The sequence below is a fragment of the Neoarius graeffei genome, chromosome 13, assembly GCF_027579695.1.
Source record: "Neoarius graeffei isolate fNeoGra1 chromosome 13, fNeoGra1.pri, whole genome shotgun sequence".
Lineage (NCBI taxonomy): Eukaryota > Metazoa > Chordata > Actinopteri > Siluriformes > Ariidae > Neoarius > Neoarius graeffei.
In genome coordinates, this window is record NC_083581.1 from 42662204 (window position 1) to 43238919 (window position 576716).

At 42.6% G+C, this 576716-nt stretch overlaps 5 protein-coding genes across 6 annotated transcripts in view; 4 read left to right on the forward strand and 1 right to left on the reverse strand.

The window, feature by feature from the left end:
- Positions 1–3044: 3044 nt before the first annotated feature.
- On the forward strand, positions 3045–9896 carry ppm1ka (protein phosphatase, Mg2+/Mn2+ dependent 1Ka). The gene is made up of 7 exons (XM_060937766.1): positions 3045–3132; positions 3715–4212; positions 4327–4427; positions 4977–5142; positions 7722–7866; positions 8389–8523; positions 9110–9896. Exons 2-7 carry the CDS (start codon positions 3776–3778, stop codon positions 9239–9241), a joined length of 1116 nt encoding a protein of 371 aa, XP_060793749.1. The 5' UTR covers positions 3045–3132; positions 3715–3775; the 3' UTR covers positions 9242–9896.
- Positions 9897–78247: 68351 nt separating this feature from the next.
- On the forward strand, positions 78248–365187 carry LOC132896734 (collagen alpha-1(XXIV) chain). Its single transcript, XM_060937767.1, has 60 exons — positions 78248–78726; positions 103042–103112; positions 116507–117732; positions 163344–163397; positions 177231–177284; positions 204106–204159; positions 204442–204495; positions 211636–211680; positions 212470–212523; positions 213276–213320; positions 214767–214820; positions 218432–218476; positions 227259–227312; positions 227572–227616; positions 247893–247946; positions 248042–248086; positions 248781–248834; positions 249008–249061; positions 249525–249578; positions 254566–254619; positions 259387–259440; positions 259972–260016; positions 260104–260157; positions 260660–260704; positions 289682–289735; positions 292651–292704; positions 292888–292941; positions 293101–293154; positions 304178–304231; positions 304336–304380; positions 304475–304519; positions 323944–323997; positions 324531–324584; positions 325091–325144; positions 326856–326909; positions 328237–328290; positions 328403–328510; positions 328619–328672; positions 329156–329263; positions 331436–331489; positions 340862–340915; positions 341027–341083; positions 341570–341623; positions 341780–341833; positions 342216–342269; positions 342794–342847; positions 343571–343678; positions 344026–344133; positions 344233–344340; positions 345383–345436; positions 345573–345635; positions 346393–346446; positions 346561–346596; positions 347384–347419; positions 354449–354475; positions 358342–358404; positions 360617–360779; positions 361220–361329; positions 361433–361639; positions 363209–365187. The coding sequence occupies exons 1-60, from the start codon at positions 78680–78682 to the stop codon at positions 363356–363358; spliced, it is 4983 nt and encodes a 1660-aa protein (XP_060793750.1). The 5' UTR covers positions 78248–78679; the 3' UTR covers positions 363359–365187.
- A 10336-nt stretch (positions 365188–375523) lies between these two features.
- Positions 375524–456139, forward strand: znhit6 (zinc finger HIT-type containing 6). The gene is made up of 10 exons (XM_060937768.1): positions 375524–375698; positions 382180–382245; positions 382572–382678; positions 385607–385695; positions 387304–387407; positions 433580–433645; positions 434003–434083; positions 437196–437276; positions 450300–450424; positions 451228–456139. The coding sequence occupies exons 1-10, from the start codon at positions 375604–375606 to the stop codon at positions 455205–455207; spliced, it is 4794 nt and encodes a 1597-aa protein (XP_060793751.1). The 5' UTR covers positions 375524–375603; the 3' UTR covers positions 455208–456139.
- An 8414-nt stretch (positions 456140–464553) lies between these two features.
- Positions 464554–467052, reverse strand: ccn1 (cellular communication network factor 1). Its single transcript, XM_060936833.1, has 5 exons — positions 466833–467052; positions 466418–466631; positions 465962–466306; positions 465671–465873; positions 464554–465553 (listed from the first exon to the last, which is right to left on the reverse strand). The coding sequence occupies exons 1-5, from the start codon at positions 466878–466880 to the stop codon at positions 465251–465253; spliced, it is 1113 nt and encodes a 370-aa protein (XP_060792816.1). The 5' UTR covers positions 466881–467052; the 3' UTR covers positions 464554–465250.
- Positions 467053–469603: 2551 nt separating this feature from the next.
- The window catches only part of ddah1 (dimethylarginine dimethylaminohydrolase 1), a 151050-nt gene continuing 43937 nt past the window's right edge, over positions 469604–576716 (forward strand). The window contains exon 1 of one of the 2 annotated variants that reach the window (XM_060937770.1): positions 469604–469686. Coding sequence is in view for 1 of the 2 variants with exons in the window: in XM_060937769.1 (XP_060793752.1) it covers positions 510098–510394 (297 nt within the window). In the remaining variant the exon portion in view is untranslated. Of the gene's footprint in view, positions 469687–509931; positions 510395–576716 lie in introns of those variants that run through there. The other variant, XM_060937769.1, reaches the window with a different exon arrangement.

Here is a 576716-nt window from a genome sequence, read left to right on the forward strand (position 1 = left end):
CAACATCGCTGGATGTTTCACTTTGTATTACAAATATGAATTTACCAATGATGACAATGGCTGCTTGTGTTTTGTTTTTAGAACATCTTGGAGAGAATCTGCTATAAAGTCCAGTGTGTCTTGGTCCTGGTGTCACCTTAGTTTTCCCTACCACCAGTACACTCGATTGGGCTGAAAGAGGTGTGTTAGGATGAGGAAAATACTAAACTAGGGTTTGGGAAAGGGTTCTCTGGGATCAGAATTGAAAAAGTCTGCTCTGTTCTAATGATTTTGAACACTGATCAATATTTAATCATCTCCATTAGGAATGTGATCATGCATTTATGCATGTGTTTTTGGGATTTGGTGGTTGTGTGTTTGTTTGTTTGTGTCTTCCTTGTGTGTCAGGATAGATTATAATTAAAAAATATTCCCAAACACACACTGAAATTAAAAGTGAAAAGAGAAAAACATTGTTTGTTCCCTTCTCTCACACACAAAATTACTTTTTCTTTCCCCCTAAGGCTCCTAGTGGAATATCTGCCCCACTTTCTGTAAAGGTGAAGTCTGTATGAATACATTAATGACAACTACATCTCTCTCTCTTTCTCTCTCTCGCCCTATTTTTTATTTTCTTTGTTTTATTTTCCCCACTCTCTGTATATAAATGATTTAGACCTACATTAAACCTACATTATGTTTTATGATTAACTGATGGATTGTGGTTGTAGGGAAACTTTCCAAGAGCAAGAAATAATGAAAATGGATAGTGTCTGACTGTTTGACTTACACATCTCTCTCTCTCTCTCTCTCTCTCTCTCTCTCCTTTGAGAAAGTCACAGTGATGGACATAATGAATTGTGGTAGGCACTACTCGTCTCTACCCTGCAAAAAATGTCCTATAGAAGTTCTGTAGGAACTCCGGAGTTCTATAGGATTTCAGCATGGTTCTATAGGAGACTGTGAATTGTGTCCTACAGAACGAGAAGTTTCTATAGGCTTTTCTCAGTGTTCTATAGAACTTGCCAAGTGTGTTCATTAGGATAGAAAATTTAGATTAAAACTCAAGTTCTATAGGAAATCTATATTTGAACATCATTTATTTATTGGCTTAGTGTTTTTGTGTCTACTCAAGAATATTTCCTTTATATGACGGTGGTGGCACCACTGTTGGGAAAACCATACTAAAGGAACTGGAGAGAGCCCAGAGGACCCCAGACCATATACAGCTTGCTGGCATGCAATATGATTTGTCTTTTTGAACTTTAGGTCGTAAGTATAGCTAAAATGTCATGATCATGTCATGAAATTTCAGTGCTTCAGCCAATTGGTTTCAACTTAACTCACCTGATTACCAGAATTATTTGAAGGAAGAAGTAGGAATTATTGTTAAATACAATATGGATTTATTAACAAACAGGAGCTTACATGTAAGAGATGCACAAATCATCTCATCTCATCTCATTATCTCTAGCCGCTTTATCCTGTTCTACAGGGTCGCAGGCAAGCTGGAGCCTATCCCAGCTGACTACGGGCAAAAGGCGTGGTACACCCTGGACAAGTCGCCAGGTCATCACAGGGCTGACACATAGACACAGACAACCATTCACACTCACACCTACGGTCAATTTAGAGCCACCAGTTAACCTAACCTGCATGTCTTTGGACTGTGGGGGAAACCGGAGCACCCGGGGGAAACCGGAGCACCCAGAGGAAACCCACGCGGACACGGGGAGAACATGCAAACTCCGCACAGAAAGGCCCTCGCCAGCCATGGGGCTCGAACCCGGACCTTCTTGCTGTGAGGCGACAGCGCTAACCACTACACCACCTTGCCGCCCTGCACAAATCTCATCTCATCTCATTATCTGTAGCCGCTTTATCCTGTTCTACAGGGTCGCAGGCGAGCTGGAGCCTATCCCAGCTGACTACAGGCGAAAGGCGGGGTACACCCTGGACAAGTCGCCAGGTCATCACATGGCTGACACGTAGACACAGACAACCATTCACACTCACATTCACACCTACGGTCAATTTAGAGTCACCAGTTAACCTAACCTGCATATCTTTGGACTGTGGGGGAAGCCGGAGCACCCGGAGAAAACCCACGCAGACACGGGGAGAACATGCAAACTTCGCACAGAAAGGCCCTCGCCGGCCACGGGGCTCGAACCCGGACCTTCTTGCTGTGAGGCGACAGCGCTAACCACTACACCACCGTGCCACCCCTAACTGCATTTTAGTATCGAAATAAACCACTGTATCTATCTTGATGAGTATAAATCCATTAGCAGGATGCACAATGACCTATCTTAAAATATGTAATAATTTTCACTCCAAAATATACTGCAAGTATTTACTAGTATGTGTATATCGAGGTGACAAATTTTAGGGACTGATCAACAGTGCAGCTTGTATGGAAGAATGCCAAAAGAACCTGTAGCAATAGTAGCTGCAGAATTGCTGGGTATGGAACTAGTCTAAAGGATCTGCTTTATAGGAATTTTTTTTCTATAAAATGTGCCTATAGAACATGTTTTTTTTTCCCCTATAGAACTTGGGTACTAAAGTTCTACAGGATTTCCATTAAGTTTTCTATAGGATTCCTTTAGAACTTATTCTATAGGAATCCTATAGAAGATTTTTAGCAGGGTACGGCTATAAAATAGAGGAATAATTTCTAATAACGTCAGTGTCACTGCTGTTCTGAATGTGATCCATATAATGTCTGCTCAGTGGGGATCTAATAAGGTTTAAAAGTCTTTCATCATGTGTGTTGAGAGAGAGAGAGAGAGAGAGAGAGAGAGAGAGAGAGTTGAGTAATGTAGAGTTTGAGTTATAGGTCAGTAAAATTTGCCCTGACTCTGATTACACACTTGCAATACAGTACGTAATACACTAACGCATCCGTTTCGCGGCATTTGATTGGCCGAGAGACGAACACTCCCCCTCGTGATTGCACCTTTCATTGATGGAATATGTAAATTAGATCAAACACTTTCGGCTCATGATTGGTTGTTCGGTTTGAAATATGTAAATGAGTAAGTTGCAATGCAGACTGCGCTCTCATACACAAAAACACGCACACACACACACGCCGGCTCGGTGAGCATGTGTAACCATCCGGAGAGAACTAAATATAAAAATAAATAGGTGAGTAAACACCTCTGTTACAACTTTAGCAGTATGACTTGTTTAGTTAACGATAGGAGTTTGTTGCAGAAGTTCAAAGGTCTGTAGTGCAACAGTGTAGATACAGATAAATAGATAAATTCAACATTAAATGACAAAACTCTGCACATGTGCATGTTTTGCACTTGTAATTATACTTTTGTGCAATTTTCACAAATATACTTTGCAACATATAGGTCATTCTGTAGTTACTAAACAATTTGTTGCTCCAGTTTATCCTATATGTCACTGGACAGGGCTGTATTGATCATGGTGGTACTGTTACTTTATCAGACACACCTATGTTGATGGTGCACAGTGGTGTCAGTTTCTCAGCACAGTGCCAGACAGGTTAGCTGGAGATTTTTGACTGTTGGACACTGTTGCCATGTCAGTGTCACTGTATTAAGAATGAGCCATCCACTCTGTCCACTGATGGAGGGGCTAAACTAGGGCGAGCAAATTACTCAGAGCAGTAGATGGCTAACCAATCAATGTTTACTTGATGCACGGTACAGTGTCCTCAAAATGGTATTCAAATATTTATTTTCTTTTTTTTTATAGGGGTATCACAGAAAGCTAGCAAAAACCCAGCACACTCCTCTCTGTTTTTGTCTCTTTTAAAATGTCTCTCTCTGCCATCACCTCCTCCTTTCTTCTCCGCCACTCATTCTCCTCACTTAGCAGGAGTGCTAGGGTGCGTTCGGGCCGGCGTGTGTGTGCATATGGGTCGGCAGTACCTGGGGTCCGCTGGTATGCTGCTGCTCGTTTGGATGTTGATGGAAGTGGCCAGCCAGCTACTTGGGACTCATTTGGGATTTGGGACAACCGTATTGAGGCACCAATCCTATTGCCGCCCAGCATCCTTTATGGTAAACCGATCCCACGCATAAGCCTAGACCACGTGGGTTCGGCCTCACAGATTGGCCGTCGTCACAACAACGAGGATCGGCTCCGTGTGGCTGAGCTCACACCCTCTACACTCTACTTTGCCCTGTTTGACGGACATGGGGGCGCACAAGCGGCTGACTTCTGCTACACACACATGGAAGACTACATTAGGTGACTCATACACACCTATGCACATAAATAGACACTTGACTTACAGTAAGTATCAGATGCAGGATGTCCGGTTAAAGCCCACGCAGACTGATCTGTCATGTGTTTGTGTTGTAGGAAGGGTCTGGAGAAAGAGTGTGATCTCGAACAGGTGTTAACAAAAGCCTTCCTACAGGTCGATGCTGCCTTGGCCTCTGAGGTGCAGATGCACGGCAATGGTACAAATACACAAAAATACATGGCACAAAAACACATTCCAGTCTCACACAATCCTGTTAAAAAATGAGAGTTCCAAAGAGCCATGTCTAGACATGGTGTGGTCCAAAACCAGATCCGTCCCAAATGCATCTCTAAATAATCCAGCACAGACACAGCTACCTGTAGGTACCCAAATAGTAATACCCAGCCTGACAAAAAAAAAATCTTAGCTTAAAACAGTCTGGTGTAAATATCTGGCCCAAAACCAACTCAGCCCCAAACAAGCCCTAATTCCCAAATTGTTTAGCAGCACGAAATGACTTTCCAATAGTTGAGTGCAAAAAAAAATGACCTAGTTCCAAACAAGATGTTCTAAAACCAGTCTCAAATTTATCAAGATTAGGAAACTAAACCAACCAATCACAACCGTCCAATCGATCTTATTCATCTGAAAAGGAACTAACAGTGTCACCCAGTGCCACATGGTGCTTTGTACATTATATGAACATTTGACATGATATATTTTTGGTAAATGTTTAATTGGCATTTTTGGTGCTAATACATTCCAGCCTCTCTGATGACGGTGGGCACTACAGCGACGGTGGCTTTGTTAAGAGATGGGATAGAGCTGGTCGTCGGGAGTGTCGGAGACAGTCGTGCCATGCTGTGCAGGAAGGGTGAAGCATACACACTCACCAGTGACCATACAGCAGAGAGAACGGATGAAAAACAGAGGTGCAGATGCTACATAGAATCTCTATGAACCTCAGAGAATTGTATATACTGGCATCTTAAGTGAAGTGTGTGTGTGTGTGTGTGTGTGTGTGTGTGTGTGTGTGTGTGTGTGTAAAAGTACTTTCATTTGTCCCACTCTTAAAATAGACCAGCTTCACTTATCTTGTATAACCGAGGATGATTTAAATGTCATTTTACCTTTAAGTGTGTAAACAGCTAGCTAACAGGCTAATCTGACAGGATATCTGAGAGGATTGTTTAAGTCATATTCAGAAATGTTTATGATTTCACATATGATTACTAGCTAGTAGTTGGTAACACAGGCTAATCTGACAGGATTTCTGACAGAATTTTTAACCCAGATTCATAAATGTTAATAAAAACACTCAGGATATTAGCTAGTTGATAACACCTGATAACTTGATAGCATTCCTGACAGGGATTTTTTTTAAGTAATATTCATAAATGTTTATAATTTCACTCATAACTAAGATGGCAAACCTAAGAGGATTTTTAACTTATATACATAAATGTTCTTAAACGTAACTGGTAGTGCTAGATAACTTATATAAGCTAACTTGACAGGATTTCTGAGGTTTTTTTTTAAGTTATATGAAACTGATTATGATTGCACTGTTGATATTAGCTACATAGCTAACAAGAGCTAACTTAACAGGATTTCCGAGAGGATTTTTAAATTCATATTCAAAAAAATGTTAATTACAGTGGGATAGATTTTAGCATAAGCTAACTTGATAGTATTTCTGAAAGTTAAGTCTTATTTATAAATGTTCTCAAACTTCAATGATAGCACTGTACCTAAGCTAACCTGACAGGATTTGTGTGAGGATTTCTATTCTATGATAAATGTTTATAATCTAACACTGTAAACTTATAACATTATAATCTAACATAACAGGTCTTGTAAGTAAAACTTTCCCTCTTTCAGTGCAACCATAAAAAGTTTTGGAGCCCTGGGCTAACAAGGACATCCCATAATTCTATTCAGTGAATGCAAAATAAATTAATTAATGAATTAATTTAAAATAATAATAATAAGCCTGTAGAGTCAGGATAAATGTCAAAGAAAATATTAGTTAAAGCTAGATGGCCTTTCGATTTCATAAAATCGGTGAAATTTAGTTCTCTCTGAAATTTGGTCGTTGTGATATGTGATTATTTCTGCAATATCTCACAAAATATCAGGCCATTTTGTGGCTGGGAAGTCATTTAATTTGAGGGCATTCCCGAGCAAATAATGTGCATGAAATCGCTCTCTTCGCGCAGTCAAGCAGACAGAGGAAGTCTGTGTGCGCATGCACAGGTTTATCTGCTCCTTCTTCTTTTGGGTTTTACAGCAGCTGGCATCCAGTGTTGTCTTACTGCCATCTACAGGTTTACCTTTGACCGTGCACTGACAGTTACATTATTCTGTCACTAAACGAACAGCTGATCACACCGAGGTGCTCGCTGACTGCCGATATTTATTAGTTTGGTCTTGCGTTTCCTTTCCTTCGCAACATAACGTCTTTTCTTCTCGCTTTCCGTTACTGTAGTAGGTCTTTCACATTTAATTCGCGTCCTCCATTTTTCTCTCCTGTTTCAAATTTGTATCCCACAATGCCTTGCATGAACGGGGAAAGCCCACCACGTGATGCGTCACGTAGTATCTTGAATTGGATCATGGTGAAGCAGGAAAAAATAGTGGAGAATTTAGGGCCACATGGACTTAAATTCAATAATTGTTCTATTTTAAAAAAAACCCTAATTAAATTGGAAGTCTGTGATTTGAATTCTGTAGCTTTCGGTCCACTAAACAAAAATAATTGGGTGTCAGGAAAAATGCTTTTTATGACCTAAACTTGAAAAATCTAAAAGGCAGTCTACCTCTAATACTGTAAACAGCAATCAAATATTTGTCAATTGTTCTGTCATGTTAAACAATGATCAGTTCCTGGAATTGCTTTTGGTTTTCTAAAATATTGCATGAACTGGGGCGGCACGGGCAGCATGGTGGCGTAGTGGTTAGCTCTGTCGCCTCACAGCAAGAAGGTCCTGGGTTTGAGCCCCGTGGCCGGCGAGGGCCTTTGTGCAGAGTTTGCATGTTCTCCCCGTGTCTGTGTGGGTTTCCTCCGGGTGCTCCGGTTTCCCCCACAGTCCAAAGACATGCAGGTTAGGTTAACTGGTGACTCTAAATTGACCGTAGGTGTGAATGTGAGTGTGAATGGTTGTCTGTGTCTATGTGTCAGCCCTGTGATGACCTGGTGACTTGTCCAGGGTGTACCCTGCCTTTCGCCCGTAGTCAGCTGGGATAGGCTGCAGCTTGCCTGCGACCCTGTAGAACAGGATAAGCGGCTAGAGATAATGAGATGAGATGAGATTGCATGAACTCTGTAATTGTGTGCAGTATGTGGTCTTGTGTGTCCTTTTCCGTCATGTTGTTTACTTATGTGTATACTCGTACTACCTGTACTTTTACTATCTGTAATCTTGGTGTATACGTGAAATTTTGTTCTCTTTTTCAAACCTTACTGACGTGATGTGTGTGTGCGTGTGTGGGCATGTGGGCTTTGTTCCAGAATACTTAAGAGTGGAGGTTTCATAACATGGAACAGTGTCAGTCAAGCCAATGTGAACAGCCGTCTGGCAATGACACGCAGCATCGGAGATTTTGATTTAAAGCAATGTGGTGTTATTGCAGAGCCGGAGACCACTCACGTTATGGTGAGTGTGACAATCTTCCATTAAAAAAAAAATCAGTGTTTCAGTGTATCATACTTTTTGTTTAGCCAAGATATCACTATATTAACTTTTGTGAGTGAAAATTAAACTGAATAATCACTCACTGTGAAAATTTAAACATTTCCTCTTGCGATTTTTAAATCTGACAGATAATGGGCCTCATTTATTAATTCTGTAGTTAAGTTATGTGTAAATGTTTTTAGTTGGCCAAACCAACTAAAAACAAGTAAAGGTTTCACTGATTTTTTTTCATGCTCTCTTGTATATGTTTAGTCATGCACATAAAACTCCATAAAAGGCAAAGCTTATGATGACCTAAAAGTGAAAAAATGATGACTCAAAAGTTAAAGACTGTGTAAATGCCCCTGAAAACCATTTATGAATACATTTCAAGCTTGATAAACAAGGCCTGTTGTTTTTGCTGTTGTTGTTGTTGTTCTTGTTGTTTTAAAATCTCATGAATATCTCAGTATCTCAAAAAAGCGTCTTGGTTTCATTTTCCAGTTACAGCATTCTCACGACTCATTTCTAGCCCTGACCACCGACGGCATAAACTTCATCATGAGCGACCAGGAAATCTGTGATGTCATCAACCAGTGCCACGATCCTACAGAGGCGGCCCAAATCATCGCCGAGCTGGTAGCCGGATAGCATTAGTGCTAATTTTATACATTTAAGATCCAATCATGTATTTTCCCAGTTTTAAATTAGGAAGCTACTTTGTTTGGAGGTAAAACATAAAAACAACCTCTTATACAACAGCGCTGTGGAATTTTGTCTTCAGATTCATCAGAATTGCTGATTAGTTTTCTATGACAGCAGCTCTGATAGTAGTGCAGCTGCAAGTCACAGGTTTATATTAGTGTGCTTATTGTAAAACGTTATCATTTCTATAGTAATAACGTACACAGGAACTGGTATGTTGGATGTTACACATATGTGGATTAAAAAAAAACATTGCTACTGAACAAAGAAAAATTGATGTCAAGTTTTCTGTGAGGATATGTTCTATTTAGAATTTATGGAAGGAGTCTAGAGTCAGTCTTCAGATCTCAGTGGTTTAATAGTTGCATGAAACTTTGTCAGTGCAAACGTGAATGCATCATAAATGTTAAAAAATTACTCACAAACCCAAATCAATTTAAACTTTAGTGTAAACTGTGTGTGTGTGTGTGTGTGTGTGTGTGTGTGTGTGTGTGTGTGTGTGTGTGTGTGTGTTTCTCAGGCTCTGCAGTACGGCTCTGACGACAACAGCACAGTCATCGTGGTTCCATTCGGATCATGGGGAAAGCAGCAGAATTCCCACCACAGCTACTCCATGAGCCGAAATCTTGCCTGCAGTGGACGCTGGGCCTGAATAGACAACCTTTAAAGCTGTATTCCACTTACATGTGTTATATAACACAGCATAGCTTTAATGCTACATATCAAAATATTTTTCATAAAATATTTTATAGCAGATGATAATTGACCTCTATTGTGTCCAAGTACTTGAGTATATTCGAGTATCATATTTTTGTACCCAGTGATATTTTCCCTTTGTATACACACTGACAGGTGAAGTGAATAACATGGCTTATCTCATTACTCTTGACACCTATTCAGACCCAGCCATCACAATCTGGCCCTTATCAAAGTCCCTCAGATCCTTATGCTTGCCAATTTTTTCTGCTTCCAACACATCCAGTTCGAGAACTGACTGTTCTCTTCTTGCCTAATACAGTACATCTCACCCCTTGGCAGGTGCCACTGTAATGAGATAATCGCATGTTATTCATTTCATCTGTCAGTGATTTTAATGCTGACAGATTGGTGTATTTTGCTGATTGGTGTATTTTTGGAAAAATTTGCCACATTAGCAATTTGAATAGTATTTTTGTGACACTTTTTTAAAATAAGTGGCCTTCTTGCAGGGAGTAAATCTTTTGAATCGTGAGATGTCCACAGACCCAGTAGAGTCCTTATCCAAATAAATGAGAAAATATTAAAATATCAGTATGCTAATATAACAATGTTCTGAATTCTTAAAGCGAAACCATTGTTCCTGGAGTATGGTGTCATATCCTGTTGCTGATATTCCTAGTTATTCTTAGTAATTATAAATTATTTATTTATGCAATTGCTGCTTATCCTCTCTTGAATGCTAATATACCACTACATCTAGCAGCTTAAATCTTCCCAGAGGTTTTTTTTTTTTTTTAATTTAATTTAAGGAAAGGTTATAAATTGAACCACTTTGAGAAGCTAGACTATTAATCATCCAAATAAGTCGGGGGGGGGGGGACTTCCTTTCCCCCTAAATCTGTCAATAATCTCAGCCTCTGAAGCTCTGTCTACTGCTCATTTACACACTTTTCTGGCCACAAGCTTCAGGATCTTACATTTTTTTCTCACTGGCCCTCTGCACTTCAGTATATACAAACTTTTAACACAACAAACTTTTCAGAGCAACAATCTATGAATGAATGAATGTTCCAGAAAAATTTTTTTATCTGAAGCATTGAGGAGTAAACTAAATACGTTTGCTCAGTTACCAATGGTTTTGAAGAAGAGGCACATTTAGTCCTTAATCCTTCAACTGCTAATTTATGTACTTAAACAGGGACAGTGTGTTCAAGACTGTTTGTGTGTGCACTGTGTGTACTCGAACGTATGAATACTCTTACCAACATGAACACAGTCAATTTTGCACTATTTCAGAATGTACTAAATAAGCAGCCTGAAGTTACAGAGGTATGTGTGGGGGTGTGTGTACATGCATATGATCCAGAACCTGTTACGCTTTTAGAAAGTAAGAAGGTATGTGTGCAACTGCCTCTTCAGGTTGTCATGTATCAACATGGCAGTGTGAGAACGTTGCCTGATCTTTCCTTAACACTCCAAACACCCAAGCATAATGCTACCCTTACGAAAATCTACCATGGTTAACTATGGTTTTACCATGGTTTTATGTAGTAACCATGATTCTACCATGGTATCTCATGGTTATTCTAAGTACTATGAACCAACCATAGTATTACTATGGTTCATCCATGGTAGTAACCATGGTTCTACTATGGTATTTCATGGTGATTCTAAGTACTATGAACCAACCATAGTATTACTATGGTTTATCCATGGTAGTAACCATGGATCTACTATGGCATTTCATGGTGATTCTAAGTACTATGAACCAACCATAGCATTACTGTGGTTTATCCATAGTACTGCAGTAGCTGTGGTAGCATCATAGTTGTATGTGTAATAGGTCATAGTAACTATGAAATTAGTTTAAAAAGGGATAGTATGGTTTTTAAAAGGATGCACTAACTGTAGTATTACCATGCTTTCGTCCAACAGTCAATGCTGTAGAGAAGGATCTCGATTAACAGCCCAGATACATTAACATTTACCATAGTGAAACCATGGTTAAATCATGGTTAAACCATAGTCATGAACCATGGTTTTCATGGTTACCCAAAAACCATGAAAACCATGAATAACTATAAACCATGGTAAAACCATGGTTAGTTTTCATAGTAAAACCATGGTTAATTTTCGTAAGGGTAGAAGCTTCCATTTTCAGAAAGTGACATCATCACAGACAGAGGAGCTTTTTACCAGTTTTGAAAAGTGCAAGTGTGAGTCGACAGTCTTGTTTCCATTCCCATGTTTCTAGGGATGAGGAGGGGGACAGGACTGAATTTTTGTCAGCGATAAAAAAAACCCCTACTTTCAAACCATGATTAATTCACGCAATGCATACTAAAGTAGTAAACAGTATGCCAAGATTATCTGGTTTTAGATGTAGACATGGGCAAAGGCTGCTAACTGCTAGCTAGCAAGACTATGAACGTTGCTGATCTGTTTGATGTGTGTGAGTTGTGTGATCTGATCTGTCACCTGTGGTTTGAGGCTGAATAGGCTGTAGACTGTGTACTCGAATGTGAGAATGTTCTTACCAACATGAACACAGTGAATTTTGCACTATTTCGGAATGTACTAAATAAACAGCAATATATTTTTAGAGTGTCACTCCCATCCAATTTAGTATGCAGCTATCTTCCCACCTTGCCCTCCTGGTCATGAACAGAGAATTCACTAGTGTAGTCCAGAGGTGGACAAAGTACCCAACTTCATTACTTAAGTCAAAGTACAGATCCCACTGGTTAAATGTTACTCCGATACAAGTGAAAGTTGTACAGTTAAATGTTTACTTAAGTTAAAGTACTGAAGTATTTGCTTTTAAAAATACTTAAGTATTAAAAGTACATTTTCTGTCAACGCATTGTTGTAGTATTGCCACAACGCTTACAAAACCTAAAGCCTCTGAAGCAACCAACTGGGTTTAATAGATTTACAAAATGAATGCATGCTGTGTCATCATGGTGGTTTAACGTTAAGCTAGCTAGTCAGTAAAGCTCCACTGACATGCTAGCAAACTCTTTTCAAACTTGAAGTCATATTGGGTAGCTAACATTACCAGAAAAGAAAGATTTCTCCATTCTATTTATTTGGCAAGATTATGCTAAAACATTTCTGAAAGGACTTCAGGTAAGTTAACATTATTCATGTTAACTCCGTTTTAACAGTGTCCAAGTTAACTAGCTATGTGTTAATGTTAGCCGTGGACAAGGCGATGGCAACTTGGCAGGCAAATCCATAGAAATTCATTTGACTAACCAGACCGCATAGCTATTGCAATGTTATTGCTAGCTCTAAAAGCACATAAAACTTCACTGCAAGCTTTCTCTTGGAATAAAACATTTACAGACCTCAATATGCTTCCGCAGGTTGGACAGTGAGTTTTTGTAGGCTGTGATGTGGTTCGTTTTAGGCAAACATTTAAAATGAAATAAATCTTTAATCTTTTCAGAAAACTGAAACATGGGTTCATGGGCTATGAGTGCGTGCATTCCCCAGAAGAACCACCTCCTTCCATTCTGCCATCAACTGATTGTGTTCAAATAATGCTGCTGCTAAATCATTGAACTTGATTTTATACAGTCTATGGATGTGATGTGGCCCTAGTGATTACTGATCGGCTGTCTCAGTGTCACCTGTGAAAAAATCAATCACATTTCAGAAAAGAAAAGAAGAAACATCCATTTTCAAAGCTGCTTCATAGTAACGAGTAACGAGGACCTTGATAGAAATGTAGTGGAGTGAAAAATACCATATTTGTCTTTCAAATGTAGTGAAGTTAAAGTCATAAGTTTCCAAAACAAAATACTCAAGTAAAGTACAGATACTCAAAAAGTGTACTTAAGTAAATGTACTTTGTTACTGTCCACTTCTGGTGTAGTCATGCTTTACCACACACCTATGGTGATTTTTCATTTTTCACCAGGAGGTGGGAAAATGTGCACACATGGTTGTTTCAGGACTGTTCACACTAGTGATTCACATGCACACAACAAATGTCAAGGTCAAGGCAGAAAAATGTCATCTGAGTTGACTGTCATGAGAACCTGCGTGTGTGTGTGTGTGTGTGTGTGTGTGAGAGAGAGAGAGAGAGAGAGAGAGAGAGAATGCATGAAATGAAAACCACTGATGCAGAGGCGATTCTAGAGTCTGTTGTGGCCCCAAGCAAAAATTTCCAGGGGGCCCTTCTGACCAGTGTTCATCACCAATATGTTATAAATAATCTGACACCGAGGCGGCACGGTGGTGTAGTGGTTAGCGCTGTCGCCTCACAGCAAGAAGGTCCGGGTTCGAGCCCCATGGCCGGCGAGGGCCTTTCTGTGTGGAGTTTGCATGTTCTCCCCGTGTCCGCGTGGGTTTCCTCCGGGTGCTCCGGTTTCCCCCACAGTCCAAAGACATGCAGGTTAGGTTAACTGGTGGCTCTAAATTGAGCGTAGGTGTGAATGTGAGTGTGAATGGTTGTCTGTGTCTATGTGTCAGCCCTGTGATGACCTGGCGACTTGTCCAGGGTGTACCCTGCCTGGGTCCCTGGGCCAGGGGGCCCCAAGCAGTTGCCTGTCTTGCCTGTTCACAAGCTGTGCGTCTGCACTGATGCAACAAAAGATAATGTGTCGTTCGCGAATGAGTCGACTCTTTGAACCGATGCTTTTAGGAGTCAATTCGCAATTCTGAACAGCTGTTTGGAAATGAGGACGAGACAAGTACATCCTGTGGAAAAAAAAAAGATCACACTGAAGAATTTAAACTTTGGTTGGTTTAAAAAAAAAGCAATATTATGTTTGAGCTGAAAGAGTAAACTCTTAGTGGAAACAAACTTACAAACAAAAACATTATCGCCATCTACTGACACATTTTCACATATCTGGTCTTTGTAAACCCATGTCAGACCATCCATAATTCATCCATCCATCCATCCATCATCTGTAGCCGCTTATCCTGTTCTACAGGGTCGCAGGCAAGCTGGAGCCTATCCCAGCTGATTATGGGCGAGAGGTGGGGTACACCCTGGACAAATTGGAGTCACCAATTAGCCTAACCTGCATGTCTTTGGGGGAAACCGGAGCACCCAGAGGAAACCCACACAGACACGGGGAGAACATGCAAACTCCACACAGAAAGGCCCTTGCCAGCCGCTGGGCTCGAACCCAGGACCTTCTTGCTGTGAGGCAACAGTGCTAACCACTACACCACCATGCCGCCCCATTCAAAATTAATTTAACACATAATTTTATTCTCTTTTTACCTCAAGGGCCACTGAAGACACATAATAGTTAATATAGTGAAGTTTTCCGTAAGGGGAAGTTTATGTAACATTTATGGAAGGAGTTTCCAGTGTCAGCGTTTTGTAACAGTCAAAGGTGAAACTCAAACTTTAAAGGTGACATATTATACCCCTTTTCCACAAGTCAACACAGTTTCTTGAGGACTTAATGAAATGTCTGTGGCATGCTTTGGTCAAAATACCATAAGGATAAAGAACCATAGCTCCCTTCTCACCCTGTCTAAACAGCCCTGTTCAAAACTGCTGATTTGAATACCTGTTCCTTTAAATGATAATGAGCCACTATTCACCCCATCCCCCTCTTCCACCAGTCAGTCAGGTAGGCTTTCCCTCATGAATATTCATTTACAAAGGCAGTTCTCAAGCCATGAGTGGAGATACTCAGATGAAGGAGTGGCATCATTCTAATGAGCTCCTCTTGTGACACAGAAAGGGGAGACAAATCTGAATGGCTTGGTGAAGCTCATGTTTTCTGAAATAAGCAGCGCAAAAGAAACTGACTGTCTTATTTAGGAGTTTGTGGGTTGGTAGGCTCCAGATACCCAAATGTATGTACACAAGCAGTGAACAACTGACTTTTTCATATGTCCCCTTCAAGTTTTCCAGCAGCTTCAGGACAGAGGTGTTTACACTTTGTGGTGTCTGTCTCAGTAACATGAGACTTTTTTTTTGTCTTATTACCTTAAACAGAGAGAAAAAGACAGACTGGTGAGGGAACAATTGTTTATAGCTGCTATAACATAAGTGACAACAGGAACAAACTGGTCTCATGGATTTTTTTCCACAACCTTAAATGTAACTATAAGGTATGCTGTGGGCGGCACGGTGGTGTAGTGGTTAGCGCTGTCGCCTCACAGCAAGAAGGTCTGGGTTCGAGCCCCGTGGCCGGCGAGGGCCTTTCTGTGCGGAGTTTGTATGTTCTCCTCGTGTCCGCGTGGGTTTCCTCCGGGTGCTCCGGTTTCCCCCACAGTCCAAAGACATGCAGGTTAGGTTAACTGGTGACTCTAAATTGACCGTAGGTGTGAATGTGAGCGTGAATGGTTGTCTGTGTCTATGTGTCAGCCCTGTGATGACCTGGCGACTTGTCCAGGGTGTACCCTGCCTTTCACCCGTAGTCAGCTGGGATAGGCTCCAGCTTGCCTGCGACCCTGTAGAACAGGATAAAGCGGCTAGAGATAATGAGATGAGATGAGGTATGTTGTGTTGTTATTTAGTAAATTTTAAAAATGATAATTGTTTGTAAACTGCCATGGTGTAAGAGGAATAAAACACTTCAGCGTGTGCTATTATAATCAACTTGAGGGTGGTAACAGTAACTCCACTTAATCACACCATGCTGTCATCGATTATTTTTCTGTAACATGGCTGATTTTAAAACGAGACAGAAAAATAATGAATGCCTTTGAACTTTCACACATCTGCTTGTATTACTTTTGTGACTTTTTGGTATCTGTTCTGAGGCGGCATGGTGGCATAGTGGTTAGCACTGTCGCCTCACAGCAAGAAGGTCCTGGGTTCAAGCCCAGTGGCCGACGAGGGCATTTCTGTATGGAGTTTGCATGTTCTCCCTGTGTCTGTGTGGGTTTCCTCCGGGTGCTCTGGTTTCCCCCACAGTCCAGAGACATGCAGGTTAGGGTAATTGGTGGCTCTAAATTGACCATAGGTGTGAATGGTGGTGAGTGTGAATGGTTGTTTATATCTGTGTCAGCGCTGTGATGACCTGGCGACTTGTCCAGGGCAGGGTGTTCAATTGTTCACTGCTTGTGTACATACATTTGGGTATCTGGAGCCTACCAACCCACAAACTCCTAAATAAGACAGTCAGTTTCTTTTGCGCTGCTTATTTCAGAAAACATGAGCTTCAACAAACCATTCAGATTTGTCTCCCCTTTCTGTGTCACAAGAGGAGCTCATTAGAATGATGCCTCTCGCTCATAGTCAACTGGGATAGGCTCCAGCTTACCTGCGACCCTGTACAGGATAAGTGGCTACAGATAATGGATGGTATCTGTTCTGTTCGTGTCCTAGGTTTCTGTCTCAGTATATACTGTATAACTCCAGCTTTTCTTCCACTATCGTATCTCATCTCATCTCATTATCTCTAGCCGCTTTATCCTGTTCTACAGGGTCGCAGGCAAGCTGGAGCCTATCCCAGCTGACTACGGGTGAAAGGCGGGGTACACCCTGGACAAGTCGCCAGGTCATCACAGGGCTGACACATAGACACAGACAACCATTCACACTCACATTCACACCTACGGTCAATTTAGAGTCACCAGTTAACCTAACCTGCATGTCTTTGGACTGTGGGGGAAACCGGAGCACCCGGAGGAAACCCACGCGGACACGGGGAGAACATGCAAACTCCGCACAGAAAGGCCCTCGCTGGCCACTGGGCTCGAACCCGGACCTTCTTGCTGTGAGGCGACAGCGCTAACCACTACACCACCGTGCTGCCCCCCACTATCGTATCATATTGTTGATTGTAACTGCTCCAGGACACTAGATGGCAGCATTGCCACACACTAAACATGTAGAGCGGTCTTTCTGAAGCATGACCTGACTGAATCTTATCCCCACACCTGCTTTTTGATGAACTCTGTGTTAAATCACTGTTCTCCATCACACACAGGGGTGTTTCAGTTCTGATCTGTGTGTGTTAGAGGATGTCACTCACTTTAATACTAAAATTGCAGTGTGTGTGTGGGGGGCGTCACGGTGGTGTAGTGGTTAGCACTGTCACCTCACAGCAAGAAGGTCCTGGGTTCAAGCTCAGCGGCCGGCGAGGGCCTTTCTGTGTGGAGTTTGTATGCTCTCCCCGGGTCTGCGTGGGTTTCCTCTGGGTGCTCCGGTTTCCCCCACAGTCCAAACACATGCAGGTTAGGTTAATTGGTGGCTCTAAATTGACCGTAGGTGTGAGTGTGAATGGTTGTCTGTGTCTATGGTGGGGTTTACATTAGACCGTATCAGCGGATCATCAGATTAACGTTTTTAAAACGATTAGCGTGCACACAGCAACACCAATACACGATTCGCGTGCACACAGCAACACCAATACACGGATACGCTCGGCTCCGCAGGCATCCTGCACTCCAAATCACTCCGCCCTGAACAGCGAGTGCCCTCTGGAGGGTGCGCACTCTGGCCCTGCGCAGCTCACAGAGCGCGCGAGTGGAGTGCACGAGCAGTAATTCGGGACTGAGCCGCTGTGTGTGTGATCCCAGTGCATATCACTTACCACTTGCAAGTGGAAGGATGGCAAGTCTAAAGACAATCATAACTACACAATGGGCAGTATTTGCATCAGTATTTGCAGTATTTTCATACTTTTATACTCTTTAATGAAAGGTGATACAAGGCGGAAGTCCGCGCCGTTTTTCAGCAGTCGCGTCACATGACCAACGCCAGCGAATCAGGAAGCTGGATGTCACAGTGACGTTGTCCAATGACGACGCCAGCTAGAGCTCAGCACAGCGTATCCGCGTATCTCAATGTTTACACAGCACCGGATCAGACACGATCTAGATTGAATACGTGGACCCTGGCGGATTCCCCTTTCCCGGCGTTTCCAGGCGTTTTAATGTAAACGGACAGTGCATCCGCGAAGAAAACGAGACAGATACGGTCTAATGTAAACTTGGCCTATGTGTCGGCCCTGTGATGACTTGTCCAGGGTGTACCCCGCCTCTCGCCCATAGTCAGCTGGGATAGGCTCCAGCTTGCCTGCGACCCTGTAGGACAGGATAAGTGGCTACAGATAATGGATGGATGGATGTGTGTGTGTGAGAGAGAGAGAGTATGAATGCACTGATTGGATACTGGGGATTAGTGTCCGTGAGAAATTTTCTGCTTGTGAGTTTTAATTAGTTGTAATTTGACATTGTGGAAAAATGTTCCAGTAGAATTTTAAAAAGCGTCCACTTTCGGCCCACCTCCTCTTTTCCCAACATGAGAAATTTTCCATAGAAGTGTGAAATCACACATCGACCCACCACACAGCTGGATTAGCAGAGTAGTGTTTACATGCCATGGGTGAATATCAATAAGTTCCAGTTACTGATTAGTAATCATTGTTAGAGAGAAGGTTTGGTCACATTTCTGAAATTTCAGCCTAAACTCCTGCTCAGGTTTAGCTGTAGTAGCATTTAAGCTCAAGTCTGCACTTTATAAGGAACTTTTTGAACCAAAAATACACCTTTTAAATTTATTATTATTATTTTTTTAAATCATCCAATACTTCAGTAACAAATGTGTTACGTGTTGTGTTTTTTTGGGTACATCAACCCAAACTAATAGTACCGAGGGTGCAATTGGAAGCACAATTAATTCGCTTAAAAAGGGCTGTTTCACAATCATAGTTGTCTTTTTGAATAACGCCAACTAACTCCTGCAACTAGGTCCAGTATGAATATGCTGCAGTTTCTTATACCTTATTTTACAGGGACACACCAGTCCTACATACAGCAGTAATGTCTCTTATAAGTTCTTATAAATATGTTTGTCAGAGTCAAATATGGGCTCAGTTTTGACCTTGACCATTTCATTTAATTCTACTTATTTATTACACTTAGATTTTACTGCTTAAATTCAGAATTGCATTTTTTTTTTTCTTTTAGCACTAACTAGGTTTTACTTTGGGTTGTATACAGTACTTTAATTCACAATAGAAAAATATTTAAGTGGAAGTTACATTTTTTTGTAAACTAAGTGCCTTCGACAGTATCCTTTATCCATCAGAAATGTCCTCTCCAGAAATCACTCCCCATGTGATAAGGTTGTAAATTATTTTAAAAGAAAATATTGTCTCTTTTGAAGCAGAATACTCTGTTGTTTCACAGTTTAAAAAAAAACAGGACTTGAAACAGATGTGAGACACTTTTGCAGCAGAGCTTCACGTGTGGTTGAAATGTGTGTTTGTCAAAAAGTGTCCAAGAGTTGTCTCCAGCAAACCACAAGGATCATCTCCACTTTGGTTGTTATTACAGTTATCACTATATACAAACATCACTGCACAGGACTTGAACATTTGTATTTAAAACCATATCCATTTCAACAATTTTTCACTCTGTATATCTTACTCTTGTGGACAATAAGAAAGTGGATCAATTTTAGAAATACACTACGTGCTGTCATCTCACCACAAGTAACATGCCCAGTATACGACCTGCAGCTCTGACATTGTGTGCAGTTAATTTCCAGTTCAAAACGTCATTTTTGGCAGCAGAGGAACAGAAAAATCTGAGGTCTGATTTTTAGACTATTGGTGCCCCGAAAATATACCCTGATTGTGAAACAGTCCACATGTTTGCTAACATTTCCAACAACATAAGACACAAAATACACAGACTAGTGTGGATTATTGATGCATTGAACAGTTTATATTTCAGTCTGCACATATGATTATGTTTATGTTTATGTTTGATTTCTCAAAAATCATTCCAGTGCCCATGGTGCATATTCTCACATAAATCAAATAAAACTCTTTTGTTTTCTGATTACAGAGTGCCATCTTCTTCTTAGCATTGTTGATAACAATGCTATTACAATATTATGTTTTAATGATCATATTTTATTATATATTTTTGAAATGTCCATCATCAGTTTGTATTTTTTTGCACAATTAGATAAAGAAATAATGTTCATTTTCAGTGTTTGTTCTACATTAAACATCGGTATCTTTATGCGCTGTAATAAAATTGTAATCACTCTCACTCGACCTGGTGATCGACTTGGTCTTCTCTCAAACTGGTGGAAAATGAATAAGAACCAAAAGTTCTGTTGGTTCCTGTTTGGGAAAGTTAAACCTGACAACCTTCAGGAATTTTTTGTTGGAGCTCCCCATGCCAACGTCACCTTTTTTCCTCAGATGAGATGTTCAGCATATGAATGTGGAATGATTGACAGTTACAGAGGCATTCTGGACATTGTGAAATGAATGGACTCCCTGTAGGCCCTGCCCACTTTCTCTCATTAGTAAACTTTCATTGTGATTAGATTTTCCTGCTTGAAGTACACTCTGACGCAGCATCCTTGTTTTCTTTCATGGTGAATGCAGAATGTTTTGAGTTTAGTCGCTACTTTTACATACACTAAATGTTCCAGGTTTCTGCCCTTATTCTGAAAAAGACAATATTCCTACTAAGCTGTTTACCCGGCTAATGAAAACCAATATTCCAGTAATATTCTTGTTTACGTGGAGCCTTGTATACTCTGATTAACGTAAAACATTGTCCAGTTGGTTTTTGTACAACGCACAGACCTGACTGTACACAGGCAAGAGGCCATGTGTGGCAAACTACCATAAAAAAAACAACTGAGATGCATATTCTGACTGCACTGTACACATGTCTTTAGAATGCCCCTAAAACCTGAATAATACAGGCATATTTCTTAATTTCCCTGAGGGAACCTGCCCAAAGGGATCAATAAAGTTTTATCTAATCTAAATCGCTGAAGTCTTAATCATAAAATGCTAAAGTCAGAATAAGGCGATCTGAATCTGTGCTGTCCTAACGAAATATGCTGTGTGCATGACCCATATCAAATTCTGAATAATATGAAATAAAATCTAGCAGCTTTTAATTTGCATAAATAAATAAATAAATAAATAAATAAATAAGGCTACAACAATGTGTCGAATCAAACACTTTACAAATAAAAAAAAATTACACTCCAATTGTTTAAATAGTTAAAATATTGTCCGAGTGGAAACATGAAACAGTTTTCTTGATGGATAAGTCAAGCAAGGAAGATGTTATGCAGGTTTGTAAACACAAACAAAAAATAATGCTCTGGTTTTGTTGATTTCATTTGTACTTTTTTATTTCTGGATGTTGTTTTTCAGTAGCTCTATTTTATTATTGACGGACATCTCATCCCATTTCTTTCAGTCACATACTTCTCTCTCTCTCTCTCTCTCTCTCTCTCTCTGTAGCCAGAGGGAGATGGAGCAGTAGTAAAGCAGCTCTGCCATGACTGGACATGTTCCTGCGTCCACACTGCTGCTAGCCACAGAGAAAGAAAGAAAGAAAGAAAGAGAGAGAGAGAGAGAGAGAGAGACCTACAGAGGGAGAGACAGAGAAAGAGAGGGAGACAGACAGAAGGGGGAGAGAGAGAGAGAGACCTACAGAGGGACAGACAGAGAGAGGGAGACAGACAGAAGGGGAGAGAGAGAGAGACCTACAGAGGGAGAGACAGAGAAAGAGAGGGAGACAGACAGAAGGGGAGAGAGAGAGACAGAGAAAGAGAGGGAGACAGACAGAAGGGGGAGAGAGAGAGACATACAGAGGGAGAGACAGAGAAAGAGAGGGAGACAGAGAGAGAGACAGAAGGGGAGACAGACAGACAGACAGACAGACAGACAGAAGGGGACAGACAGACAGACAGACAGACAGACAGAAGGGGAGAGAGAGAGAGAGAGACAGACAGAAGGGGGAGGGAGAGAGAGAGACCTACAGAGGGAGAGAAAGAGAGGGAGACAGACAGAAGGGGGGAGAGAGACCTACAGAGGGAGAGACAGAGAAAGAGAGGGAGACAGACAGAAGGGGGAGAGAGAGAGAGACCTACAGAGGGACAGACAGAGAAAGAGAGGGAGACAGACAGAAGGGGAGAGAGAGAGACAGAGAAAGAGAGGGAGACAGACAGAAGGGGAGAGACAGACAGACAGAAGGGGAGAGAGAGACCTACAGAGGGAGAGACAGAGAAAGAGAGGGAGACAGACAGAAGGGGGAGGGAGAGAGAGAGAGAGAAAGAGAGGGAGACAGACAGAAGGGGGAGAGAGAGAGAGACCTACAGAGGGACAGACAGAGAAAGAGAGGGAGACAGACAGAAGGGGAGAGAGAGAGACAGAGAAAGAGAGGGAGACAGACAGAAGGGGAGAGACAGACAGACAGACAGAAGGAGAGAGAGAGAGAGAGAGAGAGAGAGACAGACAGACAGACAGACAGACAGAAGGGGAGAGAGAGAGAGAGAGAGAGACAGAAGAGGAGAGAGAGAGACCTACAGAGGGAGAGACAGAGAAAGAGAGGGAGACAGACAGAAGGGGGAGGGAGAGAGAGAGAGAGAGAGAGAGAGAGAGAGAGAGAGACCTACAGAGGGAGAGACAGAGAAAGAGAGGGAGACAGACAGAAGGGGGAGGGAGAGAGAGAGAGAGAGACCTACAGAGGGAGAGACAGAGAAAGAGAGGGAGACAGACAGAAAGGGGGGGGGAGAGAGAGAGAGAGAGAGAGACCAAGAAACCGATGGAAAAAGAGAGACAGCAAAAGAAAGAGAAAGAGAGACAGGAGAAGCAGTTAGAGAGAGAGAGAGAGAGAGACTGGGGGAAGGATACAGTTTCAAGTTCAAAACACCATTTATGTTAAAATACAAATCTTTAAATTCATGCATATATATATATATATATATATATATATATATATATGTTCAAACACTCATTTACTTCTCTCTCTCTCTCCCTCTCTCTCTCTCTCTCTCGCTCGCTCTCTCTCTCTCTCTCTCTCTCTCACACACACACACACACACACACACAAATCCGAAATTAAGTGTGTAAAGCAAAAGTAAAAATAAATAAAATAAAGCAATGACATCACGTTTCATTCATCAGTATTTAATCAGTGAGGTGAATATTACAATCAGATCGCATAAAGTGCAGCCTTAAGAGTTCTCTGGTTATCCAGTGTTAAAGGTTTTACATGTACACTACAAGTAAATTAACTAAAAAGCTGAACTTTGGAAGCTAAGGACCTCCTGACTATCCAGTGAACCCTTAAAGAACCCTTGAAGAAATAATCTTCAGTCAGTCTCCTAATTACGAGGCCGTGTAAACGCTGTGAAGTAGCACAAATCAGCAGAGAGGAACCAGTGTGTTCATATAAACACAGCGGTATTAGCAATGGCTTTGGGAAAAGACAGCTGAAGATCAAAGAGAGAACGCTGTTGTGATCAAAGAGAAAGACACAGATTGTGATCAGAGAGAAAATGACGAGTCACCATCCAAGACAAAACATTTAGCTGCAATAATTTGAGATCAAAATGACAAGCTAGAGAGAAAAAAACGGCAAGAGAAAAGGAGTCATGAATCGAGACAAAATGAGTTTAAATGCTTAAAGACAATAATAATTAAAGAGGAAATAAGTTAAATTCAGAGCATGAAAAAAAACAGTGGAGTGAGGTGTACAAATCATAGTTAAAGACAATACATTACACTCTGATTAAATATAGTCAAGGGAGAACAGAAACTGTAACTCGATTTGCTATCATGTCATGATCACAGCGTTGCTGTTGTGGAGAAACAAGATTCAATTAGAAACGAATCATGTGAGTACCCTGTTTCCATTAACCTGCTTATTGTGCAATTTGAAATCACAAACAAAAAAAATGAAGAAACACGTGAATAAAAAAAAACTCGTACCGCAAAAGTGCTTTTACACTCAATAAAGCAATATTTCACAAAATTGAAATGGAAACACATTTTTCACATTTAATTTCCATGACATGACTTGAAAAGCAAATGGAAACGCTACCTTTCTGAAAAAGAGCACTCTGTAAGCGGAGAAAACCCAGATTTAACCTCATAGCATCACTCAGTGGAAACAAAGACCACTTGCAATTATGTTTTGTTCAAAATTTTTCAAATATCACTTATATTTTGCGCAAAACTGTAATGGAAACCCAGGTAGTAATCACTCATATGGTGAAGTTTTCTGTAAGGAGAGTTTATGTAACGTTTATGGAAGGAGTCTACAGTGTCAGCACTTTGTAACAGTCAGAGATAAAGCTGTGACTTTAGGTTTTCCAACATCTACATGACAGAAGAGTTTACACTTTGCAGTTTCTCAGTAGGGGCGGCACGGTGGTGTAGTGGTTAGCGCTGTTGCCTCACAGCAAGAAGGTCCGGGTTTGAGCCCCGTGGCCGGCAGGGGCCTTTCTGTGCGGAGTTTGCATGTTCTCCCCGTGTCCGCATGGGTTTCCTCCGGGTGCTCCGGTTTCCCCCACAGTCCAAAGACATGCAGGTTAGGTTAACTGGTGACTCTAAATTGACCGTAGGTGTGAGTGTGAATGGTTTTCTGTGTCTATGTGTCAGCCCTGTGATGACCTGGCGACTTGTCCAGGGTGTACCCCGCCTTTCGCCCGTAGTCAGCTGGGATAGGCTCCAGCTTGCCTGCGACCCTGTAGAAGGATAAAGCGGCTAGAGATAATGAGATGAGATGAGTTTCTCAGTAACATGACAAGCTGAGTTTTATTAACTTCAAGTAAGAGGAAATAGCAGCAGCTGAGGGAGGAACTGTGTCAGGTGTATGCTGCGGTCTCAAAAGTAGCCGGTCACCAGCGGCAAATCGCCGTCTGTGGCTTGTTATGCCGCCAGCTATTGTCAGTCGAGTCACAAAATTTAATATTAAATATTTCTGACGGCAAAAAAAAAGTTGTGAACGTAAATTACATCTACTATGTCATGTATGTCCGTTGCCGCGTCAACTTTGTTTACATCCTCGACATGAGTGCAGCCATTACTGCCCCTTGTGCCACATGTAAGCCGTACTCTGATTGGCTTACAGTGTTCCATGGACTGTGCATGGTTCATACCATCATGTGACTCACAAATGGCGACGAAGAGAGTTACAAGCGGCTCCATGCTGGATGCGTGGCTAAAAAGGTCTAGAGGGAAAGGTAAGTACGTTTTGAACGCAAATTTATTCTGTCATTGTGTTGATATAGAAAAATAAATACGTCTTAGTCCACCATTTCTCAGTGCATTTCATAAAATTTTCCGTGCCCAAAGGGGGGGCGCACCCCCCTTTGAAAACCCCCCTGCACGCTTTGCGTGCATTATGTCTGCTGCTGGCAGACATTTTACCATTTTGCACCCTGCTGTAAATTATTTGTACCCTGCTATTCTCCCAAACTTTGAAGCCCCTGTGTATGCAGGTGACAGGTGGATGTAAAAGCAGTAAGGCAAAGCTAGCAGACAAATCCAAAGGCAGAGTCAGTAAACAGGCAATGGTCAGGCGAGACACAAACAGGTTATCAAAGGTAGTGACAGAGAGTGAAAACCAAAATACCACACAGGACTGAAATCAAAATCAGCACAAACAATAAAGGCTTGGTAAAGGCAGGTAAAGGAACACTGAGCATTTCCTTCGCAATCAATGTGCACAGAGTGTCCTTTAATAATGAGCAGCGATAAGGTGGTGAGCGGGAACAGGTGTGTGTGATGATCAGTACCCCGGAGCCTGAGAGCGATGAGGTGCAGGATGGTTGTTGTAGTCCTCTGAACTCTGGGAAGTGGCGTGGAGTCTTGAGTGTGAGCAGGTGCAGACGTGACAAACTGTTTATTTAGTGAACAAAAAAAAAAAACTTGATCTGAGAGAAACAATGTAAAATAGTGGAGTGTAATCTCAGCCATGATTAAAAAAAACAGTTGTAATCAGAAAGAAAATGAAATGTTCATGAGGAAAACAAGTCATAAGAGAAAACAATGCATCGTGATCAGGAAACAAATTCTCGGGAGTTTGTGGAAAAAATGAGCAAATTTGTTATTCTGAAAGTTAATTAGGTTGCAGCTGAAGTAGCAGGATAGGGTAAAATGTGTGTGTGTGTGTGTGTGTGTGTGTGTGTGTGTGTGTGTGTGTGTGTGTGTGTGTGTGTGTGTGCATGCTCGTACACGTGCAGCTACTCCAATAAACCTGCCTAAATATCACATGGAAAAAAAAAGCCCCTGAGGTGCAGAGTCACATCACATAATCTCTAAAAAACACTGAAGTGATTGTGTGTGTGTGTGTGTGTGTGTGTGTGTGTGTGTGTGTGTGTGTGTGTGTGTGTACTAATAAGTGAGAGTGTCTGCACAGTATATATGCATAAATTAAAAAATTTATGCTTTAACATGAATGATGTTTTGAACTTAAACAAACTGCATCCTTCCCCCAACCTCTCTCTCTAAATCTGTTTCTCCTTCTGTCTCTTTCTCTCTCTTTTTCCATGTTTCTCTGTCTCTCTCTCTCTCCTTCTGACTGTCTAAAATGTCTATCCCTGTGTCTCTCACTCCATCTCTGTCTCTCTTTCTCTCTCTGTCTCTCTCTCCATCTCTGTCTTTCTGTCTCTGTCTCCCTCTCTTTCTCTCTCTCCTTTTGTAGGTCGGTCTCTCTCTCTCTCTCTCTCTCTCTCCAGGCGCGCAGCTTGTGAACAGGCAAGGCAGGCAACTGCTTGGGGCCCCCTGGCCCAGGGGCCCCCCGAGAGTCAGGGCCCAAGGGCTGTTTTATGTACCAAAATGTCTCAAAAATATATATATTTGAAAAAAATTTATGTTTGAAAAAACAATGACAGAGAGAACTGAAAAAGACAGCTTGCTCTCAACCGACCTCCCTGTTAAAAATAAAGGTTAAATCAAATAAACAACAATGGGCAATTTACAATGACATCATCTCAGTAGGAAACCTCCCGAACGGGGCCCCACGTCAATCCCACCTCACGTTAACCTGTGTGATGTTAACGGACTGCAATGGAAAAAAAGCTGAGGGAAAATGAAGAGGAGTTATCCATCTGGTAGTGAGAAGAGGAAGAAAAAAAGAGAATGAAGAAAAAAGAAAGAAAGACAGTGGTAAGTGGAGCAGATAATGATATAAGCATAACATTAGCAGTAAATCAAGTTTCAAGTTTATTTGTATAGCGCTTTTAACAATAAACATTGTTGCAAAGCAGCTTTACAGAATTTGAACGACTTAAAACATGAGCTAATTTTATCCCTAATCTATCCCCAATGAGCAAGCCTGTGGCGACGGTGGCAAGGAAAAACTCCCTCAGACGACATGAGGAAGAAACCTCGAGAGGAACCAGACTCAAAAGGGAACCCATCCTCATTTGGGCAACAACAGACAGCCTGACTATAATATTAACAGTTTTAACAGGTATAACCCTCAACTGTCCTCATGGGGCCGTCCTTCACAGGAGCGGTGCGATAAAGCTCTGACCAGACACAGGGCACCAGGATGGATCAAGCAGGTCCGAGGGGCAGAAGAGGCCAGCATCTCAATCCCAGGATCAACATGTAACTCAGAGGGACAGATTGGGGGGGGGAAGAGAGAGAGAAAGAAAACACGTTGTTAGGTATGCCCTAAAAATGACAAGTATTAAATCTGTGTGGTAGGCTCGCAGAGACGAGAGTCTTTACATCAGGCATAACACACAACAATGGCATGTTAATATGGTAAAAAATATCATGACCTGCTCTGGCTGGATGCTTGATTGGGTGATGGGAGCACACTCCTCAGCAATGATGAGATGCAGATGGGACCCTTAGGGCTGGCCAAGACAATTCAGTTACATTTCACCGGGTCTGGGACATGTGACAGAATGTCTGACGGCCGATTCCCTGCAGGCTACGATAGCCAGTCGAGGTCTCCACCCTCTCCACCAAAAGATTTCCTGTTGACTCCATGTAACTCAGAGGGACAGATTTGGGGTGGGGGGGGAGAGAAAGAAAACACAGGTTGTTGGGTATGCCCAATGTCACCTGAATAAGTAGGAGCAGTATACATATTGCACCGAGTACAAGCAGGGACTCCGGCAACTAACTATGACAGCATAACTAAAAGGAGAGAGCCAGAAGGTAACACAGGCATGAGGGAGCCCCGGGACATAAAGCAGCCAGCCACTACACCGTCAACAAACTCGAGTGAGCAAGCGAGTGGGGACTGACAGCATCCATACATCCCAGTTTACCAAAACACTCTATGTCTGAGGACCCTCCAGATCTACACCTTTACCTCATAAACACCATTAACAAAAGGCTTGACTAAACAGATATGTTTTCAGCCTAGACTTAAATGCTGAGATTGTGTCTGATTCCCGAACATTACTTGGAAGGCTGTTCCATAACTGTGGGGCTTTGTAAGAAAAGGCTCTGCCCCCTGATGTAGCCTTCACTATACGAGGTACCAGCAGATAGCCTGCACCTTTTGATCTAAGTAGGCGTGGCGGGTCATAGAGGAGCAGAAGTTTACTCAGGTACTGTGGTGCGAGACCATTTAGTGCTTTAAAGGTCAATAGTAGTATTTTATAATCAATACGAAATTTGATTGGGAGCCAATGCAGTGTGGATAAGACAGGCATGATGTGGTCATATTTTCTAGTTCTAGTAAGGACTCTTGCTGCTGCATTTTGAACTAACTGGAGCTTGTTTATGCACTTATTGGAACATCCAGACAGTAAGGCATTACAATAATCCAACCTGGAGGTAACGAAAGCATGGACTAGTTTTTCTGCATCATGCAATGACATTAAATTTCTTATCTTTGCAATATTTCTGAGATGAAAGAAAGCTATCCGGGTGATGTTATCAATGTGAGTTTCGAATGAAAGACTGGGGTCAATAATCACTCCGAGGTCTTTTACTGCTGCACGTGAAGAAACAGAAAGGCCATCCAGAGTCACTGTGTAATCAGAAAACTTACTTCTAGCTGTATGTGGTCCTAGCACAAGTACTTCAGTCTTGTCAGAGTTAAGCAGAAGGAAATTAATAAGCATCCAGTGTCAAATGTCCTTAACACATTCCTCAATTCTATTAAGCTGGTGTCTCTCATCAGGTTTTGCAGAGACATACAACTGTGTGTCATCAGCATAACAGTGGAAACTAATACAATGTTTACGAATAATATCGCCCAGAGGTAACATATATAGAGAAAAAAGCAGTGGACCCAAGACAGAACCTTGCAGAACACCAAACTTTACCTCGGTACGTCTAGAAATATCACCATTTATATCAACATACTGATAACGATCAGTTAGATAAGACCTGAGCCAGGAGAGGGCCATTCCCTTAACTCCCACAACATTTTCTAGTCTATCCAGAAGAATGGAATGATCAGTGGTATCAAATGCTGCACTAAGGTCAAGCAACACAAGTAGCGAGACACAGCCCTGATCAGACGCCAACAGTAGGTCGTTTACTACTTTAACCAGAGCTGTCTCTGTGCTATGATGAGGTCTAAATCCTGACTGATACATTTCATGGATGTTATTCCTATGTAAATATGAGCATAACTGCTGTGCCACAGCTTTTTCAAGGATCTTGGAGATAAAGGGGAGGTTTGATATTGGCCGATAATTGGACAGCTGACAGGGATCAAGGTCAGGTTTTTTAATCAGGGGTTTGATAACTGCTAGTTTAAAGGATTTGGGTACATAGCCAATCATAAGAGAAGAATTTATTATTTTTAGAAGCAGTTCAATTACTCCAGGCAGTAAATGACTGCTGTTATTGAACAAATGGTGTTACTTTGTGTGAGACCGACCTGTGCTAACTTTAGCTTCAGAACGTGACCACTGCATAAAACTGACACTAACGCTAACTTACGCAAATGTTAGCTGCTATTCAAGTGTCTCCCTGGTACATTAGCCTAACGTTAAGTTTGAAACGTAAAAACGGTAACATTGTTAGGTTAATTACTTCACATTTGGTTCGTTTGCAAGCTGAGCTAGACTCGCACTCCATTGGCCGTGACCAACTCGAGTGCGGTCCAGCACTTTTTTATTGTTCTTTACCATTGTATTTCCACATTTGGAATTTAAAAAACTTTGGTTTCATACATTTTTCGTTGGTGTCAGATTATTTATAACATATTGGTGATGAACACTGGTCAGAAGGGCCCCCTGGAAATTTTTGCTTGGGGCCACAACAGACTCTAGAATCGCATCTATCTATCTATCTATCTATCTATCTATCTATCTATCTATCTATCTATCCTTCTTTCTTTTTTAACCAGGATTTGAATGTTACACTTTTTTAGTTTCTTTGATTATCATTCATTTTTGTGTCATGCTTTTGTTTCTTATCACGTTAACATTTTATTAAATTTTCTATGAAATATTAAGGCAGAAAGCAAGATTTATGTTTTGAAGTGAGTTTAGAAAGGACTCACGTGTGAGCAAATCATTCTGTCGCACAAATATCCGCCAAAATCTGTAAAACACATCAGTCATGTCTCTGTTTTCTTCTGATGTTCTGATGATGTATCATTGTTATAACCAGCTAATTTTTTCAACAAATATCAGTCAATATGGACGCTGTAGTGTCTGAGTGATAGCTGTCTACTCGCATAAATTAAACTGGATTAAATCTGATAATGAAACAAGGATTTTAATTTCGGTGCACAGGCTACAAAACAGCCCAGGTTTTACTAGTGTATTAACCTAAATGCTTTTTTTTTTAACTGCATATGAAGGAATTTAATGCTAGTTAATGTTTGATATCTTGCTAGCAATTTACCTTGCTAGCAAAACAACCTACATCACCTACATAAAAGCCAGAACTAGCCAGATTATTGCAACTGATTTAATGTAATTAGTTACGTCGCTTAACTTTATGGTAATTAAACGGGATCTTTGAGATTATCACTTGAATTACAAGCCTGTAGCATTCTCATTTATTGTGTAACTAAATACAGTATATTATGGTAAGTAGTACATCAAGCAAACAGCAAGTAGGAAAGTAGTCAAGTAGCTCATTAACATTAAATGTTTACTGTGGAGCTAAAATCACTCAGGTAGCACACAAACATCAGCATGACACTGTTGCCTGACATGGACCACACGCTCCTTTTATAAATCTTTGAGGTATGTTGACAACATTCCAGTTAGCACACAAGTTGAATTCGTATGACATATTGAGGTTTGCTAGATGTGTGTGTATTTAATTGTGTAAACAATATGTTGAAAAGTTAGTGATGATCATGAAGGCCTAGCTAACTAGCATTATCTGAGGAATTAAAACAATTCTTTTCAAAAACATGTCACTCAAAAGAAGTAAAGCAATGCGTTTTTGTTCATAAATATTAAACAAAATCATTGATTCACTGAAAATATTCAAACTATGCCATTTCATCTTTCACCTAGCTATGTAGCCCTGCTGCACTAGCTAGCGCAACTAACTAGCACATCTATCGTTAGCTAACCAATTATGGTCAATTATCCAATATATCAAACATAGAAACTGTTTTATCAGCTGGAATTCAGAGCTCCACATTAGCCTGACATTAGCAGGCACACAGTGACCCACACTGTTTTGAAGGGTAATTAAACCTTCTCGAACGTTGAAAAATATTACGTTATTTATTTTTCAAATCATTTTCCAATATTTAATCTAAGAAAACATTCATTTAACCATATACAGTACTGTGGAAAAGTCTTAGGCACCCTATTTTTTTCATACAAACTTTGTTATAGATTTTTATTTTATGACTTCTACATTAGGTGGCACAGTGGTGTAGTGGTTAGCGCTGTCGCCTCACAGCAAGAAGGTCCGGGTTCGAACCCCGTGGCCGACGAGGGCCTTTCTGTGTGGAGTTTGCATGTTCTCCCCGTGTCCGCGTGGGTTTCCTCCGGGTGCTCCGGTTTCCCCCACAGTCCAAAGACATGCAGGTTAGGTTAACTGGTGACTCTAAATTGACCGTAGGTGTGAATGGGAGTGTGAATGGTTGTCTGTGTCTATGTGTCAGCCCTGTGATGACCTGGCGACTTGTCCAGGGTGTACCCCGCCTTTCACCCGTAGTCGGCTGGGATAGGCTCCAGCTTGCCTGCGATCCTGTAGAACAGGATAAAGCGGCTACAGATAATGAGATGAGACTTCTACATTATCGAGTCAGTAAGAAAACATTTTGGAGTCCCAAATGTTCATTTCCAGCACAAAATTAAATGTTACAGAAAAAAATTTATCTGAGCAGCATATTACATAAGAGACCACTTTTCAGATTAAAAAAGAAAACATGATGAAGGCTGCTGGGTTTTGGTGCAAAATGAAGAAGCGAGTGTGACAGTCAAAGTGTCCAGAAGAACTGCGGCTGGTTCTGTAAGATGCTCAGTAAAACCTACAGCTCATTTCCTTATAAAACTGCACTCATTGTACCTGAGACTACTTTTTTTTCAAACAAAGGGTCGTTTCACACCAAATATTGACTTTATTTCATTTATTATGGCTTACTGCTGTTTATTGTATTTTTTAATGTTGAAACATTTCATTTCATTATTTTTAAGCCATTTTTGGTCTACAGCATTTCTTTACATGTGCCTAAGACTTTTGCACACTACTCATACTACAGAGGCATCTTGTCAGAAAGAGCAGATTGTAAATCTACTTCACATTTTAGCAGTGAAAAATGTTTATTATTATTATTATTATTACCTATCCATCCATCCATTATCTGCAGCCACTTATCCTGTACAGGGTCACAGGCAAGCTGGAGCCCATCCCAGCTGACTATGGGCGAGAGGCAGGGTACACCCTAGACAAGTTGCCGGATTATTATTATTATTATTATTATTATTATTTCTGGGCGGCACGGTGGTGTAGTGGTTAGCGCTGTCGCCTCACAGCAAGAAGGTCCTGGGTTCGAGCCCCATGGCCGGCGAGGGCCTTTCTGTGCGGAGTTTGCATGTTCTCCCCGTGTCCGCGTGGGTTTCCTCCGGGTGCTCCGGTTTCCCCCACAGTCCAAAGACATGCAGGTTAGGTTAACTGGTGACTCTAAATTGACCGTAGGTGTGAATGTGAGTGTGAATGGTTGTCTGTGTCTATGTGTCAGCCCTGTGATGACCTGGCGACTTGTCCAGGGTGTACCCCACCTTTCGCCCGTAGTCAGCTGGGATAGGCTCCAGCTTGCCTGCGACCCTGTAGAAGGATAAAGCGGCTAGAGATAATGAGATGAGATTATTATTTCTTTTGATGCATTAGAATTTATTACAATTTCTGTATTTAAGCCCATGATACATTTAAAAGCACAACAGACTCATATCTGTGCTGAAACAGAAAAATGAGAAATAATAATAATAAAACACTACATCTCTCTCTCACACACACACACACACACACACACACACACACACTGTTTTTCTTTTCAGGCTCACTGCATTTTGCTCCTAAATCAGTAAAAGGTTTGAGATTCATTCTCATATATGTTCTATTCTATATTTTCGTATATTCTAGTTATTTACTTAAAATATGTTTTAAATGAATAATTTACTTTCAGTCTATAATTTAGGTAACAGGGTTGTATGTTGGGGAACAGGATTCTATGTTAAAAGTACAATATCATTAAAAATAAAGAATTGCTCAAGCATTAATCAAATTATTCCCAAAATCTGATATCTGAAAATATTAGATTTTTATTTATTAAAAGACAAAAATGTACACAACAAAACTTTTAGGATTGTACTTGTGTTGACATTAGTATGAAATTATGCATAAATTTGGATCAATATCAATTAATCAAACAATCATTCACTATTTATATATTTATATACACAGAAATCGAGTTGCACACATAAAAAACTAATGCCTGCAAAGGATATAATGCTGCCGAGAAATCACTAGCAAGCTAACCTAGATGGGGCAAAAAAAAAAAAAGATTACTGTTATAAAGAAGAAAGCTAGTCACACAAGTACACAAATATAAAATGCAATATTTTAACAAATAGAAAAAAGAGTAAAAAGTGAAATTACAGTGTGAGAAAATGAGAAAGAAATGCTAATATGAAGTTATGCTTTTGATAGAGTGCTTGAAATTGCTTAAGTTAAGACTCTTCAAATGTTCCAAATAACGGCACCTTTGAAGCGAATATTAAACCCGCAGTTAGTTCTAGCTGATGGAATACAAACTGAAGCTCTCAAGGCCAGCCTAGTTTTATGTGCTTTGATGCTATAAGTGTATAAAAGTTATAAAAGGCAGACGGCAATAGACTGGAATGTATTTTTAAACATAAAAATTCTGTTTAAGGAATATATACCATAAGAGAATTTAATAATCTCTAACTTTTTAAAATTAGGACGTGTTCATTAAAAATAGGATGTTCATTAAAAGAAGCAAAATTAAGAATTCTATGGATATGTTGCAGTTTTTTAAGTTTCGGTGTCCAATTCTCTTAAACAAGAACTACACTGAAAAAAGTAACCTATAGAATTTACCCAATAAATCTGAGGTAACAATTTGCATTGACTTGTTTGGGGTAGATTTAATTCCATATATTGAGTATAAAATAACTGAAATAAAAAGCTATGAAATACTTAAATAAATTGGGTAAAATTTACCTCACGTTTATGTATCTATTCAACAGCTACTTTCTCATTGAAATTGGGTAAAATTATCTCTTGTTTGCTAGTAGGTAATACCTGATAATTACTAATCAAAGGTAATTAATATTACTTAGTAACCATTACTTATTCGGAGAAGGTAAGATGTACCCCCCCAAAAAAGACTTTCAGATGGTTCATCATCTCAATGTTTTTAATCCATAAAATCATCAAAAAAAAAAAACCCACAGAATAAAGTGCAGTACAACAGCTTCACACAACATTTCAAGTAATGAACCTGTTTTATAACTCACTAACTAACAGCTTCAAATGTTGTTTCTGGACTGACCAAATCTGCAGTCCAGGTGCATTTATACAACAAATAACTGAACCGCCTTGTTTATATGCAGCAATGATGCACCAAATGATCAAAAAAACACAGAATAAAGTGCAGTACAACAGCTTCACACAACATTTCAAATAATGAACCTGTTTTATAACTCACTAAACTAACAGCCGGAGAGAGGAAGATGGCAGTCCGAGAGTTCCCTGTCCCGCTCACTCAAACGCACAGTCTGACGCATGCACAATTTGGAGCACAGGACTCACGGCTTTGGGGTATATTTTACCGTATTTTTCCATGTAACGGTTGTTACTGTTAATGAATAGGTCAGGGGCGTCACTAGGAATTAAGCTTTACTGGGACACTGCCCCCCCGACACACACACAAAATGCCCCCCCCGCACAGTGCACCTTAACGTTCCTGATATACATCTACTGGTAAAGTTAAAAAGGGAGAGTCTGTTCAAGAATGCATTAAGATGTTTATTTAAACATACTCTATTGTCTTTCATATGCAGTAAACCTGCCAAACATTTCATGGAACAGCTAAACAGCTGAATAACCTAACTAATTTTGTTATGTATTTGATTCAAGTTTTCTATTATGCAACCTCAACTCTCACGATTCACGAACTTAGCTGGTTAGTTATGACTGACTAGCACATAGCCTACAACCTTAATCTTACCTCTCTCACCCTCCTCCTCATCTGTCACTGTTTCCCTGCCCCTGTCTCTGCTTCGTGAGAAGAATTGTCTGATATCCATCTGGAAAAGTCATTTAATATCGTTTAATTCGATGTAGTTTAATGGGTTTGTTAGAATATGGTTTGCTTAGTTTTGTTGCAAAAACTTCGTGCTACCTTAACTCATCCAGAGCCCGTTCTCTGACTCATCCAAAGAGTAGACTCATCTCTCCAGTAGGCTAAATGGACTCATGGCACGCCGCACGCACGCTATGTTTATAGTGAGAATCTCCCAGACCAATCAGAAAATTAGTTAGAAAGAAGAGGCGATAGAAGTTTGAAACACACTCTGTCCTACAACTTACAGTAGATAAATGATCTGCCAAAGAAACTAGTTTGTTACGAAAATCTTTCAACATTTCTTACTGGGGCGGCACGGTGGTGTAGTGGTTAGCGCTGTCGCCTCACAGCAAGAAGGTCCGGATTTGAGCCCCATGGCCGGCGAGGGCCTTTCTGTGCGGAGTTTGCATGTTCTCCTCGTGTCCGCGTGGGTTTCCTCTGGGTGCTCCGGTTTCCCCCACAGTCCAAAGACATGCAGGTTAGGTTAACTGGTGGCTCTAAATTGACCATAGGTGTGAATGTGAGTGTGAATGGTTGTCTGTGTCTATGTGTCAGCCCTGTGATGACCTGGCGACTTGTCCAGGGTGTACCCCGCCTTTCGCCCGTAGTCAGCTGGGATAGGCGCCAGCTTGCCTGCAACCCTGTAGAACAGGATAAAGTGGCTACAGATAATGAGATGAGATGAGATTTTCTTACTGGGGCACAGCTGATTTTTACTGGGGCATGTGCCCCAGTAAAAAAGGCCTAGTGGTGCCCCTGGAATAGGTAGCATAGGTATAATTTACCCATTACTTTATACTTCCTTGGCTGACTGCAATAATCGAGTAAATTTTATTTGGTTTGCATAGATTATATTTACCACTCTCCAAAATCACTTTTTACAGTGCAACACAACATTTGAGTAAAACATATTTGTTTGGATAAGGGATGAATAAAACGGTTCTTGGAAATGAAATTTTTTGTTCTTAAAGTAAACCTGTTCATGGGAGTTTATTTAATTCTCTCTCTCTCTCTCCATCTGTTACATTTGCGCAATGTTCATTTCTTGTAAAAAGGTATCGAGCATACATGCAGTATTTTTTTTCTTCAAGCTTTAAATACCCATTTTGGAATCAGAAATTAAACCAATTATTCCAAGTGTAATGATAACAATTTCCAGATTTTCAAAACTCTACAAATGCTACAGATCCACATGAATGATGAAGCCAATGTGGTGCATTGCCGTGTGTGTGTGTGTGTGTGTGTAAGCAGTGTCTATTGGCTTTGCAAATAAACATATTGTTCCATTTACAGATGAAGCTAATAGCTGGCGCTGCTTTTAACCCACTGATGTAAACAAAGAGCCATGTAAAGCTTGGTGACTCTCAGTGGAAAGAACGACAGTCTGCTGCATCAAAGCATGCAGACACTGAGCTAATCTGGACTCTTATGGGTAGCTACAGGGAAGAAAGAGAGAGAGTGTGTGTGTGTGTGTGTGTGTGTGTGTGTGTGTGTGTGTGTGTGTGTGTGTGTGTGTGTGTGTGTGTGTGAAATTGTTCACAGATCTAAGCTTGTGCAATTTGGACTTGCAGTGACTAAAGATCCTTTCAGACGGAGACGATGAAGCTGAACTTGCTGACTTCAGTCATCTGGCAATTACAGTGCTGTGCCTCAGTGACACTATTTTTATTGTTTGTGAACTAATACAATGACTAGTAGGCTAAAGTGCAGAATGTCTTTGTAATCATGCTTGTATTTGGTGAATCAATTTCAATTGTCATGGCGCGTGTTCACAATGTTGGGAATCAAATCCCAATTCCCCTGTTTTAAACTTCAAATAATAATTATATATAAAAATCTAGCACTACAGTATGTTGTTAATTTTATTGTTTATTAATTGTTATTAAAATTGCCTTTGTTTTAACAGACAGATGTCACATTTTGAAGAATATGTTATTTTATCTCACAAAAAAATTGGTATGTATTGGCTTTCATGGTCCTTGTATATCTCCTGGGTGATTCAGAAATACCTCTACTTTGTAATGAGGTATGATGGTTCATACCTGTATTAAAATTTTAAGAGTTAGAAGCAGTTTGACCAGCAAGCACATAGACACAAAAATGACAAATTTATGTGTAATCTGTGGACTATGCCATTAAATAGTTCCAAAGTTGTCATTGAAAATGGAGACATCTGCCTTAAATAGCTGATAATGTGATAGGTAATACTGAAAGGGAAAGTATCTGATAATAATGACTGATTTCTTCTCCAATTTACATAGGTAATATTTTTTTCTGTCCCACAGGGTTTGTCTGTAACATGTTACAGACAAATCCTGTGGGACAGAAAAAAATATTACCTACGTAAATAGGCACACAGCTCCTCACTAGTGTATGCAGTTGTAATGCTGACTTGATGGTAGAAGAGCTAATGATAAATTTTTGTATAAATAGTATCGTTAGCACAATCCAATTGATATGGCTGCCGCAACATTTTTACTGTTTACTAACCCTAACTCTGCCAAATGTCTGTCTATCCAGACATTCAATCCCTTGTACTTACTGTACAATCATCTTCCTACCAGAAATCCTTTGATTATGTTGTAGTGCTACAGGATCACTGTAGCCTGGATAAAGTATATCACTTCTCCAGATAAGTGGTGAAGTGTAATGACAAACCTGCTTCTAAAAAGGCGTTTTATACACTCTTCAGTCCAGTGTGTCATGGTGCTAAACAAGCTTTCAACCGAACACTGACCAAATGATTTCCTAGATCCTAAACAAGCTCAAATCATTTGCTTGTGTCCAATGTAAATGTCTACAGTTACACAGGAAAATGATCATTATTCTGACATAGAATGCTAATTTTGAAGCCATTTTAATCAAAAGTTACTAATATATTACTGCATCAGGAGAAAGATTGTTTGCCCACTTATATTTTTCATTTCCTTTAGGTATATACTTTCAAAGAATACATTTTTATTAATATGAGACAATTTATTTTTCAACAGTGGTGTTACACTGTTGATGCCTAGCATTGTGGAGACACTCCGTGGTCAATAAAGAATAAGACACTCTTGGCTTTGGCTAACATTTCAGATGTTAGCTGTGTTGCTAGCATCAAATGTAGACCTCACTGTGGTTACAAACGTTATTCAAATCTGGACAGTGTCATTATTTTTGCTGAACTTTAACAATTTGCACTGCACTGTGTGTAGTTAGCTAGATCCTGGTACAGGTTTGGTTTAGAATATTGCACTCTGGTATCAAAGCCTGAAATAATCACCTTTGCCCTATCTGTTGGATTCTGTCACCAAATTAATTGGTAATCCCCATCGCCAGTGACACTATAACAAATCAGATCTCAGTACCTGTCAACCAGTTAGACCTCAGTTCCAGTCCTCAATATCACTAAGACCAATCAGCCAGCAGTTTTGGCTAGCACTGTCACTATAACCCATCAGACCACAGTTCCTGTCCCCGAAGCTATTTAGCCAATCAGGCCTCCATTCTTGCTCCAATATCACTACAACCAGTGAAATTGTAGTTGAAACCAAGCCAAACACAACTGTAAACAATTAAACCACAGATAACGTTAACCAATCAGACTTCAGTTCCAGCCTCCTGTATCACTATAACCAGTTAAACTGCAATTCCTACCTTAATGGTACTATAACTAATCAGGCCACAAATCCTGCTGAAATGCCACCTTAATCAATTACAAATCATTTCCCTAATTCTGCTATAAGCAATTCAGCTGCAGTTCCCACCCAAATGCAGTTGTAACCAATCAGTCCACTGTTCTCGTTCCCAATACCACTTTAACCAATCAGTTCCTGTTCCAGTACAAGCAATCAGACTGCAGTCATTGTCACAAAATGCCACTGTACCTAGTCTTTCTCAAAATATTAATGGAAGATTACAGCTCTATGAAAAAAAAGACATTTTGCTGGTTTGTTTCTGAACTTTCATTGGTGTACAATCCACTTTTAGCAGTAAGGTAAGCGGTAAGTCAAACACACCATACCCATGTCTATCCCTACAATGTTATTGATTTAGCACTATGTTTAGACCCATTGTTCTGACATTCAGACAGTTGAGATTTGGTTAAATCTTAGTGGTTAAGGCGCTTCTATTCATCTTGTTGCTACGGTTATTAGTCACAACATCGGTAAATCTGAGTGATCTGTCTATGCTGGAAGTCATCCATGCCTATGGCTATGTTTCAGTTTAGCTTGGTGGTGTGTTTTGGATCCTTTTATCTCTGCCATCTGATCTGTCGATGAAACTGTCCCCAAATCCTAATGCACTTTCTTTAGACAACTATAGCCTTTCTTTACTTTCTCAAAAATATCTCATACACCCTTTCTCACTCTGATAGTCTTTTACAGTCTTGATAACTACCTCCTTTTTTTTTTTCTCATGGGAGAGTGGATGATCTGACTCATGCATCCATTAATCTTTGGTACAGTTGGCTGGCTTTAATTAAGGCCTGTTCTGTCTGGCTTTGACTCCCCAGGTTTAAACCTCCATTTGGAGTTAATACTCGCTGGAGGGGAACCAGGTCTGACCGGAGACACCGCACCAAGAGCTGTGGCTCAGTTACACACACTGTTCACTTTAATTCCGCCTGAGAAATGACACCAAGTGAGTTGGGGCTGTTCCCCGCAGTATCCCACAGATAAAACATAAAAGAAGTGCTGAGTGTACTTTCTGGTTTTATGGATTTCTTTGCCTCAATTCATCAGGCATCATCATCTATTCAGAGCTTTAATGTGCAACTAACTTAAAAGTTTGGTTTTTTTTACTTTGAGTTCCATTTTATGTGTGAATGTTTATTTTTACGTGCTTCAGGCCACTTTTTGGATAAATGCATAATTTTTTCAAAGTACTTTGATTTATTGACTCCATCCTTTAAGTAAATGTATCACTGTTTCACACAACAGATACTGCTTTGTGTGAAAAGTTATCTACATGGAGACAGAACAGATCCAAATCGCAGGTTTATATTCATGAACTCATTCTAATACATTATCATTTCTATAGTAACAGCTTATTCACAGGGACTTGTACAGTGGACGCTCCACATTAATGGATTAAAAACGTTTGTAATCATTCATACGGTGAAGATTTTTGTAAGGAGATGTTTATTTAACATGTATGGAAAGAGTCCAAGATTAAGCTATATCTTTAACTGACATCTTCAAGACAGAGGAGTTTAAGATATTTGTGGTTTATTATTATCACGGCAAGGTGCTTTTTTTTTTTACTTCAGGACAGAGAAAAACAAGAGACTGTTGAAGGAAAGACTATTTATAGCTACTATATTGTGACTGAGAACAGAGCTAACTTGTTTTGTGGAGGTTCCACAAGACTATCAACAGATAAAAAAGTATGATGTGTCATTCTTTATTGTCACAATAAAAAATGTAATCATTTGCTGTGGTATTATGAGGAAAAAAACATACCAGGACGTGCTGTTATAGCAAAATAATCACCTTAAGGGAGGTAACAGTGACTCTGCTTCATCACACCACCCCATCACTCATTATTTTCCCATAACAGCACCACACTGTGTGTTTTATTTCTGACTAAGCTGGCAGGTGTTGTGAGGACTCAGCCTGAGTTAGTCAAGTAGCAGAGCAGCTGACAGCATGCTGAGATTAGCTTCGCTCAGGAGACTATCTTTACCATTTTTACCCGGTGACATTGACCTGGAGGGACAGTTGAAACTGATGGACAAGGGACAGGAGGTGGCTAATAGTGTTTCTGGGAAAAACAATTAGATGAGATCATTAATGTAGCTAGGAGTGAAAGTTGTATATACATTGTCAAGTCTGAATAGTTAATTTTCTTCAATTACTCACATATTTCATGAACATTTTGTGAAACTTGTTTCATCCATCCGTTATCTATACCACTTATCCATCAGGGTCACAGGGGAAACCAGAATCAATCCCATCTGACTTTGGGCAAGAGGCAAGGCAGGTTGCCAATCTACTGCAGGGATAACACCAAGACAGACAACCATTCACAGGCACATTAGAGTAGCCAGTTGACCTAATCTGCATGTCTTTAGACTGTGGGAGGAAACCAGAGCACCTGGAGGAAACCCACGTAGACAAGGGGAGAACATGCAAACTCTCCACAGAAAGGTCCCAGCCACAGGAATCCAGAACGTTCTCACGGTGAGGCAAACGTGCTAACCAGTACACCAACTGACCTGTTTCATATTAATAGACAACAAATCCAAAAAATAAAAAAATATATACAATGGTGCTTGAAAGTTTGTGAACCCTTTAGAATTTTCTATATTTCTGCATAAATATGACTAAAACATCATCGGATTTTCACACAAGTCCTAAAAGTAGATAAAGAGAACCCAGTTAAACAAATGAGACAAAAATATTATACTTGGTCATTTATCTATTGAGGAAAATGATCCAATATTACATATCTGTGAGTGGCAAAAGTATGTGAACCTCTAGGATTAGCAGTTAATTTGAAGGTGAAATTAGAGTCAGGTGTTTTCAATCAGTGGGATGACAATCAGGTGTGAGTGGGCACCCTGTTTTATTTAAAGAACAGGGATCTATCAAAGTCTGATCTTCACAACACATGTTTGTGGAAGTGTATCATGGCACGAACAAAGGAGATTTCTGAGGACCTCAGAAAAAGCGTTGTTGATGCTCATCAGGCTGGAAAAGGTTACAAAACCATCTCTAAAGAGTTTGGACTCCACCAATCCACAGTCAGACAGATTGTGTACAAATGGAGGAAATTCAAGACCATTGTTCCCCTCCCCAGGAGTGGTCGACCAACAAAGATCACTCCAAGAGCAAGGCGTGTAATAGTCCGTGAGGTCACAAAGGACCCCAGGGTAACCTCTAAGCAATTCAGGGCCTCTCTCACATTGGCTAATGTTAAAGGACATGGGACATGAAACATAAATGCACGCTATATCAGTTTCTTTCCATTAAAAATATGAAATAATTGCATCAACAAATACAAAATTATCTATTAAATTCAGCAAAATCGTTATATTCGTGATGATTATATGGCATTTCTGCTCGAGCTCCGATATGCATATTTTACAACCGGAAGAGCCGCTGTCACGTGATCATACGTCACAAAAACTTTCGGGTACAGCACAAGCGGGTAGATGAATATGGAGAAGCAGGGGCGCCGCCAGAAATTTTGGGCCCCATGAAAGATTAGAATTTTGGGCCCCCCAACTTTGCCCACCCTCGTCACAATTGCACTATTGTCATTATTTGACTTTTGATAGCCCATGGACCTTGAGTTTGTGACTTTGTTATTACATTTTATGTATTAACCTACCAGGGACTAGATGAAAACTGGTCAGTGACTAATTCTGGTGTATTTACAATCACAAATGAAAATTCAAGATTTTGCCACATGCCTTCTTGTGCTAGGACAATTGGTAGTGAAATGTGTGATGTGACTGCTAATAAATCATAGAAAAAGTTTTCTCCAGCTCCTCAATTTGAAACCAATGGTTTAGAACATGTGAACATTCCACACGCGTAACCATGTCAAACACTTGACTGGTGTCCATTATTAGCAACACTTTAATCTAGCAAACTGTATATGGCGCTCGCTCATTAAAAACTTCAATCCTAAAGCATTTATGGGTTGTATTGCTGCTTACCTCCTTCTCCAAAGGGGGGTTCAGTGGTTTGGTAGGGCGGAGGTCCCCCTGAGGCTGAATCTGTGCATATTTAGGGCACCCCATTAGTTATGAAACTGGTTATTAGCACTAGTTATTAGCACCAGCATAACGTAATATTTCATCTTGTTTATCACACAAGTCAGTTCAGTTATTAAAATGGAAAAAATGTCACTGTACAAACTGTAAAAGTGTTCTCTTGATAGGCTAATCCAACCACGTTCACACTGTTCATTTACCATTCGCTAATATTTTGAACACACATGTGAGCGATAGCTACCTTTCTTTGGGAAAAACTGAGTGACCAGTTGCCTGCCTCTCCGGTCCCTCTCAGCTTTCAGCTGCCTTTCTTTACGTTTTTGACAGCCACTCTTCATATTTAGCGATCATAGACTGTATGCACTCCACTGCTGGCTGGCTGGCTGCTGCACCGCGACACAGCAGCAAGTAGCGTTGCAATGATCAGCACACAGATTTAACGCATCGCGCTTCGACCAGAACTGGACCATACCATTTCGCAAAAGGGGGAGGGTTAAATGACAATATGTTGAAGATCTCAAGAAATAGACAACCTTGTTCAATTAGCTCATTTTACCAGATGGAATATTGCATTGTCGTTATTTCAAAAGTCTTATTAAAATCATTAAAAGCATATTATCAGCCCCTTAAAGGGCCCCATGGCAGTGCTGGGACCCTAGAATTGTTCTAACCTTTCCCCCCCTGGCGGCGCCCATGTGGAGAAGTGTGAATCGTGATGATGACGAATGCGAGAAAATAGTTTTTGTGTCTTGGATGACAAGAAAATTGTTTCGTTTTTAGAGTGTTTAACGTACATTGAACATCATGGTGTATTGCGACCTCCCAGTCAGTCAGACGCGCTGTTACTCCTGTTAGCAATGTAGCTAGGCTCAGCATGGCCAATGATATTTTTGGGGGCTGTAGTTAGATGCGACCAAACTCTTCTGTGTTTTTCCTGTTTACATAGGTTTATATGACCAGTGACATGAAACAAAGTTCAGTTACACAAATTGAAACGTGGCGATTTTCTATGCTATGGAAAGTCTGCACTATAATGACAGGCGTACTAACACCTTCTGCGTGCTTCGACAGCACATTGATACCTTCACTCGGAGTTGTACCATTATTTTTTAGACAGGGCGGATGGACCAGGGCATTCGCCCGCCTGGCCGTGCCCGACGAGGAGCGCTCTCGGCCGGCTTGGGAGGCAGACGGCAGCCCCTCCTGGAAGTGTGGTTTTACCATGGGCCTCATGCGGTAAGGATTAGTATTATAATTTTGGGTGTATCAATTATTGATTATCATAATTCTGACTCGTTGCCATTTTGAATGTTTTCATCTCGGACTCTGGAAGCATTGTATCTCAATCAATCTCGAAAAATATCAGCAAAAAAAACCTAGCTTGCAACAGACTTTAGCTAGATCTATGATGAACTTTCAATGTATGATACAAAAATAATACTTCTTTCAACAGATCATTAGCCTTTGAGCAGAATTGTTTTTAACTTACCAGGAAGTGTTATCGAGCCGACCGCTTTCAGTTTCATGGGGACTGAATGAACCCTCACTCTCAGAATCATCTGACCCGTCAGAGTAAAGACAAGATCTATGTTCATGTGAATTTCCATCTATCGGTTCGAATTGATAGGGTCTAACTTCACATCTCTGTGAAACATCGGGAATGTCACTGTCGATGGTGTCCATTTCGGTAACCTGTTTACATTAGATACCCAAGCGCTGGCTCCTTGAAAAGTTTTTGTGACGTCACAGGTCACGTGACCGCTTAGCTAATTAACGAATCATTGTTTTACGCTGATGTATAAAAAAGTTGAATAATGTGATGAGTTTCACATTTTTGACGCCCTGCAGTGATTTAGATGGCATTTCTTATGTCCTTTATACATAATTATACCCAGAAAAAAATCCATGTCCCATGTCCTTTAATGTTCATGAGTCCACCATCAGGAGAACACTGAACAACCATGGTGTGCATGGCAGGGTTGCAAAGAGAAAGCCACTGCTCTCCAAAAAGAACATTGCTGCTCGTCTGCAGTTTGCTAAAGATCATGTGGACAAGCCAGAAGGCTATTGGAAAAATGTTTTTGGGACGGATGAGACCAAAATAGAACTTTTTGGTTTAAATGAGAAGCGTTATGTTTGGAGAAAGGAAAATACTGCATTCCTGCATAAGAACCCTTTTCCATCTGTGAAACATGGTGGTGGTAGTGTCATGGTTTGGGCCTGTTTTGCTGCATCTGGGCCAGGACGGCTTGCCATCATTGATAGAACAATGAATTCTGAATTATACCAGCGAATTCTAAAGGAAAATGTCAGGACATCTGTCCATGAATTGAATCTCAAGAGAAGGTGGGTCATGTAGCAAGACAACGACCCTAAGCACGCAAGTCGTTCTACCAAAGAATGGTTAACGAAGAATAAAGTTAATGTTTTGGAATGGCCAAGTCAAAGTCCTGACCTTAATCCAATCGAAATGTTGTGGAAGAACCTGAAGTGAGCAGTTCATGTGAGGAAACCCACCAACATCCCAGAGTTGAAGCTGTTCTGTACGGAGGAATGGGCTAAAATTCCTCCAAGCCGGTGTGCAGGACTGATCAACAGTGACCGGAAACGTCTAGTTGCAGTTATTGCTGCACAAGGGGGTCACACCAGATGCTGAAAGCAAAGGTTCACATACTTTTGCCACTCACAAATATGTAATATTGGATCATTTTCCTCAATAAATAAATGACCAAGTATAATATTTTTGTCTCATTTGTTTAACTGGGTTCTCTTTATCTACTTTTAGGACTTTTATGAAAATCTGATGATGTTTTAGGTCATATTTATGCAGAAATATAGAAAATTCTAAAGGGTTCACAAACTTTCAAGCACCACTGTATGACCAGCTATTTCACTGTTTAGTTGTCATTTTGTCATTTTCAGCTTTCTATGACCTTTGCCTTTTATAGACTTTTGTGAGCGTGGCTGGAACTAAATCAGCTCTGTTTTGAACATGCTTGGTAACTTACTTGTCCACATGAGTACAAATAAAATTTTAAAACAACTTTTGTAAATCTGGTGGGAAATTTTTTAGTTTGGTTTGGCCACAAAAACATTTATACATAACATTATTAATAGAAGGGCAGCACGGTGGTGTAGTTGTTAGCACTGTCACCTCACAGCAAGAAGGTTCTGGGTTCGAGCCCAGTGGCCAGCGAGGGCCTTTCTGTATGGAGTTTGCATGTTCTCCCCATGTCTGCGTGGGTTTCCTCCGGGTGCTCCGGTTTCCCCCACAGTCCAAAGCCATGCAGGTTAGGCTAATTGATGTCTCTAAATTGACCGTAGGTGTGAATGTGAGTGTGAATGGTTGTTTGTCTCTGTGTCAGCCCTGCGATGACCTGGTGACTTGTCCAGGGTGTACCCCGCCTCTCGCCCATAGTCAGCTGGGATAGGCTCCAGCTTGCCTGCGACCTTGTACAGGATAAACAGCTACAGATAATGGATGGATGGATAGATGGATTATTAATAGATTGATAAATGAGGACAAATACATGAACAAACTTTCTAGTTTCCTTTGATATTCTAAGACTGTAACGTCTGTTAGGAATGATTACATCTTGATTAAAAAGTTACATGATATTCAATTCAATAAGCAAGCAGACTAAAACAGTCCTGTAATTCAGAGATGCTGTGATTAATTGAGATGATCAAATATTACACATCTGAATGAGGTATAATGATTAGCATCAGTATGACCCACAGAGCCAGAACATGCAAGGAAATTGTCAACATTGATAAACTGAGGATCACTAGATAGCATACCATATCTAGTTTTACAGAAAAGAAAGATTCAGGAAGTAGCAATGGTCTGAAAAGAATCTCTGTTTTAAAAAAATGCAATTGAGCCTCTTGACTAAACCTGCATGTGGAAATCTGTGGGTTTTGTGAAAGCATGGTTCTGGCCAGTTTCAGTTTTCCGGTAACTCTTTGATGTGGCGTTTCAGAGGTCACACTTCTCTGTCAGCTTCCATACACCACTTACAGTAGAAAGGAGAAATTTCACACATCTGCTGAGCACTCTGACCTTCCCTCTTCACCACCGTGACATCACACACCGCCAGGCTAAACCAACACTTCATGCCGAAATGCTAGCATTGCTAATTATGAATCTCTACATTTCTAGCCCTTCATCATTTGTCTTGAAAGCCACGTCAGCAGCTAATATCTCATGGTCTAAAGCCAAGTCTGAGTCCTGAAGTGAAGAATAAAAGCCTTATGGGTTGTTTTTTCTGGAAGCAGATTAGTCTTACAGTAACGTATACACTTGGTGATGGTGGTCCAGTGAAAACGCTTGGACTTCAAACAATCCAACAGTCGTGTCTTCACCTCGGGGGATCCTCACACTATAAACACATTGAAAAGGAACTCAAGCCAACAAAATAAGGAATGATTTATAGCCTCTGAGTGACCTCTGTGCCTGTCAGTTAAGTGAAGGAGGCATGGCCTAAGTCTCAGACAGTGACAGTGAAGGGGCGTGTCTCAGTGTCTGTCAATCACAGTGAAGGATGTGTGGCTTATATGTCATTCACAGTGGAGGCGTAGCCTATGTCTCAGACATTCACAGTGAAGGGGCCATGGTCTCCTTGTCACTAACTGTTGGTCATTTATGACCAACTGGCATTCATCAACATGACCATGAAAACAATCTGATGGGAATTTTTCATCTAAACCTGTCAAGTTAAATAAAATACAGTTTAGAGTTGAGGAGGCATGGCCACCTTAAAGCTAATTACTTGCATAATATTGACAGTGTATCACACGGAAACAGCTCTAAGTTGTAGCATATTGGATTGTTAGCTCACATGAATCACACAACGTCTTTCATACACCAGAGACATAGTCATGTCACCTTAAATAACGTATACAAGAAATACTAACTTTAGAGGTTTAATTCATATGATGTATCCTCACAATTTCAGTAAATTCTTTTCTTCATATTCATTTTAACTAAAGATTTTTATGCCCAACTAATATGGATTAAAAACAGTGAACAGAAAGAAGGATTCAGAGAGAAAACAAAACAGTGGTGAAACTACTATTTTAAACAGTATTAAGCCTTAAATCACTGCCTAATATTTACAAATACATGTGCATGTCTTGAGAAGTGACAACATGATGGTTGACACTCGTTTGGGAATCTGCTCTGTGTCTGATCATGACTTGTACTGAGTTCATGGCCTACATGTTTTCCCCTTCATTACAGCTCTATTCAGTCACCAACAACAGCGATGGCTAAACTCCTTGGACTGATTTACTGTAAAGACTCTCTGACCCTGATGTTGACCTCACACTTAGTCTTTCATGAGGTGAAGCTCTCATGGTTGCAGATTTCACGAGTTTGGAGTTCCTCTGCATCAGAAGTACAGAAATCGTTTCAGACACTTCATAAGCTTGTGCGGCTCTTCAGAGTAGCATGCACTCCTTATGATGTCCTCAGGGACCTCTTACAAAGTTGTCAAGTCACTTATTATGTTCTTTGAGAGTTAACACGATGGTTTATCAAAAGATCAAGTACATTCTACATATACAAATGCAGCTAAACAGCCAAGACATGTTTGTTATAGTGGTAGCTGAAGCAGCCCTAAAACCCTTGTGCTTCAAAATGTAATTTATTTTGGTGCACAAAGGGTGGCACGGTGGTGTAGTGGTTAGCATGGTCCCCTCGCAGCAAGAAGGTTCCGGGTTCGAACCCAGTGGCCGGCGAGGGCCTTTCTGTGTGGAGTTTGCATGTTCTCCCTGTGTCTGTGTGGGTTTCCTCTGGGTGCTCCAGTTTCCCCCATAATCCAAAAACATTCAGTTAGGTTGATGTGGAGTGGCCTTGGACTGAGGTGCCCTTGAGCAAGCCACACCCTGGGTGCTCTGGTGTGGCTGTTCACTGCTTCAGATGGGTTAAAGCACAGAGGATGAATTTCACTGTGCTTGAAAGTGTGCATGTGACAAATAAAGGTTTCTTCTTCTCTTCTAAAATGTAGTTTATGTTTTATTCTCTTGTGTTTGAAACTGGTAGTAGTAAAATATTCAGTTTGTTTTTCTTTGAGCTTTTGAACCAGTCTAAAAAAATTCAACAAATTTTAATGCTTAAAGATGAAGAATGTAAACAAACTGGCGAAATGACAGTAGCAATTTGTGAAAAATGTTATAATAATAATTCTTGAAAATTAAAAAAGATACATTCTTACCATCAAATATTTTTATTCAATATTTTGTTGCTTTTTTGTATTTTGGGGGGTTTTGTTTTCGAGCAGAGTTTTTATTTCATCCTCGGTTGGTTCAGCAACACGTTCCACCATTTTGTTTTTCTCTACTCACAGTATATGAGCTGATAACCTAGTAGTAGCATAGCCAATCAGAGCATGCGATTGCTCATATCCAGTGAATGTGGATATAATAACACAGGATATTATCTAACTTCACCTTTCCAACTGATCATTTTGTACAAGGTAAAAAAAAATATATATATATATATATATATATATATATATATATATATATATATATATATATATATATGTGTGTGTGTGTAATCTTTTCATGCAGGAATGCGCTGTCCATAAAAATTCTAGTGATACTATTTTCTTAATAAATAGTCTTGTTCTACTTTCAGATAATTTTGCTCATTTTAAACATCTAGTTCTTGGAAGAAACAAAATTATCTTCCATAGAATAAGAAAATATAAATCTTGAAATGAGTAAAAATGTCAAGAAATGGAAAGAATAATCTTATAAGTGGAAATGCTGGATGATAATTTCACTTGCTCTCTTTTTTTTCTGCAATGTGTCTGAACAGGGCTCCAAACATGAATAAATTTTCTGCTCAATTCTGGAACATTTTGAAATAGTTTTGTGGGGGGTTTCTTCACGTACTTTGTGTCATCCTCAAAGGTGGAAGTAGTAGTTGAGAGTCACACTTGGAGGATGCTCTGGACTCTTACAGTAATGCTTTTATGGCTGAGGACTACAGTTGACTTGCTAACTTTAGGACTGCAGTTGTCATGAACAGTTTTGCACTCAAGTTTCCATCAATGAAGAGTTTATAACATCAACAAAACTGACTTCTTGTTAAAACTGTTAATATTATAGTCATGCTGTCTGTTGTTGCCCAAATGAGGATGGGTTCCCTATTGAGTCTGGTTCCTCTCAAGGTTTCTTCCTCATGTCATCTGAGGGAGTTTTTCCTTGCCACCATCGCCACAGGCTTGCTCATTGTGGATAGATTAGGGATAAAATTAGCTCATGTTTTAAGTCATTCAAATTGTGTAAAGTTGCTTTGCAACAATGTTTATTGTTAAAAGCGCTATACAAATAAACTTGACTTGACTTGACTAGATCAGAAAGTTGGAAGTGATGCAGCTGTTAAAGTAAGAACACTGACAAGCCAGGAATTGGAATACTTTATTGACAATGTGCTCTCATTCCTTTATAAATGCAATAAGCATCTTTTTTGACTAGTGGCACATGTTTCCTTACACATTACCAAGAACATCCTTTTCTGTTGATTCAGCAGTGGCTTCTTAAAGGCTGTGTTCATTTAAGGAGCCACTGTGAACCACATGGGACCAAAAGCTTGAACAGGAACCTAATTAATGAGTTGTAATTGAAATAAAACATCACTGTTTGACTCTTATGCCACCACCTTTTCCTTTTTTTTGGACATTCTGATGTTTGGTTCTCTTTTTGAAATCCACAATGAGTGTGATTTTGTACCACTTAACTTTGGTACAAAAAAAAAATCCCCTAAATTGCTCAATAAGCTCTTTCATCACAGCATGCCTCATTAGCTACTTCCTGTTTGAAGGGTTTGTACTGTGGTTCATATAAAACTAGCATAGTGTAAACAATGTGAACAGATAAATATCTTTAATACTGGAGACATTTAGCTTCCAAAGCAGTCTTTCATGTTGTATGTAAAATGTATGTGAAGAAGAAGAAGAGGAAAAGGAAGAGTCCCCCTCCATCTCTTCTCTTCCTCACATCACTTATAGTAGGCATATCAGGTGAAAATTCAAATTCAATCCAAATTGCTTGAAACTGCTCTCACTGAATTCAGAACTGAATGCTAAACAACATACTTTTTAAATAATTTAAATATTTTTATCCATTCTTGAGATATTACAAATCAAAGATTGAAAAAATGGTTTCATTTTTAGAAAACTTCCATCATATTATGTATTCAGATAACGTGGTCCAAAATGGGCCTCATTAACAAATAAGATCAAATGTTTTTTCTGAATAACTTTTATTTTTCCAAGATATTTACATGGAAATTGGGAGGCACATAGGTGGTTGTATACTGAATACAAAGTTTGAAAAATTAGTAAAAACTAATTATGCAAATTAGTATTTGATTAGTATTAATTATGTTAATTAGGTAAAAAAGTTAAATCGGTACACTCTCTTCTTCAAAGTTTCACCAAATGGCTTTATTTGTGCAATATAAAGCTGATCTTAACTCTCATTCATACATCACAATAAAGGAGAAATCACTGTTAATTATAAAAGATGCATAAATAAGCATTGAATGTCATTCACATCTACCATTCTCTATCAAAATAAAAAAAGTAATAAAAGAATATTTCTCATACCCTCTTTGTGCTCTGTAGGGCTTTGTATTTCTCAAAAGTAGGGCCTACTAGTGTGTGGCAGTGGGGGCATGGTCATGCGTCGGTCTGTGACCGGAGGGCGGAGTCAGGGAAGGTAAGTGGCAGAATCACTGCACCTGAGGTTGATTAATGTGTTTGTATGTCTTCCCCAGTGACTGCGCCCTATTTAAGGAGGAGAGCGAGAGCAGAGCGGGCTCTCTCCCGACCAGAACACATGTGTGTGTGGCGTGTGTGTGTGTGTGTGTGTGTGTGTGTGTGTGTGTGTGTGTGTGTGTATATAGTCATATATGAATAAACGTGTAGAAGCTGAAAAGCTGTCAACAAAAGAGTGATTGAGAACTCAGTACTGGCCTGCCGTGCTTCTGTGCTCCACCCACCTAGAACCCTTGTTACAGTGGTGCCGAAACCCGGGGCGGAGCGCAGGAGAGAACAGTCCCATGGAGTCCTCCCCCTTCAAGGACCTGGTCCATGCCCTCGCCACGGCCCAACAGAGCCAGCACCAGGTGCTGGTCGCCCTCCGGAAAGAACAGGAGCGAAGGTTCGAGGCCCTGGTGCTGGAGCAGCAGGAAGATTGCCAGGCGTTCCGGCACCTACTTGCGTCGGCGGGGTCCACCACCTCCACCGCCGCGGGCCCTTCCCACCTCACCCTGACGAAGATGGGCCCGCACGACGACCCCGAGGCCTTCCTCGTTCTCTTTGAGCAGGCAGCAGAGGTGTGGGGTTGGCCGGTGGAACAGCGCGCCTCCTCCCCCTCCTCATGGGCGAGGCGCAGTTGGCCGCGCTACAGCTCCCCGCCGACAGCCAGCTGGTCTACGCGGACCTCCACAGGGCCGTCCTCCAGCGCGTGGGTCGCACTCCGGAGCAGAAGCAGCAGCGCTTCTGCACACTGCGCCTGGAGGAGGTTGGCCGGCTGTTCATGTTTGTCCAGCAACTCCGGGATGCCTGCCGCCGGTGGCTGAGGGCCGACAACCGCAACGCTGAGGAGATCATCGATCTGGTGGCGCTGGAGCAGTTCGTTGCTCGACTTCCAGAGGGAACCGCGGAGTGGGTCCAGTGCCATCGCCCGGCGTCGCTGGATCAGGCCATTGAGCTGGCGGAGGACCATATGGCGGCCATTCCAACGGCAGGACAACGTGCCTCCCCTTCTCCTCTCCCCTCTCTCTCTCTTTCTCTCTCTCTCTCTCTCTCTCTCTCTCCTTCTGTTCCTCTCCCTCGCCCCATTCCCCCACTGCGGAGGCGGGGGCCGGCTCCACCCCAGCCGGCCCGCCGCACCCGCGGTGTCCTATCTTCTCCTACTTCCATGTCTGTGTCTTCCCCCCCCCTCAGGTGAGTGATATCCCAAACACCGGTGCAGAGAGAGAGCCCGGGCCGGTGTCCTGGCATTGTGGGGAGCCGGGGCACCTCCAGCATCAGTGCTCGGCGATGGAGGTGGGCGCGGTGGTCCGGATCCCCGACGTGCCAGGAGCCGCCCTTGATCGGGCCGGAGCGTATAGCATACCGGTGAGTATCCAAGGGGATACGTATCAGGCTTTGGTGGATTCCGGCTGTAATCAGACCTCAATCCACCAAAGCCTGGTGCAAGACGAGGCATTGGGGGGAGCACAATTGGTGAAGGTGTTGTGTGTGCACGGGGATGTTCACAGCTACCCTTTAGTGTCAGTTCACATTCTGTTTCGAGGGGAGAAATTTATAGTAAAGCCGGCGGTTAATCCTCGCCTCACCCACTCTATAATTTTGGGGACTGATTGGCCGGGATTTTGGGATTTAATGAGTCATCTAGTGAAGAGTGGGTCCTGCCATAGTTTAACAGGGGGAGGTCCTGGTGTCACTTTGGTGGGAGCAGCTGTCACAGAGCCGTCTACGTCAGCTCCGTGTCAGAGTGAGGAGCCGTCGGCCCCTTCTCTCTCTCTTGGGGAATCCCTCGCAGATTTTCCATTAGAGCAGTCACGAGACGAGTCTCTGCGGCATGCATTTGACCAAGTGAGAGTAATTGATGGTCAAATGCTCCAGCCAAACGCCACCCCGTCCTTCCCCTACTTCGTGATTATGAAGGATAGATTATACCGAGTGACGCAGGACACTCAAACTAAAGAGCAAATCACGCAGCTTTTGATTCCGAAGAGCCTCCGGGAATTGGTATTCCAGGTGGCTCACTTTAATCCCATGGCTGGACACTTAGGGCAGGATAAAACACTAGCCCGAATAATTGCCCGGTTCTATTGGCCAGGGATTTGCGGCGATGTCCGTAGGTGGTGTACGGCATGCCGCGAATGCCAATTAGTAAATCCAGCAGCCATTCCAAAAGCGCCTTTGCGCCCTCTACCATTAATCGAGACCCCATTCGAAAGAATTGGGATGGATCTCGTCGGGCCATTAGATCGGTCAACACGAGGGTACCGCTTTATATTAGTTCTAGTGGACTATGCAACGCGATACCCGGAAGCAGTGCCTCTTCGCAATATCTCAGCACGCAGTATTGCGGAGGCGCTGTTCCGCGTTATCTCCCGAGTTGGAATCCCGAAAGAGATTCTGACTGACCAAGGCACAGCGTTTATGTCACGTAGACTAAAGGAACTGTATAAGTTGTTGGGGATTAAGCTGATCCGCACCAGCATTTATCACCCACAAACGAACGGTTTAGTTGAACGGTTCAATTGCACCCTCAAAAATATAATTAAAAAATTCATAAGTGAGGACGCACGTAATTGGGATAAGTGGCTCGAACCCTTGTTGTTTTCAGTACGAGAGGTCCCACAAGCCTCCACGGGGTTCTCCCCGTTTGAATTGTTATATGGGCGTAAGCCGCGCGGCATTCTAGATGTGCTGCGGGAAAATTGGGAGGAGGGACCTTCACAAAGTAAAAATGAAATCTCGTCTCGTCTTCTTCCGCTTATCCGGGACCGGGTCACGGAGGCAGCAGTCTAAGCATGGAAGCCCAAACTTCCCTTTCCCCAGACACCTCGGCCAGCTCCTCGGGAAGAACACCGAGGCGTTCCCAGGCCAGCCGAGAGACATAGTCCCTCCAGTGTGTCCTGGGTCTTCCCCGGGGCCTCCTCCCGGGGGGACATGCCTGGAACACCTCCCCAGGGAGGCGTCCAGGAGGCATCCGAAAAAGATGCCCGAGCCACCTCAGCTGGTTCCTCTCGATGTGGAGGAGCAGCGGCTCTACTCCGAGCTCCTCCCGAGTGACTGTGCTTCTCACCCTATCTCTAAGGGAGCGCCCAGCCACCCTGCGAAGGAAACTCATTTCAGCCGCTTGTATCCGCGATCTTGTTCTTTCTGTCATTACCCAAAGCTCACGACCATAGGTGAGAGTCGGAACGTAGATCGACCGGTAAATTGAGAGCTTCGCCTTTTGGCTCAGCTCCTTCTTCACCACGACGGACCGGTAAAGCGACCGCATCACTGCGGAGGCTGCACCGATCCGCCTGTCGATCTCACGCTCCATCCTTCCCTCACTTGTGAACAAGATCCCGAGATACTTAAACTCCTCCACTTGAGGCAGGACTTCTCCACCAACCTGGAGAGGGCAAGCCACCCTTTTCCGGTCGAGAACCATGGCCTCGGACTTGGAGGTGCTGATTCTCATCCCAGCCGCTTCACACTCGACTGCAAACCGCCCCAGTGCATGCTGAAGGTCCTGGTTTGAAGAAGCCAACAGGACAACATCATCCACAAAAAGCAGAGATGAAATCCTGTGGTTCCCAAACAGGATTCCTTCCGGCCCCTGGCTGCACCTAGAAATTCTGTCCATAAAAATTATGAACAGAACCGGTGACAAAGGGTAGCCCTGCCGGAGTCCAACATGCACTGGGAACAGGTCTGACTTACTGCCGGCAATGCGAACCAGACTCCTGCTCCGTTCGTACAGGGACCGGACAGCCCTTAGCAAAGAGCCCCGAACCCCATACTCCCGAAGCACCCCCCACAGAATACCACGGGGGACACGGTCGAATGCCTTCTCCAGATCCACAAAGCACATGTGGACTGGTTGGGCAAACTCCCAAGAACCCTCGAGCACCCTATGAAGGGTATAGAGCTGGTCCAGTGTTCCGCGACCAGGACGAAAACCGCATTGTTCCTCCTGGATCCGAGGTTCGACTATTGGTCGAATTCTCCTCTCCAGTACCCTGGAGTAAACTTTCCCTGGGAGGCTGAGAAGTGTGATTCCCCTATAATTGGAGCACACTCTCCGGTCCCCTTTCTTAAAAAGAGGGACCACCACCCCAGTCTGCCACTCCAGAGGCACTGTCCCCGACCGCCACGCGATGTTGCAGAGGCGTGTCAACCAAGACAGCCCCACAACATCCAGAGACTTGAGATACTCAGGGCGGATCTCATCCACCCCCGGTGCCTTGCCACCGAGGAGCTTGCAAACCACCTCAGTGACTTCGGCTTGGGTAATGGACGAGTCCACCTCTGAGTCATCAGCCTCAGTCTCCTCAGTGGAAGACATGACGGTGGGATTGAGGAGATCCTCAAAGTATTCCTTCCACCACCCGACAATGTCCCCAGTCGAGGTCAACAGCTCCCCACCCGCACTGTAAACAGTGTTGGCAGAGTACTGCTTCCCCCTCCTGAGGCGCCGGACGGTTTGCCAGAATTTCTTCGAGGCCGACCGATAGTCCTTCTCCATGGCCTCCCCGAACTCCTCCCAGTTCCGAGTTTTTGCCTCCGCAACTGCCCGAGCTGCAGCACGCCTGGCCTGCCGATACCCGTCGGCTGCCTCAGGAGTCCCGGAGGTCAACATGGCCCGATAGGACTCCTTCTTCAGCTTGATGGCATCCCTTACTTCCAGTGTCCACCACCGGGTTCGGGGATTGCTGCCACGACAGGCACCGGAGACCTTGCGGCCACAGCTCCGAACAGCTGCGTCCACAATGGAGGTAGAGAACATGGTCCACTCAGACTCAATGTCCCCCGCCTCCCTCAGAAGCTGGGAAAAGCTCTCCCGGAGGTGGGAGTTAAAGACCTCCCCAACAGAGTGCTCGGCCAGACGTTCCCAGCAGACCCTCACCATACGTTTAGGCCTGCCAGGTCTGTCCAACTTCCTCCTCCGCCAGCAGATCCAACTCACCACCAGGTGGTGATCAGTTGACAGCTCAGCCCCTCTCTTCACCCGAGTGTCCAAGACATAGGGCCGGAGATCAGATGAAACGACTACAAAGTCGATCATCGACCTCCGACCTAAGGTGTCCTGGTGCCACGTGCACTTATGGACACCCCTATGCTCGAACATGGTGTTCGTTATGGACAAACCGTGACTAGCACAGAAGTCCAATAACAAAACACCACTCGGGTTCAGATCGGGGAGGCCGTTCCTCCCAACCACGCCCCTCCAGGTGACACTGTCGTCGCCCACGTGAGCATTGAAGTCCCCCAGTAGCACAATGGAGTCCCCAGTCTGAGCACCCCTCAGTATCTCTCCCAGGGACTCCAAGAAGGCCGGATACTCTATACTGCTATTTGGCCCGTAGGCACAAACAGCAGCAAGAGCCCTCTCCCCAATCCGAAGGCGCAGAGAGGCGACCCTCTCGTTCACTGGGGAAACTCCAACACATGGCGGCTGAGCTGGGGAGCTATAAGCAAGCCCACACCAGCCCGCCGCCGCTCACCACGGGCGACTCCAGAGAAGTGGAAAGTCCAGCCCCTCTCGAGGAGCTGGGTTCCAGAGCCCAAGCTATGCGTGGAGGTGAGCCCGACTATCTCTAGCCGGTACCTCTCAACCTCCCGCACAAGCTCAGGCTCCTTCCCCCCCAGCGAAGTGACATTCCATGTCCCAACAGCCAGCCGCTGTGTCCGGGGATCAGGTCGTCGAGGCCCCTGCCTTCGACTGCCACCCAATCCACATTGCACCAAACCCCTACTGCTACCTCTGTGGGTGGTGAACCCACAGGAGGTCGGGCCCACGTCACCTCTTTGGGCTGAGCCCGGCCGGGCCCCATGGGCAAAGGCCCGGCCACCAAGCGCTCGCATACGAGCCCCAACCCCGGGCCTGGCTCCAGGGTGGGGCCCCGGCTGCGTCCTACCAGGCGACGTCACGGTCCTGGATTTTTTCTCCATAGAAATCCAATACGTTATTGACCTGCGCGCAAAACTCGACACACTCGCCCACCTAACCCAGGAGAATTTGCGGCAGGCCCAAGAACGACAAACCCGCCTGTACAACAAGGGTACGCGCCTCAGGGAGTTCGCACCGGGAGATAAAGTACTCATACTGTTGCCCACATCGAGCTCTAAATTAATCGCCAGGTGGCAAGGACCCTTTGAGGTCACACGGCGAGTCGGGGACGTTGACTATGAGGTGAGGCGAACGGACAGGGGTGGGGCGTTACAGGTATACCACCTCAATCTGTTAAAACATTGGAGTGAGGAGGTCCCCTCCTCTCTCCCTGGTGTCGGTGGTTCCTGAGAAGGCGGAGCTGGGGCCGGAGGTTCAAAAGGGAAAATTGGCATCACCCACTGCTCCGGTCCCCTGTGGAGCCCACCTCTCACCGACCCAGCTCACGGAGGTCGCCCGGTTGCAAATAAAATTTTCTGACGTGTTCTCGCCCCTGCCCGGTGCACCCACCTCATAGAACACCACATTGAGATGGCCCCGGGGGTGGTAGTGCGTAGCCGCCCTTACAGACTGCCCGAACACAAGAAAAAGGTGGTTTGGGAAGAACTCGAGACCATGCTTGAAATGGGCATTTTCGAGGAGTCCCACAGTGACTGGAGCAGTCCGGTGGTCTTGGTACCCAAGGCCGACGGGTCAGTCCGGTTCTGTGTAGACTATAGAAAAGTCAACGCGGTGTCTAAATTCGACACGTACCCAATGCCTCGTATTGATGAATTGCTCAATCGACTAGGCACGGCTCGCTTTTACTCGACACTGGATTTGACAAAGGGTTATTGGCAGATCCCCTTGACTCCATTATCCCGAGAAAAAAACGGCCTTTTCCACACCGTTCGGCTTACACCAGTTTGTCACACTTCCTTTTGGGCTGTTTGGGGTGCCCGCTACGTTTCAGCGGCTGATGGATAGGGTCCTCCACCCCCACACCACCTATGCTGCTGCGTACCTTGACGACATCATTATTTATAGTAATGACTGGCCGTGGCACCTACAACACCTGAGGGCCGTCCTTAGGTCACTGAGGCGGACGGGTCTCACAGCCAACCCAAAGAAGTGTGCGATTGGGCGGGTGGAAGTACGGTACCTAGGCTTCCACTTGGGTAATGGGCAGGTGCGTCCCCAAATTAACAAGACTGCAGCGATTAAGGCCTGCCCAAGGCCCAAGACCAAAAAGGGGGTGAGACAGTTCCTGGGGCTGGCTGGCTATTATCATAGGTTTATACCTAATTATTCGGACGTCACCAGCCCGCTGACTGATCTCATTAAAAAGGGGGCACCAGATCCGGTCCAGTGGACGGAGCAATGCCAGCAGGCTTTTTCTGAGGTAAAGGCTGCACTGTGTGGGGGGCCACTGTTACACTCCCCTGACTTTTCTCTCCCTTTTATATTGCAGACGGACGCGTCGGACAGAGGGCTGGGGGCTGTTTTGTCCCAGGAGGTGGAGGGGGAGGATCACCCAGTGCTGTACATAAGTTGTAAGCTGTCAGTGCATGAGGGGCACTACAGCACCATAGAGAAGGAGTGCCTGGCCATCAAGTGGGCGGTCCTCGCCCTCCGTTACTACCTGCTGGGACGCCCTTTCACCCTCTGTTCGGACCACGCGCCCCTCCAGTGGCTCCACCGCCTGAAGGATGCCAACGCGCAGATCACCCGTTGGTATCTGGCACTCCAACCCTTTAACTTCAAGGTGGTCCACAGGCCGGGGGTGCAGATGGTCGTGGCAGACTTCCTCTCCCGTCAAGGGGGGGGGGGGGGGGGGGAGTCGGCTGCAGGCCGGACGGCTGCCCGGCCTGAGTCGGGCGGTGGGGGTATGTGGTAGTGGGGGCGTGGTCAAGTGTCGGTCTGTGACCGGAGGGCGGACCAGGGAAGGTAAGTGGCAGAATCACTGAACCTGAGGTTGATTAATGTGTTTGTGTATCTTCCCCAGTGACCGCGCCCTATTTAAGGAGGAGAGCGAGAGCAGAGCGGGCTCTCTCCCAACCAGAACACGTGTGTGTGTGTGTGTGTGTGTGTGTGTGTGTCTGTGTGTGTGTATATAGTCATATATGAATAAACGTGTAGAAGCTGAAAAGCTGTCAATAAAAGAGTGATTGAGAACTCAGTACTGGCCTGCCGTGCTTCTGTGCTCCACCCACCTAGAACCCTTGTTACATAGTGTTTATATGAAAGAACATAAATTATTATTTTGATTAATATTCGCAGCTTTCAAGGTGAACCTCGAAAAAACTGTGTGAGCCAGATCCAATAAACAATTCCAATTAACTGAATTGAAATTGACACTTGTGTTTCTGACTTCTGGTTTTTTGAAATACAATTCCGACCACTAAGATCTCAATATTTTTCTTCAAATCAACTACAGTTATATTCTAAAATAGTTACTTATTTACACAAATCAGTTTGATTTGAAAAAACAAGTAGGTAAAGCTATGACAACTCACTTCAAAACTTCCTGTGAAGCAGAACATCAAAACTAGTAGATGGAAAGTTTTGCTGAATACGTTATCAGAAACAGTGAGAGCAAGAGAACATCCCTATAAAAGTTATCTGATTGATATTTACAAGTAATCCAGTCGGAAACTGATCAGAAGAGAGAGAGAGAGAGAGCCTGACCACGTTCACGTGATTCAAAAATTTCCAGCAGTTTCCCGACGTCACGTGAACAGAGAGTGGACTCTGTTGTACCAACTTCAACCTGCCATTATTGCCAAAGTATTGAACAGATCTTAATGAGATACATTTCTTTGGAAAGCAGAAATTATAAGCTTTTTAATGATCATATTCACGATAGACAATATTCAGGAGTTAAGCAATGACAGATTTGGAAACTCGGATGAGCGTCTGCATGCACAATTTTCACAGCACGGCCAGCGAGCCTCTGATATGCCTACTTATAGTACTATAATTGTCATGCTTTCAGGTACAACCATATCATTAAACCAACATCAACTGCATTACATACCACGGCTCAGTACTCTGGAGTGACATTTGCTCTGTGAAACATCAATCAGTATTGTTTTTTGATGTTATTAGCAGCCTTCATAAAGTAATAGCAGGCTAGGATCTCATAAATATCACAAAGCTTGTGAATGCATGTACGCCTGTCATGCAGAGGTCAGACTTTCCTCTAACTACTCATTTCTTTTTTATTCACATGGTAGACACTTTTATTGAAAATGACTTGCCAGTGAGGCAGAATCCAATCCAATCACACAGCTGAGCAGTTGAGGGTTAAGGGTCTTGTTGGAAGATGCAACAGCAGCTCTGTCTTAAGAGTCGAACTCAAAGCTTAATCACTGGGTAGCTTCATGAGGTTGACCTGCTCCATTTTACTCTTCTACATCTGGTAATATTGACTATTTATACTAAAGAAAACCACATGTGCTTTGAGTTCTAACTCTTAAATTCTTAAGTACCATTTTCTCACAGTCTTTAGCCCTATTTGCTTGAGATTAGTTTTACACACGGAGATTACGTAATGTAAATAATACCAGAGTATCTTTGGGATATTAGTCCCATCTGTATTTCTCAAGTCAGTCATTTTTATGGACTGCACCTGTACAAGATTCCTTCTAAACTCCTAATTTTGACATAATTTGAGACCATAATTGCGCCTTGGTGTTTAAAATCCTTCAAAATAAAGTCTGTCCACTTGGCGGCCAGCTTGGTGACGCTCCCATTTGGTGATGCTTCTGTGTGCTCGAATAGGAGAAACACTAACAGATTTACAAGGTGATGTTTTAAACACAGTTTTGATTTCAGACAAGCTTGGTGTAAATCAATGTATGGACATTAGCTTCAATAACACAAAAAAACCCCATTATTGTTTCATATTAGCTCACATGCACATTTCTGAATGCATCAGGGTAATAATCTTTCTTTTCTTTGTCTGGTAACCTGCTAGCCGACAAGATGATTGGCTCATTTTACTGAGGGGCTGGATCAACACAATATAGTTGAGTGTTATGTGCTGCCCAGTTCATATATAACCTAGTGGTCTAGTTTTTTTTTCTCTCTCTCGCTCCATAATTCTGTTTGTTGAGTTCTGTAAAAATATGATGGTCAACCATTCTGTGGTTTAAATCAGCTAAAAGTAATCTGACCTCACAGTTTATGTAGCTAGCTTATAAGGCTATGGTTATCTCGTGAGATCACATTACTTTAGCTCGCTAATGTTAAACATAATCTACAAATGCAAATAATACTGTTCGCTAACTAAAGCAATGTCACCTCAAAACATATGTGGCTAGCTAATGTTTCTAAAGTTAGGTTCAAGGTTAGATGCTAACCTGCTTGACACCAAGATGGTTAGGTTTAACTAGTTAGCCATGTTATTTAATAAGTAGTAATCTTGTTGGATTCTGTCTCAGAAGAAAATTGGAATTCTTTCTAAGATAGTTGAAGTGAATAAATCTTGTCTACACTGAAGAAAAATCGAATGTAGGATGACACGAAAATATGTTTGTGGTAGCGGGGTGTGGTCAAGCGGCAGTCTGTGAAGGAAGGGCGGAGTTAGGGAAGGTAAGTGGCAGAATCACTACACCTGATGGGAATTAACCTATGTTTGTCTGTGTTCCCCAGTGACCGCGCCCTATAAAGGAGAGGGAGAGCAGAGGAAGGGAGCTCTCCCCCAACCTGGACGCTTGTGTGCGTGCGTGTGAGTGAGAGTGAATAGAAAAGCTGAAAAGCTAAATAAAGGAGTTTTTGAGAACTCAGTTCTGGCCTGCCGTGCTTCTGTGCTCCGCCCACCTAGAACTTGCTACAATGTTTAATTTCTTTTTTCTACCTTGTAAACTGAGTAGCTTTAAATGATACTGGGGGTGGCACAGTGGATAACACTGTCACATCACAGCAAGAAGGTTCTAGGTTTGAACTTCATGGCTGACTGGGGTCTTTCTGTGTGGGGTTTCCATTTTCTCCTCGTGTCTGCGTGGGTTTCCTCCAGGTGCTCCGGTTTCCTCCCACAGTCCAAAGGCATGTGGATTATGTCAACTGGCTGCTCTAAATGACCCATAGGTGTGAATGTGAGTGTGAATGGTTGTCCATCTCTTTTGCCGCTTTTCCACTACAAACGCGGCTGAGCCGTGCCGTGCTGAGTCGAGCTGAGTGGGGCTGTTGGAGTTGCATTTCGACTACAACCGCGCTGAACTGTGCTGGCTGGAAGTGGGTGGACACATTGGGTGGAGTTAGCGAAAGTGGGTGGACGTCACGTGATGTTGTTAAGCGGCGCAAACAGTGACATCAGTGATCTTTTAAGCGGTAGTCTCACGACCCGAATAGTAAACAATAAACATGGAGGACATGGAGTCGTTAGTGTTGCTGGTCTTGGTGCTGTGGCTTGTTGTCACCGACAACGCCAACAGATACTGGCAAGAGCGTATAGATGAGGCGAGGCGCATAAGGCTTCAGAAATTCTCGTAATTCGTAATTATTCTTCTTCCGGGTTTGCGGTGTTTACAGATCCCAGCGTGCTCGCGGGGCGTGTGTGGGCATGTGAGGACACTCCTCCTCACCAATCAGTGCACAGGGGAGTGTCTGCTCACGCCCCCAGCCTGACTCGGCTCGGTTTGGCTCGCTTCAGCCCCACTCCAAAATGGTGCGAGTTTTAGGGGCTAAGCAGGGCTGAAGCGAGCCGAGTCGTGCTGTTTTTTGGTAGTTGAAACGCGAGCCATGTCGGGCTGAAGTGAGCTGAAGCGAGCTGAAGTGAGCTGAAAAAGGGTAGTGGAAAAGGGCCATTTGTTAGCCCTGTAATAGATTGGCGACTTGCCCAGGGTGTACCCTACCTTTTACACAAAGTCAGCTGGGATTGGCTCCAGCTTCCCCCATGACCTTGATGGATAAGCGGTCGAGGCAAAATGGATGGCTGGATGGATAAATGATGCTGTTACTAAGGAATAATGTTGAGTTATTGTTTAAACACTATGTAGGATAAAGCAAAGCATGTGGTGAGATATCTGATTTTCTTTGTGTAGCATTTTTGTTTATCCAATATGATCTTTAGACAACATTAGTATTGGTGTGTGTGTGTGTGTGTAACATGCTTTTTATAGGCACCGAATAAACTGGATGTCCAGGCACTCACTGTCTCCATGAGTGACACACATTTACAGTTTGAATCTCCACAAACCTGTTCAGCTGATGCACATTGGCTTAAGAGAGGTTTTCCAAGACTGGGGGGAGACCTCCTCCCTCTCTCTCTTGTCTGTGACCGGCATTGTGAAACATGTCTCTGCTGATTCCCATGCTAATCACAAGCAATGGTAATTATCTCAGAGTAAGCTGTGTTACATGATTGGAGTAAAAATGATTTACAGATGGATGTGCAGTTGGCGCAGGAGCAAATGTGAGTGCAGTCTGTGCTGCAAGCTTGCTTTCAGACTTTACTGGGTTACTGTATGTTTCCAGCTTGGAGCTAAGCAAGACAGAAACAACTAATTGTCTAGTTATGAGAAATTCAAAGCCTTCAAATATAGAGGTAATGCAGGTACATGATGTACAACATGTCGTCTGTTCAAATTTAAAATAATACTTTGGGACATAACTGTGATCCCAAACTATGAGTATTTATAGGTGTATTTAGAGTGAGATTGGTATCTGTAAATTCAAAACTCACATGCTGTTTTAGAAAAACAATCAACGACAAGGTGGTGTGATGAAGCTACTATTGGAGTTACCATTCTGAAGTTGATGAGTTTCTTAAAACAACACATCCCATGACTGTTATATTCCTCCCACACCACAGCAATTTGCCAACAATTACACATTTTTATTAATTAAAGAATGACATCATACTTTTTTCTACATGTGTCAGTCCACCAGATTTTCATACCAGATGCTCAGATTATGGATTTTGAGTTATACCTGCTGCATTACACTACCAAGCCTCTGTATGCAGGAAATACAAACCGAAGTGAAATTGGACCAATACTGTAAATACTGTAAATCTGACATGAAATCATGTGCACGCAATGCAAAATGGTCCAGTGTCCAGGCAGAAAGCCTTCAAAATGTCCATGATGTTTCAGCTAGGTCTAAAGTCTATTTTTGGACCAGAATGACACTACATTTACTGTGGATTTGCAAAACAGCTATCGGTAATTTAATTTGATGGTTCACTGATTGGTTGGCACCATGCCAAATTCATTTTTGCCACTGTGCCAATTATGCCAGAATATTAATCGCCAATACTCTGTTTCTAACATGGGACCAACTTTAACCTGTACACAGTGTTACCATCAAAGCTAGAACTGTTGCTGATACAAGATAGTCGGTCATAAAATGTATTTTGATTCCTTTTAACCTCTGAACAAGCAGGGTTGAAAACATGGAGACCAGGACTCCAAATCAGTCAGTACATGTACACTGAATGGACGCTGTCGAGTGTTGACTCGTTCCCGGTTCTGAACAGTAACTACACGGTAGTCATTTAAAACCAGTCCCTGTCTCAACTCCTCTAGGACCAGCCTCAGTCTAACACAGTCGTGGATGATGTTAAAAGTGGTAAATGTGTCCCATAGGGGCGCTATTGAGGTGATTATTTGTTGATAGTTACTGAATCAGCCAGTGAAAACGGTGCAAAATATTGCACGCTTTTCAATGCTTTTCTATGCATTCTGTAAACAGAGCATCTGGTACAAAATTCCCATGGCATGACACATATGTCATAATTGCTGTAAACAATTATTTTAAAAATACACAGCTTGTCGTGTTACCAATAAACTACAAAGTGTAAAACTCATCTGTCCTGAAGATTTCGGAAAACTTAACGTTCCAGCTTTACCTCTGACACTGGAGACTCATTCCGTAAATGTTTAATTAACATCTCCTCACAGAAAACTTCACCACTTCAACAATTAGACATGTTTTATAATCTGTTTATGTGAAGACCCTACAGTATGAGTACCTGTGAACAAGCTGTTGCTATAGAAAGGGTAATGAAATACAATGAGTGTTTAAAAATAGAATAATTACATCCATGCATCTAATACGTCACACCTTTCCTGAAGCTAAGGGAGGTTGGAAATACTTCACCGTCTCAGACTGGTAAACAAGGGATTATTTTTTAAACCTGGGTAAATCATGCTGAATTCATGGGAGCAATTTTATTAGATTTTTCAAACTTCTAGCTGATGACCTGTAATTCACAAATTGTGTGAATTTTTACAGATTTTTAATAGAGAGAATGTTGTAGAATTTCACACGAGCGATCTGCTATTTCTATAAACACACACACACACACACACACACACACACACTAGCTGCTTTATCAGGTAAATTGGCATCTTGGTGCACTTTGAGCTTTCTGTCTGTGTGTGTGTGTGTGTGTGTGTGTGTGTGTGTGTGTGTGTGTGTGTGTGTGTGTGTGTGTGTAATGAGGAGGAAGAACAGTTTTGCATATGAGACTTGAATAATGTTCAAGAAGAAACACTTTTTTTCTCCTCAGGCTACACGTTAGTGAAAATGTCACAGTGGAAATTGTGGGATTTATGCTCACTATAACTCTCCTTGAAATAAAACAAGAGAAAAACCTCATTATTCTTGCATTAATGCAATGATCTCGTCTCAGATCTTTGTGCTTCCAACATCCTTTTCCACATGTCTTCCATTACTTTGAAAAATATTCATTTTAGTAAATTCACTCAACTTTGTAACTGTAACACATTCACCCGTTGTGAAATATCTGGAACACTTCAAAAGTCAACAGGACATTGCTTCATTCAAATTTCCTGCAGATCATGGGATGAAGAAAATGAAGAAAAGTTCATGCATGGTTTTAGTGATATTGAGTTAGCATTCAGTTGAAATGCTGTGAAAACACATACAAAAAACCACATCTACAAAAATGATTTAATGCCATATTAAATGATATTTATATATTATATTTATAAATATAAATGTATATTTGTATATATTGCTGTATATTTGAGGCCAATCTCAAAATTCTATGAACTCTCCTACTTCTTGTGGTTTCCATGTAGCCAAACTGACCCGGAAGTAAGCTGAGCTAAATGAAGAAAGTTTTGCAATATCTCGCAAAAGCACTTTTTTTTCCCTTCCCTCCACATTTTTTAAAATCTCTGTGTCCCTTCCAGAGCGCCGTATGATGGAGACGTGTTTGAGAAATTTTAATGTTGCTGTCAGTGTTCAGATAAAAGCAGTTCAACCTTCTAGACTCTACTGTATAATAACAAGAGTGCTCTGAGAGCACAATATCCCCCGCTGGCAACTATATCTATGTTATAAGTGCTTACACCCACATGAAATTGTCAAAGAACAAGTTTGGTAATCAAGGGCCAGAACCCTGGTAAAATGTGACTGAATTGAACGAAACCGCAATATGCATAGTATCAACTTATAACACAGAATCTTGTCAAGTTTCATGAAATTCCTCCAAAAATTGTGAGAGGAATTGATTTCAGAAGGTGAGCACCCTTCCCCGGGACGGACAGACAGATGGACGGACGGACATTGCCACGACATAATCCCCCCTTGGGCCTTTCGGCCAGTGGGGGATTAAAAACTCCTGCACTGTACAGAAAAATTCTAAATTGATTCAGCGGTGTGTGTGAGAGAGAGAGAGAGAGAGAGAGAGAGAGAGTGACTGTGTGTTTGGCATCTCTGTATGTTTTCCATCCAGGAGGAGGAGCACATGTTGTCACCTCCATCCTACCCGGACAGGAAGTTGAGTCTCTGCAGTTCTCATTAGTCTCTTACGAGCATCTACTGGCAACGTGCCTTTTCTTAGGATGTTTCTTTCTTAGCTTCTGCTTTAACCATCTCCGTCTCTATTTCCATTGTACATAACAAGAATAAAAAAAGGTCCCTCAAAAAAAAGAAAGAAAAGAAACATGATGCTCTAATATTGTGCTCCTCAACTGAGAAAAAGGCTGGAGGTTCAAATTTTTTGTTTGAATTCCAAACTCATTCAAATATTGAAGATCCCTTTCTCTACTTGAACACTTCATCTATAACCTTACTTCATTTTTTTTTACATAATTTTAGCTGATTCAGCTCAATATTTACCCTGTCTGTACCAGTATAGTATTATGTAACGTTAAGGAATAAATCACTGTGTTGTGCTGTTATGGGAAAACAATCAACACAGGCCAGTGTGATAAAGAGTTACCTTCACCACCACAAAGTTGATTATTTTCCTATAACAGCACATCCTGAAGTGTTTTATCACTCTTATAACACAGCAATTTGCCAACACTAGCACATTTTTATTTATAAAAGAAAGATACTTTTTGTCCATTTCTAGTTACATCACTTAATGTCATAGAAAGTCTATGAAACAAGTTAGTTCCTGTTCCCACTTATGTTATAGCAGCGATAAACAATTATTCCCTACTAGCCTCTTTTTTTCCTCTGAGGATGTCATTCAAGCTTTACCTCTGACACTGGAGTCTCCTTCTATATCAACAATAAATTACAGAAAACTTCACCATATTGATGATTGCACACTGTTTATGTGAACCGTCTGTCATCCCTGTGAATGAGCTGTTACTATAGAAACAATAACATGTTAGAACAAGTGCATTAATATAAATCTGTGATTTGCAGTCAGGATTACTGTCTGAACATTTCACCTGGACTTGATTATGCTTCAGGTGGATGTTTATAAATGTAAACTATAGTTCTTCATAAAAGTTGGACCTGGAACCCAGTACCTGTTTTTCCAACTTGAAATTGAAACTCGCTCAATTTCTCCCAATCAGGAAATTCCATGAGACTATGACATGAAAACTCGTATTGGGGGGCAAACTAACTTTATCTAACATAGAAGCCTGTAGATTACAAACCAATTTCTCCATATTCAACCATGTTTTTTTCCCACAGACTGACGCGGGAGGTAATGGATCCCAGTTGTGTTCGCGCTGAGATTCTTTTCTGCTTCTAAAACACTATTAATGAATCCATGATGTGGTCATTAATAGACATCTGGACTCAGGATAAACATCTCATTTATTTTCTTTTTGCAGCAGTTCAAAGGAGCAGATTTGTTTTGAGGAAGCTGCTGAAAGCTCTGGATGTCAGTGCAAAAAACGAAAACTCAAAAACAGGCTGTAGATTAATATTTTAGGAAAAAAAAAACACAACAAATAGATTTTAAAAACTGTCAGATGGTATTATTGCACTGACAGAAATCAGAATAAAGTATAAAGAGCATCAGGTGTTCTGGATTAAATAATTTGCCAGAACAAAGCTAATGTTGTGTGTATTGTGGTGATCAGTGTACTGTAACACAACATAAATCATGCAGATGTACAAACATAAGCAGGTGGAATGTGGTGACGCTGCAGGTTTTTACTCCAACAAATCAGGAGCCTTGTCTGAACAGGTGGAACCAGGTGTGACTCCACCTGATTGGTCGGAAAGAAAACCTGCAGCAACACCTTATGGATATGAACTAAAATTACAAAATGAATGAAGACTAAACCTATGCTAAATAAAATTTTCCACTTCTTATCTGTAACTGTTTATCCTGTTCTACAGGGTCGCGGGCGAGCTGGAGCCTATCCCAGCTGACTATGGACGAGAGGCAGGGTACACCCTGGACAAGTCGCCAAATCATCGCAGGGCTGACACACAGAGACAAACAACCATTCACACTCACATTCTCATGTACGGTCAATTTAGAGCCACCAATTAGCCTAACCTGCATGTCTTTGGACTGTGGGGGAAACCGGAGCACCTGGAGGAAACCCACGCAGAAACGGAGACAACATGCAAACTCCGTACAGAAAGGCCCTTGTCAGCCCCTGGGCTCGAACCCAGAACCTTCTTGCTGTGAGGCAACAGTGCTAACCACTACACTACCGTGCTGCCTTCAGTATAAAATATGATATATAATTTTTGGTGAACTAGTTTTTCAGATTGTTGAGATTTTTTTTTCTATTTTAGAGTAACCTGAAATGTAACAAAACGAAGAAAACTTGAAACAGTGTGAATACTTTCTGAATCCACTGTATATAACATTTAAATGATAATATTTGGTGCTATTAAACTATTTTAAGGGTTTATTTTACTTTTTAAATATTTTTTCTCCCAAAAAATTCTTTATGAGACAAGGGAGAGACTCATGGCTCTTTATGAGATAAGAGTAAAATCATATCATACAATTCATGTTGTAGTACTTGAGACTGGTTTTGGTGTCGAGACCGGTCTCAAGATCACTTTTTGAAGGTCTCGGTCTCATCTTGGAATCGAACTGATTTTTACTCTTACTTGTGTTGGTCTCAGACAGAGGACTCAAGATTTTATTTCAAGACTGGTCAAGACCACAACTGCAGGGATTTCACTAAATTTCCTGTGCATGGTTTGATTTATTCGTTAACTTCGTTACTGTGATTGGATGTAAAACTTCCTGCTTCAAATGCAACAAATAACATGACTCATTGCTAATTTGAATTGTTTTTCCTGTTAATGGCCATCACTCCTCCCTGTCCCCCTTCACACCCACTGGTCTGGTCCTGGCTCGGTCTCACCCTGCCTTGGTCTTGACTTGATCTCAACCCCTCAAATTCTTGGTCTTGTCTCGATCTTGATACACTCTGGTCTTAGTCATGACTTGGTCTTGGTGTAGGTAGTCTTGACTACAACACTACATACAATATTTATTCATCTCATCTCATTATCTGTAGCCACTTTATCCTGTTCTACAGGGTCGCAGGCAAGCTGGAGCCTATCCCAGCTGACTACGGGCGAAAGGCAGGGTACACCCTGGACAAGTCGCCAGGTCATCACAGGGCTGACACATAGACACAGACAACCATTCACACTCACATTCACACCTACGGTCAATTTAGAGTCACCAGTTAACCTAACCTGCATGTCTTTGGATTGTGGGGGAAACCGGAGCACCCGGAGGAAACCCACGCGGACACAGGGAGAACATGCAAACTCCACACAGAAAGGCCCTCATTGGCCACGGGGCTCGAACCCGGACCTTCTTGCTGTGAGGCGACAGCGCTAACCACTACACCACCGTGCCGCCCATCTTTTGTTATTACTTCTAAATTTTAACTAGCTATGTATTATTGTATTTAGCATTTATAGCTTTTATTTATTTATTTATTCATCTCATCTCCTCTAGCCGCTTTATCCTTCTACAGGGTCGCAGGCAAGCTGGAACCTATCCCAGCTGACTACGGGTGAAAGGCGGGGTACACCCTGGACAAGTCGCCAGGTCATCACAGGGCTGACACATAGACACAGACAACCATTCACACTCACACCTACTGTATGGTCAATTTAGAGTCACCAGTTAACCTAACCTGCATGTCTTTGGATTGTGGGGGAAATCGGAGCACCCGGAGGAAACCCACGTGGACATGGGGATAACATGCAAACTCCACACAGAAAGGCCCTCATTGGCCATGGGGCTCGAACCCAGACCTTCTTGCTGTGAGGCGACAGCACTAACCACTACACCACCGTGCTGCCCTGAATAAAAGATAAATAAGTAAATAAATAAACAAAACTAATGTCTTTTGTTATTACTTCTAAATTTTAACTAGCTATGTATTATTGTATTTAGCATTTATAGCTTTTATTTATTTATTTATTTATTTATTTTTAAATTCAATTATTTATAATGTGTTGATTATTTGCATGAAAATTGAGCCAAATAAAGTAAAATATATGCCAGACGGTTATACAAAGTGGTGCGCTGCTTGTTTTGCCTGTTGAACATCTGCTAATGCTTTACATTTGCCATCATGCACTGCTCCTTCAGGGAGGAAGTCGGGCTTCCCCTTGCACTGTGTCTCCAATCTGCACGAAAAGATCCAGAAACCATTTGCTGCACAGTTACTAAACTGGAATACACATTATAGTCATTCCTTGTAACATAGTAAAACTCCAGCTCAGAGACTTTAGGTGATGAGATGTTTTTCTTTTCACCAAAAATGGCCTTCTTTTGTCACCTTATTTATTTCAGCTGACTTAATCTCAGCTTTTGATGTTGTGTGGTATTTATACCCCAGCACATGTGCTCAATTGACTTGGACTATAATTACGCTTCGAGAGAACACCCGCTGAGATTCACGTCTGGTTCCTGTCATGCGCTTGTTTCCACAAAACATTTCATCACACTCTGTGGACTGTGAGGGCAATGATTATTCAGAGTTTCACTCTGAGATTTGTGATAGTTCAGCAATTATAGTTTTGTGGTCATTTCTCAGAGAATGTATGTTCAAATCCCAGAACAGCCAGAGAGCCACTGTTGAGTCACGTCTGCTGATTTGCTCTGTGATTGGATTCTGGCATGTTAAAGAAACAAAATCTATCCTGAAATATATTTATTTTGGAATATTTTTAATGTTTGGAGAGTCCCCTGCTGCATCATCAATGGCATTTAGCAGGCACTCTTGTCCAGAGCAACGTACAACATGCCCAGAGCAGTTGGGGGTTAGGTGCCTTGCTCAAGGGCACTTCATCCATTCCTGCTGGTCCAGGGATTCAGACCAGCAACCTTTTGATACCAAAGCTGCTTCTCTAACCATTAGGCCATGGCTTTCTGTTAACTTGTTGTCTAGTATTGCTCATAGCTCCTAAAAAAAAGTAGAGTGTGAGCTTCTTTTCTTGCTCACATTTCATTTGCCAGTGAAATTCAGTGCCATATTAATGAGAACTACAGTATAGAAGTACTGGAGACATCAGTGCAAACACTGGACTCAAAGTCCCAGAATGCAATTCAGCTACAAGACACAGTTGAGACTCATCTTGGCTAGTTAGTAATCTATGGTCCTTTTTACAAATATATTCCATAATATTGGCATAAAGAAGAGGCCTCAATATTCCGGCTTTAGTGATTTACACTGAACCAAATAAAGCTGGAATGAAGCTGTGCCAGTGTGTGTTTGTACATTGCGAGCTGGTGTTCTGCAACCAGAAGTGTGTCACAACGGAGCATTGTTGTGTCTAGAGTGATGTATCTAGCCTACACATCAGAAAACTCAATACTCTGATCATACCAGTGTCACTTTAAAAACAATGGCACATGAACTAAGTGTTGAGGTGCTTTTGTTCGCAGTGCACATTTACACCACTCTTCAAACACAAAGTTGCTGAGCATCATATGCAACATGTAATCACTTCCGTTAAATAATTCACATTTAAGGGAAGTAAGTGGAGAGACTTGTGCAAGCAACATGCTTGTGTGATCAGAAATATGTTGGAGCAGAAAATGAAGGGAGGTAGGAAGTGATTTGAGGCAGAAAGGCAGGTGTACCTTAGACCCTGGTGTAGGAGACATTTGGATCAGCACTGGTCTCGGAAAGAAGAATGTCAAAAGCATGCCATTGTCAGGCGGCACAGTGGTGTAGTGGTTAGCGCTGTCGCCTCACAGCAAGAAGGTCCTGGGTTCAAGCCCCAGGGCCGGCGAGGGCCTTTCTGTGTGGAGTTTGCATGTTCTCCCCGTGTCCGCGTGGGTTTCTTCCGGGTGCTCCGGTTTCCCCCACAGTCCAAAGACATGCAGGTTAGGTTAACTGGTGACTCTAAATTGACCGTGAGTGTGAATGGTTGTCTGTGTCTATGTGTCAGCCCTGTGATGACCTGGCGACTTGTCCAGGGTGTACCCCGCCTTTCGCCCGTAGTCAGCTGGGATAGGCTCCAGCTTGCCTGTGACCCTGTAGAAGGATAAAGTGGCTAGAGATGATGAGATGAGATGTCATTGTCAAAAACATCACACCCGTGTCCCGCTGTGCTGGCTGTCCCTTTTACACAGACGTTGACCAATCGTTCCGGCTCAGGGGCAAAACAACACAGACTCCCGTTCCATATTTGGACGTTTTATACAGAACATGAGGTGGAATAAAGGCGTAAGATTCCTGCCCTGAACAGGCTGTGTAAAAGGGGCTTATGGGATGACGAGCATGGTGGAAGCTGATCTGTTTGGGCAGACTGTACAGATGAGGAAGTGAGAGAGTTGGACATACCAAAGGACTAAAACACTGCTGCATCACTCTCTTTAAGTAGAGATGAAGCAAAACTTAAATCCTCCTGCACCACTACCAGGAGGCAGTCGACTGATACAGTGGTTAATTGTAAGAACCAAAGTGAAAACAGATTCATAAATCTTGGACATCTTTGAAGATCACTTGTTCACGATAAAGATGGATATGTAAATTGTTGGGTTGAGGTGACAGGACTTCATTTAATATGAAGACCAAAGAAATAACCCTCACTCAACAGTAACGCTATTTAAAATTCAGAGGAGCTGTGACCCCTGGGTGAGAGCAGTGGACTTCCCCTTTTACCCAGCTCCTGTTTAAGTTGGGATATGTGACTAAAAATATCATTCTTGGTCCCGAAGTGCACATTTAGGTATTTCTCCCTCTATGTCACTCAGTTTAAACAAATTCACACTGAATCAGGTGAATTGTGAGCAAGGAAAGCACTGAAATGGTGGCAGTGATGGTAATCCTGGAATTGCCCTTTAAACAATTGGTTATTAGACTGCAGGACCTGTTTGAGACCCGCTCAGGGGGTGTTCTTGAGGTCTGATGTGACAACCGTGCCATTTCAAAGAGTCAAACTTTTGTAAAACTACTCTGAAGACTTGCATCTATTGGCACAGAAATCACTGAAATCAGATTATTAAATACTCTGAGGAAAACACACATATCGAGTAATGAATGTTTGCTATTAAGCTTAGGACATACTAATGTCCAATGATGTTCTTCCATCTTCATTCATGTAAGATCCATTGTTAGTAGATTTTTCCTGAGATTGGCTTGTGTTACCTGAATAAAAGCAAAAGCACTGCAAGCCAATTGATAGACTATTCACGATAAATATATTCGCTGAAGTGGATGTTAATAGCAGCTCAGTGTGATGGCCATGTGACACTTTGAAATTGAAGAGCTGATCTGAAGGGGCGGCACGGTGGTGTAGTGGTTAGCGCTGTCGCCTCACAGCAAGAAGGTCTGGGTTCAAGCCCCGCGGCCGGCGAGGGCCTTTCTGTGCGGAGTTTGCATGTTCTCCCCGTGTCCGCGTGGGTTTCCTTCGGGTGCTCCGGTTTCCCCCACAGTCCAAAGACATGCAGGTTAGGTTAACTGGTGACTCTAAATTGACCATAGGTGTGAGTGTGAATGGTTGTCTGTGTCTATGTGTCAGCCCTGTGATGACCTGGCGACTTGTCCAGGGTGTACCCCGCCTTTCGCCCATAGTCAGCTGGGATAGGCTCCAGCTTGCCTGCGACCCTGTAGAAGGATAAAGCGGCTAGAGATGAGATGAGATGAGAGCTGATCTGAACCTTGGCTGAAAGGACTGAGCTTTTGACCTTGTGGTGTAACAGCAGACATCAAAAGCAGGATACACGTCTATTTTATGACTGTGTTTGGAATCTGATCAGAGATTGAAGCATAACTTCTCTAGAGCAGCCTGAATACACACTAACTTTTTTTTTAACAACTTCTGTAAGCCTCTCTGGATAAATGTGTCTACCAAATATCAGTTCAGAGTTACACATCTAGCTATGAAGAACAGAAAGCTATCTTTATATCATTCATTATGATTTATAATCACAGTAGTGTGCAATTCTCCACTCTGAGCTCAGACTATCATGCAGCTGCAAATTGCAGGTTTATATTAATGAGCTCATTTTAATACGTTATCGTTTTAATAGCAACAGCTCACTCACAGGAATTTGTACCAGAAACGCTTGACCTAAAAGGGTTAAAAAAATGTCAACATGGTGAAGTTTTCTGCAAGGAGACATTTATATTCAACAGTTATGGAAGGAGTGTCAGTGCTTTGTAATCGTCAGAGGTAAAACATGCCCGTTTCTGTTATATATACTGAGAATTATACACTTTTTTACATTATACAGTTCAATAGATAAATACAAGGTATTAACACGGGTGGCACGGTGGTGTAGTGGTCAGCACTGTTGCCTCACGGTAAGAAGGTTATGGGTTTGAGCCCGGCGACCGGCGAGGGCCTTTCTGTGTGGAGTTTGCATGTTCTCCCTGTGTCCGCGTGGGTTTCCTCCGGGTGCTCCGGTTTCCCCCACAGTCCAAAGACATGCAGGTTAGGTTAACTGGTGACTCTAAATTGACCGTAGGTGTGAATGGTTGTCTGTGTCTGTGTCAGCCCTGCGATGACCTGGTAACTTGTCCAGGGTGTACCCTGCCTCTCGCCCATAGTCAGCTGGGATAGGCTCCAGCTTGCCTGTCATGCTGTACAGGATAAACGGCTACAGATACTGGATGGATGGATATTAACATCACAACAGCTGCTTCCTGTGCATTTCTAATCCAAAAACAAAAGGTTTTTAAAATTACTAAAAAAAATACTAAAAAAAAACATGATACCCATACGATATTCAACGATTCAAAGGTTTTTTATTGTCAATTCACTATATATCCAGGACATATAGGAGAATTGAAATGCTGTTTCTCTCTCACCTTACTTGGAAAATCAGAGAAAAACAAATATATATATATATATATATATATATATATATATATATATATATATATGGGTGGCATGGTGGTGTAGTGGTTAGCGCTTTAGCGCTGTCGCCTCACAGCAAGAAGGTCCTGGTTTCGAGCCTAGCAGCCGATAAGGGCCTTTCTGTGCGGAGTTTGCATGTTCTCCCCGTGTCCGCGTGGGTTTCCTCCGGGTGCTCCGGTTTCCCCCACAGTCCAAAGACATGCAGGTTAACTGGTGACTCTAAATTGACCGTAGGTGTGAATGGTTGTCTGTGTTTCTGTGTCAGCCCTGTGATAACCTGGCGTCCAGGGTGTACCCCGCCTCTCACCCATAGTCAGCTGGGATAGGATCCAGCTTGCCTGCGACCCTGTAGAACAGGATAAGCGGCTACAGATAATGGATATATTATATATAGGTAAAAATCCACTCTAAAATCAAACAATGTACAAAATAGCAGTAGTGCAAATACAGTACAATATCTGTAACGGAGAAGGTGCTTGGAAGAGTAGCTTATTAGGTGTATATGAACAGTTGTGCAAATGAGCAATAGCAGCAGTAATGCAAATGACTGTAGTGTGATGTGCAACATCACACACATCTCAGAAAGATGTGATGTAATTGATCACAATATCGATATTATATCGTTGTATCGCCCAAGACTTGATTTGGCGTGGACTTAGTGTGGACATTGTGATCTAGATCAGTATCACGAAATATAGCGATATTGATTGGCCATGATCTCACGATATTATTATTATTTTAATCCGTTTAAAGACAGACACGCAGCTTGTGAACAGGCAAGGCAGGCAACTGCTTGGGGCCCCCTGGCTCAGGGGCCCCCCGAGAGCTTATTTATCTGATCATCTCTAGCTGCTTTATCCTGTTCTACAGGGTCACAGGCTAGCTGGAGCCTATCCCAGCTGACTATGGGTGAGAGGCAGGGTACACCCTGGACAAGGCACCAGGTCATCACAGGGCTGACACATAGACACAGACAACCATTCACACCTACGGTCAATTTAGAGTCACCAGTTAACCTAACCTGCATGTCTTTGGACTGTGGGGGAAACCGGAGCACCCGGAGGAAACCCACGCGGACAACATGCAAACTCCGCACAGAAAGGCCCTCGCCGGCCACGGGGCTCGAACCCGGACCTTCTTGCTGTGAGGCGACAGCGCTAACCACTACACCACCGTGCCGCCCGAGGGCTTATTTATTTTGTATTTTATTTTATTGTTTTTATTGTTCTTTACCATTGTATTTTCACATTTGGAATTTAAAAAATTTTGGTTTCATGCATTTTTCGTTGGTGTCAGATTATTTATAACATATTGGTGATGAACACTGGTCAGAAGGGCCCCTGGAAATTTTTGCTTGGGGCCACAACAGACTCTAGAATCGTCGATTCACACAGCCCGGATCTGGTTTATAAATATAACAGTGGAGCGGAGCTCGAGAACCGGGTCGGTGACGTCACCTGTCGGTGAATCGGCGAAACCCGATACCGATTATTGCTCGGGGCAGGGATGAGCGCGCGCGGCTGCACTTCTGCACAGCGCAAGTCGAAGCACGTGCGGCACCCGCTGCCCGGAGCGAGAGAGAGACAGAGAGAGAGAGAGAGAGAGAGAGAGAGAGCGCTTCCCACCTCCCTCCAGAGGAGCTGCTGCATTACCGAACCCCGGCTTTATTGTTCTACGAATTCGGTTCTTGCACGTGCGCGCACGACCGACACCGATCACATCCTAAGAACATCCCGGCGCGCGCGCGCCTTCATCGGAGGGGATTAGGAGGTGTGAAGTTTTCCCGAGAGAGAGAGAAAGGGAGGAGGAGAGGAGAGGAGGAGAGGAGAGCACCTCAATCTCTGGCTTGAGGGAAATGAGGAGAGTTTGAGGCGCGCGTGCTTTTTCTCCCCCTCACCGGCCGCCACAGAGCTCCGGCTCGCGCTCCCGGTCTCATCTGGCGCGCGCTTCCGCTTTCCCCCAGGACTCTGCTGCACGGACAGATGCATACAAATGCATTTAGGAGCCCAACGGACAAGGGGCGGCCGCGTTACACAAACGTGAGTAAAAACCCGGTGTGTGTGTGTGTGTGTGTGTCCTTCTGGTAGCTGCCTGCAATTAATTCTGCTTCTAGTGTGCAAATATGGACTATGTAAGACCTTGCAGCACACACACACACTGCAAAATCAGTTTATTTTTATTTTTATTATTATTTTTTTATGGAAGCATTTTGCACTCTAACAATCATGGGTAGGTGCATGTTGTACCTTTAATTAACGGTCAGAGCAAAGCTTAAATCAGTGGTTCTTATGTATCTTATATTATTTCTAAAGGTATTCAGCATACAGGCAAAGTATTAATATTAAACATAGCTCCTTGATGGTATGACATTCCAAGAACAAAGAAAATTACAATCTGACCATTATTTCTAAGAGTTTAGGGATAAAAACCTTTGCTGTGCCCTTTCCCTACCATTCATTGAACTACTTCAGCATTATTAACCTTTTTTAAAATTAATTAATAATTTTGGTTATTAGGGCGGCACGGTGGTGTGGTGGTTAGCGCTGTCGCCTCACAGCAAGAAGGTCCGGGTTCGAGCCCCGTGGCCAGCGAGGGCCTTTCTGTGTGGAGTTTGCATGTTCTCCACGTGGGTTTCCTCTGGGTGCTCCGGTTTCCCCCACAGTCCAAAGACATGCAGGTTAGGTTAACTGGTGACTCTAAATTGACCGTAGGTGTGAATGTGAGTGTGAATGGTTGTCTGTGTCTATGTGTCAGCCCTGTGATGACCTGACGACTTGTCCAGGGTGTACCCCACCTTTCGCCCATAGTCAGCTGGGATAGGCTCCAGCTTGCCTGCGACCCTGTAGAACAGGATAAAGCGGCTACAGATAATGAGATGAGATGAGAATGAATTTTGGTTATGATCTCATGGAAGTATTATTATTATCCGTTCATCCGTTATCCGTAACCACTTATCCTGTGCAGGGTCACAGGCAAGCTGGAGCCTATCCCAGCTGACTATGGGCGAGAGGCGGGGTACACCCTGGACAAGTCATCGCAGGGCTGACACATAGAGACAAACAACCATTCACACTCACACTCACACCTACGGTCAATTTAGAGCCACCAATTAGCTTAACCTGCATGTCTTTGGACTGTGGGGGAAACCGGAGCACCCAGAGAAAACCCACGCAGACACGGGGAGAACATGCATACTCCACACAGAAAGGCCCTCATCAGCTACTGAGCTCGAACCCAGGACCTCTTGCTGTGAGGTGACAGTGCTAACCACTACACCACTATGCTGCTCATTATCTATCTATCTATCTATCTATCTATCTATCTATCTATCTATCTATCTATCCATTATCTGTAGCCGCTTATGCTGTTCTACAGGGTCGCAGGCAAGCTGGAGCCTATCCCAGCTGACTATGGGCGAGAGGCGGGGTACACCCTGGACAAGTCGCCAGGTTATCGCAGGCTGCCCATTATTATTATTATTATTATTATTATTATTATTATTATTATTATTATTATCTCATTTGGCAGCGCTTTTGCAACACTTAGTTAATCACATGTCATTTAAGTCACACTTTATTTCAGCCATGTATGACACAAACTCCCTGAGCTCGAAGCACAGTCCATGATAAATGCCCTGAATGGATTCACATGGCAGTGAGATGTCAAAATATTTGTACATGGTTGCCAGATGGGTTGCAGGACTGGGTGCACAGCTGGATGTCTGTCTAATCACATCAGAGTCACAGAATGCCTTTGGAAGAATGCCTATGGGATAATTAAAAGTCAGAAGTTTTTGGCCAGTGATTATCTGAAAAGAAATGGGGTTAAAAAAACAAAACAAAAATAATTTAATTGAATTCAATCTGGCAACTGTGTTTACAGGGTAATGGGTTTTAGTGCAAACAAGATGAGTGTGCAAGCCAGATATTAAGTATAATACTCACTGATTTGTTTATTCATTTTCTTAAACTCTTGTGAAATTGTTAGCTAACATTAACAAGCAGAAGTAAATTTGTTCTCAGTGTGGTCTTCTTTTACTGAGTTTGAACACCTGGGCCACACAAGTCTTCTTCACAAGCCCAGTTAAATGGTACAGATTCCTCATAGCAGTGTCTACCTGTTTCCATCTGGCCAAACCAAACCCACTGGTGGATGAACGTGTGACAAATTTGTGTGTACGCTGCATAAACTGTACGTGTGTTACATGTAATAAATCTCATTCTTCATCGTCCAACTAGGATGAATATTTCTCTAGATGACCGAAATAGGTCAATAACGTAACTGCATGGGTGCAAGTTTTCCGGCATGTGCCGGAAGCTCCGTTTTTTTCGGTTCTGAAATAGTCTCATCTCATCTCATTATCTGTAGCCGCTTTATCCTGTTCTACAGGGTCGCAAGCAAACTGGAGCCTATCCCAGCTGACTACGGGCGAAAGGCAGGGTACACCCTGGACAAGTCACCAGGTTATCACAGGGCTGGCACGTAGCTCGACCAAATCAACACAGCTATTCCACAGGGCTGACACATAGACAACCATTCACACCTACTGTACAGTCAATTTAGAGTCACCAGTTAACCTAACCTGCATGTCTTTGGGGGAAACCGGAGCACCCGGAGGAAACCCACACAGACAGAGCATGCAAACTCCACACAGAAAGGCCCTCGCCGGCCACGGGGCTCGAACCCAGACCTTCTTGCTGTGAGGCGACAGCGCTAACCACTACACCACTGTGCCGCCCAGCTTTTTTTATCATCTTTTCTAATGTGGTTGTTAGGTTGAAAACTCATTTGTAGTCAGTAATGGATTATAAAATATAGATATTTTTGTATATGGAAAAAGCTGAATCTTGTTATTTGCTAAAATCCAGGAATTTCTGAGGACATCAAGACATGTGGCCCCTTATTTTAACTCAAGCTGTGTATATATTGTAAAAAAGGTATCACAGCAAAAGCATATTAAGAATGGTTGTTTCAACATTTAAATTAGTAGTTGCTAGATGTTTTAAAATATCAAGCCTTGTACTTGAAATATTATTATTTCAGATGAATTGATGAAATGTATTAAACATTTGATGTGAATATGCAAATCATATTAATATTATAAATGTTTGCATGAGATTGCATGAGAGACAACCATTTTAACTTGTAATTTAATTTTTTTTTTTAGCCCTAAGGGGGGCTCACCCCCCTTTGTAATCCCCCCGCATGGCTGCGCCATGCACGTCTGACTTTGTCAGACTTTTCAGGTTTTTGAAAATTTTATACTTGCACCCATGTAAATGTGGTAGAATGGTTCAGAGATCCAGTGCAATATCATTCTGCCAAACTTGTCTTGTGGACATTTCACAATGTTTGTATATATAAACCATATATATATATATATATATATATATATATATATATATATATATATATATATAGAGAGAGAGAGAGAGAGAGAGATAATGAGATTTTATATATATATATATATATATATATATATATATATATATATATCTTATCTCATTATCTAGAGATAATGTATATACAACCCCGTTGTATATATACCGTACATATGGATAAATAAAAAGTATGGTGTCATTCTTTAATAAATATAAAACTGTACACTTTCAGAAAATAAAGTACATTATTGGACCTTTAAGGGTACAACCACGTGTCACTGGTGGCAGTACCCTCTAAGGCACTTACCTGAACACTTTATATACTGCTTGGGAACATACATGTACAACCCCGATTCCAAAAAAGTTGGGACAAAGTACAAATTGTAAATAAAAACGGAATGCAATGATGTGGAAGTTTCAAAATTCCATATTTTATTCAGAATAGAACATAGATGACATATCAAATGTTTAAACTGAGAAAATGTATCATTTAAAGAGAAAAATTAGGTGATTTTAAATTTCATGACAACAACACATCTCAAAAAAGTTGGGATAAGGCCATGTTTACCACTGTGAGACATCCCCTTTTCTCTTTACAACAGTCTGTAAACGTCTGGGGACTGAGGAGACAAGTTGCTCAAGTTTAGGGATAAGAATGTTAACCCATTCTTGTCTAATGTAGGATTCTAGTTGCTCAACTGTCTTAGGTCTTTTTTGTCGTATCTTCCGTTTTATGATGCGCCAAATGTTTTCTATGGGTGAAAGATCTGGACTGCAGGCTGGCCAGTTCAGTACCCGGACCCTTCTTCTATGCAGCCATGATGCTGTAATTGATGCAGTATGTGGTTTGGCATTGTCATGTTGGAAAATGCAAGGTCTTCCCTGAAAGAGACGTCGTCTGGATGGGAGCATATGTTGCTCTAGAACCTGGATATACCTTTCAGCATTGATGGTGTCTTTCCAGATGTGTAAGCTGCCCATGCCACACGCACTAATGCAACCCCATACCATCAGAGATGCAAGCTTCTGAACTGAGCGCTGATAACAACTTGGGTCGTCCTTCTCCTCTTTAGTCCGAATGACACGGCGACCCTGATTTCCATAAAGAACTTCACATTTTGATTCGTCTGACCACAGAACAGTTTTCCACTTTGCCACAGTCCATTTCAAATGAGCCTTGGCCCAGAGAAGACGTCTGTGCTTCTGGATCATGTTTAGATACAGCTTCTTCTTTGAACTATAGAGTTTTAGCTGGCAATGGCGGATGGCACGGTGAATTGTGTTCACAGATAATGTTCTCTGGAAATATTCCTGAGCCCATTTTGTGATTTCCAATACAGAAGCATGCCTGTATGTGATGCAGTGCCGTCTAAGGGCCCGAAGATCACGGGCACCCAGTATGGTTTTCCGGCCTTGACCCTTACGCACAGAGATTCTTCCAGATTTTCTGAATCTTTTGATGATATTATGCACTGTAGATGATGATATGTTCAAACTCATTGCAATTTTACACTGTCGAACTCCTTTCTGATATTGCTCCATTATTTGTCGGCGCAGAATTAGGGGGATTGGTGATCCTCTTCCCATCTTTACTTCTGAGAGCCGCTGCCACTCCAAGATGCTCTTTTTATACCCAGTCATGTTAATGACCTATTGCCAATTGACCTAATGAGTTGCAATTTGGTCCTCCAGCTGTTCCTTTTTTGTACCTTTAACTTTTCCAGCCTCTTATTGCCCCTGTCCCAACTTTTTTGAGATGTGTTGCTGTCATGAAATTTCAAATAAGCCAATATTTGGCATGAAATTTCAAAATGTCTCACTTTCGATATTTGATATGTTGTCTATGTTCTATTGTGAATACAATATCAGTTTTTGAGATTTGTAAATTATTGCATTCCGTTTTTATTTATAATTTGTACTTTGTCCCAACTTTTTTGGAATCGGGGTTGTACCTTTTTGGCCCTAAAAAGGTAGGCATAGTTACCTTAAGGTCCAATAATGAGCCCATTAGAGTGTAGAGTGTATCTTGGGGTACAGAAGTGGACTCCTCCTGTACCCCTATTTGTTGGCAGATTGTTGTTGTATAAGAAGAATAAAACACTTCAGGACATGCAGTTATAGGAATCATCATTTGAGTGGTAATAGTGACTCTGCTTCATCACATCATGCCGTTGTTGATTATTTTTGTATAACACCAGGACATGGAGTGCTTTATTCCTTACATATATTATATATTCATTGAAAAATGAGCAGGTGGTGTAGTGGTTAGCATTGTTGCTTAACAGCAAGAAGGTCCTGGGTTCGAGTCCAGTGGCCGGCGAGGGCCTTTCTGTGTGGAGTTTGCATGCTGTCCGCGTGGGTTTCCTCTGGGCGCTCCGGTTTCCTCCACAGTCCAAAGACATGCAGGTTAGGCTAATTGGTGGTTCTAAATTGACCGTGAGTGTGAATGGTTGTCTGTGTCTATGTGTCAGCCCTGTGATGACCTGGCGACTTGTCCAGGGTGTACCCTGCCTTTCGCCCGTAGTCAGCTGGGATAGGCTCCAGCTTGCCTGTGACCCTGTAGAACAGGATAAGCGGCTACAGATAATGGATGGATGAGAAATGAGCCTGTGTCTACTAGAGTGTCCTTTTAATGTAATGTCATTCATCAGAGTGTCTGAAACAAACAGCAGGAGGGGTTTTTTTCCCCTTTGCATAATGGTTAGCTCTGCATGGAGGCACTGTGAACTTTGCCTTGCCTCTTAAACATACTGAGAGAGAGAGAGCATGAGTTGGCTCCAAGTTTTGTCCACTTACTCTCCTATAGATCGAGTAAATATTTACTCAGGCCGTCAGAACACTTCTAGACTTTCAGGCTGAGGTTAGAATCCATCTGAAGGAGATCTGATCTGTCTGCAGTTTGCATTTTGCCCAAATGCCCAATTCACTAAACCAGGACTAGGTTTAAGCTTAATCCTCGACCTTGAAGCTGTTAAAATGGTAAGGTATTGCTCTCAGCGCTTTTTGGTCACAGTGGAGATTCAGAAAGTGTCAGAAAAGTGTCGAGTAACATTAAATGCTTTTCTACTTCCCAACCAGTCAGCTCTCACGTTGTGGACAAAGGAGAAAAAGCAATATGGAGGACAAAATCTTGCATTTTACTAAAACATGTATCTCGGAATATCAGACCTCAGACTAGAAAGATCCAAACAAAACTCCGAATTCCAACTGGGAAAGCTATAAATGTTTCCTCAATGCAAGTGACATCAAATTAACATGGCTGCTCACAGCATGAACAGTAAACACAGCATCACTTCTTAGCTTTAAATGATTTTCACTGGATCTACAGGTATTAACTTTAGATCAGTCAACATACAGATATATTTACTTGTTTTATGTATAACACTGACTCTACAGTTCACTGTTTTCCAGGAAGAAAATATATATCACTCAGCGCAGTTAGCTGGCTAGCTTGTTGCTAGCAAAACATGAACATGGAGGCGTCCCACTTTGTCCAGCTTTTTTCTCACTTTCGAGTTCAAATCCACAGACGTTGAAAACAACGTAATTCAGTGTTTTGACGCCTCACTTCTGAGATGAATGCAAAAGTGTTGGTGAAAAATGAGTCTTATTTGTGAGTAAATATGAGGAGATTTATGACATGCTGAATGGAAAATATTTCATGATCAACATTCCTACATGGCTGTAACTAAAAATATTTTGTTATTTTGGCTATGTTCACACTGGTACACAATGTGGCGTCCCACTTTATCTCAGTCAAGTCCACAAGCAGCATAGATTCTCTTGATTTTCCTCATCAGGAGAGTTCCACCAACCTTTATTCCACCTGCATTACAGAATTTAATCTAATAAATCTAATCTAGACAGCAAGCTACGTTAGTTAGTTAGTTAGTTAGTTAGTTAGTTGACACAAGCTAGGACTGAAGAGTGTTATCATGGTCATAGTGTGAACTTCAACGAGCCACTTTCTTATCAGGACAAAAAAGCACTTACAGTGCACATTTTGTGCTTTTTCCAGAGGAAACAAAGCCAGCATGTGTGAAAGCGTGATTAGAAGCGTATTCTGGATTGCCCAGGAGATGAAATCTGTTGATCATTTGTGGATCTGATTGTGAATGTTAGCTCAGTTTAGTCTATCACATGTTGATGACGTTTGTTCCTGTAAAAATAAAACACATCAGTAGAGGAGATGTAAGATGGAGCCACGAGCAGCAGACTGGGAATCTCCTCAGTGCCTTTTAACTTACTTTGGTGACAAGGAACAATAATGTGTGTAGGACTTTCAGATCCTGGGATGTGAAAATGGTCAAGTGCATGCACACACACACACACAAATATGCTGGATTTTTTTTTTTTTGCCATCACACACCTGATCCTAGAAACAGCACAGTCCCAGTGTCAACAATCTTTAATCATACAACTATTCCAAGGTCAAAGGACATTCCAAAGCTCTTCCAGGTCAGTGGTCAACTAATTGTAGACTCTTTCATCAGTGGTCATTAAAGTAAACGACGCCAAGCATCAAAATCCGCCTCAGCACTTAAAGCTAGATGGCCTTTCGATTTCATAAAACCAGTGAAAGTTAGTTCCCTCTGAAATTTGGTCATTGTGATATATGTTTATTTCTGTAATATCTCACAAAATATCAGGCCATTCTGTGGCTGGGAAGTTATTTAATTTGAGGGGATTCCTGAGCAAATAATGTGCATGAAATCACTCGCTTCATGCAGTCAAGCAGACAGAGGAAGTCTGTGTGCATATGCACAGGTTTACCGTTGACTGTGCACTGACAGTTACATCATTTTGTTGCTGAACGAACAGCTGATCACCCCGAGGCGCTTGCTGATTGCCGATATTTAATATTTATTAGTTCGGTCCTGCATTTCCTTTCCTTCACAACATAACGTCTTCTCGCTTTCCGTTACTGTAGTTGGTCTTCTACCTTTCATTCGCACACTCACGTCCTCCATTTTTCTCTCCTGTTTCAAATTTGTATCCCACAATGCCTTACATGAACGGGGAAAGCCCACCACATGATGCATGACGTAGTATCTTGAATTGGGTCATGGTGAAGTAGGAAAAAATAGTGGAGACTTTAGGGCCACATGGCCCTAAATTCATTAATTGTTCTATTAGAAAAAACAAAATAAAATTGGAAGTCTGTGATTCGAATTCAGTAGCTTTCGGTCCACTAAACAAAAATAACTGGGTGTCAGGGACAATTATTTTTATGACCTACGCTTGAAAATCTGAAAGGCAGTCTAGCTTTAAAGGTGCTTAAAGCAAACTTACTACTGCTATTTCCACCTCTGGTTCCATTTTTTAAATGAATGGATTTGTCTTTGTGTGTGTGTGTGTGTGTGTTCTGTTGGTTTGGTCTGCTGAAAGGTATTTATGTTCAAGCATTGTTGTTTTGGTAGATTATTGGTTCTTTGTGGTTCATTGGCTGTAATTGATGTTGCGGTTGTGCTGCTATGTTTCACAATAACTACTCATTACAGCACTCTTTTTCCAATAAATTATGAAAAGCAGCTTTTTTATTAGGCAATTAGCTTAAACATGATCTGGATAGCATTTACATTTATTCCTGACACAAATGCCTTGCTCGTAACAAGGTTTTGTGAGGTAGTAGAACAACATTTCAACACCTGACACTAGGAAAAAATAACCTGAGGTAACAATTCACATGGATCTTATTAAGAAATGCCAACTAGATTACACACAAAGAGCACAATTAAATCAAATTAACTTAATTCAAATGCCTCACCAGTACTCTGCTAAACAGCTAACACATTTAACACTCATATGTTCATTTTTAAGAAGAAGAAGAAACCTTTATTTGTCACATGCACACTTCAAGCACAGTGAAATTCATCCTCTGCATTTAACCCATCTGAAGCAGTGAACACACACACACACACACACACCCAGAGCAGTTGGCAGCCACACCAGAGTGCCCAGGGAGCAGTCAGGGGTTCGCTACCTTGCTCAAGGGCACCTCAGCCCAAGGCCACCCCACATCAACCTAACTGCATGTCTTTGGACTGTGGGGGAAACCGGAGCACCCGGAGGAAACCCACGCAGACACGGGGAGAACATGCAAAGTCCACACAGAAAGGCCCTCGCTGGCCACTAGGTTCGAACCCGGAACCTTCTTGCTGTGAAGCGACTATGCTAACCACTACACCATCGTGCTTTTTTACTTAAAAGTAAATTGCTAAGTTAATATAATCTACTCCTTGTTTTGTTTTTTTGTCCAGTGTTGTTAATTTTTTTTTTTTTTGCTAGCTAGCTGCACCAAGCTGAACATGCTGAGTCACTGTGTCGGGTTAGTATGCTAAAGGTTTAGCTAGTATGATAGCAAAAACGTGCTAGCACTGAACCTAAGTTTCAGTACAAATCATTTTGGTGTCTTGCCAAATATTTTAGTTGCCACAACTCCAATTTTGCCTGTAACTGAGTGGATAAGAGAACCTGTGAGGTAGTGGTGGTGATTTTATATAGCTCTGGATTTCTTATTCGAAGGCTGACAGTTTGAATCCTGGTACAGCTAATCTGCTGTACAGCTCAAGTGTAAAATGATCCTGGCAAATGAATAAACGTAAATTGTAAACTATTCTCTTGGCTGATCCTGCTGGAGAGTTCAGATGTCTGGGGCATTATTGTTATTTCAGATCTTTGGTTTCACATTGATTGGTGCAGATACCCTCCCTTCTCTTATGTCAACTTCCTTCATTTGTAAGCACAAGACAGATGTTTTCATGATGTTCTCAGTGAAAGCGCTCACAACACAAAGGTGAGCTCATTACGGTGTTCCAGTCCTGTGGAAGTTCGCATTGATAAGGCACTCAGTGTCCTCCACTGACCATAACAACTCTCTCCTCACTATCAGGACACTTGAAACAGGGGAAGCCCCAGACCAGTGTTCAAGAGGAGAGGGATCTGCTGTCTGGACTGCTCTTGTATCAAAAAAGTAGCTTTCACATTTCACTAAACTCTGAGAGAAAATGGTTCTGAGTCCAGAAAAAAAAAAACAAGTACGAAAATTGGTGAAGCAGATTTGTTCTAGCTTGCCTTGTCATAGATTTTCAGTTCTATTTGTTTTTTATTCATTTGGCAGATAGTGTTTTATGGATTATACCTCAGGCAGAATTCCGGCTGAGCATTCAGTGGTTAAAAGTGTTGTTCAGGCAGTGCTGAGATTTGAACTTGTAATGTCCTGGTGACAAGATCTTTACGCGAGAATGCTGATATTTTTTTCCCCCTTCCATTGAATAATTTCCAGACTCTCTCAGTACTCCACTTGGCTCTAGTCTGGCAGCGTGTCATCTGGTTTGTGGAAGATTGTGGAGCGTTCAGTCTGACCACAGGACTGCAATAATGTGGTCAAACATCATGTCTGTGGCACGGTGTGGAGGGATGCACAAAGTGGATTTTACTGTACACACCAGCTTTATGCTACATAAATACTTCACCGGCTTCTTAAAGACACTGAGGGCCAATTTGCTAAACATTTCTGAGCAAGTTTGGAAATCTTTACAGCACAAGAGTCAGAGTCAGAGATTTCCGTGAATAGGACTGACACTGTAAATAAATACCAAAATATTCCATTGTAGATGAAAATTATTTTGGGCATTCCTGGAAATGCAACAGATTTTGAGAAGTTAAGTTTAAGAGTGTGTAGTCTCCTCTGGTTTTGCCACACCAGGGTCAAAGAACACCACTTGATTATCTGATTGTCCTTCCTCTGACCTTCTTACTTCTGGGTGAACTGTGCAAAGCCAAACACATCTGATTTCCGGCCAATCTTAATCATGCCTGAATGAATCTCTGACTGTAAAGAATATAATTTCCTGTTTAGTCATTACACAGTTTATCTGCGAGCTATTGTTTACTTCAGAAATTAGTGATCATTTCAGTGCATTCTTTTTAATGCAAGTTTAAATATGAAGAAAAACAATTAGGAAAGCACTGGAATTCATCTTTTAGTGTGAACTAGGGCCCTGTCCACACGGCAACGGATTCAGGTGAATCTGATAAAATTGTTTATCGTTTCGGCCTGGCGTCCACACGGCACCGGCGTTTTGGGTGCCCCAAAACGATATTTTTTGAGAACGGGTTCCAGAGTGGAAAAATCTGGCAACGGCGCCGTTGCGAAGTCGTCTGGATGAGTAGAACGGATTTGTGTACGATGACACCACAACCACATGACTAGAACAAGCAGCACTCTCGCGCGCATCATTCGTAACAACAACAGCAACAATGGATAAGAATCTTTATTATTGGATAAGAATCTTTTGAAATTGTTTACACATTAATCTGACTGACCTGCCAGACAGACAATTTACACCTGCTTTGATGAACAGAAAGTACAGCCTTCCACACAAAGCAACAGTTACCTGACTATAATGGAGGCAGAGGGGAAAAGGGTCAGAAGACCCTTCAACAGACTATTTTGTATGAACCACTGCATTGCGTTCACTTTTGTATACAGCTTTTCTTTTAAATAAACAACTGAACCATTTCTTGAATTTCTTTTTTTTATTGGATAAGACTGCTTTTCAAAATGTTCACACACAATATAAAAAGTTATATAAATTATATAAAAATGCTTTTCAAAATGTTCACACACAATAAGAGAATTAAGTTATATAAAACTATGCACACTAATAAAACTAAATTGTACACACAGAAGGCACGATTTCCTCGCGTAGTCGCAGCCATCTTCTTCTTGTTGTTGTGTGTTTGTTCCTGTGAGTGCTTCACGCCGGGTACAAGAAGGGGTTTATGCGCATGCGTCCTACTTCTTCTATTGTTCTGGTGTCTCCGATGGGACCGTCTTACAGCGCACGTAGAGGTGTGGCATGTGTATTGCATCGTTTTCAGCAAGCGTTGCGTTGCCATATGTACCTGATATTTTACTGATCCGTTGCCCATGTGGACGCGATATTTTTTTTACCCGCTAAAAAAAAAATCTCGTTGCCGTTGTCGTGTGGATGTAGCCTAATTCAACATTTGAGGTGGTTGAATGAGTGCTAGGTAGTTGACGAAGTTGGTGAACGGCACATCAGAAGGTCATAAGGTCAAATCCCAGCACCGCCAATTTGCTCAGTTCTATCCTGCCTGTCTCAGGTGTAAGTCACTTTGGATAAAAGTGTAGTGGATATTGTTTTATTTAATACTGAGTATTTTATTGTATATTATAATTATATTTACAAGTACCAGGGAATTACTGTAAAATTGAAAATGCTATGATAAAATAAAATAATACAATTTAGCATACTGTGATAGACTGTAAAAAAAAAAATCCAGTAGCATAATTAACACTTTACCTGTGAATATATTACAGTACTTTAAATATGTTTTATATTTACTGTACATTTATTGTAAATAATTGTTATACTATAAATTTTACAGTAATTTTCAAATGCATAATTAACAATTTGCAGGTGAAAATTATAACACTTCTACAAATCTTTTAATGTGACTTACAACAGCAGCATATAACCCAGTGTTTTCATCCTGTATGGAACAAAATCATTGCATAACGCAGGCCTTAAATGGCAACAAGGTTCAACTAGCCTCCAGAAATAGGATCTTTAATAACTTTTTAATTATCATTATCATTAAAATTTGCTGTAAAGTGGTAGATGTGTGGTGAAGAGGTGACACTTCTTTGTTTGCCTGTTTTTCCAGTCAAACTTTTCCTCCCACAGCATTTTCACAGAAGAATACCAGTGAGTAGACAGAGAGGAAGTGTCCTAAATGGTTGTTTTAAACACATAATACATTATTTATTTTAATAAAGTAGCACAAAAAGTGTGAGGAATTTGCCAGAATTTTGCTTCATATTAGGTATTGATTTTATTCCTGATCTAAGTTTGAAATGTTGTGGAGAATGTTAACTGAATACCTCTGAACTTTATTAACCCTGCCGACAGTAGTCGGAGGGGTTATTATTTTCACCTGTGTCAGTCTGTGTGTGTGTGTATCTGTCTGTCTGTCTGTCTGTGTGTCTGCAAGATATCTCAAGAACCAATGGATCGATTTGGACCAAATTTTGTACGTGTTGCCAATCACCCAGGAAGGAAACCATTAAATTTTGGAGGTCAAAGGTCAAGGTCATGGCAGAACTTCTAAATTTTCGTCCAATGTATTTTAATAGGGAAAAGGCGGGGTTTGCACTCGTTAGAGTGTCCCTGTCTAGTTTTTTTTAATAGCATGCTATCATTTGTGGGAGTTTGTTGAAAACTGTTCACATCCAGTGTTGTTTGAGCTCCAGGTCTGATACAGGGTTCTGTGGAAAATTCAATTATAAATGCATTGTGTTACGGTTTAGACAATATTGAGCATTACATTCAAACCAGATGCTGTGTGTGTGTGTGTGTGTGTGTGTGTGTGTGTGTGTGTGTGTGTGTAAGTAAAATACACTGCCTGGACTTGGGTCATAAAACTGTCAGTTGGCTGCCAGAATTCAGTTCCGGGTTTTGTTCAGTTTGCCTGCTGTCTGTTTTAATGATTATGCCGCTGATTATTCTACTACTGTATCACTGATCTATCATTTAAATTCATCAGTAAGGTTTATTTACTTAAAAAAATGATGAGTGGAATGTGTGAGGAATAAATCATACTGGGTTGTGCTATTGTCGGAAAATAACCAACAATGTGGTGGTGTGATGGAGTTACTTTTACCCCCCTGAAGTTGATTATTTTCCAATAACAGCACATCCCCAAGTGTTTTGTTCCTCTTACAAGAAGAAGAAGAAACCTTTATTTGTCACATGCACACTTTCAAGCACAGTGAAATTCATCCTATGCATTTAACCCATCTGAAGCAGTGAACACACGCACACAGAGAAGTGGGCAGCCACACCAGAGTGCCCAGGGAGCAGTCAGGGGTTAAGTACAACCCCGATTCCAAAAAAGTTGGGACAAAGTACAAATTGTAAATAAAAACAGAATGCAATAATTTACAAATCTCAAAAACTGATATTGTATTCACAATCGAACATAGACAACATATCAAATGTCGAAAGTGAGACATTTTGAAATTTCATGCCAAATATTGGCTCATTTGAAATTTCATGACAGCAACACATCTCAAAAAAGTTGGGACAGGGGCAATAAGAGGCTGGAAAAGTTAAAGGTACAAAAAAGGGACAGCTGGAGGACCAAATTGCAACTCATTAGGTCAATTGGCAATAAGTCATTAACATGACTGGGTATAAAAAAAGCATCTTGGAGTGGCAGCGGCTCTCAGAAGTAAAGATGGGAAGAGGATCACCAATCCCCCTAATTCTGCGCTGACAAATAGTGAAGCAATATCAGAAAGGAGTTCGACAGTGTAAAATTGCAAAGAGTTTGAACATATCATCATCTACAGTGCATAATATCATCAAAAGATTCAGAGAATCTGGAAGAATCTCTGTGCGTAAGGGTCAAGGCCGGAAAACCATACTGGGTGCCCGTGATCTTCGGGCCCTTAGACGGCACTGCATCACATACAGGCATGCTTCTGTATTGGAAATCACAAAATGGGCTCAGGAATATTTCCAGAGAACATTATCTGTGAACACAATTCACCGTGCCATCCGCCGTTGCCAGCTAAAACTCTATAGTTCAAAGAAGAAGCCGTATCTAAACATGATCCAGAAGCGCAGACGTCTTCTCTGGGCCAAGGCTCATTTAAAATGGACTGTGGCAAAGTGGAAAACTGTTCTGTGGTCAGACGAATCAAAATTTGAAGTTCTTTATGGAAATCAGGGACGCCGTGTCATTCGGACTAAAGAGGAGAAGGACGAGCCAAGTTGTTATCAGCACTCAGTTCAGAAGCCTGCATCTCTGATGGTATGGGGTTGCATTAGTGCGTGTGGCATGGGCAGCTTACACATCTGGAAAGACACCATCAATGCTGAAAGGTATATCCAGGTTCTAGAGCAACATATGCTCCCATCCAGACGACGTCTCTTTCAGGGAAGACCTTGCATTTTCCAACATGACAATGCCAAACCACATACTGCATCAATTACAGCATCATGGCTGCGTAGAAGAAGGGTCCGGGTACTGAACTGGCCAGCCTGCAGTCCAGATCCTTCACCCATAGAAAACATTTGGCGCATCATAAAACGGAAGATACGACAAAAAAGACCTAAGACAGTTGAGCAACTAGAATCCTACATTAGACAAGAATGGGTTAACATTCCTATCCCTGAACTTGAGCAACTTGTCTCCTCAGTCCCCAGACGTTTACAGACTGTTGTAAAGAGAAAAGGGGATGTCTCACAGTGGTAAACATGGCCTTGTCCCAACTTTTTTGAGATGTGTTGTTGTCATGAAATTTAAAATCACCTAATTTTTCTCTTTAAATGATACATTTTCTCAGTTTAAACATTTGATATGTCATCTATGTTCTATTCTGAATAAAATATGGAATTTTGAAACTTCCACATCATTGTATTCCGTTTTTATTTACCATTTGTACTTTGTCCCAACTTTTTTGGAATTGGGGTTGTACCTTGCTCAAGGCCACCCCACGTCAATCTAACTGCATGTCTTTTGTGGCAAACTGGAGCACACCCACAGGGAGAACATGCAAACTCCACACAGAAAGGCCCTTGCCAGCCGCTGGGTTCGAACCCAGAACCTTCTTGCTGTGAGGCAACCACTACACCACCATGCACACAACAATTTACCAACAATTACAATTTTTAATTTGTTAAAGAACAACACATCATCTTTTTATCCATTTATAGTTACATTTACCTGTTGTGGAATGTCCACAAAACACTATAGTTCCTGTTATCAGTTTACTGGATTAATAAATTCCTGGCTTTCAAATAGGGTTCTTTAAGGGTTCATGAGACAATTAAGGGTTCTTAGCTTTGAAAAAAGATTCTTTAAAGTTTCTTTAAGAGTTCACTGGATAAATAAGAGTTGGTAGCTTTCAAAAAGGGTTCTTTAAGGGTTCATTGGATAATGAATGGCTTTGGAGTTCATTGGCATTTTCAACCTCCAGAAACAGTTCTTAAAGAGTTCAATGAATAAATAAGGGCTTGAAGGTTCCAGAAAAAGGTCCTTCAGTGACTCTTTAAAGCTAGATGGCCTTTCAATTTCATAAAATTGGTGAAATTTAGTTCCCTCTGAAATTTGGTCATTGTGATATATGTTTATTTCTGTAATATCTCACAAAATATCAGGCCATTCTGTGGCTGGGAAGTTATTTAATTTGACGGGATTCCCGTGCAAATAATGTGTATGAAATCACTCGCTTTGCGCAGTCAGGCAGACAGAGGAAGTCTGTGTGCATATGCACAGGTTTACCTTGATTGTGCACTGACAGTTACATCATTCTGTCACTAAACAAACAGCTGATCACACCGAGGTGCTCGCTGACCACCGATATTTATTAGTTTGGTCCTGCGTTTCCTTTCCTTCACAACATAACGTCTTTTCTTCTTGCTTTCTGTTACTGTAGTCGGTCTTTCACGTTTCATTTGCACACTCACATCTGCCATTGTTCTCTCCTGTTTCAAATTTGTATCCCACAATGCCTTGCGCGAACGGGGAAAGCTCACCACATGATGCATGATGTAGGATCTTGAATTGGGTCATGGTGAAGCAGGAAAAAATAGCGGAGAATTTAGGGCCAACGTGGCCCTAAATTCATTAATTGTTCTATTTAAAAAAAAAACTAATACAATTGGAAGTCTGTGATACAAATTCAGTACCTTTCGGTCCACTAAACAAAAATAATTGGGTGTCAGGGAAAATTCTTTTTTGACCTACACTTGAAAAATCCAAAAGGCAGTCTACCTTTAAGGATTCATTTGATAAATAAGAGCTACTGGCTTCCAAATTATTTAAGGGGTTTTTAAGTCTTCATTGAATAATTAAGGGTTCCTAATTTCCAGTAAACTTTGTAGGAATGCAGCATGTAGGGCCCTGCTGTGTTTATATTGTAGGTTTTAAGGCAAGGCTCTGTGTTTTCATTTCCCTCAGCTGTAGGCCACATCAAACCCACTTTCTAAACAAAACTAGCATCCTGGAACCTGATTAGCTATGAAAGTCAGTTCTAAAGTAATAAATTGGTTCTCAGTAATAAAACACTGTTTGTTTTTTGCGACGTGAGTCCAGGGACCAAACAAAGACCGAAAATATTTGCCCCCCAAAAAGCTTTTCTGTCGAGAGTGACTACAACCATGTCCAATGGTGCCAAAATCCATGAAAATAAAATTACTAATTCATTTGATTTGAAGCTGATCAGTCAAGGTTCACATTAGTGAGTCTCCTTGTACATAAATTTACATCAGCTCTGGAATTCTTGTATGGCCTTTTTTCAGAGCTAACTGGAATCTCATGAACATGATCATTCCTTGAGTAAATACTTCTGCGGACAAGTTACAAATAAATTCGTTTGCATTCTGATAAATGAGGTCAAAATAAACTTCTCATCAGAATCCATCAAACTGCCATTCATTTCCAGTCAGTGTTCTGGTTGTTCCCATTCATTTCCTCATCATCAAATACCAAGCCTAATTTGAACTTTAATTGCCATGGCCCACACACTACTGTTTTGGGTCAAGTGGAACAATTCATCCATCCATCCATCCATTATCTATACAGCTTATCTATCAGGGTTGCAGGGGAAGCTGGAGCCAATCCCAGCTGACTTTGGGTGAGAGGCAGGGTACACCCTGGGCAGGTCTGGATCAATTCATTGGGATTCATTTCCAGTTCTCTGGCTGCTGTCTCAGTTATTATTAGTCATTGCCTTCCTCTTACCTTCTTCCCTCCAATCTTTCCCATAATTCCTGTGAATTCTAACTCCTTCTTCCTAATCACATGTCCAATGAAGTTACATTGCCTTTTCATGATCTCGTACGTTATTTCTCTTTTTGAATAGACTTGGCTGTATTTCCTGTGATGACCTGGTGACTTGTCCAGGGTGTACCCCACCTTTCGCCCGTAGTCAGCTGGGATAGGCTCCAGCTTGCCTGCGACCCTGTAGAACAGGATAAAGCGGCTACAGATAATGAGATGAGATGAGACTTGGCTCTATTCATGACATCCTCGTTATGTATTCATTTCATCCATGAGATTCTTTCCATCCTCTTCAAAAACCACATCTCTGCTGCCTCAGTTCATTTCTTCATGTCATCAGATATTGTCCAACATTCTGAGCTATACACTGCAAAAAATGATTTCTTGTTGAGAGAAAATATCTTTAATATGGGTGAATTTATCTATTATTTCTTATTAGAAGTTTACTAGAACTCAAATATAAGATTATTTAGCTTACTTTGAGACGCTTTTACTAATTTCAAGCCTTAAATTTTCTTATTTTATTGGCAGATAATTTTGCTTCTTTCTAGAATTGAATGCTTAAAATGAGCAAAATTATCTGCCAATAGAATAAGAAAATTTAAGGCTTGAAATTAGTAAAAGTGTCTGAAAGTAAGCTAAATAATCTTATATTTGAGTTCTAGTAAACTTCTAATAAGAAATAATAGATAAATTCACCCATATTAAAGATATTTTCTCTCAACAAGAAATCATTTTTTGCAGTGTATAACATAACAGAAAAACGTGACATTTCAGTACTTTGCGACATGTTGTCATGCCTATTTTATTGTTGGTCAGTATACTCTTCATTCTCATAAAGGTGTCTTTTGCCATCCCTATTCTTCCTTTGATGCCCATGTCACACTTTTCACCTGATGACATTCAGTACCCTAAGTAGCAAAAGTTCTGTACTTTTTTATGTCTTCTCTGTTTATTTTCAGCCTAATGATAGGACTCTCCTTCTTTTTAGAGATCACCATACATTATATTTTCTAGCAAGGCCATCCTTAAAAAAAATCTGTTTCCTGTCCACCGGGTGAGCAAAAAAATTTCCAGTCGGGAGGGAGGTTTTTTATATATATATATATATATATATATATATATATATATATATATATATATATATATATATGGATGGATAAGAAATCGCAATGCTGTGTTTGCTTTTTCTTTCAGTACTTTTTTGTTACAAAAGCAGACACATTTAATAAAATATGACAGTTTAATCAACTGAAACTTGTACAAAAACTTTAAGTTCGCATTTTAAATGCTGACTGCAACATTTGCAAAACTTTTACAAAGGTACTTAAAATGTCCGACACACGGACTTTTTGTAGTTCTAAATCGACCGTTAGGCCTAGTTCGGATGAAATTACACTATTAAAATGATCACTGAATGATTTGTTTTTCTGAATCTTTACTATTTTGTTGTTCACTAGAATACCATTTTGCGATTTCACACTTAAGCAAATGTTTGAAAACTCCGGATCTCCTTCCTTCATGGTGGCTGCCATTTTTTTGTGCCGCATGCGCAGAGCTGATTCAGTTCTATATTCTGCACGGAATGCAGGGCTTTCCACAAGCGCCGGCTGCCGGCCATACAGCCGACTACACAATTAAGTCCAGCCGGCTACTTTAATGACTATTATTTTTGTAGCCCACAGGCTCTAAATATTAATTTTCGATTTTAATAAAATTAAATGTTTATCTAACGGACTGACAATAATGTCAAACTGAACCGCACACATTTAAGTTGTGATTCGCGCTGTTTGTACCGATAATAACCACAAATTCCCCGCCGACTTCGTTGATCAAGGGAGAGTAACTCATCTGCGGCCCCGACATGCGGTGTGTGCGCGCGCACTCGGCGGAGGCAGTAGTGTGTCGGGGCTGTCGGAGGGAACAGAAGCAGAGATAACGCTTATTTTGTCTCCGGTAAACCAGTCTTCTCTCGTTCAATTACGTGCTGGCATCAAAAGACACCGTTGGTTGTAAATGAAACCAAACTGAGTGGTTGGAGTGTATTTTCATACACAAATGGAGAAATGTTCGCTGAGTGTTTAATTGTGTAGCCCCACTGCAGACCGTTGTCGTTGTTAATTCATAGCATGCTCAGCTGCGTGAATGTGTCATGCACCAAAAATAAGAGATTTACAAGCCAGGAACGCCTCATGATGCAATATGCAAGAAAAGAAAGATTTACTGCCATTTTACTTTGTATTTGAGTAAAGTGAATAAATAAATGGTCTGTGGAAAATACATTTAATCCTGGGAACTGCATGCACAGGAGTTTATTTTGTGTTTACTCCCCCTCGGCTGGCTACTTATTTGTCATAGCTGGCTAGTATGAGCCTTAGTGGAAAGTCCTGGGAATGCGGAAATGTCAAGTTCAATTTTAGATTTACGAACCCGAAAAAAATGTCAAAAAACTGGCGTTAAAAAGAAAAATTTCAACCGCACAAACGACACTCACCCGGCCGGTGGACCGGAAACAGAACATTTTTTAATAATGGCCCAATTGATAGATAGATCCATTTTTGCAATTTCTTCAACAACTATATCAATTAAATTTTGCAGTTCTTTCTCCATAGTTGCAATTAACACCGTGTCATCCACACATCTGAAATTATTGATATTTTCTCTGCCTACTTGGATACCTGAGATCTTTTTGTAATATTGTTTCACTCTAAGGCATTACAAAAGCATGGTGGTGTAGTGGTTAGCACTGTCGCCTCACAGCAAGAAGGTTCTAGGTTCAAGCCCCGTGGCCGGCGAGGGCCTTTCTGTGCGGAGTTTGCATGTTCTCTGTGTGGGTTTCCTCCGGGTGCTCCGGTTTCCCCCACAGTCCAAAGACATGCAGGTTAGGCAAATTGGTGGCTCTAAATTGACCGTGAGGGTGAATCGTTGTTTGTCTCTGTGTCAGCCCTGCGATAACCTGGTGACTCGTCCAGGGTGTACCCCGCCTCTCACCCATAGTCAGCTGGGATAGGCTCCAGCTTGCCTGCGACCCTGTAGAACAGGATAAGAGGCTACAGATGATGGATGTTTCACTCTATATAAATCCAGTGAGAAAACACCCCCTTGTCTAACACCTCTCTTTATTTTCTTAAATTGACTCCATTATCTATCTGTACAGCGGCAGTTTGTTCCCAGTACAGATTTCTGACCAGACAGAGGTCTTTCGAACTGGAGTTTCCTGTAATATTTCAAATAACTTATTGTGCTTCATTTTATCAAATGCTTTTGTGTAGCTGATGAAACAAATAAAGACTTTTTTTGCACTTGAATAGCCTGTTCTGATAGTGTCTTACTATCAATAGTGTTTCTTGTACCTTTGTCTTTCACAAAACCACATTGTTCTTTACCTATTTCAGCTCGTATCTTACTTTTAGCTCGTCATAAAAATTCTTAGAACTCATTTCCTAGGTTTTTTTTTTGCATTTTCATTGGCTGTCGTCCAGTCAGTGTAATTACTGCTTATTGTCTTTAGAAGATTATAAAGATTTTGAAGAAAACATGTCATATGAGGTTTAACCTAGAGTGAAGGTGTTGTACAGAAGCACCAAGAATGTTTTCATTGGCAAAGGGTCTAAAGCTAGCAACAAGCACTGATACATGCGCCATTCCTTTTATCTTGCTTAGACCTAGGTTAAGATTTCATTCTGTTGCATTAACTTCTTAAAGGCACTGACCACAAAGTCATCTGAAATTTTTTTTTTTTAATTGTGCACGGCGTTTTCCTATGTTCCGCAAGAACAATATCATGCGGAGGAGTTGTGATCATTTTGATGTGCTGAAGGTCGCTTTTCTCCATTTTGGGGCCGAATATACTACCTTTTGGAGCCAAACAGTATGGCCCCATGGATACAGCCGAACGTGAGGAACTTTAACTAATTAGCATAATTATGTAACTGGGTCACACCAAGATGGCGACACGTAGAAAACATCGTGACTCTGTATCAACCTCTGAGAGTTTTGAGTTGCAGGTATGTAATTTGTGGTTGACATTTGCGAATAGATCTGTGAAACAAAAGACGAATATATCTTTTCTCTGTTACTGCTTTTGTGTTATCGTTTCTTTCTCTGTAAGATCAAAACATTAGGTGTATAGCTCCATACCCAGACTCAGCAATCCAAGACAGGTGCTGCAAATTTTTTTTTGTCAGATTTCGCGCCTGTTTCATCCTGCAGTTGATTCCAGCGGTCGATCTGTCCCTTCACAAAAATTCTAGCGGTCAACGTTTTGGTTTCCATCGCTTTTCTGGCGTGTTTCTAGCTGATTTGCTTTCATATTTTCCTTTTCTTTTCCACTGGCTTTTAGCTGGCAGGAGAGCGGAGTCCACCATGTTTGCCCATGCCGACTTGTTTTAGTTAAAAGTAGGTCAAACATGACCCACAGTGGTCATGTGATATTGCTACTCACTTACTTCGTCAGTCTCTGGAATCGTAAAATGTGGGACGCATTTTATTTCGGCAAAACATTTACACATAAAATACACGGTGTGTGCAGCAGTGAAACATCTCGATTTCAACTCAAATCAACTTCAAACATCTCAAAACTCCAACAGCAATAAAAACAGAGCATTTTTGCCCAGAATTCAACTTTGCAGTCAGAACCTTTAAACTCAAGACATGTTGTTGGTTAAAGATGAAAATTCTTTCCCGTTCCTATTAGTGCTACTGCACTTATGGAATAATTCATAGGAGCTCCTGAATAGGGCAGCACGGTAGTGCACTGGTTAGCACTGGTGCCTCATAGCAAGACAGTTCTTGGTTTGAACCTCACGGTTGATGAGGGCCCTTCTGTGGAAGTTTGCATGTTCTGTCTGTGTGGGTTTCTTCCAGGTGAGGTTAACCGGCTACTCTAAATTGTCCCTATGTGTGTGTGAGAAACTTTGATGGCTGGAAGAAAAGCCATCAGAGCGGCCATGTCACTGCAGTGACATGCCAGAGAGAGAGAGAGAGAGAGATAGTGATTGAGTAACATGCTTTAGAATGAATAACTGAATAATAAGGCATGGCAGCGGTTCATATCAGGACTTGGGTCTTGGGTTTGATCCCTGGCTGAGAACTAGAATGATAATCCAGAGCTGTACAACTCCATGCTTCTTGGAACAACTACCACTGCCATATTTCATCTGAAGGTGCTTCAGGCATGTTACAGTGCTGCACTGATTAGCAGCCCTGCAATAAATAAATCTTGTTAAAAATATCAGATTAGCATACCAAGCCTTGCTTTATTGGACTCTTCATCATTGACTCAGTTGCTAGAGATTGAAACCTGGATGAATGATTAATATTATTCTGAGTTTAATGCTAATGCCTTGATATGTCTGGAAATGACACAGCTCATGAAGCATTTTTATATCATGAATAGCAAGAAAAGTCATATTTGTAACACATCATCACAGTAACAGAATGACTGAACCAGCAGCATAAGCCTTCATCACCTTTATCACCTTCAAGATGATGTGCTCCAGATGTTGAGGTTGATCAGAACAGTAAAGTCCTGATGAAGAGATGTGGTGAAGAATTTTTGCAGCTATCCCTGCCAGTACACTTTACCAGTTCACCCCAAATTGCAGTTGACATCTTGATGACATTCTGACCATCATCATTCAGGTCATTTGTTGGATTTGTGGCTTAAATCTTGTGTTTTTGTCGAAACAGCTTGGTTAAATAACTCTGGGTTTGTAAGGAATTTGAAGTGATATGTCATTATTTCGAGCTATTATTTCAACATTTCGACATAATTTTCAACCTCACAATCTATCAGTAATATTTGCATATAATCTTGTGTTTTTTGCATGCTGTGTCCCAGATAGTAAGTGCCCCAGATGTTGTTTTATTGGAATTTAGTTGGCATATACAGTATATAGAGAAGAGTTTGTTACACTGAAATTTACAGCTTAGCACTTCAACACAGAATGTATCACTTCACCTTTTTTGTGAACTTGCCGTTCAGGACTTGAGGAGGTTTGGGTCACATCAGCCTTGTAATGTGATTTTAGCCTTATTCCATGCTTAATGTCATACAGACACAATCTTATAAGAAAGAAATGGTTTTCTGTCAGAAAATCACTTTACTGTTGTGAAATGAAATATTTCTCTTTCTTCCTGGTTTTTTTTCAGGAGAGCCCTCCTTCTGCTCCTGTCAGTATGTTTCACTATGTTATCTGCAGAAGAACATTCACAAACTCAAGGTGAGCGCTCTGTCTGTCTGCCTCTGTCTGTTTCTCTGTCTGTCTGCCTGTCTATTTCTCTGTCTGTCTCTCTCTCTCTCTTTCTGTCTGTCTGCCTGCCTACCTGTCTCTCTCTCACTGTTTTTCTGTCTGTCTGCCTGCCTGCCTGTCTCTCTCTCTCTCTGTTTCTCTGTCTGTCTCCTTCTCCCTTTGTTTCTTTGCCTGTCTGGCTCCTTCTCTCAGTTTCTCTGTCTGTCTGTCTGTCTCCCCTCTCTCTCATTCTTTGTCTGTCTGTCTCTTTCTTCCTGTTTCTTTCCCTGTCTCCTTCTCTCTGTTTCTCTGTTTGTCTGTCTGTCTCCTCTCTCTCTCTCTCTCTGCTTCTCTGTCTATCTGTCACCTTCTCCCTCTTTCTTTGCTTGTCTGTCTCCCTCTCTCTCTTCCTCTGTCTGTCTGTCTGTCTGTCTCTCTCTCTGTTCTGTGTCACTGAGATGTGTGTGTGTGTGTGTGTGTCTGTCTGTCTGTCTGCCTGTATCTTTTGGCTGCACTGCCTGGACATTCTTTTAAGCATTTCTAATGACAATAGAAATTACAACAATGTTATTTGTGCTGTTAGTTCTTCATCAGGCGGCACGGTGATGTAGTGGTTAGCGCTGTCACCTCACAGCAAGAAGGTCCGGGTTCGAGCCCCGTAGCCGGCGAGGGCCTTTCTGTGTGGAGTTTGCATGTTCTCCCCGTGTCCGTGTGGGTTTCCTCCGGGTGCTCCGGTTTCCCCCACAGTCCAAAGACATTCAGGTTAGGTTAACAGGTGACTCTAAATTGACCGTAGGTGTGAATGTGAGTGTGAATGGTTGCCTGTGTCTATGTGTCAGCCCTGTGATGACCTGGCGACTTGTCCAGGGTGTACCCTGCCTTTCGCCCGTAGTCAGCTGGGATAGGCTCCAGCTTGCCTGCGACCCTGTAGGACAGGATAAAGCGGCTAGAGATAATGAGAATGAGATGAGTTCTTCATCATCCAAATCAGAGCAGGAGAATAACAGTGAAACTGAACTGAATGAACCAAGAAAGTCCACGGTGTTAGATTGTTCGTGTGTGAAAAGTTACGAAGTACCTCTTTTTCTCTCTGTGCTGTTTCGGCGTGTCTGCAAAGTAATATCTTTATTGAGACATTATCATTAGTTAACTCAACTGTCAAAAGCACTCAAAAGTGCTGACAAAAGCAGTAACTACTCAAGCCTTTCAAGTAGGCAAGTAACCTACTGTATATGCTCTTCCAAATTACTCCAGTCCACACTCACACAATTCAACTAAAGGTCCAATGAAAAATCTGAAATAAAATTTAAAAAAATCTTATGTTAAATAAAACTAAAGTGCAAACATTTCTCAAACCAAAATCTCAAACTGGTGGATAAACACGGCTAGCTGGAGTTTAAAAAAAAGAAGAAGAATTCTATCAGACTGTCTTTCTCTTGACAATCAAGCAGGTAGGCCAACAGTGTAAAGTTGGACTGCGCGCCGACTTTGTGTGGCCACAAGACACTTTCTTTGCGATATCTGAGCCCGGGAAAATGACAGGCTAGCTTGTTACTGCAGTCAGTGGATCTATATGAATGTGCCTCCTTCTCGATTGTGCTGTACTTGCTTTCGCGCATCGACAGTTTTCGGCTGATGTACAGCACGGGGTGCTCCTTGCCCTCCACCTCCTGGGACAAAACAGCCCCCAGCCCTCTGTCCGATGCATCAGTCTGCAAAATAAAAGGGAGAGAGAAGTCAGGGGAGTGTAAAAGTGGACCCCCACACAGTACAGCTTTTACCTCAGAGAAGGCCTGTTGGCACTGCTCCGTCCACTGGATGGGATCTGGAGCCCCCTTTTTAGTGAGATCGGTTAGCAGGCTGGTGAGATCCGAATAATTAGGTAGAAACCTACGATAATAGCCAGCCAGCCCCAAGAACCATCTCACCTCCTTTTTGGTCTTGGGCCTTGGGCAGGCCTCAATTGCTGCAGTCTTGTTAATTTGGGGACGCACCTGCCCATGGCCCAAGTAGAACCCCATATACCGTACTTCCACCTGCCCAATCGCACACTTTTTCGGGTTAGCTGTGAGGCCCGCTCGCCTCAGTGACTTTAGAACGGCCCTCAGGTGTTCCAAGTGCCACGGCCAATCATGACTGTAGATTATGTCGTCTAGATAGGCAGCCGCGTAGGCAGCATGAGGGCGGAGGACCCTGTCCATAAGCCGCTGGAATGTAGCGGGTGCCCCAAATAACCCAAAAGGGAGCATGATGAATTGGTATAAACCAAATGGTGTGGAAAAGGCCATTTTCTCTCGGGATAGAGGAGTTAAGGGGATCTGCCAATATCCCTTTGTTAGATCCAGTGTTGAATATAAGCGAGCAGTGCCTAACCGATCAAGCAACTCATCAATGCGAGGCATTGGGTATGCGTCAAATTTAGACACCATGTTGACCTTTCTATAGTCCACACAGAACCGGACTGACCCGTCGGTCTTGGGAACCAGGACCACTGGGCTGCTCCGGTCACTGTGGGACGCCTTGATTATGCCCATTTCGAGCATGGCCTTGAGTTCGTCCCGAACCACCTTTTTCTTGTGTTCGGGCAAACGGTAAGGGCGGCTACGCACTACCACCCCTGCGGGCGTTTCGATGTGGTATTCTATGAGGTGGATATGACCAGGAAGGGGCGAGAACACATTGGAAAATTCCTTTTGCAACTTGGCTACCTCCATGAGTTGGGCCAGTGAGAGGTGGTCTCCACAAGGGACGGGAGTGGTCCGAGATGTTATCTTTTTCACCTCCGGCCCCAGCTCTGCCTTCTCTGGGACTACCAACGCCACAGGGACCCCCTAAGTCCAGTGTTTTAAAAGGTTGAGGTGGTAGATTTGCAGTGCCCTGCCCCTATCCATTTGCCTCACCTCATAGTCGACATCCCTGACTCGCCGTGTGACCTCAAAGGGCCCTTGCCACTTGGCGACTAATTTGGAGCTCGACATGGGCAATAATACGAGCACTTTGTCTCCCGGCGTGAACTCTCTAAGGCACGTGCCCCTGTCATACAGCCGGCTTTGGCGTTCTTGTGCCTGCTGCAAATTCTCCTGGGTTAGATGCATGAGGGTGTGGAGTTTTGTGCGCAGGTCAAGAACGTACTGGATTTTGTTTTTACTAGGTGAAGGTCCCTCCTCCCAATTTTCCTGTAGCACGTCCAGAATGCCACGTGGCTTATGCCCATATAATAATTAAAATGGAGAAAACTCCATGGAGGCTTGCGGGATCTCTCATACTGCGAATAACGGGCTCGAGCCACTTATCCCAATTACGTGCATCTTCACCTACGAATTTCTGGATTATGTTCTTGAGTGTTTGGTTAAATCGCTCTACTAAGCCATCCGTTTGTGGGTGATAGACACTGGTGCGGATAGACTTAATCCCCAGTAACCCATACAGCTCGCGCAGTGTGTGTGCCTTGGTCTGTCAGGATTTCTTTCGGAATCCCGACCCGGGAGATAAAGGGGAAGAGCACGTCCGCAATACTGCATGCTGAGACATTGCGGAGAAGCACTGCTTCCAGATATCGCATTGCATAGTCCACTAGAACTAAAATAAAGCGATATCCCTGTGCTGTCCGATCTAATGGCCCAATGAGATCCATCCCAATTCGTTCAAACAGGGTCTCAATTAGAGGAAGAGGGCACAACGGTGCTTTTGGAGTGGCCGCGGGATTTACTAATTGGCATTCATGGCATGCCACACACCACCGACGGACATCCTCGCGAATCCCTGGCCAACAGAACAGGGCCATTATTCGGGCTAGTGTTTTATCCTGCCCTAAGTGTCCAGCCATGGGATTAAAGTGAGCCGCATGGAATACGAGTTCCCTACAGCTCTTTATGATTAACAACTGGGTTATTTGTTCATTAGTTTGAGTGTCCTGCGTCACTCTGTACAATCTATCTTTAATAATAGCAAAATAAGGGGAGGTCAGTGCCGCGCTTGGCTGAAGAGTTTGACCATCGATTACTCTCACTTGATCAAACGCATGCCGCAGAGTCTCGTCTCACAACTGCTCTAACGGGAAATCCCCAAGGGAATCCCTGAGAGAGGGAGGAGGAGCGGGCTGCTCCTCGCTCTGATGCGGTGTTGACGTAGATGGCTCTGTGACAGATTCTCCAGTCAATGCCACACTGGGATCTTCCCGTGACCTACTAGTGCAGGACCCACTATGTGTTAAATATTCCATCAGTTTTTTATACCCTGGCCAATCAGTACCCAAAATCAACGAGTGGGTAAGACGAGGACTAACCACTGCCTTTACTCTATGCATTTGACCCCGGAATAGAATATGGACAGACACTAGAGGGTAATGGTGAACATCCCTGTGCGCACACAACACTTTCACCGCTTGTGCTCCCCCCAATGCCTCACCTTGCACCAGGCATTGGTGAATTGAGGTCTGATTGCAACTGGAATCCACCAAAGCATGATATGTATCCCCTTGAATACTCACCGGTATGCGATATGTTCCGGCCCGATTGGGGGTGGTTTCTGGCGCGTCGGGGATCCGAATTACAGCACCCGCCTCCCTTGTGGAGCTCTGACTGGAGATCCTCCGATTCCCCGCTGCACCAGCACACCGGCCCAGGCTTTCCCTCTGCACTGGTGTTATGGGTGTCACTCACCTGAGGGGGAGACAACACAGACACAGAAGAGGGAGATGGGAGGACATCACGGGTGTGACGGGCCGGCTGGGGAGGAGCCAGCCGCCGCCTCCATGGCAGAGGAACGGGGTGGAGAGGGGGACAAGAGACGGGGGAGAGAGGGAGAGAGAGAAGAGAAGCAAGGGGAGATGCCTCGTCTGCCTGCCGTTGGAGCCGCCTCCAGATGGTCCTCCGCCAGCTCGATGGCTCGTTCCAGCAACGCCGGGCAGTGACACTTCCTTCTGGAAGTCGAGAGATAAACTGTTCCAGTGCCACCAGATCGATGATCTCGTCGGTGTTGCGTTCTTCCAGAGGCAGCAGGCAGGCGGCAGGTGGCCTGGAGTTGTTGGCCGAATGCAAACGGCCGGCCGACCTCCTCCAGTGCCAGCGTCTGGAAGCGCTGGCGATGTTGCTCCAGGGAGCGACCGAGGCGCTGCAGGATGGCCTTCCTCAGGTCAGCATAGACCAGTCGGCTGTCAGCAGGGAGCTGCTGCGCTGTGAGCTGTGCCTCGCCAGTCAGGAGCGGGAGGAGGCGTGCCAGGCGCTGCTCCAGCGGCCACCCCCACACCTCGGCTGCTTGCTTGAAGAGAGTGAGGAACGCTTCCGGATCGTCCTGCGGTCCCATCTTCGTGAGGGTGGCGGCAGTGGTGGCCAATGCTCCTGCTGACACGAGCAGGTGCCGGAATGCCTGGCGAGCTTCCTGCTGGTCCAGCATCAAGGCTTCGAAGCGTTGCTCTTGTTCCTTTTGGAGGGTGATCAGTGCTTGATGCTGGTTCTGCTGGGTGGTAGTGAGGGCAAGGATGAGCTCTTTGAATGGGGAGGACTCCATGGGGTGGTTCCCTTCTGTGCTCCCGGGTTTCGGCACCACTGTAACAGTTCCTAATGTGGGTAGAGCACAGAAGCACGGCAGGCGAGAGTTGATGTTTACACAAACACTTTATTTTTTGCTTTTCAGCTTTCTTTCTTTCACTCACTCACTCACTCACTCACTCACTCACTCACTCACTCACTCACTCACACATGCGTTGTGGTCGGGGAGAGAGCCCCTTTTCTCTGCTCTCTCTCTCCTTTTATGATCCATCCCTGTAACACACACACACACACACACACACACACACACACACACACACACACATACATTAACTGACAGCAGGTGGAATGACTTAGCCACTTACCTTCCCCGACCCCACCCTCCATTCACAGACTGCTGCTTGGCCATGCCCCCACTGCCACAACGGCACACTGGCCATAGTTTCGCATTCAGGCACTGACTCTCCCTCTCTGTGTCTGTTCGATTTCATGTGGTGGGGAGTTTACGTTCCCTATAGTTTGATTGACGTAGCCTACGACATGGCCTATTGGACAGACATCCTCATTCTTTCCTGCAACCATTGGATGAAATGAAAGCCAAGAGTGCTGTCCAGAGATAGATCTACCGCTCTGGTGCTGTCTCTGCATTGGAGTAATACACCAGTCAAATGGGATAGATCACATCCATGTTTTTCATGTTGTCAATGAATGACAAATGAAAAAGTGGGACATTATCCTAATATGCGTGACGTGGGACAAATGCTCAAATGGCTGTACAGAATAACCTAAAGCGGGACAGGTGGTCACCCTACTTGCGCTGTGAGAGGGAGAATGCATTCTGAATTCAGAGCAGTTTCCTCATCCATGAAGGAGAGAGAGAGAGAGAGACAGACAGACACACATACACAGAGAGAGAGAGAGAGAGAGAGAGTGAGAGACTCACACTGTAACCATAACAACACTCTTAGCAGTCCTAGTTAGTGACAGATAACTAACTACTTTAGCTTGCTCTCTAGATTAGATTTATTGTTATCAGTAATGCAGATAAAATGAAAATTGGGGTAGCTCTGGTGATGAGGAAGGTGTTTCTCTTTGTGTATTTTTGGAGGAAGATAATTTGGGCTGCTTATGCAACTTGACTGACTTAAAGTGAGTGAAAGTCCCAAAAGTGCACACTCTGTTATTTTTAGTTGCAGCAACATTGGAATATTGGAAATATTCCCCATTCAACATGTCGTAAAGCTCCTCATATTCACTTACTATCTCACCAAGACTCGTTTTTGACCAGCACTTTATTCTCCATGTTTGTTTTTCTTGCTTGTGTCTTAACTTGGGATCTGACTGGTCAGGAGGTAAAAAAGCCCTTGGCGTAACTTGCTTCTGGAAAGTTGCACTTATTAAAACTTCAGAAGCTCCAGTGTGAACAAACTGCTTTTTAAAAAATGGCTACATCCATGAGCTGGAGGTTGAGAAAGGAGCTTAACTTGGTGAAGATAGTGCGGGTTGTCAGATTGCTCGGTGAGCAGAGAGAAATTCCTGCTCTACATCAGACACGTTAACTAGTGTCCCGTTTGAAATAGAGGAGTAACAGGAAATGGAGTGGAGGAGAGCCTCAGGCCTGTGTGTAGGAATGGTGAGGGAATGCTCTGTTCATAAAGACTACGGTACCTCAAACCGTCTGGGAGAACTCATTATGCTTCAAGAAAAAAGAAAAAAATGCAGATAAAATCAGTGTTTATGTAACCTTAATTTCCACTTGGTCGTTAACATTTACATGAACAATAAAACATACTGAATGATAATGAGGCATATGTTGGATAGGTAATGCACAATGAAAATGAAAAATGTATTATATATATATATATAATCAGCCTGAAGAAACATAATAAAATAAATCGAAAGTCTCTTTTTATGTCAACATTTCCAGTAAAAAAAATCTCATATGTTTTCCAGATAAAATACCCATTATTATTATTATTATTTTTTGGAACAGGATTGGATGGGATGCTGTACTGTTTTCTCCAGTGTCCACTCAATCAGTTTATGTTTGCATCGTCCAAATACCAATCCTGGGAATTAGATCACTTCCATCTAAACAAAAGGAAAAGTAATACTACAGGTCACTGTACAAAAAAAAAATTGTTTTTAAGAAAATTTTGGACAATTTATGAGTAAAAGTTTAACAGTTAAGCAACAATAGAGCAAACTGGATCATGGAAAGAAAGGAAATGGCAATATAATGATGAAATGACAAAATAGTCATTAAACAATAAATATCCTGAACATCAAATTAGGAACACATTCAAGTAATGTCATCTGAGGCCCATTTGTAATGTCAAAGTGGTTTGTATGGGCTGCATGGTTTCTCTTTAATGCCGTCCATGTAGTTGGAGCTACAGCTATATGATCTTATACCTGAACAACCTATACCTGTGGTCAAAGTTCACAGGGTTGGCCATGTGGAACCTACCTTGGATGTGAGCTGTGATGCTTTTATGTCTGAGTGGAGCCAAAGGTTTGAAACGAGTGTTGGATGATTTTAAGAGTTTTCTGAAGGAATGTTACTCAGGAAGTGGATGGAGTTCTAATAATGTAATAAATAGCATTCTTGGTAAGATCTGAAAGAGACAAACATTGTGTTCTTCAAGTGTTCTTTAGAAAGTTCATGGTTCAGAAGTAGTTCCAACTTTTCAGTTGTTAGCTTCTGCATGGACTTTTAAGCAGCAAGTAAGGTACCCAGCCTTCAGAGTTATAAATGTAACCTTTTTCTCAAGGGGCTTTCACAGGCTGCAGTGTTTATTTCTGTTTGAATGAAGCCCTGGTGTGTTCTTCTCTTTGGTGTACTTCTTTATGCAGGCAAGAACACAGCAATCAATTTTATCACAATTGGGCATGTCTGAGGACGTCTGAGGGTGGTGGTCTTGGTCCGCTTCCATTTAAACACTAGTTTAAATGGAAAATGATTTGTTTCAGCTGCAAGGAAGTGAATCAAACACTTTGGGTTGTAGCTTTTTTTTGAGCTGATAAACTGAGCCAAAGGACAGCACTACAGAAATGCCATGTGTTCTGGAAATGTGGACTACATGCTGTACAATCCAAAATAAAATGATCCACTGGAAAGATAATTTCATGCCAATGTTTTATGCCTCTGGTGATCTTTGATCCATTACCTTCAGTAGACACCAGGATTCACTGAGGTCTGATCAGGGTCTAAACCATAGGAAAACCAGTGATCCCCTGCTGGGATGGGAAACCCAGTGATCCTGCTGGGAAGGGAAGACCAGTGATCCTGTTGGGACTACAAAACCAGTGACTCTGCTGGGATGAAAAGACCAGTGATCCTGCTGGGATGGGAAAACTAGTATTCCTGCTCGGACAAGAAGACTAGTGACCCTGCTGGGACAGGAATCCCAGTAATCCAGCTTGGATGGGAAATCCAGTGATCCAGCTAGGATGAGAAAACCAGTGATCCTGCTGGGACTAGAAAACCATTGATCCTACAGGGATGGGAAAACCAGGAAAACCTGCTGGTTAATTATTACTAAACTGTGTCCCACACGTACAAGCTTCTTGTAAAAGGCCCTTTTCTCTAAATTTGCAACAAGCAGGAACCATGTCTTCAGTAGGCAGCAGAATTTGTTGTGTGCTTTTAAACTGATCAGAGCCCCAGAAAGGGGTCAGGAATGGATTGTACATATACAAGTGCAAGTGGTGTTGTTAGCATTTCAATAACATCTTCAACTTCTCAGATCAGCGTCTCGTAGTAGTCATGTCTATGGTGTTATAATGCACTATGAAGATATTTTTCCACTCGACTGAGAAGCTTAATCAGTTCAACTTCGAATCAGGAGAGCCACTGGTACCTATCTACCATTCACTTTGTTGCACTAGACACCACCATGACCTGGAGAACAGAAAAACCAGTACAGACTCTGATTGTTGGGATTACTAGGTTGGAGCTCAGATTTACAAGCTTGAGAATGATTAAATTAATCCCTGTGCTGAAGGAAAGACCTAATCTGTGATCTATACAATTCCTTTGAAATGTTTAATAAATCTGGGTTGAGGTGTAGGTGTGAGAGCAGTGGACTAGGTCACACTGTATTTCTGTAGCAGGCAGGAAACAGGGGAGCTTTTGAACAGCTTGAGCATGTCAGAGCAAGGATCATGGAGGTCCAGCAGCAGGGCAAGGCATTTTCATTACAAATACAGACATTGGTTTTCTCAAATAGCTCTTTCCCCTCGATCCCTGTGTTCTTTCCTTTTCTGAGAGAGAATACATGCTGTTTTAGAAAAAGAAACATAGGACAAAATTCTGACTCACTCTTAAAGAAAGCACCCAGTGTCCTCTGTTTCTTTTTTTTTATTATATCCTGGATAGATCTTGGATACATGATTTGAGTTCACGGATTATGAGTAAGGCTAAGATGTGGTGTGATGTCCAGGATTCCATTGTATTATGAAATAGCATTCATTTTCTGATTTTCATATACAGTGGTGCTTGAAAGTTTGTGAACCCTTTAGAATTTTCTATATTTTTGCATAAATATGACCAAAAACATCATCAGATTTTCACACAAGTCCTAAAAGTAGATAAAGAGAACCCAGTTAAACAAATGAGACAAAAATTGTTATACTTGGTCATTTATTTATTGAAGAAAATGGTCCAATATTACATATCTGTGAGTGGCAAAAGTATGTGAACTAGGGCTGGGTATCACCAGATACCTCACGATACGATACTAAGGCGATATTTTGCCCACGATAACGATAATATCACGGTACAGCGATTCAGCGATAATCGATATATTGCAAGAAATTTCAACCACATCACGATATCTGTGTCACTGAAGAAAATCAGAATTTATTGACCACTGTAAAATTACATTTCACATACATAACTACACACTCTTGCCAGACATATATTTGTCTCTATTCCACTGCTGGCAAAACCAAGAGTTGCTTCACTACAACATACAGAAAATTCCCATTTCTGTGCTAGTATTATCAACTTTTCTGTAAGCATGGACACATCAGTGCTGCTTAACAAGCAGAATCAAATTGTTTTATGAAAACTTAAAATTTGCACTGCAGACTGCACATACATTTCAGTGCTAACACTAATATCAATTTGTTCTTTGTAAACTTGAGAACATATACCTGAGAACATTTAACTTGTGCTTAGTACTTGTGTAAAGTTTAATCCAAACCTGTACTGTGAGCACACATTTCAAAACTGCATGTTCTTCTTCAGGAAGAGCAACTGGTCAGCATGCTCAGAGGTGAGACAGCTCCTCTGAGATCTGATTATGTCACCTGCAGTAGAAATTGAATATCTAATTGGAGCGAAACAGGTTTTGCAAAGTGCGTACTCTTTGTCCATCTCACTTTTTTTTTTCTCCTTTCCTTTGGAATCCAAAGTGCCTCCAAACATCTGCCTTAAAGTTCGGCGGCGTCTCTAGGTTTACGTTAACAGCCATGCTTGCTTGTTTTTTTTCCTCACTGCAACCACCGGGAAAAAAAGAGAAGACGAAGAGTGCCTTGCAGTGAGGTAGCGGCACAGCGACACCTTGCGGAGCGGAGGTGCGGAAGTCGTACTGGATTTACAACCCGTCTGAAACATGATTTATTATTTGAAAAAATATCGATATTCAAATTTTGAGTATCGATATTGAATCGGAAGACAAAGTATTGCGATATATCGCCGTATCGATATTTTTGCCCACCCCTAATGTGAACCTTTGCTTTCAGTATCTGGTGTGACCCCCTTGTACAGTAATAACTGCAGCTAAACATTTCCGGTAACTGTTGATCAGTCCTGCACACCGGCTTGGAGGAATTTTAGCCCATTCCTCCGTACAGAACAGCTTCAACTCTGGGATGTTGGTGGGTTTCCTCACATGAACTGCTCGCTTCAGGTCCTTCCACAACATTTCAATTGTATTAAGGTCAGGACTTTGACTTGGCCATTCCAAAACATTAACTTTATTCTTCTTTAACCACTCTTTGGTAGAATATTTTGTGTGCTTAGGGTCGTTGTCTTGCTGCATGACCCACCTTCTCTTGAGATTTAGTTCATGGACAGATGTTCTGACATTTTCCTTTAGAATTCGCTGGTATAATGCAGAAATATTGTTCCATCAATGATGGCAAGCCGTCCTGGCCCAGATGCAGCAAAACAGGCCCAAACCATGATACTACCACCACCATGTTTCACAGATGGGATAAGGTTCTTATGCTGGAATGCAGTGTTTTCCTTTCTCCAAACAACTCTTCTCATTTAAACCAAAAAGTTCTATTTTGGTCTCATCCGTCCACAAAACATTTTTCCAATAACCTTCTGGCTTGTCCACGTGATCTTTAGCAAACTGCAGACGAGCAGCAATGTTCTTTTTGAAGAGCAGTGGCTTTCTCCTTGCAACCCTGCCATGCACACCATTGTTGTTCAGTGTTCTCCCGATGGTGGACTCATGAACATTAACATTAGCCAATGTGAGAGAGGCCTTCAGTTGCTTAGAAGTTACCGTGAGGTCCTTCGTGACCTCGCTGACTATTACACGCCTTGCTCTTGGAGTGATCTTTGTTGGTCGACCACTCCTGGGGAGGGTAACAATGGTCTTGAATTTCCTCCATTTGTACACAATCTGTCTGACTGTGGATTGGTGGAGTCCAAACCCTTTAGAGATGGTTTTGTAACCTTTTCCAGCCTGATGAGCATCAACAACACTTTTTCTGAGGTCCTCAGAAATCTCCTTTGTTCTTGACATGATACACTTCCACAAACATGTGTTGTGAAGATCAGACTTTGATAGATCCCTGTTCTTTAAATAAAACAGGGTGCCCACTCACACCTGATTGTCATCCCATTGATTGAAAACATCTGACTGTAATTTCACCTTCAAATTAACTGCTAATCCTCGAGGTTCACATACTTTCGCCACTCATAGATATGTAATATTGGATCATTTTCCTCAATAAATAAATGACCAAGTATAATATTTTTGTCTCATTTGATGAACTGGGTTCTCTTTATCTACTTTTAGGACTTGTGTGAAAATCTGATGATGTTTTTGGTCATATTTATGCAGAAATATAGAAAATTCTAAAGGGTTCACAAACTTTCAAGCACCACTGTAAGTACGTAGTGTCATTTGTGTTTCAGATGTTCACAGATCTTTAATTAGGCTACATTGGAAAACAGGGAATCCTGAATCCTGAATCTTCTTTGTGTTCTCTGCTTCACTAATTCAAACCTGCTGTAGTCTGATGCCATATATAGAAAAAAATTGCCCATTGCATGTTTTTTTTATATAGAACTTAAAATATTGCTTTAATATTTAATGGTTCACAAATGAAGTTCTAGACTTTCAACAGCTTCTCGTGTCTTTTAAACCAGTAGTTGATCTGTCCTGTAGCTCACATTGGCCTTACAAATTGCCATAACATTCCTAGGCTTGTCTGCACATGGGAAAATGTTTGGAGTTGAAGTGAGAATGAAGTACTAGACTTTGTCCTATGAGCTTGTCCAACTAGAAATTTGCGGGAACTGAATAAGTATGGAATAGAAGTTGAGATCTTTGTGAAAACAGTTCTTGAAGTAACTTTTCAGCCCGACTCTGAGGACTTGCCCTTCTGCTCCTCTTTGTCATCCCTTCATCTGGACCACAGCTGCTCCTGATGACTTTATGCGAGGCCTTGGGGATAAACTGATATCAGCACAGCAGATATTGAAGCATACTGAAGGAAATCATGGGCATAAAATGGCTAGGGGTTATTTATGTTATGGACAAAATGCTTCTAGCACAGTTGCATTCCTGTAATTGGTTCAGTGTGCAAAGATCAAATACATGCCTGGGCCTAAATCACTCTTTCATTGTCCTTTTTGTCTTTTTGTAGGTGTAGATCTTATTCTCCAGCTGGGCCTGTCCAGCCACAGAGACATGACCCACTCCTCTTGGATGATGACCTCACCCCCCCTTATTTCTTCCCTCCCATCTCTCTCTATCCTTCCCCCTGGTGTCGGGGTGACTCTGGACCATGATGCCATGATTGAAGCCCCTGTAGCAAGTGTCCTTCCCGCAGGCATGGAGAAGGAGTTTTCCCTGATAGTGAGCCTCAACTCCAAGCGTGCTACCAATGCCTTCCTGTTCAGCGTTCGGGACGGAATGGACCGGCTCCAGTTTGGTCTGCAGCTTCTGCCCAATCGGGTGGTGGTGTACACTGGTGACAAAGCATCCGTGTACTTCAGCTATGAAGCACAGGATGGATGGTGGCACTCATTTGCAGTGGCAGTGCATCCACGCTCTGTGTCATTCTTTGCCCAATGTGGGGAGCTACACTATAGTGAGGAGACACTGACCAGGCCGCGAATGGTGGTCTCAAATGGCTGGGTGGCCATCGGAAGGATGAGCTCCAGAGCGGCACAGTTTGAAGGCTCTCTGTGCCAGCTGGAGATATATCCATCAGCACAGGTTGCAGCACATTACTGTAACTATGTTAAAAAAACCTGCAGACTGGCAGACACTTTCCGATCTCCATTCCCTTCCACATCGTCCTTCCTAATGCCCCCTATATCCTCTGCCACTCCCTCTGACACACACACACAAAACCCAGCCAAGTCCACACTCAGGAACGCTATAGGCAAAATTAACCCTACAACTGCCTCCTTTTGGAATGCACTGAGATCAAGTACCACTAGAACTGCTGGTCCATCTCCGAGCCCCTTCAGGTCAACGCAATCCCCAGATCTTACTCCAAGGACTACTACGAGCACCCCTCCAAGTGAAGGTAGACCCTATGAGGAGAACAACACTGAGGATCAGTGGCTACTGGGAAGACCTCGTGCCACTCGGGCCACTCCAAACCTGATCTCTCACCACAGGAAAAACAAGCTGAGTAACGGCAATGGCTCCCAAAATCTCTCAGAGCCTCAAAGGAAGCCGAATAGTGCAACCTTATACAGACAGCAAGGGTACAACAACCAAATGGAACGGACTGAGGAATATGGCGAGGAACAGACATATGACTCAGGGGTATACGGATACGAGTATGGATTTGAGGATGGAGACTATTTTTTGAACTATGATGATTTTGACGGTCTCAAAGGGGATCCAGGCCCTCCGGTGAGTGTCTCAGTCATTATTTAATAGCTCATGTGTTTGTGTATGCAATTCACAGTGGCATTTAAAAAAAAAATTTCCCAAGGCAAGCAGAAGCAAAGTTCTGCATGAAAAATGAGCCAAACGACGAAACATAAATATTCAAACTAATTTATTTTCTTTTAAGAGGTTCTTGGAGAGCTTTGAGCACTTGGCCGAATTTCTAAGAGCTTCCCTGAGTGAATCAAGGGAAGAAATGAATAGAAATGTTTGGCAGCTATCACTGGTGATTTAAGAAGCAAGACAGTCTTGTCCAAGTGTCTTTCCTTTTCACCTCAAGAGAAACTGAAAGACAGCCAGTCGGGAAGGACAGCTGATATGTGCAGAGAATACTCTGAAATTTCTAAGCAGATCATTTGGATCAAGTGATATTCCAAATTGGCCTTTGGAGATTTATTAGCTTGCTAGCCAGACCTTTTATACTTGAGTAGCAGAATTTTGCCCAATAACTTTACTGGAGTGGCACGACTGCCAAAATACAATCCTTAATCCTTAGAAAATGACATAATGAGACTCTCCGTATCTGTATACATGTAAGCAACATTGTTTGTTGTTTGGCAAGCTATGAAATTTCTGACTTTATGACTTTAAAGTCATAGCTAGCATAAATTTAGGCTACATTTTTTGGATTATACAAGTGTTACAAATTAAATATTGTTAGCTAATGATAGCTAATAACACACAAAAAAAGAAATCTAATGTTATTATTCCAAATAATGAATATTGTTAATGTTGAAATGTTTGACCAAAGTTTGCTCACCTACAGTATTTGCTTGATCTGGTCAGTGGGACCACTAAACTGACTTGTTCCTGCATATTACACTCATTCCTGTCCATGGTACAATGATAAAATGAATAAAAAAATTTCCCAGACATGTTGTCATATCTTCAGACATCCCAACCTGACAAAATTCATTTCAGGGAGGTCTCCCCCCTCCCCCCTTGGGGAATTTTTTTTTTGGGGGGGGGACAAATACATTGGCGGGGTGTATGGGGGTACTCCCCCAGAAAATTTTGGATTTGGTTGATGTAATTTCCTGCATTCTGGTGGATTTTGGGGTGGCCTATTGGAGATGAACAATACCTGAATTCACTCAGTTCACTCAGATTCATAGCTGACACCCTGACTTGGGGACTTAGCTGCCCCCAACCCATAAACTATGATAACTACAATGTGCCATATATTAAGCGCCTTACTGATTGAATCTGGATACCCCGCCCCCCATACAGTGCCTTGCAAAAGTATTCATACCCCTTGAACTTTTTCACATTTTTCCACCCTACAACCACGAACTTAAAAGTTTTTTATTGAGATTTTATGTGATAGACCAACACAGAGTAGCACATAATTGTGAAGTGAAATGAAAATGATAAATGGTCTTCAAAATTTTAAACAAATAAAAATCTGAAAAATGTGATGTGCATTAGTATTCAGCCCCCCTGTGTCAATACTTTGTAGAGCCACCTTTTGCTGCAATTACAGCTGCAAGTCTTTTGTGGTATGTCTCTACCAGCTTTGCACATCTAGACACTGAAATTTTTGCCCATTCTTCTTTGCAAAATAGCTCAAGCTCAGCCAGATTGGATGGAGAGCGTCTCATCTCATCTCATTATCTCTAGCCGCTTTATCCTGTTCTACAGGGTCGCAGGCAAGCTGGAGCCTATCCCAGCTGACTACGGGCGAAAGGCGGGGTACACCCTGGACAAGTCGCCAGGTCATCACAGGGCTGACACATAGACACAGACAACCATTCACACTCACATTCACACCTACGGTCAATTTAGAGTCACCAGTTAACCTAACCTGCATGTCTTTGGACTGTGGGGGAAACCGGAGCACCCGGAGGAAACCCACGCGGACACGAGGAGAACATGCAAACTCCGCACAGAAAGGCCCTCGCCGGCCCCGGGGCTCGAACCCGGACCTTCTTGCTGTGAGGTGACAGTGCTAACCACTACACCACCGTGCCGCCCTGGAGAGCGTCTGTGAACAGCAATTTTCAAGTCTTGCCACAGATGCTCAATGGGATTTAGGTCTGGACTTTGACTGGGCCATTCTAACACATGAATATTCTTTGATCTAAACCATTCCATTGTAGCTCTGGCTGTATGTTTAGGATCATTGTCTTGCTGGATGGTGAATCTCCTTCCCAGTCTCAAGTCTTTTGCAGCCTCCAACAGGTTTTCTTCCAGGATTGCCCTGTATTTAGCTCCATCCATCTTCCCATCAACTCTGACCAGCTTCCCTGTCCCTGCTGAAGAAAAGTATCCCCATAGTATGATGCTGCCACCACCATGTTTCACAGAGGGGATGGTGTGTGCAGGGTGATGAGCAGTGTTAGTTTTCTGCCACACATAGCGCTTTGCATTTAGGCCAAAAAGTTCAACTTTGGTCTCATCTGACCAAAGCACCTTCTTTCACATGTTTGCTGTGTTCCCTACATGGCTTCTTATGCCTGTCTTTCAACAATGGCTTTCTTCTTGCCACTCTTCCAAAAAGGCCAGATTTGTGGAGTGTACGACTTATAATTCTCCCACCTGAGCTGTGGATTCCTGCAGCTCCTCCAGAGTGATCATGGGCCTCTTGGCTGCTTCTCTGACCAGTGCTCTCCTTGCTCGCTCTGTCAGTTTAGGTGGACGGCCATGTCTTGGTAGGTTTGCAGTTGTGCCGTACTTTTTGCATTTTTGAATGATGGATTGAACAGTGCTTCTTGAGATGTTCAGAGCTTGGGATATTTTTTTATAACCTAACCCTGCTTTAAACTTCTCCAGAACTTTATCCCTGACCTGTCTGGTGAGTTCTTTGGTCTTCATGATGCTGTTTGTTCTTCAGAGTTCTCTAACAAACCACTGAGGCCTTCACAGAACAAGTGTATTTATGCTGAGAGTAAATTACACACAGTAGGACTCTATTAACTAATTAGATGACTTCTGAAGGCAATTGATTGCACTGGATTGTATTTAGAGGTATCAGAGTACAGGGGGCTGAATACTAATGCACACCATATTTTTCAGATTTTTATTTGTTTAAAATTTTGAAGACCATTTATCATTTTCATTTCACACTTCACAATTATGTGCTACTCTGTGTTGGTCTATCATATAAAATCTCAATAAAAAACTTTTAAGTTCGTAGCTGTAAGGTGGAAAAATGTGAAAATGTTCAAGGGGTATGAATACTTTTGCAAGGCACTGTAAATAAGGAAGGATGACCAGGATAGATATTTCACCACAGAACATTGCTTTACTTAGATACCGAAACACAGATGAATATAACAAAACAATGAATGAATTGCATGAATGATAATGAATGCAATTGTACATGTAGGCCTAGGCCTAAAGGGCTCTTTCCTTTCCTATGTTCTCTGCCTGTTCCTTTTGCAAGCTTTCGTTGTATTTAGAGGCTGCTTGCTTTGCAGATTTGAGCAATTTTCCAGACACCTCCACCTTTAAGCACTCTGTCAATAAACTTAGTTAATCTTGCAAGACATCAGATTCACAAGTGTTTGGTGAGACATCTGACTCCTAAATTCTGTCTTGATGTGACGCACCATGCTGGATGCCCTTTCCACATCACAGTTAGAATTTGGCAGCACCAATAGCAGCTTCATCAGCTGACAGAGCTCCCTGAATCTCAACTGCCCTGAGCTCACAGATGTGACTTTGGACAGCTTCCCCCCAGAACTCAACTGGTAAATTCTTATCATTTGGCACCAGTGCTTCCAGGTTAGATGAGACGTACTCCAGGACTTCTAAATGGAGTTGTTCTCTGGCATCTGCCATCATTACATTTGGAAATCTCTCTGCCAAAGTCAAAATCTGCTCTGGTTTCACATCATCATGGTTCTCAGGATTGACCACTGACAGATTCGTCAAGATTTGATCTCTCACTGGGAATTTTTCCTTTAGTTTTTGAAAGCTTCTGACGTAGAATGCTCTCGCATCTCTGTAGAATTCCTTTGTCTTGTGACTGGAGAGTGCTGATTTTCACTTCGGAAAATTACATATTTGACGGAAGATGGACATGTGTTAATAGTACCTGAAGATACGGTATTAATTGAACAGCGTACATTTTGCTCATGTTGTGAGAGAATCTCTTTCAGATCCTATAAATACAGAAAAAACGATGAGTTGAGAGAGAGAACAGGATGGCGTGTCCATTCATTTGATACTGAAATCATGTTTTTAGATGCAATATAACATCACACGTGTTTCAGTGGACAAAAAGGCAATGACAAGATTCAGAAATACACAGGGAAGTTTATCACAGGGTGATAAATTATAAATTAATCTTGCAATGGCCTTTCCCTTCACACCAATTCCGTGATTATTGTAGGGACTTTACCTTAAAATTTCAAACAGGTTCAATTCACCTTGAAATCAGCTCTCTGTAAAGGGACACCACAAGAAGATCATAGGTTTTGGAATTTTGGGGAAAAAAATCTTTTACGGTTGCAGAGATACGATGATTTTAGTAACAAAAAATAAATAACAGTAATTGCGCGCTGACTCCCAACACACACACACACACACACACACAAACCTCTAGGCTACTTAACGTTGCAGCACAAAATGTACATGGTCCTAATTGGTTCTGTTAGAGCCAGAAAAGGTTGTAGTTTTATGAGCAACGAGGTGAATCCGAATAAATTCCTGCCTGTTGTGCGCCACCTGCTCCTGCAGCTCCAGCACTGTAAAGTGAAAGTAATTTATTGCCATTATTTAGCCTTGTGCCTAGCAAGTGAGCTTACAAAGATGACAATTACAAAGAGACACTACTTTATCATAACTGTGAAAGTTGAACACCAAATCAGTTAACAAACAAAACAACAACAACAAAACCAACCATTTGTACCATGTATTAATTTTCTGGGTTCCAGAAAATGGCTGGAGCAGCTGCTGCTCTTCTTCCTGCTCTATGCAGTCTATGGTCAATAGGTTCGGGATGAAGCTTGCTCACTTGCTCGAGATTCCGTGAGATTGTATGTATCTTGCGGGCATCAGGGAGCTGCTATTGATATGTGTGAGACTCCCGGAACTTCCAGGAGACTTTGGATGTCTGTATCTTAATGGGGTGGCCATGATTAACTGTGCCCATGTTGCTCGCTGTAACAGTAGCATTAACAGTGGCAATATAACAAACTGTGCTACTTTTAAAACATAACCAGATTATTAAAAGCACATTTAGATACTTTTTTCACATTAGGACTAGGGATGGGAATTGAGAACCAGTTCCAATTGAGAACCAATTCCAAATTGTGTGATCCATTGGAATTGTGTGCCTCCGAGGTTATCGATTCCTTTTATCGATGCCAGCATGTTTTTCTGACAGTTGTGCACTGCGAAAACTCATGCATCGTGACATCAAACTCTGTGTCTACGCTGCTGGAAACTTTCAACAAGAAACAGTCGGGGAGGACAGGATGATGCGGTCCAAAGTGTGACTTCTATTGGTGTACGCACCCACTAACCCGTTATGAGAGCCAACTCACGCTGTCCAACCAGCAAGAATATGCATTGATCAACTACCCAGATCCATACTAATTTGCAAACTGTCAACTTTAGCCTGTGTAACAATGGCACCCGTATCATAGAGTAAGGAGATGGAGTTCTCTTAACAAGCATAAGATACCCCTTTTCCACCAAATCAGTTCCAGGGCTGGTTCGGGGCCAGTGCTGGTTCACAACTCGTTCAACTTGCGAGCCAGCTGAGAACCAGTTTGCTTTTCCATAGCTCACAGTGCTAAGCGAAGCCACGTCATTATGTCGCTGTATATGTCAGTTACGTCGCTACGTTTGGATAAACCTTGGCGCGAATATCGAAGCAAAAACAACACGGAAGAAGCAGCAGCGGCAACCACAATAATAATAATAATAATGGATGACTTCGCGTTTGTACAGCTGCTGCTTCTCGTCGCTTAAAAATGGCGATCTTTCGCGGTCTTGTTATTGTTGTTGGTCTTAACAACTCCGCCCCCCCCCGCTGACGTAAGCGGTTCTTTCCTCTGGCCCAGCAGAGAGTTGGTGCTAGCCTGGAACCGGTTTTTCTGGCCCCAGAGCCAGTTCTTTGTCAGTGGAAACAGAAAACCCGGTTCCAAACTAAGCACTGGCCCCGAACCAGCCCTGGAACTGCTTTGGTGGAAAAGGGGCAATAGATTGATTGCAAGGCATAGCCTATTGCAGGGGTTCTCAACCTTTTCTACTTCAAGGCCCACCTATTCATACTTGTAATGAGTCGGGCCCATTAAAAAGGATCCCCAATTATTTTGACTCATCGATTCTATTAGAATCTAATAATCTATTGTAAAGTGTATTAATGGGATGCGACATCACTCCCTGTTACCAATGAGAGCCCAGGAATTAAATAAGTGCAATAAAAACAAACTCTTCTTAATTGTAGGTATTGTATTTAAAACTGTATGGATGTGCCAGAAGCCAACATAAAACCATGCATGCAGGGCGTTCTCACTCAAAAGGGATTAATGATCCAAAAGTGGACTCTGGTTGATTAACACAAGAACTTATTGCCACGTTTATGTTCAGCAAACAAGCAAGTTATTAAAACCAAGAAGTATACTCAAAAGAAGTGGATATAGAAACCACTCAAGGGCATTAAAGCCTTACACGTTAACAAAGAAGGATTTTTCCTATGAGTTGGAAAATTATCCATCCGTTGAGTTCCTCGACATCTCAAACTACCTGGTGCTGCAGACATTGTTCTACACAGACAAACAGATGAAAACCTGGAAGAGCATGGAGGCGTACAACTTTTTATATGTGGGTGGGTTAAACATCTGGGGATCAGGATACTACAAGATAGACGGCAGTAGACGGATCTTAGTGCAGGAAGAGTGTTTATTAGCAGGCGTGATATTTAAGTCAAGTTTATTTTTATAGCGCTTTTAACAATAGACATTGTCACAAAGCAGCTTTATAAAAAATTAAAGACTTTAAACATGAGCTAATTTATCCCGAATTTATCCCCAATGAGTAAGCCTGTGGCGACGGTGGCAAGGAAAAGCTCCCTCAGACGACGTGAGGAAGAAACCTCGAGAGGAACCAGATTCAAAAGGGAACCCATCCTCATCTGGTTGATGACAGATAATGTGTAAACTGTGTAACCAGGAAATTCATTATAGTTTTAACATGAAGTCTGTTTTGTTGATGTTATAAACTGTTCACTGATGGAAACTTAAGTGCAAAACTGTTCATGACAACTGCAGTCCTAAAGTTAGCAAGTCGACTGTAGTCCTCGGGCATAAATGCATTACTGTAAGTGTCCAGAGCCATCTTCAATGTGTGTTTTTTTTTAACCAAAGCAAAACAGAAAGAAGAATATTCAAACAGCATTATAAACATGACTTAGAAACAAATGTGACAGTGATAATGCTTCACAAAGCCTCTGTGAAAACAGCCTACATATCTGTGTGTGCTGATTTGCGCTCAAATCAGTATCAGGTGTTTCCCATAACGACTGGGTCCCAAGCGTGTGCATGACGTGCGCAACCACTCGACCTGCACCACACTCAAGCACGCAAACATGTGACAGTCAAGTGTTCACCTACTGTGTGACCACAACTTTTAGCTCACATGTATATCACCATCAAAATGTCTAATTTTCATCAATACTCCATCACAAAGCATCGCGAGCTGTAGTGTGACCGAAGCTTAATGAGGTAGATGTGACGTTGGATGCAACCCAGTAATTGTACCCTACTATGAGTAAAAATTAGCTTCAACTTGAAAAAAAATTCGCGGCCCACTAGTTGGCACTTCGCAGCCTACTAATGGGCCGCATCCCAGTGGTTGAGAAACACTGGCCTATTGTATCTTAGCCTAATAGCGTCTAGGTCTAAGCTATTAAATAAACAGACGAATTGTTCCAAAAGGTGTTCTTAATTGTTAAATAGCAGCAAAACATTTAAAGATGTGACCCCTCTCTCTCTCTCTCTCTCTCTCTCTCTCTCTCTCTCTCTCTCTCATATACGCCGATCAGCCATAACATTAAAACCACTGACAGGTGAAGTGAATAACATTGGTTATCTCATTACAGTGGCACTTGTCAAGCGGTGGGATATATTAGGCACCAAGAGAACAGTCAGTTCTTGAAGTTGATGTGTTGGAAGCAGAAAAAATGGGCAAGTGTAAGGATCTGAGCGACTTTGACAAAGGCCGAATTGTGATGGCTAGATGACTGGGTCTGAGCATCTCCAAAATGGCACATCTACAGCAGTTTGTGTTACAGTAGCTCTTCTGGAGGATTGGACTATATGGGCTAGCCTTCATGCCCCATGCAAATCAATGAGCCTTCGACACCCATGACCCTGTCGCTGGTTCACCGGTTGTCCTTCCTTGGACCACTTTTGTTCGGTACTACCCACTGCATACCAGGAACACCCCACAAGATGTGCCATTTTGGAGATGCTCAGACCCAGTCATCTAACCATCACAATTTGGCCTTTGTCAAAGTCGCTCAGGTCCTTACACTTGCCCATTTTTCCTGCCTCCAACACATCAACTTCAAGAACCGACTGTTCTCTTGGTGCCTAATATATCCCACCCCTTGACAAGTGCCACTGTAATGAGATAATCAATGTTATTCACTTCACCTGTCAGCGGTTTTAATGTTCTGACTGATTGGTGTACACACACACACACACACACACACACACACACTCTGCATCCTTCACATCTTAAATGGTGAACTTTAAGTAGTTCTGTCTTTTTGAGCCTAGTGTTTGGCTGCACTGTGTGGAAGAAGAATGGAGTCCACAGTTCCAGGAATTAACCTGTTTCAACATGCAAATGTAGCCCATATTTTTGAGATACATTATTAGTCCTCAAGGGGAAATTAAGCTCTGCATTTCACCCATCCAACGTAGTGAACACACACGCACACACAGAGCAGTAGGCAGCTGTGCTACAGCACCCAAGGAACAGTTGGGGGTTAGGTGCTTTGCTGAAGAGCACTTCAGCCATGGATGTAAAGAGAAGGGAAAGCGCTGTTCATTCAGTCCCCCTACCCACACATTTTTCCCTCCGGGACAGGAAACTGAACTAGTGACCTTTTGGTCCCAAACCCACTTCTCTAACCTTTAGATAGGCTGCCCCATGAGAAAAGATTTTAGCTTTTCTCTGATTAAGTGTTAACCTGACTAGCGTCTTCTTTCTGACCCCAAAAAAGAGTTTTGGCAGTGTATTCAAAACAAAAGCTACAGATACCACTTAGGGAAAAACTTGTAAATGAAGCCCATCAACCCACACATCACTACACTCCGGTGTGTGTGTGCAGGGGCGTATCACCCGCGGGGGATGCGTACGTTTCATCCCCCCCACTTTTGTTGAAACACAATTTCATCCCCCGCACTTTTGTCAGATTAAAATGACATCATTATGAAAATTATACAGCTACTATAAAATGTGTAGCAAGGAAGTAAACTATTGCCATAACGTTAGACAAAAAACAGCCACGCAACGTGCCAAAAGCGCTCAATAATACAGTATCTGTCTGCAGAGCTGCAGAGCCAACACCAGTTTTACCGCTCCTGATTCACCGTTCCAGGTTTGACGTCGCATGCGGTGCTTACTGTGCCTGGCTCTGCGGCTCTGCAGACAGACCCTTCTCAAAGCGCTTGCAATGCCGTCGTTCAAACAGTTGTCCCAGGTGCCATGCCCTAAAAGATTGTGTTAATTTCCATAGGACTATTAATGCTGTCCTCTTTTGTCGTGCAATATTGACAAGGATGCAGAAAAGGAAAAGGCAGGGGACGATTGACTCCTTTTTCAAGAAGACCCAAGTAAGTTGACTATATTACCCCTGCACCCATAGGCTTGCAAACGTGCCACTACTCTGAGTAGCCTACTGCTCAATCACTCAACCACTGCACTCATTTCAAGATCGAGGATCCGTGGTGCACCAGTTTTATTTAAGGCAGTATTGATTGAAATGCTTAAAGGAACAGTCCACCGTACTTCCATAATGAAATATGCTCTTATCTGAATTGAGACGAGCTGCTCCGTACCTCTCCGAGCTTTGCGCGACCTCCCAGTCAGTCAGACGCGCTGTCACTCCTGTTAGCAATGTAGCTAGGCTCAGCATGGCCAGTGGTATTTTTGGGGGCTGTAGTTAGATGCGACCAAACCCTTCCGCGTTTTTCCTGTTTACATAGGTTTATATGACCAGTGATATGAAACAAGTTCAGTTACACAAATTGAAACGTGGCGATTTTCTATGCTATGGAAAGTCCGCACTATAATGACAGGCGTACTAACACCTTCTGCGCGCTTCGGCAGCGCATTGATATCTGAGCTCCGTATTAATGCGCTGCCGAAGCGCGCAGAAGGTGTTAGTACGCCTGTCATTATAGTGCGGACTTTCCATAGCATAGAAAACCGCTACGTTTCAATTTGTGTAACTGAACTTGTTTCATATCACTGGTCATATAAACCTATGTAAACAGGAAAAACGCGGAAGAGTTTGGTCGCATCTAACTACAGCCCCAGAAAATACCATTGGCCATACTGAGCCTAGCTACATTGCTAACAGGAGTGACAGTGCATCTGACTGACTGGGAGGTCGCGCAAAGCTCGGACAGGTACGGAGCAGCTCGTCTCAATTCAGATAAGAGCATATTTCATTATGGAAGTACGGTGGACTGTTCCTTTAATGTTAGTAGCATACTAGCCGGCTAGAGAGAGAGAGGCAATATTAGCTATGCTAATGTGACTCGTGTCGACTCGTGTGATTATCAAACGTTGAATGATCTATACACTGTGTATGACTTCTTGGGCTATGTGAAGTTTTTGGTTTTGTTTATATCAGTGTATACCATTGTAGGCAGCAATACTGTACTGACATCTCTGTCATAGAACAGTATCCTGTTACCTAGAATTATCACTCAATACTTTTTGCCTTCACTTACTGAATAATTACATAGACCTGGCAGTAACAACACCGAAACCCAACATGATAGATCTCTGCATGAAATGCAGAACTTGGCTGGAGTCAACTGGATTTATAGGCTTTCTGCTGTCCTCGCTTTCATTTGCATCCATGAACCATGGGTATGAAAAAGTTCCATATCGGTCATTGACAGTACATCACAGTGTACACGCCGGGCGTGTACTGTATATAGCCATAAACCGATTTCTAATGATATGGCTTCCCCATTCCAGAACACCCCCACTTTTGGAAAGCTTGATACGCCCCTGTGTGTGTGTGTGTTTTGAGAGAGTGAGAAAGAGGAAACTGGTCTTATAATCCTATTAAGAGCAGCCTAGCCTATTCTCCACCCAGTTTGGAGAATCTATAGTGCAAAGCCTATTGCATGAAATGTAAGTTATTTATAACTTAGTCTGAACGTTGCTTTGCCATTTTTTCACCCAAGCCACCTGAACCTTTCACTCATTCAAGCTAAGCTAAACTTTCTAGCATTTGCTGGGTCAGTGATGGTCCACAAAGTGTCTCTTCTCACATGCTTTGTTGATGTACTGCATAACAAATTACATGACGTTAGGACTGCATAGCAGGTTCTGGCGGACTTTTGTGGATAGTAAAATGCTGACTGCAGTTCACTCAGGAGTGCGATGCAGGAACTGAAATGCAGAATTGAAATGCATGTGTCTTATTGAATTCACGGTTCTTTGATGTTTGGAACCAGTTCATACTCTTGACCATTCCAGGTCACATGTGCTGTGGATCAATGGGAAAAGATAAGGCATGCTTCCAGTCATACTACCTTTAGCATTAGCAATAAACTAAAGCCCAAGGCTGGATGACTTGCTGTAGGAAAGTACGTGGCTCATGTGATGTTTTATTCATATTTTAGATAGAATTTGATCAGTGCTTAGAATAATAATTTCTTTTAGACATATCTGTTGTGTTAAAGGGGACGTCCCATACACATTTCAGTTATTTTCTGTTATTCCCTGAGATGCTTTTGTAAAGTTTGTGAGTTTTATTATTGAATAAAAACCCACCTTGGTTCCTTTTTCTCATTCTGTTTCAGGTGTGCTTTTAAATATTAAATAGCTTCGTTCTGATTCAGGCTTGTAGTACTCGAGTCCAGGACTCGGACTTGAGTCCAACTTGTGCCTTAATTTTAAGGACTCGTGACTTGACTTGGACTTGAGCACTGATGACTCGGACTTGGACTCGGACTCGTGCATTAACTGCATTTGGACTCATAAATTGGAGACGAGGACTCTGATTTTTTTATTTATTTTTTGTAATATGCCATAATAATTTGGCACAAGATATTTATATCTACATTAATTTTTTTACTAATTTCGTGCAAGAGTGTCATTCCTGCGCACCTTGGTGCATGCATCAGATAGAATCTTGGGTGTGCTCTGGGCGCGCGCTAAGCGAACTCTTTCTTGCGCACCGTAAATGACTCGCACCTGCGCAGGATTAGGGTGCAATCAGTGCACCGATATAAAAACACACTTACTTTGCGAAGTATTGAGTTGCGTTGCTGACACATTACTGAGCCTTATTTCCTTGTTTGGTTTCCTGATCCCTGATTTCCTGTTTCTCGTCTTTGATTCTGCCGAGTCTACGATAGCCTGTTTGTGCCTCCCTCGACCTATTGCTTGTTTCACTGTTTTACAATTTTGCCTGCCGTTCTGGATTGTTTACCGTCTTCACTTGTATTAATAAACACACCTTCTGCACTCACATCCGTCTCCCAACCATCTCTGACAGAATATTTCACACTCCCTGACAAAGAGAAGCACATTCACCTGTTCATACATTATGATCAGGAACAAACTAATGTTAATGGCTCTGAAACAGCCACCGTCAAATGGTGCGGCTGGAGTCTTGTTCTTGGACTCGACTCAGATCAATAGTGGACTCGACTCAAATTTTTTTTAATGACTTGGACTTGACTCAGACTTGAACACTGGAGACTCGAGACTGGACTCGGACTCAAGGTTTAGTGACTCGACTACAGCACTGCTCTGATTGGCTAACATCTTTAGACAAGAACTCTGTCAGCTACACCCATGGAATTGTTTTGCTCTGGTCTTCATGTTGCTGTTTTTATGATGACATCCAGATGCTTGTGAGCATATGAAACAAGTATTCCAAAACCTACCGTATATATGTATAATATTTACATAGCTTCTGTGTCATTTCACATCCCTAACACTCGGTAAGCTACCTAGCCAAGCTAACCCAAACTAGCAACAGCTAACTGCATGAAGTGGTAAAGTAGGACCCTTGATACCGTTAGTACTTAGAGGAGCTCACCTCAGTGCATGGTGGTTAACAGATTGAACAAAATCACACAACAGAGAGCTGCTTATTATTCCAATACTATGATGAATTCAGATAATGTACCCTAGCAAACTACACCTGTCAAACTACACATTTTATCATCAAATGTAGCATCATGGAAAGAACGGTAATGTTAGCTGATCAGTAAATGTTATCTGAGGGCTTTGACTGAACTAAGGTTCAGTTCAAAAGGAGAAATCTATTGCAATATCCAATGCACTTTTGTAACTGGCCTTTTCTCTCTATCTGTTTTCTTTCTATGGCCATTAGAGCCTGGAAAGGTAACAGTCCACTTTGAAAGGCACAGTACATCCCCAAGTCCCACCGACATCTTATTTCAAAAACAAAAAACAGTTTTCCACAGCATGTCTCCTTTAATGTATTTTATATGAAAGGATCCACTGAATATGAGGTTTTTGGGTGCACACACACTGCAAGTATTTAGCAGACACGCTTATCCAGAACATCATACAACAGACCCTGATGTACCCCTTGCAGCGGGCAGCCCAGGGAGCAGCTGAGGGTTAGGTGCCTTGCTCAAGGGCACTTTAGCCATTCCTGCTGGTCCAGGGGCTTGAACCAGCAACCTTTTGGTGCCAAAGCTGCTTCTCTAACCTTCAGGCCATGGCTTCTGCCAACATGTTCCACAAACATTTTATTTTCACACCCAAATAGAAAATTACCTCTGAACCCACATATATTAACTTATGAATTTAAATGTATTGCTTCATTTCTTAAGTCATGCCTTGAGCTGTAAGAGCAATCGACGCCTCAGACTTTCCAGAGCACACACACTTTGTGTGTATATGTATGCGCGTGTGTGTGTTTCTGTGTGTGTGAGTGTGTAATAGTGGAACTGAAGAAAACAGCTGGCTGGTGTTGGAGTAACTTTCTTTCCAGATGTTTACACCTCCACCTCCACACACACACAGAGTAGTCTAATCTTGACATTTAGTGTTGCACTGATCAAATGTTTTGACCATATTATCTAGGGATGGAAAGCCCAATTAATTTAAATGAGTTGATTCTTTTAAAGAGTCAGTTTCTGAATCAATTTAGACTGATTCTCATTGAGTGGGATATCTCATCTCATTATCTCTAGCCGCTTTATCCTGTTCTACAGGGTCGCAGGCAAGCTGGAGCCTATCCCAGCTGACTACGGGCGAAAGGCGGGGTACACCCTGGACAAGTCGCCAGGTCATCACAGGGCTGACACATAGACACAGACAACCATTCACACTCACAGTCAATTTAGAGTCACCAGTTAACCTAACCTGCATGTCTTTGGACTGTGGGGGAAACCGGAACACCTGGAGGAAACCCACGCGGACACGGGGAGAACATGCAAACTCCACACAGAAAGGCCCTCGCCGGCCACGGGGCTCGAACCCAGGACCTTCTTGCTGTGAGGCGACAGCGCTAACCACTACACCACCGTGCCGCCCTGAGTGGGATATAAAATCTATAAATCCTGCCACATGACATTAATAATCGCCCATGATCCTGGGATTCTTGTGTCATTTTTAATAGTTTTTAAAAAATTATTTTCAGAATAGTTATTTTCAGTAGAAAGGCCCATCACGATACTTGAAAAAATTTCTACCATTCGTGATAAGAATCACAATATTTAGTTTTACTAACAAACTGCCACCAAAACAACATTGCATGAAAAAACCCCTTTTATTTAATGTCTACAAAATAAATAACTTAAAAGTAAAAAATCAAAATTGTAAAAATTTGTATTTTACAATCCTAAAGATAGAGCAATTTTTTTCGAATGACTCTGCCACCTGTCAGAGTCTGTAATTATCATTTTAAAGAAATCACAATCTAAATGATATCACAATTGATATCATACGTACTTTTATATTGCTGTAGACTAGTACAGCTAATTAGCTTAGCACCCTTACTACAAACTACCCTACTAGCCTAACATCATACATCATAGTGGTTTATGAGTTTGGCTGTAAATCTGGGTTTTCGGTGGATTTTGAATCTGAGGATCTTGGGATTAGGTTTTTTTTTAGTCAAACATGATCAACATCGAAGACACTTGGAGTGAGTCAGTCATGTCATTTAGGGATTTGATTTGTGTTCATCATTGTCTCGATACGGCACATTTTGATTTCGCAGATCTTACACTAAAGCGGACTAATGAAAAAAAAGTTGTCTAAAGATTCTCATTTAGGCAAAAACGTGAGCGATTTTCACATGCTTGTTTTTAAAGATACTACACAGTCTTTTCGGTTGCATTTATTAAGTTGTTATTGTACTTGATTTTTTAAACCAATAACAGTAATATTTGTGTAGAGGCTACACAAAGTATGATTTAGATGGACTGGTTCAAATGATTCATTAAAAAGAATCACTTTTAAAAAACAATTCACTCATGAGCTGTGAGTATGACTCCGGCCTGTGTTCACACAGAGCCGGGCGATATAAAGATGTAATATCCATATTGTGATAAATTACTTTACAGGATGATTTTCTGTAATGTCATCGATATTGTGTTATACATTTAGTACATTACTTATTTATTTATTTTTTTAATAATTAAAAAACTGGGTGGCACGGTGGTGTAGTGGTTAGGGCTGTCGCCTCACAGCAAGAAGGTCTGGGTTCGAGCCCCGTGGCCGGCGAGGGCCTTTCTGTGTGGAGTTTGCATGTTCTCCCCGTGTCCGCGTGGGTTTCCTCCGGGTGCTCCGGTTTCCCCCACAGTCCAAAGACATGCAGGTTAGGTTAACTGGTGACTCTAAATTGACCGTAGGTGTGAATGTGAGTGTGAATGGTTGTCTGTGTCAGCCCTGTGATGACCTGGCGACTTGTCCAGGGTGTACCCCGCCTTTCGCCCGTAGTCAGCTGGGATAGGCTCCAGCTTGCCTGCGACCCTGTAGAACAGGATAAAGCGGCTACAGATAATGAGATGAGATGAGATTAAAAAACTGACAAGCGGAAGCAGATTTAATGGAAATACTGTGTACTCAATTGTACAATTGTAACCGTTTATTCTGACAGATTTTCGCATTTTTTCTCCTTTTCAGTGTTAAATTATTTTTATGGGTGTTGACATTTTTTGCTGACAAAAAAATAAATTATACAGTGGTGCTTGAAAGTTTGTGAACCCTTTAGAATTTTCGATATTTCTGCATAAATATGACCTAAAACATCATCAGATTTTCACACAAGTCCTAAAAGTAGATAAAGAGAACCCAGTTAAACAAATGAGACAAAAATATTATACCTGTTCATTTATTTATTGAGGAAAATGATCCAATATTACATATCTGTGAGTGGCAAAAAGTATTTGAAACTTTGCTTGGGATGACAATCAGGTGTGAGTGGGCATCCTGTTTTATTTAAAGAACAGGGATCTATCAAAATCTGATCTTCACAACACATGTTTGTGGAAGTGTATCATGGCATGAAAAAAGGAGATTTCTAAGGACCTCAGAAAAAGCGTTGTTGATGCTCATCAGGCTGGAAAAGGTTACAAAACCATCTCTAAAGAGTTTGGACTCCACCAATACACAGTCAGACAGATTGTGTACAAATGGAGGAAATTCAAGACCATTGTTACCCTCCCCAGGAGTGGTCAACCAACAAAGATCACTCCAAGAGCAAGGCGTGTAAAAGTCGGCGAGATTACAAAGGACCCCAGGGTAACTTCTAAGCAACTGAAGGCCCCTCTCACATTGGCTAATGTTAATGTTCATGAGTCCACCATCAGGAGAACACTGAACAACAATGGTGTGCATGGTAGGGTTGCAAGGAGGAAGCCACTGCTCTCCAAAAAGAACATTGCTGCTCGTCTGCAGTTTGCTAAAGTTCATGTAGACAAGCCAGAAGACTATTGGAAAAAAATGTTTTGTGGATGGATGAGATCAAAATAGAAGTGTTATGTTTGGAGAAAGGAAAACACTGCATTCCAGCATAAGTACCTTATCCCATCTGTGAAACATGGTGGTGGGAGTATCATGGTTTGGGCCTGTTTTGCTGCATCTGGGCCAGGATGGCTTGCCATCATTGATGGAACAATGAATTCTGAATTATACCAGCGAATTCTGAAGGAAAACGTCAGGACATCTGTCCATGAACTGAATCTCAAGAGAAGGTTGAAGCTGTTCTGTACGGAGGAATGGGCTAAAATTTCTCCAAGCCGGTGTGCAGGACTGATCAACAGTTACCAGAAATGTTTAGTTGCAGTTATTGCTGCACAAGGGGGTCACACCAGATACTGAAAGCAAAGGTTCACATACTTTTGCCAATCACAGATATGTAATATCTTCCTCAGTAAATAAATGACCAAGTATAATATTTTTGTCTAATTTGTTTAACTGGGTTCTCTTTACCTACTTTTAGGACTTGTGTGAAAATCTGATGATGTTTTAGGTCATATTAATGCAGAAATATAGAAAATTCTAAAGGGTTCACAAACTTTCAAGCACCACTGTATTGTAGGCATTAAAATAAATATCATTAAACAGGGGGCGGCACGGTGGTGTAGTGGTTAGCGCTGTCGCCTCACAGCAAGAAGGTCTGGGTTCGAGCCCTGTAGCCGGTGAGGGCCTTTCTGTGTGGAGTTTGCATGTTCTCCCCGTGTCCGCGTGGGTTTCCTCCGGGTGCTCCGGTTTCCCCCACAGTCCAAAGACATGCAGGTTAGGTTAACTGGTGACTCTAAATTGACCGTAGGTGTGAATGTGAGTGTGAATGGTCGTCTGTGTCTATGTGTCAGCCCTGTGATGACCTGGTGACTTGTCCAGGGTGTACCCCGCCTTTCGCCCGTAGTCAGCTGGGATAGGCTCCAGCTTGCCTGCGACCCTGTAGAACAGGATAAAGCGGCTAGAGATAATGAGATCATTAAACAGTTTTTAATGCAACGCTACATTTTTGCTGGCTGTGATACATACTGTGTATCATAGAAATGTCTTTGAGAATCGTAATATGATAGTTGTGGCATATTGCCAAACCTGTACTCACACCACTCTTTGAGGCTGCTTTCAACTGATCTCTTGTTGGAGTGTCAGTTACTGCTATAATATTACAGTTACTATTAGTGATAGATAGATAGATAGATAGATAGATAGATAGATAGATAGATAGATAGATAGATAGATAGATAGATAGAATTCCAAAAAAGTTGGGACAAAGTGCAAATTGTAAATAAAAACGGAATGCAATAATTTACAAATCTCAAAAACTGATATTGTATTCACAATAGAACATAGACAACATATTAAATGTCGAAAGTGAGACATTTTGAAATTTCATGCCAAATATTGGCTCATTTGAAATTTCATGACAGCAACACATCTCAAAAAAGTTGGGACAGGGGCAATAAGAGGCTGGAAAAGTTAAAGGTACAAAAAAGGGACAGCTGGAGGACCAAACCTCCGGGTGCTTCGGTTTCCCGCCTTTCGCCCGTAGTCAGCTGGGATAGGCTCCAGCTCGCCTGCGACCCTGTAGAACAGGATAAAGCGGCTAGAGATGATGAGATGAGATGAGATGGAGGACCAAATTGCAACTCATTAGGTCAATTGGCAATGGGTCATTAACATGCCTGGGTATAAAAAGAGCATCTTGGAATGGCAGCGGCTCTCAGAAGTAAAGATGGGAAGAGGATCACCAATCCCCCTAATTCTGCGCTGACAAATAGTGGAGCAATATCAGAAAGGAGTTGGACAGTGTAAAATTGCAAAGAGTTTGAACATATCATCATCTGCAGTGCATAATATCATCAAAAGATTCAGAGAATCTGGAAGAATCTCTGTGCGTAAGGGTCAAGGCCGGAAAACCATACTGGGTGCCCGTGATCTTCAGGCCCTTAGACGGCACTGCATCACATACAGGCATGCTTCTGTATTGGAAATCACAAAATGGGCTCAGGAATATTTCCAGAGAACATTATCTGTGAACACAATTCACCGTGCCATCCGCCGTTGCCAGCTAAAACTCTATAGTTCAAAGAAGAAGCCGTATCTAAACATGATCCAGAAGCGCAGACGTCTTCTCTGGACCAAGGCTCATTTAAAATGGACTGTGGCAAAGTGGAAAACTGTTCTGTGGTCAGACGAATCGAAATTTGAAGTTCTTTATGGAAATCAGGGACGCCGTGTCATTCGGACTAAAGAGGAGAAGGACGACCCAAGTTGTTATCAGCGCTCAGTTCAGAAGCTTGCATCTCTGATGGTATGGGGTTGCATTAGTGCGTGTGGCATGGGCAGCTTACACATCTTGAAAGACACCATCAATGCTGAAAGGTATATCCAGGTTCTAGAGCAACATATGCTCCCATCCAGACGACGTCTCTTTCAGGGAAGACCTTGCATTTTCCAACATGACAATGCCAAACCACATACTGCATCAATTACAGCATCATGGCTGTGTAGAAGAAGGGTCCGGGTACTGAACTGGCCAGCCTGCAGTCCAGATCTTTCACCCATAGAAAACATTTGGTGCATCATAAAACGGAAGATACGACAAAAAAGACCTAAGACAGTTGAGCAACTAGAATCCTACATTAGACAAGAATGGGTTAACATTCCTATCCCTAAACTTGAGCAACTTGTCTCCTCAGTCCCTAGACTTTTACAGACTGTTGTAAAGAGAAAAGGGGATGTCTCACAGTGGGAAACATGGCCTTGTCCCAACTTTTTTGAGATGTGTTGTTGTCATGAAATTTAAAATCTCCTAATTTTTCTCTTTAAATGATACATTTTCTCAATTTAAACATTTGATATGTCATCTATGTTCTATTCTGAATAAAATATGGAATTTTGAAACTTCCACATCATTGCATTCCGTTTTTATTTACAATTTGTACTTTGTCCCAACTTTTTTGGAATTGGGGTTGTAGGTTAAGAAGGTATTTACAAATATATATCTGTACAAACTACTTATATTACTAGATAAGAAATCAACTAAAAACAGTAGAAAATAAAATAATCATAGAATGAAAACTGCAAATTAAAAAGCAGAACATGCAAATTTTTTTTATTCTTATTTCTGTGGGACTGAATGAATTCCTATGTAAGAGTGACCAAATAATGGAAAACATTCTTAAAAAGACGATATTAGAAATAATGACGCTTGTTAGACTTCATGATTTATTTAACTAGAAATGATATGTATACTGCATTTTTATAGCCTGAGCCAAGCACCACTAAAGTGAGCTGTATGGGAAACACATGCAAGTAGGAAATAAAAAGTAAAAAAAAAAAAAAGTTTGCAACAGTAAAGGACTGATAAGCAGACAACCTGCACCATATGATTGCTTTCATGGAATTCATCGCATGCATTTGTTTGTTGCTTGACCTCATAATAATATATGCATAGAGGAAAAGAATTAGATTTGTTGCTGTCACCAGAATCGCAGCCTCCAGTTCTGAACTTTTAGTAAATTTTTTATAGCTGTGTTCGCTTGCTAAAACTCATACACACCATTTTCACACCAGGAGATGTTTAATTCACACGTATGGAAGGAGTCTCCAGTGTCAGCACTTTGTAACAATCAGAAGTAAAGTTGTAACTTTTTTACGATGTCTTCAGGACTGAGCAGTTTTCGTTTCTTTATGGTTTCTCAGTAAAAAGGCAAGCTGCCTTTTTTTTGCTTTATAAACTTTGAGAGAGAAAAAAATCGAGGCTGGTGAGAGAACGACTGTTTATAGCTGCTATAACGTAAGCAAGAACAGGAGCTAACGTGTTTCACAGTTGTTCCACTACATTAAATTTAACTCTAAATGGATAAAAAAATGACATATCATTCTTGAATAAATAAAAATAATTAGTATTGGCAAATTGCTGAGGTATAAAAGGAATAAAATACTTTAGGACGTGCTAACAGTAACTCCGCTTCATCACACCACCCTGCTGATGATTATTTTCCTCTTTTATTCCTTACGTTTTGAATTTGTTGACATATTATGGACGTTAGTTTGAATGTATTCATAATGACTAATTCTTGCTCCATGCACTGTAAATTCTAAGAGTTAACTTTACTTAAAAAAGGGATGCAAACTGATTGCTTTAAAAAAAAAACTAAGTCAAAAGGAATAGGAATTACCTGTTGTACTAACAAATAAATAAGCATTTGTTAGCACAAAATACAATTCCTATTCTACTTTGCATGATTTTTTTAAGTAAGCTTAACTAATTAGAATTTACAGTGTAGTGTGCACTGGTTAATGTAAGTAAAATTAGTTTAGTATTATTTCATTATTAATAACACACTGCTATTTGTGTCCATCTGTTATTTATACCACTTATCCATCAGGGTCATAGTCGTAGGGTAGCTGGAGCCAATCCCAGCTGACTTCGGGTGAGAGGTGGGGTTCACCCTGGGCAGGTCACCAATCTATCACTGGGGTAACACAAAGATGAACAACCATTTACACTCACCCTCACACCTATAGGTAATTTAGAGTAGCCAGTTGACTTAATCCACATGTCTTTGTACTGTGGGAGGAAACCAGCGCACCCAGAGGAAACCCACACAGACACAGGGAGAACATGCAAACTCCACACAGGAAGGCCCCAGTCAGCCGAGAGGTTAAAACCCAGAACTGTCTTGCTGTGTGGAGACAGCGCAAACCACTGCACCACCATCGCACTGTACTACTATACTACTAGGCTATGAGCTCATATACCATGAGTAGGGAAAAACAAAATGGTGGAACGTATTGCTGAACCAACCGAGGATGAAATAAAAACTCTACTCAAAAACAAAACCCCAAAAATACAAAAAAGCAACAAAATATGGAATAAAAGTATTTGATGATAAGAGCATATCTTTTTTTATTTTTCAAGAATTATTATTATTAGTAGTAGTAGTATTATTATCGCATTTTTCACAAATTGGACCTGTCATTTTTCCGGTTTGTTTACATTCTAAGCAGAAATGATTTTGTTGGACATTATGTATTCAGCTTTTATTTATCGAATTTGCAAAAAATAAAAATGCTCTGTTTCTCAAAATCCAGTGAATGTGGATAGAATAAAACAGTTATTCCACTCAGTCTCGTCGTACATGGCTTATAGCCGACTCGGCGCTGCATGCCTCGTCCGCTATCAGCGCATATCCGACTCAATTTCGTGGAATAACTGGTAAATATTTCCTGTTTAAATATGAAAATGTTGACTTTTCTCTTATTTCTTTGCAATTGAGCAACAAGTAAGGAATTTCTAAGCGTAGATTGTCATAGAAACAAAAAATCCAAATGTGTAAATATATCACTGTAGCGCGAATAGCGTGCGGGTGGAACACAGAGGACGGCAGGACAGAGATCAAGGGTTTTCAGAAGGCTTTATTGCCGAACTTTTCAGTCTAACAATGTTTTAAACCAAGTAGGCAGAGAGACACACACACACACACACACACTGTCGGCTCTGCCGGGGAAGAAGCTCCCTTCCGCTCTCCCTTTCCCTCCTTAAGTAGGGCGGTTTACTGGGGAGAACACACACAAAACACAGGTTAATGACACTCAGGTGAAGCGATTCTGCCACTTACCTTCCCCAACTCCGCCCTCCTGTCACAGACCGGCGCTTGACCACGCCCCCGCTGCCACATACCCCCACCGCCCGACTCAGGCCGAGCGCCCGTCCGGCCCGCAGCCGACTCCCCCCCCCCCCCCCCCCCCCCTTGACGGGAGAGGAAGTCCGCCACGACCATCTGCGCCCCCGGCCTGTGGACCACCTTGAAGTTGAAAGGTTGGAGCGCCAGATACCAACGGGTGATCCGCGCGTTGGCATCCTTCATGCGGTGGAGCCACTGGAGGGGCGCGTGGTCCGAACAGAGGGTGAAAGAGCGCCCCAGCAGGTAGTAACGGAGGGCGAGGACCGCCCACTTGATGGCCAGGCACTCTTTCTCGATAGTGCTGTAGCGCCCCTCACGCACTGACAGCTTCCGGCTGATGTATAACACTGGGCGGTCCTCTCCCCCCACCTGCTGGGACAAAACGGCCCCCAGCCCTCTGTCCGACGCATCCGTCTGTAACAAAAAAGGGAGAGAGAAGTCAGGGGAGTGCAAAAGTGGCCCCCCACACAGTGCAGCCTTTACCTCAGAGAAAGCCCGCTGGCACTGCTCCGTCCACTGGACCGGATCTGGCGCCCCCTTTTTAGTGAGGTCAGTCAGCGGGCTGGTGACGTCCGAATAATTAGGTATAAACCTACGATAATAGCCAGCCAGCCCCAGGAACTGCCTCACCCCCTTTTTGGTCTTGGGTCTCGGGCAGGCCGCAATCGCTGCTGTCTTATTAATTTGGGGACGCACCTGCCCGTTACCCAAGTGGAAGCCCAGATACCGTACTTCCACCCACCCAATCGCACACTTCTTCGGGTTGGCAGTGAGCCCCGCCCGCCTCAGCGACCTAAGGACGGCCCTCAGGTGTTGCAGGTGCCGTTGCCAGTCATTACTATAAATAATGATGTCGTCTAGGTAAGCGGCCGCGTAGGTGGCGTGGGGCCGGAGGACCCGGTCCATCAGCCGCTGAAACGTAGCGGGCGCCCCAAGCAGCCCAAACGGAAGTGTGACGAACTGGTGTAAGCCGAACGGTGTGGAAAAGGCCGTTTTCTCCTGGGATAATGGAGTCAAGGGGATCTGCCAATATCCCTTCGTCAAATCCAGTGTCGAGTAAAAGCGAGCCATGCCTAGTCGATCGAGCAGCTCATCAATACGAGGCATCGGGTACGCGTCGAATTTAGACACCGCGTTGACTTTTCTATAGTCCACACAGAACCGGACCGAGCCGTCGGCCTTAGGAACTAAGACCACTGGGCTGCTCCAGTCACTGTGGGACTCCTCGACGATGCCCATTTCGAGCATGGCCTGAAGTTCTTCCCGAACTACCTTTTTTTTGTGTTCGGGTAATCTATAAGGACGGCTGCGCACTACCACCCCCGGGGGCGTCTCTATGTGGTGTTCTATGAGGTTAGTGCGACCGGGCAGGGGCGAGAATACATCCGAAAACTCGGCCTGCAACTGGGCGACCTCTGTGAGTTGGGTCGGGGAGAGGTGGTCTCCACAGGGGACCGGAGAGGTACGAGATGCCAATGTCCCTTTTTGGACCTCCGGCCCCAGCTCCGCCTTCTCCGGAACTACCGACACCAACGCCACGGGGACCTCCTCTTTCCAGAGTTTTAACAAATTGAGGTGGTAGATCTGTAGTGCCCCCTCCCTGTCCATTCGCCTAACCTCATAGTCGACGTCCCCGACTCGCCGTGTGACCTCAAAGGGTCCTTGCCACTTGGCGATTAATTTGGAGCTCGACGTGGGCAACAGGACGAGTACTTTATCTCCCGGAGTGAACTCTCTAAGGCGCGTGCCCTTGTTGTACAGGCGGGTTTGCCGTTCCTGGGCCTGGCGCAAATTCTCCTGAGTTAGGTGGGTGAGCGTGTGGAGTTTTGCGCGCAGATCCATAAGGTACTGAATTTCGTTTTTGCTCTGTGAAGGTCCCTCCTCCCAATTTTCCCGCAGTACATCTAAGATGCCGCGCGGCTTACGCCCATATAATAATTCAAATGGGGAGAACCCCGTGGAGGCTTGCGGGACCTCTCGCACTGCAAACAGCAAGGGTTCGAGCCACTTATCCCAGTTACGTGCGTCCTCACTTACGAATTTTTTGATAATATTCTTGAGGGTGCGATTGAACCGTTCAACTAAACCGTCCGTCTGTGGGTGATAAACGCTGGTGCGGATCGGCTTAATACCCAGTAGCCCATACAGTTCGCTCAGTGTTCGTGACATAAACGAGGTGCCCTGGTCAGTCAGAATCTCTTTCGGGATTCCAACCCGGGAGATGACGTGGAAGAGGGCCTCTGCAATACTGCGTGCTGAGATATTGCGAAGAGGCACCGCTTCCGGGTATCGCGTTGCATAGTCCACCAGAACCAATATAAAGCGGTACCCACGTGTTGACCGGTCTAATGGCCCGACGAGATCCATCCCAATTCTTTCGAACGGGGTCTCAATTAATGGTAGGGGGCGCAAGGGCGCTCTTGGAATGGCCGCTGGATTTACTAACTGGCATTCGCGGCATGCCGTAAACCACTTACGGACGTCGCCGCGAATCCCCGGCCAATAGAATCGGGCCATTATCCGGGCGAGTGTCTTATCCTGCCCGAGGTGTCCAGCCATGGGATTAAAGTGAGCCACCTGGAATACCAATTCCCGGTGGCTCTTTGGAATTAACAACTGGGTGACCCGCTCTTTCGTCTGAGTGTCCTGCGTCACTCGGTATAACCTATCCTTCAAAATGGAAAAATAGGGGAAGGGCGGGGTGGCGTTCGGCGGGAGCGTTTGACCATCGATTACTCTCACTTGGTCAAACGCGTGTCGCAGAGTCTCGTCTCGCGATTGTTCCAGTGGGAAATCCGCGAGGGATTCCCCAATAGAAAGAGGAGGGGCCGGGGGCTCCTCACTCTGTCGCGGAGATGACGTAGACGGCTCTGCGACCGCCGCTCCAGCCAAAGCGACACTGGGACCCTCCCCTATCAACCGGCAGGACCCACTCTTTACTAGGCGTGCCATCAAACCCCGAAATCCCAGCCAATCAGTCCCCAAGATCAAAGAGTGGGTAAGGCGAGGATTAACCGCCGCCTTCACTATTGATTTTGCCCCTCTGAAATATATGTGGACCGACACCAACGGGTAGCTGTGAATATCCCCGTGCACACACAACACCTTCACCCCTTGTGCTCCCCCCAATGCCTCGTCTTGCACCAGGCTTTGGCGGATTGAGGTCTGATTGCAACCTGAATCCACCAACGCCTGATATGTAGCCCCTTGTACACTTACCGGTATGCGATACGCTCCGGCCCGATCGAGGGCAGCCTCTGGCGTGTCGGGGATCCGCACCACCGCCCCCACCTCCATCGCTGCACACTGTTGCTGCAGGTGGCCCGGTTCCCCGCAGTGCCAGCAAACCGGCCCAGGCCTTCCCTCTGCAGCTGTGTTCTGAGGCTCACTCACCTGAGGGGGGGGGGAGAGACAGACACAGAAGGGAGAAACGGGAGGGCCCCATGGGTGCGGCGGGCCGGCTGGGGTGGAGCCGGCCCCCGCCTCCGTGGTGGGGGAATGGGGCGAGGACGAGACACGGGAGGAGGGGGGGGAGAAAAAGAGAGAGAGGAGAGGAGAGAGAAGATGATGTCGGTGGTTGTCCTGCCACCGGAACAGCCGCCAGATGATCCTCCGCCAGTCCCACGGCCTGATCCAGCGATGCCGGGCGGTGGCACTGGACCCAGTCCGCGGTTCTGGCTGGTAAGCGGGCGGTGAACTGTTCCAGCGCCACCTGGTCGATGATTCCCTCGGCGTCACGATCTTCAGCCCTCAGCCACCGCCAGCAGGCGTCCCGGAGCTGCTGGCCGAATGCGAACGGGCTGCCGACTTCCTCCATCCGCAGCGCGCGGAAGCGCTGGCGCTGCTGCTCCGGCGTGCGCCCCACGCGCTGGAGGACAGCCCGGCGAAGGTCGGCGTAGGCCAGCCGGCGATCTGCGGGGAGCTGTAGTGCGGCCAGCTGCGCCTCTCCCGTCAGGAGGGGGAGGAGGCGCGCCGCGCGCTGCTCCATCGGCCACCCCGAGGCTTCTGCGACCTGCTCGAACAACGTGATGAAAGCCTCTGGGTCGTCCTGCGGGCCCATCTTAGTTAAGGTGAGGGGAGACGGGCCCGCAGCCGGGGCGCTGGTGGACCCTGCCGACGCGAGGAGACGCCGGAACGCCTCTCGATCTTCCTGTTGAGCCAGCACCAGGGCTTCGAAGCGGAGCTCCTGCTCCTTCCGGAGCGTGACGAATGCCTGGTGCTGGCTCTGCTGAGCCGTGGCGAGGGCGTGGACCAAGTCCGCGAATGGGGAGGATTCCATGGGGCTGCAGGACTGATGCTCCACCTTGTTCCCGGGTTTCGGCACCACTGTAGCGCGAATAGCATGCGGGTGGAGCACAGAGGACGGCAGGACAGAGATCAAGGGTTTTCAGAAGGCTTTATTGCCGAACTTTTCAGTCTAACAATGTTTTAAACCAAGTAGGCAGAGAGACACACACACACACACACACACTGTCGGCTCTGCCGGGGAAGAAGCTCCCTTCCGCTCTCCCTTTCCCTCCTTAAGTAGGGCGGTTTACTGGGGAGAACACACACAAAACACAGGTTAATGACACTCAGGTGAAGCGATTCTGCCACTTACCTTCCCCAACTCTGCCCTCCTGTCACAGACCGGCGCTTGACCACGCCCCCGCTGCCACAATCACATTTATAGATAATTCACCAATATTTCTACAGATTTATATTAATCTGTCATCTGTCCATCGGTGGAGTTCTGTTGTAATTGTAATGACTGCTTTGTGTTTATCACATTATCAGTGTGGGAGTTGAGTTGTACAACCCCGATTCCAAAAAAGTTGGGGCAAAGTACAAATTGTAAATAAAAACGGAATGCAATAATTTACAAATCTCAAAAACTGATATTGTATTCACAGTAGAACATAGACAACATATCAGATGTCGAAAGTGAGACATTTTGAAATTTCATGCCAAATATTGGCTCATTTGAAATTTCATGACAGCAACACATCTCAAAAAAGTTGGGACAGGGGCAATAAGAGGCTGGAAAAGTTAAAGGTACAAAAAAGGAACAGCTGGAGGACCAAATTGCAACTCATTAGGTCAATTGGCAATAGGTCATTAACATGACTGGGTATAAAAAGAGCATCTTGGAGTGGCAGCGGCTCTCAGAAGTAAAGATGGGAAGAGGATCACCAATCCCCCTAATTCTGCGCCGACAAATAGTGGAGCAATATCAGAAAGGAGTTCGACAGTGTAAAATTGCAATGAGTTTGAACATATCATCATCTACAGTGCATAATATCATCAAAAGATTCAGAGAATCTGGAAGAATCTCTGTGCGTAAGGGTCAAGGCCGGAAAACCATACTGGGTGCCCGTGATCTTCGGACCCTTAGACGGCACTGCATCACATACAGGCATGCTTCTGTATTGGAAATCACAAAATGGGCTCAGGAATATTTCCAGAGAACATTATCTGTGAACACAATTCACCGTGCCATCCGCCGTTGCCAGCTAAAACTCTATAGTTCAAAGAAGAAGCCGTATCTAAACATGATCCAGAAGCGCAGACGTCTTCTCTGGGCCAAGGCTCATTTAAAATGGACTGTGGCAAAGTGGAAAACTGTTCTGTGGTCAGACGAATCAAAATTTGAAGTTCTTTATGGAAATCAGGGACACCGTGTCATTCAGACTAAAGAGGAGAAGGACGACCCAAGTTGTTATCAGCGCTCAGTTCAGAAGCCTGCATCTCTGATGGTATGGGGTTGCATTAGTGCGTGTGGCATGGGCAGCTTACACATCTGGAAAGACACCATCAATGCTGAAAGGTATATCCAGGTTCTAGAGCAACATATGCTCCCATCCAGACGACGTCTCTTTCAGGGAAGACCTTGCATTTTCCAACATGACAATGCCAAACCACATACTGCATCAATTACAGCATCATGGCTGCGTAGAAGAAGGGTCCGGGTACTGAACTGGCCAGCCTGCAGTCCAGATCTTTCACCCATAGAAAACATTTGGCGCATCATAAAACGGAAGATACGACATAAAAGACCTAAGACAGTTGAGCAACTAGAATCCTACATTAGACAAGAATGGGTTAACATTCCTATCCCTAAACTTGAGCAACTTGTCTCCTCAGTCCCCAGACGTTTACAGACTGTTGTAAAGAGAAAAGGGGATGTCTCACAGTGGTAAACATGGCCTTGTCCCAACTTTTTTGAGATGTGTTGTTGTCATGAACTTTAAAATCACCTAATTTTTCTCTTTAAATGATACATTTTCTCAATTTAAACATTTGATATGGGCGGCACGCTGGTGTAGTGGTTAGCGCTGTCGCCTCACAGCAAGAAGGTCCGGGTTCGAGCCCCGTGGCCGGCGAGGGCCTTTCTGCGTGGAGTTTGCATGTTCTCCGGGTCCTCTGGTTTCCCCCACAGTCCAAAGACACGCAGGTTAGGTTAACTGGTGACTCTAAATTGACCATAGGTGTGAATGGTTGTCTGTGTCTATGTGATGACCTGGTGACTTGTCCAGGGTGTACCCCGCCTTTCGCCTGTAGTCAGCTGGGATAGGCTCCAGCTTGCCTGTGACCCTGTAGAACAGGATAAAGTGGCTACAGATAATGAGATGAGATGAACATTTGATGTGTCATCTATGTTCTATTCTGAATAAAATATGGAATTTTGAAACTTCCACATCATTGCATTCCGTTTTTATTTACAATTTGTACTTTGTCCCAACTTTTTTGGAATCGGGGTTGTATTAAAAAGTTGATTTGCTGTAAATGAATAATTTGTATGTAATAAGAAATGTTTTAGAACTGAGTCAGTGGCTTTATTAGAGCTTCAAATGTATCTCTAACGAGTACTGTGTGTCAATGCAGGTTTAATGCAGTGCTTTACGGGGATGTTTCTGTGGTCGTGTGCCAAAAAAACCCTCAAAGTGGAAGCAGCGTTTTGGAAAAGTAGATTGTTGCTCTTGGCATTAAGAGACGATGTCTGTCCTATTTAGAAGGTAGCATGAGGACAGAGCTGTCCTGTATTGTTTTTATTATCTTTACTTTCTTGTTTAGAAGTTCAGCTCTTCTTGTACCTTTGCACTTGCTGTACGTCGCTCTGGATAAGAGCGTCTTCTAAATGCCCATAATGTAAAATGTAATTATAGACAAATTTAAAAGGATAGTCCCATAGTTCAAGTTTCTAATTTTAAAAAAAATGTGGTCATAGTAGTAGTAGTAGTAGTAGTAGTAGTAGTAGTAGTAAAAGTGATCAGGTAATTATCATGGTTTGGAAATGTAATATCAGCACAAGTCTAATAATGCTTAGTAGTTGTGGTAATAGTACTATTTTGCGTAGCATATCAGTGGATAATTCTTAGAAAATATTTTACTTGTTTTGGTGAGATAAAGAAGAACGTTATTAATGTTATGAATATTAATATTAATATCATACAGAATTAATATCATACAGAATATTCATATTAATTTATCATACAGAATTATAATCCGGTGTAATGTATTTTGTCCATACCAATAAGGAATATGTGAAAAGAATAAAAGAATAAAACACTCCATGCCATGCCATTAAAGTAAAATAATCAACAACCAGATGAAGCAGTTACTGTTGCCACTCACAAATTGATGGCTGTCTTGTAATACCAGCAAGTGGTCTAGTGGTTAGCGTGTCTGCCTCTTGATTGGGAGATTGGGAGTTCTACTCACAGTCGGGTCATACTAAAGACCATCATAAAAATGGTGCCTTCTGGCAAGGCACGCTGCAATACAGATGTGAGTGGGGAGTCAAACTCTTGCGGTTACCAGAGGACCAGCCCCCCACTGTAACCCTAGCTATGTAATTTAACACTGTCATCCCCTCTAAGCTCATCACCAAACTCACAGATCTGGGCATCAGTGCTCCCATCTGCAACTGGTTGTTGGATTTTCTAACCAACAGGCCCCAACATGTTTGTTTAGACCATCACTGCTCCTCCAACCTCATACTAAACACTGGCGTACCACAAGGCTGTGTGATGAGCCCGTTTCTCTACTCCCTTTTTACTCATGACTGCAGACCTGTACATTACACTAACACCATCATCAAGTTTGCAGATGACACCACAGTGATAGGCCTCATCAAGGACAACGATGAGTCAGCCTACAGAGAGGAGGTGGACTGCCTAGCTGTGTGGGGCAGCGAGAACAACCTGCTGCTCAACACCAATAAAACCAAGGAGCTCATCATGGACTTCAGGAGGAATGCTGACACACACACACCCATCCACATCAACGGTGCAGCAGTGGAGCGTGTGACCAACTTCAAATTCCTGGGGATCCACATCTCGCAGGACCTCACCTGGACAACCAACTGCTCCAACTTGGTCAAGAAGCTCACTAGTGTCTCTTTTTCTTGAGGACTCTGAAGAAAAAACATCTCTCTTCAGACATCCTGGTGAACTTCTACCGTTGTACCATCAAGAGCATCCTAACCAACTGTATTACAGTGTGGTATGGGAACTGTCCTGTCTCGGACCGGAAGGCACTGCAGAGGGTGGTGAAGATCGCCCAGCGTGTCGTGGGAGCCTCGCTTCCTCCTATTGAGGATGTCTACAGGAAGCGATGTCCCAGGAGAGTCACAAACGTCATCAAAGACTCCTGCCATCCAGCACACAAACTGTTCACTCTCCTGCCCTCTGGAAGGCACTACAGGAGCCTTCGGACCAAAACCACCAGGTTCAGGAACAGTTTTTTTCCATCAGTTGTCTCACTGCTAAACTCCGCCCCCTCCACACACACACTCATCAACAACCCCCCCCAACAAACTGAATTGACTTGAACTACACTATCACTATTTGCACTACTGTTTATTCATATCATGTTTTGTATATACTGCAAATATCTATGTGTCATACCATTGCACTACAGTTCATTCATATTGCACATTTTGAACATACCGTAAATATCTATTATATCATTATACCATTCCATACCCTGTAATTCCTGTACATTTATATTTATGTATATTACACTTATGTTAGGCGGCACGGTGGTGTAGTGGTTAGCGCTGTCGCCTCACAGCAAGAAGGTCCTGGGTTCGAGCCCCGGGGCCGGCGAGGGCCTTTCTGTGTGGAGTTTGCATGTTCTCCCCGTGTCCGTGTGGGTTTCCTCCGGGTGCTCCGGTTTCCCCCACAGTCCAAAGACATGCAGGTTAGGTTAACTGGTGACTCTAAATTGACCGTAGGTGTGAATGTGAGTGTGAATGGTTGTCTGTGTCTATGTGTCAGCCCTGTGATGACCTGGCGACTTGTCCAGGGTGTACCCCGCCTTTCGCCCGTAGTCAGCTGGGATAGGCTCCAGCTTGCCTGCGACCCTGTAGAAGGATAAAGCAGCTAGAGATAATGAGATGAGATGAGACACTTATGTTATTTACTGCTATGCACTTCTGGTGAGATGCAATCTGCATTTCATTGCCTTGTACCTGTGACATGTGCAATGACAATAAAGTTGAATCTAATCTAATCTAATATAGGCGAGAGGCTGAGGGCTACAAAACGGAGATCGGCACCGCCAAACGCGCCATGAATGGTGCGGGAAGGACTTTGACTTGTAATAGTACAACTACACGTGTTTTATTCCTCTTATACCACACAAGTTTGCGAAATTACATTTTTTTTTATTTCTGAAAGCCTGACACATCATACTTTTTTATTCGTATGTGGAAAGCCCACAAAACAAGTTATTTCCTGTTCTTGCTTATGTTACAGCAGTTATAGGGATGATGATTTTCCATGATCATGGAAAAAACACGGAAATCACAGAATTGCTTGTCCGAAATGGAACTGCCATTCTGAAACGCAAAACGGGCTTTTGTCGGCATTCAGTTTCAAAGCCCAAGAAATTCAATCCATGCAGCTGTACAGCAAGGATTTTTTAAAAATTTTTTTTGGCAAAAATAAATCAAATTTCGGTGTAAACCAGTTTGTCAACAAACTATCAACATCCTGCCATGTTGTAAATGATGCAAGGGCTTATGATCTGGGCTGGGTTTCCCGATAACATTGCCCTTTAGAGCTAAAGAGAGAGTTGAGAGACTCTCTTAAGCAACGAACGTTGTCTCTGTACGTGGTTTTCTCGAACTCATTCGTAAGAAGGAGTCTAAAGAGCAACAGGACGAAGAGCGTCTTTGCAATGCGCGTCCCCCGATATAGGCATTAGTAGTTGCTAAAGGCAATTGTACTGTCGTTGCTGAAGACATTAGTATTTGCTAAATCCAGTTGATAAGGTCACATGGCGTTCATTTTTAACCAGAACCTAATGAAATATAAAGTGTTTCAAATAAGATAATATATAGTATCATCTGTAAGCAATACATATATAATGTGGTAATTAATTAATGAAACTATTTTATGTTTTTGGCAATTTTTTAAAATTCCAAACGTGTTTTTAATTAAATGAACAAACGCTCACATGAAAGAATGAGCAAATAATAAGCTAAATAATTCGGTAAATGTGTTCCCCATGCTCGCTCATTTCACTGTTACCCCCCCGATCATGCAGTCAGGATTATTTCAACTGTTATCCACAGTGCAGAGTGGGCAACGTTCTCCCTTATAAGTGTGTGCGCAGAGAGAAAGAGAGAGAGAGAGATCAAAACCTCTCTCTCTCACACACACACACACACATGCACGCAGAAATGTGTCTCATTTATGACAATCAGTTAATCATTCACCTAATGGAGTTAAATTTGATTAAAATGTAGCGACATAAATGTGACATTCTGATATCCATACGTAATTGCATAACATTTAAATATATTCATAGTGTTTTGCTTATATTTATTTAATAATTAGCTCGATGTACTTGCAATGTACAAGAAAAATTATTGAACACCGGCAGCAGATTCAACACCAGTCTCCCCCAGTGACTGTGAGAGTCCCTCGGAGGCGCATCCCCATTTTGTGTATTCGGCAGCGAGCGAGTCACTCTTTGTTTTGAATGAGTGGTCCGGGTCCCTCGTAAATTCAGAGTAAACTAAAGGACTGGTTAGGCAACAATGTTGTTCTGGAAAACCACATTAGCTTGATGATGGATCCTAAGAGGCAATTTAAGACTCTCTTGGCTTTAAGAGGCTTTTGGGAAACCCACCCCTGATTGGATAAAAAGACATCTGGGGATTATAAGCGGGAATGCCTCACCCCGGAAAATATAAAGCAGCTCACAATGCTGATGTACAATGGTGTTAAATCAGCATCTGCCTGTCTGATGGGATAAGTTGAATATTTGTTGAAAATCACCATTTTTATAGTAATTTATTCAAGAGTTACATCAATAAAGTTCCAACAAAATTAGTTCAATCCCCTCAGTGATCTGGCCATGTTAGTGTTTATGAAAATCCAGGGAAGCCGAGTACAGCAGGTGCGTATGTAAAAATAACCACGTCGTAATACACTACCGTTCAAAAGTTTGGGGTCACCCAGACAATTTTGTGTTTTCCATGAAAAGTCACACTTCTATTTACCACCATAAGTTGTAAAATGAATAGAAAATATAGTCAAGACATTTTTCTGGCCATTTTGAGCATTTAATCGACCCCACAAATGTGATGCTCCAGAAACTCAATCTGCTCAAAGGAAGATCAGTTTTATAGCTTCTCTAAAGAGCTCAACTGTTTTCAGCTGTGCTAACATGATTGTACAAGGGTTTTCTAATCATCCATTAGCCTTCTGAGGCAATGAGCAAACACATTGTACCATTAGAACACTGGAGTGAGAGTTGCTGGAAATGGGCCTCTATACACCTATGGAGATATTGCACCAAAAACCAGCAGCTAGAATGGTCATTTACCACATTAGCAATGTATAGAGTGGATTTCTGATTAGTTTAAAGTGATCTTCATTGAAAAGAACAGTGCTTTTCTTTCAAAAATAAGGACATTTCAAAGTGACCCCAAACTTTTGAACGGTAGTGCATCTAATCATAGATTATTAGACTTTGAATTCATCGAAATCGGAGAAATGGCGATCAAATACCTCAATAAAATAAATCTGTGGTGAGTCTTCATTTCATTCAGACATTTATTGTATTTTTCTTTTGTATGGTTCACATTAACCATCACAAATGTGGTAAAATATTTTGCAGAAATTTTACGACACTGCCGAAGTTTTTATTGCTCAAGTTTTTGTTTTATGGATTTCAGAACTCCAAAACTGTATCATTGGTACATGGAAACTTTTCCTATCTCTTATTACAGAAAATGGAGAAAAACAGAATTGGCAAAATCACAAAGTGGAACTGGGAATTTTCTCATCTCATCTCATTATCTCTAGCCGCTTTATCCTGTTCTACAGGGTCGCAGGCAAGCTGGAGCCTATCCCAGCTGACTACGGGCGAAAGGCGGGGTACACCCTGGACAAGTCGCCAGGTCATCACAGGGCTGACACATAGACACAGACAACCATTCACACTCACATTCACACCTACGGTCAATTTAGAGTCACCAGTTAGCCTAACCTGCATGTCTTTGGACTGTGGGGGAAACCGGAGCACCCGGAGGAAACCCACGCGGACACGGGGAGAACATGCAAACTCCGCACAGAAAGGCCCTTGCCAGCCACGAACCCAGATCTTCTTGCTGTGAGGCGACAGCGCTAACCACTACACCACCATGCCGCCTGAGTTTTCTGAAACGGAAAATCATCATCCCTATAGTTATAAACAGTCGTTCCCTCTGTATTTTGCCTCTCTTTTTCTCTCTTTGTGAAGAAGACGAAAAATCACAGAAAAAATGCAAAGAAATGTAAAATCTCTGGTCTGAAGATGTTGGAGAAGTTCAAGTTACAGATTTACCTCTGACTGTTAAAGCTTTTACACGCCAGGTACAAGATGAAAATGCGAAAAAATCGTGCGTGACATTTTCACATACACAGTATGCACACTGACATCAATGTGAATTTTTTTAATTTACGTGCTGGTTTTGCGCAGTGACTGTCAATAGTGTCCTGAGTAAACTATAGGGTCGTCTAGTAATGATGAAAAGAGATAATGATTATAGAAATGCTTTCAAGAAAGAGAAAGTTTTGGGTACGCCAGGCGTCACCTACATCATCAGGTGGCGTCTGTCCGTTCTGCACAACGTGATGAGTCGATGCGCTTATTTGTGGTGTGAAAGCTCAGAAAAATCAACATCATTGTAAAAGAAAAATATCACTCTGTGAAAGTCGTCATGACAAAAACAACATGCTTAAAGGAGAACTGAAGGCAAATTTTTGATTATCAAAATTCTATTTCTCATTTTATTAAATATAGGTGTCAGCCCTGTGATGACCTGGCGACTTGTCCAGGGTGTACCCCGCCTTTCGCCCGTAGTCAGCTGGGATAGGCTCCAGCTTGCCTGCGACCCTGTAGAACAGGATAAAGCGGCTACAGATAATGAGATGAGATGAGATTAAATATAGGAATGCATTTCTGACAGCTATTTTGTCGCTACTATAGCAAGTTCTGGGTGTTTGAAATATGCTCTGTAATATATCAGTCCATATGTCAAAGCAATGGCTGTAAACGAGATTCGTTGAGACCTGTGTGAGACGTCGTAGGACAGAAGTAAAACATACAGTGGAAATCAAAGTGACCAACATCTGCCAACGTTGTCAAAAGACGCGCGCGCCCTCTTTCGAATGCTGCCGTAATCAAGCCGGAAGTTTTGTTTGTTTTAGATAGCAATCAGGAAAGTTTGAAAAAAGTAGGCAGTAATCGTTATTTAAACTCGTTTTTGTGCAACATTTCATTTGGAAAACAGTTTTCAAAATGGCGGCACTGACACCTGGCTGACACTTCACGTTTCGAAGTCTCGCACAAGTCTCGTGAAGATCGCGCGAATAAGCGACACCTGCCGTGAACCAAACGAACTAAATTCAACATGGCTAGCAACCGAATAGGCCGATAAGTATAATATTTAATTGCAATTAGTTGCCAATATGAGTCACGATATAAGGTTACTAAAACCGAAAACGTAATTGAATAACACGTTAATTAAGAAATAAAGCAAGTTTAAAAATGACTTCAGTTCTCCTTTAAAGAAACATTTACACACAGATAAACGATTGCACATTTTTAAAATTGGTTTATGTGGACCATCCACTGTACAAGTCCCTGTGATTGAGCTGTTACTATAGAAACGATAAGATACATTAATATAAATGAGCGCATTAACATAACCTGTGATTTGCTGCTGCTGTTAGAAAATTAATCAACATTTTCTGATTAACAAGAATCGAAAATTCGACAGCGCTGTTGTATCGATCAGCATATTACACATAATCTACATAGAGTGTGATAAGACAGAGCAAACGACTGAACAGCACGTGAAAAGGAAAAATGGTTTCTAGATTCATTTAACACTCATTTGCTCTTACCTCTAAGGTAATCAGTAATCAGATTCATGCTGCGTGTTCAGATTGTAAAAGCTGATGTAGGCCAGGATCTGTGGATGCAGTGAAGCAAAACTGACTGTACTGTGCCGAGTTTCCCAAAAGCATCGCAGCACAAAGATAATCATTAAACGGTAGCACGAACAGCACAATGAACATTCTCTCTCCTAGTTAAGAGGCTCTTAGTGTTAAGAGGCTTTTGGAAAACCCACCACTGGTTAGCTAGCATTAGCATCAGAAATGGTGTATTTGTTTTGGGGTTTTGAGATTAAAAAAATGCAACAAATACAGATAGAGGGGCGGCACGGTGGTGTAGTGGTTAGCGCTGTCGCCTCACAGCAAGAAGGTCCTGGGTTTGAGCCCCGGGGCCGGCGAGGGCCTTTCTGTGCGGAGTTTGCATGTTCTCCCCGTGTCCGCATGGGTTTCCTCCGGGTGCTCCGGTTTCCCCCACAGTCCAAAGACATGCAGGTTAGGTTAACTGGTGACTCTAAAATTGACCGTAGGTGTGAATGTGAGTGTGAATGGTTGTCTGTGTCTATGTGTCAGCCCTGTGATGACCTGGCGACTTGTCCAGGGTGTACCCCGCCTTTCGCCCGTAGTCAGCTGGGATAGGCTCCAGCTTGCCTGCGACCCTGTAGAAGGATAAAGCAGCTAGAGATAATGAGATGAGATGAGAAATACAGATAGATCAGATATCGGATAGGTTGCTTGTACAGGATGTCCCACAGGAAAAGAAAAAATCTCATCTCATTATCTGTAGCCGCTTTATCCTGTTCTACAGGGTCGCAGGCAAGCTGGAGCCTATCCCAGCTGACTACGGGCGAAAGGCGGGGTACACCCTGGACAAGTCGCCAGGTCATCACAGGGCTGACACATAGACAACCATTCACACTCACAGTCAATTTAGAGTCACCAGTTAACCTAACCTGCATGTCTTTGGACTGTGGGGGAAACCAGAGCAAACCCGCGCGGACAACATGAAAACTCCGCAAAGAAAGGCCCCCGCCAGCCACGGGGCTCGAACCCAGGACCTTCTTGCTGTGAGGCGACAGCGCTAACCACTGCACCACCGTGCCACCCCGAAAATAAAAAATAATTATAAAATTAAAAAATGGCTAAACAAAACCTTTTATTTACAGATCTTGTTCAGTGTCTGCCATTTTTCCTCAATACACACATTCCTATGAGAAACTATCGTCACTAACATTGAAGCTGTGTTAACTGAATTTTATCCAAATTTAAGGCTAATGTTTGATTGAGTAAAAAAATTACTTTTGTCAAAAATAAGGTTCTTGCAGACTTGAAAAGGCATGACAGAATACCAGGATATACAGCGCCCTCCATGATTATTGCCCCCCTTTGTAAAGATTAGTAAAAAGGGTTAGAAAAAATCCCCCTTTTGGTGAAGTTGCTTCATCTCACACTGAAAAAAAAGAGAAAAATCCAATCTTTAATTTGAAAAAAAAAAAAATTCTGAGAACAACAAATCCCTCATCAAGAAATGATTATTTTCAGCAAAAGCACATGTGCCACTATTATTAACACCCCTGCATTTAATACTTTACACAATCTCCCTTTGTCAGTAAAACAGCACTGAGTCTCTCCTATAACATTTTATAAGGTTGGAGATACAGAGCAGGGCATCGGAGATCATTGCTCTTTACACACTCTCTCCAGATCATCCAGGGTTCTAGGCCCTCTCTTGTGCTCTCTCCTCTTCAGCTCACCCCACAGGTTTTCATTGGGGTTCACTGAGATGGCCAGGGTGGAGACTTGATTCTTTGGTCAGTGAACCATTTTTGTGTTGATTTGGACATGTGCTTCAGATCATTGTCCTGCTGGAAAATCCAATGATGATCCAATTTTAGTTTCCTGGCAGAGACAGCCAGAGTTTGATTTAAAATGTCCTGGTATTTCACGGACTCCATGATGCCATGTACCCTAAGCAGGTTTCCAGGGCCTTTGGAGGAAAAACAGCCCCAAAACATCACAGAGCTTCCAACATATTTTACAGCTGGGATCGGGTTCTTTTCATTATAGCCATCCTTCTTTTTACGCCAAACCCATGCCAAACCAACCTTGAGTGTTTATTGCTGAAGTGCTCCATTTTTGTTCCATTAGACCAGAGAACACGGTTCCAGTCAAAGTTGTCGTAGTGTTTCACAAACTTCAGGTGCTTATGTTTGTGTTTAACTGACAGCAAAGGCTTTTTTCTGGCAAACCTTCCAAATAATCTGTTGGCATGGAAGTGGAGTCTAATGGTGGTTTTGGAGACTTAGAAACCTCAAGATCTTTTTCTTGTAATTCACCAACAGTGATCCTTGGGGATTTTTTGCCTCTCTTACCCTCCTCCTCACTGTGCGTCGGGGTAAAATAAACTTGGGTCCTCTTCCAGGCAAGTTTCTAACAGTTCCAGTTGGTGTCCACTTTTTCATTATTGCCCTAACAGTAGGAATGAACATGTTCAGGCGAGTAGCTATATATTTTTTTAACTGACTTAAAGCTCATTTGGTTTGTGTGTTCTCTTATCTTTCCCATGTTGATGGATGACTAAACCCTGTGTCTGAAATCGCTCCCTTGTTCACTACTCCCTACTCCCTACATAGGGACTTACCATATAGAGGACTATATAGTGAGCTCATTGTTAAAATGAAAAAACGCTTTCAGACACTAGTCCGTTGCACTGGTATTTATATCATTACTGTCGCACAATTAAAACGTGCCAGATCAGGTGGCTGGTGGGTTTTCAAAATAATAAATAAATGCATTTATTTTTTTCGCGGTGCAGTTTCCATCAAATCCTGCGCTCTGATTGGCTGACGAGCGGGTCCGTATCCTATGGTACGGACCCCAGTTATGGACCCTGGTTACGGACCTCTGGCGACTCGCTCGTTCACAACAACAATAAACATAGTAGTAATTTTTGTCGACATTTATCTTTTTTATAAGATTTTTATCAAAAAGCTTATAAATTTTTGCCAGCATTTCTCAGTATAATAGCATTAATTTTACCGAATGGATAGCGATAATGACAGTGTTCACAGCAAAAGCGAGTTTTACTACCCTGAGGAAGAAGAAATAAAATAAAACATTTCAGGAGAAAGCTCATCTCATTATCTCTAGCCGCTTTATCCTGTTCTACAGGGTCGCAGGCAAGCTGGAGCCTATCCCAGCTGACTACGGGCGAAAGGCGGGGTACACTCTGGACAAGTCGCCAGATCATCACAGGGCTGACACAGACACAGACAACCATTCACACTCACATTCACACCTACGGTCAATTTAGAGTCACCAGTTAACCTAACCTGCATGTCTTTAGACCAGGGGTTTTCAAAGTGTGGGAGAGTCAGCCCCCCCTCGGAGAGCAAATAAACAACAGCGCCCCCCCTTACAATTTTTGTTGTTGCTATACTTAAAGTTCCATTCGTATTTAAAAAAAAAATGGTTGTTGTACACATTTTTTCTTTTTCACATTTTAAACAATATATCCCATCATGCATTGCGGTCACACTGAAAGAAATCAAATTAAAAGTCTCAAATTTGATTTGATAAAAGGCAGCGGCAAAGAAGAAAGTATTCAGCCTTGCTTTAAAAAGACTGAAAGATGCAGGTACTTTGTATTGATTAATAAAGAAGAAACCTTAATTTGTCACACGCACACTGAAATTCATCCTGTATATTTAACCCATCTGAAGCAGTGAACACACACACAGAACAGTGGGCAGCCACACACAGCGCCTAGGGAGCAGTACCTTGCTCAAGGGCACTTCAGCCCAAGGCCACCCCACATTAACCTAACCAACTGCATGTCTTTGGACTGTGGGAGGAAACCCACGCAGACATGGGGAGAACATGCAAACTCCACACAGAAAGGCCCTCGCCGGCCGCTGGGTTCGAACCCGGAACTCTCTTGCTGTGAGGTGACCGCGCTAACCACTTACACCACTGTGCCACCCACGTGGGAAATACGCTCAGTATAATATGTATTTATCACAAAAATACATATATGTTATTTACCAGCTGGGAGGGCCGTATCGTGAAATACCGTTACCGAGGTCTTGAAAGTACTGACGGAGGCCGTCTGGGCCGAGGTCAGTATTCAAGGCCAAGGTCACGGTATTTCACCATACGGACCGACCTTAAGCTGGTAAATATATTTATTTTTTCTTTACCAAATTCTAACAGAAAACGAGAGCGCCCGAAAGGGAAAACCCGAGCCGAGCCGCCATTTTGAATCCTCATTCACGGCTGTAATGCAACACATTTTCACATTTTTTCACATTTTAAGTGCTTTTTAAAACATCTTGTTTTACACATTTTAAACATCCCATAGCATCATTAGCTAGCACCTCTTGGCAGACAACACTCTGTGGCAGTGGAGCATCTTCAGATCCAGTCCATGAAAATCCAAACTTTAAATAATCGTGGTCATACTTCCTTCTTTTTCCAGTCCCCCAGGATTCCGCGGGCCTTTTTTGTGATTGCCGCGGGCTAAAATGTCTGATGTTGCGGGGGTTTTCCAAAAAAATTGCGATGAAAGTTGCGGTGTTTTTTAGGTTTTTGTTGCGATTACATTGCGGGAGGAAGTGAAAGTTGCGAGAAATTGCGATTTTCTCTTTTTGTGATTAAAATTGAGTGATATGTTAACTATTAAGTTATTACTGAAAAACTATTGATTAAAAAAACAAAGACACTGAGAAATGGTCCTATAAACAACTTTACCAATGTAAAAGATTACCAGGACTACAAAAATGCAGAAAAATAGGCTTTACTTATCCAAATGCACCTGTTGGTTCAAAAGTTAAAGTGCAGAGAACCTCACAGCACAACATGAAGTTACCTTCAAATATAATATAATATAAATGCCTCAGCTTTTATGTAAGAAAAAAAACCTATTAATACTAGTACTGTGTGCAGGCAGTCTCTCCTGAAGACTAAATTAAACAATAATTATACACTAATAAAATAAATGGCTCAGGCTTCATAGAAGAAAAAAACAATTTGAACAGAATCTCACAGTATGATGCTGAAGCTGCCTAAACAATGGAAAATAAAATACCATTTTGGCAAAAATGTTGGCATCCATTAACTTCTTGTATTAAGTAAAAAAAAAAATAAAGTGCACACAGTCCTTCACTGTAAACATAACACACTTTCACTGTTGCCAGATACTGCTGACGTTTTCCAGTCCAAATTATGTTCCAAACCCGCCAAAATGCACTTGAAATCGTCCAATCTGGCAACACGACACGCATGCTGCTTCTCTTGAACACACGGAAGTAAGGCGGAAGGTAGTTTGTCGACGTCACCTCAAGACGACGCCAACGATTGATCAAATTTGCGTTGATTGGATATAATTGCAACACCGCCCTGAATTCGCGGGGATTGGTTGAATTTGCGCTGAAGTTGCAAATCGCAACATCCTGGAGGCTCTGTTTTTTTGCTTGGCCCAGACTTTGTCTCCTCACTCACTGTAGCTTTAGGTACTAAAAACCGATCCATTTTGTCTCTCACGTTGCGCCCCCCCTGAAGAACTCTGGCGCCCCCCGGGGGGGCGTGCCCCACACTTTGAAAAGCCCTGCTTTAGACTGTGGGGGAAACCGGAGCAAATCCACACGGACAACATGCAAACTCCACACAGAAAGGCCCTCGCTGGCCACGGGGCTCGAACCCGGACCTTCTTGCTGTGAGGCGACAGCGCTAACCACTACACCACCGTGCCACCCCAGGAGAAAGCTAAAAACCTGTAACTTGCTAATGCCGAGCAAAAACATGGCTGAATCCTGAATGACTCAATTTTGTATAAATAGGGCACTACATAGGCGGCAAAATGTAGTTTTTTTCTTGCCATGGAAGTGCACTTGTATACCGAGGAGGAAGCAATTTGCATTACAGCCGTGAATGAGGATTCAAAATGGCGGCTCGGCTCGGGTTTTCCCTTTCGGGCGCTCTCGTTTTCTGTTAGAATTTGGTAAAGAAAAAATAAATATATTTACCAGCTTAAGGTCGGTCCGTATGGTGAAATACCGTGACCTTGGCCTTGAATACTGACCTCGGCCCAGACGGCCTCCGTCAGTACTTTCAAGACCTCGGTAACGGTATTTCACGATACGGCCCTCCCAGCTGGTAAATAACATATATGTATTTTTGTGATAAATACATATTATACTGAGCGTATTTCCCACGTGGGTGGCACAGTGGTGTAAGTGGTTAGCGCGGTCACCTCACAGCAAGAGAGTTCCGGGTTCGAACCCAGCGGCCGGCGAGGGCCTTTCTGTGTGGAGTTTGCATGTTCTCCCCATGTCTGCGTGGGTTTCCTCCCACAGTCCAAAGACATGCAGTTGGTTAGGTTAATGTGGGGTGGCCTTGGGCTGAAGTGCCCTTGAGCAAGGTACTGCTCCCTAGGCGCTGTGTGTGGCTGCCCACTGTTCTGTGTGTGTGTTCACTGCTTCAGATGGGTTAAATATACAGGATGAATTTCAGTGTGCGTGTGACAAATTAAGGTTTCTTCTTTATTAATCAATACAAAGTACCTGCATCTTTCAGTCTTTTTAAAGCAAGGCTGAATACTTTCTTCTTTGCCGCTGCCTTTTATCAAATCAAATTTGAGACTTTTAATTTGATTTCTTTCAGTGTGACCGCAATGCATGATGGGATATATTGCTTTGGTTAGCGACCATCGGTTGTACAGTACTTTTCGTGATGCATTGTGGGATATTTTGAGTGCACTATATAGGGTGTAAATAATCCTCACTAAGGTTTCGGACAGCACTACAGAATGGCGTCCCCACTATATAGTGCTCTATATAGTGAGTAGGGAGCGATTTCGGACACAGGGTAAGGGAATTTGGCCTCTGTGTGTCACCTCATATTTGTCCCGCAGTTAATCAGGAATTCGTGGATTACAGCTTGAAAGTTCCTACACACTCCATTCAACTCAAACATGTACAATTTAAATGGGAAACATGCTTCAATTACATTGTGTTCACTGTAATTTCCAGGGGTGCAAATAATAGTGGCACATGCGTTTTTATTGAAAATAGTTACTTCTTGATGAGGGATTTGTTTTTCTCTGAGTAAATTTGTTTCAGTTAAAGGTTGGATTTTTCTCATTTTTTCAGTGTGAGATGAAGCGACTTCACCAAAACGTGTATTTTTTTAATAACCATTTTTACTAATCTTTACAAGGGGTGTATCAGTAAACCTGCCGATTTCGACCAAATTACAAACATGGACTCTGTGAACTACACTTCCCAGAACTCACAGCGCCCTCTGTCTCCCGACTATTAACCACAGCTGTCATTCATCACCCCATTAGTCCCTCTGCCTATTTAAATCCCACTCTCACACCACTTCACTGCAAAGTATCATTCTGCCTTTCCCAGTACATACCGAGCCTTGTTTATTTCTGACTGACGCACATTTTCTCGACTTTAGCTTCTCCTCTCTCGTTTACTCTCTTGCCTGTCCTTGTTTGCCCCGTTTGCCGTTCGCCCGACCATTGCTAGTTCTTCGACCCTGATTCACGTCTCACGTTTTGGCTTGTTCACTGTTTGCTCTACTCTCCTTTTCTGCGCATATGTCCGTAAGTGCCTGCACCGTGACAGGGTGCCAATAATTGTGGAGGGCATTGTATTACGACTGTCATGTCTATACCGGTATTGACCTCACACTCCATAGCACAGAGTGCACCACAGGCCTACAAATCCCATCAGATACGTTCACGCTCACCTGATTACTGATTGTCTTTCCCTGGTTTCAGTTACCCACACACTATAATATAAACACTCCCATCTCACCCAATAAGACAGTCGGCTAACCATGTAATGTAATATTCAGCATTTTTACTGAAGTTACCAAACTTATTTTTCCAGGTAATATATCAGATCCTATTCACACATAAACCTTTCTCTTTTTGTGGAAATTCCCAGGATGTTGATTCTGCCTTGTGTTCACACTTAATCCTCTTCCCAGACATTAAACTCCTGCATAAAATCTCATGTTTTATAGGAGCTCAGGTTTACGGCTCCTTGTTCTTGCCTGTCTTTAAAACAGTACAGTGCTGGACAGGAGATGGGTTAGTAGTAAAGAGCGAAGCAGACATGTCTGCAGTCCGGGGGTTTACATTCAGGTTACATGCACATTTTCTTCTGAATGAGTGAGATAAACACAGACTTGGCCTGAAAAACATGAGGTTTCACTTACACTGCGCATCTTGTTTCCCCAAGCAGACTATTGTACATTGTAAGAAAAGCTCTTTCATCAACTGCTGGCTAGTTTTTCTGTCTTTTCGCGCTCATCTCATGTCTCTGTTGTCTTGCAGGGTTCTCCCGGTCCCCCCGGTCTCCCTGGGCCAGCTGGAAAGAGAGGACCACGGGTAAGATCCTCCCCTTTTTTCATCCCCGCTTTTGTTTTGTTGTGCTTAATTACGCTGGAGGAGTGGATTTATTTTCTATCACAAATCACATGTTTATATTAATGCACTTGTTCTAATATGTTATCATTTATACACTAACAACTTACACAAGGACTTGACAGTTTAAAAAATCGTTGATATGGTGAAGTTTTCTGGAAGGAGATGTTTAGTTCACATTTAATTTGTTTTTTTCCTGTCTTATTAAGAATGGCGGGTGATGGAATGACTGTTTATAGCTGCTCTAACATAACTAATAGACAAACAAGCAGGAGCTAGCTTGTTTCGTGGACGTTCCATAAACGCTATCTTCTTCTTTAGCGTTCCGCCTAATGGTAGGCCACTCTGACAGCTTCAGCCATCAGAGCTTCTCAGGAAGAATTACAGTAGTGGTTTCCTGTTTCCTTCTACTGGATTATTATAGAGGTTTTCTTCTCTCAACCATTCACACCAACGGACAATCAAGAGTAGCCAGTTAACCTAACCTGCATGTCTTTGGACTGTGGGGGAAACCGGAGCACCCGGAGGAAACCCACGCGGACACGGGGAGAACATGCAAACTCCACACAGAAAGGCCCTCGTTGGCCGCTGGGCTCGAACCCAGAACCTTCTTGCTGTGAGGCGACAGTGCTAACCACTTACACCACCGTGCCTCCCCACAAACATTATAAACAGCTAAAAATTATAGGGTCATTATTAGTTAATAAGAATTAAAAATAATCCCGAGAAATTGCAGTTGTATAAGAAGAACTATAAGGGCACTCGGTAGAGTGTATATTGCCGCCAAGCCACATTTTTGGATTTGCATCAAAATCTAATCATTTGCTCCTTGGCCCATGGCTCAGCTTTCCTCAAAGTGTCATCAAAATCCGTTCACTACTTTTTGAGTTACATTGGAAACAAACAGAGGTGAAAACATAACCACCTCCAACAAAGTTGGTGGAGGTAATAAAACACTTCAGGATATGCTGTTTTAGGAAAATAATCAACTTCAGAGTGATACCATAAAATCCATGTGATGATTATTTTCTGTACTGAAATGTTTTATAATTTACTTCATAGTGTGAGTGTGAGATTAAACACAATTCCGTTATTCAAGTTAACCACAAAGCTCCCCTTCCCCCCTATTTTTACTCATCTTTACCAAGGGTGCCAATAATTCTGGAGCTGCCGCTATGTACTGCTGCACTTTCTACTATAGGGGATATTGAGTAAAGGATTATTTTAATTGTCCTATGTAAAATGTAATGAGAAGTAGGGCATACTAAAGTAGTATTATTGCATAATTTATGATGAATAAATTAATTAGTTTTCCTGATTTTCAGCAGATTTATAAAAATAATAACTTAAAGCACCAAAATGTGGGGAAAAGGTGATAAAGTGGACTACAACTGACAGGAACACTCACATAGATTGGATTGGTGCTGTTATGGAGGCAGCCAAGTGTTAGAGAAAAAAATGGCATGTGACACACACACTTGGTGTTTTTTCAGGGATTGCTGAGGAGAGAGAAACATCTGCTGCATCATATGATGATGAGAAGTGAGACGCAGATTGTTTACGTTCCCAAAATTCACCAGTAAACATCTGGCAGAGCTCACACCGAGACTCAGATTGTCTTGCTCAACACACTTGATTGTCTTAAACCTGTTACATAAAGCCTACCATAATCTCACACACGTCTGTGTGTGTGTGTTAGATGAAGAGAGGGAGACGAGTGTGTTACAGATGTGCATGACAGCATGCATTCCAGTGGCATGCTAGCACAGACACACACACATATTTTATATATATATATAATACACACACACACACACACACACATATATTTAGCCCACAAGCTGAGATCAGTGCTGTTCTGTGAGCTGTGTGAGAACAGACAGTGGGATATAAATCACCGCTATAGCCATGAACTCATGGGAACTGCATTACCTGTCTCAGTGCAGAGCGTGTGTATCATATCATATTAACTAAAAAAAAAAGTTGGAAAAGAAAAAGTGTTTATAATGTATGGGTGCAGATGTAAGGGTGTTTATTTGGGTCATTCTAGCAAATGGGGCGGCGTGGTGGTGTAGTGGTTAGCGCTGTCGCCTCACAACAAGAAGGTCCTGGGTTCGAGCCCCGTGGCCAGCGAGGGCCTTTCTGTGCGGAGTTTGCATGTTCTCCCCGTGTCTGCGTGGGTTTCCTCTGGGTGCTCCGGTTTCCCCCACAGTCCAAAGACATGCAGGTTAGGTTAACTGGTGACTCTAAATTGACCGTAGATGTGGGTGTGAATGGTTGTCTGTGTCTATGTGTCAGCCCTGTGATGACCTGGCGACTTGTCCAGGGTGTACCCCGCCTTTCGCCCGTAGTCAGCTGGGATAGGCTCCAGCTTGCCTGCGACCCTGTAGAACAGGATAAAGCGGCTAGAGATAATGAGATGAGATGAGATAGCCATGAACTCATGGGAACTGCATTACCTGTCTTTTACACTCAGTAGGTGTACAGGAAAGCCAATCAGGAATCACCTCGCGTAGAGCACCAGATTCTGGCACTACAACAACCGAGGCCTTTAAACAACCACAGTTATTTCAGGTCAGACTCACCAAAGCATGATGGCTTCAGTCTGCTGATTACTGGGTTCAGATCCACTATGGGGCTGAGTAATAACAGAAAAGGCCACGCTGAACCACATAAAATATGCTTATATCAAACATTTGTGACGTTTGAGCTTATGGTGCTAATTTCTTGCTTGGTGCCGTATTTTCATTATTTCTGTGAGATGTTAAAGGTTGCGTGCTGTGATGATGTTATGGTTATTTGCATTGCTAGCACAGTTACATACAATGGTGATTAATAGGACAAAACATTTAACAATCTATAAAATATAAGAGATAATGCTCGAGTTTTGCTGTTAGCCCCTAAAAACAAAACAACACCTTTTTTCCTCATTCGCCATATTCAGCAATGTTCAACATAGAGGTAAATTAAGATTTTCTCAATTCGATGCAAATTAGGCAAGGACCCTGTTAAGATGTTGCCCTGCTTACAACTATACTATGGTTCCTCACTACGAGACAAAGTTAATTTTATTCTGTCATTCACACCCTCTCCTTAAATGCGTATAGAAAAATATAGAGAAAAATAAAGCTTGGAAGAAAGCATCAGAAATAGCCCCCACGCATAACTATGTCATCACTTGTTTACCGCAATGCATTGCGGGGGATAGCTGGGGTTGGTAGTTGAGCGATATGACGAATGTCAGATTAATTCTATGTGAGAGTTCGGTGAGAGGAGCGATTTTGCCGTGCTCTGTTGTGGAAGACAATGAAATTGGTGATTTACAGTGGCGCTTGAAAGTTTGTGAACCCTTTAGAATTTTCGATATTTCTGCATAAATATGACCTAAAACATCATCGGATTTTCAAACAAGTCCTAAAAGTAGATAAAGAGAACCCAGTTAAACAAATGAGACAAAAATATTGTACTTGGTCATTTATTTATTGAGGAAAATGATCCAATATTACATATCTGTGGGTGGCAAAAGTATGTGAAACTCTAGGATTAGCAGTTAATTTGAAGGTGAAATTAGAGTCAGGTGTTTTCAATCAATGGGATGACAATCAGGTGTGAGTGGGCACCCTGTTTTATTTAAAGAACAGGGATCTATCAAAGTCTGATCTTCACAACACATGTTTGTGAAAGTGTATCATGGCATGAACAAAGGAGATTTCTGAGGACCTCAGAAAAAGCATTGCTGACGCTCATCAGGCTGGAAAAGTTTACAAAACCATCTCTAAAGAGTTTGGACTCCACCAATCCACAGTCAGACAGATTGTGTACAAATGGAGGAAATTCAAGACCATTGTTACCCTCCCCAGGAGTGGTTGACCAACAAAGATCACTCCAATAGCAAGGTGTGTAATAGTCGGCAAGATTACAAAGGACCCCAGGGTAACTTCTAAGCAACTGAAGGCCCCTCTCACATTGGCTAATGTTCATGAGTCCACCATCAGGAGAACACTGAACAACAATGCATGGCAGGGTTGCAAGAAGAAAGCCACTGCTCCCCAAAAAGAACATTGCTGCTCGTCTGCAGTTTGCTAAAGATCGCATGGACAAGCCAGAAGGCTATTGGAAAAATGTTTTGCGGAAGGATGAGACCAACATAGAACTTTTTGGTTTAAATGAGAAGCACTATGTTTGGAAAAAGGAAAACACTGCATTCCAGTATAAGAACCTTATCCCATCTGTGAAACATGGTGGTGGTAGTATCATGGCTTGGGCTTGTTTTGCTGCATCTGGGCCAGGACGGCTTACCATCATTGATGGAACAATGAATTCTGAATTATACCAGCGAATTGCAAAGGAAAACGTCAGGACATCTGTCCATGAACTGAATCTCAAGAGAAGGTGGGTCATGCAGCAAGACAACAACCCTAAGCACACAAGTCGTTCTACCAAAGAATGGTTAAAGAAGAATAAAGTTAACATTTTGGAATGGCCAAGTCAAAGTCCTGACCTTAATCCAATCGAAATGTTGTGGAAGGACCTGAAGTGAGCAGTTCATGTGAGGAAACCCACCAACATCCCAGAGTTGAAGCTGTTCTGTACGGAGGAATGGGCTAAAATTCCTCCAAGCTGGTGTGCAGGACTGATCAACAGTTACCGGAAACGTTTAGTTGCAGTTATTGCTGCACAAGGGGGTCACACCAGATACTGAAAGCAAAGGTTCACATACTTTTGCCACTCACAGATATGTAATATTTTCCTCAGTAAATAAATGACCAAGTATAATATTTTTGTCTAATTTGTTTAACTGGGTTCTCTTTATCTACTTTTAGGACTTGTGTGAAAATCTGATGATGTTTGTCACATTTATGCAGAAATATAGAAAATTCTAAAGGGTTCACAAACTTTCAAGCACCACTGTAAAGAGGTGGATAACATGTCGAGGGTTTACAGCAGGAAAATCGGAATCCAAATCAAGCTTGGTGAGAAGGTAAGAGTCTAGACTAAGTCTACCACACTGTACAACAATATCAAATCTCAGAATGTCTTATTTCTGAGGACGTATATTGCACCAGCTAAACTTTATCGAGAAAAAAAAAATCTATCTGAATATTGGGAATTGGCGCCGAGCAGCACTCTCGTGGGGGATTCGTGGGCGAATAACGGTCCGAGTGATAAATGAATGATTAGTTAAATAAAACCTGATATCAGGAAACATTACCCCCCAAAAAAACCCTTTGGAAACCCGCTGATCTGCCGTGTGATGTTCAGTATAAATGCATTTTCTTCAATAAATGCTGCTAGTGAGGTACAACCGAACATTATACATACCCCAAAGAGAACCCTTCATGGTTTGAGAGTTTTATCAGTCCGAAAGGCTGGTCTATAATGAAATATGCTCTTATCTGAATTGAGACGAGCTGCTCCGTACCTCTCTGAGCTTTGCGCGACCTCCCAGTCAGTCAGACTCAGTCAGACGCGCTGTCACTCCTGTTAGCAATGTAGCTAGGCTCAGCATGGCCAATGGTATTTTTTGGGGCTGTAGTTAGATGCGACCAAACTCTTCCGCGTTTTTCTTGTTTACATAGGTTTATATGACCAGTGACATGAAACAAGTTCAGTTACACAAATTGAAATGTAGCGATTTTCTATGCTATGGAAAGTCCGCACTATAATGACAGGCGTACTAACACCTTCTGCGCGCTTCGGCAGCGCATTGATACGGAGCTCAGATATCAATGCGCTGCCGAAGCGCGCAGAAGGTGTTAGTACGCCTGTCATTATAGTGCGGACTTTCCATAGCATAGAAAATCGCTACATTTCAATTTGTGTAACTGAACTTGTTTCAGCTCCGGTTTCCCCCACAGTCCAAAGACATGCAGGTTAGGTTAACTGGTGACTCTAAATTGACCGTAGGTGTGAATGTGAGTGTGAATGGTTGTCTGTGTCTATGTGTCAGCCCTGTGATGACCTGGCGACTTGTCCAGGGTGTACCCCGCCTTTCGCCCGTAGTCAGCTGGGATAGGCTCCAGCTTGCCTGCGACCTTGTAGAAGGATAAAGCGGCTAGAGATGATGAGATGAGATGAGATGAGATGAACTTGTTTCATGTCACTGGTCATATAAACCTATGTAAACAGGAAAAACGTGGAAGAGTTTGGTCGCATCTAACTACAGCCCCAAAAAATACCATTGGCCATGCTGAGCCTAGCTACATTGCTAACAGGAGTGACAGCACGTCTGACTGCGTCTGACTGACTGGGAGGTCGCGCAAAGCTCGGAGAGGTACGGAGCAGCTCGTCTCAATTCAGATAAGAGCATATTTCATTATGGAAGTACGGTGGACTGTTCCTTTAAAGAAAGCAGATGTGCAGGTGTCTATTACATGGAAATCTTTTATTTATTTATTTATTTATTTATTTATTTATTTTTAATGCAACATAAGCTCCACCTCTTCCAAAAAACAAAAAAGCAACTAGAAGGGCACATGGCAGAGTGCATATCTATGCCAAGCCACATCTTAACAACCTCAAAATCAAATCACTTGAACCTAGGATAATACTAAGGCTGTCCACCAAATTTTATCAAAATCCATTCACTACTTTTTGAGTTACATTGGGAACAGACAAAAAAAAATCCTGGATCCTCATACATATCTGTATTTGCATCAAAATCTAATCAATTGTTCCTTGGCCCATGGCTCACCTTTCCTCAAAATTTCATCAAAATCCATTCACTGCTTTTTGAGTTACATTGTGAGTAGACAAATAAACAAACAAACGGAGCTGAAAACATAACCTTTTTCCAACACTGTTGACGGCGGTAATAAATGACAGAAAATAAACACCATTTATTTAACTTCAATAAGCACTTTATCCTGGTCAGGGTCATGGTGAATCCAGAGTCAATCCCGGGATCACAGGGAACAAGGCAGGAGAATTCACCCTGAATGGGATACCAGTCCATCACAAGGCACCATGCACACACTTTCACACACTCCTCCATACCTAGAGGTGATTTAGTGCAGCTCAAGTCTTCTTGCATGTTTTTGAGAGATGGAAGGAAACCGGGGAATTTGGAAGAAACCAGCCTGGACATAATGGAGAACATTAACAGTATCACAAGCTCAGGACTGAACCAGGAACCCTGGACCTAATAATAATAATAATGAGTCAATGAATGTGTCTTGCACTGAAAATGGAGAAGTCTGGTGATGAGTAGGTTCATGTTTAGGTTAAAACATTGTAAAACCTTCAAATGTGTGAAAATATGGGGGCGTCGTGGCTCAGGTGGATAAGGCGCCATACCATAAATCCGGGGACCCGGGTTTGATTCCGGCCTGAGGTCATTTCCCGATCCCTCCCCGTCTCTCTCTCCCGCTCATTTCCTGTCTCTACACTGTCCTGTCCAATAGAAAAAAAGCCCAAAAAATGTGTGAAAATATTGTAATTAAGTGTAATTTATTGTGTAATCACTGTTGTGTTATACAGTGAATGTGGCTGTGTACCGTACATCATCAGTAACCAAGTTTCTGAAAGTCTCTTTAGAGTGATGCATCTTATTCCATAAATATGTTTTTTTCCCTTGTACTCTTCTTGGCCATATTTCCTTTCCATGTGTCTTTTCTTCACTTCCTCTGAGGAAGAAGCTAATAAGTTTTTTGAGTCCAGTAAGTCTAACCACCCATCCATCCATCCATCCATCCATCCATTATCTATATCCCTTATCCGTCAGGGGAAGCTGGAGCCAATCTCAAATGACTTCAGGCGAGACACGGGGTCACCAATCTATCACAGGGCTAACACAGAGACGAACATCCATTCACACTCACATTCCCACCTATAAAGTCTAATTTTCAATTCTAATATGCCTATAAGATGTATGTGTTTACACAGGAAACAATAAGCACAGTATGTGCTTGGCTGGCACTTTTTGGTGGCATCAAGTCAAATAAAGTCAAGTTTATTTGTATTGCGCTTTTAACAACAGACATTGTCGCAAAGCAGCTTTACAGAAAATTAAAGACTTTAAACATGAGCTAATTTTAGCCCTAATTTATCCCCAATGAGCAAGCCTGTGGCGACGGTGGCAAGAAAAAAACTCCCTCAGACAACATGAGGAAGAAACCTCGAGAGGAACCCATCCTCATTTGGGTGATAACAGACAACGTGATTATAAATAATTCGCTTCTATAACTGTGTCCTATATAGTCACAAAGTACAGTATAAGTGTGAAACCAGGAAATTCATTATAGTTTTAACATGAAGTCTGTTTGGTTGAAGTTATAAACTGTTCATTGATGGAAACTTGGGTGTAAAACCGTTCATGACAACTGCAGTCTGAAAGTTAGCAAGTTAATTGTCGTCCTTGGGCATAAATGTATTGCTGTAAGGGTCCAGAGCCATCTTCCAAGTGTGTCTTTTGGCTGTCCATATGGGGCTGTCCTCCACAGGAGCAATGTGATGAGACTCCAGCCAGATGTAGGGCATCAGGATGGATCAGGCAGGTCCGAGGAGCAGAAGAGGTCAGCATCTCATTGGTGTCTCAGGATTGACATGTAACTTAGGGGTGGGGGTGTTAGTTATGGTCAATGTCATATGTCTGAACTGATGACTGTGGAGGAGTTCATGTTGGACCGCACTGATTCATGATGATCTTGAAATCCTCCTCCATTTGCTTTAGAATATGTTGCATTTTACTACATGTTGCATAGGTTGCAGTGTCCCATGCAGTCAAGTCAAGTCAAGTTTATTTGTATAGCGCTTTTAACAATAAACATTGTCACAATGCAGCTTTACAGAATTTGAATGACTTAAAACATGAGCTAATTTTATCCCTAATCTATCCACAATGAGCAAGCCTGTGGCGATGGTGGCAAGGAAAAACTCCCTCAGACGACATGGGGAAGAAACCTCGAGAGGAATCAGACTCAAAAGGGAACCCATCCTCATTTGGGCAACAGCAGACAACATGACTATAACATTAACAGTTTTAACATGAAGTCAGTTTCATTGATGTTATAAACTCTTCATTGATGGAAACTTGAGTGCAAAACTGTTCGTGACAACTGCAGTCCTGAAGTTAGCAAGTCAACTGTAGTCCTCAGCCATAAAAGCATTACTGTAAGTAATTGGCTATGGGTACATAGCCAATCCTAAGAGAAAAATTTATTATTTTTAGAAGCGGTTCAGTTACTTCAGGTATTATCTGTAATGATCTAGTAAGGGATCTAGTACACAAGTTGAGGATTTTGATGCGGAGATTAATGAAAGTAATTCAATTTCTCTAAGGGGAGTAAAAAATTCTAATTGCTGATCTGATGCAGTTATATTGTTAACTACAGGGTCACTTACATTAGCCTCGGTCACAACCGGCCGTACGTGCTCCTACGGCCGGTCTACGTGCAAAATACGCAAGAAACGCACGGAGGGCGCGCGTGAAACGCACGGAGGGCGCGCGTGTGACGTGCTGATTTTCGAGCCGTAGACTGGCCGCAGACCGGCCGCAGAGGTTCTTTGTCATGTCAAACAAACTCTACGGGCGTTTACGTTTTTTTCAGGTTGCAAGACAAACTTACGGCCAACATGCGTCTTTCTTCACGAACAAAAAAATCTGCAGCGATTTGGGAAATGCCAAAAATCGCACGGCCAAAAAATCGTACGTCCGGTTGTGACCTAGGCTATTGTCTGACCTTAAATTAGTAGTTTGAATTTTTTGTCAGATATTCTCAATTTTGTCATTAAAAAAAATTCATGAAGTTGTTGCTACTACATACTCCAGGTGTGCATGTGTCTATAGTGGACTTATTCCTGGTTAATTTTGCTACAGTATTAAATAGGAATCTAGGATTATTTATGTTATCTTCTATTAAGGAGGAGAGATATGTTGATCGAGCACTAGGAGCTTTTCTATACTTCAGGAAGCTCTCCTTCCATGCTAATTTGAACGCTACCAATTTTGTTTGACGCCATTTAGAGTGGAGGAAATAATTATTTGATCCTTTGCTGATTTTGTAAGTTTGTTCACTGACAAAGAAATGAACATTCTATAATTTTAATGGTAAGTTTATTTTAACTGTGAGAGACAAAACATCAAAAAGAAAATCCAGAAAATAACTTCATATAAAAGATATAAAGTGATTTTGCATTTCTTTGAGTGAAATAAGTATTTGAACCCTCTAGCAAACAAGACTTAGTATTTGGTGGCAAAACCCTTGTTGGCAAGCACAGCGGTCAGACGTTTCTTGTACAACCCCGATTCCAAAAAAGTTGGGACAAAGTACAAATTTTAAATAAAAACAGAATGCAATGATGTGGAAGTTTCCAAAATTTCATATTTTATTCAGAATAGAACATAGATGACATATCAAATGTTTAAATTGAGAAAATGTATCATTTAAAGACAAAAATTAGGTGATTTTAAATTTCATGACAACAACACATCTCAAAAAAGTTGGGACAAGGCCATGTTTACCACTGTGAGACATCCCCTTTTCTCTTTACAACAGTCTGTAAACGTCTGGGGACTGAAGAGACAAGTTGCTCAAGTTTAGGGATAGGAATGTTAACCCATTCTTGTCTAATGTAGGATTCTAGTTGCTCAACTGTCTTAGGTCTTTTTTGTCATATCTTCCGTTTTATGATGCGCCAAATGTTTTCTATGGGTGAAAGATCTGGACTGCAGGCTGGCCAGTTCAGTACCCGGACCCTTCTTCTACGCAGCCATGATGCTGTAATTGATGCAGTATGTGGTTTGGCATTGTCATGTTGGAAAATGCAAGGTCTTCCCTGAAAGAGACGTCGTCTGGATGGGAGCATATGTTGCTCTAGAACCTGGATATACCTTTCAGCATTGATGGTGTCTTTCCAGATGTGTAAGCTGCCCATGCCACACGCACTAATGCAACCCCATACCATCAGAGATGCAGGCTTCTGAACTGAGCGCTGATAACAACTCGGGTTGTCCTTCTCCTCTTTAGTCCGAATGACACGGCGACCCTGATTTCCATAAAGAACTTCAAATTTCGATTCGTCTGACCACAGAACAGTTTTCCACTTTGCCACAGTCCATTTTAAATGAGCCTTGGCCCAGAGAAGACGTCTGTGCTTCTGGATCATGTTTAGATACGGCTTCTTCTTTGAACTATAGAGTTTTAGCTGGCAACGGCGGATGGCACGGTGAATTGTGTTCACAGATAATGTTCTCTGGAAATATTCCTGAGCCCATTTTGTGATTTCCAATACAGAAGCATGCCTGTATGTGATGCAGTGCCGTCTAAGGGCCCGAAGATCACGGGCACCCAGTATGGTTTTCCGGCCTTGACCCTTACGCACAGAGATTCTTCCAGATTCTCTGAATCTTTTGATGATATGCACTGTAGATGATATGTTCAAACTCTTTGCAATTTTACACTGTCGAACTCCTTTCTGATATTGCTCCACTATTTGTCGGCGCAGAATTAGGGGGATTGGTGATCCTCTTGCCATCTTTACTTCTGAGAGCCGCTACCACTCCAAGATGCTCTTTTTATACCCAGTCATGTTAATGACCTATTGCCAATTGACCTAATGAGTTGCAATTTGGTCCTCCAGCTGTTCCTTTTTTGTACCTTTAACTATTCCAGCCTCTTATTGCCCCGTCCCAACTTTTTTGAGATGTGTTGCTGTCATGAAATTTCAAATGAGCCAATATTTGGCATGAAATTTCAAAATGTCTCACTTTCGACATTTGATATGTTGTCTATGTTCTACTGTGAATACAATATCAGTTTTTGAGATTTGTAAATTATTGCATTCCATTTTTATTTGCAATTTGTTCTTTGTCCCAACTTTTTTTGGAATCAGGGTTGTAGTTGATGACCAGGTTTGCGCACATGTCAGGAGGAATTTTGGTCCACTCCTCTTTGCAGATCATCTCTAGATCATTAAGGTTTTGAGGCTGTCGCTTCGCAACTCAGAGCTTCAGCTTCCTCCATAGGTTTTCTATGGGATTAAGGTCCAGAGACTGGCTAGACCACTCCATGACCTTAATGTGCTTCTTCTTGAGCCACTCCTTTGTTGCCTTGGCTGTATGTTTTGGGTCATTGTCGTGCTGGAAGACCCATCCACGACCCATTTTCAGTGTCCTGGCAGAGGGAAGGAGGTTGCCACTCAGGATTTTACGGTACATGGCCGCATCCATTCTTCCGTTGATGCAGTGAAGTAGTCCTGTGCCCTTAGCAGAGAAACACCCCCAAAGCATGTTTCCACCTCCATGCTTGACAGTGGGGATGGTGTTCTTTGGGTCATAGTCAGCATTTTTCTTCCTCCAAACACGGCGAGTTGAGTTAATGCCAAAGAGCTTGATTTTGGTCTCATCTGACCACAGCACCTTCTCCCAGTCACTCTCAGAATCATTCAGGTGTTCATTGGCAAACTTCAGACGGGCCTGCACATGTGCCTTCTTGAGCAGGGGGACCTTGGGGGCACTGCAGGATTTTAATCCATTATGGCGTAATGTGTTACCAATGGTTTTCTTGGTGACTGTGGTCCCAGCTGCCTTAAGATCATTCACAAGCTCCTCCCGTGTAGTTCTAGGCTGATCTCTCACCTTTCTCGTGATCATTGATACCCCACGAGGTGAGCTTTTGCGTGGGGCCCCAGACTGGGGTCGATTGATGGTCATTTTGTATTTCTTCCATTTTTGAACTATTGCACCAACAGTTGTCTCCTTCTCACCCAGCTTCTTGCTTATGGTTTTGTAGCCCAGTCCAGCCTTGTGCAGCTCTACAATCTTGTCCCTGACATCCTTAGACGGCTCTTTGGTCTTACCCATGTTGGAGAGGTTGGAGTCTGATTGATTCTGTGGACAGATGTCTTTTATACAGGTGTCAGTTTAAGACAGCTGTCTTTAATGCAGGTAACGAGTTGATTAGGAGTGTCTAACTGGTCTGTGGGAGCCAGAACTCTTAATGGTTGGTAGGGGATCAAATACTTATTTCACTCAACGAAATGCAAATCAGTTTATATATTTTATAAAATGTGATTTTCTGGATTTTCTTTTTGATATTCTATCTCTCACTGTTAAAATAAACCTACCCTTAAAATTATAGACTGTTCATATCTTTGCCAGTGGGCAAACTTACAAAATCAGCAAGGGATCAAATTATTAATTATTTCCTCCACTGTACGTTCCAATTTTCGAGTGGTCTGTTTTAAAGTGCGAGTGTCATCATTAAACCAGGGTGCTAATTTTTTGTCTCTGACCATTTTCCTTTTAAAAGGAGCTACATTATCTAAAGTATGGTGGAACGTTGACTCTAAGCATTCAGTTGCTTGATCAAGTTCTGCAGGGGCTGACAGTGACCCAGTCAAAGTAGATAACTCTGGGAGATCATTTATAAAGCTCTGTGCAGTAGTTGACGTGAATGTACATTTAATACAGTAGCGTGGTGAGGTGCATATATTATTACTCAGACATAGTTTGAATGAGATAATGATCTGAGATAACTTCAGACTGTGGAAGTATGACTATATTTTCTACGTTTAACCCGAATGTTAGTATTAGATCGAGGGTGTAGTGTCAGTACATTGCCCACATTTGCAATTTTTCTGTCTACAAAGGAAACACGAATTTCCAGTGCAATTTAATTTTCCAGCTTGTTGTGCTGTATATGATTTATACGCTGTGTATATTGTGTACTGCTGCATGTCTCCATCTGTCTGTGCTTGTCTGAGGATGATGTCATATGGACGAGATGAGTAATCATCTCTTTTTCTCTCTCTCTCTCTCTCTCTCTCTCTCTCTCTCTCTCTCTCTTTCTCCTGCAGGGTCCTCGTGGTCCTCCTGGGATTCCTGGCTCTCCTGGATTACCTGGCCCCAAGGTGAGTCCTCCAACACAAGGTCATTAACCTCACAGCGACTGGGTCCTAGACATGATAAAGCATGTATGGTTTTTGTAGCGCTATTGCTAATTTCCTGAAGGTTCCTCAGAGAGTTCAGAGTTCAGGTGGAATTCGGCTATTAGGCTTTTCAGAAGCAACCCGAAGAAGCTGGAGCTCGAATTCTTCAGGAGTGTCTTTGTCTCTGGTCGTTTCTATAGTAACAACTCATTCAGAGGGACTTGTACAGCAGATGTGCCATGTAAACAGGCCGATAAAAAAAATGTGTGTAAGAGGTTTTCTGTAAGAAGGTAATCAGGTTTATTTAACAATTATGTAAGGAGGCTTCAGTGTCATCACTTTGCAAAAGCTTTGAGAGTATAGCTATAGCTGCTGTACTGTAACGTAAGTGAGAATAGGAACTAACTTGTTTCTCTATGTTAAATGTAACTATAAACAGATAAAAGTATTTTTGCTCTTTAATAAATAAAAAAATGTCATCTTTGGGAAACTACTGTGGTTTAAGAGAAATACATAAATCACTTGTGGATGTTTTGTTATGGGAAAAGTAACTCTGCTTCATTCCCCCCATCACTGATTATTTTCCTATAACAGCACAACACAGAGTGTTTTATTCCTTATATATGTATAACAGTATGAAAAAGAAGAGCACAACAGTAGTGTGTGTGTGTGTGTGTGTGTGTGTGTGTGTGTGTGTGTGTGTGTGTGTGTGAGAGAGAGAGAGAAAACGAGTGTTGGCCGGTAGCTGGAGATGTGGGAGTAATGATTATTAATCCTGGGAGAGATGATGTGAGATGAGATGTAGAGAGGAAGTGTGTGTCGTTCCTCAGAGCGTTGCTGTGACTCACTCACCATTAAACACTGCAGTGTAAACACAGGCATCTTCATAAAGGGGGTTTTATGTTCATGAAGAGGTCAGAACAAATTGTGAGCAAAATCGGTGCATTGGTCACTGACTTGCATTTAGCACATGAAATTTAAAATTTTCCTCAAACATTAGCAAGCAAACTTAGTGAGGACTTTACTCATTGTGCGATTAGCAGCATTTTTGAATTTTGAAACATTTTTTCCCGCTGCACTTTAAAGCTAGACTGCCTTGCAGATTTTTCAAGTGTAGGTCATAAAAATAATTTTCCCTGACACCCAATTATTTTTGTTTAGTGGACCGAAAGCTACTGAATTCGAATCACAGACTTCTAATTTTATTAGTTTTTTTTTAAAAGAACAATTAATGAATTTAGGGCCATGTGGCCCTAAATTCTCCGCTATTTTTTCCTGCTTCAACATGACCCAATTCAAGATACTATGTCAAGCATCATGTGGTGGGCTTTCCCCGTTCATGCAAGGCATTGTGGGATACAAATTTGAAACAGGAGAGAAAAATGGAGGACGTGAGTGTGCGACTGAAACGTGAAAGACCAACTACAGTAACGGAAAACAAGAAGAAAAGACGTTATGTTGTGAAGGAAAGGAGACGCAGGACCAAACTAATAAATATCGGTGGTCAGTGAGCACCTCGGTGTGATCAGCTGTTCGTTTAGCAACAGAATGATGTAACTGTCAGTGCACGGTCAAGGTAAACCTGTAGACGGCGGTAATGCAACACTGGATGCCAGCTGCTGTAAAACCTTAAAGAAGAAAAAAAGAAGAAGAAGAAGAAGAAGAAGCTAACCCTGCGCATGCTCACACAGATTTCCTCTGTCTGCTTGCCTGCGCAAAGCGAGCGATTTCATGCACATTATTTGCTCAGGAATCCCCTCAAATTAAATAACTTCCCAGCCACAGAATGGCCTGATATTTTGTGAGATATTACAGAAATAAACATATATCACAATGACCAAATTTCAGAGGGAACTACAGTGGTGCTTGAAAGTTTGTGAACCCTTTAGAATTTTCTATATTTCTGCATAAATATGACCTAAAACATCATCAGATTTTCACACAAGTCCTAAAAGTAGATAAGGAGAACTCAGTTAAACAAATGAGACAAAAATATTATACTTGGTCATTTATTTATTGAGGAAAATGATCCAATATTACATATCTGTGAGTGGCAAAAGTATGTGAACCTTTGCTTTCAGTATCTGGTGTGACCCCCTTGTGCAGCAATAACTGCAACTAAACGTTTCCAGTAACTGTTGATCAGTCCTGCACACCGGCTTGGAGGAATTTTAGCCCATTCCTCCGTACAGAACAGCTTCAACTCTGGGATGTTGGTGGGTTTCCTCACATGAACTGCTCGCTTCAGGTCCGTCCACAACATTTCCATTGGATTAAGGTCAGGACTTTGACTTGGCCATTCCAAAACATTAACTTTATTCTTCTTTAACCATTCTTTGGTAGAACAACTTGTGTGCTTAGGGTTGTTGTCATGCTGCGTGACCCACCTTCTCTTGAGATTCAGTTCATGGACAGATGTCCTGACATTTTCCTTTAGAATTCGTTGGTATAATTCAGAATTCATTGTTCCATCAATGATGGCAAGCTGTCCTGGCCCAGATGCAGCAAAACAGGCCCAAACCATGATACTACCACCACCATGTTTCACAGATGGGATAAGGTACTTATGCTGGAATGCAGTGTTTTCCTTTCTCCAAACATAATGCTTCTCATTTAAACCAAAAAATTCTGTTTTGGTCTCATCCATCCACAAAATATTTCTCCAATAGCCTTCTGGCTTGTCCACGTGATCTTTAGCAAACTGCAGAGGAGCAGGAATGTTCTTTTTGGAGCGCAGTGGCTTTCTCCTTGCAACCCTACCATGCACACTATTGTTGTTCAGTGTTCTCCTGATGGTGGACTCATGAACGTTAACATTAGCCAATGTGAGAGAGGCCTTCAGTTGCTTAGAAGTTACCCTGGGGTCCTTTGTGACCTCACTGACTATTACACGCCTTACTCTTGGAGTGATCTTTGTTGGTCGACCACTCCTGGGGAGGGTAACAATGGTCTTGAATTTCCTCCATTTGTACACAATCTGTCTGACTGGGGATTAGTGGAGTCCAAACTCTTTAGAGATGGTTTTGTAACCTTTTCCAGCCTGATGAGCATCAACAACGCTTTTTCTGAGGTCCTCAGAAATCTCCTTTGTTCGTGCCATGATACACTTCCACAAACATGTGTTGTGAAGATCAGACTTTGATAGATCCCTGTTCTTTAAATAAAACAGGGTGCCCACTCACACCTGATTGTCATCCCATTGATTGAAAACACCTGACTCTTATTTCACCTTCAAATGAACTGCTAATCCTAGAGTTTCACATACTTTTGCCACTCACAGATATGTAATATTGGATCCTTTTCCTCAATAAATAAATGACCAAGTATAATATTTTTGTCTCATTTGTTTAACTGGGTTCTCTTTATCTACTTTTAGGACTTGTGTGAAAATCTGATGTTGTTTTAGGTCATATTTATGCAGAAATATAGAAAATTCTAAAGGGTTCACAAACTTTCAAGCACCACTGTAAATTTCACAGATTTTATGAAATCGAAAGGCCGTCTAGCTTTAAGAATGGTAGTGGAGAGAGTAGTAAGAAGAGTTTAGTTGATTATTTTCCTGTAACAGCCTGCTCTGGGTGTTTTTATTTCTTACTACTTCCTGTGCTATCACTTCACTTCTTTCAGTGTAGAGGTGCTGTGGATCCACTCAACAGATCACTTCACTAGGGACAAAAACTTTGCTTGTCAAATTCTAACTCTGTGACATGAAGTGAAAGTAAACAGTGGAGTCTGAATCTGAAGACTGTGTATTAGATCATTAGGAGCCAGATGTCATAAGTGTTAAGAATTTATTGCCGTTTGATGCTATTTCTGATTTATACAGAAATTGTTTTTATACTCTAACTGGATTAACACCAGCTGGTAAAGAGGACTGATTTTCTGATGGTAAAATCAGTGAGGTTAGCACTCTGCCTGCAGAACACTAGATAATGTGTGATTCCTTTGGCGGTCTGGTTTAAAAGTCCCTCATGCACACTCCGATTTCACCCTCTGGCCAATTTCCAACTGCTGAAGCTGTACATCTGTGGAGAACATGCTGGGGATCATCGATAGGCCAAACATGATGGAAAGAACATACAGGCTCTGAATTCTCACTGAAATTAAAGAAAGGATTTAGAGAATGACATGAAATGTTTGATATCCATTGTGAGACGATACAGCTCCTTTATTTGGACAAGGACATTTCATACTTTAATGTGTTCTTTGTAGGACTGACAGAAGAAAATAACCTGCAATAAAATAGGTGGTAAATTATTGTTCTGTAACATGTCTAATCAAGTCATGCAGGGTAGAATTTATTTATAGAGACAAGAATAAAAAACTCATTAGGGCTCAACAGAAAAATGTTTACCGTACCTTGTCTTCTGTACAGTAGGTTGCAAGTTCAAATCCTGACAATGCTGCAGCCATCTGAGTCTGGGTGTCCAAGAATGTAGAAATTTGCTCTCTGGGTGGGAGGGGCATACTCTTTTTTTTTTCCCTGTCAATCACAGAGACACCAGCCAATCGTGAGCCTTGCTGAGCTCATGTATGCGGAAGAGGGCAGAAAGCGCTTTTCTCCAAATGTTTAATGCAGCAAGAGCAACAGTTCCTACAGATGTGGTTGGTTGCCTTCATGTGTCTCAGAGGAGAAGCATGTGTTAGTCTTCACCCTCCACTCCTTCAATTATACAACAAATCAAAGTTTTGAATAGAGTCTTCAAATTTACACAAACTGGACTCATGAACACAACATTTCTTGGGTAAATGCTTTTCCAAAGTATTTTTTTTCTCCCAAATTTGGTCACCTGCCATTTCCTGTCCACCAGCCAGTTCTCCTCTATAATACAACAACAACTACTAACATCTGCGTCTTTTCAAACTGCTGCTCATCCTGTGTCACTTGGAGGAAAGCGCTATCTACCCTCTTCCACATACATGAGCCCAGAGATGCCCATGATTGGCTAGTGTCTCTTTGATTGACAGGACAGAGAAAGTATAGCCCTCCCACCCTGAGAGCACGGCTCGTTTTGCTCACTAGATTCCCGGCTTCAGTTCAAATCCGTGATCTCTGGATGGCAAAGGGAACGATTTCCTCTTGAAAGCCTCTTAGGAAGAATTTACAAATAAATTCGTTTGGAAACAACTTTACCAATGAAGCCCTTTGCATGTGGAATAAGTTTCTCCACAATTTTAAATGAACAGGACTGAATGAGTGTTGAAATTAAATCTTTATTAATTCACTATGACATGTTTATTTTAACACTGTAGGTGTTCGTTCTGCAGAGTTTGCTTTATATGTGATTAATGATGTTGAGAATTTATTGTTTTTGCTTTGAAGCTTCCTCTGTACCGATCCTGTCCTGCTGACAGCTGCACATTTACACACACAAACATATTTTGATCGTATGTTAGTTACAAACTTGGACGAGAAACCATGTTTTGATGTGTGTGTCAGCATGTGCTGACAGAGCTCTATGCCCTGCTGCATATTTCTCCTATAAAGCTCCACTTTCCATCCTTGGTGTGTGTGTGTGTGTGTGTGTGCGCGCTGCTTCATTAAGTGCTGTGATTAGATAAAGATCCAGATCATACACTGAGCCATCAACAAGAACAGGAGTGATGAGTTATATCAAACAGAAACTTTTTTCATTCCAGTGGAAAATCTGAGCACCTTTGGTTTGACTTCTGTTTCTGTGTGTGAACCATATACCGCATATTCACACACACACACACATGCACGGATATACCTGCAAACCTATTTATCCATGGAGTACCCTTGAGGTAAAGCATCACTGATTTCCATTTTGGCAGCAGAGTTTTGATTTTTTGCTCTCAAGGATGTGGTGAGACTTGTACAAAATGTCACGTAGATATCTTTTTGACATGACTGTGATCTTACTATGCTTATTTATTAGCATTTTAATGATCGTTGTTAGTGCCGTAAGACTGCAGTGTGTGTCCTGCCAAAGTTAAAGGAAAGTTAAATTAATAACTGCTTAACTTAAGTATCCATCCATCCATTATCTGTAGCCGCTTATCCTGTGCAGGGTCACGGGCAAGCTGGAGCCCATCCCAGCTGACTATGGGCGAGAGGCGGGGTACACCCTGGACAAGTCACCAGATCATTGTAGGGCTGACACATAGAGACAAACAATCATTCACACTCACATTCACACCTACGGCCAATTTAGAGCCACCAGTTAACCTAATCGGCGCACCCAGAGGAAACCCACGCAGACACGGGGAGAACATGCAAACTCCACACAGAAAGGCCCCCGTCGGGAACTGGGCTCGAACCCAGAACCTTCTTGCTGTGAGGTGACAGTGCTAACCACTACACCACCATGCTGCTCCTTAAGTAATTAATTTAAATCATGTTTAGATTTGTTGAGAATAATTTATCACCACTTCTGAAAATCAGTGAAAATCAGTGTTGATAAAATGAGAGTTGATAAACGTGATTTGTGTCATGTGAGTTTGGAGCGAGATGGTGTGTGCATGTATGACTCGTGCATGTATGACTCACACGTGTAGTCACTGTTTGCTTGGTAATTGGGAATTTGACATATTTAACATATAGTATGTGAGGTCATGTGATACAATGTCTCTCTGCTCACTGGTCACAGTGAATAATGAGGAATACTTTGTGAAACGAATCAAGATTATTATTATTTTTTTGTGCAGCCCTACATATTATATCCCTGCTCTTTTGCTAATGTACTGCAGCTTATACCAGAGAAGGAAAGATCTAAACAAATGTAAGTTCAATAAATACAGTGGTGTCTATTGTATTTAATAATAAAGAGAGCTGATGCTCTTCGTCTAAGGCCCTGTCCACATGGCAACGGATTCAGGTGACTCCGATACAATTGCTTATCATTTAGGCCTGGCGTCCACACGGCACCGGCGTTTTGGGTGCCCAAAACGCAATCTTTTTGAGAACGGGTTCCAGAGTGGAAAGATCTGGCAACGTTGCCGTTGTGAAGTCGTCTGGATGAGTAGAACGGATTTGTTTACGATGACGTCACAACCACATGACTGTGAGTGCTTCACGCCGGGTAGAAGTGTAACGAATATCACCAGGAAAAAGCCTTACAGAGCACTAGTGAGAGTGAAACACGAGCTTGGATATTATTATTATTATTATTATTATTATTATTATTATTATTATTATTATTATGTTCAGTGTTAGTTCACAGTAGTAATGCAAGAAGCAGAATAGTGACAGTAATAGTGAAGCAAAAACATGCAATTGTACAAACACTGCAGCTCTACAGCAAAATATTCATTTATGAAATGGTCTGATTCTTAACACCAGTAGTGCCAATGATCTTCTCATTGCGATGCGAGTTGTCAACAAATCCTATAACTTGGTTCATGAAACGTGCTTACAAAATATTTTCACTGTGAATATTTATTGTGTAATGGTGCAATCCCGCCAGCAAAAATAGGGGAAAAAAGGAGCGATCTCACCTCTTCAGATGTTGATTTAAGTCCGACAATACATTCCTCAAAAAGGGCGTTGTTAGGACTAGGACTGTTTTGGCCTCTAGAGGCCGCTGTTATTTCCTTTTCATGTCGTGTTTATTTTGGCCTCTAGAGGCCGCCACTGTTCCTGTGTTTTGTGTTTTTGTTAATTGCCTAATTATCTTCACCTGTGTCCTTAATTAGTTTGTCTATTTATACCCCTGAGTTCAGTCCTCTTGTCACGGAGTCTTTGTGCTGTTATGTTTATCTCCAGTTTCCTTTGTACTGTGTTTTTTTGATCTTCTTAGCTTTTGAATTTTTGCACTTTGCTTTTCTTTTGGATTATACTCTTTGGTTTTTTTTGTCTTTTGTTTTGCCCTGTATATAGTGTATATAGTTTAAATAAACCTTTTGATTCTTTTTCTACTTCCGCCTCACGCCTCTGCATTTGAGTCATCCCCCTGGTGGCCTAGTGGGGGTTTGCTGGATTATCACACCAACGAACCAGGTTCGAATCCCAGCAAAACCCTAACAGAAAGACTCCGTCATGACCGACTCAGCAGAGGCTGCTTCAACTGTCTACCCGGCCAACCTTCAGGGAATTATGGCAGCTTTGACACGCTTCGGAGCGACCATGGACGCTCATGGACGTACGCTCACCAGCCAACGTGAGGCCCTCGCTCGCCACGAGGAACTGCTTCAGCAAATTGGGAAAACCCTGGCACAGCTGACATCTCTGCCTGCATCTCCTGCTCCTGATCCAGTTCCTGCTCCTGATCCAGCTCCCACTCCTGCTCCAGTGCCTCCTGCAATGCTGCCTTCTTCACCTCGCGAACCCAGCCTTCCTGCACCACAGAGGTATGACGGCAAGCACAGTGAGTGCCGAGAGTTCCTTACCCAGTGTCAACTCACCTTTGAGCTTCAGCCTACCACCTACACTACGGATCGCCGCAAGATTGCCTTTGTGATCACCTTATTAGCTGGTAAGGCGCGAGCCTGGGCTACTGCTATCTGGCAAAGACAGGGACCTGAGTGCTTTGATTTCCAGCTGTTTTCTGAAGAGATGCTTCGGGTCTTCGATCAGGCAGACATCAGTACCGACGCAGCCCGAAAGCTCATGTCCATCCGGCAAGGAGGAAGCGTCGCAGATTACGCCATCTCGTTCCGAACACTCGCAGCAGTAAGTGGATGGAACGAGACTGCCCTGGTGTCAGCCTTCCACCATGGTCTGTCTGACCCCATCAAGGACGGTCTGGCCTCTATTGGATGCCCAAGTGACCTCGAAACCCTCATCTCACATGCTATTCGTCTGGACAACAGGATGAGAGAACGCCACCAAGCCTTGAGCCCCCCCAGCCTCCCTACCTCTACCTGGAGACCGTCTACCTCCTTCAGTGACTGTCCAGAACCCATGCAAGTGGGTCGTACTCGCCTCTCCGCATCTGAGAGGGAGCGCAGAAGGAGGGACAAGTGCTGCATCTACTGTGGCAAGCCTGGTCACTTCCGAGCATCATGTCCCGAACTCTTGGGAAAAGGACCGCCCCGTCCAGCCGAGGGAGGGTTGTGACGGGGCCTACCCTCTCTCCCGGTCTCCCTGGCCAAGGAATCTACATCCCGGTCTCCATCTCCTGGGGTGAGTCTGTCCACTCTTGTCAAGCTTTGTTAGACTCAGGGGCGGCTGGGAACTTTATGGATATTCACTTCGCCCAAAGCATCAATATACCTACTGCACCTCTTGAAGTCCCTCTGTCTGTGTCTGCCCTCGATGGCCAAGCGTTAGGTGATGGAAGAGTCACTCAAGTTACTTCTCCAGTCTTCCTCCAGTCTCAAGGTCACAAGGAAGAAATATCCCTGCACCTGATTCCTTCACCTGAGTTCCCAGTTATTCTAGGCCTTCCTTGGCTTACTCGCCACAACCCTCGCATAGACTGGGTAACAAGCCAGGTTGTGGAATGGGGCCCTGCATGCCATGCCTCTTGTCTGCTCTCTAGCTCTCCTGTGTCTCCTGCCGAGCCCCCTGATCTCACCGAGTTATCTCAAGTTCCCACAGAGTACTGGGATCTCAAGGAGGTATTCAGCAAGAGCAGGGCCGCCGTTCTTCCTCCGCACCGGGCCTACGACTGTGCCATCGACTTGCTCCCTGGGACTACCCCTCCTCGTGGCAGACTGTTTTCACTCTCTCAGCCAGAACGCAAGGCCATGGAGGAATACCTCAAAGATGCCCTGGTCTCTGGGTTTATTCGACCCTCCACTTCACCTGCTGGAGCCGGCTTCTTCTTTGTCGGCAAGAAGGATGGGGGGCTCCGACCATGTATTGATTACAGGGGCCTGAATAAGATCACTGTGCGCAACCGATATCCCCTTCCGCTGATGTCCACAGCTTTCGACCTGCTCCAAGGCGCCACCGTCTTCACCAAGTTGGACCTACGGAACGCATACCACCTCATCCGTATCCGACAGGGAGACGAGTGGAAGACTGCCTTTAACACCCCGTCTGGGCACTACGAATACCAGGTGATGCCCTTCGGACTCACCAACGCACCAGCTGTTTTTCAGGCCCTAATCAACGACGTCTTAAGGGACATGATTAACCTATACGTTTTTGTCTACCTCGACGACATCCTTATCTTTTCCAAGACCGTGCAGGAGCACCGCCACCATGTCCGCCAGGTTCTCCAGAGGCTGCTACAGAACAATCTGTTCGCCAAGGCCCAGAAATGCGAATTTCATGTTCCCGAGGTCTCCTTTCTGGGATTTATTGTACGGACAGGCCAACTCCAAATGGACCCTGCCAAGACCCTGGCCGTCCGGGATTGGCCTACTCCCAAGTCCGTTAAGGAGGTTCAGCGGTTCTTAGGATTCGCTAACTTCTACCGCAAGTTCATCAGGAACTTCAGTTCTGTGGCAGCACCCATGTCAGACCTCACCAAAGGGACAGGTGGATCTTATGGCTGGTCTCCTCAGGCAGAAAAGGCGTTCAAAGACCTCAAGGACCGCTTCTGCACGGCACCCATTCTGGTTCTCCCGGACACCTCCCAACCATTCATCGTGGAGGTGGACGCCTCGGACAGTGGTGTCGGCGCGGTGCTCTCTCAACGTTCGGAAGGAAAGCTGCACCCCTGCGCTTACTTCTCCCACCGCCTGAGTCCTGCTGAGTCCCGGTACGATGTGGGGGATCGAGAACTGCTAGCGGTCAAACTGGCCCTTGAGGAGTGGAGGCACTGGCTGGAGGGAGCACAACATCCATTCCTGGTTTGGACTGACCACAAGAACCTGGAGTACCTCCAGCAAGCCAAGAGACTGAACCCTCGACAGGCTAGGTGGGCCCTGTTTTTCAGTCGATTTGACTTCACCCTCTCATACCGCCCCGGCTCCAAGAACACCAAACCTGACGCACTGTCCAGACTGTTCTCTGCCACTAACAGGGAGAATGAAGTCGGGCCTATTATCCCTGTGTCCCGGATTGTGGCCCCTGTCCGCTGGGGTATTGAGGAGGCTGTCCGACGAGCCCAACGCCAGGACCCCGGTCCTGGGACGGGGCCACCAGGCCTCTTGTACGTCCCACATCAAGCCCGGGCCAAGGTTCTCCAGTGGGGTCACTCTTCCCCTCTCACCGCCCACCCGGGAGCTCGGAGGACCCTGGACTTCCTGAAAAGACGCTTCTGGTGGCCTAACATGGAGCAGGAAGTAAGGTCATTTGTCCTGTCCTGTGAGGTTTGCACCAGAACCAAGAACCCACGACAGCGTCCCCAGGGTCTCCTGCATCCTCTGACCATTCCCCGGCGTCCCTGGTCCCACGTGGCAGTCGACTTTATCACGGGTCTCCCTGAGTCACAAGGTAACACGGTCATTTTGGTCTTAGTTGACAGATTCTCCAAGGCCTGCCGCTTCATACCACTGTGCAAACTCCCCTCTGCTCTTGAAACTGCGAAACTTTTGTTTAATCATGTCTTCCAAGTCTTTGGTCTTCCACAGGACATCGTCTCAGACCGAGGGCCCCAGTTCTCCTCCCGAGTGTGGCACGGGTTCTGCAAGGTCATCGGAGCCACTGCCAGCCTCTCCTCTGGGTTTCACCCACAGTCCAATGGTCAGACGGAGAGGCTCAACCAGGACCTGGAAACCACCCTGCGAGGCCTGGCTATGGATAACCCGACATCGTGGAGCACCTGGCTGCCATGGGCGGAGTACGCCCACAACACCCTGCAGTCATCGGCCACCAAGCTGTCGCCATTCCAGTGCCAATTCGGGTTCCAGCCACCTCTGTTCCCGGACCAGGAGGAGGACGCGGGGGTGCCCTCGGTCAACCAATATGTGAGACGGTGTCGCAAGACCTGGAGCAAGGTCAGGAAGACCCTCATACAGACCTCCAGAACCAACCAGACTCAGGCCAACCGCCATAGAAGACCTGCACACGCTTTCCGCCCTGGGCAGCGTGTTTGGCTGTCCACTAAGGACCTTCCACTGCGGGTGGAGAACCGCAAGCTTGCTCCTCGCTACATTGGCCCCTTCAAGGTGGTGCGCAGGGTGAACCCTGTCTCCTACCGGCTCCAGTTGCCCCGGACTCTGAGGATCAACCCCACTTTCCATGTTTCCCTGTTACGGCCCGTACTGACGTCTACGTATGCCCCTGCCCCTAGGAACCCCCCACCCCCCCGCATCTTCCAGGGGCAGACTGTGTTCACTGTGAATCGCCTGCTTGACTCCCGCCGGGTCCGCGGCGGGTTGCAATATCTGGTGGACTGGGAGGGCTATGGTCCTGAGGAGCGCTGCTGGGTTCCTGCTCGGGATGTCCTTGATAAAGAACTATGTCGGGACTTCCATTCGGCCCATCCGGATCGCCCTGGGAACGTCAGGAGACGCTCCTAGAGGGGGGGGTCCTGTTAGGACTAGGACTGTTTTGGCCTCTAGAGGCCGCTGTTATTTCCTTTTCATGTCGTGTTTATTTTGGCCTCTAGAGGCCGCCACTGTTCCTGTGTTTTGTGTTTTTGTTAATTGCCTAATTATCTTCACCTGTGTCCTTAATTAGTTTGTCTATTTATACCCCTGAGTTCAGTCCTCTTGTCACGGAGTCTTTGTGCTGTTATGTTTATCTCCAGTTTCCTTTGTACTGTGTTTTTTTGATCTTCTTAGCTTTTGAATTTTTGCACTTTGCTTTTCTTTTGGATTATACTCTTTGGTTTTTTTTGTCTTTTGTTTTGCCCTGTATATAGTGTATATAGTTTAAATAAACCTTTTGATTCTTTTTCTACTTCCGCCTCACGCCTCTGCATTTGAGTCATCCCCCTGGTGGCCTAGTGGGGGTTTGCTGGATTATCACACCAACGAACCAGGTTCGAATCCCAGCAAAACCCTAACAGGCGTAGAGGAGCAAATTAATCCAATTTATTCCGGACCATTAAAGACGCCGCCTTCCGCGTAGAATCATACGTCATCCTCGCCGCCATATTGGAGAGGTCAAAGCGGAGAATAAAGATTAGCTGCGTTTAACTGTACCAACAGGTTTACCGTCCAAACGAGATCATATGGGATTACCTTTCACAGGTGAGAAACAGCAAATTAATCCATCAACATGTATCATTCAATTTATTCCGGACCATTAAAGACGCCGCCTTCCGCGTAGAATCATGTGTCATCCTCGCTGCCATTTTGGATAGGTCAAAGCGGAGAATAAAGATTAGCTGCGTTTAACTGTACCAACAGGTTTACTGTCCAAACGAGATCATATAGGATTACCTTTCACAGGTGAGAAACAGCAAATTAATCCATCAACATGTATCATTCAATTTATTCCGGACCATTAAAGACGCCGCCTTCCGCGTAGAATCATGTGTCATCCTCGCTGCCATTTTGGATAGGTCAAAGCGGAGAATAAAGATTAGCTGCGTTTAACTTTACCAACAGGTTTGCTGTCCAAACGAGATCACATGGGATTACCTTTCACAGGTGAGACTGGAAAAATACTTTTCATTGTATTTGGTATTATAATGTAATTTTACAAACAGATTTTCCTGACTTTGTGGCTAATATGAAGTCTCGCGCATAATAGTTTATGCGCATGCGTCCTTACTTCTTCTATTGTTCTGGTGTCTCCGAAGGGACCATCTTACAGCGCCCCTAGAGGTGTGGCATGTGTATTGCATCGTTTTTGGCAAGCGTTGCGTTGCCATATAGACCTGATATTTTACTGATTGTTGCCCATTTGGACGCGATATATTTTTAAATAACATCTCGTTACCGTTGTCGTGTGGATGTAGCCTAAATCTTTCATTTCTTGACTGTTCATTACAGGAGGTTAATGGTCGCGTAATAGTTAAAGTCACTGTTGATCCTTTATTAATGTTTAAAGGGGGCATATTATGAAAAACTCACTTTTTCAGTGCTTCTGCACATACATTTGGATATCTGGAGCCTACCAACCCACAAACTCTGAAATAAGACACCCAGTCAGTTTCTTTTGTTCTGCCTGTTTCAGAAAACATGAGCTTCAACAAGCCATTCAGTTTTAGCTCCCCTTTCTATGTCACAAGGGGAGCTCATTAGAATGATGCCATTCCTTCATCTGAGTATCTCCACTCATGGCTTGAGAACTGCCTTTGTGAATGAATATTCATAAGGAAAGTGCTACCTGATTGGATGGCAGAAGAGGAGGGTAGTAGTTTCATATGGTTTATTTCATACCTCTATGTTAGTGCACCATTGTTGGAATATTGGGCCCGCGTCATAAATTGAATTGTAACCTCCAGGTATAGCTGTTTGTGGGCAGTGAAGGACCAGGTGGTCCATGTCTTGTGGTGTCTGTTGGCATTTTGGACATGTTGGAGTGTCACGATACCCCCATTGGTAGAGGTTCACAGCGGTTCGTCCACTTTTTGATAAAATTCTATTGGATTGGACCCACTCACGTCTTGAGAGGGCCGAAAAGCCTGGGAGTGGGTCTGTTGGGTTTGTAATTATTTCTCCTCCCCGTGGTATGTTCGAATTCCATTCTCTTTTCCAGGATTCATTTATGTTGAAATTTGGATTACTTGTTTCGAAGAATGGTTTTCATGATTTTAGTCTGTTGGTGTTAGGGGCAGAGTCAAGTACCCTTCTCAGCGGGGTAGATTCGTCCAGCAGTTGTATAGGCTCATGTTGACGCTGGGTTGCTTGTTCCCTGCACAGGTGTGGAGGGGTGATTGATGCTAGTCTGGCTAACGCGACTTCAAAGCTCTGCGAGCATTTGGTCTGACAAAGATATTAAGCCCAACCGTTTCCCAAAGTGCGTGGTTGACCCACCTCCCTGAAATGCCTCAGTTTGCTACTGGTCGAAGCCAGAAAAGGCTGTGACGAAACTTAAACCAATCACATCACTCTTTCCTCTGACGTATGTGATGCAACGGGGCTAACTGGTAGATTAAACTCTTACCGAAGCCGGTCGGGAGCAAGGCGAAAATGTCCTTCCTTTCAATAAATACCTCCAGGGCTGCTCTTTGCTCCGTTTTCAATGAGAACTTGCTCCATGTTCATAATGTTTCTAGTGAATGAAGCGCTTCCAGCATAAATTCTGTAAACAATCTATGGCTTCCGGTCGCAGTTCTACTACGTCAGTGCCTTGAACACGCCTCTACCCAGGGCCGTTGGAGATGCTCAAAGTTGATTGGCTCCCGATTTTTCGGGAGCTTGGAAGAGCTGTACAGTAGATAGCTTGCCTGGCCAGACTAAGCTCGCAACAGGCCCTCGTGTTGCGTCACGCTTAGGATGGGCAGGCCCAGGCTAGATTGATGCCATCACAGGGAGCCAGGCTGTAGGTGTGGCTTTGATGGAACCTGTGATTATTCTCATGGCAGAGTTCAGCTGAACATCTATTTTGTTGGTATGGGAGCAGCGGCTCCAGACTGGAGCACAGTAAGGAGAGGAGGGTGGGGTGAGCAGTGGCTCATTATCATTTAAAGGAACAGGTACTCAAATCAGCCGTTTTGATCAGGACTGTTTAGCCAGAGTGAGAAGGGAGCTGTAGTGTTTTATCCTTGCGGTATTTTGACCAAATCATTTCACAGACATTTCATGAAGACGTCAGGAAACTGTGTCAACCTGTGGAAAAGGGGTATAACATGTCACTTTTAACAGTTTGGTTATGTGCAGATCACTTTTTGCTCTATTTTGGATGGAATCTTTTGCAAATTGATGAACGTTAATAGAACATCCACATGTGAACTGTATTATTGGCTGCAGCACATAACAGCCATATGGTTTACTTAGACAATATAAGAAGTGAAAAGGCTTGTCAAGTTTCCATGATTGTAGACAGTACTAAAGACAGCTGGTGTCTTCAGCATAGCATGTGTCTCAGCTTGGGTGGGAAATTGATTTATAACTGCACTGTACCAGTGATCATTTCTCCATCACGCAGTTTAGTGGGTAATTCCTACATGGCAGTGTTGCATTTTCATTTTATGCTAATAACTAGAGGTATAAACCATAGGCTTCGTATAATATGATTTCAGTTCTTAACTTGGATATTTGACACCATTGAATCTGATATGATATGGTTTTAATTCTTAAAGCCATGATCTGATATTTGATGATACCGATGATTCTGCTATGATTCAGTAATATTTTCATTCATAAGGCAATGATTTGATATTTAACGATACCACAGAATCTGCTATGATACGATATGATTATAAGGCAACGGTTTCATATTTGATGATGCCACTGAATCTGCTATGATATAATGATGCAATTCTACTGTTAATTCTTGAATGACGATGACGTAGAGAAGGACTGTTTTTAAAAGTAGCAGAGTTATGGCAAAGTCACCTAGCTAGCCTGTTTTTGCACCGATCCAGATATTCTGATCATTACATCCAGACTAATAAGGTTGCAGTTAGCTGAACCAGGTTCTGCTCTCTGTTCACATTGCAAAATACCAGAACTTTGCTGATAATAGAATAAACACATGGTAAGTGTGGGAGGATAAACGACCATTTTCTCTGTCAAATGGCTTTAAAAATGTAGGACGTGTGCTGCTTTTTGGTACATGAGTGGGCTAACCGTCCGCTTGGGGTTTGCTCTTTCACCCAGAAGCTGAGAAAGCCTCTCACATTCAGTGTATATGTTAGAGCATCTTCACCCACAGTTATAGCTCTGAGATGAGTCATCGCTCGCCTCTCCCGGGCTCGGAATGGGATAAAAAAAATAACACAGTACTGCATCGCTCCCATCACTGATCCCTCCATCCTGTGAGCTAAAAGTAGAGATAAAGAGATGGTGCATGCAGGGTGCTGAAATCTGTAAAGACGCTACACTAGGGTGTGTTATGAAAACGTGCCTGGAACCATAAAACAGCTGACATCTGCTCTTGGGGCTGTTGACATATTTTTAGAGTGTGGAACTAACACACAGTGCTTTCTACAGGTAGAGACGTTCATTGGATCAGCACATAGCTGGTTAGGTGCTAGCTGAAATATGACAGGCTAGCTGAGCTCTGCTTTATTTTTCATCATTTTTAACAGCGTCTACAAAAACGCACACTTGGCCAGTGTGTTAAGCAATCTCAGGCAACAATCTCAAGGTATTTTTTTCCTGATACTGGCCACATTTTGCTGTTAAACAAGTAACAAGATTGAAGGAATTAGCAAATACACAAACTGTCATTAACTAGCATCGTGCTAATGGCTTGGTTTCCATTTGCTCTTGTTCACTCCTGGGAAACAACCGTCTCATTCCGATCAAAATATTTCCTTATTTCCTCCGAAATTGGATTTTGGGAAAAATAATTACCGTACACATGAATGATTTCCTTACACTTGATTAGCGAGATAAAGAAAAGATCATTTTAAACAAGACTTCTTGTAAGTTTTCTGCTAACTGCTAATATTATGCTAGCAAAGCAACAGAAAACAAGGATTAGTCAAATTACAAATTTGCTTTTGTCCTTTAATTGAATATTTCTGTTCAACATTTAACATACACATGTATCATATCATTATCTCTAGCCGCTTTATCCTTCTACAGGGTCACAGGCAAGCTGGAGCCTATCCCAGCCGACTACGGGTGAAAGGCGGGGTACACCCTGGACAAGTCGCCAGGTCATCACAGGGCTGACACATAGACACAGACAACCATTCACACTCACATTCACACCTACGGTCAATTTAGAGTCACCAGTTAACCTAACCTGCATGTCTTTGGACTGTGGGGGAAACCGGAGCACCCGGAGGAAACCCACGCGGACACGGGGAGAACATGCAAACTCCACACAGAAAGGCCCTCGTCGGCCACGGGGCTCGAACCCAGGACCTTCTTGCTGTGAGGTGACAGCGCTAACCACTACACCACCGTGCCGCCATATATATATTATATAAATAATAGGAGGAAGTGTTGATTTTCTTTGGAGAACATTTGTAGCTAACAATGTGGCTAATTTTAAAAACCTAAAAAACTGCTCAATCTGTTGGTTTTGTAAGTAAATCTTGGACAAGTGACTCTGTGAGAGAATCTTTGAGAGAGCAGTTGTGTCTTCTGTTTCCAAACTTAGTCATCCCGTTTTAGCTCGGCATGTTGTGAATGGAGAGGTGACAAAAAAGAAGAAACGTTTTTATTTAGCCAGATATGGCCAGATTAGAAACGGTAGCTGTGCAAAAATGAGTGTTGCTACAGTACATGTTGTATGTATGTGATGTGTTATTTTTCTGAATTCGTTGTGATGCTGGAATGAAGGAATGTTACAAACAGAGAGCTGGAGTGTTCAGCCACATTAAACTTATATTTCTGCTGCTGGGAGGAAAGAAATTAGTTGTTCACTTCCTCTCTAACAAATCCTTCTTGGCAAATTCATGATGCTGGAATATCGGAGTTGAGGCTTTTCTGTTGTAACAGCAAGGGCTGAAAAAAATCACACTGTGATACTCAAAGATACAGTATTTCTGTGATACATGATGTGCATCACGATATATAAGTAAAAAAAAAAAAGACTTCCAGAAAAACAGTAATGTTGTATTAAAAACAATTATTCATTTTTTGTAATTAATTAATTGATCGATATATTGTGTACAAAAATACATTAAAATGAATTCCTTAAATATGAAAAGGATTAAAAGCAACCATTAAAAAATGGTGCACAATTATAACATCAAATGAGACGCTTGCCATCAGAGTATAATTTTTTAAAATTATTATTAGTGTGCTTGCTCAAGCACACAGCAGCCGAAGACAAGCACACTATTGTTCTTCTTAAGTTTACTTATTCTGCCTTATTCCGATACGTTTTTTGGATCCACTCCTCCTCCTAGGGCGTTCGGGATAGAGACACCGTTCCAACTCTGAGACGTCTGGGCCAAAGTGGTGTAGTGTGCTTGTATACAGCTTTTGGATCAACATGCCCATTCTCTTGTTCTTGTCGTTTTTCTTTTGTTTTTTTCCCATAGAGAATGAATAGGGCTCATGAATCGAATTGTCCTACTCGGACACGCTCCATCGCAGATGCACCAAACCTCATGTGATACTTCAGGCCAACTCCCCCGACACATATATGCAATCGGTTCTGACCCGCACTCATATTTTTCCTTTCTTTTTGCTCATCCCTTTCTCCTCCATAGGCTTGCATTGATTTTTGGCCCCATTGAGAATGAATGGTGTTTCAGGAGAAAAACTTTCACTCTCCATCATTTTTTTTAACCAAGTGACCAAACTTCAAGAAACTTCACTTGATGCCTCAGGCCAAGTCCCCGCACAGATCCATCCCCTCATCTGAGACCTGCACTCGTCTTTTCCTTGGTTTTCACGCCTCTCTTTTTACCTCCATAGGCTTCCATTGATTTTTGGCCCCATTCAAATGACTGGAGTTTTGCTCAGTAACACTTCACCACACATCCACCAAACTTCATACGGCACCTCAGGCCAAATCACCCATCACACACACGGTATCGGTTCTGACCCACACTCGTCTTTGTCTTGCCTTTCATCCGTCCATTTTTTCTCCATTTTGCCGCTAATCAACGGAAGCTTGACCGAGTCATTCCTCCCTTCCCCCATAGGTGATGATGCATTTGGCAAGGATCTGCTCATTTGAGACTGACAGCAAATCAACTTCAACTCAATGGCCACTTTATTAGGAATACTTACACGCACACACGATATCAGTTAGCATATAAGCATTCACGTGTTACCATGCTAGCTGTTAGCATGTTACCCATTACGATATCATGCCTGCTGTTAGCTCACGAGTTGTTAGCATGTTGACCATTAGCATGTTATCATGAGAGCTGTTAACATGTTAGGATTAGCATGGTAGCATGCAGAATTTGCATGTTTGCTGTTAGTGAGTTCGCCTGAGCATGTTAGCATGCTAACTGTGAGCATGTTAGCTGTTAGCATGTCACCCTCCGTGTGTTAGCATGCTAAAAGTTAACATACTAGCCATTAGCATGTTAGCCTGTTAGCTGTTAGCATGATAGCTGTCAGCATATTAGCCTTAAAGTGTTAGAATTTTAACAAATAGCATGTTAATCATTAGCATGTTAGAATGCTAGCTATTAGCATGTTATCTGTTAGCATGTTAGCATTAACATGTTAATGATTGATTATGCTAGCTTTTAGCATGTTAGTATGCTGTTAGCATGTTAGTATGCTAACTGATAGCATGTTAGTCTGCTAACTGTTAGCATGTTGGCATTAGCATGTTGGCATGCTAGCTTTTAGGATGCTAGCATGATAGCTGTTCTGCTACAGCTCAGCAAGCACACTTTGCATTTTCTCTGCGGTAATGCAGTCTAGTTATTATTATTATTATTATTATTATTTTTAGTATATCCTATCTGTGATATGCCAGAAAAGTGTTTTGTAACAGAAATGATTACAGTATTGACATATTGCTATATCACCTAATTATCTTCTTTCTTATTTTTTTTTGAAGAATTACTACAAACGTGTCCTGGGAAAGTGTTATTGTAAGGTTGTTACCTAAAATCATAAGCTCTAATGTCATTAATATGAAGTGCCCCAAGTAAAAATTGTTACTGGAGCATTTATTTTTTACGCGACTTACCGTATGACTTTTCTCAGGTGGAAGTAGATAAAGTGAAACAGAGCTGTAACGTGACATGAACTTTCTCGTATTAAAAATGATGATGGGAAAGTAAGGAAAGGAGGTAGGCTTTAAAAACATTTAGGAGCTTCCTGAAAGTAGGACGCAGATTCTATTTCCAGTTCTCATTCCTCGGGGAGGTAATAAAGGTTTCATGAGCATAAGTTAAAAATAAAACACAATGATGCATGCTATTATAGGAAAATAATCAACTTTATGTTATGTGGGATGGTGAGAAGCACAATTACTATTCCTAGTGTTGAAGTATTTCATTCCTCTTGTACTACAATTACAAACTTTTAAATTATCAAGAAACTTTTTATTTGTTTATAGTTATGATTAATGTTAGAGTACTCAGCCACAATGTCTAATATGGTATCTATGATTTCTGGAAGCAATACAGAATTTAAATGTCATTTATATAAATATAATACATTGATTTTTTTTCTTTAAACTGACAGTGGTGCATCTCAAGGAATAAAACACAACTTGGGATGTTATTATAGGAAACTGATCAGCGGCAAGGGGATGCGATGCAGCCTGATGTAGAGTGACTGATAACACAGTAGATTAGATTATTTTCTAATTATTTGCTGCAACAATTTGCCAGCAATTACAATTTCTTTAAATTAAAGAATAATGCTGTACTTTTTATCCATTTATAGTTACCTTTAATGTTGTAGAACTTACATTAAAAACAGTTAATTTTAGTAACATGTTATAGCAGCTGTAAACAATCGTTCTCTGTTCTGCGACAGCCCTTACGTCTTCAGTCACACCTGAACGGACCACACTATGTTAGGGTTTTGCTGGGATTCGAACCTGGTTCGTTGGTGTGATAATCCAGCAAACCCCCACTAGGCCACCAGGGGGATGACTCAAATGCAGAGGCGTGAGGCGGAAGTAGAAAAAGAATCAAAAGGTTTATTTAAACTATATACACTATATACAGGGCAAAACAAAAGACAAAAAAAAAAAAAACCAAAGAGTATAATCCAAAAGAAAAGCAAAGTGCAAAAATACAAAAGCTAAGAAGATCAAAAAACACAGTACAAAGGAAACTGGAGATAAACATAACAGCACAAAGACTCCGTGACAAGAGGACTGAACTCAGGGGTATAAATAGACAAACTAATTAAGGACACAGGTGAAGATAATTAGGCAATTAACACAAACTCAAAACACAGGAACAGTGGCGGCCTCTAGAGGCCAAAATGAACACGACATGAAAAGGAAATAACAGCGGCCTCTAGAGGCCAAAACAGTCCTAGTCCTAACAGGACCCCCCCCTCTAGGAGCGTCTCCTGACGTTCCCAGGGCGATCCGGATGGGCCGAATGGAAGTCCCGACATAGTTCTTTATCAAGGACATCCCGAGCAGGAACCCAGCAGCGCTCCTCAGGACCATAGCCCTCCCAGTCCACCAGATATTGCAACCCGCCGCGGACCCGGCGGGAGTCAAGCAGGCGATTCACAGTGAACACAGTCTGCCCCTGGAAGATGCGGGGGGGTGGGGGGTTCCTAGGGGCAGGGGCATACGTAGACGTCAGTACGGGCCGTAACAGGGAAACATGGAAAGTGGGGTTGATCCTCAGAGTCCGGGGCAACTGGAGCCGGTAGGAGACAGGGTTCACCCTGCGCACCACCTTGAAGGGGCCAATGTAGCGAGGAGCAAGCTTGCGGTTCTCCACCCGCAGTGGAAGGTCCTTAGTGGACAGCCAAACACGCTGCCCAGGGCGGAAAGCGTGTGCAGGTCTTCTATGGCGGTTGGCCTGAGTCTGGTTGGTTCTGGAGGTCTGTATGAGGGTCTTCCTGACCTTGCTCCAGGTCTTGCGACACCGTCTCACATATTGGTTGACCGAGGGCACCCCCGCGTCCTCCTCCTGGTCCGGGAACAGAGGTGGCTGGAACCCGAATTGGCACTGGAATGGCGACAGCTTGGTGGCCGATGACTGCAGGGTGTTGTGGGCGTACTCCGCCCATGGCAGCCAGGTGCTCCACGATGTCGGGTTATCCATAGCCAGGCCTCGCAGGGTGGTTTCCAGGTCCTGGTTGAGCCTCTCCGTCTGACCATTGGACTGTGGGTGAAACCCAGAGGAGAGGCTGGCAGTGGCTCCGATGACCTTGCAGAACCCGTGCCACACTCGGGAGGAGAACTGGGGCCCTCGGTCTGAGACGATGTCCTGTGGAAGACCAAAGACTCGGAAGACATGATTAAACAAAAGTTTCGCAGTTTCAAGAGCAGAGGGGAGTTTGCACAGTGGTATGAAGCGGCAGGCCTTGGAGAATCTGTCAACTAAGACCAAAATGACCGTGTTACCTTGTGACTCAGGGAGACCCGTGATAAAGTCGACTGCCACGTGGGACCAGGGACGCCGGGGAATGGTCAGAGGATGCAGGAGACCCTGGGGACGCTGTCGTGGGTTCTTGGTTCTGGTGCAAACCTCACAGGACAGGACAAATGACCTTACTTCCTTCTCCATGTTAGGCCACCAGAAGCGTCTTTTCAGGAAGTCCAGGGTCCTTCGAGCTCCCGGGTGGGCGGTGAGAGGGGAAGAGTGACCCCACTGGAGAACCTTGGCCCGGGCTTGATGTGGGACGTACAAGAGGCCTGGTGGCCCCGTCCCAGGACCGGGGTCCTGGCGTTGGGCTCGTCGGACAGCCTCCTCAATACCCCAGCGGACAGGGGCCACAATCCGGGACACAGGGATAATAGGCCCGACTTCATTCTCCCTGTTAGTGGCAGAGAACAGTCTGGACAGTGCGTCAGGTTTGGTGTTCTTGGAGCCGGGGCGGTATGAGAGGGTGAAGTCAAACCGACTGAAAAACAGGGCCCACCTAGCCTGTCGAGGGTTCAGTCTCTTGGCTTGCTGGAGGTACTCCAGGTTCTTGTGGTCAGTCCAAACCAGGAATGGATGTTGTGCTCCCTCCAGCCAGTGCCTCCACTCCTCAAGGGCCAGTTTGACCGCTAGCAGTTCTCGATCCCCCACATCGTACCGGGACTCAGCAGGACTCAGGCGGTGGGAGAAGTAAGCGCAGGGGTGCCGCTTTCCTTCCGAACGTTGAGAGAGCACCGCGCCGACACCACTGTCCGAGGCGTCCACCTCCACGATGAATGGTTGGGAGGTGTCCGGGAGAACCAGAATGGGTGCCGTGCAGAAGCGGTCCTTGAGGTCTTTGAACGCCTTTTCTGCCTGAGGAGACCAGCCATAAGATCCACCTGTCCCTTTGGTGAGGTCTGACATGGGTGCTGCCACAGAACTGAAGTTCCTGATGAACTTGCGGTAGAAGTTAGCGAATCCTAAGAACCGCTGAACCTCCTTAACGGACTTGGGAGTAGGCCAATCCCGGACGGCCAGGGTCTTGGCAGGGTCCATTTGGAGTTGGCCTGTCCGTACAATAAATCCCAGAAAGGAGACCTCGGGAACATGAAATTCGCATTTCTGGGCCTTGGCGAACAGATTGTTCTGTAGCAGCCTCTGGAGAACCTGGCGGACATGGTGGCGGTGCTCCTGCACGGTCTTGGAAAAGATAAGGATGTCGTCGAGGTAGACAAAAACGTATAGGTTAATCATGTCCCTTAAGACGTCGTTGATTAGGGCCTGAAAAACAGCTGGTGCGTTGGTGAGTCCGAAGGGCATCACCTGGTATTCGTAGTGCCCAGACGGGGTGTTAAAGGCAGTCTTCCACTCGTCTCCCTGTCGGATACGGATGAGGTGGTATGCGTTCCGTAGGTCCAACTTGGTGAAGACGGTGGCGCCTTGGAGCAGGTCGAAAGCTGTGGACATCAGCGGAAGGGGATATCGGTTGCGCACAGTGATCTTATTCAGGCCCCTGTAATCAATACATGGTCGGAGCCCCCCATCCTTCTTGCCGACAAAGAAGAAGCCGGCTCCAGCAGGTGAAGTGGAGGGTCGAATAAACCCAGAGACCAGGGCATCTTTGAGGTATTCCTCCATGGCCTTGCGTTCTGGCTGAGAGAGTGAAAACAGTCTGCCACGAGGAGGGGTAGTCCCAGGGAGCAAGTCGATGGCACAGTCGTAGGCCCGGTGCGGAGGAAGAACGGCGGCCCTGCTCTTGCTGAATACCTCCTTGAGATCCCAGTACTCTGTGGGAACTTGAGATAACTCGGTGAGATCAGGGGGCTCGGCAGGAGACACAGGAGAGCTAGAGAGCAGACAAGAGGCATGGCATGCAGGGCCCCATTCCACAACCTGGCTTGTTACCCAGTCTATGCGAGGGTTGTGGCGAGTAAGCCAAGGAAAGCCTAGAATAACTGGGAACTCAGGTGAAGGAATCAGGTGCAGGGATATTTCTTCCTTGTGACCTTGAGACTGGAGGAAAACTGGAGAAGTAACTTGGGTGACTCTTCCATCACCTAACGCTTGGCCATCGAGGGCAGACACAGACAGTGGGACTTCAAGAGGTGCAGTCGGAATATTGATGCTTTGGGCGAAGTGAATATCCATAAAGTTCCCAGCCGCCCCTGAGTCTATCAAAGCTTGACAAGAGTGGACAGACTCACCCCAGGAGATGGAGACCGGGATGTAGATTCCTTGGCCAGGGAGTCCGGGAGAGAGGGTAGGCCCCGTCACAACCCTCCCTCGGCTGGACGGGGCGGTCCTTTTCCCAAGAGTTCGGGACATGATGCTCGGAAGTGACCAGGCTTGCCACAGTAGATGCAGCACTTGTCCCTCCTTCTGCGCTCCCTCTCAGATGCGGAGAGGCGAGTACGACCCACTTGCATGGGTTCTGGACAGTCACTGAAGGAGGTAGACGGTCTCCAGGTAGAGGTAGGGAGGCTGGGGGGGCTCAAGGCTTGGTGGCGTTCTCTCATCCTGTTGTCCAGACGAATAGCATGTGAGATGAGGGTTTCGAGGTCACTTGGGCATCCAATAGAGGCCAGACCGTCCTTGATGGGGTCAGACAGACCATGGTGGAAGGCTGACACCAGGGCAGTCTCGTTCCATCCACTTACTGCTGCGAGTGTTCGGAACGAGATGGCGTAATCTGCGACGCTTCCTCCTTGCCGGATGGACATGAGCTTTCGGGCTGCGTCGGTACTGATGTCTGCCTGATCGAAGACCCGAAGCATCTCTTCAGAAAACAGCTGGAAATCAAAGCACTCAGGTCCCTGTCTTTGCCAGATAGCAGTAGCCCAGGCTCGCGCCTTACCAGCTAATAAGGTGATCACAAAGGCAATCTTACGGCGATCCGTAGTGTAGGTGGTAGGCTGAAGCTCAAAGGTGAGTTGACACTGGGTAAGGAACTCTCGGCACTCACTGTGCTTGCCGTCATACCTCTGTGGTGCAGGAAGGCTGGGTTCGCGAGGTGAAGAAGGCAGCATTGCAGGAGGCACTGGAGCAGGAGTGGGAGCTGGATCAGGAGCAGGAACTGGATCAGGAGCAGGAGATGCAGGCAGAGATGTCAGCTGTGCCAGGGTTTTCCCAATTTGCTGAAGCAGTTCCTCGTGGCGAGCGAGGGCCTCACGTTGGCTGGTGAGCGTACGTCCATGAGCATCCATGGTCGCTCCGAAGCGTGTCAAAGCTGCCATAATTCCCTGAAGGTTGGCCGGGTAGACAGTTGAAGCAGCCTCTGCTGAGTCGGTCATGACGGAGTCTTTCTGTTAGGGTTTTGCTGGGATTCGAACCTGGTTCGTTGGTGTGATAATCCAGCAAACCCCCACTAGGCCACCAGGGGGATGACTCAAATGCAGAGGCGTGAGGCGGAAGTAGAAAAAGAATCAAAAGGTTTATTTAAACTATATACACTATATACAGGGCAAAACAAAAGACAAAAAAAAAAAAAACCAAAGAGTATAATCCAAAAGAAAAGCAAAGTGCAAAAATACAAAAGCTAAGAAGATCAAAAAACACAGTACAAAGGAAACTGGAGATAAACATAACAGCACAAAGACTCCGTGACAAGAGGACTGAACTCAGGGGTATAAATAGACAAACTAATTAAGGACACAGGTGAAGATAATTAGGCAATTAACACAAACTCAAAACACAGGAACAGTGGCGGCCTCTAGAGGCCAAAATGAACACGACATGAAAAGGAAATAACAGCGGCCTCTAGAGGCCAAAACAGTCCTAGTCCTAACACACTATGAGCTCTGGACATTGTTTTGATTGTTTTTCGAACATTTTCCTGGCTCAGTCATTTACATAACTTACAGAGTTTCAGTACCAGGTCAAATCTGAGACCAATTTAAATTCATGTCAGTATATTTCAAAATGGTTTGGCAAGACAAATGAACTGAGATGATGTTTTGTTTCCTCAGGGTGCAAAAGGTGATCCTGGGTTGTCCCCAGGTCAGGCGACGAAAGGAGAAAAGGTAATAAAATCACTGCTCATAAAATCTCTGAGATCAGCTTACTGCTTTGGTTTCTTTCTTGGACCTTCCTTCACAGAAGGTCAGAACATGAGTTCATGTTGAATTAATCAATGCTTCCACGATGGTTAAGTCCAATTTTTTTCTCCAGAACACGTTAACCATTTCACTGTCATTTCCTTAACAGCTCTATCTTTTTTCTGTTCCTGCTTCACTTCTCTAGCCATGATTTTTTTTGCGGGTTTTTTGTAACATTCTCGTCTTATCTTTATCTCTTTTGCATAGGGTGAGAGAGGACCACCAGGTCTACCAGGCCATAAAGGTTTTCTAGGTCCAGTGGTAAGTTCCTCTTCACGCAATCCTTGTGAGGGCTCATCCCAACTCACCTTGCTGGTATCCCACAGACAAGAGTTTTGATGGGCTTCTTTGTGCCTCACACCTCAGATATCCAACCTAAAAGTATATATTTCACTGCCATTCTGTGGACTAGATTGTGGATAGTGTGTGTTGCAGCTTCCATTACTGCTGCATGGCATTTCTCAGCAGGATAGAGTTACACACTGGCATAAAGTTCCTGGCAAGAGCCTCACAAAATCAGAGGTCATCTTTTAACAGCAACCCTCTGGCATGACGGCTTTAAAGTCCGAGAGACGGAATCAGAGATGAGCATTAGCAACAAAGCTCAGAGTGGTTCTGTCTGTAAGCAAAGACCATCCTAATAATTCAGGTCGCCTTTAAAAGGTTTAGGAGTTTCCTGGAGGAAGAGGAAAGAATCTGTCAGTTATTGTTACTATCATGAGTATAAGTAAGGAATATTATGTGCCTTGGGATGTACTGTTTTAGGAAAATATCCAACACCAGAGTGGAGAGATATGAAACAGTGTTATTTTTACCATTGTGAGGTTGATTGTTTTCCTATGAAGTGTTTTATTCCTCTTATACCACAGCAAATTGCCAAATATTAAATTTGTTTATTTGTAAAAGAACATCATATCATAGGTTTTATCAATTTATAGCTAGATTTAACACCATTGAATCAGGAGCATCACCAGGCTCTCTTTCATTTCTACCTTGATGTTAATAAGAAATAAATGGAAGTTTGTGACGTTATCAAGAAACCACAAAGCATAAAGTCCTCTGTCCTGCAAACTTTGTTACAGCTTTACCTCTGACTAACAAAGTGCTGACACTGGAGACTCCTTCCATACATGTTCATAAATTCTTACTACCCCCTTACAGAAAACATTCTGACTACACACGTTTTTATCCCCTGCTGGCCGAAAGGCCCGAAGGGGGATTATGTCGTGGTGATTTCCGTCCGTCCGTCCCGGGAAGGGTGCTCACCTTCTGAAATCAACTCGTCTCACAATTTTTGGACGAATTTCATGAAACTTGGCAGGATTCTTTGTTATATATCAGTAATATGCATATTGTAATGCATGTTACTGTATGCGTATTACTGTATGCGTATTACTGTACGCATATTACTGTATGCATATTGTAATTTCGTTAAATTGGGTCACATTTTACCATTGTTACAGCCCTTGATTACCACAATTATAATTTGCCAATTTCATGAGAGTGTCTTAATTCTCATCTCATCTCATTATCTGTAGCCGCTTTATCCTGTACAGGGTCGCAGGCAAGCTGGAGCCTATCCCAGCTGACTACAGGCGAAAGGCGGGGTACACCCTGGACAAGTCGCCAGGTCATCACAGGGCTGACACTTATGCCGCTTTTCCACTACCAACGCGGCTGAGTCGGGCTGAGCCGTGCCGTGCTGAGTCGAGCTTAGTTGGGCTGTTGGAGTTGCATTTCGAATACAACCGCGCTGAACCGTGCTGGCTGGAAGTGGGTGGACACATTGGGTGGAGTTAGCGAAAGTGGGTGGACGTCACGTGATGTCGTTAAGCAGCGCAAACAGTGACATCAGTGATCTTTTAAGCGGCAGTCTCATGCCCCGGATAGTAAACAATAAACATGGAGTCGTTAGTGTTGCTGGTCTTGGTGCTGTGGCTTGTTGTCACCGACAACGCCAACAGATACTGGCAAGAGCGTATTATGAAGCATAAGGCTTCATAATTCTCGTAATTCTTCTTCTTCCGGGTTTACGGTGTTTACAGATCCCAGCGTGCTCGCGGGGCGTGTGTGGGCATGTGAGGACACTCCTCCTCACCAATCAGTGTACAGGGGAGTGTCTGCTCACGCCCCCAGCCTCACTCGGCTCGGTTTGGCTCGCTTCAGCCCCACTCCAAAACCGTGCGAGTTTTAGGGGCTAAGCAGGGCTGAAGCGAGCCGAGTCGTGCTGTTTTTTGGTAGTCGAAACGCGAGCCGTGTCGGGCTGAAGTGAGCTGAAGCGAGCTGAAGTGAGCTGAAAAAGGGTAGTGGAAAAGGGCCAATAGACACAGACAACCATTCACACCTACGGTCAATTTAGAGTCACCAGTTAACCTAACCTGCATGTCTTTGGACTGTGGGGGAAACCGGAGCACCCGGAGGAAACCCACGCGGACACGGGGAGAACATGCAAACTCCACACAGAAAGGCCCTCATCGGCCACAGGGCTCGAACCCAGGATCTTCTTGCTGTGAGGCGACAGCGCTAACCACTACACCACCGTGCGGCCATGAGAGTGTGTTTTCCTTCTGAAATCAACTCCTCTCACAATTTGTGGAGGAATTTCAGCAAACTTGGCAAGAGGCAGTGTTTAATGTCGGTACTACGCATTGTTATTTTGTTTAATTCAGTCACATTTTACCAGAGTTACAGCCCTTGATTAACAAAATTATACTTTCACAATTTCATGAAGGTGTGCTCACCTTCTGACTTCAACTCCTCTCACAATTTTTGGACGAATTTCTCGAAGCTTGGCAAAAGCCCTTGTTATATGACAGTCATACGCATATTGCAATTTAATTTCGTTTGTGAAAATTTTACCAGAGTTTTGACCCTTGATTAAATAACTTGTATTTTAGCAATTTCATGGGGGTGTACATTCTTCTGAAATCAACTCCCTCACAATTTGTGGAGGAATTTCACCAAACTTGGCAAAAGGTTTAGTTATATGACAGTTATACGCATATTGAAATTTTGTTTAATTTGGGCAAATTTTACCAGAGTTATACCCTTGATCATTAACAAACTTGGACTTTGGCAATTTCATCAAGGTGTGGTGTGCTTGCTTTCTGAAATCAACTTCCCTCACAATTTTTAGAGGAATTCCATGTAATTTGGTAAAACATTTTTGTCCCTTGCTGGCTGAAAGACCCGAAGGGGGATTATGTCATGGTAATGTCCATCCGTCTGTCCATCCGTCCGTCCCGGGAAGGGTACTCACCTTCTGAAATCAACTTCTCTCACAATTTTTGGAGGAATTTCACAAAACTTGACAGGATTCTTTGTTATATGTCAGTAATATGCATATTGCAATTTCGTTCAATTCAGCAGCGTTTTACCAGAGTTATGACATAGTTGCCAGCAGGGGATATTGTGCTCTCAGAGCACTCTTGTTAATCTGTTTATGGGAATGAGCTGTTACTATAGAGTCGGTAATATATTAGAACGAATGCTTTAATATAAACCTGTGATTTGCAGCTACTCTACTATCCGAGATGCTGTTGTAGAAAATTAATCAGCACCTTCTGACCAATCACAATCCAGTGCTGTGGTATAAGTAAATGTTATTTTAGCTACAATTCCTGTGTTCAGTTGCTGAAACATGCTGGACAATTTCTTTAATAAATTGCCAAAGGACAACTTTTCAAATTTGTTCAATTTCAAATCTTGAGACATTTTTGTGCCAGAGCTAAAAGAGAATGATGATGGGTCCTTGGCAGAACTGCCCTTTAGCCCGCTGTTCCGCCCCTACATCTCCACATCTGAAGAGGATTTAGGAGAATAGATGGGAAGATGACAGCTGCTCGGAGATGAAAAGCGATTTCTGGTGGATTGCTTATGAAGTGACATATCGGTCCACCAAGAATCCTCGATGAATTTTACCTCGTTTTTAACTCCAGTTCTCTCTGCAATAAGATTGCGCTTTTCCACCAAAACATATGGTTTTCTGATATACCTTTGAAACTCTTATTTGTTAAGTATAAATATTGCAGCTGAACTGACTGCAGTAATCCATGGTTGATGGTCCTTTTTATCGATTATGACCCAACTTGCGACCATAGCCATTGATACTTTCATCTTAAATGTGAGGTTAAGCACTGTGGTTACACATCTCTCCAGATGTCCCTGAACAGAAATAGTCCTGCATACCATACCTCGGTCAGGCATAAATAACCCTGAAGCATCACCATGCTGTCAGGGTGCGGGGTGAAAGGCCAGAATCTTCCAACACACTGAATTCCCCATTCCTCTGCATTTTAAAGTGCAACAACACCTAAGGGCTTTCATGAGCCCGCTCAAATCATACTACTTATTACTACTAAACTAATAAGTTTGCTACTAAGTAAGTGTTTGATTAGGTGGATTGGGTGAGTTATGCTGGGTTTACACAGCCTGGGTTTGCTGTTGAAGAGACAGAGCATCAGTGTGAATCGCACATTATCAGAATTCTTTGGTCATGAATTGAGATGGATGAATGATGTCATGATTTAGGACCACTGAGGTAGAAGACCACTGACAAAAGTGTGAGAAATTTCTGATGAAAATACTCTACATCGCACATTCAAAATCCACCCATTGGAGAACACCAAACTCACAGGACAGTTACAAATCCACATGTGGCAATAAAGAAACATTAACCAAAACATGTTAATTGATAAAAACAACATCTCTTAAAGGGGAACTGAAGGCAAATTTTTTATTATCAAAATTCTATTTATCTCATTTTATAAAATATAGGAATGCATTTCTGACGGCTATTTTGTCGATTCATCTTAAATGTGAGTTTAAGCACTGTGGTTACACATCTCTCACTGCTATAGCAAGTTATGAGTGTTTGAAATATGCGCTGTAATATATCAGTCCATATGTCAAAGCAATGGCCGTAAACGAGATTCGCTGAGACCTGTGCGAGACATCGTAGGACGGAAGTAAAACGTACAGCGGAAATCAAAGTGACCAACATCTGCCAACGTTGTCAAAAGAAGCGCGCGCCCTCTTTCGAATGCTGACGTAATCAAGCCGGAAGTTTTCCCTGTGTCCGAAATCGCTCCCTATTCACTATATAGGGCACTGTATAGTGGGGACGCCATTTTGTAATGCTGTCCAAAACCTTAGTGAGGATTATGTGGGAAATGCGCTCAGTATAATATGTATTTATCACAAAAATACATGCATGTATTTATTATTTTGAAAACCCACCAGCTGCCTGATCTGGCACGTTTTAATTGTGCGACAGTAATGACGTAAATACCAGCGCAGCGGACTAGTCCTTATCCTGCCGTCTTTCCAACTTTTCTCTACTCCACGTTGGTTCGAAGTTGTATGGAATAATCTCAATCACTGATGAAGCTGGCAAAGCTCGATATTAATCTAAATTGGAATGATATGGCGATTTGCCCGCTGTGTAAACAGTTTTCAGAATGGTGGCGCTGACACTTCACGTTTGAAGTCTCACACAAGTCTCATGAAGATCGCGCGGGTAAGCGACACCTGCCGTGGACCATACAAACTACGTTCAGCATGGCTAAAAACTGAAAAGGCCAATAAGTGTAATATGCTAATACGAGTCATGATATAAGGTTAATAAAACCGAAAACATAATTGAATAACACGTTAATTAAGAAAGCAAGTTTAAAAATTACTTCAGTTCGCCTATGTCAGGCTTGCTAAGAAGAACATCTCTGTTTTCTGCATAAGCTGATTTCAGGATCACGCTGATTGTAAGCAGCATCGTTCAGTGCTTAACATTATTTTAAATTGCTCAACATCTTTTGTTAGAGGATGGTCATTGTACAAACCCCATTTCCAGAAATGTTGGGATATTTTCCAAAATGCAAAAAAAGTGATTTGTTAATTCATGTGATCCTTTATTTAACTGGCAAAGTACAAAGAAAAGATTTTCAATCATTTTACTGACCAACTTAATTGTATTTTGTAAATATAAACAAAGTTAGGATTTGGTGCCTGCAACACCACTCAACAAAAGTTGGGACAGAGGCAAAATAAGGCTGAAAAGTTTATAGAATACTCAAGTAACACCATTTTGGAAGATTCCACAATAGGTAGGTATATTGGGAACATGTGAGGGCATCATGATTGGGTGTAAAAGGAGCATGCACCAAAGGCTCAGTCTTTACAAGCAAGGTCATAGCTCACCCCTTTGCATCAGTGCCCACAGCATGGATGAGTTGCATGTGTATGAAGGTAACATTGACACGGAGGCATATGTTGGGATTTTAGAGAGACATACGTTGCAAGCAAGGCAATGTATTTTCCCAGGAAGTCCAGGCTTAATTGAGCAGGACAATACCAGGCCTCATTCTGCCTGGCTCCGTAGACACAGAGTGTGTGTGCTAGACTGGCCTGCTGCCAGTCCAGATCTGTCTCCTATTGAGAATGTATGGCACATCATGAAGAGGAGAATCAGACAACAGCGACCACGGACTTTTGAGCAACTGAAGTCTTGTATCAAGCAAGAATGGACAAAAATTCCAATTGCAAAGCTGCAACAATTAGTATCCTCAGATCCCATATGATTAAAAAGTGTTGTTAAAGGAAAGGTGATGTAATACAATGGTAATAATGCCTCTGTCCCAACTTTTTATGCGTGTGTTGCAGGCATCAAATTCTAACTTCATTTATATTTACAAAATACAATTAAGTTGGTCAGTAAAACCATTGAAAACCTTTTCTTTGCACTTTTGTCAGTTAAATAAAGGTTCACACGAATGAGCAAATCACATATTTTTGTTTTTATTGCATTTTGGAAAATAGCCCAACTTTTCTGGAAATGGGGTTTGCATAATCTGACATGGAGAACATATCATACAGTCAGCTATAGAATTCAGATGAGATTTTTGTTTTTGAACAGCAGTGTGATGAGTAATAATCTAGTGGAAAAACGGAAGAACCATGTTTTTATTTTGGGAAATTTTTTTTTTTTTTTTTGTGTGTGTGTGTGTGTGTGTGTGTGTGTGTGTGTGTGTCTAGAAACAAGAAAAAAACCCAGCAGGTCCACCAGCAACCTCAGTCTGAGCCAAACGAGGCAGTACGATTCTGCCGCATGTTCTTTTGACCACCCATCTCTTTCACTGTTGTGACTTGTCTCCTGTGTGTAAAGCTAGGCGTAGCCCTCTGAAGGGGAAAAGCTTGAAAGGTTTTGACAGTTTGGAGAGAGTTCTTAAAGGGTATTAGCCTCATCTAAGATAGAGGGGTGTTGGGAACCTAAGGCAACAAAACCCCCCAAAATGTGGCTAGACTGGGAAAAGAGAACACATGAGAGGAATGAGAATAAGGTACTCTCTCTCTCTCTCTCTCTTTTTGCATTTCTCATCATTTGCTTTGGTTCTCTATTAATCACAGGGTCCCAAAGGCTATCCAGGACCACCAGGTTATCCAGGAGAGCAGGTATGCAGCCTGCATGCAAAAACACTCACAATGCTATTCTTTTTTTTTCATTTCACTTTTGCATTATGCTAATATAGATATTAGGGTGTAATGCTACACTATTTGTTATTGGATTTATACCCAAAGTGAGTGTGGAGTAAATCAGAAGGTTTTTTCTTTTTTTTTTTCTTTTTTTGTAAATTAAATATTAACCTTACCACTTTGTCCTGGAAACACTTAAAAAAAAAACCCTCCAGATGTAAAATGTCAGCATGTGGTGTGACTTCTGGCTGTGATAGTTCCTCAGCCTCAGCTACATCACTCCAGGTCATAATCGCTCTCAACTCGAGACAGTTTCTATAAAACTCCTCATGGACAACTGGCTTCTTAGTTGTGATCTGATTCCGTATGTTGCCACATTCCCATCTGAAACAGGAAGTCACAGCTGACTGATATACAAAACATTTGACATGTGCCACACCTCTGCTGAATCGAAACAATCAGAATCGCATTCTTGCTTAGTCTGATCAAACCTCTGGAAAAGCACATCACACCACGACTTTGTACAAATGAACTCCAAACATGCTTTTCCCTTGACCGAGCATCAGTTACGAAAGGGAATAGTGTGTGTTATACAACCTGACGAAGAGTCAGCTTTGAAGGACTTCACCCTGGGCCACAGCCAGAACTGGGGTGAGGAGAATTCGGCCGGCTAGCAGATCGGGGTGCTATCGAGAACAATAGCTGTTCTATTCCTCCAGTGGCATGGCTATGTTCTCAAATTTCCCTTCTCTCTGCTTCTTTCTGCAGGGTTTGCCAGGATTGCCGGGCTTGGTCGGGGCGGCAGGTTACCCTGGCAGGCAGGTGCAGTGACCAATATCCACTAAAGAGAAACTATATACCCAAAATTCCACCTTGGGAAGGGACTAATGTGTAAAGGAAAGGAGTCCAGGACAGGAACCTTTAATACAGTGAAATAGTAGACAAAATGTTCTTGATTCTGATTGGATTCATTTTCCTTAACAGCAGGATTACATTAACACTTGTTCTATAGTAATGCCTTGTCGTTTCTATAGTAACAGTTCATTCATAGGGATTTTTGTATGGTGGACTCGCCATATAATTTAAGACTAATAATAAAAATATGTATTCTTTAACAAAGGAACATGTATTATTATTATTATTATTATTATTATTATTATTGAATATAGTTTTCTCTGAGGAGACATTTATTTATGGAAGGAGTCTCCAGTGTCAGGATTTTGTAATAGTCAGAGGTGAAGCTGTAACTTTAGGCTTTTGGGATGTTAACAGAACTCCATTTATTAAAAATTGATAAGGAAGGGAAGGGACTAATGTGTAAAGGAAAGGAGTCCAGGACAGGAACCTTTAATACAGTGAAATAGTAGACAAAATGTTCTTGATTCTGATTGGATTCATTTTCCTTAACAGCAGGTTCACTTCAAACCATTTCTTGAGGTTTAACCAACAATGTTAATGTTCAACTGATAAGTTTTTACAAAGAGAAAGTTTGATCAAAACATTGAAGCAATGATCCGTGTTGTGTTTCACCGTGCTGAGCATAATTAACTGTATGTGTGTGTGTTCTCTTTCAGGGACTGGCAGGCCCAGAGGGAAACCCAGGCCCTAAAGGTGTCAATGTGAGCACAACCTCTCTCTATTTGTTTTTGTTTATGTATGTAAGCATGTGTTAAATTGACCAAGATGAACATGACACCGTGTCAGAATATACCCATCATATGGTAAAATATAAGTAAACCAAAAGTATATGGACGCCTGACCTTCACACCCATATGTGGGCTTTCTTCAAACTATTTCCACAAAGATGGAAGCACACAATTGTGTAGAATGTCTTTGTACGCTGTAACCTTATAATTTCCCTTCACTGGAACCAAGAAGCCCAAACCTGTTCCAGGATGACAATACCCCTGTACACAAAGCGAGCTCCATGAAGACATGGTGTGTTAAGGCTGGAGTAGAAGAACTCATGTGTCCTGTACAGAGCCCTGACCTCAACCCCACCGAACACCTTTAGGATGAACTGGAACACCAACTGCACCCCAGGCCTCCTCACCCAACATCAGTGCCTGAACGAACACAAATCCCCAACGCCACGCTATAAAATCTAGCGGAAAGCCTTACAAGAAGAGTGGAGCTTATTATGACAGCAAAGATGGACTAGGTCTGTAATGGGATGTTCAACAAGCACATATGGGTGTGATGGTCAGGTGTACACAAACGTTAGGACATGTAGTGCCATTATTTGTGTCTGTATCTGTTTGGATGCTCCAAATATCTGTATCTGTATTCGGATATAACGATGAAGTGGGTGTGGCTTAAATCAGTGGGGCTTCTTCATTCACAGTTGTTACTTTTGTTTGTACCTGCCTACAAGTGGATTTCTAGTGAATTTAATTAATTTTGTATCCCAAAAAACCTAAACTAATCAAATTGGGAGTACGCAAAGAAATTAGTCATTTAATCCACAGTGGAATGGTTTAAGGATGCTGTAAATGCATCGTGAGTCTTTATTTGTGTCTGACTGCAGACTGCAACCTACATGAAAGTAAAGCTCTTCAGCTTTTTTGTTGTGTCCTGCACCTCCTATTCGTATAAATAAATATATAAAATAAACGCACCTCCTATTCATATCTTTCGAACACATTCTGAATAATGCATTCTTATTCAGTTACATCAAACTAGCAGTCCGTTTGTACAGGTTGTGTATGATCTACGGTACAAAGTTTTCCCGAATCTGTTTTCTTTTGGGTAACCGTGCAAACAATGGTGTACTGTAAGAAAAAAAAAGGAAATATTTGACTAAACTAAAGAAGGAACACATCCCAGAATCCCTCAGGCAACTCTTTATCATTGACATATTGTGTGTGTCAGCGTGGACCAGGTGTTCTCAGGTCGTGAGCTCATCCTACATGCCAAGAAAAGAAGATTTTAGAATTAATGAGAGATATTTATTAATAACTTATTTTAGTATACTTTTTAATAAGATTTTACGTAGTGCTTCTTTTATATCTTGGCCTTGAGCCAATACTAATGTATTTATTTCCTTGTCTCTTCCTCACATGAAGGGTTTTATCGGACCCCCAGGAACACTAGGAGCACCGGGCATACAGGGAGAAAGAGTAAGTGTCATGAATCATGAAGTGGTCAGAGCAATGTTTTTAAATGATGGGGCAAATTGTTATGCTTATGGGCCAGTGATGATCCATGAGTTTACTGCTGTAAAGGCGATTCTTCAAGAATTGTATAAACTGCGAATGTGCCAATATACGCTCACCAGCCATAACATTAAAATCGCTGACAGGTGAAGTGAATAACATTGATTATCTCATGACAATGGCACTTGTCAAGCGGTGGGATATATTAGGCACCAAGCGAACAGTCGGTTCTTGAAGTTGATGTGTTGGAAGCCGGAAAAATGGGCAAGTGTAAGGATCTGAATGACTTTGATAAGGGCCAAATTGTGATGGCTAGATGACTGGGTCTGAGCATCTCCAAAATGGCACATCTTGTGGGGTGTTCCCGGTATGCAGTGGTTAGTACCAAACAAAAGTGGTCCAAGGAAGGACAACCGGTGAACCAGCGACAGGGTCATGGGTGTCGAAGACTCATTGATTTGCATGGGGCATGAAGGCTAGCCCCTTTGGTCCAATCCCACAGAAGAGCTACTGTAGCACAAACTGCTGAAAAAGTTAATGCTGACACCTTTCTGTTTTAGCCAACATTAACTTTTTCAGCAGTTTCATCTAGCCATCACAGTTTGGCCCTTGTCAAAGTCGCTTTTGCCCATTTTTCCTGCTTCCAACACATCAACTTCAAGAACCGACTGTTCTCTTGGTGCCTAATATATCCCACCCCTTGACAAGTGCCACTGTAATGAGATAACCAATGTTATTCACGTCACGTGTCAGTGATTTTAATGTTATGGCTGATCGGAGGATGCATACCTGCCAACCTGTACGCATCTTGTGTAGCCGCTACGAATTTTACCTCATTGTATGACTGTACGTTTTCACATTAAAAAGTACGCATATCGTCCGAACTCGCATTTCAGTCAAGTTCTCGCTGAAATTGATACCGCTGATCTGTGAGAAAACTCAAAGCCAGAATGGAACGCTTTGCCCAATCCCCCCGCCCCTCTTCCAGAGCGTGTGGCTCTGCCCTCTTCACCCCTCCCCTTCCTCCTCCTTGACTTGAGTGCAGCGGTGCAGCCAGGTGGCTAGAGCGAGTCGGGGATTGAAACGTTGGTTAGAGACGTTGTTTTTATATTTGTAACAGAAACGGTTGTGTTTCACATGTACTCAAGAGCTTCCTAGCCGTTATTTTGTGCATTTACAACACCAACAGTACAGGCTAGTTCTTCATTTAACTTCGAAGCCATCACTCGAGGTTGCATATTCGATGCGGTAACCAACGAAACCTGATTACAATTCCTCTCGCGCTCTCATTGAATCACTATGATAAGTACCACTTTATTGATGTGCTCAACAAAACGTAGCGTGTTGTATATCTTAAGGGCAGTCGGTAACTTCTGTCAGTGGTAGCCTAGAATGTTTGCAGATGATGTGAAGTCGAAAATTGGTCATCCCTCTTATGAAAAAACCTGCGTGGTACTGCAGTATCAAATGCTTTTTTTATACAGTATTACTGCAGTAAATGCAATATTTCGAATGCAAATGCAATAGTTTGCACATGAAAAAGGCATACTACAAAATACTGCAGTGTACTGTATAATGCAATATTTTTACTGTATAATGCAATATACTTCCAACATGTTAAAAAATGCAAAAGTCTAAACCTATTGCATGGGAAATTTGTGCATACCATGTTTTGTGTTGAAAGTGCCTTTTTTACATACTGTATTAATTTAATGTGTTGTCATTTATTCTGAAAGAGTGGCTCTGGTTTAATTTCATTTCATTTGCACATGTATTTAATGTTTGTTGTGCTTTTCAAAACGGAAGGAAGTTCCCAAGAGCCATCAATAACAGTTTCCCAAAGTCTATCAATAGGAATGTTTTACAAAACTGGACTATGTTCCCGGGCGGCACGGTGGTGTAGTGGTTAGCGCTGTCGCCTCACAGCAAGAAGGTCCTGGGTTCGAGCCCCGGGGCCGGCGAGGGCCTTTCTGTGTGGAGTTTGCATGTTCTCCCCGTGTCCGCGTGGGTTTCCTCCGGGTGCTCCGGTTTCCCCCACAGTCCAAAGATATGCAGGTTAGGTTAACTGGTGACTCTAAATTGACCGTAGGTGTGAATGTGAGTGTGAATGGTTGTCTGTGTCTATGTGTCAGCCCTGTGATGACCTGGTGACTTGTCCAGGGTGTACCCTGCCTTTCGCCCATAGTCAGCTGGGATAGGCTCCAGCTTGCCTGCGACCCTGTAGAAGGATAAAGCGGCTAGAGATAATGAGATGAGAGATGAGACTATGTTCCCAAGGTCAATCAATAAAACTGGATTGAAAGTGTGTTTTTGGTCTGCTGGTTGTGGTCTGTGGGGGTGCATGCGTGCCGGGTTGGGGTGAGGTTGATGCGGGGGGTACTCATGAAATTGTAAAATTGTACTCATAAAATTTTTTCAAGGTTGGCAGGTACCGTATGAGGATGTTAGTTGGACTTAGACTCACATTTAGAGTGATCCGCATTAGACGCTTCCAGTTCTATCTGTTTTTTCCCAGTAAAATTTTAAAAAGGCGCAAACATTTCTCAGTTCACTTCAAACCATTTCTTGAGGTTTAACCAACAATGTTAATGTTCAAAAACTTTTGACTTTCTGGATGATAAATGACTTTATACCACAGTGCTGTTTTAATCTGGATTCTGCTTGGTTAGAAGGTGATGATCCATTTTTTAAAATGGATTAGAAATGTGCATAATTATTGATATGGGGGAATTTTTCTGCACAGAGAAAATGCTTTAGTTAGCATTTTATAAGAAGTCTCTCGTGTCAGTGTTTTGTAACAGTCAGAAGGAACGCTGTAATGTAACATTACAGAACAGGACATTTTATTCTTGGCTGTTGCATGAAATAAAATATAGCTGAAATGGATAAAAAGTAGAGTGCATCATTCTTTAATAAATCCTGACCAATGAATGACAGACTAATGAATTTATGAGTTTGTTTTCAGCCCTACATGCCCTGCAGACAAAGTTTTTTTTTTCTTTTTGATTTATTAAGTAATGTGCAGTGAGAAACCAAAGAAACCAAACAGCAAAAATATTTATTACAAAATAAATAATTCAAAGGCAATCTATGTAGTTTTCCAAAAATATTTTTGCCTAGATTTGGTAAAACCCGTCTGGCTGTAGTTAACTTTGATGAAGAAGCTCATTTTATGTTGTGCACTCTTAACATTTCTTAAACTGCCTGTCGCATGCGTTATGATTTTGACTGCTTCACATGATGTTTTTGTTGACTTGCGGTTGCTGTAGCACTTTCAGACATCTCTTTTGAACTTCACCATCGTTTATTGCCTTTGGGAGTTTTTATTGTTTTTCTCAATGTGTCCACATGGTACATGTTTAAAACGGTTCAGTTTTATTGCTAATGTGTAATGTTTCATGATATGCAGGCAACAGGATGCTATATAACACTAAGCTTGAGTGGAGTCATTTCAGAAAACAAAAGTTCAGTCTGATGACGATGTCTGTTAAAAACAGTAAAAAGTTATCAGCTTAACTAAAAGAGATGAATTTTGTTAACTGGACATATTTAGTAATCTTTCACTCTTTTTACAGGGGATGCCAGGAGCTGTGGGAAAGAAGGGACCCAAAGGAAGACGGGTAAATAGTTCTCGCATATTACCTGAGAACATAAATGAAAGTACAACATACATCTTTCATAAATAGTGGTCTATATTAGAGATCACATTTCAAATTCAGTCAAGTTGCAGTGATCTGTGGGAGAGGAAGTGTAAAAGGACAATATATATTTGATAATCAGTGTTGAAAAGAGGTGTGCGATCTGTGAGTGAAGGTTTCTTTTACCGCTAGAGAATAGACAGGACAGTGTAAATGAGTGAAATTACCTATAGACTGGAATTTACTTGCAAAACCACTACACCAACCCCAAGTACATACACTGTAAAAAAAAATTAGTTAAGCCAACTTAAAAATGTAACGCAACCTGCTGCCAAAGGATTTTGAGTAAACTCAACTCCGGGCCAAATAGTTGTGCTGACTTGCTGTTTTAAGTCGACACAGATGAGTATTTTATGTTGACCTTACTTTATTTAGCAAGTTCAGTGCATTCAAATTGTGATGTTGAAATAAATTGAAATAATCATTTCAATTAACTTGGAAAAGCAAGTTGGCACAAAAAACATTAAGTTATCCTAAATTATTCTTTTTTTAAAGATACTTTTTTGGGCTTTTTCCACCTTTATTGCAGTGTAGAGGCAGGAAATGAGCAGGAGAGAGACAGGGAGGGATCGGGAAATGACCTCGGGTCGGAATCAAACCCGGGGTCCTGGATTTATGGTATGGCGCCTTATCCACCTGAGCTACAACACCCCAAATTATCCTTTTAAGTTCACATAGAAGAGTATTTTATGTTGACTTGCCTTGCCTTGCCTTTAGAAGTTCAGTGCATTCAAATTGTTTAGTTGAAATAAATTGAAATAATAATGCCAATTAAATTAGAAGAGGGGCGGCATGGTGGTGTAGTGGTTAGCGCTGTTGCCTCACAGCAAGAAGGTCCGGGTTTGAGCCCCGGGGCTGGCGAGGGCCTTTCTGTGTGGAGTTTGCATGTTCTCCCCCGTGTCCGCGTGGGTTTCCTCCGGGTGCTCCGGTTTCCCCCACAGTCCAAAGACATGCAGGTTAGGTTAACTGGTGACTCTAAATTGACCGTAGGTGTGAATGTGAGTGTGAATGGTTGTCTGTGTCTATGTGTCAGCCCTGTGATGACCTGGCGACTTGTCCAGGGTGTACCCCGCCTTTCGCCCGTAGTCAGCTGGGATAGGCTCCAGCTTGCCTGCGACCCTGTAGAACAGGATAAAGCGGCTAGAGATGATGAGATGAACTTAGAAGAGCAAGTTGGCACATCATGGTTCTAAGTTGAGTTTACTCAAAATCCTTTGGCAGCAGGTTGCGTTACATTTTTAAGTTGGCTTGACTATTTTTTTTTACAATGATTTAGTGTGCATTAAATTTTTTAGTTAACACAAACCTCTCAACACTTAAGTTCTACTTCACTTTGCCTATTATTACACAAACAGAAACAAATACCGACATACAAGGAGGGAATTCCCTGGCCTCTATTGAGGAAAGCTTAGTCTGTACTCCTATACAGCATCTCGTGTCAGTTTCCACGGACTTCTCACTCCACCCGACCGTTGAAACTTTCGAACTTGTGAAGTGCGCATGCGCAGTGGCATCGGTTAAGGGGCGTCAATCAGCACTTGAATATATAAGTTCACTTAACCTAATTTTCCAATTCCTATGAACTTGTGGCGAAGGAAAGACGTCTCAACTATTTTTTTTTAGTTGAACAATTAGAAGGGAAATTTGTTCATTCAACTTAGAATCCTTTTTTCACTCAACAATTTTGCAAGTTACATTTTTTACAGTGTAGAATAAGGACTAGAATTATATAAGAATTGGAGGACTGTGGTACTGGTTTGCTATACAGATAGAATAAGGTTCCCTATTACATTCATCAGTAAAATTGGGGGAAATGTGAGGAAAAATGAAGATTACACAACCACAAAACTGACTAAAAGGAGGTTTTTACAATGTAATGTTATCTGTATGATTAAGAACAGAAGAACACTGAGGAAGGGAAAAGTATAATAATTACTATTGAAGCCAAATAAAACTGTGATCATTCAATAATTTTCAAATTGGAAAATGTTTTCCTGACACATATGAATTTAACAGGACAAAACCAATAATCATCACCAATATTGCAGACGAGGGTCTGAGAACCAGCGGACAACATAAAACAAAAGTGATCCAAACACAAGCAAGAGTCAAAAAAACAGCACAAATGAATAAACAGGAAATGAAGGCTCACATTTAAAGTTACAAAAATGATAAGACTTCGCAACTGTAACATAAATAGACAAACTAATGATGGGCTGAATGCTGAAAACTGATCACAGTGAAACAACAAACTGAAACACACCAATGATACGTCAGGTGGCAGAGTCCAGACTAGAATCAAAATAAAACCACATGACATCAAACTAAATATGAAAGCAGTGCTCACTGTACTGTGGAAAGAAATTGCCAACCTTCTAATTCTTTGTAGTTTGTTAAAATTAAATGTTAGTAATTTTCCACTTAGTAGTATTTTTGGGCAGCACGGTGGTGTAGTGGTCAGCACTGTCGCCTCATAGCAAGAAGGTTCTGGGTTTGAGCCCAGCGAATGGTCTGAAGGTTGGGATGAAGTGCCCTTGAGTAAGGCATGTAACCCCCAACTGCTCCCTGGGTGCTGTTGAGTAGCTGCCCACTGCTCTGGGTATGTGTTTGTGCTCATTGCTCACTTGTGTGTGTTCACTGCTTCAGATGGGTTAACAAAAAGAAGAACTTGATTCATCACTCGTACACTTGTGAAATTCCTCTCTGCATTTAACCCATCTGAAGCAGTAAACACACATGAGCAATGAGCATGGACACACAAACCCAGAGCAGTGGGCAGCTACAGTGGTGCTTGAAAGTTTGTGAACCCTTTAGAATTTTCTATATTTCTGCATAAATATGACCTAAAACATCATCAGATTTTCACACAAGTCCTAAAAGTAGATAAAGAGAACCCAGTTAAACAAATGAGACAAAAATATTATACTTGGTCATTTATTTATTGAGGAAAATGATCCAATATTACATAATCTGTGAGTGGCAAAAGTATGTGAACCTTTGCTTTCAGTATCTGGTGTGACCCCCTTGTGCAGCAATAACTGCAACTAAACGTTTCCGGTAACTGTTGATCAGTCCTGCACACCGGCTTGGAGGAATTTTAGCCCATTCCTCCGTACAGAACAGCTTCAACTCTGGGATGTTGGTGGGTTTCCTCACATGAACTGCTCGCTTCAGGTCCTTCCACAACATTTCAGTTGGATTAAGGGCAGGACTTTGACTTGGCCATTCCAAAACATTCACTTTATTCTTCTTTAACCATTCTTTGGTAGAACGACTTGTGTGCTTAGGGTCGTTGTCTTGCTGCATGACCCACCTTCTCTTGAGATTCAGGCCCTGTCCACACGGCAACGGATTCAGGTGACTCCGATACAATTGCTTATCGTTTAGGCCTGGCGTCCACACGGCACCGGCGTTTTGGGTGCCCAAAACGCAATCTTTTTGAGAACAGGTTCCAGAGTGGAAAGATCTGGCAACGTTGCTGTTGTGAAGTCGTCTGGATGAGTAGAACGGATTTGTTTACGATGACGTCACAACCACATGACTGTGAGTGCTTCACGCCGGGTAGAAGTGTAACGAATATCACCAGGAAAAAGCCTTACAGATCACTAGTGAGAGTGAAACACGAGCTTGGATATTATTATTATTATGTTCAGTGTTAGTTCACAGTAGTAATGCAAGAAGCAGAATAGTGACAGTAATAATGAAGCAAAAACATGCAATTGTACAAACACTGCAGCTCTACAGCAAAATATTCATTTATGAAACGGTCTGATTCTTAACACCAGTAGTGCCAATGATCTTCTCATTGCGATGCGAGTTGTCAACAAATCCTATAACTTGGTTCATGAAACGCGCTTACAAAATATTTTCACTGTGAATATTTATTGTGTAATGGTGCAATCCCGCCAGCAAAAATAGGGGAAAAAAGGAGCGATCTCACCTCTTCAGATGTTGATTTAAGTCCGACAATACATTTCTCAAAAAGGGCGTAGAGGAGCAAATTAATCCAATTTATTCCGGACCATTAAAGACGCCGCCTTCCGCGTACGTCATCCTCACCGCCATATTGGAGAGGTCAAAGCGGAGAATAAAGATTAGCTGCGTTTAACTGTACCAACAGGTTTACCGTCCAAACGAGATCATATGGGATTACCTTTCACAGGTGAGAAACAGCAAATTAATCCATCAACATGTATCATTCAATTTATTCCGGACCATTAAAGACGCCGCCTTCCGCGTAGAATCATGTGTCATCCTCGCTGCCATTTTGGAAAGGTCAAAGCGGAGAATAAAGATTAGCTGCGTTTAACTGTACCAACAGGTTTACCGTCCAAACGGGATCATATGGGATTACCTTTCACAGGTGAGAAACAACAAATTAATTCCATCAACGTGTATCATTCACTTTATTCCGGACCATTGAAGACGCCGCCTTCCGCGTAGAATCATACGTCATCCTCGCCGCCATTTTGGAAAGGTCAAAGCGGAGAATAAAGATTAGCTGCGTTTAACTGTACCAACAGGTTTTCTGTCCAAACGAGATCACATGAGATTACCTTTCACAGGTGAGACTGGAAAAATACTTTTCATTGTATTTGGTCATTATAATGTAATTTTACAAACAGATTTTCCTGACTTTGTGGCTAATATGAAGTCTTGCGCATAATAGTTTATGCGCATGCGTCGTTACTTCTTCTATTGTTCTGGTGTCTCCGAAGGGACCATCTTACAGCGCCCCTAGAGGTGTGACATGTGTATTGCATCGTTTTTGGCAAGCGTTGCGTTGCCATATGGACCTGATATTTTACTGATTGTTGCCCATTTGGACGCGATATATTTTTAAATAACATCTCGTTGCCGTTGTCGTGTGGATGTAGCCTCAGTTCATGGACAGATGGCCTGACATTTTCCTTTATAATTCGTTGGTATAATTCAGAATTCATTGTTCCATTAATGATGGCAAGCCATCCTGGCCCAGATGCAGCAAAACAGGCCCAAACCATGATACTACCAACACCATGTTTCACAGATGGGATAAGGGTCTTATGCTGGAATGCAGTGTTTTCCTTTCTCCAAACATAACACTTCTCATTTAAACCAAAAAGTTGCATTTTGGTCTTCTCCGTCCACAAAACATTTTTCCAATAGCCTTCTGGCTTGTCCATGTGATCATCTGCAAACTGCAGATGAGCAGCAATGTTCTTTTTGGAGAGCAGTGGCTTTCTCCTTGCAACCCTGCCATGCACACCATTGTTGTTCAGTGTTCTCCTGATGGTGGACTCATGAACATTAACATTAGCCAATGTGAGAGAGGCCTTCAGTTGCTTAGAAGTTACCCTGGGGTCCTTTGTGACTTCGCCGACTATTACACGCCTTACTCTTGGAGTGATCTTTGTTGGTCGACCACTCCTGGGGAGGGTAACAATGGTCTTGAATTTCCTCCATTTGTACACAATCTGTCTGACTGTGGATTGGTGGAGTCCAAACTCTTTAGAGATGGTTTTGTAACCTTTTCCAGTCTGATGAGCATCAGTAACGCTTTTTCTGAGGTCCTCAGAAATCTCCTTTGTTCGTGCCCTGATACACTTCCACAAACATGTGTTGTGAAGATCAGACTTTGATAGATCCCTGTTCTTTAAATAAAACAGGGTGCCCACTCACACCTGATTGTCATCCCACTGACTGCAAACACCTGACTCTAATTTCACCTTCAAATTAACTGTTAATCCTAGAGGTTCACATACTTTCGCCACTCACAGACATGTGATACTGGATCATTTTCCTCAATAAATAAATGACCAAGTATAATATTTTTGTCTAATTTGTTTAACTGGGTTCTCTTTATCTACTTTTAGGACTTGTGAGAAAATCTGATGATGATTTAGGTCATATTAATGCAGAAATATAGAAAATTCTAAAGGGTTCACAAACTTTCAAGCACCACAGTATGTTACAGCACCTGGGAAGTAGGTGCCTTGCTCAGGGGCACTTAAGCCCAAGGTTGCCCCATGTTAACCAAACCACATGTATTTGGACTGTGGGGGAAACCGGAGCACCCAGAGGAAACCCATGCAGACACGGGGAGAACATGCAAACTCCACACAGAAAGGCCCCCGTTGGCCACTGGGCTCGAACCCAGGACCTTCTTGCTGTGAGGCGACAGTGCTAACCACTACACCACCGTGCTGCCCAGGAAGTTTGGCATTTGTTCATTAATCAAAGTTCCATAATCAATTTTATACAAAAAGCTAAATCTGCCACATTTCTCTGCATTGTATATCCACTTTCTTTCCAAACTGCGACAAGCACCACTACTGATTTTCAGCAGAACCCGGTGTTTCCACTCGACCAATCACAGCACACCATTCAAATATATAAACAGTAATGACAATGATGAAGAATAATTGTTTGCCTTTTCAGATCACCCTGAGAATGACCTTCACTTCATGGCTCTAGTGAATAACAACTCATCCAGTGTTTTTTGCACAAGAATGCAGTGTGTGTGTGTTGTGTGTGGAGGGACTCTTTCTTATCTTAATATTTTTTTGATATTATTATTCCAGTAGAGAATGTGGATCGAGATATGTCACTTATGAATTTAACTGTACAAGGTGTCCAAACTTCTAAATTTATTGTTTAGAGGGAAAAAGCTTTTTATTTATTTATTTATTTTTTTTTTTTTTTAAGGTTCCCATGTAAACATCTGACTGGGCCTATTAACATTCCTCAGAGCTTTGTGTGTAAAATAGATTGTTGCTTGTAGACGACAAGATGAATGTAATTTGGGAAAATCTGTGGTCCAATATCATAGATGGTCCAAGTTCAGAGGCTGTTATATGTGTAGATCAACTTTGCTCCTTGTTTCTAGTTATATTTCTCACACACACACAAAACCCAAAAACCAAAACGCTTTTGTTGATGTAATGGATGATGGGTTTATTACAATTTGAGAAAAAAAATCAGTTCTTTAAATAAAATTTAAAAAATCTGGATTTGGGGCGGCACGGTGGTGTAGTGGTTAGCGCTGTCGCCTCACAGCAAGAAGGTCCTGGGTTCGAGCCCCGGGGCCGGCGAGGGCCTTTCTGTGCGGAGTTTGCATGTTCTCCCCGTGTCCGCGTGGGTTTCCTCCGGGTGCTCCGGTTTCCCCCACAGTCCAAAGACATGCAGGTTAGGTTAACTGGTGACTCTAAATTGACCGTAGGTGTGAATGTGAGTGTGAATGGTTGTCTGTGTCTATGTGTCAGCCCTGTGATGACCTGGCGACTTGTCCAGGGTGTACCCCGCCTCTCGCCCGTAGTCAGCTGGGATAGGCTCCAGCTTGCCTGCGACCCTGTAGAAGGATAAAGCGGCTAGAGATAATGAGATGAGATGAGATGAAATCTGGATTTGCATTTTTAATGTTATTACAACTTCATAGTGTTATGTTAAAGTTTTAAACAGAAAATAGTGATTTTCACTTTTTTGGTAAAGAAAATACTTCTTTTTTTCTTCTCAAGTTTCCCACAGTGAATTTATCGTGTCTTGGAACCAAAGTCTTCATATCTAGTGTGCCAATTAAATCCCATAATGCAATGGAAAACATAAACAGTGTACTCTATTGGGAGCAGAATACATGGAATGAGATGAATTGTGGATTTGGGATACTACATCTTTAGCGTTCTGCCTGATGGCTCTGATGTCCATCAGAGCTTCTCGGGAACATTACAGTATTGGTTTCCCATTGACTTCTACTGGATTATTATATAGAGGGTTTCTCCTCTCAACCATTCACACACACACACACACACACACACACACGTGTACACCTATGGACAATTTAGAGTAGCCAGTTCACCTAACCACATGTCTTTGGGGTAAACCAGAGCACCCAGAGGAAACCCACGCAGACATGGGGAGAACATGCAAACTCCACACAGAAAGGCCCCCGTCAGCCACTGGGCTCGAACTCAGAACCTTCTCGCTGTGAGGCGACAGTGCTAACCACTACACCACCGTGCTGCCCCGGGATCCATCTAGAGTAGATTCGTACTAGTTGTGAAGATGCTAAAGTAACTGTACTATTAGATGATAATTTTAAACAATGATGTAAGGAAATGAAAGTGTTTACGCGATTCAGAACTCGAATTCCTTCAGCTAGCGATGAACAGCACTTCATCCACTACAGTCAACACGATATTATGCTTATTATAAGTGTATAAATTTAAAGCATGTTCACATTAGCTACAAGCAGCGAGAAAATATTTCTGCTTTGTAAAAACATAATACATGTACAAAGTGGCACTATGTTGCCAAGTGGGCATGACTCCCAGCGTCTGTGGGTAAATCCATCTAATCACAGCCTCCCCTGACTGGATGAAAGCAGGGTGGAAGATGTCCAAAGGATCGCTCAGATCTGAGAAACACACTTTCACCCTTGATCTGTGTGTGAGCGCATTTTTCTGCACAAAAAATGTGATTTCTTATCTCGAGTGGGGTTTTTTTCTGCTGCTGCTGCTTCTGAAGCACATTCAAATTGTTATATAGCAAGTAATGCAACATATAAACCACAGCGATTTTAAATTCTGGATTCTGAGTGATTGTTTCCATGGTAACAGCTCATTCACAGGCACTTGTATGGTGCTGGACATAATCATAATTTGATATAGTGAAGTTTTCCACAAAGAGACTGTTAGTTTGTTCAAGTCTGTTGTGTGTGTTTTCTCAGGGTGTGATTGGAGCCGTCGGGGAAAGGGGTCGTCCTGGGCCTGACGGGAATCAGGTACGATTTTTATGTTCCGTAATACTAGTGTTATGGATATGATATAGCTCTACACACTTATTAGAGTTTACCTGAGCAAGATAGAGTTTTACCAAAATGCTTTGGTAGTTTGAGTTCGTCAATGAAAAAATGTCCTGTGAAATAGACCAGTAGCCGCAAATTTGAACCCAAAAGGTCATCTCTACTGTCTCTCTCTTTCTTCAGTGTGGTTCATATTATGGTGCATACACAATTTCATAAATGTCTGTACTTTTCACAGGGACCTGTTGGAGCAACTGGCACTGGTGGCTTCCCAGGCCTCAGAGTGAGTGTCATCTGCATACACGTGTCTCGGCGAAGCGTCTGTCATGATGTAATCCTTATGCATAAGATATAATTTATAGTGCAATTACGGGAAAGCTGAGACTAGCAAACATTTAACATCATTGCTTCTGATAAGATGCCAACTTGGTTCTTTGTATATCACAGAAGAAAACTGTAGCAGTTCGGATGGGTGGGTGGAGCACAGAAGGATGGCAGGCCAGAACTGAGTTCACAAAACCCGTTTATTTTAGCTTTTCAGCCTTAACTATACACATACACACACTCCAGTCGTCTGGTTGGGGAGAGAGCCCTCTCTGCTTTCGCTCTCTTCCTTAAATAGGGCACGGTCACTGGGGAAGACACACAAACACGTTAATCAACCTCAGGTGCAGTGATTCTGCCACTTACCTTCCCCGACTCTGCCCTCCGGTTACAGACCGACGCTTGGCCACGCCCCCGCTGCCACAAAAACCTTTTCCTATGATATTTCAGTAATGCTGGCTTTCATTCAGCACTTCAGAAGCTTTCATCACCTTTGCCTGAACATCTGTCTTCCATGAGACTTCCACGTGGCTTTGCATTTTTCTTCCTTATCACCGTTTTGGCATCTCAAGCTGGGAGAGAGGTCTGAATTAGGGCCTATGGTTATTTGTTCTCAGTGTGAAGAACGCTGTTCTTCCATCGCTTGCCAAGAATGGATTAGCAGTATTTTATCGGCTTGGGCAAAAGTCAGTGTTTAAACATTTGTTTGGCTGGTCCATGATGTGGTGAGAGATGGCAGAGAGATATGATAGCGAATATTTGTTATGTGTCATATTTGAATTCTACATTTTGAATATTTCTAGAATATTCTATATTTCTAAAACAGCAGCTCTGACAGTAGTGCAGCTGCAAATCACAGGTTTACTGTATATTAAAGCTAGACTGCCTTTCAGATTTTTCAGGTGTAGGTCAAAAAAGAATTTTCCCTGGCACTCAATTATTTTTGTTAAGTGGACCAAAAGCTACTGAATTTGAATCACAGACTTCCAATTTTATTAGTTTCTTTTTTTTTTTAAATAGAACAATTAATGAATTTTGGGCCACATGGCCCTAAATTCTCTGCTATTTTTTCCTGCTTCACCGTGACACAATCCAAGATACTATGTCATGCATCACATGGTGGGCTTTCCCTGTTCACGCAAGGCATTGTGGGACACAAATTTGAAACAGGAGAGAAAAATGGAGGACGTGAGTGTGCGAGTGAAACGTGAAAGACCGACTACAGTAACGGAAAGCGAGAAGAAAAGACGTGATGTTGCGAAGGAAAGGAAACGCAGGACCAAACTAATAAATAAAAGGTCAGTGAGCACCACGGTGTGATCAGCTGTTTGTTTAGCGACAGAATGATGTAACTGTCAGTGCACAGTCACGGACTTCCTCTGTCTGCTTGACTGCACGAAGCGAGCAATTTCATGCACATTATTTGCTACGGAATCCTCTCAAATTAAATAACTTCCCAGCCACAGAATGGCCTGATATTTTGTGAGATATTACAGAAATAAACATATATCACAATGACCAAATTTCAAAGGGAACTAAATTTCACCGATTTTATGAACTCAAAAGGCCGTCTCTCTTTAATGTTCTCATTCTAATACGTTATCGTTTCTATAGTAACAGCTCACCCACAGAGATTAGTCCAAAGATGGGACGCTCCGTATAAAAAGATTTGAAAATGTATGATGAACGATATGGTGATATGAATGATATGGTGACATGATATACATTGGTATGGTGAAGTTTGCTGTAAGAAGATATTTATTTAACACCTTATGGACGTCTCGACCGTCAGCACTTGCAGTTGTTGTTGATTATTTTTCTATCACACCACTGGACAGAGTGTGACAGTACCGTTCAAAAGTTTGGGGTCACCCAGACAATTTTGTGTTTTCCGTGAAAAGTCACACTTTTATTTACCACCATAAGTTGTAAAATGAATAGAAAATATAGTCAATACATTTTTCTGGCCATTTTGAGCATTTAATCGACCCCACAAATGTGATGCTCCAGAAACTCAATCTGCTCAAAGGAAGGTCAGTTTTATAGCTTCTCTAAAGAGCTCAACTGTTTTCAGCTGTGCTAACATGATTGTACAAGGGTTTTCTAATCATCCATTAGCCTTCTGAGGCAATGAGCAAACACATTGTACCATTAGAACACTGGAGTGAGAGTTGCTGGAAATGGGCCTCTATACACCTATGGAGATATTGCACCAAAAACCACACATTTGCAGCTAGAATAGTCATTTACCACATTAGCAATGTATAGAGTGGATTTCTGATTAGTTTAAAGTGATCTTCATTGAAAAGAACAGTGCTTTTCTTTCAAAAATAAGGACATTTCAAAGTGACCCCAAACTTTTGAACGGTAGTGTATCATCAGACTTATAAGAATGAAGCTGCATTCTGTGGAAAAGGTCCTGAGGATATTCACCCGAGCCAGGTAGAGAATCCCTCTTCTCAGCTGTAGAGGGCCTGGAATACTTTGCAGGTGATCTTTTCTATCAGGTTAATCTCCACAACCATAACACTGAAGCCATATGTGTGGCTGCCCTTACAAACTGGATTTCTCTGGCATTTCCTAGTCTGGCTAACGCGACTGCAAAGCTCTACGAGCTATTGGTCTGGCCAAGATATTAAGCCCAACCGTTTCCCAAAGTGCGTGGTTGACCCGCCTCCCTGAAATGTCTCAGTTTGCTACTGGTCGAAGCCAGAAAAGGCTGTGACGAAGCTTAAACCAATCACATCACTCTTTCCTCTGACGTATGTGACGCGACGGGGCTAACTGGTAGATTAAACTCTTACCGAAGCCGGTCGGGAGCAAGGCGAAAGCGTCCTTCCTTTCAATAAATACCTCCAGGGCTGCTCTTTGCTCCGTTTTCAATGAGAACTTCCCGTTGAATGCTTTCAATACAGCATCTACCGCTGTGTTAAAGGCTTGCCGCTGCTCCATGTTCGTGATGTGAACGAAGCGCTTCTGGCATAGATTCTGTAAACAATCTATGGCTTCCGGTCGCAGTTCTACTACGTCAGTGCCTTGAACACGCCTCTACCCAGGGCCGTTGGAGATGCTCAAAGTTGATTGGTTCCCGGTTTTTCGGGAGCTTGGAAGAGCTGTAGATAGCTTGCCTGGCCAGACTAAGCTCGCAACAGGCCCTCGTGTTGCGTCACGCTTAGGATGGGCAGGCCCAGGCTAGGCATTTCCATCTCTACAGGTGTTTTATTTTCACTCTGAACACTGCAGAATTCCATTGGACTATTTTCTTTAACCTCAGCTGTACTATATGTTAATCCTGTGCAGCTGCACAAATCCATGGATAGAAAACTTACAGGATTCCATGGATTCCTATCGTCCTAATCCTATGTCAGTAATCCTAGCTGCTTACTTACAGTATACAGTCAACACATACAGAACATACAGTACCAGTCAAAAGTTTGGACACACCTTCTAATTCAATGGTTTTTCTTTAGTTTTATTAAATAAGTCACTTCATATCTTAAAGTAATGATGGATGTCATTTCTCTTTACTTAGTTGAGCGGTTCTTGACATAATATATATCACTACAGTTGTGGAATAGAGCTATTTACTGTATTTTTATTATTTACTATTTACTGTTTGATCTCAAACGCATTAAGAAGGCAAGAAATTGCACTAATTAACTTTTGACGAGGCACACACGTTAATGGAAAAGCATTCCAGGTGACGACCTCATGAAGCTGGTTAAGATAATGATAACAGTGTGCAAAGCGTCATCAAGGTAAACGCTGGCTACTTTGAAGAATCTGAAATATGAAACATATTTTGTTTTGTTTTTTAAACACTTTTTTTGTTTACCACATAATTCCATCACAGGTGGCTTCTCCAGTGAGGAGAGGGAGGAAGATCCTCCTTAAAAATTCTAAGAATAAAAAGTTGAAATTGTCTTGACCAATTTAATGAATTGCTGTCCTTGAATATTACTATTTTACTGCCAAATACGACATGTACATTATATTCGTTTCTCTGGGTGAAATTACATTAGCACCCCCTATCGCTCGCTATTAGAAATTACTGCACGGAGGATCTTCCTCCCTTCGGCTCCCATTCACTCCGATTCAAACAGTCTCCGGCACTGGCGGCTCGTGGTTAACATAGACTTCAATGAGAGAGAGGAGGAAAATCCTCCTCTAAGAGGGTGGGACTAGCTAAGAGATCTGACAAGTGCTACAAAATATCAACCAATAGGCTGCAGCCCTAGTTGCGCAATGAACCAATAAGTAGAGGCCTTAGGCAGCTGGGCCATAGAAGGTTCACGCTGCACGCTACACGTTCACGTGAAGAACCGGACCCTGGGCCATTAAACTTCATGCTTGGATGTTCACGTGTTGCGTCTGTTCTACTTTGACCGAGTAACCAACAATATGGACTCTTCGGATGACGACGATTGCCTCATTCTGCTTTTACTGAGACAGAGGAAGAGAAAAAGGAACAGAATTTGGAGCCGAGAACACTTCCTTCTGAGAGAAACCCGTGGTGAATTTCACCGAACATTCTATAATCTACTTGACAATCCCGATGAAGAACTATTTTTCAATTATACCATTCAATTATATTTTTTCTGAAGTTTTCCCCTGAAAGCATAGAGTTATCTCCCTAGACCCGTTCTGATTGGCTGGCGCGGCGGTGACCGCATGCATTGACTGGAATTTCCATCTTCACGCCTAGAAAAAAGTGTGCATGTTCATTTCACGCTTCATGCGTGAAGTGTGCAGCGTGCAACGTGAACGCCGTTCTATGGCCCAGAGCAAGTCATGCTACGTTTGTCCACTTTTCTTTACACGCGTGTAGCGTGTAGTGTGCAGCATGCAGCGTGCAGCGTGAACCTTCTATGGCCCAGCTGCCTTAGCTGCCTGGGGGGAGGGGTTATCTTATCAGACTTAACTTCTAGATCCGGTGACTCGGGCACTTCGGCAGTCAGAGTGAGAACGGCGAGGTGGAAGTGGATTGACTATGTTATAGATATTCTACGAATAAAGTAATGGAAACAGAGGACGTGGTGAATGTTTTGCTTGCAAAACCCTTCCATGGGCTGAGCTACAGTGAAAAATTAGCCATCAAAGCAGCAGGTAGGCCAACCCCTAAAATCGAAATCACAAAACCCAATGGCAAAGGCAGTACAGTGAATGCTACATGGTTTGCTAGGTACACATGGCTCACTGGTAGCGTTACCACCCATCGATTATATTGCTGGCCCTGTTTGCTAATGAACAATGCCAAATCACAAGCGTGGAGTGTTCATGGTTTCAATGATTTAAAAAATCTAGATAGGGCAACCAAACGCCATGAGAAGTGTCAAGACCACGTTGGTGCTGCTATCCGACTGTCCTTACTAGGCACCATGCCAATAGATAGGGTGGTAGACGAGGGTGTGCGGCTGCAAATCCAGCAGCACAATGCTAAAGTGAGTCGCAATAGAGAGGTATTAAAACGTCTGATAGATGCAACAGCCTACCTAGGCATGCAAGAGTTGTCACTGAGGGGACATGAAGAAGGGGGGAATTCGGACAATAAGGGCAATTACAGGGAGCTAGCGGAGGTTATTGCTCGCTATGATCGTGTTCTGGCAGAGCATCTGGAAAGTTCGACTGTCTTCACAGGCATGTCAAAAACAATCCAGAATGATCTAATATCCGCTATAGCTGGTTCAATTAATTCAGAAATCCAAAAGCAACTTAACACGGCACCCTTCTTCTCGTGGCAAATCGACGAGACCACAGACATAAGCTGTCATTCACAGCTGTCTGTCATCTTGCGCTATGTCGATAATCAAGGTACAATTCAGGAACGCTTTCTAGGATTTTTTGATGTGTCCAGTGGTCGCAGTGCACAATCCTTGTTCGATTTCGTGCAGACTGAGTTGTCAGGTTTCAATTTCAAGGATAAACTTGTCGCTCAGACTTACGATGGTGCCGCGGTCATGGCCTCGGACTTGAATGGCCTTCAGGCTAAAGTGAGAGAATTGGCTCCCTGTGCAACATTTGTCCACTGCTATGCACATCGCTTAAACCTAGTTTTAAGTCAGGGTGTTAAGACCATTCCCCAAGCAAAATACTTCTTTGCTCACTTGGGTGGCTTCACGTCTTTTTTCTCCAAGTCCAGCAAGAGAGTTTCTTTACTCGAGGAGTTCAGTTGCGCCCGCATTCCCCGGAGTGCTCCCACTCGCTGGAACTTTTCCTCTAGGGTCGTGAACACGGTTGCTTCAAATTATGACGAACTACTTCAGATTTTCGAGAACATTACTGAGCGCCCAATGATGGATGATGAGACAATACGTTTAGCTGATGGTTTGAGGTCGAAAATGCAAGAGTTTGAATTTGCGTTTTTACTCTTCACTTTTGAGCAGTTGTTTTCGCACACTGACGTGGTGTTTGACATCTTGCAGCACAAATCCATGGATGTCGCCTTTTGCAAACGGCGAATAGAGAATCTCCTGCAAATATTGGATGAGCAAAAAGTACAGAGCGCCTTTGACAAAATCTACGCCAGGGCTGCCTCTCTAACAGAAGACCCTGACTTGTCTCACAGGGTCAAAAGAAGGCTGCTTAATCCCCGTCAGTCCTACAGAGCACTTTATGATTCCATCCACGACAACTTGCGTACTCAAATAACTCAGCGCTTTCAACACCTCGACCGCTTGCGCTTCATGGAGCTTTTGGATGCGGCGAAATTCGACTCGTTCAAAATATCATTTCCTATGCAGCTACTGTCAAATTTGATGGAGACATATGGCCACCTTTTTGATCAAGAAAAGCTGAGAATCGAACTGCAGCATTTTTATCACAATGCAGAAATAAATTCATCAAGAAAACTTTGTGATGCCCTTGGCTTCATGAAGTCCAGCGGTCTTGATGGGGCGATGCCACAGTTGTACAGGCTCATGTCCCTGATTGGAACAATTGGCGCAACCTCTGCAGGGGTTGAAAGGAGTTTTTCGTGCCTCAAGAGAATTAAAACGTACACACGCAACGCAATGGGGCAGGAGAGATTAAAACATCTGGCCATTATTTCAATTGAAAAAAAGATTCTCAAGACACTCCAAAAAGATCCAGCGTGGTACGATCAGGTCACAGATAGATTTGCAAATCAGACAGCACGGAGAATTGACTTGATATATAAATAGGGAGCCTCAATCAGTTGGCCTGAATCATTCCTTAACATCAATGTTTGTCTTAAACACGGCTATATCCCATGTAAATAGTTGTGAAATAATGTTATTGTTGTTCTTTTACTTGTTGACTGTTGCCAGTTGTTTGACACCGTGGAAAGGATGTTAATGAATTATTCAGGAAAAACTATTATCAACTCAACCCGTGCGTGTAACTATAGCCGGTCCAGCAGGTGCGGTCGCATTGGGGCCCGTGACCTTCAACCAAGCATTCCTTCCTCCCTCACTTTTACAAAAGCCAGCCGCCACTGAATTCCATATATGTTCCATATGTTATTTCATAGTGTTTGATGTCTTCAGTATTGTTCTACAATGTAGAAAATAGTCAAAATACAGAAAAACCTATGAATGAGTGGGGTGTACAAACTTCTGACTGGTACTGTATATGGTTGTCCTTCATAATCCTGCAGTGGGATGGGATATTGAAACAGAAAGCATAAGTGTATATGTGTTTTACTATACATTCACCAGCCACTTTATTAGGAACACCCATCCACCTGCTGTTTTCTGCAGTTCTCTAATCAGCCGATCCCTTGACAGCAGCACAATGCATAAAATCATGCAGATACAAATCACGAGCTTTTGTTAATGTTCACTTCAAACATCAGAATGGGAAAAATTGTGATCTCAAAGTGTGACTTTCACCGTGGCATGGGTGTTGGTGCCAGATGGACTGGTTTGAGTGTTTCAGAAACTGCTGATCTCCTGGGGTTTTCACACACAACAGTCTCTAGAGTTTACACAGAATGGTGCGAAAAACAAAAACATTGAGTGAGTGACAGTTCTGTGGGTGGAAACAAACGTCTTGTTGATAAGAGAGATCAGAGGAAAATGGCCAGATTGGTTCGAACTGCCAAGAAGGATATAGCAGCTCATATAATCACTCTTTACATCTGTGATGAGCAGAAAAGCATCTCAGCATGCAACAGCAGGAGACCACATCGGGTTCCATTCCTGCAGCCAAGAACAGGAATCTTAGAATCAAGAACAAGTTCCTATTAAAGTGACAGTTGAGTGTATGTTTTAGTTGCTATAAGACATTTTAGGTCAGTCAGTAGATTTGTCTCGAAACTATCTTTTTTCAAGGCTGCTTTGAGCTTGGTTCTCTCTCTCTCTCTCTCTCTCATCTGTTATGGAGTGTGTTCCAATTAGAAATGCAATAATGGGAAGCACATGGAGCAAAATACCATCTACGTCAGTCCACTACCAACCCTATATACAAATTCCAAAGTGGTCAGTTTGATGCATCACTCAACAAATTAGATGCATCTGGTATTTTTCAAGTAGGCACACAACATGGTGGACCTACAGGACTCCTTCACGGATGATTATGTAACAGCACCACCACCATAATCAATCCATCCATCCATTATATGTAGCCACTTATCCTGTTCTACAGGGTCACAGGCAAGCTGGAGCCTACCCCAACTGACTATGGGTGAGAGGCGGGGTACACCCTGGACAAGTCGCCAGGTTAATGCAGGGCTGACACAGAGACAAACAACCATTCACACTCACATTCATACCTACGGTCAATTTAGAGCCACCAATTAGCCTAACCTGCATGTGTTTGGACTGTGGGGGAAACCAGAGCACCTGGAGGAAACCCACACGGACACGGGGAGAACATGCAAAGTCCACACAGAAAGGCCCTTGCTGGCCACTGGGCTTGAACCCAGAACCTTCTTGCTGTGAGGCGACAGTGCTAACCACTACACCACCGTGCCGCCCCCCACCATAATCCCTTTTTTAAAAAAACATTCAAAACAGCCATTTCTTCAACATATCTGTTGCTTCATCTTGGACATTATGGTTGTAATGCCATATTCCAAATTGCTGCATCTGTATCTTGATTTTCACATGAAGTAGGCAAGGGCTAACGTGATTTTTTCCCTCACAGAGACTCTGGAAAACACTAGGAGAAAAAAAAACAGATGTAGAAATGTTAGCAGTGTCAGCATGTGTGAATTATGACAGTTTCTTGGATTACATCCATATTGAACGTGATCAGTGATGTAATCTCAGGTACTGTGAACTGTGAACAGTCAGATTGTGAATATGGTCAGGGTTTGATCACTTCCAGAGAGAATATTTTATTTGATTTGTTAGTTTTAATGAAAGGCAGAGGCCTATGTGATTTATTTTTAAACATGTGATGATTTTTTTTCAGTCACAGGCATTTTATTATGAGATTCAGATGTACAATTCAGTGCATTTCAACAGCTGGAGTTGCTTTGCGTTTCCATTTCCATTGTGTGCTGACTCTTCAATATTATCTTAACCATACATATGGGATTCTCTGTTTATTTATTTATTTAATTTTGCTGGCATGTTTTGGATCCATTTGTTCCCTTAGATGGAATCGTCACCACAAATCAAAACACCATTCTTCAGACTGATCATCTTTATCCTATGATGAAGCCTATGATGGTGGTGAGATTTCCATCACCATCCTAGTGCTCTCCATCACTATCCTGAAACCTCCAAGTGGGAAGAACTTGTCTTTAGAAAGAACAGTGGTCCATCCCACATTATGGTTCTTGACATTTCTTTGCCAAAGTGCACTAAAAATTTTCTAGCAGCTTGTAGTGGTCCAGCATCTTACTAAGATGCTTTCTAATAGTTTTTCCATTACTTTGTCATAAAATTGTATCTTTAAATAATACTTGGCTTGCGCTGCACTTGTTTCTCAGGTTACTGGCCGTTCCATGATCACCTCTATTTCTCAACAGTGCTGTCAGCCTGGGAGGATGTAGGAGCATAAATATCTCCAGTGTCAGTGATCTCTGATAAGCTTTCACCATGTTCAGAGAAGAACACTGGACCATGCAACAAAATGACTAATTCAAATGTCCTAATCATTTGGGAAAGGGTTAGGGTTTAGCTGTGGTTACCCTTATCAAAAAGAAGTATACTTCAAGTTCATTTTATTAAGTATTCTTAAGTAAAGTTAAAGTACATTTCCTTAAGTATACTGATATCAATGTACTTACAGTATACTTGTAAGTAAATTAATCTAATATTTCTTGGGACTAAATTGGCCCACTTTTAGTTTATAAAAAGTATATAAGTCTAAGAGAAGCTCTCTTCAACCAACCACAGATTACTATGTACCTGGACGACTGAGTTTCTTCACAGATATATATCTAAGAGAAGTAAACTTTGAGTATACAACTAGTATTTTTTTATTTTGTACTACGAGTATACCACAAGTAAACTTATATACTAATAGTTTACTAGTTCTAAACTTGTAGTCCGCGCTTTAGTTTACAAACGCATGCTTCATAGTATACTGGAAATATACTATGGATTTACTTGTTTTATACTTCTGGTCCACTTTTTACTTTACTAAAGTATACGTTGTAGTATACTGGAAATATACTATTGGTTTACTCATTACACACTTCTAGTCCACTTTTTAGTTGATAAAATTATACTTTATAGCATATTGGAAATATACTATTAGTTACTGGTTATATACATCTAGTCCACTTTTTAGTTTTGAAGTACGGTATGCTGCAATTACCCTTCTAGGTATACTATTAGTTTTCTAGCCCTAACCCTTACCTCATGCACACTATCAGTAGACAACTTAAGTGTTTCGTACCTTAAGTTACATTGAAGTTATAAAGGTAAGAATTCACAAAATAACAACAGATACTCAGAATTAAGAACATATTCATTTTCTTTAAGTCAAGTCAAGTCAACTTTATTGTCAAATATGCTATACATGCTCGACATACAGCACAGATGAAATTTCAGTCCTCTCTGACCCACGGTGCAAACAGGCAATGCAATAAATAAAAATAGAATAATTGAAATAAGCAGTATAAACAGTATAAACACTCTAGATAAGAACTAGACATACTGTAGACTAAACACTATATATATATATATATATATATATATATATATATATACACACACAAATTGGAGCAAATAAACAGTCAAGGGCACTTGAGGTATAGCAGGTAAACATGAAATGAGCAGTATAAACAAACTAATAGCTGTTAAGGTGCGGTAGTGCGGAATAGTGCAAATGAGTGAGGTAAAGTGAAATGTGCAGTCCCTGAGTTCAGTGTGTTAATGAACGTTGAGTGTGTGTTGGGGGGGGAAACTGTGAGGGTGACATGTCAGATGCTGAAGGGGGGGCAGAGGGGGGAGGAGGGGCAGAACAGGGAGGGAGTTGAGCCTCCTGACCGCCTGGTGAAAGAAACTGTCCTTGAGCCTGCTGGTTTTGGCCCGGAGACTCCGCAGTCTCCTCCCCGACGGCAGCAGGCTGAAGAGGCTGTGAGATGGGTGGGTGGGGTCACCTGCAATCCTGATGGCTTTGCGGGTGAGGCGGGAGTTATAGATATCCATTAGAGAAGGGAGAGAGACACCAATGATCCTCTCAGCTGCTCTCACGATGCGCTGCAGAGTCTTGCAGCGGGACACGGTGCAGGCACCGTACCACACGGTGATGCAGCTGGTCAGGATGTTCTTGATGGTGCCTCTGTAGAATGTGTGCATGATGGGGGCCGGGACTCTTGCTCTCCTCAGTTTGCGGAGGAAGTACAGACGCTGTTGGGCTTTTTTGGCCAGTGATGCGGTGTTGTTGCTCCAGGACAGGTCTTCAGAGATGTGCACACCCAGAAACTTGGTGCTGCTCACCCTCTCCACTGCAGCACCGTCGATAGATAGTGGAGCATGCTGGGTGTGCGCTCTCCTGAAGTCCACAACAATCTCCTTCGTCTTCTCCACGTTCAGGCGGAGATTGTTGTCCTTGCACCACATGGCCAAGCGGCTCACCTCACTCCTGTAGATTGTCTCATCAGCATTGTTGAGGAGACCCACTACAGTTGTGTCATCCACAAACTTAATGAAGAGATTAGAGCTGGATGTTGGTGTGCAGTCGTGGGTCAGCAGAGTGAAGAGGAGGGGGCTCAGCACACATCCTTGGGGGGCCCCTGTGTTCAATGTGATGGTGCTGGAGGAGTTGCTGCTGACCCGTACAGTCTGTGGTCTCCCTGTCAGGAAGTCCAGCAGCCAGTTGCACAGGGAGGTGTTGAGTCCCAGCTGGTCCAGTTTATGAATGAGCTGCTGAGGAATGATTGTGTTGAATGCTGAGCTAAAGTCTATGAACAGCATTCTGACATACGAGTCTTTTGTCTCCAGGTGGGTGAGGGCTGAGTGGAGGGCAGTGGAGATGGCGTCATCAGTCGAACGGTTGGACTGATATGCAAACTGGAAAGGGTCCAGGGCGGGGGGAGGGCAGACTTGATATGCCGCATGACTAGCCGCTCGAAGCACTTCATGAGGATGGGAGTGAGTGCGACAGGGCGGTAGTCATTGAAGCAGGAGGGAGACGGCTTCTTCGGGACCGGGATGATGGTGGTGGCTTTGAGGCATGTGGGGACAACAGCCTGGCTCAACGAGATGTTGAAGATGTCTGTAAAGACATCTGTGAGCTCCTCGGCACAGTCTCATCTCATCTCATCTCATTATCTCTAGCCACTTTATCCTTCTACAGGGTCGCAGGCAAGCTGGAGCCTATCCCAGCTGACTACGGGCGAAAGGCGGGGTACACCCTGGACAAGTCGCCAGGTCATCACAGGGCTGACACATAGACACAGACAACCATTCACACTCACATTCACACCTACGGTCAATTTAGAGTCACCAGTTAACCTAACCTGCATGTCTTTGGACTGTGGGGGAAACCGGAGCACCCGGAGGAAACCCACGCGGACACGGGGAGAACATGCAAACTCCTCGGCACAGTCTCTAAATTTAAAAATCTAAATTTAAAGCAACATTGTATTAAATACCAAAGTATAAAAACATGGCAATGACAACTGAAATTGACATCTAAGTGCTAAAGAAAAATAAATAAATAAAATTTAATTATCCCACTCAGGAGAAATAAAAAAAAAAAACCTTATATGGAACCACAGACATACCTAAGAGTCAACAATGCTGAAGCACAACTACAGGGCAAGTACACTTAAACATAAGGCACAAATATTTTAATACTTTATTACACTTTTTACCTCCGCCAAGGAGGTTATGTTTTCGGTATCATTGGTTTGTTTGTTGGTTTGACTGTTAGCAACATTACAGAAAAAGTTATGAACGGATTGCTCTGAAATTTTTCCAGAGGTGTGACTGGGCACAAGTAACAATCCATTAAATTTTGGCGGTGATCCGGATCACCTTCTGGATCCCGGATTTTTTTAAAGGATTCTTGGCGGAGGTCTGCGCTCTCCGAGTGCTTTTCTAGTGTTAAGCATATCTTGATCAAAAGTTTAAGTATAAGCTTAATATACTTAGACTTTTCTATATACTTTTAAGTATAAGCCAAGTATACATATGTATAACTTTATTAAGTATATCTCTGATAAGTAAATAAAAAGTAAACTGAAAGCATACCCTCTTATTTTTAGTTTAAAAGAAGTACACTAGAAGCACACTTGAATAAACTTCTTTTTTGTAAGGGTAGGGTTGGCCTGTGGATAAGTTTTAGTTAGTGTTGGCATTGGGTTAGAGATAGGTTAGCCTAGGTTTATGCTCGGGTTGGGTTTTGGCTTTGTCCATGGTTAGCTTTTTTTGTACAGGACAGGCTACAGTTGGGCTGTTAGTTTTGCCTAGCGTTGACCTTGCTGTAGAGTTGGGTTATGGTTGAAGTATGTTGTGACAGAAATATGGTTCGACCAATGGAAAAAAAATTCCTTGACTTTTCAATGACAGCTGTGACCATTGAGGGGAAACCCATAAGTTTCATTGGACCACTGTTTAAGAGCTCAAAAGGATGTAGAAGACAGGTTAGATACACTCTGTGATCATGGGCAGGTTCTGAAATGTTCAGACCCTGCTATTTTCTTTAGTTTCACACTCCTATACCTTGTCCTTCTCTTCATCCAGTCAATTCAGGATCACACCATTTCTGGAAGAATTTATAAGGACAAGATCTTATTACAGCCTCTGCTTTCTTTTCTCTCTGCATAGCTCTTTACTTTTTTTTTTTAAACAGGCTGTTATTTGAAAGAGACATAGTACTTTTATGAAGTGCATGTGATTTATCTTCATCACACCAAGCCATTAGGGCCTCTCGTTCTCCTTCTGTGCATTTCCTGTGGTTTTCAGTGCTCCAGATGCACCGCTTGCCCTGTTTTCATGCTGCGTGTCCTTATTGGTGGTGTGCTGAAGAAGCTATGAGGGATGCCAGCGTTAATAGTACAGCTGCAAATTGGTCTGTAAGCCCTTCCTTGCTGAGGATGGTGAGTCCTTGGAGATAACTATTCGTTTGACATGAGACACTGTGCAGAAAGGATTGCCGAGATCAGTCATGCATTAAAGCCTGGGAAGGTCAGTGTGTGTATGGAATTAGGATCAGGTGAAGAAGGTGGTTCCAGTGAGTCCATAAACCAAATCGGTTAGTACTTGAGTGAACACTGCTGCTTTTGATTAGTGCTTTATTGTCGTGGTCTTCTTCTATAACATTTTCCAGAATAAGAACCAGACTAATCTTCAGAATTAGAGAACGTCGAACCGCACATGGAAGGAATCAGTGTCATGACTGATCAGACTGACATTTATGAATGCACAACCTGAACCACTATTTATGCTAATCAAGGGGCACTAGGGAGTATATTAAGCACAAAGTGACCCCGATGTGTAAATTTGAAAAGTAATATTCCGTTATCAAGGGTTTATCATAGGTTTAAAATTGAACAAATATGCTAGTCCAAGGATCGTCAGCTGGGTGAGCATATTCTGGATGCAAAGTATTTCTGCAGAAAAATACTGTGGGAGAATGTATCATCCATTCATCCATTATCTCTAGCCGCTTATCCTGTGCAGGGTCGCGGGCAAGCTGGAGCCTATCCCAGCTGACAATGGGTGAGAGGCAAGGTACATCCTGAACAAGTTGCCAGATCATTGCAGGGCTGACACAGAGACAAACAACCATTCACACTCACATTCACACCTACGGTCAATTTAGAGCCACCAATTAGCCTAACCTGCATGTCTTTGGACTGTGGGGGAAACCGGAGCACCCAGAGAAAACCTACACAGACACGGGGATGTCAGAGTGCAGGCACTTACAGATGTAGTCACAGGAAGAAGCAACGAACAAACAGTGTAGAGCCAAATCGGAAAGCAGATAACGTAGTCAGAAGGCAGGTGAGGGTCGGTCGATCAGCAAACGGAGTGACGTAGACAAAACCAGGAAGAAGAAACATGAGAAGGATAATGAGAGTCAAATAACGAGAGATCAGGCAGAGAATACAAAGGCTCATTATGGACTGGGAAAGCAGAACAATACTTCGCACTGAGGCAGAGTTTGAGAGGGGCTTAAGTAGCGTGGTGGTAATTGGCCTAATGACCGACAGCTGAATTCAGTACTCCGGTGACAGGGGGCGCTGAGAATCTTGGTCATTGTAGTCTTCGGCAACCATGTTTGTAGTTTGGTTAGCACTGTTGGTTTCAGCGCTCTTACTGACAGGGGAGAACATGCAAACTCCACACAGAAAGACCCCCATCATCCACTGGGCTCGAACCCAGAACCTTCTTGCTGTGAGGCGGCAACAGTGCTAACCGCTACACCACCGTGCCGCCCCAGAATGTATCAGTGAATGTTAATAAAGACCATAGTCCTGTGACTAGATTTCTAAACATAAACTACCACAGCTTCTGTAGCAGATTGCCTGTTGTAGCTTAACCAATCACATACATGCCATGGTAGTCATTTTTATATACCTGTAGCTTCACAAATTTTGCTTGAACACTGCATGTCTAGATAATCATACAGCACAATGTTTTGTGGAGGCAAAATATTACCACCCCACTTGCTTGTCATTGAATGTACATTCTCTGAGCCCTGCAGTGATTTTAGAATTGGATGTGTGATAGATATCCTGCGCAAGAGACTTGGCACAGCTCTATATCTTTTCTCAAAAGTGTTGACAACTTGGAATGTACTGTTTGAGACCCGGAGGAAATTTGTGTCAGAGTAGTTGTCATGATATGGAAAAAAGGATGGATTGAAATTTTCCTCATGAGCCTGTCATCTCATGTGTGTCACATTAAGTAAAGCTGGGGTGCTTAACCCTGCTACTGTAGATTTTCTGCCCCTTCAGAGTTTAGTTCCAACTCCTGATCTAATACATCTGATCTTCTTTAGAAGCACCTACAGTAGGGTGTTTTCACACTAGGAATTTAATTATACAGGGTTAGTCAAAACTAGATTGCATTTCCTCTGCAGAAACTGCTGGAGTGTGCTTGCTCAAATGAAGCCACATTCTCTGCTTCTCTCTCTCTCTTTCTCTACAACTCTCTCTCACCCAATCACTAGGGTTGCCACCTGTCCTGTATAATACAGGATCATCCCGTATTTGAACCTAAAATACTGCATCCGTATTAAATCAATACGGGACACAATTTGTCCCATATTTTCAGACACAGTCTCATAGCCTATACTTGGTCTTCAGAGTGCTGAAAATAACATACCATCAAGTAAAATCCAACCTACAAGTGAAGTGAAGGTGTTTAATTTCAGTGGTGAGCTCCTGACCAACAAGCTCTGCATGCTGTGTGAAATTGCCGGTCATGTGAGGTCAGCGGTCGCCTTGTACAGTTAAACATAGCAGTAGCGCCTCAGTTCCTGTTTTAAAATGATGTCTGCAAGTCTTCCCGTGAAACATAAGAGGCTATTAAGATATTGGGCTGAATGGGAGACAGAGTACCAGTGGGTCAGATCTGTCCCTGGTGATGAATACAAGGCAAACTGTACAGCTTGCCGTCGAGCTTTTTCAGTCCCACATGGAGGGTTGTGTGACCTTAAACAGCACGCTGCAGGTGCTACTCGTGTCCGAGCAGCTAGAGAGCAGACTATACAGAGAGGAATGGCCCAACTCCTTATACCTCACACTTCCTCAGAAACGAACATGGTATATTATACATACGGGTCACTTTTTTCCATGGAATTAAAAACATGTATTCTATTCCCTTCTAGTGGGTTTACTGATGGCATGCAATATTGTTACCATATCACTTGTCCTCAGTGTATTACACTGCTCTCCCCAATGAAGAATGAGCGTGCAGTATTATAATATTGCATGTTGTCAAACCAGCATGACATCACACACGAAGAGCCAATGACAATTTTTCTGTTGCACATGTGCATAATTTCTTTGTCGGCCAGGAGAGCGAGAAGACGGGGTTAATTCAGTGCTTGGTTTAAGCACTAAATAAATAAACTGAAACTAAAGATGCTCTGAACACTCAAGGCTACCAAAACTCATCTCATTTCATTATCTCTAGCCGCTTTATCCTGTTCTACAGGGTCGCAGGCAAGCTGGAGCCTATCCCAGCTGACTACGGGCGAAAGGCGGGGTACACCCTGGACAAGTCGCCAGGTCATCACAGGGCTGACACATAGACAACCATTCACACCTACGGTCAATTTAGAGTCACCAGTTAACCTAACCTGCATGTCTTTGGACTGTGGGGGAAACCGGAGCACCCGGAGGAAACCCACGCGGACACGGGGAGAACATGCAAACTCCGCACAGAAAGGCCTTCGCCGGCCACAGGGCTCGAACCCGGACCTTCTTGCTGTGAGGCGACAGCGCTAACCACTACACCACCGTGCCGCCGCTACCAAAACTTCATTATATATTCTTTATGCATATTTACAAGAGAAACAGACCTCAAAATACTGGAAAAGAGACATGTCAGAGACGTAAAACTTCTGCGCTAGCGAGTGACTGTTTTTTCACAAACATGGCTGCCAGGTTTGCTTCATTAAAAGCCAAAGATTTAAAGAGAGATGCGCTGAACACCCGAAAGGCTACCAAAACTTCCCTGGATACTCTTCATGTATTTAATCTTCTGTATTAAATATATGAGAAACTGGACAAGACCCATGTCAGAGATGTAAAACTTCCACAGTCGCGAGTGACAGTTTGTAAACCAACATGGCTGTGAGGTTTGCCTCATTAAATGCTGAAGATTTAGAGACAGACACATGCTGAACACCCGAGAGGCTACCAAAACGTCACTGGATATTCTTTATGCATGTTTGCAAGAGAAAAACATACCAACAGACATTGAAAAACTGGAAAAGTGAGCAATAGCAGAAATATTGTCAAAGTTCTACTTGGAGGTGAGGAAAAGTGACTGAGACTTTACAAGAGGACTTCACTCAGCAAAGCCCTTTTGTTTTAAACAACTGCAATGTAACAATTAACTACGACCAAAAGTAACTTTGAACTTGAACTGTCAACCTGGATATCGCTTGTATAGAAGTTGGGTTGTTCAGTCTTTTTGGACTTTTACACCATTTTTATTATTAAAACTTTGACTTTGTACATTGGATTGACGGAAAATTTAATTATATTCAATCAGAATTCACATTCAATATTGGTAAATTACACCCCCCTCAATTTTTTGTAAAATCTATCATTGTTCCATTAAATATAATAATAATAATAATAATAATAATAATGGCTTTTTTGTGGTCTATGGTGGTCTAGAGATATTCCATTCAGCTACTCATCTTTGACTTGTTCAATATCATGCTAGCTGAATGGAATATATCTGACCTCCCACTTTTTTGGGGTGGTTGCTTGGGGGCATCCCTTATTTCTCCACACAGAAGGTGGCAACCCTACCAATCACTATCCCCACCAATACACATTGTCACACAGTGTCATGTTTTAAAAGAAGGATTTCAGAGCTCTTCGCGCTCTGAAATCCTTGTTTTAAATGGCTTTGGTCAACAGCTCTCACTCCTTCTCTGGCTCAAAGTCTCTTTCACATCATTTTGAAGGGAGATTTCACTGCGCTTTGCGCAGTGAAATCTCCTCTCCACCCTTTTATATGTTTTTCAATTTAATTCAGAGGTTTTACAGGGTTTAAAACATGGATTTTGGCTGTAAAATCGCAGTTTTTTCTGCTGCTCCCACTCTAACGTCTAGAGTGGAGGAGCTCCTTATGACATCATCACTCCAAAGTTCTACCCATTCATTTCAATGGCATGGAATTTTGCCGAAAAACGGGAATACCGAACGAACAACAAGGGGTAGTGCAACTATTTTAACAAGCACGCCATTCCAGATCAGGCCGTACGTTTCAGCGTTGGAACGGTGTCTCTATCTCGAAAGCCCTAGGAGGAGGAGTGGATCTAAAAAAGGGTGAATAATAATAATAATAATAACTAGACTGCATTTCCGCAGAGAAAATGCAAAGTGTGCTTGCTGAGCTGTAGCAGAACAGCTAGCATGCCAACATGCTAATGCTAACAGTTAGCATACTAACATGCTAACAGTTAGCATACTAACATGCTAACAGTTAGCATGCTAAAGCCACAATTACACCAGAAATGTGCAGTTAATTTGCATTTCTCCTTGTGAAATATATGACCAGAGGATGGTAGACTGGCAGTGAAAAAAGTCATTAATTTCATGAAAATTTAGCTGTGACTGAGAATCAGGAAGCACTGGTGAAGAGCAGTGTCAGCACTGCTACTATTTTCAAGGAAATCAAGTCATAGGTACAACCCAGAGTTTTGTGCACTGGAACTTTATTGGCAAACTACCTTACTTGGTAACTCGTACAAGTTAATTCTAACCAATCAGCTAACACAAAATATTACAATGATGCTAAAATTAGAAGAAGCCTTTATTTGGTCACACACGCATGCACACACAAGTGAGCAATGAGCACACACACTTACCCAGAGCAGTGGGCAGCTATGCTTCATCACCCAGGGAGCAGTTGGGGGTTCGGTGCCTTGCTCGAGGGCACTTCAGCCATGATGCAGAGGGAGGGGAAAGTGCTGTTCATTCACTCAACTCCCCTCACATTTTTCGTGCTGGTCTGGGGAAGCAAACCAGGGACCCTTTGGACCCAAGGATGGTTCTTTAACCTTCAGGCCATGGCTGCCCTATAGCACTCCTTTCATCCAGGGTATTCTATGCTGCAATATAAAGGAGCATTTCTTAGCATTTGAGCTTTTTTGTCACCAATATTTTCTTATTTTCAGGGCCATCCTGGGCCTGAGGGACCTCGTGGACTACCTGGCATTGTAGGACCTCAGGTAATGACCAATCATTAAGTCATGTTATGCCAGTCCCTGCGCACTTTTCTGGTGGATACTGAAAACCTCTCCTCCACTTCTTCTGTCATTGACAGGGCCTGCCTGGAGGTGTGGGACCACCTGGATTGAAAGGTGATAAGGTGATCTAAATATTTCTATTATTGCAGTGATCCATAAATGTTAAAAGTGCAGCTCTTGGGCTAATTATTGGTAATTGGGGTTTTAGTTGTAGCTACCATTAAATGAAGGGCTAAATTGATTAAAAGTAGGGATGTATCGATACTGACACTTGGGTATTGGGTATCAGGTCCAATACCATGCTCATTTCCTCCTACTCGTTAAAAATGCTCAGATACCAACAGAGGTGATAGTAAGCTTGGTATATGTTGCAACGCTAATGAAGACATAACACAAAATGACAGCGATCTGGAAATATTTCTCAATTAGTGATGACGATCAAAGCAATGCAGACTACAAAACTATGAAAATATCATACATTATGAACAAGTACCAAAAACGCATGCTCATACTCAGTCTGGTATTGATGCATCCCTATCCAAAAGTATATGTACCAGCGCAGGAATTTATCCTAGCACCATGATTTCCTGACTGTAACCACAGTGCTAATTTTGTACCAGAGTAGTTGTTAATGCCCTGCATTTCAGTCATGGAAATGAACTTACCACTTATGCCAATTCCTCAATCAGGCTGATAGCAATATTTTGCTGAAATGATGAATTCTGCGGAGTTAAAATGTGGCTATTTCTGTCCCTGAAACTGAAAATGCTATGCCATGTTTAGCCTATAACCTATGTGTGGCGCTGTATGATCTAGGGAGAACCTGGATTACAGGGGGAACCAGGAGAGAATGGCTACCAGGGTGACAAGGTAAGGAAATGGGATGATGAAATGTTTTGATTGCTAATGTTTTTAAGCTCTTTTGAACAATGGCTAACGTTCAGGTCTTCATCCAACCATTCTAGCTTTTTGTATGTGTGGAGATTTGAGTCTGATATTTTTCTGGGCTCAGTAATATTTCAGCAGAGTTCCTCTTTCTACAGGGGGCTACAGGTATTCCTGGACCACCAGGCCCACGTGGAAAACCCGGACCAATGGTATGCAAGCCAGTCTTTAACATGATATCCTCATAAATACTTAATTAATGCACTCTTTTTATGAGCTTTTGGAGCTTGCAAATTGTTTTGCACACTATCAACACCTGTTTAGTCTCCCGGGTACCAATTCTTTTTTTTTTTTTTTTTTAATACAGCTCACAATGCTATGGAAAAAGTGCTGGGTAAAGCTTTGTTGCCCCGACTCCCTTTTACTAAACAGACCTTCCGGTGATTAGTGCCCAGCTTAAATATGGTTTGGAAGAGGAGGGAGCACTGCTGTAACTTGTCAAGCTTCTGTAGAAGTCATTGTTTACTTTTAGTTCATGAGTCAATTCGTCTTCTGCCAATAGTTGAAAAATGATAGCATGCAAATCAGCTCTAGTTGCAACACCAAACCCAAACTACCTCCTGGTATTTGTGTACACATAGACCTATGTATAAATCCTTTTTGTCTGTTTGAAAGGGGAAAACAGGTGACCTAGGTGTCCCAGGACCACCAGGACCTCCTGGACCTGAGGTAAGTATCACTAGCATGCTCACTGATCTACATCAGGACTCAGTAGAAACATGGAAAGCCTGAATAGCATCAGTCTAATCGTGAGACTTGCCCTTCAGTTGATCAAAAGGTAACAGTGTTGGAGAAGTTTAAGAAGAATAACATTTTGTTTCCTTGGTTATTCTCAGGTCTTGGTTATTACAGTGTATGTTCAAGAAATCCTATACCATAATTATCTGTTCAACAGTGAACAGTGAAGCTGGTCTTGTTTTTAGGACTTGTATTTTAAAACTATTTAATCGGGGGGCACGGTAGTGCAGTGGTTAGCACTGTTGCCTCACAACAAGAAGGTTCCGGGTTTGAACCTCATGGTGGACGTGGACCTTTCTGTGTGGAAGTTGCATGTTCTCCCCCATCTGTGAGATCTAAACCAGATGCTCCAGTTTCCCCCACAGTTCAAAGACATGCAGATTAGGTAAAATACCCAGCCACTGGGTATGGAAAAAAAAAACCTATGCCAAATCAAATATGTGGAACAGATCTGCTGGGGCAACCCCTAACGGTAGCAGCTGAAAGAATAATAATAATAAGAAGATTTTAAAGTCATTTAATCACTTCGCTTTCAAATAAGTGGTGAAATTTCATTAAGATTACAGCTCTACTTTGGTTACATTTAAACATACATATATACACTATATTGCCAAAAGTATTTGCTCACCTGCCTTGACTCACATATGAGCTTAAGTGACATCCCATTCCTAATCCATAGGGTTCAATATGATGTCGGTCCACCCTTTGCAGCTAGAACAGCTTCACCTCTTCTGGGAAGGCTGTCCACAAGGTTTAGGAGTGTGTTTATGGGAATTTTTGACCATTCTTCCAGAAGCGCATTTGTGAGGTCACACACTGATGTTGGACAAGAAGGCCTGGCTCTCAGTCTCCGCTCTAATTCATCCCAAAGGTGTTCTATCGGGTTGAGGTCAGGACTCTGTGCAGGCCAGTCAAGTTCATCCACACCAGACTCTGTCATCCATGTCTTTATGGACCTTGCTTTGTGCACTGGTGCACAGTCATGTTGGAAGAGGAAGGGGCCAGCTCCAAACTGTAAAAACAGTCTGCATGCCTAGGTGCTTGATTTTATACACCTGTGGCCATGGAAGTGATTGGAACACCTGATTCCGATAATTTGGATGGGTGAGCAAATACTTTTGGCAATATAGTGTACATTTTGGCATATCACTACAGTGACGTGGCCGCTCCGATGGCTTGAGCCATCAAAGTCTCTAGGGAACATTACAGTAGTGGTTTCCTGTTGCCTTCTACTGGATTATTATAGAGGTTTTCTCCTCTCAACCATTCACACCTACGGTCAATTTAGAGCCACCAATTAGCCTAACCTGCATGTCTTTGGACTGTGGGGGAAACCGGAGCACCTGGTTTCGTGTCTCCACGCAGACACGGGGAGAACATGCAAACTCCACACAGAAAGGCCCCCGTCAGCCACTGGGCTCGAACCCAGAACCTTCTTGTTGTGAGGTGACAGTGCTAACCATTACACCACCATACCGCCCTGTTTAAATATACAGACTCATACATTAAGCAGATGGTTTAAGATAAAAATAAAAATGATTTAAGAGCGCTCAGGTAATTGCATTGAAGTTGGGGCTGTAGGTCTCTGGGATTAGCCTAGTGCTAGCATAAGATCTCAGGGGAATGATGTAATCAAATAGCATGATTTAAGGTCACTTGAGTAACACATATGATAGTTACTGTATTAGATGTTCCATTAGCGCAGTGTTTTTGATGCCAACTGGTCTTTCTCGGAAAACATGAGTAGATAAGAAGCAATTTGCACATCTTTACAGCAAGGCTTTATTCAGCATCTCTGTCTAGATTAAACTTTCCATCAGTGGGTTGTTATTCTTCAATAATTGTCGCTGGAAAAGTTTTCTCGAGGCTCCGTCTGGATAAATGTGATTCCATCTGGGTTGCAGATGCTGGATGAAGATCAGTTCACTTCTGCGTGTAGAAGGAGTTGTCTCACGCAAGCCATCTAGTGGATTTCTGTAAACACAACACTCGGGTTGAAACCAAGCTCTCTTTTTTAACTGTATTCAGACGCAAAGTAGCTGAAATATTAGTGTGAGGGTGAAAATGAAAAGCATCTGTTCTGCCTATAGATAGTGGAGAGAGAAAAACAATTATTACACAATTAGGTCTAATCCAGGGGTCTTCAATCCTATCCACAAAGGGCCAGTGTGGCTGCAGGCTTTCATTCCAACCAAGCAGGAGCTACACCTGATTTCACTTGTTTAATCATTTCACCCTCGTCTCCAGTCAACAATCAAGTGAGCCTCCAATTTGGCTGTAATGAAAGCCTGCAGCTACACCGGCCCTTTGCGGATAGGATTGAAGACCCCTGGTCTAATCTAAGAGTAATGTCTGGTTCAGTCTGAGTTAGAGTCAACGTGTTCTGTTTTGGAGATGTTTAAGAAATAATATTATGAATTTATAATAAAAATGGAATTTAAAGAAAGTTCAGACTCTTCATGGTTGAGATGCTGTAGACAGATTGGACTTCTTGAGAATGATCAGACTCAAATATAGATTTGACAGAAATGAGGCTGATTTGCTTTAGACAGAGATCGTAATTTTTGTGGATGAAGTGCAAGGACCAAGCTGAGACTCACAGTGAATGAGATGCTATAGACAGAGATCAGACTCCGTGTGGATGAGAAGCTTTAGGCAGAGATTGGATTCACAGTGGATAACATACCTTAGACAGAGGCTTTTTTAGAAAACAGATTTACAGTGATCAGACTTATTATGGATGAGATGCTATTCAGTGATCCTCATGGCTAAGATTCTATAGACTGAGATTGGATTCGATTGATTTATAGAGATTAGACTCTTTGTGGATGTGGTGCTTGAGACAGAGGTTGTACTTCTTGTGGTGAAGAAGCTTCATACAGAGAGCAAACTTTTTGTGGCTAAATAAGTGCTACAAACTAAGATCAGATGCCTTATGGCTGAGTTGCCATAAGTTTAGACAGAGATCAGACATTTGGTCGCTGAATGTGACTTACAGAGATCAGATTCACTGTGGATGTGATGGTTTAAACAGAGATCAGATTTGTGAGTGGTTTTGACAGACTCATTGTTAATGAGATGTTTTTGATAGAAATCAGACTTATTGTGCATGAGATGCTCTACACAATAATCAGGCTCCTTGTGGCTACAGACAAAGATCAGACTTTTGACAAAGGTTAGAATTTTTGTGGCTGAAGTTCTTCAGACTGATTTGTCTCTTTGTGCCTGTGATGTGAAAGATAGAGATCAGACTTGGTTTAGTCAAGGTACCACAGGCTGACATTGAACTCTTTGTGACTAAGTTGTTTTAGGCAGAAATCAGACTTCTCGTGGCTTCAGTGCTTAAAACAAATAAAAAAAAAACTTGCAACTGAGAAGCCTGATCAGACTCACTGTACATGAGATGCTTTAGACAGAGATCAGACTTGCTGTGGATGAGATGTTTTAGACAGTTGAGATTTGTAGTTAAAACGATATAAACAGACTTGTTGTTAATTAAGTGTTTTAAATGGAAATCAGACTCATCGTAGCTGAATGCTACAGACAGTGATCTGACATTTTATGGCTAAGGTACTACTATCCAAGATCAGACTCCTTGTGTCTGAGCTACTGCAGGAAAAAGATCCGACTTTTTGTGGTTGAAGTTCTACAGACTGATAGATCTTCTTGTGCTCGTGATGCTACAGACAGAGATTGGACATGGTGTAGTCAAGGTGCTACAGACTGAGATTGAACTCTTTGTGACTAAGTTGCTTTAGACAAAAATTGGACATTTTGTAGAGATGAAGCAACTTATAACCAAGATGCTGCAGATGCTATAGACAGGGATCAGACTCCTTGCGGGTGAGATGTTTTAGACAGGGATCAGACTCCTTGTGGGTGAGATATTTTAAACAGGGATCAGACTCCTTGTGGGTGAGATGCTTTAGACAGGGATCAGACTCCTTGCGGGTGAGATGTTTTAGACAGGGATCAGACTCCTTGCGGGTGAGATGTTTTAAACAGGGATCAGACTCCTTGTGGGTGAGATGTTTTAAACAGGGATCAGACTCCTTGTGGGTGAGATGCTTTAGACAGGGATCAGACTCCTTGCGGGTGAAATGTTTTAGACAGGGATCAGACTCCTTGCGGGTGAGATGTTTTAGATAGGGATCAGACTCATTGTGGGTGAGATGTTTTAAACAGGGATCAGACTCCTTGCGGGTGAGATGTTTTAGACAGGGATCAGACTCCTTGCGGGTGAGATGTTTTAGACAGGGATCAGACTCCTTGCGGGTGAGATGTTTTAGACAGGGATCAGACTCCTTGCGGGTGAGATGTTTTAGACAGGGATCAGACTCCTTGCGGGTGAAATGTTTTAGACAGGGATCAGACTCCTTGCGGGTGAGATGTTTTAGACAGGGATCAGACTCATTGTGGGTGAGATGTTTTAGACAGGGATCAGACTCCTTGCGGGTGAGATGTTTTAGACAGGGATCAGACTCCTTGTGGGTGAGATGTTTTAGACAGGGATCAGACTCCTTGTGGGTGAGATGTTTTAGACAGGGATCAGACTCCTTGTGGGTGAGATGTTTTAGACAGGGATCAGACTCCTTGCGGGTGAGATGTTTTAGACAGGGATTAGACTACCTTTGAGAAAGAGATGATATAGAGAAAAGTTGTCTCCTTCATCACTGAGGTGCCATGGGCAAGAATCAGATAAAATGACTGAGATTAGATGTAGAATTCAGACTCATGATTGCAGCATCAACTCACTGACCCTAATTTATAACAACTGACCGAAATCAACTCTGCAAAAATAATCCACCATCAACCTGTGTTCCATGAATCAATGACTAAACGATCATGTGACTCTGAGATTATGAGTTAGGGTTTTATCAGATGTCTTTTCATGTACGCCCTTTTCCTTGATTTTCAGGGATTTCCTGGAGACATTGGTGTTCCTGGTCCCAACGGCCCTCCAGGCCCAAAGGTAAAGAAACAGCATGCCATTTTAAGGCCTTGAACACGGAGCGATTAGCAGTGATCTAAGAAGGGTGGAGTCTGATCTAAGACTATCTGAAATTAGACTTCTGACTCTGTCTGCTCATTAAATATAAAAATATGCTTCTCTTCAATAATATTTGTTAATGGTGCCCTGAGATGGACTGGTGTCCCATCCAGGCTGTATTTCCACCTCATGCCCAGTGTTCCCAGGACCTTTCAGGATCTACCACGACTCTGATGAATATTTATTATTAATATAAATACACAGGTGATTATAGGAAATCGTGTGCGCTGATTGGTCGAGAAATTCAGACTATTTCTCGATGATCACCTCAAGTGACTCGGCAAAACGGCAGCCAATCGCTTCGTCACCGTAAGTGAGGAAGAATTACAAATTATGAAAGAAAATGTTGTTCCTAAAAGCACTAAAGATGCTATGAAGTTTGGTCTAAAACTATTCAAAGGTAAGGTGGAATTGTAATTTATTTTATCGATTTCAAAACAAAGTATTTTATGTGAGTCAGCATAGATAAGTGACACAAGTCTGCACGCATTAATTACATTTGCATGTCACCTTTGAAGTTTGAAATAATTTTTTTTCATACAATTTTTAAAAAAATAATCACCTGTGTATTTATATTAAAACAATTATCTGCCTCAGGCTCAGTGAATATCGGTGAATAATAACGTCGACTCCATCTCGGTTATATTCACCCCTCCTTCGGTGAATAATTGTGAAATAATATTAGCATTTTAATTCCAGAATCTCAAATTGGTCACAAGAAAAACTTTCTATTTGCTTGATTTTCAAACAACACTACATTTCTCTATAATCAGACACTGGATGAGTCAAAGTGACTTTGTAGCATCTGATGGCTTTGAGGAGAATCTAAATTCCAAACAAATCTAAACTTTAACTGAAATGAATGTGAGAATGAAATCTAATTCTCATCACTGTAATCTGTCTATTGCTGTGTACACTGTGGGACAGTTGTGATACTGTGATTATTAGCATTCAGCTAGTCTCTATGGTCAGAGTTATTATTATGCTAGCATAGATGTGAGCCAACAACAAGCTAATGGTTTCTCATGTTCTTTGGTGAAAAAGGCAATTGACCATCAGGAACAAAAAGAGGTATGATTTTCTAGTTGAGTCTTCATCTCATCTCATTATCTCTAGCCGCTTTATCCTGTTCTACAGGGTCGCAGGCAAGCTGGAGCCTATCCCAGCTGACTACGGGCGAGAGGCGGGGTACACCCTGGACAAGTCGCCAGGTCATCACAGGGCTGGCACATAGACACAGACAACCATTCACACTCACATTCACACCTACGCTCAATTTAGTCACCAGTTAACCTAACCTGCATGTCTTTGGACTGTGGGGGAAACCGGAGCACCCGGAGGAAACCCACGCAGACACGGGGAGAACATGCAAACTCCACACAGAAAGGCCCTCGCCGGCCACGGGGCTCGAACCCAGACCTTCTTGCTGTGAGGCGACAGCGCTAACCACTACACCACCATGCCGCCCCTAGTTGAGTCTTTTCTTTTCATATTTTATATGAGTGAGAAATATTATACTTTAACTTAAGTCAAAATTTGAAGCTGTACTTGAGCTTTTCCCAGAATTAAAGTCCATACTTGCCAACAGCCAGAGAATGAAAAGTGGTAGATCAGACTGTGTGACGCAGCCATGTTCTTCTATGGGGGTCCAGAGGCATTGGGGGGAGGGGGTCAAAAACATGTCGAAATCAGTGTAAAATGGTGCCTTCTCCTGCATTCTGAGTGCCATATTTGAAGAAAATTGATCAGGAACTCGGACCAACGTAATTCACAAAACGCAGACTTCTCACCTTACCCTGATGTTGGATGATCTGATGACCAAGTCGCTTTGAACTTCTTGTCACAGCAAATCATTTTTTCTTTGGAGAATCTGTTACTCATGATCACCAGAGTGTTTTTTTTTTTTTTTTGCTTGGGTTTTTGTTTGTTTGTTTGTTTGTTTGTTTGTTTGTTTTACAAACACTGGCATGATTTGTGACCTCATTGTTGATTGGCTGGAACCATTACGAGAACCAATGGAGTGGAGCGATGGAGTGAAACAATTTAGATTCAGCGTCATTATCACACCATTCCATTGGCTCTCGGCTTCACTCAATATGACTATTTGACGCTACATACCTGTATCCACTGTGCTGAAACTAGCTGAATCAAGATCAGAAGCGCGAATCCAACAGTGTTCACTGATTATTTTGGAATGCAGTAGTTTTTTTAACTAAAATCAGTCGGTGGTATTCACCTGTCAAAATCGGTAGACTACCACGTGAATCGGTAGAGTTGGCAAGGATGAAAGTCCTTTACCACTTCTAACACTTCTAAAAGTAACTATAAATTGTGAAAGTTATAAACTTGCTTCGCCAGGTCAGGCTTTGAAAGCACAATTACTGTTGCTAATTAGTGTGCTTGCTCAAGCTGCTGTGTGCTATTGTTCTTCTTAAGTTTACTTATTGGGGCGGCACGGTGGTGTAGTGGTTAGCACTGTCGCCTCACAGCAAGAAGGTCCTGGGTTCAAGCCCCGTGGCCGGCGAGGGCCTTTCTGTGCGGAGTTTGCATGTTCTCCCTGTGTCCGCGTGGGTTTCCTCTGGGTGCTCCGGTTTCCCCCACAGTCCAAAGACATGCAGGTTAGGTTAACTGGTGACTCTAAAGTGAATGTGAATGGCTGTCTATGTGTCAGCCCTGTGATGACCTGGCGACTTGTCCAGGGTGTACCCCGCCTTTCGCCCGTAGTCAGCTGGGATAGGCTCCAGCTTGCCTGCGACCCTGTAGAAGGATAAAGCGGCTAGAGATAATGAGATGAGATGAAGTTGCCTTATTCCGACACATTTTTTTGGATCCACTCCTCCTCCTAGGGCGTTCGAAATAGAGACACCGTTCCAACTCTGAGACGTCTGGGCCGAAGTGGTGTAGTGTGCTTGTATACAGCTTTTGGATCAACGCGCCCGTTCTCTTGTTCTTGTCGTTTTTCTTTTGTTTTTTCCCATAGAGAATGAATAGGGCTCATGAATTGAATCGTCCTACTCAGACACGCTCCATCGCAGATGCACCAAACCTCATGTGATACTTCAGGCCAACTCCCCCGACACATATATGCAATCGGTTCTGACCCGCACTCATATTTTTCCTTTCTTTTTGCTCATCCCTTTCTCCTCCATAGGCTTGCATTGATTTTTGGCCCCATTGAAAATGAATGGTGTTTCAGGAGAAAAACTTTCACTCTCCATCATTTTTTTTAACCAAGTGACCAAACTTCAAGAAACTTCACTTGATGCCTCAGGCCAAGTCCCCGCACAGATCCATCCCCTCATCTGAGACCTGCACTCGTCTTTTCCTTGGTTTTCACGCCTCTCTTTTTACCTCCATAGGCTTCCATTGATTTTTGGCCCCATTCAAATGACTGGAGTTTTGCTCAGTAACACTTCACCACACATCCACCAAACTTCATACGGCACCTCAGGCCAAATCACCCATCACACACACGATATCGGTTCTGACCCGCACTCGTCTTTGTCTTGCCTTTCATCCGTCCATTTTTTCTCCATTTTGCTGCTAATCAATGGCTTGACTGAGTCATTCCTCCCTTCCCCCATAGGTGATGATGCATTTGGCAAGGATCTGCTCATTTGAGACTTTGACAGCAAATCAACTTCAACTCAATGGCCACTTTATTAGGAATACTTACATGCACACACGATATCAATTAGCATATAAGCATTCATGTGTTACCATGCTAGCTGTTAGCATGTTACCCATTACGATATCATGCCTGCTGTTAGCTCGCGAGTTGTTAGCATGTTCACCATTAGAATGTTATCATGAGAGCTGTTAACATGTTAGGATTAGCATGGTAGCATGCAGAGTTTGCATGTTTGCTGTTAGTGAGTTCGCCTGAGCATGTTATCATGCTAACTGTTAGCATGTTAGCTGTTAGCATTTCACCCTCAGCGTGTTAGCATGCTAAAAGTTAACATACTATCCATTAGCATGTTAGCCTGTTAGCTGTTAGCATGATAGCTGTCAGCATATTAGCCTTAAAGTGTTAGAATTTTAACAAATAGCATGTTAATCATTAGCATGTTAGAATGCTAGCTGTTAGCATGTTATCTATTAGCATGTTAGCATTAACATGTTAACATGCTAGCTTTTAGCATGTTAGTATGCTGTTAGCATGTTAGTATGCTAACTGTTAGCATGTTAGTATGTTAACTGTTAGCATGCTAGTTGTTAGCATGTTGCATTAGCATGTTGGCATGCTAGCTTTTAGCATGCTAGCATGATAGCTGTTCTGCTACAGCTCAGCAAGCACACTGCATTTTCTCTGTGGAAATGCAGTCTAGTTTAAGGCTGTTGCTGCACTTTATAACCAACACACACTTCGCTTGGCTTTTCTCCCAGAAGATCATGTTATGAAGTAAATGGACATTATTTTACACTTAATTTTATCTAACAGACGTTGTTTTATCGTTGTTGTTTTTTAATAGTAAAGCTGCTCTGTTCACCACTGTAATGAAACAAATACATGTGGATGTTAATTTCATACAGCGTTCCAGTGGATTTGTTTTCCATTGAAAGATGGAAGAGGCAAAAGTCCTGTGCTTAGTTTCTGACACCAATAACGTGTGTGTGTGTGTGTGTGTGTGTGTGTGTGTGTGTGTGTGTGTGTGTGTGTGTGTGTGTGTGTGTGTGTGTATGCAGGGTGTTCAGGGAGCAAGGGGACCACCAGGGCCTTTGGGGCCAAAGGGAACAGAGGTGATAAACTGTGTTTATTTTTCTCACACAGCTATTTCTGTTAGTGTTCTGTTCTGTTCACACACACACACACACACACACACACACACACACACACACACACACACACACACACACACACACACACAGACCTCTTAGTAAGCAATTAACACATAGATACATATTTTCCAACACTGAAGTAAAGGTTATAAAAATGTAACAAGATTTCAATCAGATAATAAGCCAGCAATGCATTATGGGATTACAAATACAGGCTTGTTAGTAGGTGTTAGGAAAACATTGATTCCCAGTCAGCTGGGTGGAAAACTGAGTGGGTGTTTTGGCATGTTGCGTGTCATTGCTGTTACTCCTGGTGTGATTGAAAAAGCAAAAGAGTTTTATAGAGTCAGCTGTATTTTCCTCTCTCTTTCTCCTACCCCCTGGCCGCCCCAGAAGAATGTCCTCATGTCCCAAATAAAGTGTTTATTATGCCTCATCGTTGGATTGTTTACTGAAATGTTTCCTCATGTGTTTTTTTTTTTCTTTTACCAGGGAGATGAAGGTACTTTGGGTCCACCTGGCAGTCCTGGCCCAACTGTAAGTGTGTGTGTGTGTGTGTGTGTGTGTGTGTGTGTGTGTGTGTGTGTGCTGGAACTCCATGCTGTAAGTTTGTGTATTTTTCAGGGCAGGCCTGGAAGGAAAGGTTATATTGGTGATCCAGGACCTGAAGGACTGAAGGTAAAGCTCAAAAATTTACTTCCACAAATTAAAACTTAAAATTTTACCTTTTTTAAAAAATATATATTTTTGTTATGTCTGACCTCCTTACCCACCAAACTGAATCATTTATTAAACAATAAAATATACTTAGCTAAGCTTTGAATCATGCGACTAGGAGGTTTACAGACCTCGTCTTTAAAACTAGTAAAGACTTTTCTTATTTTGTTTCTGTCACCAGAATGAAATGCTCTTTCACGGTTTATAATGCTCAGTGATACTGCAGGTTTCACAATGATGGTTGGTTGATTGGATAATAAACGTGTTGCGGTCCATTATGACGGCTCAGGAATTCTCTCAGGGCTGTCATTAAAGGATAATGGCAACATTTGCGATGAAAGAAAGAACCACACAGGAAACAGGAACATGTGCTTGGATTTTAAAGCATGTCAGTGAGAGAGAAGGGAGATATCACAGTTGTTGTATTCATGTATTTATTGATTGCAATATTTCACATTCACAGGGTGAAGTCGGCGACCAGGGAAATGTCGGCAAGAGCGGCCCTCCAGTAAGTACAGTATTGTTAACCTTTATGCCCGTGGTGGGTAATATGGCAAAAATATCAGTTCACAATTCTTGAAGACATTTCTACACAGGGTTGGAGGTCTCCGAAAAATTATCCATCATCCACAACTGAGACAAGTCTAACTCTTCCTTCTGTCATAAAAATCGGTGAATGACATTTTGATTTGTAGTGAAAATGCATCGATTATGCGAGCATAGTTTTCGTGCAACATTCACTTGGCGACGCTAATAGTTCACCATGTGTTTTCTTGACCTTCTGAGCAGTATTTTGTGGTCTGTTGCTCAACAAATCTGGGAAATTCGCTAATAATCTACTGTAAAGATGGTCTCCTGATGATTCACAAGGTTCTGTATCATCTATAGTCAGTGCTTGGAAAATGGACCATTTGATGATGATGATGATGCCCTTTATTGTCACTAGTCACATGTACCAGCAAAATTAGCCGTCAACCTGTCCGTACATATACAACATACAATTGACATAGGGTAGACAGGACAGGAAGACAGGAATAAAAATAAAAAGAAAGCACAACATGAGGAGAGATAAGGAAAAAAGAACACCCCCACACTATGCTCCTGTCAGGAGTACAGTGTGGGAACATTTAAAAAAAACCTTGCATAAGCACAACTACAACACAGGTACACTTTAAACACGGGACTTGAGGGGGGGAGGGAGGGGAGGGGAGGAGGTAATCCAGCGCAAGCAAGCAGCCGTCCGCTCCTGCAGCCATGAAGGCGTTGGTCACGCACCCGCTTGTGACACTGAGGGTAAAAATTTTGGGTTGTGTGCACATGATTTCATGTCAGATTTACAGTAACTTTTAGTAAACATTTCATTATTAGCGAATTTCCTTGGTCCAGTTTCACTTTGGTTTGTATTTCCTGCATACGGAGGCTTGGTAGTATAATGCAGCAAGTATAGCTCAAAATCCATAATCTGAGCATCTGGTATGAAAATCTGGTGGACTGACACACACACACACACACACACACACACACAACACACACAACACACACAAACACCAAAAAGACCTGAAACTAGCCCAAAATTTTTCACCCATTGGAGGAGGGAAGTTTTTCTTGGGTTTCTTTCTTTGCGTGTAACAGGATCACTGTAATGTGCATGCATTTCCGATTTACAGTATTCGCTACATGACTTTTTAGCAGTGCCGTTACCCATTCCATAATCACCCCCCCCCAAAGAATCACAACCCTGACAACCCAGTTTCTGTGATACATGGTATATGTCACAATATAGAGATGAATGAACATACTGCCAAAAAAGTAAGAAAAATTTAAAAGAAAAAGGAGGGGAAAATTTAAAAATCTATCATATGTGACCCTTTACAATATTAATTGTAACTATATAACTGTATAATAATAATAATAATAGGCAGCACGGTGGTGTAGTGGTTAGCGCTGTCGCCTCACAGCAAGAAGGTCCGAGTTCGAGCCCCGTGGCCGGCGAGGGCCTTTCTGTGTGGAGTTTGCATGTTCTCCCCGTGTCCGCATGGGTTTCCTCCGGGTGCTCCGGTTTCCCCCACAGTCCAAAGACATGCAGGTTAGGTTAACTGGTGACTCTAAATTGACCGTAGGTGTGAATGTGAGTGTGAATGGTTGTCTGTGTCTATGTGTCAGCCCTGTGATGACCTGGCGACTTGTCCAGGGTGTACCCCGCCTTTCGCCCGTAGTCAGCTGGGATAGGCTCCAGCTTGCCTGCGACCCTGTAGAAGGATAAAGCGGCTAGAGATAATGAGATGACATGAGATAATAATAATAATAATAAACAACTCCTTTCCATACAGAAATGTTCAAAAATATCATGATATCTTCAATCTCTGCAATCTCTGTTTTTATCACAAGTTCAAGTTGCCAAAACAGGCAAAAAATGGCAGAAAATATGTAAAGATCATAGATCAGCCACACATTGCGCATATACAACATGTCGAAATTTATCATTTTCACATTTTATTCAGTTTTGGGGAAATGAAAATGCTACTGTGGCCTTGTTATATTTATTATCTGGTAAATATTCTGTGTATATGATCTGGTGGGGAAAAAAAACAAAGTTTTATTTCTCTGTAGTTTAAAAATAAATTAAGGACTGATCTTCCTCTTATGAAGCTGTGCTTTTTTATATTTTTGATGCAGTGTTTTTTAAACAGAGTTGCCATGTACACACGTAGCCGGGTATTTTTAAAACCGAACATTTTCCCCCCCTCCGTTTATAAAAATGTTTTATCCATACCACCTCGTCTTCGAAAAAACTCCCTTCCACACATAACCGAACATCTGCGTTTTCAATCACATTCATAAGCATTCCAAACCTGTAGATGGTTATTTCCCCAAATCCTACCCCCTAATCACATCGCCTGTGCTCTGGGAGCAGTAGTTGGGCTTCTAAAATTAAACATGTAAATAGCACCTGCACAATAATTAACGCTTTCAAGGCACTCCTCCGATCCATTACTCTTTAGCTAGCCGCACACTACGCCGATTTTCAGCGTACCGAGCCAACTGAAGTCGCGAGTCAGGCGTAAAGACTAGTTTTCGATGGTACCGACTCATCTCACAGCCAGGGCTTTGAACCGGTTCAAGGAACGAAAACGAAAACCGGGAACTTTTTCTATTTCACATGGAACAGAAACGAAACCAGAAACTTTATTATTTTTTATGTTCCGGAACAGAAACGCTTATTAAAAATAATGGTAACCGGTTAATACCGGTTTTTATTTCGTTCCTCAAAGTTTCTGTAGCCTACAAATAGTCATTCTTCTCCTGCGCAAGTTTCTATGACCCGCTGGGGTTCACTTCCTGTGTGACGTTCGCTGATTGAATGGAGAGAGCGGGAAGGTGGACTACTAGTGAATACTAGGTGAATTACTGAGTGTCTGAGCAAAGAAGAGCCTGAACGATGCAACCTCCCTATTGGCTGTTTGTAAAAATGTATCAGTTGTTGCCCTTCCCACGGGAATCATCGCGGACTCGAGAGACGAGACCTGACGAGTTAGTTCGTTGGTAGCAGAACAAAATGTCTGGACACAAATCGGGTTTTCAGAAAAGGAAAGAAAATAAACGGAGGGTCGAAAATACAAAAAAGGAAGCAGAAAATGCAAAACGAGTTTTAAGGTAGGACAAATGGTTACTTTTCTGAGGCAGCCCGCCGTGGCTGCCTGCAGGCTTATTTATTATAGCCCATTTAGTTAAAATAGTTGATATAAAATGTTTATAGTTATAGTTATGTGATGGTTGTCCTGATTTAGACTCTCTTTTTTTGGGGGGGGGGGGTTGCGCGATGTTGCACCCGGGTCCAGATTAGGGCAGAACCGGCCCTGGCTACATTTCAGGTGTAGTTTGTTTTATGTATGTATGTACAGGACTTGCAGAGATGTGTACTTGGTCTTCCAATATGGCGCCTAACAAAATCTCGCAGTGCGGTGACGTCATGCGGTAGCCCTCTATAGGGCCTGACTAGCCTTTGGTAACACACTAAACGAATTATCTTTCATTTTTGGCACTTTTTCTGTTTGTGTAGATGGGAAGACATACTGAGAATCCAAATCACCAACATTTGAAATAATAATTGTTTTGAATTATTTCTTGTCTTATTTAATGAAGGTTGTAATAGAATTAGCCTACATTTGGCTTAAGCCGGATGAGACAGAGACATAACTTTATAGCCATTTGTTAAACAGCTGACAGGGAACGTAATTAACCGTTCCGGGAACGAAATTTTTTTGTTCTAACCGGTTCGGGAACGTCTATTTAATGGTGGAACCCAAAACCGGAAACGTTAAAATTCCGTTTCTGTTCGGAACGAACCAATAGGAAAAAAATTCCGGTTCAAAGCCCTGCTCACAGCCGATTCGAAAAACTAATCGGGAGCCAGACTGATCGGCGAGAGTCGCTAGCAATAAATAGCCAATCATATCTTTCGCATATAATACGTGACATCATTAAACACAATTTCTAGCGTGAGGAATACGTGTTGGTAGCACCTAATGCAGGTATATACTGTAATTCCATAGACTGAAGCTTTATCCATAGACACAGTGGGCTGGAAAGCCACTCTGCTCAAGTTGTGTGGCTGAATTCCAAATCGCTTTAACTCCCCTATATAAGTGCACTATTTAAGGTTGGGAATAATAGCTCATGCAGCCTAGATAGTGCGCTACATATTCCGTGTTGTGTCATTTGTAATTCAGCCTGTAGCATCTTCAAGTGTTGGATTTAACAGTAACTATATCCAATAGCCAATCACAAAGCTATTAAGTTGTCACGTGTCGCTTCAATCACGACTGCACTCGTCAACAGTCAGGGGATATGTGCGTGCCCTGTCGGGAGTCGGCTCTGAAATGGGTCGGTTCGGTACCGCGTGGATCGCCGTGGTGTGCGGCTAGCTTAAGTCCATGCTTAATCTGGCTTCTGCAGTAAACAAAGGTTGCACGTTTGACGTCAGGGCAGATTTGTTGTCATTTTTTTGGCGCAGATTGTGACGTTCTAAAACGCAAAACTCCGGTTATCTCTGTCTACACGAAAAGGCATACACGGAGTTTTCAAAAATCTTCACTTTGCCCGGAGTTTTTTTAAATATTCGTTTTTGATGAGTTTTCATGTGGATGACAGGCCAAAACGTAGAAAAATATCTTCGATTTAGCAGATACCCGGCTACGTGTGGACGGGGTCTTAGTCTCTGATGTGCTGAATTTTCTCAGCGCTCAGCTTTCAGATTCAACACTCAAGACGCTAATCTTCTTTAAACAGTTTTGAAGTTCAGAGCCTTGGTCTGCTTGCTTTTTGTTTTTTTTTTCTTGTTGATCTCATGTGCAAGAAGGTTTATAAGGCATCAAAGCAAAGTGAAGTCTGGGAAAATTGATAGATTGTGTATATCAGATATCAACCAGGCGAGTTTGTTCTTGAGAACTATGCTGTTGCTGATGTTCCAGTGAAACAGCTCCGGAAATGCAGCACCGGTGTTGCAATCATCAGCACACAGTATAATTATAGCAGATGCTTGAAATTATGGTCTCTGGAGACAAGCGAGTGAGTGATAGTGTTCCAACGAACAACACATTATTAAGTGATGATATATGATGCATCTGCATTCAGAATGAGGTTGATTTTTAAATGGCTTTGCCTTCATGATCAAGTCATGATTATGAAAATGACAGATGACTCTGTCATTGTCAGTCTGCTAAAAGACAATGAGACAGGCCATGGTCCAATTGTTCAGGAGTTTGTAGACTGGTGCGAGCAATCTTTCCTACAACTGAACATCTCGAAAACAAAAAATATGTATGTGGACTTCAGGAAACATTCCAGTGTTTAAGGAAAACGATCAGTATAAAAGGTCGGACTGTGGAATGTGTAGACAACTACAAATATCTTGGCACTGTTATCGACAGTAAACTTACCTTTGTGGCAAACTGTGAGTTTGTGTACAAAAAGGTGAATCAGCGCCTACACTGTCTAAGGAAGCTGTCATTCTTTCACATCGACAGAAAGCTGTTAACTATGTTTTATAGATGTTTTATTGAGTCTGTGATCTCTTTTAGCCTAGTGTCCTGGTTCAGTAACCTATCTCTAAAAAATAAAAACTCACTTAATCAGATTGTGAGGTGGGCCAGTAAGTTAATTGGACAGCTTCAGCTGAACCTGGAGCCCCTCTACAATGGGCAGCTGCTGAGACTAGCGGGGTCCATCCTAAATGACCCATCCCACCCACTGTACAGTGAGTTCCAGCCTCTCCCCTCAGGCCGTAGGTTTAAGATGCCTGTATGTAAAACAAAGCGATATAGAAACAGTTTTGTCCCAGCATTTATTAAGGCCCTGAACCACACCTAAGCACAGCCCTATTTATTTATTTATTTATTTATTTATTTATTTATTCTGTCTGGAGCATTTGTCTGTCTGTATGTCAGTTTGTTGTCCTTCTCTTGTTATTGTCTTCTGTCCTTAGTATTGTGTTGTGTGTATGCTTTTAGTATTGTGTTGTGTGTGTATGCTTTTACCTGCAACTAAATCTACCCTCAGGTATAAATAAAGTTACCTTAACCTTAAAATGTAAAATCAGTATGTGCCTAGCGCAGGATAGACACAATGTGTGGAGATCAGAAGTCTGATAGGTGTAAATCTGATGCCATTTTATTTTGGCTCATTTTCTCCAGCTCTGGTCATTTGCCAATTCCCATTCAGTAGCTAGCTTTACACAGGAAGCATGATGGCTAGCATATGGTTCCTCCAGGACATGTGAAGCTAGCACGTCTTTTTGAACTACTGAGCACACACCGATGAAAAGGCTGTCACATTTTACATGCACAAGCTCATGAATGGTTAGTGTCACTTTGATTGACAGGCAAGAGAGTAATGCCATCCTTCCCATGGCAAATTTTGATCTCCTGAACACCCGGTCATGGATGGCTAGAACATTGTCAATATTCAAACTTGTGATATCCTGACAACACAGCTATTGTGTTTCTGTTGGACCGCTCTGGAGTCCAGGGTTTTTTTTAGCCTTGAATATCTGAAAGATGAATGAGTCTCATCCACTAATCCAGTGAAGTGTAAGTCATAGGATGCACCCACATAGGGACTCTTTTTGTGATTAATGGATGAGTCAAGCAGAATTAGTATGAGCACATCCATCCATTATCTGTAGCCGCTTCTCCTGTTCTACAGGGTCGCAGGCAAGCTGGAGCCTATTCCTGTTGACTATGGGCGAGAGGCAGGGTACATCCTGGACAAGTTACCAGGTTATTGCAGGGCTGACACATAGACACAGACAACCATTCACACTCACACCTACGGTCAATTTAGAGCCACCAATTAGCCTAACCTGCATGTCTTTGGACTGTAGGGGAAAACGGAGCACCCGGTGGAAACCTACGCAGACATGGGGAGAACATGCAAACTCCACACAGAAAGGCCCTCGCCAGCCACTGGGCTCGAACCCAGAACCTTCTTGCTGTGAGGCAACAGTGCTAACCACTAGACCCCGAAGCCGCCGCCAGGCGCCGCTAAAACCGCCATTTAGAATTTGAGCCGCCGCCAGCCAATAATTTTGTAAGCCAATTTGAGCCGCTATCTAATAAAATTTGGCTGAGCCACTAAGAATTGTGTACATCAAATAATGGGTTTATCCACATCATGAGCTACAAGAAAAGTGACACAAACATGATCAACTGTACACACTAGTAGTAACACAATAGAGACGTATAGGCATACACTGTAGAGATTTAGAACTGATATCACAGCACAGAGAGCCACCACAAGCTTGCCGTTGTGACTACCAGTCTGGCTTCCCGCCCCTCACACCGTTACCACGATACACTGGGGAACCCGGGAACCCACCCAGAGCATCAATCGACTCCGATATCGACGAGATGGCTGCATTCTTTGCCGCTGCTGAGGGAAAGTGTAAAGGTATTTTTTGTTTGTTTGTTTGTTTGTTTCACATACTTCGAGATTGATAAAAAAAAAGTACTCCACCACTCTACTTTCATCATAGTAAGATAGCTGCCAGTCCTTCACTGGTCATTGCTAGTGAGAGTAGATAGCTAGATGCCTTCCTCGAACAATCCAGATTAGCTTATTATTAGCATTGAACTACAATCTTGCTAGATTTATATTTACAATGAAGTAAGAGACCAGGGGACCTGTGGTAATTTGCTATTTATTCCCCCCATTTGTTTGATCCGTTCGCCCGGATATATGCCACACAGTGACGTCCAGTATCAGCCATTTGTAGCCATAAACATTTTGGTGGCTGCAGCAGCCATTAAGGTTTTGGCTGAGTCAGCTAGCCAGCCAATAATTTCATCAGCCAGCCATTATCCTGAAAACAAACGGCTTCGGGGTCTACTAACCACTACACCATCAGAGCACATCCATACTCAAAAGAAAAGTAGTGTACATAGTATACAGACTCTGATTACATTTTTAGCAAGATCCAAGCATAGGTGAAACATACAGGAGGTTCCAGTTCATTGAAATGTAAGGAAACACCTTCCTTGAATAAAGCTCTTCTATAGTGATTCCAAAGACCATCATCAAAATGGTACCTACTGCCATCTGGTGAGGCATGCCGCAATACAGATGTGAGTACAGAGTCAAACTCTTGTTACCAGAGGACCGACCCCCCACTCTAACCCTAGCTATGTAATGGCTGAGAGGCCAAGGGCTATGGGAACGAAGATTGGCACTGCTCAATGCGCTTTAATGGCCTGGTTATTACTAGGACAGGACACTGCCTGGGAAGACCAGGTCCTGGGATGAGACGGACTTTGACTGTAATTCTTACTGATACAACCATAAAAGATTAACCCTTGACTTTACACAAAAAAGGCTAATGTGAGTAGCAGCTACCAGGGCTTGAATCAGTCATGTGATTACTAATGTCTTACATTCCTTCTCTTTCTTAGACACATGTGAGAAACTTTTGAACACAATTGAACATTCCCATGCTAGCATTTTGCATATTGTGTAAAGTCAGGGGATTAGTTGCGCACAAGGCCATATTCCCACCTAGCATGTAATTGCAGTCTTAGGAATAGTACTGAAGCTTTTTCCTGCAGAGAACAGCTGGAAAAATCAGAAGGGACAGGATCTAGAATGAAGTCATCAGACAGATTGGCGGTACCACACCCATCCTCCAGTACATATCCTGTCAACAAATTCAGTGGTTTTGCCACGTGACCAGGATGCCTACCATCCAGCCAGCCCTGAGAGCCTACAACACCAGAAGCTCTGGCCATAGGGTCAGAGGAAGGCCACGACATTGTTGGATAGATAGAGTGGCCAAAGCACTGCATACCCATGGCCTGACACTACAGCAAGCAAACGTCTTGCTGCAGACCGCCGACTCCACTTCCCCCCCATATAGAAGCGGACGGACAAAAGAAAGAAAGAAAGGCTGAGGTTTACAGTCAGGATGCATATCTGCAACATCTGAGGCTTCTTGTGAAGTAAGACATCAAGGAGGTTCAAATGTGAGCTTGATCCCTGCCAAGCCGTACTCTCGATTTATATACTCTTGGATGAAGCATGACTACACTTCATCCCTACTTGTACATTCAACCTTTCATTCATAAATTTTAGCCCATGTTAACCCCTTGGGTTCGAGAGCTTCACCTAGCAAAGCTCAGCAGGTTTAGAATGAGTAGATCATGTATTTAGAGTAATATCTTCAAGTTTTTATCATATAAGCATGATAAACATATTGACAGAAACTTTATACTTTACACTTTCCTGTGTTCCCACTGCCAAATAATATTATATTTTTTAAATTACCTAAATTAGTTGAAACATAAAACTTGTCATCTTACTCACACTGGAGTTGGAGCACTGAGTGCCCAGTTATGCCTTCACAAAAGACTATTCACATGGTAACAGCATGATAATTACTTTCACTCTTTCAGTTTCTCTTTCGTAATAGGAATGCCCACTATAAGCAGGATAAAATCTGTCAGCCATAGTTTAGGCTATTTGGAGGTAAAACTTGTTGCACGATGGCACGGTGATTTGATGCTCAGGAGGCACTTTGGATAATTCAGGATAGCGATTCAATTTCAGGACAGTGATTAAATTCATGATTCAGGACAGTGATTCATTCAATCTTGAGAACTGCGCTATGTACTGGAGGATGGGTATGGTACCAACCATCTGTCTGATGACTTCATTCCGGATCCATTCTTTTCATTGAATGGAATGGAATTTTTTACTCTTCTCATTGAATACCTCTCCCACTGCCAACCCTTTATCCCAAAACAATAGGACATACATTTTTCGATGGCCAGTTAATTGTCCAAATCAATGGAGGAGATTTAAGTTTTTGTGCTTGATACATTCCTAAGACTAAACAGAATCACCTCAAGTGATCAAAATGGCTCGTCACAATGGGTAAGGTCATGTTTTTTCACACATTCCAACACAGTTCTAAAACTGCTTTCACAACATCTTTGTTTATCTATTATTTTTTAAGTACAATCATGACATACATACTACATAGATATTATTGTAGCTGAACTTGTGCTGAATACAAAAAAGTAGACTTTGAAAATACTGCTTAGATTTGTTGAAATTGACAACAAAATCAGAGCATACCAAAATCATTAGAGTGCCAGAAAATACTCTCAGACCCCAGAGGGTTAATTGCACTTCCATACCTTTCTAGCTTGCATGCAGTCAGCCATATCATAATGTTTGTCTAAATTGTACTTGATCTTGCATGGGTATGATGTGCAGTTACTTTCTGAAGTCCAGAAGAATATTCTAGATGTTTGGTTATGATTTATACCCCAGTGCTGTTGAATTCTGGATTGTAGTTGGTCAGAAGGTGTTGATTAATTTTCTATAACAGCAGATCTGACAGTAGTGCAGCTGTAAATCACAGGTTGATGTTAATGCGCTCGTTTTAATACGTTATTGTTTCTATAGTAACAGCTCACTCGTAGGGATTCGTACAGCAGGTGCTCAACATAACCAGATTAAAATCCATGAGTGGTTGCTGCTATGGTGAAGTTTTCTGAAAGATGAAAGTTTATTTAACGATTATTAAAGGAGTCTCCTGTAACGGTCAGAAGTAAAAATGTAACTTCACACAGCTTCAGGACAGAAGAGTTTATGCTTTGCGATTGCTCTGTAACGTGCCAAACTGCATTTTTTTTTGTCTTATTAACTTTGAGAGAGAAAAAAACAGAGGCTGGTGAGGGAACAACTGCTATTCTAATGTAAGTAAGAACAGGAACCAACTTGTTTTGTGGATGTTACAAAACAAATTAACATTAACATAACTATGATGGATAAAAAGTATAATAGGTTGTTCTTTAATAAATAAAAAAATGCAAGAATTGTTGGCAAATTGCTGTGGTATAAGAAGAATAAAATATTTTCTTCTGAGTAGTATCAGTAATGCCATTTCGTCACAGCACTCCATTGTTGATTGATTATTTCCCTTTAGTATAAATATGCAGGTGATTATAGGAAATTGCGCGTGCTGATTGGTCGAGAAATTCAAACTATTTTTCGATAATCACCTTGAGCGACTCGGCAAAATGGCAGCCAATCACTTAGTCACTGTAAGTGACGATGAAAGAAAATGCTGTTCCTAAAAGCATTAAAGCTGCTACAAAGTTTGGTCTAAAACTATTTAAAGGTAAGGTGGAATTGTGATTTATTTTATCTGTTTCAAAACAAAGTATTTTATGTGAGTCAGCATAGATAAGTGGCACAAGTCTGCGCCGCACTGTCATTGCATTTGCATGCCGCTTTTGAAGTTTGAAATAAATTATTTTTTGTAATACGATTTTTAATTTTTTTTAAATAATCACCTGTGTATTTATACTAAAACAATTATCCACCTCAGCCTCAACTTCGTCTCGGTTATTACTCACCGATATTCACCTCGCCTTTGGCGAATAATTGTTAAATAACGGCAAGACACAAACAGTTTTATTCCTTACTAAAAAGCACATGTTGCAAATTAATTACAGCTGTGAGATTACTTACAGAAAGCCGATGGGTTAGCAGCTTGTTTGCATTGTTTATTTATAAACAGGTTGAATGGTTTGGTAATGAGGACAAGCTTCGTACTATGAATTGGCCAGATGTGTAGAAATTAGAACTGTTTACATACTAAAGTAACTATGTGCATTAACTTTACTGAGCTCCATGTCACCTCACGGAATTCAGGGACACATGTCAGCCGAAATGAATCCGAGAAAATCGCAAAAGAAGCATTTTTTTTTTTTCGAAATTTGTGATTTTCGTTTTTTTCCATAATGTGCAAGTTGAGATATTGAAGAATGCAATCAGTATTTCAGATAATAGATTGTTTTGTTGGAAAAGCATAAATTTTTTGTTACAAATTGTCTCGTTTTTGTCAGGACTGGAGCCTGCTGGGGGGTGTGGGTAAATTACCATATGGGCCATTCACATGATGATTTAAGTCTTTTTTTTTTTCGCCAATCAGCTGTATGATGCGAGCTGAGCTCGTGGCTACTTAAGCTGCATACAGGCATGTAATTTCACTATTGAATGAATATGGAGCAAGCTAAACAGAGCGCAGAGGAGCTGAAACACCGCGAAGCAAACAGACGCACGGTAGTTACATCGGAGATAACCATTTCTAGCAAAAAAAACCCAAGCAAAAGGAAGTGTTCTAGGACTACATATTCCATCGGAGGCATTGATGTGTGCAAGGCGACGTTTCTCTTTCTGATGGGGTAAGTTTATTAATCTAAGGCTGTGTGGTTATTTTTGCATGTAACGGAGAGTGTTGTGGTTTGGTTACATGAAACTAGCATTGTGTTAGTTTTTATCATCGTGCTATCTTTCTTTCTTACGGTGTGAGTAATTTTTCAACCACAAAACGTTAAAGTATACTTTAGGACTTATTTTTGTACTTCATAATTGTGTTGGGTATACTTTGCATGGAAGGAAAATTGACGTGGTGATCTTTGTTTACATGAAAGTAGTATCGTGCTAGCTTGTAGGGGGTAGGGCTTTCCTTAATGTCATGCAAATGAGCACCATTATGTGCCCTCCCTGCACCCAGAGTAACTGAGAAGGAAAACTTTGAGGGCGATTTTCTCCCTTTCCTGTTTTAAGAGGTATGCACTTTCAAAAGGCCACACATTCTTCAAATATTGTCAGATCTCCACATGGAAGGCATCATTGGAAAGCTTAGAAACTGTACTTTCTGAATCTGTCAATAACTCAAAATGCCCCTGGGCCGACATGTGTCCCTGGATTCCGTGATCTGACATTGTAAATTTTAGAAATGTAAAAAACGTGCTTTGACTTTTGACTAGTGTTGGACTCTATGACTGTTTTTAGCCAAAGCTTAAGGGTTCACTACAACCTGTTAGACTTAGGCGATAAAACAATAACAATAATTATCATAATATACGCTTGCTGGCCACTTTATTAGGTACACCCACATACCTGCTGTTTTCTGCAGTTCTCTAATCAGCCGATCCCTTGACAGCAACACAATGCATAAAATCACACAGATACAAATCAAGAGCTTCAGTTAATGTTCACTTCAAACATCAGAACGGGAAAAATTGTGATCTCAAAGTGTGACTTTCACTGTGGCATGGGTGTTGGTGCCAGATGGATTGGTTTGAGTATTTCAGAAACGGCTGATCTCCTGGGGTTTTCACACACAACAGTCTCTAGAGTTTACACAGGCTGGTGCAAAAAACAAAAAACACTGAGTGAGCGACAGTTCTGTGGGTGGAAACAAACATCTTGTTAATAAGAGAGATCAGAGGAAAATGGCCAGATTGGTTCAAGCTGCCAAGAAGGATATAGCAACTCTTATAATCACTCTTTACAACTGTGGTGAGCAGAAAAGCATCTCAGCATGCAACAGCAGGAGACCACATTGGGTTCCACTCCTGCCAGCCAAGAACAGGAATCTTAGAATCAACAACAAGTTCCTATTAAAGTGGCGGGTGAGTGTAATTTTCCTTGATAAATATAACAAATATCCGATAAACATTTAATATAATTCAGTTCCATGCTTGGATAGGGAATGTGAAGATGATGTCATGCTGTGTTGAATTCTGGGTCACTTTGTTTGAAATTTTGTTTATGCTGTGTGCTACACTGAGAGAGCCCTTCTGAATTTCTGTTGCTGAGATGGAAACTGTGTTTTGATGTTCTGTCATGATTCTGTAAAACATCTCCATGGCAGCTCAGTCCTGCTGCATCAAGAACTGCTGTCGTAGGCCACACCACAGTTTAGGGAGAAAACTGGGCAATGGAATATGTATGTTCACATTTCCTACATGGAAAAAAACACGATCTGAGTTCATGCATCAGTAAGGCAAGGCAAGTTTATTTATATAGCGCATTTCATACACAGTGGCAGTTCAATGTGCTTTACAGAAGTAAAAGCAAAACAGTAAACAATAGAAAATAAAATTACATAAAATAAATGGGGAAGAAGAGAGAAAAGAAAATAATAAGAATTAAACAATAGTAGAAATAAAATAATAAAATGAAGTAAAAGTTCAGTAAAAAAAAAACAGCAGAATAAAATAGAATAAAAGTTAAGTAAAGTTTAAAACATGCAGAGACTGTAAAAGTTAAGAAAGTTTAAAACATGTAAAGATGACAATATTAATCAGTTAGCAGAAAGCATCTGAAAACAGCTTGGTCTTTAGTCTAGATTTAAAGCTGCCAACAGCAGGAGCATTTTTGATGTCCTCTGGGAGTTGGTTCCATAGCTGTACTGCATAGTAGCTAAAAGCTGCTTCACCACACTTTGTTTTCAGTAATGCACAAGACTGCTACGGCTCACGGCACAGCAAGTATGTGACCTTTTTATTAAAAGTGCGACTGATCAAACCCACTGTCTATGACTTAATAAAACAATCATACAGCTGAATGTTTTTGAACATTTTGTATTTTGTTTGGTTTAAAAATTGGAAGATACTAACCACAGATGAGCTTTTTTCTTTTGTCTGTTTCTTTTGTTTATATTGTTAGATAAAGTTTTTACAAGATGTTTCAAACTGTCTGTACAAAGGGTTTGGCATGCGAACAAGAATTAAGATTTCTTCATCTATTTATTGTGTTACTGCAGAAGATGTAGCCTCACTGCTAGTCATGGCCTGCACATGTCTAACTGCTTTGTCAAGTTGGAAAACACAAACAACTTTTATTCTACACATGTCACATGCAGGTCAAATCCACTGAACTTTCTTTGCTGGATAATTGACAGAATATGGTATGAAATCCGTGTGACTCCACAGCTGGGCCAGCCAGAGATGTTCTTAATAAGAAGAGATAGCGATCTTAACTGTTTTCCCATTGATAAAAATGTAATGGCTGCCTAGCTTTAGCTTGGGTCACCCTGTATTACTGTGAACCAATGGTATCGGTTCTCCGGCATCACCAACATTCTCCGAACAGTTTGTTTTGTGGTACCACAAAGCAGGGTTTTGTTTTTGGTTTTTTTTGATAAAAATTTTCGTTCTTTTTTTTTTGTCAGGATCGAATGGTAAAAGGACAATAGGAAAATGTTGTGTTTGGGTTTATTTCCACCCATATTTGTACTTTGTGGTTAATGTATGGATAGCTAGGACAATAATTAGAATATACTTTATAGCTAGCGGGTTTATAAGCTGGATAATGTCAGAATCAAATCATAGAACTGACACTTAATGCAGTGTTATGTAAGTGTTTGTTTATTGTACAGATGTGGCAGAATACACAGCAGAGTGTAGAGCCATAAATGGTGTTCCAAGTGTCACAGCTGTCACTTGTCTCCCAAAATGATCATTCTTTCATTTTAGATCTTAGCAGCTGGCGTCATAATTTACTAATCTATGGATAAGATGTCAAAGACCCTCACAGAGGTAGCCTAATTGTTATGAAACCAGTTGTTTTCACAAAATAGGAGTTTGTTCAGGGTACTGAGCCACTTCTCCTATATGATTCCATTCAAACAGAACAGCTTCTGGTCTCCCCTTGAAGACCCTACAGCCATTACATGTTTTCACACGAAGATTGGAATCTCCCCTTTTAAGAACATTTCTGGTCTAGCCTCCCCTTGATTTTACAGTTCAACAGCTTAACTGCTGTAAATGTGAAAGCATGCACTCTCAGTACGCAATTACCAAAAAGCAATGATATAGCCTATTCTGGACACAAAATATTAAATTTAGAATCAAATTTAATGAAAAATATCCTTATCCTTTATGATTAGTTTACTTTTAATATTCTAAATTTTTATTCATTGCATTGCCTGTTTGCACCGTGGGTCAGAGAGGACTGAAATTTCTATATGTCGAGCATGTATAGCATATTTGACAATAAAGTTGACTTGACTTGACTTGACAAACGTTATCACCCAAAATGTGCATCTTGTAGGAATAGTATAAGAGAACTATGAGAACTAGAAAGGCACACGGTAGACTTCATACCTCCGCCAAGCTACATTTTAGCAACCTCAAAATCAAATCACTTGAACCTAGGATAATACTAAAGCTGTCCACCAAATTTCATCAAAATCCATTAACTACTTTTTGAGTTATATTGGGAAAAGACAAAAAAAATCCTGACTCTGCATACATATAGTATCTGGATTTGCATCAAAATCTAATCAATTGTTCCTTGGCCCATGGCCCACCTTTCCTCAAAATTTCATCAAAACCTGTTCACTACTTTTTGAGTTAAGTTGGGAACAGACAAACAAATGGAGATGAAAACATACAGTGGTGCTTGAAAGTTTGTGAACCCTTTAGAATTTTCTCTATTTCTGCATAAATATGACCTAAAACATCATCAGATTTTCACACAAGTCCTAAAAGTAGATAAAAAGAACCCAGTTAAACAAATGAGACAAAAATATTATACTTGGTCATTTATTTATTGAGGAAAATAATCCAATATTACATATCTGTGAGTGGCAAAAGTATGTGAACCTCTAGGATTAGCAGTTAATTTGAAGGTGAAATTAGAGTCAGGTGTTTTCAATCAATGGGATGACAATCAGGTGTGAGTGGGCACCCTGTTTTATTTAAAGAACAGGGATCTATCAAAGTCTGATCTTCACAACACATGTTTGTGGAAGTGTATCATGGCACGAACAAAGGAGATTTCTGAGGACCTCAGAAAAAGCGTTGTTGATGCTCATCAGGCTGGAAAAGATTACAAAACCATCTCTAAAGAGTTTGGACTCCACCAATCCACAGTCAGACAGATTGTGTACAAATGGAGGAAATTCAAGACCATTGTTACCCTCCCCAGGAGTGGTCGACCAACAAAGATCACTCCAAGAGCAAGGCGTGTAATAGTTGGCAAGGTCACAAAGGACCCCAGGGTAACTTCTAAGCAACTGAAGGCCTCTCTCACACTGGCTAATGTTAATGTTCATGAGTCCACCATCAGGAGAACACTGAACAACAATGGTGTGCATGGCAGGGTTGCAAGGAGAAAGTCAGTGCTGTCCAAAAAGAACATTGCTGCTCATCTGCAGTTTGCTAAAAATCATATGGACAAACCAGAAGGCTATTGGAAAAATGTTTTATGGACAGATGAGACCAAAATAGAACTTTTTGCTTTCAATGAGAAGCGTTATGTTTGGAGAAAGGAAAACACTGCATTCCAGCATAAGAACCTCATCCCATCTGTGAAACATGGTGGTGGTAGTATCATGGTTTGGGCCTGTTTTGCTGCATCTGGGCCAGGACGGCTTGCCATCATTGATGGAACAAGGAATTCTGATTTATACCAGCGAATTCTAAAGGAAAATGTCAGGACATCTGTCCATGAACTGAATCTCAAGAGAAGGTGGGTCATGCAGCAAGACAACGACCCTAAGCACACAAGTCGTTCTACCAAAGAATGGTTAAAGAAGAATAAAGTTAATGTTTTGGAATGGCCAAGTCAAAGTCCTGACCTTAATCCAATCGAAATGTTGTGGAAGGACCTGAAGCGAGCAGTTCATGTGAGGAAACCCACCAACATCCCAGAGTTGAAGCTGTTCTGTACGGAGGAAAGGGCTAAAATTCCTCCAAGCCGGTGTGCAGGACTGATCAACAGTTACCGGAAATGTTTAGTTGCAGTTATTACTGCCAAGGGGGTCACACCAGATACTGAAAACAAAGGTTCACATACTTTTGCCACTCACAGATATGTAATATTGGATCATTTTCCTCAATAAATAAATGACCAAGTATAATATTTTTGTCTCATTTGTTTAACTGGGTTCTCTTTATCTACTTTTAGGACTTGTGTGAAAATCTGATGATGTTTTAGGTCATATTTATGTAGAAATATAGAAAATTCTAAAGGGTTCACAAACTTTCAAGCACCACTGTAACCTCCAACAAAGTTGGCGGAGGTAAAAATAGCAAGCTAATCCTGGCCTTATACATACTGTTTTATTTATCAATATAATGTTCTACAACGGCCGGCACAGTGATGTAGTGGTTAGCAGAGATGGGACCAAGTCACACATGTGCAAGTCTCAAGTAAGTCTCAAGTCTTAACCTTCAAGTCCCAAGTAAGTCCCAAGTCTTTTTTGTCTTGGGCAAGTCAAGTCAAGTCACAGGCTATGTCAAGTCAAGTCCTATAATAAGTCAAGTCAAGTCCAAGTCAAGTCACCTTAGGCGTATTGGTGTAATTTTAGCAGCAGAATATGAATTTAATACATTGAAAAGGCAATACATAAGTACATGTCAGTATACATCCCTGGCACATGTGCCCAACCTGTTAAATATTTGCATTTTAAATACTCATGTTAGGCGGTACGGTGGTGTAGTGGTTAGCGCTGTCGCCTCACAGCAAGAAGGTCCTGGGTTCGAGCCCCGGGGCCAGCGAGGGCCTTTCTGTGCGGAGTTTGCATGTTCTCCCCGTGTCCGCGTGGGTTTCCTCCGGGTGCTCCGGTTTCCCCCACAGTCCAAAGACATGCAGGTTAGGCTAACTGGTGACTCTAAATTGACCGTAGGTGTGAATGTGAGTGTGAATGGTTGTCTGTGTCTATATGTCAGCCCTGTGATGACCTGGTGACTTGTCCAGGGTGTACCCCGCCTTTCGCCCATAGTCAGCTGGGATAGGCTCCAGCTTGCCTGCGACCCTGTAGAAGGATAAAGCAGCTAGAGATGATGAGATGAATACTCATGTTCTGTAAAATACATCATGGAATAAAACACAACAGTAATAATGTCACAAAGTTATTTATTGATGGCAAAATTGATTGCAAGATTGAAAGCCAACTAAGTTTCTCACATTGTCATCAGCCAACAAGAAAAATAAACAGAGAATTGGCACTCTGTTATGTGCGTAGTTAAAAGAGGGTAGGACGACACCTTGGGTTAACAGGGGCATGAGCTCCTCCAATCTCTAATCACGTCAGATGAGATTATTATTATTAATAAGATACACGTGGAGAAACCTGAAGTGACTTTGATGTATGTTTGCGCCAGTAAAAAAAACCCCAAAGGATAGAGAAATGTGTCAGACATAATTTAGGTCTCAAAAAGAAGACCTGTTCGCCCGTGCAAAAGTGACATCATCTTACCCCATATGACAAGCTACAGAGGTGTGTGCAAAAGCGCTCTCTCGCTCTCTCCCTCTCCGAGGCTGCCTCAGCCTGTGCGGAGCGGGGACATATAGAACGACTTTGGCGCGGGAGTCTTGGTTCCCGCTATAATAGATTGTTACGAAAATAAATGTTGAATGAAATATGCATCCCGCGCATTCCTTTCCACAGGAACTTTGCTCACAACGTTTCGGTCGTGGCTAACGCACTGTCGTCCTTACCACAAGTGCAACGTTTCGGGAACAATACGGAAAGGACAGTGCGCGGGATTAATCTTTCCTTGAACAATTACCCAGAGACTTTTTAAATTACCTCACTGGGAAATATCCAATGCACCTGTTCAGTTACGGAGTTGTGCTCTCTAAATTGTAGTCATTCAAACCATTGTTTTGGCGGCCTGGTAGCCTGATATACTAAATGTAAATTCATGGTTTGGATGACTGCACAATTTATTTTCGTAACACTGTGTTACAGCGGGAACCGAGACTCCCGCGCACAGTCAGCCTATTTTGCAGAGTTTAGTATTGCTGCTAGCCTGTATTCAAACAGCGAGTGGCATGCCGGGGAATCCAAATCGTGGCGCTTTTTTCAATAGTGCATGATAGGCAGTGGGACGGAGTTTTCTTTTCTTTTTTGATCGGGTAGTGTGACGAAAAAAATGTGCAGGTTGCTGCACTGCTATTTCAAACGGCTATGATAAACTCCTCTGCCTCTATGCCCTATGGACAGTCTGGCTAATGTACACGAACACACTTACACGAATTTGTACTGCTCATGAACGTGTACATGTTCACAAGCTGACCATTAGCTTAACCCTGAAACAGAACAACAGGGTAGGAAGCTGCTTATGTTATTCAGCATCACGACTGCAAAGTGCACAATCAACTTATTACTACTGATATACAATATCATTAAACTTGACGTAACTACATTGCTTACCAGCATTCACATAATAATTTCACAATAATAAACTGAATCCCTAGCTACATCTGCAACGGCTAAAATCCTCCTACCGCTCACTCTCGTGGCTAACATTGGCTAACGAGGAGTTTAGCTGCTATCACCAAATAACAACACATTAATAAACTTACTGGGCAGAATGGATCTTCAAATGCCGGACGAAATTGGAGGTCGTGGTCTGACTGTCAGAAATCGTCATGTTGCAAATCTTGCACTGCACCGTTCGTCGTTTACCTTCTAGGCAGTAGCCCTTGAAGCCGAAAGTGATTACTCTTGGGATGGCTGACATGATGATATGATGTGAAATCTGTGAACACATCGTGGCATGGGGCATGCCGGTATATAGCCCACGCAGAGAGCGTGCCTGATGGACAGGGCGGTGACAACGCAACGGCAGTGCAATCAAAATTACTGAAGTATGTGCATATTACATTTTATTTTCACAATAAAAACACGATGGAAATAACACTCAAGTCACTCAAGTCATCGTGTGTCAAGTCAAGTCCCGAGTCTTAAACTTCCAAGTCCGAGTCAAGTCTCAAGTATTTTCATGTTTTGTCAAGTCAAGTCACAAGTCATGAAAACAGTGACTCGAGTCAACTCGAGCTCAAGTCCCCAAGTCTCAACTCCCCACCTCTGGTGGTTAGCACTGTCGCCTTACAGCAAGAAGGTTTTGGGTTCGAGCCCAGTGGCCGACAAGGGCCTTTCTGTGTGGAGTTTGTTCAAGTTCAAGTTTTATTGGTCACATATAATTACGGCGGCACGGTGGTGTAGTGGTTAGCGCTGTCGCCTCACAGCAAGAAGGTCCTGGGTTCGAGCCCCGGGGCCGGCGAGGGCCTTTCTGTGTGGAGTTTGCATGTTCTCCCCGTGTCCGCGTGGGTTTCCTCCGGGTGCTCCGGTTTCCCCCACAGTCCAAAGACATGCAGGTTAGGTTAACTGGTGACTCTAAATTGACCGTAGGTGTGAATGTGAGTGTGAATGGTTGTCTGTGTCTATGTGTCAGCCCTGTGATGACCTGGCGACTTGTCCAGGGTGTACCCCGCCTTTCGCCCGTAGTCAGCTGGGATAGGCTCCAGCTTGCCTGCGACCCTGTAGAAGGATAAAGCGGCTAGAGATAATGAGATGAGATGAGACATATAATTACAAGTAATTACAGTGAAATTCTTATGTACCTTAGGTTGTTGCAAGTATAAAAGTATATAGATAAGATAAATTAAAAACTATAGAAATAAAGGGGAAGGGGGGGGGGAACTATATTAATGAGTGGAAACATAGCAGAGATGTGATGATTGTGCGGTTACGAGTCCTTAAAGTCCAAAGTGCATAGTAGTGTACCTTGTTATCATTGTGAAGAGTTCAACAGTATGATGGCCTGAGGGAAGAAGCTCCTCCTCATTCTCTCATTGCATGTTCTCCCCGTGTCCGCGTGGGTTTCCTCTGGGTGCTCCAGTTTCCCCCACAGTCCAAAGACATGTAGGTTAGGTTAATTGGTGGCTCTAAATTGACCGTAGGTGTGAATGGTTGTCTGTGTCTCTGTGTCGGCCCTGTGATGACCTGGCGACTTGTCCAGGGTGTACCCTGCCTCTCACCCATAGTCAGCTGGGATAGGCTCCAGCTTGCCTGCGACCCTGCACAGGATAAGCGGTTATGGATAGATGTTCTACGACCTCAGATTTGTGAAATGTTCCACTGTTTGTTATGTGTTTTGTCATGTTCATCTTCTATATAATAGTTTAAAACAAAAATTAGCCATCAGATTTCTTCAACTTTCTCTCAGGAGCAAAAATCAGCCGTTAAACTTGAAAGAAATAATGATTTGATGTTTATTGACGGATATAAACATTTTTATCATGATAATATTTTTTGTCATAACACCCAGCCCTTATAAGCTCAAAAGTGGTCACCTTCTTCCCACCACAAAAGAGACTGATGGTCATTGCCTGGGGAAAATGAAGTTATGTATTTTCTAAGCTTTAACTTAGCTTTTTTTTTTTTTCCTGTCAAGAGAAATATTCACTGATTCAGGCTTGGTTAGAGTCGTCTGGACATGTAGTGTCATCATCATGGAATTAAGCTCTCACACTGGGTGAGCGTATGTCAAATACAAATCCATCAAGTGCACTGTGCACAAAGGGTGAGATTTGCTGCGTAGGTTTTTCCACTGATGGGGTGCATATACTGCACATGCCCAGCCACACCACTTAATCCTGTCAAAAACTGTATCTAATCCAGACATCATTGCTTTACGTTTTTGTATTAAAGCTTTTCTACTTGGCATTTTGTCTTTTGAACAGAAAGGCTAAGACTGTATTACTGTAAGGAGAATTTTAGGTTAAGGAATGTACATATTCTTCCAAACCATAGCCTGGTCAGTTGATTTCAATTAAATTTTATTTGTATGGCAGCTTTACAGAAATCCTGATGTAGATTTAGATTCCTAATGAACAAGACAGAGATAACAAACACTCCCTGAGCCTTTGATTCATGACGAAAAAACCTTGGGAGAAAGCAGACTCAAAAAGGAACCCATCTTCTTCTAGGTGAAACTGATTATAGAGATTATGAATTATTACAGTATGTCGGTGTAGAAGAGTAAGGCAAACAATGTTAAACCCTGGGATGAGTAAAGGACAGTCTTAATGATTACAGCAGCAGAAGCAGCACTTTAATGACCTGGGGTGGGTTTCCCAAAAGCCTCTTAACGCTAAGAGCGTCTTTAATTACCGCTTAAGCTCCATTGTCAAGCTAACATGGTGTTCACGAAAAACGTCGTAGCCAAAGTAGTACTTTAGTTTGCTCTTAACTTCTCATGGCTCTGGATCATTCTTTCACAGCAAAGATCGTCTCCTCACAGCTGAATACACAGAACGCACATGCGTCTCTGAGGGACTCTCACAAGGCTGGTGTTGAATCTGCTGCCAGTGTTAAACTATTTTTCTTGTATATTGCAAGTCCATTGAGTTAATTATTAAAAAACTATACACAAAATGTGATGAATATATGGATATCATAATGTCACATTGATATTGCAACATTTTAATCAAATTTAACTCCATTAGGCGAATGATCATCTAATTTATATATATAGTTAGGTTTTGATCTGGGCAGCACAGTGGTGTAGTGGTTAGCGCTGTCGCCTCACAGCAAGAAGGTCCTGGGTTTGAACCCAGCGGCTGGCGAGGGCCTTTCTGTGTGGAGTTTGCATGTTCTCCTCGTGTCCGCGTGGGTTTCCCCTGGGTGCTCTGGTTTCCCCCACAGTCCAAAGACATGCAGGTTAGGTTAATTGGTGACTCTAAATTGACCATAGGTGTGAATGGTTGTTTGTCTCTGTGTGTCAGCCCTGCGGTAACCTGGCAACTTGTCCAGGGTGTACCTCACCCTGGGTACATAGTTAGCTGGGATAGGCTCCAGTTTGCCTGTGACCCTGTAGAACAGGATAAGTGGCTACAGATAATGGATGGAGATATATATATATGTGTGTGTGTGTATATATATATATATATATATATATATATTTCACTATTACCCCAATCATGCAGTCATATATACTGTATATATATATATATATATATATATATATATATATATACAGTATATATGACTGCATGATTGGGGTAATAGTGAAATGAGCGGGGACAGGGAAAACATTTACTGAATTATTTAGCTTATTATTTGCTCAGTCTTTCATGTGAATGTTTGTTAATTTAATTAAAAAACATGCTTGGAATAAAAAATTGTCCAAAAATGTTAAATAATTTCAGTTATTAATTACCACATTATATATGTAATGTTTAACGATGATAAAATATATTAACATATTTTAAGCACTTCATATTTCATTGGTTTTTGGTTAAAAACGAACGCCATGTGACCTCATCGACTGGATTTAGCAATTACTAATGCCTTTAGCAACTACAGTATGAATGCCTTTAGCAACTACTAATGCCTATATTGGAGACACACACTGCAAAGACGCTCTTTGCAAAGTTGCTGTTCAGACTCCTTCTTACATTTTTTGCCAGGTACCAAACTGGGACAGCTATAAAATACTGACTGGTCCAGTGCAATCATAAGAAAACCATCCTGATAATCTCTGACTTGAAAAACTTTTCTACCAGACTGTACAAAACCACAGCTTGCACTACTGTTTGTAGCTTCATCATTTTATCATGTAATGTAATGTTTAAGATTTGTGTTGTATTTTACTGATGGTGCCCATCGCTTGACGTAACTCAACCTTGGTTTGGACAATAACAGAAACATTAGTCTGTCATCAAATGTACTAGCTAGTTCCAAAGCCAGACCACAAACACTTTCACAGGCTGCAGTAATTAATTCCAGAGCAACTGTCAATCCATTGGTGCTTGGGATAAGGTAAATTTACCCCATATATCAGGCCTGTGCTCAATTTAAAATAAATAAATAAAATTTAATAAAAAATAAAAACCTGTGTTATGGTAGAGTTTATTGTTTTGTTAATTTGCACTAGCAGTGGCAGTGCAAATTGTTACTCTCACTCAGGATCTTTCTATCTCATCTCATCTCATTATCTCTAGCCGCTTTATCCTTCTACAGGGTCGCAGGCAAGCTGGAGCCTATCCCAGCTGACTACGGGCGAAAGGCGGGGTACACCCTGGACAAGTCGCCAGGTCATCACAGGGCTGACACATAGACACAGACAACCATTCACACTCACATTCACACCTACGGTCAATTTAGAGTCACCAGTTAACCTAACCTGCATGTCTTTGGACTGTGGGGGAAACCGGAGCACCCGGAGGAAACCCACGCGGACACGGGGAGAACATGCAAACTCCACACAGAAAGGCCCTCGCCGGCCCCGGGGCTCGAACCCAGGACCTTCTTGCTGTGAGGCGACAGCGCTAACCACTACACCACCGTGCCGCCGGATCTTTCTATTATTATTATTATTATTATTATTATCACCAAATTTCATATAAAGAATACCTCTGGGCTGAATTATGTTGCTGTGACTTTTGGTGCTGATCCAGATCACTGATCCAGAATGATCCATGAAAAACTGGATTTTTTTTTTCAATCACTTATAACTCTGTCAATTTTCATGACTTTTTCAATCAGGCTTTTATTTCATTTTATTTTGTTCAGGGTGGCAGGATGCAACTTTTCCTCACTAAGCGTCATTCTCTATCTCTTATTGTTCCAGAACGATAGGGTATGGCGACCAGACATCCTGGTTTGTAACAGCTAGCACAAATTACTGTGACTTAAGTCAGTCTCTAGCTAGTTGTTATTATTATTATTATTATTATTATTATCCTAATGCTTTTAGGACGCTATTTCTCCCTCAGTTTTCAACCAATCATTGCCAAATTTCACATGCAGAATACCTCTGGACTGAATTAAGTTGCTATGACTTTTGGTGCTGATCTGGATCACCGATTTTTTTCAATCTCCCACACCGATGTTGCTGAACTTAATCTATCGGCCTCCCAAATCATCACCATCTCTTTTTCTGTCTGAACTGAATGAACTGCTAACTGTAGCCTCATCTGTCTGTACTGCTGTCATTCTTCTGGGTGACTTTAATCTTCATGTTGACATTAATTGTTCCCTTACTGATGAGCTTTTGACTGTCTTTGAATGTTTTGGTTTAACTCAGCATGTTGACTTTCCCACACATAATCATGGTCATATACTTGACTTGCTTTGCTCTACTGGTATAAAAATTGTATCTGTATCGGGTTCTGATGCAGGTTTTACTGACCACAAGTTGATTGAGTGTTGTCTCAGTGTGCCTTCTTCTAAACTTCCTCTGCATTCTACTGTCTCTTTCCGTAATCTTTCTTCTATTGATGTGCAGTCTTTCTCTGCCTCTCTCCTCTCTTCTTTTTGTAAATTTGCTGAGGTTTCCTCTCCTGATGATACATTTTCTATTTACAATAATACTATATCTAACACACAATACTTTCACTCCCTTTAAAACTAGACAGGTCTCCGCAAATCACGCCTCTCCTTGGTTCACCTCTGAGCTTAGGGCCATGAAGGCCAAGGGAAGGCGGCTAGAGCGCCTTTATAAGAAAACTGGCCTTACTATTCATCTTTCACTCTTCTCTGAACACATCGCAAAGTATAAGGATGCTCTTAATGCTGCCCGATCCTCCTACTATGCTATCATCATTAAGAGTGGCAATTATAGACCCAAAACTCTGTTTTATACAATAAATAAACTTCTTCAGCCTCCTTCCTCAATCACTGCCAGTTCCCCTGCTCAGTGTCAGGCTTTTTTGGATTTTTTCAAGGATAAAATTGACAGTATTTACCAACACTTTCAGTCTGAAATTCATTCTTCTGTCTCGCAAGTAGCTCTTTCTCATAAAGCTGACTGCTGTCTCTCTGCTTTCTCTCCTGTTGATTCTTCTAAAGTATCGGAAATTATGACTAAGTCCTCCTCCTCATGTCTGTTGGACCCTGCACCCACTGCACTTCTTAAATCTTGTGTATCTGCTATCTCCCCTTATATTGCTCATATGATTAATCAGTGTTTTGCTTTAGGCACTGTTCCCATCTCCCTCAAAATTGCTTCAGTTACACCAATACGAAAGAAACCTGGTCTAGATTCTTTTTCACTGTCCAATTACAGACCCACATCAGATCTCCCTTTCCTAGCTAAAGTAATGGAGAGAGTTGTAGCCTCTCAGCTTCATACTTCCCATACGAAAAAGAACAGTAAAGAACTTATAAGAGTTTACCACTGTCTTAGTAGTAAATCCTTATAAATATAAGGATAAATCCTTATAAGGATTTATAAATAAATATATATGCCATGTATGATTTACTCCTGAAAGTGGCCCATTTTGCATTTTCCTCATACAAATTTTTTATGAAAATCTAGTATGTATGAAGTGAACATTGTGCATGGTTTTTACAGATAATGTGTATGATGAATTACACCGTCTTTGTATGCTTCATGTAATGTTTGTAGTTTTAAATTATATTTTACAGTTTAAAATGTATATGCCTTTTATATGTAAATCCACATATGTTTGTGTTGGATTTACATATAAAAGGCATATACATTTTAAACTGTAAAATATAATTTAAAACTACAAACATTACATGAAGCATACAAAGACGGTGTAATTCATCATACACATTATCTGTAAAAACCATGCACAATGTTCACTTCATACATACTAGATTTTCATAAAAAATTTGTATGAGGAAAATGCAAAATGGGCCACTTTCAGGAGTAAATCATACATGGCATATATATTTATTTATAAATCTTTATAAGGATTTATCCTTATATTTATAAGGGTTTACTACTAAGACAGTGATAAATTCTTATAAGTTCTTTACTGTTCTTTTTCGTATGGGTTTCCTTGCTCGTAATGATCTCTATGAACCCTTTCAGTCAGGCTTCCGCAATCTGCACAGCACTGAATCTGCTCTCTTAAGAGTTGTTAATGACCTCCTGCTCTCAACTGATGCTGGTCATCTCAATGTCCTTGTTCTCTTGGACCTCACAGCTGCCTTTGACACTGTACATCAAGAGATACTCATTTCCAGACTATCTTGTTCTGGTATTACTGGCTTAGCTTTAGCCTGGTTTCAGTCATATCTAGCAAACAGGCAACAGTTTATCTCTATTGGTGTTCATAAATCATCCACTGCTACTGTTGCTCAAGGTGTGCCTCAGGGTTCTGTCCTTGGTCCCCTTCTTTTTATATTATATGTTTCACCTATAGGCCAGATTATTCATAACCATGGCCTTAACTTTCATTGTTATGCTGATGACATTCAAATCTACATCACTATCACCCCTTCCATAGCCTCTGTTCAGCTGCTAAGGACTTGCATCACTGACCTTAAGCAATGGCTGCATAAGAACTGCCTTAAACTTAATGCTAGCAAAACGGAGGTTCTATTAGTAGGTACCAAAAGACAGGTTCTGAACTTCTCCAGTTTTACTATTGATGTTGATGGTGTGTCTATTCATCCTTCCCAAGTTATAAAAAACCTTGGAGTTCTCTTTGACTCCACCCTTACGTTTGAACCCCATCTTAAACTAATTACTAAGAATGCTTTCTTTCACCTCCGCAATATTGCACGTCTCCGCCCTTTTCTCTTGGAAACTGATGCTAAAATGTTGGTCAATGCGTTTATTTTTTCTCGTCTTGACTACTGCAATTCTCTCTTTTATGGCCTCCATGCCACATTGCTCAATCGCCTGCAGTACATCCAAAACTCAGCAGCAAGAGTCCTCACACTCACCAAGCGCACTGCTCACATCACTCCTGTTTTACAGCAACTGCATTGGTTGCCAATTATTTCTCGGATCAAATACAAAATCTTGCTTTTAACTTATAAAGCTCTTCATGGTTTCGCCCCTTTCTATCTCTGTGAGCTAATTCATTTGTCCTGTCCCTCCTGCTCCCTCAGATCTTCTGTCTGTGGACTTCTGACTGTTCCACATTTTAAACTGGCATCTATGGGTGGCAGATCATTCAGTGTTGCTGCTCCTAAACTTTGGAACTCGTTACCACAATCGCTTTGTGACTGTTCCACTCTCTCTTCCTTCAAAGCTAACTTGAAAACTTTTCTCTTTACCTCACACTACTCTTCCTAGTGTGGCTTTTTTTTTTTTTTGGTAACTCCTGTGTAAAGCATCCTTGGGTTTGTGAAAGACGCTATATAAATTGAACTCTATTATTATTATTATTATTATTATTAATCATCATAATGAGATGAGAATCATTTCTTTTTATTTTGTTCAGCAAAATGACCTTCACCTTGACCTTCAGTTGACAAAGGTCAACTAGTGCAAATTACTGTGACTTTTGTCACAGTCTCCATCTAGTGTTGTTTTGTTTTTTCTTTGATGGTCTTGCATATATGCTGGTGTCTTTCCCAATTTGTATTTAACTTCTCTTTTTGCGTCCTTCATCTGGGTGTTTACAGGGAGAAGAAGGACTTCCAGGAATTCCAGGAGTGGCTGGCCCACCCGGGGAAAAAGTAAAGTGGCTTTCTTCTTTTCATTATTTCACATGCTAAGGGCTTGATGAATAGAGATGAGCCATCAGGAAGTCTTGTGACTGTGAATCTTATGGGATTTAGATGATGCTTGTGCCTGGAGGAACTTCAGTCAACAACACAAACTGTACTTAAAAGTGAATCAGCCAATCCTCAAACAGTTTCAGATCAGAGTCAGATGACAGTCTTCACTGAAACAGATTGTTAATTCTGGGTAGTAGCCCTAAAATATGACCTGTATCCTCACGCTTCCATTGTCCTTGGTTGAGTTCTGAGATTCTCTGAGCCTTTGCTTTCCTCCTGCTGTCCAATATCATGCTGGTAGATTCACAGCAAGAAGGTTCTGGGTTCGAGCCCAGTGGCTGGCGAGGGCCTTTCTGTGTGGAGTTTGCATGTTCTCCCCGTGTCTGCGTGGGTTTCCTCCAGGTGCTCCGGTTTCCCCCACAGTCCAAAGACATACAGTTAGGTTAACTGGCTACTCTAAATTGCCCATAGGTGTAAGTGTGTGTGTGTGTGTGTGTGTGTGTGTGTGTGTGTGTGTGTGTGCACAGAAAGGAACTGGCCACCCTCCTGCTGCAATTCTGGCCAAGTCAACCAAACATGGTTCGCCTCAAGCCCGGATCGGGTTCGGCAGTGACTATGATGATGAGACTCACTGATAACTGGAAATTGTCCCTAGGTGTGAATGAGTTTGCAAATGTGTGGACTGGCATTCCAACCAGGGTGGCATTCTATCCACTGCTTTGTGCCTAGTGTTTGTAGTGCATTGTTAAGAAATGGGTCATCCAAATGACATCCTTGTATATCAACTGATGTTAGAAAATTGATCAGAAGCCACATAATCATAGTTTGCCCAATTAACAGACTGCCTGAGGGTTAGAAAAGGAATTTTTATAGATAACCGAAATCTTAAAAGTAGACGGCCTTTTGATTTCATAAAACCGGTGAAATTTAGTTCCATCTGAAATTTGGTCATTGTGATATATATGCTTATTTCTGCAATATCTTACAAAATATCAGGCCATTCTGTGGCTGGGAAGTTATTTAATTTGAGGGGATTCCCTAGCAAATAATGTGCATGAAATCGCTTGGGAAGTCCGGTGTGCACATGTGCAAGTTTACCTTTCTGCGTCTTCTTCTTCTTCTCTTGGGTTTTATGCAGTGGCGTGCACAGACATTTTGGGGGGCAAGTGCTCTGGGGGGAAAAAAGGGCACTTTTTTGCGCATGTGGAACACCTTATTATAAAAGTCTGAGATTTAACCCTCCTTTTGTGTTCGGGTCGCCACTGACCCGTTTTAGTTTTTAAAGGTGTAAAACAACCACTTAATGTTAATTTATTACATCAAGGCTTTTTGACTTTGCCAGGAATCTCTAGTTGAACAAAATAGAAAAATACATTTTTGTTTTCCTAAATCTGAAAATGGTCTAGCAAATAATATAATACTTATGTGCAGTTGTTTCTGTATGCGACGGGCTACTTCATGACAAAATAATTACAGCTTGGGCTTAGAGGGCAAACAATACATTTTCACTCGATTCATGTGTCACCTGGCTGGTGGGGCAGGGGAAGAGCTGACTGACTGCCCGATGTGTTGTCTGCGCTACGACAAGGCCGTGGCTTCCAGGACGCTATGCTGCTGCAACCTCACATTGAATGCACTGCACGCTTGTTCACGTGACAGAGAAAGAGAGACAGAGGTCCGGTGTGTGTGCGGAGGGGGCACACATCGGGACATTATTTTCACACGCTTTTAATGCCGCGGCTTTTCTAAAAGATCATGTCGACATTGGCCTCAGTAAACTGTAAAAAAAAAAAATTCAAAAGGGCACTTTTTTGGACAGAGGGCAGAGGGGCAGGTGCTTGAGCACCACCTCGTGTCTATCTGTGCACGGCACTGGTTTTATGGCAGCTGGCATCCAGTGTTGCATTACTGTCATCTACAGGTTTACCTTGACCGTGCACTGACAATTACATCATTCTGTCGCTAAACGAACAGCTGATCACACCGAGGTGCTCGCTGACCGCCGATATTTATTAGTTTGGTCCTGCGTTTCCTTTCCTTCGCAACATAACGTCTTTTCTTCTCGCTTTTCATTACTGTAGTCAGTCTTTCATGTTTCATTCGCGTCCTCTATTTTTCTCTCCTGTTTCAAATTTGTATCCCACAATGCCTTGTGCGAACGGGGAAAGCCCACCATGTGATGCATGATGTAGTATCTTGGATTGCGTCACGGTGAAGCAAGAAAATAGCAGAGTATTTAGGACCACGTGGCCCTAAATTCATTAATTGTTCTATTAAACTAATAAAATTGGAAGTCTGTGATTCAAATTCAGTAGCTTTTGGTCCACGAAACAAAAATAATTTGGGTGTGAGGGAAAATTCTTTTTATGGCCTACACTTGAAAAATCTGAAAGTCAGTCTACTTTTCAACTCAACTTGTTTGGAGAAATTCATCCCACCATAATTCATCTCAGAATCCGCCCATTATGTGTAACCGCTTATCCTGTGTAGGGTTGCGGGCAAGCTGGAGCCTATCCCAGCTGACTATGGGCAAGAGGTGGGGTACACCCTGGACAAATCACCAGGTCATCGCAGGGCTGACACATAGAGACAAACAACCATTCACACTCACATTCACACCTACGGTCAATTTAGAGCCACCAATTAACCTAACCTGCATGTCTTTGGGGGAAACTGGAGCACCCGGAAGAAACCCACGCAGACACGGTAAGAACATGCAAACTCCACACAGAAAGGCCCCTGTCGGCCACTGGGCTCGAACCCAAAACCTTCTTGCTGTGAGGCGACAGTGCTAACCACAATGCCACCGTGCCATCCCTCAGAGTGAATTAAAAGTGCATATCGGTTCATAATTTTGCTTTTTTTTTCCACAGGGAGATCGTGGTCCAGCAGGGCCTTTGGGCCCCCCAGGAGAAAAGGGTTCAATGGTAAGAACACTAATAATTGCTTTAACAAACCAAAATTGATGTTTAGACTGATTATGGGGTTTGTCCATGAAATGATACTATGTATATTGGATATTGTGGCATATAATTTAACTTCATATCCGCTTTGCCTTCTTAGAACTATACTGAGTTATTGGTGACTTATGTTATTTCCCTGTGCTTAAGGGCTATCCAGGCTTGCCAGGAAGTCCTGGAGATGTTGGTCCACAAGGCCCACCTGTAAGTTCTGCTAACATATTCACAAATATTATATAATTGCGAGGGACATAGTCAATTGTGAGGCAATTAATCAGTTAGGTCAGTGCAGATTTCAGGCAAACTTGATGGTGTGATTTGAGGTAAAATCATCATTCTCTTTTTCTGCATCCCTCTGCTTAGGGTCTGACAGGTCCGAGGGGTGCTCAGGGTGTTCCTGGGACAAAAGGAAGGAGGGTAAGCTACTAATTCAGATTTCTTTTTTTAGCGCCCTTGAGTTTCATTCTCTATTATTGCCTGTAGGGATGAAACTGGCTGCGATATCAGAGTAACATTTTTCTAGGTGTTTTGAGGAATTAAGCTGGTTCTGGGAACCTTAGAGGAACTCTTTTTGCAGGTAATTCAGGGATCTGCAAATCATGCTCACTGTAAAGGACTCGTGATTTTTGCAGAACCCATGTGGTGGCTGTTTTACTGTCTTTCATCTTGCACAAGGTTTTGCATAATTTGCTACTGAGGTTCTTCCATCTTGGTGTCCTCCATCTGTTTCTTGTGGATTGTGGAAATAAAGGATCATAATGAGTTCAAACCATCAACTTTTTACATCATAAATCCCTCAGTGAAAATGATGTCAGGATCAATAAGCCAGAACTGTTGAGTGGCTAATGCTCTTATAAACAATTTGGTGTGTGTGTGTGCATATGTTTGTGTGCTTTGGGCTTGAATTTTTTGGATGCAGTTTAAAGTGACCCCTCAGGTCAAGTGCCGATTGACATTATATTCTGGATGGAGTCGTATATCAAATCTGTTTTTCTGTGGCTTCAATGGAAAGTAAAGTTTGGGATACCAGTCTTCTACACGAGTGAGTAAAGTATGCCGCAACATGTGGGAGCCAGCCGAGGATGCCATGCTACTGCCGGCAGCATTTGGGTCTGTCTGTCTCGCTTCCCCAGTTTATAACGCCATTAGTTATCTTATATCAGATTGTACAGGAAGCTTTTCGTGTGTGTGTGTGTGTGTGTGTGTGTGTGTGTGTGTGTGTGTGTGTGTGTGTGTGTATTTTCCCATATGCTATTATATACTTACAACATACACATGGTAGCACTTACCACATAGACACAGATGTTTGGATTGTTTCATTGTTTCACCATGATGTTGCAGCATGACTTCTTTTCCTGTTTATTTCCAATTCTTAGACTAGAGTCTAACGCAAATTAATTAAATTCAAGTGTGGGCCATCTTGTTGTTGTTGTTGTTGTTGTTGGTTTTTTTTTTTGGGGGGGGGGATCTGTTTTCCCAGTAGATTTTTGTAGTAGTTATGAACTGTGGTGGCTCCTTGCAATTTTACGTAGATTTGCTACTGTTAGAACCTGCGTCTGTCCTAGTTCAGATGCGTCGACATAAGAGCGCTCTGGAGCAGGGCCAAAACAAACCACACGAATGAAATCAATCTGGTTTATTCATGCACTGCTCAGTGATACATAGAAAAAGCAGGGTTTATATACATCAGAAGCTTGCGTGACAAGACAAGGTGAAACTCGCCAGATAAGGAGTCGTTTTTGTTATACATGAAAGAGCAGACCATACACCCCCTAGAACAAGAGGAACCAGGAAGGTGGTTTCAGCGAAACTAGAAGGTACAGAGAAAACAAAAGAGTCTGTTCTCGCGATTATGCACGTTTACCAGGGTGTGAAAGGGTCATAAAGCTCAGGACAGCTATGCACGAGAACACACACAATCTTACAATCCCCTCTTTTATACTTTGTTTACAGAGTATAACTACAGTTTAGACTCTAACGTATTGACAGACATAACATGATTCATTAGTATGTTGTTTAGCAGTCCAATTGGCAAATTGCCAAAAAACGTTGTCCTCGTGGCTGGCTTGAGCGGGATTCCCTGCTCCAAGCGCTAAGACCAATACCAGAAGGAAAGTCATACTGGTCACTGACTTTGTTCTTTCTGTGTCCACAGGATGTAGATAGTTGAAGGTATCCCAGGCTCACGTGTCTTTCAGATTCTTTAGCCCAGAAGTCTGCGGGACGCACCGACCATCCCCTCTTTGTAGATCAGCCGAAACCGGATCACTCCGGATGCTGGAAAGGGGATCCCTGAAAAGGCCGTCAGCTATTGTCACAGCAACTTTCTGAAACACAAAAACCTGTTAAGCATCAACAATATAGATTTCTATTACATTGGAGCCTTCTTTATTCGACTGGCATGAATCCACTGTGGAAAAAGGTCAGTTAGTACAGCCGTTCGAGTTACAGCGAGCACATCCGTGGGTTCACTGTAGGGTGGTTCCTCCAAAGGAGTGCCTAATTTAGCGAATTTCTTTACCAACACTTTATCCCCTACCTCAAAGGGGTGAGTGGGTGCCTCAGGAATGGGAGGCTTTTTGGAATTTAGTCTCGTCCAGTACTCATCCAACACCCGCATGAGACCCACGGCGTACTCACTGAGATGTACATCAAGATCACTCGTTCCTATAGCCTGCATACCTCTGCGCCAGGGTGTAGGAAAAGGCCGGCCCATCACGAGCTCATACGGAGACAGGTTGTCGAGGGCCACTTGAGCGGTCATTCGCATGTCAGCGAGAACTAAAGGCAAAACTTGTACCCAATTTTTAGTACCAGCTTCTTGCATGGCTTTACGCAGCTTACCCTTGATTGTTCTGTTTGCGCGCTCCACAATGCCGGAGGATTGTGGATGGTACGGGATGTGGAAACGCCAATGGATCTTTAGGTCTTTACACAGTTCTTGTGTCACCTTAGAGGTGAACGGCGTACCTTTGTCAGAGTCTATCCCTACCGGGAGACCATAACGCGGAATGATTTCTTGCGTCAATTTGTTTACCGCCGTGCGAGCGTCTTCTTTCCCACAGGGGAAAGCCTCCACCCATCGTGAAAATTTGTCGACCATGACCAAAAGATACTTAAAGGGGCCCTGCTTTGGCATGTGAGTAAAGTCAATCTGCCATTCTTGGAACGGCGTGTCTGGTAAAGGAATGTGCTGATGTACCGCGCCTGGTTTAGATGGATTATTCTGTGCGCACGTTAAACACCTGTCCAGAATGTGATGTACATCAGTGTGTATTTTGTCAATACAAAATGTTTTGGATAGATCCTCCACTACCCCTCTTCGGCCGCGGTGAGTGGGACCATGAAACTCGCGGACGAGAAATGGAGTACAATGTCTAGGCAAACAAAGGCGGCCCTGAGCATCGATCCGAACGCCGTCAGACGGCTGCGCGCCGCATGAGTCCCAGAAATGGTTGTCTGAGGCCGAAGCGGAGGCCTGGAGGGAGATCAAGTCAATGTCCGGAAGAACGGCACTAATCATACGGCTGGATGAGACCAGGGAGAGAGTAAGCGAAGGCGGAAAAACACCGGAGGCAGCCGCGGCTTTGGCAATGCGATCGGCGAGAGAGTTTCCCCTGATCTCAAAAGAGTCCCCAATACAATGAGCACGAGTCTTAACAATGGCTAAAGAGCGCGGGAGAAGACACGCTGTAATAAGATCAGTAACAAGCGAAGAATGAGAAATGGGCTTACCGTCTGCAGTGGTGAACCCACGCGAAGCCCAAATCCGACCAAAGTCGTGAGCAACGCCGAAAGCGTAACGTGAGTCAGTGTAGATAGTGACGTCTGTGTCCTGAGCAATAACACATGCACGGGTTAGAGCGTATAGTTCGGCAGCCTGAGCCGAGGAGAAAGGAAGAGAAAAAGCTTCAACAGTTTCATCAGGAAGGCGGCACACAGAATAACCACACACAAAAACGCCGTCAGAGGGGCGTGAACACGAGCCATCCACGAACAGTGAATCACCTGAAAGTAACGGGGTGGAACGTAAGTCGGGGCGGATACTTGTCTCGAAAAGAATGCTAGAAATGCAGTCGTGTGTTTCAGAAGGAAGAAAATCATCCTGTGAATTGAGGAGGCGCTGAAGAGCGTGTGCGAGAGAATCAAAGGAGGAGGAGGGCTTAACAGTAAGGTTTTCGGTGGCCAAAAGAATAGACTCGTATCCAGAGCGACGCTGCGCAGATAAATGCTGGGTACTGAGGTTCTTTAAAACGTGCACTACATCATGTGAGGTGTGGAGAACGAGCGGGTGAGATAAGACCAGCCGTTCAGCGTCCGTGACCATGACAGCACATGCAGCCACCGCCCTGAGGCAAGCAGGGAGACCCTGAGCCACAGAATCGAGAGTTTTAGAGAGGAACGCACAAGGCCGCATACCCCCCCCGTGCTCCTGCGCCAAAACCCCAGACGCAGTTCCCTGCTGGTTGCACACATATAAATGAAACGGCAAACGGTAATTCGGAAGTCCGAGAGCAGGAGCCGAGCATAAAGCCTGCTTCAGGGCCCTGAAGGCCGACAACATCTCGTCAGACCATACCAAGGGCTGAGTCAAAGGGTCCGAGTGCAGAATTGCAGAGCGCAGACACTTGTCATAGGTGGAACAGTCAGGAATCCACTGGCGGCAGTAATTGATAAGTCCCAGAAAAGCCATGAGGGCGTGTTTGGTGGCAGGCACCTGAGTGTCTAGGATGACCTGCACACGCTCGGGGCTGAGCCTGCGGGAGCCCTGGGAGAGATCGTGACCCAGATATCGAACAGTGGGGAGGCAGAACTGAAGCTTAGTTCGTGAGACCTTGAAACCTTCTTGCGCCAGAAGAGAGAGGAGAGCGAGTGTAGCTGTAGCGCAAATGTCCTTATCCTCCGCCGTTACCAGAAGATCATCCGCATACTGGAGCACGGAGGAGCCCGAGGGGAGGCACAAATCGGCCAAGGCGTCCCTCACTACGGCTGTAAAAACCGCAGGAGAATCAACATACCCTTGAGGTAACCTGGTCCAGGTGTACTGCTTACCCCTATGCGTAAAAGCGAACAGGGGCTGCGTGTCGTGGCCCACAGGGACGCTGAAAAAGGCAGAACAGAGATCAATTACAGAGAAAAAAGCATGTTCACACGGAATCGAGGCCATAAGAGAGGGAACGTCTGGAACTAATGGGGCGACTGGGATAATTAACTCATTAATCTTACGCAAGTCCTGGGTGAAACGCCACGTGCCGTTGGGCTTCTGCACCGGATTCACTGGGGTGTTATAAGGGCTAACACAGGGAACGACCACACCTTGCTCTAGGAGAGAACACAGAACATCATCAATGCCAGACAGTTTAGCTGGGGAAAGGGGGTACTGTTTTACATATACTGGCGAAGAGTGTTTAATGACCGCCTCGTAAGGGGTACAGTTAACAAAGCCCACCTCGTCCTTATGTTCCGCCCAAAGAGAATCTGGAAGGTCAGAAAGAGAGGGTGTGAGGTAGGTAGCGGCACAAGCAGCATTAAGAAGATTATGAGGAAGGGAAAGGGAAGTGAGAGCTTGGGCATCCGATGGAGCGTCGTCAGGTATATCCACACGCATGTGCGAACCACTGAAGGAAATAGAAAGCCCCAAAAGGCTCATGAGGTCCCGTCCTAGCAGATTGAAAGGGCATTCAGGCATGCAAACAAAAGAGTGAGAAAACGTTAGTAGAGGATCAAGGGCACAAGTAACAGAAAGGGGGGGCGTGCAACTGGAATGGAAAGGAACCCCTTCTATTCCCACAGAGCTTACAGACCGTGTAGATAAAGGACCCGCATATTCCCTCCCCACTGAGGACATGGTAGCCCCGGTGTCGAGTAAAAAAGGATATTCAGTCCCTGCCAGGCATAAAACAATAGTGGGAAGATCTTCGTTAAGGGGGGAGCTGAATGAAAGATTTAACATAACAACGGTCGGGGTTTCATCGCTCTGAGGGCAGCCCTATGGGCGGGAAAAATCCCTCTGCCCAGAAGGGCTCGGGGCAGCGTGAATGGCAGGTTTTTCACGTTCCCGTTCATCACGCTGTCTCGCATGGCACTCTCTTATCCAATGTCCCTCTTTTCCACAATAGTGGCACTTTCCATTTCTCCTCCCTCCCCCGCCGCGCGGTCCCGTTCGGCGACCCCTCTCCTGTCGTCCCTCCGCTCGTCCGCCCGGCACGACGGATAAACATGCTTTATTCGTTTTACAGTCTAAAAGACCATCGCTCTCCAGCGTGCGTACCCGCTCCCCGGCCTGACGGAGGACCAGATTATTCCGGTCACTCCAGTGATGTTTTAATACGCTCTGTATTTCGGGGCGACAATTAGACAAAAAGGTGGACAAGAACATTGGGTTCGGGTTTGCCAAATTGAGTTCAAGACCTCCCAAGTGTTGCCAAACTTCCCCAAAGCGCTTCCAGAAAGCCGACGTCAGCTCAGTACGCTCCTGTTTGCAGTTAGTGACCTGTGACAGGTCTCTATTTGCTTGTTTTAAGGCGAGCAGGTATCGCGTCAACTGCTCGCGAAGCTGCTGCAGCGCGTCCGGCGTGTCTTTCCAAAAGAAGGTAGTCACGGTGCGCCGACGCGGGCGACCGTCATCCCCTTCATACTCTTCCTTAATATTTTCAGCTTGATCATTGACGGGGGCGAGAACCTGAACGTTTTCTAACAGGGCTGTCTCATCATATGCGCCTCCTAATTTATTTTGCAGAATAAACCGGTAATCAGCTCCCGTAAGCTGACAATTACGAGATATATTTTAGGAATCGTTTTTGCAGCTGACGGCGATTTACCAGTAATTTTTCCAGCCTTACTATAAGGTGGAGGTTTACTATCTAACGAGGCTGGAGGAGCAGAATGAGATTTGGATTTTCCTAGCGCCGCCTCCTCCGTTTCCTTGGTGACGGGTGCAGCCCGAGGCTTCGGGATGGATTTCAGGACTGAACGGGGAGTATAAGCCTGTTTAAAATTATCCCAAATCTTCTTCATATCATACCATTTGGCATATCCATCCCGCATATACGGGCGATCCCAGCCGGGGTCCCCTAATCCCTCATAAATCATGCGATAGGCCGATGCAAGATAACCAGGATCGAAAGTACCTTGACGAGGATATGAAGGAATTTGAGGGTTGGCCTCGGTCCAACCTGCCAAATTATCGAGCCAAGGAGAAACATAATAAGCGAAACCGCACCTAGTCATCCACTCGGCCGGGGTTTCCCCTGGCGCAGGTTTAGGGAACGAGTTTCCCATCGTACAATGACAACAGACGGATCTGAAGAGGAACAGACGGAAATGTGTCGTAAATTTGTATAGCGCGCTCTTCCTGGACTCGAACCAGGGAAAACAAAATCGAAACTACTGCCAACCAGGTAGTCAATTAAACATGTCTTACCTGATTGAGAGTATCACGTCGGGGTCACCAAATTGTTAGAACCTGCGTCTGTCCTAGTTCAGATGCGTCGACATAAGAGCGCTCTGGAGCAGGGCCAAAACAAACCACACGAATGAAATCAATCTGGTTTATTCATGCACTGCTCAGTGATACATAGAAAAAGCAGGGTTTATATACATCAGAAGCTTGCGTGACAAGACAAGGTGAAACTCGCCAGATAAGGAGTCGTTTTTGTTATACATGAAAGAGCAGACCATACACCCCCTAGAACAAGAGGAACCAGGAAGGTGGTTTCAGCGAAACTAGAAGGTACAGAGAAAACAAAAGAGTCTGTTCTCGCGATTATGCACGTTTACCAGGGTGTGAAAGGGTCATAAAGCTCAGGACAGCTATGCACGAGAACACACACAATCTTACAGCTACTATGACAATACAGTCACATTGACCTTGATGGAAAATTGGTACAATTTCCAGAGAATTCTCTATTAATACCTTCATTAGGCTTGTGCTAGATTGAGGATTGGGAATCCCAGTCCTGGATAACCACAACACAGACTGGTTAAAGTCAAACAAAACCAAAAAATAAACACTGTTTGCTGACCACAGCAAGTGTCCTAATGTGCTCTCCACACGTTTAAATTAAAAATAAAACTTTGTAACAACAATTTATCCATTTTAAAAGTTATGATATTGCTAAAAATAGGCTTACCTGGCCGCAGCCATTTGCACTGAAACCGGATATCCGCCTGTGACATTAACGGCACACTAGTATGCCGTTTACCTTCATTACACAGAGCCATCAAATAAAGGCTTCTAATTCTAAAAAAAAAAAAATCCCCAGGCTCCACTTCTCTCTCTCTCTCTCTCTCTCTCTCTCTCTGTGTTTACTGTTTCAGACAGGTTGAATATAGAGAAAGAACTTCACTGTGCTGTGATGAATATGTGGCAAATAAAGGCTTCTAATTCTAAAAATCTAATCAGAAATCTTCCGTAACCATGTGATTTTTGCTGGCAACAAAATCCGTCAATCAACAGACTTCACTTTCATGAAGTCTGAATCTCACTCAGCTAGATAACGCAAACGCAGTATTGGCATAGATACTACTAAACAATCTCATTGCCATAGCAATGCAATTCTTGCCGTCTAAAAAGATCCCTTTTCTCAGTGAATTAAAAACAAGCAAAAGCATGTCACATAAAATGATCAATGATCAAGTTTATTTTTACACCCAAACGCTTGACACTCAGCATCTTTAGGGTTGTTTACAACAATTTAGAAGATGCACAAGTTCCACTAGCCTCGATAAGTCATGGAGGGTGTAGGTGACATCACAGTTTGTACTCAGAGTGTGATATTTGAACCTCGGAGAAAGTAAGATGTTAGTGCCCAGGAACAAAATCTGTATACAGTATACAGGTACAAATATGAACAAGTGAACACTCGAACATATCTTGTATGGATATTATCTGTCAGTATAAAGGAGTTTATTTTTGGGTTTTGTTTGGCTTTAAGTGTTAATGAAGCATATTTGGTTCTTTTTGGTCACTTAGGGTTCTAATCTTCCTGAAAGTATCCGATATGGAACTGTCTGTAATAGTGAAACACCTTGATAATTGGGATCTGCATAGAACTTGCCAGGGTTCCCCCAATGGGACAAATTGAAGAACCCATTGTGGTTCAAGATGTAATCTATTTTTTTTTCTTTTTTTTCTCTGCACATTTAATGCTCAGTTTGTTTAATTGTGAGATCTTCGTCAGTGTATGGAGCTCAATCTGATTACACTGTGAATAAGGTCAGTTATGTTATGTGTTGTGGTGTGTGCCATGAGAAATTGGTGTATGAGCTCAGTTTTAGGTATGAATAGCCTTTCTGGACTTGATTTTGGGATTTGGTTTTCCAATACTGAATCAGTGAACCCCTTTGACTTCCCTTGATAGTGTAACAAGGCTGCATCTTGATTTGGGTCTCAGCGTGGTTGCTTTTGTTTGACTAATGTGTTCATACCTGCTCAAAAGAACAAAACTGTGATGCAAAGCATAGCTTCGGGCCCTTAAGGCCAATTTAGGCTGACAACCCAGTCCTCGCAGATAGCGTCGCAGACAGTCCCCACCTTCGCAGACACTCTGTGTGCACCTCCCAAAAATTGTGACCACCGCAGAAGCCTCGCAGACAGCGTCGCAGACAAGAGGGCTCTGATTGGTCCACTCTACATCCGCTGTACATGCACTTCCACTTCCCTACTTTCCCGGTTTGGTTTGTTTTCACGACCGCCATTTTTAAAAACACGAGCGAAGATGGAGCAGCATGAAGAGCGGTTGATTGAGGAAGTACGGACATCTATACGACTCCAGTTCTAGTCATTATAAAAAAAAAAAATTCTAGTCATTATAAGTAACCGGAGGATAAACACTCCACTAACCACACCCACCAACTACTCCTAGCGACTTCGCACCCCCTTGCGTTGTGCTGGTGAATAACATCGCACACGCCTATTACTCCCCGCTCAACGATAAATTACAACTGTCTGCGAAAAGCTGTCTGCGAAAGCCTTGTCGCAAGAGCATGCAGAGGCCTTTAGACAGCACTGCATCACATACAGGCATGCTTCTGTATTGGAAATCACAAAATGGGCTCAGGAATATTTCCAGAGAACATTATCTGTGAACACAATTCACCGTGCCATCCGCCGTTGCCAGCTAAAACTCTATAGTTTAAAGAAGAAGCCGTATCTAAACATGATCCAGAAGCGCAGACGTCTTCTCTGGGCCAAGGCTCATTTAAAATGGACTGTGGCAAAGTGGAAAACTGTTCTGTGGTCAGACGAATCAAAATGTGAAGTTCTTTATGGAAATCAGGGACGCCGTGTCATTCGGACTAAAGAGGAGAAGGACGACCCAAGTTGTTATCAGCACTCAGTTCAGAAGCCTGCATCTCTGATGGTATGGGGTTGCATTAGTGCGTGTGGCATGGGCAGCTTACACATCTGGAAAGACACCATCAATGCTGAAAGGTATATCCAGGTTCTAGAGCAACATATGCTCCCATCCAGACGACGTCTCTTTCAGGGAAGACCTTGCATTTTCCAACATGACAATGCCAAACCACATACTGCATCAATTACAGCATCATGGCTGCGTAGAAGAAGGGTCCGGGTACTGAACTGGCCAGCCTGCAGTCCAGATCTTTCACCTTTAGAAAACATTTGGCGCATCATAAAACGGAAGAGACGACAAAAAAGACCTAAGACAGTTGAGCAACTAGAATCCTACATTAGACAAGAATGGGTTAACATTCCTATCCCTAAACTTGAGCAACTTGTCTCCTCAGTCCCCAGACGTTTACAGACTGTTGTAAAGAGAAAAGGGGATGTCTCACAGTGGTAAACATGGCCTTGTCCCAACTTTTTTGAGATGTGTTGTTGTCATGAAATTTAAAATCTCCTAATTTTTCTCTTTAAATGATGCATTTTCTCAGTTTAAACATTTGATATGTCATCTATGTTCTATTCTGAATAAAAGATGGAATTTTGAAACTTCCACATCATTGCATTCCGTTTTTATTTACAATTTGTACTTTGTCCCAACTTTTTTGGAATCGGGCTTGTATAAACAGATAAACGGTATGATGTGATTGATCAATCAATCAATCAATCAATCAATCAATCAATCAATCAATAACAGTATGTAAATGTTGTAAAATTGTTGCAACTGGAAGATTGAAAACCTTCAGGATGTGATTTTGTAACAAAATAATAAACTTTGGGAAGGTAAGTGTAAAGCTTCTTTATTTTTATTCCTTACATTATAGAGATTTATTTGAACTTGAATAATTTACACTTGCTTGAGATATCTATGCTGTTTCATATAAAACTATAAATGTCTTTCGGATATGGACTTTGTTTAATTACATCACCTAACAAATCCAATCAGAATGTTGGGTTTTAGCCTGTGGAAGCTAGCTTGTCATAGCTTACATTTGTTGTTTGTTTGTTTTTTTCCCTTTTTGTTCATATCAGGGGCCAAGAGGAGCTGATGGACCACCTGGAGAGCCAGGACCAGAGGGCATCAAGGTAATACTAATACTACTGCTCATACCAAACACACCCACACATAGTTACACACTTTTTTTTTTTGTCGTACCTCAATACAAAGCTATTTACTTTGCTATTTACAGGGAGAAAAGGGTGAGCCAGGCCAGAAAGGAGCTACAGGGTTTGTTGTAAGTCCAGCAACATAGTGCTGTATGATACTGACCAAATCTAATATTGTATTTTGTACCACAGTGCTGTTGTGTGCCATGTGTGTCTTTGCAGGGCAAAGCAGGAAGTCCAGGGAAACGAGGCTCTCCAGGGCCACCGGTATGTTTCCAAAATACAACAGTTACAGTTCAATTAGTGATACCATATTTTACAGAAGGTGGTGTAGTGGTTAGCACTGTCACCTCACAGCAAGAAGGTTCTGGGTTCAAGCCCAGAACCTTCTTACTGTGTGGAGTTTGCATGTTCTCCCTGTGTCTGTATGGGTTTCTTCTGGGTGCTCCGTTTTCCCCCACAGTCCAAAGACATATAGGTTAGGCTAATTGGTGGCTCTAAAGTCAAAGTCTACTTTTTTGTCAATACTGCAATATGTACAGGACATACAGAAGATTGAAATTGCGTTACTCTCAAACCCATGGTGCAGCAATAAACATTCAACATTAAATAAATACTAACCGTAAAATATACGACTAATACACACTAATTGTAAAGATATAAAATATAAAGGTCCCTGATATTGACATCAGAACAATAAAGTGACATAGGCACCTAACAGATTAAAGTCTGTGGGTATGGCTAGTGCAATTATAAATAGTAGTGCAAATTGGATGAGCTTATAAACTGCCTAAGTGATGTGTGCGTAACCAGTTCTTGATGACAGCAAAGTCCGGTATTGATGGGGGGGTGTCGGGATCCTGAGTTTGTGTACTGATGGGGAGGGATGCAGGATCTAAAGTTTGTGTGTGCAGGGGGCAAAAGGGGGGGGGGGGGGGGGGGGCAGAGAAAGTTGAGCATCCTGACAGCCTGGTGGATGGAGCTGTCCCTCAGTCTGCTGGTTCTAGCCTGGAGATTCCGCACTCTCCTCCCTGATGGCAGCAGACTGAAAAAGCTGTGTAGTGGGTAAGTAGGATCAAATACCATGCAAAGGGCTTTCCGAGTGAGGCGGGTGCTGTGTATGTCTTGCAGGGAGGGGAAAGAGGTGCTGACGATCTTCTCAGCTGCTCTCACAATGTGCTGGAGGGTCTTGCAGCAGGACGTGGTGCAGGCGCTGTACCACACAGTGATACAGCTGGTCAGGATGCTCTCGATGGCACCTCTGTAAAATTTGCACATGATGGAAGTTGGGACTCTAGCTCTTCTCAGCTTGCAGAGGAAATAGAGGTGCTGGTGAGCCTTCCTGGTCAGTGATGCTGTGTTGTTGCTCCAGGACAGGTCCTCTGAGACGTGCACTCCCAGGAACTTGGTGCTGCTCACCCTCTCCACAGCAGTACCGTTGATGGTCAGAGGAGCATGCTAGGTGCACATTTTCCTGAAGCCCACAACAATCTCCTTCATTTTATCAAAATTCAGAGAGAGGTTGTTGTGTCTGCACCACAAGGCCAGACAGCTCACCTCGCTCCTTTAGTTTGTCTCATTGTTGTTGCTGATGAGACCCACCACAGTCATGTCATCTGCAAACTTGATGAAGAGGTTAGAACTGTGCGACAGTGTGCAGTCGTGTGTCAGCAGAGTGAATAGAAGGGGGCTCAGCACACATCCTTCGGGGGCCCCCGTGTTCAGTGTGATGGTGCTGGATGTGTTACTGCCAACCCATACTGCCTGTGGTCTACCGGTCAGGAAGTCTAACAGCCTAACAGCACAGTGAGGTGTTCAGCCCCAGCCTGTCCAGTTTGAAAATTAGCTGTTGGGGGAATGATAGTGTTAAATGCCGAGCTGAAATCAATGAATAGCATTCTAACATAAGAGTCTTTTGTGTCTAAATGTGTGAGGGCTGTGTGGAGGGCAGTGGAGATGGCATCATCGGTCAAGTGATTGGATGGATATGCAAATTGGAAGGGGTCCAGGGAGGGGGGAAGGATAGACTTGATGTGTTGCATGACTAACCGTTCAAAGCACTTCATAAGGATGGAGGTGTGTGCCACCGGACAGTAATCATTGAAACAGGAGGGCGACGCCTTCTTCGGGACTGGGATGATGGTGGTGGCTTTGAAGCATGTGGGGACAATGGCCTGACTCAATGAGATGTTAAAGATGTCTGTGAAGACAACTGCGAGTTCCCTCACACAGTCTGTCAGCACACGACCAGGTATGTTGTCAGGACCAGGAGCTTTCTGAGCGTTGATCCTGCTGAATGATCTTCTCACACTGACCGAGGACAGCGTCAGCACCTGGTTGCCAGGAGGGGGAAAGGATTTCTGTGCGGGCGTGCTGTTGTATGCCTCAAACCGAGCGAAGAAGTCGTTCAGCTTGTTCAGTATACAGGTGGTGCTGTCGCAGGTCTGCGGGGGGGGCTTGTAATCTGTGATGGTCTGTATCCCCCGCCACAGGCTCCATGTATCTCTGCTGTTGCTGAAGTGGTGAGCTATTCTCCTGGAGTACTGCCTCTTAGCCTTTCTGATGCCCCAGGACAGGTTGTTTCTAGCTGTCCTCAGGCCCACCTGATCTCCTGCTGTGAAGGCAGCGTTCCTAGCCTTCAGAAGCCTATAGACCTCTCCTGTCAGTCATGGCTTCTGATTGGCCCAAACAGTGATAGTCTTGAGGTCAGTTACATCATCAATACACTTGGTGATGGAGGCAGAGACAGTAACTGTGTACTCCTGGAGATCTGTGGTGGTCTTGTAGGTAGCAGCTTTTTTAAACGCATTCCAATCTGTGGTGTTAAAACAGTCCTGAAGTGCCTCTGAAGACCCTTCCGGCCACACTCGTACCTGCTTGCAAACTGGTTTGATGACTTTGACCAGTAGTCTGTATGCTGGCATTAGCATAACAGTGATGTGGTCAGAGGCACCGATGTCGGGGAGGGGAAGGGCCTTGTAAGCTTCTCTCAGGGTGGTGTAGACTTGGTCCAGTGTGTTGTTTCCCCGTATTGGAAAGTCTATGTGTTGATATGTCTTGGGAAACACACTCTTTGGATCTGCATGGTTGAAATCGCCAGCCAAGATGAGAAAAGCATCTGGGTGGGCTGTCTGCTGCTCACTGATGTGCTGATACAGTTCATTCAGTGCTTCACTCTTATTGTTGTTGTTGGAACTCGGAGGGATATAAACAGCAACGATTATAATGGCTGTAAATTCTCTCGGTAGATAGAATGGTCGGCCCTTAATAACCATAAACTCCACTAATGGTAAGCAGTGTTTGCAGACCACAGCAGCATCGTGACACCAGGCATCATTGATGTAAACCCAGAGCCCCCCGCGGGTCTTACCTCCTTCAACGAACGAGAGCTCTGTCCGCTTGATAGCATGTTAGCTGCTCGAGCTGAATGGCATGGTCCAGGATGTTGTTGCTGAGCCATGTTTCCGCAAATGCAAAAACACAACAGTCTCTCACAGTCTTCTGAGTTGATCGTAGTAGGCGTATGTACGCCAGCTTATTGTCCAAAGAGCATACATTAGCCAGTACCATGGTGGGACTGGCTGGCTTGTGTGGGCTAGCTGCTAGCCTAGCTTGGATACCGCTGCGCTTAGCCCTCTTCTGCTTCCTCTTGAGCCGCTTGTGGTGCTTCCACTGTGGGTGAGATGAAGGAGTGGGGGTCAGTGATGGTGCCAGCCTCCTGAGCAGACTGCAGACTCGTAGCTGTTCTGTGTTCAGAGTTTAGCTCTAAAAATGTGGTTCTTCCGACATTGAGCAGGAACTCATGGCTGTATATGCGCTTCAAGACATGTAGACAAGATGAAGACATACAAAAACACTGCGACTCACAGGACAAAAAACTAAAAAAAATCATTTTGTTGGGAGAGAGAGAAACCGCAGCATGTGCACAGGCCGCCATCTTAATTTTCCACTGTGCCAGTGTGCTAATTGACCATAGATGTGAATGTGAGAAGCCCAGAGAAAAGACATGAGAGATGAGTGACTATGTCAGCATCTCTCATGCCTCCCTATGACCGCAATGCGGTTATGGGAATGAACAGAACAGAACAGTGAATGGTTGTGTCTCTCTGTCAGCCCTGCGATGACCTGGCAACTTGTCCAGGGTGTACCCCACCTCTCGCCCATAGTCAGCTGGGATAGGCTCCAGCTTGCCCGCGACCCTGTACAGGATAAGTGTTTATGGATAATGGATGGATGGATATTTAACAGACTGTAAAACAGACATTCATACCTCAGCATAAGGGGATCAGTATATATATGTGACTTTGTTGTATTTAGGTACTAACATTTTAATTTTTCATTACGTTTATTCAAGAATGACGATGGGATTGACTTGTGGGATGTAATTGTATACTCAGTGTGTTTATTGGTAGCAGTTTAAGCAGCATGGGCAACAGAGTAGAGTGGATGTTGAGTCATAATCCATGTCTGTCTAAAAATGTGTAAAACCTATTACAGACATCATGTAGTGAAGCTGATCCCATCTGAAAAGGGTGCACAGCGTGCGAAATTTGGAGACACTTATAATCTGAAAAGACAGGGTTCAGCACTTTAGAGTCTCAATGAACTCAACTGACAAATTGCATCTAAATTCACATCCCCTTTTCTTGGTTAAATTGCTCACGAAGTTATCACAGTGATGTGAACTGCATATCGCATGAGATGGTACAACCTTTCCAATGATGCTAATTGCTGGTCAATGTGGCAGTGTTAGCGAAAAAAATATTTTGAATTTACCTAAAAGTTACAATCAGCATACAGCTCTGCATAACCTCAAACTCTTGTTTGAATTACTACTGAACTTGTCACTGCATAGATACAAAACACATGATGTAACCAGAGGAAGCCATGGCCTAATGGTTAGAGAATCAGCATTGGGACCAAAAGGTTGCTAGTTTGCGTCTCTGAACCAGTAGGAATGGCTGAAGTGCCCTTGAGCAAGGCACCTAAGGTCAGGAGTGGTGAGCTAAGGTGAAGTGAGGACCCAAGAGCAGACTCAGAAAACAGGCAGTGTAAAGAGAAAACTTCTTTAATGAAGTAGATAGCAGAAAGGCAAAAGGTATAGTAGGGCTCAGGCAAAAATTGGTAGTCAAAAAAACCCCAAAAAAGGCCAGGATGTCAAAAACACAGGAGCAGGTAGACACAATCAGGGACCAAAAAAAAAAAAAAAGACAGAAAAATCTTCACAAAAACTGATGAACACAGGGACAAGGGAAATCCAGGCAGAGGTAGCAAAAAAAACACAACTCAAAAGAACAGGCAGGCAAAAACGGACAAAAAACAAGGAGAAATTCAGGCAGGGGGTTATCAAGAAGACAATACCAAAAAGCTGTAGCGAGGCAAGGAAAGTCTACAAGAGGCAGTCTGGCAAATGGAGTAGCTCCAAACAGTTCTTAAAAAGCCCTGGCTGATGGGAGAGGAGTGGTAGAAGGTGTGGGAGTGCCACTTCAGGAAATAGCCTTCAGCAAGGCCGGACTGAATTCCTGTCCTGGATCCGGCCTGGAAGTCCCACAATCTAAGGCATGGATGGACTGGACCGGACTGTGACTGTACCCCCACGATGGAGTCCGTGATGAGGGTGGGATCCATGATGAACCTGGCAGGAACCCAGCTCCTCTCCTCAAAACCATACCCCTCCCAATCAACTTGGTACTGGAGTCCTCTGCATTGTACTGTCAGCAACCTCCTGACTGTGAAGACCTCACCAGAGGTGGAAAAACTGGATTGACAAAGTAAAAGTCCTGCTTAGGTTTTCCTTCTGCCTGTGCTCTCAACACAGGTGATTTCACCAATTAGCTCATCAACCTGGCTTAGGGGATGTGGTAATTAGGATCAGCTGGTTCATTGAATTGGCTGGAGCAAAAATGTGGCAGGGTTTTTACTTTCTGCACCCGGGTTTTTCCACCTCTGCTCACCACCATCTATGAATCTGGGAGGAGGAGGGAACTGGAGACAAGGGGTTTGACTTGGGAGATATGGAAAGTTGGGTGAATATGGCACATGGTTACGGGCAGAGACAGTCTTACAAAGCAGGGATTAATTACCTTGGAGATGGGGAAAGGTCCTATGAACCTGGGAGTCAATTTGCAGGAGACCGTTTTGAGGGGCAAGTGGAGAGCATTACCTGCTGCCCCACCCAATAGATGGGAGCTGCCAAGCGGTGTTTTTCAGCTTGCTCTTTAAACATCTTGACAGAACGTAGGAGCTTTTTCCTGGTCAATGCCCAAGTTCTCCTGCAGCAGAGCACACACATCTGGGCAGAGGGCACGGTGATGACTTCTTGGATGGGGAAGAGTGGTGGCTGGTAACCCAGAGAGCACTGGAAGGGGGAAAGACCTGTAGCAGAGGTGGGTAAGGAGTTGTGAACGTACTCTATCCAAGGAAGGGTCTTGCTCCAGGAGGCAGCATCCTTGGACACCATGCACCTGAGAGCCACTTCCAGCTCCTGGTTGGCCCGTTCTGTCTGTCCATTGGTCTGAGGGTGAAAACCTGAAGACAAACTTTGAGAAGCACCGATGAGTTTACAGAAAGCCTTCCAAAATTGGGCAGATAACTGGGGTCCACAGTCTGATACAATGTCTGAGGGGAGTCTGTGTAGATGGAAAACATGGAGAATCAGCAATTCAGCGGTCTCCTTGGCAGTGGGAAGCTTGGGCAGAGGGATAAAATGAACAGCTTTAGAACAATGATCGACAACAGTGAGGATACAAGTATTGCCACCTGAATTGAGGAGTCCTGTGACGAAATCCAGGGCTGTGTGACCAGGGCCGGTGGGGAACAGGAAGGGGTCTTAGCAGGCCAGCAGGGGGCCTGTTGCCAGTCTTGTTCCTGGTGCAGATGTCATAAGCTACCACAAACCTCTGGATGCCCTCCTTGATGGATGGCCACCAAAAATGTAGGATGAGTGCTAGAGTCTGGGCTGCTCCTGGGTGGCACGCCATTCTGGAGCCATGACCCCACTGCAACATCTGTGCCCGCACAGAAACAAAGATAGTTAGGAGGTGCATTACTGGGCCCTGGGTCCTGCTTATGGGCCTTCTGGACCAGGGTTTCCACCTCTAACAGAGCGGCCCCCACCAGGCACCATGGAGGAAGGATTGTCTCAGGGGAGGTCAATTCCTCCTGGAGGGGAGAAAACATTCTGGACAAGGCATCGGGCTTACCATTCTTAGAGCCTGGGTGAAGGAAAGTGTGAACTTGGAGAGAAAAGAAGAGAGAGACCATCGGACCTGACGAGAATTGAGGCGCTTGGCAGTCCTGAGGTATTCAAGGTTCTTGTGATCTGTCCATACGATGAAGGGAAGGTCTGACCCCTCCAATGTCTCCATTCTTCCATGGCCAGTTTAACAGCCAACAGTTCCCTATTGCCAACATCAGTTTCTCTCAGATGGGAAAAGCCGATGAGAGAAGGAGCAAAGATGAAGCTTGTTGTCACTAGCTGATTTTTGGGACAATATGGCCCCCACCCCTGACTCCAAAGCATTGACCTCAACCACAAACTGCCAGGACAGATCTGGAATGGTGAGTATAGGTGCTGACGTGAACCTTCGTTTGAGCTCGGAGAATGCCTTCTTGGCCCCTTCCTCGCAGCTGAAAGGGATCTTGGTGGAAGTTAGAGCTGTGCAGGGCCCAGCCACCATACTAAAATTCCTGATGAGTTGCCTGTAGAAATTTGCAAACCCAAAAAACCGCTGGAGTTCTCGCTGAGAGGACAGGGTGGGCCAGTCATCAACTGCCTTGAGTTTCAGGGGGTCCATCTGAATCTGTGCGGGGGAGATAATGAAACCCAGGAAGGAGACAGAATTTCTATGGAAGTCACATTTCTCGGCCTTAGCAAAGAGTTTATTTTCCAGGAGTCACTAAAGGACCTGCCTGACATGGATGCGGTGTTCATCAAGGGAGCGGGAAAAAAAAAAAAAAAATTATATATATATATATATACCTTGAACACCATTGCACCTAGGGAATGAATATGTATTTTGATTTAAAACCTTTTTTGTAATTGATTTTCACGTGATATGCATTTTATATGTTGGTGTACTATATTCACATCTTTTTAATCTTTCAAACTTGCAAATGTTTTTTGGTTTTGCCTTTTGTATGACAGGTTAAGACACCTGTCTGTCTAATTGATTGGCACCTTTGGGTGCCTTGCTTGGGTGGGTGTAGAGTAGGGTCATGTGATATAGGCCACAGCCTCTTCCTGTTACCCATATGCCTGATGAAGATCCAGGGTGATCGAAACGTTGCTTGTTTTAATTAAATAAAGTTTATTTTTTGGAGCGTATCCAGCAGTGTGCAGACCTATTTTCTTTTATTGTCTGACATTTTTGTCTGGCACCTGCAAAGAGTTTTTGGATGTGCGCACCCTACTCAAACGACCAAAGTGCAAAACTCAATCACATAGTCAAAAGCGGACCGAGCACCCTGCCGCAGCCCCATGATTTCTCTTGCTGCCTCTCTGCCAGAGAGCAAAGGTTCACCTCATCTCCTCTGTGAAATCCTTGAAGCTGGCGCAGCATGGTGCATTGGCGTCCGACATAGCTGTTCCCCACTCCCTAGCTTTGCCAGCGAGGAGAGTGATGGTGTAGGCCACTCGGGAATGCTCTGTAGGGAAGGCCAGTGGTTGAAGCTCAAGGGTTAGCGAGCACTGAGAAAAATAATCTGCAGGTACCTGGTTCTCTGTCATATGGCTGTGGGGTGGGAAGTCTTGGCTCTCTGAAGAGGGCTGGAGCAGGAGGGGGTTGTATAGGAGCAGACATTACTTGAAGCTGTTGTAGCTGAGTGGCAAGAAGATTGAGAGTGTCAGAGATGGCGACAAGGTTTTGATTCACCTGTTAGATGTCCTGTTGGTGGGTCCTAAGGAGAGCTCCCTGTTTCTACACCGCTGCTCTGAGCTGGGAGAAATGTGCTGGGTCCATGTTGGCCAGACTGTGCTGTCAGGAGTGGCTAGCTGAGGTGAAGTGAGGACCCAAGAGCAGACTCAGAAAACAGGCAGTGTAAAGAGAAAACTTCTTTAATGAAGTAGATGGCAGAAAGGCAAAGGTATAGTAGGACTCAGGCAAAAATCAGTAGTCAAAAAACAGGCCAGGAGGTCAAAAACACAGGAGCAGGTAGACACGATCCAGGACAAAAAATAAGACAGAAATCTTCACAAAAACCGATGAACACAGGGACAAGGAAAATCCAGGCAGAGGCAGCAAAAGACACAACTCAAAAGAACAGGCAGGCAAAAACAGGGACAAAAAACTAGACAGAAAAACAAGGAGAAATTCAGGCAGGGGGAATCAAGAAGACACAATACCAAAGAGCTGTAGTGAGGCAAGGAAAGTCTACAAGAGACAGTCTGGCAAATGGAGTAGCTCCAAACAGTTCTTAAAAAGCCCTGGCTGATGGGAGAGGAGTGGTAGCAGGTGTGGGAGTGCCGCTTCAGGAAATGGCCTTCAGCAAGGCAGGACTGAATTCCTGTCCTGGAGCTGGCCTGGAGCTGGCATGGAAGTCCCACAATCTAAGGCATGGATGGACTGGCCCGGACTGTGACACCTAACCCTCAACTGCTCCCCGGGCTGCTCTGGGTATGTTGTGTGTTTGTTAAATGCCTGTAATATAATGTAATATCACAAGATCGAGTGGAACCAGAGATTTGTAATGATATTAGTCCTATTTGTACATCACAAAATAACCTCATCTCATTATCTCTAGCCGCTTTATCCTTCTACAGGGTCGCAGGCAAGCTGGAGCCTATCCCAGCTGACTACGGGCGAAAGGCGGGGTACACCCTGGACAAGTCGCCAGGTCATCACAGGGCTGACACATAGACACAGACAACCATTCACACCTACGGTCAATTTAGAGTCACCAGTTAACCTAACCTGCATGTCTTTGGACTGTGGGGGAAACCGGAGCACCCAGAGGAAACCCACACGGACAACATGCAAACTCCACACAGAAAGGCCCTCGCCGGCCCCGGGGCTCGAACCCAGGACCTTCTTGCTGTGAGGCGACAGCGCTAACCACTACACCACCGTGCCGCCCTCGCAAAATAATCACATCATGAAAACAGATCATACTTCTGCAAAGTAATACCTTTACTAATTTCTTCACCTATTTTCACTCCCCTGCGTCACGAAATCCATATCGCTTCACTACGTACCACATATGAACCTAAACAGCAGAATTTACCATTTCTGATACTACTCACTTCTCTTTGATTAAGCGTTGTCTGGGAATCCAGTTTTAAAATCACAGCAAATAAAACAATGACCTTTTTTTCCGTTAGACTCTAAGCACATATTTTTGAAAATTTCTAAGTCATAAACCATCCCACCATCATGATTCTTTTGGGCTTTTTCCACCTTTATTGGATAGGACAGTGCAGAGGCAGGAGAGAGATCAGGAAATGACCTTGGGTCAGAATCGAACCCAGGTCCCTGGATTTATGGTAGGGCGCCTTATCCACCTGAGCCACGATGCTCCACCAGCATGATTCTTACATTACCAGATTCCAGACAATCTCTTCTACACAATTATCAAAAATGTATCTCTAATGCCAGCATATTATGGTGAGATGCTTGTAAAAACATAATAATTTCATAAGATGTAATCTTTTTTTTTTCATGTATATAAAGGAATTATTTTAAATGACAGAAGATCTGGATAGCCTAGACTGTCCTAAAAACAACAACAAAAAAAACAGATAGTCTAGGGGTCATAAGGTTAAATGAACCTGACTGCATGACCATGTGTGATGCAATCTGTGAGAAAGTTGTCCATTCTTTGTTCCTTTTCTCCCAGTGAATCTAATCCCATACAAATAGGGTCTAGAGTCTGGAACATGTTAATAAAGTATGAGGTGACTTCCTGCTGCCCTGCCCTGGACAGTCAGGAGGATGCTGTAGTTTTGGAAAGTTAATTAATGGACTGTCCTTAGCCAATGCACTTGCACTAATATAGTGACTGACATGTTTCTTCTCAAAACCTTTTATAAATGAACGCCTTTTTGTTTGGATTTTGTTGAACATTCATTTTACTAATCCTTGCCTTCGCTTTGTCATTATGACTCCATTTTGGGCAGCACGGTGGTGTAGTGGTTAGCACTGTCATCTCGCAGCAAGAAGGTTCTGGGTTCGAGCCCAGCAGCCGACGGGGGCCTTTCTGTGCGGAGTTTGCATGTTCTCCCCATATCTGTGTGGATTTCCTCCGGGTGCTCCGGTTTCCCCCACAGTCCAAAGACATGCAGTTAGGTTAACGTGGGGCAGCCTTAGGCTGAGGTGCCCTTGAGCGAGGCACCTAACCCCAACTGCTCCCTGGACACTGTAGCATGGCTGCCCACTGCTCTGGGTATGTGTGTGTGCTCATTGCTCACGTGTGTGTGCATGTGTGTGTTCACTGCTTCAGATGGGTTAAATGGAGAGAGGAATTTCACAAGTGTACGTGTGATGAATAAAGTTGTTGTTGTTCTTCCCCTGTAATTCTTCCCTGATTTTATCTTCTATTTTTAGACATGTTTACTTCTTCTTTGATTCAGGAGCTTGGTAGCAAATTTGAATTTCCCTCCAGGGATTAATAAAGTAATTCTGATTCTATTCTGGTCACGGTGTCGCACGGTGCCCAATTAAATGCTGACTGTAAAAGGAAGTAGATGGAGTCTCTTATTTTACAGCATCATTAGTGCTGGTGGTGGTGTGTGTGTTATATGAAACAAGACTTTTAATAGCCTGAGGATGCTGTACTACTTCCTATCCCCTTTTCTCTCAGAGTTTCCAAACACTCTTAGACCCACAGCGCCCTCTAGTGCCACGAATGGTGCAACTGAGGCTGGTATACTGTACACTTCAAATGAGTCAAACATATTTAGTGTTTACTGCTCCGACACTTAATTTTTACTTGTCAGCTCACAACAAAAACCCATTATAAGGTAGAAACTCTAAAAGTACAAAAAGTGCAGTAGGCCTTTACTGATTGTGTGTGTGTGTGTGTGTGTGTGTGTGTGTGTGTGTGTGTGTGTGTGTGTGTGTGTGTGTTAAAGAGCAAAAAATAAGTGCGTGATGACAGAAGGAAGTAAGAGAATATGAGTGAGAATATGGCTTGCTTCAGGCGATCTGTAGAACATAAATTGTAGTACATAGGACAGTAAATGATGCAAGAGTTCAAACCACATCTAGTGAACTTTTATAGAGACCATGGAGCCATAAAACTTCTGAGTTTATGGAATGAAATATGCACAATGTTTTTGTGGAACTGCTTTTGTGACTGGGTATCACTGCATTGCTACATTATCTCTATTGTTGTAAGTTTCTAAATTATCTAACATTTGATTATCAAATAAATAAACATGATCATGTGACCATGTGTGCCACAATCTAGGAGAAACGTGTAAAGTGTTACAGATGTCACACAGTGAAACTAATCACACTCAAACAGGGCTTTATAGTATAACGAGTGAAATAATGACTTCCCCAAACATAAGGCCCAACATAGTGCTGAGGGTGTTGTTGTTTTAAACTAATCCTATCTGAATAGAGTGCAGAATCGATCAGCCAAGAAATGTTTGGTGTATGAAGTTTGGAGACAGTGTTGTAGTCGAGTCATTAAACCTCAAGTCTGAGTCCAGTCTTGAGTCCCCAGTGTTCAAGTCTGAGTCAAGTCCAAGTCATTAAAAAAAGTTTCGAATCGAGTCTGAATCGAGTCCAAGGACAAGACTCCAGCCGCACCATTTGACGGTGGCTGTTTCAGCGCCATTAACATTAGTTTGTTCCTGAACATAACGTATGAACAGGTGAATGTGCATTCTCTTTGTCAGGGAGTGTGAAGTATTCTGTCAGAGATGGTTGGGAGACGGATGTAAGTGCAGAAGGTGTGTTTATTAATACAAGTGAAGACGGTAAACAATCCAGAACGGCAGGCAAAATCGTAAAACAGTGAAACAGGCAATAGGTCAAGCGAGGCACAAACAGGCTATCGTTGACTTGGCAGAATCAAAGACGAGAAACAGGAAATCAGGGATCAGGAAACCAAACAAGGAAATAAGGCTCGGTAATGTGTCTGCCATGCAACTCCAATACTTCGCAAAGTAAGTGTGCTTTCACAGTTTTTAAATAGGCGGCTGATTGCGCCTTAATCTTGTGCATGTGCGAGTCGTTTATGGCACGTGTGAGAGTCCACTTAGCGCGCGCGCTGTCCGGAGCATGCCCGAGAGTCTATCTGATGCACGTGCCAAGGCGCACAGGTGTGACACTCTTGCACGAAATTAGTACAAAAATTAATGTAGATATAAATATCTTATGCCAAATTATTATGGTATGTTACAAAAAATGAAAAAATCTGAGTCCTGGTCTCCAATTTACGAGTCCAAGTCAAGTCATCAGTGCTCAAGTCCAAGTCAAGTCACGAGTCCTTAAAATTAAGGTACGAGTCGGACTCAAGTCCGAGTCCTGGACTTGAATACTTCAAGCCTATTTGGAGACATTTATAATTGTAAAAGACATTGTTTGGCTTCATAACATTATTGGGTTTCAGGGAAAATTAGGCCTCAATTATCAAACAGCATAAGAATGAATTTATTCATAAATCACTCGTCGGACCTTTTATGCAGGAAACGTATGAGAATTTATTCATAAAACTGTTCATATCTGATGAACACATTCATATTGATAGGGTTCACTCTTGTGTTTTTATAAACTTATGTATAAGGAGACTCACTGGGGTGAACTTGAATTGATCAGCTTCAAATCAATTTGTCAATGAGTTCCTGTGAATTTATACACAGATTATGATCTAAAAACAATTCAGTAAATTAACACAAAAGACTAGCAGTTCAATTTGGACAAAAGTAATGGTACTCTACCCTGTTAGTGTTGGTCTGTGGTAACTGACATGCTGCAGTGGCTGAGCTGCATTACTGGGTTGTTTCACAATCATAGTTGTCTTTTTGAGTAACACCAACTAACTCCTGCAACTAGGTCCAGTATAAATATGCTGGCTGGAGTAGTCCTCTCCAGCCAACCACAAGGATCATCCCTACTTCAGTTGTTATTACAGTTACCACTATATACACTAACGTTCAAAAGTTTGGGGTCACCCTTTGTGTTTTCCATGAAAAGTCACACTTTTATTTACCACCATAAGTTGTAAAACGAATAGAAAATATAGTCAAGACATTTTTCTGGCCATTTTGAGCATTTAATCGACCCCACAAATGTGATGCTCCAGAAACTCAATCTGCTCAAAGGAAGGTCAGTTTTCTAGCTTCTCTAAAGAGCTCAACTGTTTTCAGCTGTGCTAACATGATTGTACAAGGGTTTTCTAATCATCCATTAGCCTTCTGAGGCAATGAGCAAACACATTGTACCATTAGAACACTGGAGTGAGAGTTGCTGGAAATGGGCCTCTATACACCTATGGAGATATTGCACCAAAAACCAGACATTTGCAGCTAGAATAGTCATTTACCACATTAGCAATGTATAGAGTGGATTTCTGATTAGTTTAAAGTGATCTTCATTGAAAAGAACAGTGCTTTTCTTTCAAAAATAAGGACATTTCAAAGTGACCCCAAACTTTTGAACGGTAGTGTACAAACATCGCTGCACAGGACTTGAACATTTGTACTTAAAACCATATCCATTTCAACAATTCAGTAAATTAACACAAAAGACTAGCAGTTCAATTAGGACAAAAGTAATGGTACCCTGTAAAAGGCAGACGCGTTAGTGTTGGTCTGTGGTAACTGACATGCTGCAGTGGCTGAGCTGCATTACTGGGTTGTTTCACAATCATAGTTGTCTATTTGAATGACACCAACTAACTCCTGCAACTAGGTCCAGTATAAATATGCTGCAGTTTCTTATACCTTATTTTACAGGGACACACCAGTCCTACATACAGCAGTAATGTCTCATAAGTTCTTATAAATATGTTTGTAAGAGTCAAATGTCGGCTCAGTTTTGACCTTGTGGTCATTTCATTTAATTCTACTTTAAATATTACATTTATATTTTACTGGTTAAATTCAGAATTGCATTGTTAGCACTAATCAGGTTTTACTTTGGGTTGTATACAGTATTTCATTCACAGTAGAAAGATATTTAAGTGGAAATTACATTTTTTTTTGTAAACTAAGTGTGTCTGACAGGATCCTGTGTCTGTCAAAAATATCCGCTCTGGAAATCACTCCCCATATGATGAGGATGTAAATGATTTTTTAAGAAAATATTTGTCCCTTTGAAGCAGAAGACTGTATTGTTGCACAGTAAAAACAGGACTTGAAACAGATGTGAGACACTTTTGCAGCAGAGCTTCACATGTGGTTGAAATGTGTCTGTCAAAAAGTGTCCTCTCCAGCCAACCACAAGGATCATCTCCACTTCAGTCATTATTACAGTTACCACTATACACAAACATCGCTGCACAGGACTTGAGCATTTGTACTTAAAACCATATCCATTTCAACAGTTTTTCACTCTGTATATCTTACTCTTATGGATGATAAGAAAGTGGATCAATTTTAGAAATACACTACTGTACATGCTGTCATCTCACCACAAGTAACATGCCCAGTATACGACCTGTAGTTCTGACATTGTGCGCAGTTAATTTCCAGTTCAAAACGTCATTTTTGGCAGCAGAGGAACAGAAAAATCTGAGGTTCGATTTTCAGGCTATCATGGACCTGAAAAGTATACCCTGATTGTGAAACAGTCCTACTACATGATTTAGTGTTCTTTCACCATTTAGTCATCATTTTGTCATTTTAACTCTGTGAGCTTTTGCATTTTATGGAGTTTGGTGGGTGTGAATGTGCTTGTTAATGTACAGCTGATTAACATACACACATGAGTCTGAAGAAAATCAGATAATTTTTTGCAACTCTGGCAAAATTGTACTGTACATTTACACACAAATTTACGAGTGAGCAAATCTGTAAATGAGTGAAATAAACAATACCCAGCGCAAGTTTCATTTTTAACTGAATGAAGAAACATTTCCTCCACTCACTGGCCACTTTATTAGGAACACCCATCCACCTGCTGTTTGATGCAGTTATCCAATCAGCCAATTCCTTGACAGCAGCACAATTAGATTAGATTAGATTAGATTAGATTAGATTAGATTAGATTAGATTAGATTAGATTAGATTAGATTAGGTTAGGTTAGATTAGATTAGATTAGATTCAACCTTATTGTCATTGAACATGTCACAGGTACAAGGCAATGAAATGCAGATTGCATCTAACCAGAAGTGCATAGCAGTAAATGACATAAGTGTAATATACAAATATAAATGTACAGCAATTACAGGGTATGGAATGGTATAATGATCCCATTCATCTCATTATCTCAAGCCGCTTTATCCTGTTCTACAGGGTCGCAGGCAAGCTGGAGCCTATCCCAGCTGACTACGGGCGAAAGGCGGGGTACACCCTGGACAAGTCGCCAGGTCATCACAGGGCTGACACATAGACACAGACAACCATTCACACTCACATTCACACCTACGGTCAATTTAGAGTCACCAGTTAACCTAACCTGCATGTCTTTGGACTGTGGGGGAAACCGGAGCACCCGGAGGAAACCCACGCGGACACGGGGAGAACATGCAAACTCCACACAGAAAGGCCCTCGCCGGCCATGGGGCTCGAACCCGGACCTTCTTGCTGTGAGGCGACAGCGGTAACCACTACACCACTGTGCTGCCCCTGGTATAATGATATGATAGATATTTACAGTATGTACAAATGTGCAATATGAATGAACTATAGTGTAATGGTATGATATGATGTAGATATTTGCAGTATATACAAAACTCGGTATGAATAAACAGTAGTGCAAATGGTGATAGTGCAGTGAAGTCAGTTCAAGTCAATTCAGTGTTCGGGGGGGGGTTGGTGAGTGTGTGTGTGTGTGGGGCGGAGTTCAGCAGTGAGACAGCTGAAGGAAAAAACTGTTCCTGAACGTGGTGATTTTGGTCCGAAGGCTCCTGTAGCGCCTTCCAGAGGGCAGGAGAGTGAACTCGGTGTTTTTTGGTTTTTTGCACCATTCTGTGTAAACTCTGTAAACAATGCATCAAATCATGCAGATACAAATCAAGAGCTTCAGTTAATGTTCACTTCAAACATCAGAACAGGAAAAATTGTGATCTCAAAGTGTGACTTTCACTGTGGCATGGGTGTTGGTGCCAGATGGACTGGTTTGAGTGTTTCAGAAACGGCTGATCTCCTGGGGTTTTCACACACAACAGTCTCTAGAGTTTACACAGACTGGTGCGAAAAACAAAAACATTGAGCGAGCAACAGTTCTGTGGGTGGAAACAAACGTCTTGTTGATAAAAGAGGTCAGAGGAAAATGGGCAGTGCTGAGTTTCCCAAAAGCATCGTAGCACAAAGATCATCGTTAAATGGTAGCACGAGCAGCACAATGAACACTCTCTCTCCTAGTTAAGATGCTCTTAGTTTTAAGAGGCTTTTGGGAAACCCAACACAGACTGGTCTGAGCTGCCAGGAAGGATATAGCAACTCATAGCAACTCTTTACAACCGCGGTGAGCAGAAAAGCATCTCAGCATACAACAGCAGAAGACCACATTGGGTTCCACTTCTGCCAGCCAAGAACAGGAATCTTAGACTCAAGAACAAGTTCCTATTAAAGTGGCCGGTGAGTGTATGTTCCTGTACAATGTCCTCAAAATACGCAATGGCTTCACATTTGCCAAAACAAGTGTTTATTATCCACCAAGCCAGACATTTCTGTTCCTCATGGCTAGCCTGTTCCCATGTTGGAAAGAGATAAGAAATTCCCAGTAATAATCATTAGGAATCAGGTTAAATCAGGAACAAAGACACCAGAAATATGGAACAGATTTCCAGGTCTGGTTTCATATGATGCTCTCCCACCGTGCTAATGAGAATGGTTGTGTGTAGGTAGTGTATCCTCTCATCTCATCTCATTATCTGTAGCCGCTTTATCCTGTTCTACAGGGTCGCAGGCAAGCTGGAGCCTATCCCAGCTGACTACGGGCGAAAGGCGGGGTACACCCTGGACAAGTCACCAGGTCATCACAGGGCTGACACATAGACACAGACAACCATTCACACTCACATTCACACCTACGGTCAATTTAGAGTCACCAGTTAACCTAACCTGCATGTCTTTGGACTGTGGGGGAAACCGGAGCACCCGGAGGAAACCCACGCGGACACGGGGAGAACATGCAAACTCCACACAGAAAGGCCCCTGTTGGCCACGGGGCTCGAATCCGGACCTTCTTGCTGTGAGGCGACAGTGCTAACCACTACACCACTGTGCCGCCGTAGTGTATCCTGCAGATGATACTAAGCCATGTAAACAGGGATGAAAGGAAAATACATGAAGCAGTGCTGGTGACACATCTGAAAGGAGTCTAAGCATCAGATTGCAATAATTTCCTGGTGGTTTAACAGTATGTGGCTGGTTCTCATCGACAAATAACCAGCACTGCAGATCTACTATGATATGCATAGTGTGGCTCAATACACACATTCTGACGTACTGTATCACAGTACAGCATGTTGAAATACAGAACAGCACAATTTCACACTTTACTTTAAAAAGTCAAAAGCAAGGGCATTTAATGTGAACCATTATTCGCTTTCACTGTCACGCAGTGTCCTTTGGTTTTAAGATAAAATTTGTTAGTACTCAACTACAAACTGGTCCTGCTTTCACACAAAATGTGTACATGAAGCTTTTAAATTTGCCCTGAAAGCTATTTTGTGCACTTGCTATCAGATTTTCCTTGCCAGTGAATTTCTTTCTTCTTGTTCTGATGTCCACCTTGTTCCTCATGGATACTCTGCTCAACATTCTTGAGTTTCTCAACCGTATTTTCAGATTTCCTTCATTTCACACTCGGATTTTCTTTTACTTACACTCATTTCATAATAGCTTACATTCCTGGGAAGCGCTTCTTCACACTTTCATGTGCTCATTCTGGGACTTCCTCAGGCCTCCTCCTCCTTACTCTAGGACTTCTTCCTCACTCTGAGCTCTCCGACTTTCACCTTCTCACTCTGGAACATCTTCCTGTTCACTCTGGGACTTCTTTTTAGACTTTACACCTCCTCATTCTGTGACTTCTTCCTCTTCACCCTGAGGCCTTCCTAGATGTCTTCCTCCCTATGGGGCTTCCTCAGACCTCCTCCTGTTCAGGGACTTGTACAGACTTCTTCTTCCTCTTCAATCTAGCCATCCATGTCTTTGCTCCTCATACTTTTGCCATTGTAAGTAAATGATGCTACAGTCTAGGGTATATTGTTTCTTCTTGATGAACAAATTGCTCATGCTCACAAGTATTCTTGTCCTATTTACGATCATTAAATTAAACTTCAAATAATGATTAATTGCTGGCTTCTTGTGTGGAAATTGTTTACATGTAGCTTCAGGAATTAACCTTTCACAGAGTATGCTAATTGGAGTGAGGGAACAAATGTGTACAATGTTGGCAATTTAAAACCAATCGAACATTCCTGTAATTTACAGCATGCAGCCACATTGTCTGCATACTTCTACTCTTACCTGTGAATTCGAAATGTATAACGAGATCATGTTTACACACAAAAAAAAGTCAGTATGGTCAAGACTCAGATGCATGCATGTACCGGTATGTACATTTTGTAGGGTGTTGCAGGTCCACCTGGAAGTTCTGGTGAAAGAGGACCTCATGGTGAACCTGTGAGTATTTCTGACTCCTTTCATAAATATTAAGCCAAACTGGTAGTTTTGGAAGCATAGGCATGGACTTCTCCTTCTGCCATTTCATGTTCTGGGAGTGTGTGTGTGTGTGTGTGTGAGAGAGAGAGAGAGAGAGAGAGAGAGAGAGTGCTAGTCTAAACATGTAATCAGTCTTCTAGTTGCTGCATCTGCTGTAAAAACATGCTGGAGCTGTTTGAAGAAGCCGTGCTGTTTTTCCATTCTTTCATACACATTGCACAGCACATCAGCACACACACTCATGTACAAGCACACACACACACACACACACCTTCCCCAAGGTAATGTCCTTTATCGGCTTTGTGTTTGACATAACTTGGTGATGACAGCTGCTCTCTTCACACAATAATATTACATCAATCACATTTATTTTGCTAAGTGTTGAAATCCACATAGCTCTGTGTGTGTGCGTGCGTGTGTGTGTGCGCTGTGCAGAATGATGTAATGAGTGGTGATTTCCGAGTTACATAACCGGTAGTGTGTTTGTCCATTAGGGACCTAAAGGTCCACCTGGGGAAGCAGGAACAAATGGAGAGCAAGGACCTGAGGTAACACACGACATTCCATAACAACACTTATAAGTACAGCAATCACACACACACACACAGACACCCACTGCCAGCTAATTAAGTTAAAATGAGATGTTTGTAATTAATTTTTTTGAATGCTAATTTGCAGGTTAATCTGTTTACTATAATGCTAGTTCATGTTTTAGCTTCTTTAATATCTCTCTACATTGTGGGTTAATGTTTTTATTGTAATGCTGATTCACATTTTAGCCCATTTGCTGTAATGTTTGTTTTGGTTTAATCTGTTTCTCGTAAAGCTAGACCCTGGTTTAGTCTGCTGTTATTTCTTTGTCTGGTTTTCTGGTTTGTGCGTGAATGTGTTTATCATAATGCTAATTCATACTGTAGCTTGCTTACTATAATGCTATTTGGTGGGTGGCTTATTTTATAGAATTACTAGCGAACTGAATTTCACAAGCATTCTCTTTTGCCTTGAGAGGAAAGGTGCAGTGATTTTAAACAAGTGCTGTGTGTTTCTTTGGCAGGGGCTTCCAGGACCTGAAGGTGAACAGGGACCTGCTGGAGAACCGGGATTCAAGGTGAGGTCTTAAACCTGTGCTACTGCTAACAGAATGAAGAACGTGCAGCATCAGAGCACTTTTTTCTGGAAGCCGTCAGAGCTGTCTAAACGATTTATATACACTAACGTTCAAAAGTTTGGGGTCACCCAGACAATTTTGTGTTTTCCATGTAAAGTCACACTTTTATTTCCCACCATAAGTTGTAAAATGAATAGAAAATATAGTCAAGACATTTTTCTGGCCATTTTGAGCATTTAATCGACCCCACAAATGTGATGCTCCAGAAACTCAATCTGCTCAAAGGAAGGTCAGTTTTATAGCTTCTCTAAAGAGCTCAACTGTTTTCAGCTGTGCTAACATGATTGTACAAGGGTTTTCTAATCATCCATTAGCCTTCTGAGGCAATGAGCAAACACATTGTACCATTAGAACACTGGAGTGAGAGTTGCTGGAAATGGGCCTCTATACACCTATGGAGATATTGCACCAAAAACCAGACATTTGCAGCTAGAATAGTCATTTACCACATTAGCAATGTATAGAATGGATTTCTGATTAGTTTAAAGTGATCTTCATTGAAAAGAACAGTGCTTTTCTTTCAAAAATAAGGACATTTCAAAGTGACCCCAAACTTTTGAACGGTAGTGTAATTGTTTTAGTTTGATGAGTGAGTGTGATTATTTTACCATAAACCGTTTTGTGAATCTCATCAGATGAGGTGTTATAGCTGGGCTCTTTTGTAAAATATGCTAAAAAAGTAATGGCACCCTTCATCTGCAGTTGACTAGTGTATTTTACTGTAAAGTTGTGCGTTTACCAGTAGCATCATCATTATTATTATGATGATGATGATGATGATGCACCTGGAATATAACCAATTAATTAATTAATTTTTTTTTCATTGTGAAAAGTACATTGAAATAACATAGCAAAGTCATTTTAGTGTTTCTTTTACAAAAGTGAAATGGAGTAGAATTAAGGTGTTGGTTAATTTTCTATAACCGCAGCTCTGACAGTAGTGCAGCTGCAAATCACAGGTTTACAGGTTCAATGTGTGTGATCTCATACATTATCGTTTCTACAGTAACAGCTCATTCACAGGGACTTGTATGGCAGATGTGGTACATATACAGATTAAAAATGGTGTGCAGTGATTGCTATGGGTTATGTACTATTTATGGAAGGAGTCTCCAGTGAAGGGCGGCATGGTGGTGTAGTGGTTAGCACTGTCGCCTCACAGCAAGAAGGTCCTGGGTTCGAGCCCCGGGGCCGGCGAGGGCCTTTCTGTGTGGAGTTTGCATGTTCTCCCCGTGTCTGCGTGGGTTTCCTCCGGGTGCTCCGGTTTCCCCCACAGTCCAAAGACATGCAGGTTAGGTTAACTGGTGACTCTAAATTGACCGTAGGTGTGAATGTGAGTGTGAATGGTTGTCTGTGTCTATGTGTCAGCCCTGTGATGACCTGGCGACTTGTCCAGGGTGTACCCCGCCTTTCGCCCGTAGTCAGCTGGGCTAGGCTCCAGCTTGCCCGCGACCCTGTAGAGGGATAAAGCGGCTAGAGATAATGAGATGAGATGAGTCTCCAGTGTCCAGCTTTGTAACAGTCAGAGTTAAAGCTGTACCTTTAAGTTTTCCGGCATCTTCATAACAGAGGAGTTTACACTTTGTGCTTTCTTGGTAACATGATAAGCTGCATTTTCTAACAGGAGCTAACTTGATTGTCTTTCATGTAGGGTGTAATCGGACCTGTGGGTGCTGAAGGGGAGCAAGGGCAAAAAGGTGTAAGGGTGAGTCTACATTCTTGCTCCTTAATTACAGGTCTGAAAGCCTCAGCTCGGGTCTGTCTGCTGTGTCTTTATTAGTTTCTCTCTCAGAGACTTTCTGTGTTCTCTCACACTGTCTGATCTTCTACTGTTACACCATAACGCAGCCAATCCTCATGTTTTGCTTATGACGTGTTATATTATTGGCACTGATATCCTGATATTTTAACTGGATAACAACTCTGAGTGAAGGCTTCTTGAATTATGAAATGTGTGCACTGGGGTTGCTTTCACACCCAAGTTTGTGCTTATATACATAAAAACCATAACAACGCTCACGTCTTAGCTAGTATCAGCTAACTAGCTAGCCTAGCTTGCATCCTAGATTAGTTTAGATTTTTGAGGATGCTATTTGTCTTCACTGTCACTTTAGAAGCAGAAAAGCTGAAGAATTTGACCTGTTTGTTCGACCAGTGCACAGCCAAAACATACACATGGTTATTTTTAGTTACAATGGCGTTGGAATATTGAAAATATTTTCCATGCAGTAAATCTCCTCCTAATCTCTCACTACCTCACAAGACTCATTTTTCACCATCACTTTGTCCTCCATGTTTTTCTCACTTGCCTTCGAACCTACAATCTGATTGATCAGAAGGTTAAAAAAAGTGCTTGGGGTACCTCTTGGAGTAACTTTTTTCAACTTTGTGATCACGTCCTGTGGGATTACATGTGAAATACTGGAGGTTGGGAATAAAATGGCGGGGGTGAAAGCAGCCTTATGAGGGCTGTAATGGTAAAGATGATGGCGTTATGTTTGTTTATTTATTACTCTGTTTTTTATTCTTATGTTGTAATTTTTGAGCAACATCTGCCACAAGAATTTCTGTCAGGTTGAATAAAGTTCTATCTTATCTTAAACAATATTTCTACATAACTCTAATAAATGGCTAGGGTCTGCTTTAAACAAATTGTTAGCTGTTTCCTAAATGAATACAATCACTGATTCTACAATGCTATGTCTCATCAAGTAAGTTACAGGTATCATATTGTGAATGTTTCATAACTTTCTACAACATGATGATGTCAGTGTTAAAATGCATGTAAAATTAAAAATGCATGCCTTTCATGAAGTTTGACAATGTGCTTTAATTAGCGTCCTCATCATAATGTGTGTGCATATATTTTTGAAAAAGCCCAAACTTGACTGCATTGGTCTGATTTTGATGATCAGTGGTAATGGTAATGGAATGCTTTTAAAATAGCACTGTAGCATTTACTTTTACTCAGACTTTTCCCCTTTTGTGTGTGTGTGTATGTGTGTGTGTGTCTGTGTGTGTGTGTCTGTCAGGGGCCTCCAGGTCCACCAGGAGAAGATGGACCTCAGGGAAAGGACGGCCAAAAGGTCAGTAAACAATCAAACGTTTTATTCCATTCATGACTTTGACATGTTATCATTTTATTGTATCTAACATATCTCCTACGTAAGTTTAGTGATTCTTGTGCTTTTGCTCCAGGGTGAACAAGGAGACTGCGGTGCAAGGGGAGAGCCTGGAGAAAGGGGCAAGGTCGGTGACCCTGGCCCTCTGGGACCTCCTGGAAACGCTGGCGCAAAAGGATTCCCGGTGAGTGTCCATCTGTGAGTACATAAGAGTTTGGAATATAGAATATAATGATTTCCTGAGATTTTATGGTTTACAGTTTTTCACACTAACATTATTTCTTTCCATTAGGGACCGGAAGGAAAACAAGGACCACCAGGAAAACATGGACGTCATGGAAAGAAGGTAAAGCATGATTTTTTAAGACTTAGGATTTAGGACTGCCATTTTGGCTTCTAAAATCTCTTATATTATATTATCAGCTTATATTTACTTCATTTCATTCTGTCAGGCATATTGAAAACAGATTCACACAGTATTAGAGTTAATGCAGTTAACAGAATGAAAGGATTTAGACAAATAAGAAGGATAATTGGGCCTAGCACTGCACCTTGTGGTACTCCACTTAGAAATGCTTAATAAGTGCTTGATAAGTGATCAAGGTTTAGAGTGATCACATGTGCATACAGGACAACCAAAGAGCCACTGTTGAACTCCTGAGCAAAATCCAGCCTCAGCTGCCCGGTTTGTTGTTTTTAGACAAGAGACAGTGGTTCGCTTTTAGATCCTAGATAGCTAGACTTGAGATATGAAGTGCTTATGGGTGAAACCCATGACATTTCAACACTCCCACCACTGAGACACTGTCATTCTGTTGATTTGTATCAGGGTGACCAGGGTCCCCTGGGTCAACCAGGAGAGATGGGTTCTGCTGGCGAAACTGGACAGGAAGGAGAGCCAGGACTGAAAGGAGTTCGTGGAACTAGAGGATCACAGGTTAGTACCTAAATGTACTGTATCCTTGATTTCATCACTTCCTTCTCTTCTAGTTTCCCTTCCTTCATTTCAGTTTTCTCAAATGGGGCGGCAACTGTTAGCGGCAACTTCCTGCATTGGCTAGTCTTTGACCAGTCAGTGTAAAAGTCACTATTATTCTGAGAAGTAGAATGAACTGTAATGAGATCTATTTTTAGATTTTTACTCATTTAGGGTCATAGTTCAGTCAGAGTTGATTTATGCATGTGAAGTGGAAATTTAATATCTAAATTGTGCACATTACTATCGACACCTCACTACAGACCTAGATGCTGTTCAGAAGTTATGTGCGAGTTACGCATTTGGGGGGGTGGAGTTTGAGTAAAACAGAGGCGTGTCTTGCTTACACATGATTCCGACCTTGAACTTAAGCACCGCGAGTTGGCCTAGTGGTTAGCGTGTCCGCCTCTCGATTGGGAGATCGCGAGTTCTACTCACGGTTGGGTCATACCAAAGACCATCATAAAAATGGTACCTACCGGTACTGCTGTCTGGCAAGGCACGCTGCAATACAGATGCGAGTGGGGAGTCAAACTCTTGCGGTTACCAGAGGACTAGCCCCCCACTGTAACCCTAGCTATGTAATAGGCGAGAGGCTGAGGGCTATGGAAAGGGTGATTGGCGCTGCCCTATGCGCCACATGGCATGGGAAGGACTTTGATTTGATTTGAACTTAAGCACGTTTCTTGTGTGATTTCGGACATTCAAGGCCAATATTAAATACACACGTAAATATGACAATATTGTTCCGACTGAAAACCCCTACTGAATGCTTCTACTCAAGAAAAACGTAACGACCTCAGAGGTGTGAATTGCACACTGATAATTTTAATAATCTGTGGTGGGTTTCCCAAAAGCCTCTTAACGCTAAGAGCATCTTAACTATGAGAGTGTTCATTGTGCTGCTTGCTTTACCATTTAATGATGATCTTTGTGCTACGATGCTTTTGGGAAACTCGGCACTGATTGAAGAATCAACGTAAACAGCTGCGTAACCAGATTCTGAATAAAAATAACCTTCTCATCTAAATATTAACTTCTGGACTTAAGTCATAAACTCTGAATACGACCCTTAACTAGCCTCTACCTACTTGTGAGGCGGTTAAGTTTTTACGATGCTGGTTAGTTAATGCATTCTGACTACTCATTGAGCAATGTTATCTCCATCTTTATTTCTTTAAATGTTCATAGATGCAGGAGAAACATCCAATTAAAATAGATTTTTAACTGCTGTTAATGCAACTTGATGTATTTTTCCAGTCTCACGTCAATGGCTTGAACAAAACAGATCGAAGGTCCATTAGGATTTCAGGTCTTCTGAAAGTTGTGGTTGGAAATATCAGCTCAAAAAGCTGCCAAAGCATCAGAGTTTTTACAGACGCTCTATTTTTCTGCCTTGTTTAATTACTATGGCATGGCATATTCCTATATGAGACACATATAGGAATATGTGTCTCACTTTTTATCCTTCACTTTCTGACTTTTTTCCAGTAGCTAATTAGTAACATTTCCTCGTATACTGTATTTCCACAGCTAAAGTTTGGTTTGTTTGTTTTTTTTTTTAAAAAAGCCATTGACTTAGCAGTTAGTTGCTAGATTTTGGCAGGAAAGCAAAAAAAAAGTTTCAAGCTGTCGTAAGATTCTGTGTTGTATGGTTTAAAAAACATGCACAAGGAATGACTTGTCTGGATCCCTTAAAAGCTGAACCACTGGAAAAAGATCAAAACAAGAACGCGACACAAAATTGTTGTTGACCTTTAGCTGTTAGAATCCAGCTAGTCTAAACACTAACAGGGTCTGGACTTGAATCCAAGACTCCTAATGGGGTATTATGTTTTTTTTTTTTCCATTAATCCATTAATGATTGCTAGCATGCTGAGAATTAATTCTTTTCTCCTGTACACCATGATGAGCACACTGAAGAGAAGCTTAAATATACGTGCAAAAACCCTTCGCTATCTTGCACTGAAAGTCTTTTTTGAGTTTCTTTCAGCAGAAAGAGACACGGTTGCTAGGAATGTGTTTTGAACCCGGGTTTAGATATAAGGAAAACTTTCAGGTGGCTGTCAGGAGTCTTATTTCAAACACAAACTCGTTTTAAAGTCTTGCGTGTGTTTTCTTCATTACGTCTAGGGTCAACCCGGAGTTATGGGACCGCAGGGAGAACCAGGAATGGAAGGGTACACAGTGAGTTACTCTTGCTTTTACTGAAAACAAACATGCACACACGGTTAAATGCTAAATTGCCCCAGGGAGTCCTTGCACGGCACAGCAGATTAATAAAACAGAAACTCACAAAAAAACAAAAAAAACATGCAGAAACATTCTTTGCAGTAATTTTTGCCAAACACACCAAAGTCTTCCACACACACACACACACACTCAGATCCACACCAGGGTCTAATCTTAGATTCTTCAAATATAAATTTCAAAGAATGAAATGAAAACCTCTTATAAGCTTTTCAGGCTTTTCCTCACATTTTGACTTTTATGTGGGATTAAATCGGACTCCGCATTCCAGAAAATTCCATCTATGCACTCCAGTGGGTATTCAGAAGGTTCAGTGGGTATCCAGGGTCACCTGGCACCCGTTCATCTCATCTCATTATCTCTATCCGCTTTATCCTTCTACAGGGTCGCAGGCAAGCTGGAGCCTATCCCAGCTGACTACGGGCGAAAGGCGGGGTACACCCTGGACAAGTCGCCAGGTCATCACAGGGCATGACACATAGACACAGACAACCATTCACACTCACATTCACACCTACGGTCAATTTAGAGTCACCAGTTAACCTAACCTGCATGTCTTTGGACTGTGGGGGAAACCGGAGCACCCAGAGGAAACCCACGCAGACACGGGGAGAACATGCAAACTCCACACAGAAAGGCCCTTGTCGGCCACGGGGCTCGAACCTGGACCTTCTTGCTGTGAGGCGACAGCGCTAACCATTACACCACCACGCCACCGGCACCCATTCAATATTCATTAATATTATTGTTATCTCACAATCTAATCACAATTGGATTTTTATTCATTACCTGTCTGATTTCTCAGGTCTGAAATTCCTATTGAAATGTTATACGATCGTCATTCTTCTCTACTAATCTTACACTAAACACAATGCGAGCCTCATATAGACTGTCCTGAAAGTCCTATGACATTCTGTGGGTTTTGTGTGAATTTTACATAGTTGCTCTTTGCCCCCAAATCCCGATTCATCCTGGATTAGTTTTCCATGTGGAGGCGGGATAATATAATTATTACCAGAGTATCTCTGGGATTTTAGTCCTTTCCAGATCTGTCATGTCAGGAATGTTTTACAGACTACAGATGCACTGGATGTCTGGAATGATTACACCATATATTACCTTCTATAAATTGACTAGTAGGAATAACGCCAGGTAATATATATCTCCATCTGAATAGACATCTTAGAAAAGATCGAGGTACGCTGCATAGCCAAAAGTATGTGTACAGCATATGTGCTTGTTAAACATGTTGCTTGAGGAGGCCTCGGGTGCAGTCAGTGTTCCAATTGATCTCAAAGGTGTTCAGTTGGATTGAGATCAGGGCTCTGTACAGGATATGGCAAACCATGTCTTCTTGGAGCTTGCTTTGTGCACAGGGGCATTGTCATGCTGGAAGAGGTTTGAGTCTCATGGTTGTAGTGAAGGGAAATTACAGCACACAAAGACATTCTATATAACTGTGTGCTTCCAACTCTGTAGCAACAGTTTGGGGAAGAAGCACATATGGGTGTGAAGGTTAGGTGTCCTCATACTTTTTGCTGTATAGTGTATCATCCTGTCGGAAAAGAGGTTTTGTGCCCTAGGAAGCACTTTTTCATTTCTGTTGTTTAAGTCAAGTTCAAAATGACACTCTGTGATTTATACAGTGATCGCTAATGCAGTGCACAATAACTATAATTACTACAGACATCCTCCGACAGCGTTACAACCAGACATGCACTCGCCGGCCACTTTAATAGGAACTTGTTCATGATTCTAAGATTCCTGTTCTTGGCTGCAGGAGTGGAACCCAATGTGCTTGTAAGAACCGTTGAAGGTGGGTGGAGCACAGAAGCATGGCAGGCCAGAACTGAGTTCTCAAACTCTTTTTATTTTAGCTTTTCAGCTCTTTACTCTACACTCTCCCAGTCACACGCGCGCACACACAAGCATTCTGGTTGGGGAGAGAGCTCCCTTCCTCTGCTGTCCCTCTCCTCTTATAGGGCGCGGTCACTGGGGAAGACACACAAACACAGGTTAATTCCCGTCAGGTGCAGTGATTCTGCCACTTACCTTCCCTGACTCCGCCCTCCATTCACAGACTGACGCTTGATCACACCCCTGCTGCCACATACCCCCACCGCCCGACTCAGGCCAGGGAGCCATCCGGCCTGCAGCTGACTCCCCCCCCGACGGGAGAGGAAATCCGCCACGACCATCTGTGCCCCCGGCCTGTGGATCACCTTGAACTTAAAAGGCTGGAGTGCCAGATACCAACGGGTGATCCGCGCGTTGGCATCCTTCATGCGGTGGAGCCACTGCAGGGGCACGTGGTCTGAACAGAGGGTGAAAGGGTGCCCCAGCAGGTAGTAGTGGAGGGTGAGGACCGCCCACTTGATGGCAAGGCATTCCTCTTCTATGGTGCTGTATCGGCCCTCGCGCACTGACAGCTTCCGGCTGATGTACAGCACTGGACGGTCTTGCCCCTCCACCTCCTGGGACAGAACAGCCCCCAGCCCCCTGTCCGACACTTCCGTCTGCAAAACAAAGGGGAGAGAGAAGTCAGGGGAGTGTAACAGTGGCCCCCCACACAGTGCAGCCTTTACCTCAGAGAAAGCCTGCTGGCATGTTGTGTGTGACCTCTTGTGTGACCTCTCACACTGCGAATAACAGGGGCTCAAGCCATTTATCCCAGTTGCGTGCATCTTCGCCTACAAATTTCCGAATTATGTTCTTGAGGGTGCGATTGAACCGTTCAACTAAGCCATCCATTTGTGGGTGATAAACGCTGGTGCGGATAGGCTTAATTCCCAGTAACCCATACAGTTCGTGCAGTGTGCGTGACATAAACGTAGTGCCTTGATCAGTCAGAATCTCCTTGGGGATTCCGACTCGGGAGATGACGCGGAAGAGTGCTTCTGCAATACTACGTGCTGAGATATTGCGAAGAGGCATTGCTTCTGGATATCGCATTGCATAGTTCACCAGGACTAAAATAAAGCGATATCCTCGTGTTGACCGATCTAATGGCCCGACGAGATCCATCCCAATTCTTTCAAACGGGGTCTCGATTAATGGCAGAGGGCGCAAAGGCACTTTTGGAATGGCCGCGGGATTTACTAACTGGCATTTGCGGCACGCCGTACACCACCTACAGACATCGCCGTGAATCCCTGGCCAATAGAACCGGGCCATTATTCGGGCTAGTGTCTTATCCTGCCCTAAGTGTCCGGCCATGGGATTAAAGTGAGCTGCCTGGAATATAAATTCCCGGTGGCTCTTTGGGATTAAAAGCTGTGTTATTTGTTCCTTAGTCTGAGTGTCCTGTGTCACTCAGTATAATCTTTCCTTAATAATGGAAAAATAGGGAAAGGATGGTGTGGCGTTTGGCTGGAGAGTTTGACCATCGATTACTCTCACTTGGTCAAACGCATGCCTCAGAGTCTCGTCTCGCGACTGCTCTAATGGGAAATCTGCGAGGGAATCCCCGAGAGAGGGAGGAGGAACCTGCTGCTCCTCACTCTGACGCGGTGATGACGTAGACGGCTCTGTGACAGCTGCTCCCGCCAATGCCACACCGGGACCTCCCCCCGCTGAAATATGGCAGGCCCCACTCTTCACTAAATGCGTCATTAATTCCTGAAATCCCAGCCTATCAGTCCCCAAAATTAAAGAGTGGGTAAGGCGAGGATTAACTGCCGCCTTTACTCTAAATTTTTCCCCTCGAAATAGAATGTGGACCGACACTAAAGGGTAGTTGTGAACATCCCCGTGCACACACAATACCTTCACCAATTGTGCTCTCCCCAATGCCTTGTCTTGCACCAGGCTTTGGTGGATTGAAGTCTGATTACAGCTGGAGTCCACCAAAGCCTGATACATATCCCTTTGGATACTCACCAGCATGCGATACGCTCCGGCCCGATCTAGGGCGGTCCCTGGCGCGTCGGGGATCTGGACCACCGCGCCCACCTCCATCGCCGAGCACTGATGCTGGAGGTGCTCCGGCTCCCCGCAGCGCCAGGATACCAGCCCAGGCTCTCCCTCTGCACCGGTGTTTCGGAGCTCACTCACCTGAGGGGGGGAAGACATAGACACGGAAGTAAGAAATGGTAGGGCACCGCGGGTGTGGCAGGCCGGCTGGGGTGGAGCCGGCCCCTGCCTCTGCGGTGGGGGAATGGGGCGAGGACGAGGAACAGAAGGAGAGAGAGAGAGAGAAAGGAGGGGAAAAGAGGAGACACGCTGTCCTGCCGTCGGAACAGCCGCCATATGGTCCTCCACCAGCACAATGGCCTGATCCAGCAATGTCGGGCGATGGCACTGGACCCACTCCGCTGTTCCTTCTGGAAGTCGGGCGATGAATTGTTCCAGCACCACCAGATCGATGATTCCCTCGGTGTCATGGTTGTCGGCCCTCAGCCACCGCTGGCAGGCATCCCGGAGTTGCTGGCCAAATGTGAACAGCCGGCCGACCTCCTCCAGGCGCAGCGCGCGGAAGCGCTGCCATTGCTGCTCCGGGGTGTGCCCCACGCATTGGAGGACAGCCCTGCGGAGGTCGACATAGACCAGCCGGCTGTCGGCGGGGAGCTGTAGCGCGGCCAGCTGTGCCTCGCCCGTTAGCAGGGGGAGGAGGTGTGCCGCGCGCTGTTCCACCGGCCAACCCCATGCCTCTGCTGCCTGCTCAAAAAGAGCGAGGAAGGCTTCGGGGTCGTCCTGCGGACCCATCTTCATTAGGGTGAGGCATTGGGGAGGGTCCACAGCGGTGGTGATGGTGGACCCTGCCAACGCGAGGAGGTGCCGGAACGCCTGGCAATCTTCCTGCTGCGCCAGCACCAGGGCTTCGAACCATTGTTCCTGCTCCTTCTGGAGGGCGATCAGCGCCTGGTGCTTGCTCTGTTGGGCCGTGGACCAGGTCCTTGAGGGGGGAGGACTCCATGGGGCTGTTCTCTTCTGCAGTCCGTCCCGGGTTTTGGCACCACTGTAAGAATCGTTGAAGGTGGGTGGAGCACAGAAGCACGGCAGGCCAGAACTGAGTTCTCAAACTCTTTTTATTTTAGCTTTTCAGCTCTTTACTCTACACTCTCCCAGTCACACGCGCGCGCACACAAGCATTCTGGTTGGGGAGAGAGCTCCCTTCCTCTGCTGTCCCTCTCCTCTTATAGGGCGCGGTCACTGGGGAAGACACACAAACACAGGTTAATTCCTGTCAGGTGTAGTGATTCTGCCACTTACCTTCCCTGACTCCGCCCTCCATTCATAGACCGACGCTTGACCACGCCCCTGCTGCCACATAGCTCTTCTGCTGTTGCATGCTGAGATGCTTTTCTGCTCACCACGGTTGTAAAGAGTTACTATGAGTTGCTATATCTTTCCTGGCAGCTTGAACCAATCTGGCCCTTTTCTTCTGATCTCTCTTATCAGCAAGGCGTTTGTTTCCACCCACAGAACTGTCACTCACTCAATGTTTTTTTGCACCATTCTGTGTAAACTCTAGAGACTGTTGTGTGTGAAAACCCCAGGAGAGCAGCAATTTCTGAAATACTCAAACCAGTCCATCTGGCACCAACACCCATGCTACAGTGAAAGTCACAGAGATCACAGTTTTTCCCGTTCTGATGTTTGAAGTGAACATTAACTGAAGCTCTTGATTTGTATCTGTGTGATTTTATACATTGTGCTGCTGTCAAGGAATTGGCTGATTAGATCACTGCATAAAACAGCAGGTGGCTGGGTGTTCCTAATAAAGTCGCCAGTGGGTGTATGTCTGGAAATGTAATCCTTTCTGATTAGCACTAAGGGTATTCTGGTCTAAATGGGAGAACCATGAATTTTCGTGTGATCCTGTATATACGCTATTATCTTGTATGAGTATACCACAGTATCTCATTGGGAAGCTATGGGAGAGCCATGCTCCTAAACCACACAGGCATTCAGAAATCAGGGCTTGGATGATTATGAACATGATTTTCTATTTGCCCTTTCAGCCTGTAAGGTTGTTTCAGCCTGTAAATCATGATTGGTTTAAATTCAACTATAATGCCAGACTATGGCTAAAATACACAGGGATGTTTTTGATTGGTGAGAATAATATTCTTTCAAGGAACACACAAGTATTGGGTTCTTCACATTCTTCATTCTGAGGAACAGGGGAATATAATTAAAGAACGAGATAAAATGAGTAAGGAGTAGGAAAATCAACAGAACAAAGTGTTTTATGAAGCAGTTTGCCAGTTTATTTATTTTTTTAAAAAAGTCATACTTTTTAATTATAATTATAATATACAATTATATTATATGGACATGAGTGTTTTATTGGGAAATATGCCATTCGTATTTTCCATATGCACTACATCCGGGACATGGAGAACCAAAACCGTGACATAAATCTCTAGATGTCACTCATGAGGATATCGATGAGTTGTTTTGATAAATTTGGGTACTTTGTGAATGTGTCTATATAATAAAAAGAAAATCGCGCGTTGGCTTGAAGATATGAAGTTTATTTTCTCATGTGGAAAAACTTGCATTTTTCCTGTGAAATACATCATGGATCTGAGTGGCACACATTTAAATAATATTGGCTGGCATTGAGTGGTATATCAGATACGGTATATTCCGTTCAGCTAGCATGATACTGAACGAGTCGAAGACGAGTAGCTGAATGGAATATATCTGATATACCACGAAAAAAGCCAGCCAATATTATTATTATTATTATTATTATTATTATTATACATACACATTTCCTTTCAGGTGTCCAACACATCTTTCTCTTTCAAATTCTCTCAAAATTTTCTGTATTTAATGAAGCAAACTTGGCGGCCATGTTTGTTCACAAATTGTCAGTCAGTCACTAGCGCAGAAGTTTTATGTCTCCGACGTGTGACTTCATGTTGTCTTGACAACCATGCAATATCGTAAACCATATTCAACACTCATTCTCCATTGGGTAGAGTGACGTAATACACGCAGGATAAGCGATATGCTAACAATATTGCATGCTGTCAAACCATGAAACCCGCTAGAAGGAAATAGAATACATATATGTTATTTACCAGCTTAAGGTCAGTCCATATTGTGAAATACCGTGACCGAGGTCTTGAATGTACTGAGCGAGGCCCTCTGGGCCGAGGTCAGTATTCAAGGCCGAGGTCACGGTATTTCACCATACGGACTGACCTTAAGCTGGTAAATAATATATTTATTTTTTTCTTTACCAAATTCTAACAGAAAACGAGAGCGCCCGAAAGGGAAAGCCGAGCCGAGGCAAGCCGCCATTTTGAATCCTCATTCACGGCTGTAATGCAAATGGCTTCCTCCTCAGTATACAAGTGCACTTCCATGGCAGGAAAAAAAACCCTACATTTTGCCACCTATGTAGTCCCCTATTTATACAAAATTGAGTCATGCGGGATTCAGCCATGTTTTTGCTCGGCGTTAGCAAGTTAGAGGTTTTTAGCTTTCTCCTGAAATGTTTTCTTTTATTTCTTCTTCCTCAGGATAGTAAAACTCGCTTTTGCTGTGAAGACTGTCGTTATCGCTATCCATGCTGTAAAATTAATGCTATTCTCCTGAGAAATGCTGGCAAAAATGTATAAGATTTTTGATAATCTTATAAATAAATCTTATTAAAAAAAGATAAATGTTGACAAAAAATGCTACGTTTTTTGTTGTGAATGAGCGAGTCGCCAGAGGTCCGTAACCGGGGTCCGTAACTGGGGTCCGTATCGTAGGATACGGACCCGCTCGCCAGCCAATCAGAGCGCAGGATTTGATGGAATCCGCACCGCGAAAAAAATAAATGTTTTTATTCCACTGAAAAAGTGTCCTGTATCTATAATAATTCCTGATATTTCACTCCGATGATGTCACTCTCAGTGTTTTCCCACTGACTGGACATGCACTGTCAAAATGGCAAACCGGTTCAAAATAAAAATTCTTTTGATTAACTTGCATATTTTTTTGTGGGTGTGTCCATATAATATAAAGAACATTACATGGCGGCGCAAAAATATGAAGTTTATTTTCTCGTGTTGTACATATTTTCACTCGTTCGCTTCAATCGCTCATGAGATATATTCACCACTCAAAGATAAACTTCATTTCTCAACCATGTAATATCCTCTATATATTTAATGTCCATGAAACAAGTTAATTCCTGGTTAGCTGCTATAATCAGCCATTCCGTCAATACAGACCAGTTTTATCTCTAATCAAGACCATGTGAAGTTTTCTTGGAAAGTTTTAGTAATTTTTCCAAAGCCATTTCACTTGCTAGTTGTTGCTAGATACTGAGGCCAAGTTTACATTAGACCGTATCTGTCTCGTTTTCTTCGCGGATGCACTATCCGTTTACATTAAACCGCCTGGAAACGCCGGGAAACGGGAATCCGCCAGCGTCCACGTATTCAATCCAGATCGTGTCAGCTCCGGTGCTGTGTAAACATTGAGATACGCGGATACGCTGTGCTGAGCTCTAGCTGGCGTCGTCATTGGACAACGTCACTGTGACATCCACCTTCCTGATTCGCTGGCGTTGGTCATGTGACGCGACTGCTGAAAAACGGCGCGGACTTCCGCCTTGTATCACCTTTCATTAAAGAGTATAAAAGTATGAAAATACTGCAAATACTGATGCAAATACTGCCCATTGTGTAGTTATGATTGTCTTTAGGCTTGCCATCCTTCCACTTGCAAGTGGTAAGTGATATGCGCTGGGATCACACACACAGTGGCTCAGTCCCGAATCACAGCTTGTTCACTTCACTCGCGCGCTCTGTGAGCTGCGCAGGGCCGGAGTGCGCACCCTCCAGAGGGCACTCGCTGTTCAGGGCGGAGTGATTTGGAGCGCAGGATGCCTGCGGAGCCGAGCGTATCCGTGTATTGGCGTTGCTGTGTGCACGCAAATCGTGTATTGGTGTTGCTGTGTGCACACTAATCGTTTTAAAAACGTTAATCTGATGATCCGCTGATACGGTCTAATGTAAACATGGGCTGAGTGCAGTATTGAAATAAACAGCAGACGCTAACATTCTCAAGTTTCAGCGAGCTAAAAGACCTCACAAGTTGTTAACTATAACCATTAAACTCTAACAATGGCTTCGGAACATCCTCTAGATAGCTAACTAGCTGCTGAAAGTCAGTCTTGCTTGCTAAACAGACGACTGTTTCAGGGATTTTATAAGATGAGCTTGCATGTTTTTATCTTGCGAATAAACATCACAAGATGTTAGGATTTAGCTATAATCGTGAATGTTCAGTAGTGGATTCTGCACGTTAGCTGAAGTTTTGTGTAATGTTTGTTTCCTTTTTGATTTTTTCTGACTTTAGGGTCATGTTGGCAAACCTGGTCCACTTGGACCCCCAGGACCTAAAGGTGAAAAGGTAATTAGCATTACATGGATCTGTCTGTTATTTCTTTAGCAGGAATTTGTGCATGTGATGGCTGTAGCACTACTTCGTGAGCGCAGTATATTTGTGTGTGTGTTTCATCAGGGTTATCCAGGAGAGGACAGCAGGACTCCAGGACCACCGGGGCCCTTAGGTGAACCAGTAGGTCTAGATCTCCTTACACCTCCTATCATCACACACCATCACTTCCTGTTTACCAAACTCACAAGACACATCAGCCAGATCCTTACCATTAAATAAAATGTTAGAAAATGATCACATGACCAAGTTTGACCGCCATGTCCGAATGTCACGTTTGATTTCATTACGTAGTAATTGTTTTTTGTTTTGTTTTGTTTTTTACATCATGTGTGAATTTTCTTGAAAACAGGTTTAAAATGTGTGCGCTTATTGGATAAAAGCAGTAGCAATGATAACACACTGACCATACATGAGCAAGTACATGAAATATAATATTTTAATCGAATTATAAGACTATCAGTTATAATAATGTATTAATAAGTAACAACACGGAAAAAGGTTTTCCCTGATCAAACTTATATTCAAACAGCCTCCACTTCCTGTCAGAGTTTTACATGGTGCTGTTAGATGTCTGGAATTGGGGTGTGTGTGTGTGTGTGTGGGCAGGGTCCTCCAGGTGAGAAAGGTGATAGAGGAGATCCAGGAGATAACGGATATCAGGTGAGTAAAGGGCATCTTCAAAGCCTTCGGGTTTAATTTAATTTCAGATTCATTTTAGATCAGTTTCCTTTAAAATGAATCATTTTTCAAGCCCCAGTTAATTACAGCGTGAGACAGAAAAAGAGAGAGGAGATGTAATGTGGGTCTGCGTTTCAGGGTCACGTTGGGGTCCCAGGTGCTCGGGGGTCAGTGGGACAGCAGGGGGCACCAGTGAGTACTTAATTTTAATCTGTTATTCCTTTTGAAATGTTTTCTATGTTCTTTGTTTTTAGTCTTTTAATCTGCTTTCCAAGTTCTAAATAATGAGTAAATAATCAGTGTGAATGTTTACTACACAAGAATATATCTGTTTTTAATATTCCTCATTAAATGTTTTCAGTCCTTTTGAGTAATTATGGAGTAATTGGTATGGGATGATGGTTTTGGGGATTTTTTCATGCAAGGACGATGCTGTAAAGAACAAAAACATTTTTTATTTTGTAAATGTGTTTTCTGTTAAACATTGCAGCGCTCAGCTATTTTGGATTTTATCCGCTTTTGTATTTCGATATTCTCGTAATTAAATAAATAAAAATGTACATATTCTTTTTAGGGATTACCTGGACTGCCTGGAGAAACAGGACCTAAAGGGGATAAAGGAACTCAGGTGTGTGTGTGTGTGGGGGGGGGACTGTAACACAGAGCTAGATGGACAGGAAAGAGAGAAAGCAAGAGACAGACTGATAGAGAGAAAGAGGGAAAGAGACAGATTAATAGGTAGATAACTAGATAAAGAGAAGACAGAAATAGATAGAGCGAGAGAAGAAGTGGGAGTGGAAGTGATGGATAAATTGACATGTAGATACAGTAGAGAAAGACAGAGATAGAGCAAGAGTGACAGAATGAGAGAGGCAGAGAAAGATGGCGTGAAGTAGATAGATAGATAGATAGATAGATAGATAGATAGATAGATAGATAGATAGATAGATAGATAGATAGATAGGAAAGAGAGAAAGTGAGACAGAGAGGTAGACTGAGAGAGAAAGAGGGAAAGAGACATAGATTAATAGGTACATAACTAGATAAAGCGAGAGGGAGAGAGGCTGCTTTGGGAAGTGGCTAATTACCTGGATTCAAATAAATTGTAGTACTTGGTAAAGTGTGTTTGTGTGTGTGTGTGTGTGTGTGTAGGGACAGCCAGGAAAAAACAGTCCTCGGGGTCAGGCAGGTTCTCCTGGTTTCGAGGTAATTGTTTTTGGTATTGCTGTTATTGTAATTGTTGTGCTATAAGAGGAATAAAACACTTGGGGATGTGCTGTTACAGGAAAATAATCAGCTTCGGAATGGTAACAGTAACTGTGCTTCATCACACCACCCTGTCGTTAATTACTCATCTCATCTCATTATCTCTAGCCGCTTTATCCTGTTCTACAGGGTCGCAGGCAAGCTGGAGCCTATCCCAGCTGACTACGGGCGAAAGGCGGGGTACACCCTGGACAAGTCGCCAGGTCATCACAGGGCTGACACATAGACACAGACAACCATTCACACTCACATTCACACCTACGGTCAATTTAGAGTCACCAGTTAACCTAACCTGCATGTCTTTGGACTGTGGGGGAAACCGGAGCACCCGGAGGAAACCCACGCGGACACGGGGAGAACATGCAAACTCCACACAGAAAGGCCCTCGCCGGCCCCGGGGCTCGAACCCAGGACCTTCTTGCTGTGAGGCGACAGCGCTAACCACTACACCACCATGCCGCCTGTCGTTAATTACTTTCCTATGATATTGTAGCAGAAAGTGTTTTATTCCTTCCATACTGAGCCAAACATTTAGCTCGCTAACTTAATTGGATAACTGACACCAGCTACAAATGATCTGAAGTTAAAGTGATGTTCGCTTCAGAACGGAGCGCTGAATAAACATGTGGCTTAGTGTGTGACTGAGTGTGTTGTGTGTTTCAGGGATCTGTAGGTTTTCCAGGGCCCAAAGGGATGATGGGATATCCTGGACCTGATGGTCCTCCAGGGTTGCCCGGGCTACCAGGACTGCCTGGTCTGATTGGACGCACAGTAAGTTCAAGACATGAAGTTTAAGAATTCTCGAATGTGATTGGTCAGAAGCTAATCGCAGGTTTATATTAACGCATTCATTCTGATATGTTGTTTCTATTGCAATTTATTTCACACCGCACATTAATTAAAAACATGTATTGATCCTTAGTATTGTGGAGCTTTGTGAATATATAACAATCTGTGGGTATTTTTGTGTGCAGGTAGTAACAGTAACTCTGCTTCATCACACAATCACGTTGTTGATTAGTTTCCTGTAACAGCACGACACATCTATGATGTTGTTACATCGGCAGATTGCACTGGTAGGAGCTCTGTTTTAGAAAGTCTCCTGTTTTGATTGACAGGGTCAGCATGGCACGACAGGCATTGAGGGGAGGGCGGGACTTCCTGGTCCACGTGGTGAGCCTGGGCCTCCTGGTGCAATTGGAGACAGAGGAGAGCCTGGGATACAGGTAGGTTCTTCTCTTCTCTATCCCTTCCTTGAGTTCACCTGTATTACCGTTTCACCTCCGCTCCATTTTGGTGTGTGCGTGCTTTGTTTTGTTTTTCAGGGAGAGAAAGGTTTAACGGGCAACAGGGGGCGAGCAGGTGCTAAGGGCTTGCAGGGTGCACCTGGAGACCAGGGCAGAAAGGGCAATCCTGGGGTCAAAGGTCAACCGGTGAGAGCCAAACTCCAATCGAATATCTATAAACCATCAGCTATCAGACAGAAGTTTTTATTAATGCTACGGTAATGCCAGTTTGGAGTATGAGGCTAGTACAGGTGTACCAGCAATAATAGCACTTATTAGTATACTAGCATACTACCTGCAGACTACTATACTTACTCGTATAGCAGCATGCTTCGCTTCCATACTTGTCTGTTAGCTTACAGTACATGAGCATACTTGTCTATTAATTAATTGCTTATTAGCTATCTCTTAGTTTACTTGAATATTTTCCTAATAGTTTGCTTGCATACTTGCATATTAATAGTCAGAGTTTGACATCCTAGCATACTTGTTTAATAACGCACTGGCATACTTGTGTATGAAGATACTAGCTTTCTTACATGCTTGCGTACTAGCACACTAGCCTACTTGCATGCTAGCATTTTACATACTAGCATACTTGCCTAATAATGCACTGCTGTACTAGCTTCTTTGCATATTACCACACTAGAACAGTAGCATTCCTGCGTACTGTCACACTAGCCGACGTGTATACCAGCATACTTTTATATTAAGACATCAGTTTTCTAGGTAACTTACAAACTAGCATTTTACATACTAGCATATGTGTGTATTAGCTCACGAGAATACTAGCTTACTTGCCTACTAGCGACATATTCCACTTGTGTGGGAGCATATTATAATGTTGCATACTTGAATAGCTCAGATGGAGGATTGAACTGCAGCCTCCATACCACACAAACCCTTACAAAAGGCTTATTTTGTTTTTTTGTGTTTTTTAAAATACTTAAGCTACTAAATTTACTCAGACTAATAAGCAAGCAGTGAGCGGTGTCTAATTAAACACACTCCTCAGTGCTCAGAGACACTGCTCGTGTCAGAGACGGACGAATTCAGGGGGAAAGAAAGTTCTCAGGTTCCCCACAGAACACAGAGATGATAGTGATGCTGAGATTGAACACACATTCCAGACGTGTGTGTGTGGTCCAGCTCAGCTTAACTCAGCTGTCAGTCGTGTGTGTGTGTGTAGGGGGAAGTTGGAGACCCAGGCATCTTAGGACTTCAGGGTTTCCCTGGACCAAAGGTACACACACACACATGCACAGTATAGTGTATCTGTATTTCACTGAATGTGTGTGTTATTACATCTTACTAGCATATTAGCATTGCTTATTATTATTATTATTATTATTATTATTATTATTATTTGATCCGTCCAGGGGCCGAGTGGAGATTTAGGCTTTGCTGGAGTTCCAGGGCCCAAAGGGCCACTGGGCACACTGGTGAGTGACATCACTCTATGATACCTGCATACTTACTATACATTCTCACACACTTTCATACTTCCATATTCACACACTTTCATACTTCCATATTCACACACTTTCATACTTGCATACTTATTATACATACTCTCACACAATCATACTTGTACAATTACATACTCACATACTTCAGCACTTGCATTCTTACATACTTATACTGACCTGCTTACACACTTTTATACTTACAGTCTCACATCCTGCCATACGTGCATACTTAAATACTTAAATATTAGCAAACTACTTTAATTGCTTTCTTTAATTGTTCTCTCTCCCCTTTTAGTTCTATTGCTTTGTACTTCTCTCACTCATTGCATTTCTTTCTCTCTCTCTCTTTCTTTCTTTTTCTTTCTAGCTCTTTTTCTTTCTCGCTCTTTCTTTCTTTCTCGCTTTGTTTCTCACTCTCTCTCTTTCTTTCTTTCTTACTCTTTCTTTCTCTCTCATGCTCTTTCTTTCTTTCTTTCTTTCTTTCTTTCTTTCTTTCTTTCTTTCTTTCTTTCTTTCTTTCTTTCTTTCTTTCTTTCTTTCTTTCTTTCTTTCTTACTCTCTCTTATGTACATAGATTTTGAATATTTCATGGATTTCTTGTGTTTCTGGGAATCTCCTGTTCTAACTTTTACTCCATCGTTCATTTCTCATTATGTCTCTTTCCTCTTTGTGTGTGTGTGTGTGTGTGTGTGTGTGTGTGTGTGTGTGTGTGTGTGTGTGTGTTTTTCAGGGTTTCACAGGGCCTGTTGGTCCAGTTGGGATGATCGGTCGAGTCGGAAGACCTGTAAGTGTAGACCTGTGTGTGTGTGTATATGTGTGTGTGTGTGTGTGTGTGTGTGTGTGTGTGTGTGTGCGTGCATTTGCTTTAGCTCATGTATGTGTTTGTGTCATCTCTCAGGGTCCTCAGGGTCCTAAAGGAGGAACAGGAGAGATGGTGAGAAACTTGTTTCCCTTTTCTATAATCTTAACATCTCACCTGTAAGGACTATAAACTGAGAAATTTTAATTTAACAAATTTTCCACATTTTACATTAAGACTGAAAACAATAATACTATCACAAATATGAACAGTATGATCATTTTCAATTTCAACAACTTTTGGCATCAGCACCAGAGCCATGTTTGTTTTTGGTTTTTTTTACATCAGTGTACACTTACTCACTACCAGAAATAAAACCTGAATAAATATTTACTGGAAGAGATGGAGGATATTTGCAGGCACAGAAAGTGAATACCTGCAATCCCACGATTGAAGCCAAGCTGCAGTATTATATTCTGGCCTGTAGAGGCAGCAGCGCTCCATCACAGATCGAAAGCTTTTCCATGAAACTCGCAGTTGGTCATTGTTATAGAAATACTAATGTTACACATTTACACCACAGTGCTGAAGAATACTGAACTGTGTTTGATCAGAAGGTGTTGATTAATTATCTCATAACATTGGAATTAGTCCAACTGCAAAACACAAGGTTATATTAATGCACTCATTCTAATACGCTACTAATTCTATAAACTTGTGTAATTGTTGATATGGTGACATTTTCTGGAAGGAAATTTTTAACTAGTATTTATGAAAGGAGCCTCCAGTGTCAGAGCTAAAGCTGTAACTTTAAGTTTTCCAACATCTTCAGGACAGACGAGTTTACACTTTGGCAACCTGACAAACTGCTTTGTTGTTGTTGTTGTTGTTATTGCATTAACTTTTTCTCTTACCCCAAAAGGGACCCCAGGGGCCACGTGGTAGTCCAGGACTGAGGGTAAGTGGGTCAAGTGATCCAGTGCCATCTTTTAAATACTATTCTGTTCACTTTTATTAAATACGTCATTTATATTTATGTATAAAACCAGTAGCTTCTTGTAGTTCGAAAATTCAGTATACGGAGGCCCTCACATTCTGAATGTGTATGTTGACTTTAACCATGGACTGCAGAAAACTGTAGCTGGACAGCGCATAGTCTCTAAAAAGTGAAGCCATCACAAGTCTAGCGCCCCTCCTGGCTGGCTGCAGTGCTATTTTTAGCCCCGCCCATCCCATGTCTTTCAATAACAAAGCTCCTTTTTCATGTCACTTTTCTCGTCTAAACTGTCTTTCCATCTACAGTGTCAAATTCAGACAATTAGTTTTCCTTATGATGATATCTGTACATTTTTTTAATTTCCTTTGTCTTTTTACAATGTCATTTTACTTTAAATTAAGAAGGCATGGGTACATTTTGGAATGAAGTGATTGACAGCTTTCCCAGAAGAGACTGACTGCAGTCACCCAGCTCATTTCACCACAGAATTTATCGTCATATAGCTACTTATTTGAACTTTTCTGGACACATGCACTCATACAAACTGTTAGGCATTTCTATTAAAAATGTTTGAAACATCAAGAGGCTTCATAGGAAAAGTCTAGTTTAATCACATTAGCTGCCGAGCCATATAGCAACCTTGACAGCTACATTATTTCAGTTTTAATGACTTCCAGCCAGTGAACACATACACTACCAATAACATTAGGATGGCTTTTATAAGTAGAAGTAGGCTAGTTAATTTACGATGCACTCGGAATAGCCATGTGTCCCAAACAGGCTTGTAGTATTCGAGTCCAGGACTCGGACTTGAGTCCGACTCGTGCCCTAATTTTAAGGACTCGTGACTTGACTTGGACTTGAGCACTGATGACTTGAACTTGGACTCGGACTCGTGCATTAACTGCATTTGGACTTGTAAATTGGAGACGAGGACTCGGATTTTGTCTTTATTTTTTGTAACATGCCATAATTATATTCATATTTATATCTACATTAATTATTGTACTAATTTCGTGCAAGAGTGTCACAACCTGTGCGCCTTGGCGCGTGCATCAGATAGGCTCTCGGGTGCGCTCCAGACAGCGCTCGCGCCAAGCGGACTCTCGCACTCACGCTGTAAATGACTCGCACCTGCGCAGGATTAAGGTGCAATCAGCACGCCGATATAAAAACTGTGAAAGCACACTTACTTTGCGAAGTATTGAGTTGCATTGCTGACACATTACTGAGCCTTATTTCCTTGTTTGGTTTCCTGATCCCTGATTTCCTGTTTCTCATCTTTTGATTCTGCCGAGTCTACGATAGCCTGTTTGTGCCTCGCTTGACCTATTGCCAGTTTCACCATTTTACGATTTTGCCTGTCGTTCTGTATTGTTTATGTAGCCCAGGGTTATTTTATAACTCCTGATGCTTACACTGGGTACTGCTTTATGTATTGTTTATGTTAGCTGCAGACCTACACAGTATCACTATAGTCCTTTAGCTAGCTGTTTTACACACATACACAGCACTGCTAGTTATTTTCCACTGACCGTTAAGTATTGTTACTTTGCTTTATTTACAAGGTTTGTGTGAGAGCACTAAGTGGGCAGACCTAACTCTATAGCTGGTGGAATAAATGATTATCATAGGTCAAGATTATGGTCAGTTTCACTGTTCTCCTATCAGAGCACCCAGTGGGTGGGATCTGGTGGGGAGAGAGGTGTAACGAACACACACACACGGCAGACTGGGAGAGGATTTGCGTGAAGAGAACGGGATCGGCACGAGAGAGAGAGAATCAGACCTAGCTACTTTTAACCAGTTGCTCGTAGCCTAGCTACTCTTAACTACACTGGGGTTCAGCTCACGCCTGCTAACAAGCTAATTGCTAGCCGTCTATCTTTTTGTGGTAATTGTAGTATAGTATTAGTATTGGTATTGTTTATTCGCCTTGCATAGGAGTTGTCTGATAGCGCCTCGAGGTTCCTCAGACAGCCGACGTGGGACATATGCGGCCTGATAGCGCCTCGAGCTACCAGGCGGCTCGAGGTTCCTCAGGTTAGCCATCGAGGGAGCAGCATCGAGGGGGAGCGCGCTCTGACTGACTGACTTGACTGACTGACCGTGTGAGTTGAAATGTTGCTGAGAGAGACAGCGGAGTGCGAACTGTGAGTAAGATACCTGCTTTGGCGAGGATCCTCACCGATTTTGCGAGGAGTTTTAAACAGGCCTGCAACGGGGGCTTTTCTTTTTCTTGTGTTATGCCGGCTTTTTTGTGATCACATTTATGTGTAGTTTGAGTGACGTCACTGCAGTATTTTAAGCATTCTAGTTAACGGTACTGAGCCCATGTTTACATTAGACCGTATCAGCGGATCATCAGATTAACGTTTTTAAAACGTTTAGTGTGCACACAGCAACACCAATACACGATTTGCGTGCACACAGCAACACCAATACACGGATACGCTCGGCTCCGCAGGCATCCTGCGCTCCAAATCACTCCGCCCTGAACAGCGAGTGCCCTCTGGAGCGCGCGAGTGAAGTGCACGAGCAGTGATTCGAGACTGAGCCGCTGTGTGTGTGATCCCAGCGCAGATCACTTACCACTCGCAAGTGGAAGGATGGCAAGCCTAAAGACAATCATAACTACACAATGGGCAGTATTTGCATCAGTATTTGCAGTATTTTCATACTTTTATACTCTTTAATGAAAGGTGATACAAGGCGGAAGTCCGCGCCGTTTTTCAGCAGTCGCGTCACATGACCAACGCCAGCGAATCAGGAAGGTGGATGTCACAGTGATGTTGTCCAATGACGACGCCAGCTAGAGCTCAGCACAGCGTATCCGCGTATCTCAATGTTTACACAGCACCGGAGCTGACATGATCTGGATTGAATACGTGGACCCTGGCAGATTCCCGTTTCCCGGCGTTTCCAGGCGGTTTAATGTAAACGGACAGTGCATCCGCGAAGAAAACGAGACAGATACGGTCTAATGTAAACTTGGCCTGAGTGTTGTATAGAGTGCTTCGAGGTCAGCGCGAACCCAGCAGCGGCCATATTGGAAGTCAAAGGTCGCTGTGTCAGTGCATTGTTGTTGTTCAGCGAAGCAAAAAGGGGTGACAATGCAGAATACGTGCGTCATTGTTGGCTGTAGTAGCCGGGGGGAAAAGGGTGGCAAAAGCTTCCACAGACTCCCTAAAGTCGTGACTAACCAGGGAATTGCAGCACAGGAGAAAAACGAGCAGAGGAGACGACAGTGGCTGGCTGCCATTAACCAATCAAATTTAGGACAACTTGACTGTATCTGGATTTGTTCTGATCACTTTGTGACAGGTAGGTTAATATTGTCTTGAATTTCATAGTTACTAAAATAAATGTGATACAAACTATTATCTTTTCTATGTACTTTCAGCAATGATTAATGGATATATTTGTCACATTAGGTAGCTTATGTCTACTGCAGTGCATTGTTGCATCAAATAGCATTTAAGATCTAGGCCTAGTAATGTTTATGTACACATGCTGTTAGTACAAGTTACATACTAGGCCTACATTTTATTCACTGACTAAAATAATTGATAATAATTATAATAGTTATAACACCGACACATCGCGGACCCAACCGGACACAAATCTATCGTATGCTTCCATGCTCTTGTAGTTCTGGAAATCCTTTAGTTCACAAAATAAACTTGGGTGAAACACTAGATAGTTCACAAGATCGATGTATGTCACATGCGGCAACAAGCTGGGGTCAGCTTTCCATTCCTTCTCACTAACAGTGTATGGATCTACATTCCCAATGAAACGTACCTTCTCAGCATAACGCTCCCGTGCCTGCTTATCCAAACTTTCACAGTAGTGCTCCATCACTTCAGATGTCTAAATTCTTAAAAAATCAAAGCTTCTAAGCCCTCTAACGCGGAAACGAATCGGTGAATGTGTACTCTATGATGTGTACTCTATGAGCGCTCTGGAGCGAGTGACTTCCAAGATGGCCACGCAGACTGCAGTGTTACTATTTTTAGCATCATCTCAGAGCACTCTATTGTATCCATCCTGTTGGGTTTATATCAGTCGCAAAGAGTTAGACACTGGGAGTTTATCCATATTTGAATCACTAGTTTTTGACACTTGAAAATATTTGTTTACACTGTCTGAATTTTCACACGGAAGTCTTTTCTATACGGATCGAACATATAGCTGTTCAGTCTATTTGTATTATAGTCTTTCATCATATTTAATCATTTGATAAACATTTAAAGCATCTAATACCCGGATAACTTTATTATATACTGTTCAGCCTTTAATTATTGAGTCAGCGTCTTTTTGTCTTTTTACATATTTAAATAGGCAACTTTACTATATTGCCATAGGGCTATTGTTTTACAACCTTTAGTAAGGCCACCTTTTAATACACATTTCACACATTTGTACTGATATTCTCACTGTTAATAAGAGTTTTTTGGCTCAGGTCTTGTAGAGTATCCAGGCAAGGGGTATTGTTACACTGTCAGGGCTCTACATTAACTTTTGAAACCACTTGTCCTGTCGGGCAAGTTGAAAGGAAATTTACTTGTCCGAATGTGAAGTTGACTTGTCCAAAGAAAAAATTGAGAAAAAAACCCACAAATAAACTATTTGTAATAAACTAATTTCACCAGAATTACTTTAATACACAAATCTATTCACTGCGGAAAAAGTTGGACTCCATCAATCATTAATTTATTTATGAGAAATTGAAAACCAGAAAATTAAAAGTATATATATTTTCATTTTTAAATTATTAACTTTGAATATATATCCTCCACTGATGAATTGTTGTTGTCTAATTATTCAGTGTGGCTCCTGTATGGTATTTAATGGTTGCGATGAAAGTTGCGGTGTTTTTTAGGTTTTTGTTGCGATTACATTGCGGGAGGAAGTGAAAGTTGCGAGAAATTGTTGCGATTTTCTCTTTTTGTGATTAAAATTGAGTGATATGTTAAATATTGTTATTACTGAAAAACTATTGATTAAAAAACAAAGACACTGAGAAATGGATCTATAAACAACTTTACCAATGTAAAAGATTACCAGGACTACAAAAATGCAGAAAAATAGGCTTTACTTATCCAAATGCACCTGTTGGTTCAAAAGTTAAAGTGCAGACAACCTCACAGCACAACATGGAGTTACCTTAAAATATAATATAAATGCCTCAGCTTTCATGTAAGAAAAAAAACCTATTAATACTAGTACTGTGTGCAGGCAGTCTCTCCTGAAGACTAAATTAAACAATAATTATAAACTAATAAAATAAATGGCTCAGGCTTCATAGAAGAAAAAAAACAATTTGAACAGAATCTCACAGTATGATGCTGAAGCTGCCTAAACAATGGAAAATAAAATACCATTTTGGCAAAAATCTTGGCATCCATTAATTTCTTGTATTAAGTAAAAAAAAATGTAAAGTGCACACAGTCCTTCACTGTAAACATAACACACTTTCAGTAACAGAATTTAAGCCGACATAAACACTGACTCGCACATGCTGCTTCTCTTGAACGTATACACCGAAGTAAGGCGGAAGGGAGTTTGTCGACGTCACCTCAAGACGACGCCAACGATTGGTCAAATTTGCGGGAAAGTTGCGGTGATTGGATATAATTGCAACACCGCCCTGAATTCGCAGGGACTGGTTAAATTTGCGTTGATGTTGCAAATCGCAACATCGCGAAATCCTGGAGGGTCTGGTAAACGACTGTTTACTTTTCAGCTCAAATACACGAAGCGGTATTGGCCGGTTTCGCAAATGGAATATTGCGCATGCGCACATCGCTTTTTCCGAAGAGAAACATCCAGCGATTCATTAAAACAATATGTCGAGTGAGATGCTTCGGGAATCATGTGAATAAACTGATAAATTTGATATGTAACCCGAATATCGGCGTATTTTGGCACTTGTCCGATCGGACAAGTAACTGAGACGATGAACTTGTCCGACATAAAGGATCACTTGTCCCGGACAAGCGTTAATGTCGAGCCCTGACTGTGTCTTGTTATAATACACTTTATTATACTCTCTCTTTTTATACTGCCTCTGTGTCCACTCACTGGTTAGCATAGCAAGTTTATGTTGTCGTATCAAGCATACTGTATGGGTGGTTAAGTCTCATAGTTTACTTAAAAGGCTTAACAGGTGAGAACCTAACCCATGGACCCAGGTTAGACTTATTCCACCCCTCTGAGGGAAAAGAGGGCTACATTTACCTGTCTTCACTTGTATTAATAAACACACCTTCTGCACTTACATCCGTCTCCCAACCATCTCTGACAGAATACTTCACACTCCCTGACAAAGAGAAGCACATTCACCTGTTCATACGGCATGTTCAGGGACAAACTAATGTTAATGGCGCTGAAACAGCCACCGTCAAATGGTGCGGTTGGAGTCTTGTTCTCGGACTCGACTCGGATCAATAGTGGACTCGACTTGAAATTTTTTTAATGACTTGGACTTGACTCAGACTTGAACACTGGGGACTTGAGACTGGACTCGGACTCGAGGTTTAGAGGCTCAACTACAACACTGGTCTCAAATAATGAGTGATTCACTCCCACCACACTACTGGAGCATTCCACACCAGCATGATGAACACATTTCTAGTTCATGTCCGTATGATACATGTCCTTCCTAGATACATTCGTATTAATGAAATATCTCCAGCTGAAACAGTTTAAGCTCTCTGGATAGATGGGAGATTGATTTCCATAATGAAGACCCTTGGAGAAGGGGGTGGGGCCTACAAAATGATTGGGTGTACCTGACTTCGACTTGTCTCTATTGCGTAGGCTCTAGCTCCAAATGTGACATGGCGGAGGAAGTTTGGCTTCATTTCTATACAGTGGAAAGCAATGGAGCCATGCCGTCCGTGTTTTGTACAGTTGATGATGTTAACAATTGAGCAACAAACTGCAGCTCAGTTTTCTCAGAATTTTTTGTTGCTTTGTTTTTAGGGTCCTCCAGGTGCTCCAGGACCGTCGGTAAGAGAACTTGTGTTTACCCTTAATATTTAGGCTATGTCCCAAATCACATGCTAGCCTATTTATTACAAAATAGTAGACCATACAATAGGCCTAATGCAGTTACATGTTGAGAATCTTCTTACATTTGGTTGTTTGGTATTTGTGCTCAGGTTTGCACGACTAGTCAGCCATTAATTAACAATTATTCACCAGAGGTGAAGTGAATATCAGTGAAATGATAAGCGAGACGAAGTTGAAGTCGAGCCTGAGGCGGATAATTGTTTTATTATAAATACCAGGTGATTATTTTAAAAAAAATCACATTAAAAAATGTATTTCAAACTTCAAAAGTGGCATGCAAATTTAATAAAGGCGCGGCACAGACTTGTGTCACTTATCTACGCCAAGTCACGTAAAATACTTAGTTTTGAAATGGATAAAATAAATCACAATTCCACCTTACCTTTGAATAGTTTTAGACCAAACTTCGTAGCATCTTTAGTGCTTTTAGGAACAGCATTTTCTTTCATAATTTGTAATTCTTCCTCACTTACAGTTATGACGCGATTGGCTGCCATTTTGCCGAGTCACTCGAGGTGATTATTGAGAAATAGTCTGAATTTCCCGACCAATCAGCGCACGTGATTTTCTATAATCACCTGTGTATTTATAATAATTAAAACTAATTGTCAGTTAGTCGTACATTTCAGTTATATCAGTACTTTTAGTTTCTGGAACTGAGAAGCTCTGTGTCCTTCAATAACTGGCTTTCCTTGGATGGAGGAAGTGCTTCCTGAAACAGCCACCGCACATCTTTTCAACCTGCTTTGTCACAGGGCAACATGACAATGCGTCCACCCTCTGTCTGCCCTCTTCCACATACATTAGTTCACAGACACCCATGATTGGCTCACGTCACTCTGATCGACTGGTCTACTCTTGACTCCTGGCCATGGATTGTTGTGGCATTGTCAGGATTTGAACTCTCAACCCCCCAATTATTGCTGGGTTTTGGTCACATGACTTTTCTTAACGGTTTTACCAGAAGTGAAATAGCTGGTGGTCTAAACGGCTGCCGTAGTGCAAACAACTAGCTATAACTTATCAGAGTGAGTACGCTCGTAATCTAGAAGCCACTGCTCACTTTAGATATATTCAGAAGATTGCTATGTGCAATGGAATCGACCCCTACAGTCTGGGAAAGAAGGATTTGTCATACGATCTCAAAAACTACCCTTCAGTCGAGTTTCCCGACATCTCGAACTATCTGGTGTTGCAGACGTCCTTCTACACCGCAAAACAGATGAAAGCGTGGAAGAGTATGGAGGCTTACAACTTTTTTGTATGTGGCTGGGTAAAGGACCTCGGTATCGAGTTGCTGCCGAATGAATCCTGTATTGTTTTTGCCCGTGCAAGTATGTTTTTAGTTTTTTAAGCTTTTCATTCGCGTCTTTACAACGAAGCGCTGCAAGTTGAAGTGTAAACAAAGAACAGTTCGCTTGATGCTCACTTGTGTTGGCTCTTATCTCTCAGGTAAATCATTCACAAAGATCATCAGAAACCCCTTTAGAGACCTGGATCTTGTGGCCCTTTTCCACTACCCTTTTTCAGCTCACTTCAGCTCGCTTCAGCTCACTTCAGCCCGACACGGCTCGCGTTTCGACTACCAAAAACCAGCACGACTCGGCTCGTTTCAGCCCTGCTTAGCCCCTAAAACTCGCACCGTTTTGGAGTAGGGCTGAAGCGAGCCAAACCGTGCCGACTGAGGCTGGGGGCGTGAGCAGACACTCCCCTGTGCACTGATTGGTGAGGAGGAGTGTCCTCACATGCCCACACACGCCCCGCGAGCGCGCTGGGATCTGTAAACACCGCAAACCCGGAAGAAGAAGAATTATGAATTACGAGAATTTCTGAAGCCTTATGCGCCTCGGCTCATCTATACGCTCTTGCCAGTATCTGTCCGCGTTGTAGGTGACAACAAGCCACAGCACCGAGACCAGCAACACTAACGACTCCATGTCCTCCATGTTTATTGTTTACTATTCGGGTCGTGAGACTACCGCTTAAAAGATCACTGAATCAGTGACATACAGAGCATCGTGCACGAGTTCGCGGAGCGCAAGGCTCGCCGTATGCCCTTCAAATAATGTGCGCAGTATAGGCTATTGATGTTTTATTATGAGCCATGTACAGTATCCTAATGTTTTTTGTTTCTGAGTTACATGTTCGTTTGAAGGACTTGATGTACTAAATAACATAGTTGCACCCGGTAGTGTTGAAATTGGTAAACACCGCAGTTGCGGACATTTTGTAGCCTAAAATGATGTTATGATAAGCTTTAATAAAGGGCCCGGTCATTTGCCCCGCCCCCGGCCCGGCTCTGACTTGTTCCGCCACTGTCACTGATGTCACTGTTTGCGCTGCTTAACGACATCACGTGACGTCCACCCACTTTCGCTAACTCCACCCAATGTGTCCACCCACTTCCAGCCAGGTTGTAGTCGAAATGCAACTTCAATAGCCCCGCTCAGCTCGACTCAGCTCGACTCGGCACGGCACGGCTCAGCCGCGTTTGTAGTGGAAAAGCGGCATTAGTTAAACAAGATGGAGAAGAAGTGATCACAGTGCATTGTAACTGTATGGCTTTGTGACTAAATAAAGTACTGGAAAATAATGACACAAAAGCAAGAAAAGTACTTGGAAAACACTAAGGACGTAGCTGAGAGGGAGATACAAACCTTTCACCAAGTGATCACTGCAGACTCGAGCACGCTTCGACTCGGCTCCCTTCGATTTCAGTGAGAGGTTCAAAAGCCACCTTTCTCGATGTCTTTTTGTGAAATCCTGTGTTCGTTCACCCTTTTTTATTAGTTCACAGGGAACCCTGAAGAAACTTTTATCAGTTTCATGGTTTGATCGATTCGAACAACCTAAAACAACGCAAGCCTAAGGCATTTTTCATGCCAGCAACGCACCTTCTCCGTACAAACGCTTTGTCAACTGAGCTTCGGTAGACCACCAGCTAAAGTTTTGAATAACTAATGAGGCAGATGTGACATCACATGAAACCCAGTAACAGGGTGAACACAGATCACTATCCAATTCCACCTTCAAGGTGTCTCCGAAGTGGTGCAATGGAAGCCACTGCGCTGATGCCACAGTGCATGGATTTTATTTACATTTTATTTACTTTTAATGGACAGCAAACATAACTGCAGGAGAAATTAAAAAAACACTGAACACTTTATGTGCTCTATTCCAAAAGTTACAGTTCTTATGTAGGTAATAGTCTTATAAGAACTTGGATCATTTTAAAGAAATGTCCTCGATGTACAGCCGGCAGGGGAGGCTGGGAGAAACGATGACTCACTCATGTGTGGTTTCACTCCAGGTCAAAGATAAATATTATTTAAATGATTAAATTATAGAAGTCATTGTTGGTTGAATTTGGCTGGCATTCAGAGAAGATCCATTCACACACACACACACACACACACACACACACACACACACACACACACACACCACATTTAGACTGCATATTTACAGAACTTCGTCTGAGCGACTCCAGATCTCTGGCAGCTCTGTGAGGACATATGCAATATGTCAAGCTTATTTTTATGATTTCTGGGAAAACTTAACCTTATGCTCTTTAAACATACAGAGTTAAAAGGTTCTAATGTAAATCATCAATCTGATACAGATCCACAGCAGCTAAACAAAGGAATAAATGACTGAAATGAATGTAAACAGCAACCGGCTAGTTAGCCGTGTGATCTGAGGATGTGAGCGTCTTATTCTCCTAACTAAAAGTGATTCACAGACAGCCGGTTTAATGTCGCTCTGATCCAAGCTCAGTGTGTTTGATTGGGATGTGATTACAGAGACGTATGCGTGGGGGAGGAGTCATGCGGACCATCGTAGGATCCAACACACAAGTGTATGAGGTACCGAACGATTCATCTGCCTGTCTCACATCCACTCATAACTTCATTGTGTATTCTGAGTTTTTTCCACCACAGTTGAGTGGAAAGACAGTACACTGTCTTACCATGTATACTGTATCCTTAACTCCGGTGCAATATATGTATATAGGAATCATTGTCTATAAAATCACTTCATTTTGCTTTTACTCAAGTTATTGAACTTATTTAAATTTATTTTATTTTTATTTATTCTTTTTTTCAGACGATTTTATCTTCTATTTTTAGGCATGTTTACTTCTTCTTTGATTCAGGAGCTTGGTAGCAAATTTGAATTTCCCTCCGGGGATTAATAAAGTGATTCTGATTCTGAGAGATTTGCATCAGACTTTCTGTGGGAGTCTGAACTGTACCGTACATAAAACAGGGAAATGCCAGATACTTCCCAAGTTCACCATCACACAGCACATCACACATTTATGCAAATTATGAAAATGCAAATAAAATAAAATCATCTAGAAACAGACTCAATAATGCAACAATTTTACACTCATCCAAAGTGGAAAAGTTACTCTACTGCTAAAAATAAGATTCAAAAAAGTGACAGAAAAGATTACTTAAGGCAGAGAGAGAGAGACAAAAAGATTCAGAGTGAGAGAGGCAATGACAAAATAAAAGATAGCATGAGACAGATATATAGAGAGAGACAGAAAGAGAAAGAAATGAAAAGTGAGAGATGAAAAAGGCAGAGAGAGATGGAAAAATTCAGAGAGAGCGAGAGAGAGAGCAATTCAGAGAGAGAGAGCAATTCAGAGAGAGAGAAAAATTCAGAGAGAGAGAGAAACTCAGAGTGAGAGAAAATTTCAGAGAGAGAGAGAGAATTTCAGAGGGAGAATTTCAGAGAGAGAGAGAGAATTTCAGAGAGAGAGAGAGAATTTCAGAGAGAGAGAGACAGAAAAATTCAGAGAGTGAAAGAGAGAGACAGAAAAATTCAGAGAGAGAGAATTTCAGAGAGAGAGAAATTCAGAGAGAGACAGAAAAATTCAGAGAGAGTGAGAGAGAAAAATTCAGAGAGAGTGAAAGAGAGAGAAAAATTCAGAGAGAGTGAAAGAGAGAGACAGAAAAATTCGGAGTGTGAAAGAGAGAAAAATTCAGAGAGAGTGAAAGAGAGAAAAATTCAGAGAGGGTGAAAGAGAGAGACAGAAAAATTCAGAGAGAGACAGAAAAATTCAGAGAGAATCGAATTTTAATAAAAAACTTTATTTTGCATCGTCTATGTTCCAATATCTTCCTGATGAAAATATCAAATAAGGTAAAAAAAAAAAAAAGAAAGGAAAATTGAAACCGGGGCACTGCACGAGCACTTTAGCTCAACACATATCCATATCCCAATTCATCATTCCTAACAGAGCACAATACCTCTGTGTCCCCGTACACTCACAAATCCATCAACATCTTTCATTACAGAATAAAATTTAAAATCGATCATCGTTCTGGACGTGACCAATCTTCAAAACACATGAAGACAGTCCTGACCAGATCCACCCTCTAGAACATTCCTGCTACTGATCCATATTGCCATCTTCGCTTGTCCAGTTATGAAATTCAATAACTGACACTGAGACTTTTTCTTCTGCATATACATAACACCCAAAATAAAACAATAGTTTGTAAATCCAACCTTAAAAGCTCTAAATATCAACTCTAAACGATAAAGCAAAGAGCCAAGTCTTTCACATTCCATAAAACAATGAAAAACACTTTCTCTTTCTGCACAAAAAGGGAAATTCAGAGAGAGACAGAGAGAGAGACAGACAGAAAAATTCATAGAGAAGGAGAAAGACATTTTTAATTTGAAAATGCAAATAAAAAATAAGAGGAATGTTTTTTTTTCTCAAATAAAAAGCAGTATAGTGGATGAGAGACATGTTTCAGACACGGATGCCGCCTGTGCAGTGTTTGGATGAAAGAAATGAGTGTTTTTCTTGATTTAATTAATGAAAGCATCAGTCGTCACTGTGACTCTGATCAGCATACAGAGATGACTTTTAGATAAAATGAGGAATTTATTAAATAAAAATTATACATTACATTTCTTTTTTTTCACTTTTTGTGGAAATCAGTTTCAAAATTGTGACACATTTGAATGGAAATTCAGTTACTGTTTCTCTAAAAACAAGCTCAAGCCCATCTCCCTTTTCCTCTCTCTCTCTCTCTCTCTCTCTCTCTCTCTCAGAACTACCAGAACATCGAGGCATCCGAGCAGAACGCTGAGGTCCTCAGGACTCTGCAGTACCTGAGCGCCATCGTCTCTGACATCAGGACCCCAGCAGGCACCCGGGAAAACCCCGCCCGCTTCTGCAAAGACCTGCTGGACTGCAAGCCCAACATGGCCGACGGTGAGAGTGTGATCCCACGCTGTGATTCATTTCCTGTCACAGCAGCTGTGACAGAAATGCAGTTAACAAATCACAGGTTTAGATTAATACTCTATCGTTTCTATAGTAACATATCATTCACAGTGACTCGTACAGCGGAAGCTGCACATATGCAGATTTAAAAAACTAATTTAATATAAAGATGTAACATGTATGGAAGGAGTCTCCAGTGTCAGCACTTTAAAATAGTCAGAGCTAAAGCTGTAACTTTAAGCTTTCGGGCATCTTCAGGACAGAGTTGTGTGGGTTTTTTGGTTTTTTTTTTTTTATTTCCCTACAGTTTCTTGGTAATAGGGGTAATGGAACAGTAATAGGGGCGTGGCCAGGGCACTGTCAAATCATTACGAGTTAACAATTATTGGTATTAATTATGAAAATGAACACACATTTGTGTCTCTCAGGAATGTTCTGGATCGACCCGAATCTCGGCTGCTCGTCTGATGCCATCCAGGTGTTCTGTAACTTCACAGCTGGAGGCCAGACCTGCCTTTACCCCCTCGCTACAGATAAGGTTCTCTCTCTCTCACACACACACACACACACACACAGAGAGACAGACAGACAGACAGCGAGGTCATGTGTGTAAGCCATGCTGTTTCTCTGTGTTCCTGCAGGTGGCGCTTGGGGTCAGTAAGGTCCAGATGAAGTTTCTGCACTTGCTGAGCATTGAAGCCACTCAGTCCATCTCACTCTACTGCTACAGTGAGCCAGACACCACCTCCATCACCACCTCTAGCAATGTGCGCTTCTATGGCTGGAACAGCCAGGTGCTCGAGAGGAGGTCCATACCACACCATCACGTGCTCCAGGACGATTGTGGGGTGAGAGAGAGAGAAAAATGAGAAAGAGAAGCAGAGAGGGAGACAAAAAGATTCAGAACGAGAGAGACAATGAAAGAGAGAGATAGAGGTACCAAGATAGAGTGAGACAGAAATTCAGAGAGATAGATGGAGAGATACTATGCCACAGACTTTCTGTAGCTCATGTTAAAAAAGAAGATTTTGCAGCACGAGGTCTCATGTCTGATCCAGTTCCTGTCAGTGACGCTCTGCTACAGCCGATCAAGCACACTTTGCATTTTCTCTGCAGTCTAGTTCCAGCTTGTGCTTTCTATCTAGCATCATTGTGGCATTTATAGGCTACACAATGAGACATCTCATCTCATCTCATTATCTCTAGCCGCTTTATCCTTCTACAGGGTCGCAGGCAAGCTGGAGCCTATCCCAGCTGACTACGGGTGAAAGGTGGGGTACACCCTGGACAAGTCGCCAGGTCATCACAGGGCTGACACATAGACACAGACAACCATTCACACTCACATTCACACCTACGGTCAATTTAGAGTCACCAGTTAACCTAACCTGCATGTCTTTGGACTGTGGGGGAAACCGGAGCACCCGGAGGAAACCCACGCGGACACGGGGAGAACATGCAAACTCCACACAGAAAGGCCCTCGCCGGCCCCGGGGCTCGAACCCAGGACCTTCTTGCTGTGAGGCGACAGCGCTAACCACTACACCACCGTGCCGCCCCACAATGAGACATACTTATTTCAAAACTGATAAATTCGGAAAAAATACTTGTAAAACTCGTAAAACTACAATGTAAGCAGAGAATATAAACAGCTGAGTTGCTCCAAGCGACCGCTACCTGATGCCATCGCATACATCAAGCCCATCTGGCATTTTAAAGAAAATTAATTTTTCTCGAACAATATTTGGTCTCCGGGGCAGCACGGTGGTGTAGTGGTTAGCGCTGTCGCCTCACAGCAAGAAGGTCCTGGGTTCGAGCCCCGTGGCCGGCGAGGGCCTTTCTGTGCGGAGTTTGCATGTTCTCCCCGTGTCCGCGTGGGTTTCCTCCGGGTGCTCCGGTTTCCCCCACAGTCCAAAGACATGCAGGTTAGGTTAACTGGTGACTCTAAATTGACCGTAGGTGTGAATGTGAGCGTGAATGGTTGTCTGTGTCTATGTGTCAGCCCTGTGATGACCTGGCGACTTGTCCAGGGTGTACCCCGCCTTTCGCCCGTAGTCAGCTGGGATAGGCTCCAGCTTGCCTGCGACCCTGTAGAACAGGATAAAGCGGCTACAGATAATGAGATGAATGAGATGAAGTTTGAGAATAAATCCGCAGGAGGATCCCTTTAAGTTACATAAGCTCCAAAATGAATTTACTTAAAAAACCCATTTAGTATGAATGCTACCATGACCACAAGAAGCTCATGAGCATTGTAAAAAGTAATTAATGCTAGCTTAGCTAAGTTTGCGTATGTTTTAAACAATGTCTAAAATGATCACGCTGTTCTCACCCCAAGTACAATATTAACTTTGTCACGTAGCACATCGTAGCATGAACACCGGACCTGAGCGTGTATTTGTTGTGACTGTGTGCAGGTACGTGACGGCCGATGGCACCGCTCTCGTTTCCTGCTGCACACTCAGGACCCGACGCTGCTCCCGGTTGTGGATGTGCAGGGTTTCCAGCCCCGAAGCACAGGGCCTGAGCAGCACCACCTGGAAGTCGGACATGTCTGCTTCCTGTGAGCCACTTCCTCCTCCTCTTCCTCCTCTCACCTGTGAAACAACTGAAGGACACACGTTTCAAGATGGCTGCCCGCAAAGCTGGGTCGCCAAAGAGCGCTGTGCTACCGCCACCCCATTGTAGCTTCCCAAGGGTCCTAAAGCCTGACCCATACAGGGAAAACACCCTGTTTAAACTAAAGAAGAAGGCGAGTTGAAATGAAGCAGCTCGCTTCCGTCGAGTGTGGGGTTTTTTTTTCGTCAGTTGAATATGGTTATGCTCAGCTTGTGTTATCCGAGTCCACTGGCTGGGTTTTCAGAACTTTTTTTTTTCTAGGTTAAAATTGAGATACTCAAATTTGCTGATTTTCGGATATTTTTGAGAAAAAAATCCAGTCCAGGATCTAATAAATAAGTAGAGAATTCCAAAAAAGGGCATTTCAGCTCAGTTGTGGTATAAATATCTGAATCAAATGAACAAACAAGATCAGGTGACCTAATATTATCACAGACACAGATATATTTTTATTATTTTCATCATTATTACAATTCGTTTGGCATCTGCAACAAATTAAAACATGATCAACAGTGAGATGGGCGAGTTTAGCTAAATTTAGCTAACTAGCTAATGTTACGTATTAGCTTTCAATGACAAATTCCTCCTTCCCTTATATGTAGTTGATCAGGCAAGGCATGTTTGCCAAGTGCAATAAAACGGTTCCTAAGTATTAATAAATAATTGCGATTCCCATACTGAGCCAAACAATTGTACAGATCTGACCGTTAGCATGAATGTTTCGAAATATTACCATTAGCCTCGCGTTGCATTTGAGTAAGGCTACCTAAGTAGAAAGCATTCTTAGGCAGCCGAAATAAATTCAGACAAGTTTCATATTAAGGAAGGTGAAGACAAGGCCGTAATTTGCTTTACTGCAGTACTACGATAGTTTAAATGTTTAATGTTGGCACATGTCCATTCAGGGCTACACGTAGCCTTATTAGTTATATTGATGCAGCTCATAGATCATCGCACTCTGTTGATATATACATGTGTCCTGCTTGTTAAGTCCTCCTGCACTGTACCGTTTCTCTCATTTCCTGCATTAACTCATCAGCATTGATACAATTAGCTTGGGAATGAGTAGACGAGTCAAATTAGCTGGGGTTTTAATCCCAAAAGTTAGAATCCAGCCATCGTAGGCCTTCGGTCAATTGGGAAACACTGTTTTGGCCCTGCTGGCATTTTCCCAAAAACAATTCTCGTCCACATTAAAGTGAAGCATAAAAATGTCAGTAAGAGCATGCTGGGCATGCACACTTTTCATTCTTTTGACACTATATAAATCTTCACTTCTGTACATATCACGCAAAGCACTCAAACTTGAAAAGAAATATACCTAGAAGAGAAAAGTGAATCCCAGTGAGTCTCACCATCTTGGAATTGAAGTGTTTTCACAGGTTTTAGTAGGGCAGCATTCTAGGACTAGTGCTCGGGTTCTAGGACTAAGTTTGTGAAGACTAGGTCTCAGTTTATAAGACTTCAAGTCATAAGAAGTCTGTTGCTAGGCAACTGGGAAATACAGCAGCGAAGCAAAAGCTTGCTAATAACCAAGGCTAATCTTGACTTCAGTTACCATTACGTTTGATATGTGGATAGTGTAAACGCGTGGAAACAAGACAAATTTATCAGGAATGTCAGTGTTTTCCCTCAGACCTGCTGTTAATTTGTATTGAAAATACTTTGTTAAAATGACACTGTAATGAACATGGAGAGTTAAAAAACTTCCTCAATTGTTAGTTTTTTCTTTTTTATCAGACATCTAATTTTTTAGGTTTGTTTACCTGACATGTTTCGACGTACGACTGTCGTCTTCCTCAGAGTGTCACCGGATGTTATTGGTGACGCATCTTTTATCAGCTGATGTTTCCGAAGGCGTGGCCTTCCTGTCTGGATTGACAGGTCGGTCACGCCTTCTACTGTCAGTTCGTCCCCTGCAAGATGGCACTCCAGGTATGGGAGAGCATGTATGCTCCCTCATCTCGGTTGATGGTCCTCGGACTTCGCTTACGGATCTCTATGGCCTCCCTGATCCAGCGCTGATGTTTATTATCTTCTGTGCGGATGACTCTGGCATTCCCCCAGTCCATAATATGATTTTCCCTTTTGCAATAATCTGTTATGGCTGACTTATAATTTTCCTGTTGTGCCTTTTCTTTTATTGTTCGGGTTTGTCTTGTAGCTGTCTCCTTTTCGCACTCTTTCTTATGTTCATTTTTTATTGTGTTGAAACTCCTTCCTGTCTCCCCCATGTAAGTTTTATTGCATAATTGGCATGGAATCACATATATGGTGTTGCATCTGTTGTCCGGATGTATTCTGTCTTTGGGATGAACCAGGATCTGACGGAGTGTTGTGTGTGGTTTGACAGGTGTGTTAATGTTGTATTTCCTCATTGCTCTTTGAATGCGTTCCGTTATTCCTCTGATGTATGGTAATGTATGCCATAATGGTGCCATCTTGCAGGGGACGAACTGACAGTAGAAGGCGTGACCGACCTGTCAATCCAGACAGGAAGGCCACGCCTTCGGAAACATCAGCTGATAAAAGATGCGTCACCAATAGCATCCGGTGACACTCTGAGGAAGACGACAGTCGTACGTCGAAACATGTCAGGTAAACAAACCTAAAAAATTAGATGTCTGATAAAAAAGAAAAAACTAACTATATTCAATATAAGACATAATGAACGCAATCGAAAGAAACTTCCTCAATATTCCACCATATGTCTAGGTCATCTCATCTCATCTCATTATCTCTAGCCGCTTTATCCTTCTACAGGGTCGCAGGCAAGCTGGAGCCTATCCCAGCTGACTACGGGCGAAAGGCGGGGTACACCCTGGACAAGTCGCCAGGTCATCACAGGGCATGACACATAGACACAGACAACCATTCACACTCACATTCACACCTACGGTCAATTTAGAGTCACCAGTTAACCTAACCTGCATGTCTTTGGACTGTGGGGGAAACCGGAGCACCCGGAGGAAACCCACGCGGACACGGGGAGAACATGCAAACTCCGCACAGAAAGGCCCTCGCCAGCCCCGGGGCTCGAACCCAGGACCTTCTTGCTGTGAGGCGACAGCGCTAACCACTACACCACCGTGCCACCCATGTCTAGGTCATATATCCATATATCTACAGTCAGATAAATTGCAGCAAAATCGTTGGTTCAAATGACTAATTAATGAAAACATGTTTTGCTAGCATTCATACATGTCGGGTTCCTCTGCGTACACAATTGATTAGCATGCGATAACGTACTACGTGATTAGCAAGCAGGTTATTAGCTAGCTATGTGAAAGATTACAGTAGTGAAGACATTGCAATCAGGGCTGTTTCTCTAAGTGACATCCTACATTTTTTCTTTTAGTCGTTTATTCATACATGCCCACTGGTGGCTCAGAGGCCCAATGCGACTCATGTTTGTTTTTTGCTTTCTCAACGACCGTGACTTGTTAGAATATACTCTTACCATTTAAGATACTTTTTAACATATGAGCATTAAGAAACACACTTTACTTAAACCCGCGAAATCGCATGCTAACACCTGTTTTAACCCAGTGAAACTTCGATAATCAGATGAGCTGAATCAGGAGTACATTGGGACTAAAAGAGCAGGATTGAGGAAACACTGCACTTCCCCAATGCTATGCGTGCAATAGCTTGTGGATGGAATGTGAAAGATCAAGAAAAGCTTTTTGTTATGTGTATAGACTGAACCGAAGCCTAGTCGGACGGCACCTACCTCCTTCCCGCCTCGCCTTCCAAGATGGCCGCTCACGATGCCTCTGCGTTTGTTGTACGTACCGGCTGCGTCAAGACCCTTAAAGAGTACTTTATTTGAAATACTGTCTTTGCATTATAATATAATTTATATGAATATGTTTGACGTTAATGTGTTGTTTTATAGGCTTTATTTACTTTTTTTTTAATATTATATATAAAAGAAGGTTACCCTCACAGAAAAGTCGACCTGCATTTCATGAAGCAAAGAGTTTCAGTGTATTTCATAATTAAATATACTGTACCTATGTTACAAGTACGTGTGTGTGTGAGATGTAACCTGCTTATATGAAGGGCATGGGACTTCATGGGACTTCTCGGTAAGGGTTCGATGCCTTCTCTTTGGTGCTACGCTCGACACAGCTAGTTAATCAGTCACTTTTTTTTTTTTTGCCTGTGTATATTTTGACAATATAATGTTGGTTTATTTATCTTTTTTTCTTCGTAAAATTGCTGTAATCCAGTAAATTATAATAGCTTTGTCAAAGGTCTGGCTAATTAAGCATTTAGTCCAAATGATTATTTATATAAAGTTTGTTTTTATGGAGAGAGAGAGAGAGAGAAGGCCAGATTCACAAATACCACACATTTATATCACACATCAACTGGAACGTTCACCCTGTAAAACAACAAATTGTAAATATTAGATATGTTTGATATCAAATAAATTGTTTTTAAGCCCAAAATGCTTCTGTTTCATGGTGACGTAGCTGTCCGTGCTAACTCATCAATCCTAAGCTTCCAAGCAAAAAACTTTTTTGAAACGGTTCACTAAAGCTAGTTAACATGCATTAGCTTGACAGTAAATAAGCTTGCTAGGCTCTTAGTGGAGTATATTAACTGAACCTAAATAACTAACTACTACTACTACCAAAAAAAGCGTCACTAAAATTAATTAGCTGGCTAGCATTACAATGAAACGCTGTTGTTGGAGTATCAAAATATGAAAGCTAGTGAACTTGGTAGGTATCTAGTGTTTAATTAAAAAGTATCACACCAGGAAGTCACTTTTAAAAACATAAAGAATTTACATGTATTTATTTGGTAGGTTGATTTACTTCCTGTTCTCATTTACGTTATAGCAGCAGAACAGTCATTCCCTCACCAGTATGTATTTTTTTCTTTCTTGAAGGTATTAAGACAAAAAAAAATCAGCTTCTCATGTTATTGAGAAACCGCAAAGTGTAAACTCCACTTGTTCTGAAATCTCTGACTATTACAAAGCACTGACACTGGAGACTCCTTCCATAAATGATGGTTGCGTGAAGATATGAAGCTTATCTTCAAGTGGTGAACATATTCACAAGTGAGTGAAGCGACGCGAATGAGTGAAAATATTTTTCAATACGAGAAGATAAACTTCATATCTTTGCGCCACCGTGTAATGTTCTTCATATTATATCAACATATCCACAAAAAAACAAACAAAAACCCCGCAAGTTAGTCAAAAGAATTTGAGTTTTGAACTGGTCTGCCATTTTGACAACACGTGTCCAGTCAGTGGTAAAACACTGGGAGTGATGTCATCAGAATGAAACATCGGGAATTATTATAGCTACAGGACACTTTTTTGATGGAATAAAAACATGTATTCTATTCCCTTCTAGCAGGTTTCATTCATTTGGTTTGACAGCATGCAATATTGTTATCATATCGCTTATCCTATGTGTATTATGTCACTCTACCCAATGGAGAATGAGTGTTGAGTATGGTTTACGATATTACATGGTTGTCAAGACAACATGACGTCACACGTCGGAGCTGATGCGAATATTCAATGAGAAAGTTTTATGCTGCGCATGTGCAGAAGCATTTCTTTGTTCGTTGGGAAAGAAAAAGACACGTTGAACACCTGAAAAGCTACCAAAACTTCATTAGATATTCTTCATGCATATTTACAACTTGTATGTAAATATAATATATTTACAACTTCAATGTCCATTGGTATCTTTTTCTCTTGTAAATCACAAGAGAAAAACTTATCAATGGACATCGAAAAACTGGAAAAGAGTGTGTGTATGTATTATAATAATAATAATGGCTTTTTTCGTGGTATATCAGATATATTCAGTTCAGCTAGCATGATATTGGACTTGTTCAATATTATGCTAGCTGAATAGAATACAGTGGTGCTTGAAAGTTTGTGAACCTTTTAGAATTTTCTATATTTCTGCATAAATATGACCTAAAACATCATCAGATTTTTTACACAAGTCCTAAAAGTAGATAAAGAGAACCCAGTTAAACAAATGAGACAAATATATTATACTTGGTCATTTATTTATTGAGGAAAAGGATCCAATATTACATATCTGTGAGTGGCAAAAGTATGTGAACCTCTAGGATTAGCAGTTAATATGAAGGTGAAATTAGAGTCAGGTGTTTTCAATCAGTGGGATGACAATCAGATGTGAGTGGGCACCCTGTTTTACAACCCCGATTCCAAAAAAGTTGGGACAAAGTATAAATTGTAAATAAAAACGGAATGCAATGATGTGGAAGTTTCAAAATTCCATATTTTATTCAGAATAGAACATAAATGACATATCAAATGTTTAAACTGAGAAAATGTATCATTTAAAGAGAAATATTAGGTGATTTTAAATTTCATGACAACAACACATCTCAAAAAAGTTGGGACAAGGCCATGTTTACCACTGTGAGACATCCCCTTTTCTCTTTACAACAGTCTGTAAACGTCTGGGGACTGAGGAGACAAGTTGCTCAAGTTTAGGGATAGGAATGTTAACCCATTCTTGTCTAATGTAGGATTCTAGTTGCTCAACTGTCTTAGGTCTTTTTTGTCGTATCTTCCATTTTATGATGCGCCAAATGTTTTCTATGGATGAAAGATCTGGACTGCAGGCTGGCCAGTTCAGTACCCGGACCCTTCTTCTACGCAGCCATGATGCTGTAATTGATGCAGTATGTGGTTTGGCATTGTCATGTTGGAAAATGCAAGGTCTTCCTTGAAAGAGACGTCGTCTGGATGGGAGCACGTGTTGCTCTAGAACCTGGATATACCTTTCAGCATTGATGGTGTCTTTCCAGATGTGTAGGCTGCCCATGCCACACGCACTAATGCAACCCCATACCATCAGAGATGCAGGCTTCTGAACTGAGCGCTGATAACAACTTGGGTCGTCCTTCTCCTCTTTAGTCCGAATGACACGGCGTCCCTGATTTCCATAAAGAACTTCAAATTTTGATTCGTCTGACCACAGAACAGTTTTCCACTTTGCCACAGTCCATTTTAAATGAGCCTTGGCCCAGAGAAGACATCTGCGCTTCTGGATCATGTTTAGATACAGCTTCTTCTTTGAACTATAGAGTTTTAGCTGGCAGCGGCGGATGGCACGGTGAATTGTGTTCACAGATAATGTTCTCTGGAAATATTCCTGAGCCCATTTTGTGATTTCCAATACAGAAGCATGCCTGTATGTGATGCAGTGCCGTCTAAGGGCCCGAAGATCACAGGCACCCAGTATGGTTTTCCGGCCTAGACCCTTACGCACAGAGATTCTTCCAGATTCTCTGAATCTTTTGATGATATTATGCACTGTAGATGATGATATTTTCAAACTCTTTGTAATTTTACACTGTCGAACTCCTTTCTGATATTGCTCCACTATTTGTCGGCGCAGAATTAGGGGGATTGGTGATCCTCTTCCCATCTTTACTTCTGAGAGCCGCTGCCACTCCAAGATGCTCTTTTTATACCCAGTCATGTTAATGACCTATTGCCAATTGACCTAATGAGTTGCAATTTGGTCCTCCAGCTGTTCCTTTTTTGTACCTTTAACTTTTCCAGCCTCTTATTGCCCTGTCCCAACTTTTTTGAGATGTGTTGCTGCCATGAAATTTCAAATGAGCCAATATTTGGCATGAAATTTCAAAATGTCTCACTTTCGACATTTGATATGTTGTCTATGTTCTATTGTGAATACAATATCAGTTTTTGAGATTTGTAAATTATTGCATTCCGTTTTTATTTACAATTTGTACTTTGTCCCAACTTTTTTGGAATCGGGGTTGTATTTAAAGAACAGGGATCTATCAAAGTCTGATCTTCACAACACATGTTTGTGGAAGTGCATCATGGCACAAACAAAGGAGATTTCTGAGGACCTCAGAAAAAGCATTGTTGATGTTCATCAGGCTGGAAAAGGTTACAAAACCATCTCTAAAGAGTTTGGACTCCACCAATCCACAGTCAGACAGATTGTGTACAAATGGAGCAAATTCAAGACCATTGTTACCCTCCCCAGGAGTGGTCGACCAACAAAGATCACTCCAACAGCAAGGCGTGTAATAGTCAGTGAGGTCACAAAGGACCCCAGGGTAACTTCTAAGCAACTGAAGGCCTCTCTCACATTGGCTAATGTTAATGTTCATGAGTCCACCATCAGGAGAACACTGAACAACAATGGTGTATATGGCAGGGTTGCAAGGAGAAAGCCACTGCTCTCCAAAAAGAGCATTGCTGCTCGTCTACAGTTTGCTAAAGACCACGTGGACAAGCCAGAAGGCTATTGGAAAAATGTTTTGTGGATGGATGAGACCAAAATAGAACTTTTTGGTTTAAATGAGAAGCGTTATATTTGGAGAAAGGAAAACACTGCATTCCAGCATAAGAACCTCATCCCATCTGTGAAACATGGTGGTGGTAGTATCATGGTTTGGGCCTGTTTTGCTGCATCTGGGCCAGGACGGCTTGCCATCATTGATGGAACAATGAATTCTGAATTATACCAGCGAATTCTAAAGGAAAATGTCAGGTCATCTGTCCATGAACTGAATCTCAAGAGAAGGTGGGTCATGCAGCAAGACAACGACCCTAAGCACACAAGTCATTCTACCAAAGAATGGTTAAAGAAGAATAAAGTGAATGTTTTGGAATGGCCAAGTCAAAGTCCTGACCTTAATCCAATGGAAATGTTGTGGAAGGACCTGAAGCGAGCAGTTCATGTGAGGAAACCCACGAACATCCCAGAGTTGAAGCTGTTCTGTACGGAGGAATGGGCTAAAATTCCTCCAAGCCGGTGTGCAGGACTGATCAACAGTTACCGGAAAAGTTTAGTTGCAGTTATTGCTGCACAAGGGGGTCACACCAGATACTGAAAGCAAAGGGTCACATACTTTTGCCACTCACAGATATGTAATATGGATATGTAATATGGATCATTTTCCTCAATTAATAAATGACCAAGTATAATATTTTTGTCTCATTTGTTTAACTGGGTTCTTTTTATCTACTTTTAGGACTTGTGTGAAAATCTGATGATGTTTTAGGTCATATTTATGCAGAAATATAGAAAATTATAAAGGGTTCACAAACTTTCAAGCACCACTGTATATCTGATATACCACTCAACACCAGCCAATATTATTTAAATATGTCACTCGGATCCGTGATGTATTTCGTATGAAAAATGTGTGTTTTTCAACACGAGAAGATAAACTTCATATCTTCAAGTCAATGTGTGAGTTTCTTTTTATTACAGAAATACAGTCACAAACAAAAAGTCCCCAAATTTATCAAAACAATTCATCGATATCCTCACAACTGAAGAAATGGGAAAATATGTTCCTCAGTGTCCTGGATGTTGTTCGTATGAAAATTACGAGTGACGTATTTCCGAGTAAAATGCGAGTGTATGGATAATAAAGATTAGTACACCATATCAACAATTACACATTAAAAAAAAATCTGTTTATGTGGAACATCCGCTACACAAATCCCAAATATGCTGTCACTATCAAATAAAATAAAGTGCACGATAACCTTATGTTAGGGTGACCAGACGTCCTGGTTTTACTGGGACAGTCCTGATTTAGGGTTGTGTGTCCCGAGTCCCAACAAAAGTCTGTCGGGACACGGATATGTCCCGGTTTTCGCCACTCGCGACATTTGCGACTGAGCAGCGTGGGAATCATTAGCGGAGAAATGTCTGCATTTACTATTTTGATGAATTGACAGGAATTGCAAACTTTCCTGGTTACTGCCCCCTGGCCCTGTGGCATGGGTGTTTATTTAGCCACATTATTCCAGACAACAGAACGTGTTGCCATGCAACAATAAAATAAACATTAACTGGCACGAATGTTCTTTGTCTAGCAGCTTTGTCTAGCTTTGTCTAGCAACTTTGTCTAGTAATGCCGCAGCAATTATGCCGAAAAGAAAATGTACCTTTTCCAAAGATTTACAGGGCACCTACCCCTTCCTCCGAGAGGTGCAGAACAATGCGCACGAAGCCTACTGCACACACTGTAAGTGTTCCTTTCCGTAGCCCACGGTGGTAACGCTGATATACAGGATCACATTAAAACGGCTAAACAGTCGCCTTAGCTTTGTTCCTGTGCTTTGTTCTTGCACTGAGTTGGGTAGCCTATGTTGCAAATGCTGTGCGCTCCTGTAGGGACTTTCCTCGGGCTGTCGCCCCTCTCCTCCTTTACTGCTGTTTTGTTTGAGTGTATATTCTCAAATCACTTGTCTCTTTTGACCTGGCGACTTGTCCAGGGTGTACCCCGCCTTTCGCCCGTAGTCAGCTGGGATAGGCTCCAGCTTGCCTGCGACCCTGTAGAAGGATAAAGCGGCTAGAGATAATGAGATGAGATGAGACTTGTCTCTTTTTTATTTCTGTTTAACATACCATTCTGACAGTTTGGCCATATTGCTGTGTTGAACAGCTTGTTGCACCTTCCATTAAAGTGTTCACTTTTGTACACATCTTCTTGCTTTATTCATTCAGTTGTGGGGAATGGTTAGTAAGGTTGATTCTGACCTAGGCTATGTTGAGGTCACATATCTACTTTTTAAGTTCATGCTATAGTGCATACAATTTTAGAGATATAGCCTACATGTGCATATGCATTCTTCTTGGTGTTCTCACAAACAGGTGAAATAAATCAGTTTAAATTTGGCCTATGGACATAGCCTGGCCTATTCTCAGCCATTACAAAATCTGTTGTCTGACCATAATTTAACTGATCTGTATACCACTATGCTACTAGATAACAAAATGCCTGTTTGTTTTATTTCATGTGAGATGTTGATAAATGGGCGGCATGGTGGTGTAGTGGTTAGCGCTGTCGCCTCACAGCAAGAAGGTCCGGGCTCGAGCCCCGTGGCCGGCGGGGGCCTTTCTGTGCGGAGTTTGCATGTTCTCCCCGTGTCCGCGTGGGTTTCCTCCGGGTGCTCTGGTTTCCCCCACAGTCCAAAGACATGCAGGTTAGGTTAACTGGTGACTCTAAATTGACCGTAGGTGTGAATGTGAGTGTGAATGGTTGTCTGTGTCTATGTGTCAGCCCTGTGATGACCTGGCGACTTGTCCAGGGTGTACCCCGCCTTTCGCCCGTAGTCAGCTGGGATAGGCTCCAGCTTGCCTGTGACCCTGTAGAACAGGATAAAGCGGCTACAGATAATGAGATGAGATGAGATGTTGATAAATGTGAGCTTCAACAAAATGATAAGAGCACCTCTCTGAGTGTCACGTTTATGTTAAAAAAAAAAGGTGAGCGTGCACGAGCATGGTCGCGCGCAAAAGTGTCCCGGTTTCAGACTAGGGAAATCCGGTCACCCTACCTTAGGTGTAAACGATAAGATGGGAAAAATCTTCAAATTCTTGTTCCAAGTTGATATTTAGTAACAAAATAAATAAATTTCACAGTCAAATATATGGGCGGCACGGTGGTGTAGTGGTTAGTGCTGTCGCCTCACAGCAAGAAGGTCCGGGTTTGAGCCCCATGGCCGGCGAGGGCCTTTCTGTGCAGAGTTTGCATGTTCTCCTCGTGTCCGTGTGGGTTTCCTCCGGGTGCTCCGGTTTCCCCCACAGTCCAAAGACATGCAGGTTAGGTTAACTGGTGACTCTAAATTGACCGTAGGTGTGAATGTGAGTGTGAATGGTTGTCTGTGTCTATGTGTCAGCCCTGTGATGACCTGGCGACTTGTCCAGGGTGTACCCCACCTTTCGCCCATAGTCAGCTGGGATAGGCTCCAGCTTGCCTGCGACCCTGTAGAACAGGATAAAGCGGCTAGAGATAATGAGATGAGATGAGATGAATCAAATATATAAAAATATGCATTACTTTGGGAATATATCAACCTTTTTATTAATATATAACTATTTTCTAAATAGTGAGACTAAAGACAAACACAACAAACAAATTAAGCAGGAAATATATAATAAAGTGATGAGATATGAATGATATGTGTATAAGAATACAGGTAAATTAGTGTGAATTTCGACTGTCGGACTTCATATTGGACCGTTTCGGTTGGCTTCAGCACAAGTGTCGTAAACTGTCGCTGCGAACAGAAATACGGCAGAGGTCTGTGCACGTGCAGCGGAAGTAAAAGCAGATCAGAGAGGCAGGGGTTTGAGTGAGAGAGTTCACGAGTGTAGTTTTGTTGATTTAAAATATGTGGGACGCGACGGCGCTTTTACAGAACCAACTGGACCAGGACTCGCCAGAACCGGAGCGGAGAGGACTGAAACGGAAAATATCACTGACGAGGTAAAAGTGTTTGATAACGGCGGGCGTTTTAATCACATGTAACTGTACAGTGGGAGAAACCCTGTGAGCTACATATTAAAAATATGTAGTTAATGTTATGTCCATTAAATATAAGATGCGGTGATTTAAAAAAAAAAAAAAGCCAGAATTTCGGTTTATGTTTATCCGTTTATCAGTGCGCAACTATTCTGTGGTTGCTACGGTGACGTGAATGACATCTCCACTGTCCAATCAGTGACGTGCATGTGCGCTGTAATAGCCAATCGCTGAGCAGGAGCCGGGATTAATAGGAATGGGAATGGAGGAAAGACAACACGAGCCCCAAATACATTAACTACATTTTTTTTTTGCACCCTTTCTCGTACACTCCATGGATTATTTATTTATTTTTTGCACTTTGGGTCTTTCCATGCTAAATCAACCAAATTCCAGAAACTCCCACATATTTTGGTCTTGGATTTTTCTTAATTTTGCAGCCAATTTGTTTCTTTTACCCCCAAATGTGAAGTTCAAGCCCTCTCTGCCAGATACTGTGGTGCTTGAAAGTTTGTGAACCCTTCAGAATTTTCTATATTTCTGCATAAATATGACCTAAAACATCATCAGATTTTCACACAAGTCCTAAAAGTAGATAAAGAGAACCCAGTTAAACAAATGAGACAAAAATATTATACTTGGTCATTTATTTATTGAGGAAAATGATCCAATATTACATATCTGTGAGTGGCAAAAGTATGTGAACCTTTGCTTTCAGTATCTGGTGTGACCCCCTTGTGCAGCAATAACTGCAACTAGACGTTTCCGGTAACTGTTGATCAGTCCTGCACACCGGCTTGGAGGAATTTTAGCCCATTCCTCCGTACAGAACAGCTTCAACTCTGGGATGTTGGTGGGTTTCCTCACATGAACTGCTCGCTTCAGGTCCTTCCACAACATTTCGATTGGATTAAGGTCAGGACTTTGACTTGGCCATTCCAAAACATTAACTTTATTCTTCTTTAACCATTCTTTGGTAGAAGGACTTGTATGCTTAGGGTCGTTGTCTTGCTGCATGACCCACCTTCTCTTGAGATTCAGTTCATGGACAGATGTCCTGATATTTTCCTTTAGAATTCGCTGGTAAAATTCAGAATTCATTGTTCCATCAATGATGGCAAGCCGTCCTGGCCCAGATGCAGCAAAACAGGCCCAAACCATGATACTACCACCACCATGTTTCACAGATGGGATAAGGTTCTTATGCTGGAATGCAGTGTTTTCCTTTCTCCAAATATAACGCTTCTCATTTAAACCAAAAAGTTCTATTTTGGTCTCATCCATCCACAAAACATTTTTCCAATAGCCTTCTGGCTTGTCCACGTGGTCTTTAGCAAACTGTAGACGAGCAGCAGTGTTCTTTTTGGAGAGCAGTGGCTTTCTCCTTGCAACCCTGCCATTGTTGTTCAGTGTTCTCCTGATGAACTCATGAACATGAACATTAGCCAATGTGAGAGAGGCCTTCAGTTGCTTAGAAGTTACCCTGGGGTCCTTTGTGACCTCGCCGACTATTACACACCTTGCTCTTGGAGTGATCTTTGTTGGTCGACCACTCCTGGGGAGGGTAACAATGGTCTTGAATTTCCTCCATTTGTACACAATCTGTCTGACTGTGGATTGGTGGAGTCCAAATTCTTTAGAGATGGTTTTGTAACCTTTTCCAGCCTGATGAGCATCAACAACGCTTTTTCTGAGCTCCTCAGAAATCTCCTTTGTTCGTGCCATGATACACTTCCACAAACATGTGTTGTGAAGATCAGACTTTGATAGATCCCTGTTCTTTAAATAAAACAGGGTGCCCACTCACACCTGATTATCCTATTGATTAAAAACACCTGACCCTAATTTCACCTTCAAATTAACTGTTAATCCTAGAGGTTCACATACTTTTGCCACTCACAGATATGTAATATTGGATCATTTTCCTCAATAAATAAATGGCCAAGTATAATATTTTTGTCTCATTTATTTAACTGGGTTCTCTTTATCTACTTTTAGAACTTGTGTGAAAATCTGATGATGTTTTAGGTCATATTTATGCAGAAATATAGAAAATTCTAAAGGGTTCACAAACTTTCAAGCACCACTGTAGTTTGTTTTAAAGCCATTTTGTGGAGGAGGGGGTGTTAGGAGCCCCAAAATGGCAGCTGTGAAATTTGACACCAGGTTCAGAGTTTTTATATTAAGTAATAAATCCAGAAACCTGAACATTTCTGTGGGTCTACACGAACAGGTTAGAGATCCCAAATACAGAGAAATATTATTCTTCTATGGAAATCCTAAAAATCCAGGGCTCGTGCAAGGTGCAAATAATTTTGGGTCCGCCCTTCACCACAGCCGTGTTTGGAAACTCAAAAATCATGTTTAAATTTACTGCAAGCGCATATATATGAGTGATTCCACGCTTATGGGTACTGAAATGGGGACATGAACTTTATTTTTAAAAATTCACCTAAAACCATTTCTTTTTTTTACCATCAGGTCACAAAACATGTAATCTTTAATGAATGATATGTTAAAAGATAACTTTAATTTTCTGAGATGTAATAAAAACATATTTATATGCCAAAGTCAGAACGTAACAGAAGTGTTGTGGACATATATATTCTCAATTTTCACAATGTAGAATTACTTTTTGAAACATAGGAAAGTGATGTTTTAGCAAATATAATTAATAAACGTGTAGTAGAATAAACATACACATTCTTTCAATAAGATTAACATGGTATATAGCTAGATTGTAATTAATTTGTAACAGACGCGAGATGGACAATCGTAACAGAGACATCATTTTGGAACTCATAGGCTTGACTTTGGCATATAAATATGTTTTTATTACATCTCAGAAAATTAAAGTTATCTTTTAACACATCATTCATTAAAGATTACATGTTTTGTGACCTGATGGTAAAAAAAGAAATGGTTTTAGGTGAATAAGTTCATGTCCCCATTTCAGTACCCATAAGCGTGGAATCACTCTTTTTTTTTTTTTTTTTCTGCTGAAAGTCCACCTCAGTGGCTTTGCTCATTACCAATTCGACAATTTGAAAACAATTTCTTGTTGAACTCCAGCCTCTCCAAACTGGGGTGAAAACTGGTATTCAGGGGGCGAGAACTCAGTATGGGCTAAAATATTGAACATTTTTTAATGGTTTTGTTTTGAAGTACTTGTGGTATATATGGTTTATTTGTGACCAATATCATGATCTGTTCAAAACTCCAAGGTAAAAATGTTTCAGAAATGTAAATTATGAGTTTTCAGCCCCCAGTGGCTTTCAGGCAGTACCTCACAATGAGCTGGTTGTTTAATGGTTCTGCACCAAGTGTTGTGGCAAAATGAAGAAAGTCCGAGGCTAAAGGGTGTGAGTTTATTTGGCACAGAATGACTCCCATTTGAGTGCCCTTCATGCTGTTTATACCCTTTTTTTGACCACTACATGGCTTTTATACTCTGTCAGGCACTAGATGAGGTTTACACTTTTTTTTTTTTGAAGTGCATAATGACTACATTCAGACTGCACCCTGAAACGACCCATATCCGATTTTTTTGCCCATATGCGACCTGTATCCGATTTGTTATTAACAATCTGAACGACACAGATCCGATTTTTTTCATATGCGACCCAGGCCGCTTGGATATGTGGTCCTAAATCCGATGCATATCCGATATTTTCACATGCGACTGCAGTCTGACCGAACAGGTCGCATTCATGCGACCTACACGTCATCAACAAGAGACAAACGTCACTATTCTGCGTTGGCTAATCCCGCCTCTTTGGTGGAAAACAACATTTGTACAGTTTTCAGAATTTAAATAGACTTTTATAGAATTGATCAAGCTAATGGTGGATTTGGTAGGGACCTGGATGTTGATCTGTTAGCCTGATTAAATAAAACAGTTTCTATAACTGATTTATAACTTAAACCATCCTGTATTACAAGATTATAAGATTGTTCTGGAAATTTCCAGTAATTTGACACCTTCGGTCTCATTAGTCTGCTGCCCACATTAATCAGATTATTGTGCGAGTTCCGCCGCCGCCACAAAAACCACATCGCCAGGTCTCGCCTCATCTCCATCGCAAACTGCACTGGTGTTTCTGCACCTTGAGCCAGCGCTGAGAGAAGTTGCAGAATTCAGCTGCCTATAAATAATCTAAATAAATATTTATAAAAATGTAGAAAAAGTTTATTAATATGACGAAATAAATATGTGCAAATTATTAAGCCTGAATTATGAGTTTGGTAATACAGTGGCCGTATCCCAAATGACTGCCTACTGAAGCTCGAGTGCACTATATAGAGTTTAAAAATCCATTACTTCCTAGTAACATGTAGTGCACTTATATAGAAATTAGAGAGACATTTAGGAGTCAACCCTCGTTACCAGGCTACACGTTTTCATTTCAGTTCAGAAACAAAAACACACACGAGACCTCACACTTTAACACTAACCAGATAATTAAACAAACAAACAAAAAAAGAAATCATTAAACTTGAAGAGTGCACTTTTTTTTTTGTTTACGTATTACGTAGATATGCTTATTACGTGTCAATTTGCGCATGCGGGACACTTTTGGGTCGTTTTCCGTTCATATTGGAGATCGCATACAAGTCTCATATAATTGGTAATGTGAACGGCCTAACAAAAAAATCGGATTTCACAACAAATCGGATACGGGTCGTTTCAGGTTGCAGTCTGAACGTAGTGATAGTGGATTTCATACACTTTATTCTGTGGCTAGTAGCCTAGTAGCGGTGATGGAGCACTTCCATGAGAAATAAGGAGCAGGACGTACTGGAGGAATTCAAAGTTGGAAGACTTTTAAAGAACCTTTATCACCAGACATTTTAAGTTTTTCAAGTGTGTAGTTCAGTCACAATCCCCCCTCGCTACCAGCTCAGTTGATCAGCCAAGACGGGTTTGGTGTAAGATGTTTTGCTTCTTAAATGTATCCATGAAGGTAATGTAGCTCACAAGTAATGTGTGCATATAGCCTCTAATTTAGCATCCTGCAATTTGATTCAGCAAATGTGGGACAAGTTCTATGGTCTGATATGAGAGAGAGAGCACAAATCTTTTTTTTTTTTTTAATTTATGTACTTATTTACTTACTTATTCCCCACACACACTTTGACAGAAACCCAAAACTGCCCGTCACTTTGAAACCGCAGACATTGCCACACTGAAGCATGGTGGTGGTCGTGGTGTTAAGCTGAAAGTTAAACGTGGCCTCTTGGTTCCTTCTCTGGCTAATCCCCTCTAGTCTCGATGATGCTGTTTGTTTAGATATGATCTTTAACACACTCTGGGTTCTTCCTGGAACAGGTGTATTTATTTATACCAAGATTATGTGACTTTTTTTTAAATTGCTCACAGGTCAACTCCATTCAACAAAGACCCCGTCCACTCCACACGTAGCCGGGTATCTGCTAAATCGAAGATATTTTTCTACGTTTTGGCCTGTCATCCACATGAAAACACATCAAAAACGAATATTTAAAAAAAACTCCGGGCAAAGTGAAGATTTTTGAAAACTCCGTGTATGCCTTTTCGTGTAGACAGAGATAACCGGAGTTTTGCGTTTTAGAACGTCACAATCTGCGCCAAAAAAATGACAACAAATCTGCCCTGACGTCAAAAGTGCGACCTTTGTTTACTGCAGAAGCCAGATTAAGCATGGACAAAGAGTAATGGATCGGAGTAGTGCCTTGAAAGCGTTAATTATTGTGCAGGTGCTATTTACATGTTTAATTTTAGAAGCCCAACTACTGCTCCAAAAACAGGGTCAGTATGTCCACATATTTGCTTTGATGAGATTCCCAATCAACGTTTTCTTGCGTCTTTTGAAGTTTATACTCCAAAATTGTGTTTAGAAGCAATTCTGTCTCCGAGTCTGTCCAGACGAACGAGCTTGGCGCCATGTTTTATGTTTAGGCGGAAGTGACGCCAACAGAGGGCTATTCTGATGTGATTAGGGGGGAGGATTTGGGGAAATAATGCCATCTACAGGTTTGGAATGCTTATGAATGTGATTGAAAACGCAGATGTTTGGTTATGTGTGGAAGGGATTTTTTTTCGAAGACAAGGTGGTGTGGATAAAACATTTTTATAAAGGGGGGGGAAATGTTCGGTTTTAAAAATACCCGGCTACGTGTGTACATGGCCTAATTGGCAACCAAAACTACTGGGGGGGATACTTTTGCATTATTTGCAATTAAATAAGTGTATAGATCTCCTCCCTTTTTGTGTTCTAGACTATTTTGTGTAGATTGATACAGAATCCTAATTAAATCCTTTTCTGTTCCAATACAACATGTGGAAATGTTTTCATTACTTATGCAAGACACTATAGAGATTTTTTTTTTCTTTTCAATAGTCACGTTTCTCTGCATCTCTCACAGCTATGCTTCTGTGTTGCTTTTTTTATTTTTTATTTCACAGCTGTGATGTGTGTGAAGCCGGAGAGGCCAAGTATCGCTGTCCCAACTGCCTGAAGTGCTCCTGCGGGTCAGAGAACCTGAAAAAAACAAAACACAGAAACGAAACAGAAAAATTGCCATTTCTGTAGACTTGTTCAGGCAACTGGCAGTAAAACATGCAATCCTTAACATTTGAACAATTTTAATATCAATTTCCTGATAAATTCAGTTTCAGTACACATTTCACAGAGATACCATGTTCTCTTTTACTAACACTTTAAAAATATTTTTAATAATAATAATTTACAGCCTTGGATTAAAATCATTTTCTGTTTAAATAATTTGTGAAGTGTTTTTAAGTTATGAATACACGTGAAGGGTGTGTGTGTGTGTGTGTGTGTGTGGTTGCTGTAGTCTGCCCTGTGTGAAGCAGCACAAGCTCCGGTCAGGGTGCAGCGGTGTTCGGGATCGCACTGCCTTTGTTTCTCTGTCTCAGTTCAGCGACCTCAACCTGCTTAACGGTGACTGTTTACACTTTCACACTCTGCTTTAATCACAGATCAGACATGGTCTATTTATACAATATTCATAAAACACTGGCGGTAAATGTGACTGGATTAACATAAAACAGTAAAAACTCGTAAGAATGTAACGACTAATGAACTAGCCTATTGTTTACAGCCTAACCTCAAATTAGCACTATAATAAACATCTAACACATGAGCTAGCATTAGCATAAGTAAACTAATGTGGAAATACCACTCTGGTCATTGGTACGCGAATCTCACTCCTCCACGAAATCATGGCGTGCCAATCACTGTTGATGGAGAATGCGTGCTCTGCGCGAGGCTTACAGCTATTTTGACAAACCCGGAACAGCATGGGAATGGTGCAGATTTTGCGTCAGTTACGAGAAATGCATGCTAATTCTCACTAATTTCTGTGTTTTTAAAGAAGAAAGTCAAAACATTGGGTTTTATGCAGCCAAGTTTATTTAATCAACATTTCGGGTTTTTTTAAACTTCTGGTAGCATATTTTGGGCGATTGACCTTAATTTGGGCGCCTTTTTAAAGGAACAGTCCACCGTACTTCCATAATGAAATATGCTCTTATCTGAATTGAGACGAGCTGCTCCGTACCTCTCCGAGCTTTGCGCGACCTCCCAGTCAGTCAGACGCAGTCAGACGCGCTGTCACTCCTGTTAGCAATGTAGCTAGGCTCAGCATGGCCAATGGTATTTTTTGGGGCTGTAGTTAGATGCGACCAAACTCTTCTGCGTTTTTCCTGTTTACATAGGTTTCAGGGATGGGGAATCTTCATAATCAAAGCGATACGATACGCATCTCGATACACTGCCAACGATTCGATACATTCAAGATTAATGAAATTGCCAGTGCTAAGATGCGATACGATTCTCCCGCATGCTGCGATACGGTGCGATACAGTACGATTTAATTCTAATACAGTGCGGTCCAGTGCGATACGATGCGATTCGATACGATGCAATGCAGAAGAAAAGTGCACCATGGAATACAGAGTAGTTCAAGTTATGGCACTTGAAGCATTAAAGCTGTGCCTTTTATTTTGAAACGCAGGAAGTACAACATAAAGTGCTTACAGGTCTCTCTAGAACGGCAGAGTTTACATATGGCCGTTGTCTTGTCCAGCTCTCCCCCTCGCTTGTAGAACCCGAAATCTTTCCATACGTTAGACTTGAAACCCACCACCGAATGAACAATGTCTGTTTTGTCTTCCTCCATGTTAACCGCTATCTGGCTGACTTTCCGCCTCTATCCTATTCGAAAGCTAGGTTGGACCCGCCTATTCGCGCGAGACTTGAGCCGAGACTTGAGTAGGAGAGAGATAGAGAGATGAAACCCAGAAATACCAGACCCTTTTCTAAACTCTTATGTTATAATTTATTCATTATATGTATTAAATTAAGATATTAATCGGTTTATATCGATGCAGACAGTTTAGATACGATGCATCTCGAGTTTATGTGCGGTTTTTTCCGATGCGACGTTTGCAAATCGATGCAACTGCATCTTAACAGGTCGTATCGATTTTCTGATGTGTATCGGTGAATCTTCCCAAGCCTAATAGATTTATATGACCAGTGATATGAAACAAGTTCAGTTACACAAATTGAAACGTAGCGATTTTCTATGCTATGGAAAGTCCGCACTATAACGACAGGCGTACTAACACCTTCTGCGCGCTTCGGCAGCACATTGATACCTTCACTCCTCTTCGGGCACGGCCAGCTCCGTATCGATGCGCTGTTGAAGCGCGCAGAAGGTGTTAGTACGCCTGTCATTATAGTGCGGACTTTCCATAGCATAGAAAATCGCTACGTTTCAATTTGTGTAACTGAACTTGTTTCATATCACTGGTCATATAAACCTATGTAAACAGGAAAAACGCGGAAGAGTTTGGTCGCATCTAACTACAGCCCCAAAAAATACCATTGGCCATGCTGAGCCTAGCTACATTGCTAACAGGAATGACAGCGCGTCTGACTGCGTCTGACTGACTGGGAGGTCGCGCAAAGCTCGGAGAGGTACGGAGCAGCTCGTCTCAATTCAGATAAGAGCATATTTCATTATGGAAGTACGGTGGACTGTTCCTTTAATTTGGGTGCCTCCGATGTTATCTATCGCAGGTTTCATGTAATTGAAAAGCCTGGTAAATGGAGGAAATTATACAGTTGCATGAAGATGTGAAGTTTATCTTTTGAGTAGTGAACGTATTCACGAGTGGGCGAAGCAAATGAGTGATATAACTTTTCAGCACAGGAAGATAACCTTCATATCTTCGCGCCACCATGTAATGTTCTTTATATCATATGGACACATCCACAAAAAACCTCCAAGTTAATCAAAATAATTTTGATTCTGAACCGGTTAGCCATTTTGACAACACTCGTCTAGTCAGCAGGAAAACACTAGGAGTGACGTCATCGGAGGGAAATATCGGGAAGTATGTCACTCAGATCCGCGATGGATTTCGTATCCAAATGCGAGTTTTTCAACATGAAAAGAGAAACTTCATATCTTCAAGCCAGTGTGTGATTTTCCTCCCCCCCCCCCCCCTTTTTTATTATATAGACACATTTACAAACAGAAAGCACCCAAATTTATCAAAGCAATTTATCGAGTTCCTCACGAGTAACATATAGAGATTTATCTCACGGTTTTGGATCTCCATGTCCCGGATGTAGCTCATATGAAAAATACAAGTGGTGCATTTCCCAGTAAAACACTCGTGTCCGTATAATAATACCCAGTGTATCGTGCGTAAACTGGCCGTGAATAGCTGAGGTAACTGACGATGCTAACAGGGCTGTGTTTATTATTTATTGACTAGAGTTTTTGTTATTTAGTGCTGATGGTTCAGTTGGAGTTTTAGATGGAGGAGTAACAGTAACGTGCCATGTTCTGTACAGACTACAGGTTTCTGGAGGAGACGGGACGCATCGCTGACAGACCCAATAGAGACACGCTGCTACGCACTCGATCATGCCGCAGTGTCAGTGTAAGAACATGCTGTCCGTTTGTGTGTTTAACGCTTTTTAGGTCAGCATACTCCAATAACCTTAATCCTCTAGGCTACTAATAACCATTTCCGAGTTTAAATACTTAATGTTTTCACTGTATGTGTGAGTTAGCCTCACCTAACCACCACAGAGAGCATCAGTCATTATATCAATGGAGCACTTACATGTGACGTCACAGCCGATCCAGATTGTGACAGACGCCATCTTGTCGGTCAAACGCCATATTTCCGCCTTCTACTTCTACCTTTTCTTCTGGAAAACCCTACTGTATACAATTCTACTACAATGGCTGCGGCTACAAGCTCTCCCTACCTGTGCACGTTTTTTATGTTTTTTGTGTGTATTTTTGCGTATTGTTCATCTGTACCGGACTTCAATATCCACTACAACCGTATGGACTTACTGGACATGGGTTTCCAGCAGAAAATGACGGTTTGTAGCGATTTCCATCGCATGCACAACATTCCGGACGAGAAAAAAAAACCATTCCGGACGAGATAGCGAGACCAGCGGGGTCTCCGTGGATTGTTATCGGAAGCAAAGCGAAGGAGGCGGCGCTGGGAGCGGAAGCAAAAGCGAGGCTGCAGAGCCGGCCTGTTGACTAAGCTCAGAAAACAGCTACTCAAACCTCCACTGCTAAGCCTCTACCTCTCCAACGCCAGATCCGTGGTAAACAAAACGGACAATTTGGAATTACAGCTGGAATTACCTTATTCTATTCTATAATCGGCTGGTCAGTGCAGTACTAGTAATACTTAAGTGACTTACCCATCCAGTGAGGATTATTTTCTTGTGTACAAGATGCCACATCTGAGTCGCTGACAAATCCTGAATTTCTGTAAAGAAAACTGTGCAGAGATTTATAAGCACGCAGTGCTTCACCACTGAACAGCGAGGGAAAGTTGATGAGGTAATTATACACGTCTGGGTATTCCGCTGGCAGTTCAACATCCACTGACACGGTCGTGAAAACTCCGTCCGGAAAGCCATAAGGGTCACTAATCTGTAGATCGTTTATTTTAGACATGTATCTAGTTACCTGTTCATTAGAAAAATGAGCCGTGTAGTCCGTCGGTTGAAATTGATCCATTCTGTGCACGAGTGCAGTAGTATTCAGCTGTGTTGTTGCCCGACAAGATGGCGTCTGTGTACTTTCCGGTCACGTGACTGCAAGATCTCTATACAAAACAACAGTTGTGTTTAGGGCAGGGGTGTCCAAACTGATCCATAAAGGGCCGTGTGGCTGCAGGTTTTCATTCCAGCCATGCAGCAGCACACCTCATTTGGCTTACTCAATCAACTGACACACCCACCCTTTAATCAAGGGTGGGTGTGGCTGCAAGTATTTGACTGTGTGAAGACAGTTCAGTTGATTGAATGAGCCAAGTCAGGTGTGCTGCTGCATGGCTGGAATGAAAACCTGCAGCCACACGGCCCTTTATGGATCAGTTTGGACACCCCTGGTTTAGGGGATTCAGGATGCTGGGCTCAACATCGTGATGATTGTCAGCCATCAGGCCCAGCCCCAGTCTGTGTATGTGTTTGTTAGTGTAGTATTTACTCATCCTCTGCCTCTCGTTGTTCAGGTGTCGGTGCTGTTAAGGAATGCGAAGGCAGCCAACGTGAATCTGAAGATCCTGCCGAAGTCCTTCAGCCGCCGAAGAGAGAACACGTCCATCTACAACAAAATGTAAGAGTCGCACAAAACCACTAATGTCTTTATTTTCACTAATTTGGTCCAAAAAAAAAATTTCTAATAAAGAGATGAAAACTGAGGCCCTGCCCACACCTGAAGGGACCTTTTTAAAACACATTTTTTCATTTTTAATTCCGTTTTAGAAAAAAAAATTCCTATCGGTGTAAAAGTTGTTTTTGTGAATAATCTACAAGAAAAGTGAGCGCACCAGCCCAGTCACAGTGTTCTAGACTGTTACAAGAACAACAAACACCAGTATGGTGAGGAGAATGAAAAAGACAAAAGAATTCAAGAAGGAAGGAAAGAAAGAGACTAAAAGAAAAAGACTAAAAAGAATATCAAACACAGTCATTCATTTAGCGGGTGTATTGTTCAGTTGCACAATCAATATGTGACGCAACAGGAACAGCGTGGAGTGAGAACGCGAGTGCAGATGATGAGGAACTTTTTGATTTAAATTTAAAGGTGTTCAAGTTCAAAATAAAGTGGCTAAATTCAAACACTTATTTTTCTCCAAAGCCGTGTTAAGAGGGAGTCGCATCATTGGATCTCTGTTCCCTTGAATGTTTTTTTCCCCTCTCATTCTTTTTCTTCTTTTTTTTTTTAATCCCTCGCCCAGACAAAGTTTAGCGGGGGATATAGAAACGGGTTCTGTCTGTCCATCCGGACACGTTTTTGTTTCCGGACCACATCTTTAAAACTACTGAAGATATCTTCATGAAACTTTGTATACATATCAAACATGTGAGCTGGCACCTTTTGGATTTTTGGGAAAAGAAGTATTTTTCAAATTTTTATTCTAAAAATGGATTTTGACTTGGTTTCTAAGAGCAGTGTTCGTTTCCGGAGCATATATCCAAAACTATTCATGGTACAGATTTGAAACTTGGTATGCACGTTAACAAGGTGATGTAGATGTGCCTTTTCATACTGAGAAATTTAAATTTTTCATGTTTCTATGGAAACAATTTCAGACTTAGTTTCTCAGGTTAGTCTTAGGGGTAGGTTTGGTTTCCGGAGCAGAACTTGAAAACTATGAGCGGTATGGTCTTGAAACTTGGTATACGGTATATGTTGATTAAGTAATGTATATGTGCCTTTTGATACTAAGAAATGTGAGATTTTAATTTTTAGCTCACCTGGACCAAAGGCGATGGGCTGCTGAGGTCAGTGTAAAGCGGTGGGTTGGTTTCCTGCAGCAGAACTTGAAAAATGTGACAAATAGTATTTTGAAACTTGGTATATAGTTGGTATATAGGGCGGGGAATATAGATGACTGTCTTCTGGTTTTTTTTTTTTCCCCTTCTTTCCCCCTGGAAGTTAACAGCAAATACTAGCAGCACAGTCGAGTTGAGCAGAGTAGACTGTTTATGATGTGCTTTTAAAAGGTAAGACGTGTAAAGGATTGGCCTGTATATTATCAGCATATCTGAATCAAATGCTTTAATGTATATGTTAATGTTAGTGGATTATCCCCCATTAAATTAGTAGCTTTAGGGAACGTTACCAGATTAGGCTAGGAAACTGGATAACGTTAGCAAGACACCATTAACCAGGCACGTTCTATTAATGCCGTTTTTGTTATTAATTTAAATAATTTGTAATTATTGATTAATTTAGTAATTAATAACATGATTAATTGTTCATCGTAAATTAATCTGATCTGATTTTTAAACATTCCTTCCCTTCCCTCTAAATATATAAATAAGCATTAGGATGAGATTGCTCTTGACTGCCATGTAAGTTCAAGGACATAATAATAATAATAATAAAAAGATTTCAAAGCAATAAACAGCAAGATGCAATTTATCCAATGTAAAGTTGGCATAAAATTTAGGCAGAGTAGGTAGTGCTAAATGTTCATACTAATCCTCAAATGGTATTGAAGTTTCCTTTTTAAAAAAAAAAAACAAAAAACAATGATGTAACTACATACACATATCGATGTGCTATATAAAAATTGTAAATCAATACGTTTATTGATTTACAAGTGACCAAAAATTGCAGTTCTGTCTGTGTTTTCATGTTCAAGTTGCCGTCAAGAACTTCCTGGAGCGCTCTGAAATCTGCGTGAATCACATGACAATCAAGCATATTCTCTCTCTCTCTCTCTCTCGGCTCTGCATTTTTCTCCTGATAATTTTCAGTATTGACTGAAATGAAATTTTGTGATGCATTTTTCAGCTATATCGGTCACCCTTCATGGGAAGAAAGAGTTATTTGGGGGGGGGGACCCATAACACTACATCCTGAAGTGTTTCATTCCTCTTGATTTATAGTTCTACCCAAATCCCTTTTTATTTATTTTTTTAATTTATTAAAAAAAAACCTCATTCTGTTTATACATTGAACATTTGTCAGCCATCCACGAAATTAGTTCCTGTTCTACCTTATATTATAGCAGCTATAAACAGCACACACTGGACAGGTGAGGAGAGGTTCAAGGTGGAGGGCAGATTGTGTAGTAAATTAAATGGGTGAAGAAGGGGGAAAAATTTATCTGAAACGCGAAAATGGAAATACTTTGACAGAACAAGTGGACAGATGTGGAAATGAGTCAGTTGACATGCAGTTGTCCTTCACTGTTTATTCAGAATGTTCATCAGGATGAAAGCAATTTTAAATATATAAATGTTTGCCTTGGCGAGGAAGATTTTATAGCATTGACCTGAAATGAGTGAACCAGGTCCTGGGTGATGACTGACTTTCCGGAATTGCTGCGTGCAATGGTACTTCATGTTCCTCTAACACTTTGTCATCTTGGAGACGAAGAGAGAGATTTTTTTTTTCTGGTTATTAATTGGATACAGGAGAAAGAACTGTTCAGAGAGAACGACATCATGAGATGGAGTGATTAAAGAAAACTTGAGAAGAGATTCAGGCTTGGATCACATGGTGGCGCTCTCGTTTAGAAGCTAGAAGAACTCTGGGCTTCGGATCTTGCACTCCAGCTTCTCCGCAGATGGAGGAACCACCTCAGCTGCCTGCTTTCAGAGCCCTTGCACTAAACGAGTCCATGCCAGGATGGAAGAAGCTCCTAAATCCCAACTTCTCTGATTATGAGAACTCCACACAAGGTTCTGCACCTTTGGGTCGAGTTAAAAACAGGCTGATGATGGCTGCAGTACATGGTGCCGTGGTGTAAGGTCTTATAAAAATGCCAGCTTTTTGCTAAACATCAATGTTAGGGAGGTAGGACATCAAATTTTGGATTGTTGAGTTGTAGAATGTGGATAGTTTTAATGTTTGAGGGATAGAATGCAAAGGTATAGATGAGTTTAGGGCTAGATTATTGGGCTATAAAAATGAATCAAGTTATATAATGGGAGAAGGTCAGATTCTGGGAATCCTGAAAATTGTGCTTTCAGGCTGTCGGGAAAGTTGAGTTGGACCATTTTAGATCATCTGGTTATTGAATGCTAGAATAACAAGTCCTGCACTGTTAAGCTGTAGAAGATTAGAACGTGGGTGAATTTCAGGAGTGTTGACTTGTAGAATGTTGGAACATCAGGTTCTGGAATATTAGAACGGTGTGGGGTTGTACAATGTTTGAATATAATATTTTTTGACATTTTGAGTCATAAAATGTTGGAATGTAAATTTCTGGAATGTCTGGAAGGTTGCACGATGTTGAAATGTCACTTTCTGGAATTTCAGAATTCCAGGCCATTGCTAAATTGTGCAGTGTTAATACCAGTTTTTGGAGCTTTGAGTTGTGGAATGGTGATTTCAGTGTGAGAGTTCTAGAAGTCTCTGGATTCTGTGTGACTCTGACTGGAAGTTCTTCTGTCAGTGTAGCCACAGAAATGGAAAACACTCCGCACCTCATCAAACAAGTGCAGCAAAGGATAAAAAACAAAGACTGCATTCATGTCTGAAAGTGTGAGTCTCGTCAGTTTTGTGTGTGTGTGTGTGTGTGTGTGTGTGTGTGTGTGTGTGTGTGTGTTAAAGTTGTTGTGGAATGCAGACAGACCCACATATGCTCAGCAGGGAGTGACACAGCTGGAGACACACTAGTGATGTCACACAGACACACACACACACACACACACTTGAGTCTGAACATCTTGTGTCGAATAACACAACCCCTCTTTTTTTTTTTTTTTTTTCTTTTAAATCAGTGAACATGAGCCCAATTAACAATGCTAGGAAAGTTGATCTGACAATTACTTGGACCAGAACAGTGAGGTTCTGATTACGTATTTGTCCCCTGATTTGCCTTTAAATCTGAAATGCTAGGAAGCCACCAGGAACGGAATGGTGACAATCGATTTAATAAGAATATGGCCAATAGTTTGTGGCTGGGGCGGCATGGTGGTGTAGTGGTTAGCGCTGTTGCCTCACAGCAAGAAGGTCCGGGTTCGAGCCCCGTGGCCGGCGAGGGCCTTTCTGTGCGGAGTTTGCATGTTCTCCCCGTGTCTGCATGGGTTTCCTCCGGGTGCTCCGGTTTCCCCCACAGTCCAAAGACATGCAGGTTAGGTTAACTGGTGACTCTAAATTGACCGTAGGTGTGAATGTGAGTGTGAATGGTTGTCTGTGTCTATGTGTCAGCCCTGTGATGACCTGGCGACTTGTCCAGGGTGTACCCCGCCTTTCACCCGTAGTCAGCTGGGATAGGCTCCAGCTTGCCTGCGACCCTGTAGAACAGGATAAAGCGGCTAGAGATAATGAGAATGAGTTTGTGGCTGAGCTCTCAACTTTGGCACAGCCATCTTAACTTTTGGGACGTCTGTCCTGTCGACTTTGGTACTGCAGCCTTTTCATCTTTTGCATGGCTGTCCTATTTTTATTTATTTATTTGTGTGTAAGTTTGCTTTCAGCTTTGGTACAACTGACCTTGGTAATGCTGTCCTCTTGAAAATTGTACAGTCTTCAGTTCTGCTTTTGGTACACCCACCACCTTTTGGACAATCTTCCACTCTACTTTTGGTATGACTTTTTAAACTCTTGACTTTTAATATGACCATCCTCTTGACACTACTGCATCTGTTCTCTCGATTTCTGGCATGACTCTTCCACATTATATACAGTTCCATTCCCAATGCGGCTACAACCTTCCTCTTGACCTGTCCTCAACATTTTCTACAGCTTTTGCTATACTTTCCTCTTGATTTTTGCATGACCACCTTCTAAACATTTGGGTAATGCTGTCCTCTTGACTCTGGTAGGACTGTTCTCTTGAATTTCGTACAACAGAACTCTCAACTTTGGTATGAATATCCTCTTGATATTTGTACAGTGGCTTGCAAAAGTTTGGGCACCCTTACTGAAAATGTCTGTTACTGTGAATAGTTAAGTGAGCAGAAGATGAACTGATCACCAAAAGGCATAAAGGTAAAGACGACACATTTCAGCGTTTTTCTGCAAGATTTGTGTATTTTTGTTTTGTACAATTGGAGACTGAAAAAAGAAGAGGAAACACCATGCAAAAGTTTGGGCACCCCAATACATTTCAGTTCTCAGGTAACTTTTACCAAGGTTCCAGACCTTAATTAGCTTATTGAGCTGTGGCTTGTTCAAATTCTTCGTTAGGAAAGGTCAGATGATGCAGATTTCAAAGCTGTATAAATTCTCTGACTCCTCAAACTTGTCCCTAAAATTAACAGCCATGGGCTCCTCTAAGCAACTCCCTCGCATTCTGAAAAATAAAATAATTGATGCTGATAAAACAGGAGAAGGCTACAAGAAAGTAGCAAAGTGTTTTCAGGTAGCTGTTTCCTCAGATCGTAACGTTATTAAGAAATGGCAGTTAACAGAAACAGTGGAGATCAAGGTGAGGTCTGGAAGATGAAAACTTTCTGAAAGAACTGCTCGTTGGATTGCTAGAAAGGCAAATAAAAACCTCCGTTTGACTGCAGAAGACCTTCAGGAAGATTTAGCAGACCCTGGAGTGGTGGTGCACTGTTCTACTATGCAGTGACACCTGAACAAATATGACCTTCATGGAAGAGTCATCAGAAGAAAACCTTTCCTGCATCCTAGCCACAAAATTCAGCATCTGAAGTTTGCAAATGAACATCTAAATAAGCCTGATGCATTTTGGAAACAAGTCCTGTGGACTGATGAAATCAAAATAGAACTTTTTGGACACAATGTGCAAAGGTATGTTTGGAGAAAAAAAAGGGTGCCAAATTCCAGGAAAAAAAACACCTCTCCAACTCTGAAGCATGGGTGTGGATCAGTCATCATGCTTTGGGGTTGTGTTGCAGCCAGTGGCACAGGGCACATTTCATTGGTCGAGGGAAGCATGGATTCGAATAAATACCAGCAAACTCTGGAAGCAAACATCACACCATCTGTAAAAAAAAAAAAAGTTGAAGTTAAAAAGAGGATGGGTCCTACAATAAGATGATCCAAAACACTCCTCAAAATCTACAATGGAATACCTCAAGAGGCACAAGCTGAAGGTTTTGCCCTGGCCCTCACAGTCCCCTGACCTAAACATCATTGAAAATCTGTGGATAGATCTCAAAAGAGCAGTGCATGCAAGACAGCCCAAGAAACTTGTAGAACTGGAAGCCTTTTGCAAGGATGAATGTGTGAAAATCCCCCAGGTAAGAACTGAAAGATTATTAGCTGGCTACAAAGTGATTTTATAAGCTGTGATACTTGCCAAAGGGGTGTTACTGGGTACTGACCATGCAGGGTGCCCAAACCTTTGCTTCGGGCCCTTTTTTTTGTCATTTTGAAAATGTAAAAGATGAAAATAACTTGTTTTTGCTTAAAATATAAAGGGAATGAGTCATCTTTAACTGTATGCCTTTTGGAGATCATTTCATCTTCAACTTGCTTAACTGTTCACAGTAACAGCAATTTTGACCAGGGGTGCCCAAACTTTTGCATACCACTGTATGTGTCTGTGTTCACTTTGCCCTCAACTTTTGCTATAGTTTACACTGTAGATTTTGATGCAACTTACCTTTTCGTACAGCTGTACTCCCAACACCTGGTATGACTGTCATCTTGACTTGGTTCTGGCCTGTGCACTTAAATTTTGGTGCAACAACGCCAGTCCCTGGTATGACTTGTGGTCTGACCTTTCTCTTGACATTGATGCACCCTTCCTCTCAACTTGATTGTGCACTCATGACTGTGGTGCAGCTGTCCTTGTTGCTTTTTGTTGGACAGATTTCTTTGCTAGCATGACGTTTTTATGCTCACCTTCTCAAATTTGGTATAACTGGGCTCCATCGTCTTTACTTTAGGAAAGTTGTCGTGCTAGGATCGACGGAAACTAGATCATGGCTTAAACTTTTCAGAAGAATGCTGCCAAAACTTGCTGACCAGGCAAAAATGAGTTAAGTTGAACACCAATAAAAACCAATCATAATTTTGTTTTTTCTAGGCCAAGCTGTTGCTGTTAGCCGTCAGGAACGCAGCAGTGTCCTATGGCACGAAGCCTTGCAATGTGGCCAAATCATTGCTTGGACTTTTGAGAAACCAAAAAATGAGTCATTTTTTTAAAGGGCAGCCATAACCGCACATGCACAGGGACATGTGCTATTGGATAAAACAAACAAAGGCTTCCCAAGAAGCTTCTGTTCATCATTTTCCTAAGAGTCATCCCAAAATAGCTCTGGCATGTGGAGTGCAGAAAGACTTTTTTCCCAGATCCGGAGTGTGCTAACAGTCATCACGTCTAATGTTCTTAGGTGAAAATCCTCATGTTGAGCTCCAAATGATCTTTTCAGTAGTGAGTCCATGCTGACAATGGAATGGAGCCAAGATCAGGATTTGGTGTGCAGTAAACAGGGAGAGAGCCCAATAGAGGTATAGGGTGGCTTGCAGCAGGCGGGAGACAGTTCACAATGTACTGAGTACATTATATAAAAAGCAGATGTGAGCTGTGCAGTGGCTGTAGATGCTTCACATAGTCTCTCCTTCTCTCTCTATTATGGCCCTTTTTTTTTTCCCCTTCCTCTCTCTCCCCTCTGACTCCTGGTTAACAGCCATTAGTGTGGGGGTGTGGTGGGGAGTTTTATTTATTTTTAAATGAACTGGCTTTTAAAGAATCCCTTGCTTTCTGCCTTATATTAAAGTGGCACTGCAGTGTTTATTATGCGATCATGTTGAACTCTGTAGTGGAGCATTGTGTCTCTGCAGTGAGGTGCAGGTCTCTGTGTTTTTAGTATTGAGTTCAGGTTAAGGTTAGCTAGTGCACTGGGGAAAGTAATCCATGTTTACGAGCACGCAGCAGGGGTGCCAGCATCGGCTAAGAATAAAACGGAGGCAAAAGAGATATTGCCGCAAAAGCCTCCTTTTTGTCACCAAGCAACTGGTGTCCCACCCACCCATTTCTATTGGCTCTCACGTCCGAGGATTTGAACACACAAGTCAAAGTTCGCCTGGATAAAGTTGGAAAATGACTGTTTACGAAAGCAAACGGGTATTTCCGTGTCGTTTCCTTTTCGATGAGTTGCCATTTACTTTGTACAAAGTTTTTATTTGCATTTGACCACTGGTTTTTATCTGAAAAAGCAGAAAAAACATTCTGGGGTCTCCCATGTTGTGGCAACAGGTCAAAAATAGTCAATTCTGTGGCGAAGCTGCAGATGTTGGTACCTCTGCCTGTGTGAACTAGCGAACCCTAGCATAGTAACTTATCACTGCATTAATATGGTCCGAGCCAGGCCTGCTAGCAAGCTAGGTACATATTGTATAACTTGACTAACTTAAAATACTGCCTTTATTATTATTATTATTATTATTATTATTGTTGTTGTTTAATCCAGACATTATGAGTCACTTTCTTTATGGAATCAATTTTGTGCCAAACTGTTCATACAATACTTTTGAAATATCAAACAAAAACGACAAATCAAAATACAAAAAAAGAAAAAAAAGTCAATTTTTTTTTAGACTGGCAAACAAATTATTCGTGTAATCGTGCAAAATATCAGTCTATTACTCTTCAGAAACCTTTTATTTTTGTTCCGCGTCTTTCTCAGTTTTGTCTGATGTAATTTATTTTGGTTGTGATTCCAGCTTTCTCGTTTGCGCTCCCTGACTTTCTGCTTGCAGTTTTGGCACAAACTTCACGTGTGGGTGGGCTGTCCAGGAATGCATTCCCATTGGCTAACTTGTGTTTGACTGACAGCTACGCTCAGCCATTCCCTACTCGGATTCTGGCGGACTGTTTGACGAGTGACCAATCCATTGACGGTAAACAAGGATCGAGTGGACTTCAGTGGCGACTATGATACTGAATTTACACTTTGTTGAATTAATTCAATATCATAGTCGCCACTGAAGTCCACTCGATCCTTGTTTACCGTCAATGGATCGGTCACTCGTCAAACAGTCCGCCAGAATCCGAGTAGGGAATGGCTGAGCGTAGCTGTCAGTCAAACACAAGTTAGCCAATGGGAATGCATTCCTGGACAGCCCACCCACACGTGAAGTTTGTGCCAAAACTGCAAGCAGAAAGTCAGGGAGCGCAAACGAGAAAGCTGGAATCGCAACCAAAATAAATTACATCAGACAAAACTGAGAAAGACGCGGAACAAAAATAAAAGGTTTCTGAAGAGTAATAGACTGATATTTTGCACAATTACACGAATAATTTGTTTGCCAGTCTAAAAAATTGACCTTTTTTTGTATTTTGATTTGTCATTTTTGTTTGATATTTCAAAACTATTGTATGAACATTTTGGCACAAAATTGATTCCATGTTTCTTCATCATAGGTTTAAGAAATTGGTGAAAATTCCCTCTCCCCCTTTTAAAAATCCTAGGAAAGATTTGTAAAGCTTATTGGAGCTGCCCGTACCTGGATATGGTTACGATGGTGCACTTGGGCATAATAATATAATAATTTTAAAAAAGGTTAGACTATATTGAGTACTTTTTAGGTACTACAAGTCAGTTTCCAAAAAAAAGGAAGCTGCGTAAAATGTAAATCATCGCATTCTGTTTTGTTTCAAATATGTTTTATTTGAGCAATGTCTACATATATACAGTATATACATACAGTATGTTGCGTATCTTTCACACGCACATTTCATCATTTGTTGCTCTTTTTCCTTTTTTCCCCATGAACACCCGTACACACACACACAATACCCACAGGACCAAAACACAATAGAACAAAAGAAAACAAAAAACATAAACAACAATTAAAAAAAAAAAAAGGCTCTCTATTAACTTAGTCTCAGAGTTCTATTCCCGACTCTCCCCAGGCCCCACCCCATTCCTCCGTCAAGCTTGTTGACATTAAGTGAACCATGATTTTAATTTGCCATATACTTAATTGGAGGTGTCCACACCTTATCAAAGTAGGGGAGTTTGTCCATAAGAGTGTATCGTATTCTTTCTAGGTGGAGTGTGTTCATAAGATCATTGAGCCACAACTTTGTAGGAGGGGCCTCCTTCTCTTTCCAGTGCATGAGAAGCAACCTCCTTGCAGTAATAAGACTGTAGGAAAGGAAACATTGCTGAGCGTTGGTTAACTTCATAGTATCATCAGATACTCCTAAAATGATGATAATTTAGTGGGTCTGGTTCCAATTGGATTTGAAGTATTTCAGATATTGATTTGAAAATATTGATCCAATAAGCCTGATCTTTGGGACAGTCAACAAAGCTATGTAGTAGTGTATCATCTGCTGACAGGCATTTGTCACATATCGGGGAGAGCTCAGGATATATTTTATGTAATCTCTCCTTGGAATAGTGAAGACGATGTAGGATTTTAAATTGAATTAAGCAGTGTCTTTCATTATTAGAGCGTCGATGGACGTGCTCCAACCCCCCCCCCCCCCCCCCCCCCCTTCCATGTTATGTCAGAGATCACAATGCCCATTTCTTCCTCCCACTTCAATTTTATTCGGTTGGAATCAACTGGACTAAGGGATTGTAAGGTGTTGTATATGTAAGATATTGCTTTAACCGAGCATGATGTGAGTCGGAGACATCCATCTAGACTAGAACCTGCAAAGGTCTCAAAATTTGGTAGGTGTTTCCTTACATAGTCTCTTATTTGCAGATATCTAAGGTGGTCATTCCCTTGCAACTTATATTTACCTTGTAGTTGTGCAAAGGAGGCAAATGTATCTCCAATGTGCAAGTCTCCTATTGTGTGGATGCCTGCCCCTTTCCAAAGCTTAAAAGCACAGTCCAGATTAGATGGTGGAAAACCAGGGTTTCCGACAATGGGTAGGACATAGGGCCATCCTTAAAAAAAAATCCGTTTCCTGTCCACCGGGTGAGCAAAAAAAATTTCAGTGGGGAGGGAGGGATTTTTTTTTTTTTTTTTTATTATATGTGGATGGATAAAAAATCACAATGCTGTGTTTGCTTTTTCTTTCAGTACTTTATTACAAAAGCAGACACATTTAATAAAATGACCAGTTAAATAAACTGAAACTTGTACAAAAACTTTAAGTTCGCATTTTAAATGCTGACTTTTACAACATTTGCAAAACTTTTACAAAGGTACTTAAAATGTCCGACACACGGACTTTTTGTAGTTCTAAATCGAGCGTTAGGCCTAGTTCGGATGAAATTACACTATTAAAATGATCACTGAATGATTTGTTTTTCTGAATCTTTACTATGTAGTTGTTCGCTAGAATACCATTTTGCGATTTCACACTTAAGCAAATGATAAACTCCGGATCTCCTTCCTTCATGGTGGCTGCCATTTTTTTGTGCCGCACGGCGCATGCGCAGAGCTGATTCAGTTCCGAGTGCGTGCGCACTCGGCGGAGGCAGTAGTGCATCGGAGGGAACCGAAGCGGAGATAACGCTTATTTTGTCACTCTCCGTGAGTGTTTGATTGACAAGTCTTCTCTCGTTCAATTACGTGCTGGCATCAAAAGACACCGTTGGTTGTAAATGAAACCAAACTGAGTGGTTGGAGTGTATTTTCATACACAAATGGGGAAATGTTCGCTGAGTGTTTGATTGTGTAGCCCCACTGCAGACCGTTGTCGTTGTTAATTCATAGCATGCTCAGCTGCGTGAATGTGTCATGCACCGAAAATAAGAGATTTACAAGCCAGGAACGCCTCATGATGCAATACGCAAAAGAAAGATTTACTGCCATTTTACTTTGTATTTGAGTAAAGTGAATAAATAAATGGTCTGTGGAAAATACATTTAACCCTGGGAACTGTGTGCACAGGAGTTTTTGTGTTTACTCCCCCCTGGCTGGCTACTTATTTATCATGGCTGGCTAGTATGAGCCTTATGCCGCTTTTCCACTACAAACGCGGCTGAGTCGGGCTGAGCCGTGCCGTGCTGAGTCGGGCTGAGCGGGGCTGTTGGAGTTGCATTTCGACTACAACCTCGCTGAACCGTGCTGGCTGGAAGTGGGTGGACACATTGGGTGGAGTTAGCGAAAGTGGGTGGACGTCACGTGATGTCGTTAACAGGGGTGATAGCGTTCCGGCGCCGCGCCGGATTTCCAGCGTACCGCGGCGCTGGAAAAAAAAAAATCTAGTTCGCCCATTATCCTGTGTCATTCTGAGATGCGCAGATAGACAGTAAAGGGAACGAATTCCCTTTACTGTCTATCTGCGCATCTCAGAATGACACAGGATAATGGGCGAACTAGATTTTTTTTTTTTTTCCGGCGCCGCGGTACGCCAGAAATCTGGCGCGGCGCCGGAACGCTATCACCCCTGCGTTAAGCAGCGCAAACAGTGACATCAGTGATCTTTTAAGCGGTAGTCTCACGACCCGAATAGTAAACAATAAACATGGAGGACATGGAGTCGTTAGTATTGCTGGTCTTGGTGCTGTGGCTTGTTGTCACCGACAACGCCAACAGATACTGGCAAGAGCGTATAGATGAGGCGAGGCGCATAAGGCTTCAGAAATTCTCGTAATTCATAATTATTATTCTTCCGGGTTTACGGTGTTTACAGATCCCAGCGTGCTCGCGGGGCGTGTGTGGGCATGTGAGGACACTCCTCCTCACCAATTAGTGCACAGGGGAGTGTCTGCTCACGCCCCCAGCCTCACTCGGCTCGCTTTGGCTCGCTTCAGCCCCACTCCAAAACCATGCGAGTTTTAGGGGCTAAGCAGGGCTGAAGCGAGCCGAGTGAAGTGAGCTGAAAAAGGGTAGTGGAAAAGGGCCATTAGTGGAAAGCCCTGGGAATGCAGAAATGTCAAGTTCAATTTTAGATTTACGAACCCGAAAAAAAATTTCGAAAAACTGGCGTTAAAAAAAAAATTCACCCGCACAAACGACACTCACCCGGCCGGTGGACCGGAAACAGAAGATTTTTTAATAATACCCTAGGATATGGGAGGTAAGTTAAAGTGTGATCTAATTTTTTTCCAAATGCGCAGAGTGGTGTGGATCACTATACTGCTCTTATATACAGACTTTTCAACGATGGACGGAGACAGAAGGATGCCTCCCAACGAGTAGGGTTGACATGCCTCTTGTTCCAACTTAAGCCAATTTGGTGGAGATGTTGTGTCATCTAACCAGTGCGTCATAATATTTGAAGCCCAATAGTAAAATAGAAAATTTGGGAGTGCAAGGCCCCCCTCTCCTTTAGATTTGCAGAGATGCCTCTTGCCAATTCTGTGCGTTTTGTAATCCCACAAAAAGGGGTTTACAATCGTGTCTAATTGTTTAAAGAATGAGTTGGTAAGAGACACTGGGATATTCTGAAATAAATACAATAATTGGGGTAGGAATACCATTTTAATAGCATTAACTCTGCCCAGTAGTGATATTGGAAGAGTCCTCCAAAATTGTATTTTCGACTGTAGTTCAGACAGTAATGGAGGACAATTTGCGTTGAATAACATTGTGGTGTTTCGTAATTTGGATTCCCAAATATGTAAATTTGTCCAGTGATATTTTGAGAGGGAGAGTCTGTAACCAAGAGGCATCTCGCATATGTATTGGCATTAGTTCGCTCTTATTCCAATTTAAAAACACGAGCGAAGATGGCGCAGCACGAAGAGCAGTTGATCGAGGAAGTACGTACATCTATACGACTCCAGTTCTAGTCATTATAAGTAACCGGAGGATAAACACTCCACTAACCACACCCACCAACTACTCCTAGCGACTTCGCGCCCCCTTGCGTTGTGGCAGTGAATAACATCGCGCACGCCTATTACTCCCCGCTCAACGATTAATTACAACTGTCTGCGAAAAGCTGTCTGCGAAAGCCTTGTCGCAAGAGCATGCAGAGGCCCTAAGGAAGGCTTTAAACGCCTCCCATAGTATAGCAGGGGAAGTCTCTGTGTTGTCATTATTTTCAAAATAAAGAGATATTTGAGCTTTTAGATATTCACAGAACTCCTTTTCGGTTAGTAAGATAGGATTTAATCTCCAGGTCCATTGTGGTCTCACCATATTCTGAATAGCCAGGGTGCAAGTGAGAGGGCTGTGATCTGAGATCACTATATTATGATATTTTGCATTTGTAGCATATGGCATCAATTTTGCATCAATGAGGAAATAATCTATCCTGGTGTATGAGTTATGTGTCGCTGAATAATAAGAATATTCTCTACCAGTAGGGTTTGCAATTCTCCAAATATCAGTCATGTTAGTATTATTAATGAAAGTATTAAGAAAGACACATGAATTGCTTTTATCCATTCTACGTGTAGAGGACCTGTCTAAGTATGGGTCCAGGATGCAATTGAAATCCCCTGCAATATTATCGCATTCTGTTTTTATTCACGTATCATAGAAACCCTGTATTTCAGTGAAAATGGTACAAAGACAACATATCAAAGGTTGAAACTGAGATCTTGTTTTTTGGAAAATATATGCTCATCCCAGCAAAAAGTTGGAACAGGGCAGCAAAAGTTGTGCAATGTTTAAAAACTAATTTGGTTAATTCTCAGCAGGTCAGTAACATGATTGGTTATAAGAAGAGCATCCCAGAGAGGCGGAGTCTCTCAGAAGTAAAAATGGGGAGGGATTCACCACTGAAAGACTACGTAAAAAAATAGTGCAACATTTGAACGTTCCTCAATGTAAAATTGCAAAGAATTTGTGGATCACATAATCTACAGTACATAATATCATTAAAAGATTGAGAATCTGGAGAAATCTCTGTATGCAAGAGACAAGGCTGAAAACCAACACTGAAAGTCTGTGATTTTTGGGCCCTCAGGAGACCCTGCATTAAAAGTAGACTCGTGTCTGTAGTGGAAATCACTGTATGGGCTCAGGAACACTTCAGAAAACCATCGTCTGTGAAAACAGTTCATTACTGCATCCACAAATGCAAGTTAAAACCAGATATAAACAATATCCAAAAACACCGTCTTCTCTAGGCCTGAGCTTTTTTACGATGGACTGAGGCGAAATGGAAAACTGTCCCGAGGTCTGACGAATCACCAATTTAAATTCTTTTTACAAATCATGGACATCACGTCCTCCAGGCTAAAGAGGAGAGGGACCATCTGGCTTATCAGTGCACAGTTCAAAAGCCAGCATCTGTGATGGTATGGGGGACTTGTATAGCAAGACAATTCCAAACCTCATTCTGTATGTTTTACAGCTGCATGGCTCTGTATAAGAGTCCAGGTGCTAAACTGGCCTGCCTGTAGCCCAGACCTGTCGCCCACTGGACACATTTGGTGCGTTATGAAGCGCAAGATATGACAAAGAAGACCCCGAACTGTTGAGCAACTGAAATTGTATATCAGGCAAGAATGGGACATTTCTCTTTCAAAACTACAGCAACTGGTCTCTTCAGCTCCCAAATGTTTAGAGAGTGTTGTTAATAGCAGAGGTGATGCAACACAGTGGTAAACATGCCCCTGTCCCAACTTTTTTTTTAAACGTGTTCCTGACATCAAATTCAAAAGGAACGTATTATTTTTTTCAAAAACAATAAAAATTTTTGTCTATACTATTTTTGAATGAAATATTGGGTTTCCATGATTTTGCAAATCATCGGATTCTGTTTTTTACACAGCGTCCCAACTTTTTTTGGAATTGGGGTTGTGTATAGCACTATATTGGTATGCTATTTGGAATCTCTTGAATGTGGCCGAAAGTTTGTGTACACTTGACCATCACACCCATACTGTATGTGGTTATTGAACATCCCATTCCAGATTTATTCACCTTTTCTGTCATAATAAGCTTCACTCTTCTCTTCTAGGATGTCTTTCCCCTAGGTTTCGGAGAGAGACACTGGGGATTTGTGTTCATTCCGCCACGAGCATTAGTGAGATCAGGCACTGATGTTGGGTGAGGTCATCTGGGGTGCAGTTGGCGTTCCAGTTCACCCTAAAGGTGTTCAGTGGGGTTGTGGTCAGGGCTCTGTGCAGGATACTTGAGTTCTTTGACCACAGCCTTAACACACCATGTCTTCATGGAGCTCACATTGTGTACAGGGGCATTGCCTTGCTGGAACAGGTTTGGGCCTCTTGGTTCCAGTGAAGGGAAAGTGTAACGCTATAGCATACAAAGACATTCTGTTCCAACTTGGTGGCAATAATTTTGCCATGTAATGTAGAACATTTTAAGGACCGTTAGCTTAAAGCGAGAGTGATGTGTCTTCTCTGGGTATGCAAGTCCAGTCGTTATTTATTAAATTACATTTGTCACTGTCTCTTTGCTAAATCATTTCGACTGTATGCGGTCCCCCCCCCCTTCGTCGTTCAGGAGGCCAGACGGAGCTGCCGCGTGATCATCGGCACACTCAGCAGGAAAATTACACATTCATAATGGAGAGACAGACGACTCAGACTCAGCCATCATGTCAACAGCACTAAATCATCTCACTGTTCTTTATTCTTACTCCAGTGGGACGTGCAGAGGAACTCGCAGGCCTGTTGAGTCTGTGTCTCTGCTTTTTAGAGTCAATGTCTGACTTTTTTAAATTCTTTCTTCCTATATTTATACTGTCTAAAGCTAGTAACTCGATCAATACACCATAAGCACAGCAGTTAATTTATTATAGCCATATTTGTTTTGGCTCAATAAGCAGACACCATAGTTGGTTAAATCTATAAAACTGTCCATACAGTTCACTGAAGTTATCACTCATCACTAATGTTAGTTTGCTACCTTGTCACGAAATCAAGACAAGTGTTACTAGAGGTGGCCATGTTTGTTACCTCGCCCGCAACAGAGTAAGCAGGGCAAGGTATTGTAATCTGTGTGTGTGTTAACAATCTAGCGTCTAGACGGTTGCACCATTTGATTTCAAATTTTCAGGGTAGATGGTCAATGGTCCATAGATTACCTGATTAAATTTTGGGGGTAATTGGGTCAAGGTCACTGGAAAGGTCAACCTTTCGGTCAAAAATAACATTTTCCATTATAACTAAAAAACAGTTGCCAATAGACAGATGTTTACTATTATGAGCATATAAGAACTCCCATGTGGCCTTTCATTTGACACCATGATCTTTTACCTTGAGTGACCCTGAAAGATCAAACTGAAGGTCATGGGTTTTCAAAGGGCTATAACTTTTAAAATGGTTCATGATAGCCAGATGTTTACCATTATCAACATATAAGTCCCCCTGACCTTTGACTTTGAATGACTTTGAAATGTTAAACTCAAGGTCATGGATTTTCATAGGACTATAACCTGACCGCTGACGATTGAGAAATATTACCATTATCAGCATGTAGGTGTAAAATAAGTGCTGCCGTGCGAGGTTTGTTTTGCCTGGCAACACTTGTTCATCGCTTGAATACAGCAACGATTGATTGATTGATTTACAACTTCCTGCTTCTGGTGTGTTCTTAATACAGTATACCACCACACGCGCGCGTGTTTAAATAAGGTCACTATTCAGGTGTTGAATTGAGAAGGAGGCTGCTTAAGTCAACAGATTTTATGGTGACATTTGCACAACCTCTGCCCTATTTCAAAGGAAATGCAAGCATATGTTCTCCCCTTGCTTGGGGAAAATAGGAATTCGGTATCACTTGTTTTCTTCTCGGCAACATCTGTGAAGGCATGAGTCATTAATTTAGCTCTCGTGCACTCTCCCAAATGAGACGCTTCCAAAATTGAAGGTAAACCCTACACTTTAAAATTGTAACCCGTTGTAAAAGTTAGCCAGCTGTCCAAAAGCAATGCAACACTGGCACTATTTGTGTGTTGTGTAATAACTGATTCTTGGTGTGCTTGTGTGGTTTGGAAAAGATTAGGGATCTTGTATCCAGTACGAATACAGTGTGCAATTGTCCTTTGCAGTCAGTGTGTCCTTCAGCAGGATCACAACATCCCCGTGTCTTGGCCTCTCATACAATACCCCACACATTTTTAAGGGTTGTCTGGTGCTTTGGAAGATGATTTCTGTGTTTTTGTTGGAGGAATTAAATTAGCCAGAGATCATTATTGCTGCACTGTTTGTTCACCCCCCCCCCCCCCCCTTACTCTTCCTCATTCCATCTTTTCTCAAGTGCTTGAAACCTCGTGTACCGGATTAGAGTAGTGGGTGATTTAAAGACAGAGATGGATGTTTCTAGCACCTTTTGACAGGGTGTGGATCAGCTACTAGGATTTGAGATCTGTTTCAGTATCAACTGGGTCATTGTGTGTTCATTCTTGATTGACAAAATGAAGCCATTTTTGGCTGAGAATCTGCACTTCAGTCCCTGTTGTGTTTCCCGAAAGGTCAAAAATGCTAATCTAAAATCAGTTTGATGTGATATCTACAGATTTAAGGCTTAAACCTTGGCTTTCCTGGACCTCTACAGTAACATTTCTTTTGGCATTCACTTTTATCCCAAAGAACTTACAAGTTCTTTATCACAGGATTCCTTATAGTCCTGGGATCTGAACTCGCAGCCTTTTAGTTAAATAAAACACTGAGCTCCACTGGTTTATGGATGGGATCTTTTTATAAATATAATTATTTATTTATTTTTTAAATCTACAGTACCAGTTAAAAGTTTGTGCACCCCTACTCATTCACAAGTTTTACTGTGTTTTTGATTATTTTCTACATTGTAGAAGACTACTGAAGACATAAGCTATGAAATAACATGTGGAACATATCTGGGATTATGTGCTAAACAAAAGTGTTAAAATGTGTTTCATATTTTAGATTTTACAAAGTAGCCAGTGTTTACCTTGATGACGCTTTGCCCACTGTTGGCATTATCTTAACCAGCTTCATGAGGGAGTCACCTGGAATGCTTTTTCAATTAACAGGCATGTCTTGTCAAAAGTTCATCTCATCTCATCTCATGTAGCCGCTTTATCCTGTTCTGCAGGGTCGCAGGCAAGCTGGAGCCTATCCCAGCTGACTACGGGCGAAAGGCGGGGTACACCCTGGACAAGTCGCCAGGTGATCACAGGGCTGACACATAGACACAGACAACCATTCACACTCACATTCACACCTACAGTCAATTTAGAGTCACCAGTTAACCTAACCTGCATGTCTTTGGACTGTGGGGGAAACCGGAGCACCCGGAGGAAACCCACGCGGACACGGGGAGAACATGCAAACTCCGCACAGAAAGGCCCTCGCCGGCCACGGGGATCGAACCCAGGACCTTCTTGCTGTGAGGCGACAGCGCTAACCACTACACCACCGTGCCGCCTTGTCAAAAGTTAATTAGTGCAATTTCTTGCCTCATTAATGCATTTGTGATCAAATAGTAAATGATAAATGTACAGTAAATAGCCCTATTCCACAACTGTAGTAATCCATATTATGTCAAGAACCGCCCAACTAAGTAAAGAGAAACATCCATCATTAGGACATGAAGTGTCTTTTTTTTTTTTTTTTTTTTTTTTTTAAATGAATAAAAATAAAAAAAATCCTTTGAATTAGGTGTCCAAACTTTTGACTTACTGTATATAATGTACCTTTTCAGCTTCAGTTAACTCCAAATTTCCATTTCAACTCTTTCAGCTTTCAAATACAAACAAGTTGTCTTCATAAACTTGAGAAATCACACACATGAGTAATTCTAGCGGAGGTGGGTTTTTATTGTTACAGGTGTGGTAATCAGTAACCCTGTGTTCAGCACATTTGGTGTCCAGGGTATTTAGTTTTTATTCATAGTCACCCAGAGGACCAGTACTCTACAAAATAAACCTTTTCATTTGTGTCCGTTTAAATATAACGTGCTTCCCGCTGATCAGCTGGACCTTAACACTGCAACTATGGCAGAAGCTACACACAATCCCACTACCTGCTGCACACTACACACGTTAACAGAGGTGAAGCGGATGACAGTAAAACACCTTTTTACGAACTGATTAATTCGCAAGCAAAGCTATCATATAACTCTCTCCTGCTTTCTACACACACTCACCTCCAGGCTAAACATGTATTGAGAGAACATAAAGATACCAGTCAGACCTAACTAATGCCTTTTACATGCGATGTCTCATCGCTGAAACTTTTGCCAAGTACTTGCTGACTTTTTGTTGGTGAACTGCATGATCATCTCATCTCATTATCTCTAGCTGCTTTATCCTTCTACAGGGTCGCAGGCAAGCTGGAGCCTATCCCAGCTGACTACGGGTGAAAGGCGGGGTACACCCTGGACAAGTCGCCAGGTCATCACAGGGCTGACACATAGACACAGACAACCATTCACACTCACATTCACACCTACGGTCAATTTAGAGTCACCAGTTAACCTGCATGTCTTTGAACTGTGGGGGAAACTGGAGTACCCGGAGGAAACCCACGGGGAGAACATGCAAACTCCGCACAGAAAGGCCCTCGCCGGCCACGGGGCTCGTACCTGGACCTTCTTGCTGTGAGGCAACAGCGCTAACCACTACACCACCATGCCGCCCGCTGCATGATCATAAATTTGTTTATCTGTATTAATGCACTTTAACTAGCTAATAATCTCGCCACAAGTTATTATATTATGTGAGCTGCCCATTTTTTGCAGTGGTGATCGGGTTTCTGGGTAACCCAAACAGACTTGGACGGCGGACAAGAAATTTTACTTGCTAGCTAATGAATTTGATTTGTCCAACTTTTATATGAAAAGGTCCTTTAGAACCTTTATCATTTTTGTTGTACTGATTTCAGACTCGTCGTATCACATCATAGTATCTGAACGTTATTCTGACTGATCTGCTCTGTCAGCAGTATTGAAATCGCTGCTGTTGTGGCAGCTGGGAAGCTGTTGGTCATAATATTGTGGGCATTCAAAGAAGTTGCACAACTTCTTTTTTTTTTTTATAAATTACAGGAACCGCACACCTCCGTCATTCTTCAGGCAATACTCAGCCCCTTAAAGCAGTTCAAACACCCACACGCAACAACCCTAGAGCAGTATCAACAACGCATCCCCGCCCATTATTACCCTACAGCTATAAAAGATCGATTCTTTTGCCATCATTGTGTTACGTTTGCTGTTGTGGGATGGATGATTTCCTAACTAAATTTATGTTTGTTACTCTGAGTCACATGTCAGACAGTTTGTTTTATTGGAGTTTTAATCATGGTTTGCCAGCTTCATGGTACAGAGATAAGTCTGTGCTAGAATGAGTGCTTTCACAACCCAATTTAGTAGAAATCTCTGTTGCAATCGTTTAGAGTGGGTGGAGCACAGAAGCATGGCAGGCCAGAACTGAGTTCTCAAACTCTCTTTATTATAGCTTTTCAGCTTTAAACTATTCATACACGCGCGCACATACACAAGTCTCCTGGCTGGAGAGTCTCCCTCCTCTACTCTTTTTTTTTTTTTTAATAGGGCGTGGTCACTGGGGAAGACACACAAACACGGGTTAACTAACATCAGGTGTAGTGATTCTGCCTCTTACCTTCCCTGGCTCTGTCCTCCATTCACAGACCGATGCTTGACCACGCCGCTGCTGCCACATACCCCCACCGCCTGACTCAGGCCGGGGAGCCATCCGGCCTGCAGCCAACTCCCCCCCCCCCCCCCCCCCCCCCCCCCCCGACGGGAAAGAAAATCCGCCACGACTATCTGCGCCCCCGGTCTGTGGATCACCTTGAACTTAAACGGCTGGAGTGCTAGATACCAATGGGTGATCCGCGCATTGGCATCCTTCATGCGGTGGAGCCACTGGAGGGGTGCGTGGTCCGAACAGAGGGTCAAAGGGTGTCCCAGTAGGTAGCAGTGGAGGGCAAGGACCGCCCACTTGATGGCAAGGCACTCCTTCTCTATAGTGTCGTAGCGGCCTTCACGCACCGACAGCTTCCTGCTGATGTACAGCACTGGGTGGTCCTCCACCTCCTGGGACAGAACGGCCCCCAGCCCCCTGTCCGACGCATCCGTCTGCAAAACAAAGGGGAGAGTGAAATCCGGGGAGTGTAATAGTGGCCCCCCACACAGTGCAGCCTTTACCTCAGACAAAGCCCGCTGGCATTGCTCCGTCCACTGGACCGGATCTGGTGCCCCCTTTTTAGTGAGATCAGTCAGTGGGCTGGTGACGTCCGAATAATTAGGTATAAACCTACGATAGTAGCCAGCCAGCCCCAGGAACTGTCTCACCCCCTTTTTGGTCTTGGGCCTTGGGCAGGCCGCAATCGCCGCTGTCTTATTAATTTGGGGACGCACCTGCCCATTGCCCAAGTGGAAGCCCAGATACCGTACTTCCACCCGCCTAATCGCACACTTCTTCGGGTTAGCTGTTACCCGCTCGCCTCAGCGACATAAGGACGACCCTCAGGTGTTGTAAATGCTACGGCCAGTCATCACTATAAATAATAATGTCATCGAGGTAGGTGGCATGGGGGCGGAGGACCCTATCCATAAGCCGCTGGAACGTAGCAGGTGCCCCAAACAGCCCAAAAGGAAGTGTGACAAACTGGTGTAAGCCAAAAGGCTGTTTTCTCTTGGGATAATGGAGTCAAGGGAATCTGCCAATATCCCTTTGTCAAATAAAAACGAGCCGTGCCTAGTCGATCAAGCAACTCGTCAATACGAGGCATTGGGTACGCGTCGAATTTAGACACCGTGTTGACTTTTCTGTAGTCCACACAGAACCGGACCGACCCATCGGCCTTGGGAACCAAGACCACCGGGCTGCTCCAGTCACTGTGGTACTCCTCGACGATGCCCATGTCGAGCATGGCCTTGAGTTCTTCCCGAACCACCTTTTTTTTTGTGTGTGTGTGTGTGTGTGTGTGTGTGTGTGTGTGTGTGTGTTCGGGCAGTCTGTAAGGGTGGCTGTGCACTACCACCCCCGGGGGCGTCTCAATGTGGTACTCTATGAGGTTGGTGCGGCCGGGCAGGGGCGAGAATACATCTGAAAAATTTTCCTGCAACTGGGCGACCTCCTTGATTTGGGTCGGAGAGAGGTGGTCTCCACAGGGGACCGGAGCGGTGGGCGATGTCAATTTTACTTTTTGAACCTCCGGCCCCAGCTCCGCCTTCTCTGGAACCACCGACACCAACGCCACAGGGACCTCCTCGTTCCAAAGTTTTAAGAGATTGATGTGGTAAATCTGTAACGCCCCACCCCTGTCCGTTCGCCGCACCTCATAGTCGACGTTCCCGACTCGCCGTGTGACCTCAAAAGGTCCTTGCCACTTGGCGATCAATTTGGAGCTCGACGTGGGCAACAGCACGAGCACTTTATCTCCCGGTGCGAACTCCCTAAGGCGCGTACCCCTGTCATACAGGCGGATTTGCCATTCTTGAGTCTGCCGCAAATTCTCCAGGGTTAGGTGCATGAATGTGTGGAATTTTGCGCGCAGGTCAATAACGTACGGAATTTCATTTTTGCTCGGTGAAGGTCCCTCCTCCCAATTTTCCCGCAGAACATCTAGGATGCCACGTGGCTTACGCCCATATAATGATTAGAACGGGGAGAACCCCATGGAGGCTTGTGGGACCTCTCGCACTGCGAAAAAGCAGGGGCTCGAGCCATTTATCCCAGTTACGTGCGTCCTCGCTTACAAATTTTTTGTGTTTTTGAGGGTGCGATTAAACCGTTCGACTAAGCCATCCGTTTGTGGGTGATAAACGCTGGTGCGGATCGGCTTGATTCCCAGTTACCCATACAGTTCACGCAGTGTGCATGACATAAACGTAGTGCCTTGATCAGTCAGAACTCTTTGGGGATTCCGACTCGGGAGATGACGCGGAAGAGCGCTTCCGCAATACTACGTGTGGCGATATTGCGAAGCGGCACTGCTTCCGGATGTCGCGTTGCATGGTCCACCAGAGCTAAAATAAAGCGATATCCTCATGTTGACCAATCTAATGGCCCGATGAGATCCGTCCCAATTCTTTCGAACGGGGTCTCGATTAATGGTAGAGGGCACAAAGGCGCTTTTGGAATGGCTGCTGGATTTACTAACTGGCATTCGCGGCATGCCGTACACCACCTACGGACATCGCCGCGAATCCCTGGCCAATAGAACCGGGCCATTATTCGGGCTAGTGTCTTATCCTGCCCTAAGTGTCCAGTCATGGGATTAAAGTGAGCCGCCTGGAATACCAATTCCCGGCTGCTCTTTGCGATCAAAAGTTGTTATCGGCTCCTTAGTCTGAGTGTCCTGCGTCACTCGGTATAATCTATCCCTCATAATGGAGAAATAGGGGAAGGACGGGGTGGCGTTTGGCTGGAGTGTTTGACCATCGATTACTCTCACTTGGTCAAACGCATGCTGCAGAGACTTGTCTCGCGACTACTCTAATGAAAAATCCGCGAGGGACTCCCCGAGAGAGGGAGGAGGAGCCAGCGGCTCCTTGCTCTGACGCGGTGATGATGTAGACAGCTCTGTGACAGCTGCTCCCACCAATGCCACACCGGGACCTCCCCCTGCTAAACTACGGCAGGACCCACTCTTCACTAAACGAGTCATTAGCTCCCGAAATCTCGGCCAATCAGTCCCCAAAATTATCGAGTGGGTAAGGCGAGGATTAACCGCCGCCTTTACTCTAAATTTCTCCCCTTGAAATAGAATGTGGACCGACACTAAAGGGTAGTTGTGAACATCTTCGTGCACACACAACACCTTCACCACTTGTGCTCTCCCCAATGCCTCGTCTTGCACCAGGCTTTGGTGGATTGAGGTCTGATTACAGCCGGAGTCCACCAAAGCCTGATGCGTATCCCCTTGGATACTCACCGGTATGCGATACGCTCTGGCCCGATCGAGGGCGGTCCCTGGCGCATCAGGGATCCGGACCACCGCACCCACCTCCATCGCCGAGCACTGATGCTGAAGGTGCCCCGGCTCCCCGTAGTGTCAGCAAACTGGCCCAGGCTCTCTCTCTGCACCGGTGTTTTGGAGCTCACTCACCTGGGGGGGAGACAGACATGGAAGCAGGAAACGGTAGGGCACCACGGGTGCGGCGGGCCAGCTGGGGTGGAGCCGGCACCCGCCTCCGCGGTGGGGGAATGGGGTGAGGACGAGAAACAGGAGAGAGGGGGGAGAAGAGGAGACACGCTGTCCTGCCGTCGGAACAGCTGCCATATGGTCCTCCGCCAGCTCGATGGCCTGATCCAGCGACGCCGGGCGATGGCACTGGACCTCCTCCTCCAGGCGCAGCGCGCAGAAGCGCTGCCGTTGCTGCTCTGGGGTGCGCCCCATGCGTTGGAGGATGGCCTTGCAGAGGTCCGCGTAGGCCAGCCGGCTGTTGGCGGGGAGCTGTACCGCGGCCAGCTGCGCCTCGCCTTGTTCCACCGGCCAACCCCACGCCTCTTCTGCCTGCTGTTCGACCGGCCAACCCCACGCCTCTGCTGCCTGCTCAAACAGAGCGAGGAAGGCTTCGGGGTCATTGTGCGGACCCATCTTTGTTAGGGTGAGGTGGGGAGGATCTGCGGCAGTGGTGATGGTGGACTCTGCCGACGCGAGCAGGTGCCGGAACGCCTGGCGATTTTCCTGCTGCGCCAGCACCAGGGCTTCAAACCATTCTTCCTGCTCCTTCCGGAGGGTGACCAGCGCCTGGTGCTGGCTCTGTTGGGCTGTGGCGAGGGCATGGACCAGGTCCTTGAAGGGGGAGGACTCCATGAGGCTGTTCTCTTCTGTACTCCGCATCCCGGGTTTCGGCACCACTGTTGCAATCGTTTAGGGCGGGTGGAGCACAGAAGCACGGCAGGCCAGAACTGCGTTCTCAAACTCTTTAGCTTTTCAGCTTTAAACTATTCACGCACGCACGCACGCGCACACACACACACACACACACACACACAAGCCTCCTGGCTGGAGAGAGTCTCCCTCCTGCTCTCTCTCCTTTTTTATAGGGCGTGGTCACTGGGGAAGGCACACAAACAGGTTAACTAACATCAGGTGTAGTGATTCTGCCACTTACCTTCCCTGACTCCGCCCTCCGTTCACAGACTGCCGCTTGACCACGCCCCCGCTGCCACAATCTCCTTTTTTAGATTTTCCCAGTTCATTATGGCATGGGGAGATTTACTAATATTTTCACGTCTCTTCAGGGAAAACTGCTCCAGACTCTTTAACGGCGGCCTGTTTTGAAGCTGGAAGGTTTGATATTATTTAATAAAGTCTACACCCATAACATATCCAGCATTCGGCCTTTTATTTCAACCCTGAAAAATATTTGAGTGATGGAGTGGTTCTGCGTCCTCACCTGGCCCTCTGACGCCTGCCAGCATCTTCCTGCCAAACCTCTTTTTCCATTCGAGGAGTTGGGGGGGAACATACTTTCCATTCGACACCGGCTCAGAACAATGCTGCTTCACCTTCGTGAGTAGGCTAGCTCTAACACACACACTTCTACACCTTTACCCTGGGGTCACAGCCAAGCCCGAACACACTCATAAATCCTAAAGGAATGCTGGAATACCTTCACACATCCACGGGGGGAATCCCTGCCCGTTCAGTGTTTGATCTGAAAATCTCATAACTGTTTCCATATCTGTTCCTGTAGCTGCCTTTGCTTTATATTTATTCGTTTGATGCATGTTTTTAGTCTAAACACAGAGGTGATAAAGTCCCAGGTGTTAGAACATTCAGTTCTGACTGGGTTTTAATGAACTTCATGTTGGTCTTATAGTAACTGCATGCTGGGTCCATGTTAGTCTCCATGTGCTTCACCAGTATATACAGTATAGTGGCTGGTCTTATATAAATAATAAAACACTTGGTGGGGGGTAACAGTAACTGAGTTTCATGTTACACCCCCGAGTTGATTATTTTCCTCTAACAGCACATCCCAAATGGTCTTATCCCTCTGGTACCACAGCAGTTTACCAAAGATTTGTTTTTAATTCATTAAGACGTCAGCTTTTGCGTGTGGGTTTTTCCTTTTTATTTTATTTGATTTATTTTTTAAAAATGTATATTCTGATAATTGTTATGGCTGTCCATGAAACGAGGGTTATGTATATAACCGCGGTTCTATGAGTTTCGGATGACCGCCAGAGGCGGTGCTTTCAGCACATGGATATCCATCACACGAACGTGCAGGTCGAGTAATAGTAACAACAAAGTCACGTGTGACCTGGGTGACGTCACCCCGTGACCCCGGCATAAAAGACCGGTAAACCCAGGAAGTGACCTCTTGGCAAATCTTCTCGTGTACACTCCGAGTGACTGCCAAGCTCTGGCGGTCATCCGAAACTCATAGAACCGCGGTTATATACATAACCCTCGTTCTATTTCGTTTCTACTGACCGCCAGAGGCGGTGCTTTCAGCACATGGATGACTAATACCAACCAGGTCATGAGGAGTGCCTACCCGTACCCAGTGCTGCTGCGACGGGCCTGGAATGACAGCCGTCGCCACAGGATTATGTGGGATGACATTAAGACGGTAAAACCTGGTGAAGGTGCAGCTGGAAGCCCAGGAGGCTGCGCTGCATATGTCTGAAAGGGGCACGCCCTTCAGTGATGCCCATGAGGCCACCACGCGCCGTGCAGAGTGCGCCCTGACAGCCGGAGGAATCGGGAAGCCACTGTGCCTGTAGGCATGTAATATGGCCTCGGCTATCCACTTGGATAGCCTCTGCTTAGAGAGCGCCAGACCCCTCGTCGGTCCTGTGTGGCGCAGAAACAGGGCGTCACTCCTACGGAAGCCCTCTGTACGCGACACGTACACCCTGAGGGCGCGAACTGGGCACAAAAGTTCCGACCTCTCACCATGGCCCGCCTCGAACGCCGCAAGGCTAAGGGGCTGGTTGACGAAGGTAGCAGAGAGGGTCTTCGGGAGGAAAGAGGGGTTAGGCCACAGGGTGACCCCACTGTCGCCGGAGTGCCACTGCAGGCACTCCCCACTGACTGACAGCGCGTGTAGTTCCCCGACGCGCCTCGTCGATGTAATGGCCAGAAGAAAAGCAGTCTTCAGGGAGAGCCATGAAATGTCTGCCGTGAGCAGGGGCTCAGAACGGTGCGTCGCAGAGAGCCTGCAGCACCAATGAAGGTCCCATGTGGGTACCCGGCTCCGTCGGGGGGGTCTCAACCGGAGAGCACCCTTCAAGAAACGTGCCACCAAGGCGTGGGACCCCACGGTCCTTCCCCCAACTCTGGCATGCTGAGCAGAGATGGCAGCTGCATAGACCTTGATGGTGGCAGGGGTAAGACCCTTATCAAAGCAGAGACTGGCGGAACAGTCGAATGGTCGGCAGGGGGCAGCATGTAGGCTCCTCCCCCCCGAGTTAAGCACCAGTTGGAGAAAAGCCTCCATCTGTTGGCATAGAGGGCATTGGTGGGGGGTGCCCGAGAGCTTGCAATGGTGTTGACCACTGCCGGCTCACAAGGACCTCGCAGGGGGTCCGGCCCTTCAGCGGCCATACCCAGAGCTGCAGACGGGCTGGATCCGGGTGCCAGATCTGCCCTCCCAGCTGTGATAGCAGGTCAGTCCTCACTGGCAGGCACCAGGGGTCGCCGTTCAGAAGTTGCAGCAACTTGGGAACCACACTCGGCCCGGCCACCGGGGGGGCGACAAGCAGCAGCCCGTGGTGGTCCATCGCAACCCTGTGTAGGGTTGGCACGATCAGCAGCAGAGGGGGGGAGGCATACGGCAGTTGCCTCGGCCAAGCATGCGCCAGCGCATCCTGGCCCAGGGGACTGGGGCCGTGGAGGCTGAACCACAGAGGGCAGTGTGTCGATTCCTGGCAGGCAAAGAGGTCCACCTCTGCCCTGCCAAAACGTTCCCAGATGGCGAGAACCACCGCTGGGTTGAGTCTCCATTCCCCGGGATCGGGGTCCTGGCGGGACAGCAGATCTGCTGCCCTGTTGGCAGTGCCTGGCAAGTACATGGCACGCAGGCTCAAGAGATGTCGATGGGCCCACCGCAGAAGTTGGCCAGCCACTTCCAAGCACTGGAGGGACTTTGTGCCTCCCTGGTGGTTGATGTAGTACACTACCGTAGCGTTGTCCGTCCGCACCAGAATGTGTCTGCCGGTCAGGCCCGGGAGGAAGTGCTGTAGGCCGAGGAACACAGCCCGTAGCTCCAGCACGTTGATGTGCTGCGCCCGTGCAGCACCGGGTGGAGGTGGAGACCGTTGAACCACCTCTGAAGCGGCGTAAGTCCAGAAGTCCCAGCGGGACCAGAGAGGAGGCTGCCGTAAGCATGCCCAGCAGGCGCTGAAAGGTCTTCAGGGCGAGTGACCTACCCCGTCCGAAGCGGCCAAGCAGTAGGCGGATGTTGGATCCTGGTCTGGGAGGGAGTTACCATCAACGACCTCGAATCCAGGTGCATGCCCAAGAAAGTCGTCTCCTGGCTGGGCACCAGCGAGCTCTTCTTGTAATTCACCCTGAGCCCCAGCTCTACGACATGCGAGAGCACAGTCGCGATGTTGGTGCGGGCCTGAGCTGCTGACCGTGAACAGACAAGCCAGTCGTCCAGGTAAGGCAGGACACGCAAACCCCTTGCCTGAAGTAGTGCCGATGCCGCACACCCGGTGAACACACGGGGTGCCAGCGATATCCCAAAGGGCAGAACATTGAACTCGAAGGCCTGGCCCTCGAAGGCAAACCGCAGGAACTGCCTGTGGTGTGGCACAATGGGAGCATGGAAGTAGGCGTCTTTCAGGTCGAAGGTGACAAACCAGTCGCCCGCCTGGATGTGGTGTAAGACATCCACTGTACGCAGCATGCGGAATCTCATGGTCCTCAAGTGGGAATTGAGGGACCTCAGGTCGAGGATCGGGCGGATACCGCCGTCCTTCGGAACCAGAAAATACCTGGAGTAGAACCCACCTTGCTGTCTCTGCCTGTCGACGGGAGAGACTGCTCCTTTCTCCAGGAGGGTGGTGATTTCCTGCCGGGGGACGAGGGACTTCCCCGGATGGCTCACGGTGGTGTGTTTGACCCCATGAAACGTGGTGGACGGCGGCAGAACTGGATGCGGTAACCCTCGGTGAGGGTCACCAGCACCCAGGGGTCAACGCTCTCCAGCTTTGGAGCTGTTCGCTGGAAAAGCGGCCGACCGCCGGCGCGCTGATGTCAGCGCCGTCCAGAGCGCCCCCGTCGGTCACCATGGGGGCGACGAGGAGTGGACTGGGTGTAGGGGGCGGCACCGCGGGTCCGGGAGGTGGTGGGGCGGCGAAAGTCATCAACCCGTCTGGTCCCCTGGCGGGTGCGTGGCCGAGACAGAGTCGGTGTGGGCCCCCTGAAGGACTGGGCAGCATTGCCATGGTGGTGGGCCTGGCGGGGGCCAGCGAACTGCTGTTACGCCTAGATGACCTGGGCACTCCGATCCAGGGCTTGCTGAGTGGCTTCGCCAAACAGCTCCCCGGGGACAACAGGGAGAGAGTGCAGCACACGCCGGTCGGGCTCAGCCAGAGGGGACTGTGCCCGCCATATCTGCTGGCGGCCGAGGGTGAGATACGACATCAGCCGGCCCAGTTCCCGCGACGAGTAGGCAAAGGCCTGGAGCCGCGTCACACAGCTCCCGTGATGCCGCGCTCGTCCCCTCCAGCGTCTGGGGGTCCATGACACCTGGCTGGCAGAAGGGAACTTAAATAGGGCGAGAACGCTCCAAGTAAGTAGCCCAAAATAAACTATCAGGCGGAAATAAAAAATAAACGACCGGGCGAACACACCCGTGGTCGGGAATATTAACAAGGATGGCGCCGTGCGCTACAGAACTGATAAACAGCGGCGAGAAACACCGCTTTAATTTAAATGAATGAAAACCGCTTACCTGAGCGACAACAAACCGGCCTCCAGCAGCGAGGACACGCCTCGGAGGGCTAGTCAGCTAACTCCACCGAGCGAGAGCGCTCAGCTTAACGGAGTAACAAACAATACGAATATAACACACAAGACAGCCGGCCCGTGAGCAGGCCGGAGACAAGGCTACACAAAACAAGCGGTTGATAATATTAACAAGGATAGGCACTGTGCGCCACAGAACTGATAAACAGCGGTGAGAAACACCGCTTTAATTTAAATGAATGAAAGCCGCTTCTCAATGTTGGGCATCTGCAGGAGGCCATAGGTAGGGGTGTCCTGCATTGCCGCCAGGGCCCTGCAGTCACTAGGGAGGTGGGAAGGCATCTAGGGTCCGCCCAACACCTCTGTAACTCCTCGATGTATGAGGCCGAGGGCGGAACAGACAACGAGGAAGGCTATGTGGGACCTCTGAAGAAAGCGCTCTGATGCTGGGCCACCGGGGCGTGTCCAACCCCAGACGGGCCAATGCAGCCCTCAGCGTTGGCTGGATGGATGAGCATCCGCCTTCCGACGCTGCCACGGTGCCATGGCTGGTGGCCTGGGAACCGGCCGGAGAGGTGGAGCCGTGACCATCGGACCCACCGCAGTCAAAGCTCTCCGAAGCCCGGATCGACAGTTCATCCAGGCCGCGTGCATCAACGGCCGGTGACAGAAGCGGTGGTGATGGTGAACAGTCGGGCTGCCAGGCAGAAGGGGTGGCTGCGGGAACACTGCCCCCTGTGGCGGAGGCTGAAGATTCGCCAGCAGGGCCTTCATCTCCTCCAGCTCGGTGGACATCACCTCCACCTTCTGAGCCAAATCGCCCGAGCGCTTCTTTTTCGCCTTAGAAGCGAAGACGTGTGGGGGAGCCCACGGCGCTTGCTGGGCCCCGCTGCTGCAGCCGACACCATGTCCTGTCCCCCCGAGGCCCGGGGGATGTCAGACGGAGAATCCAGCCGAGCCAGCCTGGCGGTCCGCGCAGCCACGCTCAGGCACATGCAGTCTGCGCAGGCCATGTCCGTCAGCCCCTGCCGCAGGTGATCAATGCCCAGGCATGAGGGGCACTCGCGGTGGCCGTCCTCCGGTTCGAGGGGGACCGGCAGTTGGCGCAGCGAGAGAAGAGGTCCATGACGCCTGGCTGGCAGAAGGGAACTTAAAAAATAGGGCGAGAACACCCCAAGTAAGCAGCCCAAAATAAACAATCAGGCGGTAATGAAAAACGACCGGGCGAACACACACGTGGTCGGGAATATTAACAAGGATAGGGGCCGTGCGCCACAGCACTGATAAGCAGCGGCGAGAAACACCGTTTTAATTTAGATGAATGAAAACCGCTTACCTGGGCGACAACAAGCCAGCCTCCAGCGGCGAGGACACCGCCCCGGAGGGCTAGTCAGCTAACTCCACCGAGCGAGAGCGCTCAGCTTAACGGAGTAACAAGCAATACGACACACAAGACCGCCGGCCTGTGAGCAGGCCGGAGACAAGGCTACACAAAATAAGGCGGTTAATAATATTAACAAAGATAGGCGCAGTGCGCCACAGAACTGATAAACAGCGGCGAGGAACACCGCTTTAAATTAAATAAATGAAAACCGCTTACCTGAATGAGGACAAGCCGGCCTCCAGCGGCGAGGACGCCGCCCCGGAGGGCTAATCGGCTAACTCCACCGAGCGAGAGCGTTCAGCTTAACGGAGTAATAAATCAATACGAATACAACACACAAGACAGCCGGCCTGTGAACAGGCCGGCGGCGAGGCTACACAAAACAAGGTGGTTAATAATATTAACAAGGATAGGCGCCGAGCGCCGCAGAACTGATAAACAGCGGCGAGAGGAACGCCGCTTTAATTTAAATAAATGAAACCCGCTTACCTGAAGCGAAAACAAGCCGGCCTCCAGCGGTGAGGACACCGCCCCGGAGGGCTAATCAGCTAACTCCACCGAGCGAGAGCGCTCAGCTTACGGAGTAATAAATCAATACGAATATAACGACAAGAAGAAAAGAGTTGGTGGACTTAGCGCAGTTTCTTGGAGGGTGCATAAGCACAGCCCCAACCCTACGGGTAACGAAACTACCACAGCGCTTTGTCCAAATTTCAATCCAACTCGCAACCTGCAAACGCGAGAAGATGTAAGAGGTCACTTCCTGGGTTTACCGGTCTTTTATGCCGGGGTCACGGGGTGACGTCACCCAGGTCACACGTGACTTTGTTGTTACTATTACTCGACCTGCACGTTCGTGTGATGGATATCCATGTGCTGAAAGCACCGCCTCTGGCGGTCAGTAGAAACGAAATAGAACAATTCCTGTTCTCACTTGTGTTCTTGCACCTGTAAACCGTCATTCCTTCACCATCCTCTGAAGTTAATAAGAATAAATACAACTTTTTTTTTGTTACTGAGAAACTACAAAGCATAATCTCCTCCTCCTCTGTCCGAAGAAGTCTGAAAACTTACTCACAGCTTTTACCTCTGACTGGCACAAAGCACTGGAACTGGAGGCTCCTTCTGTATGTGTTAAAAGTAAACCTAAATGTATATAGATTGGAGAAATGCTGTGATGGCAAATCAGGGACAAAAACACAGTACCATTTCACACGGGCTATCAAATAATTCATTTGCTCCCAAATTTTTACTTTCTGTTGGTCAGATGTGGGATCATATCAGGTTTTTTTTTGTTTGTTTGTTTTTTGTTTTAAATCAGGGAGTTAATCCCTGCGGGGCCTTGAGAATAGTATCCAGTTCATGTTTCCTGAGCGCATTTGTGATTGTCCTCCTAAGGACAGAGTCCGTCATTCAGAGAATTTTCAAGGATGCCTGTGTGTATACTAGTGCATCTCAAAAAATTAGAATACCATGAAAAAGTTCCTTTTTTTTCATAATTTAATTCAAAAAGGTAAACTTTCATATATTCTATATTCATTACATGTAAAGTGAAATATTCAAAGCCTTTTTTGTTTTAATTTTGATGATTATGGCTTATAGCTCATGAAAATCAGAAATCCAGTATCTCAAATTATTAGAATATTCCCTAAGATCAATCAAAAAAAAGGATTTACAATACAGAAATGTCCAACTTCTGAAAAGTATATTCATTTATACACTCAATACTTGGTTGGGGCTCCTTTACCATGAATTACTGTATCAATGTGGTGTGGCATGGAGGTGATCAGTCTGTGGCACTGCTGAGGTGTTATTGAAGGCCAGGTTGCTTTGATAGTGGCCTTCAGCGTATCTGTATTTTTGGGTCGGGTGTTTCTCATCTTCCTCTTAACAATATCCCATAGATTCTCTCTGGGGTTCAGGTCAGGCAAGTTGGCTGGCCAATCAAACACAGTAATATCATGGTCAGCAAATCATTTGGTAGTAGTTCTGGCACTGTGGGTAGGTGCTAAGTCCTGCTGGAAAAGGAAATCAGCATCTCCAAAAAGCTCGTCAGTAGATGGAAGCATGAAGTGCTCTAAAATCTCCTGGCAGATGGCTGTGTTGACTTTGGACTTGATAAAATACAGTGGACCAACACCAGCAGATGACATGGCACCCCAAATCATCACAGACTGTGGAAACTTCACAGTGGGCTTCAAACACCTTGGATTCTGTGCCTCTCCACTTTTCCTCCAGACTCTAGAACCGTGATTTTTCCAAATTAAATGCAAAATGTACTTTCATCTGAAAAGAGAACTTTGGACCACTGAGCAACAGTCCATTTCTTTCTCTCCTTAGCCCAGATAAGACACTTCTGACTGGCTCAGGAGTAGCTTGATATTAGGAATGCGAAAGTTGTATCCCCTTTCTTGAAGATGTCTGTTCGTGATGAGTCTTGATACACTGACACCAGCCTCAGTCCACTCCTTGTGAAGCTCTCCCAAGTTCCTGAATCAACTTTTCTTGACAATCCTCTCAAGACTGCGGCCATCCCTGTTGCTTGTGCACCTTTTCCAGCCACCCTTTTCAGCAATGACCTTTTGTGGCTTACCCTCCTTGTGGAGGGCATCAGTGATCATCTTCTGGATAACAGTCTTCCCCATGATTTGTGGTTGTGTGTACCGAACTAGACCGAGAGATGCACTGTGTTCATACTGTTTTACTCAAACTTGAAATGAAATATTCTAATATTTTGAGATGGTTTTTTTGTTTTTGTACTGTATGTCATACTGATTAAAATTAAAATAGAAAAATGCTTGAAACATTTTAGTTTGTGTAATGAGTCTATAATATATAACATTTTCACTTTCTTAAATAACTGATGGAAAATATTGAACTTTTTCACAATATTCTAATTTTTTGAGATGCACTAGTACTCTGCATTCTTAAAGGAGTACGCCACCCCCAGGTGAAATTGAGTCAGTCCCTGCAGTCCCTAGAGTTGGATGAGTGAGCCAAAGCGTTTTGTAGCCGACCCAGCCATTGCCCTGCTCTAGAAACGCCCCGCTTAGCTTAGCTTGGCGTAGTCACTGTAATCCAGCGTGTCCAGCTAGCATTGTCGTTGCAAAAGTGAATCAAATAACTCAAGATTTTTTATAATTATTTCTCATGACCTGTACATTCACATCCAGTACACATATCAATGCAAATTAACACGAAGGGATTTACTAGACCAATTTATATATGGAACTATTTTCGGCCACAGCACAGGCAAAGCACCGCTGCAGGCGCAAAGACACCACGCAGCACCTGAAAACCCTCAACTTCCGTCAATACACCAGCGTGACTACTAAGTTCTCTGCTACTAACAGTGTTGCCAGATACTGCTGACGTTTTCCAGCCCAAAATATGTTCAAAACCCACCAAAATGCACTTGAAATTTGCCCAACTGGACAGAAAACCGCCCAATCTGGCAACACTGGCTACTAGGCTGACACTGACAGGTGCTGCGTGGTGTCTTTGCGCCTGCAGCGGTGCTTTGCCTGTGCTGTGGCCGAAAATAGTTCCATATATAAATTGATCTAGTAAATCCCTTCGTGTTAATTTGCATTGATATGTGTACTCGATGTGAATGTACAGGTCATGAGAAATAATTATAAAAAATCTTGAGTTATTTGATTCACTTTTGCAACGACAATGCTAGCTGGACACGCCGGATTACAGCGACTACGCTAAGCTAACCGGGGCGTTTCTAGATCAGGACAATGGCTGGGTCGGCTACAAAACGCTTTGGCTCACTCATCCAACTCTAGGAACTGCAGGGACTGACTCAATTTCACCTGGGGGTGGCGTACTCCTTTAAAGCACCCACAATCCTATGTGCATGTACAAGCTGGGACTTTTTCAATGACACACACTCTCTAGACTGTTCTATTAAAGCTAGATGGCCTTTCGATTTAAAGGGGAACTGAAGTCATTTTTAAACTTGCTTTTTTTGTAATTAACGTGTTCTTCAATTACGTTTTCGGTTTTAGTCACCTTCTATCGTGACTCGTATTGGCAACTAATTGCAATTAAATATTATAGTTATTGGCCTATTCGGTTGCTAGCCATGTTGAATTTAGTTTGTTTGGTCCACGGCAGGCGTCACTTATCCACGCGACCTTCACAAGACTTGTGCGAGACTTGGAAACGTCAAGTGTCAGCCAGGTGTCAGTGCCGCCATTTTTGAAAACTGTTTTCCAAATGAAATATTGCACAAAAACGAGTTTAAATGACTATCACTGCCTACTTTTTTCAAACTTTCCTGATTCCTATCAAAACAAACAAAACTTCCGGCTTGATTACGTCAGCATTCGAAAGAGGGTGCGCACGTCTTTTGACAACGTTGGCAGATGTCGGTCACTTGGATTTCCGCTGTACGTTTTACTTCCACCCTACGAAGTCTTGCACAGGTCTCAGTGAATCTCGTTTACGGCCATTGCTTTGACACATGGACTGATATATATTGCATAGCATATTTAAAACACTCATAACTTGCTATAGCAGTGACGACATAGCTGTCAGAAATGCGTTCCTATAGTTAATAAAATGAGCAAGAGAATTTTGATGATAAAAAAAATTTGCCTTCAGTTCTCCTTTAATAAATGGTGAAATTTGGTTCCCTCTGAAATTTGGTCATTGTGATACATGTTTATTTCTGTAATATTTTGAAAAAAAAGGCCATTCTGTGGCTGGGAAGTTATTTAATTTGAAGGGATTCCTGAGCAAATAATGTGCATGAAATCACTCGCTTCGTGCAGTCAAGCAGACAGAGGAAGTCTGTGTGTGCATGTGCAGGTTTACCTTCTTCTTCTTTTGGGTTTTACAGCAGCTGGCATCCAGAGTGTTGCATTACTGCCATCTACAGGTTTACCTTGACCGTGCACTGACCGTTACATCATTCTGTCGCTAAACGAACAGCTGATCACACCGAGGTGCTCGCTGACCACCAATATTTATTAGGTTGGTCCTGCGTTTCCTTTCCTTCAACATAAAGTCTTTTCTCGCTTTCCGTTACTGTAGTCGGTCTTTCATGTTTCATTCGCACACTCGCGTCCTCCATTTTTCTCTCCTGTTTTAAATTTGTATCCCACAATGCCTTGTGTGAACAGGGAAAGCCCACCATGTGATGCATGACGTAGTGTCTTTTGTATTGTGTCCTGGTGAAGCAGGCAGAAATGGCAGAGAATTTAGGGCCACATGGCCCTAAATTTATTAATTGTTCTATTTAAAACAAAAAAAAACAACAAAATCGGGAGTCTGTGATTTCGAATTCAGTAGCTTTCAGTCCACTAAACAAAAATAATTGGGTGTGGGGGAAAATTTTATGACCTACACCTGGAAAATCTGAAAGGCAGTCTAGCTTTAAGTGTTCTCCAAATGCTAGGAAGGACTCTTACCTAACCTCAGAAGGACCTGACTTGAGAGGAACGGTCCTACCAAGGAAACATCCTTGACTTTGAGAAATACCGCTCCCCTTTATTAGCATGTGTAAAGTCTGAAAACAGTTATCTGTACTGCAAGATGATGTTTTCAAGGAGGAATTGCACTCACATACAGATGGCTCTAGTTTCTCCATCAGCAGGTATGGAGATGATGTGCATATGGAGCTTTGCATGTCCCAGTATCATCCACAACTTGAGTGTTTTATCTTGAGAATTAACATGATCTTCAAAGATGTCCACATTCTGTATATTAAAGTGGACATATATTATGAAAAACTGACTTTGTGGCACATACATTTGGGTATCTGTAGTCTAGCAACCTACAGACTCTGAAATAAGACACCCAGTCAGTTTAATTTGTGCTGCCTATTTCAGAAAACACACGCTTCAACAAGCTGTTAAGTTTTGGCTCCCCTTTCTATGTCACAAGGGGGAGATCATTAGAATTATAAACTCCCTCATCTGAGAATCTCCACTTATGACTTGAGACCTGCCTTTCTGAATGAATATTCATGAGTAAAGTGTTGCCTGATTGGAGGGTGGGGTGAGCAACATCAGACATTTTGTTAAGACCTTAAGGAACTGTGTCAACTTGTGACAGATGATTTTATCACCTTTAATGAAATTCACGGTTTTATTGGTTTAAACTCCGTTCTAATTGCACTAGAAGAAATAACGATAACAATGTGCTCCTGTGAGAGCAGCATGCATGATGCACAACTACTAACTTCTCACAGGATAAACAGAAATACAGCACCAAGCAACAAATTAGCACTAAACACATGTAATGTGTCTCAGCATGGAGGTTTCATTCTTAAACGTGATGGTGTGTATAGTGATGCTTGAAAGTTTGTGAACCCTTTAGAATTTTCTGTATTTCTGCATAAAGATGACCAAAAACATCAGATTTTCACACAAGTCCTAAAAGTAAAGAGAACCCAGTTAAAAAAAATGAGACACAAATATTATACTTGGTCATTTATTTATTGAGGAAAAATGATCCAATATTACATATCTGTGCGTGGCAAAAGTATGTGAACCTTTGCTTTCAGTATCTGGTGTGACCCCCTTGTGCAGCAATAACTGCAACTAAACATTTCCGGTAACTGTTGATCAGTCCTGCACACCGGCTTGGAGGAATTTTAGCCCATTCCTCCGTACAGAACAGCTTCAACTCTGGGATGTTGGTGGGTTTCCTCACATGAACTGCTCGCTTCAGGTCCTTCCACAACATTTCAATTGGATTAAGGTCAGGACTTTGACTTGGCCATTCCAAAACATTAACTTTATTCTTCTTTAACCATTCTTTGGTAGAACGACTTGTGTGCTTAGGGTCGTTGTCTTACATAACGCGTCTCATTTAAACCAAAAAGTTCTATTTTGGTCTCATCTGTCCACAAAACATTTTTCCAATAGCCTTCTGGCTTGTCCACGTGATCTTCAGCAAACTGCAGACGAGCAGCAATGTTCTTTTTGGAGAGCAGTGGCTTTCTCCTTGCAACCCTGCCATGCACACCATTTGTTGTTCAGTGTTCTCCTGATGGTGGACTCTCAAACATTGGCTAATGTTAATGTGAGAGAGGCCTTCAGTTGCTTAGAAGTTACCCTGGGGTCCTTTGTGACCTCACTATTACACGCCTTGCTGTTGGAGTGATCTTTTGCCGCTTTTCCACTACAAACGCGGCTGAGCCGTGCCGTGCCGAGTCGAGCTGAGTCGGGCTGAGCGGGGCTGTTGGAGTTGCATTTCGACTACAACCGCGCTGAACCGTGCTGGCTGGAAGTGGGTGGACACATTGGGTGGAGTTAGCGAAAGTGGGTGGACGTCACGTGATGTCGTTAAGCAGCGCAAACAGTGACATCAGTGACAGTGGCGGAACAAGTCAGGGCCGGGGGCGGGGCAAATGACCGGGCCCTTTATTAAAGCTTATCGTAACATCATTTTAGGCTACAAAATGTCCGCAACTGCGGTGTTTACCAATTTCAACACTACCGGGTGCAACTATGTTATTTAGTACATCAAGTCCTTCAAACGAACATGTAACTCAGAAACAAAAAACATTAGGATACTGTACATGGCTCATAATAAAACATCAATAGCCTATACTGCGCACATTATTTGAAGGGCATACGAATGAGCGCTCAGAGGTTGCAACGGTGACAGGAAGAGTCAGAAATAAAAGGAGGGCGGTGCAAACCTCACTGAATGCACTGTGTTTACCAATTTCAACACTACGGGGTGCAACGTATGTTATTTTGTACATTAAGTCCTTCAAACGAACATGTAACTCAAACAAAAAAACATTAGGCGACATACTGTACATGGCTCATAATAAAACATCAATAGCCTACTGCGCGCATTATTTGAAGGGCATACGACGAGCCTTGCGCTCCGCGAACTCGTCCACGATGCTCTGTATGTCACTGATTCAGTGAGCTTTTAAGCGGTAGTCTCACGACCCAAATAGTAAACAATAAACATGGAGGACATGGAGTCGTTAGTGTTGCTGGTCTTGGTGCTGTGGCTTGTTGTCACCGACAACGCGGACAGATACTGGCAAGAGCGTATAGATGAGGCGAGGCGCATAAGGCTTCAGAAATTCTCGTAATTCGTAATTATTCTTCTTCCGGGTTTGCGGTATTTACAGATCCCAGCGTGCTCGCGGGGCGTGTGTGGGCATGTGAGGACACTCCTCCTCACCAATCAGTGCACAGGGGAGTGTCTGCTCACGCCCCCAGACTCACTCGGCACGGCTTGGCTCGCTTCAGCCCCACTCCAAAACGGTGCGAGTTTTAGGGGCTAAGCAGGGCTGAAACGAGCTGAGTCGTGCTGGTTTTTGGTAGTCGAAACACGAGCCGTGTCGGGCTGAAGTGAGCTGAAGTGAGCTGAAAAAGGGTAGTGGAAAAGGGCCATTTGTTGGTCGACCACTCCTGGGGAGGGTAACAATGGTCTTAAATTTCCTCCATTTGTACCCAATCTGTCTGACTGTGGATTGGTGGAGTCCAAACTCTTTAGAGATGGTTTTGTAACCTTTTCCAGCCTGATGAGCATCAACAATGCTTTTTCTGAGGTCCTCAGAAATCTCCTTTGTTCGTGCCATGATACACTTCCACAAATGTGTGTTGTGAAGATCAGACTTTGATAGATCCCTGTTCTTTAAATAAAACAGGGTGCCCACTCACACCTGATTGTCATCCCATTGATTGAAAACACCTGACTCTAATTTCACCTTCAAATTAACTGCTAATTAACTGCTAGAGGTTCACATACTTTTGCCACTCACAGATCTGTAATAGTGGATCATTTCCCTCAATAAATAAATGACCAAGTATAATATTTTTCTCATTTGTTTAACTGGGTTCTCTTTATCTACTTTTAGGACTTGTGTGAAAATCTGATGTTTTAGGTCATATTTATGCAGAAATATAGAAAATTCTAAAAGGTTCAAAAACTTTCAAGCACCACTGTATGTTATATGTCCTGATAGACCTCATTCACACCAGGAGTTTATATAATAGCAAAAAAAAAAAGTCCAGGCTAGTCTTTATTCATGAACTTGCAAAGTTCACCAGTGAGGTTTTAATATATTTATATGGTGGATTACAGCCACAGCACAAGGCAGTATCGTCACCGTGTGGTATGTGGTGCAGTCTCGGGGTCTGGTTGTGTCATGTAGTGACGTAGGGGTTCTTTACCACCAGGGAGAGCTGAGGTTTGATGTGCGATGAAAGACATAGATCATTCACGAGTAAACTGCCACAGCCAACATCAGTCCTCTGAACAGTGGAACAGATTCAGATGTTTGTTTGATTTCTCCCCTGCATTTCTTCTAAGCTGTATACACAACACCTTTTCACTACTTGATGTGCAAAGTAGCAGTTACTGATAGTGCTGGGCAATATGATCCATCAGGGCTGTGATGAATTGTCATAATGCAGTTTTTTTGATGATATTAAAAAAAAAAAGTTTTAAAAATAAATTTGGTTACCAACTGATGAAGGATCTGATACCGATACTAGACTTGAGTGAGTGCCATTTCCGTGAGTTCAGTAGTGCTGGAATAATCCTTTCTTACAGCTGAATAGCTGAATTATGAAGGACACTGCTCAACATGGCCAAGTCGAAGGCATACAAAGTAGGGCTGCACAATATATCGAAAAAGTATCGATATCGCGATATCGTAGTTTGCGATACACATACCGCAAAAATTACTTAAATTTCGATAAAAGGCACATTTTTCCGTGCCGTACAATCACATTTGAATGTCAACAAGCGCCGCGGGATAACTCCGCCCCCTATTGCAAAACAAGTAAAAGCCTTGTGGTGATGGCGGAAGCGGTAGCAAGTGTGGTGAGACAAACTTGTGTGAGGAGGTACTGGTTTCCAAAAAAAAAAATGCACGTCTGCTATTTGGAAGTACTTTGGATTCAGGAGGGATGACGTACTGCAAACTCAGGTACTTTGCAAGACATGTAAAACAGTGGTGGGGCGGCTCACTGGGACAAACACTGATGTACAGCAGCATAAAAACATAAAACTGCGCTCTCTCTCACACACTCTCACACACACACTACCGCTCTGTCACCCGCATGTGTTTATTAACAGATTGTGTTTGAGTTTATGGTGAATCTGTGTCGCTCACTTTCATCTCCCTGGAGCCACTGAAATTGCCATTTTGAATGCTTTATGTTAATGTAATGTAGTTTTCAGTTTTTTGTTTACTTCAACTTGAGACATTTTCTGCTGCGCTCACAAAAATTAAGAGATTTAAAGATGATTGATGGACACCATTGCAGGTGTAGCCATGTTTTTCCAATAAAAAATAATGTTGGAATGGAAGCGATGCATTGGGTGTTTTTTTTTTTTTGTTTTTTTTTTAAATGCTAGATACAGGGCAGAACGGCGAGTAGAGGTAAGAAAAACATTTATATATTTAATTATCGTGATACATATCGATATCGAGATATTCAGTCATGTTATCGAATATCGCATATTTTTCTGATATCGTGCAGCCCTAATACAAAGGCACCGCTGGCAGCCGCCATACTACTCATGCTCAGATATTCACACCTAATGGACAGTTGAGAGTAGGCAGTTAATTTAAATGCATGTGTTTGGACTGTGGGGGAAACCGGAGCACCCGGAGGAAACCCACACAGACACGGAGAGAACATGCAAACTCCACACAGAAAGGCCCTCGCCAACCCCTGGGCTCGAACCCAGGACCTCTTGCTGTGAGGCAACAGTGCTAACCACCATACCACTAAAGTATTTGATTTAATTGATTTATTTTTTCTTGAACTACAAAAATTGTAAAATATTCAAATATATCAGGATAAATTGTGATGTCTGAATTTAAAAAATAAACAAATAAATTACAAACTAAATGGTAGCAGCCGATTTGCTGTTAATTTTGTACTCAAAGCTAGACGGCCTTTCAGTTTCATAAAATTGGTGAAATTTAGTTCCCTCTGAAATTTGGTTAATGAGATTCTATGTCCATTTCTGTAATATCTCAAAAAAAAAAAAAACAACCCAGGCCATTCTGTGGCTGGGAAGTTATTTAATTTGAGAGGATTCCATAGCAAATGATGTGCATGAAATTGCTCTCTTCATGCAGTCAGTCAAGCAGACAGAAGAAGTCCGTGTGTGCACGTGCAGGTTTACCTTTGACTGTGCACTGACGGTTCCATCATTTGTTGCTGAACGAACAGCTGATCACACAGATATTTATTAGTTTGGTCCTGCGTTTCCTTTCCTTCACAACATAACGTCTTTTCTTCTCGCTTTCCGTTACTGTCGTCGGTCTTTCACATTTCATTCGCACGCTCGTGTCCTCCGTTTTTCTCTCCTGTTTCAAATTTGTATCCCACAATGCCTTGCGTGAACGGGGAAAGCCCACCACGTGATGCATGACATAGTATCTTGAATTGGGTCATGGTGAAGCAGGAAAAAATAGCGGAGAATTTAGGGCCACGTGTCCCTAAATACATTATTTGTTCTATTTAAAATAATAATACAATTGGAAGTCTGATGCTTCCCCACTCTCTTCTCTCCATCTCAGTCACTCTGTCATTTTGTCATGATCTGATCTCTTCTAATTATGAGATCTAACAGGGCTCGAAATCCGCGGTGGTCCGGTCGCCCGAGGCGACTTAATTTGTCATTTGGCGGGTAATTCCTGTCACTAGCCAGCCCGGCTGGCTAGTTGAAAATAAAAAATATATATGAACCGAAGATTCAGACACACTGTCAGCTAAAGCCGCCACATATTAAGCGTGTGCCGTGTCTGTGTTAATCGATGTGTTTATCGGCAGGACGGTCAGGCTGTTGGTTTTTTCACTACTGCGCATGCATATAACAGACATCCCAAGTCTCCTGGAAGTTCCGGGAGTCTCCCGCATATTGATAGCGGCTCCCTGATGCCCGCAAATTGGAGAATATCTCCCGGAATCTAGAGCAAGCGAGTAAGAGCGTGCACGCGAAACATTAATGTCTGCATCGCGCATATGACGGAATGTGCGAGGAAGCACGAGAGACTCTGCGTGTGTGCCTGTTCATGAAGTGCATGCTAGACAAAGAGCATCCTGATTGGTTTACAGACATCCCAACCTGCAGACCGGGGGGAAAAAAGTCCAATATATTATTATTTGTTGATATTATATTATGGTGCTCTGTGTTGTTCTCATTTATGTATTTAACAGCAGTATCAAAATACTCTGGTTCTTGAAATAAATGCACAGTAGTCATGAACAATGGTAACTACTCTCTTTTGCGTTATTTTTGACAGAAGTAAAATCAGGGGTAAAAGTAAGCCGGTCCTGGCCAGTCTGGCGTACCACTAAAATATTTGGCCGTACCGGAAAGAAAAATATACTGTCTCTGAAAAAAAAAATTGCACTTTCAGCATAACAACACACATACAGCATAACATAAATTTACCAAAAGCAACACGTTTTCCTCAATATACATTGCATATAACTCGTTCTGACCTGTCTCTGAATTCTGTCTGAAGTGAATTCCTTCCGTGTTTCACTCGACAGACAGCGTGCGAGAGAGTGCACAGAGCCACTGCTTCACCATCTTGCGCCAACGTGCGCAGCTGCTATCCAAAGTGTTTTAGTAGACAGAATGTCCAAAATGAAAAGTTAGTTTTCAACTGTTTAGCTAAAAAAAAATGTTATTAAAACGATTGTGTTGTTGAAAAGATGTTTGCAATTTATTTATAATCAAAAACTGATAAAGGTGGATGAAAGAGTGATAGTGTGATAAAGTACTATTCTAGTACTACTGAGTGATAAGAAGTCCTAGTGAATGCTTGATAAGTAGACAATAATAAATAATTAGGTGTATTTTTCGGCGCTCGCGCGCGTGCACTATGACCCAAAATAATAGTAACGGCAAGAAATAAGTTACTTTCACCCGAGTAAAATGCATACATGAACAAATTTTGGCGAGTTGATTTTCTGTTTGGCTAGTTACTTTGGAAGGTAACTCATCCGGCTGGCTGGTGAAAAAATATACGAATTTCGAGCCCTGTCTAATCCGATCCAGAGGTTAAATTTGAATTCAGTAGCTTTTGGTCTAATAAAATAATAATTGGGCGTCAGGGAAAATTCTTTTTATGACCTATACTTGAAAAACCTGAAAGTCAGTACAGCTTTAATTTTTAAGTGTAAAATCTCATCTCATCTCATTATCTCTAGCCGCTTTATCCTGTTCTACAGGGTCGCAGGCAAGCTGGAGCCTATCCCAGCTGACTACGGGCGAAAGGCGGGGTACACCCTGGACAAGTCGCCAGGTCATCACAGGGCTGACACATAGACACAGACAACCATTCACACTCACATTCACACCTACGGTCAATTTAGAGTCACCAGTTAACCTAACCTGCATGTCTTTGGACTGTGGGGGAAACCGGAGCACCCGGAGGAAACCCACGCGGACACGGGGAGAACATGCAAACTCCGCACAGAAAGGCCCTCGCCGGCCATGGGGCTCGAACCCAGGACCTTCTTGCTGTGAGGCGACAGCGCTAACCACTACACCACCGTGCTGCCCCTAAGTGTAAAATGTTAAGGTTATTTTATTTTTTCTAAATAACTTATCAGAAAATAGTATTTTATTTATTTATTTATTTAGGGAGACACTTTTTATTTATTTATTTTTATATATATATATATATATATATATATATATATATATATATATATATATATATATAAATAAATCAGTTATGATATATTTTTGTTGGATGGATGGATGGATGCTCATTAGAGAACCATAAAGCCATCAAACGAATCAGTGTCACTCCTCCTTTTGTCCTCTAGACAGAGGAAGCTGTTCTGGCACCTGAAGCTCATCTTCCCTCAGAGCAATGCAGAATACACTGACAGGTACGACACAACCTCTGACACTTTCCCACACAGTTCTCTCTGTCTCAATCACTCCATTTTGTCATGCTCTGTAGGGTTTCCCAAAAGCATCGTAGCACAAAGATCATCATTATTAAATGGTAGATCGAGCAGTACAATCAACACACTCTCCTAGTTAAGATGCTCTTAGTGTTAAGAGGCTTTTGGGAAACCCACCGCTGATCTGTTCTAATTATGAGCTCTAATCAGATCCAGAGGTTAATTTATTTTTAAGAATAATGTCTGTACATCATCGTTAAAGCAATTCTAGCTGATCTATGAGTACTTTTACTAAAAGCACAAATCATTGCTTTGCTCTCTCTCCTCCCCCCCCCTCAGAGTTCCAGAAGACAAAGTTCTTGGCAAGATCCTGAGCGACTACATCCACCCGACTGAATCAGATCCAGTCAAACGGCAGAAGTAAGATCCTCAGGCTCACCAAAAGTGGCTAAAATCACCATAAATTGTAGTTAGAGATTGGATATTCTGGTGGTGGAGCAACAATATTAAAAAAAAATCATTAGATAACAGAAAAAGCAAAAAAAGTGCCACCAGGAAACCTTCAAAACCTACTAAACTGAGTTGCAATGAATTAATTAGCATCTTTGAATCTGATTGGCTCGTCTGTTTTGTGATGCAGGAATCCCTGTTCAACACTTTGTTTGTTTGTTTGTTTTTCCAGTGCGATTTTCAGCTCCGGTTTAAAGGCGAACTGAAGTCATTTTTAAACTTGCTTTATTTCTTAACGTGTTATTCAATTACATTTTCGGTTTTATTAACCTTATTCTGTGACTCGTATTGGCATATTATATTACACTTAAGTCTTTTCGGTTTTTAGCCATGCTGAATGTAGTTCGTTTGGTCCATGGTAGGCGTCGCTTATCCGCGCGATCTACATGAGACTTGTGCGAGACTTCAAACGTGAAGTGTCAGCGCCGCCATTTTAAAAACTGTTTACGCAGCGGCCAGATCACCATATCATTCCAATTTGGATTAATTTCGAGATTTTCCAGCTTCATCAGTGATGGAGATTATTCCATGTGACTTCGAACCAACGTGGAGTAGAGAAGAGTTGGAAAGACGGCAGGATAAGGACTAGTCCGTCGCGCTGGTATTTACATCATCACTATCGGAAATTAAAACGTGCCAGATCAGGTGGCTGGTGGGTTTTCCAAATAATAAATACATGCATGTATTTTTGTAATAAATACATATTATACTGAGTGCATTTCCCACATAATCCTCACTAAGGTTTCGGACAGCACTACAAAATGGCGTCCCCACTATATAGCGCCCTATATAGTGAGTAGCGAGCGATTTTGATTCCTATCAAAACAAACAAAACTTCCGGCTTGATTACGTCAGCATTCGATGGAGGGCGCGCGCCTTTTGACAACGTTGGCAGATGTTGGTCACTTTGATTTCCGCTGTATGTTTTACTTCCGTCCTACGATGTCTCACACAGGTCTCAGCGACTCTCGTTTACAGCCATTGCTTTGACATATGGACTGATATATTACAGAGCGTATTTCAAACACTCATAACTTGCTATAGCAGCGACAAAATAGCTGTCAGAAATGCATTCCTACATTTTATAAAATGAGAAATAGAGTTTTGATGATGATGATGATGATAAATTTACCTTCAGTTCCTCTTTAAACAGCTTATAGTTTTTAGGGTTGACTTTATGATCTCACACTTGCTGAAGTGTGGAGCTAAAAACAGCCATTTACTTTACAAACTTTACAACATGTTGGAGACGCCTATGATCCTGATTTAGCTACAGCTATAAACCTCCCTTTGTTAAACCTCATAACTCGAGTTAGAAAAAAAAAATTTAAATGTCTGAAGAATTTTGGGATTAACGTAGCACACATCCGTCATCGCTCTTGTCCACGTGCGTCTTTTCAGTCTTTCCTGCGATTAATGGTGTCCTCAAAACAAAGAGATGGAAAGGGAGACAAATATAGCTCAGAGGCGGGTTTAGCGCTCCTGCAGAAGCCATTAGCTCAAACAATCCGTTCCAGTCCAAACCACAAACTTTCTATTAATGTTCTCTCTGTGCTCGTTACATAACGTGGAGCGAGAGCACAGCGCACATACCATACCCTTACACGATTACCAAGCCTCGGCCTGTCCAGAGCGTCCCACTGTTCCACCTGTCCACCAGGGGTTCTGGTCGACCTCAGGATTCCTCCGGAATGATTCATCATGCAAATAACTCAAAGGGCTCGGGACGGAACGCTGTGTGTTTGCACTCAGTGTCTCATGTGGCCAAGGCCAGGGATGTGATTGAGGACAGATGGATGAAGCTGAGGCTGGTGGAGGAGAGAAGAAGTGATGAAGTGTGTTTGTTCATACACACATCTTTCCTGCCTGTCCTCATCTCTCACCCGACACATCTCATCTCATCTCATTATCTCTAGCCGCTTTATCCTGTTCTACAGGGTCGCAGGCAAGCTGGAGCCTATCCCAGCTGACTACGGGCGAAAGGCGGGGTACACCCTGGACAAGTCGCCAGGTCATCACAGGGCTGACACATAGACAAACAACCATTCACACTCACATTCACACCTACGCTCAATTTAGAGCCACCAGTGAACCTAACCTGCATGTCTTTGGACTGTGGGGGAAACCGGAGCACCCGGAGGAAACCCACGCGGACACGGGGAGAACATGCAAACTCCGCACAGAAAGGCCCTCGCCGGCCACGGGGCTCGAACCCAGGACCTTCTTGCTGTGAGGCGACAGCGCTAACCACTACACCACCGTGCCGCCCCGACACATCTATATTTGGGTTATTAGTTAATACACAAGTCTTTATTTCTCTCTCTCTTTTCTCACTCACAGGAATATCATGATTATATATCAAGGCGGTTTGAGTTTTTTCATCTTTACAATAATATTTTTAGATTGTAGACCTTTAAATTTACAGTTTGCTTTGCTGGAAGTACCCAGATATTGTAACGCATATTGTTTATCATATGGTCGTGATGGTGTTTTTGTCATCTCGCCCTAAACGCAGCCATTTTTCTCTCTCTCTCTCTCCGTGTGTCTCTTCCTACTAATGAAGTGTGAACTGGTTCAGACGTTGTGCTGAACTGCCGTCTACAGGCTTTCCCTTCTTGCTAGCCTTGAAGCTCCAATCCCAAAACACCAGACATATTTTGGCTGATGAACATTTGGTTTTTGGTCGAAATGTTCTCTTAAAGCCACATGGCTGTGTGTTTTGTTTGCTCTGGCACAAGAACAGTCGAGTCTCTTCAAAGAAATATTTTAAGTTCTGCTTGTTTTATTCAGAGAACTGTTTATTTTTAACTGTCATTCTTTATCCAGGTTTCATCCTGAACTCTCATATTTGATTCATCATAAACATCTGTTTATAAAAACAATGTTCCTGGAGTGGTTATGAGATGTAATTACACTGTTCCAGCATCAGCTTATAAATAGTGACTGATCCTAGATCGGTATTTTGGGCCAAGTTGATTATTATTATTATTTTTTGTGTGGTTTCTTTTTTTTTTTTTTGCAGCTTGAAGATGTACGTTCTCACGCCCCTCGATCAGCTCGGTGTGTTTATGAAGTCGGAGCAGAGGCTACCCAACTCTCTGAAGTAAGTAAATCTTCGAGCCTTCTAGAGTAATCCGGAAATGTGCGACGATGGAGATAACGGTTAAAATCAACATCAGTATAATTTAGTAATTGCTGAAAACTTGCTAGGGGAGAATTTATTATTTTTATTTTTTTTTTATAAACAACGCCCTGATTGAGTCAATGAAGGCAGAGCTTCTGTTAAATTTGATCAGTCAGTTGCAAAATCCATCATCACTAGCCTTACTCAGGGTTCTCGAGATGATCTGAAGTAGCCGTCTTTAAAAAAAAAAAATGAGTAGGCAGCTCTGGAATTTGCAGCGGCAAAAGCGCAAAAATGCTAGGGAGGTCTCCCCCAGGCGTGCTCCCCCAGAAAATTTTTAAATTTGCATGCCTTCTGGTGCATTCTCAGCTAATGAATAATAAGTTACATTTATATAGTGCCTTTCTCAAACTCAAGGTTGCTTTACATAGGTCTTACTATTTCCCTGTAAAATACGTATGAGATTCCCCTCCGTGCGTGTGTGTGTGCTCTCAGTTCCCCTCTGTAGTACGCTCGGTAACACAGCTACATGGTGAGCTTATTTGGTGCATGTGTGATGTGGTATTGTATAGTTTTAATTTCAGCATAAATATTTGCACACAATTAGTTATTTATACTTTATGAAGCCTTAGTTAAGGGACCAGACATCTCTATGGGAAATTGGGCACTCCGGGTAGCTCCTGGATATGAAAATATTAATTACGATTTGTATGTAGAAACCTGTAGAAAATATAGACTTTATATTTATTTGGCCCACAGAAGGTTTTAGTTTATTTTTCGGTGGCATTTTGTGAAAACCGAGTGAAATCATGTGCAACAACCACCAACTGCGTCTTTACTGTCATCTGCTACGGCGTGGTCACATAGTCCGGCTCAGCCAATTGGCATGCACAAATCGATCAACAAATATGGCCTCGCTTCCGGTCAAGCTAGACCCGAATCGAAGACAGTTTGATGGTGGAATAATTGGATTTACAGCAAATTATGGGCAACAGGGACTATATAAATTGCTTGAACATTGAAAGTCAAGGGTTATTTTTATGCCTCCACCACTGTAAGGTGCAGGAGGCGTTATGTTTTCGGGTTGTCTGGCCGTGCGTGTGTGTCCGTCCTGAAACCTTGTGAACGCGATATCTCAAAGGCTAATGAAAGGAATTTCACCAAACTTTCACCATTTGTGCGCTTTGGGACAAACATGAACTGATTAGATTTTGAGGTTAAAAGGTCACAGGTCAAGATTACTGTGAGGTCAAATGTCCGTCCCCAAACTTTGTGAACACCATATCTCAAAGACTAATGAAAGGAATTTCACCAAACTTTCACCATTTGTGCACTTTGGGACAAAGATGAACTGATTAGATTTTGAGATCAAAAGGTCTAAGGTCAAAGTCACTGCGAGGTCAAATGTCTGTCCGAAAACCTTGTGAACACAATATCTCCAAGGCTGATACAAGTAATTTCACCAGGTCCAGATTACTGTGAAGTCAAATGTCCATCCCCAAATCACAACTTAAGGCGTGTAGTCTACCGGGTGGAGGCATCCCCATCGACACCGTTGGTGTCGAGTTCTGTCATGTTTTTTGTTTTTTCCTGGGATTGAGTAGCCGGTGCAGACCGTCTGTGTAGATGGAGAAAACCATCACTCGTCAGCGCTTGCGGATATGTCCGCTTACTTTTTAATTTTTTTTAAGCTTAATGTATAGTTTAATATAAAATCCTGGTTTTAATTACACAATCAACAACAGCATCACAGCTACCACTGAAAACATTGATCGTTTTCCTATTACAGTGCCTCCAGAAGTGCTTTATTACTCTTATACCTCAGCAATCTGTGACAACACATCATACGAACAACACATCATACGAACAGTACATCATATTTGTGATGCATTTATGTTACAGCGACTATAAACAGACGCATTCTTTTCTTGATATTAATAAGATGGAGCCCATTCTTGCAGCCCGTTACAGGATATTGAGTCAAAAATGCTCTTTAGTTCGTTCCAGGCATTTTAAGAAGCAGCAACGTTCACGAAAATCCGAGCTCCTGTTGGGTAATCACAAAGCAAAACTCCACTCATGGATTGGTTTACCCAGGAATTCCATAGTTGATGGAAAATAAATACGCTCAAACCTCATTTAAATTTTGTCCCCTTAACTCAGGTGTTCTTGAGCTGCCGAGTGTATCCACGGATCAAATCCCAGACCTGCTCCGATCCACATGCTCATGTTTTGCTTTGGTCTGGCAGGAGAAAAGTCCATTCTCTGCAAAATAAAGCCATGGTTTTATTCTGAGCATGCCTGTTATATTTAATGTGCATTTTAATTTTTTTTTTTTTTTGCTCTTTAAAGTGCTGGCTGTGTTTGCACGGTCACTGGCTGCTAGTTGCCGTGGTGACAAGCGGCTCCACCCCTTCTACCCACCGTAATGGTCCGTGCCTTCAGCAGTAGCCCGTGGGGTTCAAAGCCACTCGAGTGTAATAACAGGAAATTGGCAGAACTCATGCTAGCGTTCATTCCAAACACATGTACAGTGTGGTGTGTGTGTGGGGCTTTTTTTTTCCTTTGTTCCTTTTTTTCCCTCCTCGCTCGTTTTCTCATTTACAGAGGCCAGCGACTGCGAGGGAGGTACGTTCCAGAGTCTTGCTGATGTCAGCAGTTTAGGCGTTGAGTACAACTAATGAGCGAGAGAGACGAAGAAAATAATGCTCTGTTGAGAGGATTTGCAACACATGCACATCTTCCAAAGGACATTCTATATTACTTAAGTTTTCAGTTGGATTATGACAGCAGCCCGAACAGATCAGTGCCAGAGTATCGCTAGCTCACGTCAAGGCCTACGTCAATAGTTATGTCTCGGGTACAGGAGTATGAGAGAGGAATACAAACATGGAGTTGGAGGGAGGAAGAATGAAGAAGGCTGATTTATAGCTGGCAGGAAGAATGAGGAGGAGGAGCTCATGACGATGTGCATTTGTTGTCTTTGTGACAAATATGATGAAGATGTGCATTTCTGTGGAGTACAGGAATGTCTCTCAACACAACATTCTGGACACCACAGACATTTCCAAGACTCCACTCGGTGCATCTGGGCACTCGTCATCTGCACGTCCCGTTCGTTTGTTCCTGGACTGTATACACTGTACACAGGGTCTTGTTTATTGTTGTTCTTTGTATCTAATCTAAACACCACAAACACGAGTCGTTGGCGTCATCCATGACCCCCTTCTCTACATCTTACACACTCTGCAGCAGCTTCTTTTCCCAAACAGCCACAAACACTTACGTGATCAATCAGGTTTACGTCAGCAGCTGAACATAAAAAGGGAACGTGTTATTGCACATTTTATTCTATCCACATTCACTGGATATGAGCAGTCGCACACTCTGATTGGTTACTCTACTACTAGGCTATCAGCTCATATACCGTGAGTAGAGAAAAACCAAATGGCGGAGCGTGTTGCTGAACCGACCGAGGATGAAATAAAAACTCGACTCGAAAATAAAACCCCAAACAAAAAAGCAACAAAATATGGAATAAAATTATTTGATGGTAAGAATGTAGATTTTATTTAAGTATTATTATTATAGCATTTTTCGCAAATTGTTACGTCATTTCGCCGGTTTGTTTACATTCTAAGCGGAAATGATTTTGTCGGACATTTTGTATGAAGTTTTTATTTCTCGAATTTAAAAAAAAAAAAATGCTCCGTTTCTCAAAATCCAGTAAATGTGGATAGAATAAGAGTTATTCCACTCAATCTCGTCATGCATGGCCAACATGTACGATTGAATTTTATGGAATAACTGTTAAATATCCCACAATGCTCCTCAATTCTGGATTCTGATTGGTTGTCGGGTGTTGATTTTTAATTTTCTAGTGCAGCTGCAAATCCCAGGTTTGCATTAATGCACTATAAAGTTCTAATCCATTATCGATTCTGTAGTAACTCATTCACAGAGACCTGTACGGCTGAGGCGCCACATGAATGGATTAAAAACCTGTCTAATTGTTATGGTGTGTTTGTTTTTAGCATTTATGGAAAGAGTGTCCTTCCAGTGTCAGCGCTTCGTAACAGTCAGGGTAAAGTTATAACTTTTTAAGGTTTCTGACATCTTCAGGAGAGAAGTTTATGCTTTTGCTTTCAGGAACATGACAAGCTGCTGCTGCCTTTTTTTTTAAAAATTAACTTCAAGAAAGGGCGGCACGGTGGTGTAGTGGTTAGCGCTGTCGCCTCACAGCAAGAAGGTCCTGGGTTCGAGCCTCGGGGCCGGCGAGGGCCTTTCTGCATGAGTTTGCATGTTCTCCCCGTGTCCGCGTGGGTTTCCTCCGGGTGCTCCGGTTTCCCCCACAGTCCAAAGACATGCAGGTTAGGTTAACTGGTGACTCTAAATTGACCGTAGGTGTGAATGTGAGTGTGAATGGTTGTCTGTGTCTATGTGTCAGCCCTGTGATGACCTGGCGACTTGTCCAGGGTGTACCCCGCCTTTCGCCCGTAGTCAGCTGGGATAGGCTCCAGCTTGCCTGCGACCCTGTAGAACAGGATAAAGCGGCTAGAGATAATGAGATGAGATGAGAACTTCAAGAAAGAGAAGAAAGGGAGGCTGGTGAGGGAACGACTGTTTATAGCCGCTATAATAAGTGACAACAGGAACTAACTTGTTTTATGGACATTCAACACCTTTAAAGTTAGACGGCCTTTCAATTTCATAAAATCAGTGAAATTTAGTTCCCTCTGAAATTTGGTCCTTGTGATTTATATATGTTTATTTCTGTAATATCTTTAAAAAAAAAAAAAACCCAGGCCATTCTGTGGCTGAGAAGTTATGTAATTTGAGGGGATTCCCGAGCAAATAATGTGCATGAAATTGCTCGCATCGCGCAGGCAGAGGAAGTCTAGTGCGCGCATGCCCAGGTTTACCTTGACCGTGTACTAACACCGTTCCATCATTCTGTCGCTAAATGAACAGCCGATCACACCAAGGTGCTCGCTGACCGCCGATATTTTAGTTTGGTCCTGCGTTTCCTTTCCTTCACAAAATAACGGCTTTTCTTCTCACTTTCCGTTACTGTAGTCGGTCTTTCACGTTTCATTCGCACACTCGCGTCCTCCATTTTTCTCTCCTGCTTCAAATTTGTATCCCACAATGCCTTGCGTGAACGGGGAAAGCCCACCACGTGATGCATGACGTAGTGTCTTGAATTGGGTCATGTTGAAGCAGGGAAAAATAGCGGAGACTTTAGGGCCACATGGCCCTAAATTCATTCATTGTTTTATTTAAAAAATAATAATAAAATTGGAAGTCTTTGATTTGAATTCAGTAGCTTTCGGTCCACTAAGGGTTGTTTTACAATCAGGGTACGCAAGCTAAAAATCACATTTAACACTTATTATCTTCAATATCAAAAGGCTTGACTAAATAAACTTGGTTGTTTATTGTAGCCCTGTGATGGCTCTATTTACCATGCAAAAAAAATTTGGTGATAACGTTATTTTTGGTGAATGTATGTCATATTTAGCAAAATTACTCGTGTCATTTAGAAAAAGTGCTTTTTTGACCACAGGTAGCTCCAAAAGGGATGCACTTACATCATTCTTTATACCATAAAACTAATATTTGGTTCCATATCATTGGAAACATAGTTAAGTTTTAATGTTGAATGCCAGTAAGTTTTCAGACTATTTTGATCAAATTAGTATGTAATCGTGTCAAAAAAATGTCCTCTCCGAGACAGCTAATTTTTCAATATAAAATAACATATCTAAAATGATTATTTTCATAGGGCGGTGTAGTGGTTAGCGCTGTCGCCTCACAGCAAGAAGGTCCTGGGTTCGAGCCCCGGGGCCGGCGAGGGCCTTTCTGTGTGGAGTTTGCATGTTGTCCGCGTGGGTTTCCTCCGGGTGCTCCGGTTTCCCCCACAGTCCAAAGACATGCAGGTTAGGTTAACTGGTGACTCTAAATTGACCGTAGGTGTGAATGGTTGTCTGTGTCTATGTGTCAGCCCTGTGATGACCTGGCGACTTGTCCAGGGTGTACCCCGCCTTTCGCCCGTAGTCAGCTGGGATAGGCTCCAGCTTGCCTGCGACCCTGTAGAAGGATAAAGCAGCTAGAGATAATGAGATGAGATTATTTTCATCCTAAAATGTGGTCAAGATATTGGGACATAAATATTAGACACAACTAACACAAAGCTTACAGCCTTATATTTAAAAGCACTATGGAAGTAGTGGATTCTGAATTGTCAAAAAAAAAAAAAGTCCTCTCCGAGAATCACTTCATTTGTTTCTCCCAGCCCTGCTTAAAGCTACACTTAATCTCCTTTATCTTATAGCAGATTACACAAAACTACCATACACACACGTCAAGAAATTACCTGAAATCTGTTCTTTAACTTGTCCTTCACTTAAAAACTGGTACAAGAACCAGTTTGAATCAATTTGAATTTTGGGCCCCTGTGACACAAACTTTGTACCCTGATTGTAAAACAACCCCTAAACAAAAAATAATTGGGTGTTAGGGAAAATTCTTTTTATGACCTACACTTGAAAAATTTGAAAGGCAGTCTAGCTTTAACTGTAAACTGATGATAAAATGCATAACAGCATTGTTTAATACATGTAGAATTGAAATTGTTGTGGTAAAAGAGGAATAAAATACTTAGGGACATGCTGTTAAAGGAAAATAATCAACTTCAGATTGGTAACAGTAACTCGGTGTCATCACATGAACAACCTTTTTTTTTTTTCGGATATTCTACACTGTTAAATGTTAAAGAATGACGCATGCATTAGACTTAATCAGTGTAAAAAAAAAAAAAATGCAGTTGACCCATTGCTGTGGTATAAGAGAAATAAAGCACTAATAAAAACCACATATTGGAAAATGATCAGCTTTGGGACTGTAACAATAATAACTGTATGTATCTCATTTGTCATACTTACGATCATAAAAGATCATGCAGCTTTTTCACAAAGTGGCAGTGAATCTGTTTTTTTTTTTTTTTTTTCTTTAATTGATGTTTGTTAACATGATGTTAACGGCTCGCTCGTCAGCAGCAGCTTGGTGTACCGACCAGTGAAAAATCAACGCAAATCTAATGTAGGCTCCTCGATATCCCCCCCCCCCCAGTAATAGGGAATGTGTCCGTTTTCTTTTCCTCTGAATCATGTCCAAGCAACATGCACATCCTCAACCACCTACATATGTTAGAGAGTAGCTCCGCCCTCCCGCTCTTTTTCTTGCAAATACCCTGAACCTGTTAACGCTCTTTCAGCGAGTTATGGATCTGAATCACAGCCATTCACTAAGTTACTCCGGGTCGAGGCTGAACAGAGCGGCTCTTCTGCTCTGTAAACAGCTAAAAGCCCAGAGGTCCTGCCATGTTCATTCATACACACACACACACACACTTCACTTTAATACCACGGCTTAAACCTGAAATTTAGTGTGCTCTTAAGGCCAATTTATGCTGACAACCCAGTCCTCACAGATAGCGTCACAGACAGTGTCTGCGTAGCCCCCCCACCTTCGCAGATGCTCTGCGCGCACCTCCCAAAAATTGTGACCACCGCAGAAGCCTCGCAGACAGCGTCGCAGACAAGAGGGCTCTGATTGGTCCACTCTACATCCGCTGTACACGCACTTCCGCTTCCCTACTTTCCCGGTTTGGTTTGTTTTCACGACCGACATTTTTAAAAACACGAGCGAAGATGGAGCAGCACGAAGAGCGGTTGATCGAGGAAGTGAGGAAGTACGTACATCTATACGACTCCAGTTCTAGTCATTATAAGTAACCGGAGGATAAACACTCCACTAACCACACCCACCAACTACTCCTAGCGATTTCGCGACTTAGCGCCCCCTTGCGTTGTGCCGGTGAATAATATCATACACGCCTATACTCCCCGCTCAACGATAAATTACAACTGTCTGCGAAAAGCTATCTGCGAAAGCCTTGTCGCAAGAGCATGCAGAGGCCATTACTGGAAGAGCGTATAGATGTCGTCAGGTCATTCGCCACAGACAGCCTTATTTGTTTACTGTGTGGTAGATATTTGATTTTATTTATTTCCATTTTTTCTTTCACTGAAGGTTTGTGCTCCGTCAGAGCTGAAGTACAGCTGGCCTTCCTCAAACACACACACACACACACACACACACACACACACACACACACACACACACACACACAGAGTAAGAAATACAGCAGGAGGTGCTGAAAAACTATATATGAAAAATCCTGAAGACTGATCCTGTTAAATGCCCGTTTTCCACCAGAGCAGACGCACCACAGCGTTCCCTGGCCCAGGGAGAACATAGCTGTGGTCACAGGCTCGCTAACTCACCGACGCACACACGCTGAATGCCAGCTGTGTCCTGGCAGCTCTTTTAAAATGATCACTTATCACTGCTGTTTGCCAGAAGTTTTAAATCTCTTATGAATGCTGGAGCTTGTAAAGGCAGTGAAGTCTCCGCAAAGCCATTCACTCCCTGTTCATCGACACGTCGCTGGAGCTGGGAGCCGTTTACAGAAAGACCGGTTTGAGAGACATGAGCTATTGTGCAATTATGATTATCAACATCAAATCCTCAGGCAGCTGTACCACAGCACAGAGGAAGATGGAGTGGAGATGCTGCCTTTCATCACTTTTTTTTAGTGCTTTTAGATAATTGTTCTGAACCTGTAGCGTCTAGTGGCCACGCCCTTCCTCAGCCTGGTCATACCCATGGTGGTGGTGAATTGACTCGTCTCTGGTCTCTGACGTCACACGTTTCCAATCCTCCAGAACGAATTTTGCAGGACAAGAATGAAACAGTTCCAGATTAGACACTATCACTAGACATGCGGTTCAGTTAACATGGGGACGCCCTTGGGCTGAGGGGCCCTTGAGCAAGACACCTAACCCCTGACTGCTCCCCGGGCGCTGGAGCATAGCTGCCCATTGCTCTGAGTATGTGTGTGTATTCACTGCTTCAGATGGGTTAAATGCAGAGAGGAATTTTGCAAGTGTACATGTGATGAAAAGTTGCCTTTTTTTCTGCTTCGAACACTAAACAATCTGGATTTCAGCTTGATGAAATGAAAACAAATAGCTTACCACAAATTATGGCTTTTTCACTTCGAGCCTTCGTGTTTTTCTGATGAGGACCATGTTCTGGTCTTAAACAACTATAAACGATAGCAGTGAACTGGACCGTGTTCATCTGAATGGAGAGAATGAGGACAAATGAAAACCATATTCACTTTTTATCTAATACAAAAGCTCAACTCTATTTTTCAGTTTTGGAGAAATAAAATGATGAATGGCTGCCTCGCCAGCGATCCTAAACGGCATACCTGTTGATTGTTTTCCTGTAACAGCACAGCCAGAAGTCTTTTCCTCCACTTGCAGGATAGCAATCTGCCAGTGATTTTACAATTTTACGATCAGACAAACAAAATATTTATGACCTTTTTTTTTTCCCCCCCTCCCATTTTTAATCAAAAATTCAAACCTTTTAAGTATAAAATACTGTATGTAAGGAATAAAACACTATAGGGCATTTTGTTCTGGTAAAATAATCAACAACAAGGTGTGGTGTGAAAGCACAGTTCCTGTTAACAGACTAATGTTGATTATTTTCCAATAAGAGCATGCCAAAGTTGTGGTGTTTTTTAAATGCCTTTTTATCCCACAGCAACTTTCCAATTTTATATTTATTGAACATTGACACAGCATACTTTTATCTAATTGAGAAACTACAAAACAAGTTAGTTTAGAGCTGTTATTAGTATATCAGACCGAGGTCTTGACAGTACAAACTGAGCCGTAGGTGAGGTCCGTTTTATTTAAAAAAAAAAAAAGGCCTCGGTCTAATATTTTCCCGTAAAGACCGAGCAAGCGTGATTTAACAAGGAGTTTATTATATAGCCTTTTTATTTCTAAGATAAAAATAGACTGGCATTATAATGAGGCGAGACGCTGTTTTCAGTCACGTCATGTTTGTAGCATAGTTGAGTCACGTATGCAGAATAAACAGCTAGTGGTTTCAAAACTGAATTTTGGTTAGCGGTTTCTGAATGCTCTTCATTGCTCATTTCTTGAATAACTCCGTGACTCTTGTTTGTGTTTTGGCTGTTTTTGATTTCCAATTAATTAATAATAATAATATATTTTTGTTGTTTGTTTTTTGCAACATTGAAAGTCCGTAATCGCCCACGGGCATTACAGGAAAATTCTGCCTGACAAGGATTCAATCAGAGCGCACAAGTTTACCTGAAGTAGCTCATGCCATATACATAGTTTTCACTGACGTCACGGCATTCTGGGGAACGCTCTCCAGCCGCCATCTTGTGGGTCAAACAAAACAGACCATCGCCATTACCGGCTACGTTATCTTGGACGAATTTATGAAGTTATATAGTCAGTTTTCTGAAATAAAGACCAATGTCGGCAAAATCAAGCAAACAGAAGTATATAGATACATTAGACGACATCTCACGACAACGGTATGCAGCCAAACTGGCCTTGATTGGGGGAATTGACCCCTACGAAGTGGACAAAGATGCATTTTCAAGTGACTATGAAGGGCTGCCAAAGCCTGAAACTGCCAAAGCCTGCTCCAAAGCCTGAAACTGACTTCATCAAACTTTAAAGGCTGTCTGATATATACAACTTTATATATTCTAGCATTAAATAGACTGTTGAATGTTATGCAACCGTAATAAGTTGATTTAAACACAAATCAAATCATACAGAATAGACCTAAAATGTTTTTCAAAAATGACCCTTGCGTGAGTGAAGTGACGAGTGTCAAATAGAAACGTGACAAACAAGCGATATTAAGTGTACAATACAGTGTAAACGTACACTCAGCGGTTCCAGTTAGGCATTCTCCAGAGATCAGGCTTTTAGGCAGGATTTTTTTTTAGGGAGTCTAACTTTTTTGCAGGTGTCACTGTATGTGGCGAGGTGTAGCGGCGCGTTGAGCGCCGCTGGCACGAGTGTTTTAGGGGGTTCCGGGGGTACTCCCCCGGAAAATTTTGAAATTTCTAATGCTCTCAAATGCTATTTTTTGAGCTGGAGTTGCATATTAAGCATGACAAATTAGCTATAAAGCTTTCTGATCGCAGAATACTACATAAATAAAGCTTGTTGTAGCTGTGTTTGTCTCAGTCAGTAGTGCACCTATTGCAATTGCATTACATGTGACAACCAACCCCGAACACAGTGTGACAACCAACCCCGGCTGACCAGTTTTGCTTTCAAAGCCGCTAGCGTCCAAAGATTTAGTATAACAAAGAAAAAAACACACAGGAAATATGGCTAAGTCTTCAAACATTATAATGGTATTCGTTTTTTCAATAGAAACCCATTAATTACAAAGCTAGAAGGTAAAAACCAAGGTACTAAAAATTTACAGAAGAAAAAAAAAAACTTACATGAGTTCTCTTCTGAAAGAAGTTGGAAATCGTTGTTTGCCTTCCTCTTTTCTTCATTTTCTTCCTGTCATGCCCAAAAAACTCAGAAAAATCTATCTTCTATCTTCCTTACCAAATATCCCACATGTTCGTCCTTTTCACGTGCGTTCTTTGGAATCCCAGCATCCTTTAGAACGTGTCGTATTTGATTATTGTTTAGCCTACTAGAAATACTACCCGCCGGCTCGACTACCACACTCTCCACTACGTAGCCTGTAATGTTGGGAAAATCTGCATGAAAATGTGTTATTTACTGTTAAAAGGATTTATTCGGGATAAATAACATGTCAGGTAAGGCCGGTTTTCTATAGACTACATTCCACATTTAGCTGCGGCAATATAGTCTACGGCTATATTGTCTGGATATTTATGCCAGTGTCTCCTAGGCATACATCTTTTCCCCCTCTGCTCTGGGAACGCATATTACAAGTGCTTTGTACACCAAATTTATTTAATAACCCATTTATTTATAACGAGGGCTCTCACAACTTTGAAATTAGTGCAGCCATAGAAACGCGTGTTTCTGTAGCTCTGCGGCGGGTGCCTATATTTTGTACTCTGGGCTCGTGCTGTTGCTATGGTAACCCTGGGCGTCTTCGGGAAAGACAGCTGTCAAAGCGAGACTTCTGAAATTTCCAAAATGGCGGTGTCAACAAAGCTTGTAGATCCTCGGAAAGCTCAGACTCGGCGGTTTTTTAACATATTCAGCTAAGTTACCGGACATAACACGGGCGGAAATATTAGGGCGTCTTTAGGGCGTCGTACTAAAAAGTAGGGCGTCCAATTTCTTGTTTTTTTCAGTACAGGGCGTCGAAAAGACGCCCAGACGCCCCTCTATCTAAAAGCCTGCCAGAGATTGTTTACATGATGTTTTGGTTTCCAAAAACAAACTTAAACACAATTGATTGTTTATTTAAACAACTTGCCACTTATAAAATGATCGGAGCAGACTTTGCTGTGTTTGGAAGGCTGATAATCCTTGCGGTTGATTCTCGCAAGCCATAGATTTCTCCTTTGTATGCTGAGTTTCTTTGTTTGCTCGCCTTCGTGCTCCCGTACAGTGGGAATTCCATAAAAGCTCCGCTTGACGTCATCATCTGACCTATTACGACAGCCGTGAATACAACAGGTGTGCACCATTGCTAGCTTTAAATAGCCTGCTTGGGTTCTTTTGAAGACTTTGTACTTGCACGTTACAATGTGTGCTCAGTGACCCGTACTGTAAGCTTGACCCACAAGATGGCCGCCACTAGGGAATCCCCGACTCTGTGACGTCATGTGCAAACTATGTATAATAGAGAAAATTACTCAACACCTTCTGACCAATCACAATCCAGTAGCGAGATTGTGTGAGGGAGACATTCATAAATAAGTGGGAAATTTCAGTCACTGATTTGGAGACCAACACTGAGCAAATTATAAAGGAAAATAAAGAGAAGCTGAATTGATTGACCAGAAGCAGTACAACAGCTGAGAAGCGAGACTTGAGTTTGAATCTGAAATCATGTTCCTCTTCTGTGTTGGTTTGTTTTTTGCAGGTACCATGAGCTGGATTTGAAGAAAAGTCTCCGAGAGAACCTGATGTTCAAAACAGTGGTGGAGTACCCAGTGCTCCATGTGGTTGTAAAAGGGCATTGGGAGGAATACCGCGCTTGCATCCCAGGTAAAGCTCAACCCTGGGCCTGACTTGTTCTGCTCATGTGTGTTCAGCCAGCGTTTGTTCTGTCTTTCATCCCCACTTACTCATCGAAATGTCAACTAAACACACTCCCTCTGCTCTCAGGAGACGAATCCTGGCACCGCCGACGGGCTAAAAAGTGTCATCGTCCAAACACATGCTTCCTTTCAGTGACTGACACAATCCAGGCCTTATTCCTGACTGGAAAAAAGACTTGCGTAATTCGGTGGCTGTATTAAGCTGTTAATATCTCCATTAGCAAAGGCTTGGTCAGTGAGGACCGTACGCTGTGCGGGGAGATAACACTACGCACTGTTCTTCACATAAGAGGTAGAGGAAGAAGTAGTACTGTGAGGTTGTAATGAAGAGGAGTCAAATCTTTTCAGATTAGTTTTCTTAACATCTGTCTAAATGTTGTTGTTGGAGGACGTCTCCAATCCCACTCTGGTTCAAGATGTGAATTTTGACAGAGCGATTTTGACTCTGAATCGATTCACCTGTAGGAAGTGAATCAAACGTGCTGCATGTTTGCATTTTATAGATGTGAACGGAGCCAACGCACAGAGCTGTAGTGCTGCAGAAATGCCATGCGTTCTGTATGTTTGAGGAAATAAACGCACAAAAACGAGCAATTCTATCAATCTCATCCCTTCTTGATCAATGGCTCCGTGTTTTCTGTGCTTAGCTTTTGATCTGGATGTTTTTGTTAATAATGTACAGTGAGAAACAAACCCTAATGTCCTCTTGGTCTCATTGTCTAACTGAAATCTGATTTGTGTTTGTTTCAGACAGAAGCATCCTCTTGTCCCGTCCTCCTTCCTCTTCAGAAGCTCTGGGAGCTCCAGAGAGCCACAAAGCTGGAACAGAAAAGGAGTCAGCAGCACATTCGGATCTGGAGGAAGGAGAGATCCTAAGTGAGGATGAGGAGGATAATGTGAAGGACGATGATCAAAATGCCACCAGGAATGTCAGTAATGCAATCTTTGATGATGATGGTAGTGATGACGATGAGGTTGGCACTCCAAATCAATCAAAAACTAATGAAAATCTAACCAAAACGCTGGACGACACTCCACCCCCGTATCCTCTGAATGATCATGATGATGAAGTTGGCACGTCAAATCAATCAGCATGTAACCAGAATCTAACCAAGAAATTGGACGACCCTCCACATCCTCTAAATGATGATGATGATGATGATCACGATGATGAGGTCGGCACGTCAAATCAGTCAAAATCTAATGAGAATCTAACCATGAAATTGGACGACTCTGCACCTCCACATCCTCTAAATGATTATAATGATGATGAGCTTGGCACGTCAAATCAGTCAACATTTAACCAAACTCTAACCAAGAAATTGGACGACCCTCCACATCCTATAAATGATAATGATGAGGCCGGCACGTCAAATCAGTCAAAATCTAATGAAAATTTAACCAAGAATTTGGATGACCCTTCACATCCTATAAATGATCACAGTGATGAGGTTGGCATGTCAAATCAGTCAAAATCTAATGAAGATCTACCCATGGAATTGGATGACCTTCCACATCCTCAAAATGATCATCATGATGAGGTCGACATGTCAAACCTATCAAATTGTAACCAAAATCCAACCATAAAATTGGACGACCCTCCACATCCTCTAGACAATGGTGATCATGATGATGAGGCTGGCATGTCAGATCACTCAAAATCTAATGGAAATCTAACTAAGAAATTGGACGACCCTTCACCTCCACACCGTATCGTTGTTGATGAGGTTGGCATGTCAAATCAATCAAATTGTAACCAAACTCTAACTAGGAAATTGGATGACCCTCAACCTCCACAGCCTCTAAACAATGGTGAGGTTGGCATGTCAAATCACTCAAAATCCAATGAATATCTAACTAAGAAATTGGACGACCCTTCACCTGCACATCCTCTAAATGTTGATGACCACGATAATGAGGTTGGCACATCACATCACTCAAAATTTAATGAGAATCTAACCATGAAATCGGATGACCCTACACATCATAGTAATGATGATGAGGAGGAGGTTGGCACATCAGATCAATCAAATTGTAACCAAACTCTAACTAGGAAATTGGATGACCCTCCACAGCCTCTAAACAATGGTGATCATGATGATGAGGTTGGCATGTCAAATCACGCAAAATCTAATGAAAATCTAACCAAAAAATTGGATGACCTTTCACCTCCACATCCCATAAGTAGTGATGATGATGAGGAGGAGGTTGGCACGTCAAATCAATCAAAATCTAATGAAGACCTACCCATGGAATTGGATGACCCTCCAGATCCTCAGAATGATCATGATGAGGTCGACACGTCAAATCAATCAAATTGTAACCAAAATCTACCCATGAAATTGGACAACCCTTCACCTCCGCATCCTCTAAATGATAACGATGATCACGGTGATGAGGTTGGCACGTCAAATCGGTCAAACTCTAATGAGACTCTAACCATGAAATTGGACGACCCTTCACCTCCACATCCTATTGATGATGATGATGATCACGGTGATGAGGTTGGCACGTCAAATCAGTCAAAATCTAATGAAAATTTAACCAAGAATTTGGATGACCCTTCACATCCTATAAATGATCACAGTGATGAGGTTGGCACGTCAAATCAGTCAAAATCTAATGAAAATCTAACTAAGAAATTGGACGACCCTTCACCTCCACACCGTATCGTTGTTGATGAGGTTGGCATGTCAAATCAATCAAATTGTAACCAAACTCTAACTAGGAAATTGGATGACCCTCAACCTCCACAGCCTCTAAACAATGGTGATCACAATGATGAGGTTGGCATGTCAAATCACTCAAAATCCAATGAATATCTAACTAAGAAATTGGACGACCCTTCACCTGCACATCCTCTAAATGTTGATGACCACGATAATGAGGTTGGCACATCACATCACTCAAAATTTAATGAGAATCTAACCATGAAATTGGATGACCCTACACATCATAGTAATGATGATGAGGAGGAGGTTGGCACGTCAAATCAATCAAATTGTAACCAAACTCTAACTAGGAAATTGGATGACCCTCCACATCCACAGCCTCTAAACAATGGTGATCACGATGATGAGGTTGGCATGTCAGATCACTCAAAATCTAATGAAAATCTAACCAAAAAATTGGATGACCTTTCACCTCCACATCCCATAAGTGATGATGATGATGAGGAGGTTGGCACGTCAAATCAATCAAAATCTAATGAAGACCTACCCATGGAATTGGATGACCCTCCAGATCCTCAGAATGATCATGCTGAGGTCGACACGTCAAATCAATCAAATTGTAACCAAAATCTACCCATGAAATTGGACAACCCTTCACCTCCGCATCCTCTAAATGATAACGATGATCACGGTGATGAGGTTGGCACGTCAAATCGGTCAAACTCTAATGAGACTCTAACCATGAAATTGGACAACCCTTCACCTCCACATCCTATTGATGATGATGATGATGATGATCACAGTGATGAGGTTGGCATGTCAAATCAGTCAAAATCTAATGAAGATTTACTCATGGAATTGGATGACCTTCCACATCCTCAAAATGATCATCATGATGAGGTTGACATGTCAAATCTATCAAATTGTAACCAAAATCCAACCATAAAATTGGACGACCCTCCACATCCTCTAGACAATGGTGATCATGGTGATGAGGCTGGCACGTCAGATCACTCAAAATCTAATGAAAATCTAACTAAGAAATTGGACGACCCTTCACCTCCACACCGTATTGTTGTTGATGAGGTTGGCATGTCAGATCAATCAAATTGTAACCAAACTCTAACTAGGAAATTGGATGACCCTCAACCTCCACAGCCTCTAAACAATGGTGATCACAATGGTGAGGTTGGCATGTCAAATCACTCAAAATCCAATGAATATCTAACTAAGAAATTGGACGACCCTTCACCTCCACATCCTCTAAATGATCACAATAATGAGGTTGGCACGTCAAATCACTCAAAATTTAATGAGAATCTAACCATGAAATCGGATGACCCTACACATCATAGTAATGATGATGAGGAGGAGGTTGGCACGTCAAATCAATCAAATTGTAACCAAACTCTAACTAGGAAATTGGATGACCCGCCACAGCCTCTAAACAATGGTGATCATGATGATGAGGTTGGCATGTCAAATCATGCAAAATCTAATGAAAATCTAACCAAAAAATTGGATGACCTTTCACCTCCACATCCCATAAGTGATGATGATGATGAGGAGGAGGTTGGCACGTCAAATCAATCAAAATCTAATGAAGACCTACCCATGGAATTGGATGACCCTCCAGATCCTCAGAATGATCATGATGAGGTCGACACGTCAAATCAATCAAATTGTAACCAAAATCTACCCATGAAATTGGACAACCCTTCCCCTCCACATCCTATTGATGATGATGATCACGGTGATGAGGTTGGCACGTCAAATCAGTCAAAATCTAATGAAGATCTACCCATGGAATTGGATGACCCTCCACATCCTCAGAATGATCATGATGATGTTGGCACATCAAATCAATTAACATGTAACCAGAATCTAACCAAAAAATTGGATGACCCTCCACATCCTCTAAGTGATCACGACGATGAGCTTGACACATCACATCACTCAAAATCTAATGAAAAACTCATCGAGAAATTGAATGACCCTCCACATCCTCAAAATAATGAAAATCACGATGAGGTTGGCACATCAAATCAATCAGTCTAACCACAATCTAATAAAAAAATCCAACGACCCTCCACATCCTCTAAACGATGAAGATGATGACGCTATCGAAAACGCAGTAGACTCAGTGTGTTGTCTTCCTCCTCCTTCAAACACCACCATTCATGAGGATGTTGAAGGTCATCTTGGTGACCTTTATAGTCCCACTGTCCAGACTGCAGTATGCCCTCCTTCTTGCCGTGATGGTGACTCCATGGAAACGGATGATGTTCCTCTTCCCCTTCCTGATGGTAATGTTGAAGGTGGAATATGAAAGCATGAGCCTGTGTTGAAAATTGACATCATTGATGAGCAAAATGTGACTGTAATAAGCTTTTAATCCTCTTCTGTCACAGCAATAATCTGTTGATAGCAACTGTTATGGAACGTCTATGAAACTTATTCTCGCTTGTGTCATAGCAGCTATAAACAGACATTTCATCACCATCCTCTCTCCTCCTTCTCTCAAAGTTGATAAGGAAAAAAAAAGGAAAGTGTAAAGTCAGAAAACTTAGCTTGGACTGTTACCAAGCTCTGACACTGGAGAATCCTTCCATAAACGTTAAACATCTTACAGACGACGTCACCATGTTAACGATCACAAACAAATTAAAAACCGTGTGTAGAGCATCTGCTGTACAAGTGCCTGTGAAAGAGCTGTTACTGTAGAAACGATGACACATTAGGACGAGTACCTTAATTATAAACCCATGATTTGCACTGAAGTCAGAACGGCTGTCTGAGCCACCGTTTGTAGAAAATGAATCAACTCTTTCTGTCCAGAGTTGAGAATTCAGCAGTGGTGTTTAAGAGGTTTCCTGGTGGAAGAAAAAAATAAAAGACCTGCCAGCCAAAAAGCAGGATCAGGATTTTCCGAGTACTGTAAACACATGTAAAAGGTATACATAAGTAATAAAAAGCATTTTTTAAGTAAATGTGTACGGTAAACTGTCATTTCTGTGATATGAGATTGTAAAAAAAAAAAAAAAAGGCCGGCCTCACTTACCTGAGTTAGCAACTCGTGTGTGTGTGTGTGTGTGTGTGTTTGGAATTATTATTTTTTATTATTTATTTTTTTTTTTTTAAGTAAAAGTACAATCTGTGTACCACTATTGTTTCACCTCCCTAGTGAAGTGTGTATATGTGTACAGTTTACAAGCTGTAATTACTGCTACAGACATTTCTTCTGGATTGTGTGATGGAATTGCTCTGAGCCCCTGCTGTGGTGTGTGTGTGTTTTGTTTTTTTTTTTCGCCCCCCCCAACACCTGTAGGCATGTGTTCACTGTAGTTTTAGTCTTTCAGACAGGCGGCTCTTTGATATTTGAAAGTGATGGTACGTTTTCCAGCCTCCCGCTGGGACAGGAGCCGATGACCTCATGGCTCACTGCTGTGCTTCCCTTTACTGTGGTGAGAAAACGCAACCTGTCGCTGTGTGCGTCTGTCTGTTTGTCTGTCTGTCTGTCTGTCTGTTCATTTACTTGAGAGGTCTCAAAGTAATTTGTCTCTCTCACTTCCTGACTGTTTTTTCTTTGAGCAGGTTTGTCCTGTGATTTTTTTTTTTTTTTTTTTTTTTTTTTTTTTAATATTTATTTTCATGTAGGTAAAAATTTTATTGCAAAGAGCCTCAACTTTTTAAAACTGAAAGATTTAATGAAACCTTCAAATCCCAGCTAGGGATTGTCCAAGAGCTCCATAGCTGCTCCAGAATTTGGCTCAGGCTTTTCTAACAGCAGGCATGAGAAACGACTGGGGCTTTAAAGCTCTAAATGTGTGTACGTCATGTTTGAGGCTCACGCTGAGCTTGATTGGATTTTAATGAAGCAGCTACCATGTTGCCAGAAGCTTAGCAGCGGAACTCAATCTAGCATTACGATTTTGAGTGGCTGTGTTCCATGTAGCATTATGGGCTGGGAGCGTTAGCATTAAGCCTGATCATTTCCTTCCACTCATCTTCCCACCAAATCCTCTCTTCCACAGCGCCAATGTTCTTCTCGTGCCAGAGTTTTAGCTTTAAGTTAACAAACCCCAGGTTTCTGGCTGGACAAGCCAATAGCAACCGGGCTGTGCACGTTTTTAGCCAAGTTAAATTCCCAGTTTGCATTTCATGTGCTCTAGAAATTAGTGGTCCTCTTCTGTTGGACTATTCCCACTTATGGTCCAGATCCACTTCAAATGGATGGCAATTAACTATAAACTCTCTTAATCCAGAGTACTCTTGGTTCCTCAGCTCTTCCTGTACAACATTCTGCCCTTGACCCATGTTTATTGGCTAGTACGCCATCTTGGTCCAGTCTTATTGGAATTGGACAACATTGTGCCCTAGTCCACTCTTCTTGGACTGTCCGTGTTGGCGTGTACTGGACTGCTTCCCTCAGCCGCTTTTATCCGGCTACACTTTGCCCTAGTCCGCTCTTATTGGACAGTCGTTTTTCTTGATGGGTTCTGTCCAGTAAGATTCAAGCACTGACCCAATTTTATTGAACAGAATTCAGCTTGGGTGCAGTCCTTTTCTACAGTACCTCTGCTTTGTCCAGTCTTATTGTACAGTGCAGTGTTTTGGTGTACACTTCTTTGACATCTTGTTGCCTTCATCCATTCTATCGTTCTCCAATCTTATTGAACAGCACCTTGGTTTATGTCCAGTTTTACTGGGCAGAATTCAGCCTGGGTTCAAACTGGTTTGTACAGTCCTATCAGACACTACCAGTCTACGTTGGTCCACTCTTCTTTGAGCAGCCCCTTGCTTTGGGTCATGCTTATTATACAGCACTCTGCCACTGTCCTCTCTTGGCCAGAATGCTACACTTGTCCGACCTTTTTGGATGGCGGTCTGCTGTGATCCACTCTTACTGCACAGCACTTTGAACTTGTCCATGTTTGTTGGGCAGCATGCTGCCTCTTTCTATAAGCCACCTGGCATTGCAAATAAATTACAGATACAGGGTACTGGGAGTAAAGCATTTTTATGTGATTTGCTGGAATAAAATGCCTTCCATGTGACCATTTTACTTCCACATATTCCAGTATGGGTCAGTTCAGTGGTTTTCACTTTTTATCCCCTGCTGGCCGAGAGGCCTGAAGGGGAATTATGTTGTGGCGAAGTCCGTCCCAGAAAGGGTAGTCACCTTCTTCTGAAATCAACTCTCTCAATTTTTGGAAGAATTTCATGAAACTTGGCAAAAGGCTTTGTTATAGGACAGTAATACACATATTGCAATTTCATTTGCGGTATATTGTAATGGGGCATATTGTGCTCTCAGAGCACTTGTTTCATGTTGTGGGTGCAACGTACATGCAAACTAGAAAGCTGATGGGTCCGAGTTAGCTTTGCAGTCATGAAATCTCAAATAGTCGTCTTTTTTTTTTTCAAAACTTTTCCTTAATTGTTAACCAACTCCTATACAGCTTCACAGCAGAGGGGCAAGCTAACAGTTGTAATTGAATAGAGAAATTTTTTTTTTAATTATCCAGGACATTTCTGAGAGCAAAATCAAATAAAATCGCCTAAAGAAAAGATGCTGTGTTGTAGCGTAGTGTTAGTCTGCTTCGTCTTTCACGCTTCCAGCTACAACCACCACCTAGCTCCATCTGGAGTGAAAAGAAGGGCCGAGTGCATAAGTCCTTTCCTGGTGGTTTTATGGTTCTATAGGTAAAGACTCTCTCACAGTGCCTCCACATCTGGCGCACCACGGATACGGTCACCTTGCGGTGTCCGTTAGTCTGTGAGGGATCTCGGAGCAGATTGACATCCCAGAGGTACAGTGTTCGTGAGCCACCGGCGTGTGGACTTACTCTGGCACTTACCAATCCAATCACCTGCCACCTTGTAGGTCGGGCCTCTTTAGGCAAAGGCTAGGAGAAGGAAACTTTAATTCCTGGTATGTTAACATACCATAAGGTGGCAGCCCCACCAGCCTTCTAGCCATCGTGAGAGTAACTGTCCAGCATGGCAAACACAATCCAGTTATGAAACCAACCAGAAGAAAGAAACTGACTGCTCTACATGGCTACAGACCGAAGCCTGTTCCTGATCACCAAATCTTAGACCTCTGAAATAAAACACGTATGCGATGGGTAGAGACAGTTTCCAGGGTTCTAGAGCAGTGTGATGTGTCCCTCACTGATGCAAAAATTCTTGCACAGAACAGAGTATACTGGAGAGCACTTACTAACATGGTTGGCTCTACGCACCATCTGGTGCACAAGAAATGAAAGGGAAATTAACATTTTGCATGATTTACCAGATTTTTCCCAAACGTTCCCTTTAGCATGCATGGACACAGCATGCTGTGTCGCTTTGGAGAAGTGTGTGTGCATGTGTACCACCTGACTAGCCATGAATTTATTGTTCTTTTCATCTTGTTTTGCTCTTAGGCATCCAATCAGCGAACCACATCTAAGAGTTCTGGTTAGCAAACACAGACATGATTAATGGGCATGATGTGCAAAATGATTTGGAATCCACAGTGTAAGTTTTGAAAGATTTTTCTGGCACACTAAATTGAGCGTGTTTTGTGTGTTAGTGTTTTCCAGTGGAATAGCAAATAAACATCTTTTGCCCATATTTGCGTGGGTGTCAGCGTTGCTGTTGAAAAGAACGAGCCATCAAGGTCTTTCTGGGAAAATCTGATGTAATATTTCACAATTTATTTCCTAATTTTGCGGATTCTATTGGAGATGCTTGTGATGAATTAAACGACGGTAAATTTTTAACCAGCAAACAGTTTGGCTAGTTTAAAAAGGAGACATTTGAAACACAGTCCTTCTTTCTCGTATGCTTATTTCCCTAGCAACGCCATCATCTGGGAACCAGATCAGTGATTGACCTTGTCATAAAACTGAGAAGGCCTTAAAGATGTTCTGCCTGCTCTATAGCATCATTAGAGACCAAATTGGATTGAACTTGCATGGTCCTGTAGGAGTTATTCAAATCTCAGTAAACATGTTGGAGGAAGGTGCTTGTTTGCAATGATACAGAAATTGTAGATATTTTATTGCAATAAAAGGAGTACTAAAAAAATCTAAATGTTATAAAAATACATATGTACAAACCCAGTTAAGTTAGTGTCTGTGAAATCTAAGCTGTAGTATTTTGAGTTAGGCATGTAATAATGTATCATGTAAAAATAAATTGCCATACAAATTTAAGAGTCTTTGAATCTATGAAATTAAAAATTAATTGTAATGATCAAGCTGCGTAGTTTTTCCCTTGCTATAATTGTGCTATATACCTACACATGACTTTACTTTAGGCAGAAGTAACACAGCACGAATACTGTGAAAAGGCACAAAAAAAGTAGCTCTAAGTTAGGAAAGAGATGTTATATAATTGTACAAATAGATTTAACAAGAAACTGCTGAAAGCTAAAAAGAAGAGAAGAAATTGTAGATAGTACAAATGTTTATCAAGGAAAGGCCTGTTAACACTTCTGAATAAAAGGAACGTTTTAGTTCTCATCTCATCTCATTATCTGTAGCCGCTTTATCCTTCTACAGGATCGCAGGCAAGCTGGAGCCTATCCCAGCTGACTACGGGCGAAAGGCGGGGTACACCCTGGACAAGTCGCCAGGTCATCACAGGGCTGACACATAGACACAGACAACCATTCACACTCACATTCACACCTACGGTCAATTTAGAGTCACCAGTTAACCTAACCTGCATGTCTTTGGACTGTGGGGGAAACCGGAGCACCCGGAGGAAACCCACGCGGACACGGGGAGAACATGCAAACTCCACACAGAAAGGCCCTTGCCGGCCACGGGGCTCGAACCCAGGACCTTCTTGCTGTGAGGTGACAGCGCTAACCACTACACCACCGTGTCGCCCCAACGTTTTAGTTAATAGACCATTTTATTCCAAGCTTAAATTTGGGTAGATAATTACTGTTGGTTATTAAAAAATTGAAACAAAAGGTTTTTTTTTTTTTTTTTTTAATTTAACAAAAGGAATATTTAAGTTAATAAACAACAGGAAAATAATTGTATTTTTGGTGGTAAAATTTCCATTGAATTTTTGTTTGTTTTACTTGTTTAAAAAAATAATCATAGGAAAATCGAATTGTGAATTAGGTGACTCGTACCATGCCTGTTTTGAAGTGAGTTAAGCATGGGGAATTACTTTGTTTGTTTGTTTGTTTGTTTGTTTGTTTGTTTGTTTGTTTGTTATTTAGTGTTTCAAACAAAAATATAGCCAAAGTTCTTTCGTGTGTTCTGTCACTGTATAGTTTCTCATGTTCTGTGTTCATGGGGATTTTCTCCTGGTTCAAAACATGCCGGTAGGTGGATAGGCTCAGCTAAATTGTTTCCTAGGTGTGAATATGTTCGTACCAGGATGTATTCCTACCTTGCACCCAGTGTTCCTGGAGTAGGCTCCGGATCCACCGCCACCCTGATCAGGATAAAGCACTTAGTGAAGATAGATGAATGAATATATCTCATTTTAAATACATAGTTTGTCATTTCTTGGAAACCGTGAAACATGTTAATGTCTCGTCCTGTGCTCAGGGGTGTATTTTGCATTTCTGTCCAATAAGCACTCACTACTGCATACTTCCCACCTCAAAAATAAAATCTGATGGTTATTAACCAATTTGTCAGGGCTGTACTGGATTTTTTAATGTTATTTGCTTCTGGACACTCAGTACCATAACTTAATATTTTAGAAGGAAAATACAATTCTACATCAGTATTCAGCTTGAAGCATCTCTGAAAATTTATGCCAGGAAACTTCAGATGTTTTCCAGGTCAGAATGAACCTTAGGTACATCAAGCAGATTTAACCTCACCACATCATGCCTTCATGCTGGTATGTCCCATTTCGCAAAAGAGTGCATCATTTTGGCAGTGAAGACGTTGCCTCCTACCATCTCAGCTTGGGCCTCGTCCACACCCTTAGTTAGCAGCCAGTTGGACAATGACTTGGGTTGACGTTGCCAGCAGGCCTGGATAGTTAAAGCTGGCATCCATCATGTTGAGTTGAGGCGGCTGCTTCTTACGTTGAACTCGAAACTTCCGCTTATATAAGACTGGACCTGGAGCCAGGATATTGCACAGAGGCTCATTACTTGCATCTCCAGGTCACTTTGTGTTGGCTCAGTTACATAACTACTGAACATTTGGCAGCCCCTTCTTTATTCTCACTGATGCACACCCAGTTACCTCACACCTAGTGATACATTGCACCTCCAGGTCATTAAATCGGATTACTTATAATCAAATCAGCATGGCATACAGTATGTTTGTCATGCCATGCTTCTCACTGTTCTCAAACCAATAGAATCTCTTCTAGTCAATGTGATGTCCTCTGGTAGTCTTTTAAATAAATTCTTTTTGGTACCATGCACTATGCTAAAATGATGTCCATGTTCTCAAGTAGCAAAAATATCATTTGTTTCTCTGACAGAAGGATGGAATCTAAAACTGGTGATAAAGTTGCTTAGTAATAGCCTACAGTTTTAAAAAACAATGCAAGAATGTCATAATGCTTGTGAAAACCAAGCCAAAACGTGCATTAATTAAAGGATCCTAGTGTGCACTTTTCAGTGCTGCCAGCAGGGGGCGATCTTACATGACAAAGTGGCAAAGCTTTGGGTGTTGATGCCTGAAGTGGCTGTTGAAAAGAGGAAGAGCAGGCCTCATCATTCTCCTCCTCCTCCTCCTCCTGCTGGTCTCGCAATAAATAACAGTGAAAGTAATGCTGCTGTTTTGAACCAAGGAGTTGTAAAAGCACTGACATCAGAGCCAAACGCCTTCCAAGGATGCTGTAATGGCCTCTTTTCCCCTCCCTGTCGGAAGTCGGACCCAAAGCATTACGTCATGTTTAACAAACCTGAAACATCTTGATCACGTAAACACTGTTTCAACAGTGGCCGAGGGGTGTATGAGAGTCTCTTGAACAGCCCATCTTCATATCAAGGTCCACATGGTGGTGGTGATTAGTGAGAAACAGAAGCTCGGGTTGTTGATCAGTAACTTGAACAATGTTCCAGCTTTGTTGTACGACACAGCGCAGATCACAAAGCGTAACCATAAAAAAGTGTGTTCATAGCTCCCTGTTGGAAACAGCTGGGAAGTGTACGAAGTATCAGAGCTCTGAAATAGCTTCTGAAGTGTTTTCCATTTCAGTCTTGAGCTCTTGTGAGAGAATGGTTCCAGCTGTCTTGTGAAATTTTATTTTCTCACTGGACCTGGTGGCTTTCATATCAGAAGGATGGGTCCTGGCCAGGTCTGCTCTTTCATTAGTTTAAAGTCAAAGGGTTTAAAGGAGCTTTTGGTATCTAGGAATGTAAGCAAAGATGAAGATTTGGCCATCACCTCTAGTAAACACAACCTGGGCTTCTCAGGCATGATGTATTTTTAGAGCGAGGTCTTCCCATAACCTCAAAAGTGAACAAGCTGTCTTCCAAATGTTTTCCACCATCTGCCGGCCATCAGCACGTCTGCATTCCTGAGCAGTCTCCATTTCACCTGGATCAAACCTCTGTGTAGATATATCATCCCTGGGGAAGGGGGGGGCTGGATGGAGGACAGGGAGCCAGTTGCCCCACAGTCAGAAGCAAAGCTTTTGCAAGTTTTAAAGCTTCTCTAAGACTCTCAGCCATGCTTACACTGGATATTGTCTTTACAAGCCCAAGTGGTTTGGCAGATACTGGAATTTAAATATTAATCATCATGAGTGGAATAGGGGTTGTTATTGTTGCGCTCATCATGCAGCTGCTGTTCTGTTACCATGTTAAATATTTTTACTGATTGGGTTGGCTTAAGATAAGGCGAGCCTCCTCAAGTTTGAATTTTGCCCTGAGTTTTGCTTCTTATCCTTTTGATTGTTCTTGGAGGTGTGACATTCTGTTCGAGTCTGTTCAAACCATAAAGCTTTACTCTGAAATGCAGTGAGTGTGTTCAGACCTGAAAGTATCCTCTTTCTCCTGTTAAAAAAAAAAAAAAGCTGTCCCACTTTGGAAATAGTTTCCCCTAAAGAGAGATTCCTGCTGGTTGGGAAGGCATTCAAGGTTCCTGGCGTGATTCCATGCCTTTTTACTAATGCCAAGGCTTTTAATCGTTTTGTTATTAGGTTTAGTTGAGACCTTGACTTGAGGCTGCTCCAAAGAAAGCAATTCAACCATTACTATGGCATTCCAGGATAAACGGTTATATAACACATCAAGCAGTTACTTGTTGTTTTTTTGTTTTGTCCCCTCCGTAGAGACTTAAAATTATCTGAATTATTTGGTAATGTAGGTCATAAACTTTTATTGAAACAGAAGACGTTTCATTCACTTCTTAAACAAGCAATGAAGAGACATTGTTTAGTTTCATAAATAAATCTTTCTTTCTTTTTTATTTGGAACATATAAAATTAGATCATTTTACACTTTATTCCAGTATGACAATAATCAAATAAAGTAGCTACACTTTTGATAAATAATATTAATAACAATATTAAAAACATTCATTCAAACTTTGTCAACTCATTTTGTTGCTAATTCGCTGATGGAGTTGATTTTCAATAGCTGCCGAACAATATGAACGCATTTGTCCACATTAGGGAGGAATGTTACCACAAATTTGTCGAAAAACCACAACATGGTGTAACTCGTGGGCATTACAGAACCATGGTCTACAAAGTTAAGCTTTTTTTTTTTTAAATTATGTATGTGCACATATGCTTATTTGAAGATATACACATACAAGTCTACAGCTGAGTCATAGTTTGTGTTTAGAAATCAAAATATACACAAGAGTTTTTAACATTTAAACAACTATATTTTTACAAATTGCTTGAGTTTACAAGTCGCTCCGAAACGAAGCTACTGAATTACTGCTCCAGTGTGGAGCGAGCATTGAAAACGCTGACAAGGCCTCAGCAAACAGTGCACTTCATCAAACTCCTCAGTTAACAAGTCTGTGATTCCGTGGGAATCTGGAGATGGTAGTAGATTGGCTGGCTGAAGTGGGTCTGCACCCAGTTCCCAGCCATGCTGTGATTGGCCATTTCCGGCATCACTGCTGATCGTTGCGTCATTCTGACTCGGGATTCCCTTTTCAGTCTCTGAACTTGTGGATGTCATTGAAGAGTCGGTAAAAGGGGTAGGAGGCCTCGTTGGTATGGGGGCAGTTGAAGGAGCACTTGCAGGTCTCAATCAGCATCACATTCTTGTTGAAGGTTTCGCCATCCTCACAGCGGAACTTAACACGCACTGTGCGGGTCTGCTGTGGGCTACAGCAGCGGCCATCCACGCACGAGCCGCAGTACTTAGGACGGTATTTCTTCAGGCTGGAGCAGCCTGCATAGGTGAATTTCACTGCCTGAGTAGACTTCTTGGTTCTGTTGCACTTCTTTCCTTTCTGTTTTGGAAAGAACAATCTCCGGTCAGTTGACTTTATCGACAGGCACTGATGGTTAATATCATGAGGTATTGTTGGAGGGCTAATTTGTGATGCAGAAGCTTTGGCATGTCTTACCTTTAAGCTGGAGTAAGGGGACTGGGTGCAAGGACGGACTTCACAAATCCGGCTCTCCTTGACCAGCTTGCACTCAGCATTGTTGTTGGTAACTCTGGTGGAGATGCCAGTGCTGCAGGACTTGGAGCACTGAGACCAGGGAGTGGTCTGGATGATGCACTTCTGCTCGCTGAACATATGAGACTCAGCCTGGGCTCTAAATGCTGCAAATAACAGAAGGCAACCAAGTTAGACTCAAACTGTCAAACCAATTCCAAAACCATTGGCGTAAAACTGAAGTTTGACACCTACCAGCAAGGGACTTGAGTCCATGCTTCACGTTGGCCACCAACTCATTTTTGTTGGTGAGGTCACTTTCAGTCTCGTCAAACACTGCATCTTTTTCCAACAGCTTGTCAGAAGTTTCTAGCTTCATGGCACCATCGCAGACCCACTTCTCGCAGCACTGGCCTGGAATTTTGACCAGCCTGGGATTGGCACAGCCTAGCGTTGGCAAAGACAGCTCTTGGGGGCAGAGAGGGATGCAGCCCACTGCTCCATCAATGCATGTGCACTGGTGTTTGCAGTTGGGCTGGAAGCTTTCTCCATTCTGGTAGATCCTGCTGTTGTATTCACATGGTCTGCCTTCAGTCTTGGCTGTTAGGGAACAGAAGAGAATCCTGTTAGTCAGAATCCTTACAGGCACACATTGACATTAAAACCTGCTATGCTCTGAGCTAAAGTAATTGTCAAGTATATCAAACGCACCTCGGCAGATGCCTCTGGTGGCACCTGAACTGGCCCCAAAGTTGCACTCAAGCCCCTTGGTATGGTCACAAGGCTCTGTTTGGCTGCAGTCCTCGTTCAGCTGCTGAGCGCAGACTTTGCAGCAGCCGCAGCCGTCAAGCACAAGACCGACACCTGGCGTGCACTTGGGTACCTCCAGTGGGCACTCGCATTGAGCTGGGCACGAGGACAGCACCTGAACACAAGTGAACATGTCCACTTTAGAGAAACCATCCAGTCATTTCACCATCTGGCATCCATAACTTCTGGAAGTCCTTCTGAATATCTTGAACATAATATCTATTTTGTGGTATCTAGTGCTTTTTCTTTATTAAATCTGCCTACCCATCAGGGTTTTATCTCCCCTGCAAAGTGACCTGAAAAAGTTTCAACTTACCAAGTCGCAGCTTGCGATGAACATCACGATGAGTGGAAAAAGGAACATCTTTCCCTGATTAACGTCGCCTCTGAATAAAGAAAAAATTAACAAAAAGGTTCTTCTAGTCCTTGAGCTTTTATAGGTCCTTCGTTCAAGTGAATGTCAGGCGTGTGGTTCGCCGTTTGTCTCGCACTCTGTTCGAGGCTGAAGCGCTGTATGACTGTGAGTGAGTCTGCGCTGCTTTATATAGAGGAGCAGGCGTGCGCTGACGTCGCTCTCCGCTGAACTGGCCTGAAACTATGCATGGAATGCTTCCTTTGGCGCGTTTTCCATCCTGGGCTAAGCACCACCCTGTCTATAATTCTCTCTCTTTTTCTTTCTCTTTTTCTTTCTCTCTTTCTTTCTTTCTTTTTCTTAAATGAACCCCCCCAACTCTGAACACAATGATTCCCCCTTCTTTCTTTCCTTTCACTGTTTTCTCTCTCTCTCTCTTCACTGCTGCATTTTGTTGGAGAGTATTTTCAGCCCCAAAGAAATGAATGAGTATTTTATGGTCTTTAATAATTATAATGCATAATTTGTACTATCCATTTTTACTTGGTGTATGCAGCAAAAAACTATCAGTACTACAGGAAGCTATAACTATATTAATTTTAAAAAAGTTTTTCATGTTCAACAATTGTATATAGCAGGACAAGAAACTATAAATGTGTAAATACATTTATAGCTCTTCTCAAAGAACTAATAAATATAAAATGTGTATTTATTACTATTCACACGTAGCATAAATAAATTAGTGGTAATTAGTAACAACACAGTGCTGGATTAATGTATGGGAGATTTAAAAAAAAATTATATAAAATGAATGTTTAAAACAGTAAATAAGGTGTTTGCTTGGAAAAAAAAGTCTCAAGTACAATTTGTGCAGTCTCATAAGGATTAGCTGCAAGTTTTACTGAGTATTTTGCAGAACCAGCCACAGTTCTTCTGGAGACTTGCAGCAGCGGGGTGGGTGTGTGTGTGTTGTTTTTTTTTTTTCTTGTCTGAAAAGTGCTCTCTTACATAATATGCTGTGCTGGAAGCTAATGTTTGGAAATCTAGAATGTTTTGACTCAATAATGAAGTGTGTGTGTGTGTGTGTGTGTGTGTGTGTGTGTGTGTGTGTGTGTGTACACCCCTACTCATTCATAGTTTTATTTTTTGTTTGTTTTGTATTTTGACCATTTTCTACATTGTAGAACAATACTGAAGACATCAAAACTATGAAATTATATGTGTAATTATGTTGTAAAAAAAAGTCTTTCATACAATTTCATATATTTTAGATTCTTCAAAGTATCCAGCGTTTACCTTGATGACGCTTTACACACCATTATTATCTTAACCAGCTTCATGAGGTAGTCACCTGGAATGCTTTTCAATTAATGTGTGTGCCTTGTCAAAAGTTTAATTAGTGCAATTTATTGTCGTCTTAATGTGTTTTGAGATTTAAATAGTAAATAATACAAATACAGTAAATAGCCCTATTCCACAACTGTAGTAATCCATATTATGTCAAGAACCGCTCAGCTAAGTAAGGAGAAACGACATCCATCATAAGACATGAAGTGACTTTTATTTAATAAACATAAAGAAAAACCACTGAATTAGAATGTGTCCCCAAACTTTTGACTTGCACTGTATGTGCGATGTAACACACACGTGTGTATGTATAGTGCTTGCTTAACACTATTGCTACAAACAATTATCATGTCAGGGGCGGCACGGTGGTGTAGTGGTTAGCGCTGTCGCCTCACAGCAAGAAGGTCCTGGGTTCGAGCCCTGGGGCCGGCGAGGGTCTTTCTGTGTGGAGTTTGCATGTTCTCCCCGTGTCCGCGTGGGTTTCCTCCGGGTGCTCCGGTTTCCCCCACAGTCCAAAGACATGCAGGTTAGGTTAACTGGTGACTCTAAATTGACCGTAGGTGTGAATGTGAGTGTGAATGGTTGTCTGTGTCTATGTGTCAGCCCTGTGATGACCTGGCGACTTGTCCAGGGTGTACCCCGCCTTTCGCCCGTAGTCAGCTGGGATAGGCTCCAGCTTGCCTGCGACCCTGTAGAAGGATAAAGCGGCTAGAGATAATGAGATGAGATGAGAATTATCATGTCAATTTTTTCACACAGATTTTTGGGTCTCTTTTTATTTGTTTTGTCTTTCATTTTTGCACTGGTATTGATGATACATTGGACTAAAAACCGCTGGCTGAAATCTGTGTGGAAACCGAAAGCCATGCCTACAAACTCCTACACCACCTTTTCTTGTGCGCATGCATCCTGTAAAAAGTCGGATCATATGAGAGCTCCTTAAAATTCACATATAGGTTTAACTGTTTCTATTTCTGGACTCTGTTCCCCCCACAGCCCCCAAACACACCCTCCATCTTCTGTCTCCAAGCACTTCCAGATGTGGCCTCCACACGTAACAGCATGGCCATATTTGGTATGGCAGCAGCCCTGCATTATTAACATATTTTCTCCGTCAGTGTAGTCAGCCACAAAGCATTCCTGACAGCTCCGAGGGCTCCTAAATGTGTTCTCCATGGAGGAAATTCCTCCGAGTTTCCATGCAATCTGTCCACCAGGTTTTGAAAAGAACAAAAAGAGAAAGAGAGGTGATGGAGGGAAAGTGCAACTGTAGCCCAGATTTCCTTATAAGCTGTTGGGTTGAAGTGGGGGGGGAAGCAGTCTGATTTTTCTACAAGGTTTAAAAATAAGCACTGAATTTCAGAGATGGCTGGATAGAGCAACATGAATGAACACAGATGAATAAACGAGTGTAGACTGCACACAGTAACGGGATGTTCTTGCAGTTAGTACGCTTTCTTAGCGAAACAAGGTAAGCCTGTTTTGATCAAGCTGGAGTGTTAATTGGATGTTGTTTAACCTTCTGGCGTAGTACAGGGATTGGTGTATTAGAGGTAATTGTGGTCTGATACTAAGGATGAGTTGCATCATCTGTTCCATGTTGATGTTAGGTGAAGTGTGTTATTGCTATGGCATTTAAGCTGGCATCATTTCCATGCAAGGACGCTAGATGGAGATGTATTGTACTGTTCTACTCCATCTATTAAGTTAACAGGAAGTCATTTTTTTCTCTTGATACACAAAGCTTGTGTGCGACTTACACTTCTGTGTAGGGATGAATTGATACCATTTTTTTTCCCTCTCAGACTGAGTACAAATGCAATGTTTTTTGTGACTCACTGATACCTGTGTAGAAATGAGTAATGTATTTGGTATTAATCAGTCAAGGACATCTCACAGAACGTTTTATTCAGTTCTGTTTATTTTTAAAGGGCGGCACGGTGGTGTAGTGGTTAGCGCTGTCGCCTCACAGCAAGAAGGTCCGGGTTCGAGCCCCGTGGCCGGCGAGGGCCTTTCTGTGCGGATTTTGCATGTTCTCCCCGTGTCCGCGTGGGTTTCCTCCGGGTGCTCCGGTTTCCCCCACAGTCCAAAGACATGCAGGTTAGGTTAACTGGTGACTCTAAATTGACCGTAGGTGTGAATGTGAGTGTGAATGGTTGTCTGTGTCTATGTGTCAGCCCTGTGATGACCTGGCGACTTGTCCAGGGTGTACCCCGCCTTTCGCCCGTAGTCAGCTGGGATAGGCTCCAGCTTGCCTGCGACCCTGTAGAACAGGATAAAGCAGCTAGAGATAATGAGATGAGAATATTTAAAAATAAACAGTTACCATGGAGTGCATTAGACAGCTACGTTATGTTGGTTTGAATGGAGTAGGGTTGCATTGGACGAGAGCACGTTTTGTTTCACTTCACAAAAGCATATCTTTATATAGCATGGTTTCCTCCACCAACTTTGTTGGAGGAGGTTGTGTTTTCACCTGTTTGTTTGGTTTGTTTGTTGTTTTGTTTGTGTGTTTGTCTGTTCCCAACGTAACTCAAAAAGTAGTGAACGGGTTTTGAGGAAAGGTGAGCCATGGGCCAAGGAACAAATGATTAGATATTGATGCAAATCCAGATATGTATTTATGTGGATCCAGGATTTTTGTCGTCAATTCCCAGTGTAACTCAAAGTCGTGAACGAATTTTGACGAAATTTTGAGGACAGGTGAGCCATGGGCAAAGGAACCATTGATTTAGATTTTGATGTAAATTTGAATGTGGCTTGGCAGAGGTATACACTCTACAGAGTGCCCTTCTAGTTTTCTTTTGGAATCGATGAGCAATAATGGATGATTGTCGAGAACAATATACTGAGTCTCACCTAGGATTGTCTGTGTGTGGAGTGGGACTCCGGTTCTGTTTTGTGGGCTTTTCGGAGCCTGGGCCGTTGTTGGGGGGCACCGAGGGCATTCATGTTGCGCCACTGGGGGTGGGGTTCTTGGGCTGGCACGGGACGGGTGAGAGTGTGGACATTTGCCAAGGGTGTTTTCATTATTGTCATTATTATATGTCTTTTGCTACTTGTGATGGCCTCATCCTGCTGAGTTCTTGTTTACGATGTTTTTTCAGGTTACCTGGACTGCACGAAGATGCAGTAGTTCCTCCTCTTAATATTTTCAGAGCACAGTTTGCAGTCTACTTTGATTTATATTCATTGATCGAGAAATACACCCACAGTGGTGTCATTTTGCATCTGTTCATTAGTGTGACAACATAAACATAGTGATATTAGAGCACTTTTCTTACAACTAATATTAAAGGAGCATGGAATCAGGCTGATCTAGAATGACTCGGACTGGGTGCAAGACTCGTCTGTGCTATACAAAGGCCCTGACGGTGACTCATGAGGGTGTGTGGGATCTATGTATTTTCCCCCATGTGATCTGACCTAGACCTCATTGCAGCTCTCTCGTCTTAGGTCACACATGCCTGTGTCATTGGATACACAGAGTAGTGCACTCATGCTCTTATACGTGCCCAGAGAATCATTTAGCAGAAACTACACTCTGAAAAAGACTGGTCATTCTCCTTATGTCTTGTATCCCTCACCGATTATGCATGTTCCCTAGATGGAGTGACCACATAGTGTCCATGGATGCAATTTAATTTTGATGTCCATTTCCTAGTGACCATCTGTTTCTAAACGTGACCCTGTTTTCATGTCGGTCTTTTCCTTTTGCTCAGAGTATGCTCTTGTTTTAGGAAACAGTGCTGTTGCTCTTAATGAAATCAGCTCTCCCACCCCCCAATTACTCTTTTGGGAAATATTGCAAAATCCGTTTCACACTTTATGTAGTAATGGCAGCCATAATATTTTCCAGTGGTCTGCCATGAGTTTTGCGCTTTCATTAGGGAAGGAAATAACAGAGGCCTTGTTTCCGTATTGATTTGAGCATGTGACTCATGGCCTAAATGTGCCCTGTGTAAAAAGACGTCCAGTGTTTGAAAATAATCATAGAGACCAGTCATCCTGCCAAACATCCATGCTCTTGGATCAGGATTGTTTTAAGATGTCTCATCGTGTTTCCATGGCATCGACACGACGTTGTTGCATATGTTCTTGCTTGCTCGTTTCGTATACATGTCCCTAACCTCCAGGCATGTGGGTGTTAGTTTCTCTAAGGACATGTAGTAACATATTGGTATTTTTACAAAATGTCTTGTATCCCAACCCAAAACAATGGACCAATTACATATTTTCCCTGGAGGAAATGACCACTGGGAACACTGAGATGTAACATAATTATAATTCCTCTTTCTGGCTGACATCTGTTTCCGTTTTTCTGTGTGTCGGTGGAAACGGACTCAGCGGTGTCTAGCTGTAAATGTATAATAGATATCTTGCACAAGCAAGATAAGAGTTACAGTGGAGAAACAGGAATGTGAAGTTTTGACACTTATCAGCAGGGAACAGAATGTCATGATGTAGGTGCAAGTGTGACATTCTACAGACATATCAGCAAAAATGACTTCTTGATGTTGTTTTGACCTTCAGATACGAGGAATCTCAATGACGACTCGGGAGAGCCATTGGTTTATCTTTGTTTGGTTGCAGAAAAGTACAAGACGACAAGGTCCTCATGTTATCGATTCTAAGTGAATATCAGGTGCTAAAAACGGATGTTTGTCTCTGTTGATGAAGGAAAGATGTTTATGAATTTTGGAAGTGTATGTAGGCTAAATACTAAGGGGCCCAGAGTTAAGCCTTGGGAGATAGCGCCTCATGTACAACAGATACAGCTATGTGTCATCTGCATAGAGATTGCGAAAGTTTTTTGTTTGTTGGATTCGAAAAATCACCTTGGACATAGATAGATAGATCTAGCTAGCTACCTACCTACCTACCAAAAACGTATTGTTTTAATAAAAAATGAGCCATGTTTGAACTTTTGACTCCTCAAAAGATGATCTGATAGAAGAGCTATAGTTGTGTCATCTGCATAGAGATTGGGGAAGTTTTGCTTGTTAGGTTAAAAAGATCGCTTCATTCATTCATTCATTCATTCATTCACATATATATAATGAACCACTTTTGACTCCACAAAAGACAATCTGATAGTTGTCATCTGCGTAGATATTATAAGGAATGATATATACTGTATTTATTACTTACACTTGACAGAGGAATTATAATTCAGTTATATAATAAAAGGTCCCAGAATTGAGCCCTGAGAAATCCACAGAAAATCTAACACACACGTAGCTATGTGGCATCTGTATACTAACAGGAGGAAATATTTTATTTATACATCATGTTGGAGAAGTACACAACCCAGAATTGAGCCTTGAGGGATTCCACAAAACGTCCATAGAATGTTTTAACAGAACCACAGCATTATCTGGTCATATCCCACTCTTATACACCTGGCGCATATATCCTGTATAACCAATGTCTTCATCTAACTGGAACATTCTGTGAGCGTTTCTTCAAAGACGCGTCATGAATGATGCAATGTGTCGTCCATGCTATCCTCTGATGATGTGTTGTCATTTATAGAATTTGCATGTTTCAACCAAAACTGGACAGAAATGATGACTGGGAGTGTATGGGTATTTACAAACATGATATTAAGCCATTTATTATCCTTATTGCCTTTGCTCTGCAGGTGTGTGTGTGTACCTGTTATCAGATTAACTGGATAATGATTCTAGATTTTGGAAACTGGAGCTTATATTCATTCGTCTTCACTGAGGTCAGGGTTGCGGGGGATCTGAAGCCTACGCCAGGAATACTGGGTGTAAAGTGGGAGGAGCCACCGTGGATGGAATGCCCATCTGTTGCAGGGCATAACATGCACTCATTCGCACCCAGGGAAATTTAACTTGGCCAGTGTGCTTACCTGATTTTTGAGATAGGAGGAAACGAGAGAACCTGGAGGAAAACGTGCAAAACAACTCATACAGTAAGTCTAGTTCAGGATCAAACTGGTGATCCTATAACTGTGAGGGCCCAATTCTCATCTCAGCTCATTATCTCTAGCCGCTTTATCCTTCTACAGGGTCGCAGGCAAGCTGGAGCCTATCCCAGCTGACTACGGGCGAAAGGCGGGGTACACCCTGGACAAGTCGCCAGGTCATCACAGGGCTGACACATAGACACAGACAACCATTCACACTCACATTCACACCTACGGTCAATTTAGAGTCACCAGTTAACCTAACCTGCATGTCTTTGGACTGTGGGGGAAACCGGAGCACCCGGAGGAAACCCACGCGGACACGGGGAGAACATGCAAACTCCGCACAGAAAGGCCCTCGCCAGCCACGGGGCTCGAACCCGGACCTTCTTGCTGTGAGGTGACAGCGCTAACCACTACACCACCGTGCCACCCTGGGCCCACTACTACCCACTAGTATTTACACATTATACTAAGCAGGGGGGCGGTAACCTTATGTGTTCTTTTTAATAAGACTGAATTAATGATAACCATTTTCCATCATCTACATTTCAGCATTACACTCACTTTATTAGGAGCACTCATCCACCTCCTGTTTTCTGCAGTTCTCTAATCAGCCGATCCCTTGACAGCAGCACAGTGCATAAAATCATGCAGCTCCAAATCAAGAGCTTCAGTTAATGTTCACTTCAAACAGAATGGGGAAAACTGTGATCTCCGTGGCATGGGTGTTGGTGCCAGATGGACTGGTTTGAGTATTTCAGAAACGGCTGATCTCCTGGGGTTTTCACATACAACAGTCTCTAGAGTTTACACAGAATGGTGCGAAAAACAAAAAAACATTGAGCGACCGACAGTTCTGTGGGTGGAAACAAACGCCTTGTTGCTAAGAGAAGTCTATGGCCTGGGGTGGGTTTCCCAAAAGCCTCTTAATGCTAAGACCATCTTAACTAGGAGAGAGTGTGTTCATTGTGCTGCTCGTGCTACCATTTAACGATGATCTTTGTGTTCTGATGCTTTTAGGAAACTGCACCGATTGGTTTGAGCTGCTAGGAAAAAAAACTATATATGAGATAGATAGATAGATAGATAGATAGATAGATAGATCTAGCAACTCGTATGATCACTCTACAACTGTGGTGAGCAGAAAAGCATCTCAGCATGTAACAGCAGGAGACCATATTGGGTTCCACTCCTGTCACCCAAGAACAGGAATCTTAGAATCAACAACAAGTTCCTATTAAAGTGCGCCGGGAGTGTATGTGTATCGACTTGCCAGGTATTTATTAGTGTCTGAGTGAAACAATGCGGTTTTGAGAGATGACTCAGAGTGCATGGATTCATATAGCCGTGTCTGATATACAGAGCTGATAAGACACCGCTAGACGTTTCGCAGTTGGTTTTCCTTTTAAGTAAATCCAAAGGGTTTACGAGACAAAAGTGGAGCACTAAAGCTATGCATACAAAGGGTTGAATATATAAATCACATTTCTTTATTTTAGTCTTATTACATATCAGAAAGGACTGCATAAGCAAAACCGATAAGATGAATGAGACCGACCAATTTAGATAAAGAATAAGGTGAAATACTCAAGTGTGTGTTGTGTCTGCGAAGGCCTTGATGTTTTTCAGCTATTCTCACCCACTTTTAGTGTCACTAAGAAGAGACCAGGTGTGTCTCAGTCCGTGTTTTTTTTCCTTCCTTGAAGGAGAGAGCGAGTCTGCTGGAGGAATGGAAAAAGAGAGCAAGTAAGAGATGGAGGGAGGGAGGGAGAGGGGTGAAGCGGAAAGACCTGTCTGAAATGGAAGCGCTGGTATGTGGGCCTTCAGGAATGTTTAGACCCGTCAGGATAATTGAGTGGATCTGGAACAAGGAAAGACAAACTTTGTTCCTGGGGTGCAGAGGAATGTGCACAGGGATGTCTGGAGAGCAAATTCCAACCTAAGTCGGACACACACACTGCACTCCTCTGTCCTTACACAGTAGAGCCCTGCCATTAGAGGCTCATTTGAAATCTAAGATAATTGAACTGTAAGGATTATACTGTTCTCTTCCTTCATCATCCCACAAAGCTGCGGTTTTCTTTTGCTGAGGGCTGAACCAGTCGTACCATCGTGCTGTGTAGCTCTTGCTATGTAGCCTAAAAATAATCTGACTTGGGAACATGTCTGGTAATGCTTTTTACTAGATCAGACTGGATTTCTTTCCACGTCTGAAGTTTTATTAGAATTGAGCGGATATCCGTGCCCTCTGTTCCCAGTCAGTGGGATGCTTTAGGGGTTGGATGATGATGACTGGCAGATGGCCAAATAAGTGGATTGGAAAGTGTAATTACGTGTTAAAATAACTGACCAGACACACATTTGAAAGTTGTCTCATACTGATATAGAGTTGGGTTTATTTACCTGCTGATGTGGTGATCAGTTTGATACACACTCTAGCCAAAAGTATGTGGACACCTGACCATCATACCCCTCGTGGTTCTTCCCCAAACTCCTGGAAACACACAATTGTGTAGAACATCTTTGTAAGCTGGAACATTAATGTTACAATTTCCCTTCACTGGAACCAAAAGGCCCAACCTTGTTCCATCAGTAGAGTACCCGTATGCACAAAGTGAGCTCCACGAAGACATGATGTGTTCAGGTTGGAGGGAAAGAACTCGAATATCCTGCGCTGACCTCAATCCCACTGAACACCTTTGGGATGAGCTGGAACACCGACTATACCCCAAGCCTCACCTTACACACTCCTTACTCCTCACCAGGGGAAGAGTTGAGATTATAACAACAAAGATGGGGGACTACATCTGGAATAGGATGTTCAACAAACGCATGAGTGTTATGGTCTGATTGATGCTCTGAAATAGACCAGTATCTCCTTGTGTATTCCCACCTCACAGTCAGTGTTCCTGGGATAGGCCTCGGATTCACCCTGTCCAGGATAAAGCAGCTTCTAAAGAGGAATGATTGATGAACAGTTAGATGTGTCAGTGATGGTAACCAGAGTTTGAGCATGTTTAACTCCTGATTGATGAACAGGTTGGTTATATGCACACACTGCAGAATTAATTAATGATTAAATCTAATTATTAACAGCTTGAATATATGGACCTATTGGTTTTGTTTGTTGGTTGTTCATTTTATTAACTGATTGATTTCCATTACAATGGTTCATTAAACACATAACATATTTGATGCTTTCTCTACAGCTGCCTACTCGTAGAAAGGAATTCAGATAGGTTTTCTGAATTAGTGATTGTTATTCCTAAGAAAACAGAACAGTAAGGAAAGTATAAAATCTCAGTTATTGACTAATTTATTCAAGTATTAAGGATGTTGGAGAACAATTTAATCAGACCCTCCAGGATTTCGCGATTTGCAACTTCAACACAAATTCAACCAATCCCCGTGAATTCAGGGCGGTGTTGCAATTATATCCAATCACCGCAACTTTCCCGCAAATTTGACCAATCGTTGGCGTCGTCTTGAGGTGACGTTGACATACTACCTTCCGCCTTAGTCAGTGTTTATGTAGGCTTAAATTCTGTTACTGAAAGTGTGTTATGTTTACAATGAAGGACTGTGTGCACTTTACATTATTTTTTTACTAAATACAAGAAATTAATGGATGCCAACATTTTTGCCAAAATGATATTTTATTTTCCATTGTTTAGGCAGCTTCAGCATCATACTGTGAGATTCTGTTCAAATTGTTTTTTTTTTCTTCTATGAAGCCTGAGCCATTTATTTTATTAGTTTATAATTATTGTTTAATTTAGTCTTCAGGAGAGACTGCCTGCACACAGTACTAGTATTAATAGTTTTTTTTTCTTACATGAAAGCTGAGGCATTTATATTATATTTTAAGGTAACTTAATGTTGTGCTGTGAGGTTCTATGCACTTTAACTTTTGAACCAACAGGTGCATTTGGATAAGTAAAGCCTATTTTTCTGCATTTTTGTAGTCCTGGTAATCTTTTATATTGGTAAAGATGTTTATAGGACCATTTCTCAGTGTCTTTTTTTTTTCTAATCAATAGTTTTTCAGTAATAACTTAATATTTAACATATCACTCAATTTTAATCACAAAAGAGAAAATCGCAGCAATTTCTCGCAACTTACACTTCCTCCGGCAATGTAATCGCAACAAAAACCTAAAAAACACCGCAACTTACATCGCAATTTTTTGGAACAATCCCCCCCCGCAACATCAGACATTTTAACCCACAACAATCACAAAAAAGGCCCGCAGAATCCTGGGGGAACTGATTAATGGTAAACTAGATAGAACTCGATGCCAACGGTGTCGATGGGGATGCCTCCGCCCGGTAGACTACACGCCTTAAGTTGTGATTTGGGGATGGACATTTGACCTCACAGTAATTTTGACCTGGTGAAATTACTTATATCAGCCTTGGAGATATTGTGTTCACAAGGTTTTCGGACAGACATTTGACCTCACAGTGACCTTGACCTTAGACCTTTTGATCTCAAAATCTAATCAGTTCATGTTTGTCCCAAAGCGCACAAATGGTGAAAGTTTGGTGAAATTCCTTTCATTAGCCTTTGAGATATCGCATTCACAAGGTTTCGGGACGGGCGGACGCACGCACGGACAACCCGAAAACATAATACCTCCTGCGCCTTACGGTGGTGGAGGCATAAAAATGTGCTAATAATGATAGTCTACAGGTGTGATAAGGTAGGTTTGTATTGCCTTTTTAGTGGGATGTGAAAGTGTCCTGTCGGAGCATGTGGCTCTATAGTGATAGTTTATCACCACCATTAGTCATATTGCTCAATGTAATATGTAAGTTCTGAGCCATTGCTGTGCACATTAAACACCACCATTTATTAAAAAAAAAAAGCATAGTAATTAAGGTGCATGTAATATTGACCTCGTGGGGGTTTAATGGATTTGATTGACTTCTGTGATATTTGCAACTATAATTATCCTGTACATCAGGTTTACATCAGCAAAGTGGTGACACAAAGAGGACACTGAGAATTGCTGAATATTAAAACAGGAAACAACCACCACCACCAAAATTCAGTTTATTAGAAATGAAACCCATCCTGAATGTGAACTGAATCAAACCAGTAGATTTGGATCATAACGATCAATGAGGACCCCAAACTTTTCCTCCACTGTAGTATCTCCAGGTCTCAAATTATGGAAACTGATTTCCTGATAATGTAGCAGCAGAATGTAGACAGACAGACTTTACTTTTTTGATCCCAAGCTGGGAAATTATGGTACAGCAGCACGTTATCAGACATGTGAAAAAGAGACACTGTACAACATAAAATAGAATTTTAAAAAAAGCTGACTGTACAATATACAGATAAAAATGTAACGATAAATATCTATATATGGGCGGCATGGTGGTGTAGTGGTTAGCACGGTCACCTCACTGCAAGAAGGTTCTGGATTCAAGCCCAGCGGCCGGCGAGGGCCTTTCTGTGTGGAGTTTGCATGTTTTCCCCGTGTTTGCATGGGTTTCCTCTGGGTGCTCTGGTTTCCCCCACAGTTCAAAGACATGCAGTTAGGTTAACGTGGGGCGGCCTTGGGCTGAGGTGCCCTTGAGCAAGGTACCTAACCCCGACTGCTCCCCAGGTGCTGTAGTATGGCTGCCCACTGCTGTGGGTGCACGTGTGTTCACTGCTTCAGATGGGTTAAATGCAGAGGATGAATTTCACTGTGCATGTGACAAAGGTTTCTTCTTCTACATGCTTTGTACAGGTGAATGTGCATTAACAGTGCCAAGAACAAGAATTGTAGTGAATGAAAATAAAACTGTGCAAAAGTAGGCTGCTAATGTGGGAAAACTTTATATTAAAAAAAAAAAAATCATCACGGGGTGATTTACCATGAGAAGTGGGAAAGAAATGCCATTTGCCAAAAATCCAAAATCATCTGCATGCTTTATTAGATCTGTGAAATTTTATATAGTTTTTGTATTGGGCTGCTGATCTGTCACTGAAGTAAATGACCTTTTTCAGCTGGGGATGTAAATGGCATATATATGGTAAAACCCTTTTTAAGAATGCATGTACGGCCACTGTATCATGCTTAAGGCAGTCAGTCACTTATTATGCAGATAGAGATGCATTTCATTACTTTTGTACCATCTTCATTCTTCGCTCTAATGTACACTGCAAATGGATGAAGAGTGCATTGGCTGTTGTCCCAGTGGTATCCCTGGGTAGAATCCTGTACACAGGAGTTTTCAGCACAATCCAAAAACATAATACATTCATCCGCTGACAGATTTTCCTTCAAATATCCACTCTGGTGTTTGGCAATGACATGATGTTTTGCTAGTTTGTCTGCTAGTAGATTATATGCCTTAAAACAGCATTTCCGTCTATCGTTAAACATGCAGTACTTGATACCTTTATATTTATAGTTTGGTTTAGGGTACCAACTTCATATTTTGTGCATTTGCTAATCAAAACAAGCTCTTTCCAGTGGTATACATGTTTTTATGGTAGACCTTGTCATACATTTGTAATATGCATTTGAATTATAGGCACAATGTTTTTTTTTTTTTAATTTTTAAAGCCTAATTAATCAGAAAGTTTGATTTCTTTTGAACACATACCTAGTTGCCTAAAGAGTACTATAACGAGTAATAAATAAGAAAATTTGAAAGATCTGGTGTGCTTTAATGTGGAGATATGGAGCATCAAAGTTGCTCCAAAGCACTTTTTTTAAATGATTTTCAGCAAGCCATAACTTGGCAAATACTGAACTGTGAATTTTCTATTTTAGTATTTAAGGCATCTGGCATTGAAGAACAATCCTTGAAAATTTCATGTATCTTGCATGAATAGTTTAAAAGTAATGACTTATGGAATTTCGGTCTGTTTTCTGTAGCACGTGCTCTAACAGTGAAATTGGGGCCATGCCCCTTTTTTAAAGCCCCTATATCTCAGAAACCAATGAAGGTACAAGCCTAAAATTTTGTACACTATTTATTGGGCACACTGACAATATTTCCAGAAAGTATGAAGCAAATCTGAGATGGTCAGTGGCGAGGCCTCTGGTGATTTCACATGGATTGACCCGTAGTAGAGTTTAATAAGTGGGATGGTTTCTCTATTTGAGGCAAATGTTGATGCAAACTTATTGATGGCTTGTTTACCTTAGTTAAATGTTAAGACTAATGTTGCTTTTCTGTAATCATATGTCATCCTTTAAAATCGTGGTGTACGTTTTATATATTGTTCACCTGAACAAGAGAATGTTATGGAAGCAGAAAGTGTTATCCTGTTGGGATATTTGTTTTTTGTCTGTTCATATTCTTTTTGGGGGAGTAAAGTCAGTTTAAAAATGCCGTTAAATGCATAGGCCTATAGGCCAAGTTTAATGACCTTGAGGTTATCAGAGGTCATATGTCGTTTTACAAATGAAAAATGAATTCATCACCCAAACATTTAACAAACAAGGCCATTTGCTAACTTCATTAATCATTTTAGTACATTTCATTCCTTAGAAAGCTGAGAAACTGGGTTCAGCTGAGACGTTTACAGGCCCAAAGTTCAATGACCTCTAGAGGTCAACAGAGGTCAGATAGAGCTCGGCATATTGCAGATTTGAATTCGGCACACCCAAATTGACGACAAAAGACTGTTTGCTGACTTTGTCTCAAAAATGCCTTTGGGTGTCACAATTCTGGATTTTGGTACCAGTCTAGCCCTGTGATGACCTGGCGACTTGTCCAGGGTGTACCCCGCCTTTCGCCCGTAGTCAGCTGGGATAGGCTCCAGCTTGCCTGCGACCCTGTAGAAGGATAAAGTGGCTAGAGATAATGAGATGAGAGATGACGTACCAGTCTAGGATTGAAGATGTGGATGTGTTTGGTTTGTATAAGGGAAATGGAAGTGGGAGGGATGTGGAGGGATGTTTTGATGTCTTTTTTTTGTATGTTTGTTGTTTTCTCCCCTTTTTCCTTGGCTCGGGAGTTGTGTCAGGCCTGGGAGAGGTATTGCTCCTTGTTTCTTTATGATATGACGACTCGGGGTAAGAATCTTTGCTTTATCTCCTGGAACTTGAAGGGCACCAACCAGCCTGTTAAACGTAACAAGGTAATGACTCATTTAAAGCAACTCGGGGTGATGATTTTTTTTTTTTTAAACAGGAGACTCACCTCTGTTCCTCGGAGGTTAACCGTATCAAGCGACCTTGGATAGGGCATGTATTTCACTCTAAATTCCCAGTAAGGGCAAGGGGTGCGGCTATCCTCATACACAAGTGTTCCATTTGAGGTATCAAGCTCCATTGAAGACCCTAATGGTCGATTTGTAATTATTTCTGGTAGACTACGTGGCATACCTGTGGTTATGGCCTGTGTTTATGCACCTACATTATGCACCAAATTCATTACAAGCTTTTTCTCCTCTCTTCCTAAAGTTGATGATCACTACTTAATTATTGGTGGCAACTTCAATTTAATTCAAAACCCCTCCCTAGACAGGTCTTCCTCTAATCCAAGTCAGTTAAAATCCTTGACACATAAGATCAGTTTAGGTTTATTTGACCCATGGAGAGCTAAATCTCATTCAAAGCTATTTCCTTTTTTTCCACGTCCATCATTCATATTCGCGGATAGATTTTTTTTTTTCTCTTGGATAATTATTTTTTATCAGAGGTCCACTCATGTGAGTACCATAGCCAGACCCTCCAAGATTTTGCGATGTTGTGATTTGCAACTTCAACACAACTTCAACCAATCCCTGTGAATTCAGGGCAATGTTGCAATTATATCCAATCACCGCAACTTTCCCGCAAATTTGACCAATCGTTGGCGTCGTCTTGAGGTGACGACAAACTACCTTCCACCTTACTTCCAGTGTTGCCAGATTGGGTGGTTTCAAGTGCATTTTGGCGGGTTTTGAACACATTTGGATAAGTAAAGCCTATTTTTCTGCATTTTTGTACATATAATACATATTATACTGAGCGTATTTCCCACATCAATCAATACAAAGTACCAGCATCTTTCAGTTCTTTTTAAATCAAGACTGAATACTTTCTTCTTTGCCGCTGCCTTTTATTCAATCAAATTTGAGACTTTTAATTTGATTTCTTTCAGTGTGACCGCAATGCATGATGGGATATATTGCTTTGGTTAGCGACCATTGGTTGTACACTACTTTTCATGATGCGTTGTGGGATACTTTGAGTGCACTATATAGAGTGTGAATAATCCGCACTAAGGTTTCGGACAGCACTACAGAATGGCGTCCCCACTATATAGTGCCCTATATAGTGCATAGGGAGTGATTTCAGACACAGGGAGGGTTTGTTGGTAAATGAGTTGGTTTGGACCTGATGATGTGCACTGGGATGATTGTGACATTTACAGTGTGTGATGCTCTCTTATCTGCAGGTGCACATCTGTGTGTGTGTGTGTGCGCGCGCACACGTAGCCTGGCATTAGAGCAGTGCTGCTCCTGGAGATCTCCTGCATTCAGCATTTTCATGTTGTTTTTAAAGGGTTAGCACTGTCGCCTCACGACAAGAAGGGTCCAGGTTCGAACCCCACGGCTGATTGGGGCTTTTCTGTGTGGAGTTTGTATGTTCTATCCGTGTCTGTGTGGGCTTCCTCCCACAGTCCAAAGACATGCGGATTAGGTCAACTGACTACGCTGCTCTAAATTGTGTGCACGCGTGTGAATGGTTGTTTGTCTGGTGAAGCCGCAACAGGCCTAGCAAGCCGGCGGTGGATGAAGTGTGCTCAGGTATTGTTACTAATACAATAATATCACTTCTGAGTAAGCGATTAACATTTTTTGGCAAGTCATCCTATACTAGTTTAGTGATGATCCGGTTAAATTCTCTCATACGTCCCGCCTCCAGGGGTGTGTCTTGCTCTACAGTATCAGCTCGTTAGCAGTAAACATGGTTTTTCCCTTTTCCAGCCATCGCTTGATTTGAGAATAAATGATTGGAATTTATGCATTCATGTGCAAGTTGGTGGTTTTGACAGGTTTTGTTGACTTGTTGAACACTGGACTGTTGCTCCGTCAGACTGATGGAGAACAAGATTCTGTCTGTACACTGTCTCAGTAAGAAACAGTAATATCACACTACCTAGATGTCTTCCAGTGACAATCCTGCAGCTCTCCAAGCACCATCGGCAATGCTGATGCACCACCTCGCCTTAAATATGTACCCTGTAAATCCAAAAACATGTATGCTAATTTTTGAAAAAGTTGTTAGCATTACTTACCGCAGGATCCACGATACCATTTGTCAATGTTAGTTGAACGTCTGTAAGATGAACTTTTCTCTCCGGCAGCAGTTTTTCTCCCAGGGTTCATGCTCAACAGAGGGGTGAGCAGTGGCTCATTACCATTTAAAAGAACAGGCACTCAGACTGGCTGTTCTGAACAGGGCTGTTTAGACCGGGGGAGAAGGGAGCTGTGGGGCTTTATCCTTGTGGTATTTTGACCAAAGCAGGTCATAGACATTTCATGAATACCCCTTTTCCACCAAATCAGACTGGCTGTTCTGAATAGGGCTGTTTAGACCGGGGGAGAAGGGAGCTGTGGAGCTTTATCCTTGTGGTATTTTGACCAAAGCATGTCTAATGGCCCTTTTCCACTACCCTTTTTCAGCTCACTTCAGCCCGACACGGCTCGCGTTTCGACTACCTTAGAGCAGCACGACTCAGCTCGCTTCAGCCCTGCTTAGCACCCAAAACTCGCACGGTTTTGGAGTGGGGCTGAAGCGAGCCAAACCGAGCCGAGTGGGGATAGGGGCGTGAGGAGACACTCCCCTGTGCACTGATTGGTGAGGAGGAGTGTCCTCACATGCCCACACACGCCCCGCAAGCAAGCTGGGATCTGTAAACACCGTAAACCCGGAAGAAGAAGAATTACGAGAATTATGAAGCCTTATGTGCCTCGCCTCATCTATACGCTCTTGCCAGTATCTGTTGGCGGTGACAACAAGCCACAGCACCAAGACCAGCAACACTAACGACTCCATGTTTATTGTTTACTCTCCGGGTCGTGAGACTACCGCTTAAAAGATCACTGATGTCACTGTTTGCGCCGCCTAACGACATCACGTGACGTCCACCCACTTTCGCTAACTCCACCCAATGTGTCCACCCACTTCCAGCCAGCACGGTTCAGCGCGGTTGTAGTCGAAATGCAACTCCAATAGCCCCACTCAGCTCGACTCAGCCCAACTCGGCACGGCACGGCTCAGCCCAACTCAGCCGCGTTGGTAGTGGAAAAGCGGCAATAGACATTTCATAAAGGGGTCATCCATAATGTATCATTATCATGAGCGTACAAACCGTACGTGGGGGGGAGGGGGTTAATGACCAGGCGTACACTTTTTAAAAATGAAAAAATGATGATCCGTCAATGTGCGAATCGGTGGCCACCATGTTAAAAATTTCGCGCCACGTCGGTGTTGCCAGCTAGCTCTACACGCTTTCTTTCTTCAATACAACAACAATGGCTGACCCAGATTTTGACCACATTTACAAATTTGTGAACAGCAAAAATACTGCTATTCACAAGACTCCTTCAAACGAGTACGAGCAGTTTTTAAACATTTATTGTTTCCTGCATTCATCTGAGAAGTGGCTGGAGGCAGTTAGGGCAGGACAGGCTGCTTGGAAAGAATAAAAAATGAACATATCAAAGCCAAAAGGCAACAGCTCCCCTTAAAAAGACAGTTCCTAATTTTCAAAAAGCAGACCCTCCAGGATTTTGCGCTGTTGCGATTTGCAACTTCAATGCAAATTCAACCAATCCCCAAGAATTCAGGGCGATGTTGCAATTATATCCAATCACCGCAACTTTCCCGCAAATTTGACCAATCGTTGGCATCATCTTGAGGTGACGTCGACAAACTACCTTCCGCCTTGCTTCCAGTGTTGCCAGATTGGGCGGTTTCCCGCGTAGTTGGGGGGTTTCAAGTGCATTTTGGCGGGTTTTGAACATATTTTGGGCTGGAAAACGTCAGCAGTATCTGGCAACACTGCATGTGTGAGTCAGTGTTTATGTAGGCTTAAATTCTGTTACTGAAAGTGTGTTATGTTTACAGTGAAGGACTGTGCACACTTTATTTTTTTACTTAATACAAGAAATTAATGGATGCCAACATTTTTGCCAAAATGGTATTTTATTTTCCATTGTTTAGGCAGCTTCAGCATCATACTGTGAGATTCTGTTCAAATTGTTTTTTTTTTCTTCTATGAAGCCTGAGCCATTTATTTTATTAGTTTATAATTATTGTTTAATTTAGTCTTCAGGAGAGACTGCCTGCACACAGTACTAGTATTCTCATCTCATCTCATTATCTGTAGCCGCTTTATCCTGTTCTACAGGGTCGCAGGCAAGCTGGAGCCTATCCCAGCTGACTACGGGTGAAAGGCGGGGTACACCCTGGACAAGTCGCCAGGTCATCACAGGGCTGACACATAGACACAGACAACCATTCACACTCACATTCACACCTACGGTCAATTTAGAGTCATCAGTTAACCTAACCTGCATGTCTTTGGACTGTGGGGGAAACCGGAGCACCCGGAGGAAACCCACGCGGACACGGGGAGAACATGCAAACTCCGCACAGAAAGGCCCTCGCCGGCTACGGGGCTCGAACCCGGACCCTCTTGCTGTGAGGCGACAGCGCTAACCACTACACCACCGTGCTGCCCCAGTACTAGTATTAATAGTTTTTTTTCTTACATGAAAGCTGAGGCATTTATATTATATTATAAGGTAACTTCATGTTGTGCTGTGAGGTTCTATGCACTTTAACTTTTGAACCAACAGGTGCATTTGGATAAGTAAAGCCTATTTTTCTGCATGTTTGTAGTCCTGGTAATCTTTTACATTGGTAAAGATGTTTATAGGACCATTTCTCAGTGTCTGTTTTTTTAATCAATAGTTTTTCAGTAATAACTTAATATTTAACATATCACTCAATTTTAATCACAAAAAGAGAAAATCGCAACAATTTCTCGCAACTTTCACTTCCTCCCGCAATGTAATCGCAACAGAAACCTAAAAAACACTGCAACTTTCATCGCAATTTTTTGGAAACCCCCCCCCCCGCAACATCAGACATTTTAGCCCGCAACAATCACAAAAAAGGCCCGCAGAATCCTGGGGGTCTGGATAATGAATCGCCTGCTTTCTACAGAGATGCCTACCCCAAGTTTTGAATTTCAGTATTCTTGAAAACATTTTTCAGTATTTTGGAATGACTTTCAGTAACATTAATTTATGCGCATTTACATTATAAAGAGGTGTATATACCAATATGTTTAACATTTAAATTATTAAAAAGAACTGTTTTGTGTGAACTGAATAAACAAAACGCGAGCAGCCATCTCAAGTGAATTTCCACTCAACAAATTTCTAGAGCATACAATATATCACATTTTTATAAATACAATAGTGTTCCCTGTTTGCAGACATTACAGTTGACTACCAATCATTGGTATTGAATGCAACTCCTCAAAAGTATTATATTATATTGCCTGGCAAAATGTTCTACTTGTTAACAGAGTCTAATAAAAAAAAAAATTTCTTATTTCATGCCAAAGAGAGTCCGACATTGTTATCTTAATGTCCCAGTATATAAATACTTCAGCATAATGCTTCAGAAGAGACATTGAATAAAATGACATTTATAATTGTATTTAAAACAGTGGAATGATCAATTTTTTGCCACAATCCCAACAACACATCATAAAATTCTGTTTTTGATCAGACTACATGTACATTTGCACTTGCAACACTGAAAAGACTTTGAATTAAAGAAGTACAGCCAGTGTTTGATATTTCAATGAATAAAAATCAGACATGTAAAAAGAAACTGAATAAGTTTAACTCACATTTCATGGCACTAATCGGCAAGTTCAACTCCAAGCACCGGTCAACCATCACCGCTTCAGCACGTGTCACGTTCCGTGTCTTTTCATCCACAGATTTCGTAAAAAACTGCTGGATACCCCCAGATTTACTTTCCGCCTGACTCGCCATTTCAGCATACTCCATATGTTTTTTGTAGTTGACATGCCGCCTGCAGTCATTGCGACCACCATGAGTGATGTTAATGTCAGTTCTACACAGTTTGCAGTGCGCGTATCCATTGCCCTTTTGACTGAGTGTAATGCACGGCCATTCTACCGTATCGAAAACAGTGCGGACAAATGTGCGGAATCTGCGCATGTCACACACAGCATGTGTGGAATCTGCGCATGTCACACACAGCATGTGTGGAATCTGCGCATGTCACACACAGCATGTGTGGTTGTCGTAAAAATAAATAGCCTAGCCGTGAATCGCGCATGGATTGAAAAAGTCGCTTGGACATTTAAAAACAACTCACTGGAATTTAAGAATTTATAATAATTCCTTACAGAATAACACTGTTTGCCGTAACATCGTATTTACGTAACTTTTCCGTACAAAATACGGCCAATCCGTACTAGTAGGCATCTCTGTTTCTATGAAAACTTCTGGACCCGTCTTGTCTTCTTTTCTTCTCTTGTGAATCTTTGTATTGTCCTGTCATCCAATTTTAATAAAAAGTAATACAAGACATGGTTTTATTTTGAATTCCTATTCCACGTTGATCCATCTTTTTTTTTTTGTCCGCTAATGTACACTTTTGGGGGAGGGAGGGGGGTTGCACAAAAGTCTACTCTTTGTAGACTCATGATAATAATGAAAATTATGGATGACCCCTAAGTCTTCAGGGAACTGTGCTAACTTTGGGAAAAGGGGTCTAATATGTCCCCTTTAAAGTGCCCAGGTTTGTGTGAAGGTGGTGGTGAGAAATCTTCCACAGCTGAAAAAAAAAAAAAAGATTGATTAGACTGAACGGGGTGTGGCATGACGTATCTTGAACAGTACTGGTCATTGTCTGTCAGTCGAACACTGCCACTTCCTTATTCAAAATGAAATACTTCTTCATATGGGATCAGATTCTGGCTCTGAAGACATTTCATTGGAAATTTGAGCATAATTTGGATGAGAACTTCTTTTAGCTACGGTTAATTTATCCATCTTGGTCTCTTTGTTCATATATCAGCATCTCCTCCTGCTTTTTCAAAACCATAGGAGACATTCCTTGGATTTAAAAGTCTCACAGATTAGTGCTTGAGATTAGCACAATCCTATTAGCTTTGCAGAACAAGTCAATGGAGTGTGGCTTGATTTCTTCAAGGAAGCAATCGATTCCTGATTCTTAAGGGACTTGACTCACTGAGCTGGGTGTGACCGCATGCAAACGAGCTGTGTCTGGCACACACTTTACACCTTACAGGTGCAAACACAGTGTTTCCCTTAAGTTTACTGGTGTGGTGTGTTTTTCTTTTTTTTTTTTGAGGGGGTTGCTGGATGAGGATGGTCACCTGCAGGATCCCTCCCCGTGGCTCCTATTGCAGAGCATTTAGACCTGAATAAACAGTTAAAGGAGTCATATTTAAGTCTTCACATTTATTTTAGAACAATGATTAGAACAATTTTTACAAGAGAACTGCACTCCTTTTTCTGGACCTTAAAATATGTGGGGGAGGACTTTCGGAGGGGTCACGTTGGAGGGAGCCCCCAAATATAATAGTAGGGGAAACACTGAAACATGCGCACGAGTATGAAGAATATTAGGTTTTCCAAAACTTGTAAATCAGGTAGAAAACGTTTAGTTCCGTTCAAAACACAAACATTTCCACACAAGTTTACTAAAAGACTGATAAACGAGGCCCAATGTGTGGAGAAGAAAACCTTGAGTCAGAGTCAAGTCCAAGTCATTAAAAAAAATTTCGAGTCGAGTCCGAGAACAAGACTCCAACCGCACCATTTGACGGTGGCTGTTTCAGCGCCATTAACGTTAGTTTGTTCCTGAACAGAACATGTGAACAGGTGAATGTGCTTCTCTTTGTCAGGGAGTGTGAAGTATTCTGTCAGAGATGGTTGAGAGACGGATGTAAGTGCAGAAGGTGTGTTTATTAATACAAGTGAAGATGATAAAACAATCCAGAATGGCAGGAAAAATCGTGAAACAGGCAATAGGTCAGCAAGGCACAAACAGGCTATTGTAGACTACACAGAATGAAAGACGAGAAACAGGAAATCAAGGATCAGGAAACCAAACAAGGAAATAAGGCTCAGTAATGTGTCGGCCAGCGCTCGAAACTAACGGTGTCCCGATGTCCCGGGGACCATAAAAAACGTCATCGGGACACAAAATTATCATATCTGGGACAATCCCGGGACAATGGAAAAAAATAGATCTAGAAAAAAAGTTCTACATTAAAGGTGCAGTACAAGATTTTGGAATAACGGTTCCCGCAAGCCATATTTTGACAAGAAACACTCCCACCGCCCGCGTCTCCACCCCTCCTCCCCCTTATAAAGCCTGAGAAAGTCCGGCTTTATAATGGGTGTCTATTGCGTTACACACCAGTGCAGCTCGTTAAGTTAGAGTGTAGAGAGCTTGGAAAAATAGCTCAAACTTTCTCATTTAAACTGTGTTTTCAGCCCCAATTTTCACTCCACACACACAATTTTCTCAAAAGTAGTAGCCACACTTGTCCTGATTCACACAATGTGTCTACCTGAGCGATAGGATTTACTGTTTTTGAATGAGAAGCCTGAAAGTAACGAGAGCACAGCCGCGCAGCCTCATAGACTCCCATTATAATCGTGGCAGAAAAGTCACTCGTTTTTAACTCGCTCTAGTGACCTCATTTTTTACACTACAGACAAAAAAAATTACATCCGTGTGTTCAGGAGAGCCTTGTGGCGCTCACTGTGAAAGAATTTTGTGAATATCTCCTTCCGTTTTCGTGTAAATCCCCGTTGTTTGGAAGGAGCGCACTGAGAGAATCCTGCGCTCTGTGTGACACACTGCTCGCTCTCACACACACAAACACACAGAAGGGCCGGGCTAGTCGCGGGCTGCAGTCTGATTGACGTGTCAGTATCCAATCATTTTGAGGTGGTACCTCGATAGGATTGGATGGCGTTTTTCCTTTATTTTACACTGTAGACTGGATTAAAATATTTCCTTTTTTGGGTCAAACCTTCTATTGTACTGCTTGCAACATGGGTGTGCATTTCATCCATTGATGGTATGGCTGATGGCTTTCAAAACATCTCTGAATGGGGCAACAGGTATATTACATAAAAATGGATAACGGTAATGGTGAAAATGATAAGTTGGCCTTATATATGCCAACAGATATTCAAGGTATAAGTAGATGAAACAAACATAAAAGGGGTCTTATTTTCAGCTAAAGTGTACTGCAGATGTAGTGAGTTGAAACATTTTCTGAATGAGCTAGTTGGCCCCTTTTAAATAAACGGGTATCTATTCATACAGTGAGATCGCCAAAGTTTAATAAACTGAAAATGCAATAACTGTAATTTTGAAGTAGATGATGTATTGGACATGTGTCACTTGTGTTTTGTGACTTATTGTAAAAATGATATAAAGGGTTCAAAATCATATAGTTACAAATATAATAGTAACTTCATATGATAATATTAACCACTGGTTATTTCAGAGAGGAAAAAAATGGGGACACTATTGCTTCCATTCGGGACAATACAACACAGAATTCGGGACCACTGGGGGACACAAAGAAAAAAAGTTAATTTCGAGCCCTGGTGTCGGCGACGCAACTCAATACTTCGCAAAGAAGGTGTCTTTTCACAGTTTTTATACAGGTGCACTGATTGCGCTTTAATCCTGTGCAGGTGTGAGTTGTTTACGGCACACGCGCGAGAATCTGCTTGGCGTGCGTGCTGTCCGGAGTACACCCGAGAGTCTATCTGATGCACATGCCAAGGCGCGCAGGTGTGACACTCTTGCACAAAATTAGTACAAAAATTAATGTAGATATAAATATCTCATCTCATCTCATTATCTCTAGCCGCTTTATCCTGTTCTACAGGGTCACAGGTAGATATAAATATCTTATGCCAAATTATTATGGTATGTTGCAAAAAATAAAGAAAAAAAATCTGAGTCCTCGTCTCCAATTTACGAGTCCGAATGCAGTTAATGCACGGGTCTGAGTCCAAGTCGAGTCATGAGTCCTTAAAATTAGGGCACAAGTCGGAGTCCTGGACTCGAATACTACAAGCCTGCAACAAAATAATTTTATCGGGCCCCGATAATATTCCTGGTCGGGCGCTCAGGGAATGTGCAGACCAGCTGGCTCATGTTCTAACGAACATCTTCAACACCTCACTGGATCAAGCCAAAGTCCCATAATGTTTCAAGTCTGCCACCATCATCCCAGTGCCAAAAACCCTCATGTCACATCACTCAATGACTACCGGCCTGTCGCGCCCACTCCCATTATGATGAAGTGCTTTGAGAGGCTGGTAAAGGAGTACATCACCTCCAAGCTCCCGCCCACATTCGACCCCTTCCAGTTTGCTTACCGGCCAAACTGCTCCACTGAAAATGCCATCTCCTCCGCTCTTCACCTGAGCCTTGCACACCTGGAGAACACCACTCGTGTGGATGCTGTTCCTGGACTTCAGTTCAGCGTTTAATACCATCATTCCACAGCATCTGGTGAAGAAACTGGGTCCCCTGGGCTTCAGCACCCCCCTATGCAACTGGCTGCTGGACTTCCTCACTGAAAGACCAGTCAGTGCAGGTCGGACAGAACACCTCCAGTGTCATCACCCTCAGCACTGGCTCCCCTCAGGGCTGTGTTCTGAGCCCTCTGCTGTTCACTCTGATGACACACGACTGTCCCCCCAGGGCTACCAGCAACCACATTGTGGAGTTTGTGGACGACACAACAGTGGTGGGCCTCATCAGGGATGATAACGACCTGGCCTATAGAGAGGAGGTGGAGCAGTTGGTGGGCTGGTGCAGGGAAAACAACCTGATCCTGAACATGGACAAAACTAAAGAGATCATTGTTGACTTCAGGAAAAACCAACCCAGCCACGCTCTACTTCTCAACAACACGGCTGTGGAGATGGTCAATAGCACCAAGTTCCTGGGGGTGCACATCACAGACAACTTCACCTGGTCTGTGCACACCACGTCACTGGTCAAGAAGGCACAGCAACGTCTGCACTTCCTGTGTAGGATGAGAAGATCTCACCTGCCCCTGCCCATCCTCACTACATTCTACAGAAGCACCATAGAGAGCGTTTGAACCAACTGCATCTCTGTGTGGTGTGGAAGCTGCAGTGCCTCTGACTGGAAGAATGTGAGGACAGTGGTGAGGACAGTGGAGAAAATCCTTGTGACTTCTCTCCATTCAGGACATTGCACCAAGGCGTTGCATGTCTCGAGCCAGAAACATCAGTGACCCCTCACACCCTCACTATGGCCTGTTCTCCCCTCTGGAAAGAGGTTCTGCAGCATTAGGTGCAGGACTACCAGGTTCTGTAACAGCTTTTCCCCCCAGGCCACCAGACTGCTGAACTCCAAACCCAAACTCTAAACTTCTGTTTATAACTTGAACATTCCAAATTCCACAGGTCACTTTATAATATTGCACTTTTATAATATTTCTGCTGCTGCATAATTTAATTTAGTACTCTTCATATTTATTTCTGTGCGGAGCCAATTTGCAACGAAATTTCGTTTGGTGTACACTTGTTGCATACTGAATGACAAAGGTTGTCTAAGAATACTACAAGCCTGCAACAAAATAATTTGTCATGTCTAGAATCGAGATGCATCAAGAATTATCATATCAGATCTCAGGAATGTAGAAATGTCAATGGATATTCCATGTTATTATTATTTTTGTCTTTCAGCAATGGGAGAAAGATTTCAGTGTGATGGCTGAAGCGTGTAGACTGCAAGTAGAACCTTGACTTGTTTTCTTTGGGTAGTGATAAACACCCTGGTTACAGTTTAAATTTGAGTTCAGTGCAGCCTCTGGATTTCTAACAAATCCCCAGAACTAGTTTTCTTTGAATGATGAAGCCACATCTTTCTGAACTGCTGCCTATCAAAATCCAGTGACATTCATAACATTTAATGTTAACTAGTCAGAGAGGTAAACTATTCTTCCCTACCAGGGTCAGTTATCCCCTCTTCTCTCCTCACGCACAAGTGGGATTTGATAAACGTGTGAAACTTTTGGCATCTCTGCTGACATTTATTCTACAGCAAGCTTTCAATTTGAATAAAATTCCTTACTTATGAACATCCAGATAACCGAATGGGGACGGCTGTTACCTATTAACACTTAACCATTAGTGATTTAGTTTAATGGCTCTAAATATAACCCCAAATCAGAAGAAGTTGGGACCGTATGTTGACATTGAAAATGAAACTCAAAGCAGTGATTTGCAAATAGTCTTTGACCTGTATTGCACTCAAAACAATAGAGCATGTAATTTGATGTTTTACCTCATGAATTTTGTTTTTTCAAAATTAACACGTTTCAATTTTTATTCTTGCAACACATTTCAAATAAAGTTGGGACAGGAAAGCATTTACCCCTTTTATAATGTTGCCATTCCTTCTCTCAACACTTAAAAAGATGTTTCTGGACTGAAGGCACCAAGTGATGAAGTGTTTCAGGTATTATTTTGTCCCATTCTTCCTGCAAACAGGTCTGAAGGTGTGCAACAGTACAGAGTCGTTATTGTCATGTTTTTCATTTCAAAATTTACTACCTAGGTGTTATCTAGGGCGGCACGGTGGTGTAGTGGTTAGCGCTGTCTAGGGCTGCAACTAACGATTATTTTAATAATCGATTAATCTGTCGATTATTTTTTCGATTAATCGGATAAAAAACAAACAAAAAAGCATTAATTTCCAGCCCTTTATTCAAAAAAAAAAAAAATTCACAGTGCAAAAAATCTTTAGTGCAAAAGTGCAAAAACATGTTGATCCTTGATCATCCCTGAGCAGTAAAAAAAATAAAAAATATAAGCTTTTTTAAAATAAAGTGCACAAAAAGAGGTATATATTTTTTAAAGGGATCCGAGTGGTCAGAACAATAAATAAATTATAAAAAAAATAAAGAAAAATACAAATCAGAAAACACTCACAGTTGCACAAACTCACACACACACACACACACACTCACTCTCTCTCACTCCCTTTGCTCAGACACTTTGCATTGCAATGCAAAAATGTGAGCATGCCCACATGCTCCTGACTCAGGCTCGCTTGTCAAGCTAGACATCGAGCAAACACCAGCACCAGACGAGCTTTGGAGGGATGTTAACGTTACGTTTCATCACTTCAAAGCGGAACAAACATAGGTGTCATAGTGACTTATGCTGCGTTCATGTGCTATGGGAAGATGATATTTTCCAGTTGGGAAGTGGTATTTACCAGTGTGTTGTGTTCTCATGCTTTTGTTGTTGTTGACAAATTAAAGATGGTGGACCAGATTCAGGCCTGTTATTTGGCTAAAACAATTATAGATTGCCTTGTTCATCAGCTGCAGCAGGAATATGAGTTGTCAAAAGGTAAATAATGCTGAATATTTCCTCATCATGACAAGTAGAGATTTTCTTAACACATTGAATGCCACGCTCGCTGCCATGTTGAAAAGGTTAAAGTTCATCTCATCTCGGCAACTCGTGTATCAAAATTTTCTACGAGTTGCCCAGTGGAAAATACCACAAGAGGGGGCGTTCATGTGTGCTTTCCATGTCGGCGTTTGGTATTTACCATAATTCCCATAGCACATGAACGCAGCATTACCCTGCTGTTGAACTCCCGTCCTCCTCATCAATGACTCCAACGTGTTTTCGTTTCAGGTGCTGGATCATTACTGTGGTGCTCTCGTGCCATGTCATGTCACTTTTGCACATTTCACAAGTAACACACTTATTCGTTTTGTTTAGCGTGAAATGCTCCCACACTTTAGATGATTTTGGTCGCACCGGTTTCTCCGCTTCCGCTATGTTTCTAAACAACTCCGCTCCGAGCTCAACTCTGCTTGTTTGGCTGGCATCCAGCTTAATGGTGCATTACCGCCACCTTCTGCTCCGGAGTGTGAACTCCGCGCTCAACTCAAACCAGACACTTTTTTAATAATAGAACGACTTTGTTCAAACGGTCTGTGACTTTGTAATCGCGTGACACGACGAATCGATAATGAAATTTGTTGCCAACACTTTTAATAATCGATTTTTATCGATTTTATCGATTCGTTGTTGCAGCCCTGGCGCTGTCGCCTCACAGCAAGAGGGTCCGGGTTTGAGCCCCGTGGCCGGCGAGGGCCTTTCTGTGTGGAGTTTGCATGTTCTCCGCGTGGGTTTCCTCCGGGTGCTCCGGTTTCCCCCACAGTCCAAAGACATGCAGGTTAGGTTAACTGGTGACTCTAAATTGACTGTAGGTGTGAATGTGAGTGTGAATGGTTGTCTGTGTCTATGTGTCAGCCCTGTGATGACCTGGCGACTTGTCCAGGGTGTACCCCGCCTTTCGCCCGTAGTCAGCTGGGATAGGCTCCAGCTTGCCTGCGACCCTGTAGAACAGGATAAAGCAGCTAGAGATGATAAGATGAGATGAGGTGTTATCTAGAGACCCATCTTTTCGACGGCCAATACTAGAAGCCGACGGGTAATTTTCTGCAATGACAGGCTTCAAAATTCCCATTCAGGTATGCTTCGGAGCGTGTTGTGCATGCGCTTAGGACCCAGTCATTATGGGAAACACCTGATACTGATTTGAGTGCAATCAGCACACGCATGTAAGGACACTGCTTTCACAGAGACTTTGTGAAGTATGGTGTCAGGTATGCAGCGGTAGACGGCTGTAAGTGCAGGAAGAGCGTTTATTAGCAGGCGTGATATTTACAAAAATGAAACCAAAAGCAGTCATAAACATGGTGTGAGAAGGTAGCTCTGCCCTTCTCACGAGTGTAGTGTTTTATAGATTTTATGGTGTTTTATATATGAATTATGGACATTTGTGGACTTTTTCTTTTTTATTAACTGTGTGTATTACGGTAGCACTGCGAGATAAGGAGGGGCTACGAGAGACATTGAGCGCCTGCACGCATGCATACACACAGCCTTTAAAGTTTGCCTACACTATTTGCAGCATGAAAGTTGTCTCCAGTTGACCTACAGCCCTCAGGTATGTGTTCCCAAATTCATTGTGTATTATGTTGTGTTACCCCCGTCATTAAAAACAATTAGCGCTTGTCGCGCTAATAAACAAACCAGCCATAACACACATCTCCGTGCCAAGCATTTAGTTTAACATCTCCGGCATTAGGGTGAGGTACCCAATCTCATGCAACACTTTACACCCATATAGCCGTCTAAATCTCTGGTTCATTCATGTGCACAAACGTCATACTCGCCTCATGTTTCCTCCATGCTCTGTCACCATAGCTGTACTGCCAAACGGAAGCGCGTGCCGCATTGGTAGTATTTCTCCAATCACCGTGACTTTGGGTAAGGGGGTGGGGAATGTTTGTGAAGGGGGTGTGAAAGTGCATGTTGTGTGTTATTTTTTTTTTTCCGGGTATGTATCATGTTTGTAAATAGTGTTTATAATGTGTGTGGTTTATGTTTGGGTTATACGGTATTGTTTTGTATGTGTTAGATTTTGTTTAACTGAGGCTACGTTTACATTAGACCGTATCTGTCTCGTTTTCTTCGCGGATGCACTGTCCGTTTACATTAAACCGCCTGGAAACGCCGGGAAACGGGAATCCGCCAGCGTCCACGTATTCAATCCAGATCATGTCAGCTCCGGTACTGTGTAAACATTCAGAATACGCAGATACGCTGTGCTGAGCTCTAGCTGGCGTCTCATTGGACAACGTCACTGTGACATCCACCTTCCTGATTCGCTGGCGTTGGTCATGTGACGCGACTGCTGAAAAACGGCGCGGACTTCCGCCTTGTATCACCTTTCATTAAAGAGTATAAAAGTATGAAAATACTGCAAATACTGATGCAAATACTGCCCATTGTGTAGTTATGATTGTCTTTAGGCTTGCCATCCTTCCACTTGCAAGTGGTAAGTGATATGCGCTGGGATCACACACACAGCGGCTCAGTCCCGAATCACAGCTTGTGCACTTCACTCGCGCGCTCTGTGAGCTGCGCAGGGCCGGAGTGCGCACCCTCCAGAGGGCACTCGCTGTTCAGGGCGGAGTGATTTGGAGCGCAGGATGCCTGCGGAGCCGAGCGTATCCGTGTATTGGTGTTGCTGTGTGCACACTAATCGTTTTAAAAACGTTAATCTGATGATCCGCTGATACGGTCTAATGTAAACATGGGCTGAGTGCATTTACCTGTTAGTTAGAGTGGTATGGGCCAATCATCCTATTACTCAATGATTGGTCCAATTTTGAGGGAATGGATGGGTGTACTGTATTTAAACTCTGCTCGTTTTGCAGTTGGGGTGTGTGTAGGGAGGAGCTGTTTACCAGAGAGAGCTGTGTAGGTTTGTTGCTAAGTGATTTTGAAGCCTAGTATTTTGATTTTGTGTTCAGTATTTTTGCATTGTTATTTTAAATCCTTCCTGAGCTTTATTATTTTTGGACATTTTGGTTTGTTGGTGGAAAGTGCATTTATAAATAAAACACCTATTTTTGAAACCTATTTTTGCGACTTTGGACACCTTGTTTTACTCCTTGTACCCCTGACTTCCAACCATATCGGCATCCTGCGAGTGAGGTGGCCCCTTGGTCCCTCACACATGGCTACAAACAAACATAATGAAAATACTTTGCAAAGCCTCGGTGTCCTTACATGCACATGAAGATTGCTCTCAAATCAATATCAGGTGTTTCCCATAATGACTGGCTCCCAAGCGCGTGCACAACGCGCTCTGAAGGATCCAGGAATGTAAATGCACTTTAAGTCCCAGTGAAGTTTAGGCTGTGCCACTTATGTTCACTTCCCTGCATAAGAATGAGCACCTTGCTCCAGTTCTGAAATTTTATATCTCATCTCATTATCTCTAGCCGCTTTATCCTTCTACAGGGTCGCAGGCAAGCTGGAGCCTATCCCAGCTGACTACAAGCGAAAGGCGGGGTACACCCTGGACAAGTCGCCAGGTCATCACAGGGCTGACACATAGACACAGACAACCATTCACACTCACATTCACACCTACGGTCAATTTAGAGTCACCAGTTAACCTAACCTGCATGTCTTTGGACTGTGGGGGAAACCGGAGCACCCGGAGGAAACCCACGCGGACAACATGCAAACTCCACACAGAAAGGCCCTCGCCGGCCCCAGGGCTCGAACCTAGGACCTTCTTGCTGTGAGGCGACAGCGCTAACCACTACACCACCATGCCGCCTGAAATTTTATATATAAAATGAATTCTTACCTTCGTGGAAATGAAGTGAGTGTACCATTGGGTTTTTGACCTCTCCATTCAACACAGAGTCCTTCTGAATGTATTTCACTCTAAATTCCCAGTAAGGGCAAGGAGTGCGGCTATCCTCATACACAAGTGTTCCATTTGAGGTATCAAGCTCCATTGAAGACCCTAACGGTCGATTTGTAATTATTTCTGGTAGACTACATGGCATGCCTGTGGTTATGCACCTACATGGGAGGATGATAAATTCATTACAAGCTTTTTCTCCTCTCTTCCTAAAGTTGATGATCACTACTTAATTATTGGTGGCAACTTCAATTTAATTCAAAACCCCTCCCTAGACAGGTCTTCCTCTAATCCAAGTCAGTTAAAATCCTTGACACATAAGATCAGTTTAGGTTTATCTGACCCATGGAGAGCTAAATCTCATTCAGACAAAGCTATTTCCTTTTTTTCCACGTCCATCATTCATATTCGTGGATAGATTTTTTTTTTTTCTCTTGGATAATTATTTTTATGGGGTGGCACGGTGGTGTAGTGGTTAGCGCTGTCGCCTCACAGCAAGAAGGTCCTGGGTTCGAGCCCCGGGGCCGGCGAGGGCCTTTCTGTGTGGAGTTTGCATGTTCTCCCCGTGTCCGCGTGGGTTTCCTCCGGGTGCTCCGGTTTCCCCCACAGTCCAAAGACATGCAGGTTAGGTTAACTGGTGACTCTAAATTGACCGTAGGTGTGAATGTGAGTGTGAATGGTTGTCTGTGTCTATGTGTCAGCCCTGTGATGACCTGGCGACTTGTCCAGGGTGTACCCCGCCTTTCGCCCATAGTCATCTGGGATAGGCTCCAGCTTGCCTGCGACCCTGTAGAAGGATAAAGCGGCTACAGATAATGAGATGAGATGAATTATTTTTATCAGAGGTCCACTCATGTGAGTACCATAGCATTGTTATCTCAGATCACGCCCCCGTATCTGTAGATATTAGCTTTCCTAGGCGTATCCCCCCTCCAGACAGTGGAGACTTAACTCCTCTTTGCTAGCCCAAGCTTCCTTTAAAGACTTCCTTCATGCGCAGATCTCCTTGTTCTTTAATACTAACGATTCTCCAGAGATTTCTAGACGCACTCTATGGGAAACTTTTAAGGTGTTTATGCGTGGGCAAATTATATCATATGTTTCAACCCTAAAGAAGGCAGAAAGGGTGGAGTCGGAGGCACTCACCAAGGAGCTATTTAGAATCGACATTTTGTATGCTTCAGCTTTGTACCCCTGCTCTTTATAAAGAACGCCTTCAGCTTCAGTACAAATTTGATTTAGTATCCACAAGTAAAACACAGAAGCAGTTATTCCTTGCTAAACAACGTTTCTTTGAGACTGGGGATAAAGCGGGAAGATTATTAGCACATCAGGCGCGTGCAGCCACGCTATCCAGATTGATCCCCAAGATCAAATCCGCATCAGGTGAAGTTACCTCCGATCCTATCGAGATTAATAAGATATTTTGTTCTTTCTACTCTAACCTCTACTCCTTACAATGTCCTTCAGATGTTTGGGATACAGATTGTTTGTTTGTTTTTCCTAAAATAAGCGAGGATTTGTGTAGGGAGCTGGGAAGTCCAATTTCTATCAAGGAAGTACAGGATGCAATTGTGTCACTTCAGAACGGTAAAACCCCAGGCCCTGATGGGTTCACTGTTGAGTTTTTTACACTATTCTCTGCCACTATTGCACCAGCCCTCCAGAGAATGTATAATGAATCCTTTGTTGAGGGCCGCCTGCCTCCCACCCTGTCGGAGACCTCTATTTCTCTCCTGCTTAAAAGTGATAAAGACCTCCTCATGTGTGGTAGCTGTATGCCCATTTCCCTCTTAAATACTGACCTAAAGATCCTGTCAAAGATCCTGTCAAAGATCCTAGCCCAACGCCTACAGCGGGTCCTATCAAGTATAATATCAACTGATCAAACAGGTTTCATGCTTGGAAGGCACTCATTTCATAACACAAGGAGGCTCCTAAATATCATTAGTGCTCCTAGTTCGAACATTCCGGAAGTGATTATCTCACTCGACGCGGAGAAAGCCTTCAGCAGGGTAGAGTGGAGCCTCCTTTTTTTGTTTTGCAGAAATTCGGTTTCAATCCAGAATTTATATCTTGGATCAAATTGTTTTACGCCAGCCCAGTCGCCTCAGTCCACACAAATGGACTCCAGCTATCGTGGAACCAGACAGGGCTGCCCTCTTTCCCCCCCTCCCCCCCCTTATTTGCCATAGCTATTGAGCCTCTAGCCATCTGGCTGCACCAGGACGGTGGGTTTGAGGGCATCACCAGAGCTGGGAAAGTTCATAAATTATCGTTGTATGCCAATGACCTCCTTTTATACATGCCTAATCCAGCTGTCTCTCTCCCCGTGGTGCTAAGTATCTTCAACAAATTTGGGTCCTATTCAGGCCATAAACTTAACCTCCACAAGAGCGAACTTCTTCCCATCAATTCTCTGGCCAAAAATATACCCGTCTTTTTTCCCTTTCAAATATACTACAAACGAATTTAAATATTTGGGGGTGCATATTACAAATTCAATCAATCAACTTTTCTCCAAAAATTTCCCTCCTCTCCTTGAGAGGTGTAAAATAGACTTTGACAGATGGTCTGGTCTCCCACTATCCCTAGTAGATCATGTTAGTTTACAACCCCTGGCAAAAAGTATGGAATCACCAGTCTTGGATGAGCACTCATTCAGACGTTTTATTCTGTAGAACAAACTGCGATCACAAACATGATACAATAATAAAGTCATTCCAAAGTGCAACTTCTTGGCCTTCAGAAATACTAAAATAAACGAAGAAAATACATTGTGATAGTCAGCAAATGTTACTTTTATAGACCAAGCACAGGGAAAAAAAAATATGGAATCACTCAATTCTGAGGAAAAAAATATGGAATCACTCAATTTTCAGGTAGAAAATAAGGACTCACCCAGTCAATTTCCTTTCCCTAAATTGACACCTGCCTCAGATTAGATCTGCTCGTTAGTCTGCAGTTAGAAACAGCGCAGTTATCACACCTTGGAGGGCTGCTGGATCAAGTGGATTGGCAAGAATCATGGCTCCAACAAGAGAGATGTCTCTTGAAACAAAAGAGAGGATTGTCAAACTTCTTAAAGAAGGTAACTCTTCACGCATGGTTGCCAAAGATGTGGGCTGTTCACAGTCAGCTGTATCTAAGATATGGACCAAGTACAAACAGCATGGGAAGGTTTTTAAAGCCAAGCGTACTGGTAGACCAAGGAAGACATCAAAGCGTCAAGACAAAAAACTTAAGGCCATATGTCTTGAAAACCGAAAAAGTACAACAAAACGAAGCATAAATGGGAGGAAGCTGGAGTCAATGTACAAGTATGCGACCGAACCGTGAGAAATCGCCTAAAGGAAATGGCATTTTCATATAGGAAAGCTAAAAGAAAACCATCATTGACACCTAAACAGAAAAGAACAAGACTACAATGGGCTAAGGAGAAGCAATCATGGACTGTGGATGACTGGATGAAAGTTATCTTCAGGGATGAATCACGAATCTGCATTGGACAAGGTGATGATGCTGGAACTTTTGTTTGGTGCCGTTCCAGTGAGATTTATGAAGAGGACCGCCTGAAGAAAACATCCAAATTTCCACAGTCCTTGATGATATGGGGCTGCATGTCAGGCAGAGGCACTGGGGAGATGGCTGTGGTTACTTCTTCAATAAATGCACAGGTTTACATTGACATTTTGGACAGTTTTCTTATCCCTTCAATTGAAAAGATGTTTGGGGATGATGAAATAATTTTCCAAGATGACAATGCATCGTACCATAGAGCAAAAACTGTGAAAGCATTCCTTGGTGAAAGACGCATCCAGTCAATGTCATGGCCTGCGAATAGTCCAGATCTCAACCCAATAGAAAACTTGTGGTGGAAATTGAAAAAAATGGTCCACGACAAGGCTCCGGCCTGCAAAGCTGATCTGGCAACTGCAGTCAAAGAGAGTTGGCACCAGATTGATGAAGAATACTGTTTGTCACTCAAGTCCATGCCTAAGAGACTGCAAGCCGTTATAAAAGCCAGAGGTGGTGCAACTAAGTACTACTGATGTGTTTTGAATGTTCTTTTGTTTGTCTGTTTTTCATGATTCCATATTTTTTTCCTCAGAATTGAGTGATTCCATATTTTTTTTTTCCCTGTGCTTGGTCTATAAAAGTAACATTTACTGACTTCCACAATGCTTTTTCTTCATTTCTTTTAGTGTTTCTGAAGGCCAAGAAGTTGCACTTTGGAATGACTTTATTATTGTATCATGTTTGTGATCGCAGTTTGTTCTACAGAATAAAACGTGTGAATGAGTGCTCATTCAAGACTGGTGATTCCATACTTTTTGCCAGGGGTTGTAGTTAAAATGGTTGTTTTACCCAAGTTTCTATATCTTTTTTCACATATCCCCATCATTGTTAAAAAGTCTTTTTTTTTTTTTTTAAGATCACTCAATCAATTAAGTTCCTTCCTTCAGGGCAATAAAAATCCACGCATCAGAAAATCAGTGCTACAGCTCCCAAAGGCTCTTGGTGGCTTAGCAATGCCCAATTTCTTACACTATTACTGGTCCTGTAATATTCATAAACTTTTATACTGGATTACCAACACAGCAGACGAAGAGCGCCCTGCATGGATGGAGATGGAACATGCATCCTCTAAACTCTCTCTTCATTCCCTGGTTTGCTCCCAGCTCCCTTTGACGGCCTCCAACTTTACCTCAAACCCAGTGGTAACCAACTCTGTCGGAATCTGGATTCAAACTGGGAAAAGCCTAGGCCTCCATAGGACCTCAGACCTCTGCCCCATTGTAAACAATCACCTATTTCTGCCCTCTTGCACTGATTTTGACCTTTCGGACTTGGTTTGACAAAGGGATAACTAAATTTAAGGACCTTTACAACCAAAGGACTTATGTCTTTTTCTGAGCTCTCAAAAAAAATTTGATTTGCCTAAATCCCACCTATTTCGTTTTTTTCAGACAAGGCATTTTATTCAGAATCAGAACCCCAAATTCCCTAGTCGTCCCCTGGAAACTCTGGTTGACTCGTTATTGGCTCTTGATCCTGAACAAAAGCGACTAATTTCTAGCATTTACAGCCTTATCAATTCTGGGGTGTACTACTGACACCCCAGCGTCTGGTCCCAAGGATTCTTGGGAGCAAGAGCTTGGAACCACACTGCCTGATGATTATTGGCAACAAGTTTTATGGTTGGTTCACTCCTCTTCAATCTGTGTGAGGCATGGCCTCCTACAGTGTAAAGTTGTTGTACACAAAGCTCACTACACTAATTTGAGACCATCTCGGATTTCCCCCAATATAACGGACTCCTGTAACAGGTGCAAACAGTCTCCAGCCGACCAATCCCATATGTTTTGGTTCTGTCCCAGGCTTGCCACATTCTGGTCTGAAATCTTCAAAACTCTTAGCACAGCATATATAACACTATTGGCCCTTTTCCACTAGGGTCATTCCGTGCCAACTCACCTAAGGGTCCCCACATCACCGTCTCAGATTTTGCTCAAAAAATTCTATAATCAAGAATCATATGTTTGTACCACACATGCAAAATATTAGCTCCCAATTCATTGTAGTTTTGGAACTACAGGCCTTTGAAATTTTGATGTCAAAATACCACATGACGAAATGGCTCTTTCCCCAACTTCAGAGACCCATAACTTTTTATTGCAGCTATCTAGACAGTTGTGTTTGCAGATTCTTACTGAATGATACCCACTCTTTTCAAATCTGTTGTCACAAAGCCTCTGAAGGACATACGTTTTGCATAATGGGAAGCCAAAAATGACGTTTTGGCCAAAATCACTTAAAATTCATTAAAACTCTAGGGGGCATAGTAGAAATATGAAGCTAGTTAGATTTTTTTCCTCACTACATAGTAATTGTAGGGTTGTTATCTGTTCACAGAAACACATTTTGCCATGAAATTTCAATTCCTGAATTTAAAAAATTTTTTTTAACATCTTACGTCCTTTCCGAGGGGGCTAAAATAGGGCATTTTTGCCATCTTATTTGGTCATGTGGCTAGGGGTTTAGGATCTTCTAATTTTTTGTGAAGATGCTCTCATATAAGATGTAACTACTCCCTGATTTTTTTTAACAAACGCCCCTTGCTTCATATTTTAATAATTTGTTTTGTACATGGACAGTTTCATCATTTTTCACTTTTTTCCACATTCAGAACTCTGTAACTCTACATTGGAAGATTCCTACTAGCAGCTATTTCAGATTTACATACACTGACACACAAATTTTCATATTTTAGTAGTAGTATGCCCAAGAAATTCATATTTTTCTTTCGATTGGGACCTAAAAACAGCTATTTGGCCAAAAATGACAAAAACGCTGGGCAGCTTTTAATAAACAAGGGAATAATGAAGGGGTGTTTTGCACACAAATTAAGGCTTATAAGAACCTAATCTAGGCATACACATTTCCTGAACAACTTTTACTGTATTGTATAGTATTTTTTGCAATTAGAAAATTTTAGGCATAATTGCAATTTTTGTTGAATATCCTTGGAAAATATAGAAAAATAACAACAAAATTCTGGAGTAGTATTTTTAATATACTTCAAGGTTGTGTAAGCACAAAACATTTAGCAATGAGGTTTTATTTACATATTAACACATTCAATGATCCATGATCATGATGTTGAAAAACATCACAAGATTTGTACATAATTTAAAGTCAAATATGGGCATCCGTGATAATGGGTAATTCATTCACAGGCAGTACAGTTTCATGTGATGTGCTAAGACACTCATAAACTGTCATCTAGTAGTACATAAGTTAAAACTTAAGTCTTTCACAAGTTTGAAGTCATCCTCTGTTAGTTGGTATTGGCGTCCCCCACTTTTTATGTTTGGGGCCTCTACCACACAAAGGACATGAAGCAAAGGCACCCAACATTCATCTTTCCTGCTTTGTGGTGGCCATGAGAATGTGTTGCCTCGTCCTTGTCTCATGAAATTGACATACACATCATTTTCTTCTTCATTTCTGGTGACAATATTTCCAATGTACCATTTTCTGTCATAAACACAGGCAATATATTTGCCCGGCTGGTACATATTTGGTGCAGACTGGGACATTTGGCTTGGGGCCTGTAACTGGGACTGTAAAACTGGTGTGGTTTCAGGTCCTATGTCCACTACCGATGATGGTACCACATCAGAAGAAACCCTTCTCATCTCCAGCTGAGTGGGTGCAATTGGGCTAAGGATATCATTGCTAATATATATATATATATATATATATATATATATATATATATATATATATATATATATGGATAGAAAAAGTCACCACATCTTTAATTTATGAGGAAAATAGCCCATTCCCTCCAGAACTTGAAAAATATCAAGTCAACATTTGTTATTTTTGGCCAAATAGCTGTTTTTAGGTCCCAATAGAAAGAAAAATATGAATTTCTTGGGCAGACTACTACTAAAATATGAAAATTTGTATGTCAGTGTATGTAAATCTGAAATAGCTGCTAGTAGGAATTTTCCAATGTAGAGTTACAGAGTTCTGAATGTGGAAAAAAGTGAAAAATGATGAAACTGTCCATGTACAAAACAAATTATTAAAATATGAAGCAAGGGGCGTTTGTTAAAAAAAATCAGGGAGTAGTTACATCTTATATGAGAGCATCTTCACAAAAAATTAGAAGATCCTAAACCCCTAGCCACATGACCAAATAAGATGGCAAAAATGCCCTATTTTAGCCCCCTCGGAAAGGACGTAAGATGTTAAAAAATTTTTTAAAAATTCAGGAATATAATTTTCATCGCAAAATATGTTTCTGTGAACAGATAACAACCCTACAATTACTATGTAATGAGGAAAAAAATCTAACTAGTTTCATATTTCTACTAGGCCCCTTAGAGTTTTAATGAATTTTAAGCGATTTTGGCCAAAATGCCATTTTTGGCTTCCTATTATGCAAAAAGTATGTCCTTCAGAGGCTTTCTGGCAACAGATTTGAAAAGAGTGGGTATCATTCAGTAAGAATCTGCACACACAACTTTCTAGATAGCTGCAATAAAAAGTTATGGGTCTCTGAAGTTGGGGAAAGAGCCAATTTCGACATGTGGTGTTTTGACATCAATATTTCAAAGGCCTGTAGTTCCAAAACTACAACATAATTGGGGGCTAATATTTTGCATGTGTGGTACAAACATATGATTCTTGATTAGAGAATTTTTTGAGTAAAATCTGAGACGGTGATGTGGGGGAGTTCCTGAAATTTAGGTGAGTTGGCACGGAATGACCCCACTGTCATTTTGTTACCTGTGAAATTGCTTCGAATAAAAAAAGTTAATTTAAAAAAACCGTATTGCTTCCAATAAAAAAAGTTAATTTAAAAAAACATTGCGAAGCAGGGGCATAGCTAGGATTTTTCGGGGGGGGGGGGGGGGGGGGGGGGGCACACTGACTGGCAGCCTGAGTACATACCTGCAGGTTTGTAAATGAAAAAAATAGATTTGAGAAAATAATCTTTTTGATTCATTCTTTCATCTCGTGTTGCGAGCTGTCGGACAATCATTAGGCCAAATCAGCTTTATCCGGCAGTGTATGGATAGCGTCTCAACATCTTACCCTAGTCAACCGATGCAGATCTCTCCATTCTTGTTGTCTTACTGCTCATCAGCCAAAATGTTTCTAAGTAAAAGGTGTCATGGATGACGAATGGCAAAGATATCAATGTCGATCGCTCTGCCTTAGTGTATGTTCATCACCAGTCCTGACTATGTAACAAAAAATAATACCATTGCTAGTTTTAGGTAGCTGAGAAACTGGCTGTTTCATTATTGCGGTTTCTTCTATGTTTTCTTGATGCTGTGTTCTAGAAGCGACACACTAAAACTTAGCTTCGAAGCCACAAAACACAACTTTAATGGGGGGGAAAAAATCTATAAATTACTTACCTCTCTTCACGTTGAAAGAAGGAAGAAAGGTTCGCTTGTTTTGACACGGAAGTATTAACACGAGGAAATACTTGTATTTCGCAACCAAAAAGACTGCAGCTAGACTGGCAGCTTGACCAGGCTTTCCAGTGCGAGTGATCATGTTGCACTTGCGCAAAACTGGGTTTTTTGTGCCCAAACCACAGGAAGTCCATACAAGGTCATAGAGGCTGAGGTGACTTTCTAGTTTAATAAAAAGAAAAGTTACAGTGGGCGCTTTTCTAATATTATTATGCGGCTGTTGAAAAAATGTATCGTTCGACAAAGAGGGAGTCACAGGCACCGCCAGCGAAGTGTTTTGTTTTCTCTTCTACCGAACTCGGATATGCTCTGACTTTATAGTCTATTTATTTTACTAATTTATAATGAGCAGTACTTTATAAGATGACGCTCCATGCAATACTTTTATAATGCGGAATACCACACTCCATAATGTGCAACGCAACACATTCACCTCAGGACTGTGCACCTTACACACAACACATACACCAAGTCTGTGCACCTTACCTTATAATACTTCATAATGTGTAATATTTTATCTTATAATGTGACCCTCTCGTGCAATCATTTATAATGTGACTGTCTCTGTGCAATACCTCACTCCATAATGTGCAACACAACACATTCACCTCAGGACTGTGCACCTTACACACAACACATACACCAAGTCTGTGCACCTTACCTTACCTTGCAATACTTCATCTCATCTCATTATCTCTAGCCGCTTTATCCTGTTCTACAGGGTCGCAGGCAAGCTGGAGCCTATCCCAGCTGACTATGGGCGAAAGGCGGGGTACACCCTGGACAAGTCGCCGGGTCATCACAGGGCTGACACATAGACACAGACAACCATTCACACTCACATTCACACCTACGGCCAATTTAGAGTCACCAGTTAACCTAACCTGCATGTCTTTGGACTGTGGGGGAAACCGGAGCACCCGGAGGAAACCCACGCGGGCACGGGGAGAACATGCAAACTCCACACAGAAAGGCCCTCGCCGGCCCCGGGGCTCGAACCCAGGACCTTCTTGCTGTGAGGCGACAGCGCTAACCACTACACCACCGTGCCGCCGCAATACTTCATAATGTGTAATATTTTATCTTATAATGTGACTCTCCCGTGCAATCATAATGTGACTGTCTCTGTGCAATACTTTATATGTGCAATACCTCACTCCATAATGTGCAACACAACACATACACCTCAGACTGTGCACCTTACCCCCCCCCTTTTTTTCTCCCCCCTTCCTCTCTCTCTCTCCACGCTGTTTGCACTGTTATTGGAGATGCTTTAATCTCGTTGTACATGTGTATAGTGACAATAAAGGCATTCTATTCTATTCTTCTAATGTCTGAACAAGTGAATTGGTTTGGTGAGGATGAATCTCGGTGCGCGTCCACGTGAGCGTTTGTTGGTGCGCGTCACCGGGATGCTGTGACACGCCCACCGAGCGCGTGAAACTGCTCGTGCGCGATAGAAAGCGCCACTATAAGTAAACAAAACACACCGGAGAAGCGCGGCTGACAAATACACAACAAACACACGCCCTCTTTAAACGCGAGCTCGTGTGTGAGAGTCTGTGAGCGCGGCGCGGTAACTCGGTCATGGCCGGACTCATGTCGACGGGTTTCGGGAGATTCACTCACGCCGTGGTGCGTTCGATGCCCGCGTCGTTCGCTCCGAGCGCGCTCCGGAGCGCTGATGGGCAGGTGAACAGTGCGCGCGCGCAGCAGGAGCACGACTACTACGTGGACGTGCTGAAAACCCGGCTCGGTTTGGAGGTGCTCGAGCTTCCGGCTGACGAGTCCCTGCCCGACTGCGTGTTCGTGGAGGACGCGGCGGTGGTGTGCGGAGACACCGCCCTGATCACCAGACCCGGGGCCCAGAGCCGCCGCGGAGAGGTAACGTGCACAGGGAGACTTCCGGTTTAGTTCCGTTAAGCTACCGACTGCCTGCCTGCACGCACGTGATGCTAGACACTTGTTATCTCTACTTTCATTCCTCTATTAATATGAAATAACTCTTCTCTAAAAACATGGAAGGGTTGAACAGCAACAGCTGATCACTATAAGCCCTGTGTCCGAAATCACTCAGGCGGCCCCTACTCCCTATATAGTGAGCTCACTGGTAAACCCTTTCCGACACTAATCTGTCGCGCTGGTATTTACGTCATTACTGTCGCACAATTAAAACGTGCCAGATCAAAATAATACAAACATATATATGGGGGGTCCGTATCGTGAAATACCGTGACCGAGGTCTTAAAAGTAGGGCCGAGGTCATGGTATTCCACCATACGGACCGACCTTAAGCTGGTAAATAATATATTTTTTTTTACTTTACCAAATTCTAACAGAAAACGAGAGCGCCCGAAAGGGAGAGCCGAGCCGAGCCGAGCCGCCATTTTGAATCCTCATTCACGGCTGTAATGCAAATGGCTTCCTCCTCAGTATACAAGTGCACTTCCATGGCAGGAAAAAAACAACTACATTTTGCCGCCTATGTAGTCCCCTATTTATACAAATAGGAGTCATTCAGGATTCAGCCATGTTTTTGCTCGGCGTTAGCAACAGTTAGAGGTTTTTTTTTTTTATCTTTCTCCTTAAATGGTTTCTGTTATTTCTTCTTCCTCAGGGGAGTAAAACTCGCTTTCGCTGTGAACACTGTCGTTATCGATATCCATGCTGTAACATTAATGCTATTCTCCTGAAAATGCTGGCAAAAATGTATGATTTTTGATAATCTTATAAATAAATCTTATTTAAAAAAAAAAGAGGTGTTGACAAAAAATGCTACTATGTTGTTGTGAAAGAGCAAGTTGCCAGAGATCCATAACCGGGGTCCGTACCGTAGGATACAGACCCATTCGCCAGCCAATCACAGCGCAGGATTTGATGGAAACCGGACCGCAAAAAGAAAAAATATATATAAAATTTGCCAGTTGGGAGGTCTGTATCGTGAAATACCCACTGACCGTGAGTATTTTCAAGACCTCAGTCACGGTATTTCACGATACGGACCGACCTTTCTAACAGAAAATGAGAGCGCCCAAAAGGGAAACCATATTTAGAACAAACCTGCTACAAGCTCATTTTCGGCTTTCTCCTGAAACATTTTCCTTTATTTCGTCTTCATCAGGGTGGTAAAACTCGCTTTCTCTGTGAACGCTGTCATTATCACTATCCATGCTGTAAAATTAATGCTATTATACTGAGAAATGTGAAAATGAATCTTGACAAAAAATTGTGACTATGCTTGTTGTTGTGAACGAGCAAGTCGCCAAAGGTCCGTAACTGGGCTGCAGCTCGTAAGATCCCGGACCGTTCACAAGCCAATCGGAGCATGTGATTTGGTGGAAACCGGACCGCGAAAAAAATAAACATATGTATTTTTGTGATAAATACATATTATACTGAGCGTATTTCCCACATCAATCAATACAAAGTACCTGCATCTTTCAGTTCTTTTAAATCAAGACTGAATACTTTCTTCTTTGCCGCTGCCTTTTATTCAATCAAATTTGAGACTTTTAATTTGATTTCTTTCAGTGTGACCGCAATGCATGATGGGATATATTGCTTTGGTTAGCGACCATTGGTTGTACACTGCTTTTCATGATGCGTTGTGGGATACTTTGAGTGCACTATAGGGTCATTCCGTGCCAACTCACCTAAGGGTCCCCACATCACCGTCTCAGATTTTGCTCAAAAAATTCTCTAATCAAGAATCATATGTTTGTACCACACATGCAAAATATTAGCTCCCAATTCATTGTAGTTTTGGAACTACAGGCCTTTGAAATTTTGATGTCAAAATACCACATGACGAAATGGCTCTTTCCCCAACTTCAGAGACCCATAACTTTTTATTGCAGCTATCTAGACAGTTGTGTTTGCAGATTCTTACTGAATGATACCCACTCTCTTCAAATCTGTTGTCACAAAGCCTCTGAAGGACATACGTTTTGCATAATGGGAAGCCAAAAATGACGTTTTGGCCAAAATCACTTAAAATTCATTAAAACTCTAGGGGGCATAGTAGAAATATGAAGCTAGTTAGATTTTTTTCCTCACTACATAGTAATTGTAGGGTTGTTATCTGTTCACAGAAACATATTTTGCCATGAAATTTCAATTCCTGAATTTAAAATTTTTTTTTTAACATCTTACGTCCTTTCCGAGGGGGCTAAAATAGGGCATTTTTGCCATCTTATTTGGTCATGTGGCTAGGGGTTTAGGATCTTCTAATTTTTTGTGAAGATGCTCTCATATAAGATGTAACTACTCCCTGATTTTTTTTAACAAACGCCCCTTGCTTCATATTTTAATAATTTGTTTTGTACATGGACAGTTTCATCATTTTTCACTTTTTTCCACATTCAGAACTCTGTAACTCTACATTGGAAGATTCCTACTAGCAGCTATTTCAGATTTACATACACTGACACACAAATTTTCATATTTTAGTAGTAGTATGCCCAAGAAATTCATATTTTTCTTTCTATTGGGACCTAAAAACAGCTATTTGGCCAAAAATGACAAAAACGCTGGGCAGCTTTTAACAAACGGGAATAATGAAGGGGTGTTTTGCACACAAATTAAGGCTTATAAGAACCTAATCTAGGCATACACATTTCCTGAACAACTTTTACTGTATTGTATAGTATTTTTTGCAATTAGAAAATTTTAGGCATAATTGCAATTTTTGTTGAATATCCTTGGAAAATATAGAAAAATAACAACAAAATTCTGGAGTAGTATTTTTAATATACTTCAAGGTTGTGTAAGCACAAAACATTTAGCAATGAGGTTTTATTTACATATTAACATATTCAATGATCCATGATCATGATGTTGAAAAACATCACAAGATTTGTACATAATTTAAAGTCAAATATGGGCATCCGTGATAATGGGTAATTCATTCACAGGCAGTACAGTTTCATGTGATGTGCTAAGACACTCATAAACTGTCATCTAGTAGTACATAAGTTAAAACTTAAGTCTTTCACAAGTTTGAAGTCATCCTCTGTTAGTTGGTATTGGCGTCCCCCACTTTTTATGTTTGGGGCCTCTACCACACAAAGGACATGAAGCAAAGGCACCCAACATTCATCTTTCCTGCTTTGTGGTGGCCATGAGAATGTGTTGCCTCGTCCTTGTCTCATGAAATTGACATACACATCATTTTCTTCTTCATTTCTGGTGACAATATTTCCAATGTACCATTTTCTGTCATAAATACAGGCAATATATTTGCCCGGCTGGTACATATTTGGTGCAGATTGGGACATTTGGCTTGGGGCCTGTAACTGGGACTGTAAAACTGGTGTGGTTTCAGGTCCTATGTCCACTACCGATGATGGTACCACATCAGAAGAAACCCTTCTCATCTCCAGCTGAGTGGGTGCAATTGGGCTAAGGATATCATTGCTTATATATATATATATATATATATATATATATATATATATATATATATATATATATATATATATATATATGTATAGATAGATAGAAAAAGTCACCACATCTTTAATTTATGAGGAAAATAGCCCATTCCCTCCAGAACTTGAAAAATATCAAGTCAACATTTTTGTCCAAATAGCTGTTTTTAGGTCCCAATAGAAAGAAAAATATGAATTTCTTGGGCATACTACTACTAAAATATGAAAATTTGTATGTCAGTGTATGTAAATCTGAAATAGCTGCTAGTAGGAATTTTCCAATGTAGAGTTACAGAGTTCTGAATGTGGAAAAAAGTGAAAAATGATGAAACTGTCCATGTACAAAACAAATTATTAAAATATGAAGCAAGGGGCGTTTGTTAAAAAAAATCAGGGAGTAGTTACATCTTATATGAGAGCATCTTCACAAAAAATTAGAAGATCCTAAACCCCTAGCCACATTGCCAAATAAGATGGCAAAAATGCCCTATTTTAGCCCCCTCGGAAAGGACGTAAGATGTTAAAAAATTTTTTAAAAATTCAGGAATATAATTTTCATCGCAAAATATGTTTCTGTGAACAGATAACAACCCTACAATTACTATGTAATGAGGAAAAAAATCTAACTAGTTTCATATTTCTACTAGGCCCCTTAGAGTTTTAATGAATTTTAAGCGATTTTGGCCAAAATGCCATTTTTGGCTTCCTATTATGCAAAAAGTATGTCCTTCAGAGGCTTTCTGGCAACAGATTTGAAAAGAGTGGGTATCATTCAGTAAGAATCTGCACACACAACTTTCTAGATAGCTGCAATAAAAAGTTATGGGTCTCTGAAGTTGGGGAAAGAGCCAATTTCGACATGTGGTGTTTTGACATCAATATTTCAAAGGCCTGTAGTTCCAAAACTACAACATAATTGGGGGCTAATATTTTGCATGTGTGGTACAAACATATGATTCTTGATTAGAGAATTTTTTGAGTAAAATCTGAGACGGTGATGTGGGGGAGTTCCTGAAATTTAGGTGAGTTGGCACGGAATGACCCTATATAGAGTGTGAATAATCCGCACTAAGGTTTCGGACAGCACTACAGAATGGCATCCCCACTATATAGTGCCCTATATAGTGCATAGGGAGTGATTTCAGACACAGAGAGGGTTTGTTGGTAAATGAGTTGGTTTGGACCTGATGATGTGCACTGGGATGATTGTGACATTTACAGTGTGTGATGCTCTCTTATCTGCAGGTGCACATCTGTGTGTGTGTGTGTGTGTGTGTGTGTGTGTGTGTGTGTGTGTGTGTGTGCGCGCGTGCGCACACGTAGCCTGGCATTAGAGCAGTGCTGCTCCTGGAGATCTCCTGCATTCAGCATTTTCATGTTTTTAAAGGGTTAGCACTGTCGCCTCACAACAAGAAGGGTCCAGGTTCAAACCCCACGGCTGATTGGGGCTTTTCTGTGTGGAGTTTGTATGTTCTATCCGTGTCTGTGTGGGCTTCCTCCCACAGTCCAAAGACATGCGGATTAGGTCAACTGACTACTCTACTCTAAAGTGTGTGTGTGTGTGTGTGTGTGTGTGTGTGTGTGTGTGTGTGTGTGTGTGGTTTGTCTGGTGAAGCCACAACAGGCCTAGCAAGCCGGCGGTGGATGAAGTGTGCTCAAGTATTGTCACTAATACAATAATATCACTTCTGAGTAAGCGATTAACATTTTTTGGCAAGTCATCCTATACTAGTGGTGATCCGGTTAAATGCTCTCATATGTCCCGCCTCCAGGGGTGTGTCTTGCTCTACAGTATCAGCTCGTTAGCAGTAAACATGGTTTTTCCCTTTTCCAGCCATCGCTTGATTTGAGAATAAATGATTGGAATTTATGCATTCATGTGCAAGTTGGTGGTTTTGACAGGTTTTGTTGACTTGTTGAACACTGGACTGTTGCTCCGTCAGACTGATGGAGAACAAGATTCTGTCTGTACACTGTCTCAGTAAGAAACAGTAATATCACACTACCTAGATGTCTTCCAGTGACAATCCTGCAGCTCTCCAAGCACCATCGGCAATGCTGATGCACCACCTCGCCTTAAATATGTACCCTGTAAATCCAAAAACATGTATGCTAATTTTTGAAAAAGTTGTTAGCATTACTTACCGCAGGATCCACGATACCATTTGTCAATGTTAGTTGAACGTCTGTAAGATGAACTTTTCTCTCCGGCAGCAGTTTTTCTCCCAGGGTTCATGCTCAACAGAGGGGTGAGCAGTGGCTCATTACCATTTAAAAGAACAGGCACTCAGACTGGCTGTTCTGAACAGGGCTGTTTAGACCGGGGGAGAAGGGAGCTGTGGGGCTTTATCCTTGTGGTATTTTGACCAAAGCAGGTCATAGACATTTCATGAATACCCCTTTTCCACCAAATCAGTTCCAGGGCTGGTTCACAACTCGTTCAACTTGCGAGCCAGCTGAGAACCAGTTTGCTTTTCCATAGCTCGCGGTGCTAAGGGAAGCCACATCAGTTATGTCGCTGTATACGTCAGTTACATTGCTGTATATGTCAGTTACGTCACTACGTTTGCATAAAACTTGGCACGAATATCGAAGCAAAAACAACACGGAAGAAGCAGCAGCAACAACAACAATGGAACGCGAAGTCATCCATTATAACAATAATGGATGACTTCGCGTTTGTACAGCTGCTGCTTCTTGTCGCTTAAAAATGGCGATCTTTCGCGGTCTTATTGTCGTTGGTCTTAACAACTCCACCCCCCCGACATAAGCGGTTCTTTCCTCTGGCCCAGCAGAGAGTTGGTGCTAGCCTGGAACCAGTTTTTCTGGCCCCAGAGCCAGTTCTTTGTCAGTGGAAACAGAAAACCCGGTTCCAAACTAAGCACTGGCCCCGAACCAGCCCTGGAACTGCTTTGGTGGAAAGGGGGCATAAGTCTTCAGGGAACTGTGCTAACTTTGGGAAAAGGGGTCTAATATGTCCCCTTTAAAGTGTCCAGGTTTGTGTGAAGGTGGTGGTGAGAAATCTTCCACAGCTGAAAAAAAAAGAAAAAAAAAGATTGATTAGACTGAACGGGGTGTGGCATGACGTATCTTGAACAGTACTGGTCATTGTCCGTCAGTCGAACACTGCCACTTCCTTATTCAAAATGAAATACTTCTTCATATGGGATCAGATTCTGGCTCTGAAGACATTTCATTGGAAATTTGAGCATAATTTGGATGAGAACTTCTTTTAGCTACGGTTAATTTATCCATCTTGGTCTCTTTGTTCATATATCAGCATCTCCTCCTGCTTTTTCAAAACTATAGGAGACATTCCTTGGATTTAAAAGTCTCACAGATTAGTGCTTGAGATTAGCACAATCCTATTAGCTTTGCAGAACAAGTCAATGGAGTGTGGCTTGATTTCTTCAAGGAAGCAATCGATTCCTGATTCTTAAGGGACTTGACTCACTGAGCTGGGTGTGACCGCATGCAAACGAGCTGTGTCTGGCACACACTTTACACCTTACAGGTGCAAACACAGTGTTTCCCTTAAGTTTACTGGTGTGGTGTGTTTTTCTTTTTTTTTTTTTTTGAGGGGGTTGCTGGATGAGGATGGTCACCTGCAGGATCCCTCCCCGTGGCTCCTATTGCAGAGCATTTAGACCTGAATAAACAGTTAAAGGAGTCATATTTAAGTCTTCACATTTATTTTAGAACAATGATTAGAACAATTTTTACAAGAGAACTGCACTCCTGATTTTTCTTTTTCTGGACCTTAAAATATGTGGGGGAGGACTTTCGGAGGGGTCACGTTGGGGGGAGCCCCCAAATATAATAGTAGGGGAAACACTGAAACATGCGCACATGAGTATGAAGAATATTAGGTTTTCCAAAACTTGTAAATCAGGTAGAAAACGTTTAGTTCAGTTCAAAACACAAACATTTCCACACAAGTTTACTAAAAGACTGATAAACGAGGCCCAATGTGTGGAGAAGAAAACCTCGAGTCCGAGTCAAGTCCAAGTCATTAAAAAAAATTTCGAGTCGAGTCCGAGAACAAGACTCCAACCGCACCATTTGACGGTGGCTGTTTCAGCGCCATTAACGTTAGTTTGTTCCTGAACTACATAACGTGAACAGGTGAATGTGCTTCTCTTTGTCAGGGAGTGTGAAGTATTTTGTCAGAGATGGTTGGGAGACGGATGTAAGTGCAGAAGGTGTGTTTATTAATACAAGTGAAGATTGTAAAACAATCCAGAATGGCAGGAAAAATCGTGAAACAGGCAATAGGTCAACAAGGCACAAACAGGCTATTGTAGACTACACAGAATGAAAGACGAGAAACAGGAAATCAAGGATCAGGAAACCAAACAAGGAAATAAGGCTCAGTAATGTGTCAGCGACGCAACTCAATACTTCGCAAAGAAGGTGTCTTTTCACAGTTTTTATACAGGTGCACTGACTGCGCTTTAATCCTGTGCAGGTGTGAGTTGTTTACGGCACATGCGCGAGAATCTGCTTGGTGTGTGTGCTGTCCGGAGTACACCCGAGAGTCTATCTGATGCACATGCCAAGGCGTGCAGGTGTGACACTCTTGAATGAAATTAGTACAAAAATTAATATAGATATAAATATCTTATGCCAAATTATTATGGCATGTTGCAAAAAATAAAGAAGAAAAATCTGAGTCCTCATCTCCAATTTACGAGTCCGAATGCAGTTAATGCACGGGTGTCCAAGTCGAGTCATGAGTCCTTAAAATTAGGGCACAAGTCGGAGTCCTGGACTATAATACTATAAGCCTGCAACAAAATAATTTTATCGGGCCCCAATAATGTTCCTGGTCAGGTGCTTGGGGAATGTGCAGACCAGCTGGCTCATGTTCTAACGAACATCTTCAACACCTCACTGGATCAAGCCAAAGTCCCATAATGTTTCAAGTCTGCCACCATCCCAGTGCCAAAAACCCTCATATCACATCACTCAATGACTACCGGCCTGTCGCGCTCACTCCCATTATGATGAAATGCTTTGAGAGGCTGGTAAAGGAGTACATCACCTCCAAGCTCCCTCCCACATTCGACCCCTTCCAGTTTGCCTACCGGCCAAACTGCTCCACTGAAAATGCCATCTCCTCTGCTCTTCACCTGAGCCTTGCACACCTGGAGAACACCACTCGTGTGGATGCTGTTCCTGGACTTCAGTTCAGCGTTTAATACCATCATTCCACAGCATCTGGTGAAGAAACTGGGTCCCCTGGGCTTCAGCACCCCCCTATGCAACTGGCTGCTGCACTGAAAGACCAGTCAGTGCAGGTCGGACAGAACACCTCCAGTGTCATCACCCTCAGCACTGGCTCCCCTCAGGGCTGTGTTCTGAGCCCTCTGTTGTTCACTCTGATGACACACGACTGTGTCCCCAGGGCTACCAGCAACCACATTGTGGAGTTTGTGGACGACACAACAGTGGTGGGCCTCATCAGGGATGATAATGACCTGGCCTATAGAGAGGAGGTGGAGCAGTTGGTGGGCTGGTGCAGGGAAAACAACCTGATCCTGAACATGGACAAAACTAAAGAGATATCTCATTATCTCTAGCCGCTTTATCCTGTTCTACAGGGTCGCAGGCAAGCTGGAGCCTATCCCAGCTGACTATGGGCGAAAGGCGGGGTACACCCTGGACAAGTCACCAGGTCATCACAGGGCTGACACATAGACACAGACAACCATTCACACCTACGGTCAATTTAGAGTCACCAGTTAACCTAACCTGCATGTCTTTGGACTGTGGGAGAAACCAGAGCACCCGGAGGAAACCCACGCGGACACGGGGAGAACATGCAAACTCCACACAGAAAGGCCCTCGCCGGCCACGGGGCTCGAACCCAGACCTTCTTGCTGTGAGGCGACAGCGCTAACCACGACACCACTGTGCTGCCCTTGTTTGAAATACGCTCTGTAATATATCAGTCCATATGTCAAAGCAATGGCCGTAAATGAGAGTCGTTGAGACCTGTGCATGACATTGTAGGACGGAAGTAAAACATAGAGCGGAAATCAAAGCGACCGACATCTGCCAACGTTGTCAAAAGACGTGCGCACCCTCTTTCGAATGCTGGCGTAATCAAGCTGGAAGTTTTGTTTGTTTTGATAGCAATCAGGAAAGTTTGAAAAAAGTAGGCAGTAATCGTTATTTAAACTCGTTTTTGTGCAATATTTCGTTTGGAAAACAGTTTTCAAAATGGCGGCACTGACACGTGGCTGACGCTTCACGTTTCAAAGTCTCGCACAAGTCTCATGAAGATCGCGCAGATAAGCGACACCTGCCGTGAACCAAATGAACTAAATTTAACATGGCTAAAACCCGAACAGGCCGATAAGTATAATATTTAATTGCAATTAGTTGCCAATACGAGTCACGATATAAGGTTACCAAAACCGAAAACATAATTGAACACGTTAATTAAGAAATAAAGCAAGTTTAAAAATGACTTCAGTTCCCCTTTAAAGTAAAAGCCTTCCTGATGCACATCTCTATTCTGGACTTTGTCATCATTTCATCATCTACTTGTCATCACTAAAACTGAAGTTGCTGATCGGCGATAGTATCGTTTCGAGTGCTCGGCTTGGTCTGGTGAAATATATTGGTGGGTCCACATCTGGTCCAGAGTGAAGCAATTGATGACCTCTAGTACTGAATGTACCACTGTGCAGTACATGCAACAGGAACAGAAAGCAAATAAACCTCAAATGTGACTCCAGCAAAATTGCAAATTAAATTCTTTAAAAAGTCAAAGGTATTATTTTTTTATAATCCACTTTAGTGTTCAGATTTGAAATTGAGTCTTATGTTTAAAATCTTATTAGCGAACAGTTGTGTTGTCGGCTGTAGAAATGTCCTGGTTGGATAAAGTAAATGATGTTCATGTCAGATCAACAAAGATCTTGTTTGTTTGTTTTTTTTCCCCCTGCATGCTGTTTTGCTAAATTGTGTATTTTTGTTTCAAATCCAAGTTCACTTTTTAAAAAAAAGCTTGTTGTTGCAAGAAGAAAAACCCCAACCCTAAATGCTCAAATGCAAACTGTGGACTCCTGTGTTCAAGCTCAAACCAAATCAGTTCCTTTTTGATTTATATAAAAACATTCTAATTAATTTTAGGATAAATCGCTCACGTCTCTCTGGTCAGATCTGACTGTCTTTCTCACGGTCTAGGACCTTGCAGGTTTTTTTTTTTTTTTGGGTGGTTTCTTTGCTCCATGACGTCTATAGGTAAACCCCTTTGTGACTTGTCAATGTTTACGGGGTTTGTTTTTGTATCTTGGAGGAAGTTGCTCAGAAAAGTAGCGTCACCTCTTGTTTTTCTGACAGGAAGCTTTAGGATTCCTCTGGCTGTTGTGCATCAGAGGTGAGGGAAAACATTCCTCGGTCACTGTTCACAGGACCTGAGGAGTAGTTCTGGTATTTCACGACCAATTGCTGAGATTCATCATCCCAAGAAATAATATCCGGTGTAGAACCGCCATCAAGGACATGAGGGGCCTTTTTCAGCTTTAACAAAAACCATATATTGAGGAGAAAAATAATTCACTGTTCAAATCGTAATAAAAGCCTGGAGGAACAGTTTGTGACCGTGTTGAGGATCCTGAATTGTCCCACAGTGCCGTTAAGTTCTGGATTGTAGTTGGTCAGAAGGTGTTGGTTCACTTTTTCTATGACCGCAGATGTGACAGTAGTGCAGCTGCAAATCACAGGTTTCTATTAACGCATGTTTTCTAATGTTATCGTTTCTATAGTAACGGCTCATTCACTGGGATGTATACAGTGGACACTGCACATAAACGGAGTAAAAAGTCCTAAGTGTTGATGTGATAAAGGGGATCTTATTTAAATTTTATGGAAGGACTCCTGTCGTTGAGTGTCTTACTAAACAACACGACACTGAGCGTTTTATTATTGAGCCATGTCTAGAACTGATTAACAACAGTCTGTTAGTGTACAGCTTTGAAGAAGAAAGAAAGAAAGAAGGCCTTAAATCCCACTGCATTATGTGATTCACTAAAACACACAGACTGGAATTCGGAATTGTTTCTTTTTCCAAAGAGAAGTCATCCCTCTGGATTTCACCCTCACTCTAGCTCTGGTATTAAGGTATTTTCCTAATTGTCTAGGAAATTCCGAAACTCGTGATACAACAAATCTGGTAACATTGTTGGACCGGGAAGCTGAAATTCTTCCACCGGCTTCTTCCACGAACACTATGTTCCTGACCCATGATGCGGAGTTGCATTGTAAATTTACGGAGAAATTCTTCGGCTTAGACGCCATGCTTGTAAAATGGAATTCTCCATCGATGGATCGAGCCAAATCGACTGCGTCAAACACATGCATCTGCATTCTTCTCCCTAGTGCGTGGTGTCTGAACGGATCTCCGGTGACTTTTCAGGAGCAGATTCAGGAAGCATGTGTGTACATTACAGGAGAGGTATTTGGAGGTAATGTTTTGCTCAGCAGCTCTTCAACTCCACACACACGCACAGAGAGCTTATTCTAGGCCTGGAACCTGATTTGTGAGATTTTTTTTTTCTATCATATGGAAAGCGGACATCTTGTACCAGAATCTTTACTCAAGTTGCGTTTCTGATCTGGTAATACCAGAAACCGTGGATGCTGAGTCAAGAAAGACTGGATGATTATCTTAAATCAGAAACTTTGACCCATAGTTTCGAAGTTGCAGTGTCTAGATAATAATCTGCTAGCTTTGGACCAGGCTTTGTGTGTGTGTGTGTGTGTGTGTGTGTGTGTGTGTGTGTGTGTGTGTGTGTGTGTGTGTAAAAGTGAGACTGCAGCTCCATCCGGATAAATACAGTCGTTCCCATTGCCTGTGCCATATATCTGCTCTCTAACCTTCCTCACCTTGTACCCGAACTGCCAGACTAAACAGACCTGTGTGTGATGTGCAGAAACATGTGGTCGTGACCTCACTATTGGATTGTTTAAAAGGAGTTCCAGCTGGATAACAAATTAACGGAAAAAACACCATCGTATGTTAGTAATGTGTTAGGCATTACCCTACAACATCAGATGTGAATTGGCATTGATTCTACACGTCTGCGAATCTGCACTGATGTAATGCGCACCAATTTTTTCAAGACTTTCTCTCGGTCAGTGTTTTGATAACGGTGGTGGTTACGTGTGCAACACGTCACTCCAAAATGTTTTCATCCTCACCAAACCATTCAGTGAACACTTGCGCCCTGTGGATGGAGGTGGAGTCATACTGGCAAACACCATGCCCATCTGGATAGAAATGTTTCATCACGAAGTAAAGGTTCGACAAATACAGATATAAATAGGAGGCACGTGATTTTTCTTTTCACAAGGCATCTAGTTGAGAATAGTGGTTTAATTTGCTTTATATAAATGTACTGTTCACCAATCGCACCAGTTTTGTTCCTCCATTACTGTTTAATGTGGCCAGGACTGTTAGTCATGCCAAGACAGCTGCATCTCTCTCACACACACATTGGAAATGTGGTATGTACACTCGGCCTGAGCATCTGCTCTTCAGCATAGAGCAGCTCACTGCTAACCAGAACCAGAGGTCATAAGGTTCATATGGAGTCCTTGCAGGGGGCATGTGCACTTCCTCCAGGTTTATTCCTTTTTTTGGGTGTATGTACCAGACTTAACCCACTTTAAGTCTGCACAATGGTGTGTGAGTGAGTGTTGGAGCTGGTCCTCTTGACCTAGACCCGAGGCAGAAGAGGTTGAATTCCTGTCTGTCGACAGTTAACGCAGTTGCGTATTGAGATTATTTGGAACTTTAACCATGAAAGGAGATCCCATTTTATAGGATCCATAATAGTCCACAAATTGTCCTTTTTTTTTAAAATGGTATTGGCTTGGGATGCCACCAACAGAAGGTTATGTCCAACACTATGACAACAAAGCTTTAAATATTGAATCTTATTTAGACACTATATTGGTGTTTTAATTATTCCAGTGTAGAGGGCCGTGTCAGTAGTATGTTGCTTTTGCACTTTTCTTAACCACCAGTGCATGTACGACGGTGTGTTCTGGCCATTTTAGGTTTAAAAAAAAAAATGAAGCCGAGGCTGATATCCGGAGGAAAAAACTCCAGCATTTCCACGATTAAAGTCATACATTTATGAGGAAATAAATTGAATATTCTCTGAGATTATAAAGTTACAAATTTGCGAGAAAAAAACTCAAATTCCGAGATTTTAAAATGTCTCAAATTTAAGAGAAAAAAACTTAGTCGTGTGTGGGTTGTTGGGGGTTTTTTTTGTTTTGTTTTTTTCCCAAGAAAACCGAGCGCTTCACTGCGCAAAGTTGGATCAACATCATCTGCCTCGATCATGAGATCTCATCTCATCTCATTATCTCTAGCCGCTTTATCCTGTTCTACAGGGTCGCAGGCAAGCTGGAGCCTATCCCAGCTGACTACGGGCGAAAGGCGGGGTACACCCTGGACAAGTCGCCAGGTCATCACAGGGCTGACACATAGACACAGACAACCATTCACACTCACATTCACACCTACGGTCAATTTAGAGTCACCAGTTAACCTAACCTGCATGTCTTTGGACTGTGGGGGAAACCGGAGCACCCGGAGGAAACCCATGCGGACACGGGGAGAACATGCAAACTCCGCACAGAAAGGCCCTCGCCGGCCACGGGGCTCGAACCCGGACCTTCTTGCTGTGAGGCGACAGCGCTAACCACTACACCACCGTGCCGCCCTGCCTCGATCATGAGATATGAAAGATTACTAAACATACAGGACACTTTTTCGATGGAATAAAAACACATATACTATTCCCTTCTAGCGGGTTTCGTTCATTTGGTTTGATAGCATGCAGTGTTGTTAGCATATCAACATGCTTATCCTACGTGTATTATGTCACTCTACCCAGTGGAGAATGAGCATTGAATATGGTTTACAATATTGCATGGTTGTCAAGGTAACATGGCGTCACGTGTTGGACACTTAAAACTTCCGTGCTAGCGAGTGACTGAGACAAATTGTGAACAAACCTGGCCGCCAGGTTTTCTTCGTGAAATACAGAAGATTTTGAGAGAATTTTGAATGAGAAAGACGCATTGAACACCCAAAAAGAATGTGTATGGAGGAGGAGGAGGATACTGGCTGGCTTTTTGCATGGTATATCAGATGTACTCCATTCAGCTAGCATGATCTTGAACGAGTCTTCAACTCGTTCAATATCATGCTAGCTGAATGGAGTATATCTGATATACCATGAAAAAAGCCAGCCAGTATCATTTAAATAAAGCACTAAGAGATTTTCACCTACTTTTCCCAGAATGCAATGCAGCTGGGAAGCATAAGAGGTTTTTCTTGTAAATTTCTGTCGTGTTAATCTTTGGAATTTTTTTTTAAAAGCTTTTTACCTACAATGGCCCTAATTCTATCTATCTATCTATCTATCTATCTATCTATCTATCTATCTATCTATCTATCTATCTACAGTTGTGCTCATAAGTTTACATACCCTGGCAGAATTTTTGCTTTCTTGGCCTTTTTTTCAGAGAATATGAATGATAACACAAACTTTTTTCCCCACTCATGGTTAGTGGTTGGGTGAAGCCATTTATTGATAAACAACTGTTTTTTTTTTTTTTCTATTTTTAAATCATAATGACAACAAAAAACATCCAAATGACCCTGATCAAAAGTTTACATACCCCAGTTCTTAATACCGTGTATTGCCCCCTCTAACATCAATGACAGCCTGAAGTCTTTTGTGGTCGTTGTGGATGAGGCTCTTTATTTTCTCAGATGGTAAAGCTGCCCATTCTTCTTGGCAAAAAGCCTCCAGTTCCTGTAAATTCCTGGGCTGTCTTGCATGAACTGCGCGCTTGAGATCTCCCCAGAGTGGCTCAATGATATTGAGGTCAGGAGACTGAGATGGCCACTCCAGAACCTTCACTTCGTTCTGCTGTAGCCAATGACAAGTCGACTTGGCCTTGTGTTTTGGATCGTTGTCATGTTGGAACATCTAATGCCGCTTTTCCACTACAAACTTGGCTGAGTCGGGCTGAGCCGTGCCGTGCTGAGTCGAGCTGAGCGGGGCTATTGGAGTTGCATTTCGACTACTGGAAGTGCTGGCTGGAAGTGGGTGGACACATTGGGTGGAGTTAGCGAAAGTGGGTGGACGTCACGTGATGTCGTTAAGCGGCGCAAACAGTGACATCAGTGATCTTTTAAGCGGTAGTCTCACGACCTGGATAGTAAACAATAAACATGGAGGACATGGAGTCGTTAGTGTTGCTGGTCTTGGTGCTGTGGCTTGTTGTCACCGACAACGCCAACAGATACTGGCAAGAGCGTATAGATGAGGCGAGGCGCATAAGGCTTCAGAAATTCTCGTAATTCGTAATTATTATTCTTCCGGGTTTGCGGTGTTTACAGATCCCAGCGTGCTCGCGGGGCGTGTGTGGGCATGTGAGGACACTCCTCCTCATCAATCAGTGCACAGGGGAGTGTCTGCTTACGCCCCCAGCCTCACTCAGCTCAGTTTGGCTCGCTTCAGCCCTACTCCAAAACCGTGCGAGTTTTGGGTGCTAAGCAGGGCTGAAGCGAGCTGAGTCGTGCTGTTCTGAGATAGTCGAAACGCGAGCCGTGTCGGGCTGAAGTGAGCTGAAGTGAGCTGAAAAAGGGTAGTGGAAAAGGGCCATTAGTACGTCCCATGCGCAGCTTCCGGGCTGATGAGTGCAAATTTGCCTCCAGTATTTGCTGATAACGTGCTGCATTCATCTTTCCTTCAACTTTGACCAAGTTTCCTGTGCCTTTGTAGCTCACACATCCCCAAAACATCAGCGATCCACCTCCGTGCTTTACAGTAGGAATGGTGTTCCTTTCATCATAGGCCTTGTTGACACCTCTCCAAATGTAACGTTTATGGTTGTGGCCAAAAAGTTCAATTTTGGTCTCATCACTCCAAATTACCTAGTTCCAGAAGTTTTGAGGCTTGTCTCTGTGCTGTTTGGTGTATTGTAGGCGAGATCCTTTGTGGCATTTGCCTGGTTTTAACAGACCCCCGATTTTCCATTTGTTAATCACAGTTTGAACACTGCTGACTGGCATTATCAATTCCTTGGATATCTTTTTGTATCCCTTTCCTGTTTTATACAGTTCAATTACCTTTTCCCGTAGATCCGTTGACAATTCTTTTGCTTTCCCCATGACTCAGAATCCAGAAATGTCAGTGGCTGGATGAAAGATGCAAGAGTCTGTCTGGATCCCAGAAACTCACTCAGCTTTTATGCACACACACTGATTACAAGCAAACAGATCACAGGTGAGGATGTTACCTTTCAAACCCATTTGTGTCAACTTCTGTGCATGTTATCAGGCCAAAATCACCAGGGTATGTGAACTTTTGATCAGGGTCATTTGGGTAGTTTCTGTTGTCATTATGATTTAAAAAGAGAAAACACAGTCGTTTGACAATAAATGGTTTCACCCAACCACTAAGCATGAGTGGAAAAGATGTTTGTGTGTTATCATTCATATTCTCTGAAAAATGATCAAAGAATCATAAATTCTGCCAGGGTATGTAAACTTATGAGCACAACATCTATCTATCTATCTATCTATCTATCTATCTATCTATCTATCTATCTATCTATCTAATCAGGTTGCAGGTTGGATGGGGCAAAAGAGAAAAACAAAGTGCTGGGGGGGGGGAATGTGTCCTGAGCAAATATGAGGAGACTTATAAAGTGTTGAAATCTCGTCCTATTCACTTGTAAATATTCCAGCATTGTAATGCAAGGAAAAATGTGGGGATATTCAGCATTATGCAATGCAACATTCCAGTTTAACTGAGGATACATAAAGTTGCACAAGCAGCTTTTCTATTCTTCTTCATCTCCTTCTGTTAACCCCATTTCTCCCAGTGTGTTCATGTACCAATTCCCACCCACCCCATCATATGACAGCAACCAACCAGAAAAGGTTAAAACTAACACATGCTATCACTGTTGGGTCCTCGAGCAAGGCCTTTCACCCTCTCTGCTCCGGTGGTGCTCTATCATGGCAAGAGCACCCTGTGCTCCGACACCAACCTCTTAGCAAGCTGGCATTTGGCAAGCGTTGAGAATCTGTTGTAGGACTTGTGCACCAATATCGAATGAGGCTCCATAGTATACCTGGTACATACTTGCGTCCAGTACTACTTTCCCACGGTTCAAAAGACAGCCTGTTTGCTTGTTTGTTTTGTCTGTAACCGCTTATCCTGTGTGGGGTCATGGGGGGCAAGCTAGAGCCCATCCCAGCTGACCATGGGCGAGAGGCAGGGTACACCCTGGACAAGTCGCCAGCTCATCGCAGGGCTGACGCACACAGAGCGACAAACAACTATTCACACTCTCGGTCAATTTAGAGCCACCAATTAACCTAACCTGCATATCTTTGGACTGTGGGAGGAAACCCACACAGACACGGGGAGAACATGCAAACTCCACACAGAAAGGTCCTCGTCAGCCACTGGGTTCAAGCCCAGAACCTTCTTGCAAAGACAGCATGAGAATGGCCAAATCTGAAGGAGCATTGATTTGTCAAAATTAAGCCCATAACTCTGTTCACATAATGAACATCTATCCAAGATTAATTAATGCTGCTAGAATAATGTTATTGTCCATTTCCAATTCATTGTGGAACAAACTACTGGAGTAACACCTATCTCATCTCATCTCATTATCTCAAGCCGCTTTATCCTTCTACAGGGTCGCAGGCAAGCTGGAGCCTATCCCAGCTGACTACGGGCGAAAGGCGGGGTACACCCTGGACCAGTCGCCAGGTCATCACAGGGCTGACACATAGACACAGACAACCATTCACACTCACATTCACACCTACGGTCAATTTAGAGTCACCAGTTAACCTAACCTGCATGTCTTTGGACTGTGGGGGAAACCGGAGCACCCGGAGGAAACCCACGCGGACACGGGGAGAACATGCAAACTCCACACAGAAAGGCCCTCGCCGGCCCCGGGGCTCGAACCCAGGACCTTCTTGCTGTGAGGCGACAGCGCTAACCACTACACCACCGTGCCACCGGAGTAACACCCCAGCTCTAAAATTCCTAACAAATACCAATGATACTGTTAGGCTCCCAGAAAACACTCCTCTCTCTCTCTCTCTCTCTCTCTCTCTCTCTCTCTCTCTCTCTCTCTCTCTCTCTCATTACTCCGTCTGTTTTATCGTTCTTCTGTTTCTTTGGGTCCTCTTGATGATGTATTTGATTTAGTGCTGTTTTAAAATATGACCTCGACTTTCACTGACACATTGACTTTCAGCTGCAGCTCTGATTTAGGATCATTCCTTTAATCCCATGTTGGTGAGCATCACTGTGGTTTCGTGTCTTTTTCTTCAGAAGATTAGTGAGATGAATGGCTGTACCAGTCGTTCCATGATTCATGCATCTCACACATACACGCACACGTCCACTCACAGCAGACTCTGTGCAGTCATCCAGAGACAACTGGTGTGTTATGCACTAGCACAGAGTTGTGTACACGTGTGCCAAGATTCAAAGTCATATTTATGGCCTGAGCTCTTATCACAGTTTACAGTATTATCACAAATCCCTGTGAGGTTTAGGGAAGGATACTGGCAGCTAACTTTCATATAATTCTTGTCTGTTGGACAGAAATATGAGTTTGACTTCTCCAAGAAGAACACATGTCTGTTTAGTTTGTCCAAAATAAAGAACCTAAGAAGACATTTAGCTCTTATTTTGCCCGTCCTGTGTGACAGACTTGGAAGCACAAATGCTGCCAAAACGGGTTGGGTTTTTTAATTTAACATTTATGGGAAGAGTGTCTAGTGTCAGCACTTTGTAACAGTCAGAGGTAAAGCTGGCAAGTTCTCCAACATTTTCAGGACGGAGGAGTTTACGCGTTATGTTACAGGGAAACTGTGATCATTTGTCGTCTTAATGTCAAGAGAGGCTGGTGAAGGAACAGCTGTTTATAGCTTCCGTAACATAAGTGACAACAGGAACTAACTTGTTTAGTGGAATGTTAAATGTAACTATAAACAGATAAAGTATGATGTGGTGATCTGTAATGAATAAAAAATAATTCTTGGTAAATTGCAGTGGATGTAAACACTTCTTTTATAGAAAAGTGAGTTTTATTTATGTATCTTATAATTAATAAAGAATATAGTGTGTGTGCGCGCACGCGCGTGTATTTGTACTTGCTACATACTGAGGACCAGAACATGCTTTTAACCAACAGATATAGGACATTTTTGGGAAGTGAGGACATTTTGGCTGGTCCTCACTTTCTCAAAGGGCTATTTGAGGGTTAAGACTTAGTTTTAGGGTTGGGGTTAGACATTTGGTTATTATGGTTAAGGGGATAGGGAATGCATTATGTCAATGAGTGTCCCCATAAAAACAGTAATACACGTAAGGTGTGTGTGTGTGTGTGTGTGTGTGTGTGTGTGTGTGTGTGTGTGTGTGTGTGTGATTAGACCTCACAGTCTGCAGTTTTAAATTAATTTAGTCTTGGATGTAAAACCAGCAGTCTCAGGCTGAAGGGATTAGCTTGTACAGGTTTTCTTGCTGTTTTGTAAGGACCAGATGTCCCTATTAGACCCCGAAGCCGCCGCCAGGCGCCGCTAAAACCGCCATTTAGAATTTGAGCCGCCGCCAGCCAATAATTTTGTAAGCCAATTTGAGCCGCTATCTAATACAATTTGGCTGAGCCACTAAGAATTGTGTACATCAAATAATGGGTTTATCCACATCATGAGCTACAAGAAAAGTGACACAAACATGATCAACTGTACACACTAGTAGTAACACAATAGAGACGTATAGGCATACACTGTAGAGATTTAGAACTGATATCACAGCACAGAGAGCCACCACAAGCTTGCCGTTGTGACTACCTGTCTGGCTTCCCGCCCCTCACACCGTTACCACGATACACTGGGGAACCCGGGAACCCACCCAGAGCATCAATCGACTCCGATATCGACGAGATGGCTGCATTCTTTGCCGCTGCTGAGGGAAAGTGTAAAGGTATTTTTTGTTTGTTTGTTTGTTTGTTTGTTTGTTTGTTTGTTTCACATACTTCGAGATTGATTAAAAAAAAAAAGTACTCCACCACTCTACTTTCATCATAGTAAGATAGCTGCCAGTCCTTCACTGGTCATTGCTAGTGAGAGTAGATAGCTAGATGCCTTCCTCGAACAATCCAGATTAGCTTATTATTAGCATTGAACTACAATCTTGCTAGATTTATATTTACAATGAAGTAAGAGACCAGGGGACCTGTGGTAATTTGCTATTTATTCCCCCCATTTGTTTGATCCGTTCGCCCGGATATATGCCACACAGTGACGTCCAGTATCAGCCATTTGTAGCCATAAACATTTTGGTGGCTGCAGCAGCCATTAAGGTTTTGGCTGAGTCAGCTAGCCAGCCAATAATTTCATCAGCCAGCCATTATCCTGAAAACAAACGGCTTCGGGGTCTAGTCCCTATAATGATAGGAATACATGAAACTGTGTCCCCCCCACTCTCAAGGCCAAGGACTGTTCAACTGCACAATATGACCATATGGAGATCTTATAATCTCTGTCTCTCTCTCTCTGTCTCTCTCTCTCACTCACACACACACACACACTTGACTATCCTTATGAGGACCTTCCATTGGCATAATTATGGATGCTGCTAATTAGTCCTATGCTACACCTAAATCTAGTCCTAACCTCAACATTTTTTTTTTTTTTTTTTAAATGGGACATTTCGGTCACCGCCAAGATTTAAAAACATCCACGTGTGTGTGTGTATAATAACTTTTGATATCATCTATAATTCTCATATCTATTATGTAACCATGTATTGTTTATAATGTTTTTCGTGGTCTGTCATGATTTTAAACACCTTTTTTTGTATTGTGGTTTTGTTTTGGCATTATTACCATACAAACACAAGAAACATCATTTTTAGATCCTTTTTTTTTTTTTTTCAATGAAGTTCACATTCTACAGGAAGTGGGTTATTGGTATTGATTTTTCACAAAGCCAGTGAGGCTTGAGATGATGAGATGAGATGAGATTTCCAGTGAGGCTCGAAATGTTGTGTAAAAGCAATAAAGGGAAGTGGACCTTCTGAGTGACATGGATCACTGAGGACACATTAAAAACACTTCCATTAGGAAGAAGGATGTGTGAGACACGTAGAAGGGGGGGGGGAAGAGAGAGAGAGAGACAGGTGAAGTGAGATGGGAGCTCTGACCCTCTCTGAGTTATGACCGCAGCCGGAGGGTCTCGCCATGACATCACCCCCTCATCAAGAACAGTAAGCACACATGCCTGTGTGTGTAGGAATGTTTGTATATACTACTGAGGACCAAATGTCCCCACATGGATGGTAAAATCTGACCATTTTTGACCTTGTGGGGACATTTGAATGGTCCCCACAATGATGTTGTTGTTTACCAAAAACAGTTTCCTTTTCATTACTAAGATTAGGTTTAGGTGCAGGGGTAGCATTAATTAACTGCATTTATAATTGTCAATGGAAGGTCCTCACAAGGACAGTGAGGGGTGTGTGTGTGTGTGTGTGTGTGTGTGTGTGTGTGTGTGTGTGTGTGTGTGTGTGAGAGAGAGAGAGATTCTGAAGGAAACACTGACGTCAGGTCATCAGTGTTGTCTTTCTTAACCTTTGACCTTGGGGGTGTCTGTATTTGATGACATCACCTCCACCTGTGATGAGAGCAACAGAGAGAAATGTGCATACTTCATTCTGGTCTTATCACATCAGTTGTGTGTGAGTGTGAGAGAGAGAGAGAACCAGACAGTCTGAACTTTATTGTGCAGATCTTACACACACACACACACACACACACACACAGTGTGAGAGGCTGTTTTCTCCATCACTATCCTGCCTGTCTGGACTTCAAACATGAGCCACTGCAAGAATGATAATGACAGAAACACACACACTCAGAAAAACACACTGCTCACTAGCTCTTTACCCATTCCTCAGTTTTGTGTACGTGTGTGTGTTTTTGCTATCACAGCCGGTGGATGCGGTGAGGGGGCAGGACATAGACAGCACCTGTGCCGTGCCAGAGCTTCGTAGAGGCCTGTCCCACGCTGCACATCTGCATACCGTTCCTGTGACAACACGTCTGATCGCGGAAAGACTCGCCACACACACACTTCTGCACTTCTGATCAACATCTCCGGTGTTTTTACAGAGAGAGCTCGACTGACCGCGTTGTGTAACACGCTGTCATCACATTTAACTCCTTAGGTATGATTTACGGAAATCGATAAGTTTCCGTAAAAGCAGAACTAAATTAAGCCAGTGTTTGGCATGATGACACACTCTGCCTTTACAAATCCATCAGTAGTCTCCGGTACAGTGCAGCTTTATAAGGAAATTGGCTCGTAAGCTCTTCTGAGCATTTTGGAGAATCTGCCACAGATCTATTACACTTGCGTGTTTTTGCAGCTAATCCCTGACAGTCTTCCTTTTTTTTTTCTTTGTCTGAAACGTCTTTTCGGTTATGTTACTTTCTTCACTGATAAGGTCTCATCTCATTATCTGTAGCCGCTTTATCCTGCTCTACAGGGTCACAGGCAAGCTGGAGCCTATCCCAGCTGACTACGGGCGAGAGGCGGGGTACACCCTGGACAAGTCGCCAGGTCATCACAGGGCTGACACATAGACACAGACAACCATTCACACTCACATTCACACCTACGGTCAATTTAGAGCCACCAGTTAACCTAACCTGCATGTCTTTGGACTGTGGGGGAAACCGGAGCACCCGGAGGAAACCCACGCGGACACGGGGAGAACATGCAAACTCCGCACAGAAAGGCCCTCGCCGGCCACGGGGCTCGAACCCAGACCTTCTTGCTGTGAGGCGACAGCGCTAACCACTACACCACCGTGCTGCCTCACTGATAAGGTTTTTCTGTCAAAAAAATATAAAAATGCTCTTTTCTACCAATGCTGAAGATATCAAACACAGGTGAAACTCGTCACGTGTTCCCTGCGGGTTCTACCCGACTCCTCGCCATCCATAGCTGACGCTTAGTCACACACTCGCAGCCACAAATTTTTTTTTTTTTAAGTTTTAAGAGCATGTTTCGGGCAGAAAAAGCCAGTCTCACTCTTGCTTCAGTGAATAATTTCACCTGCTTAGTATAGATTTGTATCTGAGCTCTTATTCACAGTAAAACACACTTTGTCTTTACTTTCCTGTAAGGATCTATAGAGCCGCTATCCGGTGTCACCCAGGAAAGGACGGGTTTCAGTTTGAGTCTGGTTCTTCTTGATGGTTCCTTCCCGCTGTTGACTTTGGCTTTCTCATTAAGTATCTAAGTCTCGCTCAATCATCCAGAGATCCTGAGTTTGAAGGGGGGCTGTATTCACTCTCTCACTGTTAGCAGGAACTCCATTACATTACTGGCATTTAGCAGACGCTGTTATTCAGAACGATGTACAACAGAACTCTGACATACCCACAGCAGTGGGCAGCCCGAGCAGCAGTTCAGGGTTAAGCCAGTATCTCACTGGGCTGCGACAGCCTGCGACTAGTTGGAGACACAACAATTGCGATAAAATATGCGAATTAGCGACAATTTTCACTTGGAATCACACTGAATTGATATTCGCATATTTTATCGCAATTGTTGTGTCTCCAACTAGTCGCAGGCTGTCGCAGCCCAGTGAGATACTGGCTGAACTCGCACTTCCTGTCTCACGGAAACTGACTTGAGAAGGACTAGCGATGCATTTGTGACTATTTTGAGAGGAATTTTGTCGTACGAATTTTTTGGACATGTTCAAAATTTCAGCGACGAAGGAGCAACACTTTGCGACTCATGCGAGGAACTTGAGAAGCCCCGCGAATGTTTCAAGATACTTTTGAAACTCTCTTGCGAATGATGGTCGCAAGCTGTCGCAGCCCAGTGAGATACTGGCTTTAGGTGCCTTGCTCAAGAGCACTTCAGCCATTCCTGCTGGTCCAGGGAATCGAACCGGTGACCTTTTGGTCCCAAAGCTGCTTCTCCAACCTTGAGGCCATGGCTTCCCCTGGTATAGAATAGTCTAACTAGTATAGAATTTATACAATACATGCAATTTCTGCTTCCAGCTCTCGCATAGAAGCACCCAAACGTCACAGGTCACGACCCCATAAACGTCACCTGTTTCTGCTGGAATGAGTGCTGACACATGCAGACACCACCCTCAACACACAGATGCATGCTGTCATTCGTCACAGCTATAGAAAGACTGATGGAGTGCAGTGTCCATGTTTGGCGTGAACACTGAGGGGCACGTTACAGAACTGCTTGCAAGCACGCACATGCGCACGCACACACTTGATGGATGATGTACTGAAACTTAGTGATTGATCCGAAAGGCAACGGAGTCTAAGGAAACAAAGAGAGACTGTTCAGTAACTAGAAGGAGATTGACGCATGAAAGTGAAGTAATACAGAGAATTGATGTTTAAAGGGATATTTTGCAAACTTTCGGTCTGCGCTATTTTATTTATTTTATTTATTTGCATCATTTCGTAATGTTTTGATGGTGGTAGATGTGGTTGGCATGGTAACAGACTGGTGGTGTTCACTCGTGGGCCTGTTGAACAAAACAATTTGTGTTTCATAAATCCCGTCATCCAAACATTCACATCGCATCCAATTATTGTGGATCTAGTGGAATTATATTTTCCACTAGCTTTGCATCATGTCATTCTGACACGTATAGCTATTGTTCATTCTGTCATATTTTGTTCTGTTTGGAGGGTTTTTGGAATGCGTAACTACTTTATACACCCTGTCCAAACATGCCTGGCTTTAATGATGTTCTGATGTAGTAAGACGTCCCAAAACCACACAGAACAATGTGTGCACACTGGTAGATGTGTTGTTCTGACAGAGGCCATGCCTACTTCACTGTGACTGACCGGCACAGAGGCCACACCTCCTCCCCGGCACGTACTTCGGGATGTAGATTTCTTCTGTTAAGAGCTTGTTATATTAAAATTGTTGGTTCCAAGTTTGTTTCTGGGTAAAGGTAAAAGAAGACTTTGACCTTGTTCTTCATGAACACATGAACTCAAAATATTTTAAATACATGTGTTGGTGAAACAAATCCAGGTAAAGTGAGGATGAGGACCAGGTTATCATAAGTCATTTTTTGCATTTTTGTTAAGGTTCTTTGCTTAAGGAGTCATCTGGTCCCCCCAAAAAACGTGTGTGTGTGGGAGAGGGAGATTGATTTATGGAGAATGTTGAAGAGAAAGGAAAAACAGGTACAAGTGAAAAGGAATGGAATTAATACTTTGCGTAAACAGTGCAATCCTTTCATTTCTCTTTTCAGTTACACACACACGATCTGAGAGAGATCACATTTCCTTTTCCAGTCCCATCTGCTACTCCAGTTGTACTTGTGGATCTCCATAGGAAAGGAAGTGTGTGTGTGTGGTATTTGTGTGGCCTGTAAAAGTAATTGAGGACGTGTGTGTGTGTGTGTGTGTGTGTGTGTGTGTGTGTGTGTGTGTGTACTACTGAGGACCTCCACAAGGATGGTAAAATCTGATAATTTTGACCTTGTGGGGACCTTTGGATGGTCCCCACAAGGAAATTGCTGTTTTTTTAAACAAAATAAAAGGGCCAAAAAATTTCCTTTTCTAGGCACAGTATTAATTAGTTGCAGTAATAATTGTCAATGGACAGTCCTCACAAGGATAGTGAGGTGTGTGTGTGTGTGTGTGTGTGTGTATGTGTGTGTATGTGTGTGTATGTGTGTGTATGTGTGTGTGTGTGTGTGTGTGTGTTAGTTTTAGAATTTTTGGATTTTTCACATCAGAATCATCACAAGTGTATTTGGGAAAGTTTGTTACCAAAAGAGAGAGAGAGTGTGTGTGTGTGTGTGTGTGTGCGCGCATATGAGCACAGTGTTATCAGGTTGCCATTTGTAGAACAGGAAGAAGCCAGTGTTATTCATTTGGTCTGTGTCAGCTCAGTGAAATCTAAAAGAGTCATCCAGCGCACGCGCACACACTCTCTCTCTCTCTCTCTCTCTCTCTCTCTCTCTCTCTCTCTCTCTCTTCTCATCCTTTTTATGTCTCTCTAAAGGCATTGCTGTGATTCTATTTGTTGACACACACTTTGTGACTCTCATCTCTGTCTGTCCCTCTGTCAATTCAGTATCAGAACAGTGACGCGCGCACACTGAATATTGTCTGAAGTATATCAGGTATCCAAGGAATGTTATTGTTCTATCTGTTTGTGTTTGTTTTATGCAAACCACATTTCCTGCTCTGTGTGTGTGAGGGAGAATGTATATACAACCTCAAATCAGAAAAAGCTGGGACGGTATGGAAAATGAGCATTAAAAGAAAGAAGGCAGCTATATATATATATATATATATATATATATATATATATATATATATATGTATATGTGATTCCACGCTTATGGGTACTGAAATGGGGACATGAAATTATTTTTAAAAATTCACCTAAAACCATTTCTTTTTTTACCATCAGGTCACAAAACATGTAATCTTTAATGAATGATATGTTAAAAGATAACTTTAATTTTCTGAGATGTAATAAAAACATATATTTATATGCCAAAGTCAGAACGTAACAGAAGTGTTGTGGACATATAGATTCTCAATTTTCACAATGTAGAATTACTTTTTGAAACATAGGAAGGTGATGTTTTAGCAAATATAATTAATAAACATGTGTAGTAGAATAAACATACACATTCTTTCAATAAGATTAACATGGTATATAGCTAGATTGTAATTAATTTGTAACAGACGCGAGATGGACAATCGTAACAGAAGTAATGTAACAGACATCATTTTGGAACTCATAGGCTTGACTTTGGTATATAAATATGTTTTTATTACATCTCAGAAAATTAAAGTTATCTTTTAACATACATTATGTTAAAATTCTATACCAGGGGAAGCCATGGCCTACATTAAAGATTACATGTTTTGTGACCTGATGGTAAAAAAAGAAATGGTTTTAGGTGAATTTTTAAAAATAAGTTCATGTCCCCATTTCAGTACCCATAAGCGTGGAATCACATATATAATTTTTTTTTTTTTCCCTAAATTTACTTTGACTTGTATTTCATTACAGATAGTATGAACCCAAGCTGTTTCATGTTTTGTCTGGTCAACTTAATTTCCTTTGTTACTATACATTCATTCTTGTATTTCAGGCCTGCAACACATTCCAAAAAAAGTTGGGACGGGGGATTTTAGGGCTAGTAATGAGGTAAAACAATTAACTAATGATGTGACTTGAAACAAGTGATATCAGCAGGTGATTTGTAATCATGATTTGGTATAAAATCCATATCCAGGAAAGGCCAAGTCTTTGAGGAGCAAAAATGGGCTGAGGATCTCCAGTTTGTCAACAAATACGGGAGAAAATTATTGAAATGTTTAAAAACAATGTTTCTCAAATAAAGATAGGAAGGGATTTGGATATTTCATCCTCTACGGTGCATAATATCATTAAATGATTGAAGGAATCTGGAGGAATTTTGGTGCGTAAACAGGGCTCTACACTTTTTTTTTTTTTTTTTTTTTTTCCCAGGAGCACACGTGCTCCTAAGTTAAAAATTTTAGGGGCACAGGGAAAAAAATGGGGGCACAAGTAGGTTTTCATTTTAAAGGTTTATTGTAGCGCAAACCTTAGACACACCAACACATAACGCAAAATTCAATTGAGAATGAACGATGAATGAACAAACAAATGAATAACGAACAACTGAATGAATGAACAAACAGTAGCTAAACAGAGAGCAGAGCTCAGCAGAGCTAACAACATCATCAAGGACAGCTCCCACCCTGGCTCTGAGTTCTTTGACTTGCTGCCCTCAGGCAGGCGTTACAGGTGTATCAAAGCAAGGACCAACAGACTCAAAAACAGTTTTTTCCCCCACAGGCCATAACCACCTTGAACAATTAGCCTTTTTCACATTACGTCACTTGCAGGGGAACTCGTATCCGTTTTCAGCCTTTTGAATGGAAGAAGAGGTATACGGCGGCAACATATATGTTAACAAAACTGTGTCATTCACAGATTGATAATAATATTGCGCATTGTTGTTTATCATTACATATTGTTAGCGACCATTCCAGTTACCTATCTGCCTTGTTTTGGAAAGGAAGTTTACTGACTTTCTATGGTTGCTACTTTTTAGCCAGCAGATTAGCATGCCGCCTCTTCCATTCAAAAGGCTGAAAACGGATGTGAGGTTCTTCTGCAAGTGACGTAATGTGAAAAAGGCTAATTACATGCACTGACTGATGCCACTTCTGGCAGGTGCAACAATGCACCAACAAGGACCTAAAAGGACAATATTCTCACACTTACCTGATACAGTGCAATACTTATTACAGTGCAACCTCACAGAGCAACTTTAGTTTTTATAGCTTTTGTATATTTTATATTTATATTTCTACACTTTTACATCCATACCCAATACAATGCAATACCAAATACAGTGCAATATCCTGAGTTTTGTAGCTGAACTGAGTTTCTATAACTAATGTGCAATTAACATCTGCAACTCAACACGCCCAGTTGTATATATATTCTTTGTTTTTCTGCTGTGTTGTGACATGCACCATTTGTATATACTGTATATTATTTGTTTTTCTGCTGTGTTGTATGTTCCCACCTAAATGTTTGCACTGGGGTGTGTGCTTTCCATCGCATTATATAATTTTCCCGCACCTTCTCCCGTCGTTCTAGCTTTCTTCACTACACTTTCTTCCTCATCCATTCTTTTATTCTTGTTTCCACCATCATTGCTTTTAAAAAAACGCCGTTATTCTCTGCATAGCGAATATATTTCTCAGCTCGGTCCAAACCAGCTCTCGGTTATCTCTCAGTTGAATGATCTGATGAATCCCTAAAAAGCACTTTTCCCACCTAATGCCACACCCACAACATACAACCGTGGGAAAGAGGGGCAATCACAGAAAGATGAGTAGAAAACGGGAAATGTTACGAGGGATATTTATTGTGATAGTAGGCTATTGTAGCGTCAGCACAAAAGCACCAGACTCAACTTTAACTGAAAGTGTTATTCAGTAGCCTAAACGTATTCAAGCTACAGACCGAGAAGAATAAAAATGCTGAAATCTCATGTCCCGGTAAAACGCACTAGCATGGCAGAACGGCAAAAAAACGTCCCCCCCCCCGGCTACCGTGGGAACCACCGCAGTGCAAGACAGAGGCAATGAACACAACTACAGACAGGGGGCAAGGCGCAGGCAGAACGCGCGCACACACGCATGTACACAACACTGAACACACACACACTTACAACAATACAGGCCATTACTTGTTACACTGCCATGACGCTACAAGCACGTGTCTCTCTGAGAGGGAGCAGCCCCTCCCTCCTGTGTGTGTGTGAGAGAGAGCGAGCAGCCCCTCCCCCACCTGCGCCTTGAGCGCAGAGACAGAGTGGCACACAGAAAGGGCAGTTTTTCCTCCGAGTGCTCCCTCCAAACAACGGGGATTTACACGAAAACGGAAGGAGATATTCACAAAATTCTTTCACATTGAGCGCCACAAGGCTCTCCTGAACACATTGATGTAATTTTCTTGTCTCTAGTGTAAAAATATTAGGTTGGCTATCCAGTGCTGGATTTACATACTTTGCAGTTTAACGTTTGATACATTTTAAAATGTTAAACTTGTCGCGTCTGTGCTCAGTGCTTTCCTAAACTGTCGGCCGCAAGAAGCCCTCGCACGAATGCGTGTTTTTTTTTGTTTTGTTTTTTCGTCGTTCGCATGCTGAAAAATTCGCTCGCAAATGCGAGTGAAATGTGTGCACTGTAGAGCCCTGTGCGTAAAGGGCAAGGGCACAAGCCTAAGCTGAACACCCGTGATCTCCGATCCCTCAGACGGCACTGCATCAAGAACAGTCATTCATCTATCGCTGATATAACCACATGGGCTTGGGATTACTTTGGCAAACATTTTGTCAAGCTAAAATACAGAGTTACATCCACAAATACCAGTTAAAACTTAATTTCATTAAAAGGAAGCTTTATGTTGACTGTGTCCAGAAGTGCCACTGACTTCTCTGGGCTTGGAGGCATCTGGATGGACCATCACACAGTGGAAACGTGTATTATGGTCAGATGAATCCGTATTCCAGGTCTTTTTTTTGGAAGAGATGGATGTCATGTACTCTGGACCAAAGACAAAAAGGCCCATCCAGACTGTTACCAGGAACAAGTCCAAAAGCCAGGGTCTGTCATGATATGGGGTTGTTCAGTGCCTTTGGTAAAGGTAACTTGCATGTCTGTGATGTCAGCAATAATTCAGAAAAGTACATTGAGAGTTTGGAGCAACATATGCTGCCTCAAAATGACATCTTTTCTCAGGATATTTCAACAAGACAATGCAAAACCACATTCTGTACACATTACAAAGGCATGACTGTGGAAGGAGAGGGTCTTAAGTGTTGAGGGAAGGAATGTGATTTAAATTTTGATTCTTCTGTACTGAAAAAAGTTGACTTGATGAAGTATGAGTGATCTGATCTAGAAATAGAAGTCCTCTGCCACCTAGGAGATTCTGCCTCACGGATCTGGGAGCAACAATCACTGACACGCAGCAGTTCAGAGAAGTGTCTCAGTTTATTGAAAGACAAACGTGTGTATATATCCACATTCAGGAGTGTGATGTAGCAATAGGATCGGAAAATGTAATCTCAGGAAGCCGAGTTGGCCGAGTGTGATCAGGTAACTTCAGTGCATGATGGAAAAGTACTGAGCAGGATAGCCTTATGAACAACAGAGAGCAGATGTGTGAACAAAGAGAGGTTTCAAGGATTTAACTGAAACTAGCCAAAACAAGGTGCAAGCATGCCAAACAAATATCTCGATTATGTCAACATTACAAAGTGGTAAAAGTGTTTTATTTTTGAAAAAAAACAAAACAATAAAATTAATGACATAAGACCTCAAATAATGTGCTGTTGTATGGTTTTAAAGGGCTGATGACACGAACATGACTCTATGCAATTTCTTAAATAAACTATACAACATGGCAAACATGTTAGATTTCTGTTATAATTACGTGAAAAGAAGCTGTTGTTACGCGAATATCCAACTTTTAATTGCACAGCGCAAGAAAACTGGGTCCGTGGCTCGCGGCCATGCTGTGACGTCAGCGGAAGAACGCGCTGCGGTTCACTGGCTGTTCTACTCAATGGAAATGGCGCATGAAAACGCCGGTGAACTCTCTAGTGCTAGCTCTTCCTCTGAACAAAAGAACAACCAAATACTGGTACTTTAAGCAGTGATCATGATGGCATGATTTTATCTGATTTTAAATAAATGAGATTGATGATAATGTGAATGTTCACAACTAGTACATACAAACTCTGCAGCTTCTGATTCAGCAGCTGCGTCATACTCCGCAAAAACATCAGCAAGAACCTACAATATAAATGGAAATGCAATACACTAAGCTCAAATGACTTTTGGAAAGTATAATTTCTAAATTTTTTCTACATATTCTTGAAGTCGGTCATCGGGGTACTTGCTACCGTTCCCTAACAACGCATGGCAAAGGGTAAAGTGTAGTGTTGCTACGAGTACTTGCTAAAGCCTCCGGTGGAAGATCCTCGATGTGCTGATAAGACATACAGTTCTATATAACACACAAGTGTCACGATAATCACAAAACAGATGCAAATTATTAAAATACCTAATTTTTAAGCAATCATGTGTTGATCTCTTCCAAATAGAATCTATGATAGCCTACCCTCTTTACCCTTTCCCTCTCGTTGCTAGGCGGCAGTTACATGAAAGCCGCAAGCTTTCACAAGCAAATACATAACTGATATCACGCCGACTTTATGATTACATTTATGATTATCATGAATGTGTACTCTGAGCGCTCTGGAGCGAGTGACTTCCAAGATGGCCGCGCAGACCGCAGTGTTACTATTTTTAGCATCATGTTGGAGCACTCTATAGCTCTACAGTGGTGCTTGAAAGTTTGTGAACCCTTTAGAATTTTCTATATTTCTGCATAAATATGACCAAAAACATCAGATTTTCACACAAGTCCTAAAAGTAGATAAAGAGAACCCAGTTAAACAAATGAGACAAAAATATTATACTTGGCCATTTATTTATTGAGGAAAATGATCCAATATTACAGATCTGTGAGTGGCAAAAGTATGTGAACCTTTGCTTTCAGTATCTGGTGTGACCCCCTTGTGCAGCAATAACTGCAACTAAACATTTGTAGTAACTGTTTATCCGTCCTGCACACCGGCTTGGAGGAATTTTAGCCCATTCCTCCGTACAGAACAGCTTCAACTCTGGGATGTTGGTGGGTTTCCTCACATGAACTGCTCGCTTCAGGCCCTTCCACAAGATTTGCATTGGATTAAGGTCAGGACTTGGCCATTGCAAAACATTAACTTTATTCTTCTCTAAACATTCTTTGGTAGAACAACTTGTGTGCTTAGGGTCGTTGTCTTGCTGCATGACCCACCTTCTCTTGAGATTCAGTTCATGGACAGATGTCCTGACATTTTCCTTTAGAATTTGCTGGTATAATTCAGAATTCATTGTTCCATCAATGATGGCAAGCCATCCTGGCCCAGATGCAGCAAAACAGGCCCAAACCATGATACTACCACCACCATGTCTCACAGATGGGTTAAGGTTCTTATGCTGGAATGCAGTGTTTTCCTTTCTCCAAACATAACGCTTCTCATGTAAACCAAAGTTCTATTTTGGTCTCATCTGTCCACAAAACATTTTTTCAATAGCCTTCTGGCTTGTCCACATGATCTTTAGTGAACTGCAGATGAGCAGCAATGTTCTTTTTGGAGAGCAGTGGCTTTCTCCTTGCAACCCTGCCATGCACACCATTGTTGTTCAGTGTTCTCCTGTTGGTGGACTCATGAACATTAACATTAGCCAATGTGAGAGAGGCCTTCAGTTGCTTAGAAGTTACCCTGGGGTCCTTTGTGACCTCGCTGACTATTATGCGCCTTGCTTTTGGAGTGATCTTTGTTGGTTGACCACTCCTGGGGAGGGTAACAATGGTCTTGAATTTCCTCCATTTGTACACAATCTGTCTGACTGTGGATTGGTGGAGTCCAAACTCTTTAGAGATGGTTTTGTAACCTTTTCCAGCCTGATGAGCATCAACAACACTTTTTTTCTGAGGTCCTCAGAAATCTCCTTTGTTCGTGCCATGATACACTTCCACAAATGTGTGTTGTGAAGATCAGACTATGATAGATCCCTGTTCTTTAAATAAAACAGGGTGCCCACTCACACCTGATTGTCATCCCATTGATTGAAAACACATGACTCTAATTTCACCTTCAAATTAGCTGCTAATCCTAGAGTTTCACATACTTTTGCCACTCACAGATATATAATATTGGATCATTTTCCTCAATAAATAAATTCCCAAGTATAATATTTTTGTCTCATTTGTTTAACTGGATTCTCTTTATCTACTTTTAGGATTTGTGTGAAAATCTGATGATGTTTTAGGTCTCATTTATGCAGAAATATAGAAAATTCTAAAGGGTTCACAAACTTTCAAGTACCACTGTACGTACCTTTATCTTATGTCGTTTCTCAACACATGTTCTGACAGGAGGACTGTCTTTGGAGGAGTCGCCTTGTCCCAGGCGACTGCTGGATCCGGCATAGCTACTAGTAGACCCCCTCCGGAATACTGTAGGCACTGCTGATGGTAGCAACACACGTTTGTGCTGAACTGCACACCCAAGAGATTCTTTTAAGCTGGGAAGGGTGTCAAAACAATCCAAATCGAAGTGTTCAGAGCACAGGACGGATGTTGGTGAGGGCTCCCACTTGTCACGAGTGCGCCTGACTTGCTTCACCCACTTTGCATGCAGCTCGGGATCTCTGGGAAACTTGAATAAACTTACCCCATCCTTGTGGGTTTTGGAGCAAAAGCCGGCAACACAACGCGAAGGCATAATAACTAATATATATATATATATATATATATATATATATATATATATATATATATATATATATATATATATATATATATATATATAAAATACTAATAATAACAAACTGAACACCTGTCACATCAACAACAAACTGGTAAGTGAGGAGGAAGATTCTTTTGCTGACGTCATCTAGCCCCTCCTCCTCATTCGTCTCCTGGGTGCTGCAGCCCCGTCAGATTTGCCCAAATAGCCGCGTTTTTTATCATAACTTGTAAAATAGGCGCCTTTGTGAATTAATATATGGATCATCGGGAATTACTTTTTATGTTATAAAACATCGCCAAAGATGTCAAAAACGTGTCATCAGACCTTTAAGTGCAGTACAGGTCAAAGATTATTTACTTGATCATTTGTTTTCAGTAATTTCAATTTCAACATACCATCCCAACTTCTCTGATTTGTGTGTGCATGCACGAGAGAGAGCGAGCATGTAATCGAGTGAAAGCATGTATGTAGATGTACAGTAAATATGCTCGAATTGCTGCACACTTATTCTTGGCAGGACCGATCCTGTTATCAGCTATAAAATGGTTATTACTATAAAAATCATAAAGTCTAATGTGTTTTGGTATTTTATATCTCTTTTAAAAAAAAAAAAATCAAAGTCCTTCCCATGCCACAAGGCACATCAGGAAGCACCGATTTTCTGTTTCAGTAGCCCTTGGGCTCTAGCCTAGAGTTTGACTCCCTGCTCACATCTGTATTGCAGCGTGCCTCGCCAGATGACAGATACCATTTTTATGATGGTACACTATTTTATGCGAACAGAACTCCTGATGTCCCGGTCAAGACGTGGACACCGTGAGGCTAACTTGTACAGTGAGAGTAAAAAGTATTTGATCCCTTGCTGATTTTGTTGGTTTGCCCCCTAATAAAGACATGATCATTCTCTACTTTTAATGGTAAATGTATTCTAACATGGAGAGACAGAATATCAAAAAGAAAATCCAGAAAATAACTTTAAAGAATATATTTTAATTGATTTGTATTTCATTGAGGGAAATAAGTATTTGATCCCCTAGTATGCATTAGGAGTTCTGGCTTTCACAGACCAGTTAGACACTCCCAATCAACTCGTTACCTGAATTGAAGACACCTGTTCTAACTAATCACCTGTATGAAAGACACCTGTTCACAGAATCAGACAATCAGACAGATTCCAAACTCTCCAACATGGGTAAGACCAAAGAACTCTCTCAGGACCTCAGAGACAGGATTGTTGACCTGCACAAATTTGGAATGGGCTACAAAAACATTAGCAAGATGCTGGGTATTAAAGTAACAACCATTGGTGCAATTGTGAGAAAATTTAAGAAGTATAACATGACCATCAATAGACCTCGGTCTGGTGCTCCACAGAAGATTTCACTTTGTGGGGTGGCAATGATCATGAGAACTGTGAGAAATCGGCCTGCAACCACACAGCGGGAGTTAGTGAATGACCTCAAGGCAGCTGGGACCACAGTCACCAGGAAAACAATTGGCAACACTTTGCGCCGCAATGGATTAAAATCCTGCAGTGCCCGAAAGGTACCCCTGCTTAAGAAGGCACATGTGGAGGCCCGCCTAAAGTATGCCAATGATCACCTCAAAGATGTACAAAGTGATTGGGAGAAGGTTCTGTGGTCAGACGAGACCAAAATTGAACTATTTGGCCTACACTCTACTCGTCATGTGTGGAGGAAGAAAAATGCTGCCTATGACCCCAGGAACACTGTGCCCACCGTCAAGCATGGAGGTGGAAGCATTATGTTTTGGGGGTGTTTCTCTGCCAAGGGCACAGGGCAACTTCACCGCATCAGTGGGAAGATGGATGGAGCCATGTACCGTGCAGTCCTGAGGGACAACCTCCTCCCCTCTGACAGGAAGTTGAAAATGGGCCGTGGTTGGGTCTTCCAACATGACCATGATCTGAAGCATACAGCAAAGGCAACAAAGGAGTGGCTCAAGAAGAACCACATTAAGGTCATGGAGTGGCCCAGCCAGTTTCCGGACCTCAATCCAATCGAAAATCTATGGAGGGAGCTGAAGGTCTGAGTTGCCAAGCGACAGCCCACCAACCTTAATGATTTAGAGAGGATCTGCAAAGAAGAGTGGACTAAATTCCCCCTGATGTGTGTGCTAACCTTGTGGTTAACTACAACAAACGTCTGTCCGCTGTGCTTGCAAACAAAGGCTTTGCCACCAAGTATTAAGTGCTTTTGGCTAGAGGGGTCAAATACTTATTTCCCTCAATGAAATACAAATCAATTAAAATATATTCTTTAAAGTTATTTTCTGGATTTTCTTTTTGATATTCTGTCTCTCCATGTTAGAATACATCTACCATTAAAAGTATAGAATGATCATGTCTTTATTAGTGGGCAAACCAACAAAATCAGCAAGGGATCAAATACTTTTTACTCTCACTGTATATCTGGCCTTGTTGATTTAGTGTGCTTTTGCCACGAGCTGGGTGACCTCATCTGTTTGGTCAAGTGATGTTCGCTCTCTGCTCAAGTTTGAAGTCCAGAGTAAAATCACAAATGCAAACGTGTATGTTATATAAATGTGTGTTTAACACAGGTGATGATGTTTATAGCTTGAAGTCAAGTAGCATACTGACTCACAAAATTATATTAATCAGCAATAATGTGCATCACGGCGGCACAGTGGTGTAGTGGTTAGCGCTGTCGCCTCACAGCAAGAAGGTCCGGGTTTGAGCCTCGTGGTCGACGAGGGCCTTTCTGTGCAGAGTTTGCATGTTCTCCCCGTGTCCGCGTGGGTTTCCTCCGGGTGCTCCGGTTTCCCCCACAGTCCAAAGACATGCAGGTTAGGTTAACTGGTGACTCTAAATTGACCGTAGGTGTGAATGATTGATTGTCTGTCTATGTGTCAGCCCTGCGATAACCTGCTGACTTGTCCAGGGTGTACCCCGCCCATAGTCAGCTGGAACAGGCTCCATCTTGCCCATGACCCTGCACAGGATAAGTGGTTACGGATAATGGATGGATGGATGGACTTTGTCCTAGAATACCTTTACTCTGTGTTGAAAAACAATCGACTGACTGTATTTAGTCAGAACTAGAGAGGAAAAAAAATTAAAGAAAATCCGCTTCCTGTTTTACCCAGAGAACCACTTAAAGGAGTTTCTTAGCACTTGACCAAACAGATGAGGTCACCCAGCTCGTGGCAAAAGCACACTAAATCAACAAGGCCAGATATACAGTGAGAGTAAAAAGTATTTGATCCCTTGCTGATTTTGTTGGTTTGCCCACTAATAAAGACATGATCATTCTATACTTTTAATGGTAGATGTATTCTAACATGGAGAGACAGAATATCAAAAAGAAAATCCAGAAAATAACTTTAAAGAATATATTTTAATTGATTTGTATTTCATTGAGGGAAATAAGTATTTGACCCCTCTAGCCAAAAGCACTTAATACTTGGTGGCAAAGCCTTTATTTGCAAGCACAGCGGACAGACGTTTGTTGTAGTTAACCACAAGGTTAGCACACACATCAGGGGGAATTTAGTCCACTCTTCTTTGCAGATCCTCTCTAAATCATTAAGGTTGGTGGGCTGTCGCTTGGCAACTCAGACCTTCAGCTCCCTCCATAGATTTTCGATTGGATTGAGGTCCGGAGACTGGCTGGGCCACTCCATGACCTTAATGTGGTTCTTCTTGAGCCACTCCTTTGTTGCCTTTGCTGTATGCTTCGGGTCATTGTCATGTTGGAAGACCCAACCACGGCCCATTTTCAACTTCCTGTCAGAGGGGAGGAGGTTGTCCCTCAGGACTGCACGGTACATGGCTCCATCCATCTTCCCACTGATGCGGTGAAGTTGCCCTGTGCCCTTGGCAGAGAAACACCCCCAAAACATAATGCTTCCACCTCCATGCTTGACGGTGGGCACAGTGTTCCTGGGGTCATAGGCAGCATTTTTCTTCCTCCACACATGACGAGTAGAGTGTAGGCCAAATAGTTCAATTTTGGTCTCGTCTGACCACAGAACCTTCTCCCAATCACTTTGTACATCTTTGAGGTGATCATTGGCATACTTTAGGCGGGCCTCCACATGTGCCTTCTTAAGCAGGGGTACCTTTCGGGCACTGCAGGATTTTAATCCATTGCGGCGCAAAGTGTTGCCAATTGTTTTCCTGGTGACTGTGGTCCCAGCTGCCTTGAGGTCATTCACTAACTCCCGCTGTGTGGTTGCAGGCCGATTTCTCACAGTTCTCATGATCATTGCCACCCCACAAAGTGAAATCTTCTGTGGAGCACCAGACCGAGGTCTATTGATGGTCATGTTATACTTCTTAAATTTTCTCACAATTGCACCAATGGTTGTTACTTTAATACCCAGCATCTTGCTAATGTTTTTGTAGCCCATTCCAGATTTGTGCTGGTCAACAATCCTGTCTCTGAGGTCCTGAGAGAGTTCTTTGGTCTTACCCATGTTGGAGAGTTTGGAATCTGTCTGATTGTCTGATTCTGTGAACAGGTGTCTTTCATACAGGTGATTAGTTAGAACAGGTGTCTTCAGTTCAGGTAACGAGTTGATTGGGAGTGTCTAACTGGTCTGTGAAAGCCAGAACTCCTAATGCATACTAGGGGATCAAATACTTATTTCCCTCAATGAAATACAAATCAATTAAAATATATTCTTTAAAGTTATTTTCTGGATTTTCTTTTTGATATTCTGTCTCTCCATGTTAGAATACATTTACCATTAAAAGTAGAGAATGATCATGTCTTTATTAGGGGGCAAACCAACAAAATCAGCAAGGGATCAAATACTTTTTACTCTCACTGTATATCTGGCCTTGTTGATTTAGTGCGCTTTTGCCACGAGTTGGGTGACCTCATCTGTTTGGTCAAGTGCTAAGAAACTCCTTTAAGTGGTTCTCTGGGTAAAACAGGAACCGGATTTTCTTTAATTTTTTTTCTCTCTAGTTCTGACTAAATACAGTCAGTCGATTTGTTTTTCAACACAGAGTAAAGGTATTCTAGGACAAAGTCCGTCCATCCATCCATTATCCGTAACCACTTATCCTGTGCAGGGTCATGGGCAAGCTGGAGCCTGTTCCAGCTGACTATGGGCGGGGTACACCCTGGACAAGTCAGCAGGTTATCGCAGGGCTGACACATAGACAGACAATCATTCACACCTACGGTCAATTTAGAGCCACCAGTTAACCTAACCTGCATGTCTTTGGACTGCGGGGGAAACCGGAGCACCCGGAGGAAACCCACGCGGACACGGGGAGAACATGCAAACTCTGCACAGAAAGGCCCTCGTCGACCACGAGGCTCAAACCCGGACCTTCTTGCTGTGAGGCGACAGCGCTAACCACTACACTACTGTGCCGCCATGATGCACATTATTGCTGATTAATATAATTTTGTGAGTCAGTATGCTACTTGACTTCAAGCTATAAACATCAGCACCTGTGTTAAACATGCATTTATATAACAACATACACGTTTGCATTTGCGATTTTACTCTGGACTTCAAACTTGAGCAGAGAGCGAACATTAAATTGTGTGTCAGACTTGGCAAAATGGCAATGAAGACCCTCGAAATCTTTCACGAGCACAACCCTTGAAAATGTTCAAGACATTGAGCGCGTTGTGTGTCAGGATAGTCGGATCGCCCTGACCGCTCATCGTCCTCCAGTGATGTTCTGCTACCCTTGAAGCATGAATGCCACTCAGCACACCTTGCCCAGTTGTAGTGTGTGCTTCAATGCCGTAGGCTTGCTGAAGCATTTCAAGAGTCTCTGGTGTTGATTTTCCTAATTTTGAAAAGTTTGAGGTCCAGAGTAAAACTAAAAATATGCATGTGCAGTTGGTCATGGAACGCAGGTCCTGATGTTGACCGTGTGACGTCACACAGCATACTGACTCAGGAAAGTTGCTGCTTGCTCCTGCTGCCTGTGGGTGACCACAGGCTTATAGTATTTGAGTCCAGGAATCGGACTTGAGTCTGACTCATGCCCTAATTTTAAGGACTCGTGACTTGACTTGGACTTGAGCACTGATGATTCGGATTTGGACTCGGAGTCGTGCGTTAACTGCATTCGGACTCATAAACTGGAGACGAGGCCTCAGGTTTTTTTCTTTATTTTTTTGTAATATGCCATAATAATTTGGCATAAGAGATTTCTATCTACATTAATTTTTGTACTAATTTCGTGTAAGAGTGTCACATCTGTGCGCCTTGGTGCTTGCATCAGACAGCCTCTCAGGCATGATCCGGACAGCGCACGCACGCCAAGTGGGGACTCTCGTGTGTGCCATAAACGACTCACACCTGCACAGGATTAAGGCGCAATCAGCGCGCCTATATAAAAACTGAAAACGCACTTTGCGAAGTATTGAGTTGCGTTGCTGACCTATTACTGAGCCTTATTTCCTTGTTTGGTTTCCTGATCCCTGATTTCCTGTTTCTCGTCTTTGATTCTGCCGAGTCTACGATAGCCTGTTTGTGCCTCGCTTGACCTATTGCCTGTTTCACTGTTTTACGATTTTGCCTGCTGTTCTGGATTGTTTATCGTCTTCGCTTGTATTATTAAACACACCTTCCGCACTTGCATCCGTCTCAACCATCTCTGACAGAATACGTCACACTGCCTGACAAAGAGAATGCACATTCACCTGTTCATACGCATGTTCAGGAACAAACTAATGTTGATGGTGCTGAAACAGCCACCGTCAAATGGTGCGGTTGGAGTCTTGTTCACGAGCTTGACTCGGATCAATAGTGGACTCGACTCGGACTCTATTCGAAAATTTTTTTTAATGACTTGGACTTGACTCAGATTTGAACACTGGGGACTCGAGACTGGACTTGGACTCAAGGTTTAGTGACTCGACTTCAACGTGACCATGACACACACTGTTAGCAACAAGAACAGTCTCTGAACTTTTTGGTTGCACTTTATACTCCGAGTTGTCAAGTTTTCTCCCCCTTTTCAAAGGCATGCAAGAAGGCCAATTGGATTGGCGACTCTAAATTGCCCCTCGGTGTGAGTGGTTCCCCTGCAGCTGACTGGGGATGAATCTGGGATGAATTCTTGCACTCGTTGCTCCTGGGAGAGGCTCTGGATCCACCATGACCCTATATCAATATAAAAACAGGAAGGGAGCTATTGAAGAAAAACTACTTCAGACATTTGACCTTGCTGTGACATTGGCCCTGTTTGGATCAATTCCAAAATCTAATCAGTTCATCTGCTACTTACAGTGATTGATTCCCTATAAATCCTACAAACATCCAACCACTCGTTTTTAAGCGATCACATTAACAAGAATATAAACACACTCACAGATGGATGTACAGACACCTGAAAACCTAATGCCTCCACCACCTGAGGCATCAAAATCATATTTCTTCTGCTAATATTATGATATTGTATTGTAATCAGAGAAACACTCGTGTTTTGTCATGTCTTTAAAATGTTTCTGTACAGTAGCTGAATGATGAGATCCAGATGTGACTCTCCTTCAACATTCAACAATTGCAGTGAGTCAACATCTGAAGATCGATAATCTGTTCTTCTCCCCTCATCACTTCTCATTTCTCCCTTCCTCTTTTGTTTTACTCATGTCTCAACGGCGCGAGCTGCTTGTGTAAAGTGATGAGTCAGCGTCTTGTTAACTACGCTTCATGGTGCTTTAATGTGAGTCACTGAGCACTCAGTCAGCATGTGAACACAATACTGGTGGTTCTAGGTATGTATAGATGTACGCACGCCCACAGTTGTAGCTGCACAGATGCACACATGCAGACCTGTACCTACATTCCAGACACTTCCATGTTGAAGCCCGGGGCATGTTTCCGTTGCTTCCCCCATCGATATTGGTCACCCATCCTTAAAGAGCAGGAATTAAGGGAATGAGGAGTGAGAGGACTGTGGGCTTTGATCAGATCAGAAGAAATGGAACAGTGCAGTGAGTTGCCTTCATCAGAATTACACACACACTTGCAGTTGTGGCGGCACGGTGGTGTAGTGGTTAGCGCTGTTGCCTCACAGCAAGAAGGTCCGGGTTCGAGCCCCATGGCCGGCAAGGGCCTTTCCGTGCGGAGTTTGCATGTTCTCCCCGTGTCCGGGTGGGTTTCCTCCGGGTGCTCCGGTTTCCCCCACAGTCCAAAGACATGCAGGTTAGGTTAACTGGTGACTCTAAATTGACCGTAGGTGTGAATGGTTGTCTGTGTCTGTGTGTCAGCCCTGTGATGACCTGGCGACTTGTCCAGGGTGTACCCCGCCTTTCACCCGTAGTCAGCTGGGATAGGCTCCAGCTTGCCTGCGACCCTGTAGAACAGGATAAAGCGGCTACAGATAATGAGATGAGACTTGCAGTTCTAGCGTGTGGTCAAAGTTGAACCTCTGACTCTGAGGACAGATGGCTTGGACTTTAGTTGTCTGAGAGATCCTTGTGAGAATATTATGAAATTAATATCACATATATGTAGCGCTGTTTGAATCCTGGATTCAGGTCAGAAGTGTTGATTTGATTTTCTCGAACAGCAGCTCTGACAGTAATGCAACTGTAATTCACAGGGTTCTATTTATGCGCTCGCTTTAATGTTTTTGTTTCTATAGTAATGGCTTGTTCACATGGAATTGTATAGCAGATGCTCCACGTAAACGGATTTAAAAAAAAAACATGTAATTGTTGATATGGTGTATGTACCATTTATGGAAGGAGTCTCCAGTGTAGGTGCTTTGTAACATTCAGAGGTAAAGCTGTAACTTTACGTTTTCCAATATCTTCAAGACAGAGGAGTTTATACTTTGCAGTTTTTTGGTGGCAAACTTTTTTTTTTTGACTGTGAGAACAAGAACTACTTGTTTCAATTTGAATAAAATATAGCTGATAGCTGGGAAGCCGGGTCCAGGGTGTACCCCGCCTTTCGCCCGTAGTCAGCTGGGATAGGCTCCAGCTTGCCTGCGACCTTGTAGAAGGATAAAGCGGCTAGAGATAATGAGATGAGATAATGGGGCGGCATGGTGATGTAGTGGTTAGCGCTGTCACCTCACAGCAAGAAGGTTCTGAGTTCGAGTCCCGTGGCCGGCGAGAGCCTTTCTGTGTGGAGTTTGCATGTTCTCCCCGTGTCCGCATGGGTTTCCTCCGGGTGCTCCGGTTTCCCCCACAGTCCAAAGACATGCAGGTTAGGTTAACTGGTGACTCTAAATTGACCGTAGGTGTGAATGTGAGTGTGAATGGTTGTCTGTGTCTATGTGTCAGCCCTGTGATGACCTGGCGACTTGTCCAGGGTGTACCCCGCCTTTCGCCCGTAGTCAGCTGGGATAGGCTCCAGCTTGCCTGCGACCCTGTAGAACAGGATAAAGCGGCTACAGATGATGAGATGAGCTGGGAAGCCATTCCCACCAGTCCGTTTGGCTTGGCTGACTTTGTTGATATTCCAGTTGGCAGACAGTGAGATAATGTGCATGTGTAAAGCACTGAAGAAACTCTGTGACATTTACGGCATGACTAAATGTGGATGTACAGTATGAGTGTAGTTGTTAACAGTTGGCAGCTTGCTCACACACACCAGATTTGTCACGCTGTTGAAATGTAAATCATCACTTCAGCAAATGGAAATGGATTATGGAAGAGATCCAAACTAAGCTCTTTGGGAATATGTGGCTGCATAAAGCTTAATGCTAGGGGGCCTTGCTCAAGGGCACAACAGTGGCACACTGGTAGTCTTAGGACTTAAACTCCCAGTCTTCCGGACACTTAACTCCTCAGCTCCCACTGCCCTGCTGGTCTCTTTCTCAGCTGACTTTGTGCCAGACTTGTGTGTCTATTATAATTTAATTTATTCATTTTCAGTAAGCACTTTATCCTGGTCAGGATGGTGGTGGATCTGGAGTCGATCCCAGGAACACTGGGCTCAAGGTGAAATACTCACACTTTCACATGCTCATTCACACCTAAGGGAAATTTAGCGTAGCTAATCCACCGACTAGCATGTTTTCAGAAACCCACATGGACATGGAGAGAACATACAGAACTGCACACAAACCGTAACCTGAGCTCAGGGTCGAACCGGGGACTGTACCACCATGCCACCTATATTTTCACCTCATGATAATGTTATAAAGTCAGTTATTTAGCACAATATTAGACAAAATGCTGCATATGTACTATCCAAATGGGATGTACAAGTCTGAATTGCACTTTAAAGTGCATATCATGGGTCAATTCAGGAGCAAGATCAATGTAATTCTCCTATTTTATATTAAACTTTGGTCAAATATCTGTAACATTCTGCATTCTCTGCCAATTTTTTTTACCTTGCGCAATACCAGAAAAATTCAGTTGAAATTCACTTGGCATTTGGATTTCCCAGTAAACATTAATTTTTGTAACGTCATCTGCTGGTTTGTTTATGAGAAAACGACCTGGTGGTTTTCCGCAAATTTCTTCAACGTTATCACGTAATTATTAAAATGGTTAACAGATGTATCATAGAAGGGTGTAGCAACACCAATCATGATGGGATTAGTACTCATCGTTTCCCAAAAGACCGGACAATGAGGGAGAAATGGGAGTGCTTGGTCTGCACAGGCTGTGCACTGAAACCGTGCAAAGCTGTCAAAATTACCCTTCTGGATGAGTGTGTAAAGGAACATACTTTCATATAAAAAAAAAAAAACGGTCCAGAATATGTACTTTAAAGTCTCAATAATAGCTGTAATAAATATATATTTACAGTACAAATGAAAAGTTTGGGGACCCCTCCTAATTCAATGATTTTTATTAAATAAAATACACTTCATATCTTAAAGTACGTAATGATGGATGTCGTTTCTTTTTATTTAGTTGAGCGGTTCTTGACATAATATGGATTACTACAGTTGTGGAATAGGGCTATTTACTGTATTGTTATTTACTATTTACTGTTTGATCACAAACACATTAAGAAAGCAAGAAATTGCACTAATTAACTTTTGACGAGGCACACCTGTTAATGGAAAAGCATTCCAGGTGACAACCTCATGAAGCTGGTTAAGATAATGCCAATGGTGTGTAACTCGTCATAAAGGTAAACACTGGCTACTTTGAAGAATCTAAAATATGAAACATTTTGTTTATTTAACACTTTTTTTTTTTTTTTTTTAACCACATAATTTGTATGGTCCATACGTTATTTCATAGTTTTGATGTCTTCAGTATTGTTCTACAATGTAGAAAATGATCAAAATACAGAAGAACTTTTCTCTCTCTCTCACTCACACACTCTCTCTCTCTCTCTCTCTCTCTCTCTCTCTCGTTTTTTGGGGACCAGCTGGTTCCATAAGCATAGAAAATTAACAAAAATGCAAAATGACCTATGAGAACCTTTTCTTCGTCCTCACTTTATCTAGATTTGTTTCACCAGCGTATGCATTTAAAATATTTTTATTTCTTATATTAAAGGAGAACTGAAGTCATTTTTAAACTTGCTTTATCTCTTAATTAACGTGTTCTTCAATTACGTTTTCGGTTTTAGTAACCTTATATCGTGACTCGTATTGGCAACTAATTGCAATTAAATATGATACGTATCGACCTATTCGGATTTTAGCCATGTTGAATGAATTTAGTTCGTTTGGTTCACGGGAGGCGTCACTTAAGCCCACGCGATCTTCGCCAGACTTGTGCGAGACTTCGAAACGTGAAATATTAGCCAGGTGTCAGTGCCGCCATTTTGAAAACTGTTTTCCAAACGAATATTGCACAAAAATGAGTTTAACACTACGTTCACACTGCAAGGCTTAATGCTCAATTCCGATTTTTTTGTGAAATCCGATTTTTTTTGTGAGGTCGTTCACATAAACAATTATATGCGACTTGTATGTGATCCTCAGTATGAACGAAAAGCGACCTAAAAGTGTTCCGCATGCGCATTGCAGGATACGACGACGTCACACGCAGTGAGCATGGCCAGTGTTTACGGAAGTAACCTAAAGTTTCCTGTGTATGACAGTAGCCAGCATGGAGTACCTGGCGATGATGCAGTTGTTGTTGCGACGGAGCCAGAACATGCACAATAGCCTGATGTTAAGGAGGAGGTTGAGAAGGAAGAGGGCAAGGGTTTTGGCTCAGGCGTTCTGCGGGGTAGTGACTGCAACCTCCGTTCAAAGGAACATCAAAGCCATGTTGTTGTAACTTTTTTGAGAGACCCGCCGCCTACTTCAGCGCAGAATAGTGACGTTTGTGGCTTGTTGATGACGTGTAAGTCGGATGAATGTGACCTGGCGGTTCAGACTGAAGTCGCATATGAAAAGATCAGATAGGAATCGGAATTAGGACCACATATCCAAACGGCCTGGGTCGGATTTGAAAAAATCGGATCTGTGTCGTTCATATTGTCAATAAAAGATCGGATACGGGTCACATATGGGCGAAAAAATCGGATTTGAGTCACTTCAGCCTGCAGTGTGAACATAGTGTAAATGACGATTACTGCCTACTTATTTCAAACTTTCCTGATTGCAATCAAAACAAACAAAACTTCCGGCTTGATTACGTCAGCATTCAAAGGAGGGCGCACGTCTTTTGACAACGTTGGCAGGTGTTGGTCACTTTGATTTCCGCTGTACGTTTTACTTCCGTCCTATGAAGTCTTGCACAGGTCTCGGCGAATCTCGTTTACGGCCATTGCTTTGACATACGGACTGATATATTACAGAGCATATTTCAAACACTCATAACTTGCTATAGCAGTGACAAAATAGCTGCCAGAAATGCATTCCTATATTTAATAAAATGAGAAATAGAATTTTGATGATAAATTTGCCTTCAGATCTCCTTTAATGAAGCATAATTTTATCAGTCTTTTTTTTTAAAACCGTTACCCAGAAACTAAGATGCATACAAGAAAGAAACTTGGAACCTCATTCATCTCATCTCATTATCTCTAGCCGCTTTATCCTTCTACAGGGTCGCAGGCAAGCTGGAGCCTATCCCAGTTGACTACGGGCGAAAGGCGGGGTACACCCTGGACAAGTCGCCAGGTCATCACAGGGCTGACACATAGACACAGACAACCATTCACACTCACATTCACACCTACGCTCAATTTAGAGTCACCAGTTAACCTAACCTGCATGTCTTTGGACTGTGGGGGAAACCGGAGCACCCGGAGGAAACCCACGCGGACACGGGGAGAACATGCAAACTCCGCACAGAAAGGCCCTCACCGGCCACGGGGCTCGAACCCGGACCTTCTTGCTGTGAGGCGACAGCGCTAACCACTACACCACCGTGCCGCCAAACTTGGAACCAACAATTTTAATATAACAAGCTCTTTTAATAGACGAAGTCTACATCTTGAAGTAGAGTCTGTCTGTCTGTCTAACTCGTAGAAAAATTGTGTGTGTGTGTTGGGGCGGGAAGCCAGTTCAGGGGGTGTTTCTCCTTCCACTTTGTAATCTTCTGTTGTGCCATTTCTAATGTGTGCAAGTTATTCACTTACACATCCAGTGCATGATTTCCTGGAATGGGATTGAAACTGTGTATTCAAAAAGGGGGGAATGGGAGGAACACTCAAGGTATTCCCATAAGTGTGTATCTGGAAACACCATGTCAGGAATTGTTTCTTTGTCTCCATTTTTCTCTCTCTCACTCTCTCTCACTCTCACACACACCAAAAAAAACACGGATCATTAATCTGATTTATACCTCTCTCTGTGCATCGTTGCTAAACTATGTTCAGATCCCTAAATGTCTGCCCAAACGTTAGGGGGTTTGGGGAGCAGTTCCCGTATTGGGTGCACGTGCATGCTCGGACATTAGTTCCCACAGCCTGTGGAACTTGTGTGTGTGTTTGACTGTTCTGTTATCATATTCGTCTGGTTTGATGAACCTCCTGGTGTGGGTGAATCTTCTGATGGTACTGCAGCATCTCATTTCTCCAGTACAGATGGAGTCCATGTGTTCTAATAACCATATACACACACGTGTACGCTTTCCAAGTTAGTCACTCTGAATTTCATCCCAATTCATGTCTAAGTAGCCTTTTTATAAAGTAGAAATTCTCACAAGAGAAGGACAAATGAAAGATCACACAATCCACATTAACAAGATTTCCTGATAGTGTGTTTATTCCTGTAGTCTCAGCAGTAGTACCCACGATGAACTGCAAGAATATACTTTAATAAGTTTAATAAGTTTGACAGTAATGTCGACGGTTTCTGATAAACGACAGACATCAGGCCAAAAGTAATTTTTCACTGCAGAGTCATGTGGGTTACGGGGAGATGCAGCTCTTGGCAGGTTCAGAATTTATTGAGCCGATTGTGGCTACAGATGTGTTGAAAAGTTTTGTAATTGAAAACACGTTTACTTGTAGTTTAGTAAAAAGAATAGGCAGAAACGATTTACCTAATTCACAATTTGATTCGATTCAAGATATTGAGTTCATGGTTTGATTTTCTCACAATATTTCTGGGGAAAAAAAAATTTATTACCAAAATAATAATGCAATTTTTATTTTCCTCGTCTGTCTCAACTTAAATATTCCTTATGTTAAATAAAAAAAAAACCAACCACCCTTATTTTAGTTTCTTAATAAGCACCAGTAATTATTATTATACCCCCGCTCCAAAGGATAGATACCGTATTTATCCTTATAGAAGCGCCCTCCCTATTTGACGCGCCTCCACGATTTTCAGAGCTAGAATAGTATTTACCAACCATTTTCTTCATTTAACAAACTTTAAATCCAACAAACCACAACAGAGACGTTCAATTTCACCGCTGATTTTTTTTTTTTTACCGGAAATTGACGCTCCCCCTTCATGTTTTGCATCGCGCCTGGGCGCGTTTATTAGGATAAATACGGTATTAGTATTTGTGCCTGTTGTCAGCCATGTTCATCTGTGATCCTGTTATGAGCAAAACGGAGGTATCGCCATATTCTGTGGTCATGTGCAGTGATAAGTGAATAAGTGGAAGCAAGTTGGTTTACAAAAATTCATCTTTGAAACATTTGCATAATTAAATCAAATTTTAAATGAGCTTTAAAGATAAAATTTATCTGTTTAAAGAGACCTGCAGTAACACTTTTTTGTGGTCGTATCTCAAAGCAAAATAATGGAGATCAAATGAAATCTCACAATGGCTGCTCCAAGTCAGTCACTACGTTTACATGCACATAGAGAGAATCGAATTTCTGCCGTTGCTCGACTGAAATCGAAGTTCAAAATGCCATGTATACACCTTAATTCGGCTGAAATTGAACCGAACTTGATTTCTCGGAATCGAGCTACACGACCTAGTTTATGCGATTTCTGCCGAGCTACTTTGTGCATGTATACCCTATCGAGCTACTTGTCGAGCTACTTCCGGAAGTGACGAGTGACGAGACCACACGTGGGAAACACAACAGCCTCGGTCGGCATGACAACAGTAGTAGCGAGCAGCAGAAGAGGTCAGGAGGAACAAACGAAGAAGAGAAAATGGCGATGTAGAGCTCTCTGAAGTGTGGGTGGAGCACAGAGGACGGCAGGACAAAGCTTCTGGTACTAATAGGCTTTTTATTGTCAGACTTTTCAGTTTAACAGCCTACTTTTATTCTTGAGAGAAAAACACGCGCGCGCTGTGTTCTAGTCCCGGGATGAGCTGTCCCCTCTGCTCTCCCTCTGCCTCCTTAAATAGGGCGCGGTTACTGGGAAGACACACAAACACAGGTTAATTACCGTCAGGTGTAGTGATTCTGCCACTCACCTTCCCTGGCTCCGCCCTCCTGTCACAGACCGGCGCTTGACCACGCCCCCACTGCCACAGGCAAGCAGAAACGTGCACTTCTGGAGCAATGAGGAGACAGAGTTCATGCTCATTCAGCTTAAGGAGTTGAATATATTAATTCATGGACGGGAGAAAAACGCGCAATGGAGAACATGGAACTGATAACTTTGTTTACACTCTTGAATAGCTCTTCTTCATGACGACAACCGGAAGTGTACCAACACGATGGGGCGTGTTGCGCCACCTGTGGCTCGGGTGCACAATGCACCTCACACAATAGCCCGATTTCAGTTGTGTGCATGTAGGATTGGATTTCTCTGGCACCCTGCTGGGACCTTCAGCTCGATTACCGACAGCAGCTCGATTTGGATGTGCATGTAAACGTAGTCAGTGTTTCTCAACCACTTACCATAAGCACCCTCTAGTGGGCTGCGATTCCCCCCCCCCCCCCCCATTGTACTGTTTTGCTTTTGTTTTGGTAAATATCACGCCTGCTAATAAACACTCTTCCTGCACTTCAATCCATCTACCGCCATTTATCTTGTAGTCTCCTGATCCCCAGATCTTTAACCCAGCCACATGTAAAAAGTTCTAAGCCTCCATGCTCTTCCAGGTTTCCAAAACACATTTACATGTGTGGGCGGCACGGTGGTGTAGTGGTTAGCGCTGTCGCCTCACAGCAAGAAGGTCTGGGTTCAAGCCCCGTGGCCGGCGAGGGCCTTTCTGTGTGGAGTTTGCATGTTCTCCCCGTGTCCGCGTGGGTTTCCTCCGGGTGCTCCGGTTTCCCCCACAGTCCAAAGACATGCAGGTTAGGTTAACTGGTGACTCTAAATTGACCGTAGGTGTGAATGTGAGTGTGAATGGGTGTCTGTGTGTCAGCCCTGTGATGACCTGGCGACTTGTCCAGGGTGTACCCCGCCTTTCGCCCGTAGTCAGCTGGGATAGGCTCCAGCTTGCCTGCGACCCTGTAGAACAGGATAAAGCGGCTACAGATGAGATGAGATGAGATTTACATGTGTTACAGAACGATGTCTGCAGCACCAAGTAGTTTGAGATGTCGGGGAACTCAACAGATGGATAATTTTCCAACTCCTAGGAAAAATCCTTCTTTGTTAATGTGTAAGGCTCTAATTCCCTTGAGTGGTTTCTATATCCACTTCTTTTGAGTATACTTCTTGGCTTTAATAACTTGCTTGTTTGCTGAATACAAACGTGGCAATAAGTTCTTGTGTTAATTGACCAGACTCCATTTTTGGATCATTAATCCCTTTTGACTGAGAATGCCCTGCATGCAGGGTTTTATGTTGGCTTCTGGAACATCAATGCAATTTTAAATACAATATTTACAATTAAACAGTTTGTTTTTATTGCACTTATTTAATTCCTAGGCTCTCATTGGTAACAGGGAATGGTGTCGCATCCCATTAATACACTTTTTACAATAGATTATTAGATTCTAATAGAATAAATGAGCCAAAATAGTTGGGGATCTTTTTTTTTTTTTTTTTTTTTTTTAATGGGCCCCAACTCGTTACAAGTATGAATAGGTGGGCCTTAAAAGCAGAAAAGGTTGAGAACCCCTGCTCTCGGAGTATCATCCAAAACAATGATAATCAAAACCTTTGATAAGAAACTCATTCTGACTTCCAAATCCACTCATGACTGGTTATGTGTGATGAGGGGTCTCCATGATTTTTGAACTTATTTGTTGTAATGCACGCTGGATATTTTAGTGACTGAGTATTTGATGGATTTTAATATAATATTGTGAATTCGTTCAAAATGTATAGATAGTTTTCACTGACGTCACGGCATCCCGGGGAACGCCCCCCAGCCGCCATCTTGGGGGGCAAACAAAATGGACCATCGCCACTACCGGCTACGTTATCTCGGACGAATTTATTAAGTTATATAGTCAGTTTTCTAAAATAAAGAACAATGTCGGCAAAATCAAGCAAACGGAAATATATGGATACATTGGACGACATCTCACGACAACGGTATGCAGCCAAACTGGCCTTGATTGGGGGAATTGACCCCTACGAAGTGGACAAAGAAGCATTTTCCAGTGACTATGCAGGGCTGCCATCCATATCGTACCATGATATTGTGAACTATTTCGTAAATACTAAAAGCGCCTACACACTTGACGACCTCAAAGCATACAAGTCGCTGGAGTCATACAATTATTTTGTCTGTGGCTGGGTCCGCGAAGTCCACCATATAAAAACAAGTGACAGTCGTGTCCTAATTACAGCCAAGGTATGTAAACATTGGAATTTTAGAGCTCTCAACACTGCATATAAATATATGTATGTGTGTGTATAATATCGAGTTGATTTAAGACAAATTTTACATCCATTAGTGGTATTACAGTACCATGTCAGTATAAACTTTGTAATATAATTAACTGGTATGTAGGCTTGTTACATTTTGTTTATGATAAATATGACAATTTATAGGCCAGTAATAATCATATGTTTGCAGCCTTGTACCAAATGTTTTTATAAATTTAAATTTATATCATAATACATGAATATGTATATATCAAATATTCTACATAATTATAATCTAAATATAAGCCCCTAATTTTTTGGTGTGAAAATGTGAATGACAGCTTACACATTTTGTATTTTTCACATTTTGCAGGTAAAACAAACTTAAACACAATTGATTGTTTATTTAAACAACTTACCACTTATAAAATGATCGGGGCAGACTCCTGCTGTGTTTGGAAGGCTGAAAATCCTTGCGGTTGATTCTCGCAAGCCATAGATTCCTCCTTTTGTATGCTGAGTTTCTTTGTCTGCTCGCCTTCGTGCTCCCGTACAGTGGGAATTCCATAAAAGCTCCGCTTGACTTCATCATCTGACCTATTACGACAGCCGTGAATACAACAGGTGTGCACCATTGTTAGCTTTAAATAGTAGTAATGTAACTATAAATGTAAATAATATATAAATGAATGTAACTCGCGCGTTACAATGTGTGCTCAGTGACCCGTACAGTAAGCTAGCCCCCCAAGATGGCCTCCACCAGGGAATCCCCGACTCTGTGACGTCATGTGAAAACTATCTACAGTATTGAGTTCCAGCTGTTTATACCGGTCCAGGTGGGAATGATGATGTCACGCCATCTGTGTCGGGGTTGACCGTGACTTCTCATCCCTGCTACTATTCCTTCTACACATGCTTTTGAGTGTCCTTTTGTTTCTTTTGGTGTGGCCAAACAGTTTCAGGGTTTTGCATCGAATGTGAATTTCCATTGACACGAGATTTGTTCGTATTCTGAGGTCATTAATGCTCTTGAAACCTGTCAAAAGACGCATAGCATGATTTTGAAAGACTTCCATATGTTTTTATTAAGGAATTTGTCCATGCAGTACAGCCCATGCTGTATAGTACTACAGGTAGTATATAGGTGTTAAAAATCTGTTTATCGCTCACTGGTATGCATGTTGATTTTCAAGATGTGCTCTTTTTTTAGAGAACGCAGCCCATCCTTTTGATATTCTGTGTTTCACAGCTACCAGATGGTTGTTGTTTGAGAGGTCGTGGCCGAGGTATACCAAGTTCTGAACTTGCTTTATTCTTTGTGAATAGAGTTGTGGTTGAGTTTTATCAGTCGTCATACATTTTTGGACATTTTAATTTTCAGTCCAACTTCTTTAGAGTATTTGATGAAAGCATCTAGAAATTTCTGTAGTTTGGTTCTGTCTAACTTGGTTATTGCTAACTCATCAGCATATCCAAGGTTTGCGATCTTGTGGCCGCCAATGGCATAACCAGTGTTAACCTCTTCTGCTACAGAAGAGTAGTGGTGCTAGCATATCCCCTTGCTTGACGCCTTTCAAGATTTTTACCTGTCTGGTTATTCATATGTCACATTCGTATGTACTGATGCGCAGTCTGCTGCCATGCAAAAATAGCGAAATATTATATATATCGTTCAAAATATTTACACCAAAAGATATGACCCTCTGCTAGACATTACTAAGCACTAGTTTCACAGCAGTATATGCCTTTTTAAGAAAGCTTTGGACAACAAATTGACCTCCTGCTGACCGTAGCTGCAGCTGTAATAAGAACATTTCATCGTTTACTGTCTGATGTACAACATCTGGAGGAACCTCTTGCCATACAAGGCCTTCATCCGATCACTGGTTAAAATGAGCGCAGTGGTGAAAAAAGGAGGAAGAGTCCAGATTTGCTGTTGGCACTGAGCTTTGAGATTCACTTGTCTGACCCATGAGGCTTTGCTTCAGAGAACAGCGCTGAATCAGTCATGCTGTGTTTCCTCGGCTGATGAGTGCTGGATGTTGTACTCTATAATCCTCTGGGTGCATCGCTGGGTCTCTGGCTTGCATCATTCTCTTGGGCCTATTGTTTAAAATGAACAAAAAAAGCTAGCCAAGCTTGTCAGGGTTTCTGGGAAAACCCTTTATTTTAGATTATGGGAAACTCCATGGCTCAGCTCCACATATTTCTCCTCACCTCTTTCCCTTGTCTAGCTTTTTTTTTTGTTTGTTTGTTTCCACAGATGCAGGCAAGGGTTCTATGCCCAAGCCTGTTTTTCCTCTCTCTACCATCGGTTTTTCATTTTTTCCTTTGCATTCATTCCTCAGGACCCCATGCTGTGCTTTCAAATGTTCTCCCATCAGGGTGCAAGCCAGAACATTCTGTAGACCTTCTGGTGGTATGAAAGTTCTGTGAAGGTGTTCTCTCCAAAATTGGTTGTACAGAAAGAATCGGATTTGTTTCAACCAACCAAGTGTGGTCCAGGTTCCATCACCCTCATGCTATGTGCATTCATATTACACAGTACTAAAAAAAAGTTCGGTCTCCAATGGAAACTGGCTTACAGCAATCAGAATCAGGAAAAGCTTTATTTCCAAGTAATTGTTGCAACTACAAGGAATTTGACTTGGAGTTAAGGTGCTAAATAAAAAAAAATACTAAATAAAGACGGCCTATACTAATAAAGGAACTATATAAAAACGGTCTATTCTAAGATATTAGGAAATAAGAACTAAATAAACAAGATAAAAATAAGATAAAGTAAATAAACAACTGTACAAATCAGGTAAACAATAGGATAAAATAAACAAATGTGCAAATCAGCTAAACAATAGGATAACACAAATGTGCAAATCAGGTAAACAATAGGATAAACAAATGTGCAAATCAGGTAAACAATAGGATAAAATAAACAACTGTGCAAATCAGGTAAACAATAGGATAAAATAAACAAATGTACAAAACATGTAAACAATAGGATAAAAGGGACAACTGTGCAAATCAGGTAAACAATAGGATAAAATAGACAAATGTGCAAATCAGGTAAATAACCAGGGGGCAGAGTAAATGGGGTCACTGGTCTTGTTTATTGATGTGGGGGGTGGAGTGGGCCAGGAGTCTGAGGTATGGTACTGGTGGGGAGGGGGGGCAGAGTAAGTGGGGATCACTAGTCATGTTTGAGGCCAGCAGTGGTAGGAAAGAAACTGTTTCTGTGGCATGAGATTTTGGTCTTGATGGACCGCAGCCTTCTGCCGGAGAGGAGTGTCTCAAAGAGTTTATGTCCGGGGTGGGAGGGATCAGCCACAATCTTTCCTGCCCACCTCAGTGTCCTGGAGGCAAACAGGTCCTCAAGTGAAGGCAGGCTGCAGCCGATCATCTTCTCTGCCGAGTGAATGATGCCCTGCAGTCTATCCTCGTCTTTGGCAGAGGCAGCATTGTACCAGATGGTGATGGAGAAACTGAGGATGGACTCAATGATGGCTGTGTAGAAGTGCACCATCATTGTCTTTGGTAGGTTGAACTTCTTTAACTGCCACAGGAAGTACATCCTCTGCTGTGCTTTTGAGATGAGGGAGCTGATATTCAGTTCCCACTTCAGGTCCTGGGTGTTTATGGTGCCCAGGAAGCGGAAGGACTCCACAGTGTCCATTGGTGAGCTACACAGGGTGATGGGGAGAGGAGGGGCTGGGTTCTTCCTGAAGTCCACAGTCATTTCCACTGTTTTTGCAGCATTTAGCTCCAGGTTCTTTTGGCTGCACCAGGTCACAAGATGGTTGATCGCCCACCTGTAGGCGGACTCGTCCTCACCAGAGATGAGTCCAATGAGGGTGGTGTCATTCGCAAACTTCAGGAGCTTGACGGACTGGTGGGTGGAGGTGCAGCTGTTTGTATACAGAAGGGTTTTCTTATTGTTAAGAAAACTATCAGAAGGAGATCAGATCATTGGTCTGATTCTCTCTCACCTTACCCAAGTATTTATTCAGACAAAACAAGAGTTCCAGACATGTCTGTTAAGTCATGTTGCTGGAGGATGTCTATACTAATTATAGTCTATTAGCATGTGATAAGTGATTGCTGTATACAGTCACTAAGCTGGGTGTCTTCACCATGCTACTAGTCACACTACAAATTCCGCGTGTACTACACACACCTCATTTTACTGCAAACAGAGTTTGTTATTATAAGAGCTTATTGTAGCCCTTGATCATTTGTAGGTTGCATGATCTTAACATGGATGGAGATTGAACTCAATACCTAACCTTAAAACCCCTAGAAGTGTTACTTTTTTTTTTTTTGGCATGTCCTCTATATTTTTTTCTATAAACCTCTTTTCCCACAGGATAAAGCAATTTTTACCAACAGGTCAATTCAAATAGGAAATGTACTCATTGGCCACTTTATTAGGAACACCCGTACACCTGCTGTTTTCTGCAGTGATCTAATCAGCCAATCCCTTGACAGCAGCACAATGCATGGAATCACACAGATACAAATCAAGAGCTTCAGTTAATGCTCACTTCAAACATCTCATCTCATTATCTGTAGCCGCTTTATCCTGTTCTACAGGGTCGCAGGCAAGCTGGAGCCTATCCCAGCTGACTACGGGCGAAAGGCGGGGTACACCCTGGACAAGTCACCAGGTCATCACAGGGCTGACACATAGACACAGACAACCATTCACGCTCACATTCACACCTACGGTCAATTTAGAGTCACCAGTTAACCTAACCTGCATGTCTTTGGACTGTGGGGGAAACCAGAGCACCCGGAGGAAACCCACGCGGACACAGGGAGAACATGCAAACTCCACACAGAAAGGCCCTTGCCGGCCACGGGGCTTGAACCCAGACCTTCTTGCTGTGAGGCGACAGCGCTAACCACTACACCACTGTGCCGCCCCACTTCAAACATCAGAATGGGAAAAATTGTGATCTCTGTGACTTTTGCTGTAGCATGGGTGTTGGTTTGAGCCAGATGGACTGGTTTGAGTGTTTCAGAAACGGCTGATCTCCTGGGGTTTTCACACACAACAGTCTCTAGAGTTTACACAGGCTGGTGCAAAAAAAACATTGAGTGGGCGATAGTTCTGTGGGTGGAAACAAATGCCTAGTTGCTAAGAGAAATCAGAGGAAAATGGCCAGATTGGTTTGAGCTGCCAGGAAGGATACAGCAACTCTCTACAACTGTGGTGAGCAGAAAAGCATCTCGGCATGCAACAGCAGGAGACCACATTGGGTTCCACTCCTGCAACCAAGAACAGGATTCTTAGAATCAAGGACAAGTTCGTAATAAAGTGGCCAGTGAGTGTATAATCTTTCCATACGTGTGCATGCACAGTCCATAAAAAGTGATGATCATTTGAAGTATCTAGCATAATAGTTTCATGCATGTTTAGCTGCAGCTTACAAAGGATACAGGAACAAATCCAAGAGCAGAGTTGAGAAGTCAAAAAAATGAAGGCTAATAAGAGTGGCTGTCTGATAGTCCTGGGATTTCAGTCTGCAGTATTCTGAACAATTACATAATGCAATTATCAGTGTAAATAAGTACACTGCAACCCCGCTGTAACTTTTTTTTAAACTACTAACTTTTTACATATAACAAACTAAGTTTGTGTCCCCTGCCTTTAATGACCACTAGTAGTTATTGCTCGCGGGAGAGAGGAGGCGTAGTAATTATTGCCCGTCACTGAGGAGACGTAGACTCGGCCCTAGCTGAAGTCTCCGGTGAAGAGCGCTGATTGCGAGGACCTGTGCAATCGAAACTCTCAGGCGATTGGGGGAGGGGATTCCCCGCTGAGGCTGCGTGCAGTGTGTTAGCACAAGCATGTAGCCTATGAGAAATGAATAGCGTGTTGGATTAGCACTAAGCCCATGTTTTGGAAAATCAAAAATGTTGTCTTGGGCCCCTCTGGGGTGTCACCAATCCATGTGCAAAGTATAGAGTATGTGCATCCAGCCATGTTGATTTGCATAGGTGAACAGACAGAGGCTTCCTTTAGTAGTATATGAGGTGTGTCAGAAAAGAAACGGGAACGGGGTTACAAAAAATTTGTCAAATCCGAACTACAAGTTTTCCCCTTCGAAATAATCCCCCTCAAGTTTAACGCACTTTCCCATCCTTCTCCACCACGCCTCCATGCACTCCTGGAAGGATTCTCCTGGGATTCTCCACAGCTCCATCGTCACGGCCCTCTTGATGGCTTCCACGTCCAGAAAACGGGTCCCCTTGATGACCCCCTTGAGCTTGGGGAAAAGGAAAAAATCACACGGAGCCAGGTTGGGTGAGTAGGGAGGTTGCTCCAGCATGGCAATGTTCTACTCGGCAAGGAACTTCCGGATGCTCAGGGCGTTGTGAGCCGGCGTGTTGTGTTGAAGCAGCCACGAGTTGTCCTGCCGCAACTCTCGCTTCTTCTCGCGCACTGAACGAAGCAAACGCTGCAGGATCTCTTTGTGGACATGCTGGTTGATCGTCTGGCCCTGTGGCAAGAACTCTATGTGGACTATGCCCCTCACATCAAAGAAGCACACCAAGTCCTGTTACTTTTCTGACACCTCGTAGATGAGTCAGAGTCTTAAAAAAACATCACTGAGCCATGTGCTCCTCTTCCCACTAGAGACAAACAATAAGTAATCAAGTTCACAGTCAAGTTAATAATACATGTTATTGCCATAAAACAAAGGCTTAACTAGCCTTACTTAGGTTTCAATCCAGTGTTCTCCACAGGCATTTTTAAAGTGGCGCACCGCCACATTATAATTCTGGCCCGCCGCCCTTCCCTTGGAACATTAGCTGTATTGTAAAAAATGTATGCATTTATTGTAATTGGGCATTTTGCTGATGCATGGAAGTTCATTTATTTTTCACACACAGAAAAAAAATATAATTAATTCAGGGATGCACAACAGGCGCATCAGTCTCAACTGAAATGTCAAATGAGTCTCACAATGACAAAGATATGTACAGTAAGAATGTGTTCGTTTCTTTGTAAAATGATTTTTAACAATGCTTTTAGCATTTCCTATCCATTTATTGGCCAGTTTCACTGTCCCCCGACCCCCTATCAGGGCTCTGCCCTGGACCCCGTTGGGGGCCTAGGTGGCCCCGGAACCCCTGCCACCACCTTTTATTTTTGAAAAGTGGAAAACACTGCAATCACTAACAGTTACCGAGAATGGTGATCAAAGGATCGATAAAAGGATGAAATGACCACTGATACTGCTAAACTACTCTCAGTTTACACCTAGTTAAAGTGCACTGGCAGTATTTTTAATATCCTCTGCAGCTCTGAACACCGCCCTGTGAATGACGAAAAAAAGTACTAAATGTCAAGCCAATCATGGTCTTCAAAAAATCCCTTTAAAGGACTTAACACAGTTTTACTTGGGTCTTTACTCTGTGAGCATTGATGTCATGGCTACATATAAACATAAGAGGGGGAAGGTCAGGGCAGGGCAGCCAAAGACGGACACAAGACCTCCAGTGTTTTGCAGAAAAAAATGGTTGTGAGGGATTCCCTTCAATGACTGCAGCGTTCCCCCGGGTTCTGAAAAATATTCGCCACTTTTTTTTCCTTGAAAAATAAAATTGAATAAATATTCACTTTTTCTTAGTCTGTATTTTTCTTAGTTACTGACTTATCAAAGTGGACTTAATACAGGTTTATATCAACCAAACTGGCACAATTCAAATGTTTTTACAGATACAGCGAGGCGTCTCCATGACATAAAACTAAGGCTCTACTCCAGCATCTAATATGAGAGACTTGATTTTGGGCCCCTATGCACCATCAAGCTAAAATAAACCTCTTTTAGTTTGAGCTTCCTGAAGGTTATTTTAGCAGGGAATTATTCAAAAGCGGTATTAGGACTCCCTTTAGCTTTTACTTCAACACAAAACTTGATTTACAATTGAACAGCATCAAGAAGAGTCTTGGAACAACCAACAGTGAAGGAATCCAATTTTCCCATCGATTTATGAACCGAACACAGAAGGACGCTGCGGTTTACATCATATGTTCACCATGGGGATTCAACACGCCATGCACCTTGAAACATAGCTCCCTTCAGTCGCTTGCCGGCTGACGGCACTTTCACCTTGGCATTTTTTACAGACACTGTCCAATGTGCTCAGGGACTGTCAAGGCTCTGAGTGTGCCTCCCCCGTAACACTTTCTGCCCTTAAAGGGTACCTGTAGTGAATTTTAATTACTAGCTATTTCAAAAGATCACATATGATACCAGTGGTTCCATCATGTAACGTTCGTCCTAAGCTCGTCAAGTATGCGCAAGTTTTAAGTCACTGCTCCATCAGTCAGGCATGGTCAGCGACATGTTGCCTCCTTCATGGGCTGTTCCAGCACCGGTAGTAATGCACAGTCATTGTTTTGTCCGATTTGCAAATCTACTTGCACATAATGCCATGAAATAATAGATATGTGCCATAAAATAAAGATCTATTACAAGTATTAGATCTATATTTATTCAACGTGTTCTGAAGTTACTTGACTGGGAACTTGCCTGTTTGTCAGCTCCCCTTCAAGTGCTGGTCCCCGGAGGTACCTGCGGATCATGCCGTCAATGAAGGCCATTTCCAGGGACGGTTTGTGAAGGACATACTTGTGCAGATTTGGGGTGGACGTAATGCAGCCGTCAATGTGGTCTGCAATGAGTTCCTGTTCTTGACAACAGTAGGACTCCACGTCAGTTCTCATGACTGAGCACTGCCCGTATCGACACCATGGAGTGGTAGCCATTTTGGATCTACTGTCACGCACAAATCTTGCAGCAGTTTCCTCCTCCAAATCAGTAGAATGTGATTGCTGTCTGTCCTCACAAACCTCCTCCCTCTCTGGCTTGAATAGATGACCATTAACACCCATTTCATCAAAGTTGCTAGCCATATTTTGCTTCTTTAACACCTCCTTTCACCTTGAATCTTGACCCACAGAACACTGCTTGTTTACTTGCACCCGATAACCCGGAATGAACGACTGGCCAGGAGTGGCGTACAGCAATGGCTGTTCCCCATTGGTTCTGCCCCTGCGAGTAATTCATGGAATAAAATTGTCTACAACAGTGCTTTTACGTTTTTTTTTTTTTTTTTTAACTGATTGTGCGTGTCTTTTGTCTACAAGTAACACATAAAGCACGATTAATGTTGTAAGCATGACCAGTACCGGTACACTTTAAATCCTCTTCAGTGGTTGAATAAGCCCCGCCCCCCAAAAAACTTCGTCAGCTGAGACTGCGCCATTGTTTGGTTCATGCAAAGATAATTACATCACCATACCAGGCTGATTTAAGACGCACGGCAATTGGTCAAAACCTTGGCACTCATTTGGTCATTGTGTAATCAATTTTTATTGGTCACAAGCACATGCTCATTGTTTACACTCTGGCTTCCCACCGTCTCTTCACTGGGGTTGGATTTCAGCAAACTGAGGGATTTCTATAAAAGATGATTTATGATAAAGATGACAGATACTTTCGTCACTGTGACGACTGCTAGTAATTTTCTCTTCGTCACTGTTCATCAATGACGAGTGTGACAAGCACCAGCGGGAACCCTATGAATGAGAGGTTTTATTTTGAATTTTCTCTAAATCAGTGGATAGAGTTCAAGTTAAAGTTGACATATTAGAAACTCACTTTTCCAATGCTTCTGCACATACATTTGGATATCTGGGGCCTACTGTACCAACCCACAAACTCTGAAATAACACAACCAAGTCAGTTTCATTTGTGCTGCCTGTTTCAGAAAACATGAGCTTCAACAAACCGTTCAGTTTTAGCTCCCTTTTCTATGTCACAAGGGGAGCTCATTAGAATGATGCCACTCCTTCATCTGAGTATCTCCACTCATGGCTTGAGAACTGCCTTTGTGAATTAATATTCATGAGGAAAGTGCTACCTGATTGGATGGTAGAAGAGGAGGGTGGAGTGAGCAGTGGCTTATTATCATTTAAAGCAATAGGGCTGTTTAGACAGAATGAGAAGGGAGCTGTGGTGTTTTATCCTTTGTAATATTTTGACCAAAGCATTTCACAGGTATTTCAATAAGATCTCAGGGAACTGGGTCAACTTGTAGGAAAGGGGTACAATATGTCACCTTTTAAAGTGAGGTTTCTGCCACCTGCATCACACTTAAATTTTGATTCCACCTGTCGCCTACACAGTTCTAGAGAAAGTGTCGTACAGGTGAAAGCAGGAAGGCACGTATGCCTTCACCACCACAAGTAATGTCCAGGTTAAATTTGATTGTAGTCATTCTTTTCCCATGCACTATCCTGGAGGGCTGAGTGGAGGGGTCTAGATCAAGAGGTCAACCTACTGTAGGAGGAGATGGATGGATGATATTCAAGACTGGACAGGCATGACCGGGGCTGCATGTTCTGCCTTGGCACGGGACAGGCAAGGTTGAAGGAGTGCGTGCGCGTTTCCTAGGATTGTCAACCTTTAAACATGAGGATGGCCATAGAGAAAGACAGCGAGACTTTTCCCACATCTCCATAGAATGCTGGTGTTCTCTCATTTCCCTCTGGCTTGTTGTATCCTTTCTGCTTGTTATAGACACTCCTTTTTTTTTTTTTTTTTTTTAAAGTTTCAAAGCCTCGTGTATATCCCTGTCTTCTCATCTCCATTCCTTGCTTATCCCTTCTGTCTCCTTTTCACCTTTCCTTTGCCGAGCTGGCTGACTGTTTGTCTGACGAGGCTGTGTTGGTTTTTAGTCAGGCAGAGGTGGCCAAGAAGGGCCCTAACAGAGTAGTGGGTTTATTTGCAAAAGCCAACAGCCAAGCACACAGGCAGCTTGTGTAAATATTTGTCTGTGCATGTGTGTCATTGATCCCTCTTATGTTCTCCAGAGATCTGAAAGATTGCTTTCTTTTTCATGTGCTTGTACTCGCCTCTTGTTCTCCATTACAATTTGTGGGTTATGGTTGCTGTTTGTTCACAGAACTGATCTGCTCTGGTTCTCTTTTTATTATATTGTCATGTGATTACACCCTCTTCTTTTAGAGAGCACATCACACTCGGATCAGAGGTTCTCCTTTTCAAATTAGTCTTATGAATTGATCTGCTTGACGATTTTGCTGCATTGCATGACGAGTTACCAGTCTGGAGATTCTCCACCTCAAGGTCAAAAGAGAGTCTGTGGCAATGTAAAACAAAACAAGAGCCAGTCTGAAACAAAGCAATTTCTTTTAACTGATTTGTCTCTTATTTGAAGCCGTCACCTAATCCCCACTTGTTCAGCATTAAAGGTGACGTATAATACCCCTTTTCCACAAGTTGACCCAGTTCCCTGAGGTCTTATGGCCCTTTTCCACTACCCTTTCTCAGCTCACTTCAGCTCGCTTCAGCTCACTTCAGCCCGACACGGCTCGCGTTTCGACTACCAAAAAACAGCACGACTCAGCTCGCTTCAGCCCTGCTTAGCCCCTAAAACTCGCACCGTTTTGGAGTGGGGCTGAAGCGAGCCAAACCGTGCCGAGTGAGGCTGGGGGCGTGAGCAGACACTCCCCTGTGCACTGATTGGTGAGGAGGAGTGTCCTCACATGCCCACACACGCCCCGCGAGCGTGCTGGGATCTGTAAACACCGTAAACCCGGAAGAAGGAGAATTACGAGAATTATGAAGCCTTATGCGCCTCGCCTCATCTATACGCTCTTGCCAGTATCTGTTGGCGTTGGTGGTGACAACAAGCCACAGCACCAAGACCAGCAACACTAACGACTCCATGTCCTCCATGTTTATTGTTTACTATTCGGGTCGTGAGACTACCGCTTAAAAGCTCACTGATGTCACTGTTTGCGCTGCTTAACGACATCACGTGACGTCCACCCACTTTCGCTAACTCCACCCAATGTGTCCACCCACTTCCAGCCAGCACGGTTCAGCGCGGTTGTAGTCGAAATACAACTCCAATAGCCCCGCTCAGCTCGACTCAGTACGGCACGGCTCAGCCCGACTCAGCCGCGTTTGTAGTGGAAAAGCGGCAAAAATGACATGTTTGTGACGTGCGTTGGTAAAAATATCACAAGGATAAAACTCCACAGCTCCATTCTCAGCCTGTCTAAACAGCCCTATTCCTTTAAATGATAATGAGCCACTGCTCACTCCACCCTCCTCTTCTGCCATCCAAGTAGGTAGCACTTTCCTCATGAATATTAATTCACAAAGGCAGTTCTCAAGCCATGAGTGGAGATACTCAGACAAGGTAGTGGCATCATTCTAATGATCTCCCCTTGTGACGTACAGTAGAAAGGGGAGCTAAAATGGAATTGCTTGTCGAAACTCATGTTTTCTGAAACAGGCAGCACAAAAGAAACTTTGTGAGGTTTTTCATAATACAGTGGTGCTTGAAAGTTTGTGAACCCTTTAGAATTTTCTATATTTCTGCATAAACATGACCTAAAACATCAGATTTTCACACATCCTAAAAGTAGATGAACAGAACCCAGTTAAACAAATGAGACAAAAATATTATACTTGGCCATTTATTTATTGAGGAAAATGACCCAATATTACATATCTGTGAGTGGCAAAAGTATGTGAACCTTTGCTTTCAGTATCTGGTGTGACCCCCTTGTGCAGCAATAACTGCAACTAAACGTTTCCGGTAACTGTTGATCAGTCCTGCACACCGGCTTGGAGGAATTTTAGCCCATTCCTCCGTACAGAACAGCTTCAACTCTGGGATGTTGGTGGGTTTCCTCACATGAACTGCTTGCTTCAGGTCCTTCCACAACATTTCAATTGGATTAAGGTCAGGACTTTGACTTGGCCATTCCAAAACATGAACTTTAATCTTCTTTAACCATTCTTTGGTAGAAAAACTTGTGTGCTTAGGGTCGTTGTCTTGCTGCATGACCCACCATCTCTTGAGATTCAGTTCATGGACAGATGTCCTGACATTTTCCTTTAGAATTCGCTGGTATAATTCAGAATTCATTGTTCCATCAATGATGGCAAGCCGTCCTGGCCCAGATGCAGCAAAACGGGTCTAAACCATGATACTACCACCACCCATGTTTCACAGATGGGATAAGGTTCTTATGCTGGATTGCAGTGTTTTCCTTTCTCTAAACATGACGCTTCTCATGTAAACCAAAAAGTTCTATTTTGGTCTCATCCGTCCACAAAACATTTTTCCAATAGCCTTCTGGCTTGTCCACGTGATCTTTAGCAAACTGCATTTTTGAGCAGATGATCAGTAATGTTCTTTTTGGAGAGCAGTGGCTTTCTCCTTGCAACCCTGCCATTGTTGTTCAGTGTTCTCCTGATGGTGGGCTCATGAACATTAACATTAGCCAATGTGAGAGAGGCCTTCAGTTGCTTAGAAGTTACCCTGGGGTCCTTTGTGACCTCGTCGACTATTACACGCCTTGCTCTTGGAGTGATCTTTGTTGGTTGACCACTCCTGGGGAGGGTAACGATGGTCTTGAATTTCCTCCATTTGTACACAATCTGTCTGACTGTGGATTGGTGGAGTCCAAACTCTTTAGAGATGGTTTTGTAATCTTTTCCAGCCTGATGAGCATCAACAACACTTTTTCTGAGGTCCTCAGAAATCTCCTTTGTTTGTGCCATGATACACTTCCACAAACATGCGTTGTGAACATCAGACTTTGATAGATC

What these genes read in the sequence shown, in the direction of transcription:
- ccn1 (XM_060936833.1), bottom strand. Translation starts at nt 466,880, where the DNA reads ATGTTCCTTTTTCCACTCATCGTGATGTTCATCGCAAGCTGCGACTTG. An exon ending in CACCAGAGGCATCTGCCGAG is followed by an intron (nt 466,307 to 466,417) that starts GTGCGTTTGATA and finishes GTTCCCTAACAG; the next exon opens with CCAAGACTGAAGGCAGACCA. An exon ending in CCCCTTACTCCAGCTTAAAG is followed by an intron (nt 465,554 to 465,670) that starts GTAAGACATGCC and finishes TTTCCAAAACAG; the next exon opens with AAAGGAAAGAAGTGCAACAG.
- ppm1ka (XM_060937766.1), top strand. Translation starts at nt 3,776, where the DNA reads ATGTCTCTCTCTGCCATCACCTCCTCCTTTCTTCTCCGCCACTCATTC. An exon ending in GGTGCAGATGCACGGCAATG is followed by an intron (nt 4,428 to 4,976) that starts GTACAAATACAC and finishes AATACATTCCAG; the next exon opens with CCTCTCTGATGACGGTGGGC. An exon ending in AGAACGGATGAAAAACAGAG is followed by an intron (nt 5,143 to 7,721) that starts GTGCAGATGCTA and finishes GCTTTGTTCCAG; the next exon opens with AATACTTAAGAGTGGAGGTT.
- LOC132896734 (XM_060937767.1), top strand. Translation starts at nt 78,680, where the DNA reads ATGCATTTAGGAGCCCAACGGACAAGGGGCGGCCGCGTTACACAAAC. An exon ending in CAGGTTCTCCTGGTTTCGAG is followed by an intron (nt 342,848 to 343,570) that starts GTAATTGTTTTT and finishes TGTGTGTTTCAG; the next exon opens with GGATCTGTAGGTTTTCCAGG. An exon ending in TGCTCCAGGACGATTGTGGG is followed by an intron (nt 361,640 to 363,208) that starts GTGAGAGAGAGA and finishes GACTGTGTGCAG; the next exon opens with GTACGTGACGGCCGATGGCA.
- znhit6 (XM_060937768.1), top strand. Translation starts at nt 375,604, where the DNA reads ATGTGGGACGCGACGGCGCTTTTACAGAACCAACTGGACCAGGACTCG. An exon ending in AGGCTACCCAACTCTCTGAA is followed by an intron (nt 437,277 to 450,299) that starts GTAAGTAAATCT and finishes TGTTTTTTGCAG; the next exon opens with GTACCATGAGCTGGATTTGA. An exon ending in ATACCGCGCTTGCATCCCAG is followed by an intron (nt 450,425 to 451,227) that starts GTAAAGCTCAAC and finishes TGTTTGTTTCAG; the next exon opens with ACAGAAGCATCCTCTTGTCC.